Source organism: Rissa tridactyla, chromosome 3, assembly GCF_028500815.1.
Source record: "Rissa tridactyla isolate bRisTri1 chromosome 3, bRisTri1.patW.cur.20221130, whole genome shotgun sequence".
Classification (NCBI taxonomy): domain Eukaryota; kingdom Metazoa; phylum Chordata; class Aves; order Charadriiformes; family Laridae; genus Rissa; species Rissa tridactyla.
This window is the reverse complement of record NC_071468.1, coordinates 125618342-126178301: the sequence shown is the minus strand read 5'-3', so window position 1 is coordinate 126178301 and position 559960 is coordinate 125618342. Positions and strand designations below refer to the sequence as shown.

Sequence of the window (559960 nt, the reverse complement as noted above, 5' to 3'; positions counted from 1 at the left end):
GGTGGGATGTCATGGGCAGCTGTGCTCAACCGAGGTCTCATTAGGCGCCTTGGCCAACCAAGCTGGTGGCCGTGAGGTTGGCCAAGGTGGGGGAAGCAGGGTCCCAGCCCGCCCCAGGCTCCCGGGGCTGGGAGGTGCGGGGTTAACGGGACAGTTAGAGACCAGGGACGTGTTTGGGTTCTGCTGCACAGAGATGCAGAGGGTTTTGGCACCGCCGGCTGGCTGGGACCTGCACAAAAGTTGTGGGTTTTTTTTTTTTTTTCATGTTTCAGGCTCTGGGTTTTCCCTGGCTCGCTCCCAGCGGGAACAGGGCCACCTCTTCCAATGACCTCCAGAAAGAACAGTCCTTGCTTGGCCTCGGCACCGGCCGATCTCCCACTTCCAGGACGAGCTCGGGGTCAGGCTGAAGGAAGGGTCTGGAAACCTTGAGCGTGTTTTCCTGGATCTGGGCAGAGCATCGGGCCCACGGAGGAGCCAGGAAACATCTCGTGCTGTCCCTCAACCACCTCGCTGATATTTTGCCCAGCCCTTGCCATGGACGTGGAAGGGTGTCATCGCACCTTGGTGGAGGGGCTCGTTTGGGATGCTGCCGGCTGTCCTTGCTAACTGGGATGGAGGGGACGTCTCCTCCTTTGCCGAGGCCGCTGCCCTGGCTCACCCCAGGGGTGGTGTCATCTGAGGGCTGCGTGAAGCGACTCTTCCGAGCTGAAGACGTGGACCGGAGCTGCGGACGCTGCCTGGAGCTGCCAGAGGAGCTGCTCGTGCCAAGCCAAGCTTGTGCCGTGTCCAACGCCGGTGTCCCCCGCTAGGGAACCAGCCCAACGTCCCTGCTCCAGGTGGGCAAGCGGAGGGTGGGATGCGGCCAGGGAAACCCAGGGTCCAGCAATTCTCCACCGCTCAGGTCGAGGTGTCACCTCACGCAGTGTCATCTTCCCGGCTCCATGTGTTCAGTGACTGCGGCCACCACTGTGGCACCTTGGGGGTCCCCTTGCCTTTGGGACCACTGTCCCTCTTGCACCCCCGGAGCATCTCAGGGCAGGGGAGCCTTTCCTAGGGACTGTCACCTCGTGTCTGCGATGCCTATGGGACAGCAATGGCAAAATGGGGCACGGAGCCCCCCGGCAGGCGTAATCCCCTCCGTGAAATCATCCAGCTCTGCCTCCAACGCTCCTCACGTTCCCTGGTGCCTGGAGAAGAGGCAGGTGACTGGGAGTCCAGGACTAGCTCCCTATATCCAGCACCATCTGGTTGTTCATCCCGTCCAGGACCAGCCCCGTATCTCCAGCACCATCTGGTCGCTCATCCCATCCAGGACCAGCCCCGTATCTCCATCCCAAGCCAGCTGCTCCTTCCAACACCCCCATTCCTCCCCCTCCGAGTCCGCCCTCACCCCGGCTCTCCGCTGGACGCTCCTCAGAGCCTGTGCGTGCTGGAGGACGACGACGGCTTCTCCAAGGAGGGGGAGAGCCGGGCAATCGGGGCAGGCAGCCAGGCACCGCTGGGATGTTCCCATTAATCAGCAGGGTGAGGGCTGCTAATAAAGCCCCAGAGCTCGGCCACGTGAGTCCTGGCCACTTCGCCTCTGACAAACGTTGCTTAGAGGGCTAATAGAAGCTAATAAAACCCAGAAGTTTCCTCCCAAACCAGTGCCAGCTGCCCGTAACGGCCCCACAGCCCAGCCCAGGGCTGTTTTGGTGGCCACGAGCCCTGAGGACTCCGCGAAAGACGCAGCTGGAGTTGGGGCTGCGCTCGGGGATGGCCCCGAGGAGCTGGTGGAGCCACGGGGAGGTACGCAGGGACCAAAGGAGGGTTGTCCACCTCGTTGTGCTGCAGAAGGTGGGCCAGGATCAGCCCCTCCTGGGCTGCAGCTCCAGAGCGGCTCAGGAGCATCCCAGCCGTGTTCTCTGCCTCCAGCGACTCCCGGTCTGCCAAGCCTGGCCCCATCCATCCCGGAGCAGCTCCCTGGCCCTTTCCCTCTCCAACGCACCCAACAAACCCCCAAACTGCCGCAGCGATCACTTCCAAAGCCCTCGACCTCCTCCCTGTCCGGCCCCCAAAACCCAGCAAAACAAGAAAGGAAAAGCTAAAGAAGAGAAATAACTCCCGGTGGCCGAGAAAACAAGGGCCTGATTCTTTGCAGCTGGGCTGAGATATCATCTCCCCCCTCCGGTAATGGAGACCATCTGCCCCCGGGTCCGCTCCCCACCGCCCCCTCCCGCTGCCCCTGCTCCGCTCCAGTCCCTCAGGTTTGGGAATAGGGATGGAAATGTCAAGTTTCCAGGGGGGAAGATGTGGAGGACGGCTATCCCGGGAAATTAAATAGCGATATACACCAGCCTTTGTACCTCGCGGATGGGAACCAGCTGCGCTCGCCCACCAAGCGGTGGCTGGAAGGGTCTGGGGGTCCTGGGTTCTTACTGGGGGTGCTGGTGCTTCCCACTGGGGTGCTCCCCGCTCCCCGGCCGCCTCTGCTGCTGCTCCCCGTCCAACCCTGCCGCATCCCGGCTCCTGCTTGGCACCGTCTGGGTGTCGTGGGGGCTGGTGGCAGGGACCTGGAGCCCCTGCATGGGCACCTGAGGCAGGAGGGATGTCCCTGGGGTGGCAGGAGGGATGTCCTCAGGGAAGCAGGAGGGATGTCCCCAAGGAAAGACGTCCCTGGGGTGGCAGGAGGGATGTCCCCAAGGAAGAATGTCCCTGGAGAGGCAGGAAGGATGTCCCTGGGGTGACAGGAGGGATGTCCCCAAGGAGGAATGTGCCTTGTGTGGCAGGATGGATGTCCTCAGGGCGGCAGGAGGGATGTCTCCAAGGAAAGACGTCCCTGGGGTGGCAGGAGGGATGTCCTCAGGGAGGCAGGAGGGATGTCCCTAAGGAAGGATGTCCCTGGAGAGGTAGGAGGGATGTCCTTGAGGAGGGAGAAGGGATGTCCCCAAGGAGGGATGTCCCTGGGGTGGCAAGAGGGATGTCCTCAGGGAAGCAGGAGGGATGTCCTCAAGGAAAGACGTCCCTGGGGTGGCAGGAAGGATGTCCCCAAGGAAGAATGTCCCTGGAGAGGCAGGAAGGATGTCCCTGGGGTGACAGGAGGGATGTCCCCAAGGAGGAATGCGCCTTGTGTGGCAGAATGGATGTCCTCAGGGCGGCAGGAGGGATGTCCCCAAGGAAAGACGTCCCTGGGGTGGCAGGAGGGATGTCCTCAGGGAGGCAGGAGGGATGTCCCTAAGGAAGGATGTCCCTGGAGAGGTAGGAGGGATGTCCTTGAGGAGGGAGAAGGGATGTCCCCAAGGAGGGATGTCCCTGGGGTGGCAAGAGGGATGTCCTCAGGGAAGCAGGAGGGATGTCCCCAAGGAAAGACGTCCCTGGGGTGGCAGGAGGGATGTCCCCAAGGAAGAATGTCCCTGGAGAGGCAGGAAGGATGTCCCTGGGGTGACAGGAGGGATGTCCCCAAGGAGGAATGTGCCTTGTGTGGCAGGATGGATGTCCTCAGGGCGGCAGGAGGGATGTCCCCAAGGAAAGACGTCCCTGGGGTGGCAGGAGGGATGTCCTCAGGGAGGCAGGAGGTATGTCCCCAAGGAAAGACGTCCCTGGGGTGGCAGGAGGGATGTCCTCAGGGAGGCAGGAGGGATGTCCCCAAGGAAGGATGTCCCTGGAGAGGTAGGAGGGATGTCCTTGAGGAGGGAGAAGGGATGTCCCCAAGGAGGGATGTCCCTGGGGTGGCAAGAGGGATGTCCTCAGGGAAGCAGGAGGGATGTCCCCAAGGGAAGATGTCCCTGGAGAGGCAGGAGAGATGTCCCTAAGGAGGCACATCCTGCCATGGGACGATGGGTGGGAGAGATGTGTCCTTCCAGCCCCTGGTTCCTCTTGCTGCCAGTTCCGGGCTGGTGACGATACTGTTTGCCAGGAAAGCGCCTGGGCAGGTGGGAGAGCTCAGCCCTGAGGCTGATCCTGTTTGTTCCCCGAGAAGAAGTGGGGAGTGAAAACTCCCAGACGGCTTCGGGCATCCTCAGTCCGGTTCTTGAACCTTGTGTGAACTTCATGAGGTCCAACAAGGCCAAGTGCAGGGTCCTGCCCCCGGGTCGGGGCAACCCCCCGTGCCAGCCCAGGCTGGGGATGGAGGGATGGAGAGCAGCCCTGAGAGAAGGGCTTGGGGGTGCCGGGGGGGGAGAAACCGGGCATGAGCCGGCACCGTGCGCTGGCAGCCCAGAAAGCCAACCAAGTTGGGGGGGTTCAGCCTGGAGAAGAGAAGGCTCTGCGGAGACCTTCCAGCCCCTGCCAGTCCCTCAAGGGGCTCCAGGAAAGCTGGGGAGGGACTCTGGAGCAGGGAGGGGAGCCATGGGACGAGGGGGAAGGGTTTTACACTGGAAGAGGGGAGATTGAGATGAGCTATTGGGAAGAAATTCTTTGGTGTGAGGGGGGTGAGCCCCTGGCCCAGGTTGCCCAGAGAAGCTGTGGCTGCCCCATCCCTGGAGGGGTTCAAGGCCAGGTTGGCCGGGGCTTGGAGCAACCTGGGCTGGTGGGAGGTGTCCCTGCCCAGGGCAGGGGGTGCCACTGGGTGGCCTTTGAAAGTCCCCTCCACCCCAAACCATTCTGTGATTCCATAACCCAGCCCCATCAGCCTGGCTGGTGTCTCTGCACGCCAAGGGCTCCAGGGGGTGCAGAAGAAGGTGCTCCCCCCTCCTTGGCTCTGCCGTAACATCACAACCACTTTCCTCGAGCATCCTCGGTCCTTGCATGCTGCCGACATCCCTCCCCGCCGCTCCATCTCCTCCTCGCCCAAGCATTTCTCCCACCAGCTCCCGACACCGCAACCACCACCCAAACCCTGCCCCGAGCAGCGGGGAGACGGCCGTGAGCGGGCACTTACCCGTGCTGCCACCTCGGTCCCCCTTCTCCCCCTTCGGGCCTCGGTCACCTGGGAAAAGAAAGACCGCGGGGCATAAATCTTGTTAAAAATCCCATTTTTACTGGATATCCCGCTCTTAGGCAATGAGGTGTGTCTGTAACTCTTGGATGGTTTTATCATCTTGGGGAAACTGAGGCACGAAGCAGCAAATGACTTGTTAGTCCCTCCCCTGACCCCCTGGCCATGCTGCGTGGTGGTGGGACCCAGCTCCTCGCTCCCCCGCCTTCTCCTGGGATGCTTCTTTTTGAAGGCATGTCATGGTTTCTGTTGGGATGGGGTCGACTTTCTTACTAGCAGCTGGGACAGTGGTATGGTTTGGATTTGGGCTGAGGAATGGTGTTAGGACACCGGTGGGTTTGGTTGCTGCTGAGCTCTCACGGCCTCTTCTGCTCCTCAGCCCACCCCACCAGCGATGGGCTGGGGGAGGACAAGGAGTCGGGAGGGGACGCAGCCGGGACCCCGACTGACCCCAGGGATATTCCATGCCATGGGACATCGGTGTATAAAGCCGGGGGGAGAAGGAGGAAGGGGGGGACGTTGGGAGGGACGGCGTTTGTCTTCCCAAGTCCCCGTTCTGCGTGACGGAGCCCGGCTCTCCCGGGGATGCTCAACATCTACCTGCCGTGGGAAGCGTGAGAAGCGAGGAATGAATTCCTCGGCTTTTGTTTCACCCATCAAACTGTCCTTATCTCAACCCACGTGGTTTTCCTCACTTTTACTCTTCCGATTCTCCCCCCAGCCCGACTCGGGGCGGTGGGGTGTGTGTGTGGGGGGGGTGAGCGAGCGGCTGCCTGGTCCCAGTTGCCAACTGGGGTCAAACCACGTCAAGGCAAAACCAACCCAGGGCTGGGAAAACGCGGCTTCGTGCGGGGTTTATCCCGCGGGGGACCAGCCGCTCCCCGGGCTCCGTGTGTTTGGATTTTATGCCCAAAGTTGCTTTTTCCCCTCTGCATCCTCATGGGAAAATGTCCTGCCCTGGGAACTCCCTCGCCAGGGGGGGCCGGGGCTGTGCAAGACCCCCCTTCTCGGGGTGCAGGGTATGGATGGGAGGGTGGGGGAACCCCCCAGCAGTCCCCCCCCGGGGTGCGTGTCCCGCAGCGGAGGGAGGATGGAGGGCTGGGGCGGGGGGGAGGGGGGTCCCTCGAACCATCCCACCCGCTCTGCTCCCCCCCCGACCTCGAACAGCCACGTCCTGGCTGCTGGGCAGCAGCAGGAACGAAGGAAAGAAAACCCTGAATCTGGGGCTAAAAAACCCCTATTTAGGGCTAAAAAGGCTTCATTTTGCAGGGGGCGGGGGCAGGGACGTGATTTCCCGCAGCCCTGATGGAGCATCGCCCCTTCCCGCAGCCGGCTGGTACCTCCTCAGGAACGGATTTACGGAACCAGACCCTGAATCCATCGAAAGGACACGATGCTGATGGGGGGGGGTGAATGTTCAGACCAGCTGGGTAAACAGGCCGTTCCTCAAAACCGCGCCTATTTCCATATAAAAATAATGAGCTCAATAATTATCTGTGTCACGGCTTGGCTTTCCCGGCGGCCGGAGAGCCTGGGCTGGCTCTGCCCGCATCCCACCGCCTCCAGCAGCCCCCGCCCGCGCTCCGGCTCTGCTCCTGCCGGGCAGCAGCCGTGTTTTCCCGTGGAAAACACCATCCCGAGTGGGGCCGTGGGTTTGGTTTTGGAAAGGGCCGGGGAAGGCTCCGGGACGCTCCGGCCAGCGATGCTCCAGGCGAGCTCCAGCCCTTCACCGCGGCCCCGCTCCCATATATCCCCCTTCTTTTGTCCCCGTGGGAGAACAGCAAACAACACGCACACACACGCGTGCGCGCGGGGAAATTTCTTATAAAATAAAATAATAATGATAAAATAAAATAATAATAATAATAATTATTATTATTTTTAAAAAAGTGCAGGAAATTCTTGCCCTTTAACTCGGAGGCTCTGGGAAGGCGAGATGGGTCCCCTGGGCAGCCGCAGCTGCGGCGGATGGAGGAAAGCTGCCTGCAGCCTGCCCCGCTGATGGGAACCAGATGACAACGGGGCCCCCCCCGAGCAGCGGGAGAGCGGCCAGAGATGCCGCTCGCCGGCACGTGATGGTACCGGGACGGCGGAGCAGCCTGCGCTCTCCAACGCCTTCCTTCCCCAGCCCCGAGGAAAGGAGGTCGGAAAGCAAAAGTCGCGGTTCTTTCGTGTTTGTCCTCCCAAATCCAGGTTTTTCCCGAGCAGGAGCGCTTTCCTCGGAGGCTCCGGGCTGCGCCCTACGGGAATGATGGAGAGCGGTGCAGGTGGAAAGGTGGAGCTTGATGGACAGGAATAGCTGGAGAAGGACTTCTTACAAGGGCATGTAGTGATAGGATGAGGGGTGATGGCTTCAGACGGCAAACGGGGAGATTTAGGTGAGATATTGGGAAGAAATTCTTTGCTGTGAGGGGCTGAGCCCCTGGCCCAGGTTGCCCAGAGAAGCTGTGGCTGCCCCATCCCTGGAAACATCCCAGGCCAGGTTGGACGGGGCTCTGAGCGACCTGGTCTGGTGGAAGATGTCCCTGCTCATGGAGGGGATTGGACTAGACGGCCTTTAAAGTCCCTTCAACCCAAACCATTCTGTGGTTCGATGATTCTCTGGAGAGGCAGGGCTGGCAGAAGGCAGCGGAGCTGGTGGTGAGACCTCTCCAGCAGCTGGGAATGCCATGGTGGGAACCAGGGTCTCCTGGCACAGGCAGAGCGAGATGCCCAGCAGCACTTCAAGGCCAGACGCTGCTCCCCCAGGAGCCCTGATGGGGGTGTCATTCGCCAACCGAGCACACCCAGGTCTCCAAAAAGCAATGGATGGGCTCAGCGTAAGGATGCTGAGCTGTTAAAAATGGGTCCAGGGGCTCCTGAGGAGTGGGAACTGGTTACGGATGGGGAAGGAGGAGCTGGTTGCTGGAGGAGAATGTGAGGGCATCCCCGTAAGAGACCCTGAGATCATCTATGGCCTGGGACAGTGACACCGTGCACGCCACCGTGCTCTCCGCGGGGTGGCTGGACCCATCCTGAGTGTTGCTGGGAATGGCCCATCATCGGAGCTGATGCTGCTTTGGGATGGGTTTGTGGCTCCAACCAAAAGTTCTGGGTGTGCTTCTCCTCCCCATCCCCGACCTGGGCTACCGCGTTTTCTGTTGGTTTGTCTTTAGTTTCATATACGTCGGGCAGGGGAAAGAGCCTTTCAAAGAAAGAGGCACTTTATGGACCTTGCCAAGAGCTTCACAAGGGTTCTTTAAACACATCCCAAGCCCTCTGCCTTATCCTTCCCCATCCACCTTGGCTTTTCCCGTGCAATCCTCCAAGCCCCTTCATTTCCTTGCTCTCCTTTTCCTTCTTCTTTTCTCTTTTTCACTTCTTCCCGCCTCTCTTTTCTCCACAGCACCTCTCCGACGAGCAGAGAGGACAGCCCCTTTGGTGGCACAGCTTGCTGGCTTCACCCTGGGGTCAAGCGCAGCTCCCCGAGGTGTCAAGGCTGGGGATTGTCCCTACTGGGGACAAAGCCCCTGTGAGCTGGAAAGCAGAGAGTCTTGGGGCTGGGACAGTGCGACAAGTTCAGGAGAGCGACTTGCTGGCATCATCGCTGGTCCTACCAGGAGGTCCTGCCTGGTGCCTTCACCCAACGAGTGACAAGGTCTTCCTCAGCGTTTCCCACTGCGGGTGAATCAGCACAGCTCAGTCTGGTTTTTCTGGACTGTGCACACAATTTTGGCACAGACACCGTGACGAGCGATGCTCAGCCCTTCCCATGGCAGAAGCTTGGTCTCCACCGACGTTCTGCTCCTGGGCATCACCCCTTCTCCAAAAATCAGCGCTGCTGAGGGAGGCAGGGCACAGAACCTGCAGAGCTCGTGGGTGAGGACATCACTGGAAGAGGGCAGAGGGAGTTCCTGGGTCTGTAGGGTGAGGTGGACCACCATAGTCTTGAAGCAACCCATGGTCAGAAGATGCAAAACCTCCATCTTCAGAGGCAGAAACGTGCTCTGCCTTCAGCAACACTTCAGAAACCTCCTTCTTGCCTGGAGGTGGTGTTTAGGAAGGGGACTTCTCTTATTGCCCCGAATTTATCTATAGATTGGCAATCCCTACCTTGGCTCATTTATTGCTGTTTCCTCCTGAACGTGTTCCCGGCATGACATTCCCCATGGAAGAGTGAAGAAGACCGATGCACGTTCACTTTCCAGAATAATTTTCCCCATTTGGAAATGAGGAAAATAATACTCCACTGGGGTAATTTAGAGGGAAAATGCATCAAGGATAGGAAAATACCAACAAGTGAAAATACTCGGGACTCAGCTGTGGAGGGGAGAAGCCGTCCCTCGACCAGGACAGACCATCTCTATGAGATGGCTTGATCCGGGATTTTCGGTGAGGAGACGCACCCACCCCAGATGCCCCCAGCCCCAGGACAGGCTGCATTTCCCAGGGAACAGATAGCTCTCCTGGGCTCAGAAGAAAGTCATTATAGATGTGTAAGACTAGTGCTGCAGAAAAACAGGCCTTTACTTAAAGCCCGGGCTTGGACCGTTGCCTGGCTCGGTGTCTGTTTCCTATAAATTTCAGAGAATCCCATAAACCGTAGAAATTCAGCGCTCGCTGCCAGCGCGGTTTGCTGTTTATTGGAGAAAGGGTTGGATCAAACCCCCTTATCTGAGCACCCCTGACCTCCGGGAGGTGGGAAATGGGGGCTGCGGTTTGGGGCTCTCGTCATAGGGGACGCATCCAAGCCCCGGAGGTGACCTCCATCCAGATGGGCCAGCAAGAAGAGGAGAAGGGAGGGACGCCTGTGCTGGTGATGGGCTCTGGTGGGACCTGGGGGTGGCCCATCCCACTGGTGGGAATATCCGATGGCTTTGCAACCACGGAGTCATTCTCATCCCAAACCAAGGACATCTCCAAGAAATGCACAAGGAAGGGGGTGCATCCAGGCCATGGCTGGCGAAGCCCTGGAGGCAACTTAACCTTCTTCAAGCCAAGAGGCCTCCTCAGATACAGGGATTACTCTACACCAGTGAAAGGATGATAGCTAGAAGCAAGGCACCACACGGCAAAGATCCGATGACCCTTTGGCACATCATCTGACCCATCGCCTCCCAAAACCAGGAGCAGAAGTGCTTCATCTTCCCGGGCAAGGGGGCTTGAGGTGCAGACCAGCTTTGGGGAAGGGTCACCGAGCTTGTGGGGCTTGATGCTCTACTACTGTAGCGTGGCCGTGGCTCTCCCCTGGAGGCAGGGGCTGCACTGGGGTGGTCTCCAGCACCTCCTGGGCTGGTGAGCACTGGAGGAAGTCTTCATCCTCAGTGTTGTGTCTCCAGGGAGCTCCTTGCTGGAGCTGTGACGCCCACTACAGGGTCTGTTAACACATCTCAGCACCAACCCAGCAGAGCAGCTGTTAACATCTCTGTCTTAAGGACGGAATCGTGATGCAGGAGCCCATCAACCTCCTCCCTCCAGAAAGGAAACGTCTCCCAGCGATGCATTTTGCAGAACAAATCTGGCATCAGGGCTTGGTCCTCTGCTGAAGCTCAATTCAACTGGCCCAGGCTCCTTGGGATAATTTGCTCGTCTAATGAGTACTTGGCACCGGCCAGTGAGAAAAGCCCACTTTCCTCTGCTCCGGGGAAGGAAAGGAAACCGCGGCCCTGAAGCGTGTTGTGGTTTTGGTTGGCGGAGCTCGGCGTTTGATGCGCCGCCAGGAACATCTCGGCGCCAACGTCTCCCTTGCGTTAGCACCCGTCCCCGCAGCGCTCGCGCCTTGGCAAGGCTGGTGCCAGGGAGGTATCCAGGGGGTCGGTTTGACCTCCCGCAGCATCAGGCCGGGCATTTTCACCCCGCAGCTCCGATAACGTCCCGCACCCCCACAACATGATACTGCGATCCCACAGGACAGAGTTACCTCCAAAAAACTCAAGAGGCAGCACTGGAACGTAAGCAGAAAATGCTGGCTTCTTTATTCTTGCAGCATTTATTCCGTATTCTGTGCCCCTCTGCCGTGGTGGAAGAATGGAGACTTGTCCCAGCCACACCAGCCCAGAAACCCTGGGCTTCCAGTTAGGTGGGATGGGGTGATGGAAACAGCACCCAGCAACGTTCTTCAAGACTACACAGCACTACATAAATGTCATCTAACCAGCCACATGGCCTGGAGAGCCATCTCCAGCAGCTGACAGGCCCCAGGAGCTCAGCTTGTGCCCGGACTGGGGTGACTGGGAGAGCAGTGGGATGAGGAGAACCATCGTGTGAGTAGGGTGGGTGATGACAGCAGTGATGGCTCAAGGGAAAAAGGACCAGACAGGCACTAAACCCTGCAGGAGACTTTCTTGCCTTGGGCTGCAGCTCTGGGAGGTTCACGCTGCTCCCTCGCTACAGAAGGAGGCCACTGGCAGCATCTCATCTCCTGCTTCTCCTTTCTACCTGGACTTAAAGCTTCCTGGGGCTGCACTGGGAGGTGGATGGCGTGTCCCTAGGAAAGGTCCTTCTCCTAAAGACACCATGAAGTGGAGAAGGGATGGAAGATGTGCTCCTAGACTAAAAGGGGCTTTCTGGTGGCATGCAAAGTACGGGAGATGGCCACCACTGTGGCCACCACACGTGAAGGTCGGGCCACCAGACACAACATGGGGGTCTCACCCCAACCCCTGTCCCTGGCAATGACCAGCATTTTGGAGGACATACAGGAAAACTGGACACCAACTCTGGCCGGTTTGCCAGCTTGATGCCAAGTTTGCAGATAGAGGATAGAGAGGACATTCAGAAAAGTATGTTTTCCTTCAACTTTCTCACATGAAATTCACCCAAGGAGACAAATTGTAAGACAAATAACACAGCGTCACCCACCCACAGGGCTCCGGGCATTTTCCAGACCCAGACACCGGTCTGTGGCCACGGCCCCAGGTCCTGTTGGCCAGCGTGGCCACGTCCCAGGTCAACACCATGCAGAAGCATGAAATGAGGGGAAGGCACCGCTTTGGCCACCTTTGGCTCTGCCCAGGGTGGTGTCCCTTCCTTGGGCTGGGCTCTTCCTGCCTCCCCCTGCCGTCTTTTAAAAGGTCTCCTGGGACAGATCTGTCCTGCTAAATAGGTGCGTGGCCACTTCCTACACCCACGGCTTCTCCCTGCTCTTAGCCGGGGTGTGGTGAGGCGCTGCAAAACCACAGCGAGCCAGAAAAGGTCAGCAGAAAACAAACACAAGGCTATTCCTAAAACCCAAGCGTGGGAGGGCAGCCCGGCAGGTCCTCATGGGGCTCTGGTGAGGGCAGAACCCTCCTGCATGGCAGGAGCATCACAAACCCAACAGTGTCGCCCTTCTCCCTCCGGCCCCTGGACCCTCTCCACTGCTGTGCCTTGGTGGAAAGGTCTCGGTGCAGAGGTTCTTCATGTGCACACTCCCGGTTCAGTAAGATTTCCTCTCCCGGCAGGAGCTCCAGGTCCCTGGTTTGGGACCCACCACCCTCACACCCATGACCAGTGTCTCTCCCCCTCATCCCAGTGGTCTCCAGAGCCAGTTTGCTGCCCAACAAGCCCAGCCGGATCCCATGAGCCACCCCGGAGCATGCACAGAGGCTGGTCCTTACCTTTGAATCCCCGCATCCCCACTGGACCTGGAGGGCCAAGGTCTCCTTGGTCCCCTTTCAAGCCACGTGGTCCTGGTGGTCCTCTCTCCCCGGGTAGCCCTGGAGCAAGGATAAAAGAGGCAAAATGACCCTGTTGCAGCAGAGACCTACAAAAACCAGATGTGTGCACACACACACACACACACACACATCCTGCTTGCCAGCAGACGTGCAAGGTGGTCTCTGGTTCTTCGCCAGGAGACAGGGACCATCAGGAGACACCCAAGAGTCCATCCCATCCTCTCCTTCTGCACCCATCCCTGGATACAGGATGGATTTAACCCAGAGATGGGCAGGTGCTAATGCAGCTCTGAGCATCTTAAGGTTCAAATTAAGGTACCTGGGCTCCAACGCTGGAGACCAAGGTGGAAGAGCGAGGAGCCAGGGTGGAGCAGAGACCCCAAGGAGACACAAGGTGCCCCACATGAGCTGTGGGTCCCTTGTGTCCATGCACGCTGGCCAGGTGGGTTTGATATTTATTGGAGAAGGGTTTGGATGAAACCTCCTTATCTGAGAACCCCTGACCTCCAGGAGGTGGGAAATGGGGGATATGGTTTGGGAGCTTGGGCTGCCTTCAGAGGGGACACATCCAAGCCCCAGAAGTCACCTCCGTCCATGCAGACCAGCAAGGAGAGGTGGATGGAGAGACCCCTGTGATGGTGATGGGCTCTGGTGGGACCTGGAGGTGGTCCCACCAGACTGACCCAGCAGACTCAGCCCAAGTCTAAGCCTGGGCTGGATCCAAAGCTCCTGGGGGAGAAGCCCTTCAGATGGAGCTCCTCCAGCACCCAAACTCAGCCCCCGCCTGGCACGATGCTGCCCACCTCCCCTGCGCGTGCTGGGGGAGCCCTGAATTCCCTCGGCACTGCGCCTTCCGTCCCTCCTGGGCTGGGCTTTTCCAAACTTAGTCAATATTTTCCTCTGGTTTAAGAGGGGGAAAAAAAAGCTGCCAGGAGGAATTTGGGCGCCAGCTCCAGTGGGCATGGTCTGGGGCTTAACCCTTTCCCTCCTGCGCCCAGCCAACACCTCGCCTCCGTCCCAGGGGAGATGCTGCAGCGTGTCAGGGCCTGGCTGTGGATTTGGGCAGAGGAGCTGGGGTAGAGGCAGGATGGCAGATTCGCTCTGCGAAACGGGATTTACCAGGGATGCTTTACAGTGCCTGACCCCGACTTTCTCATACCCAAAGGGCCGGTGCTGTGACCACATCCAGAAAAGCACCAGAGAAAGCGAGACAGAGAAAGACCTAAAAATAGCAGCCATTTCAGCAACTCTTCCCGAAGGTGAAGCCTCCAGAAATTGTTTTGTTTTTCTGTTTAAATAAAATATAAAAAAAAAAAAAAAAAACCAAAAAGGAAAGAAGCCAGACGATACATTTCTGATGCTTGTTACACCCAAGAAAAACAGCCATGAATCTGTCAACGCAAAAAAATATAGCCGTCGGTGAAACGAGCACGGGCAGCCAGCGCTGAGAAGGGCTTTCAGAGAGCGATCGCGTTTCCAGGCTGGCTCTGCCTGACTTGGCCGGTCCCGCCGCCCGCCGGGGAGCTGGGGGAAAGGGGGTACCAAAATCTGAGGTTTTAAGCCCAGCCCGGGCTCAGCAGCTGTGCTGAACCCTCCCTTGCTCTGACACTGATGGTCCTACGTGGGTCTTGTCTTCAGCAAGTTGAGGTGAATCCAGGGCTGGACGCCCTGGGTGGAGAAGGAGGACCATGCCCCAGGCAGGACGGATCCTGTCACCTCAACAAGGAAGAGCTTCGTGGAGACAGAAACCCCCAAAAAGTCCTCACCAGCGGGGATCCTCATCACCTCCGTAGTTGGATGCAAAGCCAATTATTTTTAGGTTTGGCTTAAAATTAGAAACAGGCTCCAGCCGCGTCCTGTTCTCAGGGGGGTGGTGGTGGGATTTCCGTTCTTTATTTAATTGGATTTCTCTTAAAAACAATGGTTGGAATTAAGGAGGGGGGAAAAAAATGGCATTCTTGACATCGAAAAAAAAAATGTCCTATGGAAAGCCTCAGAGCCGCAGCCGGTGGCCGAGTCCCCTCTGCCAGGCTGGAGGGTCCCCACGCCGCGTCCCCATGTGCCGCAGGGGGTGTGCGGGCAGCGGGGCCAGCCCCGGTGCCTGGTAAGGGCTTGGGTTTAGAGCCACCACCACCTGGTGGTGGCCAGGTCCTGCATGAACCTGGGCTGGGTGGCTGAGTCAAAGGAGCCTGGGGGAACATCAATCTGCAGGTGACGGACCCTCGAAGCTCTCGCTCTCCCGGGGCCAGCTGGGAGAGGAGAGAGACTTTTTGCCCCTTTTTGTACTCTGGCAGGAGATGGGGCTGCGGGTTAATCCTGTTGCTCTCCAAGACTTGTGCCTAGCCAGCGAGGTCCCAAGGGACAGGTCGGGGAGTCACCAGGAGGTGTCCCGTTGACTCTATGGACTTTGGGTGAAGGCTTGCAGGGTTACGGGCGCCATGGATGTGCCGTTTCTTACCTCGCAGGCCAGGCAGGCCAGGAAGACCAGGTTCACCCTCCATCCCCTCATTGCCTTGGTCTCCTTTGGGTCCTGGTGGCCCTGAAACACAACAGGTATTGGAGTGCGGCCATCGCACCCCGGCTTTGCAGTAGATGCATCAGTGCATGCACTCACCCACCCTTCACTGGCCATTATCGTTCCTCAGCTCTCCAGGAACCTCTAATAAACACAGAACCCTGTGGACAGGAGCAAAATGACAGCGAGGGAGCTTGCCAGCAGCCTTCTTCCATGATCTATGGATTTTAAAGGCCAAACACGACTCCATCAACCCGCCTCGCGTGCCAGAAAACTTCACCTTGCAGCTCCCGCGGTTCCACCTTGAGCGTGACTCTATGGGAAATTCCAGTCTCCTGGAATTTCCTTTTGACCCCAGGTTGTGACCTCTCCGATGAAATAAGGTTAAGAAAAAAGAAAAACCAAAAGAAAAGGAATGCATTTTGGAAATAATGAGAAGAACCTTGAGGAGGGGATTTGCATCACTGATCTCATCAGGAGCGGGCCATCGGTGATCGCCTTTCGGTGTGAACTCTCGTGAGCGAGCAGAAAGTCCAACCCAATAATAGAGTTCTATTCCTCAGCCTGCAAAGGGCCAAGTCTGCAAAGCTGAAAACAATTATGAGCTAAATCAGTTGGAAGAAAGAATTTGAACAGAAAAAAAAAAAAAAAAAAGAAAAAACAAGGAAAAGACTCATGGGATGACAGATAATAGGGCACAGAGAGGCCTGGAGGGGTCATTTGGTCTTTGTCCTACCAAGGCAGGGCGATAATTGGAAACTGTTAAACACCGTTTTCCTAGAAACCCCAAAAGCCATAATGTTTCAGTTGTGCAGAAAGCAAACAAGCAGCCAGGGCTGCAGGCGACGTGGTAATGCGAAAGGATCAGGGGGGATGTTTAGCAGCTCTAATGAATGAGTAAGTCGGATCTGCAAATATTATGCAGAAATTAGCGGGTTCCTGAGCAGAGGAACTGCAGCAAGCTCAGGAAACGTCCCGAGCTGGAGATGGTCAGGGGCTGGGAGAGTAGCCATGGCTGCCCCATCCCTGGAGGGGTTCAAGGCCAGGTTGGACGGGGCTTGGAGCAAGCTGGGCTGGTGGGAGGTGTCCCTGCCCAGGGCAGGGGGTGGCATTGGATGATGCTTACAGTCCCTTCCCACCCAAACCAGTCTGTGATTCTCTGATTTTATGAAATATGGGTCGCCTTGGGTTCCCTCTTCCCTAGGTGATGAACATCTCTGGGCTCTGAGAGAATGTGGGGTTGAACGCTGAGGACATGTCCCCTGTTCTCAGTGGGCAAAACAAAAGGATGCAAAGAACAATGGACAGCCGGGAGAGCTGAGTACAATGAGGAGGCATTTTTGGGTGGGAACAAGAGGAACCACGCACAGCAGGGACGCTGCCTGGCCCTGGATGGGAGAAGCAGGATCCTCCGTGACGCATGGGTATGACGTGGGTATGTTTAGGCTGCCCTGTATCACCCAACCCCTTCAGAAATAAAGAACTAATGGAGAATGTCCAGCGACGTTCAAGAGCTGCTGCAGAGGGGCAGGGACTAGGCAAGGTGTGTGTGGTACGAAGGTGCCAGGATGGCTGGTGAAAGAGTTTTCGTTCCCATAGCATTAATTATAGAATCACAGAATGGTTTGGGTGGGAAGGGACCTTTAAAGACCATCTAGTCCAATCCCCTGCCACGAGCAGGGACATCTTCAACTGGACCAGGTTGCTCAAAGCCCCATCAAAGCATCCACCACCTCTCTGGGAAACCTGGACCAGGGTCTCACCACCCTCAGCGTAAAACTACACGTTCCTAAATTCGCTTACTTGCCTGCTGGAGTTTGAAAAACTGAAGAGACGGGCAAATAAATAAGCAATAGGAAGCACGTGATCGCATAAATAGACGGTGTTAAGTAACAGCCGTCAATTTTCAGTGCCCCAAAAGAGCAAGAGGGAGGTCAAGTCATGTCAGTTCGTTGAAGTGGAATGACGTGGGTATGTTTAGGCCACCCTGTATCACCCAACCCCTTCAGAAATAAAGAACTAATGGAGAATGTGGAAGTAAAGAATTAAAATAAGCCGACGCCATTAATTTCAGCCTACAGAAAACAAAGCCTGCCAGAAATCCGTGGCTTTATAGAGGCTATGGTGAGTTTGATGGGTAGCAGTGGGAGTGTCAAGGCAAAAGGGGTTTTTCTACCAGCATATCTCCTGCCCCAAGGTCCCAGGTGTCCCAGGATGCGGATGACCCAGCCGTGCTCCAGGGTTCAGGTCAAGTTCTTCCCTCCCCTGCTGCCCCCCAGCGTGGCAAAGGTTGGGCTGCTGAAAACCACTTGCTTAAACAAAACAGAGGCTCTTCCACCACGAGCAAGACTCAAAGCAACCCTTGGAAACATCTGTGGTGGGAGCCACTGAGGAAGGGTCTCCCGTTTCCTCCCTTTGCCTTTGCCCCAAGCATCCTCTCCGAGGGGAAGGGGTCCCACACCAACGGCACTGGAGCAAAACTACTGCTGACACGAGATGTCTGGTTTCCCCCATGCCGGCTCCAGCATGGCTCGGTTGAGGTCCCCTGTGCGGGGGCAGCTCCGACAACTTCCATCTGCTCTGGTTTTATGGGCACACTGGGAAATAACCCACACTACGGCCCCACCTCAGTTTTGTTAACCCTGGAAGGGACATAGGAGCTGCCTGCTTGGGGCACCTCTTGGTGGGATGGGGGTTGGAGCTGCGCTTCCCCCTTAAAATCAGCTGCTACAGTGCAGTCCCCCAGGCCTCTGCCACCACCTCGTCTCATCTCGTCTCGTCTCATCTCATCACATCACATCACATCTCACCTCATCTCCATCTCCATCTCCATCTCCATCTCCATCTCCATCTCCACCTCCATCTCCATCTCCACCTCCATCTCCACCTCCACCTCCACCTCCATCTCCACCTCTTTCTCCATCTCCATCTCCACCTCTATCTCCATCTCCACCTCTTTCTCCATCTCCACCTTTCTCCTTCTCCATCTCCACCTCTATCTCCATCTCCACCTCCACCTCCACCTCCATCTCATCTACCATCTCAGAAAACCATCCCACAGGACATCTGGGAGGTCAAGGGCATGGACAGGCTAAGAAGGGAACTAAGTTTCACGGAAGATGACCATGTCCAACAGACAATCTCACCTGCTCGGTAAGAGCTGGAGGCTGGGAGAACACAGCCAGAGAAGAGACATGTTGTCCCTTATTCCCTTTCCCTAATGCCTGGGGTTAGAAACGGGGCTCAGGATCCCTGGGCTGATCCTGTTTGCTGGCTCCTAGGTTTTGGCATTCATCCTTCAGAGCTATTCCCACAGTAGTGAGCCCCATGGTCCATCAGCCACCCAAATATCTCCTCTTGGCTACATCCAGGCAGCCCCATGAGCAGAGATGGTCCCATCCCCAGGGAGAGCTGGTGTGATGGGACATGGGGAGCAGCTGGGGTGGAGAACGGAGGAGAGCTGGGAGGGGTGGTTGGGAGAGGCTGAGCAGCACTGCGGACACCCTGCCAAACGGGTCCCCACCCCACAAGTGGTTGAGGTTTTGCACTCAGGAAAGAAAACCCCAGCCCAGATGCACCCCTCCTTCACCCTCCTGCCTGCCCAGGGCAGGGCTGCTCACTACTGCATCAGCGGAGGAGGAAAACCCTCCCAAACCATCGGGATGAGGACTTTTCATGACATGCACGGATCTGATGGCCAGATGGGACCGTTGCAATCACCCCGCCAGCCCTGCTGCGAGCCAGCACATCCCACCCAGTGAGTCGTGGCGGTGGATCCCAGGCATCCTCCCTCCTGGTGACACCCTTACTTAAGAGCCAGAGCCCCTCTGCGCTGCAAGGCCAAGCCCTCTCCAAGACACGCGAGCTGCTTGGAGACGAGCCTAGGGACCTCCCCATGCCGCCATCAACAGCAAACAGCCTCAAAAGCCAGAGACCAGGGTAGTAGAAGTCTTGAGGGGAGGAAAATGCAGCCCCAAGCTGGCAGCCCTGCATCTCCCCGGACTGGCTCTGCTGGTCCAAATCCAGCTGGGAGCACAGCGGATTCATCCGAGGACATTTGGAGCCAGGATAAAGCTAGCCGGGCACGAGGCTCCTAAAATTATCCAGCCCCAGGGTCCCTCGCTGCTGCCAGAGAGTGGGGAGGGCGGAGGGATGGGGAGAGAGGGAGGTGGGGGCTGCCAGGAATGTGTCAGAGCAGCGGCTGATAAATCAGGTGCCGGCCCGTTGGGATGGGATTTGTTTTGTTTTCGGCTCATGTTAATTGGAGTAACATGGTGCATGGACATCAGGCGCCCTGGCGGTCCCCTTCCTCGGTGGCTTCATCCAAGAGAGGGTGACATCCTCCCCACGGCAGTGGGGGGAAGAGAGGGCAATGGGGGTGGTTGGGAAGCTGTGAAAACCTCAAAGCAGCGGGTGCAACGTGGTCCCAGCAGCCCCAAACCCGGGCATCAGGAGCCAACGTCCCCCATGGGCCAAGGAAATGAACCCAATGAGCTGCTGGTACCCAAGAGTGGTGGTTGACCTGGACGGAGACATGTAGCTGCTGCATTTCAGACCACATCTGTCCCCTCCCAGCTCTGCAGATGGCCAGAGGGAGCAAGTGCCTCGGCGTCAGCTGCTTCCTTCCCCATCTGGTATTTCAGCTGGAAGCACCAGAAATAAAGCTCCGCTTGGAGTTGGGGGTTTCGTAGCAGAGGAACAGCCCATTCCACCTCCATAGGTGCGACTCAACAGCATAGAAGTGGGGCAGCAACTGGCCCCCAACCTCTCGCTCTGCCCCCAAGAGCTTGCACTGGGTTCTTCTGTGTTTCTCCATGTTTTTTCCCCTCCTGTGGCCAGTTCATTCGTTTGGGACTGCACAAGCCACCCTGGCCCAGGTTGTCCAGAGAGGTGGTGGATGTCCCATCCCTGGAAACATCCCAGGACAGGTTGAACAGGGCTCTGAGAAACCTGGTCTAGTTGAAGATGTCTCTGCCCATGGCAGGGGGTTGGACTAGATGGCCTTTGAAGGTCCCTTCCCACACAAACCACCCTGTGAGTCCATCATCCTATGATTTGGGAGGATGGTAAGGGAGGAGAAGACAGGAGGAGGGAAATGGAGTAAAGGAGATGTAGGGTAAAGTGAGTGGAGCGATCAGTAATGACTGAGGGTAGCTGGTGGGCAGCCCTTTGCTTGATCACTGCAGTACGAAGCAGGACAAAACCCCACCGTCTGCCGCACTGTCTGGCTCACTTTCATGGCCAGGAGGGACCTGGCAGAGTTTTCCCTGGCATCGTTGAGGGGACCTTGGGAGCTTTCTTCCTAACATGCATGGGGGAGCATTTGGAGGGTCCCAACTACGCAGAGTCCAACGTGATGGAGATGCCTGAACACTGCGGACACCTAAACAGCAGAGTCTGATGGATTTGATGCACCCTGAGACATCCCCACAGGACATCCCCATGCCACGGGGACCATTTCCACCACCCCCAAAGCACCGAGAACACACTTCTCCTCACCATCAGGTGTCATGCACCAGCAAGGGAGCTGCTTACAAGAGGTTTTCAGCTTACCCCGTATCACGGAGATGTTCTTCAGCGCGATGGAGTGCTCCCAGTCCTTCAGCCGCAGGTCCTCCGTCACGTTGTTGAGGATGGCCAGCTCATGCTTCAGCTGCTCCTCCATGGCTATGTGGATGAGCCGCATCTGCCGGGCATCTTCAGTGGCGTTGCTGATCAGGACCTGCAGATCCTGGATGCGGGTATGGTGGATGTTCACGTCGTAGGAGAAGGTCCTGTTCATCGTGTCCACGGCCCCGCTCACGGCCGTCACCTGGTCGCTCAGGCTCTCCACCCTGCTGCCCAGGTGGCTCAGGAGGTGGTCGTGGTGCTGCAGCAGCAGCCGGCTGCTGTTGCCTTCCACAGAGAGCTTGTACATCTCCTGCTGAGCCGCGTCACTCTGCTGGGTCAAACTGTCCCACAGGTTGGACACTGCCTTGTCGGTTTGGCTGGCCTGGGTCTGCAGGCTCCAGAGAAGCCCTTCCAGCTTCTGCAGTGACCCCGTCATGAGGAACAAGGAGTCCGAGTGGTTCTGCAGGAGGTCCTGCAGCCTCCAAATGTGATCCAGCACGTCCCCCTTCAGAGGTAGGTGCAGCAGCTTCACCTGCATGTCCCGAAAGCTCTCGTTGAGGTGGTTGACGTTCCCCATCAGTGCCTTCAGGTCCTCAGGAGATGTCTGTGGCCTGGAGACTGCAAGGGATGGAGAGGAGGAGGCATCAGAAACCACCCCATGGAGGTGGGGACCCTCCTGAGAGGCACAACCCCATGTCCTCCCAAGAAGCGCTTGGACATCCCCCTCTTCCTTGGTGCTTGGAGGTGAAAGTCCTACCTCAAACCCCATCCCATCAGGCCCTCTTTGGCCCCATGGTTTTCTCCATGGTTGGAGAAGGAGGTTGGATGCTGAAGGACTGGAGAAGAAGGCACCTCGCTCAGGAAGGACCACAAAGGCTCCCAGCAGCTCTGGGCTTTGGGGTGGCTCTGGGCTTTGCCAGATGGGTCACGATGCTACAAAGCTCTGCCCTGTGGCTTTGCCTTCGGTCAGAGGACTGGCTGCTACCAGCATCCGCTTCCCTTTCCTAAAAACAGACCTTAAAACCTGCTTCTTTCCCCGCCGAGGTTTTAATTTTCATTTTAACAGTCAGGTTTCCCTTCTGGCCGCTGATCCTGGGCCTGAGCTCAGCCCCTTGCTCTATAATGAAGACCATCAGGCGGGTTCGGCAGGTCTCCACGGCTCGGGGTGCGGTTTGCTGTCAGCCTCCAAGCACCACATCCCGCATCCCGGGGCTGCCAGGGCTCTTCCCTTGGGAAGGAAGGAGGGAGGAAACCCATCCTGACTCAAGAGCATCCTCATCCTGCATCCCGGGGCTGCCAGGGCTCTTCCTGAGGGAGGGAAGGAGGGAGGAAACCCATCCTGACTCAAGAGCATCCTCATCCTGCATCCCGGGGCTGCCAGGGCTCTTCCTGAGGGAGGGAAGGAGGGAGGAAACCCATCCTGACTCAAGAGCATCCTCATCCTGCATCCTGGGGCTGCCAGGGCTCTTCCTGAGGGAGGGAAGGAGGGAGGAAACCCATCCTGACTCAAGAGCATCCTCATCCCGCATCCCAGGGCTGCCAGGGCTCTTCCTGAGGGAGGGAAGGAGGGAGGAAACCCATCCTGACTCAAGAGCATCCTCATCCCGCATCCCAGGGCTGCCAGGGCTCTTCCTGAGGGAGGAAAACCACCCCTGGCTTGGGAGTATCCTCATCCCACATCCCAGAGCTTTTCCTGAGGGAATAAACCCCTCCTGGCTTGGGAGCATCTGAATCCCACATCCTGGCGCTGCCAGGACTCTTCCCAAGGGAGTAAACCCACCCCAGATCATGAGCATCCTCATCCCACATCCCGGGGCTGCCATGGCCCTTACCGAGGGAGGAAACCCATCCCGGGATGCTCGGGAGCATCCTTCACCCCCTGCCTCCTCATCCCCGGTGGGACACAGCTCCTGGCCATCCAGGCACCCACCCCAACCCCCTCCTGGCCTCGCACCAGCTCCCAGAGCACCAAGACGGGATTCGGAGAGGGAACCTGAAAATCTGGGGAGGAACCTCTTGCTCTCAGCGGCTCCCAGCACTGCTCCAGCAACCCCCTGCCCAAAAAGCCCCGTAGCCTGATCCTGGACCCCATCACCCTGCTACATGCCTTGGCGCACCCCAAAAACGCTGATCCCGGCAGGGGATAACGTCTTCTCCCCCCATCTTGCATCGACACTGCAGCCCGGGGGTGGGGGGCTCAAAGCCAAACCCGCACAAATAATGAGATTTTTTTTTTTTCTTTTTTTTTTTTTTAAAGAAAAATAATAAATAATCCGTATTGTTCTTTAAGCTGCGGTGGGGCTTTGGCTGGCGCGGGAGCGGCCTGGCAGCTCACCCCCTCATTTCCACGGAGGAGAGACCGAGCGAAGGCATTTGGTTCGAATTAAAACCGCGGGAGTAAGGAGAGGGCGAGAGCAGCCGAGCACACGCGAGGGCTCGGGGCCACCCGCCGCGGCGGCGCTGAGGGACCCGGGGGGAAGTGGAGGGGACCGGGGGGATCCGCCATGCCCGGAGAGGGGACTTTGGGAGCACCGTGGGGCGAGCAGCCGCCCCCCAGCTCTGCCATGGGCTGGCGGGTGCCGTCACGGATTTGCTGAGCATCTTCCAGGCACCGAACGCAACTTTCCTCCGTTAATTAGCCCCCGTTAATTAATCCCGCTGCTGGATTATCCCAGCTTCCCAGGCTGGGCTGCAGCGTGCCAGCTCGGAGCTCTCCTCCTGGGGCACGGGGATGCTGTTCGGTCCCCTCTGCACGTCCCTGCTTATCACCTGCATCCCTGCAGGGGGGACATCTCAACGCCACCGGTCATCGCCCGTCCCTGCCACCGGGGACCATCTCGGGGGGAGCCTTTGCCTGTGGGGGTTCACAGCGGGGAAAGCAACCAAACGGCGTGCCCGAGGCCACCCGGAGAGGGGACAAGTGGCAAGGAAAGACCTCGGGAAAAAAGCTATAGGGCTGGTGATGGGGTGCTGCCTGTGGCGCGGGCGACCAAAGCAGCTCCGTCACATCTTTCTGGACCCAGGGTGGCCGCCATGGCTACGGAGACAACCACGGATTCCAAGGGGATAAGCAATCCCGTGCGGCCAGTGCAAGGAGAAATAACCCCAACACCAGGTCCTGCGGGGGCCGAGGGCTGGGAAGCCCCCGCCTTGCACCCGTGGTAAGCTACAAAGCCAGTGGAGTTCCCCAAATTCCCGTAAACCGCTTCCAACAACCAGCCGGGATCCCGGTGGCTCTCCCCTGCCCAGCCCTGGCACTGCAGCCCCCAAGTCTGGAGTGAGCCAGGCTGCTCCGGAGCATCCCGCAGCCAAAAACCACGTTGGGAACCTTCCAAGCAGCAACACCTCCAGCACGGGAGGGCTGGCAGCAGCTCTCCTGCATCCCACATCTCCTACATCCCAAATCTCCTGCCTCCCACATTGCCTGCCTCATAGAATCCCAGAATCCCAGACCGGCAGGGGTTGGCAGGGCCCTCTGGAGATCATCCCGTCCAACCCCCTGCCAGAGCAGGGTCACCCAGAGCAGGTGGCACAGGAACGCGTCCAGGCGGGGTTGGAATGTCTCCAGAGACGGAGACTCCCCCACCTCTCTGGGCAGCCTGTGCCAGGGCTCTGCCACCCTCACAGCAAAGAAGTTCCTCCTCGTGTTGAGATGGAACTTCCCATGGGCAAGTTTGTGCCCGTTGCCCCTTGTCCTGTCCCCGGGCACCACTGAGAAGAGCCTGGCCCCATCCTCCTGACACCCCCCCTTTCAGTATTTACAAGCGTTGATAAGGTCCCCCCTCAGCCGTCTTTTTTCCAGACTGAAGAGACCCAAATCCCTCAGCCTTTCCTCATCAGAGAGATGTTCCAGTCCCCTCAGCATCTCGGTAGCCCTTTGCTGTCCCCTCCCCAGCAGTTCCCTGTCCTTCTGGACCCGGGGAGCCCAGAACTGGCCCCAGTGCTCCAGCTGTGGCCTCCCCAGGGCAGAGCAGAGGGGGAGGATGACCTCCCTCCACCTGCTGGCCACACTCTTCTTGATGCCTCCCAGGATGCCATTGGCCTTCTTGGCCACGAGGCCCCATTGCTGACCCATGGGCATTCTGTTGTCCACCAGGACTCTCAGGTCTAAGCCTCCCAGCTCTCCTGCATCCCAAACCTCCTGCCTCCCAGCTCTCCTGCATCCTACTTTCTACGTGCCTGTCAGATGGACTCATCCTGCTGCAAGGCAGAGGCAGGAACATCGCCAAGCTGCAGGCCACAGCACACACACGAATGCACGCAGTGCGCACGCGCACACACACACCCACACACACACCCACACACCTTCCCCCGCCCACACAAAGAGATTCCTCTGTTATCAGCTCCGACCAGCCCCCGCACACCACGAGGAACCACCCAAGACCTGCCATGAAGCCCCTCATGGACTTACTGCACGTGTGCCAAGGTGCTGGGAATAGGGAAATGAGTTCTGGAAATGAATATGGATGTCAGTTCTGGAAATGGAAGGAATACGGCACTGAGTACTGGGAAATGTAAGGACCACGCACATCCCGTATGGATAGAAGTCTCTGTGAGTCTTGCATTGGGTGGCCACGTGAGGCGGGGAGATCCCCCACGTCCCCGGCGCCAGATAAAAGAACGGCTGCTTCTTAGGACTACATTGGGGTTAAGAAGTTCGCTCCCGATTTCGGTGACACAACCTTCTCTTGCAGGACACAAATGGGCACAAACTTGCCCATGGGAAGTTCCATCTCAACACGAGGAGGAACTTCTTTGCTGTGAGGGTGGCAGAGCCCTGGCACAGGCTGCCCCGAGAGGTGGGGGAGTCTCCGTCTCTGGAGACATTCCAACCCCGCCTGGACGCGTTCCTGTGCCACCTGCTCTGGGTGACCCTGCTCTGGCAGGGGGTTGGACGGGATGATCTCCAGAGGGCCCTGCCAACCCCTGCCGGTCTGTGATCCTGTGACACCTCGGTTTGGTCTCCAAGCTGGAAGCGCTGCTGGCGATTTGGATCTGGGGTATTCCCACCAGCTCCCCTGGGCTTCCATGAGGAAGTAGGGCAGACACTGAGCCTGACCTTCACCATGCGACTGGATGCACAACGGCAATGGGGCTGGACATCCCAAACCTCCAGCCCAAATATCATAGAATAGAATCATGGAATGGTTTGGGTGGGAAGGGACCTTCAAAGGCCATCGAGTCCAACCCCCTGCCCTGGGCAGGGACATCTTCAACTAGAGCAGGTCACTCAGAGCCCAGCGTCCTACAGCCCCAGTCCTACACGGGAGCATCTCCAGAATTTCCGAAAGGATGGAAACCAAGCCCTGGGCTGGAAAAACAGCTGCAGGACAAGGGTATGGGGAAGGATGGGCAGGATGGGACGGTGGGGAGCAGCCAACACTCAGCTCCAGCATCAGCCTTGGGGCTTATCAGCCATGGGGATGCGGGTCCCGCTGCCGGTAACTTTTTGGCAGCTCAGGTTTGCCCCATGTCCCAGGGAGACACCAGCTGCAGGCACAGACCTGCTCTGGAGTGAGGGACCAGGAGCTGATGGGGGGGGTCTGTGATCCATGGGGCTGGGTCTGTCGCCTTCGTCTCCACCAGCATCCTTGAGTTTTGGGGCTACAACTCCTGAAACGGAGGGTGCTCCTTTCCTTGGGCGCTTCTGCCTGGAAACCTGGACGGCTCTCAACGCAAATATGAGCACGGAGATGGGGCGCAGGTGGGATGCCCATCCCGATGACCGGTTCAGATGCCCACACAAAATCACCTGGGCTCATTAGCCGCGTCCTAACGAGCCCTGCCTGGCCTCCCGCTGCTCAGGGCTGGGCGTCCGGGTGTGGGGCCAGGTGGGGGATTCGGGTTCAAACACCAAAGTGCATGCAGGCAGCTGGGATTTAACCCAAAACCTTGCAAAAAAGGCGAGATCGAAGTCCTAATTTTGGGTTAGGTGCTTTTTTGGGGGGGGATGAGGGGGGAGTCAGGGATGGGGAGAAAGGGAGCGTGAGTCTCCAGGAGCCAGAAAACTGCTGCCAGGCTTGCGAGGGAGGATATGAAAAGCAGGCTGGGCTGAAACCACGCCGCCTCCGTTGCCGAAAACATCCTGTTTCCGCAGCTCCGAGGTGGTTGACAGTATTTTTAGCAGTTTACTCATTTTCTAACCCATTTCCACAGAGTCGCCAGGACACCTGCCCAAGGCGGCTTCCAAACAATGCCTTGGGGGACCTGCTTTGCCAAAACCACCAGGTCCACGTGCTGGGGACACCAGGAGGTGTTTGGCGGGGGGGGAGGTATCTCCATGGGGGAATTTACCTCCTGGGAAGCACCGTGGGGCGTGCAAGTGTGTGTTTGCACGCTCGCGCAGGTTTCTGTGCATGTTTGCAGGCGTATGTCCTTCCCAGGGAGGCTTTTGGGGAATTTCCCTCCTTTTCCGTGGGCAGGATGGGAAGCAGGTGGAGCATCCCCGCTCCGTGCTGCCGGGTGGAGGGGTGCTGGCAGCGCAGGGCATGGCCCAAGGGGCAGGGTTGTCCCTTGCCCAGGCAGCGTGGGGAGAGCTGGAATTTGGGGAGCAGGCGCGGTATCGCAGCTCCACATCCGTCTCCAAAGAACATCAGGTCTGGAGATGAGCCGGACACCCCATGGTCATTTGCTCCGGGTGGAATGGTGTCTGCTCCGAGCAGGGTCCTCACCACGGCCGTAGGAGGGCAGGGATGGCATCCAACGGTGATGTTCCTCTTACAGCATCGCGGCCAGCTCTTCCCAGCCCAAGGAGCAGGTGAGAACAAGGCTACTTCTGAGGGACCCCTTCTGAGGGACGCTGGGCAGAAGGTCTCAGCTCCGACACGCTGCTCTCTGGTCTCCAGTAGCACAAAGTGGGATTTTCCATGGCCAATCCAGTGGGATTTTCCAAGCCACCACCATTAAGGATGCCCACGAATACCCAGTCCTGGACCAAGGTGGTCTTGGACCAGTCCTGGTTGGTCCTGGATGGTCCGAGGACCATCAGCTCCAACATCAAGGTTTCAGCCACAGAGCCCTGAAGCTGAGGAGCATCAGGGTTGTCTCCCTGGGCTCCATGTGGCTCCCAGCTGGATGGGGTCTCCTCCCTGTGTCCCCAGCCACAAGACCACCCTGTGCCTGTGGTTTTCCTTGGCGTGATAAGGCCGTTCCGGGCACCGGCGGTCAGCACGGCTGGCTCCAGCACTTGAGTCAGCCACATCCAAATCCCAGAGGCTTGGCTCGAAGTTCAACACACGCAGAGAGCAATAACGATAGAGATGATTTTTTCCTCTTCATTTTGCCCTTCCCCCCCCAAGATTGCGGTCCACAGCTCAGGGGGGTAAGGTGGTTTTACTGGGATCGAGCTGGAATCCTGCCCGTCACGGGAATCTCCCGGAGGTGGGGTTTTGCGGGTGCCCGTGGAGCCTCCAGCTCTCCCCGACGCCGTAACGTTATTGTTGTTGCTGGAGCTGCTTTGGGGCGAGCAGCTGTAGCTCAGCCCCGGACAAAAACCCCGTCCCGAGCTCTTTGCACAATTCATGGCATCCCTCGCTCAGGCTTTCGCGGGCCAACAACAACATTCGAACAATGTCATGCAAGAAATAAGTGGGAGAGGCTTCAAAATTCCAGCAAAACCTTCTCTGTCCCTTCCCTAGCCCTGAAAAAAAAAAAACCCAAACCCTAAACCCACCCTTTGCAAAAAAAAAAAAACGGGGCTGCCTGCAGCAGGCGAGGCACCGAAAATCACCCCGGAGGGATGGTGCGGGGGCAGCTGGGGGCGATTTGGGGCTGGAAAAGGGGGTCCCCAGATCCACCCCCCTCCCCCCCCACAGATGCTGGGGTTAAAGCTGGGAAGGAGGTGGGTGGGAAGCGACGAGCTGGTCCTTGGTGGTGGCATTTCCCACCCGCTGCCACCCATCCAACGCCCCCCCTGACCCCGCAGAGCCCCACATGGGGGTGGGATGGGTGCAAGGGTGGGGGGGGGCGTGTATCTCGGGTTAAGCATCTTCCCAAACTGCTTCCAGCACGACGAGGAGAGGAGGAAAACAAGCCGGCGGCGAGGCGGCCCCCATGGGATGTGTGCGCAGGGATGAGCTGGGGCTGGGAGCAATTAGAAGCATTTGCGGGCGGCTTTTTCCCATCCCCGCGCTCCCCAAAACGACGGAGAAGGGAAGCAGCAGCTTTGCCGGCACGTGCGGGGTGTGCTGTGGGAGGATAACACCCTGCCCGCGTCTCCATCGCTGGTGGAGCCGGCGTTTATCCTCGCCCCAAGCGAAATACGGGGGGGGGTCGGTGCAAACCCAGCAGCCGTGACCGAGGGGTGGGAACGATTCCAGCCCCAAACGCGGGGCTCCTGAGCTTCTCCATCCCCAGCACATGATGCTCAGACCCTGCAGCGACTCCAGCCTCAAAGCTTAAACCAAAACCGCTCCGGATATGCCGTATGGAGCTGGTATGGGCTCATGTTGTTGTCCCCAAAGAGCTGGAAGCTGGATCCCATATTTTCCTCCCCTGGATGGCACGGAAAACCCTCCCAAACACCTCTGCAGAGGGAGCAGAAACGTGGTTCCATGTCCATGGCCAGACCCAGTTGTCTGAGCTCATGCACAGGGGAATCCCAGACCGGCAGGGGTTGGAAGGGCCCTCTGGAGACCATCCCGTCCAACCCCCGGCCACAGCAGGGTCACCCAGAGCAGGTGGCACAGGAACGCGTCCAGGCGGGGCTGGAATGTCTCCAGAGACGGAGACTCCCCCACTTCTCTGGGCAGCCTGTGCCAGGGCTCTGCCACCCTCACAGCAAAGAAGTTCCTCCTCGTGTTGAGATGGAATTTCCCATGGTCAAGTTTGTGCCCGTTGCCCCTTGTCCTGTCCCCGGGCACCACTGAGAAGAGCCTGGCCCCATCCTCCTGACACCCCCCCTTTCAGTATTTACAAGGTTGATAAGGTCCCCCCTCAGTCGTCTTTTTTCCAGACTGAAGAGACCCAAATCCCTCAGCCTTTCCTCATCAGAGAGATGTTCCAGTCCCCTCAGCATCTTGGCAGCCCTTTGCTGTCCCCTCCCCAGCAGTTCCCTGTCCTTCTGGACCCGGGGAGCCCAGAACTGGCCCCAGTGCTCCAGCTGTGGCCTCCCCAGGGCAGAGCAGAGGGGGAGGATGACCTCCCTCCACCTGCTGGCCACACTCTTCTTGCTGCCTCCCAGGATGCCATTGGCCTTCTTGGCCACGAGGGCACATTGCTGGCTCATGGGCATCCTGTTGTCCCCCAGGACTCCCAGGTCTCTTTCCACCAAGCTGCTCTCCAGCAGGTCACCCCCAACCTGTCCTGGTGCAGGGGGTTATTCCTCCCTAGGGTACCGTTGCACCATGGAGGGAGGACCCAGGCTCAGCCTTTACCTGCGAGGATGAAGACCCCGACGAGGATGAGGAAGACGAGGAGGTAGAGTCCCACCACGGCGTATTTCAGTGCTGCCAAGGAGCCCAGCCGGCCGCAGCGTCCCGCTGCCTTCATCCTCCGCCCGGGACCTGGGGGGCAGAGCGGGAGGTCAGGGAGAGCATCACACACCATCTCCCATCAGGAGAAAATATTGCAAATATAATTTCGGCAACACCCAGGTTGCCCAGAGAAGCTGTGGCTGCCCCATCCCCGGAGGGGTTCAAGGCCAGGTTGGCCGGGGCTTGGAGCAACCTGGTCTCGTTGAAGATGTCCCTGCCCAGGGCAGGGAGGTGGCCTTTTGTCGTGGTTTCAGCTGGGATGGAGTTGACTTTTTTGCTAGCAGCTGGCATAGTGCCGTGTTTTGGATTTGGGATGGGAACAGTGTGATAGCGCACTGGTTGTTGCTGAGCTCTAAAGGCCTCTGCTGCTCCTCAGCCCACCCCACCAGTGATGGGCTGGGAGAGGGCAAGGACTTGGGAGGGGACACAGCCAGGACCCCGACTGACCCCAGAGGCTTTCCATGCCATGGGACGTCATGCCCGGTGTATAAAGCTGGGGGGAGAAGGAGGAAAGGGGGGATGTTGGGTGTGATGGTGTTTGTCTTCCCAAGTCGCTGTTGTGTGCCATGGATCCCGGCTTCCCTGGGGATGCTGAACCTCCACCCACGATGGGGAACAGGGAATGAATTCCTTGGTTTGCTTTGCTTGTGTGCGCGGCTTTTGCTCTACCTTTAAACTGTCCTTATCTCAACCCACGAGTTTTTCCTCACTTTTCCTCTTCCCATTCCCTCTCCCATCCCACCAGGGGGGAGTGAGCGAGTGGCTGCGTGGTTCTGGCTGCCGGCTGGGGTTCAACTACGACTCCTTTAAAGGTCCCTTCCAACCCAACCCATTCTATTATTCTAAGGTGCCTGGACCCTGACATCCCTGCCGGCCCCTGCTTGTCCTCTCCTGCACTCGCTGCGATCCAGCGCCTCTTCAACACTGCTGTAGCCAGAAGGAAAACGCAAGGAAAGAAGAGGGAAGGAAAGTCAGAGGTGTCCCTGCCCAGGGCAGGGGGTTGGAACAAGATGGCATCTTCAAGGTCCCTTCGAACCCAAACCATTTTATGATTCTATGAAAGGCTCTCCAGCCATGAACCCAGCAGCAGTGAAGTCATCTGGTTTTGGGCTTTGCACGTGTTCAAAGCTCAAGCCTAGTTGAAATCTGGGCCAGGTCGTGGTCTTAGGTCTTAGGAGCCAGAGCCCAATCTGGACACAGCCCCTGCATCCCTCTGTCCCCAGCCCCAAGGCTGCAGTGATGCTTCAGCCTGACGCCTTGGCTCTCTGGGTGACACCGTGCTGCCGGGACAGGGTGCAGGGCGTTGGGTGCCTGCATTTTTCTGTTGGACCCTTGCAGGAATACAAGGTTTCTTAGAGCAGCTGAGAAACGGCAACTTCAGGCCAGGTCAACAAGCACTGCCTGGTTTTGCACCCTTGCCAGATCTGAGATGTCTCCAAGGAGACACCAACAAAGGGTGAAGGAAGAGTCCCAAACTCCCACCTCCATGACATTTGGGTGGCTCCATCCCGTTGCTTTTTGCCCTTTAAGCCCTGAGAAACAGCGTAGAACCGATCCAGAGCCTGCATCAACCCAGCAGAAAGGGTGAAGCATCGTGGCCCCAAAGCCAGCCTCCTGGGGAGGAGATCACGCTCATCCATGGCCATCAGCAATGCCCACTTCCAGCGAAGACCTTCCCTGTTGGGTTTTGGGGCCTCACCCCATCCCACCTCCCATCCATGGGGCAGAAGCTCACCAACCAAGGCCAAGTTGGACGGGGCTTGGAGCAACCTGGGCTGGTGGGAGGTGTCCCTGCCCAGGGCAGGGGGTGGCACAGGGTGGGCTTTAAGGTCCCTTCCCACCCAAACTATTTTACAATTCTCCCTGTGGGACCAAGCTGGCCCTTGGGGTGCCAGAGATGGAGAGGAGGTACGAGGGGTTGGGGGTGTCCCCAGCCTGGCAGGAGCCCTTCCCTTGCTGGTCCGTGTGTCTGTCCTGCTGGAGGACAGGGAGGTTTTGCAAAAGGCTCCAGCCAGCGAAGGGTTACGCTGGGCGTATCGCTTAACTCAGCCCCATTTTGGGGCTCCGAAATGATCAAGCGCTGAGGTCAGGCTCGCTGACACCCCACGGGGACCCCACGGGGATGTGGGGTGCTCCAGGCGCCCCAGCTCAGGTGCGAAAGGCGGTGCCGCTCCTCGGGGGACCCCTCCATCTGCAATTCATTACCCGCACGCCGCTCCCATTTGCTGTCACCGGCCAAACAGATGGAGCCGAAGGTTTCAGGATGAGGAAAGCTGCAATATTTTTCTGACATTAACACTTATATCAGGTCCTGGGGGACTCCGGGAGGAGCTGGCCCCAGGCCCCGAACCACCCACTCCTCTTGTGCTGCTCTGGGAAGAGCAGGAGGGACCGCAGCTGCGTAAGCAGGGTTTTCACAACAGCCCGCTCCGTGGAGCCCATGGGCAGGCTCCGGCCAGTAACCAAGGGGAAAAGCAAATATTTCCTCCCCCTGCCCATGCCCAGGGGAGCCGGAGCGGCGGCCCGCCCAGTCAGGGGGGGTACAGAAGGCAGGAGGCTGAAAGCAGCCAGGATTTGTTGTCCCCTGAGCCCTGGGAGGGGGGTGGTCCAGGGCAGCTGTCCTGGGGGTCATGGCAAGTGGCAGGTTGCCGCAGTGGTCCTCAGCCCCACGCCAAACACTTGCCATGAGCCCAGGAGGGACCCGGGTGGTCCCATCCTCATGGTGAAGCCCTCAAGGTTGACCTTACCCCTGCCCCGTGCAGCTGAAGGCCAGACACAGCCCCACAAGTGTCCTTCCAGCACCCTCTCCCATGGGAACGGGGTTCCTCGGAGGGCCAGCTCTGCATCGGGGTGACTTATGGATGAGCAGATTTGCCCTCAGAGACCCAGGGCAACCTGCCACAAAAATACCAAAGCCAGGGAGATACCTGGAACCCTCCCTGCCATCACTCCATGCAAGTGCAAGGTCTCTGCTGGCGATGGCGGCCCTAGAAGACACCAACCCTTGGACCTAGTAGACACCTCCCATCTCTTCCAGTGTCACTCCCTTCAGGCTCCACCATCCCCCCGCCACATCTGCAGCGTGACAGAGCACAGGGACAGCCCGTGGTCAGGATCTGCCCCTCTCTCTGCCGCAGGAAGGTGGGATGGGTGCTGGATTTTACGAGCGGGCAGCAGGAAGGTGGGCAGAGGCAAGAGCAGACGCCACTGAGAGCAGGGGGACCCTTGCAGGGTGACATCAAGTGTGGGGAACTGCATCGAGACTCAGCTTTCACCCGGGTGGAAAATCCACCCTCCGGACTCAAAGCTATCCCTGTCCCAGGGGCTGGAGGGCAGGAGAAGACCCCACACAGTGACGCCACGTCTCCTCTTGCAATAACCACCAGGAGCCACCAGCATCCAGCAGCTATTTGTCCAGGGCTGGGTGCTCCTGGCTCGCTCGGTGCCTGGATGTGGCCCATCCTGGCCATGGGCTGCCCTCTGGAAGCACCCAGGACTCTCCACCACATCCCAGGGATGTCCCTCATGCCTAAACCCAGGAAGGTGAGTCCCCCATCACCCTGATCCCATCCTTGTGGTGGGGGACAGTGGTGCTGGGAAGCCAGCTCAGAACAAGACCAGTTTCCCCAGCAGCCCCACAGGTCTCTAAGTAAAGCTGCCAGTGAAGGGGACCTCACACTGAACCACAGAATGGTTTGGGTTGGAAGGGACCTTAAAGACCATCCAGTTCCAACCCCCCTGCCCTGGGCAGGGACACCTCCCACCAGCCCAGGTTGCTCATCTCTATATAAGGACCCAACTCTGCCACCCTCTCCCACCTGGGCTGCGAAGACCTCGGGAAAAATTCATCAGGGCTGTTTGGTTGGAGACCAAGCCTGGAGCTGGTGGAACATGGACAGCATTTTGTGGGGCAAGAGTGAAGGAAAAGAGCTCAGCAAGTCCGCAGTGGAGATAGAGGCCAGCTAAGACGGGCAGGAGATGCAAGCAGGTCCCACAGTGTCCTGCTGCCACCCTCACTGCGGGGCATCTCTGGACAAGGCCACATGCAAGACAGCCAGAAGACGAGAAAAAAACCCCAAAACCTCAAAAATCAGCCTTTAGCAAGCACAATGACTTTCCTTGGAGCACAGCCCTTGTCAGTGGCAGAACCAAATGAGATCCTGGGCACCTCGAGAGATCCACGGTGCCCTGGGTCTGTCATCACCCCATCAGACCAGAAAGGGGGGGACAGAAGAGGAGGCACAGAAACCTCCTTGCAATGGGATTCCCTGTTTCTCCCAGTGAGGAGAGGAGGAGTTTCCTGCTCCGTTTGGGTCACACACATTCATCATGGTGCTAATTCCACCAAGGCACCCTCACCCTGGACACCTGGGGCAGGGATTGCTCCTCTGCTCTGGTTCCCTGGGACCTGGAGGACCTTTACCTGCATGGGGACGAATTGCTGAGCTCCTTCCTGAGCAACCCAAGCTCCCATTTCGCCCCACAGAGTCTCTCCAGGTTTCTACCACCAGGTTCAAAGCCCCCCCGGACCAAGCAGGACGTGGAGCCCGTACTCACCGTCCTCGCAGAGGTTGAGTTTGGAGAGGTTCCTCCCCTCGAAGGGCTCCTCGAAGATGGAGCCATTCTCTCTTTCATTGAAGGTGTGAAGGTACATGGCTTTGTTCTCCATCCTCCTGCTGCTGGTGGAGCAGAACAGGCGCGTGAGATGGTTCTTGGTGGCTATGGAATATCCCGACATGGCAGGGGCCCGATCCTGGCTAATCCCATACCCCGCATGGCTCTGCCACCACGGCCCAGTGCGAGGTGGTGTGGGCTGGTGCTGGGGACACAGACCTGCTGCCAAGGGAGCTCGGCAGAGCTGAGCACCACAGCTCAACGTGTGGCTTCTTGACTTGCCCGAGGCTGGGCTTGGCAGTGCCCCCCAAGACGAGAGCCAGACCCCCTCAGCAAATGCAGGGAGCAGCTGGTGGGTGAGCTCAGCAGGACCACGGGTCCACCACCGCCTGGTCCCGCCTGTGTCCTTGCAGCTCAGTGAAATGCCCACCGCCACCACACACCCCTCGCTCGTTGGCCAAGGAGGGGCTCCTGCCACCCACCCGTGTGCCACCACATGCCCTGCGGATGTCCAGCCTTGGTGTCCTCTCCGAGCACGCCCTGGACATCTGTCCCTCCCCAGGGATGGGGAGATGGGGGCTCAGTGTATGCATTCAAGCCCCCCCAGGACCTCTTTCACCCCTAGAGCTTGGGGTACCCCCGCACTCACACCGCCTCTAGGTACCCCAGCACCCTGACCGTGAGCCAAGCCTGCTGTCCCCACGGGCCCGATCCTGCTGTCACTGCCCCCTCTGGTCAAGAGGCTTGAGTTGGGCTGGTCCCAGGGATGGGACAGTGAGTGCCGTCAGCCCTGGGGAGGCTGTGACACCGCTGCCACCGAGGTTTCATCACAGCACCCAACTTGGGGGGGGAAAACGACCCCCCAGCCCCCAGCCGGGCTCTGGTGCGGAAGGAGTTAAAATCGCCCGCTAAGTGGGACCCTCTGAGCACTCCCAAACTCACCGCCTGCACCCCCGCGGCTCTCAGCGCATGGGTGCTGTGCTCCGTGGGGACCCCCAGCTCCCGCCGCCCCCCCCCGCCCAGGAGCAGGGAGCAGCATCCCCGGCCTCCGGTCCCACTCCCACGGGGGAGAGACATCACCCGTGTCACCCCGAGGAGTGTGATGGGGGTGGCGTCACCTCGAGGGGGGGTGGGGGGGTCGTGTCAGACCTCGCTCCCCCCTCCTGCATCCCATGCTGGGGGTGGCGGGGGATGCTCGGGGAGACACCGGCCCCTCTGCGCCCACCCCACGCGGGAAGTTGGGGGCGATCCATCCCCCTCCCCTCCCCCGCAGCCGCCTGTCCCCCTTTGTCCCCACCCCCCCCAACCCCACTCACCTGCTGGGCGACCCCACGGCGGGGGGCGAGTTTCCCGTGGCCACCTCGCTCAGTCCCCGGGCTGCGCCATGGTGGCCGCGACAGGGGGGCGAGGGCAGCCCCCGACCTCACCGCCAGCTCCCCAGGGGCGCAGAGGGGCGGCCGCTCCCCGCCAGCCTCCCATGGGGCGGGGGGGGGGGGGAGGTGGTCCCCGGGGGTGGGCGATGCGCGGAGCCGGCGGGGCGGCTGCGGAGCCGGCGGGCGCTGAGCGAGGAGCGCTCGGCCGGGAGGGTTTTGTAGGCGGGGAAGGGGAAGGGGAAAGGGGGCGGAGGGGGGAGGGGGGGGGGCGGGTTCCCCACGTTCCCCCCACCCCTCTCCGGGGCCGCCCCCGCCGCCCATTCGCCGGCCTCGGGCCGCCCCGGCCGCGGGGAGTCGGGCAGGGGCGGAGTGGGGGGGCCGAAGTAGGAGCATCCCCCGGGGTGGCAGGAGCATGCCCTGGGGGGGGCCGGGTAGGAGTAGGAAGCCGGGGGCTGCAGCATCCCCCGGGGGGACCGGGGCAGCAGCATCCTTCGGGGGGGACCGGGCAGGGGCAGGAGGGGGCTTGGGCAGAGCAACCCCCGGGGGAACGGGGTAGGAGCGTCCTACGGGGAGTCGGGGCAGGAGCAACCCCCGGGGGAATCGGGCAGGGGCAGGGGGGACCGGGAGAGGAGCATCCCCCGGGGGGACCGGGACAGAAGCGTCCCCTGTCGGGGGGCGAGTAGGGGCAGGAGGGGCCGGAGCAGGAGCATCCCCCGGGGGGACCGGGGCAGGAGCATCCCCTGGGGGGGGGCGGGCAGGGGTAGGGTGGGCCGGGGCAGGAGCATCCCCCGGGGGGCCAGAGCAGCAGCATCCATCGGGGGGACCGGGAAGGGGCAGGGGGGGCCGAAGCCGGAGCATCTCCCAGGGAACGGGGGCAGGAGCATCCCTCGGGTGTACTCGGCTTGCTGCGGCGGTGGTAGTGGGGGGAGTTTCCCCCTGGAATTCTTGCCCCTGGGGCAGGGGGTGGGTGCATGGAGCAGTCCGTGTCCCATCTCCAGTGGGTCTCCATGGCTTTCGCTCTCCCTTCGCTGCCCAATTCCCGACCAGCTCAGCCCACAGCGGGCAGGGGGAACCGCAGCCCCCGGAAAGGGGGAGAGGTGCTTGTCCCCCCTCTGGGCCCATGGGGAAACTGAGGCACGGGGGACCAGAGGGAGCTGAGCTGACCCCAAACCACCGCTGCCCTCAGCCTTGGTGTGGGCCACGTGGTGCAAGCTGTGCACCCACAGTGGTCAATCTCTGGAAGGGGCCAAGGTGGGGAGGAAGTTTTAAGGTGCTACTGCAAGTCCCCCCTCTCTCTGAGGGGTCCTGCCTGCTCCTCGCTGCAGCCTGCAGCCAACCCAGGCCTCTCAGGCTCACAGCCCGGTCCCCAGGCCCCTGTGTCCCTACTCCATCCCTGGTCCTGGAGCAGAGCAAAGCACCCTCCAACATCTTTACGTGGCTGGGGGGACTGACTTGGTCAGGTGGCACGACCAGGAGGGTGACTGCTGTCCCCTTGGGGTGGGTGTGCCTGGGTGTGCTGCTCCCTTTCTCCCACCTGGATGAGCACTGGGCAGACTGGGACAGTGGGGTCACATCTTGGCTCATGTCTGGTTCACCACCCATAGGGATGACGGGGCCAGGAGAGCTGAGCACGCTGCGTCATGCAACGAGCCACTCGGTCCCCCAGGTGCTGTCAGACAGGCCATGACAACACAGCTCTTTGGAAGCCATAAACATGCTGGGATTGAGCCCTAGACCTGGCATGAGGCTGTCGAGACCTGGGATGGGGATGTCAAGACCTGGGCAAGCGCGTCTTGCCCAGGGGCATCTCCATCCGTGGTGGCATCCTGAGGACACGCATTGCCTCTTCCATGAGGAGGAAAGAGAATAAGTCTTTGGAGCACAAGTCTTGTGAGGAGCGGCTGAGGGAGCTGGGGGTGTTCAGCCTGGAGAAGAGGGGGCTGAGGGGAGACCTTCTGGCTCTCTACAGCTCCCTGAAAGGAGGGGGTAGCCAGGGGGGGTCGGGCGCTTCTCCCAAGGAACAGGCCCTGGCACAAGAGGAAGTGGCCTCAAGTTGCGCCAGGGGAGGTTTAGGATGGATATTGGGAACAATTTCCTCCTGGAAAGGGTTGTGAAGCATTGGAAGAGGCTGCCCAGGGCAGTGGTGGAGTCGCCATCCCTGGAGGGATTGAAAAGCCGGGCAGACGTGGTGCTGAGGGCCATGGGGTAGTGGTGGCCTTGGCAGGGTTGGGTTGACGGTTGGACTCGATGATCTGAAAGGTCCCTTCCAACCTGGGCAATTCTTTCATTCTGTGATTCTATGAAAGCTCTCCAGGGTTGCAACCACACAACTGCAGGTTTCCTCCCACCTCGGTGCAACGTGAGTCCATGGCAGCTGCCCCACACGGCCCCCCCAACCAAGGCTTCTCCTTGGGACACCCACCAAGGACACCCCGAAGGTCTGGGACAAGGGAAGACAACACACTCAAGGTCTGAACAGCCTGGGGTAGGGCTCTGACCGCTGAGCTGCCTTTCCTCTCCAAATGGCCAAAAGAACCATCAAAGCGTCCCCCGTTCAGAGGCCAAACATCTGCAAATGGTGCCCCAGCGACACCGAAGCCGGGGCAAATAAAAGCAATTATTGTAGAGTATTCCCAAGGCTTCACCTTAATACGAAACACCCGACCAAGCAGTCCGGTCACTTCTGTTGCGTTAAAAAAAATAATACGAGTCATGTGTAGTCCAAAAAGGTTAATATTTTATTAGATTTCAGGTAATTTCCAGCAGAGTTGCGCTTTTGCGTCTTTACAGCCTTCTCTATACGCCACACAATAAATTTGCCATTGGACAGTTCTGGGTTTGATTCAGGCTTACGTGTGTCCCGCTCCGCTGGCTTCTACTGGAAAACTGAAATATGGGCGGGAAAAAAGAGTATAAAAACTATGCACAAGCTACCACTAACTTTTAGTATAAATGCCATTAAACTCATACATGTCATCCATCGCCCTATTTCCTAGAAGACGTTCAACAAAGCAGCTGGGGCACCAAAGTTCTCACCAAAGAAGGTCGGCGTGGGGAAAAGCCCCTTCACGAGGAGCTGGCAGATGTGACATGGGACCTACAGGAGATCCAGACACTCCTGGGTCCTCACGAGCCTGCCTTTAAAGCTACTGAATCTAATCCATAATAAGTCTAAAATCGCCACTCGCTTGATGGTCAACACAGAAAAGCAATGAACCGGCTGGTTAAAAGCAATGAAGGATAAAAGCAACAACGACAAAATAATATTTTGATGGAAAAAAAAGCAAAGAAAGACTCTTCTTGCAGGTCTTTTTGGTCACAGGGATTTTGGCAAAGCCTGGATGTCTTGGCGTTCCTTCTGGAAAGCTGCATGGAGAAGAGCAAAATGGAACAGATTTAGTTGTTGGCCTGGGTTTTTTTGTAGGAGAAGAAAATTATAACATATTCGGTAGAAATGAACGGGAACATGCAAGTACGCTCAGCAGTCTGGACCCCAGCTGTTTATTTAGGAATATATGGTGGGAAAAGACGCACAGCACCCCAAGTGTGTCCCCAGGCCCTCTCCCACCCACCATGTTGGTCCCAGAGAGAAGTTGGACCATACTTGGCAGCACCCCAACCAGTTGGTCCCACAGACGAAGGGTGAGGCTGGGCATGTTGGAAACGTCCTTCTCCAGCATCTTGATGATATGCTCCTGCTGTGGCAGAGGACCACAGCGTCAGACATCAGACGACAGAGCCATTAAGCTCCAGGAACTCCCAGTTTGCACTATTATCTGCTGGGACTGCCAAGGTTGTAACACTAGTGCTGGCAGCTTTGACCTGGGCATACCCAAAAAACCTGCTGGGGAAGCATCAAAACCAGTCTTCCATACCCAAAGCAGAAGAAGAGGAGTTTATTAAGTGAGTCTACATCCCACCCAGGTGTCCATCATCTCCAGTCAGGCCATCGTGCCAGATCTTTGGCCAGCGTAAGGGAACTTCGCTCCGATAACTGCGATGAGTCTTGGCGTGTGCGATCACAGCCTGAATCCACCAGGTTTCAACACACAAGAATGATCAGAATAGCCAGAAATGGGGTAGAAGAGCTCATATGAGGTCAGAAATCAGGAAAGGAAAGGACCAAGCTAGGAAATTACTCCCCAGTAAGCTATAATTTTGCTTGCTAATTAAGAAGGTGGCAAAGCTGGTTTTGGGGACAACTGGAGAACCGAATCCAAACAAGACTCAGCTGAAGTTCATCAAGAGCTCATTTTCCAAAGACACTTATAACATTGCAGAACAACCTGCGTCTCGCACAATTGCTCTGTCGTCTTAATAGCTACGTCCCACGCGGTCCATAAAATTTCACCGAGCATTAAAAGTGCCCTGCAGTGACCACTAGTCCAGCCATTAATTTGCCAATCACGTTTTTCAGGTTGACAACAGCAGGTTTTGAAGCATCACTCACTGTCAGATCCTGGAACTGGCTCTTCGTCTTCTCCTTCATTTTTCAAACAGCTCCCTCCCTACCTCCACCTCAATGGCATCTTCTGGATGGGTTTTTTATCTGCTCGCATGTCTCCTTCCCGCTTATCTGGGCAGCCCCTCTTGCAACGATGGGCAACATCAACGTGCTGTTGTTGATGCCAAAGCCTGGGAACCAGCCAGTGGCCCATTTCATTGAATCATAGAATCGCCCAGGTTTGAAGGGACCTTTAAGACCATAGAGTCCAACCGTTAACCCAAAGCTGCCAAAACCACCACTAAACCATCACCCCTTTCCACCTCTTAGTCCCCCCCTCCCCAACCTACTCTTGCCATCCTAAACAATTCCTTTACCCAACAGCAAAAACTTCAAGCTACCTCCTTCCAGTTCTCCTCCAGTTTTCCCCAGTAGCCCTTAAAAAGGTCTCTGCTCCCTAGCCCCACATGCTTCTCTCTCCATGCCAGGCAAGAAAAGCCTCCAGTTGACCCACAAGAGAAGCGCGATGGGTTTATGCGGTTTGACAACCAAGGGGTGGGACAACAGTATCAAAAAGAGGAGGGATTTATGCAGTAGGTTTTGGAACTCAAACATTTTCTCTGGAAATAAGATTGTGACGCACTGAAGGCATCACCCAAAGGCACAAATTTGCGCATCCTCCTTCAGCTGGTGAAACTAAGGGCTTCTGTACCCAGACTCCATGTAAGAGCTGGGAAAACGTGTCCCAGGGCCAGACGGCAAACTCACTGTGGCAGATGCAGAATTAGATGGAGAACCAGGTCTGCCTTCCTAACACTGCGATAAGGAGCTTTGGATGGACAACACAAGGGCTCATAGATATTCTTCTTTTTAAGAATTTCCCTTTCAATGGCTTTCATCGTGGTGTTTGTCTGCAGGAATTGATGCCAAGTGTTTAGCAGCGTCTCTCCAAAGCCACGTTTGCCAGCAGAATCCAAACACTTCCAAGCCCAGGGGCAGGCAGAGCACGCCTGGGGGTTACGCAGAATCGAGAGGGTAAAACTGAGAGATATTGGGCTGCATAGAATCACAGGATGGTTTGGGTGGGAAGGGACCTTAAAGGCCACCCTGTGCAACCCCCTGCCCTGGGCAGGGACACCTCCCACCAGCCCAGGTTGCTCCAAGCCCCGGCCAACCTGGCCTTGAACCCCTCCAGGGATGGGGCAGCCACAGCTTCTCTGGGCAACCTGGGCCAGGGGCTCACCCCCCTCACACCAAAGAATTTCTTCCCAATATCTCATCCAAATCTCCCCTCTTCCGGTGTAAAACCCTTCCCCCTCCTCCTAATGCAATACTCCAGTAGAGAAGGAATAAGGACTTTGACCACACAAAGAAGGCAGAAAATACTCACCTTCTTCCTTCCAGTGTTCCCGGGGGAATGAAAATAAAAAAAATAAAAAAAAAAAAAAGAAGAAGAAAAAAATACTCTTTTAGCAAATACGGCAAAGCTGAACCTTTTATCCTGCCCTTTAGCGAGAGCAGAAAGTTTGTAGAAAGACGACAGCGTGGCCCAGCCCAACTCACAACATTGTGGGTTTTACTGGCTCAGCAAAGCCCCAGGTGCTTAAATACATTAATTTTGGCTGTGACAGAGCGAGACAGTCCTTTCAGACTCCTCTCAACTGGTTGGACTAGATGATCTGAAAGGTACCTTCCAACGTAGGCAATTCTATGATTCCATGAATGAAGGATGGTTTCCGTGGTGGGATCCCCAACAGCCCATCACGGGGGGAAGAAAAGGGCTGTCTGGGCAGAGGGGGGTTATTGGCACGAACGGAGAAGGGAGGCAGATGGTTTGCGTGGGTCAGAATGACGGAGATGAAAATAAGGGGGATGAGGGAGGGCCTGGAGCAGGTCAAAATAACTCCAGGGAAAGGCAATTAAACTCATTTTACTGGCAGAGCAGTGGGGTGGTGCTGTAACCCCCCGAAACGCGCCTGGATGCCAACGTTCTTAAATACATAATGAGCTTAGAAAAATAATAAAATGTCCCAGGGAATTAGTCGTTACGTTGGAATGCCATGTTCCACACAGAGGGTGGGCAAGAGAGGCTGGGAATGAGACCTGATGCTGCCATGGATAAAGAGCGTCCCCTCTCCAGCGTGCTCTTGGGGGCAGGCTTTTTAGCAGGGCCTGTAGTGGTCGGACAAGGAGGAACGGTTTTAAAATAAAAGAGGGGACATTGAGATGAGATACAAGGAAGAAATTGTTCACGCTGAGGGTGGTGAGCCCCTGGCCCAGGCTGCCCAGAGAAGCTGTGGCTGCCCCATCCCTGGAGGGGTTCAAGGCCAGGTTGGCCGGGGCTTGGAGCAACCTGGGCTGGTGGGAGGTGTCCCTGCCCAGGGCAGGGGGTGGCACTGGGTGGCCTTTAAGGTCCCTTCCCACCCAAACCGTTCTATGATTCTATGATTCCAGACAAGTCCAGCTGTGTGGGGCAGAAAGGAGAAAGCTATTGCTTCCCCCGTTCTTCCCTTGGGTTGTCCCACACAGACCAAGGTTCACCATTGCCACCAGAGCTCAGCGGTGCTCGATGCACAAAGGTGCTGAAGAGCCTGATGCGGATGGGGTGGAAGGCAAACTTGGAGGAGGGGTGCAAGGAGAAATCATAGAATCAATCCCACTGTCCCAAAGTCCTCGCCAGCCCCAGGTCATCCCTGGTTTTCCACAACCAGGCTGTGCTCAGAGGAGCAATGCTAAGATGTCAAACACTCTGTTTCAAGAACGGCTTGAGTGAGAAAAAGAACATAATTAAGACATTTTCCAGCTGATGTCACTTGTGTCATTGCTCAGGCACTGGAACGTGACCAGAGCTCACCACCTACCGCTTCCATGGCTGGTCCTGGCACAGGACAGCTTTGTTAGCTGAAGAAGCCTCCAGTGCAGCAGCCCCGTGGGTGCGAGATGAGCAGCAGGGCAGGAGAAATTATTTTCTACCCTATGAATGTCTGGGGGATGGTAAACATATGCAAGATTTGGACATGAAAACCAGGAGAAGGCTTGCTTCCTGATGTAGACCAGCCAGGAGAAGAACGCACTCAGCTGGTGTCCAGAGGACCCATGGCCAAGCATCCCTGCTGCCTCCAAGGCCACCTGGGGGATGCTTGAAGCTCAGACCCCCCCTCCAGCAAAGTGGCTGCTTCGCTTTTCGCTGAGGTGTGAAGGCAAGGTCAGCCCTGGAGCTGCTTTCAGCGAGTAGAAAGCTGGGATAGGCTGGTTCCCCGCCTGGGAAGCGCTCAGGAAAAGATGTTTCCATGGATGGGGCATCCATCACCTCTCTGGGCAACCTGGGCCAGGGGCTCACCACCCTTACACCAAAGAATTTCTTCACAATATCTCATCTAAATCCATGTTCTTTCAGTTTAAAATTGTTGCCCCTCGTCCCACGGCTCCCCTCCCTGCTCCAGAGTCCCTCCCCAGCTTTCCTGGAGCCCCTTGAGGGCCTGGCAGGGGCTGGAAGGTCTCCGCGGAGCCTTCTCTTCTCCAGGCTGAACCCCCCCAGCTCTCTCAGCCTGTCCTCCCAGCAGAGGGGCTCCAGCCCTCCCAGCATCTCCGGGGCCTCCTCTGGCCCCATGCTAACCCCTTTGCTAAGGATGGTTTCCATCCTCCTGGGGGTTTGTGATCCACTTTGCCTGGCAGCGTCCGTTGGTAACGCGGCGACTGTCACACTGAGATCCAGACCCAAGGTGCCCGTGGGGAAGGGGGACAGTGGGGCGGTTTGGGAACGAAAACCACAGCGCTTTACGCGCTGCATTGGAGGTGACCCATCTCCAGGACACTTTCCTGCGTAGGCTTGGCTAGCTGGCCCAGCAGTCCATTTGCAGAATGAACTAATCAAGTAATTAAGGCGTCTTCCTAAAGCAAACACTAAGCGACCTCCAGATTCTGGATTTTTTAACTTTTTCATTTTCTGACTATGCCACCTACTGATGGGAAAGGAAGGCGGCAACGAGTCCATGAGTTTATTGCTTTAGGGTGCCAAAGGAGATGTGAAGGGTGTCCTTCCAAGACAGACAAATAACAATGAATTAATCCTACAAAAAAGAAATCCATAGTTTCTAAGACTCAGCAAATTAGGGTAAAACAGGCAGCTAATTTTCTGTATTTGAGCATGATCTGCTCTGGATTTCGGAAATCTCTCTGAGTTGATGACCAAGCGATCCTTTTGCCCCACGGATTTCTTCCCAGCTTTTCAACTGCCCCTTCCAACCCAAACTATTCTATTATTCCATGAAATACCAAGTTTGGGTACGCATGGAGCAAAACTGGGATCGTTAGGGAAAACGTAATTGGGGTGAGTAATTTATTTGGGAGTGGACTGCGAGGGATTGAGGCGGGTGGGGAAGAACAAGACGAGAAAATGGGGAGGAAGAGGGAGAAAAGGGGCTGATGGAGTGCAAGGTGCGGCTCAACACACTCGTCTGGCCAAGCCCTGCAACCAAGCACCACGGTCTGTCCCACCTTCTCATTAAACCCTCCTCCTAACGACTCTCTGTGCGACCTCACTCCGTCCTCTCTCTGTGCACTCCTGTGAAGACGGGCAATTCACGAGCGAACACCAAGCTGGACCGGCTGGACTGGGCTACTCAGGCCAACCACAGAATCCCAGGCTGGTTTGGGTTGGAAGGACCTTAAAGCCCCCCCAGTGGCACCCCCTGCCCTGGGCAGGGACACCTCCCACCAGCCCAGGTTGCTCCAAGCCCCGGCCAACCTGGCCTTGAACCCCTCCAGGGATGGGGCAGCCACAGCTTCTCTGGGCAACCTGGGCCAGGGGCTCACCCCCCTCACACCAAAGAATTTCTTCCCAATATCTCATCCAAATCTCCCCTCTTCCAGTGTAAAACCCTTTCCCCTCGTCCCACGGCTCCCCTCCCTGCTCCAGAGTCCCTCCCCAGCTTTCCTGGAGCCCCTTGAGGGACTGGAAGGCCCTTACACCAGACAACTTCTGACACCGAACCACGACATGCCAGCAGGCTGTGCTTGGAGAGGAATTGCCACAGCTTCTCCACAGACTGATCCAGGAGGTCCTTTAGGTCATTTTGCGCCTTTTTATCTGGAGGGAGGACATGGCGAGTGGGTCGGAGCTGCGCCTGCAGCCCTCTCTTAGTGAGGCATCTCCCACACTGAGCATCTCCCCAGGGTCAGCATCCCGAAAGGGACGAGCTCAGGGAGGATTCATCCCACCTGAGCTCAGGTACCTGCCTCCCGGTTTCACAGGAAGATACATGAGAGACACAAAACCTCTTTTTTTTTTGCCTCTGCTTATGTTAAATTCCCCTTTTATGCCACCCATGGAAGGTGCCTTCACAGCCCAAGCCCTAAATCCCCTCCTCTGTGTTGTGTGTGTGTGTGTGTGTGCGCTACAAGGACCCAGTGCCTCTTACTGGTGAGACCTGTGTGCGTGTGGGTGGGTTTGGGGCCAGATGCTGGAGTCAGGCGGGGGGAGTGGGTGCTCCTGGACCATGGTGTCAGGCACTGGGGCCAGTGGGGTCACAGTACAGCTACTGGGAACAGAGGTCCCAGTGCAATGACCGAATCGAATAAGGGTCTTTAGCCTCCAGGCACCGGGGCAGAAACAATATGTGACCCAAAACCCAGCTCCTGGGGAGACCAGTGTGAATGGGGCGAGTGAGGGGCTCCGTGCTGGTGACTGGAGTGGGACCCGTGAGTGCCTGGTGCTGGATGCTGGGGACCTGAGTGTCTGTATCCCCCCAGTCCTGGTGTCTATATCTTCGAGTCCAACCATCAACCCAACCCTGACAATGCCACCACTACCCCATGTCCCTCAGCACCACGTCTGCCCGGCTTTTCAATCCCTCCAGGGATGGCGACTCCACCACTGCCCTGGGCAGCCTCTTCCAATGCTTCACAACCCTTTCCAGGAGGAAATTGTTCCCAATATCCATCCTAAACCTCCCCGGCACAACTTGAGGCCGTTTCCTCTTGTGCCATGGCCTGTTCCTTGGGAGAAGAGCCCGACCCCCCCTCTCTGGACACGCTCCAGCCCTTCAAGGTCTTTCTTGGCGTGAGGGGCCCAAACCTGGACACAGCCCTCGAGGTGGGGCCTCCCCAGCGCCCAGTCCAGGGGGATGGTCACTGCCCCACTCCTGCTGGCCACACTAGTGCTGACACAGGACAGGATGCTGGTAGCCTTCTTGGCCACCCCTACATTTGGAGTTACACCGAGCAGACAAGGTCACAGGGGGACATGACTCCAGCATCTTGGTCTCTGGTCTCTATGCCCAGCCCTGACCCCCGCAGTGGGGCTGTACAGGGACACCGAGCCCCTTCCCCGGTCCCCAGTGCTGGGCACCTCCATCAGACTCATGTCCTGCCTGAAAGCACAGGCTCAGACAAGGTCTGCTCAAGGGAAGTTCTTTATTAAGATGTTGGCTTGGACAGGAGGCGCTTGGGGCTGTACAGGCCTTGGAGGCACAGGGACATGGTCCCCCGTGAGATGCTGGCTTCCAGGAGAGATTTCCAGGCACCACAGAGCCCTGTTAACATCAAGGGCAGAGCACGACCCTGCCCGCGGGCTGCTGTCACAACAGATGAAGGCAGATGGGGGCTGGGGGTGCAGCACCTTGGGACCACAGAGGACGGTATGAGCTATGGGGTGTCCCAAGAACTGGGGGTGGTGGCTGATTTTTCCTCCATCCCCTGCATTGCCCCCATCAGTAGAACACCTTTTCCAGGTAGGCGTTCAGGAACATCCCCGTGGGATCCAGCTTCTCCCGGACGGAGCAGAATTTGGGGAAGGCTGGGTACATCTTCTCGAAGTCCTTCCGGGTGCAGCTGTGGGCCTGCAGGAGACAAAGTGTCTGGGGGGGCTGCCCGTCACTGGGGAACGTGTCACTGGCCCTGGCCCACCCCCAGACGTGCTGTGGGAAGCCCCTGCAGAAGTGGTGGGACTTCCATCCCCTTATCTACGTGGCCCTGGCCCTGGGCCCTCACCACCACGTGCTGTGGGAAGCCCCTGAAGAAGTGGTGGGACCTCCTTCCCTTTATCTACATGCCCAGGGTGGGTAGCAAACAGGGGAACACCATCTCCTCGAGGCGCCCATCTCCCTCTGGGACCAGCCTGATGTGGGGGCCTTTCTCTGACCCCCACTCGACTGCAAACCCCCCGCTCCCATGAGAAGTCGTGATGGAGAAGAGGCCCCCTTCCACCAACCCTCTCCTCCCGGAGGAGCGGAGCCATTGGTACCTTTGCCCAGTGTGGTCTCCCACCATGCTTCTTCATGATGCCCTCGTAGGTCAGCCAGTAGTTGAGGCGGGGGACGTTCTTCCCGTAGGGCCTGGGTGGGCATTGGGCAGGGAAGACATTAACAGGGGCTGTGGGGGGATTTCACACACAGAAAATGCCCCCGAGAAACCCCCAACTGGGGAGAAGGTCAACCCATGGCCAATCCCCCATCATGGCCTCTTTGACCAGGTGAAGGAAAAGCTCTGGGAACCAGCATGCCACCAGCACTTGGCCAATGGACTCTGACATAGGACAACATCCTCAAGAAGAAGGAGTGGGTGGCTCTAGGGTTCTCCAAGGCCACCCCATCCACCCCAGGGTTTGAGCTGGGTGTTTGCTGGTGCTGGGTCACTGGGCACGGCTCCTGGTGGACCAGCACACTGACCCAGGGAGGAAGAGGAGGAGGAGACGGGGGCAGAATGTGGACACGGATCACCTGTACATGATGATGTTCATGTAGCAGCTGTCCCGCTGGAAGCAGGGACTCAGCCAGATCTCGTCCGCCCGAGCGAAGCGCACCTCCACGGGGTAGTGAGCCACCATCTTGGGGTTGTTCTCCAAGGCAGCCTTCAGCTCCAGCAAGGCTTCCTTTGTCTTCTCACTGCCCCGGAGAAGCCCCCAGCCCCAGTTAACACTGGCATGTGCACAACCAGCTCCCTTTAGGTTTGAAACCCCATCCCCACAGCTCCATCCCTGGCCCCATGCTAATCTAGGGAATGGCTTGGCAGGTCCCAACGCATCCCTCCCACTGCTTTGGGCTCACAAAGCCCCAAGACATGGCATGGTGTGGATTTGGTACCCCGGGACAGGGATGCAGAAGGGTCCCCATGCTAAACTAGCAGGTAGGAATGGTGTCTCCTAGCCAGGTCCCTTTCCCCATGGCTTTGCTCCTGCTCCAGGTAGAGCACAGGCAGGGGATGGCATGTGGTTTGGACACTGAGCCCAGCTGGGGCTGGGCAGGGAGGGTCTGAGAGCCATTTACATGGGGATGGCCCAGTCTTGAACGTGCTGCTTGAAGCGACACTCGTAGTTGAAGATCTTGTAGCTGATGGCAATATTCTCCACTCGGGAGCTGAAGAGGAGCCAGAAGAAGAAGCGGTTGATCCAACACACCAAGCTGGGCACGAAGGTGCTGCAGGGGAGAGAGCAGGAGGTGAGACCTGACCCCGGAGCTACCGGGGACAGGGTGGAGTGGGAGGGTGGACCCCTTGGCAGAGTCCTAAGTGGCCAGTCCTTCTTCTCCCTCTTCATGGAGTACAGCTTGGCTCTCCTGTGCCACCAGGGTCCTGCTTCCCAGCCTAGCCTCCACGAGGGGTCTCCTCTCTCCACCCTGGTGCTCAGGGCATGCTCACAGCCAACACTGTCCCCCAAAAAGCTTCTTTGCTGCTGCAAACCCACGCAACCTCAGCACTCTGCTCCATCAATGGGCTGAGGCCAATGGTGTGAGGTTCAACAAGGCCAAGTGCCGGGTCCTGCCCTTGGGTCACACCAACCCCAGGGACGCTCCAGGCTGGGGCAGAGTGGCTGGAGAGCTGCCCGGCGGAAAAGGAGCTGGGGGTGTTGGTCGACAATGGCTGAGTATGAGCCAGCAGTGTGCCCAGGTGGCCAAGGAGGCCACCAGCATCCTGGCCTGTGTCAGCACTAGTGTGGCCAGCAGGAGTGGGGCAGTGACCGTCCCCCTGGACTTGGCTGAGGGAGCTGGGGGTGTTCAGCCTGGAGAAGAGGGGGCTGAGGGGAGACCTTCTCGCTCTCTACAGCTCCCTGAAAGGAGGGGGTAGCCAGGGGGGGTCGGGCTCTTCTCCCAAGGAACAGGCCATGGCACAAGAGGAAATGGCCTCAAGCTGCGCCAGGGGAGGTTTAGGATGGATATTGGGAACGATTTCCTCCTGGAAAGGGTTGTGAAGCATTGGAAGAGGCTGCCCAGGGCAGTGGTGGAGTCGCCATCCCTGGAGGGATTGAAAAGCCGGGCAGACGTGGTGCTGAGGGCCATGGGGTAGTGGTGGCCTTGGCAGTGCTGGGTTAACAGTTGGACTCGATGATCTGAAAGGTCTCTTCCAACCGAGACGATTCTATGGTTCTATGATCTCTGTGCACACGAGAGGGCAGTGCAGCCCCAGACACCAATCCCAGCCCAAAGCCGCTCCTCCTGCACAGGAACCTGCTTGGAGGAGAACAACCATTTCCTCCTTCCCCAGGGATGGGGGTGCTCTGGGTCACAGTCCTCTTTTGCCGTCGTCCCTGGGACTTCCAGCAAAGCAGCGCAGGTGTCGATGTAGAGGTGCAGAGAACAGATCTGGATGAGGCCAGCCCTGGTGAAACCTACCCAACCCCACGCGTCCCCAGCCGCTGCCCAGAGCATGCTCCTACCTGATCCAGAGCAGAAACTCCAGCAAGTAATAGCCAACAGCATAATCCCACAACCAGCTGGCGGAGGAAGAGGCAGGCTGCAAAGCCAAGCAGAGGAAGATGATGGTCATTAGGGACTACCAGGGTTTGCAGCTTTCTTGCCAGCAGGCATGAAGGTGGGAGAAAATGCCTGGACCAAACTGGGAGCAGGGGTTTGGAGAAGGGTACCCCAGGGCTCCCCAGATCTCTCTCCTCTGATGAAACACGGCCACAACCAGCCCACATTGAGGGGCTGGAGCGTGTCCAGAGAAGGGCAACGGAGCTGGTGAGGGGTCTGGAGCACAAGTCTGGTGAGGAGCGGCTGAGGGAGCTGGGGGTGTTCAGCCTGGAGAAGAGGAGGCTGAGGGGAGACCTTCTCGCTCTCTACAGCTCCCTGAAAGGAGGGGGTAGCCAGGGGGGGTCGGGCTCTTCTCCCAAGGAACAGGCCATGGCACAAGAGGAAACGGCCTCAAGCTGCGCCAGGGGAGGTTTAGGATGGATATTGGGAACAATTTCCTCCTGGAAAGGGTTGTGAAGCATTGGAAGAGGCTGCCCAGGGCAGTGGTGGAGTCGCCATCCCTGGAGGGATTGAAAAGCCGGGCAGACGTGGTGCTGAGGGCCATGGGGTAGTGGTGGCCTTGGCAGTGTTGGGTTGATGGTTGGACTCGATGATCTGAAAGGCCCCTTCCAACCCGGGCAATTCTATGATTCTGTGAGGATGCTGAGAGTTTGGACAGCCCCAGCTATATCTGTGTGCTGGGACCCCCAGACCACGGAGCACGGGCAGAACCCAGCCCAGCCCCAAGACGCCATTTCCCTGATCAGCCCTCCCCAGCAGAAGCCCATCCTAAACCGCTGTCTCTGGGAGGGCACTCAGCTTTGTCCACGGGCCTTTCTCCCTTCCCACATGGAGCCCGGTGGGACCTGCCTTGTTGGTGGGGTCCTGGTAGATGACGCTGACGTTCTCGCTGTGAGGGAACCACAGGAATCGGAAGTATTGGGATCTCTTTAGGTGGTCCTCGAGGTGATCAAGGACCTGCAACAACCAGAGAAACGGGGGCTGGTTGGTGATTTTTCCCGGCCCAGAGAAGGGATCCCAGGGGGTGGAGGCATCTCAGAGGACTCCCAGGGAGGCTGGGGTTGGTCCGAAGAGTGTCTGCAGAGTCTCCGTGAGCCCTGGGTTGGAGGGGAGTCAGTACAGCCCAGCCACGCACCCAGGGGCTCACAGACACCATGGACCTCATGTTTGGGAAGGGAACAGGGCATGCCCTTTGTCACCTCTGCAGAGCTCCCCATCCTGAGGATGCTGCTGGGGCTGCACCTGGCACACATCCCAGCTCAGACCCCACGTCCTCCTGGAATCACACCTCTGCAGCCCCCAGACTGCTCCGTCAGGTGTTCCCAGACGCGAGGCAGCACAGATGGGGACCCTCCAGCCACCAACCACACGGCAGGGGATGCTGAGGGCTTCCAAAATCCACCTCCCGGTCCAGCGTCAAGGATGCCCTCCCCAGCTTTCAATCCTTGGCAGCACAGCCCTTGGCAGCTCTAGAGCCCCGGGACTCCGGAGGATGGAGCCTTACACAGCCCCGTCCCAGACCTGTCCCCGGCTTCAGCTGCAGAATTGCCAAATTATTCATAAAGACACAAAAAAGAGCTTTAAGAAAGGCGGCTCTCTCGGATGAGCTGAGGATGGCGAGGCATGGGGAGCCTGAGCGGGCAGGGGACAGGGAGGACGATGCAGGTGATGGGGCTCGAGGGGGTGACCACAGCCCTGGCACATACTCAGCCTGTTCCCAGGGCCACCAGGGTCCTGTCCCAGGGCTACTTGGAGGAAAACCCGGTGCCTGACACAGAAATGAAAAGACCCTTCAGCCCTCGTCCCTTCTCCATGACCATGCGTGCAAGGCTGGAGGGACCCCATGCATGGTGCCATCTCAGCCGGGCCAGCACCTCTCCCTCTTGCAAACAGCTTCTCCAACCACCCCCTGCTCCTCCTGCAGGCATCTTCCCCAGCTTCGCAGAAAGACTTACAAACCCAGCAGCTTTGCTTCGAGGAGGTTGCTTGACCCAGGAGAAGGTGTGATGACCCATGGAGACAACCCCAGGAAGGTCGTGGCAACCTTAGCTATGAAGCTGCTCCTTTGGGTTTTGAGTTCCTCCTTTGGTCCTTTGAGTTATTTGTCTTAATGAGCTATTAATCACCAGGCTGGGATGCTTTAGCAACAAGCATCTTGCCATGACCCTGCCATCAGGTGAGGGTCTTTGTGGCCGTAATGCCGTGGTCCCGTTAAAGCGGGGAGGATGGGAAGACAAATAGTATATTCCTGGAATTGGTGAGGATTAATGCTAATGCTGTTGTCTTCATCTTCACATCTGCAACTCCCATAAAGCCACAAGATCTCTCTAAAATGTTCCCCAAACAGCCTATTTTCTGGGCAAAGAAGTTCTTATGTTGTGAACAGTTAATGATTGCGCAAGTAGAAGCCGGGCAAAAGCTGTGACCCCACTTTTTCATCGGTTCGCTTTCGGAACAAATGCCTCGCGTAGCTAAAACAAGTCGGGGAAAGAAGGACTCAGCTCTCCCAAGGTGATCCTGCCGACGTCTGTTTGCCTTCCAGCCACGGCGTTTTGAGTGCAGAGGCAAATCGCTGGCGGGGGCGACCTTTTCAATGTGCGCTTTTGATCCTGGCCGATAGAGGAAGATCGCTCTGAAGAAAATAAGCCCTGCGACTTTGTAGGATAATTACAGCGCAGCGGGCAAGAGCTGAAGGCAGCAAGCCAGCCGGCTTCGGCAAGCCCTTGGGGACGTCGTCTGCTGGCTGAGCGCCGGAGTCAGAGGCAGAGGTTGGGGTGGTGGAAATCTTGTTGCTGTAACGTGGCCAACGCACGCAACGGAGATGACCCTGGAGCATGCGGGAGACCTGGGAGATTTTGTTCCTCTTTACTTCCCTCACAGGAGCCCAGAACAAATCCCTTTGCTTCGTAAAGGCCAGGTCAAGAGAAGCTGTGGGCTTTCTTGCTTGCAAACACCCTCAAAAGCTCGCTGAGATGAGGGTCAAGCACCCTGCGATGAAGGTTTGGTTGTTGCAGATGGTCCTTGGGGAAAGGGCAAGGGGCAGATGTGGCCAAGGTGCTGTGGAGGACGAAGCACAAGAAGTCCCGTAGGTCCATCAAGGCAATGAAGGGGAGTCAGGGAGCACGGAGAGCTCACATTTTGGGAGAGGAGATGGATGCTCAGCCTCCCCTTTTTGCCTACTGGCAAAAGGGTTTAGTGGGAGGTGTCCCTGCCCATGGCAGGGGGTTGGGTGATCTTTAAGGTCCCTTCCAACCCAAACCACTTTGTGATTCTACTGTGCTGCCTGTGTCTGCCGGGATCCCGCCGCATCAGGGGACGATGTCTGAGCACCAGTTGGAAGAGTCACTTCCGTGCACTGAGGCCAAACCCAACTGGGTTTGGACTAGGAGGGCCCAGTAGTGGTGAAGGGGTTTAGGCACTGGGTGGTCTGGGAGGAGCTGGGCTTGAGGGATCCATCCCAGGTGCCTGAGACAGCCCCCAAAGGGTTGGGGGTCAGGTGAGGGTTAGGAAGTGGTTGGCCTGGACCAAAAGAAGCCCTCCTCCACCCAGCAGGTCGCTCAGCTGGGCCAGTCTGCAGCTGGTTAAAAGTTTGCGTGGGTTCAGCAGCAGATCAGAGACCTTCCTGGCTGAGAAAACCCTTGCGTTAGTACACGTATATCACAGAATCACAGAATGGTAGGGGTTGGAAGGGACCTCTGGAGATCATCTAGTCCAGCCGCCTGCCAGAGGGGTTGGACTAGACCCACCTCCAGCTCAGGAAGCCCCAAAGCTGCAAAGATCAAGGGAAGAAATGTCCTGTCTGAGTCTGACCCACCCTCACCAGCCTCCCAGCAGGTCTGGGGAGGCCGATTCCACCCCTGCCACCGTCCAGGGATGCTCTGCAGGTCTCTCTGGTGACCTCAGCTGTGCCACGAACCCTCTCGGTCCCGTGCCTTGTTCCCGGTCATCGGCAGCAGCTCGAGAGGCTGAGTTTATCCCAGCGATAAAGAAAATCACGAGGCCAGGAAAAAAAAAAAAAAATAGCATGCAGATCTTATATAAGCACAAAATCCGAGCCCGGCTCCTCTGACACATATATTATTTGCAATGTCTTAGATAACTCAGGCTTAAATATTTCAAGCAACCTGCTCCCTTGCCATTATTCTCTTCCGCCTCGCTGGGCCACTCGACATGAAAGCCGGAGATCTGGAAGCAGGCGAGGGAACGGCGATGACCGAGAATTGATAATGGCATTAATATTTATAGAGTGCATTCTCGTTTCACCCTCCTAACAGCCCCCAGGGAGGGGGGAAGATGGGCTGAGCTCTCTAAGGGAGCAGCGCCCGGGCAGATGATGCCGAGCAGGGCGAAGCTCAGCCGGGGTTACCTGCCCTGCTCAGGGTTCTCCTGCACGAGGAGCTTAAATTTCCCACCTAAAAGGCAGATTAGGAGGTGGAAAACAGCATTTAGCCTGGCACTTTGGCTGAGGAAAGGTGCTAGAGGACGCGGTGGAGGTCCAAGGAGTCTGGAAGGGTGGGTGAGGACCAAGCCACAAGGAGCTGGTGGGCTCCCACCGCATTTAAACCTATTTAAATGCATATAGAAGCTATAAAAAAAAATAATCTATGTTTAAATGCATTTAAAGAGGGGAACTCCCTGCTGCAGGACAGCAGGGATGGCGCAGCTCAGGAAGCAAACAGGCACTTCACGGGCAAAAGATACTCCTGAGCCGTTAAACACAAACCCGTCACCTCTGCAACTGGGGACACCGGTCACAAACCCACCGCAGGCTGGAGGAACATCTTGGCTGGTTTCTCTTATTCCTCTGTCTTCCCTTCCCACCTCCCAGGAGAAATAAGACCCTGAAGTGCTCCAGCTCTCCACTGCTCTTAGGGGGGTGGCAGACGCGCTAACGGACCTGGGTGACGAGCACGGACCTCTCTGTCCCCCTCCCCGGCCACCCACGGCATGGCACAAGGGCCACTGGGTGGCTTTGGCTGAAGGCTTGCGAAGAAGATGCTGCAGAAGCGTGCTAAATTCACAGTCGTGGTGGCGTTCGAGCCACCCCAACGGGGCACTGAATAATTCAGCCCTTAAAAAATTAAGGACGGCGTTTCTCAGAGCGTTCCCGGCGCTGCGGCTCTGATCAATCCTGCAACAAATTTCGCTGGCTTTGTCCAAGGACTATTTATTTTTCATGAGCCCGGCTTAACGAAGGCTTGTGCTGTCATTAGCCAGGGCTGGAACTGGACCTGTGAGATTCAAATGAGACAACGGCTGAGGATGCTGCTGAGGATGCACCAGCGGGGACGTTCAGACCACAGGAGGACAGAGACGATGGGTGGTTGAAGCAGATCCAAGCTCCTGGAGAGGTTCCTTTCCACCACCAGCAGTTTATTCCTCCTGATGGACTTTGTGCCTCAGTTTCCCCATCCAGAAATTTAGCTCCTTCCAGTGAACGCGGCGAGTCCACACAGCATGTAGAAGGCCACCAGGTCTTTCAATCTGCAGGTGGCCCCTTCTCTGTAGGCTTCAGCTGGTGTCATTCCGCAGCCTCCGGCGACGAGCTGCTGCCAGAGATCCGGCACAAGCTGGACGATGATGGCTCAGCTCAAGGCAGTCGGTCGCACCCTGACACGGTGGCCGTGCCAGGCTGTCCCAGCCACGGAGGGGTCGAGCGTCAGAGGGAACAGCTCGCTCCATCCGACTTCCCAGCGCCAGCAGGGTGGGAGGGCTCCAAGGAAACGCCTCCAGCAGTTAAAAAGGAGTTTATATAACGGCAGGGACGGGGAAAGCCGGTTTTGATGTGTTCCCAGGAGAAAGAATTCCTTCAAATCGCTCTGTAGAAATGCCCATGGGGCCTTCAAAAGGCTTTCTGATCACACCCACCATTGGCCACCAGAGCCACGTGGAGATCCGAGCTCGTAAAGCCCAGGAGGTGCACTGCCCCAAAAAATGTCCCAAAAAGGGACATTCCATGCCTCTTTCCAGGGAAATCAGCCTGTTTCAGCCTCGTTATTGATGGGGATGGAAAGCTCGGCTGTGGGCAACCATCCTCCAGCACTGAGCATCTCTGTACCAGCATCCCAGGACACTGTCCCCAGGGCCTCAGACCTGTACTGAACAAGGAACTAAACTTCTCCCGCTCTCCACGGCCAAGGAAGTCCCCTTTCATGGGCTCCAGGCAAGATGTGGTCTTCAGGAGGGACACGGCCACAAAGAGGGGACAACAGGGAGAGGACGGATGGTGGGACAGCAGAACTTGATGAGGAGGAGATGGCACGTGAGGTCTCCAGAGTCATGTAAGATCCTGATCTACGGAAGGGCAGGTCAGAAACCCTCCTCAGAAAGCCACCTCCCCTGGGGGTGTCCCAGAAGGACCAGTCACTAGCGCCATGCACCTTAGTCTGGGTGATGGGGACCTTTGGCAAGACGGAGACAGAGCAGGCGACATGACAAACGGTTTAAAGGGTGTTTTCCATCACACGACCCAAACACAGCTCTGGACTTGGATCCTGATAAGGGATTTGCTCCGTCTGGCCCTTGAAACGTGTCACCCATGGCTCTCCTCCTCATCCCCAGCATGGTTTGTCCCAAGTTCAGCTCAAAAAAAGACAGAGTTAAACCCAACTTTCACACTGGGAGATGGAAAGCCCCATCCCGAAAAAGACCCTGACCTCACACAGAAGGAAAGACCAAGTTATTATCAGGAGCACAAGATGCTCACAGACTATTTTGAGTGACCCATCTGTCACTGGAAAAAGCCAGGCTCTCCATTAGCCGAGCAGCAGGAGGCAGCGAGATGGGAGACGGCTCTTCCTCGGCGAGCACGGGGCTCGTGGGACGCTGCTCCTCTCCTCCGGGAGCCGGCTGGGGGCTGTCTGCCCCCCGGGAACGCTGCCTCAGCGCCGGCACAACTCCCATCCCTCTTCTTGCCGAGTCCAGGCTCACCAGCCCAGCCCAACATTTCCAGCAAGGGCAATTTTCTCCAGCTGGAAGATTAAATCTGCATTCGGCTTAGTCATGAGTTACCAGCTCTCTGTTGACCTGCCCGGCGCCTGCCAACACCGGGTGAAACGGAGCGGAGGCGTTGGCCAAGCTGTCTCACGGTGACGTTTCCCACCACCAGAAGCAAGATGTGATGCCCGCAGGCTCCTCCAGCGTCCCTTAACTCGATTGTGCCGGAGCCTCTGTGCTCAGCCCCACGGCAGCTGGGAGGCAGCCCAGGGAAGATGAAGCCAACGGCTGCGGGCAAACCTCCATCCCTGCTCCGGTGGGACCACCAGCATGGAGCAGTCCAGCTCCCCACCGCGGCGGCTGCCCCAGTTTCCGAGTGCTGCCTCCAGCGCTGAGGCCTTGGCACAGGAGAGACACGGAGCTGTTGGAGCGGGGCCAGAGGAGGCCCCGGAGATGCTGGGAGGGCTGGAGCCCCTCTGCTGGGAGGACAGGCTGAGAGAGCTGGGGGGGTTCAGCCTGGAGAAGAGAAGGCTCCGCGGAGACCTTCCAGCCCCTGCCAGTCCCTCAGGGGGCTCCAGGAAAGCTGGGGAGGGACTCTGGAGCAGGGAGGGGAGCCATGGGACGAGGGGGAAGGGTTTTACACTGGAAGAGGGGAGATTGAGATGAGATCTGAGGCAGAAATTGTTTGCTGTGAGGGTGGTGAGCCCCTGGCCCAGGTTGCCCAGAGAAGCTGTGGCTGCCCCATCCCTGGAGGGGCTCAAGGCCAGGTTGGCCAGGGCTTGCAGCAACCTGATTTGGTTGAAGATGTCCCTGCCCAGGGCAGGGGGTGGGACTAGATGGCCTTTGGAGGTCCCTTCCCACCCAAACCATTCTGTCATTCCATGATTCCATGATTCAGTCACCTCTGGGCTGAGTCAGGCAGGGCACAATGGATGCTGAGCAGCAAGGATGATGCTGCAGAGAGGCCAGGACATGGGGGACACTGACTGGGGTCCCGCTGTCCAGCCTTTTCCCTAAGGAGGGCGCTGGCTGCAACATACCCCACGCCAACGCAGCTTCTCCAACCTGGGATCATGCCCAGGAGACGAGGCAGTGGTGCCAGGCAAGTCAGCCCTCCCACCCCAGCATCCCCCAGCACGCTGGTCCCACCTTCCCTGCCAGGACCCAGAAGATGTCTCTGAAGGACACAGCCACGTCCCAGCTCAGGGTCATTCTCTGGAGCCCGAGGTGCGCATAGAAAATCTTCGGCAGGTTCCTGAGGACACTAGGAGCCACCACTTGGGATTCCCCTGCAGCCACGAGCTGCCCTGGGGCTGCACGGAGGTCGATCCGGGTGAGCTATTTGAATCTCCAGATGGATAAATGCAGAAAGTCTGGATCGATGTGGACCAGTTTTAAAAGAGGAGCTCAGGGGCGAGCATGGCAACGATGAAAGAGGTTTCACATCACCTTCACACCCCTGAGCTGCCCTGGGCCAGAAGTGGAGCTGAAAGCAGCTGGGAATGGGCACAGCTTCTCCCAGACGTGGTGCCTTGCCATTCTTAAAATCCACCAGGAATAATAAATAAAGGAAAGAGATTTCATCTCTGTGTCTTTCCCGGCAGCTCTCCCTCTCTGCCCAGCTTCCCCCGGCTGGACGCAGAGGTGCAGTGAGAGGTGCAGAAGGTCCCACCAGCTTTTTTGTGAGGGCGAAGAACTTCTTGTGGCAGAGACTCAGCACCCTGGGCTCCCCCATCCAACCTCCCCCCAAATTTTGTGGCCAGCAAAGCTGCCAGACCACATTCAGCCCCGGCCCCTGCTCCATGTAGGACCCCTGGGAAAAAAGCCAACGTCTTCCTGCAGCACAAGGGGGCTCAGCACCCCCATTTCTCACCGCCCCACTGGCCCAGCTTCCCACCCCAAACCCTGCTTTGCTCCTGAACGTCAGCTCCACGATGTGATGCCCACCTTGCTGCAGGTCCCGACCACCCACCTGCCCTACGTGGCACAGAGGTGGCACTCACCCGTACCTCCCCACCCCACTGCCTGCTCCTCTCCGGTCCCAGAAGATGCTGTTCCCACCCATGGGAAGTTAAAATGGCGTTTGCCAAGAAACATGGCTTTTCCTTCTTCTCCTTTGTCACCCTGGAGAAGTTTCCACCTTAAAGGACACCATGAAGATGCACATGGAGTGCAACCTACACGCACCTGTGGAATTTTCTACTCGAGTGTAACCACTTCCCAGTCTCCAACCATGTCCCCCAAGGAGGCTTTCAAAGCATTGCCCGCGTCGTACCTCGGTGAGGGTGGAGGGGAAGGCCACCTCGTGCAGGTGGAACTGGGGCACGCACTGGAAGGTGACCGTGAGCACGACACCCAGGCAGCCGAGGTGCAGGCGGGCAGCCTGGAAGATGTCCGCGTTGATGGACTCGGAGCACTCCAGGATCTCCCCCGAGGCTGTCAGCAGCGTGAGCGCTACAACCTGCCGAGAGGGGAGCAAAGCTTCAGCGAGGGTTCAATTTGTCCCATCTCCATGCCAAGGCCCTGCAGCCATCCCCAAAGGGCAGGGGGCCAAGAAGGGGGACCCCCGTACCACGACCGGCATCACAGGATGCTTTCTGCTGAGCTTAGCTCCACCAGCCCCTCTCCTGCCACCTCTGATGTAGTGACATAAAAGGATCCTTCTCTCTCTGTGGGGTGCTGGGAAAAGCCATCGAATAAAGAAGGAAAACTCCTCCAGATTACTTCACTTCTCCATCACCATCGGTGGGATCACCATACAGGAATTGGGGGAGGAGTGGAGGATAAAAATAGACCTGGGCCCTCCAAAGATTTGGTTTTGGGGGGCTCCAATACAAGAAGAACCGCTTTCCCTTTGGTACAGAGCTTATTCATCAATTACAAGCCCATAAAGCACAAGGAGGGAGGAGTTTGGGGCTGGATCGTGCTTTGGCTGGCAGATGAGGAGGTCCCAGAGTGTATGGGGGACTTGGGGGTCCCCAATAGCAGCCCCATCCTGAGGGACAAGACCCATCCTGCTTGCTGAGTACGGTGTGCTCCTTACCCCAGGGCTGGGCACACCAGAGCCAGAGCAGGTGGTGGGACGTCTCCCCTGAAGCCCTCAAGATGCTGGTGTCTGTGTATCAACACGCTCCCGACTCGCATCTCACCTGGGTGGGGAGGATGCCATGCTTGATCCCGGTGTTGTGCGTCCCCGTCCCGATGACACCAGCGGCTGCCACCTCAGAAACGGCTCCTAAGCTGGGGGCAGATGAAGGGGTTGGTGAGGACCAGAGCATGTGGGACACGGTGTGGGGCACAGCCCACTGCGCCAGGCATAATGCTGCGTGCAGACCCCGTGTTCAGGTAGAGAGTCCCCCAGGACAGGTTCCCTGCCCCAACGAGGAGGGGTTTCCACCCTTTGGGGTACCCTGTAGCAACAGGTGGGTTTGTTTGCCACGTGTGCACGTCTCCATGGGACATAGCTATCAGGATGCTGCTATAGTCCATGGGGAGGAAAAGGCAGCTGGTGAGCGGAGGTCACCATAGAATCACAGGATGGTTTGGGTGGGAAGGGACCTTAAAGGCCACCCAGTGGCACCCCCTGCCCTGGGCAGGGACACCTCCCACCAGCCCAGGTTGCTCCAAGCCCCGGCCAACCTGGCCTTGAACCCCTCCAGGGATGGGGCAGCCACAGCTTCTCTGGGCAGCCTGGGCCAGGGGCTCACCCCGCTCACACCAAAGAATTTCTTCCCAATATCTCATCCAAATCTCCCCTCTTCCAGTGTAAAACCCTTCCCCCTCGTCCCATGGCTCCCCTCCCTGCTCCAGAGTCCCTCCCCAGCTTTCCTGGAGCCCCTTAAGGGACTGGCAGGGGCTGGAAGGTCTCCGCGGAGCCTTCTCTTCTCCAGGCTGAACCCCCCCAGCTCTTTCAGCCTGTCCTCCCAGCAGAGGGGCTCCAGCCCCCTGAGTCAACCATGGTCAACACAGCTGTGCCCCATCTCACAAGCTGCCATCTCACCCCATCAGCCTGGAGTGACTTGTTGGGGTGGAGACCTCCCTCCCACATGCATTCAGAGCAAGGGGTGAGGGACCTGAGTTTACCCCACAAACATCCCTGTGGAGCCCGGCTGGAAACAGCAGCCACAAGCATAAGGTCTGCAGACCAAGGTCCGTCCCTCCAACCATGGCCAAGGTGGGCACGTGGGGATGGTAGAACGTTAAAGCAAACAGTGTGCTGTTCCTGCCGTTACCCCCCAGTACTCCTCCAGCTTCCAACAGCTGGGGAGTGGGGATCTCCTGAACCAGATGTAGTTTCTATGGCCATTGCAACCCTGGTGGATTCCTCCTCCGTGAAGGAGTCCTGCTCACCCCATGGATACCCTTGGATATCTGGTCAGGTGGGGCTTATTTCTGTGAATCCTCACCCCAGCCCTGGCCAGGGCTCTGACAAACCCATCTCTTGTATTGACTGAGGAAGGCAGGTATTGAGCTGGGCTGTAATTAAAGAGCAATTTCTCCCCTGAGGTCAGCAAAAAAAAAAAAAGACACGGAGTGTGAGAAATGCTCTCCATGACCATTTCCTTTGCAAACCCCTATCTGAACGCAGCTCCCTCCAAGCCCTTGACAAGACACCCGCTGCAAGGGACAGCCATCCGTGTTGGAGGCAAAGGGATTGGCTGTGATCACCTTGAAGCATCCCATCCTCTGCCCTCGGATTACCCTGGACACCCAGCCCATCACTTCCGCCTCCTCTTCTGGGGACACCAGATATCCCAAAGCAATGCAGAGCATGCCTCCTTGTAAGATATTCCAATGGCTAATTGCCCTTTGCCATCAAAAACTCGTTTCTAGCCTAATTTTGGCTACCACCAGCCTCCTTTGCCCAGATCTGCCTGCTATCAGCCTCTGCCCCATTCAAGATGTCCCTAGGAGGGGTGCTCTCATCTTTTTAGGGCCAGGGAGAGCTGAGTTGTCCTTTGTGACGTGGAAAGGACCGACCCGGTGGGTGCAGTGAGAGTACAGGGTTGATGTGGGGATAAAGGCTCCCCGTGTCCAGCCTCCTGCTCCGAGGCAGGATCAGCTACTCCATCATGAGGGAGGTTTGACCTGGGGCCTGCAGAACCCCAGTGGAAGACCAGATCCTGAAGTAAAGATCCCTAGTCTGCAGTAAAAGCTCTTCAAACGCCCCTGTTTTGCCATGTCCCAGCACTTGACCTGGGCCTAGGGTGGACACGTGGGAGGACACCCAAGGACAGGTCCCACTAGGCTAGGATGGACACGTGGGAGGACACCCAGGGATGTGTCCCACTAGGCTAGGGTGGACACCTGAGAGGACACCCAGGGACAGCCCCACGCACGTGTGCCACTCACTTGGCCAGGGCCAGCCCGTGCTTGCTCAGCTCGACGTTCAGATCCGAGAGGAAAATCCCACCTTCCACCGTCACTTGCTGCTTCTCCTTGTCCACCTGCAAAGGACGGGATGGGAGAGGGGAAGGTGCCACAGCTCTGAGGAGAAACACCGCCTGGGAAACACCTCCGCTCTTACCAATGCAGTTGATAATGTCCATACAGGAGAACCGTGGACGGTTCTCCGTCATGAGGGACTTGCTCCACCCTGAGCTGCCACCTCTCTCAAACCTTCACCCAACCCAAAACTCATCCAACCCAACGGTGTCACCGGTTCCTGCCCCTGGCCCAGACCCCGCTCCCCTCTGCTCTCCCCAGTCTCAGGGGGGTGTAACATCTCCCATAACTTCCCACGGGTCTTGGTCAACCCAAGGGAGAAGACACCCCCCCAGCAGAGCTCTACCTTCAGCAAACCTCTCTGCTCTGCCCTCCTGCCTCGCTCAGCCAGCTCCTGGTGGAAGGACAGCTTATTCCCGTTGGGAGCTATTCATCCCGCTTCTGATAGACAGAGCTGTCAGGGAGGGAGCCGTCCGTTAATTAATTACGGCTGTTAATTACCAGTAACGACCCAGCTCTCAGAATATGCTGCTAGAGTCAGGATTTTTTTTTCATCTTCAGCTGCACACATAGACACACGTGCTCACATACGGAAAGACACGGGTAAATATATATGTGTGTGTGTATATATGCACAAATGCATGCACGCACACGAGCACACACATACGTGTGCGTGCACACACAATACCCAGGCATGCACGTGTGCACAGAGGCCGTTTATCATTATAATCACCGTCTACGATTCTACGATAACCAGGCAGCCATGCAGTCCCAGTGAGAGCCCAGTATCTCCCTGCACCTCAGAGGTGTACCTTCCCACACCTCTCCCTCCTGGCAGCCCTCGTTTTCCCCAAGTCGTTCAGGATACGATCCACGGGCAACCAGGAAGAGCCGGTTCCTTCCCAGTGTCATCAAATGGAATGATCTCCCATGGGGACATTTCCCGCCTGACACAGGGGGCAAACCATGGACCACGAGCATCCAGCCGGGTCTTTGCCAGGCTGTTGTGCCCGAGGCACCTTCTCAAGCTCCCATCAAGTGAGCCGTGAAAGGTGGTCCTGCCAGGTACCTCCTCCCCATCCAGCACACCATGCTGTGACGAGGACAACACAACGAGGACAACTCCTGGCTGTGAGGAGAAGAAAGCCTCTCCGTCCTTTCACTTCTCACCTTGGGTATGGCAGCGTTGGTATCCCTGCCCCCGGCGGCCACATAAACAGGGGTGCCACCACATCTCAGGGCCACCGTGCCACCTCCGAGAAGCAGGTCTCACCTTGAGGACCCTGTTCATCTTCCCCATCTGGATCATGAAGTCATCGGTGCAGGCGATGTCCGAAGGAGAGTGGCCACCCCCCACCACCTTCACCCTCTTGTCCCGTTGCCTGGCCATATCCAGGATCTGCAGAGACAACGGGCAAGCCCTGAGCATCCAGCACCTCCCTCAAAGCCGCGTGCTAAGGGAGATGCCAGAGGCACTGTGAGACATCCCAAGGTAAAATCTCACCCATTGTTGACACCACCTTCACTTGGACAACTCACCACCTGGGGTTAAAACCACCCCTGGCGCCCAGACACCTCCTAAGACAGCCCTTGGGGTCATCCATGGGGGTTGGACTAGGTGACCTTTCAAGGTTCTTTCCAACCCAAACCATTCTACGATCCTAAAAGAGGTGATGCCCACCTGAGATACCCTAGTGTGACAGAGGTATCTCTGGGGTGACAAAAGTGACACGGGGCTCCCACCCCTCAGCATGGCAGCTGAGGCAAGCAGAGGACTCCAGGAGGATGCCAGATGCTGATGCCCAAGGAACAGAGTCCAACTGGGGCCAGGCATGATTGTTTTCTGCATCTTTTAGGTGTTTCACGCATCTGCTGGGGCACACCTGCAGTTCAGTAGGGCCATTTCCTGGGGCTGAGGGAAGCACTCATGCTGTCACCATCTGTGACCACTCTGACTGAACATGGTGGAGCATCACAGCCCTTCCTGGCCTTTCCTTCTCTTCATTTCTAACACATTGTCTCCTGGAAACATCCCTCTTACCTCCCGGATCTCCTCCACCGAGGTGGGCTGGAAGTACAGCTCTGGAGAGGAGCCATAGGTCTTGGCCCAGTTCTGGAACTTGACTCCTCCTTGGCCGTGAACCTGGACCAAAACCAAGAGCTAAAGCAGAAGAAAGCAAGTGCCTCCCCTGCTTTTCTGTATATCCCATCGTTCCTCTGCCGAGGGCACTCTACCAGAGCCAGGTTTCCAAAAGAATCAATTATTTGTAGACACTGAGGTTCAACTCAACCCCTTGAGTCTCTAGACTGGAGATGTCTCCATGTGAGTAAGGCGGCCCAGGCTCCTTTGCAGTCAGTGGGGTGAAGTGGGAGGATGCCCCAGTGTGTCTGAGACATCTCCCATGAGCACAGCCCATCCCTTCCTCCTACAGCATGACGTGTGCTGGGGTCCTCTTGGTTTGCATGGCCTCTTCTGCTCTGGTCTCCTCTCAGGCCTGGTCTCAGCACCCATACCTACCTTGTGGCTTCATGTCCCGGTGTCCCTAGATGGCCTCATCATGAGGGGCTGGCTGGGACCAGGTTGGGACGTCCCTCCAACCTCAGCCATCCACCCTGAGATGCTGTCCCCAGGCCTGGCCCGAAGGGGTGCAGCCAAAAGACCCATCCCCATCCCGTCTCCAGGCAGGGGTTACCCCAAGGCAGGGCATCCCCTGGGAGGTTTGGATGGGTCCTAGCTGGGATGGGGAGGAACAGATTGTCCCTGGCCGTGGCCAGCCCAGCTGGGGCTTGGGAAGGACGTGGCAAGGGCACCAAGCCCCAGAGAAGACAATGAATCCCTCTGCCCCAGGCAGGACTGGATCCAACAGCGCTGCCCCACCAACACGTGTCCCACCTTGGCTGCAGGAGATGACTTAGTCCCTTGCCACCTTCTGCTGTCTCCTTCCTCCCGTTGCCTCCAGCCTCCTCTCCATCAGCAAACCCTCCGCCTTCCACCCTCCCGCCCGCGCTCCCTCCTCTGCCCTCCCTTCATTTTCCTCCTCCTCCTCTCTGATGGGTTCAACTCCCACCCAAAGAGCAAACCCCAAAACTGGCCAAACACTTCCAGGGGTGCAGAAGGGATTGTCCTGGGGGTGTCCGCAGCATCCCTCCCCCCTGCCACCCCCTTCCCCCACCATTCCAGCCCCCCCCACCCCCCACCCCGGCTGCTTTTAGAGGCTGGGCAGGGCAGGGACATTGGATGGCCCATCACCCAGCCCAGGGAGGTGACACTGCCTGGAGCCAGGGCCATCAGGAAGCTGTTGTAGATAGCCCGGATAGCAGCAGGGAGCCCTCGGGGCCAGGGGGAGGTGGGGCTGGGGCTGCCCCGCAGCATCCCCCAGGCAAGTTAAAACCCGGAGCCGGGCTGTGAGCCAGGGTACAGAGCGGGAGAGAGAGAAAAAAAAAATGAAAAACAAACCCAAAAGAAGAAAATTGAGGAAAGCAAAAACCCGTGGGTAACACTCCCGCTCGGCAGCCAGAGCCTGACATGATTTATCCAGGGAATCTGCTGCTTTTCCTTCCCTCTCTCCTTCCCGAGACACCTTTGCTATCACGGTGGTGTTGGTTATTAAATCCGTATCAAAGGTGGGAATAAAACCTCATCACACCGACAGCCCCAAACACGGCGCGTGTCTCCACGCTGCCTGGACGCCCCCAAAAAATGGGAAATTCCCCACTTGGTTTTTCCTTACCATCCCGCCAGCTTCTCCCGAAGATGCTGCTGGAGCGAGCGTGACTCCGGCTGCTCCGGCACTGGGGACAAGAGCTGATCCCGGCTGATCCTGACCAAGGCTGGAAGAGCTTGTTGCTGCCCTGTGGGTCAACAAGGAGCTTCTCTCCAGGCTGGAAGGCTAATGAGTAACAGCCCACCCCCCATGGTCTTTGCCTGATTCCCTGGGGGAGGAAAGGGGCTGGGCCCTTTGCTCCCAGCTGGCAGAGCGGGATCTGGGCAGGGTTTTGAACCTGGGGTCCTACAGGGATGTTGCAAACTCTGAGGGTTTTGGGGAGAAGATGCTTCGGAGGTTTTGAGGGAGAAGATGTTTCAGAGGGGTTTGGGGAGAAGATGCCTTGGAGGGTTTTGGGGAGAAGATGCTTCAGCGGGTTTCGGGGAGAAGATGTTTCAGTGGGTCTTTGAGAGAAGATGCTTTGAAGGGTTTTGGGGAGAAGATGTTTCAGTGGGTCTTGGGGAGAAGATGCTTCAGAGGGTTTTAGGGAGAAGAGGCCTTGGAGGGTTTTGGGGAGAAGATGCTTCAGAGGGTTTTGGGGAGAAGATGCTTCAGAGTGTTTTAGGGAGAAGAGACCTTGGAGGGTTTTGGGGAGAAGATACTTTGGAGGGTTTGGGGAGAAGATGCTTCAGAAGGTTTGAGGGAGAAGATGCTTTGGATGGTTTGGGGGAGAAGATGCTTCAGAAGGTTTGAGGGAGAAGATGCTTCAGAGGGTTTTGGAGAAGAAGATGCTTCAGAGGGTTTTGGGGAGATGGGGCTTCCCTTTTTGGGGTCCTTGTCCTGGAGCAGGTTCCCTGAACCTGCCGCCTGTGCACCAGGGAAAATGGCGAACAGTGAAAAGGCCCTGTCAGGTTTGGGGGGACCCGGCAGCGGGCGCATGGCGGGGGGGGGTCAGGCCGTGGGTGATGGGACGGCCTTGCTTCATCCCATCTCCACGTGGCGAATGGGCGCCGGGGGTCTTGGCTCCCTGCCTTGCACGGAGGAGGGAGCTCCATGCCTTGCACCCCAACCTCGCTCTGCCGTCCCACCGGGAGCAGATGGCAGGGGACAGCATCCAGCCGGGGAACGGGTCTCCTCTGAAGGACGGGCGAGGAGCAGCGCTTTGCAGGAGCTCGGCAGCGCTCCGTGGCTGCGCTTTGGTGATAAGCAAACTCTGCCCGGTCCCTCATTAAAGGAGGGGATGATAACGATTTTTCCGGAGCCGGCTAACTCAGGCAAGGTGACCTCCGGGGAGCACCGCTCCAAGCCCCGAGCGGGCAGGGAACCGCCGCCGCCGCCTTCGTGCCACCACGGGATGCTCTTGGAGACCCAGCTTTTCCAGCACAATCACGAATCGGGGAGGGGAAAATTACTTCTTAATTACAGAGCAGGAGCCGTGCAGCCTCGCGAAGGACCTCCCAGCGCTTCCAGCAGCTTTTTCCATTGGTCTTCGCATCTACCTTCAAAAGCTCCTTGACCTCCTGACCATCCTGGGAACCCGCTGATGTTTTCCCGGCTGCCACGCAGCAAATTAATGAATAATCCTCCGAGTCACCTTCGAGCCTGGAGACATGCCGAGGGGGACAATCGGTCGTGATCGGACACCTCCACGGCTTCTCCGGGTCCAAGTGCTGTGCAAAGGTCATCAAAAACCTCCAAAAATATCCCCCCTCCACGCTCCCAAGGGATTATTGATTAACGGCGCGGGGCGAAGGGGATGCAGGCGGGGAGGGATGCAGCTCTCCCCCGCCGCCTCCGCGGCGGCAGCTCAGCTAATTACAGCTGAACAACGGGGAATAATTCAATTAAAGGAAAAAGAAAAGGAAATAAAAAAAAAAAGAAAAAAAAAAGAAAAAAAAGGCATTTTTCCAGGTGTCGAAGCGATTTGTGAATTTATTCGTGGCATTTTTGGTGGGATGGGAAATGCTCTGGCGCGCTGTGGGGTCTCTCCTGCAGGGAATCCGGGCAGCAGGGAATCCCCTCCCTTGGCGGGGGACACATCCAGGGAAGGGAAGGATTCAACCCCGCCCCCCCCCCCCCCCCGGGATTATCCCTGGGGATGGGGAGACCCGTCGTCAGCTGGTGTGAATGATGGGAGCGCGATGGCGGCCGACGCTTCGGTTGGGTTTGGCGTGCTGGTGGCGTGTGGGGGTTCGCTTGGGCTGGGGGCACAGGACACGGCCGGGGTTCCCGCCGTGCCGGGGGGACGTGGGGTATCGGCTGCCGTGGCCTGGTTGAGGGTCTCCGGAGCGGCCAAAATGGGAATGGGAGCTGGGAGAGGCCACGCTCCGCACCCTCACTGGCACCTCTGGAGCTGCTGGCCTTCAGCTGGAACTCCCGGCCTGGCAGCCGCTGTCTCCTGCACCGGGAATGGCCAATATTCTCCCAAATTCCAGTGCTTTACCAAATTGCACTCCTTTCCCAAATTCCAATGCACTCCCAAATTCCAATGAGTTCCAAAACTGCAATGCATTCCCAGATTGCAACGCACTCCCAAATTCCAATGCACTCCCAAATTGCAGTGCGTTCCCAAATGCCAATGCGCTCCCAAATCCCAATGGGCTCCCAAATTCCAGTGCACTCCCAATTGCGGTGAGTTCCAAAATTGCAATGCATTCCCAAATTGTCATGTGTTCCCAAATCGCAATGCGCTCCCAAATCCCAATGGGCTCCCAAATCCCAATGGGCTCCCAAATTCCAATGCACTCCCAATTGCGGTGAGTTCCAAAATTGCAATGCATTCCCAAATTGTCACGCGTTCCCAAATCGCAATGCACTCCCAACTTCAATGATTTCCCAAATTGCAGTGCGCTCCCGAATTGCAAAATGTTCCCAAATTCTAATGCGTTCCCAAATTCCAGTGCCTTCCCAATTGCAATGCACTCCCAAATTGCAGCGCGTTCCCAAATTGCAATATGTTCCCACTTTGCAGTGCATTCTCAAATTGCAATGCATTCCCAAATTTCCACATGTTCCCAAATTCCAATGTGTTCCCAAATTCCAGTGCTTTCCCAAATTGCAACGCACTCCCAGATTGCAGAGTTCCAAAATTGCAGTGCTTTCCCAAATTGCAATATGTTCCCAAATTCCAATGCGTTCCCAAGTTCCAGTGCATTCCCAAATTGCAGTGCACTCCCACATTGCAATGCACTCCCAAATTCCAATGCATTCCCAGATTGCAATGCACTCCCAGATTGCAATGAGTTGCAAAATTGCAGTGCATTCCTAAATTGCAATGCTTTCCCAAATTCCAATGCATTCCCAAATTCCAATGCATTCCCAATTGCAGTGCGCTCCCAAATTGCAATGAGTTCCAAAATTGCAGCACATTCCCAAATTGCAATACGTTCCCACTTTGCAGTGCATTCCCAAATTGCAATGCATTCCCAAATTTCCACGTGTTCCCAAATTCCAATGCATTCCCAGATTGCAATACACTCCCACATTGCAGTGAGTTCCAAAATTGCAGTGCTTTCCCAAATTGCAATGCTTTCCCAAATTCCAATGCATTCCCAAATTCCAATGCATTCCCAATTGCAGTGCGCTCCCAAATTGCAATGAGTTCCAAAATTGCAGCACATTCCCAAATTCCAGTGCATTCCCAAATTGCAGTGCACTCCCACATTGCAATGCACTCCCAAATTCCAATGCATTCCCAAATTCTAATGCATTCCCAGATTGCAATGCAATCCCAGATTGCAACGAGTTGCAATATTGCAGTGCATTCCTAAATTGCAATGCTTTCCCAAATTCCAATGCATTCCCGAATTCCAGTGCCTTCCCAATTGCAGCGCGTTCCCAAATTGCAATATGTTCCCACTTTGCAGTGCATTCTCAAATTGCAATGCACTCCCAAATTTCCACCTGTTGCCAAATTCCTATGCATTCCCAAATCCCAATGCTTTCCCAAATTCTGATGCCTTCCCAAATTGCAATGCACTCCCGGATTGCGATGAGTTCCAGAACTGCAGCGCGTTCCCAAATTGCAATATGTTCCCAAATTGCGATACGTTCCCAAACTGCAATACGTTCCCACTTTGCAGCACGTTCCCAAATCCCAATTCTCTCCCCAAGCCCAACGCATTCCCAATTTGCGGTGCCTTCCCAAAACCCAGCACCCTGCCTTGTGTCTGCGCCGGAGGGGTGAGTGCCCGTGCGGGAGCGTGGCCATGGGATTTGCCCTAAAATGCCCCAAAATGTGGCTGGATCTGCCTGCCCCCCCCCCCCCCCGCCCGCCCATCGCTCTCCTCCCCGAGCTGCTGCCTCCCCTGCAGTGGGGAAACTGAGGCACGAGAGCTGTCGTAGAATCACAGAATGTGTGGGGTTGGAAGGGACCTCCAAAGGCCATCTCGTCCAACACCCTGCAGTGAGCAGGGACATCTTCAACCAGATCAGGTTGCTCAGAGCCTCATCCAGCCTGGCCTTGGATGTCTCCAGGGATGGGGCCTCCACCCCCTCTCTGGGCAACCTGGGCCAGTGTCTCACCACCCTCGGTGGAAAGAACTTCTTCCTAATGTCCGATCTAACCCTGCCCTGCTCTAGTTTAAACCCTTCCCCCTCGTCCCATGGCTCCCCTCCCTGCTCCAGAGTCCCTCCCCAGCTTTCCTGGAGCCCCTTGAGGGACTGGCAGGGGCTGGAAGGTCTCCGCGGAGCCTTCTCTTCTCCAGGCTGAACCCCCCCAGCTCTCTCAGCCTGTCCTCCCAGCAGAGGGGCTCCAGCCCTCCCAGCGTCTCCGGGGCCTCCTCTGGCCCCGCTCCAACAGCTCCGTGTCTCTCCTGTGCCGAGGGCTCCAGAGCTGGACGCAGGACTCCAGGTGGGGTCTCCCCTGAGCAGAGGGGCAGAATCCCCTCCCTGGATCTGCTGGCCGCGCTTCTTTTGATGCAGCCCAAGATGCCATTGGCCTTCTGGGCTGCAAGCTCACATTGCCGTCTCATGCCCAGCTTTTCATCCACCAGGACCCCCACGTCCTTTTCCACAGGGCTGCTGTCACGCCATCCCCCAGCCTGTATTGATAACGAGGGTTGTCCCAACCCAAGTGTAGGACCTTGCACTTGGCCTTGTTGAACTTCATCAGGTTTGCTCGGGCCCACCCCTCCAGCTCGTCCAGGTCCCTCCGGATGACATCCCGTCCCTCTGGTACATGGGCCGCACCACCCAGCTTAGTGTCGTCGGCAAACTTGCTGAGGGTGCACTTGATCCCACTCTCCATGTCATTGACGAAGATGTTGAATAGCACTGGTCCCAGCACGGATCCCTGAGGGACACCACTTGTCACCCCTCTCCAGCTGGACATGGAGCCATTGACCACCACCCTCTGGATGCAGCCATTCAGCCAGTTCCTTATCCACCCAACAGTCCACCCATCATGTCCGTATCCATCCAACTTAGAGAGAAGGATGTTGTGGGGGACCGTGTCAAAGGCCTTGCAGAAGTCCAGGTAGATGATATCCGTAGATGGGATCTGTATCTCCCCTTGCCACTGGTGCAGTCACTCCGTTGTAGAAGGCCACCGGGTTGGTCAGGCAGGACTTGCCCCTGGTGAAGCCACGCTGGCTGCCTCGAATCACCTCCCTGTCCTCCATGTGCCTTAGCACAGCTTCTAGGAGGACCTTTGCCGACCCTCTTTGGGTACCTGGGCCCGGCAGAAGCCAGGTGGGGTCGGGCTTTTCGCCTTCTTTCTTCTGCATTTAAAAATAAACCAGCAGAAATTTCATTACGGGCAGCGTTTGTTCTTCGCTCCTCAATCTCCAGGGAGCTTTTTTTTTTTCCCCTCTTTTTTTTTCCTTCCCCCCCCCCGTTAATTGCTTCCTTTCTTAAAAGGGGGCCAGGGAACGGGCGTCCAGAGGAGGGGAGGACCGGAGCAGAGCTGGACCCTGTGTGGGAGCAGGGAGATGTCCCCAAATCCTCTCCCAAGTCCTGTCACGTCCTCCCTGCGGGTCAGCATCCCTGCTGCCAGCACCCATGGGTGCCAGGCAGCCTTCGGAGGGAGAAAAGCATAGGAAAATGGCACTTTTCCAAGGTTTTTTTTAGGTTGAGGGGACAAGCAGAGGGGACAGGAGTGCCACCGGGGTGGGTTTGGGTCCCTGGGCGGGGTTGACGCGGTGATTTGAGCCGTGCAAAGACACATTGGTGACAGAGGGACCTTCGCCCTTGGCACCCAGCAAACGGGGCTTTTGGGTCCCGGTGGGGTTGAAATATTAACCCAGCATCCCCGGGGAAAGCCGGAGCCGTCCCAGAGTCCAGGGATGGGCTGGGTTGAAGTTTAACTGGGTGCCATCGGAAAGTTTAACTTTCCCATCGGAGACTCATCGCAGCCATCACAGAGACCCCGGTGGGGTCAGAGGGACGGGAGGAACCTTGGAGGTGACTGTCCCCCCGCCCCAGATTGTAGAATCATAGACTCAGAATGGTGTGGGTGGGAAGGGACCTTAAAGATCATCTTGTTCCAACCCCCTGCCCTGGGCAGGGACACCTCCCACCAGCCCAGGTTGCTCCAAGCCCCGGCCAACCTGGCCTTGAACCCCTCCAGGGATGGGGCAGCCACAGCTTCTCTGGGCAACCTGGGCCAGGGGCTCACCCCCCTCACACCAAAGAATTTCTTCACAATATCTCATCTCAATCTCCCCTCTTCCAGTGTAAAACCCTTCCCCCTCGTCCCATGGCTCCCCTCCCTGCTCCAGAGTCCCTCCCCAGCTTTCCTGGAGCCCCTTGAGGGACTGGCAGGGGCTGGAAGGTCTCCGCGGAGCCTTCTCTTCTCCAGGCTGAACCCCCCCAGCTCTCTCAGCCTGTCCTCCCAGCAGAGGGGCTCCAGCCCTCCCAGCATCTCCGGGGCCTCCTCTGGCCCCACTCCAAGAAGTCCAGGGCCCTGGACAGGCTGGAGAGATGGACCTGTGTGATCCTCATGAAGTTCAACAAGGCTGGCACTGCACCAGTCCCACCACAGATGCTGGGACCCACTTGGGTGGGGAGCGGGGCTGGAAGAGGGGAGATTTGGATGAGATATTGGGAAGAAATTCTTTGGTGTGAGGGGGGTGAGCCCCTGGCCCAGGTTGCCCAGAGAAGCTGTGGCTGCCCCATCCCTGGAGGGGTTCAAGGCCAGGTTGGCCGGGGCTTGGAGCAACCTGGGCTGGTGGGAGGTGTCCCTGCCCAGGGCAGGGGGTTGCACAGGGTGGGCTTTAAGGTCCCTTCCCACCCAAACCATTCTGGGATTCGATGATCTTGCTGAAGTGTTACAAAACGCGGCGGAGGATAAATACCGGGGAATGAAGCTTTAGTTCCTGCGCGCGGGGCTGGGCAGGGGGTGAGTTTTCCAGGGAAGGGGGGCGGTGGGGGGCTGCTGCCTGCCCTGGGCGATGGGAGACATGTGTCCCGGGGACAGCGCGTGCCAGCCGCTGCTCGCTGACCTTTGGAGGTGTCGGCAGCCACCTCCCCATCGCTGCCGGCACCCGTGAGCGCAGAGCAAGGAGCCGGGGGGGACACCCATCACACCAGCCGGGGCCAGAATTGGAGATCTGGGGGTTCTGCCCCCCTTTTAACCCCAGCTTGAGCTGTGCAAACCCTCATGGCCGGGTCCCAGACACGTCGGGTGCTTCCACCCGCTCAGAGCGGCTGAGTCTCCACTCCCCTGCGGACACACCAGGAATTTTCCTCTTGACGTCCTTATTTTTCCCTTGTTGTCAAAGGGGAGCAGTGTTTGGATTTGAGGAATTGCAAGCATCTCTCAAAAAATAACCCCAGCTTTTCACGTGCTGCCCTGGGAGCTGCCCCTCACCCTGCGGCTTTCGGGACATTATTTTCTTCTTTTTCGTCTTCTGGGATCTTTGAAACCCACCCTGAGGTTTTCCAGACATTTTCTTCCTCCTTTTCACACTGGAGAGCCGAGAGAGGAGCAGGATAGGGCCACTGTGTGCTGCGCAGACGGAGACCACGTCCACCCTCAGGGCTGTTTTTGCTGGTAGGAGCTCCCCGGCTCCACAGCATCCCGAGGGATGCGGTTCCCCTCTCTCCGCCGCGCAGGAGACCACCAGGAGCAGCTTCGAGCTGTGAAAAGAAATAGCCCAGAGGACCCTGGTCTGCATCCAGATTGATTTCTTTATTTATTTCTTCATTTCAGACGCCATCCATCGCGCCGGGGCCCGGCCCTGCGGGTGCTGTTAAGCGGCGGCAGCCGGTGCCATCGCTCATGTTTATGGCTGGAGGATTTCTCCGGGGAATAAATCCTCCGAGACAGGGAGCGAGGCCCCGGAGAAGACCCCCCCATCTCTTCTGATGGTGTTTGCATTGCTCTGGCCGTGCCAGCATCGGAGCCCAGGTCTGCTCTGGGTCGGTTGGTTTCTGTGTCCCCGCTCTGCAGGCGGGGGGGTGTCTCCAGCCCCACCGGTCGCCCTGGGCCGATTCCGTCCCACCCGGCTGCGTGGGTGTCACAGCTCGCTGAAGGCTCCGAGGATGCGTGCACCCGAGGGGACCCGCATCCCGGGGATGGAGGATGCACGCACCCAAGGGTCCGAGGCCATGCGTGCCTGGGGGTGCCAAGCACGTGTGCACCCGAGGAGCCAAGGACACGTCACCCTAGGGACCAAGGATGTGTGCACCCCAGGGGCAGAGGATGCATGCCCCCAGGGGAGTGAGGATATGTACACCCTGGGGACTGGAGATGCATGCCCCCAGGGGACCAAGGATGTGTGCACCCCAGGGACTGGGGATGCATTTACTTGGGGACCAAAGACACATGCACCTGGGGATCAAGCATGCGTGCACCCGAGGAGCCAAGGACACGTGCACCCTGGGGACAGAGGATTCCTGCACTGGGGGACTAAGGATGTGTGCACCCCGGGGACTGGGGACACGTGGAGCTGGGGGACCAAGGACACGTGCACCCCGTGGACTGGGGACACACGCACCCAGGGGACTGAGGATACCTGAACCCTGGAGGCTGAGGATGGATGCCCCCAGGGGACCAAGGACGTGTGCACCCTGGGGACAGAGGATGCATGCTCCCAAGGGACCGAGGACACATGTGCCCTGGGGACCGGGGATGCATGCACCCAGGGGACCGAGGACAGTTACACCCCAGGGACTGGGGACACACGCACCCAGGGGACTGAGGACACCTGAACCCTGGAGACTGAGGATGGATGCACCCAGGGGACCAAGGATGTGTGCACCCCGGGGACAGAGGATGCATGCAGCCAGGGGACCGAGGACACTGCACCCTGGGGACTGGGGATGCATGCACTTAAGGATCGAGGACGCATACACCTGGGGGGCAAGCAGGTCTGCACCCACGGAGCCGAGGACACGTGTGCCCCAGGGACAGAGGATGCATGCACTGGGGGACCAAGGACATGTGCGCGCTGGGGACTGGGGATGCGTGCACCCAGGGGACCAAGGACACGTGCACCTCAGGGGCGGATGATGTACGCACCCTGGGGACTGGGATGGACAATGGAGGATCAACGACATGTGCACACTGGGGCTGGAGGAGGCATGCACCAGGGACTGAGGACACCTGAGCCCTGGGGACCGGGGATGTGTGCACCCAGGGGACCACGGACACGCGCACCCCAGGGACAGAGGATGCATGTACTTGAGAGACCAAGGACACGTGCACCCAGGGGGACCAAGCACATGAGCGTCTGAGGAGCCGAGGACACGCGCACACGGGGTATGAGGATGTGTGCAGCCATGGGACCAAGGACACATGCACCCAGGGAACTGGGGATGCAAGAGGGGGCACTGGGCTGGCGTGGGGTGGGAATCGGGGGGAAGTGGGAGCCATGTCCTGCTGTGGGGGATTATATGGTGGGCAAGGAGGGAAGGGGACTTGTCTCTGCATAGAACCGTAGAATGGTTTGGGTGGGAAGGGACCTTAAAGGCCACCCAGTGCCACCCCCTGCCCTGGGCAGGGACACCTCCCACCAGACCAGGTTGCTCCAAGCCCCGGCCAACCTGGCCTTGAACCCCTCCAGGGATGGGGCAGCCACAGCTTCTCTGGGCAACCTGGGCCAGGGGCTCACCCCCCTCACACCAAAGAATTTCTTCCTCAGATCCAGTCTAAACCTCCCCTCTTCCAGCCCCGCTCCCCACCCAAGCCGGTCCCAGCCTCCGCAGGGGACTGGTGCAGGGCCGGGCACCGCCGCAGCCTTGCAGCCCCCCCAGAGCCCGGTGGAAGCCCCTAGATGAGGTCCCCCTCCAGCAGCTGGGTCGCAGGGCGGGCTGGCAGGAGGCTGCAAACGCCCCTCGCCCCCCCCCCCCCAAATCCAGCTGCTGGTGCCACGGGAGAGGCTGTTTTGGCAGCGCCCGCCTGGTTTTCCGGGCAGGGCTCCAGGGCGGGTGCTTGGCCGCAGGTCCCGGCTGCCAGGCGACGACGCTCTTGGATTTTTCATTTCATCGGCAGACTCCAAAGGCAGCTCCCAAACCCGTTCCCGAGGCTGCCAGCAAACCGGGGGAGCGGGGGGAGGGGGCAACAGCCAGGGTTATGGATAACTCTGGGGTAGAGGGAGCAGCTTTAAAGCCCTCGATGCCCACCCAAAGGCTGGGGTTTTTTTCCCTCTTTCCCCACCCTGCCAAATCCACCCATCTACTTTTTCATGGATGAATCCGGATGCAAAACATTCCCAGGGCTGGGAAAGCGCCGGCAGGAGGGATGCAGACAGACAAACCGCAAAGCCCCAGCTGAAAATAGTTGAGGGCTGGGGAGAATTTGTGTCTCTGTGTGTGTGTGTGGGGCGGGGGGGGGGGGGGAAATACCAAGCGTGTTTGCCCAAATCCTTACGCCATCCTGGATGGCTGTTTCTGACGGCTGCTGGGGCCAGGAGAAGGGCCGGGAGGGGGGGAAGGTGGCTGCAGGCAAGGCCTGAGCCCTGGCACCACGGGGATGGGCCACGGGGAGGAGGGGAAGAAGCAGCGAAACGCTGCTGCGTCCTACGAACCTGCGTCCCGAGGAGCAGCGGGAGAGCCGGGGTGCTCGGGTCACTGTTGTGCTTTATTTCTCGACGTTAATGAGGAGATCAGGCGGTATCGGTTATTATTAGTGCATTAAAACCCTCCACACCAAAACCAACCACGCGGTGCAAGCGGCCGCCATCCAGGGCATCCCCGCCTCCGGCCAAACCCCCCGGCATGGGGTGGGGGTGATGCGGCAGCCCCACGGCACGAGGATGGGATGGATCCAGTCCCAAACCATCTCCCAGCACCCCGGGACCCGCCCCCCCCCCCCCCGCCCCGAGAGCTCACCGGGACCCTTTGAGCCGCACAAAGCGGGGGCGATGCTCTGCGCCATCCTCCTCCTGGCCCCGGCTCGTCCATCGCTGCCACCCAAACCGTGTGTCCCCCCCCCACCCCCCGAAAAATACAAATCGAGCCCTAAAGGCAAAAATCAAACCCTAAAGGCAAAAACCAAGCCTTAAAGGCAAAAATCAAACCCTAAAGGTAAAAATCAAGCCTTAAAGGTAGAAATCAAACCCTAAAGGCAAAAATCAAGCCTTAAAGGCAAAAATCAAACCCTAAAGGTAAAAAATCAGCCTGGGGAGGGGGGAAGGCACGAGGCAGGGCCGGGGGCTTCGCTCACAGCCTGGAGATCTTGGGCAGGGGGGTGTCGGGGGGGAGCCCCTCCAGCCACTCCAGCAGGATCCTGTTGAGCGCCGTCGGCCTGGGGGGACGGCACAGAGTTGGGGTGGGATCTGGTGTGTGTGTGTGTCCCCCCCGGCACCCCCGGAGAAGGGGGAGCCCGGCTCCGAGGGAGGGAGGCGGCGGTACCTCTCCATCTGCGTCCAGTGCCCGCACTCCTCCAAGTGCTCCCGGTGCAGCCGCGGGATCTACGGAGGGATGCCGGAGAGGGGTTGGTTTGTGCCACGCTGGGCATCAGCATTCCCCCCCAGACCCCCTCCCCCGCTTCCCCCGGGATGCCTAAACCCCCAGCTCTTTATTTTGGCAAGGGCAAAGCCCCCTCCCTGCCCCGCACCAGCCTGTCCCCCCTTTATCAAGCGATGTCCCCACATCTGGACCAAATCCATCCCATCGCGGCATGATGGATCTGCCCCAGGGCTTTCCCGTGGTGGGATCTTATGGAGCTGGGATGGATTCGGGTGCAGACTGGTCCCAGGTGGGGCTGGGGTGGGATGGGCCCAGGCCGGCTCACCCACTCCTCCATGCCCTTGCTCATGCTGGGATGCAGCACCGCGTCCTTCCCGGCCGTCACCATCAGCGCTGGCACCATGATCTGTTCAGGGGACACGGGTGACAAGGCGGGGAAGGCGGCGACGGGGCTGCGGATGCTCCCCGCGGAGCAGGATCAGTCCCCACCTTCCTGTCCTTGGCAGAGAGCGCCCAGCGCCAGTTGGGTCGCATGTTGCGGTACCAGTTCAAGGGGCCACTGGGAGAGAGGGGAACGGGGGCGGAGATGCCGGGATTCAGCTCCTGCCGACACCACGGCGGGGACCGGGAAGAGCCTGCAAGGGGAAAGCAGCCCCCCCCCGCCCCCACCAGCCTCGCCCCTTCTTGGGGTTATAAAGCAAGGCCAAGGTGGGTTTGGGGGTCCCCCCTTCTGCAGGGGGGTCCCCCCACAGCCTGCCCCCCCCCAGGCTCCTGCCCCTACCTGAAGCCGGATTTCTCGAAGCGCTGGATGTAGTACTGCAGCTCGGGGCCGGGCAGGATCTGGCTGGCGGGGGGGTTTTCTGGGAAGCCCACCAGCAGCCCCCCCTGCAAGAAGAGGCGCGGCACTGCTGCCATGTCCCACCCGCGGCATCCCCAGCCCACGGCGGGGTCTTCCCCCCCTCACCTCGCCCCGGACCCCGTGGAAGTTGAGCGCGAAGGGCAGGCGGTCCTGCGGAAAGAGGGGAGTGAGGGCAGGCAGGGGGTGGCACCACGCCCGGCGGGGGAACCCATCCCTGGGGGGGGTCCCCCGTGGCTGCCAGGGAGACTTGGGGCTCCAGGGCCCTCATCATCAGGAGCCAGCACTGAGCATCGCTGCATCCCGAGGGATGCAGGAACAGACCATGCAGCCCTGGGACACAGAGCCAGGAGCAGGCATGGAGCATCACCGCATCCCAAGGGACGCAGGAACCAACAATGCAGGCCCAGGATGCAGAGCTGGGAGCAAGCACCGAGCATTGCTGCATCCTGAGGGACACGGGAACCGACCATGCAGCCCTCAGCCACAGAGCTGGGAGCTGGCACGGAGCACTGCTGCATCCCAAGGGATGCAGGAACTGACCGCAAAGGCCCGGGATGCAGAGCTGGGAGCCAGCATTGAGCATTGCTGCATCCCGAGGGATGCAGGAACTGACCACCCAGCCCTGGGACACAGAGCTGGGAGCTGCTAGGGAGCATCGCTGCATCCTAAGGGATGCAGGAACTAACTGCACAGCCCCAGGATGTGGAGCCAGGAGCAGGCACTGAGAACCACTGCATCCCAAGGGATGCAGGAACCAACAACGTGGAGCCAGGAGCAGGCACAGAGCACCACTGTTCCCCGATGGATGCAGGAACCGATCGCACAGCTCTGAGACACAGAGCTGGGAGCAGCACAGAGCATCGCTGCATCCCAAGGGATGCAGGAACCAACCATGCAGCCCTGGGATGCAGAGCTGGGCATAGGCACGGAGCATCGCTGCATCCCAAGGGATGTAGGAACCAACCACGCAGCCCTGGGATGCAGAGCTGGGCACAGGCACAGAGCATCGCTGCATCCCAAGGGATGCAGGAACGGACCGCACAGCCCCGGGATGCAAAGCTGGGAGCAGGCACCAAGGATCGCTGCATCCCGAGGGATGCAGGAAGCAAGCATGCAACCCTGAGGCACAGAGCCAGGAGCAGGTGCAGAGCATCACTGCATCCCAAGGGATACAGGAACCAACAACATTATCCCAGACTGTGGAGGCAGGTGCAGGCACGGAGCATCGCTGCATCCCGAGGGATGCAGGAACTGAGCGTACAGCCCTGGGACACAGAGCTGGGAGCAGCACAGAGCATCGCTGCATCCCAAGGGATGGAGGAACCGATTGCACAGCCCCGGGCTGCGAGGCCGGGAGCACCGGCGGGGCTGGCAGGAGGATGCTGCCGGCGAGGCACAGCCTCCCGCGTGCTCCCGGGGCGCTGTTATTTTAAACCGCAAAAGTTTTTCACCCTGAAGCGAGACATTAACATTTGCAGGGGTTAAGGAAGGCAGCGGCGCGGGCACTGCGAGGGCAGGGGGAGAGCAGGAGCCTCCGCTGGGCCACGCCGAGACTTCCACCCCACAAACCTGCTGTTCCCTGGGCTGGGATGTCCCCCCCTGGGTGGGCTGTCCCCCACGAGGCAGCACAGCTTTCTAGAGGTCTTCTCAATCCCTACCCAGGGTCAGCTTTGAGTCCTAGAGAGGTGCGGGCCCTGTGGAGCTGCCCACAAGGATGCGTTCACTCTGGTCCCTACTGATGGCTGACTGAATGCAGACTTTTTGCCGTGGATGGGCAGCAAAAGGACGGTAGACACGGGGGTGGAGCGTGCTGGGGGGTCACTGCGGGCCACTGCAAAGCCACCCCTGAAGCTTTTGGCTCCTGGCATGGACAAGGTGGAAGGGGAGAGGAGAACTGGAGGTGCTTGGCAGAGCCTCAACAAGGCCAGCAGGGCTCGGAGAGGACATCAGGCCGGGTTGGCCGTGGGGTGTGAAGACTTCTGCTCCCCCTCCAGGTCCACCCTCAGCCCCACACCTACCTCCCGGCGCGTGGAGCGGATCAGGACCTTCAGGGTGCGGCCGATGTCCTTCTCGAGCTCCGCTTCTGCGACGCCCTGCGCGGGGGGGAGGAAGGACCGCGGGTGATGCCAACCCTCCCCAGGGACCCAACCCACCCCGGGGACGGATCCTGCCACCCACCGGGGCCCGGCTGGAGCCTGGGGATGTTTTTTTTGCAGAGTTCAGCATGGGAAGAAGGTCTGCCAGGGGGACCACGACCCATGTGCAGGTGGGGGGACAGTGAGAGCCCCACAGCGTGGCACCCTGGCTATGGGGCAGGCCGTGCCCAGCCATGAGCTGGGGATCCCGACATGGGCACGTCGCTGTACCTGGGGGTGGGGTGGGGGGGTTAAACCCCAAAAGAGGGGTTGGAGGATAAAAATTTGTGGTCCCGCACTCACCGGCTCCTGGAAGTAGAACTGGTAATCGAAGGTGGGGTAGGATTTCATCTTCTCCACGATGTCCACGCTGGGGTCGGCGGGTCGGTACGGGGTGTTCAGCGAGGCCACGGCTCTGGGCCATCATGGCGGGGGGGACACACAGTCAGCATCGCACCCGGATTTGCGGGTGCTGCAGGGGCCGTGGAGGGGGGGGGTTGGGAATTGGGAGGGCAGGATCCAGGGTGACCGGAGGGACCTGGTGGGGGGGGAGGAAAGGACCGGTCCCCCCATGGGGCACGGACCCACCTCACCCTCTCGGGGTAGAAGAGAGCCATGTTCCAGACCACGGCACCGCCCCAGTCGTGACCGACCAGCACCGTCTGCGGGATGCCCTGCGGGGGGGGGGGATGCGGGGGGGGGGGAACCGTCAGTGCACCCCCACGGCTGCACCCCGGGGAGCACCTCGAAACGCTCCCCAAAAGCAGCGCCCAGGAGCATCCCGCAGGCGAGAGAGAGGAGGTTTGCCTTCCTCCAAAGCAACAGAGGTCAGAAAACAGCAATATTTTCTTTTCTTTTCCTTTTTTTTTTGCTTTCCCCCCCCCCCCCCCCCAAGGAACAAGCGTTACCTGACACGCGCACCCCCCACACCCCACCCCCCCCGGAGCAATTTGCTGTGACTTAATTAAACATTTCAAGTAGCCGGGCCCTCCAGAGGGAAGAGGTTTGATTATTATCCGCCAAAAACACGTCTGGAGGATGCTCGTCCCCTGGGGACAGCCGTACGGATGTCCCCCCCCGCCCCGCTGCCATCGCATGGGGTGACAGCACGGGGAACATCTCGGTATAAATAAATATATATATAGAAAATATAAATATAAATAACAGCAAATAAATCCCCAGCCCCTCTGGGAAGGGGCTGGCAGCATCCCCCAGGGCCGGCTGCATCCTGCCCGGAGCTGAGCTGTTCCCCCCCCGCCCCGGCTTCCATTCCTTTTTCCTGACCCCTCTGGGCACCTCCCAAGAAATCCAATTAAAACCCGCGCTCCTGACGATGTAGCAGCCGGTTCGTAATTAGCTGATATTTAGAAATGTAATTAAAATTCCCTGCCAGCGGACGCAGCTCGGGGCTGGCTGCGTGCCGGAGAGCCCTGCTCGCTGCCATCCCACGGCGCGACACAGGGAGTCCGAGACTCCCCCAAGGGGGGGCAGAGGGTCTGGGGAGGGGTCCCAGCAGCTCCCACCTCCGATGTGGGGCTGAAGGGGTCCCCCCCGTGCCGCTGGGATCCATCCCAGCATCCCTGGCCATCTCCGTGATGGCTCCTGGGCCGCCCTGCATCTCCTGCATCCCGGGTACGGGCTCAAACAACCCTCGAAGTCATTTATCCTCCCCAAAATCCCCCGGGTTGCCCTAGGGGGGGTGAGAAGGAGCATCCCCCCCCGGGGGGCAGAGGAGCAGGATGGGCCCCGAAGGTAGCGGAGGAGCAGGGAAAACCCAAATTCCCCTCCATACGGGACGCCAGGACCTCACACCCTCATCTCCCGAGCTCACCCCGAGGTGAAGCGGGTGCCGACCCTCTTCCCAGGCTGCCCATCAACGGGCACCTTTTATCCATTTTCCTTATTGTTTTTAATCCAGCGTGAAGGCAATTCCCTCCCCCCGCCCCCCCTCCAAAAAAAAAAAAAAAAAAAAAAAAAACCACAAAAAAACCACAGTGATTTATATCCCGTGACAAATCGGCGACACCCAGCTTGGTCCCCTCCCGAAAACCCATCCCTGCTCCCACCTTGGCACAAACCCACCACCGCTCCTCGCACGAGGAGCCTTTGCAAAACCTCAAGGGCTTTTTTTCCACTTCCCCCCCCCCCCCCCAACCTCGTTTCTGGAGTTATTCTTTTTTCAGCACTCTGCCTGGCGAAGGACTCGCTCCCTCGGAAGCCATTTCGCAAGGAAAAAGCCCTGCAGAGGTTGGCATTTGCGGGCTGCGCTCTTCCCCTCCGCTTCGTCTCTTCTACAAGGCACAAAAAACCAAGCCCATCCCCTCGCCGGGACGGGAATTAAACCCGGAGCCTCCAAACCCAACGGATCGGATGCCGAGGTGACACCGGCTTCGAGCCGTGCCCGAGGGACAGCGTCGGTCCCCGGCCGCCCCAGCCACCCGGGAGCTGCTATGTTGGGATTTAAGGGGATGCAGCCCAGCAACCTTCTCCGTGAGCATCCCACCGCCTTCCCAAAACCCACACCAGGCACCAGCAGCCCATCTCCCCGTCCTCAGCAAGGACAGCAGGTCCAGGAGAAGGTGACGCGGAGCCGGAGGCCCTCCCAAGGATGGGTTCTCCCCACCGGCAATGGGTTGTACGAACATCCCCATCCCTAAAATCCCACCCACGGGGAACACAAAGATGGGGCTTGGTGCTACCCCAAGGGTTTTGGACCAAAGTCACCGAGAAGCTCAGATGTCCCAACATGGGACAAAGCCACCGGGGAGCCCAGTGACTGGGAAGGCAGAGGCGAAGGGAAACGCGCACCCAAACCTTGCCAAGAAGGAAGGACCCATCATGGGGGGCTCCTCACCAGTTTGTCCAGGAAAACCACCAGGTCCTGGGGGAAGGGAGGAGAGAAAAGGTCAGATCCTGCCCGGGGCCATGTCCTACCAGCCCACACCACCCTCCACCCCGCGCTCATCCTGCCCCGCAGCTCCTCACCTTGCAGATCTGCTCCTGGGAATATTCTTCTATGTCTGCACAGGGGACAGAACCGCCATCATTTTAACATCCGCACGTTTCCAAGGATGGATTTATTCTGCACCCTTCCGAGCTGCTGGGGCTGCGGGAGGAGCCGGACAGCTTCCAACCCCCCCAGGAGAAGACCCCGCCACCCATCTCCCTCCTGGGTCTTGGCCTTGGGACCAGCAGCTCCGGCCCCATATGCCCCCGTCCCCCCTTCACCCCAGCGAGCCCAGTTCACCTGGTGGGGCCGTGGACTCCCCGTAGCCCTTCATCTCCAGAGCGATCACCCTGAAGCCGGCATCAGCCAGAGCTGGGATCTAGGAGGGAAAGCAGCGGCCTCCAAAGGATGCGGAGACCCCCGGACCCCACTCCTCCCTGGTGCCAGCACCCATCCTACATCTGCCACCCCAGCGCGCCCAGAGATGTCCCCAGGAGATGTCCCCAGGAGGGCAGATGGGGGTTGGTGAGGCTGGAGGGTGGGGAACACTCCTGGGCTTTGTCCCGTGTCCCTCAAGGCTCAAGGCAAGGTGGTGGGACAGCCCCGGGACCCCCCAGGAGTGGTGGCCATGGAACCCTCCACCGCGCTCCAGCATCCCACCGCCAGCCCCGTGGTCCACCCTCCTCCCCGTCTCCTCCATCACCTGGTAGCGCCAGGAGAGCCAGGACTCGGGGAAGCCGTGGCAGAGGCAGACAACGGGGCCATGTCCCATCTCCACGAAGTGCAGCTGGACGCCAGGCTGGAAAGGACGGAGAGTCCTCAATGGCTGCGGGTGGCAGGGCTTCACCCCCCAACCCTCCACCCTCTGCTGGCCACCAGGCGTGGGAGCCCACCGCCCCCTCCAGCCCAGCATCCCAGAGCCACACAAGCACTTTTTAGCCCCTGGGGTGGATGGAGAAGACCTTAACGATGGTCTCAGCACCCCTGATGCAGGAAGGTGGACAACCCAACAAGCCACCCCTTGGCTGGCACATCCTTCCACGGGGCTCAAATACCTTCCCCACGATGCCTGGGCCACCCCCAAGCCCCGCCAAGCCAGGGGACACCTTGTCACCGAGGCAGTCCCCTCCACCCTACCCGGATGGGCACGTATCCGTGGGTCACGTTGGATGGATCAACCGCAGTTGGCAGCGGCTCTTCTTGGGTAAGAAGCTGCGGGGTGAGGAGCACGGGGTGAGCACCTGAGCAAGCCTGGGGCTCCATGGGATGTCCCCACCACCGTGTTGCTGGTGGGACATCCATGCGTTTGAGATGGACAGGGCTCAGCAGGTCCAGGGGGTGAGGTTATTGGGGGGTGGGCAGGGTTTGCAGGAGATCCAAAGCTACCTACAAGTCCTGCGCCACCATCGCATCACGGCAAGACCCAGAAGCCCCAAGCCCATCCCTCCCATCTCTCCAAGGATCCCCAGGAAAGCAGAGGACAGAGAGGACCCAGACTATTTCTACATGCCTGGACACCTGAGAGCTCCTCCAGCTCCTTCAGGACGGTTTCGGTGTCCCTGACGAGGATGGTGGCCATGCCCATCTCCCGGGCCGGCTTCAAATTCTCCCCAATGTCGTCCAGGAGGATGACCTGGAGACATACCAGCGAGAACCAGGCTCAGTACCCTGGGAAAGGGCAGCTGCTGGGTTTGGCCAAGGACTTTGGGTGCTTGGAGGGACTCTCTGTGCCCCATTTTTGGGGTGGTGGCCGTACCTCCTGCGGCTTCGCCTGCAGCGCATCCAGGGCGTAGGTGTAGATCTCGGGGTCCGGCTTCTGCGCTCTGAGCCGGCAGGACTCGATCACCAGGTCGAAGTGGCGGCGCAGCAGGTTCATCAGCGTGGCCGTGAAGAGCCGCCCGGCGCTGTCGTCCACCCAGTTGTTGGTGAGGACACCGGTCTTAAACCCTAAGGAAAGGCAGAGTGAGGAGCACTGGTTTTCCCACTCCTGCTCTCCAGAGATCATTTGATTTCACCTCTTTCCTCCCCAGCCACGTTTTTTGGACCGTCCCAACCTAAAATCTCTCATTTGGAAGGCTCTGTCTGGACCAGGACACCCCGGCAGGAGATAAAAGGATGCTCAGTAGGAGCTCATGCCCAATTTGCAGTTCCAGGAAAGCAAGGGTCGACCCCCCGAGCGCAGGCGGGATGGGAGCCGGAGCTTGGGCACACCGAGGTGCTGAGGACTGAGGTGATGGTCCACCCACGACATGGGGCAAAGGGCTACAGCATCCTGCTGATTGCTGTTGGATGATGGATGTGGTAGCAGGGCTCAGAATATCTAATTAGAGATGTTGGGAGAGCGCTTTGATGATAATGAGGGATCGACCAGGACCCCGTGGTGGGACCGACCAAGTAATCCCATGGCCGGACCAACCAGGACCCCTCGGTTGGACCAACTAAGGAACCCCATGCTGGGACTGACCAAAGAACCCCGTGATGGGACCAACAAGGGAACCCAATGGTGGGACCGACCAGGACACCATGGTTGGAGTGACCAAGGAACCCCATGGTGGGACTGTCCAGGAGCCCATGGCTGGACCGACCATGGGCTCCGTGGTTGGACTGACCAGGGAACCCCATGGTGGGACTGACCAGGACCCCATGGTGGGACCAACCAGGGAACCCCACGGCTGGATCAACCAGGACCCCAGAGCTGGACCAACTAAGGACCCCTGTGGTGGGATCAATCAGGGAACCTCATGGTGGGACTGAGCAGGACCCCGTGGTGGGACCGACTGGAATCCCGTGGTAGGGCTGACCAGAGAACCCTGTGGTGGGACTGACCAGGAGCCCATGGTTGGACCGACCAAGGAACCTCATGATGGGACTGACCAGGAGCCCATAGTTGGACCGACCAAGGAACCCTGTGGTTGGACCGACGAGGAACCCATGGTGGGACTGACCAAGGAACCTCAGGGCACCTGCTCAGGAGGTGAGCAGCACCCTTACCCCAGCACCCCTTGCCCAAAAGCCCCCCCGGCACCCACCATTCCTCCGCAGCACCCTCGCTGCCTGCAGAAGGGGGGCATTGACCGTCCCCTTGGCCGCCATCTCCTCAAAGGCTCGGGAGACAGAGAAGGTGGGGGGCAGGACAATGCCGGAGGCGGAGGCGTGTTGCCTGCAGCCCTCTTCCATCTCCGAAAAAAGCTGGAAAACACCCAGGCGGTCATTTAATCGACTCCAAAACCAAAGCAATAAATCCTGGAGCTGCTCTTCCCGAGCCCCCGGTGATGCTCCACAGCTGGTACCCAAGGGATCACCTGGGACAAGGTGATCTGTCCCCTCATCGCTCTGGAATAAGGACTGTCGGAGCCACCGGCCAACAAGACCTTCTGCAAGAAATTCCTGCCAGGAAAAGAAGGAGGGATCAGCCAGGGGGGAGCCCAATACCGGGGATGGGACCCCAACACCAGGGAAGTGGGCTCTGGGGAGGGGGATGCTCCATGCCAAGGATACGGAGCTCCATCCTCCATCATCACCCAGGACCGGGAGCATCGCTTCGTTACGGGAGATCGTTGCCCATTAATTTCCGCTGGCAGCTCAATTACTTCACCCCGCAGATAAGGCGAGCGGGGAGTTTTGCCAGGAACACACACACACACAAAAAAAAAAAATTATAAAAAAAATTTATAAAATATAACACGAAGAGCAAGGTATTTTGTAAGCCGTAGCTCAAGGAAAATAATTTGCCCCTATCACAAGAACACAAAAGGCCTTCTCGGGCGGCAATAAAACAAGATTACAGCCGCTGGCTTCAGGACAAAGCTCTCCTCCGAGTCGATAAAAACGCAGCTCGGTTAAAAATAAAGCGGCTTTACCTGTTCCAGCAGAATTGCTGTCGCTTTTTTTTTTTTTTTTTTTTTTTTAATAACATAAAGCGAAGCAAAAAAATGTTTGATGGCCTGATAATCTGGGAATTTATTGCTCCATCTGCTCCGCGGCCTCCAGCATTTAGCTATTTAATATTTTATTCCTGTTTTAAACTCTCTGCTTGTTGGCTTTTGGGTTTTTTTTTTTTTTAACACCCACGCGCTGCCGGGAAATCCCAGCGTTGGGCGACGCGGACGGACAGAACCTGTTCGGCTCCTCTTCGGGAGCTTTTTGGGATTAGTAATTCCCAAATACCCCGTGTTAAACGGGGCAAAGGGCTCGCTGGGACTCGGCAGGCTGGCTGGGACCTGCACGGCGGGAGGCTCCAATGCTTTGGGTTTCGCCAGCTCCGCCTCATGCACTGAGTTGTGTCCAGTCTCAGCACTGGGGCTGGGACGGGTTTAATTAATTATCCTGCTTAATTAATTAAGAGTTGCTGTTCTTACTGCTTCTGCCAACGTCCCCTGTGGTGATCCTGCCTCTTTGGGCGTTACTTTTAACGGCTGGCCTGCACCCCACATCCAGGACAGGACCGCCCCCTTCACCCCCCAGCTTGCACCCCCCATCCAGGACACGACCCCCTGCCAGCCTGCACCCCACAACCAGGCCGGAGGTCGCCAGCCTGCACCCCACACATACACAGGGCCCCCAACTTGCACCCCACGTCCAGGACAGGGGGGTCCCCTGCCCGCACCCCACACCCAGCCCCGTCCTGTTATGGTGGCCCCAGTCGCGAACACCCCGCGCGGGCGGCGGCCGCACACACACAATTGTCGGCTCGTTTCTACGTGTCTCCGGCCGAGCGGCGACTCGCCGAGCTGAGGGAGGGCGAGTGCAGCCGGGCCGGGCCGGGCCGTGCCAGGCCGGGCCGGGCCGTACCTGGGCAGAGCGCAGTCTCGCTCGCAGGAGCCCAGGAAGTGCTGCAGGCCGGGCCCGAAGAGCACGCCGCCAAGGTCGAACAACACGGCCCGCCGCGCCATGGCCGCCCCACCGCCGCCAGCGCCCGAACTCGAGCCCGCGGCCCCACCGCCCGCAGCGCTGCGGCCCCTCCACCGCCCCTCAGGCCACGCCCCCGCCGCCTGGCCCCGCCCACTGCCCGGACGCCGCGCTGGGTCCTAGCGCCGCCGCCGCAGGGTGCCCTCCCGGACGCCTGGGTCCCACCTGCACGGGGGACACCCCCCAACTCCGTCCCACCGGCACGCTCCGGGTCCCCTGGGGCTGTGGGACCCCCGACCCCCACCTTTGAGGGTGGCAGCTCCCCGGCCCCCTGCTGCCGTGGGTGCCCGCCTCTCCACCCACTCCCTGCCGACACCCCCCGGGGTTTTGCCAATAATCGCGTTTTCTGGCATTAACGGGGAGCCTGGGACACCCCCCCCGCTCCCGGCTCCCGCAGCACCCCAGGGTGCAGCAGCACCCGCCGAGCCAACCTGCCTGCACCCAGCTCCCCGCGGCCTCACGGGGCAGGGGTGCACGGGCAGGGCCGGACACGCGCTGCGGGGGTGCACACGCGTGTGCACACTTGTGAACGCACACGTGTTCACGTGCACCCAGACACACAGGCCTGCACACATGCAGGAACACACGCACGCAGATATGAACTTGTGCGCGCACATGCCTATGTGCACGCCTACGTGCGTGCACACATGCACGCACACATGCGCACATATATGTACACGGGCAGCAATGCATGCGTGCAAACAGGCACATAAGCACACGCGGATGTGTGTGCACACATATGGACGTGTACACACACAGGCACACACACTCGTGCCCACACAGATGCACGCACATGCCCACACATGCGCACATGCGTGCGTACACGAAACACACGTGTGGACGCTGAGCGTGTATGCACACCACCGGGCACGTTGCTGAGGATGTGTGTGCACCGTTAAGCGTGTGCGTGCGCGTCTCCGAGCGCACGTGTGCACACTGAGGCTGCCTGTTGCCTGCCAGGCGTGCGCGTGCACGCTCAGCGCGTGTGTGTGCGCCGCCAGGCGTGTGCGTGCATGCTTGGCACATCTAAGCATGTGCGTGCACTGCCGAGCACGCGTGTGCACCACCGGGCAGGTGTGTGGGCACCGGGCCTGTGCGTGCACGCCCAGCACACGCCTGCATGCCAAGCACATGTGTGCACACGCGTGGCCATGCCAGCAATCCTGAACCACTTCCCCCCCCAGAGGGGCAGCCCCGGGCGGGGGGGGGGGGGGACGCATGACCCTCCGTGCACCCCCAACCAGCCCTGGCCTGCTGGATGCCAGACACGGCGTGGCTGTGGCCGTGCCCGTGCCCGTGGCCACGCGTGTGCGTGGGCCCTCCCCGCCTTGAGGAGCCACCAGCAGGGACGGGCCGGGACGGTGGCGTGACCGAGTGGTGAGTGGGACAAGGCGGGGGACAGGGAGGGGTGGGCAGGGGGGTCGCAGCCAACCCCAGCCCCCTGCCTCAGTTTCCCCACCTGCGAGACAAGCGGAGGAGTGCTGGGGTGGGGGGGGGGGGAGGGTGTCTGGGGAAGGGGCTCCTCCTTGCCGGGGTGGCTACCGGGGGGGGTACAGTGATTTCAGGGGGGGCCAAGCCCAGACAAACCATGCATTTACCAGCAGCATCCCGCTGCCGGGGCGCGGTGTCCCCCATCCCTCGTCCCCAACCTCCCGCTGTCCCCGGGGACCCCCTCACGGGGTGTCCCCCCCCTCCCCTCCAGCATCCTCCCGAGGTGGGTGAGTGACACACAACTCACCCCCCCCCCCCCCCGGCCCTTCCCTGCCTTCTGCCCACGGAAATCCCGGGTTTTTCCTCCTCCCAGCTCCGGCACAGCCCCTCCGCTCGCCCCCAAACCGGGGGGGCTGGCGCTGGGTCGGCAGCCGCCTCCCACCCCCCCCGAGTCCCGCGACGCCGAACCCGGCTTCTTCCCAGCAAAAAGGTGGGAGCGTTTTGGAGATAGGGGGCGGGGGGGGTGAGGTGGGGGGGGGGGGGGTTGGAACCAGGGGGAAAAGGAAGAATTTTGCTGGGCTGTTGCTATTCCGGTGGGAAGAGCCGGGGAGGAACAACCCAGCCTTGGTGCCAGCGAAATGCCAGCATGGCTACGCCGCTGAGACCCGGCCAACTCGTGGCAGGGCTGGGCCGCTGGGGTGTCCCCCGGGGGATGGGGTCCCCTGGTTGCTGACACCCCACACACACACACACACACACACCTCTTTTGGCACCCTTCGCTCCAAAGCGAAAACCGCCCCCTCCCTTCCCCTGCCAGGTGCTGGCTTGAGACCGGAAAACTCATTGCACCCCAGGGTGCCGGCAGGGAGCCGCGGTGCCTGCGGGACCCCCTTTCCCTCTGCAGAGGGGCACGGGGCCGGCTGGGAGGGTACGGGGTGACGGTGGGGGACCCACCCCCGAGCCCCCAAACTTCCCCCCCACCCCCCCGCTCTGCGTCTCTGGCACCCGCTCCCCGGCGCCGAGGCTTTCCGGCGGTGGTTTGGAAAGAGCTGCATTGTCTGCCCACCCCCCCCCTCCCGCTTTTCCATGGCTCCCGAGGGGGGGTTTGGGGGGGGGACAAGGTGCCCCCCGGCAGGATCGGCCTCACCCCAGCCCTTCCTTAACCCCTCCGTGCCTCAGTTTCCCCAGCGCTGTGCTCCGTGTGCTGCGCCGAGGGGGTGCAGAAAGGCCCCCCCCCCCTCCTTCCCCACCCGGGGCGGGGGGGGGTGTCCTCCATGGTGCGGGGAGAGTGGGGTACGACACCCCCGAATCCCAAATCCCAGCAGCTGGAGATGAATGTGCCTGGAAAAATAGGGGTGTTTGGGGGGATTTTGCTGGTGTGAACTGGGGGGGTCCCTGGGGGGGACACCCAAAAGGGTCTCAGTGGGTGTCTCGTTGCAGCTTTGACACCCCCCCCCCGTTTCTCTTTGCTCCTGCAGGACAGCATGGTCCCTGGGGGCCCTGGCTGGTGGCTGCTGGTGGGGCTCTGCACCCTTGTCCCCCCCGCCACCACCCAGGGGGGACCAGAAGAAGAGGTGACACCCCACCTCAGCTCAGAGGAGTTGGGGTACCAGGATGGGGACCCCCCCCAGGACCCCCAACGTTGCGGCATCACCTTCCACACCCCCAACCCTTGCAGCCGCCCCGGGCCGCCCGCCTCCGCCTCTCGCGCTGAGCTGGATCATCTCAAGAACCTCTTGCAGGACACCAAGGCCAGCCTGAAGGACGTGGAGATGGCGGCCACCTTAGAGGACAACCAGACCCGCTACCAGGACATCATCACCCAGGCGCTCCCCGCCATCCGAGGGGCCAACCTGGAATTTCAGGAGAGCCTGGAGAACGTCCGCAGGGAGCTGGAGGCTCACGTGGCTGAGGCCAATCACCCACGGACGGCCGAGAAGAAGGAGAAGTGGGTGCCATGGGAAGGGGATGGACCCGGGGGAGATGCTCCATGGAGCTGATGTCCCCAAAATCCATGGGTGGGGGCCAGCCCCCGGCTGTAGACACCCAGGGGGGTGATGGGTGTCCCCAAGGGTCCCACAGCCTTCATGGTGTCCCTCAGGTGACATGGAGGGGTTGGATGTCCAGCAAACTGCTGCCGTTAACATCCATGTGTGTGTCCTGGCCCCAAACCCACTGCAGCAGAGCCAGTGAGGGGTCCCCTGAGGGCAGGGGGGGGTGTCAGGAGGGGGGGTTGTCACCCCTAAACCAGGGACCCAATGCAGCTGAGCCACAACGTGGTGACGGAGCAGTGTTCTCCAGGATGGAGGAGTTGGGTGCCTCCTCTCCCAGGTTGGGGACCCCCAGTGCTGCAGCATCACCTTCCACACCCCGCTGTGGGGAGGCTGGTGGGGACACAGGGGACACTGACCCCACTTTCCCCCCCCCTCCGCAGGCTGCGGAAGGGGGTCCGTGTGGTGGCCCACATGCTACGTCTCACCAGCCGCCTGGCCCAGACCCTGGATGCCGCCTCCCGCCGCCTCCACGCTGAGCTGAGCCGGCGCCTGCAGAGCCCGGCCGCCCACGCCGCCGCCACCACCGAGCCCTAGGACAGCGGGGACGGGCTCTGCTGTCACCCCGCACGTGGCCTTGCTTGCTGGTAGGACCCCAACTCGGCTCCTCTCCCCGCGCCAAAGGGTCTGGGGGCTGGAGCCGGCAGCGCCGGGAGGGGATGGGAGGTTGACGCCTGCTACGCGGTGCCATTGCACACGTGATGCTGTTGCACATGTGATGCCATCAGAGACGCGATGCCATCGCACATGTGATGCTGTTGCACATGTGATGCCATCAGAGACGCGATGCCATCGCACACGTGATGCCATCGCACATGTGATGCCATCGGAGATGCGATGCCATCGCACATGTGATGCCGTCACACATGTGATGCCATCAGAGATGCGATGCCATCGCACATGTGATGCCATCACACACGCGATGCCATTGCAGACAGGATGCCATCGCACCTGCGATGCCATCACGCACATGACGCCATTGAACAGGCAGTGACATTGCGCGTGTGAGGCCATCACACATGCGATACCACGGCACACGTGATGCCCATTGCGCCCACAATGCCGTTGGACATGGGATGCCATCACACATAGGGTGCCATCCCACACAGGATGCCATCATACATATGATGCCATCGCACATGTGATGCCATCGCACACGCAATACCATCACAGACACGATGCCATCGCACATGCAATACCATTACACACGCCATGCCATTGCACATGTGATGCTGTCACACACGTGATGCCATTGCACATGCGGTACCATCACAGACACAATGCCATCGCACATGTGATGCCATCGCACATGTGACGCCATCACACATCTGATGTCATTGTACATGTGATGTCGTTGTACGTGTGATGCCATCACACACGTGATGCCATCACTTACATGATGCTACCACTTACATGATGCCACCACACGTGTGATGCCAGTGCACACGCGATACCATCGCAGACACAATGCCATTGCACATATGATGCCATCAGGCACACAATGCCATCGCACATGCAATGCCATCGCACACGTGATGCTGTCACACACGTGATGCCATTGCACACGCGTTACCATTGCACACACAGTGCCATTGCGCATATGATGCCATCACAGACATGATGCCATCGCACATGCAATACCATTACACACGTGATGCCATCGCACATGCGGTGCTATCACGCACGTGATGCCATTGCGGGCAGGATGCCATCACACATGTGATGCCAGTGCACACGCGATACCATCACAGACACAATGCCATTGCACATATGATGCCATCAGGCACACAATGCCATTGCACACGCGGTGCCATTGCACACCTGATGCTGTCACACACGTGATGCCATTGCACACGCGATACCATCACAGACACAATGCCATTGCACATATGATGCCATCAGGCACACAATGCCATTGCACACGCGGTGCCATTGCACACCTGATGCTGTCACACACGTGATGCCATTGCACAGGTGATGCCATCGCACATGTGATGTCATTGTACCTGTGATGCCATCGCACATATGATGCCTTCACACACACAATGCCATTGCACATGTGACGCCATCACGTGTGATACCGTTGCATATGCGATGCCATCACACACATGATGCCATTGCACACGCAATGCCATTGTGCATGTGATGCCATCACACACGTGATGCCTTCGACCATGTGATGCCATCACACACGCAGTCCCTTCACACGCAAAATGCCATTGCACATGACACGTGATGCCATTGCACGTGTGATGCCATCACACATGTGATGCCGTTGCACACATGATGCCATTGCACGCGCAATGCCATTGCAGATGTGATGCTGTCATACATGCGATGCCATTGCACACGTGATGCCATCACACACGCGATACCGTCCCACATGCGATACCATTGCACATGTGATGCCATCACACACGCGATGCCATTGCACGCGCGATGCCTGTACCCCCACCCCCAAGCGTTCGATCCATTCATCCCGCAGGAGCTCTGCCATCACGCAGCAGATCCTGGCGCCACCCCGTGTGCCCAGCCCCGTGCTAGGGGGAAAAACCCCATCCTTCTCACCCCCAGCACGCCCCTGCCCCCCTTCTCTCCTCCCGGGAAGCTCTTTATCCCCGCAAGCTCCCTTTTTCCCCCACTAGCCAGTGCCCCCCCGCCCTGTGCCGACAGCTACCCCATCCCTGAAGGGATGAACTGGGCTCTTGGGGCTCCCCAGAGGGTCTTAAAAACGAACCCCAACAATTTGAGGCTCGGCTGCATCCTGCCGGTGGTCCAGCAGCATCGCTGCCTGCCCGGCGTAGGCAGAACATCCTTCGCCCTTGGGAATCGCCTTGTCCGGGCTTGGAAGAGTCTTTTTTTGCCCCGGGGGCGATAAGAGCAGAGGTTGGTCTGGAGTTTGGGCCCCTGCGGGTGGGCAGGGAGGAGGGGACGGGGCGGCGGGAGAGCGGCTGGGGATGATCCGGCCCATAACGGGCGATAAATCACAGCTGGCAACTCCCGCGCTCCCACCCCGCTGAGCCTCGGGCAGCGGGAAAACCAGCTGGAAGCAGAAAGTCCCGGTGTGCTTGTAAGCCCCGGAGGTTCTCCCGGGGTGGGGGGGGGGCGTGGAGGGAATGGCCAGTGGCACCCAGGACCCCCACGGTGCCCCCTGAGGATGGGCAGAGGCGGGGGTACCCCCGGGCGGCGGCAGCTCTGCCGGAGAAATAAAGGGAAATAAAGATGCATTGAGCTCGGCCCGGCGTCGGCGTTATCACCGCGTCTGCTTTCTCTCCATCCTCCGCCGGCAAAGGGACAAGGAGGACGGGTGAGGTTCTCTGCGGTGTCAACAGCCCCTGAGCAGGAACCCGGCAAAGGGGACGGACCCCCCCCCCAGCCTTCCCGACCCCCCCAGCCTTCAGTCCTCCATCCAGCAGCCCGCTCTCTTTCTTCCTCCCTGGAAAATCAGTGTTGGTTGTCTTTTTCCTCCCTGATTAACTCTTGCCCGACTCATCCTTCTCCCTAATTCCCTTCCTCTGGTGGGCCCCCATCGATCTCCTTGCAATTTCCAGCCGCTCCCCGTCCCTCTGGCACCCATCTCCCCAGCTTCAGGGGTCCATCCAACACCCAACACCCTCCCTTCGGCCTCGCAGGTGCCCTCGGGGATGTGGCTTTGGTCTGAGGGCTCTGCCCCGTGGCACGGGGTGGCTGTGGTGGTTCTCCAGGGCTGGCTGCAGCGTGGGTCTCCGGGGCGAGGGAGGTTCGCCAGGGTGGTTCGATGCGATCGTGACACTGATGATTAAAAAAGTGAGGTGGTTTGATGCAATAATGACGTCGATGAGGCATCTGGATCACCCCGGCATGAGGCTTTGCATCGGTGAGACGTTCGTGGGTGTGGGGCTGGAGAGGGGACAACCCAATATCTGCCTGGCTTTGGCATCGGCTGCTGCTGGGGTGGGTGGGATGGCGGGGTGCTGGCTCTGCCGTCCTCTTCCCCGTGGATTACTGGTATTCAGTGTCCCACAGATGGTGGGGACAACCACATGGACAGCAGGATGGAGGTCGTGATGTTGGGGACAGCCACATGGGTGCGGGTGGGATGGAGGTCCCAATCGTGGGGACAGCCACATGGGTGCAGGATGGGGGTTCTGATGGTGGGGACAGCCACATGGACAGCAGGATGGAGGTCCTGCAGTGAAGCCGGGGGGAGCAGCACATTCAGGTGCCCTCCATGCCCGGGGCTGCCTCTCCGTTTATCTCCCAGGGGAAGGGAAGGGAACGGCCAGGCAGGTCCCCCAGGGCTGGAAATGACAGTCCTGGCCTTCGTTGGCAGGAAGGTCGCGCATTAGATCTGCCAGCAGGAAGGAAGGCGAGAGGCTGGTCTGGGGAGAGGGCTGGGTCATGGCCCAGGAGGTGGGGAAGCTCCGGGTTTCCCATCCTCTTGCCATCGGAGAACCACCTTTCCTGCCCAAAATAGCCCTGTCCCCATCCCTGTCCCCATCCCTGTCCACATCCCCTTGGGTGGGACACCGGGGACAGGAGGGGGACGGGGTCTGCGATGCTGGGAGAGATGCCGGGTGTTGCCCTGACTTTGCTTTCCCATTTTTGCCACCCTGGCAGGGTTTTACGGGGACAGGCACTGCCCGGGGTCAGCTCTGCGCCTTGCACCCCGTTCTCCCCCAAGCAGGGGACATCACCGTGCCCTGGGGCTGCCCTGCCCACGGGCAGGTTGGCACCAAACCCCCCCCTGGGGCTGCGGGGCAAGCGGGGAAACCCTGGTCTGATGGGGAGTGGGGCAAGCAGCCCCCTGCTTCCCCCCACGGCTGGAAGAGGCTGGGCCTTTGCAATGGCCCCTCCGATCCCCTGTGCGATGTCCCATGCCATGCCCTGTGTGATGCCCTGTGCAACGTCCCCTGCAATACCCTGTGCAACGTCCCCTGCAACGCCCCTTAATGCCCCATGCAATGCCCTGTGTGATGCCCCATACAATGTCCCACGTGATGCCCCATGCGATGCCCCTTAATGCCTCATGCAATGCCTCCGTGTGATGCCCTGTGCAACATCCCCTGCAATGTCCCTTAATGCCCCCTGCAATGTCCCCTGCAATGCCCCGTGTGATGCCCCGTGTGATGGTGATGCCCTGTGCAATGCCCTTTAACGCCCTTTAACGCCCCACGCGATGTCCCCTGCAATGCCGCAGGCAGTGCCCTGCGATGCCCAGTCTGATACCCCACCCCATGCCCTGTGGTGCCTCATGCGATGCCCCGTGCGGTGCCCTGTGCAATGTCCCGTGCAATGTCCCATGCAATACCCTGCGCAACGTCCCCTGCAGTGCCCCTTGATGCCCCCTGCAGTGTGCCCTGCAGTGCCCCGTGTGATGCCCCTTGCGATGTCCCCTGCGATGCCCCATGCAGTGCCTTGCGATGCCCAGTGTGACGCCCCATCCAATGCCCTATGATGCCTCCTGCGATGCCCCGTGCGATGCCCGGTGCGGTGTCCTGCAATGCCCCCTGGAATGCCCCCTGCAATAATGCCTGCAATGCCCCCCCCGTGATGCCCCGTGCCATACCCTCTGCGATGCCCCCTGCGATGCCCCCTGCCGTGCCCCCTTCTGTGCTCCGGCTCCGCCGCTCCACAGCACTTGGGCTCCTGTTCCCCTTCCCACTCCCTCCTCATCCTCACCCATGAAGCCCAACATCCCCTTCCCTTTCCCCAAGACGAGCGATGCCTTGGAAAAGCCTGAGCAAACCCTGGCAAATCCAGCCCTTGCCAAACCCAGGGAAGCTTTGCCAACGCAAGGGGGGCCAGGGGAGCTGGTACCCCCCCTCCTACCCCCCCAGCCTTCCTCCCCCTTGTCCCCCCGGCCTCCCCTCCTTCCCTGCCTGGGCACGGCTCTCCCTCCTCCCCCAGCCCCTGTCGTCACCGCCACCGCTTCGAGTAAGAGCCGAGACATCCTTCGCCGGAGCTCAGTCCTCGCCGGAGCCCTGCGCAGCACAGCATCCCAACCCCGGCACGGTAGAGGGAACGGGGGGGCTCTGGGGACCCCCGCCTTGCTCCCCCTGCAGCAGGTAAGGGGGTTCCTTGGGTCCAGGCTGGGTGGGAAGGAGAGAAGCTGTTTTCCTCTGCAAATATCCGATTTAAAGCCGTTTGCAGAGCGCCGAGGACGGTCAGGGAGCGATGGGGAGGGTGCAGCAGGGAAAGTTTCCCGGCTCTGCATGAAGTTCTCATCTAAAATCCAAAAATCCCCTGCTGTCTGCCTTTAAAATCCAATAAATAAATGAGTTGTTCTCGCTGCCTCCCTGACCGCACGTCGGGATGCTGAGAGCTTTGCCGCGGTCACGGGCATCCTCTGGTCCAGCCTTTAGCATCCTCACGGGGCAGATTCCTGCATCCCTCCAGGAACGTGGTCGGCAAGTACCAGCTGGCAGCATTTTTGCAGGCAGGTAGGTGCCCCCCCCGGGGGGAGGCCATCCCTGCTGCGGCATCAGCACGCTCCCATCCCAACCGAGCGATGGGAAATCCGTCAGGGACACGGGCTGGAGGCAGGGAGAGGCGGCAGGGCTGTAGCCCACCCACCTACCCGTCCCTGTCCATCCCCATCCCCATCCCCATCCCCACTGCCACCCATGGGTGCGTGTCCCGCGTGGGATCCTCTCCACCCGTGTCCCCCCCGCAAACCCCCTTTGCCACACACAGGCACAGCTTTGCATCACCAAAAGCACCTCCTTCCCCTCCCCAGTATCTGCCTGGGCTTTGGGGAACCTGTGACACCCCACTCGCGTGACCCTATAACCAAGCCTGGAGCAGGCGCAGCTCCCCCGGTTCCCCCCATACTCTCCAGTATATTTAGATTTCCCAGCCAAGAGAGGCACATCCATAATTTCCCCTCCAGCTCAGCGCAGTGGCCGTGTGTTTCTCCTCTCGTTTCCCACCCCCTCCGCCATCCATGTATTAATCACTTGAAAACCACGGAGAAGATGACGAGTTCAGGGGGGTTTCGTGGCTTTATCAGGCAAGGCAGGAATTTAAGCTAAAGGAGCTTCTTTTTTAGCAACGTCGGTGCTGGGCTGGGAACCTCCTTCTCTTTGGGGAGGGAAGGAGTTGCCTCCTGGAGAGGGGAGGCTGCTCCTGGGGACACGGGTCAAGGGTGGAAGAGTCACCTTGTCAGAAGGAGCAGATTTTGGGGCCTCTGCAGAGCAAGGGATTCCTCCCCGTGCAGAGATTTGCTTTGCTGGGGAAGGGAACCAGGCACATCCATGGATGGAGGGGTGGGTGCATAGGTAGATGGATGCATGGAAGGATCAATAGATGTGTGGATGGATGGATGGATGGATGGATGGATGGATGGATGGATGGGTGGATGGATGGATGGATGGATGGATGGATGGATGGATGGATGAGGGTGGATGGTGAAAGGATCATCCCTCCTCTCAGAAGTGAGTGCTCCTCGAGAAACCAGCCCCAAGAGCCCGTTTGGGGCAGCACGGTCTCTTGGAGCAGACGAGATCCTTCTCCCTCCCCGGATCCCAGGGCACGAAGCAGCTCCGAGTTGGGGAGGGCAGAGGGATGGTTGAAAACAGTTGTTTTCTGGTCGCTCCAGTAAGGTTTGGAGCACTGGGCTCCATCCCTGCTACTCATTCATGGGTGTCACCATGGGGACAGACACCCCTCGCTTTAACTCACGGGGTCCAGCTGTCTGTCTGTGACTGACACTGCCCAGAATCGCACCCTGCCTGCCCGAGGAGCGCTCAGTCAACCAGGAGCAGATGCTTTGGGGACATTTTCCCTTGGCTCTGCCACGGTGGCAGCTCGGATCAGCTCCAATCCCTGCTCGCGGCCGGGAGCAGCTTTGAGGGGACCACAGCGGGTCCGGCACCTCCCAGACCCGTGCCGTGGTGGCATCGTGGTGACGGTGCCGCTTTTCGCTGTCTTTCCAGGAATGAAATGTGGGGCAGGTGACTTGGCAGAGCGTCCCAGACCACGCACCCGCCCTGGCCCGGCTGTGTCCCTGCTGAGCCCACGTCCAGCTCCATCCGTGGCTCCTCCAGCGCTTGCTAACAGTGGGGACATGCAGGACACCCCGTTGGAGGTCCCCTGTGGTGGCTTTCCCTGCTGAGCATCCTTTCCCACCACCATCTCAGCTCATCGCTCCGCTGGTCCCTCGCGGGGGGCTTTGCAAAGTGCTCCAGGGAGGGTGTCCACGCGGGACAGGAGTCCAAGGAGGATGGGGCGGCTGTCCCATGGCATCGTCCCCCTCTTCGCCTGGTGCTTCGTCACCTTCCAGGCGGGTAAGGGGAGGATAAATTTGGGGAGAGGGGAGGGGAAGCTGAGGGGGCTGTGGTGCATGTGCATGGAAAACCAGTTCTCTCCCAGTTTACCCCCATGCAGCACCTCAGCATCCCCAGTCTCCACGCTGGCATGGTGTCCTCCCCACACGCTGTGCTAGGACGGGGTTCATGTCCACCCAAGCATCTGGGTGGTGTCAAGATGCTCCGGTCACCCCCCCCAGGGGATGCACCTCTGGGACCCCAGATCCATCCTCTGCAAGCTAGAAATGTTGGAGGGATGGAAAAAAAAATGGATTTTTCTTCTACCCCCCCATTAATGCAAGACCTGCCAGGATCTGGGCATCTTGGTTCTCCCTTCACTTGGGACCAGCACTCCCCAATGCCTCTAAGACCCTCAGTGCTGCTCAGCACATTGTCCCTGGCCAAAGTAGAACAACCGGGACCCCTTGCTGGGCTTTCCTGCACAGCGGGGAGAACTTCCATGGGGCATGGGGCATGCTATGAGGTCGTGCACCCATCCTTCTTCAGGGCAGAGCCACCCGTACAACATCTCTTTGGTTGCACATCGCTGCACAAAGCCTTCCCTCCCTCCTTCCCTCCCTCCCTCCCTCCCTCCCTCGGCCTCCTTCGACTTGCTGGTGGAAATTTATGGGGCTCTGCAGTCTGCAAGGACGGCCGAGCGATGCACCGCGAGCTGACGGCACCAAAGACCAACGCCAACAATTTCTAGGCAGAGCAAAGAGCGTTGTGCTCATCCCAGCCCTGCCCGAGGGATGGTCTCTGGGCAGGCTGCAGGGGTCCCAAAGACCGTGCCAGCCTCCACCTTGCAAAGCTGAACCAGTTAGCACCAGTAAGAGCAGCTGGAGGGGACTGGGAGAGGGACCTCAGCCATCCAAGAGTGGGATTTTCTCAGCCAGCGTTGCGTGGTTGACCTTGCACCGCTCTCCGCTCCTGGGAGGGGCGTGGGGCAGATTTGAGGGGGTTAATTCCCCTCTCCCCATCCCGGGGTGGGGTTTGGCATCCCTGCCTGCTGCAGCAGAGAGGGGGCTTGCCACCCCATTCCAGTGGGGTGCAGGGGTGTGGAAGGGGGGTCAGCGAGCTCTCCCCCACCCTGTCCCCATCCCTGTGTCCCCGCAGCCTCCTGCCTGCCAGACCAGCGCGGCAGCCACGCCGAGGAGCGTCTCTTCAAGCACCTCTTCACCGGCTACAACCGCTGGTCGCGGCCGGTGCCCAACACCTCCGACGTGGTCATCGTGAAGTTCGGGCTCTCCATTGCACAGCTCATCGACGTGGTGCGTAGCCCGCTGGTGGGGACCCCAGTCCTGCATCACTCTGTCCTTTCACCAGTCGGTCCTACTGGTCTGACATACCAGGGCTTGGGGACGCTGGTGCAAGGTTGGGTTTGGGCACCGGCAACCTCCTGGCCACCTCCAGCGGGTGACAAATGACCTGGTCTGCCTTCCCCAGACCTCCAACAAGCAGGGGGGTCTGTACCCCTTCTCTCCAACCCAAACCCTCCCTTCCCCTGACAGCAGGAGAGCACCAAGGAAAACCGCAACTCTCCACCCCTGCCATATCCTTATCCACCGTCTACCTGCCCCCGGGGCACCTCTGGGTTTGTCTGTCCATCCATCCCTCGCTCATTCCTCCCATGTGCACCCACCTGTCCACCCACCAACCTATCTACCTATCTGTCTATCCACCCATCTACCTACCCATATGTCCACCAGTCCATCAACCTATCCATCTATCCACCCATCCACCCATCCATCTGTCCACCTATCCATCTGTCCATCTACCTACCCATCCTTCCACCCACCTATCCAGGGGACTGGACATTTGTCCATCCGTCGTCGGAGAAGCTCAGCTGTACGCTGCCATATGCTGTTTCTTGCTGCCATCTAGTGAGCAGATATCTCGGGGAAACATACTCTCAGAATCACAGAATCCTTTAGGTTGGAAGACATGAGACCTTTAAGGCTGAAAGACCTTTGAAACCATTGAGTCCAACCATCAACCCAACCCTGCCAAGGCCACCACTACCCCATGTCCCTCAGCACCACGTCTGCCCGGCTTTTCAATCCCTCCAGGGATGGCGACTCCACCACTGCCCTGGGCAGCCTCTTCCAGTGTTTGATAACCCTTTAGGTGAAGAAGCGTTTTCCTAATATCCATCCTAAACCTCCCCTGGACTTGTACTGGTATCAGTTGCTCCCAGGAGCTGAACCCCAGTGGCGAAGGGCAGAAAGTGAAAGCAGTAATTCTGGGGACGATGCACTGATGCAGCAAACCCTTGGGCTCTCTCTGACTGTCTCCTCTCATCTCTCCCTCTTTCCCACAACAGGATGAGAAGAACCAAATGATGACCACGAACGTCTGGCTGAAACAGGTAGGAGCCTGCCTGTTCCCTCTCTGGGGCAAGGGCAGGAGGAGGGCACAGCATTTGGGGCAGAAAGCCCCTGCCCAGGGGGGCTTGGTGGCACCTCCATGGTGCTGTTCCTCGGAGGGATGCTGCCAGAGGAGGAGGAGGAAGGTGGCATTGGGGAGCTTGTTCCCACCAGACTGAGGGCCACCTGACGCCCTCCCCTCTGTGTCTCCCTCCAGGAGTGGAGTGACTACAAGCTGCGCTGGGACCCGGCTGAATTTGACAATGTCACCTCCATCCGGGTGCCCTCCGAGATGATCTGGATCCCCGACATCGTGCTCTACAACAAGTGAGTGGTGCTGCCAAGATGGGGCACCCCTAGGGCCAGATCCACCATCCTCTCCCATCCCGTTATCCTATCCCATCATTCCATCCCATCCCAGCAGCTCATCCTATCCCATCCCATCCCATCCTATCCCATCCCATCATTCCATCCCATCCCAGCAGCTCATCCCATGCCATGCCATGCCATGCCATGCCATCCCATCCCATCCCATCCCATCTCACTCCAGTAGCTCCCTGGCACTGGTAGCCCCCCCAGACCTCCTGCCCCCCATCCCACCCCACTGGTAAGGATGCAAATCAGCCTGCATCTGTCTCCCCATGTCCCACTCCCACCCATCTCCATACTGTGGATGATGCCCAGGAGGGTGAACCCAGCACTGTGCAGGGGTGCACGATGGGGCCACAGCCCCAAATCAAGGCTCATCCCAGCCCTGAGAGTTGAGTTTGCTCCTGGCTCTATTTCCTGGAGGAAAACCTTCATCTTCCTCTGACCTTCCACCTCCCCACCCTTGCAGTGCCGACGGGGAGTTTGCTGTGACCCACATGACGAAGGCACACCTCTTCTCCAATGGGAAGGTGAAGTGGGTGCCACCCGCCATCTACAAGAGCTCGTGCAGCATCGACGTCACCTTCTTCCCCTTCGACCAGCAGAACTGCAAGATGAAGTTCGGCTCCTGGACCTACGACAAGGCCAAGATCGACCTGGAGAACATGGAGCACCATGTGGACCTCAAGGACTACTGGGAGAGCGGCGAGTGGGCCATCATAAATGCCATCGGCACCTATAACTCCAAGAAGTATGACTGCTGCACCGAGATCTACCCTGACATCACCTTCTGCTTCATCATCCGTCGCCTCCCGCTCTTCTACACCATCAATCTCATCATACCCTGCCTGCTTATCTCCTGCCTGACCGTGCTGGTCTTCTACCTGCCCTCTGACTGTGGGGAGAAGATCACCCTCTGCATCTCCGTCCTGCTTTCCCTCACTGTCTTCCTGCTGCTCATCACGGAAATCATCCCGTCCACCTCGCTGGTCATCCCTCTCATCGGCGAGTACCTCCTCTTCACCATGATCTTCGTCACACTCTCCATCATCATCACCGTGTTCGTCCTCAACGTCCACCACCGCTCCCCCAGCACCCACACGATGCCCCGCTGGGTCCGTAGCTTCTTCCTGGACTTCATCCCTCGCTGGCTCTTCATGAAGCGACCCCCGGTGCTGCCTCCCCCCGAGGGGACCACGGGGCAGTACGACCTCCCGGGCACGAGGCTCAGCACCTCCCGGTGCTGGCTGGAGACCGATGTGGATGACAAGTGGGAGGAGGAGGAGGAGGAGGAAGAGGAGGAAGAAGAGGAGGAGGAAGAGGAGGAGAAGACATACCCCAGCCGCATACCCCAGGCGGGCTCCCGCAGCCAGGGTGCCCAGTGCCGCTATGGCTGTGGGCGCCAAGCTGGGAAGGCATCGGCAGGCTCAGCCCCCCGGGTGCCCCCCAAGGGGGAGGAGGAGGAGGAGGCGGGCTCAGACAGGGGGCTGATGCTGTCCCCCAGCATCCTGAAGGCCCTGGAAGGGGTGCAGTACATCGCGGACCACCTGCGAGCCGAAGATGCTGACTTCTCGGTGAGTGGGTGCCCCCGAGGGCTGGGGGTTGAGGACAGGGGGTCCCACACTTGTTACCTCCATGATGGCACCCCTGGTTGGTTTCCTGGCTGCTGAGGACCCACCTCAAGGGCTGTGTCCAGTTTTGGGCCCCTCACGCCAAGAAAGACCTTGAGGGGCTGGAGCGTGTCCAGAGAAGGGCAACGGAGCTGGTGAGGGGTCTGGAGCACAAGTCTGGTGAGGAGCGGCTGAGGGAGCTGGGGGTGTTCAGCCTGGAGAAGAGGAGGCTGAGGGGAGACCTTCTGGCTCTCTACAGCTCCCTGAAAGGAGGGGGTAGCCAGGGGGGGTCGGGCTCTTCTCCCAAGGAACAGGCCATGGCACAAGAGGAAACGGCCTCAAGTTGTGCCAGGGGAGGTTTAGGATGGATATTGGGAACAATTTCCTCCTGGAAAGGGTTGTGAAGCATTGGAAGAGGCTGCCCAGGGCAGTGGTGGAGTCGCCATCCCTGGAGGGATTGAAAAGCCGGGCAGACGTGGTGCTGAGGGACACGGGTTGGTGGTGGGCTTGGCAGTGCTGGGTTAACAGTTGGACTCAATGATCTGAAAGGTCTTTTCCAACCTAGAGGATTCTTTGATTCTATGACCCAAAGCTGGAGAGAAGATCAACAACCACCTCCTGGGAGATGCCTGGTCCACAGGGTTGGTTGAGGGTTCCTCCAGCTCCTGTCCTTGCCAGTTGCGGGGATGTTGGAGGTCCCTGTCCTGCCCTCGGAGAGCAGCCATGGCCCAGCGTGCCCTGCTGGGACCCAGCTCAGAGGCTGCACCCCAACTTTTAGCCATCTGGTTTCAGAAAACCCCAGGTGGGGTTAGCTCTGCCCCAAGCAACCTCCCTGGAGAGGTCCATCCCACATCCCTGTTGCTCCAGGAATTTCCCAAGATATGGGCTATGTCCTTGCCCTGAGGCAAACAGTGGATGCAGAGGAAGTCCCCGGTGGTCTCCTAACCCCAAGGGTTCCTCATGAATGGGGGGCTGCATCCTCTGCCCGCGCTCACAGTCCCTCTCTGCTCCACAGGTGAAGGAGGACTGGAAGTACGTGGCCATGGTGATCGACCGCATCTTCCTCTGGATGTTCATCATCGTCTGCTTGCTGGGCACCGTGGGGCTCTTCCTCCCGCCCTACCTGGCGGGGATGATCTAGGGGCTGGGCCAGGCTGTGGTGGGGACGGCAGGAGATGCACGGTCCGTTCTCCTGGGAGGAGACCTTCCCTCTCCCTGGGAGGACATGGGTGCAACCATGGAGGACCCTTGGATGGGAAATGCAGTGTGAAGCAAGGGCTGTGCTAAGGGGTGACCTGGGGATGGTGGGGAGGGATGGCCACCTGCCATCCTGCCCACGGCGGTCACAACCATCCTGGCATGGAGAAAGGCATGCTACAGGTTCTCCATTGCCCAAGCACAGGCTGGAGGCATCTAGGAGAGGCTTTGTCTCCTCGAGCTGCTGCAAATCCTACACAAAACCCGAGCGCTGCTTCTAGTTGTGACTCCAACGTGTTGGGCAAGAAGAGAGGACATCCCACCTGCTTTATGACCTCAGGGTGCTCAGGACCGCAAGCTGGTGAAGTCATGCATGACGTGGGGCAGGCAATAAGGCTTTGGATGGTCCATACAGAAAGGGTACAGCCATGGGAGGAGAGAGATGTCCCTGCTCTGCAAAGCCCAGCCCAGCCACAGACCCTCTGCAACCCGCTGGCACCAGCGGCTCCTTCCACACCATCCCACACTGGAGCTCGGGGAGGCGGGGAGACGGGAACAGCCGACCCAGAAATGGGGGTGGCTTGGAAGGGAAAAACCACCCTGTGGAACAGGATAACCCACCCAGCCACGGGCAGAGAGCGTCCATGGACCCTGGGAGCTCAGGGCTGCTGCCTCACGCCGAGGCTGGTGGACTCCGCTGGTGTCGGGGGAACCTGCGCTGCTGAGGTCCATCCTGAGTGAATCCTCCTCTCCATCCCACGCTAGATGCCAAACCGCCTGTCTCTGATGACTGCTGCAATCTAGCTTTTAATTTCTAGCTTCCACGTGCCCGAAAAGACCCATGATATAGAGCACCTCCTCTCTTCTTCCATGCCCTGAGAGACACCAGGTTTTTCCTGGTTTTTCCTCTCCTCCAGGAGCCCAACCCGTCATGGTGCTGGGTGCAGGCTGAGGGCGTTTCAGAAAACACATTGAGTGTGGCCAGCAGGTGGAGGGAGGTCATCCTCCCCCTCTGCTCTGCCCTGGGGAGGCCACAGCTGGAGCACTGGGGCCAGTTCTGGGCTCCCCGGTTGCAGAAGGACAGGGAACTGCTGGGGAGGGGACAGCAAAGGGCTACCGAGATGATCAAGAGATGGAGCATCTCTGTGCTGAGGAAAGGCCGAGAGCCCTGGGGCTGTTGAGCTGGAGCAGAGCAGGCTGAGAGGGGATCTCATCAATGCTCAGCAATAGCTAAAGGGCGGGGGGCAAGAGGATGGGGCCAGGCTCTTCTCAGTGGTGCCCGGGGACAGGACAAGGGGCAACGGGCACAAAGTGGAACACGGGAAGTTCCATCTCAACGTGAGGAGGAACTTCTTTGCCGTGAGGGTGGCAGAGCCCTGGCACAGGCTGCCCAGAGAGGTGGGGGAGTCTCCGTCTCTGGAGACATTCCAGCCCCTCCTGGACGCGTTCCTGTGCCACCTGCTCTGGGTGACCCTGCTGTGGCCGGGGGTTGGACGGGATGGTCTCCAGAGGTCCCTGCCAACCCCTGCTGGTCTGTGATCCTGTGATTCTGTGATTCAGGAGTGAAATGGGCTGGAATAAATGATGCCACGGAGGGATGTGCCCATCCCGAGGGGGTTGCAGCCACTCACGCAGCCTTCGGTGCTGGTCCAAGCGTGCGCACACAGGGCTGAGAAACGCGATGTGGGAGGGAGCCCAGGCGTGGCTGGATGCGTGTGTGGGTTCACGTGTGTGTCACCCCCGAACCCGCTTACGCACGGGCTTCAGGGCTGGAGAGTGCACGAGCGCTCTCCTCTGAGGATAACTTCTGGCTTGGCTGGGTCTGCGTCACCCTGGGGTGACGGAGGGGTGGACAGGATGGGATGCCCATTGCCCTGGTCGCTGCCAGCCCATAGGACGCCTTCAGCAGACCCCCCCCCCGCCATGAGACAGAGGGGGAACTCGTTCCCCTTCCCACGTTAACCCTTCTCGCCAGCCGCAGCCAGCACCCACCACCCCTCTCTGGGTGATGAGGCCACCAGGGTGCAAGCTCTGGGGTGACCCCACCAACATGTCACCAGAACCCCGCAAGCATCCTTCTTTTGGCGGGGGGGAGCCCATCTTCATGGCCCTGCCATCCCGCGTGAACCACCTCCCAGCAGCCTCCGCCACGGACCCTGATGCTCTTCGAAAAGCCAAAGTCCGTAGATACCCTCACTAGCAAACCTTGGGGTGGGAGCAGGGGGAGTCCAGGAGCCTCGTAGGGATTGTGGGCTCAACGGGAGGGAAATGGGGCTCCAAGGAGGACGTGGATGCACCAGACCCAGGTTCACCCCAGCAGCTCCCGGGGGGATGCTGCCACCAGGATGGTGCTTCCCCACGCTGGTGAGACGGCTCAGGTCTGAGCGGAGCAACCTCTTTCCAAGGAGGTGCTGGTGACCAGGGGACTTGTCCCCAGCGTAGGGGAGGGTGACAGGCAGGCACAGGCACAGCAGGGCTTTGTGCACGGTTTATCTCAGCCAGAATGAACAGCGCTGTGGGAAGATGCTGGGGAAAAGCCCGAACCGTACGGTTCCCAACTCAAAGCACAAACCGAACAGAGACGTGGTTTGCCGTTGTCACTTACACAGAGCAGCTCGGAGAAAACTCAGCTGGAAGAGGCACCGTTCTCCTGGTTTGTGTCACCGAAGGCTGCGGTCCGGGGGGTCCCATCCCTCCCCGTGCTCTGCAGGCTTGGACCTGGGCATGTTCTGACCACGGGCGCCGGAACCGGCTCCACCGCGGCATGCGGACCCGCCTCCCATCGTTAAATAAACTCTTCTATACAATGTACAAAGAAATGCAAACAGTCCGTCCGGCCACCGCTCCGATGGCCCCTGGGGACCCCTGGGATGCCAGCTCCCCCAGCCGCCACGAACCCCTGGCTCCCGGCGGCGAGGAGCGGGGTCCAGGTCCCCTTCGCGACATGCCGCCCGTGGCCGTCTGTCCTCGGAGGGGCCGAGGGACGGACACACGGACCTGCGGGAAGCTGGGGAGCTGCCGAGCCAGAGGGATCTTCAGCTGCCCTCGGAGACAGCCAGGTCCCCCCCAGCCCTTTCCAGGGACGAATCACCAGATGCCTCCCTTCTTCAGAAGACCAACAAGACGATGCTAAAGACAGAAGCGGCTGCAGGAGGAGGGGGGACAGGGAGGGCAGGACGGCGAGGCCATGGGAGACACACAAAAGCCAGCTCCTCCGCAATGCTCTCCTCCCATCTCCGCCGACCGGAGCGTGGCGGTCCCTCTCCTCCTCTCCTTCCCCACCCCTTCTCCTTCCCTCTCCTCCACCCCTGCCTTCACTCCAAGCACAGCTTCACTAGATTGGCCTGGACCTTGGCTTGGTCCACGGCATCCAGGAGGTTCTTGGCATCCACGGCCAGGGTGTGGGAGGCCGTCAGCATCTGCCGCTTGCACTCCTCGCTCAGCGAGGTGACAGCGTTCTGCTGTGCCAGGCGCATCTTGTTGATGAGGTCGGCCAAGTCCTTGTTGAGCAGCTTCTGGGTCCCCTCGATCTGACCATGACACACAGGGGTTACAGACAGGTGTGTCACCAGCATCCGACCCCACACCAGGCCCCCCTCCTTCCCCCCGGGTCCTACCTCAGTGCGGGAGGTGGCGGGCAGGATGGGCAGGATCTCGTCGACGCTGCCGATCAGCTTCCGCAGGGAAAGGCCCACGTTCTGCGGGGAGGGAGGCAGGGTTAGGATGACTCCAGGCACGGGCACATGGAAGTGGGACACGGGAATAGTCTGTGTCACTGAGTCAAGGATCCCATTCGGGAGAGGGGAGACTCTCCCATTATTGACCCAAGGACTGCATGGAGGAGTAGGGCTGGAATTGCTTTCACCATTGACCCAAGGACCCAACGGAAGAGTAGGACATGTTGGGAACTCTCTCATCATTGACCCAAGGACCCAGTGGAGGAGCAGGGCATGCTGGAAATGCTCCCACCATTGACCCAAGGACCCAATGGAGGAGTAGGACATGTTTGAAACTCTCTCAGCATTGACCCAAGGATCAAAAGAAAGAGGTGGGAAGGTTGGAAATGCTCCCTCCTAGATGTGCAAGGCCTTCCTCAGGGGGGTGCTTGGTGGGAGCTGCTCAGCAGACTCATTCCCCACTCCCTCCCATTCCCCTGGTGTTGCCCCCTCCCTGCCGTCCCTACCTTCACCACGATGATGTACTCTTCTGGGGGCAGGAGGCTGATCTCGTTCTTCAACTGCAGCACAGCCCGCACCAGGTCCATGACGTTGCTGTACACGGTGTCATCCGTGCGGTCCAGGTTGGCGGTGGGGGCCGGATGGATGGACTGCCAGGGAATGGGGACACAATGGGATCGGATGGACCGAGAGGGCAAGGAGGGAAAGACCAACAGCTGTGGGGAGCCCTGGCCAGACCCATCCACCTCCCACCTGCAAGCCCGGTGCTGCTGGGGTTGTCTGACCCCTCTGGGGCCTGGGAGAGACAAAAACGTCCCATCCTGCAGATGCAGAGGGATGATGGAGGCGCAGGAAGAGGACTGGGACCATGGTGGCCCCATTCAGGGAGGTCTTACCTGTGCCCCAAACCTGGGAGGCTTCTGCGGGGGCCCTGTGAACTCCGCTACGCCGTCAGTGAGGGAAAGAAGGAGAGTCACTCCGGCTGTTCCCCCGGACACACGGGCACGTTGCAAGACCCCAGGAACCCATGCCACGTCCCACACCAGCATGGAGAAGCGTGCCCCACTGTGTCTGGGCACCCTGACCCACCCCAGCTGTGCCACCTCCCCACAGGGTCAGACCCCCTCGGACCCCCATAACCGGGACGGGCAGACACACCCCCCCTCCCCCACCCATCCTTGGGCCGGCAAAGCTGCTCCCCATGATCCAGGAATGTTTTCATGGAGGATCCCAAAGCCGGGAGGGATACGTCCCCACGGCTCCTTGCAGCTCAGCACGGGGCTCCCCGCCTGCAGCCCCGAAGTGGGGGCTGCTGGGTGGGGGTCAGGGGCAGCCCCCCACCCCGGGCAGCTCTGGGCACTCACTGTAATCCGTCTCCTTCTCCGGGAGCAGCTGCGGAGGGAAGAAACAGCAAATGAGAGGCGCAAAGTCCCGGCTGGAGGCAGCAAAGAGGGAGGAGGCATCGTCATCCCCGCCCAGGGCTTCTGGTGGGGAGCTCCGGACCACCAGTGTTTCACCCCGTTAACGGTTGCAGATTAATTTTCCCAAAGCGAAAGGCACATATATAAATATTTATGACCCACCCATGCCAAAGCAAATCCAGATACCCCCAGGAGAAGGACCCCCCTGCACCCAACTACACCCCGACCCGGTCTCTGCGGGGCCAGCACCACTCACCGGAGGAGCATTGTTGTTCATAAACACCGTCGGGTCCTGTAAAGGGGGAGAAACTTTGTGAGAGGCATGGAAAAAAGGAAAAAAGAAAGAAAAAAAAAAAAGAAGGGATTTTCCCGATTTCTGGGAGACTCGTGAAACATATCACAGGACCGCATCTCTGCAGGGGCCGGGAATGTGGGAGGGGAAGGTGCTTCATGTTGGTCCCATCTCCATCCCATCCCATCCCCCTTATCTGCTCCCTGCCTGCTCCCGGGGTACCAGAACCCGCAAACTGCTGCTCCAAAAAAAAAAAAAAAAAAAAAAATGAAGCTTAATTCAAGCAGCTGTTTGCAGCCGCTCGGCATCCGACAGTCCCGGGGGCGAGGGGAGCTGGGCTGCGTGAGTCTATCAAATAAAATGATTTTCTGTCTCCTCCCAAGCCTGTCTCAGCGCTTGCTGATGGATTAGTCACACATTAGCTCTCTCCAGCCCTTATTTCAAAAGCGTTATAAAAGCTTATTAAGACGCTATCGCAAGTATTTAAAATTTGCCCAAGTTTCCAAATATTCCTTTTGAAATGAAGCAGCTCCGTGAGACCTTTACGGCTGCGGGAAATAAAGGGGTGCGAGAAGATTGGCTGCTGGAAGGACCGTTCCTCCAAGGAAAACTGTCTTTTCCAGCCAGGAAGATCAAACTCAATGACTCTGTGGCTGTTCCGCCACTTTCCTGAGGGTGCAAGGGCTGGAGGCCACTCACCAGGGCCTTCTCCTCCTGCCGCAGCCACTGGTAGTCCTCCACCATCTGCTTCTGCTGCTTGTCCAGGACCTGCCGCATCTTGAGCCTCTCCATCTCCCAGAGCTTCTGCGCCTCCTCCCTGCTGCTGGGACGGAGGAAATCTTCCTCCTGGTGTGCAGAGATGGTGGTGACTGGGGGGCTCGGGAGCCAGAGCCCCCCCTGATTTCAGCACGGGACGCAGAGCCCCGCTGGGCGCATGCAAGCCATGCACCAGACCCCAACAGCCACAAACCCCCACACTGAATTTGGGGAGCACTTGGGTTTCCAGCAGGGAGAGGAAAACACCAGCTGGTCCCACATCTCCCACCACCGCATCCCAGGATCTTCCATGGGCAGCATGCACGGGCCACCATGGGGAGAAGCTCATTGTGCCATGGCGTGTCCATGCTCGGCACCAGGGCTGTCTCGGCACGCCAGGCAGAGCATCACGGCATGTGTCCCACCACCCAGCTCTGATTTTGGGGCTGGAATAACTGAGCGCAGCCTGCAAACCACCGCTGGCATCACAGGTGACAACGCCGAGCATGATGAATGGACCCAAAGCCCTGAGAAGCGGCAGCCACCCATCCCCTGCCCATTTCTGGGGACGTCCACCAACATGCCTCCACCGGGATGTGCGCGCAACATGGTGGGGGGCTGGAGACACCCTGGAGCCCTTCACAGGCTCCGTCCCTCCAGCCCACAAAGAGCATCCACGGGGTGACAGGATTTGTCTCCTCCCGCTGCCGGGTCGGGAGCAACATTGAGCTGGAAGCAGCGGCGATGGCAGCAACAGAGCGCAGTGTGGTGCAGCGAGAGCATCCCTGCCACCGAGCCCCGGGACGAGGCCACCGGGGAGCGGGATGTCCTCTGGATGCTGCGGGATTAGGGGGAAATCCCTCTCTTACCCTCATGCTGTGGCGCTTGAAGACGTTGTGGCGGTTGAGCGGCGGGGTGTGCAGGGAGTTGGCCGGAGACTGGTACTCGATGGGGCTGGTGAGCGTGGGCGAGCTGGCACACAGACCCTCCGGCACCTGCAGAGGGGGTGGGCGGGGGGGGGGGGGAGCAAGCAGCGGGGCGGCACGGGCACAAAACAAAGCCATGGGGGGGGCGGTTAGTGCGGACGGACAGACGGACGGACGGACGGACAGAGCAGACAACGCGGGGGAGAGCGGCTTTCGCACCAAGGTGCCCTCACGCCCATTCACGCGGCAGGATCAGGATCTTCCTCCCTGCTCAGCTCTTCCTCGCCTTGAGCGCAGGGTTGAGACCTCCTGCGCTGCTGCTTGAACCCCTGCCCAGCCCCAGAAGAGCACCCAAAATTGTTGCTCTTGAGGGTTTCACCTTGATGCTGCAGGGACCGGCACCGGTCCCTGCAGAGGGGTTGACCTGTGCTCCCGGGCAGCCGCACTCAGCCCAGGTCCTGCCGGAGAGCAGCAAACCTCCTCTCCAAACCTCCGCTCCTCCCAGCCGAGCGCCCAAACTGCCCTTCCCTGCGGCTAACACCTCCCTGCCAGCTCCCAGGGATGGAAAAAACACAGGGCGGGCAGGGCAAGGCATGGCTGAGCCCCCGAGTGGCGCGGTGTCCTGCTGGCAAGGCAGCTGGAGGCCACTCAGTGGCGGCGTGGGGCATCTCGGAGCCCCAAAAGCCACAAGCCCCTGAGGACTTGAGTTCCAGGCAGGGTTTTCCGGCGTCAAACCCCTTTGTTCATGTCCCTGCAGGATGCTGCGGCCATGCAACCTTACCTGGAACTGCAGCTTGGGAGCCAGGAGGTTGCTCTGGGGTGGTGGCTTGTACCTGGGTCTGCTGGGCTGCGGGGAGCAGAGGAGAGAGAAACGCACGGTGGGTGCAAGATCAGGGAGGTCCCACTTCTGTGGCACCCATCAGCAGGTCGAGGTGGGGAGATGAATCTGCCTCCACTGCCTTCTCCTCACCTTTGGAGGTGGCTCCTGGAAGGATGGCGGCTCCATGATTTTGGGAGGCCGGTGGCGGTTGTTCCTCTCCTGCTCCTTGGCCAGCTCCTTCTCCATCAGGTAAATGTCACTGCAGGGAGAGATCACAGAATCACAGAATGTGTTGGGTTAGAAGAGACCCCCAAAGGCCATCTCATCCAACCCCCCTGCAGTGAGCAGGAACATCTTCAACTAGATCAGGTTGCTCAGAGCCTCATCAAGCCTGGCCTTGAATGTCTCCAGGGATGGGGCCTCCACCACCTCTCTGGGCAACCTGGGCCAGTGTCTCGCCATGGAGGGTGACAGCCCCAGGAGGGAGCGTTGGCACATCTCCCACAGCCCAGAACGTGGGGAAGCTTGAGCTGGATGGTCCATGGAAAACATGAGGGGAAAAAGGAGGGATGGGAAGAGCAAAGGGAAAGGACGGGGAGGACATAGCTTGGTCATGGCCAACCACACCAGCATCACCATGGCTGGTCTCCATAAGACGTGGGGTCAGGACTCTCCCCAGGAAGCAAAGCATTTCCATTTCAGCCCAGGGACCACCACCACGCCCCCGGGGAGCAAGTTGTCTCAGATGGTCTCAAATGGTCTCAAGTGGCCCTTGGAGTTCGTACTTGGCCAGAAAACTCCAGACTCAAAATCTTGCATGGCTTCATTTTTCTCCTTCCCCCACCCCTCCATCAAACCACGGACGCCTTACCTCTTCATTGGTCCCCCCCACCTCCCTGCTCACCTCAAGCTGCAAACCAAGTCCTTGAACTTGGGCCTTTCGTTGGGGTCGTAGTCCCAGCAGCGCGTCATGAGGGTGTAGAGGACGGGCGGGCAGAGGTCAGGCTTGGGCAGGCGGTCACCCCTCTCCAGCACCCCGATCACGTCCTTGTTCTCCAGCCAGAAGAAGGGCTGCTTGCCGTAGCTCAGGATCTCCCACATGCACACGGCTGTTGGAGCAACATGAGCAACCTCAACTGATGCTACAGCCAGAGAACCAGCCCCTCACTTGGGTTTCGGGGAACCTGGTGACATTGTCACTCTTTGTGGCATTACACCAGGTCACTTGGCTGCTCGGCCTTTCTGGTCCCTGGGTGAAAAATGCCAAGGAAAGGGTTGCCTGATCTCCCAGGGAGCTGCAAGGAGCCCACCTCCTGGTCACTGCTGGCCATAGGGATGCTAGGGAAGGACAGATGGACAGATGAGGCCCAGAGGACATGGGGATGGCCAGCTGGGAGGATATCTGGAGGAGGTAGAGTTTAACTCATCCCCCCAGCCATCTTGAGTTCACTGGAGGAGGAGGAAGCACCTAATGATGGTTGAATTGGAGGAAGCTCTGTCCCTGGAGCCCTTTCCCCAAGGGCAAGGCTGGGATGACCCCCTGCTCCAGAGCAGGATTTGTCCCTGTGCATCCAGACAATGCCACGGGAAGCACATGATGCCAAGGACCTCGCTCCGTCCCCATCCCACCACCCACCAAACATCCAGACGTCACTGGCCGTTGTGAAGCGACGGAAGTTGATGGACTCGGGTGACATCCACTTGATGGGGAGACGGGTGACAGACGCTGGTGGGAGAGACAGATGGTGGCCGTGCTCAGTGCCAGGGGCATGGAGCAGCCCCAGCACGGGCAGAGCAGGTCTCACCATGGTCTCTGCCCTCCCAGGGTTGGAGCGAGCCCCAACCCCATCACACAGCCCTTACCTTTATAGTACTCCTCGTCCTCGATGTACCTGGAGAGCCCGAAGTCGCCCAGCTTCACACACTCTGGGGAGGCCACCAGGATGTTCCTCACGGCAATATCCCTGCAAGGACAGAGACCCTTGGCTGGGGAGAAGGGATGGAGAAGAGATGGAGAAGGAGAGCTCGCACCCACTAAGGACAGACGCCCTTGGCTGGGGAAAGGAGATGGAGAGGAGATGGAGAAGGGATGGAGAAGCAAAGGAGAAGGGATGGAGAAGGGAAGGAGAAGGGAAGGAGAAGGGATGGAGAAGGGATGGAGAAGGAGAGCTCACAGCCAGCAAAGAGAGAGATCCTTGGGTGGGAAGAGGGGATGGAGAAGGGACGGAGAAGGGATGGAGAAGGGAAAGAGAAGGGAAGGAGAAGGGATGGAGAAGGAGAGCTCACAGCAGCTCGCCCGTCTGCAAAAAGGGTCTGCAGCAAAGGATGCTGTCTGCCTCTGCCCGCTCCTGCTCCCCACCTGCCTGCCCCCCACAGTCCCTGCTGTCCCCTGCCTCTCCCGGCATCCTCCCCGGCTCCTTTTCCCTCCTTGTCCTACCTGTGCACGCAGTTGATGGCCTCCAGGTAGGCCAGGGCTTTGCTGATCTGCAGCGCGTAGAGGATGAGGGTGGGCACGGCGAGGCAGGGCTTGTTCTGCTCCAGGTATTGCCCCAGCTGCAACGGGACGAGCGAGGGGGGCTCAGGGACCGGGGGGACCGGGCAGGGGGCAGGAAGGGTGGCAGGGGGACGGGACGGGCTCCAGTGGTGGGACCCCGCTCACCTCTCCGTAGGGGTAGAGCTCCATGATGATCCAGGTGGGCTCCTCTTCTGCGATGCCGATGAGCTTCACGATATGGGGGTGGTCCAGCTTCTTCATCAGCACTGCGGGGAGACACCGCATCAGACACCCTGCAATGGGGGGGGGATGTCCCCTCTCCAGGACCCCAAACCTGGGATGTGGGGACAGGTCTCTGCCATGGAGCCACGGACAGAGCGGCAGGAATTGCCAGCGATACCCTAGAATGTCCCCAGAGGGCTCGGGGCTCCCGGTTTCCAGCTCCCCAGGGATCTACATCCAGGTGGTGGATCATGCAAGGATCCAGCAGCCTTTCTTTGCCCGTCCCCCCCCCCCTCCGGTAGCCACCCCTCCCATAAACCAGGTATTTTGGAGAACAGCCATGTCACAGGGGCGAGGGCACGGGTCACCTCCCTCCTCCTGCTCCGTCCTGCGTTGCAACGGCGATTTGTCCCCAAGCAGGGACCAGCAGATGCCAGCGCAGGGTTCTGCCACCCTGCCCCTAACACCCCTCCATTGCAGTGCTGCAGGCACCGCCAGCCCCCCCCCCCAATCTGTCCTCTGCCCCGCTATGTGAGCCCTGAGGGGGGACCCTGAGCAGGCTGTGTCCCCCCCCAAAAGGCAGCAGGACCCCACGACATACCCGCTTCGCTCAGGAACTTGTCCTTGTTCTCCGGGCTGCAGTCCTTCTTGCAGGTCTTCACCGCCACGTTGACCCGCTCCCCTTTCTGCAAGGAGCAGGAGGGGTGGGGGCTGCTTTGCCCCGCTCCCCCCGGCGGCGGGGGAGGCAGGCAGGGCAGGGGGAGGGCAGGACGCTCACCGGGGTGGTGTAGATCCCTTCGTAGACCTCTCCGAAGAAGCCTTCTCCCAGGATCCTACCCAACATGACGTCCTCCCGGGAGATCCCGTAGTGCTGGACTTTAGGGACAGGGCAGAGGTGGCAGTGCCAGCGGGCGAGAAGCTGCCTGCACCCCTGCCCACCCACGGGCAGAGCCTCCATCCGAAGAAGGAGACGTTGGCCATCCCTGGGTACCAACCCTCACCGTCACCCCCCACGGCAAGGACCCACGGGTCCTGCCCCATGGCATATGGGGTCATCCCAGCTCCTTCTGGGGTGGGGGTAAGGTGGGAAGCGCAGGCAAAACTTCATTCCCAGCTTTGGGAGGACGGGGTGGGGAAATTGGTTGGCGGCGTTGGGGGGGGGTGGGGGGCAGGAGGAGGCGGGAGGGTTTGGCTGGGGGGCTGGGAGATGGGCAAGTGGGGCACCCAAGGGGGGTGGCACCTACCTCCAGACCTCGGTCGTGAAGACTCGTCGGGGATTTCAGCATAAATATCGGAATCTAGGGCAAGAAGGAGGTTGCAGGCAGGGTTTCGGGCAGCTCGGGGGGGGCGTTCTTGCGGGGGGGGGTGTCTTGCAGGGGGGGTTCTTGCGTGGGGGGTTCTTGCGGGGGGGGGGGTCTTGCAGGGGGGTGGTTCTTGCAGCCCTGTGGCCATCAGGAGCGTGCGGGATGCCAGCCTGGCCCTCCCTCGGGATGCTCGGCTGCGTCTCGACCCCCAGGCGAAGGGCTGGCGGGGGGGGGGGGGGTCCACCCCCACCAAACCCCACCGAATCCCCGCGCCCCCATGTCCCACAGCCCCTCCTGCACCCCCCCGGGGCTGGTGGGGAGGGAGGAGAAGAGCCCAAAACTCACCCACGCTCACGCTGTCGGACAGGGTGGACTGTCTCTCCTCCAGGTGCCTGTGGGGTGGGAGGAGGTGGGGGTCAGGGACCAGGATGGGGGGGCGCGGGATGGGGGGTCCCAGCCCCGCTCTGGGGCCTGGCGCTACTCACGGGGCCGGGATCTGCGGCAGGCTGATCCTCTTCTCCCGCTCTGCGGAGAGGAGGGCAGACGGTCATTTCCCAGACGCCCCCCTCGGAGCCTGATGGACCCCGGCAACTTCCCCCCCAACCCCGCTCCCCCCCTAGCAATGGCTCGACCACACGTGCAGTGAGTTTGGTGGGTCTCAGCTGGGGTCACTCCCAAGCCACGGGTGATGCCGTGGCCATGGAGAGAGCGGAGAAGGGCTCGGGGGGGGTACGAATGGGGACCCTGCCGGGGTCGGTGCCCCCCCCCCAGGGTGCTCACCTCTCCTGGGGAAGACGATGAGGGAGGTTTCCAAGTGCCCTTGCAGCCGGCAGTAGCCATCGATGAGGTCGGCCATGTTCTCCGCCTCGGCCAGAGAAGCCGTCTTGATAGCCAGGGACTGGGAGAGACGGCAGGGATGGGGGAACGGGTGAGCCCAGAGCCGGGGGGGGGGGGGGAGATGCTGGGATGGGGGTCCCCCCGCTCCTCTCCGCCCTGGCGTAGCGCGGTGACCACCTCCCTGCTCTGCCGTGGATCCCAGATTCTCCATCATCCTTCCCAGCATCCCAAGACATCCCCGTCAACATTCCCAGCCCCAAACCAGCCCCAGGCAGGGATGGACGTTTTGGGGGGGGGACGGGACACCCCCAGGACAGCTTGGAGGTGCTTTTCTTTGGAGGACAGTCTTCCTTTGGCCAGGACTGGAGGCAGGAGGTCTCTCGGTGGCCATCCACCGAGTCCTGCCTAACCCACAGGGATGCGATGGCACCCCACGGCATCCCTCATGCCACACCCACCCCCCCCACCCCCCGCACCCCCAGCACCCCTGATCCCCCCCCCCAGCGCCTCCTCACCTGGGGGGTGCCGCTGAGCCCCAGCTGCAGCACAGCCCGGCCTTCCTCCACGCTGGAGCACTTGATGGACTTGATGTGCTTGAATTCGGCCAAGCACGTGGGCTGGGGAGGGAGGCAGAGCCCCGGCGTCGCCTTTAATCACCAATTTAAGAGCAGCCACCCCCCCCACTCCCCATCCCAGCACCCAAAAACCGCCCCCCGCCACCTCCCGCCATACCTTGGCCTCCTTGCTCGTCATCTGCCGGATGCCCTTGGGTCCGATGACCAGGTCCACCGTGATGTTCCACCCTTGCTGGGGGGTTGGGGAGGGCAGCAGAAGGAGGATGTGAATTTGGAAGGGGGGGAATGTACCCCCAGAGCCAGGTCTCCCCCCCCTCCAACCTGTTGTGACACCCTGGGAAAGTCACCTCAGAGAGGGGACGGTTTGGAGAGGGGGTGGCGGGTGGTAGAAGGCAAGGAGCCCAGTGTGGGTGGCCCCAAAGGGGTGCCCAGCGCTCCTGGTTTGCTGCCTTCTCACCCCAAAGGGCTTCAGCAAGCTTCAGACACCGGCTCGCCCCCCACCGGGCTCGGACCCCTGGGCGTGGAAGGTCCCCAGAGCCCCCGCTGTCCCCCCGGCCCCTCTCAGCACTCGGCATCCTCCAAAAAGGCCCCCCCCCCAGGGCAACCCCACGCTGCGGGGAGAGGAGAGATGCTCAGCTCCCCCTCGGAAATCCCCCTTGGAAATCACAGCGAGCGATTCCCAAGCCTCGGAAACTCCCCGCGGGGTCTCCCCTGAGCGCAGGGTGGCCGAGCTCCCCTGCGAGCCCGGGGGCCAAGGCAGGCAGCAGCCACGGCAGGGTGGCTTTGTCCACGCTGCCGCCTGCGAGCATCCCGCTCTGCGCTGCCCCGACACTGCCAGGGGATGCTTTGGGTGGCAGCTCGCGGCCCCGCCGTGCGGGGCTAATTAACAGCTTGAGTGTCCCATCTCATCCCATCCCACCCCATCCCCATCTCTTCACATCCAATCCCCATCCCATCCCATCCCATCCCAACCCCACCCTATTCCATCCCTATCCCCATCACATCCCATTCCTGTCCCCATCCCATCCTTATCTATCCCCATCCCATCCTTATCTATCCCCATCCCATCCCCATACATCCCCATCCCCATTCCATCCCACCTCAGTCCATCCCATCCTCATCTCCATCCCCATCCCATCTCCATCTCCATCCCATCCCCATCCCATCCTCATCCCATCCCCATCCATCCCCATCTCCATCTCGATCCCATCCCCATACATCCTCATCCCCATCCCCATTCCATCCCACCTCAGCCCATCCCATCCCCATCCCATCTCCATCTCCATCTCCATCCCCATCCCATCCTCATCCCATCCCATCCCCATCCATCCCTGTCTCCATCCCCATTCCATCCCACCTCAGTCCATCCCATCCCCATTTCCATCCCATCCCCATCCCATCCCCATCCCATCTCCATCTCCATCCCCATCCCATCCTCATCCCATCCCATCCCCATACATCCCCATCTCCATCCCCATCCCATCCCCATCTCCATCCCATCCCCATCCCATCCTCATCCCATGCCCATACATCCTCATCCCCATCCCACCTCAGTCCATCCCATTCCCATCCCACCCCCATCTCCATCCCCATCCCATCCTCATCCCATCCCATCCCCATCTATCCCTGTCTCCATCCCCATACATCCCCATCTCCATCCCCATTCCATCCCACCTCAGCCCATCCCATCCCCATCCTTCCCCATCCCCATCCCATCCCCATCTCCATCCCATCTTCATCCCATCTCCATCCCCATCCTCATCCCTATCCCATTCCCACCCCAGCCCAGCCCGCCCGGGGACTCACGATGAGCTCGCAGCGGTAGCTCTCCTGGTCGATGTTGGCGAAGGTGGCGAGGGTGTGGAGGAACTTGAGGATGCACTCCTCCTCCCGCAGCAGCGCGTACTGCTGGAAGGTCTGCTGGATCATCTTCCGGAACTGCTTGGGCTGCGGGCACAGCGGCTGCTCGCCACCCCGGGCACGTGCCAGGCAGGCGGCGGGGACGCGGCGGGCAGGGGGGGAGCTGCACCGGGACGGACACACGGACACAGGCGTGCACACGGACACCCGCACACACACGGACACACGCATGCACACAGAGACACACACCCATGGACACACGCAGATACACACACACACATACGGATGAACACACACGGACACCCACACGCACACAGACACCCACACATGGATACACGCACACACATGGATACACACACACACATGGACACACACAGAGACACATGCACACACATGGATACACGGACGCACATGGACACATGCACACACGCAGATACACAACTACACACACACATGTACACACACAGACACACGCATGCACACAGAGACACGCACACACGGACACACAAACAGATACGCACACACACGGACACACACATGGATACACACACAGACATGGACGCACACACACACATGGATACACACACAGACACACAGACATGCACACACATGGACACACACACACGGACACATGCACACACATGGATACATGGACACACATGGATACACAGACACACACGGATACGAGCACACACATGGACACATGCACACACACAGATACACAAACACACACACACATGTACACACACGGACACACGCATGCACACAGAGACACGCACACATGGACACACACACAGATACGCACACACACAGATACATGCACACACATGGGGACACACACATGGATATACACACACAGACATGGACGCACACACACACATGGATACACACACAGACACACAGACATGCACACACATGGATACACACACACGGACACATGCACACACATGGATACACAGACACACACGGATACGAGCACACACATGGACACATGCACACACACAGATACACAAACACACACACACATGTACACACACGGACACACGCATGCACACAGAGACACGCACACATGGACACACACACATGGACATGCACACACGGACACACACACGGACACGCACACACATGGGGACACACACACATGCATACACACACACACATGGACAGACACACACACATGGGGACACACACATGGATACACACACACACATGGACACACGCACACACACAGACACACACACGGATACGCACACAGACACACAGACATGCACACACAAGGACACACACACGGACACATGCACACACAGACACGTGCACGCACATGGACACACGCACACACACGGACACATACACACACATGGACACGCACACAGACACCTGCACGCACACGGGCACGTGCACACACGTGAACACACACGCGCGTGCACTGACCTGCAAAATACGCGCTTACATCTGTGCGCACACCCCTGTGTATCCACACGCGCGTGCACGCCAGCACGCCTCTGTGTGTGCGCGTGCTCCCTCACAGGTACGTGAGGGCGGGCAGACGGGCACGCACACGCGTGTGCAAACCAACCTGCGCACACAGCCGCACGCGCGCGCAGGTACACACGTGTGTGTGCACACGGACGCGTCACCACGCGTGCGAGCAGATGCGCCCGCCTGCACCCATAAGCACGCGCACGCATGCAGTCGTAGGCACGGGCACGCAAATGTTCCGTCACGCGTGTGAGCGGACGTGCCTGCACGCGCAAGTCCCCCCCCCCACGGTGCGCGCCGACACACACGGGAGCACGCAGGGCCCCGTCTGAACGCACAGGCAGAGGCAGACGCACCTTCCCGAGTGTGCGCAACGCTCCACGAGCGTGGGCGGCCGCGCACGCACACGTACGTGCAAACCCACCGGTGCGCGCGCCCCGGCCCCCGCCCGCGCGTGTGTATGCACGCGTGTAGGCGGCTGCGGGCGCAGACACACCTTCACGGGTAGCCAGCACAACCGCACACGTGCGCAGCCGGGCAAATCGATGTGCGCGCTTCCATGCCCGCGCGCGGGCACCCGTGGGGCGCGCTCACACACCTCGCAGGAGGGCACCCAGCCCGGGCACCCCCCCGCACCCGTCCTCACCTTCAGGTTCTCCTGCATCTGGCTGGGGAAGAAGAGGTCCAGGCCCACCTCCTTCCTGCAGAGCAGAGACCCCCGCCCACGTTAATGGCCCCCCGGGGCTGCGGGGGGGGTCCCTGGGGAGCTGCAGGGTGCCGGGGGCGGGGGGGGGAATGCACCAGGCAAAGTGGGTGCTGGGGGGCAAGGGGGTGCTCCTGGGGGAGAAGCCGCCCACCCAGCGCAGGGTGAAAGGTTCCCGTCTCCCTCTCCTCGCACCCTGCCCATCGGCAGGGCTGGTGGCTGCGGGGGGGACCGGGAGCTGCGGGGGGGATGAGGGGGATGAAGGAGGATGAGGAGCTGCAGGGGGATGAAGAGCTGTGGGAGAATGAGGAGTTGTGGGGGAATGAGGAGTTGCAGTGGGATGAAGAGCTGCGGGAGGATGAGGGGGGCGAGGGTGATAAGGAGCTCTGGGGGGATGTGGGAGGATGAGGAGCTGCGCGATGATGAGGAGCTGTGGGGGGATGAGGGGCTGTAGGAGGATGAGGAGCTGTGGAGGAGATGAAGAGCTGCAGGAGGATGAGGGGGATGAGGGAGAATGAAGGCAATGAGGAGCTGCAGGAAGATGAGGCCAATGAGGAGCTGCGGGGGAATGAGGGAGGATGAGGAGCTGTGGGAGGATGAGGGGGATGAGGGTGATAAGGAGCTGTGGAGGGATGAAGAACTCTAAGAGGATGAGGAGCTGTGGAGGAGATGAGGAGCTGCGGGAGGATGAGGGGGATGAGGGAGGATGAAAGCAATGAGGGGCTGCAGGAAGATGAGGACAATGAGGAGCTGCGGGGGGATGAGGGAGGATGAGGAGCTGCAGTGGGATGAGGAGGTGCGGGAGGATGAGGAGGTGCAGGAGGATGAGGAAGGCCACCTACAGCACCCCTGCCCCACGGGGCCGGATGGATGGGGTGGGGGGTTTAGGGGTAAGGGTGTCTTTCCCGGCGGGACGGGCTCTGCCTACTCACTCCAGGAACTCGAAGTTGGATTTCTTATCCAGCGCATTCTGAGGCATGTCCTTATAAAACCTCCTGCGAGAAGGGAGGGACGTCAGACAGCCGCCCTGCGCTCGCGTCCCCCCGCCGTGTCCCCCCACCAGGGCAAAAAAAGAGCTGGAAACTCTCCCGCAAAACCCTCCCCGGCCCCAGAGCCCGCTCCCCGTCCTCCCCAGCCCTCAGGGGGGCCAGGAGCGCGGAGGCACGTACCTGAGCTCCAGGCAGCCCAGCTGCAGGGCCATGCCCTCGCTCACCTTGCTGGCGTAATTCTGCATGTACTCGCTCCGGAGCTGCCGAGGAGACGCCAGGGTCAGGAGTTGGAGGGGATGCTGGTGGGGGATGCTCACGGGGGATTCTGGCAGGGGATGTGGGCAGGGGATGCTCATATGGGACGCTCGCAGGAGATGCTTGCATGGGATGCAGGCAAGGGATGCTCACAGGGGATGCTCGCTGGGGATGCTTGTTGGGGATGCTTGCAGGGAGTCTGGCAGGGGATGCTTGCGGGGGATGCTCACAGGGGGTACTTGCTGAGGATGCTCGTAGCGGGTGCTTGCATGAGATGCTTGCAGGGATGCTGGCAGGGGATGCTGGCAGGGGATGCTCACAGGGGGTGCTTGCAGGGGATGCTCTCTGGGGATGCTTGCAGGGATGCTCACAGGGGATGCTCACAGGGGATGCTTGCAGGGGATGCTCGCAGGGGATGCTGGCAGGGGATGCTCACAGGGGATGCTCGCAGGGGATGCTCTCTGGGGATGCTTGCAGGGGATGCTTACAGGGGATGCTTGCAGGGGATGCTTGCAGGGGATGCTCACAGGGATGCTCACAGGGGATGCTCTCTGGGGATGCTCGCAGGGGATGCTTGCAGGGGATGCTCACAGGGGGTGCTTGCTGAGGATGCTCGTAGCAGGTGCTTGCATGAGATGCTTGCAGGGATGCTGGCAGGGGATGCTGGCAGGGGATGCTGGCAGGGGATGCTTGCAGGGGATGCTCACAGGGGATGCTCGCAGGGGATGCTCGCAGGGGATGGTCACAAGGATGCTCACAGGGGATGCTCGCAGGGGATGCTCTCTGGGGATGCTTGCAGGGGATGCTCACAGGGGATGCTCACAGGGGATGCTTGCAGGGGATGCTCTCTGGGGATGCTTGCAGGGGATGCTTACAGGGGATGCTCGCAGGGGATGCTTGCAGGGGATGCTTGCAGGGATGCTCACAGGGGATGCTCGCAGGGGATGCTCGCAGGGGATGCTCGCAGGGGATGCTTGTAGGGGATGCTCGCAGGGGATGCTCGCAGGGGATGCTCACAGGGGATGCTTGCAGGGGATGCTCGCAGGGGATGCTTGCAGGGGATGCTCACAGGGATGCTCACAGGGGATGCTCTCTGGGGATGCTCGCAGGGGATGCTTGCAGGGGATGCTCACAGGGGGTGCTTGCTGAGGATGCTCGTAGCAGGTGCTTGCATGAGATGCTTGCAGGGATGCTGGCAGGGGATGCTGGCAGGGGATGCTTGCAGGGGATGCTCACAGGGGATGCTCGCAGGGGATGCTCACAGGGGATGCTTGCAGGGGATGCTCACAGGGGATGCTGACAGGGGATGCTTGCAGGGGATGCTCACAGGGGATGCTTGCAGGGGATGCTCTCTGGGGATGCTCTCTGGGGACGCTTGCAGGGGATGCTTGCAGGGATGCTTGCAGGGATGCTCACAGGGGATGCTCACAGGGGATGCTTGCAGGGGATGCTCACAGGGGATGCTCTCTGGGGATGCTTGCAGGGATGCTCACAGGGGATGCTCGCAGGGGATGCTTGCAGGGATGCTCACAGGGGCTGCTCACAGGGGATGCTCACAGGGGGTGCTTGCAGGGGATGCTCTCTGGGGATGCTTGCAGGGATGCTCACAGGGGATGCTGGCAGGGGATGCTCGCAGGGATGCTTGCAGGGATGCTCGCAGGGATGCTCACGGGATGCTCTCTGGGGATGCTCACAGGGAGTCTGGCAGGGGATGCTCACAGGGGATGCTTGCATGAGATGCTTGCAGGGGATGCTCGCAGCGGGTGCTCGCAGGGGGTGCTGGTAGGGGATTCTTGTAGGGATGCTCACAGCGGATGCTTGCATGAGATGCTCGCAGGGATGTTGGCAGGAGATGCTGGGAGGGGGTGCTCACAGATGTTTGCAGTGATGCTCACAGGGGCTGCTTGCAGGGGCTGCTCATGCGGGGTGCTCGCAGGGGGTGCTCATATTTGATGCTCGCAGGGGGTGCTGTCAGGGGATGCTTGCAGGGAATGCTCGTAGGGGGTGCTCAGAGGAGATGTTTGCAGGGATGCTCACAGGCGATGTTCGTATGGGGTGCCCACAGGGGCTGCTTGCAGGGGATGGTGGCAGGGGATGCTCGCAGGGTCCGTGCCCTCCCACGTCCCCCACTGGGATGCAGCGGGGGCAGGAGCGGGGTGAAGGGGTTGGCAGGGGCTGTCCTGGATGGATCCACAAATCCAGCAGTGGGATGGGAGCACAGGGGCTGGGGGTGTTCAGCAGCCCAGCTTGAAGGTAAATGGTCTTGGGGCTCTTGGGAATCATGTTTTTTTGGGCTGGGGAGGAGGAAACACCCTCCTGGAGCTGGGGAGTGGGTCAGGGTGGCTGGAGAGCAGACCTGGCTGGGGCTAGGAGACCCTCAGGGCCACCTCTGACCTGCTGGTAGAAGTAGAGCAAGGTGGTCCTGTCCTCTTTGAAGCGCTCTATGAAATCCTCCGGCAGATAGCGGATTTGGAGATCGTACCTGGCAAGAAGAGAGCCCCTCAATGACGACCAGGCTGGAGGAGCTTTCCCTCTAACAGGGCTCCCTGCCCTGGGTGGGTCTGGGGACACGGTGAGGGACACCACCACCATCGGGTCCTACCTCCACTCAGCCTCCAGGTGCAGGCACTCGTACTTCTCCTGCACTTCACCCACCGTCAGGTCCGGGTGCAGCCAGTGGATCTCATCCGACTTCACGTGCTTCAGGCGGAGACCATAGCACTCGGCCAACTTGATGTCGGGCCCGATGCGGCCGCTCACCAGGATGGACCTGATCACCTCCTGGGGTGGGAAGGAGCAGGGCTGAGACCCGAGCATCCCCAGCCAGGCTCCAAATAAGCTTTAGGTAGCAGGAAAGTGAAGAGAAAATACAGCACAGCCATAACAGAAATGTCCCTGGAGCGAGAACACAGCACCAAGCACAGCCACTGGCCCCAGCAGTCTCCATGTGAAGCCTCCAAAGATGCCTCCAGCTCGCTCTGCAACAGCCTGCAGCCTGAACATGTCTCATCCAACCTCCCAGAGGTGTTTTGATTGGGGATAAAAACCCAGGTGGATCTTTTCCATCCTTCCTTATGCCTCAGCTGAGCTACACCTCATGCACAGCATCGTTTGGAGCAGGTAGCACAGCAGGCATCGTTGATGCTGGTGAGCTTGTGGTGCAGCTTGTTTCTCCTGGCCCAGAAGTGGGGCAGTGCAGGCAGGCAGTCCCCAGGACCCTGCCAGGCCTCTGCTCTCACCCTGGTACCCAAAGAGCCAATTAAAAGCTGATAGTTGTTAACACGACCGGTGGCTGGGCTCTCCCTGGTGAGGAGCGACCACCTCCGGCTTGCTCCGGTCCTGTGTCCTGCTGGCTGTGCTCCCATCCCTGTGTTGGGGACAGCCAGACCATTGCCACCTCACGGCTTCGCTTGCATTTCCCCTCCCCAGGCGTCCCCTTCCCAGCCTGATGAGTCCCCTCCCACTCTGAAACCTTCTGCCATGCCATGGCCTCCTCCTGGAGAGGGCAGGAGTGGGACAGCCCTGTCCCCCTCCATGTCTCCCCAGTTGAAGAACAACCCGCAGATCAGCTGTACTTTGGTCACCTCCCTGTGACTTCAATGCAATGCCCTGCCCCAAGGAGTTGCCCCAGGAGAAGGCACAGCATCACCCATCGCACCCAGGGCGTGTATCTCTCATGGTGGACACCTACCCTACATCACCCATGTGCACAGCCAACGCTGCCCCACAGGTCCCCAGTGCCCACAAATCTTCCCTCAGCTGGGAAGCCACAAGACTCCATGTAGGAAGGGTGAGGAGCACATTTCCAGCCCAAAGCCACCATGTCCATGATGGAAAAGCACCAATATCACCTTTGTTGTCCTCCCAGCCCCATGTCCCCATGAGCAAAGGGCAGAAGTTGGGTGTAGAAATCCCAGTAAGGTGGGATGAAGGACCCAGGTCCTGGCTTGTGGTACAGGCAGGAGAGCAAGAGGTGCTGCTGGCCTCGGAGCTGGGTGCACCCCTAGGGTGTCTGGGGGTGGCAGAGCCACCCAAGCAGGCAGTGACGCCATGACGTGGCCATGGGGAAATGCTGTGAAGGTCACTGTCCCCCTCATCACCGAGGACCTGTGTCCGTGCAGGTCGGCGGGGATGGAGGAAAGGTGGGGACCCAGCCCCAGCCGGTCCCCAGTCTCCTCTCGGCAGCGCGGGCTGAGCCCCAGCCCCACAAGGGACCATCACGTCCCAAATCCTCTGGCCTCCTCCCATCGCTCCCTGTTCCACTGTGCCCGGGAGTGTCTTCTCCAGGGCGAGATCAACCAGGGCCTGGAAACTCCTCTTTGCTGCCCATGCAGGAGACCAGCAGCGACTCACTGGGGCCGACCCTCAGTGAGACAACTAGTGACAGGGCCAACAAGTCCTTGCCCTCTCCAAGCATCCCCTGGGCCACCAGAGATGGCCAAATTTTCTCTCTGTCCTCCAGGTTTTGGTGCTTCTCGGCCGTGGTGCTCTGGGGGCTACCATGCCATGGGGAAGGGTGTCTGGAAGGGAGGTGGCTCTGATGCCGGGTGGACAAACCAGCCTCCCCTCCCCTCCTGCCCCATCCACCCCCCTGCCCACGTACCCGGATCTCCGTCGTCACCGGGCACTTCACCAGCTTGAAGTTCTTGCCCATGTTGAAGCTGTTGCTGTAGAAGCAGACCTTGAGGATGCGCATCTCCTCCTTGTCCATCTCCAACGTCCCCATGCCCAGGGTGGCCTCCAGGGTCCCGGCCAGGCTGCGGGAGGAGCTGCTCCGGGGGCGACCCAGCGCCTCGGGGATGGATGACATCCTCACCACGCCTGGGGTGCTAGGGGCTGAGCATCCCTTCCCTGCGGGACAGACACGGCGCTGGCACCGTGGGGACCCTGGGGAGGGGGGGTCACCCTGCGGGGTGGGGTCAGGGGAGGCAGGGGTGGGATGGGGACAGTGGGGACACCCCGGGGGGCGGTTGGGGAGGGAAGGAGGGAAGGGATGGAGGGTTGGAGATGGATGGAGAGAGAAAAGAAAGAAAGAAAGAGGGAAATGGAGGGTGCCATCCCACCCGTCGTACACCCCCGGCCATGCATGGCCACCGGGTACCGCTGGGGGCCCAAGCCCAGCTCCTCCAAGCAGAGCCTTATGTCCTTGTCACCTCCGGAGCAACACCTCTGTGTCCCCATCACCTCTGGAGCAACACTTCCGTGTCCACATCTCCCCCAGAGCAACACCTCAGTGTCCCCAGCACCTCCAGAGCAACACCTCAGTGTCTTTGTCACCTCCAGAGCCATGCCTCTGTGTCCTTGTCACCTCCATAACAATATCTGTGTGCCCCCAGCGCCTCCAGAGCAATACCTCAGTGTCCCCATCTCCTCCAGAGCAACACCTCTGTGCACTTGTCACCTCCATAACAATACCTCAGTGTCCCCAGCACCTCCAGAGCCATGCCTCAGTGTCCCCATCACCTCCAGAGCCATGCCTCTGTGTCCTTGTCACCTCCAGAGCAATACCTCAGTGTCTTTGCCACCTCCAGAGAAATACCTCTGTGTCCTTGTCACCTCCAGAGCAATACCTCAGTGTCTTTGTCACCTCCAGAAAAACACCTCTGTGTCCCCAGCACCCCCAGAGCAATACCTCATGTCCCCATTGCCTCCAGAGCCATGCCTCGGTGTCCCCATCACCTCCAGAGCAACATCTCCGTGTCCACATCTCCCCCAGAACAAGACTTCTGTGTCCTTGTCACCTCCAGAGCAACACCTCAGTGTCCCCAGCATCTCCAGAGCCATGCCTCTGTGTCCTTGTCACATCCAGAGCAACACCTCTGTGTCCCCATCACCTCCAGAGCAACACCTCAGTGTCCCCAGCATCTCCAGAGCCATGCCTCTGTGTCCCCAGAAATCACCAGTTCCTCGCCCCAGGAAACCCTGGTGAAGGCCTCGGGCTGTGGCTCCCCATCATGGGTACCTGCGACTGCAGCTGTGGTTCAACAACGTGACCTCCAACCGAGCTGAATTTAGCAAGTAGCGTTACAAAAACCCCGTAAGAAGCAAAGTGGGGTGAGCAAGCCGCGTTCCTTCTCACCCGGAAGGGTGATACTGGTTCATATTGATTCGCTCTTTTATTTTTAGAGGGGATAAAACCCAGAAGCCAGCGTCAAAAATGTCACTTGAGCCGGAGGGGATGTGGCTTGAGTTTTCCCTCTGCTGAGAAATAGAATCATAGAATCATAGAATGGCTGAGGTTGGAAGGGACCTTTAAGATCATCGAGTCCAACCTTTAACCTACCCTGACAAGAGCCACTTCTAAACCATGTCCCTAAGTGCCCCATCTACCCTTTTTTTAAACACCTCCAGGGAAGGTGAATCCACCACCTCCCTGGGCAGCCTATTCCAATGTTTAATAACCCTTTCAGTGAAAAAATGTTTCCTAATATCCAATCTAAACCTCCCCTGACGTAACTTGAACCCGTTCCCTCTCGTCCTAATATAGGGGGTATGTGGGTCTTGGATCATCTGAATGGATCCAAAATTTCCCTCCTCATGTGGCTTTTGGGTGGCGAGCTGGGCAGGGCTGGCACGGAAGAGGGTTTGCTCTGGGTTGCTTTCTTCACCTCCTGGGCTGAGGCCAGGCAAACTCAGCTCACTTAACCCTCTAAGAGCAAAGTCTCTGGCTTCCCAGGAAAGCGGGGAGCTTTGCACGGAGCCTGGGTGAGCGAAAAGGGCTGGAGCCCTCAGCACAGGAGGCCCTGGAGGTGTTGGGAGGGCTGGAGCCCCTCTGCTGGGAGGACAGGCTGAGAGAGCTGGGGGGGTTCAGCCTGGAGAAGAGAAGGCTCCGCGGAGACCTTCCAGCCCCTGCCAGTCCCTCAAGGGGCTCCAGGAAAGCTGGGGAGGGACTCTGGAGCAGGGAGGGGAGCCATGGGACGAGGGGGAAGGGTTTTACACTGGAAGAGGGGAGATTGGGATGAGATATTGGGAAGAAATTCTTTGGTGTGAGGGGGGTGAGCCCCTGGCCCAGGTTGCCCAGAGAAGCTGTGGCTGCCCCATCCCTGGAGGGGTTCAAGGCCAGGTTGGCCGGGGCTTGGAGCAACCTGGGCTGGTGGGAGGTGTCCCTGCCCAGGGCAGGGGGTGGCACTGGGTGGCCTTTAAGGTCCCTTCCCACCCAAACCATTCTGGGATTCTATGATTCCAAAAACCAGCCAGCACAGCCAGACACACGGGACAAATTCCGCTTTGCAAAGAGCCGCTCCAAACCGCATCTCTTCGGGAGTGAAACGTGAAATAAAAAAAAAAATAAATAAATAAAAAAAAAGTGGAAGCTGAGCCATTAGGCTGCTTCTGAGCCGGAGCCTCAGCTGAGCTCAGCCCTCGAGTTACTGATTAAACAGCCGGGAAGCTGTTTGCAAACAGGAAAATTGCACGGCGGCTCGCCTGTGCATCACCCCGGGTCTGCAACATGGAAGAGGTCCCGGCATGGATCCGGGGGGGAATTCTGGAGGGGCAGAGGGGCTGGGGAGGGGCTGGGGTGCCCGCAGAGTCTCCCCGGCTCTGCCCTTCCAAGGCAGGCGAGGTGGGGATCGGACATGGAAGATGCTGCAGGAGGGGATGGGGTGGGTGGGACAGGCTGCGGGATGTCCCATAGATCCCATTGCCTGGGGCTGAGGGTCCCGCTCCACCCGCAGGAGCGGACGCCTCTAATACGGGGGTCAGAGCATCCCTCATCTCATCCAGGGCAACACCAGCCAGCCCAGCCCAAACCTCCCGGCTGGCTGGTGGTGTCCCACAGAGAGCATCCCACAGGTGACATCCAATAGGGAGCACCTCACAGGGACCGTCCTGCAGGTGACATCCTGTAGGGAGCATCTCACAGGTGACATCTCACAGGGAGCACCCCACAGGTGACATCCTGTAGGGAGCATCCCGCAGAGACCATCCCCCAGATGACATCCCACAGGGAGCATCTCCCAGGTGACATCCCATAGGGAGCATCCCACAGAAAACATCCATGGAGACCATCCCACAGGTGACATCCCGCAGGGAGCATCCCGCAGGTGACATCCCACAGGCAGCACCCCACAGGCAACATCCCACAGGGAGCATCCTGCAGGTGACATCCTGCAGAGACCATCCAGCAGTGACATCCCACAGGGAGCATCCCATAGGTGACACGCCGCAGGAAGCATCCTGCAGGGAGCGTCCTACGGAGACCATCCCACAGGCGACATGCCACAGGGAGCATCCCGCAGGGAACACCCCGTGGGTCGGGGGGGTGCAGCCATTCCCCGATCCCCAACCTCTGCAAAACCAAGTGCCGACGGGGCAGACGGCAAGGAAAACAGGCGGCAAGCGGCCGGAACCCTTCCCGAGACCGGCCGCCGAGGGTTTCTCCCCCCATTCCCCTATTTCTCCTTCCTCCCTGGGATTTGCGCCATCATTTGCACGAGCGCTTAGAGGCGGCTTCGCTGTAACGGCAGCCCGGGACGTCGCTGTGTGCTGCCTCCCGCCAGTTTCGGCTTTTTAAAGCAACTCGCCTGAGTCACCGGCCCTAAAAATACCCGCCGTGTTGCCTGGCACTTTCGGGTCCGTACAAAGGCTTGTTGGCTGGCAGCGGTGGCGACGCGCGGAACTGCCCAGATTTGTGTTTTCCAGGTTTCTCCAAGGGAACGGGGCGGGGGAAGAGGCTCCGCATCCCGGCGGCTGCGACGGAGCGTTGCTGCGGCGGCGGCGGCGGCGGCGGGACGCCGAGCTGCCAACCTCGCCCTCGAGCATCCTCGCCCAGCCGCCCCGACGGGCACACACACACGTGAGCTCACACCACGCGTTTTTCGCTCTGGGTTTTGCCTTTTTTTTTTTTTTTTTCTTTCTTTAACTTTCCTTCGCAGCAGCAGCTCAGGGAGGACCTTGCAGCAACCCACATCCTTTGCAGAACACCCCTAGGGCCGGCTCTCTGCAGGGGACGCCACGCGTAGCCCGGTCCCCTTCTCACGCGGGCCGAAGCCGCACCATGGATGCTACGTGCCAGCCCATCGCTGCTGCGGTTGCCCAGCTCCATGCCGTGCCTCACCAGCGTTTCCTGCTCGACCGGGCTCAAAGAATGGGGTGAAGCAGAATTACACACACACACACACACACACACACACACTTCCCCACCCCCCCAGGTCCCAGCTCGACAGCAGGCGCAGAGATGCTCCGCTTCAGGCTTTGCTCTCGCTGCTCTGCAGAGCTTCTCCGCCCAGAAATATCTAAAATAAAGATGTCCTCCGCTAAATGGCTAAAAAAATGAACCCTGTGTCCTCCGGGTTTCAGAGGGACCCTCCCGGGGGGGTGGCGGGGTGGGGACGATGGCCCGGGCCAGCCCCTGGGGAGGGGGATCAGCTCTCGGTTGCGAGGGGCGATCGCTGAGCCGGGAACGTTCCACTTTGGCTCTTCTTTTTCCCCACTTTCTCTTCATTTTCCGTTTCCTTCCTCCAGGCCCATTCCCATGACATGTCACCTCCCGCTCCCAGTGCAGCGATGGGGCTGAGCCCCCAGGGCTGGGGCCAGGGCTGGGGCAGGATGTCCCCTCTGTGTCCCTGCATCCCCGAGTGATGCTGCTGGGGAGCGGGATGCAGGGAGCATCCCGCAGGGAGCAGCCCACGGGTGACATTGCACAGAGAGCATCCCGCAGGTGACATCACGCAGGGAGCAACCCCACAGGTGGCATCACGCAGGAAGCATCCTACTGGTGACGTCCCACAGGTGACATCCCGCAGGGAGCGTCCCCCTGGTGACATCCTGCAGGGAGTACCCCACAGAGAGCATCCCACAGGTGACATCCCACAGAGAGCATCCCACGGGTGACATCCCACAGAGAGCATCCTGCAGGTGACATCCCGCAGGGAGCATTCCGCAGGTGGCATCCCGCACATGACATCCCACAGGGAGTATCCCAAAGAGAGCATCCCACAGGTGACATCCCACAGAGGGCATCCCGTGGGTGACATCCTGCAGGGAGCATCCCCCTGGTGACATCTGCAGGGAGCATCCCACAGGTGACATCCCGCAGGTGGCATCCCACTGCCCCTGATTGGCACCTCCGAGCATCGCGGCTGGAGATGGAGAGGGCTGGAGGCCACCAGCACGAACAAGGGCCCATCCCGCCTTTCGGTGTCCCCTCAAGCCCAGCACGGACGCGCGGGATGGCGCCGACCCCCCCAGCCAAGCGCCCCGCAGCCTCCCAGCCCCTGCACCCCCCGGGCTCACGCTCTGCCCTTCCACATCCCTGCCTTTCCTGGCCAAGGTGCCCCCCCCAAGAATAAAGCTGGGGAGCACGGCGAAGGTGCTGCCTGCACCCTGCCTGCACCCTGCCTGCACCCTGCCTCCGCCGCAGCTGAGCAGCACCCAGAGGGTACATCCCAGCTGCCCCCCAGCCGGGCATCCCAAAGGATGGAGGATGGAGAAGGGGCTCTGGCCACCTCCCAAGCCACCCGTACCCCCACCCCTGTCCCCTCCGGCGCGGGGATGCGTCCCGCGGGCTCTGTCCCCAGCGGGGACAGCTGTGCCAGACGCGTGACGCAGCCCCAGCCGGGCACACGGGGATGGAGGAACCATTGAAACGAAACCGAGAGCTTCCACTTCTGCCACCGCCACCCACGTCCCCTCGCTGCAGCCTCCGCGTCCCCCCTGGCAGCCCCCGTTGCCTCCTCCTGGGGGTGACACCCCGAAAGGTCTCCCCGCGGCGGCTCAGAGCCACCTCCCGTCCCCTGCCCCGGCACAGCGCCGCACCAGGAAGTTTTTCCGGTGGCTCTCACGCGCTCGGAAAAGTTTGGTGCCCCGGGTGCCACCTCCTTCACCCTACCCCGAACCCCAGACACACCTGGGCTGAAGTCCCCGGCCTCAGGGACACGCTGAAACCCCCACCGAGCCCCTTCCCCAACTCCGTGAGATGAGTTTGCACGCGCTCAGCCTCCTCCCCGCCACCTCCTCGGGGTGAGGGTCTCGGTCCCCACCGGCAACACCCCGGGGACACCCCGGCACCCAGAGAAAGGGGGTGGCAGGAGGAAAGCGGCACTTACAGAGAGGCTGCCGTCCCCTCCGTCCCCACGCTGAGCCCGCGCTGACGGAGCCGATGCTTCCTGCTGCGGCTGACAAGGGTGCGCAGAGGCGTTTGCATAGCACCCAGGCAGGGAGGCAGGGCCCACGCTCACGCACGTGCCGCCAGCGGCCGCACCAGCCCATAACACAGATGGGGAAACTGAGGCACGGCTCACCCCAGCCTGGGAGAACAGTTGGGGTGGTCCCGGCGTGGGGCGGCGGAATGCGGGCAGCAGCCCCCTCCTCCGCACACCCCAAAGGCGGGGTCCCACTGAGCGATGCCACAACCCCAAAGTGCTTGTGCCGGGGGGGGCGGGAATCCGACCCCAGGACCCCGCAGGAAGCAGGGGATGGGGACAATGGTGACCCACGACTTACCCCGGCCACCCAGGAGGGTCTCCGGCTGCCAGACCAGCCCGTGGGCTCCATCATCCCTCATGCCGGGACCCAGCGCATCCCTCCCCGGACCGTCCTGCCCTTTCTCTCGGCGGCCGCCAAGTTGGATCCCGGCTCCATGCGAGGAAAACGCAGCCCCGGGAGCACAGCAGGGATCCCAGCCCAGGCTGAGTCACCCCGAGGACCGGCATTCCTGGGTGGCAGGGGACAGCGCGGGCAGGGACAGTGCAGGCAGGGACAGTTGCAGGCAGGGACGGGACGCCTGCTCTGCCCCAGGCCCTTCCCCTATCTATGCAGGTATTTCCATGACTCATTGCTCTATCGCTGCGGTTCCCGGGGGAACAGACGGGCTCTCACCCTCTGTAGCACCATCAGCATCACATTCCAGCCCCGCTCCAGCACCAAAACCAGGGAGTTTCCACCATATAACTGGGAGAGGGGACGGGTGCTCCCCGAGCCGTCACCCGCAGCGGTCCGACCACCCCGCTGCGCTCCCGGCCTTATCTCTCCTTCCCCGTATCTACCCCAAACCTGCCGTGCCCGGCTCCCATCCATCCATCACTTCAGCCCTGTCCCCAGCGGGTACGGGGAGCAGGGTTTTGGCTCCCCGTCGCAGATCCTGGCGAGCTACGGAGGGTCAGAGACACAAAAACATGTCGTGTGGCCTCAGGGGAGGCAGGGACCTCCATGGCGGCCACGGGCTGTCCTGCCTCCTTGCGCATCCCATCCCCATCCTCCATCCCCATCCTCCATCCCCTCTTCCCCTGGTCCTGCCCACCCAGGGCATCTCTCCCCTTTCCCACCAGCAAGGGTTCATCCTGGCGGGATTTCGCACCAGTTGGCCCCAGTGCATCCCCGGCACATGCAGGATGCTGCCGGCTTGGCAGCGGGATGCGACGGCCCTCGGAGGCTGGATGTGGGATGGCAGCATGGTCCAGCAGTGGGAGCTGCCTGGGGGGGACACCAGGACGGTCCCACCATCCCCGTTCCCCACCCCGGGCAGGCGGCGCTGGGGCAGGCTGGGGACTGAAGGCTCCTCACGTGACGTCCCCGCAGAGGAAGCCTGCATTTCACAAAGCGAAGGAAATGACACAGGCTCCGGCTGGCAAGGACGGGCTGCTCCGGAGGGGGGTTGGAGCAGGTACAGAGGCACTGTCCTCTCTAAGGGACCCCAAAACGAGCACACACATTCTGCTGACACCCCCCATCCCTGGTGCAACAGCTCCCCACGACCCCCAGCATCCCCCAGACCTCCTCAGGTCCCATCGTGTTTCTGCCCATCTGACACCCATCTTGCTACAGCAGCAGCCCAGGACTCCTCGTCCTGTCTCCTGCCGGGGTTGGGGGGGGGAGAGTACCCCTTCCCGAGGTGGATACCCTCCTTTTTCAGACTGGGAAAACATCCATGTGGCTGGTTTTGGGTGCAGGGCTGGGCATGGACATGCATCCCATCTCCCCACTGCATCCCATCTCCCCTGTATCCCATCTCCCCACTGCATCTCATCTCCCCCTGAATCCCATCTCCCCACTGCATCCTGTCTCCCCTGAATCCCATCTCCCCTCCATGCCATCTCCCCTGCATCCCATCTCCCATCCATCCCATCTTCCTGTGGCACCCCATCTCCCTGGGGCATCCCATCTCCCCTGCATCCCATCTCCCCACTGCATCCCATCTCCCCTCCATGCCATCTCCCCTCCATGCCGTCTCCCTGTGGCATCCCATCTCCCCCAGCATCTCATCTCCCCTCCACCCCATCTCCCCTGCATCCCATCTCACCCAGCATCTCATCTCCCCTCCACCCCATCTCCCCTGCATCCCATCTCCCCCTGCATCTCATCTCCCCACTGCTCCCCATCTCCCCTGAATCCCATCTCCCATCCATCCCATCTCCCATCCATCCCATCTCCCCCAGCATCTCATCTCCCCTGCATCCCGTCTACCCCTGCATCCCATCTCCCCGTTGCACCCCATCTCCCCCCACATCCCTTCTCCCATCCCACTGCTGCGCCTGCGACCTGCACCCGCACAGCCGGTGAGACGGCCGGTACCCGGGGAATTAGCAATAGCACCCGGAGAGCTGCCGTCAAAGCCCACGCGCGGCAGCTCAGCTGGAGGGGGTGACTCAGGCACGGGGGAAAGATCTCCGTGTTCCCGGCGCAGAGCAGCGCTGTTTATCTGGAGCTGGGGATGGGACGAGGCAGGACCATCTGGGGAGGAACGGCTCAGCAGGAGATGGGGACAGCGGCTCTGCGGCGGCTGCTCGGGGAGGAGACGGCAGGCTGACGGTCCCCGAAGTGCCGGGATGCCAGGACAAGGCTCCCCACGAGGGTGCACCGGGGCGAGGGGCTCAAAGACCCACTTTTTTTTGGCCATGGTCAATGCCGTGCCCCATCCCGAAGACAAAACGTACCCCCTGAACCCCTGCTAACTGCTCCTGGTCGCCTCCTCCCTGGGCATGGGACCTCTGCAGCCACCCCCCATGAATCTCGTGGGCCCCATGGCCGCAGGGGGGGACACGGCATCCTCTTCCCAGGGCAGACTGCCCGGGTTTTGGAGGCAAGGTTTGCTCCAATGGTCTCCACTCTGGTGGAGATCTTCCTGCCAGAACTGCCCGAGCGCTGCCCCTTGGCCATGCCAGAGCCACCGGCTTCTCCACGCTGCTCCAACTGGGAGCAATCCTGCAACCACAGTGGGAAAAGACATCACCCGAGCAGCCCCAGGCATTGCAGAAAGCCCTAAATCCCTCACCTTTTATGCCAGGAGAGAAACAACTCACACCTGAGCCAGCAAAGCTGCATTTTTATATCCCCCTCTCTGCTGCCTGCAGCTGCCGGACCCAAAAAGGATCACGGGCAGGTTCTGAGACCTGGTTTCAGCCTGTCCTACTAAGGGACCAAGGTCCCAGGGTCCCACAGACGTGCTCCAGTCCCCTGCCACGGGGCTCATCATGGGGGTCCCACTCATTCTTACAATTAATAACGGAATTATCATTTGGTCCATGTTTTTTCTTGTACCTTCACAACCAAAAATTGACCCGACACCGCTCCAGCCAAGAGCAACACGACTGCGGTGTAAGGAAAAGGGTCAAACACGCCAATAGAATCATAGAATGGTTGGGTTAGAAGCGACCTTAAAGACCATCCAGTGCCACCCCACTGCCCTGGGCAGGGACACCTCCCACCAGCCCAGGTTGCTCCAAGCCCCGGCCAACCTGGCCTTGAACCCCTCCAGGGATGGGGCAGCCACAGCTGCTCTGGGCAACCGGGGCCAGGGGCTCAATAGCCTGGAAGAGCTCCCAAAATCAGGCCTGGGGGGCTCTGAAAACCCCTGAGGATGTTGTAGGGCAGATGCTGGAGATGCTTCTTGTTCTGGGATGATGCAGGAGGACGGGGCTGAGACACCATCCCCACGCCACGGGGCTGGAGAGGGCTGGCAGGGCTCAACCTTCCCCCCCAAACCAAAGCGCCCGAGCTCACACAACGCCGCCAGGCTAAAAATAACCCCGGAGCAGCGCTCAGAGCCTCCCCTCGGGGAGGCGAAACAGCTTCCCAGGAACAAGGTGGGCGTCTTTCCCAGTAACCTTTCTGCGGGAGAAGGAAAGGGCTTGCAGCATCGTTTTTGGCACGGCGGGAAGCGCGCCGGCGGGTCCCGGTCGCTAAGCATCCCGGTCGCCAGGCAACCCATGGGAATCACGAGAGATGCTGTTCCTGCTTCGTTTTTGGAAGGGAAAGGAAAATAGAGTGGAGCCAGAGGAGGCCCCGGAGATGCCGGGAGGGCTGGAGCCCCTCTGCTGGGAGGACAGGCTGAGAGAGCTGGGGGGGTTCAGCCTGGAGAAGAGAAGGCTCCGCGGAGACCTTCCAGCCCCTGCCAGTCCCTCAAGGGGCTCCAGGAAAGCTGGGGAGGGACTCTGGAGCAGGGAGGGGAGCCATGGGACGAGGGGGAAGGGTTTTACACTGGAAGAGGGGAGATTTAGGTGAGATATTGGGAAGAAATTCTTTGGTGTGAGGGGGGTGAGCCCCTGGCCCAGGTTGCCCAGAGAAGCTGTGGCTGCCCCATCCCTGGAGGGGTTCAAGGCCAGGTTGGCCAGGGCTTGGAGCAACCTGGGCTGGTGGGAGGTGTCCCTGCCCAGGGCAGGGGGTGCCACTGGCTGGGCTTTGAAGGTCTCTTCCCACCCAAACCGTTATTCAATGATTCTATGATCTCCGCAGCCTGTAAAAGCCCTCGGCCATGGTCACACCACGTGGTGACAACTTCCCCGGGCGAGAAACACCGAGCAGCAGCTGGGAAGTCACCCCCGAGCCCTGCTTTGAAACTCGTTTCCCTTTGCAAACTGCCGGGCTCCACCACCGAGCCCTCTCAGGACGCTTGGCGGGTTCGTTAGCGGGTCCCAGGCCCCCCATTACATTTTCCATGCTCTCCTGTACGGCCGCAGCCCCGCGGACACGCTGCCTTCCAGCTGGGCCGTCCCAGCACCCGCGGCTGGAGTTGCGAAACGCGGGAAGTTTGCATTACCCAAGGGAATATGGCTGGGTTTGGGCAAAAATTAATTGCCATCATTTAATTAAGCGTTTTCTTTTCTGGCTTGTCAACCATTCCTGGCCCTGCGCTATCACGCTGCGGCACGGGCTTGCGCAAGACCCGCTCGCCGCTGAACTGAAAGTTTTTTTACCCTCTGCAAAGTTTTTGGCCTTTTGCTCGGAAAGATACACGTTTAAAATGCCATTTAAAAAAAATGAAATAGCCCAAGTGACCCTCCGAGGTGCCTTCACGACTCTGCCTGCCCCACCTGAGCCACAGACGCACCATCTCGGGCCAAAAACATGATATTTATTCCCCTTGAACTCCCCCAAACTGGGTGATTTTAAACTTTTTTTCAGTGGGAGGTCCCTAGTTTTTAATCTCGAGGTTTTCTTTTGTTCTGGGGCCGGGAGTGGGGGGTCCCAGCAGGGGAAAAGGCACCTTCATTCCACCTCACCCCGTTTTCACACGCCACAGCCAGGGCGGCGATGCTCTGGCTACGGAGCGGAGCATCCCGTGCTGTCTCTGCAAGGGGAAGGGTTTGGGAATTTCCCCTCTGAAATCCCTCCGTGCTTCAACCTTCCGAGATAAAAACCCAGGCAGCAAAAACGCCCCGGTTTCTGCCAGACGGAAATTCCCTGTTCGCTGGAAGTGGCCCCGGCAGGGCCCCATGGGACGGGCCAGCTCCTGGCAGCGCAGGCAGGTATTTCGCCTCTGGCTGTAGTGGCAGAGGGATGTGACGGCAACCCCCTTTCCTCCTCCTCCTCCTCCTCCTCTGCCCTGCTGGGGGTCAGAGCAGGGACGGGGGCCCCAACCAGCCCCCCCGGGAATGAGGAGGGAAGAGCCCGGTGGGGTCTGGAAAGGGAAGAGAGGATTTTTATCCGCAGGGATGCGCGGGGAAAGCTGGGCAGCGGGAGCGGGGCGTGCAGCGTGGCCGGGTGCGCAGTACGGCAGGGTGTGCAATACGGCAGGGTGTCCTATATAGCAGGGTGTGCAATACAGCAGGGTGTGCAATACAGCAGGCTGTCCTATATGGCAGGGTGTGCAGTACGGCAGGGTGTGCAATACGGCAGGGTGTCCTATATGGCAGGGTGTGCAATATGGCAGGGTGTGCAGCGTGGCAGGGTGTGCAGCGTGTCAGTGTTGGGACAACAGCAGGGTGCGCAGCATGGCAGGGTGTGCAGTGTGTCAGTGTTGGGACAACAGCAGGGTGTGCAGCGTGGCAGGGTGTGCAGCGTGTCAGTGTTGGGACAACAGCAGGGTGTGCAGCGTGGCTGGGTGTGCAGCGCGGCAGTGTTGGGACAACAGCAGGGTGTGCAGCGTGGCAGGGTGTGCTGCAAGGCCAGGCGTGCAGGGCAGTCGGGTGCACAGCGTGGCAGGGTGCACAGCGTGGCAGGGTGTGCAGCGTGGCAGGGTGTGCGATGTAGCACAGTGTGCAGGGTGGCAAGCTGTGCAGCCTGGCGGGGTGTACAGCACAGCACACTGTGCAATGTAGCCGGGCGTGCAGCGTGGCACAGTGTGCTGCATGGCTGGGTGTATGGTGCGGCAGGGTGTGCAGCGTGTCATGGTGTGCAGCATGGCACAAGTGCGCAGCACGGCACGGTGCACGGCATGGCCGGGTGTGCGGCATGGCACAGTATGCTGCGTGTCAGGGTGTGCAATGTGCCACACGTGTGCAGCATGGCATGACACGCAGCATGGCGTGGTGCACTCGTGGCATGACGCACAGTGTAGCAGGGTGCAGCACAGCAGGGTGTACTTGTGGTAGGCTGCACAGCGTGTCATGGTGCACAGCACGGCATGGTGTACTCGTGGCATGGTGCACAGCATGGCAGGTCGCACAGCGTGGCAGGGTGCACAGCGTGGCAGGATGCACTCGTGGCAGGGTGCGCAGCATGGCAGGTCGCACAGCATGGCATGGCGCACAGCGTGGCAGGGTGCAGTACAGCAGGGTGCACTCGTGGCATGGTGCACTCGTGGCATGGTGCACAGCGTGGCATGGTGCACTCATGGCAGGGTGCACAGCGTGGCAGGGTGCAGCATAGCAGGGTGTACTCATGGCAGGGTGTACAGTGTGGCATGGTGCACTCGTGGCATGGCGCACGGCATGGCAGGGTACACAGTGTGGCATGGCGCACAGCATGGCATGGTGCACTCGTGGCATGGTGCACTCGTGGCATGGCACACCGCATGGCACGGCGCGCAGCGTGGCAGGGTGCAGTGTGGCAGGGTGCACTCGTGGCATGGCACACCGCATGGCACGGCGCGCAGCGTGGCAGGGTGCAGTGTGGCAGGGTGCACTCGTGGCAGGGTGCACTCATGGCACGGCGCGCAGCGTGGCAGGGTGCAGTGTGGCAGTGTGCCCAGCGTGGCCGGTTGTGCAGCATCCTGCAGGAAGCTGAGAGGCAGAGCCCCCCCCTGCCCCCCGCGGCCATACTCGCTGGAGCCAGATGAGGCCACAAGACCGAGGGCAGGTTGCCCCTGGCAAGCTCCTGCCCATGGCAAGCTCTTGCCCATGGCAGCAGTTCTGCTGAGCTGGAAACCCATGGAGCCCGCGTTGGGCTGAGGCTGGGGGGCAGAGTTGGGGGCCGAGCGCGCGGGGATGGGGACAGGGGACGGACAGAGCTCTCCGCACCCATCAACAGGGCCAAGACACCGAAAACCTCTCTGGAAATCACCTCCGCGGGGCAAGACACCACCCTGCACCTTTCCAGCCCAACGGAGAGGAGCGGACACTTTTAGGCCACAGTTTCCACGTTCTCCTCGGGAAGAAATAACTCTCACCCTAAAAACTCCGGGTTTTTCTCCCAAGCGGAGCCCGGCTCGTGCCTTCAAGCAGCGTTTTGCTCAGAGAAAAGGGGTGCGCAGAGCTGCCTGCCCCGAATCTGCAGCACTTCCTTCCCTCCGCCGCGCTTTTCCGCACAGCAGGGGCCATCCCAGTTCACCCCCGCGCACCAGCTAACCTGCCTTACTGGTGGTTACAGCCTTCCCCCACCCCAGGACGCGGCTGCTGGGTTTTCCCCTGCAGGAACGGGGTGTTCTGCTAAAACTATATATATATATCTATATAGTTTTTAGCCATTTTTTAACATGAAACATGGCAAACCGCCCCAAAACAAAAAGCCTGTCGGAGTCCTGCGAGGTTTCCCCGGGGGCTGACGGGAGCCGCGTCTCCGTGTCATGTTCCTCTTCCCTCTTTGCAGCCGCTTCCCCAAACAGAGCTGGGTGGCTTCGCCGCGTTGCCACCGCAGCCACTGTCACCGTCCCTTCCCTGCCCCACGGCCCGCCAGCCCCATCCCAGGGGAAAACACAACCAAGCCAGAGGGATTCCCATCCCTGGGGAGGATTTTCCGAGGGGAAAATCCCATTTTACCCCCTTGGTTCTTCAGGGAAAGGTCTCTCTGGGATTTTCGTGCCGGGCATCCCGGGTTTTACCCCTCCCCGCGTGCCAGGCTGCCTCGGTGGAGGGGACGCGGGTGTGACACGGGGTCTGCCACCGCTGTAATTTGGAACGCGAGCAAGGTTTTGCAGGAAAGGTTCCCCGCTCCGTCTACCCCTCATGAGTAATAACTCTGCCGGGGAAAAAGCAAAATGATTCAGCTGCTGCTTCCCCAGCCCCCAGCGCCTGGAAGAGCCTTTGTGCTGGGTATTAATGACAGCCGAGCGCGAAGGCATGAGAACGCAGGGCTTGGGGACAGTGGCACTTGCGGCCCTGCACGCCGGACCCCTGCGTGCCCTTGCACACGCGTGTGCGCATCTCACTAGCGTGTGCGAAGCATGGCGAGGGCGGGCTCCCGGCATGCGTGTGTGCGTCCCTGCCCGTCTTTTGCAGACCCCGCGGAGCACGCAGCCCCTGTCCCCTGCAGCGACTGCCGGCGGTGGCACTGCTGTCCCACATCACCCTCCGCGTCCCCCTGTTCTCACCCACCGAGGTGGACTTGGAGCATCCCCCACGATGCCAGCGGGGCACTAGGAGGTGATTCTGCCCACGGGAGCGAGGGGTGGGAACAGGATCATTCCTGGGGTGTTTCTGCGCCCCAACAAGCCCCGCTGTCACCCCTTCCTCCGGCAAGGAGGGGTATGTGACGGATGCAATGGGACACCGGAGCTGGCTGTCCCCTCCCCGGCACAGCTCAGGGCCACGATGGCCACCTCATGCTGGAAATACCCCAGTGCCGGGCACTGTTTCGGGCCCAGACGGCGGTGGGCAGCATGACCTTGCCCATGAAGCCCCCAGGACACACCACGCTCAGCCCTTGCCCTCTCCCCACCTCCCTGCCCTGACGCCGGCACCTCGTCCCGCTGCCAGCACGGGGCACACACCTGGCCTTCCCCGGCTACTGCGTGTCACCGGCTCCCTGCCACCTCCCTGGGACAGTCGCAGGGGTCCCTTCCGGTCCCTGGCCAAGCGGTCAGACATCCCCGGGATGTCCCTGTGCTGGGGGACCTGGCGGTGGGATCACCCTTTCCAGATGGCCGATTTCCCCAGCCAAGGCTGGGTTAGGAGGAGCAGCGTGTTCCCGGGGGGAATCCTCCGCTGGGATGATGCATCCCCGGCTGCATCGAACCCTGGCGGAAAATGCATGGAGCTGTTGCATCAGCCCCCCAGGACTGAAACGCTCCCGTCTCCGGCTTTCCTCCCCCGTGTCCTCACGGGCTCTGTGCCGTGCCGGTGAGCACAAGGCAGGCATGTTGGCCGGCAGGAACCGCCCCGCCGTTGGGCAAACATTGACGCTGGCAGGAGATATCGGAGCCCAGGCACCTCCCGATCGCCGGCTGCAGGGCGGGGAGCACCGGGGGAGCACCCTGCCCTCGTGTCCCCAAGCTCCGGAGCACCCCGGCACCGCTGCCACACGTCCTCCTCCTGCACCCACCCAACTGCCGGCCCTCCCTTGGCTCTCCCACGTCCCCCATGGCACCCAAGCGTCCCCCCGGGAGCAGGCAGAGGGTCTCACCTTGGCGGGAGCCGCCTTCACCCCCCCTGGCCGGACCCGCTCTTCGCCCCGGCGGTGGCGGGGACGGGCGGTGGCGTCGCCGACGGGGAGGGTTGGCCCGTTGGGTGCGTGTCCCGCGGACTGGTACCGGTGGTGAAACCACTCCTCCCTGCCACCCGCTTCCGGAAAGGGCTCACCGGGGCTGGCGGGTGCCGCCGACGCCGGGGAGGAAGAGGAAGGCGGAGAGGCGAGGAAGGCCCCGGGACCCCTCACTCGCCCACCTCAGTCCCGTGGGCGGGTTGGGGCAGGTCTTGGGATCAGCCGGGAATTTGGGCAGGGAGCCTGAGGCAGCCGGCGTTCCGGCTGGTGCCGCTGGTAGCTGGGAGGAGCTGGCAGGCTGCCCCCCGGACGGCGAGCCCCCACCGCCCCAGGGGTCCCCCAGCCCCCCCCAAAACCCACGGCTCCGGGGGGACGCCCCAGCACTGCGGAAGAACCCGAGGCAGGAAGGAGGATGGTGCAAGAGCCGCCGGGGACGACGTTGGCAGTCATGGGGCGGCCGTCCGGCACCGCCACACCCCCGGGCCGCAGCAACACCCCCCAACTTCTGGGGTGCACCGGGCCCCCCTTTAACGCTTGCTTTAACCCTCCTCTGAGGACCCCCGCCATGGCCGGACATCGAGTCAGGCCACCCAGGCCCTCAGAAGATCTGACCCCAACCCCAGGGCGCTGCCAAAATGGTTTGGGGACGCCAAGGGGCTGAGGAAGAGGTGGAGGAGCAGGGGAGCAATGGTGTGCACCCCCTTCCCCCAGCCCCACGGCATCCCAGGGGGTGGTGGAGGCAACGGGGGCCACCCCCGTGGGGAGAGGGAATGGGGAAGTGGTGGGACGCAGCTGGTCGGGCAGTTCCCCAAACCCTGGGCAGGAGGTTGCAGGGTCGCGGGGAGATGCAGCCCGCTGGGGACCCCCCCACCGGCAGCTCAGCGGGTCCCTGCACCCCGTCACACAGCAGGGTGCCCCCCTGCGTGGCATCCCCTGCTTTGGAGAGGCGTTCAGAGGCAGGTCTCCCCCCAGTCTCCTTCCCATCCCTTCCTCCTCCGCTCCGCTCCCTCTCCTCCCCTGCTGCCCTCAAATTACCCCCCTCCTCGAGGTGTGATGCCCGGGAGCGACTGGTGCTACACCAGGAACAAACTGGATACAAGCCCTTCCCGCTACAGCCGCTGGAAGACACTCGGAGCATCCCCGCAGCATGGAGGGGCGGCAGGACCCTCCTTGAACCCCGAGAGATGTTGGGAGGGATGAGGCACAGAGACCAAAAAGCTTCTGGCCACGAGCAAGACCATCTCAGGGGCTTCGGATGGACACGGAGTCAATCACCGTCACCCTCTTCCCAGCCCAGCGCAGCCGCCAGCGGTGCCCGGAGCTCCGGCGGCAGCTCTCCCACGCAGGGAGAGCAGCGCTGACAGCCTGCGCCCACTCTCCTGCCCGAAGCCAGCCCAGCTATTTAAACACCTAAATCCCCTCAAAAGGGATGGAGCTACCTCCGCACGCCGCGGGTGGGCCGTCATCGCCCGGTAAGGGGCAGGGGTAGGGGTGGGGGACGGAGACCACCGGCTCCGGGGACCCCTCCGCTCGCTGCCGCGGCTCCGGGGAGGTGCACCAGCCCCACGCACCCCTTTCCCCCTCATCCCTTTCTTTCTCCATCCCCTCGCCCTGCTCCCACCTCGCCCACGCGCTCCCAAGGAGGTGTCTCCGCACAAGTTTGGGAGAAACCCTGGCACGCTGCTCCCATGCCCCCGGCCAGCGCAGCCCCCAGGGAGCCAGGCAACCCTTTCCCCCAGCTAATCCCTGCCAAAAATTAACCCAAAATCCACCACCGCCACCCCCCCCCCGCCCCCTCCAAGCCCCCACAGCCCCGTGACTTACAGGAAAGCTGGTTGAACAGCCTGCTGAGCCATCCCATGCTCCTGCGCCGAGGGTGAGCTCGTAGCTACGAAACGCTCCCGAGAAGCAGGTTTCCCCCCCGCCTCCCCCACCCCCCACCCCCCCCCACCCCCCGCCTTTCCCCAAACCACCCTCTTCATTGGCACAGAGAGAAGCGATAAAATCTGACGGGATTTATTAATAGCACCTCTTCCCATCACTAGGGAGCGGTGCTTCGGAAACGGCTTCGAGCATCCCGGCGAAGGAGAAAGGCACCAACTTACTTTTTCCAAGGAGCAGGGCCGGGGCCGGAAGGTCGGGGTGACGGAGGAGGACATCAGTTGCAGCTCCAGAGCCACCAGCAGATGTTTGGGGGGGGAGAAGGGGGGGGGGGGGGGCACCAAGAAGGAGCAGAAGAAGTTGCGTGGTGCCGGAGTGGCGCAGGAGAAGAAGCGGGGAGACGATGCCAGGAGAGGCAGCCGGGGGTGTCCTTGGAGCCAGGAAGGTTGGGATGGAGCCGTCCCCACTCGCTCGAAGCGGGGAGAGGGATGCCGCAGGTTATTGCTGCCATCTTGAGGCCGGCACCCCCTGAGCCGGAGAAATACCCTCTGCCCCCCCACAGTACCCCGAAAAGTGGGGGGTTCCCCCCAGCTCTGGTCCCCACAACCTACAGCAAGTTCCAGCAAAGCAGTTATTTTTATTATTTACTTTGATAATCAATCTTGGTTTTGCCTTTAGGGGGATGAAAAAACCCTTTTCCCAAGCGGCTCAGGCCCCAAAGCCCTGAAACCAGGAGTAAGGACGGGTGGGTGGGTGGGTGGGTGTCTGCCACGGGCAGCGATGGGGACACGCCGATGGGGACACGCCGATGGGGACGCGCCAGCGGGGTGCCGAGCCGTGGGTGGGATGCTGGAGCAAGATTTGCGATGCTGGGTGTTTTCTGGGGGGCTGTCAGTAGGAGCCAGAACAAGTGGTAACGATGGAGGGTGCCCCGATGGGATCACCACCGCCTGTGTGGGCACCAGGAGGTCCCCAGGGGGTTGCTCCCCACCAGCACCCCATTTCTGCTCAGCCCTTGGGAGCAGTAGGGTCAGGCCCTCAGGGCTGGGAGGGGATGGGGGGGGGGCAGACGCCAAGGATTAGCAGGAAAGCGCCCAATATGGGGCTGGATCTGCTCTACTTTCGTCCTCTGATGGTCGCTGGTGAGGAGACTTCTTGACTCGCTTGGTCCTGGAGCTCTTCCACCCATGACACCTCCAAGGAGGCCAAGCAGGCAGTGGGGACGGCCAGTTGAGCCATCCTAGAAGCCAGTAGGGTCCTCCACAAATTGTCTACAGACATATCCCTGCTCGTTGACCCCAAGTCAGACCCCGGACTGTCCTCCTTTGCCCAGCCCAGTCATTCCCCTCCTGGTGCCTTGGTCCAGCTGCGATGGGTTCCCTCAGCCCAGCAGAGCCGAGATCCTGCTGGGGGCTTGGAGCAACCCCAAAACCCTTCCCTGACACCCCCCTTTGGAGGATGCCTTCGGATTCTGCCTGGCTCCTGTCCCAGGGAAAATAAGTGCCCTCTGAAAGGGGCTTCTGGGGGTCCAGGTTGGACATGAAGCAGCTGATGTGGACCTGGAGAGACAGGACTGTGCTGGGGTGGGGGACCTGCTCCCCCAACCCTGGGATGACAGCGATGGGTGAGTCTGAGATGACCATATCTGGCCACCTCGGGGCAGCAGGACAACCCCTTCTCCTCCATCCAGAGTTGCCAGTGGTCACCACTGCAGGGTTGGAAGGGTGGTGGCCATGAAGTGCAGAAGAAGAGATCTCCAGCTTCAGCACGCCCGGGCACCCGCCCGCCTCCAGGCTGTGGGAACTGGTGGCATTGCCTGTGCTGTTGCCATGGGGTTGCCATGGTTTTTGTATCTGCGGTTGCCATGGAGACGGGAGGAGGCTGGGAGTGGGGGGCTGCTGCCAGGGATGCCAGGATGTCCCCCGGGCCCCAGATGGAGGAGTTACAGGTCTGACCGATCTGTGGTTCCTCACGTCCCCCTTCTTGCCCTCCTTGAAGATGTTCCCTTTCCAGGGAACCGAACCTCCCTGCTGGAGCCTGTTACAAGTGGCTCTGCTGGCTGCGTGTCCTCTCTCCTCCCTAGGGGGGTGTGGGACAGGAGGCAGGCAGAACCGAAAGGCATCCTCCAAAGGGGGGTGTCGGGGAAGGGCTTTGGGGTTGCTCCAAGCCCCTGGCAGGAGCTCAGCTCTGCTGGGCTGAGGGAACCCATCGTGGCTGAGCCAAAGCACCAGGAGGGGGATGGCAGGGCTGGGCTGGGCAAGGGACTTCTTGGGCAAACACTTCCAGGGATGGGGCATCCACAGCTTCTCAGGGCAACCTGTTCCCATGTTGCACCACCCTTCTAAAGAACTTCTTCATTATCACCGATCTAAACCTACCCTCTTTCAGTTTAAAGAGGGATTAGGAAGTTATCAATGCACACCAAGAGTCTACTAGACTGCTTGAAGCTTTCTGGGCCACAGCAGATGTCCAGCAGAAGTCCCCTAGCAGGATCAGCAGGTCCCCCAGGCCACCAGAGCAGCCCTGGTGCCACCAGGACCAGGCAGCCACCACAGCGGCCCATCCTGGTCTAGGGATGGAGATGGGTGGCCCAGAGGGACTGCCTGCTCTCCAGCTGGCCCTGGGCTATGTCCTGAGGGGGGTGGGCTTCTGTGACATGACATGATGTCACCATTGCATCACAATGGTGGCTCTTTCGTGGGTTTCAGGGAGACTTGGGTGTCACCTTCACTCGCCAAGGAGACCAGCTCCACCGCAGGTAAGTCCGTGCTGGGGAAGGGAATGGTGGCAAAGAGAGACAGCAAAGGGCTGGTTTTGGAGCTTTTCGAAGCTGCGAAAAGGGGGCAAACAGGGTGCGGCACCACAGTTGGGTGGCAGCACGATATGCTCGGCTCCCTCTCCGAGATGCTTCTACACCGACGCACGCAGCATGGGGAATAAAGAGGAAGAGCTGGAGATCTGCATGCGGTCGCAGGGACACGATCTCACTGCAATTGCTGAGACGTGGTGGGACAGCTCACGTGCCTGGAACGCTGGCGTGGACAGCCGTGTCCGTTTTAGGAAAGACAGGCAAACGAGGCAAGGTGGCGGAGTTGCTCTTTGTGTGAGAGAGCATCTGGAACGTATCGAGCTCTCCCTGGGGGCAGAGGAAGAGAGAGTCGAGAGCTTGTGGGTGAGGATTAAGGGGCAGGCCGATATGAGAGACACTGTTGTGGGTGTTTATTACAGGCCGCCTGATCAGGATGGGGAAGCTGATAAGACCTTCTACCAACAGCTGAAAGTAGCCTCGCAATCGCAGGCTTTGGTTCTCTTGAGGCGCTCCAATCACCCTGATATCTGCTGGGAAGGCCACACAGCCAGGTATGCACAGTCCAGGAGGCTCCTCCAGTGTATGGATGATAACTTCTTGACTCAGGTGGTGGAGGAGCCAACAAGGAGACGAGTACTACTGGACCTAGTACTGACAAACAAAGAGGGACTGGTGGAGGACATGAAGGCTGGGGGCAGCCTTGGCTGTAGTGATCGTGAGAAGATAGAGTTCAGGATCATGGGTAGTACGCACAAAACACCAAGTAGGATCGCAACCTTAGACTTCAGGAGGGCTAACTTTGACCTCTTCAAGAAACTGCTTGGATAAATCCCGTGGGCTAGGGCTCTGGAAGGCAGGGGGGCTCAAGAAGCTGGTTGGTATTCTAACATCACTTTCTCCAAGCTCAGTATGGGTGCATCACTAAGAGCAAGAAATGGAGCAAGGGAAGTAGGAGACCTGCATGATTGAGCAGGGAGCTTCTGAAAAAGCTCAAGTGGAAGAAGGAAGTTTACAGTATGTGGAAGACGGGACTGACCATTTGGGAAGATCAGAAGAATGTTGTCAGAGGGTGCAGGGATGAAACAAGGAAAGCCAAGGCCCCCTTGGAATTAAACCTGGCAAGGGATGTCAAGGTCAACAGGAAGGGTTTCTTCAAGTATATCGGAGGCAAAAGGAAAACTAGAGAAAATGTGGGCCTGCTGTTGAATGAGACAGGAGCCATGGTGACAGAGGATGCGGAGAAGGTGGAGTTATCGAATGCCACCTTTGCTTCGGTCTTTACTGCTCAGGCCTACCCTTGGTAGCAAAGGGCTACCAAGATGATGAGGGGACTGGAACATCTCTCTGATGAGGAAAGGCTGAGGGATTTGGGTCTCTTCAGTCTGGAAAAAAGACGGCTGAGGGGGGACCTTATCAACGCTTGTAAATACTGAAAGGGGGGGTGTCAGGAGGATGGGGCCAGGCTCTTCTCAGTGGTGCCCGGGGACAGGACAAGGGGTAACAGGCACAAACTTGACCATGGGAAGTTCCATCTCAACATGAGGAGGAACTTCTTTGCTGTGAGGGTGGCAGAGCCCTGGCACAGGCTGCCCAGAGAGGTGGGGGAGTCTCCGTCTCTGGAGACATTCCAACCCCACCTGGACGCGTTCCTGTGCCACCTGCTCTGGGTGACCCTGCTGTGGCCGGGGGTTGGACGGGATGATCTCCAGAGGTCCCTTCCAACCCTTGCCGGTCTGGGATTCTGTGATTCACTGCGAGACATTGAGCAAGCAAGCTGCTGGGCAAGCATGTGAAAATCACATCAGAAGTAGGAAGAAAAGCAAACACCAAACGGGGTGATTCAGTGTCACCCCAACCTCTCCTCCCCTCAGGGGATCTCGCTGGGTTCCTCGGCCTCCCCACTTGATCCCTTTGCACTTCTCATCATCATGCAGAACCCCGCAGGAGACTCTGGCACTTCCTGGGCAAGATGGAGCAGTGGATGGAGCTGCCCTTCATCTCAAGTTTTTGGGTCTTCTTCTGCGTGCTCTTGCTTCCCTGCATCCTCGGCTTGTTGGCCATATTCGCTGTGGTCATCTCCAGGATCTGCCGCTTTAAGACCAAGGCCAAGGTAGGCATCTGTCTTGGCAAACACTCCCTGGGTGGGGGCAGCCCGGGGCAGACCCCATCCCCGGGGTGCTCAGAGGGAGCAGTGAACAGTGGCCATTGCCCACCCAGCCAGACCCCCTGCTCTGGAGCCACCGAGCCACCTCCACTGGGGCACCAGGCTTGGGGACAGGGATGCTCCTGTCGCTCTAACTCCAGTTACTCTTCCCAGGGTCCTCCTTTCCTGGGCAGGGGCCCTCCTGGCCGAGGGACACCCTGCACTAACCCAGGCCTTGCTTTCGGAGGGCAAGGGACCTCTGCAGCGAAGAGCAGTCAGAAACACAGGAGGGAGGACGTGAGAGGTGAGTGTCCCCATCCCAGAGCTGTGGCAGGTTCTGCAGCAGCTCCCGGCCGAGAGAGACACCCATTGCATGGCCCCCACGATGGCTGTCCTTGTCGTTCTCCTTCTGCCTTCTCCCCCAGGAGTCGTCGCCCACTCAGAAGGTGTGGAGGGGTCTACAGGGAGCCTGAACGATGGGTAAGAAGAGCCCTTCCCTGGTAGAGGGCCAGGGCAAACCCCTGCGGGGATGGCAGGTTTCCATCTGCTGGGACCCACCATACCCCATCCCATAGAGGCCACTGGTGGCCCCAGTGCTCTGTCCTCAGCCCCTGCTCTGGGCTGGGACTTTTCTCCTTGGGCTGGAAGGTGCCCAACCCCTCACTATGCTGGGCTGGACTTGCACCATGTCCCCCGAGAACCCACCTCACCCCAGAGCATCCCAGAGCCATCAGGGCTGGCTCTGGGGAGCTGGGAAACCCCCCAGTCGGTCAGGAGAAGGCAGAGAGAGGGTTCTGGGTCTATCCCGTCCCACAGCAGCCCCCACAGTCCAGACAGTATTTCCCCCACCAGGTGCAAGAAGCCCCAAGGAGAAGGATGGTGGGAAACCGACTGCGGCAGGGAAGAGGCTTCTGCAAGGGAGCTCCCCCAGGAGACAGGACACGTGGCTCAAGGTGGAAACGTCAGTGCTGCCACCAGCTCCGAGCTCCCCAGGAACCAGCTCACCCCCACCAGCATGGACGAGCTCACCACATCCCTGATGGAGTCCCTGGACATAACCCAAATCTGCCAAGACCTGCTGGGCAAGCTGAAAGAAGCTCCGGATAGCACCGCTCCGGTCCTGTGTGGAGCCGTGAGGAGAGAATACCTCATCTGCCTGCAGTGCGGCGGATGCATCACCGGCAGCTGCCCGCACTGCAGCGAACCCGCGGAAGAACAGGACCTGCCCACGCTGACCACCATCCTCCACACCGCGGACATCCTGGTGCACGAGGAGGACCTACAGCTGGAACTGGGGCTGGGCTTTGAGCTGGCCATGGGTGGGGAGCTGGTCTATGTGTGGGAGAGCACCCAGCCGTTCCCCGAAATACCCCCTGAGAGATGCTGCAGGGACTGCAACGCGCCTCTGCCCAGGAGCTCGCAGGCACAGACACGAGGCGGTGACAGCAGCAGTGCAGACCTGCAGCCAGCTGGAGACGGGGAGGGTCTCCCCACCAAGGTCCCCACGCGGCCCCAGCCCCCATGGGCACAGCCCCCCTCCCCTGCGGCCCTGGAGCGGCTGCTGAGAGCTGGGATGGGGCCCCTGCCCTCGGTGGAGTTCAAGGGCATGGGGAAGGGGGTGAGTCTGCGGCGCATCCGGCTGTGGTGGTACAAAGCCAAGGCCAGCACCTGGAGGACCATTGAAGAGGAGTGCGGCTGGTGTTGGATAGCGGACGTCCCAGCGCCCAGCAGCAGCAGGGAAGGGGACCAGGAGCTGCCACTCCATATCCAGCGCAAGGTGTACGCGCACAAACACGCCACGCTGATGGTGGTGTAAGGAGCACCGGCAAGAAAAGGTGGGACTGGGAAGAGCGTGGGCAGGGCGAGCACAGCTCGGGAGGACAGGGATGGGTCATAGAACCATAGAATCATAGAATTGTCTCAGTTGGAAGGGACCTTTCAGATCATCCAGTCCAATCATCAACCCAACTCTGCCAAGCACACCACTAACCCATGTCCCTCTATGTCAATGAACAGCTGGAGTCCATGGAGCTCCACCTGGGGATGGATGAAGACCCAACGGAGAGCTTATGGATCAAGATTAAAGGGAATGCAGAGGCAGGGGACATTACAGTAAGGGTCTGCTACAGGCCACCTGACCAGGATGACAGAGCGGATGAGGCCCTCCACAGACAGATAGGAGCGGCATTGTGTTCACAGACCCTGGTCATCATGGAGGGCTTCAACCACCCCGGTATCTGTTGGAAAGACAGCAGAGCGGGGCACAGGAAATCCAGGAAGTTCTTGGAATGTGTCAATGACAACTTTCTTCTTCAAATGGTAGGGGAGCCAACAAGGAGAGGAACTATGCTGGACCTTGTCCTTACCAACAAGGAGGGGCTGGTGGCGAGTGTCAAGCTCAAGGGCAGCCTCGGCTGCAGTGATCATGAAATGGTGGAATTCAAGATCCTTTGGGCAGCGAGGAGAGCACACAGCAAGCCCACTACCCTGGACTTCGAGAGAGCAGACTTCGGTGTTGTTCCGGAGGAGTTTCTGTGGGACAAGGTGCTGTGGTCTGGGAGTGTTGGGATGACGGTGAAAGATGTGGTGACCTCTCGTTGATTTGGGGTTTGCACAGGGCTGTTAATGAGGAGTGGGACTGACACCAAATGACTCCCTGCACAGTGTGGTCCCTTTGTCCCCTGCGGAGATGTTCCAGCAGACAACCACAGGGCTTCTGCCCGCACTGAGCCAGCTGACCATCAGCCTGCTCGCTCCCCCTTTGTCTGGGTCCAGAGCGTGTCTGTTTTCTGGAGGACGGTCATGGCAGTTAGCAGGGGCACCCCAATGTCACCCCGCCGGTGCCCTCCACCAGCAAGGGGACCCTGCTGGGCTCTCCTGGGGACCGGCACTGGGGCCTGTGGGGATGCTGGCCAGCAGGGAGATGTCCATGTGACTGCCGGGAGGGAAAGCACGTGAAGAGGCAGGATGCGGCACAGAGCCAGAGAGGCGCAGGGCCACCATGCCTGGAAGAGGCCAGGGGAGGGGCGTGTCCTGCAGGGCTTGCGGAGGGCAAGGGCTAATGCCAGGGATGCCCAGGAGATGCCCGCTGCTCAGGTCCCCTGCTTGGACCCCAGAGCCCCCCTCTGCCCCCAGCCTGGAGCCCAGGGGTCCCTCCTCACCTCCTTTCTCTCTCCTAAGGTTGGCCAAGAAGACCCCACACGCTGGGCGGCGCCCCCAGTGCAGCTGGCAGAGGATGGAGAGCAGTGACCAGGAGTCTCCTGCCCATCACCGCCCCTCTCGGTCCCTGCTGTCCCCAGGACGTGGCTGTCTGCCCACTGCCGTCCTGCCCAGAGGGGACAGCAGGGCCCAGCCGGGTTTGCTCCCCGTGCAGCGGAGGGACCAGGCTGCCGCCCTGGGCACGGGAACCGGGAGAGGCTGCGGGAGAAGAGGCTGCGACCAGGCAACAGCGGGGAGACGGAGGGAAGGAGGAACGGGCTCCTCTGGAGCAATGAGCCATGTCCCCACTGACGTGAGACCGTGGTGGAGAACGCGGACGTGAATGTCGGCTTTTATTGACTGATTAAAACAGTAGTATCCTGAAAACTTCCCCAAGATCTCCTCAGTTACTCAGTGAGGGCCTTGCACGCCGGAAGCTGGGAAAGGTGGCTTTTCTGCAGCTGAACCTTGCAGCCAGCTGAGAAAAGAGCCCTTCCCTAATACACACGGCAAGAAAGACTCCAGCCGCAACACAGATCAATCCAAGCAGCATAAACCAAGAATCCAGAAGGCCACAGGGAGCTCACGCTGTGCTGGGGACCCTGGCTCCCTGTGAGCCCCTGGGGTTGTCGGTCACCTTTGGGAGGTGTTTGAGCTGCTGGACATTTCCCTGGAACCACGGGGAGGGACGGGCAGGGACAGCCCCTTGCGCAGCCCCAGGGCTCTCTGCAGGACCCATTCTCCCCCACGGTGGCATGGGCCCCGGCACCCATCAGTGCTGTGTCCGTCCTGTCCCAGAGGAACCCCCACAGTCCAGATCGTCTTTCCCCCCACAGATGGGAAAAGCTCCGTGGCAGAGGATAGTGGGGAAGCAAGTGTGCAGGGAAGAGGCTTCTGCAAGGGAGCTCCCCCAGGAGACAGGAGACCTGGCTCAAGGTGGAAATGTCAGTGCTGCCAACAGCTCCGAGCTCCTCAGGAACCAGCTCTCCCCCACTGACACGGAGGAGCTCACCACATCCTTGATGGAGTCCCTGGGCATAACCCAAATCTGCCGAGACCTGCTGGGCAAGCTGAAGGTAGCCCCAGATAGAAGGAAGCTGCAGCAGATCGAGACTTGCCCACGCTGGCTGCCATCCTCTGCACTGCGGACATCCTGGTGCACGAGGAGGATCTACAGCTGGAACTGGGGCTGGGCTTTGAGATGGCCATCGGAGCCCAAATGGAGCCCAGGGGTCCCCCCTCACCTCCTTTCTCTCTTCTAGGCTGGCCAAGAAGGGACTACCCACTGGGCAGCCCCACCACTGCAGCCAGCAGATGACAAAGAGAAGTGACCGGGGGGTTCCCTGCCCAACAGCCACCCCTCAGTCCCACTGGTGGATGTCCCAAGACGTGCAGAAGTGCCCAAAGACCTTCCAGCCTCACCATCAACTGACCCGTGCACATGGACACGTGTCCATTTTGGGGCCAGCCAGACAGTTGAGCTCAGCGAGGAAGACCATGAGCTGCTGGACTAGGTCAGACCTCCCGGTAAGGACAGTCTGGGCATGTCCAACACACGCCTGTTCTTCACATGCCACCAGCACCACCAGCAGCTGCAGGACCTTGCTATCTGCCTGCCCCCGTCCTGCCCAGAGGGGAGGGCAGAGCCCAGACTGGTTTGCAGCCCTGGGACCAGGGACAAGAGGAGCCTTCAAGTGCCTCATGCTTTACTGGGACGGAGCAAAGATCTGACTGTTATCTCTGGAGGCCTCCAGCAGCAGAGAACCCCAAAGAGCAGCCGTGATCTCTCTCCCCAGGAATGTTAAGATCTTGGCACGTCTTGCTGCCATCACTGATGGGATGGATGCAGGGTTGTCTTCTGCTGAAAAGCCACCTGAAATTTGGTCCTGCACCTGCAGCTTTGGGGAACAGGGACTTTTGGAAGCTCCCATTGGCACGATCCCTCCTTCCCACCTCCTGGGCAGTCATCTGGGGTAGGGGGGGACTAAGGAAAAATGCTCAGGATGCTTTCTCACCCTGGTTGCCAACCCCAGATCTAATCCTGATTGTGAACTCCCCTTGGGGATTGAATTGTGTACTGGGTCTGGCTGGGATGAGGTCAGCATTCCTCCCTGCAGCTCACATGGTGCTGTGCTTTGTATTTGTAGCTAGAGCGGTGTTGGTGACACAGCATTTTGGCTATTGATGAGCCGCTCTCGCATAGCACCAAGGCTGTCTCCCCAAGCCCCCTCAAAGGCCAGCAGGCTGGGGGTGGGGAAGAACCTAAAGAAGTTCAGCAAGGGCACGTGTAGGGTGCTGCACCTGGGGAGGAATAACCCCCTGCACCAGGACAGGTTGGGGGTCACCTGCTGGAGAGCAGCTCTGTGGAAAGAGACCTGGGAGTCCTGGTGGACAACAGGATGCCCATGAGCCAGCGATGTGCCCTCGTGGCCAAGAAGGCCAATGGCATCCTGGGGCGCATCAAGAAGAGTGTGGCCAGCAGGTGGAGGGAGGTCATCCTCCCCCTCTGCTCTGCCCTGGGGAGGCCACAGCTGGAGCACTGGGGCCAGTTCTGGGCTCCCCGGGTCCAGAAGGACAGGGAACTGCTGGGGAGGGGACAGCAAAGGGCTACTGAGATGATCAAGAGATGGAGCATCTCTGTGCTGAGGAAGGGCCGAGAGCCCTGGGGCTGTTGAGCTGGAGCAGAGCAGGCTGAGAGGGGATCTCATCAATGCTCAGCAATAGCTAAAGGGTGGGTGTCAGGAGGATGGGGCCAGGCTCTTCTCAGTGGTGCCCGGGGACAGGACAAGGGGCAACGGGCACAAAGTGGAACACGGGAAGTTCCATCTCAACGTGAGGAGGAACTTCTTTGCCGTGAGGGTGGCAGAGCCCTGGCACAGGCTGCCCACAGGGAGCGGGGGGTCGGGCTCTTCTCCCAAGGAACAGACCATGGCACAAGAGGAAACGGCCTCAAGTTGTGCCAGGGGAGGTTTAGGATGGATATTGGGAACAATTTCCTCCTGGAAAGGGTTGGGAAGCATTGGAAGAGGCTGCCCAGGGCAGCGGTGGAGTCGCCATCCCTGGAGGTGTTTCCAAGCCGGGCAGACGCGGTGCTGAGGGCCGTGGGCTAGTGGTGGCCTCGGCAGCGCTGTGTTAACGGCTGGACTCGATGAGCCCAAAGGCCTTTCCCCACCTCGACGATCCCACGACTCCATCCCCGCCTGTGGCGGCCCTGCCCGAGCCGGGGGCGGCACCAGCCGCTGCCCCCGCCGCTCCCCGCCATGGCCCAGCCCCTCAGTAGCCCCGTGGCCACCGGCCGCCGCCTCAGCCCGGCGCACGCGCAGCCACGGCGGCCGCGGGGGGGCGGGCGCGCGCCCCCCGTTGCCAGGCGACGGCGGGACGCCCCGGCCGCGGGGACGGGGCCGCATGAGGCGGGGAACGGGCGCGGAGGCGGCGGCGGGATGGCGGGACCCGGCCCCGGCCCCGGCCCTCGGCGACACCGGCCCCGGCCCCGAGGAACGGATCGCCGCCCGCCGGCGCCGCATCGCCGCCCGCCTCCGTGCCAAGCGCCGGTGAGAAACGGGGCTGGGCCCCGGGTCCCTGCCCCGCTTGCGGCCTGCGCTCCCGGCCGCCTCCCCCCCCACATCCCAGCCGGGGCCAGGCCCTTCCCTGCCCCAAACCGGCCCTGAGGCCCGCACCTTCTCCCCGCCCCCCATGGCTGGTCACGGGCGAGCTCCCCTTCCCCAGACTGGTGCTGGGACCAATGTCTCCAGTCCCACACGAGTGCCAGCTGCAGATCCCTCACCCCAAACTAGCACCCAGTCCTGACCCACGCCCCCCCCCAGGGCTCAGAGACTGTCCCCAGGGCTCAGGAACCCCCTGCCCCACACCAGCGCTGGGGCCAGGACCCCTACCAGGAACTGGCAGGGCACAGGGTCCCGAGGTGGCCTTGCCAGCCTTCACAGGACCTCTCCCCAAACTGGCCTCAGGTCAGGGACCACCCTGAATCCTGAACCAGTCCGGGACATTCCCCACTCCCTGCCAAATGGCAGGAGGTCAGGGACCAGCTCTCCCAATCCCAGCTCGGCCCAAAGTCAAGGACATCCCCGTCCTGCCCCCAGCCCAGCACTGGGGCAGCAACACCTCCTTCCCCAAGATATTGCCCTGCCATGGACCCTCTCCCCCTCTGGACAAAACTAGCAACAGGCCAGTGGCCTTCTGGGTCAGGCCGATGTTGTTCCCAAAACTGGGACTCTCCAGCAATGGGGGACACCTTTCCCCAAAGCAGGACTCAACTGGGGTCCTCTGCCAAGCCTTTGCTGTCCCTCGCGGCTGGGTGAGATGGGACTGTGAAGTGGCAATACCCTGCCACCCTCTCCTGAGCTGGGTCTGGGTCATGGTCCCCATCGTCCCCCAGCCTGGGGAAAACTGGGGCAGCAACCACAATCTGCTCCCCAAACCAAGAGTAAACCACACCAAGGTGCCTGTGAACCCTTTTACCAACCCATGGAGCCAAACCGTGCCCAGGTCACTAACATCCACCCCAACAGGCTCGTTTTCCCCTTCCTGATCCCAGAAGGGTTAGATTGATCCCAGGGAACTAGCATGGAATCAGTGCCAACCCTGAAATGGATCCAGACAGAAGCTGGCTGCCTTCGTGTCCGAGCAAGTGTCCCCCAGAGCCACTGAAGGGCATCCCCCAGAGAGCCTGTGCCTCCTGCCCTCCTCCCTCTGGGAAGCAAAGAGGGGCTGAGCCCCCCAGCCCTGCGCTGCAGGAGTAACCAGCCCTGGGCTGCACTCCCAGCCCCAGAAAGGGAAGCCTGGACCCCGTTTTCCCTTGGTTTCCCTTCCCACCCTTTTCTGCCTTTTCTTCTGCATCTGTGGGGACCTCCTGGCCTGGGACTAAACCTGCTGAGGGGAAGAGAGAGCAAAGGACTGAACCGCCCGGTTCTGAGCTGGGATCCCAGATCCAACGCCGCCTCCGAGCATTAGGAAGGTGGTGTGGTGCAAAATATTCTGTCTTCTCCCCTTTTCTGCCCAGGGAGGCCCTCGGAGAAGATGAAGAGCCAAAGGTGGCTGAGGAGGAGGAAGAGCAGAGAAGGAGCCATAAGCAGATGGGGGAGAGCAGGCAGGTGAGGCAGTAGGACAGGAGGGTCCTCTCGAGTCCCTGACCTCTGGACATTGGGCTTTACCCTCCTTTTAGCTTTGTGCGGTGCTTAATGTCACACAGAAGCATTTATGTGATAAGAAGCGGGGCAGAAACTCCTCGGGACTGGATGGGGGATGATTCTTGGTCTGGATCCTGGGGATGTGATTTCTGTGTGACAAACAGCCCATGCATTGGAAGGACCTGGGACTGATGCTGTCCATCCAAACCCAAACCCTGCAGTGCCTGGCCCCATCCACACACACAGGGGAAGCAAAACAAGGTGCTCTGAGCATGTTCCTCTTGGTGCTGAGGGGCTGTCGAGCTTTCCAGGAGAGGGAGGATCTGCGGGTGCATTGAGGTCCTTGCAGTGCTCATCAAACCCTGCCATAGCATGGGAAGACGGGGCCTGTGGGTCCACACAGGTGCCTCAGCATGGGGCGGTGAGGAGCCAGACCCTGGACAGGCAAGAGTTCCTCCAGTATCCCTCCCTCCAGAGCTCGGGTCTCCGGGTGTGAGACGTGTCCCACCTACTTCACAGAGGCTGGCCAAGCTGCTCTTTGATGGCACGCAGATGGTGACAAACATCCAGGTGGCTGCTGACTTTAGGGAAACACAGAGGAGGGCAGAGGAGGCAGAGCTGAAGCTGCAGAGGTAAGAGACTGTGTGGTGGGCCTGCTTTCAGAGGACATCCTAACCCTAGTCATCCAGGAACGCTTAGCAGTTAGGGCAACACTGAATTTGTATTCAAAAGGAAGATTTAGGCCCACAAAGAGCCTCCAGGTCCAACCTGCCACAGCTGGATCTTTACAGAGCTCTGCAGGTCAAGGCTGGTGGCTTCCCCAGGTGGCACTGCTGTACCACGGACTGTCTGGTTACCGATCTCCTCCAGACCCATCACATCTTCAGCTCCAGAGTGTGAGGAACACAGCTGGTTCTCAGCTTTTCACCAGGAGCCTGTACCACCTACACTTGTGGCCTCCTTCCTCCAGAGGCATAGGCACAGCTGCCCTCACATCTGTCTTGCCAAGTAGCGCTCCTGAGCCTGGAGGTGACACCGTGGTGGAGAACGTGCCACCTTGTGCTAAGAGGTGGTTCATTAAATGGCCTGTTTCCGGAGGTTGCCCTTCACTCACGGAGATAGGGGTGGTTATTAGCCATACTGTGGGAGCGCGCTGGGACAGCCACATCAAGCTGTGTGTGAGGAGTGGGAAGAACGTGAGACTGTGCTAATGTGAGAAATTGGGTATTAAGGTCTTCGCAGTGAGGGTGGTCAGATGCTGGGTCAGGGGCCCCTGACGTTGTAGAGATCTTCCTCCTTGGGGATGCTCAGCACATGCCTGGACAAGGCCCTGCACAACCTGCTCTGACATTGAAGTTACTCCTGCTTTGACTCGGAGCTGGTGATTTCCTGAAGCCCTTCCAGTCTCGATTATTCTCTGTGTGCCTTCCTGGGCAAACCTGTCCTGCTTCACCAGAGGAGCTGGGCAGTCTCCAAGGGACTGGATCTTTCCTCCCTGTCCCCTGGACTGGGAGATCAGCTAGGAAACACTGAGTCCTTGCTCCTACTGCCTTTGGAGGGCACTGTAGGAACAGTTTATGGAAGGCTGGCTGTAGCAGGATGCCTGTCCCTGGCTCAGTGGGATTCCCACTGGGAATCTCATGAAGGAACCAGGTGCGGGGTTCAGGAACTGCCCATAGAGCAGGTTTGGGGGTGGCAAAGGCGGTGGCCGCTGTTCAGGCTGAGCCAAGGGCCATCCCCAGAGCATGGTACCGGAGATAATTGGGATGGTACTTCTGTTTAGAAGAGGAAGGAGTTCTGTAATGTGGATGTGGACTGTTCAGTGCCATTTGGCTTTAGCCGGAGTACAGCTTCTGGACAGTTTGACTCACAAATGTAGATGTAGCCAGGAGGCTTTTTGGCACTGCTTGTCCATCACCTCTTGCCCAGAGACAGCTCCCTTGGCAGAAAGAGTAGCGCTGCTTGAGCTGAGCTCTTCAGTCTTTTCTCCTCCAGGTAAGCAGTTGTTAGAGCACTGGGCAAGGGCAGAGCTGGCATCCCGCAGGCCAGCTCTAACAAGCGCTTGCAGGAAAGCTGCTGCTCCGCTGATACCTTGATGCCACTTGGAATTCAAACTGGGTTATGCAGGAAAGTGCTCCGGTGGCGTGGGCCAGCGAACCATGTCTGAAGCACTTGCTGCCCTGCCCCAGCTCCCCGTTTGCTCCTTACTGCCTGCAGGGCGGAGAAGCTGGATCGGGAAGCCACGTCTAGCACATACAAGTTTGTGGAGATCACCTCCAAGTGGGCCTTGGCCGAGGAGATGAAGATCCCGCAGGAGCTGTGGCAGCTGCTGAACCAACAGCAGCAGCAGTGCGCGCTGCTTCTGGAGGAGAAGAACAAGCTCATCAGCGACCTGCAGCAGGTAGTGTGGGGACCAGGCAGGGAGAACCGGGAAGGAAGGGGGGGTTCAAGCTCTGGAGGATGCTGTTCTTGGCTCTTCAGTCATTCCCTCTGTCTGGATCTTCAATTCACCAGCACGTGGCAGGGATCCCTGTAGTGTCAGTTCTGTCCAGGTCAAAACTGGGCCAGGACCTGCAGTGCCAGTGTCCCAATGCGGACGATGAGATTGGGTGTCCTGGCACCGTTCAGTGTGCAAGGACAGACACACAGGACACTGGTAACAGTAAGACAAACTGGCAGGTCCCAGATTGCACAGTAAAAAAAAAAAATAAAGTAAATGAGCAAAGTGAAGAGGGGGAGTGCTTTTGCAGGGGGACGATAGCCTTCCCCACAGCAGGTCCCTGGCCCCCAGAGGAGGCGTGGTGTGACTGCAGGTATGTCACCTCCTTCTCCTCTCACCTGGACCTTTTGGCAGCGATGATCCGTCTCTCCCCCCACCTGCCCTCCTAACTACCTCTTGACTTTCTGTCTCTTTGCTCTCATCACCTCTTCTCCTTTGGAAAAGGCAGTGTCTGGGTCTTACCCTCTCAGTTAGTCCCTGAGGATTCCTGGTCAAATAATTCGCCCTGATTTCTACTTCTCTGAATACTTCTGCTTCTCTCTGAATACTACTTCTCTGATTTCAGCATCTCTTCTCTTCCAGGAGCTGAAAAACAAAGACGAGCAATACGTGCAGGCCATTAAGAAGCAGTCTGATGACATTCACCTGCTTTTGGAGAGAATGGAGGAACAGATCAGGCTCGTGCTGAAAACCTACCGTCACAAGCTCCTGCAGATTGAGGTAGCCAGTTCATAGGATGGGGAAACAGTCCAATGAGAAAACCTGCAACCTCTTGCTTCTCCGTATCTACAGCAAAAAGGCATGAGGTGCATTGCACTGGCTGGGTTGACTACTGTCCAGAGCAGCAGGGCTGATGTCTTGGTGAATGAGGCTTAAATCTGACCAAGCCTGAGCACTGAACGGTGCTGAGTGCTGAGGGGCTGGTTTATACCGGGCTGTGAATGACTGTGGTTCAGTGTAGTGCAACTCGGTGGCAAGTGAAAGCTGTCGCTGCTTGATGGCTGATTATTCATGTCTCTAAAAGCCAGCAAGGACCATTACAGTTCTTTAGCTTCACCTTCTGCAGAGCACAAAGTCCCACCTCGCGGCTCAAACCTGCATTTGTTGCTGAGTGAGGGCATCTCTCCCCATTTAATGTCCTGTGAGGGGAAAGCAGGCGGCTGCCTGACCAAGCTGCACGGCTAATCCTCAAGCAATGATTTCCAGTGAACTCGCAGAGCTACCCACCACCAAGAGCATCCCTCCCAGCTCTGGGTGGCTGATAGCAACGGTCCCTGTGGGCTCGCCGTGTGAGGTCTCTGCCAGCGGGGTCCTGGCACGGAGAGAAGAGATCAGGCCACTGTGTGTTTGTCCAACAGTGGTCCCAATCTGCAGCTGATCCTCTCCTGGAGGCTTCTGGCCTGGACTACTGTAAGTTTGGCAACAAGTGGTGCCAAGGTGGTGGTGAAGGGCTTTGTCTCCTTCCCAGAAAGCCTTTGAGCTCGAACGGCAAGAGCTGCTGGACAACAACAGGAAGAAGTGGGAGGAAGGAATCCAGGCCCACAACACACAGGAGGTAAGGTCCATGTGAGATTTCAAATCATAGACTCATAGAATCATTTAGGTTGGGAAAGACCCTTAAGATCATCAAGTCCAACCGTTAACACAGCACTGCCAAGGCCACCACTACCCCATGGCCCTCAGCACCACGTCTGCCCGGCTTTTCAATCCCTCCAGGGATGGCGACTCCACCACTGCCCTGGGCAGCCTCTTCCAATGCTTCACAACCCTTTCCAGGAGGAAATTGTTCCCAATATCCATCCTAAACCTCCCCTGGCGCAACTTGAGGCCGCTTCCTCTTGTGCCATGGCCTGTTCCTTGGGAGAAGCGCCCGACCCCCCCTGGCTACCCCCTCCTTTCAGGGAGCTGTAGAGAGCCAGAAGGTCTCCCCTCAGCCTCCTCTTCTCCAGGCTGAACACCCCCAGCTCCCTCAGCCGCTCCTCACCAGACTTGTGCTCCAGACCCCTCACCAGCTCCGTTGCCTTTCTCTGGACACGCTCCAGCCCCTCAAGGTCTTTCTTGGCGTGAGGGGCCCAAAGGCTGCCTTGAAAGACACACGTGCACAAAGGCAGCTGGTTCCTCACTGTGTGTGGGGGGGGGTTGGGGGGCAGAGGGGCATTTTTTCAGCCTGCTCTGCAGGAGAATTATCCATGCATGACCTTGCTTTTGTCTGGCCAAAGGAGCTGTGATCATGGGAGGAAGCTGTCACCATTGATGGATGACATTCTCCTTTTGCCCATAGCTGGAATACCTCCGTGGCCGTATGAGGAAGGTGGAAGAGTTTGAGAAACAGCTGAATCAGCTGCGGGTGCAGGATGAGGAGGAGTATAACAGCATGAAGATCCGGCTGGAGAACGATGTGGAGGTACAGAAAGGGCTGGCATGTGCCGTGTGGGGAGGCAGTGGAGCAGATCTCCCCGAGCTTTTCTGTGTGTAGCTGACTCTGTGGGGCAGCAGGACAGTGTGAAAGGTGCAGCTGGTATCTGGTCAGCTCAGCTCTTCACCATGCACAGTCCAGCCCCATATCTACAGGGGGGTGGATCTGTTCTCTCCTCTCCATGGGTTCTACACTGCAGTATCCCTCTGTCCTTGGCTCTCAGAGCGCATGAACTGTAGCTCTAGGACATGTGAAGCACCTGGGAAGGTGGAGGGGTTTCACAGAAAATCATAGAAAACCATAGAATGTGTGGGGTTGGAAGGGACCTCCAAAGGCCATCTCGTCCAACCCCCCTGCAGTGAGCAGGGACATCTTCAACCAGACCAGGTTGCTCAGAGCCTCATCCAGCCTGGCCTTGAATGTCTCCAGGGATGGGGCCTCCATCCCCTCTCTGGGCAATCTGGGCCAGTGTCTCACCACCCTCAGTGTAAAGAACTTCTTCCTAATGTCTGATCTAAACCTGCCCTACTCTGGCATAAAACCATTGCCCCTGGTCCTATCGCTACATGCCCTTGCAAACAGTCCCTCCCCAGCCTTCCTGTAGGCCCCCTTCAGGTACTGGAAGGCCACTATTAGGTCTCCCTGGAGCCTTCTCTTCTCCAGGCTGAACAACCCCAGCTCTCTCAGCCTGTCTTCATAGGAGAGGTGCTCCAGCCCTCTGATCATCTTCGTGGCCTCCTCTGGACCCGCTCCAACAGGTCCATGTCCTTCTTGTGCTGAGGGCTCCAGAGCTGGACACAGTACTCCAGGTGGGGTCTCACGAGAGTGGAGTAGAGGGGGAGAATCACCTCTGCTGGCCACGCTTCTTTTGATGCAGCCCAGGATGCGATTGGCCTTCTGGGCTGCCCTCTGGTTTGCTACTCCTGGCATCAGGATTGATACAAGGATCAAATAGCGTGAGTGTCCTGACACCGGATCATTTCAGATCAACCTAATCTCTTCCTTCGTCAGGGTCCTTGTCCTAGGAGGTGTGAGCTTTTTCCTCTGACATCTACCCACAGAGCTATGATTTCTCTAATGCCCATGAAGTCCACTTGGTGTGAGAACTGTCGCGAGTTTGCCCTTACTCACCAGGGGCTCTCACTGCAGATCCAAACCTCGTAGCCGTGACTTCCCCGAGATACAGATACCTTTTAATCCGCTGCATTCTCTGCGAGCAGCGGTGTCAACAAAGCGGTGCGTCTGTGATGCTCTGTGATCCTGCTGGTCCGCTGGACGGCGGCTCCGGCGTTGCTCCTAAATCTGTCAGGTTTGCCCAGCATCATTCAGCCTCCTCTGCTCAGCTGACACCTTCCCTCCTTGTTTTCATGTGTTGCTTCCTGGGCTGCACGGTAGAGATGGGACACGTTGCATTTGGACTTTAGAAGGGCTCATTGTTTGTCCCATGTGATGTCCTCCTGGGAAGCCCAGGGAAATATGGGCTATTTCTAGAAGGTTTTGCGCAATTTCAGGTGAAACATTACTGTTGCAAGGTCCCTGTTAGCCTGAAAAAGCAAGTCCAGGGAGGGCAGTCCTGACTCTGTGGTTTCTTCATCTTCACACTGATAACCTGGAAGGTGACACAGAGTGTACAACGGTCGCGGGTGGCTCTGAGCCATTTGGGGAGGGAGGCAGCAGGACGCTGGAGATCAAGGTTCACCAACGGCCATGTGGGGCTGTTGTAAAAATGCACCTGCTGCCTTTAGCTGTAGTTGTGGGAGGGTTTACGTATAAGGCAGGAGAGGTAATTATTCCTCTCTACTTCATACCTACGTGTCCTTTTCCAGGTTCGGCAACGTGCTTGGGAACAGAGGACAGAGTCTAGAACAGCCCAAGTAGACAAACAACCCCTAAGAAAGGGCTGAAAAGCTGGGGCTGCTTAGACCAGGGAAGAGATTTCTGGAGGGAGGTGATAAGTCTACAAATATGCACAGTTCTGGATGATGGAGGGTGACGACTTCTCCGTGTCCAATGTAGATGCAAGAAAAAAATCATGGGGTTGAGTTTTGGTAGAGACGATTTAAATTGGCATTTGGATTCAGGGTTGAAATTTCAAGCTAAGAAAGCCTGGAAAGGGTACGGAGTTGCTTGCTGGTTAGCTAGAGCGACTGTGCCCTTGGTTTGCTGCTCTTTGACGCAGGGTTTTAGGAGCAGCGTAGATCAACGTCTCCTGGAGCTGATTTGGTGAAGTTGTCCCCTCGGTGGGGCAGATGAACTAGATGTCCTCCTGCTTCCCCTTAGCGCTGCAGTTGTGTAACTCTGTAGAGCACAGGCTTCACCCCTCCAGTTCAGGGAGAATAAGAAAAGAGAAGTTGGAAACACCTATTTTCCTGATGAAGCTGTGATATCAGCATCCTGAGGTATCTCAGGAGCTTAGCCAAAACCTAAAGATGAAGTCTACGGTTTGGGGGTTATGGAATACTCCCCCATGTCACTAGATAGGAATCAGCATTTTAAATATGGGGGTCGGGCCGTGGTTTTTCTCCATCTGCTGTAAGGAGAAGGTCCCTTGGCCCTGCTGGGATTTACCTCCATCTTTTCTTCCGTCCAGCTTTGATCCTAGCCAGCTGGGACTGCTTCTAGGTGTCTCCCCAGGTTATTTGTACACTCACTGTTGTACGTAGGGCTACCCAGGAGAGCTCTGAGCCAGCTAACCCTGGTACCAGGGTCTTCCCTGCTTCTAGCCTGCAGCTCGGGACTCTTTCCCTGCCCCCAGAGATGCCCGAGAGTGAGCCCGAGCCCCTGATGGAGACCCCACTGGGTCTCTCTGCTGTGCAGATTTGCTGGGCACAATCAAGCCTGTAGCTGATGCTGTAATCTGGGGCCGTGCAGCAGTTTAATTCCAATCACTTCCTATCGTGGGAGAAGCCTTTACAGGCCTCCCCAGTAAAGCACTGCATTATGAGACTTTTTTTCAGTATGAGGTGTCCTTTCGCACATGGAAAACACTTCTACTGATGAATTAAACCACGCCAGGCCCAGACACCGCCTCTCACCCATCCATGCTGCCTGCTCCCGGAGTTTCCGTGCTGCTGTGTCCCCCTGAACTCGTTACCAAATGAGCTGTAGGGCTGAGAGAGAGCAGCTCATGGGTATGGTGTGATGCCTCCCAGCCCAGAGCAGCGGCCCCAGGAGACTGGGGCAATCAGCCCAGCAAGCAGCTCTTCCTTTCCATCAACTATCGAGCAAACAGGGTGCTGGGAAGCTGAGAGAGATGTCTCCATTGCAGATGTCTCCTCCGTTGCAGCTGTGGCGCAAAGGGGAGAACTCGCTGCCTCTCTCCTCTCCCCCAGGCCATGCAACGAGATGCTGCCGTCACAAATGCTGCAGTTATTTGGTTGGTTCTGGTTTCCTTAAGTCCTGGAGTTTGTGCGGTCACTCCTCCCGCATGTCCCTTCCTCCAGCTCGCCAAGTAACTCCTGAGCCTCTTGGGTTAATTCAGAGACATGCAATGCCTAATACTGACATGAAAACCAGCACCTAGGTTGAGGAGAGAAGCCCAAATGAGTACCCTACAGAGTGAAAGTTGGGTACAACTTCAGTCCGTTCTCCCCCAGACATGGCCCTGTATCATGTACTTATGGACAACCAGCATCTCCATCGCTCACCCATGAGTGATGCCTTGTGGCCAGGGGGTAGCTGGGGAAATGAGCATGGGAAGATGGGGTTTGGAGATGCAGGATCAGTAGGATCCAGGCTTCAGTGGGGCTTTTGCTCATGGCACGACTTGTTTTCCTTTTTGTTTTGCAATGCCAGAACCTGGAGAGGCAGCTCCAGCAGTTCAAAGCCATCTATCAGCTGAACCAGGAGAAGCTGGATTACAGCCTTCAGGTGCTTAAGAAGCAGGATGAGGAGAACACCATCATGAGATCCCAGCAGAGGAGGAAGCTCAACCGGTAAAAATGCATCCCTGGAAGATGGGCTCTGCTTTACCTGCCATCCCCTCCCATGTGCCATTTTTTTGTGAAGCCCATCACCAAGCACAGGCCAACGAGTTCTATTCCAACCAGGGCTTAGCCCAGGGCAGGGCCATCCCCAGAGCACTTGGAATAGGCTGGCCATGGACAACCTGTGCCAGCTGCATCAGGGGCGGTCAGGCTTTGCCAGCCCCAAGTCCCAAAGTCTTCATACAAGTTCTTTCCACTGAGGGTGGTGAGACACTGGCCCAGGTTGCCCAGAGTGGGGGTGGAGGCCCCATCCCTGGAGACATTCAAGGCCAGGCTGGATGAGGCTCTGAGCAACCTGATCTGGTTGAAGATGTCCCTGCTCACTGCAGGGGGTTGGACGAGATGGTCTTTGGAGGTCCCTTCCAGCCCCACACGTTCTATGATTCTATGATTCTGTGATAAGCTGGTTACACCGGAAGGTGCCTCTTCGGGGATGCTCAGCTCTGCTGTCCCCCACCCAGGCTCCACAGCTTGCTCAATAACCTGAGAACAAAACTGGCCAACCAAGAGAAGCAGTTCAGAGAGGAGAACCAGAGCCTGGCAGCTGACTGCGAGCGCATCACAGGGCAGTGCAAGGAGGTGCAGAGGAGCATGAGGTGGGGTGTGCGCGAGCGTCTGCCCGTGATGAGGCCTCGGAGCACCTACGTGAGGTGCAGGGGGAGCTGACTCGTCGTTTCGGGGCACGGAGCCTCCTCCCATGTGCCATCTCCCTTCTGCACAGGCACTTTGCTGTCAGTGATGCCGAGAAGTTCACGGAGGTCTGGCTTATGAACGAGGAGGAAGCCAAAGGGCTGATGAGGAAAGCCCTGGATGCAGATCGCATCATTCACGCCCAGCAACTGGGGCTGCCCTGGGAAGAGCCCCGTTACTGGTTCCTGAACAACGTTGGCCCCCTCAAGCGTTACAAGGCGAAGAGAACGGCAACCAAGCTGGCTGCGGAGGTCCTGACAGGTGGGATGCGCAGTGCCTTTGTCACCCTTGTGGCACTGGGAGACCCTCACCTTCCTCCGTGACAGCCCCTACTGTCACTCCTGTGCTTGCCATGGCAAGGTGGGATCTTACAGTGACATTGTGAGCCCCAGCAGGGGCTGTCCCCCACCCTGAGCTGGCTCATGCCATGCCAGCTTGGGCACCTTTCCGCTGTACTTTGCCCAGTGCTCCCAGTTCCAGACTAGCTGACCAAGAGCCAGCTTGTGTCCCAAGGTCTTCGGGGTGCTTTCCAGGTCACAGGGAACAATTGCAATTTCCCTGGTGACTCCTGCAATGATGTGATCAGGGGAGCACAGCCTGGGGATCACGGTCAAAGCACAAAGGCTTTTCCTCACCCTTCTTTCTCCGTGTTTCAGAGAGCAGCTCTGGAGGACAGGGGGAGGAAGGGAGAGAGAAGGAGAAGGAAGAAGCAGGCAGCAGAGAAGGAGGAAAAGAAAAGACAGCGAAGGTTGAGGACAGAGTCACACAGCTGCGAAATATCTCCAAGAAGACTGCCAAGAGGATCCTGGAGCTCCTGAGCGACGAGTCGGTGAGTGGCGATGTAGCGCAGGTGAGATGCACAGTGCCCTTGTCACCCTTGTGGCACTGGGAGACCCTCACCTTCCTCCGTGACAGCCCCTACTGTCACTCCTGTCTGTGCCATGGCTAGGTGGGATCTTACAGGGGTGACATTGCGAGCCCTGGCAGGGGCTGTCCCCAGCGCTGAGCTGGCTCATGCCATGCCAGCTTGGGCTTCTGCATGGCACTGCCTTGCTATGCCAGGCAGCCTGTTGTCAGAGAGCTGCCCCACAGGCCAGGAGAGGATCTCCAGGTCCTTCCACTGTATGTGGCACATATATGATGCTAATAAAAGGTATTGGCAGGCACAGTTGCCCAAATCCACAGCTCCCCAGACCAGAATAAGCACGGGCAGACCTGCTGCATCTGATGCTCCAGGCTGTTCCCCGTCTCCGGGGACAATCAGCAAGACCTTCAGCTCATGAGGTCCTTTTGGCATCACCGTGCTGATCTTCCCTGTCTGCTGGGTGGCTGTTCCGGAGTCTCCTGGCCCTGCCAGCCTCACACTGCCCAGCCTCTGCCCACCCTCCCCACTCCACGTGGCATGCCACGGCATGGGCTGGCTTCTGGGCAGGGACAGAGACACTATTTCTCTGCACCCTCTTCTCTGCGTGTCTCCCAAGGGTTTCCTCATTGAGAACAAGCTGCTGAAGCCCCTGAATGCCCTGGGAAGGCAAGAGCGCACCATCATGAAGCTCGACTCCATCTTTGCGGTAAGTTGTGGCTTGGCCCATCGGGGTCACCAGGGAAAGCTCTCTGCTCCGTGTCTGCGTGGCGTAGGACTGAGCCACCCCAGGGGGGTCCGGCTGGGTTGCTGGGGGGGGCCTCTAGGGCAGCAAGGGGAGAGGTACACCACGAGATGGTGTGAAGAACTGAGGCCAGATGCTTCTCAGCACAAGGATGTCCTGCTGATGAATTAAATGTCTCCGGGGCCTCTCCAGCCTGTTCTCAGACTCCCCCATCCACACATACCCCGGTCTGTCCCACACTAACCACTTCTTACAACCCGCTCCCGCCTTGCATGGCATTGCCAGAGGGGCACCCTCTGCTCCTGGAAAATGCTCTTCGTTTCATTCCCCCTTCCTGTGACATCTCTGAGGGACGCCAACCTGGTTCCTCTACTCCCCAGGCCCTCGGGATCGACAGTGAGGATGACCTGTACCAGCTGGTGGATTTTTTCCAGAAGTACAAAGCTCAGGAGGTGGCTGTCAGCCAGGTGGGACCACCAGGAACAGCAGTGGGGAGAGCCCAGGGGTCCAGGGAAGGGGCAGCAGAACATCTCCTGAACACCCAGGGAAGGCAGAGAGAGGGGGACCAGCATGTTGACCCTGAAGTATTTCCCTGTGACCAGACATGGGAGGTGAAGGTGCTAGGGCTGAGGGGTTGTAATCTTCTTCTGCCGTGGATGAACAGAACCTCTTGCGCATGAATTTTTGCCTCGGCTCCCTAAATTTGCCAAGAGACAAGGCTGCGGGCAGCTGGAAGCTCCTGGGGAGAAGGTGGCTCTTAGGGAGGAGGAGGTGGTGGAAGACACAGTGCCCAGCTTGCTGGCCTTGCCTCCAGAGCCAGGGCAGCCCGGGTGGAGAAGATGTCACGGATCTGCCTGAGGACAGAGAAGACGGTGGATCTGGTGCCCAGAGGGACGAGCTCAAATCCCCTGGGACCTCGCTGGGCTCCCTTCCGTCTGTGTACATCCATGCTGATGATGTCCTAAAGATCCTGAAAGCATTTATGCGAGATTTTGACAAGCCGAGGTAGGACTTGGGGCAAAATGGGGCTGTTGTCACTATAAGGGAGCCGGACTGGGGCACAGAGGGGGCTGTGGGGATGTGTAGACAGGGCTGGGGGGCTCGGTATTGCCCTGGCTGGAGCAAGAGCTTCCCCTGCCTGCCCTGCAAGATGACAGAGGGGTGGGGAGGGTCCCACCAGGGCACGGGGGTACAGACAGTGCCCGAGCGAGTGATGGCTGGGGACAACGGGGCAGGAGATGACCAGCAGCCCGGGGAGGGAGGCAAAGCCATAGGGCAGGCAGGTGCCAGCTGTGGGGTCGTTCTCATTCATGTGACAGTGGGGTTGGACTACCTGGCCTCATGGTGCACCAGGGGAGGTTTAGGATGGATATTAGGGAAAATGTCTTCATGGAAAGGGTTGTGAAGCATTGGAAGAGGCTGCCCAGGGCAGTGGTGGAGTCGCCATCCCTGGAGGGATTGAAAAGCCGGGCAGACGTGGTGCTGAGGGCCATGGGGTAGTGGTGGCCTTGGCAGTGCTGGGTTGATGGTTGGACTCAATGATCTGAAAGGTCCCTTCCAACCTAGATGATTCTATGACTCTACGATCTCTGAATGTCTCTTCTGACCCCTACCCCTCTGTGATTCTGTGGTGGTGCTCAGTGCAGCGGAGCTGCTCCTCACCCGTGAAGAGCTGAGCCCCAGGCCTTTGTTCTCTGTCCCCTAGGGAGAAGGACAGGTCAGCAAAGGAGGTGCTACAGGTACGGGACAGCTCGGAGGATGGCGAGTACTGGGAAGCCCTGGCACACGTTATCCCCGAGCCGACGCTGAAGCTGTGGGATGCGCTGGTGGTGGCACTGGAGGAATATTAGTGAGTGCCTGGCAGAGACGCTGGGGACAGGGCAGCGGGGCTGGCACCGGCTGTCGGTGTCAACCCCATGCCCTCCTTGCTCCAGCGAGGTCCTGACGCGGAGGGCCAGCCTGCTGGCCGAAGCAGCCCTCCTGCACCAGCAGAACTCGGAGCTGTACCTGCTGCTGGAGGAGTACGTCAGCTCGGGGGTAAGTGTGGCATCCTCCTCCCCTGCAGCCTTGGGGACACGCCACCACGCGTGCCTGACGCAGAGGTCCCAGATGCCTGGAGCCTGTCGCTGTCGGGCTCAGGGTGTTTCTCCCCGCAGGTGAACAACAAGCTGTTCTCCCCTCCCACGCAGTGGATGGACCTGGACATGTCCTACCCCGGGGGTGTGCGGTGAGTGCCCAGGGCCAGGACACGGCTTTTCTCTGTCCCCAGCTGAAGCTGTGCCCAGAGCCAGGGCTTCCTGGCAGGCATTAATAAACCCTTCCCAAACCTGGGCCGGGAGCGTGCGTGTGGCCTGCGAGGAATGTCCCTCTCGCCTCTGGGGGTGGCGGGGAGCCACAACCAAGCGTCCCCCCAATCCAGGGGACTCACGGGAAAGCATTTCCCCACTTGTGCCCCAAAGCCTGTGTCCTCCCTTTCCTCCGCAGAGCTGAAGTCAGACAGAAGCCTTCACCTCCCGCAGGCCAGCGTCCCCACCGTCCCTAGGCATCCTGGCTTCGGCAGAGCCCACCTTTCTTTAACTGATTTTACACCTTATTCCACTTTTTTCTTTCCCAACGCTTTTTCTCCCTGCTGGGATCCTCCCAAACAATCCCCACCCAATTACTTTTCCCTCATCGGTCCCCGGGCTGCTAAATCCGTACCTAAATTTTACATTTCCAAGGCACCATCAGCCCAAAGCGGTGCTACAGGCAGAGTTGTCTCCAGGAGGGGCCGCGTCCCATCCATGACTCCCTTCCACCCTTCTGCTTCACACCAGTTCTATCTCATTCCCAGTACGGGCTCCCTGGCCAGCTTTATCTGTAGCCTTGACTCCCCTGCCTCATGCTATGTTTCTCATACCAGAGCAGAATAACACCATTTTTTTTGCTCCCTGGGTATCTGTGCCCTTGAATAGTTTTCACTTTTCTCCCAGTCCCTATCAGGGCCCCTGCCCAGCTTCAGGGACGGGCGATCCCGCGGGACGGCTCGCTCCCTGTACCCCTGGGGTACAGCGGGATCCACAGGGCAGAAATGCCAACAAAAAGGCCCAAGGCTGGGGCGGGGGGTGGGGGGTGGGGGGTGGGAGGCAGGGAAAGGGTTTGGGGCAGGGATGGGCAGGGGAGCGGCAGACACCGCTCGGCACATCTCGGCTCCGGGCTCCCGGGACCACCGGGAGCCTCTAATCACAGAGCAAGTGGGCGTCAGGGGTCCCAGCCCCACGGGGCGGGGTGGGGGGGCGGAGGGCAGGAGAGCCCTAAACCCCCCACCCCGCACTGGAGTCACTGTGTGTGGGGGGGCGACAGTCAAACTGGACGGTCACTGCATGGGTGGGGGGGAGTCGTGACCCGATGAAGATGCCCCCCCCCCAGCAGCAGCAGGGGGGATGAAATGCGGAGGGGGGGTGGTGGGGGGGGGGGTGGTCCGGGCCGGGAGAGGCTCGGAGAGGGGGCAGTGGGGCGGGGGAGGGCCGTGCCCGGGGGAGGGCCCTCCCCGGCGGCCGCAGCCCGCCCCGTCCCGCCCCGTCCCGCCCCGCCGGGTGCCCTCGCTGCCGCCAGCACCGGACGAGCCCCGGTACCGGGATGCCGCAGGCGCACGCCCACGCCCGAGCCCCCCTCCGCTCGTCGCGGCGGAGGGGCCACTGCAAGAGCTGCCTCCCGCCCTCGGCAAGGTAGGGACACTCCCCCCCACCCCCCCACCCCCCGCGGCGTGCACGGTACTGAGCACCCCCCCGCCATGCACGGGCACCGGGAGGCGCCGGGGTTCGGATACCGGGGCTGCCCCGTGGGCTGGAGTCCGGGCACTGGAGTAGCCCTGGAGGTAGGGGGTCCGGCCCGGGAATCGGAGCGCCCCCGGGAGCGGGAGTCCGGGGCTACCCCGGGCGGGCGCTGGGGGTCCCGGGTCCGGGGCTACCCCGGGCGGGCGCTGGGGGTCCCGGTCCGGGGCTACCCCGGGCGCTGGGGGTCCGGGCACCGAAGCAGCCCTGGAGCTGGGGGTCCCGGTCCGGGCACAGGAACAGCACCGAGGTTGGGGCACCGGGGCTACCCCGGGCGCTGGGGGTCCGGCCACGGGAGCATCCCAGGGGCTGGAGGGCCAGGGCTGGGGGGCCAGGGCCGGGCACCGGTGCATTCCTAGGGGTGGGGTCCGGGTCTGGGGCAGACCCTGGGGCTGGGGGTCCCGGTCTGGGACTGCCCTGGGGGCTGAGAGTCCCGGTCGGGGCACCGGAGCGGGGGTTTAGGGCCGGGGCAGACACAGGATTGGGGAGCCAAGTTCTGGCGCCGGGGGCGAGCACCGGGGATCCCGGGCCGGGTGCCGGCGCTGCCCCGGGGTCTGGGGGTCCCGGTCGGGGCACCAAGGGGTGAAGGTTCTGCTCTGGGAACCGGGGGAGAGCACCGGGAGTGAGGGGGGGTCCGAGCACGGGGGCGGACCCGGGGCTGGGCTACGGGACCACGGCAAGTCCCAGACAGCATCCGGTCGCCCCCGGGCCCTTTCCCGCGGCCCCGCCGGAGCCTGCCCGCCCTTGGCGGCTGCCAGTGGCCCGGGACGGTGTCACTCAGGCGGGTGGCTGCCCGGGGAGGGAGCTGCGGGGTGAGTCACAGGCAGGAAACCGATTGCATCAGGAACGGGGCTGTTTTTCCAAGCCGGGGCTCCCGGAAAGCCCCAATCCCTCCATCCTTCCATCCCGTCTCTCCACAGTGACATGGAGAAGGAAGCCAGACCCTCAACCAGCAGCTCAGTGGCCTCGGCCTCGTCTTCCACGGCCACCTTCAAGGAGGAACTGCTGTGTCCCATCTGCTACGAGCCTTTCCGTGAAGCCGTGACGCTTTGCTGCGGCCACAACTTCTGCAAGGCCTGCGTGAGCCGCTCCTGGGAGCATCGGCACCACGTGTGCCCCGTCTGCAAGGAGACCTCCTCCTTCGACGACCTCCGCGTCAACCACACCCTCAACAACCTGGTAGAGATGATCCTCAAGGAGGAAGGACAGTCGCAGGGCCGGGCGTCCGTCCTCTGCCCCCTGCATCAAGAAGAAGCCAAACTCTTCTGCCTGGAGGACAAGGAGCTGGCGTGCTTCGTCTGCCAGAGCTCCAAGCAGCACGAAGGGCACAAGATGCGGCTGGTGCAGGAGGTGGCGGCGGATTTCAGGGTGAGGGATGCTCCGGGAAGGGTGGGGGGGGATAGATGGCACGGAGACGGACCCCAGTGTCTGGAGGGGTACAACCCACGCAGGCCGTGGCACAAACTTGCCAACGCACGGCTTTGGCTCGTGCCCGGCGTGGTTGTGCCTGCCGGCGTGCCGGGATGAAAGATGCCACGCTGCCGAGGGTGCGTCCCCCACGGGAGTGCCCCTGCCGCATCGCCGCCCCACGCTCTCCCTGCCTAATAATTACCCAGGGCCACCCCATCCCCTGGGGGCACGGCCCTTTGCCCTGCAGGAGGGGGGAGCGGGGTGATGCTCCCAGGGCTTTGTCCCGGTCCCCGCCTTTCCTTGGCTCGTTCACCCTCCGCTGGGCTGGATTCGGCCGCGCTGGTTGTTGCAGCAACTGGTTATTGCAGCAGCGCCGCGGGGTTGGGAGCCTATTTGGGATGGGACCCCGGGGGGGAAGGTTGCACAATTCCCCCAGCCGGGGAGGGATGCGGGATGGGGAGGCAGCCCCGAGCCCCACGGGGCAGGACGGGGCCGTGGCTGCGCGGGGAGGAGGAAGAGGAGGAGACGGGCATCCTGCCAGCACCCGCCGCGTTTCCCGGCCTGACTCAGCCCGCGGGAAACTGGCCAGATTTCAAATGTGGCGGGGCGGCCGCAGGGCTGATGTTTCGCAAGGCTTGGCCGGCTGCCGGGGGCAGGCAGGGGCTTGACGGCGCGGCCTCAGAAGGGCTTAAAAACAGAGGGGGAGGATTCGCCGTGGAGCAAAGCTCCTCTCTGCCTCGCTGCTTTGAGCCATCGCGTCTGGTGCGGACACGATGGGTCAGCGTGGAACTGACCCCAGAGCTCGGCCGCCGGAGGGGAAAGGGTGGATTGAGCAAGGATCCTGCTTAACCTCCTCCTCCTGGGTTTGGGGCTCTTGTCTTTCCGCACTGGGAACCCCGGGCGTAGGTTTGCGAGGGTGCTGAAGGCATGTCCTCCCCGCAGGCCAAGCTGAAGTACATGGAGACCTCCCTGCGGGATAAGGTGAAGGATTTCTGGGCCGTGCATCGCTCCTACGAGTCCATTTCCAAACACAACCAGGTGCGTGGTACCTCCTGGCGGGCGGGCAGGCAACGGGCCTGATCCTGACACATGTGTGGACATGTACGCACATGCATGTACACACCCCGGGCAGGAATGCGGCTGGGAATGGGGTGGAGCGCTGCACCCATGCTGGGCTGCTCCGCCCCTGAGCGGGAAGGGATGCTGGAGGGGAGGAAAGGACTCGGATGGGGAATTGGGGACCAGAGGGATGGGGATGGGGCTGCTGTGTCAGCTGGGACGCGTTGATTTTGGGAGGGCAGCGTGGTCCCGGTGAGTTCCTGAGCTGTGGAGCTGGTCGGAGGGCTCCAGAGGAGCGTTTAAGTGGATGGATGGGGGGGGAGCCAAGGGGAGCCGGGGGCTCCGAAGGGAGGTGGTCACGTCCCCATATGGGGCAGGTGGAAGAGGTACGGTTGGAGGAGCGGATCAGGAAGGAGTTTGAGAAGCTGCACGACTTCCTGCGGGGCGAGGAGAAGGCGCTGCTGGCCCAGCTGCAGGAGGAGACGCGGCACAAGCGCGGCCTCATCGAGGGCAAGATGAGGCGGCTGGCGAAGGAGAGACAGGCCCTGCTCAACGAAGCCCTCCAGCTCCAGGCGGACCTCAAGGAGGACGACTACACCTTCCTCATGGTACGGCCCCGCCAGGGTGCTGCCCCGTACCCTGCGGGGTGTCACCCTCGCTGTGGCACCCTCCTGCCCCTGCCGGGGTGCGAGCAGGGCGCTGGGTGATGCTTTGGGCATTTGCAAGCCCCCGTGACCCCCCCGTAATTTGGGATCTGATGGCCCGGTGTCTCCTTCTCTTTCAGAGCCACAAGAACCGCAAGCGCAGGTAAGTCCCAGTCCCCGATACGTCCCCTGCCTGGTGACACTGGGGGCTCGGGGCCACCCCCTCCATGGGGCTGAACAGGGTCTTCTGCAAGGTCTCTGCCCCAACTGAGTTCCTGTAGCCCTCTGTCCCCTCTTGGTGCTCCAGCAGAAGGCGGTGCTGGGGGTCCCCGAGGCCAGGCAGCACCCCAGGGTGCCTCCGGGCAGGATGGGGGTCCATCCTGACACAGAGAAGCATTGCAGGTCCTGGGGGAAGCGTTAAAACCCTGATGGTGGGGAGAATTTGGTACTGGGACCCTCCTGGGGTGATTCACCACCTTCCTGGGGTGAGAGCAAGCTATGGGGAAAGCCCACGAGGAGGTGTGGGGTGCTGGTGGGGAAGTCCCTTCCAAAACACAAGGTGCCAGGAGACCCAGCCCAGACTCTTCCTCCATCCTTGACCCGTCTCCGTCCTCTGCCCCTGCCCAAGGATCGCCTGCACGGCCGAGGAGCCTGAGGCTGTGCCCTCAGGGATGCTCCTCGATGTCGCCAAGTACCTGGGCTCGCTGCAGTACAACGTGTGGAAGAAGATGCTGGATACCATCACTGTAGGTGAGGTGCTGGGCCTGGGGGACACGTGGGTCCTCCCCAAAGGGTGGTTGTCCCAGGGCTGGTGGATGAAAAGCTGGCCATGAGCTGGCACCGTGCGCTGGCAGCCCAGAAACCCCCCCGCAGCCTGGGCTGCATCCCCAGCAGCGTGGGCAGCAGGGCGAGGGGGGGATTCTGCCCCTCTGCTGCGCTCGGGGGAGACCCCCCTGCAGTGCTGCCTCCAGCGCTGGGGCCTCGGCACAGGAGAGACACGGAGCTGTTGGAGCGGGGCCAGAGGAGGCCCCGGAGATGCCGGGAGGGCTGGAGCCCCTCTGCTGGGAGGACAGGCTGAGAGAGCTGGGGGGGTTCAGCCTGGAGAAGAGAAGGCTCCGCGGAGACCTTCCAGCCCCTGCCAGTCCCTCAAGGGGCTCCAGGAAAGCTGGGGAGGGACTCTGGAGCAGGGAGGGGAGCCGTGGGACGAGGGGGAAGGGTTTTACACTGGAAGAGGGGAGATTGAGATGAGCTATTGGGAAGAAATCCTTTGGTGTGAGGGGGGTGAGCCCCTGGCCCAGGTGGCCCAGAGAAGCTGTGGCTGCCCCATCCCTGGAGGGGTTCAAGGCCAGGTTGGCCGGGGCTTGGAGCAACCTGGGCTGGTGGGAGGTGTCCCTGCCCAGGGCAGGGGGTGGCACTGGGTGGGCTTTAAGGTCCCTTCCCACCCAAACCATTCTGTGATTCTATGGCTAAAGCAACCTTTGCATGGGGCAGCCCCAGGGGTGGTGGGTGCAGGAGAGAAGAGGAGCATGGAGCAGCCATGCCCACAGCTGATGAGCCTTGGGGAAGAGAACTGGAGAGCACAGAGGGTGCTCTGGGGCACTTACACCCCAAAAGGGAAGCACTGGAGGGTGCATTTCTCCGTGGTGAGGTGGGTTAGGGAGGGATGGATACCTTCAGGGCCGTGGTGCCCCCTGTAAGCTCATCCCTGCAGTGAGCCAGGCTCCTAACACGCATGTCCCCACCACAGTCCCCTTCAGCTTCAACCCCAACTCCGCGGGCTGCTGGCTCTCAGTGTCTGAGGACCTCACCAGCATCACCAACGAGGGCTACAAGCTGCTGGTGGAGAACCCCGAGCGCTTCGCCTCGGCCCCCTGCATCCTGGGCTCCCGCGGCTTCTCCACTGGCTTCCACACCTGGGAGGTGGACCTGGGTGGCATCACGAACTGGCGGGTGGGGGTGGCCCGGCCCTGCGGTGGCACCCGCTGGAGCTTGCACCACGATGCTCGCTCCGGCTTCTGGTACATCTACCACTTGCCTGGGAAGGACAGCGAGACGTGCCAAGCATCCAACCTGGCGCGTTCGGAGGTGGTGGTGGGCGACCTGAGGCGGATCCGGGTGGAGCTGGACTGCAACGAAGGGGAGCTTTCCTTCTACGACGCCGACGCCCAGACCCACATCTACACCTTCCACGAGAAGTTCGGCGGCACCGTCTTCCCTTATTTTTACGTGGGGGCGCGGCCGGAGGGCACGCTGCCCAAAGCGCTCCGCATCTGTCCCCTCCGGGTCCGCGTCCATGAGGATGTCCCCGTCTAGGGGCCACCATCTCCTGCTGCCACTGCCTCTGCCTGCATTTGGGGTTCTCCAGGTGCTTTATTTCAACTTTCCTTTGGAAAAAAAAAAAAAGGGGGGGGCAAAAGGTATGTATGTATGTATTGCTTCATTTTTTTTTTTTTAAATCATTAATAAACATGCGGCTGTTCTCGTATGGCTCCGCACTTCTCTGCCTGAATTGCCCTGGCTCCTTTCCTGCCCCTCTCCGTCGTGGATCAAAGCTGAGAAGGTCTCGGGGAGGTGCCGGGGGGCTGGAAATAGTAAATTAAATCACCTGGGGGCTTTTCCAAGCTTGTACGAGCGTTGCAGCTTGCAGGGCTCCAAGTCTCCCTGCGGTGGGTGAAGCAGGGGACGGTGACTTTTGCCCACAGACCTTGGGGACGGCGAGGTCCCGCACGGCCTGACAGATGCAGGCAGAAGCGTGCGTTTCCCCTCGGCAAGAAAAACCATGAAGGGGGACATCCTTGAGAGTAACAACCCATCTCCTCCAACCCTTCTCCCTGCGGCTTTTACCCCTCCGAGGGGCTTTTCCATAAATCCCCAGCTCCGGGACTCGGGGGATAACGCGCGGTTGGTCTTTGGAGGTGGAGGAGGGGGCTCGGAGGTGGGATGAAGGGAGTCAAAAAAAACCCACCCTCTGCCACCCCGGGCTGGGTCCAGCCCCATCATAACGTGCCAAAAAGGCTTTTTCCTCCATCCTGGTGAGCGCTGGGGGTTGAAAGGTGGTGGCCTGGGGACAGGGAGGGTGCCCGGTGGGCCACGCTGCCCGGCCGGGACCTCGCTGGCGGGATGCCGCTATTAGCGGCTGGTTTCCATGGTTTCTCGCCATCTGCATAGGATGCTCCTTAGGAACGAGAGCTGGTGGCGGAAAAACAAAAGGGAGCTGACGGAGGCATGCGGTGCGGGGGCGACCCCGGGGGTCCTCTGCCTCCCTTACGTCGGGTGACGTTATCTATCTCCAGCTGAGCAATCCCCGGATACGGGGAAAGGAGGAACACCGGCCCGAGCATCCCATCTCCCTCCCTGCGCCGCGTCCTGATGCTGCCCGTCGCCTCCCAAAAAGCTGGCGGCGCCTGGGAATTTGGGCACCCTGCAGCCAACTGAGGCACAATTAAGGCGTTATTTGGGAATAATAAAAAGCCGGCGAAGCTCCTTTGAGTCGCCAGGGCTGGAGCAGGACGAGGAATTTCTCTTTGCCAGGCCCAAAGGGAGCGTTTCCCTCCCGCGGCTGCCAGAGCAGGTGCCTGGCGTAAAAACGGCAATAAAGGGTGAAATGAGGCATCGCTTTGGATGGCGAAACTGAAGCGTTTTGTGAAAAATTGCTTTGCAGGAGGCAATATGAATTAATGAACTGCTCGGCTCCCCAAGCCTCCGCGGGTTTTTTTTTTTTAGTGTAATAAATGGTACCTGCGTCTCCCCCTGAGCTCAATCCCATCCCCACAGGGGCAGAGAACCGGCTTTAAGCGGGGAGTTAAACCCTGCAGCCGCGGGTGGTGTCTCCCCGGGACTGAACGTTTGCTCGCGCATCCGACATTGGAGCACAAATTTGGGGGAACCTCCCATAAGGAACAGGCGGGTTTTCCCTGGGACCCTCCTCTGCAGCCATCGCATCCTGAGATCCCACCCGGGGACACGCTGGGTACCGGCAGGACCTTTTCCAGGCTCAAACCTTCCTCCTCGCAGCAATCAGAAGGATCTCATAAATCATTATTATTATTATTGGTAGCACTAGCGTTTTTTTAGCATCGTTTTTGGCGGCTCCTCAGGAGGATGGGGATCGACAGCATCCAGGATGCTCGGGATGCCCACCCCCATCCACCCTGGAACCCCTGGTCCACGGGTGTGGGGGGGGAAAGGGGGCGTGAATCCAAGCAGGGGAGGGCTGGGGGCTGCTGCAATGAAGCCCCCCCCCCCCCCCCCCCCCCCACACACACGCCCCCCCCCCCCCCCCCCCCATCAGACTGTACTGAACCCCCCCCCCGCATCTCCCCCCCTTGATTTATAGGGACGGGCGATATTTCGGAGGAGCAGGCGGCTCTCCCATTGGCTGGCAGCCCGGCGATGATGTCATTTCTGCCCAATCCGGGGGAGGACAGCACCTTTTCCCCGCCTCCCTCCCCCCCCCCCCGCCCCCCCTCGCCCTCCCTCTCCCCGGGTACCAGCCAGCGCCGGGGCACGGCGCATCCCGGAGCGATGGGGACGAAGTGGGGGGACACACACACCACCCCCCGCCAACAAAGGAGGTTTCCCGGGGGGTGTGGAGCCCTCGGGCAGCCGGGGGGGATGCAGGGTCCTGGGGACACATCCTGCACCGGGTCCCCAGCGCTGGGGCAGCCGGGGGGATGCAGGGTCCTGGGGACACATCCTGCACCGGGTCCCCAGCGCTGGGGCAGCCGGGGGGATGCAGGGTCCTGGGGACACATCCTACACCGGGTCCCCAGCCCTTTGCCAGCCCGGGGGATGCAGGGTCCTGGGGACACATCCTACACCGGGTCCCCAGCCCTCGGGCAGCTCGGGGGGGATGCAGGGTCCTGGGGACACATCCTGCACCCGGGTCCCCAGAGACGGGACAGCACAGGGGGCATGCGGGATCCTGGGGATGGGTCCCACACCAGGTCGCCAGACCTCGGGTAAGTTGGGGGGGTGCAGGGTCCTGGGGACACATCCTGCACCGGGTCCCCAGCGCTGGGACAGGCGGGTTGGGGCTAAGCCCGTGCCCTGGGAGTGATGGCCGGGATCTGCTCCGGCTCTTCCCAGGGCCAGGAATCCTTCGGAAGACCCAACCCCGTGGGTCTCCTTCCTTGAAGGATCTGGGGATGCTGAACCTCTGGGGGGAGGCTGGAGTTGTCCTGAGAGAGGAATCCAGGGGGAGGGGGATGCAGAGCCCACGTCCAGACCTGCAACCCCCCCACCCCCAGCACAGTTGAAGCGTGGGAAAGGGCTTGGCGGGGGGGGGGACATCATGTACCCTTAGGTCCTTAGGGTCTCCCTTGGGTGCCGCGTCCCTCCCAGGACACAGGGGCCCTCCCGCATGGCTGTCCTTGTGCTCCAGGCCCATGGACCACAGGCTGCAGATGGGTCCCATGGCGAAAGGTTCCCCCCATCTCTCCCACCCCCCCGGCCTGTGCCGGGAAGGGTTTGGACGCTGGTACTGGGATGCAGAGCAAGTTTCCCGAAGCCAGCATGCTGCAGCCATGGGAGGAGGCAAACCCTTCACCTCCCATGGCCTCCTCTGGCCGCAGGGTGACCCAGCTGGAAAGGGGAGGTGACATCCCCTGTGTGACACATGGTGGGGCATCTATGACACATCCCAGTGAGACTCAATGGCGCAAGGCTTCCCTCTGAGAGCATCCTCTGCTGCTGGGGCTCTTTCTCCCCCCAGCATCAGCCTGGCTCCATAACCAAGCTCCCCCCAAGCCACCTCCTGCCGTGTCCCACCCCGGAGCTGGGGACAGCCCCACGCCAGGCTGACACCCTGGGGACGGGTGGTGGCCTGTGGCAGCCTGCAGTCCCCATCGCCCTGGGGAGACCCAAATCTCCTTGGCCTCCTTTTTCCTGCGCCGCCTTTATTTTAGAGCAGCACGTGCTGCCGGAGCAGAGCGGTCCCCGGGAGGCTCTGCGGGGTGGAGGGTGACAGCCCTTAGGGGATGGTGGCCACCAAGCGTCCCCAGAGCCACAGCCTTACACAGGGGCTCCAGGAGCTCAAACCAAGCTCTTTCCCCCCCAAACGCTGATCCTGTGGAGCTGGGGGACAAGGAGGCACAGATGTGTCACAGATGTGACCCCCCCAGGGCTCCCAGCGTCTCCTCCAGCTCCAGCGACCACAGCCAGCCATGCAGGTAGCCTGTGGCCATCAACATGGCGGGGCAGGAGGGGTTTGTGCCCTGAACCAGAACCCGTGGGGAGCTCAAAGGAGCATTTGAGCAGAGCCCCCTGCACCCCCACCACGGGGTGTCACACATCCCGGTGCCAGCCACGGCGGGGACCGTCCTGCGGCCACGTGGGTCCCCACAATGGCTCTTTGTCCCCCACTTGGCTGCTGCGCCTCGACTCTTTCGTCCCCTTGGCCCCCTCGGTCTCGGGGCTGTGCTCTGTCCCCTCTGCACCTCCTCGCGTGTCCCACGGGCACCCAAACCCTGCCGAGCTTGGGGCGGGGGGGGTCCTGCACAGAGCTCGCTCAATGCCCCACCATCCGAGAATCTTTCGGGAGGGACGCCTTGCCCCGTTAAGTTCCACCGGGATGTGTCACAGACACCCCACCACGAGCTGCGGTGTCACCCAGGCGCTGTCACCGGTTTCCAGCTGGGTCACCCTGTCCTTCCCCGTGTCCTGAGGCCACGGGCTTTGCAAAGCCACCCTAGATTCGTTTTCCAGGGCACGGGAGGGGGGAACAACCTCCTCCCACAACTGCCCTGATGCTCGTGGCGTAACGGTGGGAACCGGTGCCTAAATATACCCGCACGGTTCCCCGGAGGTGCCGGGCTCGTGCTCGCCGTCAGACGGAGCCGTCGGTGATAAATAGGCCGGGACAAAGCGGAGATGGGGAAAGGAGAGTCGGGTTTTGGGAAGGACACAAGCCTGAGAGATGCCCTGGCTCTGGCGGGGCTCCCCGGGGACCCCCCCACTCGCCCCGGCGTCGCACCAGAATAGTTTCAGGATCTGGGACTCGGCCTCTCCGAGGTCCCATTGCCCGGTTTGGAGGAGGAAAACGGGTCCTCACGTGGCTTCGGGGCTGGGAACCGGTCACGCCAGGCTTGGGACACGTCCCGGGAGGATGGAGAAGGCACCCCATCGCTCCCCAGTACGGAGAGGACACCCCACATCCCGCGTGGGGTCCAGGGAAGCGGAGCTGGGGGGGGTTGTCCCCTTTGGAGCTGCCACCGGGGCTCTGTTAAACCCTCCCGGTCCCCTTCTTTGTCACTTTGTCCCTCTCCAGCTTTGTCCTGCTCCATCAGAAAGCTGGAGCTTCCCTTCCACCCTGCGCTCAGCCCTTTCACCCCATCGTCTTCCCCCCAGAACCCCCCCAAAAACCGCTTTTTTGGGCCGAATCCGGCCCCTTACCCACCCCCTCCCCCGCCTTTTATAATTTTTTTTTTCCCTCCCTTTTTTTAATGTCCTTTTTTTTTTTTTATCTCTCCCCTAGGATTTTATTAGAAAAAAAAAATTAAAAAAATTAAAAATATCGGGTTTAATTCTTAATTTTTTTCTCCTTTTTTTTCCCCTTTTATTTTTTTTTTTATTTTTTTTTTAATTTTTTTTTTTTTAATTTTTTTTTTTTCGGGCCCAGCCCCGAAAATAGCTGCTGGGCGTGATGTCACCGGGCTGGTCCCCGGTTCGCACAGTCCCCCGGCCAATCAGGGGCGGCGGTGCTGCTGCGCCAATCGCCGGCCGGGGAGGTGATGTCATTTAGGGGGGGGGCGAGGGGAGGGGATGGAGGGGGGAGGCGCTGGGACCCCCCCCCGCTCCCGCCCCGCCTGGGATGCTCCGCGCAGACCCCCGCGCCCCGCGTTAAATGAGCCCGGAGAGCGCGGAGAAGCAGCCCGAGGTCCGGCGGTGGGGTGAGTGTCCTGATGGGGGGCGAGAATTTTGTTTAATATGTGTGTGTGGGGGGGTGGTGTTTTTTGGTTTAAAAGTTTTTGGGGTGGGGGGGAGGATTTTTTTTTTCCAGGGGGTCCCTGGATGTCGCTCTCTGGCCGCGACCCCCCTCTTTGTGTCCCCCAAAACCCCACCACATCCCTCCAGCATTCACCCTCCCCCCGGCTTGGGGCAGCCCCCAGCCCACCCCCGCGCTCTCGCCCCTTTTTGGGGTGGTGCTCCCCCCGCCTCATCGCCACCCACCCGAGCAGGAACGGACCCCCCCCCCCGGCGGGGCTTTTGCCATCAGCCTGGGGGTCTTTTCCCCCCCCCCTCCTCCTCTCGACAGCCGAGACATCCCCCCCCGCGCCCCCTTTTACCTCCGCACCCCTCATCCTGCCCTGCCACGGGTGGTGGGGGGGGGGGGGTGGGGTGGGGCGCCCCCACGCTGCGGGGATGCAGGGATGGAGCTCAGCATCCTCCTCCTCGCCCCCCGCATCCCCGGGGGACGCGCACCACCAGCGTCCTCGGCAACCCCGGGGGGGGCGTCGCCTCCCCGGGACACCCACCCCCCCCCCCCCTTAAAATGGGGTGCGGAGCCCCCCAACCCCACCCCGGAGGGCAGGACCGGGCTGAATTATTGATGGTGGCAGGATGCTGGCGGAGGTGACCCGCTCTCAGCAGGCGCTGAAATATTTATTCCAGGGAGGGGGGGCGGAAAAACGAGGGGGAGGGAGGGAGGGAGGAGGCGGCTGCCATCCTGCCTCTCCCCCGGAGATGTCGGGGGGGGGGGAAGCATCCATCGCTCGCCAAGCTTCAAGGGAGGCAGCCCCCTCCGCCTCTCCATCCCTTCCCTCCATCGCTGGGGGCTTCTCCCAGGGAAGGGGATGGGAAATGGGGCGAGGGGGCGGGGGGGGGAGGGGGTCCCCACCGCCTCGGTGGGGGTGTGAAAGGGGGTCCCAGCCCTTTGGAGTGGGATCGGGCCCCCTCCCTGCCACGTGCGCCTCGCTGGGAGCAGGATCGCTCCCGCAGCCTCCCCGCCCTGGGGGTTTGAGACGGGTTTTCAGCCTGGGGGGCGGGGGGGGGACGGTTTTCAGCCTGGGGGGGACAGGTTTAACCTGGGGGTGACAGACCCCCAACCACACCCTGCTCCCCTTGGGCTGGGCGTACTGGTTTGGGGTGGGGGGGGGGGGCAACGGGGCTGGGAGGCAGAGAGGGAGGGGGCTCAGCACGGGGAGGGGGGGGTGGGGGTCTTCTTGGAGGAGCCTCCAAACGCCTCGACCAGCATCTTCATCCAGCGAGGAGGAGTGGGGCTGGTGGCCAACCTCCCCCCCCGCCTCCAACTCACCCCCACCCCCAATTCCACAGCTGGTGGCACCCCCCGGAATGGACCCACCCCATCCTCCTCCCTGTTTGGGGTCTGACGGGGGTGGTGGTGGGGGTGGTGTCTCTGCACGGACCCCATCCTCCTCCCCGCTTTGGGTCTGATGGAGGGGGGGGGGTCTCTGCACGGACCCCATCCTCCTCCCCATTTTGGGTCTGACGGGGGGGGTCTCTGCACGGACCCCATCCTCCTCCCCATTTTGGGTCTGACGGGGCGGGTCTCTGCACGGACCCCATCCTCCTCCCCATTTTGGGTCTGACGGGGGGGTGTCTCTGCACGGACCCCATCCTCCTCCCCATTTTGGGTCTGACGGAGGGGGGGGTCTCTGCACGGACCCCATCCTCCTCCCCATTTTGGGTCTGACGGGGGGGTGTCTCTGCACGGACCCCATCCTCCTCCCCATTTTGGGTCTGACGGGGCGGGTCTCTGCACGGACCCCATCCTCCTCCCCATTTTGGGTCTGACGGAGGGGGGGGTCTCTGCACGGACCCCATCCTCCTCCCCATTTTGGGTCTGACGGAGGGGGGGGTCTCTGCATGGACCCCATCCTCCTCCCCATTTTGGGTCTGACGGAGGGGGGGTCTCTGCACGGACCCCATCCTCCTCCCCATTTTGGGTCTGACGTGGGGGGGGGATCTCTGCATTTCCCCCTCCAGCCAGGGCAGGAACGCCTGGAAGAAAGGTTTTTGTGGCATGAAATGCATCCAGGTCCCCCCGCCCCCCCCCGCCCCAGCGAGCCCAGGGAAAATGAGGAATTGGGGTGATAATGGAAGGAGCGGGGGAGGGATGGGGATGGCAAAGGCTTTGGCTGCCTGCCTGCCGGGCTGTCGCAGCTCCGGGCACAGCCTCGTGTGGGGACACGAGCCACCGGAGCATCCCCACCGCGCTTGGCAGGAGCCACCCGGAGCAAACCCAAGGGGAAAGCCCGGGGGGGGGGGGGGGGGTACAACCCTGGGAACCCCCAAACTCAACCAGCCCCCGCTCAGGGCATCACCCAGAAAAGGGGGAGCATCTCCGGGGTGGTGCCTCCGTCACCCTGTCCCCGTTTTGTCCCCATTTCCCCCCCTCCCCGGCAGCTGCGGGGGGGTTATTTGAATGATTCCCCGCGTCTGATGCCGGCAGGACGGGGGACAAGGGGTGGGGATTTCTCGGGATCCCCCAGTTCCAACCGGGTCGGGGTGTGTTGCGGCTGCGGGAGCTGGCAGTGCCCTGGCAGCCCCAGGATGCCCACGGCAGGGAGGGGGGGGGGTTGTCCCTTCCCTGGGGGAAGCTGTGAGGATTTAAGAGTCCTTATTTTTAAAACGGATTTATTTATTTTTTTTTTACCATTAGAAACAAAAGCCGTGGATAATTCCAAAACCCAAATTCAGCCCCCACTTTGGCACAGCCGGGAAGGGCATTTCCACCCGGAAACCGCCTCTGGTGGCGCCGACATCCCGTCTGTGTCCCCAGAAACCCTGGGAAAGGGGGACAGCCTGGGATTATCCGGGCCTTAATGAGGCTCTGGGTGTTGCCGCCCCAACGCTGGGTCCTGCGCTCGCCCCGGGGCTCTGCACCCCGGGGATGGGCGGGGGTCCCGGGATGCCCCCACGCCTGACCCACAGCCACAAAGACCCCCGGAGAGGGTGCCGGTGGGGTGTGGGAGAGGGTCCCGGTGCGTCAGCCCCCCTGCGTGTTTTCTGGCAAGGGGCGAGCTGAGGACTGGCGCTCTCTAGACACGAGCTCTGTGTGTGTGTGTGTCCCCATCACACCAGCGTGTGCCCATCTCAGCGTACCACCACGTGCCCATCACACCACACCAGTGTGTCCCCATCCCGCCAGCACGTACCCACCACATCCGTGTGCCCATCGCACCGCTGTGTCCCTCACACCTCACCAGTGCACGCCCATCACACCACACCAGTGTGTCCCCATCCCAACAGCACGTACCCACCACATCTGTGTGCCCGTCACACCAGTGTGTCCCTCACACCACACCAGCGTGTGCCCAACCCAACAGCACGTCCCCATCACGTCTGCCTGCCCATCACACCGGTGTGTCCCTCACACCAGTGTGTCCCCATCCCAACAGCACCTCCCCATCCCATCACACCAGTGTGTGCCCATCGCACCAGTGTCCCTCACGCCACACCAGTGTGTTCCCACCTCACCAGCGCATGCCCATCACACTACACCAGCGTGTGCCCAACCCAACAGCATGTCCCCACCACATCACACCACGTCTGTGTGTCACTCACACCGCACCAGTGTGTTCCCATCCCCATCGCATCACACCACACCAGCGTGTCCCTCACACCACACCAGTGTGCTCAACCCAACAGCACGTCCCCATCACATCGCACCAGCGTGTGCCCATCGCACCAGTGTGTCCCTCACACCACACCACACCAGTGTGTGCTCAACCCAACAGCACGTCCCCATCACATCACACCAGATGGTGCCCACCACAGCAACCCCAACCTGTTCCCAAGGCCATGCGTGGGCAGATGTCCCACTGCCTGCAGGGGACAGGCAGGGCGAGGGGATGCCCCCAGCCTCTGGGACACCCCACGGTGGGCAGACATGGGTGGGCAGGGCCAGGGGATGTCCCCAGCCCCAAGGACACCTCACACTGAACCTGTTCTCTCTCTTTCCCCCAGGAACGCTCTTGCTGCAGACGCCCAAGGATCTCCACGCCATGACTCTGGCTGGTACGGCACCATCGCGGGGCTGCGCGTGGGGACAGGGGGACAGCACGGTTCACCCATGCCCATGAACCCAACCCTGGCACCTACCCCATGCTGGGGCACCCCTAGTTTGAGTGGGGCCCCATCCAACCCCCGCCCAGGGCTGGCCCTACCCCGGGCTAACCCCTGCCCTGGGACGCTCACAGCACCCAAGTGGTGACAGGGGAGGGCTCGTGCGTGTGGGGAACACACCAGGACAGACACCACCCATGTGGCCATGAGTAAAACACGCCCCCCTCCCCACCCCCCCTTCATGCCTCAGTTTCCCCTTTGCACACCTTGCTTCCCCCCACCCAGATCACTCTGTTTGCAATATCTGGGCAAACTTCGGTGCCAGCCACCGCCTCCGTCCCAGCCCTTCCCTGGCGCGTGGCAGCCCCTGCCCTGGACACCCGGCAGGACCCCCCCACACCCCTCTGACCCCCGTCCCACCATCTCTTCCCAGCTTACAAAGAGAAGATGAAGGAGCTGCCCCTCGTCTCCCTCTTTTGCTCCTGTTTCCTCTCGGACCCCCTGAACAAGCCGACGTACACGTATGAAGGTAGGAGCCTGCTGCCCGCCCATGGACGAAGGATGCACACGGATGGTGGGGGAGGCAGACACCCCCCACCTTGGTACAAGCACCCCCCCCCCCGCCCTCCACCACGGCTCCGCTGCACGAAGCGCCAGGCGTGGGCTCGGTATTTTTAGGCAGACGGCGCCGGGTGATTCAGCCTGATTCATGTCGGCGGGTCCAGAGGCGACAGCGGCGACGGAGGGGGATGCCCAGCCTCGGGGGGGCTCTTCCCGGCCAGCTGCGGGGGGATCTGGTCTTCACGGTCCCATTCCCAGTCCTCAAAGCAGGGCTGAACGTTGCCCTGCTTGCTCGCTTCTCCCTCGAGGGGCTGCCCAGCCCCTCAGCTTGCCCAAATATTCCCAGCTCAGCCCCCTCCATGGGTGTCTTGAAGTCCCTGCCCCAACCCACGACGTTGGGGCTGAACCGCAGGGGTGCATTCGGGGTGTGCGGGGATTTGGGTGGAACCCGTGGGGACTGGGGAAGGTGGTGGTACATTGAGGGGGCTGTGGGACCCCGGGATGGTTTCCCACTGGAGTGGGATGCACCCGTGCCGGCGGTCAGCCCGTGCCACTCTCCCAGCAGACACGGTAGACCTCACCTGGTGCGTCATCTCCGACATGGAAGTCATCGAGCTCAACAAGCGGACCTCGGGTCAGTCCTTTGAGGTCATCCTGAAGCCCCCATCGTTCGATGGCATCCCCGAGTTCAACGCCTCCCTGCCCCGGCGCCGCGACCCATCCCTGGAAGAGATCCAGAAGAAGCTGGAGGCAGCGGAGGAGAGGAGGAAGGTAAGTCCAGCAACTCGCGCATGGTACCGCAGCAGGGGGACGTGCCATGGGGACACGCCACCTTGCACTTGGGGTGCTCAGCAAGGTGCACCCACCTTTGGGGACGTTGCTGAGTTTAGAGGGGATGGTTTTGGCCAGGAGGGTAAGGAACCCATGGTCCACATGGCCATCGTGTCCGCTTTGCCCACGCAGTACCAAGAGGCTGAGCTGCTGAAGCATCTGGCGGAGAAGCGGGAGCACGAGCGGGAGGTCATCCAGAAGGCGATCGAGGAGAACAACAACTTCATCAAAATGGCCAAAGAGAAGCTGGCACAGAAGATGGAGTCCAACAAGGAGAACCGCGAGGCCCATTTAGCAGCCATGCTGGAGCGCTTGCAGGAGAAGGTGAGTGCATGGTGGGGAGGCAGGGGGGGATGAGCTGGGGCACCGGTCCAGGAGGGTGTCACAGGACACCTGGGCACCCTGCATGGTTCTTGGGGTGGCATTTCCCCTTGGGGACACCACCAAAGCGGGGACTCCCTCTTCCCTTCCCACCATGCAGCGATATCCAAACACAACGTCCCACCTGGGGTGGGGGGTCCTGACCAGGGACCCACAGAGCCTGACGTGTCCATAGGCTCACGAGCGGTTGGTGGGTGGAGAGCTGGGACCCGTATCTTGTCCGCAGACATGCAAAGCCTTTGCTTTCCCCGTGTCCCACCCTAATGGCCTTGACCCACCGCTGGCAATTTTTCCACCTCCCGGGTGGTAGACCTTCCCCTGGCCCCTTCCCCAGAGGCCATGGAGCCGTCAGCTCCCCGGCGGAGCTGGAGGGGTCCGTGCTGCCATTCTAGGAGATGCTTCCACCCTGCCAGCCTGTGCAGACCTCTTCTCTCTCCCCGAAGCAGGTCTGTTCCCAACCTCAGCACGGAAGGTCCCACCCTCACCACCTCCAGCTCCCTCCAAAACATCCCTTCTGCAAGGAGCTCGCCCAGTGCCCTTCTCCAAACGCCTCAGCTAGCCTTGGGTCAGAGGCAGAGAGCACGAGATAATGAAGGACAATCCGAGCTAACCCCATCTCCTTGGGGCTCCCGGTCCATCCCGTCTGGTTGACGTCTACCTCCTAGCTAGAGGGCGAGGACAATCTGTCCCTGAGTGCCTCCACAGTCCTTAAAACACCCCAGAGGGGAGGAGAGGACGCTGTTGACCCATCGGTGGTGTCCCTCCGGGGATGAACCTCGCAAAACGCCCTCGTGCCTTCGAACCCCTCCGAAGCCGCTGGCCCGCCCGTGGGGACCCCGAAGTCCGTCCAGCTAACGCGTGTCCCCCCCTCCTCCTTCCCTCCTACTCCCCCACCCCCCTCCCACAGGACAAACACGCGGAAGAAGTGAGGAAAAACAAGGAGCTCAAGGAAGAAGCCTCCAGGTAAAGAGGCGATGGTTGGACTGACAGCTCCGGGGAGGTGGCGGAGGCTGCCGCAGCGCAAGGTCGGATGGTGGAAGGGTGGACGTTCCTCTGCTTTCTTTGTTCGTGAATGTAAAGAGTTGACCAGTGAAGCCATCCTATTCGTTTCGGGGAGGGTGGGGAGGGAGGAGAAAGAAGGGAGGGTGGGCGGGAGGGTGCCGGCTTTCGGATGCCCACCTCCTTGGTGGGTCTCATGAGCCGCCCGTCAACCAGGTCCGGAGGAGACAGCCGAGGGCTGGCGAAGCGGCAGAGGTGCCCCCCTGGGGAAAAGCCAGGGGGGACAGAGCGGGTGGGGAGGGAAGAAGTGGGGGGGAATGTGCGTCGTGTGTGACTTTAATTTGGTGCTGGGCAGGCAGGGCGGGCAGGTGAGCATCCCTCCGGCTTCCTTCTTCTCCTCCATCCCACCCCATCAACGGGCAGCGGCATCTCTTGGTGTCCCTCCCTCCCTTTTTCCTGCCTGGACTCAGGGTCTCTTGCCCAAACCAGGCGTTATTTGCCCATAGACCTTACAGAACCACTTTGGGGAAGGGGGAGAAGAGACATCCCCCCCCATTGGAGGTGGTTAGAGAGTGAGGCTCACTTGCTCCAAAGCCTTTATCCAGCTGCAGGAGAAGCCGATGATCCTTTTCAAGGGCGAAGTTAAAAAGCCCCGTGACTTCCCAAAGAGCTGCTTTTTTTTTGTAAGAACCTCCTGAGAATCATCTTTGTGGGAACTCTTGGATGAAATCCTCTTTCCTGCTGTCGAGCAGCTGGAAAGCCCTCAGCTTTTAGAGGTGGTTATTTGAAAAGGGAGATCACCCCCATGGAGAGCAAGAGCAGGAGAGGAAACCAGGGCAAGGCTGTGGAAACCATGATGGAAGGGATGGGGAAGAACGAAAGGGAAAGAGGAGCTGGGGGAGCCCAGGCTGGAGATCCAGAGGTGGGATGGAGATGCCTCTCTGGAGAGCAGGAGAAGACAACGGCCATAGGGAATTCCTGGGGTTGGTGATGGCACCTCCTGGTGACACCGGGGCGGTTTGGGACCCCACCAACACCTCCTCCCACCCCATGACCAGCCCAGGAGGTGCTTTGCGGGAGCTGCTGGGCAGTCCCCTGGGTGATCTTTGCCTCCAGGGAGGGCGAGCGAAGCAGAGAGGTGGCAGCGAGATCCTTCCCAGTGGGAGAAGGTGGAAATGCTGCTTCCTGCCAGGGGCGTGGGTATGTCCCCTCCTCTCCCAGTTGCCAGCAGGCAGTGGTCCCAGTGCCGCGATGCCCTGGCACCTCACCAGCCTCCAACCCTGATGCTAACAGAGGGTTGGATCTCCACTATGGCCTGACAAGGCTTTCCAAAAACTGGTTTGGGTCTGGAGGGAACCGTGTCTCTTCTTGTGCCGCGAGATGCTCGCCTGGACCCCAGAGGCTCGGGGAGGACCACCCGGGGCTGGGGGGGGAGCATGGAAGAGGGCGGTGGGTGAAGGAGACGGAGGGGGCTGTTCTAGCTGTGGCACGAGCTGTCCTTTTTTTGTATACAACGGTTGTAAATAAACTGCCTTGGCATTTCTTTTGTTTTCTCACGATCTGTGCAGTCTCTTGTGTGTGGCCTTTTTTTTTTGGGGGGGTGGGGTGGGCGCATCCCAGTGTCGCTTACACTGGGAAGGGGAAAGGGACTCGGGGGGAGTGGGGAAATAAGGGTGGAAGGCAGCACGTGCATCAGGGGGACGGGTCTGTTTTATCCCCATGCCCCAAACAACCCCAGCCTGGTGGGACCGCAGCAGATTTGGGCTCCTTTGGCCCTCCAGCGTTATCGGCCCCTTGCACCCGGCCGTGCGCCCCTGGGGCACGCAGAGGCGATGCTCTCCCACCACACACCCAGAGCAGGGAGCTGGAGCTAAACTTCGGCCATGTGCTGGGAGATGAGGAGTTGGCCGCCATGGGGAGGAAGCACGGAGGTAGATGGACACACGCCAAGGTCTACGCTGAGGCCAGATGACCCATTGGTCTATGCACGGAGTAGACAAAAGAAAAAGGTCATGTCCTCAGTGCCAGGAGAGGAGCCAGGGGGGTTCTTCTTCTCCAGCCCTATGGAGAAAGTGGTACCACTTCCTCTCTCATCTCTGCCCAGCCTTGAGAGAGGTGATGGCGCCAAAATTTAGCACCAGCCTCCCAGGGAGGCCAAGTGCCCATTCCTCCTGGGCCAAGGAGGTCCTCTCCGACCTGATCTTCTCCAATCTGGGCTAAGGAGGTTCTCCCTGACCCTGAGAAGCCTTGGAAGATGGGCATCCAACCAAGGAGCTGGTGGTCCCATGGGTGTGGGATTCAGTGCCAACATTAAGACAAATCCCAGGAGGGGATTCAAACCTCCCTGTGAACACAGCAGCCACGCTCAGGGGTTCCCATCACTCTCAGGTGCAACAGCAAAGGGTCCACATCAAAAGGGACCATGCAAAAAAGGACTTGGAGTCAGTGTTGAGGTGGCAGAGTCCACCATGGTCATACGAACCAGTGGGACATGAGTTAGCAACACCCAGAAGCCATGTGGGAGAGGACCTGGGGAGTGCAGAAGAGCTTGTTCCACCCAAGAAGGGAGGAGAAGCCACAGGGTCAAGAAGGCAAGGTGCATACATCTGGTACAGATGACGGCAACAGGAGTCTTGAGGGTGACCATCAGCAGACTTGTAGGAGCTGGGTAAGCCTGCAGCACATAAAATACTGCTCTGTTAGGTATATCGGATTTGAATAAACAAAGAATAATGAAATATACTCTTCTGCCATAGGACTCTGTGCTGTAGCCCACAACAGCATGTGCGTTGATGGGCACGAAGGGATGCAGGAACCATGACACAACGGAAAGAGGCACCCAAGCTGGGCTGAAGATGAAGAAAATAGGGAGAGACTAAAAGACCTACCTCCAAAGAGCCTTTAAAAGCATCCAGAAGCTTTGAGGAGGGTGGCAGAGAAGTGAGGAGCAGAGCCAGAAGAGCACAGCCCTCCCTGGGGTCAAGCCAGTGGGTGTCGGGGAGGAAAATGGGGCCCAAGGGTAAGAAGATGATGATGGGGACACATCTGATGGCACCAACACCGTCAGGAGGTGGCTGTTTGGAGGAGGCCATCTGAAGAGGATCAGGGTGAGTCAAAACCAGGCAAAATGTGATGCAGGTGGTGTCAGGATGCACAATCCTAAAAACTCCTGACTCTCTCCAGGCACCTGGAGCAGAAACCCACCCCACCCAAAACCACCTGCATCTCAGATCATCCTGCTCCGTGGCCCAAATCCCAGTGAACACGATCAGTGCTCCAGCAAGGCCTCAGAGCCTCATTTTTCTCCCACTGCTGTCAAGGGGGAGGGGTGATGATGGCTTAGGCTAAAGAGAGGTGATCCACCTCAGATAATCCCCTCCCTAAACTGATCAAGTTTTAATCTTTTCCATAATTTTCAGCATTGTGATTTAGAATAGCTAATGACCTTTAAAGGTCCCTTCCAACGCAACACATTCTATGATTCTATGTTTAACGTCCCTGTTCTTCTGTTCTTCTCCCTCCCTGGCTCTTTCTCTCCATCCTCGAGGAGTCTGAAGATCCAGCTCTCTGGCGATGGACGCCTCACTAAGGGTTATTTAATGACCATCGCTCCAGGAGCCCTTTGCTGCATTTCCTCCAGTCTCAGTTCAGATGCCTTTCCCAGCCATGGGACTGGAGACCCGTGGGACCACAGGCTGGTGGCCCTCCTAAAGCTTCTCCATCTCCAGTAGATTACAACGCGTCCTGATTATCACACAGATAGAACTACTTGCATTGACCCAACATGTCAGACGGAAACTGTCCTTGGATCTTCCTCTTTCTTTGGTAGCTGTGAGCCAAAACAACGCCAGGTCACGTAGCTGTTCCCCCAGCAAGACACACGCAGAGCCAGCCGCTGCTCCGCAGCAGGAACGTTGCGTGTCGGTGAGCGCAGGGGTCTGTAGGGCTGTGTGGTTAGTGCAGCCCTGCACAGGACCCGGTGGGGCGCCTGCCTCGCGGCTGCACTCGATGAGGCTCTGTCAATATGATTTCTTGCCCCCACATCACTTTGGACGGCACTATAATGGGGTCAGCCAAATTAACGAGGCCGGGGTCAGTCTGAGTGTGAAGGGGAAGGGAGGAAGAAGGAGCCAGGCTCGCAGTCGGGAGCCCTGTCCTGGGGAGAGTCGGACACGCTGTCCTCCCCCAGAGCAGCGTACGGGGTCATTTGATGGGCTCTAATGAGTTTCTTGCTTAGCCACGCTGCTGTGTCCTGCCCAAAGCCCCGTACCCAGCGGACGCATGGACCGGGACCATCACCTGTCCTCAGGGGAAGCCAACAGGGTTGTCAGCCCCACACAGGGGGAGAGGCAGGGGAGGTGTCCCCCTGTCTATGAGCTATGGGACATGAGCACCAGGAGTCCAGGCTTAGCCTTCCCTTTCTGTATGAGAGCCGCTTTTGCGGACACTGGCCCCACTTCTCTTCCCTCCATCCTGGGAGGAACTCAGGCACCCTCTGGCTGGATATGGGGCTTGCAGTGATGAGGCTTAGGCTGCTCTTAGCCTTGCCGGGGTACCAAATACCTTCATGTCACCACACAGAGCCATTTGAGATGCTGCCACAGTCTCCCACCTGGCTCCCAAGGGCCCTGTGTCCTGTGGGTCCCATGTCACCCTTTGCCCACCCCATGTGCCATGGGCCTCTGATAGCCCACGAGTCTCAAATGGCAGAAGACACCCACACCTGGGTGAGGGGTTAGAGCTCCGAGCCTCACACCTGGGCATCCCGCACCAAACACCGGAGAGCAGGGGATGGAGGCCAAATCCTTGCCTGCCTGGTAGAATCCTCTTCCGAAGCACCATCCCCCCAGCACGGCCAGGACATACAAGAGGAAAGCACAAAACAAAGGTGTGGTGCCTTCAAGGAACCTTCCAAGGAGATATTTCATGGCTGAGATCTGGACAGACCTTCTGCACATGATCCCAGCTCTACTGTTTGAAAAGCCAGATGCAATCCCATCCTTAAATCACAGCCCAAGCAAGACCTGTGCTATGAGTTGCACCTCCTGAACGTCAGAGGATGCCTGGGTGTCCTTCAGAGCAGACAGGACAGATGCTGCTCCGTTGCTGACCTGCACATGGGGAAACAAGTGCCCGTCACTGTGAAGCGACACGTAACAGATCAAAGCACCTACAGGAACAGCATCTTGGAAGTGCCTCCAAGGTGAATCTTCCTGCCACCAACCCGCTGCTGGGCTCTGGGTGCTTTTCCTGGCTCGTGCATCACCGACACTGTGCAGGGATGGTTCTGCTGTTTGATGTCCTTCCTCCAGTCCATACCCTCGTGCTGGTTTCTCAGAAATCATAAATTTGGGCAAGGTACCAGCCATTCATTCATGGGAAGCTGGCACTGGTGAGCATCAGGCATCATAACTCGCTGGGGCTTCTGTGGGGGACTAAGGGACGCTGTGTGAACCCCAAAACAGCATGAAAACCACATTATTCTGTCTGTTCCTCCAGCGTGCAGACTATCTGTGCACGAGAAGCTGTTGGGGCAAGGTGGAGGAGTCACATCTGAGGCAGGACAATTGTATACCAGGCACTCAGCATGTGTCCAGCATGAACTCCCTAACTGAAGGGGAGTTTTGGGGTGCAGGGCCTTGCAAAACCACCTGTACACGGGCAACCATATCAGTAATGCCATAGAAGGCCAAGATTGCCTCAATAATGACATCAGATATAAAAAATTTGAGTGTGGATGCAGCAGAATTGGGACCAATAAGGAAAAAAAAAAAAGTAACTAGGGGAAGACTGGGCTGAGAAAAAGAGGCGCTATGGCAGAAATAGAAAAAAAAAAGAGGAATGAGTTAAGGAACACAGGAGGATGGGATCTTTCGGTGGTCGGAGGATGGATGCCTACAGATGGTGGTGACGCTGACCTGGGGACCCAACCACGCAGGATGCCCTTGGACAACTTGCTGGACTCTTCATCAGGGCTATGTCCAAAAGACTTAGTGCAAGAGGGTAAAAAGGGAGACTCTTGCGCCCTGGGGTGAAGAGCTATGAGGAGGGAAGGAAGGTAAGACTAATTCAGCCTGTGATTCATGAGATTTAAGAGGGGTAGCTTTATCGTTGTGTTTAATAATGTGCAAAATCAGATCGTAGATTAATAATGATAACGCGATCATTAGTTAATTAGGTTGCTGCTTATTCAAGTGATTTATTATTTTCTTAGTAGGGTATTGCTTAACCAGGGGGCACCATGGCCTTTTGAACGCCTGCAGTCCAAAGAGGGAAGGTCGGACCCTGAAGGAATGGTGTTGTATCCGAGATACACGTGCCACGAGGCAAGAAAGCTCTCCTCCCACCACTGGTGGTGCCCAGATGTTCATGGCAAGCGGTGGTACAACAGCAGCATAGACCAGCCCGTTGCAACTCCCAAACACCATCCGATATGTCTTGGGAACACCACTCAAGGCAGACTACCAAGGCAAACCTAGCAGGGGGAAAGACAAACAACATTGGTTTACAATCTTGGGAATATTAGTTTGTCGGATGCTTGGAAGGCAACTTCTCTGCTTGATTTGCCCATGAAAAATGAGCGTTCCAGGCAAAATGTACGTTCAGAACAGTGTAAAAGCTACAGAAACCATCAAGGAGCCAGCAGAGCACCAAGCAGGAAACAAGTCGTTGGGAGGAACGGTGCTTTGTCTCCAACGCATCTGCCTTTCCCCTTCGCTGAACCCTCTTTGAACTCATCTGCGCGCATGAAACAGGAAAAAAGTAATCTAATTAAATATTCATCACCAAACGCAATCAGGGCTGAGGCCAAGTCCCATCCTCCATCTCTTGATCCTGGGAGGAGGCAAAGCCAGGAAAAAAGGAGGGTCTCTCACTGCAGCTACAAATGGAAAATGAAAAGTCAGCAACAACAAACTTTCGTTATCCAGAGTAAGGCAGTAAATAAAAGACTTAAAATCATCAAGTCTGATCATTCCTGCAGACCGCTTTTAGGGTGGATAGAAAATCCATCCAAAGTTCTTTGCCAGAAAAAGGGCAGAAAGGTGAAAATGGAATAGAAAATGGAAAACCCTCTGCGTTTTTTATTTTGAAATCTTTTCATTTGGAGTATTATTATGGCAGCTAGCTAATGTCCACGTGCGTAACACAATCCCTGCCAGAGAAGGCAAGGGCCACTGCAGACCTTCCTCCTCGTTTGCCCATGATGGCGTCCCTGGGCGGTGCATCCTGGCTCCCCTGGCTTTCCTCGGGGCCATCTCAGCACCTTGGAGCCACCCTAGCACATCCCTGGGGTGGTGGACCTGCAGACGCAGTGATGTGAATGGAGTAACTCTCCTGAGATTGGAGATTGGCTCATCATACGGCACAAGAACTGGTCCATCACATCCCACGTGGAAAACTCATACAGGATTGCTGGTTCTTTGCTTCCCTCTAAAATACCGCTGGGTTGACAGCCAGAGCACTCAACGTCTTCATTCAACGTAAGGTCCAGCCTCAGCGTGTGGCCAATTCCCATCACCCAGTCAACTCCATTAAGTCTCAAGCCTTGGGGATGCTCAAACCTACCAAGGACTGATGCTCCCCAGTGAACCGGCAAGCCACACACTAGTCTTAGCAAAGCCCTTCTCAGAAATCACCTCCATTTTTTTTAGGAGAGCTTTCACCACCGAAATACTTGTTGAAGGTCTTGACACCTCTGCTGTTGGTTCAATTCTCCCAAAAGCAAACAGGCAGCATGGTGGCTCGGCCCCTCTGGGATCTCCAGCATCAGTTTTTGCTCACAGCAAGCTATTTCCAGCCCTCTCTTCTCAACGTTCATTATGAGGTGAAAGGAAGATCATCCCAAGCTCCTTCATGGGGAGAGGTGGGGCCGGAAAGTGCGTGGTCGAATCATCATGACCACCTTCCTCAGGGAGTAGTAGTCTGTGTCCTTCCATGAGTACCACACGATACCGTCCGGCCCCAGGACCTTGCGGTTTTTAATGGAGTATCGGCCGCCCTGTGGTGCAGAGAAAGAAGGATGGTCAGGCATGGGAAATGCATGGAAGCCTCATCCAGATGGGATTATTGGAAAACCAATTGCTCTGAAACACCGGAGCAAAGAGCTTAATGAGGATGGGGTGAAAAGAGCATGTAAAGCCCAACATTTTCCCAATGGATCTGGCATCCATCCATCTCAGGCTGCATGAGCCACCCGTACCACAAGTTTCCACCATGCAGTCCCAAACCCCAGCGTGCAGAGGCGTCTCAATACTCATGTCTGGCCCATGGCACTGGAAAGATTGGACTGCCTTGGTGCCCAGCACTCATTTTGTTCCCTCCCTGGAGAGCAGAAGCTGGTCAAGCCAGGAAGGACTGCTATGATGTGAGGACCAACAGCCTCCTCCCAGCCCTGGACCTCATGTGCTAACATCTGTGCCCTCATCCCTCCACCTTTCCTTGTAGTACACCCCATTGAGGTTGGGAGAAAAGCACTGGTTGGAGAAAAAGCACCTTACACCCTCATCCCTCCACCTCACCTTGTAGTACACCCCGTTGAGGTTGGAGAAGAAGCACTGGTGGTACCACCAGCCTCCGTGGGAAATCTCAGCGCAGATGTTCCCCGAGTCGGGTGTGCTGAAGCTCCTCTTGTTGTGGTACCAGGCAAAGGAATCCTCCACCGTCCCGCTGAACCCATCCACGTGCAGGCGGTAATAGTTTGCCTCATCCTCAATGCTGCAAGCGACAAAGGTGGGACTGTTTAATGGGGAGTGCTTGGGTCTCCTTTCCAACCTGGGTACTGCATTCCTGGTGTGGACACCTAGCAATCATCGAGCTGCTCTGGCCAGCCTCCCTGCTGTGATTCATCATCTCTAGAAGCCGAAGATGTTCTATTTTTCCCTTCTGTGGGATGTGCATGATTTTCTCATGACTCAGGGCACTTGTTATAGGGTGGAACTGGGCAGACCAGACCGTGACTCTCAAACCACAATAAAGGTTGGACTGCGGCAGCTTTGGCAAGACAATCCCTCTAATTACACAGCACCGCCTCCTCTCCACGTAACAAGCATCCCGTTCTTCACCTCGGCTGAGCTAATTAGTAATCTGCCCCTGGGCTAGCAAAGGGTGAAGGTCATTGCCATTGCACGTGACATCTGATGAGAAAAGTTGGGGTGACCATTCAGGGCACACATCTGCTGGTGGAGGAGGTTCCACGGCACATTCAGGCAATGGGATTTTTTTTTTCCCCAGTAGTTTCATCATTTTTGGTGTCTACTCAAAGCCCTCGAGATTCAAGTGTCCATAAGGTGCCATGCTCCCTTGGACATCCTCCCATGGTGGCTTACTCCATGGTCACCACAAGCATTTCCAGTAGAGACAGAGGAGGAGTTCATCTGTGACAGTCTGGACAGACCTGGTCATCCCTGATTAAGAAAGGGTGTGGTATAGATAAATAAAACACCAGGAAGGGCTTTGGACACTGAAGGACGTTACATCAGGCCCAGCAAGTAAAAGCCATGAGTAAAGAGGGTAAAAATCAAAACACGACTCTAAACCAGGGAGATGCTGGAGGACCTACCCAACAAGGCCACAGGGTTCAAAACCCTGTTTTTAACATAGAGGTCAATAATTTTTTGAGAAAAAATACCCCTAATCAGCTGGGGACTGTCTGTTGGGTCCTACAGCTCCCTTAGCCTGGGGCTGTGGATGTTGGCCATGGCCGAATGACGCTGCACATTTGCTAGCTCACACCCAGGCTTCAACCTGGAGCAAAAATTGGTGGCCAAATCCAGGTGGGGAAGAAAGGATAGACAACCTGGGCCCAGTCTGAAGACCCATCTAGACAGAGTCACCCTGACCACAATGGGGTTTCCATGCCTGAAGGTCTTCTGGCATTGAACCAGCTACGTCTATGAGAACCAGGGAAGGCCATCCCACTTTCTACCTGAAGACCTGGTAGAAGGCATGCTTGTGTTTGTTGTTCCAGTCCTCCAGGTCGATGCGTAGAGAGTAGTCCCCTTGGCTCGTCATCTTGTGGATGTTCTCATTGCCCAGCCAGAATTCGCCATTGAGGTCCCCAAAACCCTCCTTGTACTCATTCCAAGTTCGGTTGAAGTCAACTGAGCCATCCTGACGTCTCTGGATGACTGTCCAGCCCCCACCTGCCAGGAGAGAGATAACATAAAATGGGAGTCTGCAGGGAGTGTCCAAGGGTCCCAGACAGACCCCTTGCTCGTGTAACCTCTGAGGATCCACCTACAGCTCAGCAAGGTGTCTCTTTGTCGTGTGCCCTCTCACCAATTGGCAAAATACAGTGTGGGTTGCTGCATGGGGATAAAACATCACTTTTATCAAATTCAAGCATCATTTGAGCCCATCGTAGCTCAAGAAGAAAGTCTCCCACCTCTCCCATGTTGGTTCGTGATGGTGTTCCCCTGTTGGCTGCCAGAGGGTCATTCCAGACCTTAAGGTGGTTTTAAATGAGAGATGGTAGTTTTCGGGAGGCTAATGCTTTGGGACTGGAACGAACTAGAGATCCCGGAGTCTGGAGATTAATATGTACTGTTCCTGCAGCACCACAGAGGCACACGAGCTCTCCCAGTATTGTCTCACTGCCTCCATCTGCTCTCCCATCTGTTCAAATCCCGCTCTTATTTCATTCCAATACTGTAAGCTTGAGGTGGGGAGGGGACACGGGACTTGGGCCATCTTTTTATTTGCTGTTTGTACAGCCTGTTACTCTACACTGTCCAAGATTGTGTTGATGGTCATGCAAATAATAGTAATGACATAACAGAGACCACGTTGTCTGAACAGCCTGTTTCTTAACGAGCACGTGCATCCCAAAGCTGCAATCACCTCTAGATCCTCCAATAGGCAAGATACCTACACATGGGGAGCTGAACCCCTTCCTCCAGCATGGGATGTGTGGATGTGACACATCCGTCCGGGCTGGAGTAGATCCACAGGGCAAGGAACTAACAATCCACCACCCCATTTCCCTGACGATTTCCATCATTCTTCCAAAACACAAGGGTTGCAAACTAATTTTGTTAGTAAGTTTGTGCCTCAGGATGACACTAGTGTGGTCCGTACGGATATTTGCACAGCAAGGGTGTGGGGAGGTCACCTTCTCTCTCATTTACACTCCAAAATACCTGTGGGAGAGTCTACGTCCCACCTCCTCAATTCAGCACAGCTACAATTAGCGGTTGCCCCCTCAACTTCCCAGAGATGCTCCAGACACCCCTCAGTGACCAGCTGCTACTCCAGAAGGGCTTGTTTCCCTCAGCCCTGTGTCATATCCACTAGTGCGTTGCAAATATCTTTGATGCATGAGGACACCTCCAAGAGCACTAAACGCCTGTATTTAAGCAGCTGAATCCCAGCCATGATGTCTGGTTTGAACTGTTCATCCAAACCCCTTCTACAGCCAGCAGAGAGGACGAGTCCTCTGTCCCTGGAGAAGAGTCCCTCTGGAGATGCTGCTCTCACTGACAATAAAGTAGCCTTAGAATAACTCAGATACAAGACACAACTCTCAGGTTAGACAAATCCCACCCAAAGCTCTGCTGGAAGATGACGTAGGCGCCTCCTGCAGTACCTTCGGTGTCCATCTCACACAGCACTTCGATGGGCATCCCACCGACCGAGGGCATGATGCTGTAGACTCCAGACCGCCGGAGCCCATTGTAGTAGACGGAAGCACAGTCGATGGGGCAGTTCCTGGCATGCTTCACCTCTGAGCGAGAGAGCAGAGAGACACGGCGGTTAGTGCACAGCGTGGAGGAAGGGGCACGCAACCAAAACCAGCACAGTTTACATGCAATAATGATGCCGAGCCGGACAAATAATCCTAGATTCAGGGCTGCTTCTGAAGCTGAAAACCTCTGTAGCACACCGGCTTCATGCCTGAGTGTGGTGGGCTTATTAGTGATGAGGTTCGTTAGCGCAGATCTGCACTTAAGGATGTTGTGGCTGGGGAACAGTCTTCAGTTCAACTATTTTTTTAATGGCAACACAGAAATTACAGAATCACAGAAAGGTTTGGGTGGGAAGGGACCTTTAAAGACCATCCAGTGCCACCCCCTGCCCTGGGCAGGGACACCTCCCACCAGCCCAGGTTGCTCCAAGCCCCGGCCAACCTGGCCTTGAACCCCTCCAGGGATGGGGCAGCCACAGCTTCTCTGGGCAACCTGGGCCAGGGGCTCACCACCTTCACACCAAAGAATTTCTTACTGATATCCAATCTAAATCTCCCCTCTTGCAGTTTGAAGCCATCTTTCCTTGTCCTGTCACTACATGCCCTTGTAAAAAATCCCTCTCCAGCTTTCTTGTAGGCCACCTTCAGACACTGGAAGAGGCTACAAAGTCTCCTCAGAGCCTTCTCCAGACTGAACAAAGATAAGTTTTGTCAGGCTCACACCAAAAAGGTCCTATCCGTTGATAAGGTATAGGCGGCTTCTCCAGCAATGGTTGGTGCAGATAATAGCAGAAGGTTTCTCTTCCCCCGAACTGCCTCTGTGGGTTTTGTCATACAAGGAAAAGGCATCAAAATCATTCTGGAGAACGTAAAGACGTTTTTAACTGGGATATGTCAGGCGGGATTTGTTTCACCTGGCACCAGCCATCTATACTTCAGGCAGGGTCTCAGCTAGTCCTCAGAGGCTTCTCCAGAGGGCAGCTCCTCCTGGTTTTACATGGGAGAGCAGAGAAGAGCCACTCTCCTTGTCTCCCTCTATCACCTACCACAGGGGCTGAGCTGAGTTGTCTGCACAGAGCTGCACGGTGACATCTGAAATGCCCTGGGACATCCTGTCTGGCTTTCAGCTTTCAACAGTCCCATGTAGGTCCTCTCGTGTATCTGCCAGGCTTATATGGGTGTCCCAGATGCTCTGGAATATTTCGGGTGGCACTAGACATCAGCTGAACTGAGACACTAGTCATAGCAGTGGAAAGAGCACGTTGAATTGCTCTTGGTCCATGCGCTGTTTGCCTCATTATCTTAAATATCCAGCTCACGCGGGGACACGCATATGTAGACACGCAACATGAAGCATCCTCACCTGCGAGCTGAGCCTCCCTGGTGGGATGAATCCCACCCTCAGAAGGAAAGGCACAAAGGTCATACAGCTGGTTCCCCTTCCTTTTACACACACAGCTAGACCAGCCCGCAGCACAGCGTGGCCTGGATACCGGACTGGGATCACTGGGAGAGCCAGGAGCCTGAGGGAAGGCAGGGAGCATGCGTGGGAGATGGCCCTTCCACGAAGCACACAGAAAGGATGAGACCACGGGACTGGCAGACGATGCACGCTCCTGGTGGATGGGAATGTAAATCCCGGGGGGAATGATGGATGAAGAGCTGCGACATCCCAGCCCACCAACTGGAGAGCATGGTGGCTGGGAGGTCCCACGCAGGCTGCAGGCTGGTGACAGACCGGCGACATCCTTTGAGGATGCTATGGCAGGGGGTTGGAACTAGATGATCTTTAAATGATCATCTTTAAGATGATCTTTAAGACCCAAACCTTTCTATTATTCTATAACCTGCCTCACGAGAGGCTGTAAGGGTGAAGCTCCCCCTCCCAGCCAGCCCCAGCACCTCCCCATCACCTGGATGGTGCATCTCCTCCTGCAGCCGCATCTCGGCGGGGCCGAGGCAGGTGGGGTTGCGCCAGGCCCAGTCGGTCAGCACGGAGATGTTGTTGATCTGCGCCTGCATGTCGTAGAGCAGCGTGGCCTGGATGTGCTGCAGGGTGCTGGCCTCGCTGTACCGATGCTCCAGGTCCTGCACCCGTTGGGCCAGGCTGTGGTTGCGGCCGGCCGCCTCCTCGTGCTGCGGGCAGGGAGAAAGGTGGGATGGGGGCGATGCCTGGAGACCGGCGCAGAGTCAGGGGCATGGACCCGAGACCCCCACGGATGGGAGCAAGAGGGCAGAGGAGCATTCGCTGCATGCACCGACAGAGACCAAGGACCCCAAGGATGGTGCTCACACCCTCACCCTTCACCCTCCAGCCCCATCCCAGCCCCCAGCCCACCGTGGGAGCCACGGGCAGCTTGATATTGCCAGGTTCTGGGGCAGGCAGGGCAAACGCAGGCAAGCCAAGGGCTGCAAGAGCAGGGCAAGAATACAGGATTCCTCTCCAAACGCCCCCCAGTCTGCAACCCATTGCAACATGGATGTGGCCTCTACCTATTTAGCAACCAGGGTTGGAGTTTCCTCCCGAAACGCTGCCCAATCTCCCCTTGAACCATATAATGTTTTCATAAGGAGCTCCACAGCTTATCTACGCATTGTGTGATGAGACACCTCCTGCTTTTTGGGCAACAGCTGGTGTCCTGATAAGAGGAATGATGGCATCCCGTGTGTGATACAGGACTCAAGCTCCTTTCATGACCATTTTTCCTGCGTGTTTTTAGGAAAGCCAGTCTCTGATCTTGTGTAAAGCTGGCTGGAGATGCCCACAGCTCGTACCAGGAGATGGACACCCCAAGCCCCACCAGCATGCATGGAACATGGCCCAGATGCAGTCAGTGCAGACACGCTCGCCTCTCTTGTTCAGTGCTCCCTGTCCATTAGATGGCAGAGCAAGCCTTGAACAGCACCTCCAAAATCCCACAGCAGCCTGGGAACCCCCCCTTCCTCCCCTGGGCAATGCGACAGCTCTACACTGAGCTCCCCAACCCCTCCCGAGGGTCCATCAGTCCCAGGCCCCCGTCCGCTCTGGAGGGATGCTGGTTCTCCATCAGCACTGCCCTTCTTTGTCCCCTCATCGGGACATCTCTTCCTCCATCACCCGCTTGGGCTCACAAGCCACTCCAAGACCCTGAAAATGCTGCGTGGTGCCATCAACGCACCTGAGGGATGGGATGCCATCCCGAGGGACCTGGACAGGCTGGAGAAGTGGGTCCCTGTGAACCTCATGAAGTTCAACCAGGCCAAGTGCAGGATCCTGCACATGGGTCAGGGAAATTGCAAGCACAGATCCAGGCTGGGTGGAGAATGGATGGAGAGCAGCCCTGAGGAGAAGGACTTGGGGGTGTTGGTGGGTGAGAAGCTCCACAGGAGCCGGCACCGTGCGCTGGCAGCCCAGAAACCCCCCGCAGCCTGGGCTGCATCCCCAGCAGCGTGGGCAGCAGGGCGAGGGGGGGATTCTGCCCCTCTGCTGCGCTCGGGGGAGACCCCCCTGCAGTGCTGCCTCCAGCGCTGGGGCCTCGGCACAGGAGAGACACGGAGCTGTTGGAGCGGGGCCAGAGGAGGCCCCGGAGATGCTGGGAGGGCTGGAGCCCCTCTGCTGGGAGGACAGGCTGAGAGAGCTGGGGGGGTTCAGCCTGGAGAAGAGAAGGCTCCGCGGAGACCTTCCAGCCCCTGCCAGTCCCTCAAGGGGCTCCAGGAAAGCTGGGGAGGGACTCTGGAGCAGGGAGGGGAGCCGTGGGACGAGGGGGAAGGGTTTTACACTGGAAGAGGGGAGATTGAGATGAGATATTGGGAAGAAATTCTTTGGTGTGAGGGGGGTGAGCCCCTGGCCCAGGTTGCCCAGAGAAGCTGTGGCTGCCCCATCCCTGGAGGGGTTCAAGGCCAGGTTGGCCGGGGCTTGGAGCAACCTGGGCTGGTGGGAGGTGTCCCTGACCCAGGGCAGGGGTGTTTAAAGTAGATCAACTTTAAGGTCCCTTCCAACTCAAACCATTCCGTCATTCTATAAAAATAAGTGAGCTTACTTTCTCACCTCCCTGTCCTCAGCATCAGGGGCAAATCTGGATTTCTCAAGTGTCCGTCCAAGCTTGTGGCTTTATTAAATATCCCTGGGGACACAGAGATCTGGCACTTGACTCATCACTGCCTGCAAAACTGCAGTGGTGTTGCTGAGGGTCGGGGATGTCCTTCAGCTGGAAGGGGTTTGCATGCCCAGAGGATATTTTCTTCCCTTCCAGCTGCTCCCAGGACCCAGTTCACACCTCACTCCCCATTCCTGCCGGGACAGGTCTTGGTTTGTTATTCCCCGGAGATGGCGTCACTGCTGCTGGGTTATTGAAGCAGTAACTTATGGTTTTACGATATCCTTCCCAACGCTGCTTGAGCAGTGCCTGCGTGACGCTGCTAAAAAACCATCAAGCCTCTACCCCAAAATCCAGAGCCGCTGGATAGGCAGGGTCAGCAAAGTGGGAATGATGGCGTGCAACGACACGATGCTTTCCTGCTCAGGATGGCAATGTCTCCGGCTCTACCATAAATCAGCCGTCCCCCCGACCTGCTCTGCGAGCTGTGACCGATACCGGCTTCTTCCAGCTCCCTTCACCCACGCAGCAGCTCTCCCGGTAAACCCCGTGCCGCTTTCTCCCAGACAGTCCCCTCCTCCACACTTGATACCTGGAGTTTTTTCCTGCTGCTGATTAAAAACGGCCCAGCCCGACCGCCGCGATGGTGCCCTGACGCTGCTCCCACCCCCGCATCCCTCTGCTCTGCCGGGAAACGGGGATGTAGTTTTGCCCAGCGGGATCCTGCTCTCTGCATTCCCCAGCCACGGAAAAGCTATAGGACTACAAATGGAAAGGGAGGGATGGGCGAGGGCGTTCTTTTTTGCTCCCTAAATCGCAGCGGGAGGAGGGAAGCATGGCAGTGGTGGGGTCAACCCGCCTGACCCAACTTGGGTGTCCCCGTCAGGCGGAGAGGAGCTGTGACCTGGAAGAGCCTGTGGCTCTCATCCAGCTCAGAAAGGGATGCTGAGCTCAGAGAGACATCTCCGCTCGGGCAGACGAGCCCACGCCAAGCTCCTGGAGAAATAAGTGATGGCAAACCCCCGGGAGACCAACCAGCAGCAGCCGGCAGCTGATTTATGAAGGCGGATTAAGGGAGCAACAGCTCCTCGGTGGGAGGAAGGGAGGCGGAGGAGACCTCCCCAGCAGGGAATTCGGCAGGGCGGCTCCTGGGAGATGCAAAGGGATGCGGGAGGAAAGCGGCTTCCCAGGCTAGGCACAGGAGTTGGGAAGTTGGGCCAGGACAATGCAGTGGGAAAATTCCTGACGGGAAAGTGCCAGCACCAGCGGGGAGCGGAGGAGAAGCGGCTCCGCAGCCATGGCTGCCTCTGGTTTCCTCCATTCACCCGTAATTCCCCGCACAGCGCTCACCTTCGCTTCTCGCTTTTCCCCTCTGACGGTGCTTGGAGGGCGGTAGGACACACTCATTGCCCAGCCCTCCAGATTCTGTTTCCTTCCTTCCTCTTCCGGGCCTCCCACCCTGTTATTTTTAAGACTCATGGAAAAAAATGGAGGTTGGAAGAAATGGTTGGAGGTCTCCAGCCCACCCCCCTGCAGAAAGCAGGGCCAATGTCCAAGCTGGGTGCTCAGGGTCTTTTCCAGTCGAGGGCTGAAACTCTCTACAGATGATCTCAGAAGATCTCAGAGGATGTCCCCTTTCTCAGTGCGGTGGTATCTTGGTGGCACGGAGGTCGCTGCCACTGTCCCCCAGGTAAGAACCACTTGGAGACACCTAGGTAGGACCTAGGACCTGGCTGCTCCAGGACACCTGGGTGCTCCTTGTGCCCCTCTGCTCTCCTTGTAGGGTGAGGAGCCCAGCAGCACCCCACAGCACCCACAGCTCCTTCAGAACTGCTCACCTGGGCTCCCGTTGAGGAGAAACAAGCTCCACCAACTCATCCCATCCTCCAGGAGACATCCAAGAGGTCCTAGCAGCATCTATGTCTGCGTTCACTGCTCATATCTCTACGAGATGGGCTGGATCCCATGGACACCCTTGCATGGCAGACGTGGGAGGTGGGCGAGAGGAATCCCACCCTTAGGTGCTGCTCCAGAAGCATCCCTCTCCACCAGCTTCTCCCCAGCTGCCAATCATCGGCTCTGCTGTGAGAGCACCCAGTCTCTGTCTAATGCTGATTCAGTACAAAAAAAAATTAGCAAATAGCAGGGAAAGGAATAATAAACTTCAAAAAATGACGGAGAAGGTGCCAGGCAGGTGAGAAGGGAGACAACTAGGAAGAGCAGAGGCTTCAGCCACTGCTGATGGGCCAGGAAGGGACCTGCTGGGGCTTTGAACAGGGTCCACCTGAGCCCTGCAGCAGTTAAGAAGGGGTACACACAATTATCAGGAGTATTATGGGCTGGTGGGACTCTGCGGGACTTGTTCTGGGGTGTTCAGGGGAAAAGTGGTGAAGGGATGGAGGGTCAGGGTGGGTGGGGTGGGGAATGAGTGTAGGAAAATGGAGAGATGGGGGGCTTCAAAAGGGCTGGACATGCTTTAACCTGCTGCCAGTCAGTGCCCTTGTCCGCCTGCTGTTCTGTCTCCTCTTCCTATGCAGTCCTTGCCTTAGATTTTATTTTTTCAGCGTAACCTCGCTCTCTCCCATGTGTGAGTGCTGCAGGGTCTAAGTGCCGGCAGCTGGAGGGACGTGGGCCATGGAGCTCACAGGTCTAGGTCAGGGTGGACATGCATGGCCATGTATATATGTGTATGCATATGATATACATGCGTATGTGTATGTCTACGTGCACGTGCGTGTGCGAGGGGTCTAAACACCAGCAGCTGGGAAGACTTGGGAGTGTTTGTGTTTCCCCAGCCAATTTGATTGGGTGTGTGTAACTCGTTTGCAAAATTCAAGCTGGACCAGCTGGCGAGCAGGAGGAGACCGACATGCAGGGTAAGGAGGTGCAGGATCTGGGCATGGATATTAGATGGACTGAGAGCCTGTGCTCCACCGAGCGTCCTGTTGGAGGCCATCAACCCAGCTCCCTCGACACCCACCACCAGGCAACCCACATCTCCAAAGGGAGACTGGTTCTCCTCCCTCTTCCCTCTGACTCCGAAGAGACCCTGCGCAACCGCCCTAGACCAAACACCTTGCCTTTAGATGGGTCATTTCAGAGCCTGGAAATGAAGACTGGATTAAGAGGATGAACACTGCAGGGAAAATATTTAGAGCACCATCATCCATCTCCCTCCTCAGCTCTGAGACGAGGAGCTCAGTGAAAGAGCTGCAGCTCCAGGAAGCACAGAAGCATGTTTTGGGGCCAGCGCGGGGAGCTGGGATTGGGGAAGGACAGATTGAACAGTCCTAAGGGACAAAATATCACCAGGGGATGGATGTGGGAAGTCAGGACACCAAAGACCTATTGCAACAGCTTGTCCCAGTGCAAGTGCAAGGACAAAACGGCAGAGGTGCAGTGGAACATCTCGCTCCCGCCAAGACGCCCACCCAACGGTGTGGCCATCACAACGCTCAAAGAGCCCTGCAGCCCCCGGCATGGCCTCGCTCTCCCTGCGAGGCTGCTCCAAGGAGGCTTTCCAAACCTGGAGCCCAAGGGCAAGGATGAAAGGAAGCCAAATAGAGAATAAATCAGCCCCAGATGTAGAACTTATCCGACCTCGTCTCCTCCAAGAGCAAAGACAAGGGTGCTCTTCACCCTGCGGTCTCAGTGCTCTTCCAGCTGACACCAGTGGATTGCTGCTGTGCTGTTCCTCTGTGCACCTTGTCAACATCCCAGTGAGACATCTTAGCTGGGAAACGGCTCCGACAGCCAGCAAAAACACACCCTGCTCCCTCCCTGATCCTGGCTACAACCCTGGACAAGCTGCTGCTCACCACCGCCGACAGCCAAGGCAAGTGATTGCCGGGCAAAATCCCATGGCAGTGCCAAACATCGGAGAGCTTCAGAGGTGCCAAACAAGGTTGGAAAAATGTATAAACGTGAAGCTTCAGGCTGCGGGGCTGGTGGATGGAGCTGGGGTGGGATGAGCACCAGAAAAGGAGACTACAGGAAGGGTGTCAGACGGTGGAGGTCAGGGCTTCTCCAGCTCAGCCATGGCCATCAGAGATGTGGTCCTTCCAAAACTCCAGGTCTAATCTGGGATCCCGATATGGGCAATGGGATGGATCAGCAACCCCCCTAGGCAGGCTTGAAGACGGAGAAGGTAGCACGGATAAAACACTGAAGGGTTTGTGGCAAATGTTAAGAAAGATCAGCCCTGGAAGGCTCCTGAGCCATCACAGTGGGAGCAGCTGGGGTTTAAGGGAAGTCCCAGCCCATGGTCAGGACAACACCATATGCTTCACCGGGTGTCCGCCCCCTGCAACTGCTGGGAGCTGGAAGGGGCCATGGGGAGGGACCATGGGCACCCACATGGAGGTGGTCTGCCAAAGGCAGCCCTTTACCTGAAGCTCGAGGACTTTGATGCGGTGACGGTGGTTCCTCAGCTCCTCTTGCAGCTCCGAGATCAGCTCCCGCAGCTCCAGGACCTGCTGCTTGCGCTCCTCGTTCTCATGGAGCCAGTAGGACACCTCATCGGTGCAACGAAACATGTCCGGGCATCGCTGCTCATCCCCCTGCGGCAAGGTGGCCACGATCTTACAGCGGCCGTTGGGCAGCACCTGGTTGCTGTATTCCCCGCACCGGATGAGTCCCGTGCCCTCCTGGGGACCCCCGTGGTCTCTGTACGCCGCGGGCAGGGATTTCTGCAGCGAGGGGCTGCTCAGCGTGGCCAGGAGGATGAGGGATAGCAAACCCACCCTGGCAGAGCTGGTGCCGGGGCAGACCTCCATCAGGCAGGTGAGGATGGTCCCCGGGGATGACCCCACGTGTCTCATCATCGAACACCGTCGGGGAGAAAGGTGTGAATCCCCAGGGCATAACACCAGGTCTTTTCCCAAGAGCTAGCGGGTGAGGTTGCAGCTTTGTGGGAACCGAACATCCGTAGGGATCCCAGAGCTCCTGCCAAAGGGGTCACTGTAGGCAAGGGACCCGTCTGTCCCCATAGAGCATCCTCCCTGGTGTCCCCCCGTGGCCACCAAGCTGGGACCAGCTCCAGCGGGAGATCCCCTGTTCTCCTGGCCAGGCTCCACCAGCTTCGTGGGAGGCGTTTCCCCTCCTGCAGAGCTGCCCGTTGGCTTGGAGGGTGCTGAGGTCTGGCCGGGGGCGGTCAGCCCCTCCGTCAGGGCTTTCTGCCCACGCAGGACCGTGCACGGGAAGGACCAGGCTACCCTGTATGGGGTATCCCACTACGCCGTCACTCCCTGAAATGGGAACCAGAGCAAGGAGACAGGTGACGGAGAGGAACGACGTGCAACCAGCCCTCCCCACCATGCTGCCCACCCACAGCAAACCCTCCAGCCATCCCCATGGCCCAGGGACACAGGGCATGGGTTTAGGGCCCTCTCCATGTCCCTGTCTGTGACATTTTCCTGGCAAATGTAACTATAAATGGAGTTATCAAGTGAACTGTGTCCATCTACATGGGTAGCCCAGACCACCAACCCACCCTTGGGCAGGGTTAGACCACCAGCCCATCCCGGGGGCAGTCTGGATGGGCCCTGGCCGTGGGCTGGTTGCCCCATGTGGGCTCAGGTCCAAGGGGGGGCGGAAGGATGGTAGCCTGGCCACCATCCAGGTGAGACAAATGTACAACTTGGTCCCATTTTTCCAGAGAAATCGGGCTCCTCTTGCAGCCAGAGCTGCCTCCTGATCCCTGCCAGACACCAGGGCTCCCAGCCCCATCACTCTCCGAGTCTGCTCCCAAGGTTTCTCCCAACCAAAAGCCATCCCCATCCCACTCCGGTGAGGATAGGGAACTGGGAAGGATGCCACGGATCCCCAGCAGCACCCCAGCTCCCAACATACCTTCAAAAGTCCTGGCCGGGCTCTCCAGTGGCAGGAGCAGAGATCAGCGAGCACCGACTGGCCATGGGGAGCGAGGTGTGATTTAGGGGGCACTAAATGCTTATTCCCCCTGATCCTATCACCGCACTATAAATAGGGCCGACAGAGCTGCCGGTCTCAGACGACTCACAGGAGGGAGGAGCACAGGTCCCGGCGTGACCTTATCAGCATACAGGGGATTAAGCCGATGCCTTGGCAGGACGGCACGGCTCCCCCTCACCGAGAAACCCCCCATCCCACCCCGGGGATGTGTTTTGGGGAGAGGGCAGGTTCATACGGCGTGCAGTGACCTGCCCCATCCCAGCATTTTGGGGGGAGAGCTTCCCAACCTGGCCATGGACGGGGGCTCGGGGCAGGGAACAGCAACAATTTGTTTTATTCACTGTCCCAGGGCTTCCTCTTTGCTTTTGCAAGGAAGCAATGTCAACAGGCTTGCTTAATTAAATATGCTAATCATTCAGCCGTAGGAATGCGAGCTGAAACCAGAGATTTCCGTATTGGACAAAGGCTTTGGCTGTTGGGTTTTCTTCCCTTAATGTAAAGAGTTTCCAGATGATGTTCCCAGACCGATTTCCTCAAAGGAGATATGCAAACCAGCTCAGATGGCCTCCAAAAAGAGAGGAAGTGCCTGGAGAAGGGGAGCTTCATTAGCAAACATCTTCTCGGGTGGTTTGGAGGGGGGCTGAACTTCACCGGTCCTCCAGCAGTTATCCCAGATGACCATGGTCCAGATGGGCCTTTGGAGGACCTGTCACCTCCATGGACAGGACCCTCCTGCACCACTGGTGGCCCCCAACAAGGCTGTGGGTCTGCGTGAGACAAGGGGAGGACACAGCTTGCATGCCACCCGAGCATCCTGACCCTACATGCCATGGTGGGGCCATGTCCTGCCCTGACTTCCCTGTGGCTGGATCCAGCCCTGCGGATCCAGCCTCTCTTCCCCTGGGAAGGATGAAATCCAAGCTTAGCTCTAGGGTTAGGCGGAAAAACTAAAAGCCCGGCCGGATTTCCAACCCACAATCGGCTGCTGGCTTTGCTTTTGGCTTGTAAAAATGTTAGGCGAAGGGGTTTTATTTGTTTTCTTTGTCTCTGCGGGGAGTTGGTCAGGGCAGAGCCGGGGCATGTGCTGCCAGCTCAGGACACGGTGCTGCGCCTCTGGGCTGATTTCTGCATCTCCAGCACAGCAGCCATCTCTGGGTCCCTATCCGCCGCCCAAGGTGGCTTGGAGAAGAAGCAAGTCCCAGCAGCAAGTCCCCCGTGCCAGTAGAGGCTGTCCCAAACACATGCACACCAATGAAGGGAGCGCAACCAGCCCAGGCAGGGAGCAGATCACCCCAGCTGCCCCCAGATCGGAAAACATACCAAGGACACCTCGTCTTGCTGGGGCAGGGACCCGGATTGCTCCGAAAGTCACACCTCTTCACACGCGCTGCGCCTCCAGTCAACCCACTCTCTGCTCTTCTTCAAGCGTGGCCGTGCTTTTGCTTCAACAACTTGTGGGAGAGAAAAATAAGGCTGAAACATCCTTCCCGGAGCCATCAGGAGCTGTGCCAGCCCAGCAGGCAGCCGGCCTGCAGAGCAGTGCTGGGTAAAGCAGGAGCACAGCGGGGAGAGGGACCCTGAGATCATCCCACAAGGCTTTGCCATGAGGGACACCAAGAGAAGTGCTGTGTGAAGGGACACCACGGGCAGAGGATGGGAAAATGGGGCTGAGGGCAGGGAGAGACAGAAGGAGGACATTGCAGGGGAGGGAGGAGTGGTGGCCCATCTGGACGTGATGGATGTGAAGACCTTTCAGTGCTGACACTTCTCTTTGGGATGGATCCCACCAAGGCACCAGCAAAACCCACTCCACCACCACAAAAGTTGTTTCTCTGGCCAGATGTAGACGTTGGCCCTCCAGGTTTGTCCTGAGCGACCCTGTGGCTGGTGGAGAGAAAAAAGGATGCGATGGTAGACACCGACATGGCTATAAAATGAATTGCACCCCATAGCTCGCTCTTCATGGGGTGGTACAGGGGGGGATTGAGGCAGGGGACCAAGGGGAATATCTCACTCTCCAATCCCAGCCAAGAGCTCCTCCAGCACGATTACCTAAAGACCAGCTTTCCTTTATTGCACACAAGTGGATAGACATTTAATGTGCTTGTCTATAATGAAATCCATTATCCCCGCCTTTCACGGAGGCCCTACAGTTCTGGTTCCCCCTTTTCATGGCCGGAGGTGGCGGGGGAGAGGAGGTGGAGGGGGGACGGAGCCAGGTATAGCCAGGTCCTTTGTGCGGCCACTCAGGAGGCACTCTCCCCATAAAAGTTTGGGCTCCTAAATGGATCTGACCTCCCCTCCTCCGGCCCCTTTCCCTTTCATTTTCTTTTCCCCATTATCCTCGGAATAAAATAAAAAAAAAAAAATAAGCCCTCATCCGGATCATTAGCGTCAGAGGCGGAGGCGGGCGCCGAGTGCCACATGGAAGAGGCGACCGTACATTTCGTTCAGTGCCCCTCGAGTGGCGTTTCGCTCAAGGCTGCTCCTTCACAAAGGGAGACGTGAAAATGGTCCCCGCTGGCGGCTCGCCGCCGGCCGCCCCGACAGGGCTCGATGCAAAGCTGCCTCTTCACGGAGACAAAGCGCGGCCATTTCTTCTGCTGTCGATTGATGTCTGAGTTGTTTGGGGAGCATTTAGTGAAGGGGGGAGTGGGGAGGGCTGGGGGGTGGGGGGAGAAATTCAGTGAGAGAGCCTGGCCGATGCTAATAGAGATAACGGCTCTGAAAGACCCAAGGTTGAGTGCTCAGCGTTTGGTCTGCCCGTCTTCGGCATCCTTCCCTGCTTTTTGAGGGGGACATCAGCTACAACCCCTGTAGTGATCCGGGATTAATTGAAGCCAACTCCAAGAGACCCAGGTACCCCTTGGCCAACTTTTTCCCAAGTCATAGATGCAGACTACACCGCCCTGCCGGTTTTCAAGCGTCCCAGTGAGTAGCTTTGGCTTCAACAACTTGTGGGTGAGAAAAATAAGCCTGAAGCATCCTCCCCGGAGGCGGCAGGAGCCGTGCCAGCCCCGCAGGCAGCCGGCCTGGAGAGCAGTTGAGGAGCCACCTCAGCAGCGTGCTGTGCAGAGCAGCACCGTGAAGCCCGTGGTACCTCCATCCTCCCCTGCCGCGAGCGTTTCTTCTTCTGCTTCCTCCCAAACACAGGAACGCACCACCGTTTCCACGGGCATGCAACTTCTCGTCTTCCCACTCCATCCCAGCTCCCACTCCGCCTGCTCCCTGCTGTCGTTTCTGGAGGAGATGAGGTCCCCGCCATCATTGCCCAGGTGCTGCAGCATCTCCTCTGCTCGATGGGCCTGTGGCCAGCCTTCAACAGCCCCCGCGCCCTCGGTGTGCAAACAACCCACCAGCTCGTGTGTGGTCTCTCTTTGAGGGACAAATGTCAAAAAACGCAATATTCCTCCATTTCTTGTTCCTGCTCGGATGAGTGAAGAGACCCCCCCAGGTATCCCTGGATAATTCTCCTTCCCTGACCCTGCCTTGGTTTCCTGGAGGAAAGTACAAACTAACCCAACTCTACCCACCCCAACCTCTTAGGATTGTATTGACCCAAATTAGCTCCTACCACTAATCACTAATCAGTGATTTGCTATAAAATAATCAGCGGTGAGAGGCAGTTCAGAGGCTCCTGAAGACCAGGGAACCCCCAAATCAGAGTAAACTTCAGTGCCCGCGGTCACGCTCCACAAATACCAGCAGAAGCCAAACCCTGAGGTACGGTAGGGCCATGGGTTTCCAAGGGCTCGCGCTCTCCGCCAGCTCCAAGCCCTGGATGCCAAACTGCCCCGGGATGCCCTGCCCTGGGGTAAGCCCTGCCCGGGTGCATCCGATGGAGATTTAGGGTCCAGCTGGAGCTGGGGAGACGCTTGCCCTCAAGAAGGCACCGCAGGTCTTGGGGCCGCTTTGGGATCCTGCAGGGATCCGGCTCTGCCCGGGGGCTTTGCTAAGCGCCTTCGCCCTTAATCCTTCCCGAGAGGACCAGCCCTGGGCAGAGGCAGCATCTCGAAGGGGCGAGCGAGGCCGATCTCGCCCCTCGGGGCTGCTCCTCCCTGCGGCCTCCCCAGTCCCCCTCCCGTCCCTTTTCAGTGGGTGTTGGAGTTGCAGAAAGGAGGAAAACAAGACCCGTCTGAGTGTCACTGGGGCTGGGAAGGGGCTGGGGACAGTCCTCCTCCCCACGGGACCCCGAAAAGTAGTGTGAGCTCTGGGTTGCGGGAATGAAGCCCCTGCTGGGCTCCTAAACCCTGCTGAAAGCCGGCTCCCCCCTGCCTAAGAAGCCGTAATCCCTCTTAGGGGCGCGAGCAATAATCGGGGATTTGGCTCTGGGTGTGCAAATGCGTGTGTGTGTGTGTGCGCGTGCGTACAGCGCGTGCGTGTGTCTGCCTGTCTATAACTGGCTCAAAAAAGAAAAGAAAGGCAGCGCGAACGAGGAAAGAAAACGCCGGATTGGGCCATTTGGGGGTTCCTGACCCCACCTCTCCTATTGCCCCGGGGCTGGCTTTGCCCCGGGCAGGGGGGGATGATCCATCCCGGAGGGAGGGAGGGAGGGCAGGATTTATTCCCCGGCGCTTTTAGCCAGCTGAAAGTCAGGCAGCTCCTCCCAGCCCGTGGTCTGAGCTGGCTCTGCCGTCACCGAAGAAGGAGCCACATCCCAGGGAGACCTCGGTGTCCTCAGATGGGTGGCAGGAACCCGAGGAGCTGCGCCGGGCAGGAGGGATGTCCCTCCGCAGGGACAGGACACCCCCTCGAGAACGTCACATCTCTGCCCCTAACCCAGCTAGGGATTTGCTGACTCTTCCAGCCCAGAAAACAGGACAATTTCCAAATCCAGGAGCGAAAATGAGATTAATTCGATCTAAAAACAAGGTGCAATATTTATTTACTGGGTTTGGTTGTTTGGGTTTTTTTTGTTACCAGCAGCTGGAATTGAGCCCCAGGTGCACCTTGGGGAGGGTTTCCCATACAACGAGCTGTCTCGCTCCCTATGGCCGCTCGCATTCCCAGCTGGAGAGGCAGCTGCCCTCTTCCTGCCCTCCCCAGCTGCTCTGAGCGGTTTCAAAACACTCCGCAACCGAGACACCTGAGCATTGGTGGAGAAAACAGACTTATTCCTACCCAACCCATAATTCCCTGCTGGGGGTTACAGCCCCAAAGCCCCGTGACCATCTCGCTGCTCCTACAGCACACTCGTTCCGGGATGTCCACGTCTTTCCTGAACTGGGGATGTCCAGGGATACTTTTGATCTCCTGCATTTCCAAGAAAAAAAAAGTCAGCTGCATTTCCCTCAAAAACTCTTGATGAGGGGGATATAAATTGCAATGAAGGGGGGTCAGGACCTTCAGTTTCTGCTTCGCAGCTCTGTGCTTGCAGAAATGCTGAATGGGGGCATGGAGGGGGTTGTGAGCCCTGGTGATGCCCTGGTGATGCCTGCTGGTACCTGGTGGTGCCCTGGTGAGGCCTGGTGATGCCCTGAGGGTGCTTGGTGATGCCTTGGTGATCGCTGGTGATGTCCTGATGATGCTTGGTGGTGCTTTCTGACACCTGGTAATGTCCTGATGATGTTTGGTGGTGCTTGGTGACCCTCTGGTGATGCCTGGTGATGCCCTGATGATGCTTGGTGGTGCTTGGTGATGCCCTGGTGATGCCTGGTGATGCCCTGATGATGCTTGGTGGTGCTTGGTGATGCCGTGGTGATGTCTGGTGATGCCCTGATGATGCTTGGTGGTGCTTGGTGATGCCCTGGTGATCCCTGGTGATGCCCTGATGATGCTTGGTGGTGCTTGGTGATGCCCTGGTGATGCCTGGTGATGCCGTGGTGATGTCTGGTGATGCCCTGTGATGCCCTGATGATGCTTGGTGGTGCTCTGGTGATGCCTGGTGATGCCCTGATGATGCTTGGTGGTGCTTGGTGATGCCCTGGTGATGCCTGGTGATGCCCTGATGATGCTTGGTGGTGCTTGGTGATGCCGTGGTGATGTCTGGTGATGCCCTGATGATGCTTGGTGGTGCTTGGTGATGCCCTGGTGATCCCTGGTGATGCCCTGATGATGCTTGGTGGTGCTTGGTGATGCCCTGGTGATGCCTGGTGATGCCGTGGTGATGTCTGGTGATGCCCTGTGATGCCCTGATGATGCTTGGTGGTGCTCTGGTGATGCCTAGTGATGCCCTGATGATGCTTGGTGGTGCTTGGTGATGCCCTGGTGATGCCTGGTGATGCCCGGTGATGCCCTGATGATGCTTGGTGGTGCTTGGTGATGCCCTGGTGATCCCTGGTGATGCCCTGATGATGCTTGGTGGTGCTTGGTGATGCCCTGGTGATCCCTGGTGATGCCCTGATGATGCTTGGTGGTGCTTGGTGATGCCCTGGTGATGCCCTGGTGATGTTTGGCAGTGGTCAGTGATGCCTTGGTGATGCCCGGTGATGTCCTGGTGATGCTTGGTGATGCCCTGATGATGCCCTGATGGTGTGTTTCTGGCATCCTGGCAAGGAAAATCTGGCACACATGCGAAAACAAATTGCACTGGAGAAAGATCATGGTGGCATTTGTTCACTCCCTGAGGTCTAAGGAGATTGGTGTTGGGGAGCAAAACCAGGACAAACAAAACCTGTAATATGCTGGGCTCATCTGCCAGAAGATCAGCAGCTATTTCTGCAGCTGAGAACTTCCTCTGAGCCAGCTTGGTCCTCTCTAGGGAATGCCAATGTCTTGATCCCTTGGAGGGTTCCGGGAGGAAGACAGACGTAACAGGAATAAAGCTTCGGCCCTTCAGGCAACTCAAATTAGCTCATTTGTGGTGGCCAAGACAAGTCTGAGTCCAAGTTTCCAAAGTCATGGAAAAATTAAGCTGCAGATGCCTGTCTTAATTTCTAAAGGGATCAAGACAGAGCTACAGGACAGGGCTTCCCTGAAGGGATTTGGCCAGTTGGGATTAAACTTCTGCCTGGAAAAATCAAAGTGAGAAAGACGACGGAGTTCTGGAAGTACCGGAACACGTTGACATTTCCCAGCCTATCAACATTTAGGGAAACTCAGCCACAACAGGAGATAAAGACGACAAGAGGTGCTCAAAGACAGACGTGCAAACCGACACCTTCCCCAGGGAGGAAACGCCGCGGCCCCAGCTGCACGTCCCAAACGACAAGCTCGTTTTTGAAGGAGAATTTGAGAGAGCAAGTGCTCTTGTTCCCTCTCCTGCTTTTGCTGGCTGCCTTGTGGCAGCGTCTTTCAGGGTCGTGCCCACCATTCCCCGGGTGCAGACAGCCCTTCTCCCCCCGTCTGCGGCTCTGCTCACCAGCTACATCTGCACCGAGACCAGATGCTGCCTGGGAGCATCCCCAGGCATTGCACGGTGGCCACTCAAAGCCCATCCACTATGGCCAAGCTCCGGGTCCCCATCACACTCCGCTTGCTGCAAAACTGGTGCCACACGCTCCGTCCTGGTGCAAGATGTGCAGCTGGTACCCACTGGAGCATCGTCTCTATGGGACATCAGGGTCATGAAGGACGACCAGGAGCTGCTAAGCAAGGCAAGCATCCTCTCAAACGCTTGTGCCAATGGCAATGTGTCCTGGTTTGAGCGACACAGGACTAATTTCACTTCTAATGCTTGGGAAAACTGCACTTTTAGAAGACTTTACTGTCCGAATTTGTGAAAATATTTACTTTAGAGCCAGCTCTGGTGTGCAGGTTTCAAGGTCTTGGTGTTTTCGAGCCTTGACAGGTGCGGGGATGAGGAGGAGCGAGACCCGGGCACTTGACCCAAGCTGCCAACAGGATTCTTTCATACCATGAACATCACATTCAATATAAATTAGGAAGTTTGCTGAGGAGTTCTCTCTCTTTATATGATGGCTGTGATCCCGAGAACTCTGGAGCCCTGAGCCCTTCCCTTCCTCCCAGAGCCGCAGCGCTCACAGGGTCCCACGTCGGCTGTCCCTGCGGGGAGCGCACGGCTTCTGCTGATAGAATGGGCTGAGAACAGTCCTTGTGTATTTTATATCACTATTGGGATTAATATTGTTTCTTTTGTGTCAATAATGTTAATTATCTAGTCTTTTTCTACTAAATCTGCTTATATTTCAACCCTTGTGTTCCTTTGTTTTTTTCCCACTTCCCCTTCCTGGGTGGGGAGGGGTCATTGGGTGAGAGAATAATTTCCAAAACACAATAAATTGTTGTGGCTTCTTCAAGCCGTAACAAAATATTCCTCCTGTAATCAAAAGTGGGACGTTTCTTCCCAAGAGCAGGGGGATGGGCTGTGCAGCTCCCAGCCGAGGGATGCTGTAGGTGCTGGAAAAGAAAGCTGGAAAAGCTTGTGAAAAAAAGAAATCCACTAAGGGCTACCAAGCCCCGTGACCCACGGATTGCTCCGGGCGTGTGTGCTGCTTATCGGCCTCTCCTCCAAACAGGCACAAGCTGCCCCCGTGAAGATGTGTCCTTCACCATGAGCTCAGAAGAGCAGCAGAAACAAACCCGTTCGAGCCGTGAAGGCTTCTCATCCCCACGGGACCTCGAGGTCTTGCACGGGCCCTGCTGTGCCAGTGGGTGCGTGGCCCACACAGCGGGGTGATGTGGCTCAAGCTCTTCGCAAAATACCAGGGAGAAAAGAGAACGCCGGAAAACACCTACTAGCAAAAATACCAGAAGTCGTCCCAGAAAACACCTACCAGGAAAAAAAAATATCAGAGTGACGTCGTTCCGATCCTCAAATGCCTTTAGTTGTCTGTTCCTAGAGAAGTGCCCAATTTTCGTTCAAATCCGAGGGAATCAGTGCAGTATTATAGATTTTAGCATATAAATGGTGCTGAGAAAAAGGCATTGGCACCAGGGAGCTCAGGCAGAGTGGCAACGAGCACCATTTGTTCACAGGCCACACAGTCATTTATTTCTTCCATTTTAGGTCTGATTCTGCTTTTTTTTAAGTCAGTAGGAAAATCAGCTGACCCCAGTAGAAAGGAAAAGGACTCACATCCCTGTAATAAAACTCATATGCGCCACGTCCCAGCCAAAAAATAGCTGGTTTTTTTTCTTCTGCTGGAGGCTGCCCTGAGCTGCTCTTGCTGGGGAGCTCAGGCACCTTCACGTGAACTTCACCCTGGTACCCGGTGCCTGCTGGGCCAAGGAATCGGTGGTGGGAGGCCCAGCCATAGAATCATAGAGTCATAGAATGGTTTAGGTGGGAAGGGACTCTAAAGACCATCCAGTTCCACCCCCTGCCCTGGGCAGGGACACCTCCCACCAGCCCAGGTTGCTCCAAGCCCCGTCCAGCCTGGCCTTCAAGTCCCTGCCTTCAGAGCTGCTCTTGCTCCTACAGAGAGGCTACAACCGAGCAAGCACCACCATTTTCCTCCAAGAGCAAGGTGCACAGCTTGTATTTCACCGCCTGCCGTGGACTCAAGGCAGGCATGGGTGGGTTCAGAAGGGACCCCTTGACCAAAGCCAACTGAAAACCACACCTCGGGGTGTCTCCACAGACATGATCACCTCCATTTATGCACCCAAAAAGGCCCTAATCCTATGGGTGATCTTTCAGTCGCTGGCTCCAAAGCTCAGATTTACCATCATTAAGTCTATTCTGGATTTAAAATCTCCAAACGGTGGAAATAAATAATTCTATGGTGATGACCCCAATTTCTCCTCGTCTGTGTCTCCTGGGTGCCTGCTCATTATACCCTGCACAAGCCCTTAATGCAGCTGTCCTGGCGATCCGTCCTCATCCCATTTCACCTAATACAAGATGAAGTTTGTCTGGATGGACCAGGGTCCTCAGCCCCACTCCCCACCCCACCAGGGCAGGAGCAGGGGTGGGTGCTGAGCCCAGGAGACCTGCTCGAACAGAGGATGGGTCAACTGTCTGCAAAGCACTGCAGGGAATCTGTCCTCAGATAAAGGGAAGGGGACTGTCTCAGCACCCAACAGCACGTTACTGTGCCGGAGGGACGTGTGGGTCCTAGGACAGACCATCGTGGCTGTCACAAGGTTTTTGCAAGCCCCAGAGTACCTCTCACCCCCGTGACGCCGGTGTTTACAGCCCGGTGGGATGGCTGCGCCATGTCCCACGGGATTTGAGCACAGCCGCGACATTCACACCCATCCCCAGAGCTCATTCACACCCCGGTGCGAACCTGCTCTCCAAATTAAAATGGAAAGGCCAGAAATCACGCAGCTAATGAACCCGTTCACCCATGGACATCTCACCCCCGCCACCAGCCCTGCTCGGAAAGGGCTGCACGTCCTGAGCGTGTGGCCCTTAACAGGGACAAGGTGGTGACGAAGCCACCAGATCTCATTCCAGGCACCCCTAAAGTGAGGTCTCCATCGCTGGGCAGTTTGCTGGAGAAGAACCCCAAGGGCTTGCCTTGCTGGTGGCCACGCTCAGGGCAGGGGCTGGAGGATGCTGCTCTTGCAGTGTGATTGTGTGATCCTGGATGGTCTTCAGCTCTCCCCTGCTCAAGGAGAGGAAAGAAGAGGTTCCTAATGGGATTTTCTCCCCGCTGTAGGGTCCTTTTCTTGTTGTCTTGGCTTCCCACCACTCCCATCCACCTGCCTGCGAGCCGGGTGCATCCACTATTCATTTACACACCGGGCTCTCTTAGAATCATAGAATCATAGGGTTGGCAGGGACCTCTGGAGATCATCCTGTCCAACCCCCGGCCAGAGCAGGGTCACCCAGAGCAGGTGGCACAGGAACGCGTCCAGGCCGGGTTGGGATGTCTCCAGAGACGGAGACTCTTTTTGGAAAAGAAAAAAAAAAGATAAATAAGCTCTGTAATAAAATATAATGAGTATCCTGCTGTTGCACCGGGACCAGCCCTGCGCTGGGAGCAGGAGCCGGTCATTCCAGCACCCCAGTCGCAGGGCTGGAACTCCTGCATCCTCCGGAGATGCTGGGGCACCAACCTCCCTGGGAGATGCCGGCACCGGGAGCAGGGAGGGTGAGCTCGGGCTGTGGTCACCTCCAGGAGGCAGGTCTGAAAGCACCGGCTGCAAGGCCAGCAAGGACGGAGGCCTCCAAAACGGGCTGCTGAAGCTGCGGCAGAAGATGCTTCATCTCAGCCCCTCACCTGCAGCCGCTCCGCTCAACAAGGTTTCCTAAACAGATTTCGCATCTTCCTTATAAACATAAACTGCTCGGATTGGCCTAATGAAGATGGAAGAGCCTTTAAAGTGGGAATCATAGCTCTGGTTTGGGCCATAAAGAACCTCAGAATAGCTCTCCGTCATGGAAAAAATATTGCAGATCAGAGGATCTGTCAGGGAGGACGGAGGCAGCTGACGCAGTTGCGGGCGCTGAGCACCATGTGGATGGTTTGTGGGATGGATTTGGGGAGGATGAGGGTCCGGAGGAGAAGGTGTGAACCAAACTGAAATGCTACAGAGGATATTCCTTGAACCTGTGGTGCTTTGCCTCTTTAGTAACCCTCTATGGAGGGTTTCATCCGGTCCTGGGGTACTCAGGCGAATCTGTTGCACCCCAACATCCTTTGGCAAGGAGATGCCCACATCTGCAGCCCGATGAAGGACAACTCACCTCCTTTTTGCTTATTCTCAGCCTCTTCTCTGGCTGTTGGAAAGGGAAGAGGATCTCCAGGGGACTTGTCTCCAGGATGGACCATCTCCACCCTGAGGCAGATGTCTTGATGAAGTGGCTCAACCACACTCTGGATCCCCTGGATCCCGACCTCCTGCTCATGGGCTGCTTTCCCATGAAAGTTGCCTTTGGGGTGTCTCCTTTCCCTACAGAAGGACGTGTTGAGTGAAATGGGAGCAAATCCTTCGCCCACCCAAGGCGAGACCACATCTGCTTCCTGCTGGTACGATCGCAGGCGAACCTCCGTGTGTGGCTTTGCCGTGCCTTGAAGTTTGCTTCTCATTAGCATGCGAATCTGTCGTGGTTTAGGCCTTAAACCAGGACAAAATCAACAACAGTGCTCCCTAGGGGCTGGTGGGAGGGATGCTCACAGCCCATGTCGAGATCTTGCTTGAGCCCAGACCCAACAAAAATCACCATCAGGTGCTCCGGGAGGACAGTCCACCTTTCAAGGGCCACCTTGGCATGACATCTCGGGGATGGAAAATCCTGATGCAGATGTGTTTCTCCACCTGACTAAGCCCACAGCTGGAAAAAAAGAAAAGACCTTAAAATCTTAAAATCATCCCCTGGTCCCGACGCACAGCTGAGACGCGCTGCCATCACCCTGGGATGTTTGTGGAGAGCAGCCAGCGGAGGTGATGAGCGAAGTCAGAGGCAAATCCGCCTCAAATGTGTGAGGCATGGGGCAGAAAAAGCCGTGCAAACCCTGGCGAACCAGCTCTGAACACCACCCTGCTGCTGTTAAACCTCCTGCACGGGGCCTGGCGGGGTTTGGGGATGTGGTTTAACCCCAAACCACCCTCAGGGCAGAGTCAGGATTTAGCAAAACCACAGCCATCTGCAGGGATGATTTGCACGTTGCCACCCTCTTATGGGTGGAAAAAGAGAAGCTGAGCCCTCCAGGTATGTGCCAGCTGTCCGGGGTGGAGCTGGAAACTTGGTACCAGATGAGTTTCCCCATCGCTCCGACCTCCTCGGATGCCCCATCGCCCCCCAGCCCCATCCCAGGCTTGCTCCGAGGTGCTATCCTGCACTGAACATGTTGTAGAGGACGGAGCATCCCTCTTGCTCGCCCATGCAAGGCTTGGCCAACGTGCCTGAAGAAGCCTCCTGGAAGCCACCATGGCTCTTAAATATAGACTAGCCAAGAGCAACCCTACAGAGAACATGATTCTTTCTGGGCTTTGGGCTGCTGTGCGATAGGGAAAGCATCTGCAGCCCAAAGCTGGTCCAGCTCAAGCGGAGCGGAGGGGCTGGGGCTTGACTTGGGTGCAGAAAATCAGCGACGAAGCCCGGCCGGGTCCCACTCTGCTTGGCCTCGCTGTCTCCCCGCACCATGAAAACCCATCCATGCTCTGCAAACCACCCCACCCCCCCCCCAGGCTGGAAAACCCTCTCCCGCTGCTTTCGCACCCACAGCCCCTGGCTGCGGGACTCCCCGGCGCGGCAGAGGATGCCCGCTGCCTGTGCCCCCCGTCGTCCCCCCCCCCCCGCCCTTGTCCGTACTGTCCCGAGAGGTTTGTTTTTTTAACCAAATCCCCTTTTATCCCAGGGAAAGACAACCCCAAATCCTCAGCACCCATCGGAGCACGAAGCCCTCCCACGCCTGAGCTCAAGGAAGGAGTGATGGACGCTCCGGTAATAAACAACCCCGTGCCCAATCTACCGCCGCCGGTGCCGGCTGGTACCCGGAGAAAGACTTTCCATCCACACCCCCCCACCACCCCGTCTCCAACACACACACACACACACACAGAGACACACACACACACACACAACCCCCTCCCCGGGGCCAGCTCCAGAGCTGCAAACCCAATTAGCACCACCGCTCGGAAAACTTTGCCGGCTGCGGTTCGCGGGGGGATGCTAATCCCGCCATCCGCCGCGGGGCCGCATCCCGAGGACGCCCGCGGCTCCTCGCCCTCATCTTTTTGTTCGGTACCTGGAACGGTCCCCCTCCCCCCCACCCCACCCCCCCCCCCCACCACCACCCCCCCGCCCTTCTCGCCCCCCCCTTTCCCTCCGGCAGGCGGCGGCGGACGCGATGGTGGCGAAGGGGTATAAAAAGGCAGCGGGGTCCCGCGGCCGAGCGGCAGACGCCCGGCGGGAGCCTGCGGGAGAAGGGGGACGGTGGGTGCACGGCGGCTCCCACCCCGGCCACAGGTAAGCCCCCCCCCCACCCCCACCCCAAAACCTCAACCACCCAGCCCTCGTGGGTCTCCCCGATGCGTTTTGGGGTGCGTGGCGGGGAGGGGGGGGGGGGGGGGAAGAAACTTTGGGACTTTGCAAAAAATACGGGTTCGATGGATGGTGGGGAGCGGTGGTGGCGGGGGGCGGGGGGGGGGATGTGACAGCGGGCAGGGGTAGCCCAGCGAGGGTCGGGCAATAAAACACACCCTTCCCTCCCTCCCTCCCTCCCTCCCTGCGGCTTATTGCCCCCTCGCCTCCCTTTATTGTGGGCTTTATTTGCATTATTGGGTGTTAATGTGTCACTGAGGGGCTGCCCGCTGCGCCCCCCGCCCCGGCCCCTCCGTGAGGCTGCGCTGGGGGGTGTCCCGGGCAGCGACACCCACAAATTCAGGCAAAAGACAGAAAAACAACCTTTATGTTTAAAAATTGGTCTGTCTCGCTGTTTTATCCCCCTTTTCCAAACTGCTATTTACTGTCATAAATCCAGGGTCTTTTTTCCCCTCTGCCAAAGTCCCCCCCATCCAGGCTGGACCTGGCGGCTCTCGCTACGGAGGGGAGGGTCAGCTCCCCCCTCCCGCCACGCATTTTGGGCCAAAAAAAGATTTTATTTTTTTTTTCCTTCTGTTTTCTTGCAAAGTGGGATGGGGTTTTTCCCTCCTCCCTCTCGCAGCAGGAAGGTGAGTCCCCACCAAGGCAAATCCAGCTGCTTGGGAAAGAGTTGGGGTTTGCAGAGGAAAAGCATCCCGGGCATCCTCGGGACGCTGGAGCCGGGGCCTGTGGGTGGCCGGGAACCGACCCCAACCTCATCCTTGATGCCACATCAGCAACGGCCACTTCAGCCCCCAGTTTTCGGCCAGATCCTGGCTTAATTTTGGCAGCCCCCGGGGCACTCCGCATCCCAAACACCACCACCGCTTGGCTTAGCCCTTCCCAAAAGCCAAGCAACCGCCTTCAATACTATTTAATGTAAAATATCCATGTCTTGCTCTTCTAGCCCTAATTTAACGTTATTTGCAGTTGTGTCTCCCACCCCGCAGGAGTTTTGCAGCTGCCCGAGGGGCATCGCAGGACAGGTTAGGAGGGAGCGTGTTATTTTTTAGAGGAATCGTCTCGCAAGCCGCGAGTGGTTGGCAAGGGATGAAACCTGAAGACGGCTTTCCCCTTGCGGCATCACTCATCTTTATGGGGTTCTCAGGAGGCGGCAGCAATCCCCGCCGACAGCGGTTGTCACCTACGGGAGCGGCGACAAAAGACCTGGGCTCCGGAGGGAAGCCTTTCGGTGGGGGAGGCAAAAGGAAGAGGTAGAGGGGAAACATTGGCCATTTTTTGGAGCGGCCGAGCAGGAGCCGAGCAAGGCAGGTGCAGGCAGGGAGGCAGCCTCGGCTTCTGCCTTCCCTTTTCTGTGCCTCAGTTTCTCCTCCGGCAAACTCACCCCCATCCTCCTGGGGTGTAGGGGGGAGCATCCCTGTGCAATGAGCTTGAAGGGGGAGGAAAGCTTGGTAGAAGAAGAATTTTGTGGCACTAATGCATCTCCCGGGGGACGGGGACAGGCAGGGGAAGGGGCAGGTGGGGGACCCCTCTCCTGCAACCCCGACAGAGGCGACTTCAAAAAGGGAACGGGTAAGGTGGACGCACCAAGGAAAGTGTTTAGACTCTCCCGAAGGCAAAAAAAAAAAAAAATAAAAAATAGGTCGGTTTTGTTTTTTTCCCTTTGTTTCCCCATAGCTCCTGCACGGTCTGTGGGCCCGCAGCCCCTCGCATCCCTCCTGCCAGCCCGGTGTCCCCAGCCAGGATGGTGAGCGCGCTGTGGAGCGTCCTGCCCCTGGCGCTGGGGCTGCTGCTCTGGCCCCCCGCCGGTGCCAGCGGCCCCTGCTGGGAGAGCAGCAAATGCCAGGACCTCGCCAGCGAGGCCAGCGTTCTGGTGAGCTCGGCGACGGGGACTGCTTTGGTTCCTGACCCCCCTCCAGGGACCGGGGCGGTGGGCTGGGGTGTGGAGGTGATGCCATCGCCGTGGGGTGACCCGCCTCAAGCTGGGGTGATGCTTTGGACCCCGTCACCCCTGGGTTTCGGTGGGCTTCTGCCTCCTGGCTTCACCCTGGGGGATGATGGTAAAATAAACTTTTTGAGCTTGCAGGGGATGAACCAGCAATTTGGGTATCGGATTTACACAGGTGCATTGCAGGGGGTGGTGGTGACAGGATGGTGCAGGGGGTCACCTGGCTGAGTTTGCTCCAGGGACCCCACAGTGGGGACTGTCCCCCCTCCCCGGCACTGTTTCCAACCACCCAGGGATGGTTTGGTGCCTGGACACCATGCTCCGGGCTCAGCCCTTGAAGGTCCAAGGGGGTGACATGGGGACCTCAGTGGGGCACAAGCATGAAATCAACTTGTGAAACATCCCACTCTGTGCAATCAACCCCCCCGGGGGACACCTGACCGTGTCCTCACCTTTTCCATGTATCTCACCCCTCCCGGCCATGCTCACCACCTCCAGCTCTAGAGCCCCTGATATCAGAAGGACACGGAGCGTTGGAGCAGGGCCAGAGGAGGCCCCGGAGATGCTGGGAGGGCTGGAGCCCCTCTGCTGGGAGGACAGGCTGAGAGAGCTGGGGGGGTTCAGCCTGGAGAAGAGAAGGCTCCGCGGAGACCTTCCAGCCCCTGCCAGTCCCTCAAGGGGCTCCAGGAAAGCTGGGGAGGGACTCTGGAGCAGGGAGGGGAGCCATGGGACGAGGGGGAAGGGTTTTACACTGGAAGAGGGGAGATTGAGATGAGCTATTGGGAAGAAATTGTTTGGTGTGAGGGGGGTGAGCCCCTGGCCCAGGTTGCCCAGAGAAGCTGTGGCTGCCCCATCCCTGGAGGGGTTCAAGGCCAGGTTGGCCGGGGCTTGGAGCAACCTGGGCTGGTGGGAGGTGTCCCTGCCCAGGGCAGGGGACTTGGAACTAGGTGATCTTTAAGGTCCCTTCTGACCCAAACTGGTCTGTGACTCTGTGATTCCATGCAGGCGTGCACCATGGCGTGCAGAGCCGACCTGTCGGCCGAGGCACCCGTCTACCCGGGGAACGGGCACCTCCAGCCCCTCTCCGAGAGCATCCGCAAGTACGTCATGAGCCACTTTCGCTGGAACAAGTTTGGCCGGAGGAACAGCAGCAGCGGCGGCAGCGGGGGGCACAAACGGGAGGAGGAGGCAGGGGGCAACCCCCCGCCGGCATCACTGCCCGCCGCCCCGCCGTCCCACTGGGAGGAAGAGGAGCGAACGGGGCTGGAGCGGGAGGAAGGCAAGCGCTCCTACTCCATGGAGCACTTCCGCTGGGGGAAGCCGGTGGGGCGCAAGAGGAGACCCATCAAGGTCTACCCCAACGGGGTGGAGGAAGAGTCGGCCGAGAGCTACCCGCTGGAGTTCAGGAGGGAGCTGGCGCTCGGCGGCGCCGAGGAGGAGAAGGAGGAGGAAGGCCAGGAGGAGAAGAAGGCCGGCGGCTCCTACCGCATGCGCCATTTCCGCTGGCAGGCGCCCTTGAAGGACAAGCGCTACGGGGGCTTCATGACCTCGGAGCACAGCCAGACCCCTCTAGTGACTCTCTTCAAAAACGCCATCATCAAAAGCGCCTACAAGAAGGGGCAGTGATGGGGGAGAGCCCGAGGGGCACCCGCCCCCGCCGCCGTGCCCCCCCCTAAGCTTTAGCGTCCCGCTGGCATGTGTTTCACTTAGAGATCGCTCGTTATGTCCTTCTTAATTAGTACTCCGAAGGGGTCCGCTCCCGGGTTTCACTGGGTGGGATAAAGGCGTCAACCGCTCCGACGCACCTGCCGGACACGCGCGGGGAGCGGGGACGATGCCCGGTTTGGAGCACGCCGGATGATTTTCATATATTTTCACTGAGCTGTACAATACTGTAAATGACGGATTAAAAGAATTCTAAAAAAAAAATAAAAAATAATAATAATAATAATAACAATAATACATATTTTTTTTCACAAGCTGAGCAGGTGTGGGCAACGTCTCTGGGGGTGCCTGGTGCTTGTAAAAGGGGCAGAAAAAAACTAACTGCGAAGTAAAATCCTGCAGCTGGGGGTTAAAGAATGGCTGGGAAAGTGCTGGGGAGGGAGAAAGAATAATTTTGCACCTTAGTTTGGGAGCTTCGCAGGGGCCGGTCATCGGGCTCCGGCACACCTGGGCTCGCTGCAGCCAGCCTGGGGAGGGCACCGGGGGCTGCATTTTGGCAGGGGCCGGCTCCAGCGCGTCCCAGCAGAGCATGTTTTGGTCCCGGAGAGGGGCCACCCCCCGACGTGACATGGGATGACGAGGTGTGCTGGCAGGACGGGAAAATGTGGCATCCTCTGGGTGCTGTCCCAAGGAGGGAAGGGATGGAGTCGGGCTCCCCCAGCACCCACCGCCCAGGTAAACTCGTTAATTCCCCATGAAATGATAACGCTGAAGAGCCCGGGTACTAGGGAGAGCTTCGTTATTTCTAAAGTCATGCTGGTAACTCCTGTGGTGAAGCAGGAAGGGCAGGTCGGGTGGCGGGTGCCTTGGGGTGGGGTGCTGAGGAGGAGGTCGGGTTGAAAATTTTATAGTTTTAGGGATGGATGGGCCGAGGCCAATGGTGTGAGAGGTTCAACAAGTGCCGGGTCCTGCCCTTGGGTCACACCAACCCCAGGGACGCTCCAGGCTGGGGCAGAGTGGCTGGAGAGCTGCCTGCGGAAAAGGACCTGGGGGTGTTGGTCGACAGCGGCTGAATATGAGCCAGCAGTGTGCCCAGGTGGCCAAGGAGGCCACCAGCATCCTGGCCTGTGTCAGCACTAGTGTGGCCAGCAGGAGTGGGGCAGTGACCGTCCCCCTGGACTGGGCACTGGGGAGGCCCCACCTCGAGGGCTGTGTCCAGTTTGGGGCCCCTCACGCCAAGAAAGACCTTGAGGGGCTGGAGCGTGTCCAGAGAAGGGCAACGGAGCTGGTGAGGGGTCTGGAGCACAAGTCTGGTGAGGAGCGGCTGAGGGAGCTGGGGGTGTTCAGCCTGGAGAAGAGGGGGCTGAGGGGAGACCTTCTCGCTCTCTACAGCTCCCTGAAAGGAGGGGGTAGCCAGGGGGGGTCGGGCTCTTCTCCCAAGGAACAGGCCCTGGCACAAGAGGAAACAGCCTCAAGTTGCACCAGGGGAGGTTTAGGATGGATATTGGGAACAATTTCCTCCTGGAAAGGGTTGTGAAGCATTGGAAGAGGCTGCCCAGGGCAGTGGTGGAGTCGCCATCCCTGGAGGGATTGAAAAGCCGGGCAGACGTGGTGCTGAGGGCCATGGGGTAGTGGTGGCCTTGGCAGGGTTGGGTTGATGGTTGGACTCGATGATCTGAAAGGTCCCTTCCAACCTGGGCAATTCTGTGATTCTGCGACTCTAAAACCAGTTTCATGGGGAAGCAAACCTTGATCACCTCTGCCCAACTAACACCTTCTTGCTGCCAAACCATGCCCATTCCCCCTTTTCCATGCTTCCCAGGCGGCAAAACACTGGCATTAATATCACAATGCTGACCCCGCGTGCTGGCTTTGTGCTTCCCACCTCCTCCCGCTCCACCCAAGGCTGGAAAGCACGTGCAGAAGAGCTGCAGATGCCCCAGTGGGACAGACCCACCACCATCCAGGAGCGGGATTACGTTGCACAGGGTTGCGCATCCCCATTTATTTGGTATAACATGGTGGAAGTATCGTTAAAGTAAAACAGGGCTCATATTAGTGCTTTCCCCTCCTCCAACCCTACATCATCCTACATCGTGATGTCCTGCGTCCATCCTTAACACCACGAGGAGCTGAGGGGATGCTGGTGCAGCACGTGCGTGGCTGGAGCACCCATGGCACGGTGTGCACCGTCTACATTTTGGCCCCTCAAATAGCTTTCCGGGTGTTTTCTTTCCTATTTTTGGCCTTGGCAGGTGGGTCTGCGCTCATTCCTGCGCACCGTGAGTAGAAACCCAGACTTTTCCCCAGGGAACTTCTGCAGGCCAGGGGGGAAAAAATGTTGGAAATACTCAATTTTAAAGGGTGATGAAGATGAAGCCCAGTTTGTGTGGGATGCTGGGCACAGAGCTGGGGGAAGGAAGCTTGTCCACAGCCCAGACCATCCTCCTCCTCACCACATGCCTCCCTTCTCCAGCAACCACCCATTTTTCCTCTCCCAGAGCAGAAAGAGGGTGCCTGGGTGCCGTGAACACGCCAAGACTGCAGACCCCCGAAGGTGGCAACATCAACATTTATTTGAAAAGGGCGTTAAGACGCTGCGTTTGAAAATACCGGGGGCTTCTTGGCCCTTTTTAACAACCCGCTCCCCCCTCCTCTGCCCTCGGCGACAGACGCAAACGCCACAGTGCTCCGAAATACAGAGACGGAAACGCACACATGCACCTAAACCGCCGACTTTATAGAAATATACTTTGTCGTCTCTACGTCCACAAGTATCTAAACTAAACGGGATGTACAAACAGGTCACTTACACCATGTGTGTGTGTCGGGGGCGGGGGGGGGCACATTTACAGGTTTGGGTCCCAAAATGCGGAGGGGCCGTGGTGAGACATGCTGGGGGACGGGGCCAGCCGGGAGGTGACAGCCCGGGTCCCGCTGCCAGGTCCCGTGGGAGCATTGGGACCGGAGGGCGCGGGGGCTGGCCCCGGGAGCGGAGGCCAAGGGTATTTTCTGCCCCAAAAGGGATGACGGGCACCCTGAGGTGTGGTGTCCCCGCGGGTCCCCAAGTCCTCGCACACTTGTGCTCATCTTCCCACCTTCTTTGTGGTTTTGAAGAGTTTTGGATGCGTTTTCCCACGGACACACAATTTTGGCAGGGGGGGAGGGGGGTAATTGCTTTTTTTTAAAATTTTTTAGTGCTTTTTTAGTGCTTTTCATTAGAACGGCCACGGGAGCAACCCCTCCTTCCCCGAGCGGCCCATTCCGCGTTCCCGCTGCCGATCCCAAAACCTGCCTCAGCCAAAACTCGGGCTCCGACAGAACCCAGGGAGCAAAAAGGGTTTGGGGACAGGGGACGGAGACACGTGGGGACCCTGAGGAGAGGCAGCAGCAAGGGGAGAGCCTCAGGCACCGGGCGGGCACAGGCAGAGCCCCAGGCCAGTGGGACAGTGCCGTGATCCAGCCCAGGGACCGAAATAAACCCTTGTTTTTCCTGTCCTCCTAAGCTAGATCATTTCCTAAACCCGGATTACAGCATGGCCGCGCAAACAAGCGGTGACCTCGGGGCAATCGCCAACTGTATCCGCCACCCGAGGGGAGAGGGGGGAAAAAAAAAAAAAAAGGGAAAAAAAAAAAATAAAAGGGATGGTAATGTGTAATTACAGCTTAAAATAACCGCCTGAAGATCCGCAGCGAGGGAAACGGGTCGTGGCAGCGGGACACGGAGCCGGTGCGACGCCGAGCAGCCGCATTTCCCTGCTGTCCCGGTGCAAGAGCAGCTCCCACGTCTCCAGCGTTACACCCTTCGGTGCCTCTTCACGGGGGAAGGACGGGAGCAGCGTGTCCGGCCTGGGGGAAGGGGCTGCAGGAGAGACCCCCAGGGACCCCCAGGCAGCGCCTGTCTGATGGCGCAGCGCGCCCAAGCTCGCCTCGCGAACAGCCGTAGCGCGCTCGAAAGGCGTTTGGGAGCAAGAAAGACCCCGCAAACACCCCCAGGCGACCTTTCTTCTCCATCCCTACCATTCCGACCTCGGGAGGAGCCACGATTTCCCAACACGTCTCTAAAGCTCCATCTTCCCCCCTCCCCGCCGCCCCCAACCCAGCTCCGGTTTTATCCTATTGCAGGAGGCGCGATCCGCGGCCCGCCGGACGCGGGGTCTGCGGGGTGCACCCCGTCAAACACCTCTCACGGCAGCTATTTCCAGCGGCACGGGGGTTTCTTTGTGGTTACGGCTCAGCTGATGTAGGACTGGACTTTGCCCAAGTGATTCTGCTTTTGAAAAAATAAATAAATAAATAGAATAATTATTTCTTTGAGACGGAAACCCCCAAAACTGTGAAAACCCAACCCAAAAATATGAAAAGAGTGGGTGAACGTGTTAATATGCCCCAGCAGGGCGGTTGCTCGTGCCTCGTGTCACTGCGCCGGGTGTCCCACCGCTTGCCCGGCGCACCAGCCTGCGCACGCCCCAGGCGAGAGGCATTTGTGGGTTTCCCCGCCGCCCCCCCCAAAAAGTGGGTTTTCCCAAACAAACCGTATTTTCAAGTGGCCTGGAACCAGCCAGGCAGCTGTGTGGCCCCATACTGGGATGGGACGATGCCCACCCTCATCCTGCACTGGGCGAGCCCTCGGTCCAGGGCACGGGGGCACCTTGAAGCGCCCGTGGGAAGTGGCCGCGCGATGATGGAGCTATGGGAAGATGCAGGCTCACAGGCCAGGAGCCGGAGGTGGGCACCGTACCCTCTCCAGCGACCTGCCTCAAGCACCAGCTCTGGCCCCAGACCCCCTCCTGCCTTCGACACCCCCCCCAGCTTCAGCCCTGCCCCTCGCCAGGGGCTCCGGACGTGGCCGACAGACGACACGGGGAGGGATTCCCCCAGGGAAGGGGTTTGCTTTATGCCGGGAAGACGTATACGCCCAACGCGCTCTGCCCAGAGCCGGAGCATCTCTCCTCTCCCCTCTCCAAAATAAGAAACGGGAGAGGGAGGTCCCAGCACCTCCCCACCTCCCGCTGCGCCACGAAGCCTCCTGCACCACCAACCGCTGCAAAAGGTGGCCGCGGAGGCAGAAAGTCACAAAATAAAGTACGGGAGACGGGTTTGGGGCGCCAACGAATCTTGGGGTGACCTCGGTGTCCGCGTCCCCACCCGTCCGGCACGAGGATGCTCTCCCCGCAGGGTCCGTAGTCATTCCCCGTCGGTGCGAGCGGTGGCCCTGTCCTGTCACCACGGCCACCTTCAGTACACGCACAGGTCCGGGAACTTCATCTCGTACACCGGGATGGAGTGGTTTTGGGGCTGGCCGTAGGCGGCCGTGATGGTGCCGGAGGGGCTTGGCGGTGGCCTGAAACACAAGAGATGGAAGGAGGTCGGTTACAGAGAGGTTTGGTGAGAAAATGGGCGTTCCTGCACTGTTACAGGTCTCCCAGTGCCACCACAGCAGAGGGGAACTGGGGCAAATAAACTAGAGGCTGCTCCCAGCAGCTTGTCCCCTCTGTCACCGCAAAGACCCCATCCCCAGCACAGAGATTCATAGAATCACAGAATAGTTTGGGTGGGAAGGGACCTTAAAGCCCACCCAGTGCCACCCCCTGCCCTGGGCAGGGACACCTCCCACCAGACCAGGTTGCTCCAAGCCCCGGCCAACCTGGCCTTGAACCCCTCCAGGGATGGGGCAGCCACAGCTTCTCTGGGCAACCTGGGCCAGGGGCTCACCCCCCTCACACCAAAGAATTTCTTCCCAGTATCTCATCTCAATCTCCCCTCTTCCAGTGTAAAACCCTTCCCCCTCGTCCCATGGCTCCCCTCCCTGCTCCAGAGTCCCTCCCCAGCTTTCCTGGAGCCCCTTTAGGGACTGGCAGGGGCTGGAAGGTCTCCGTGGAGCCTTCTCTTCTCCAGGCTGAACCTCCCCAGCTCTCTCAGCCTGTCCTCCCAGCAGAGGGGCTATGAAACCTCCTTGATGGGAGACGCATGTGGGTCCTGCTGCCCCACGGCCAGCGCTGGCCTTGTAGTCAGGCACCTCAGGCTTGTCACCGCATGCTCGGCTGTGGCCCCAACTCACCGTATGGTGATCTCGAAGATCTGGTTGAGTTTGCTCTGCAGCAGCGTCGCCTGTAAGACAGACACAGAGGCCGTTATCAGCGGGGCTGCACCCTGGGGACCACAGCGGTGCGAAGGGGACGAACACCCCGGTCACCAGAGAAGGTGGCCTGGTGAAACTCAGAGCCGCATCGTCACCGTCCCCCTCTCCCCAGCAGAGCAGCCGTGGGGATTTAGAGTTGTTCAGCCCCGACTCACCCGGGCACCGCAGTGGGCGGCGATCTCCTCGAACGGGGCTTTCTGGAATTTCTCCACCACTTGCCGCCTCCGCTCCCGCTCCTGCTCCTCCACGGCGACACTGTCTACTGAAGCAAAGGGGACATGGCTCTCACTGCTCCCCACCCACAGAGGCCACCCCATGCCTCATCCCCACCTCCCCAGCAGACAGCATTGGGCATCACTAGGAAGCCAAGAGGAAGGTCTCCAACCTCTCGCTTTGGGACTAACCCCCCTGGGGACACCAGGCAGAGCCACCCCGTGACCCGGGTGCAATGCTCCCATGGCTGGGGACACATCCCCCCGTGGTGTGCACACACACAGGGGTGGCAGCACCCACACATACGCGCCACGCCAACCTCTCCTGGCTCCCTCACTTACCTATCGCCTTCTTCAGCGTCTCGTACGTGATCTCTTCCGCTGGTGCTCTCTAAAGGAAGGGGAAAAGCAGACGAGGCTCAACCCACAGCACAGGACAACCTTCTGGGATCACAACAACCCCGAACCAATGTCCCGGGTGGATTCCTGCACCAAAACACACTCTGTCTTCAAAGATCAGGGATATCTGTCCTGGCAAACAGAACTTTTTAAATGTTTTGGGTTTTTTTTTTTTCCAGGCTGGACTAACCAGCCCTTACAGCTCCCCGAAAATAAAGATTTGCCATGCAAACAGCAGCGGGAGACCCTTGCTGACGGGTGGCTCCTTGTATTGGGTTTGCATGGCAAGGTTTTGGTAGGGGGAGGGCTACAGGGGTGGCTTCTGGGAAGATGCTAGAAGCTTCCACCATGTCCGATAGAGCCAATGCCAGCCAGCTCCAAGAAGGACCCACCACTGGCCAAGGCTGAGCCCATCAGCGATGGTGGCAGCATCTCTGGGAGAACATAGGTAAGAAGGGGGGAAGAAGAACCCTGTGGAACAGCAGCCAGAGAGAGGAATGAGAAGATGTGAGAGCAACAACTCTGCTGACACTAAGGGCAGTGAAGGAGGAGGGGGAGGAGGTGCTCCAGGTGCTGGAGGGGAGATTCCCCTGCAGCATGTGGTGAAGCCCATGGTGGGCCCGTGCAGGGTCCCCCTACAGCCCATTGGAGGTCTACGGTGGAGCAGAGATCCACCTGCAGGCTATGGAGGTCCACGGTGGAGCAGATACTCCCCCTGCAGCCCATGGAGGTCCATGGCTGAGCTCATATTCCCCTGCAGCCCGTGGAGGTCCACGGTGGAGCGGATACTCCTCCTGCAGCCTGTGGAGGTCCACGGTGGAGCGGATACTCCTCCTGCAGCCTGTGGAGCTCCACGGTGGAGGAGATATCCCGCTGCAGCCCATGGAGGTCCACAGTGGAGCAGAGATCCCCCTGCAGCCCATGGAGGTCCACGGTGGAGCAGATACTCCCCCTGCAGCCCATGGAGGTCCATGGCTGAGCTCATATTCCCCTGCAGCCCGTGGAGGTCCATGGTGGAGCGGATACTCCTCCTGCAGCCTGTGGAGCTCCACGGTGGACGAGATATCCCGCTGCACCCCATGGAGGTCCACAGTGGAGCAGAGATCCCCCTGCACCCCATGGAGGTCCACAGTGGAGCAGAGATCCCCCTGCACCCCATGGAGGTCCACAGTGGAGCAGAGATCCCCCTGCACCCCATGGAGGTCCACGGTGGAGCGGAGATCCCCCTGCACCCCATGGAGGTCCACGGTGGAGCAGAGATCCCCCTGCAGCCCATGGAGGTCCACGGTGGAGCAGAGATCCCCCTGCAGCCCATGGAGGTCCACGGTAGAGCAGAGATCCCCCTGCAGCCCATGGAGGTCCACGGTAGAGCAGAGATCCCCCTGCAGCCCATGGAGGTCCACGGTGGAGCAGAGATCCCCCTGCAGCCCATGGAGGTCCATGGTGGAGCAGAGATCCACCTGCAGCCCATGGAGGTCCACGGTGGAGCAGAGATCCCCCTGCAGCCCATGGAGGTCCACGGTGGAGCAGAGATCCCCCTGCACCCCATGGAGGACCCCACGCCAGAGCAGGGGGATGCCCGAAGGAGGCTGTGAGCCCGTAGGAAGCCTGTGCTGGAGCAGGTTTGCTGGCAGGACTTGTGACCCCATGGAAGGACCCATGCCGGAGCAGTTGGTGAAGAACTGCAGCCCATGGGAAGGACTCGCACTGGAGAAGTTCATGGAGAACTGTCTCCCACGGGAGGGACCCCAGGCTGGAGCCGGGGCAGAGTGTGAGGAGTCCTCCCCTGAGGAGGGAGGAGCGGCAGAGACAAGGTGTGAGGGACTGACCACAGCCCCCGTTCTCATCCCCCTGCGCCACTCGGGGGGAGGAGGGAGAGAAATGGGGAGCGGAGTTGAGCCCGGGAAGAAGTGAGAGGTGGGGGAAGGTGTTTTAAGATTCAGTTTTTATTTCTCATTACCTTACTTTGGTTTGATTGGCAAGAAATTAAATTAATTTCCCTGAGTTGAGTCTGTTTTGCCCATGATGGCAACTGGTGAGTGATCTCCGTGCCCTTATCTCAACCCACCAGCCTTTTGTTGTATCTTCTCTCCCCTGCCCAGCTGAGGAGGGGACAACCAGCCTGGTGTCCAGCCAGGGCCACCCCACCACACTCCCCTTGGAGACCGGGACCTGTCACACCTGGAGTGGAGCATCAGGGGGAGTCGGGCTCTTCCCGACCCTGCTCGCTGCCAGACACGCCAGGGCCGAGTTATGAGCTTGAAGCCAGCGGAGCAATTACGCATGCAGCCAAACGAAGAATTAGAGAGGGCTTAACCGCACGCTGCCAGGCTGCTAAAAGCACGCGGTGCCGAAGGGATGACGCAGCCCTTGGCGTAACACGGTACCTGCTCTCGCTCGGGACTGTTTCTCGACTCCACCTCCACCTGCAGGGAAATGGTCTCGCCGATGCTCTTCCTCTTGGACAAGCGATCTTCATCTGGGGAGGAGGAGAAAGGGCAGAAGAGTTAATCGCAGCCACCTCGGGGGCAGCGGGGCGAGCACGGGGAGCCCCCAGGGAAAATGGCCTCACATCCCATCCCCGGGGTAGCAGTCCCTCCAAGCCATTGACGCAAAATCATCCAAACCAGCAGAACTGAGGACTGGGTCAAGCCCAGTGGCCTTCATGGCTCCTTCCATCCGGCCAGCCACGCATGTGGCAACCCCAGGAAGCTTCTGATTCACTGCTTTGTGCCTCAGTTTCCCCAAGGCTACACCTCTAAAGCGGGGCAGAAAACCAACAGGCCCACGTGCAGGACAAAGGACTTCACAACCCCATAACTGTGCAGAGCAAGGGACCAGTTTCCTCCCCTCCCAGCTCTCCGGGATGCCCCGGCATGCTGCGTACCCGTCAGCTGGGGGATGTAGGGCGTGCTGAGTCGGTCCGAGTTGTAGCCACTGCCGCCCAGAACCTCGCTGATCTTGCTCTGCCAGAAGAAGACCTCTGGGCCGAGGCGGTCAAGGCTCTTGCTCAACCTATGGAGGTAGAGAAGAACCAATGGAGCAAGACTCGTTTAGATGTGGTGTTGGGGGATATGGTGTAGGGAAGAACTCTGTAGAGTGGGGTTGATGGTTGGACTCAGTGATCCCAAGGGTCTTTTCCAACCTAAATGATGATTCGATGATTCTATGATCTCCCCTGCTAGGGGAACCGTGCCCCAGAAGAGCTCTCAACCCATCACGGAGGATACGGATGCGCTCAGGAAGGACCAGCCTGAGCTAGGGAATGTCTCCAGAGAGCAGTGGCACTCAGTGGGGGCAGTGTGTCCATCAGGGACCTCACCACCAAATGTGACCACCAAGCGTGACAAGGCTGGGCCAGCAGGGATGGGCCAGCCCAGCCAGCCTTGGCCTGGGGATGCTCAGCAGGCAGCAGGCACCCTTGAACTGGTGGCACGGCAGAGCAGCGGGATGATATACCAGATCCAAAGCCATCCTGCTGCCAGGGAGGGGAAGGGATCAGCCACTGGGGCTGATCCTGGCATTTGGCTGGTTGAGAGCACAAGCCGTGGTGGCCACCCCCTCCCCTGGCTGCATGGAACCCTCCTCAGATTCTAAACAGGCTGAAAACCACTCGATGTCCTTCCCACTGTGCCATCCCCAGATGGGAAAGGGGACAAACACGGGCAAGCGAAGGGCTGATAAACCCATTACTGCCCACGAGCTTATGGATGCCAATCCCTCAGGAGCAGGGAAGAAGGTATTTTCCAAACTCTTACCTGGGTCTCTCCACAAAGACATCTTCAGGGAGCAGATAGGGAGCTTCCTTCTGCCGCATCTGGATGACCTGTAGAAGACAAGCAAGGAGCCAAGCTCAAACCCACATGGGTGGCCAGGAAAGCCGATGCCAGAGCTGCCACGGACAAGGCTCCAGCCCCGTCCCCAGCCCCATCTTCGCACCTCGTGGATGTGCTGGCAGAAGGTGGGCACGGTGGTGAGCTGGCTGATGAGGTTCAGGTAAGCTGCACCGAGGGCGAAGAGCGCGCAGCGGTTGTACGCCGTCAAGTTATCCTCGTTGATCTGGGCGATCTCCTGCAGCAGAGACACAGCCCCATGAGCTGAGGATGGACAAGGTCCCAGCGTGGTCCCCATCCACCTCGTGGCACCACCTTCCCCAGAAACATCCCAACTTTTGGAGCTTGGCAGAGGCTGTCAAGGCGAGGTCTCTCCCTGGTGTGTTGGTCTGATCCCACCATGGTGGGAGAAGCTCAGAGCAGATGATGCACTTGCATCCCACTTCCTCAGAGACCCCCAACTCCAAAACAAGTCTCCTTCCCACCCCATCGCATGGCAGCCCACCCGCCCCATGGTGCTGAGCACCCCCAGCTCCCCCCTGCCTACCTGCACCGCCAGCACCAGGCGGATGAGGTCCACCATGACCTCCTCGTTAGCCAGCTCGATGCTGATGAGCATCAGCATGCTGTAGAGTGCCTCGTAGTGAGCCTGCACGTTGCTCTCCTCCTTGCATATCAGGTAGATGTGCCGGTAGAGCTGCTGACCATGCTGTGGGGACACGGAGGGATGCGGTCACCTCCTGAGCATCCCCTACGAGCAACGCTGCCATCAACGCAGAGGAAGAAAAGTAGCAGGGCCCAGCAAAGGGGTTTCCATCCACATGGGAGGGAGCAGAGCTCCTCTGGTCACCAAACAAACAAACAAAAAGCCCCACGGAGAGCGAGGTGTGACTATCAGGTGGTGTTTCATCATTTGATGCTGGACCCTGATGGAGAAGAGGCACCGGCAGGTCCAACAGCAGAGCCCAGGGCTGGCAAACAGAACTCGCAGCACCGAGCCCAGGGAAGGGATGCCTCTGTTGCAGAAGCATTAGAGAAATCACAGCTCGGACTACGGCGGGAAAATAAGGCCCTGAGACACATTGCTTTGACAGCAGGGCATGGGACCGCGCAGGGCACGGGCTGCTGCGAGGGAAACACAGCTCTGCGACAGTTTTGGGGGCTGCATCGCTGCTCCCGGCCGTGCGCAAGGTGACAAACTGCTCCCATCTTGGCCTCAAGTTGGCTCCAGAGGAGTTTGCACCACCCTGGAAGTGTTTTAAGGAGGTAGTGGGGGGAAAGAAAAATAAATAAAATCAGGCAACTTCAAAAGCCACTTGATAAATAGCTTTTGGGATGCCAGCACATCCTGGGGTACTCATTCCTTGGGGCAAATAGTAGGGGGACGAGAAGGTTCCGCGGAGACCTTCCAGCCCCTGCCAGTCCCTCAAGGGGCTCCAGGAAAGCTGGGAGGGACTCTGGAGCAGGGAGGGGAGCCGTGGGACGAGGGGGAAGGGTTTTACACTGGAAGAGGGGGGATTGAGATGAGATATTGGGAAGAAATTCTTTGGTGTGAGGGGGGTGAGCCCCTGGCCCAGGTTGCCCAGAGAAGCTGTGGCTGCCCCATCCCTGGAGGGGTTCAAGGCCAGGTTGGCCGGGGCTTGGAGCAACCTGGGCTGATGGGAGGTGTCCCTGCCCAGGGCAGGGGGTGGCACTGGGTGGGCTTTAGGGTCCCTTCCCACCCCAACTATTCTGGGATTCTATGATTTAGGAGTCTAGAAAGCCCCAGACACGAAGCACTGATGGAGATTGACTCCCACTGGCTTTTCCCAGGGACATCCCCAGGGTTAGAGGCATGGCGGTACACAAAGACTCAGCGTGACTTGGGGAAACAGAGGCACACTCCTCACACCGGTCTGCACCAGGACAGCTTGACCCAGACCCTGACACTACCTTCTTCATGAAGACAGTATCTTGGCGCGAGCATTTGTCCACTTTCAGCTTCAGGACCGAGATGTCGCTGATGGTGCTGCAAGGAAAGGCCAAAGGGAAGGGAAAACTCAGACACCGGAGGGAGGAGGCGTGATTGCCACACACCTGCGGAGCTGCTGGCCAGGAATGAGTTGTCTGGGGGTAACCGAGGGGGGAAACTAAAGGTGGCTTTTAAAACCCACTTAGCAATTCCGATATTTAAGAATACTGAGCCAAATCACCACATGATTTCAAGTCAGTGGCGCTCAGGGACACAAAGGCAAGCTGACAAAGAAGCGTGCGAGCAAAGTGGAGCAGCAGGACCACAGCAGAACCCATGGAGATGTTTCCATCTGGGATTAGAGTCACCTTCTTCCAAGGTAACGCAGCATGGACAACACCACCGCCCAGCAGGCCTATCCCTGGGGACGCAACGCAGTGGATGAACCCACTCGAGGAGGTTATTGCTCCCACACATCCTCCTGGCACCACTGGCTAACCACAGTGACACTCAGCAGCACGGTCCCACGTCCCTCTGGGCATGAGAGAGAGACCTCCCACCCACCTGGCTCTCAGCAGACCTGATCTGCAGCACCAAACGACCCCAGAACTGGTCCCAGATTTATTGATAACCCTGACAGCGCTCCCAGCCCCGCAGATCTCCCTCCCGAGCCCGCTCTGCAGGGTCTGCAGGTCCCAGCCCCGTTGGGGACCTACCTGATGGTGGAGAATTTCTGCCGGTTCCCATGGCGATCAATGAAGCTGATGAGGATCTCGAGGACAAAGAGGCGGATCTCAGCGTCTTCCATGAGGGCTGCGGAGAGGAGCCTGTCCAGGAAAGCGCTGGGAAGTGCCGTGAGCATGTTACTGCACTGGAAGCCCACAGAGACCTGCAAGCATCAAAGAAAAAGGGAGGCAATGTGACAGTGTTGCTTGGCGGAGGGTTAAAACCCACCAAGAAAGAGGGATTGCAAGCAGAGAAGACTAAGTACAGTTTGAGCTCTTCCTAAACCACCCCAGGGGAGAGGGTCCCCAAGTTCAGCTCCCCCAGGGGTCTCATGGGGCTCCTGTGAGGATGGTGACACATTCATACCTGGAGGAGAGACTTCAGGAGCATTATCTGTGTCAGCCGATTACGGTTCTCCCTGGCACGGAGAGAAGAAACAAATGGTAAAAGCCAAGTGAAAACAAGGCAACCCTCCTTCCCTACCCAAAGGATGGAAAAGCCTCAGAAAGGACAGGACCAAGTCGAGAGGTGGGCCCATGCCAACCTCATGAAGTTCAACAAGACCAAGTGCAAGGTCCTCCATCTTGGTCAGGGCAATCCCAAGCACCGATACAGGCTGGGCAGTGACTGGCTTGAGAGCAGCCCTGAAGGACTTGGGGGTGCTGGTGGATGAGAGGCTCCACATGAGCCGTCAGTGTGCGCTGGCAGCCCAGAAAGCCAATCGTACCCTGGGCTGCATCAGGAGAAGCGTTGCCAGCAGGTCGAGGGAGGTGATTCTCCCCCTCCACTCCACTCTCATGAGACCCCACCTGGAGCACTGCATCCGATTCTGGAGCCCCTACTACAAGAGAGATAAGGACGTGCTGGAACGTGTCCAGAGAAGGGCCACGAGGATGATGAGAGGGCTGGAGCACCTCTCCTATGGGGACAGGCTGAGAGAGTTGGGATTGTTCAGTCTGGAGAAAAGAAGGCTCCGAGGAGACCTTCGAGTGGCCTACCAGTATCTTAAGGGGGCCTCCGAGAAAGCTGGGGAGGGACTTTTTAGGATGTCAGGTAACAGTAGGACTAGAAGGAATGGATTAAAACTAGAGATGGGACGATTCAGACTGGACGTTAGGAAGAAGTTCTTCACCATGAGGGTGGTGAGACACTGGCACAGGTTGCCCAGAGAGGTGGTGGAAGCCCCATCCCTGGAAGTTTTTAAGGCCAGGCTGGACGGGGCTCTGAGCAACCTGATCTAGTGGGAGGTGTCCCTGCCCATGGCAGGGGGGTTGGAACTAAATGATCTTTAAGGTCCCTTCCAACCCTAACAATTCTATGGTTCTATGATTCTAAGCGTCACCACCTCCAACAGCCACGCTGTAAAGGTCTCCAACAAACGAGCTCCATATTTAACAGCCAGCAAAAAGGCTGCTAAAGAAATGATGAATATCAAAGCGTACACCCTGCCATAGGCACCAGAGACAAGGCAGCACTCACACCTCCAGGCAGGCACAAGCCAGGCTCAGGACGATGAACCAACCTCTGGACGTGCCCATCCCACAGCGACTCTAGAGGGACACCAGGCACCAGCTCTGAGCAGGTTCCTCACTTTTAAGCAGCTGAAAAATGGCGAGAGGGAGCCCTAAGCCCTCCTGCTCATGGAGATACCCCTGCTCCTCCCTCCTGTCTTGCTTCTTGCAAAGCCACCATGAACCACGCTTCCACCTCAGCGATGTGAGGGGGTTTTAATGCAAAAAAGAGGAAATCTTGAATTCTTTACTGTCTGAACTCAGTCTTTTCTAGCCCCTGGAAGGGGACACAGGGATTTCCAGGCTGGCCCAACACCCACCACACGCTGCCCACCTCTGCCTGGGGACTGAGCTTCACTGCAAAGGGCAGCATCCCTGGAGGGAGGAGATGACCTTTAGAGGTCCCTTCCAACCCAACACATTCTATGATTCGATGATCCCCGTAAGCCAAAGCCCGGGCTGCGGCTCCTCTGCAAACTCTCGGGTCACCGACACCCCCAGAGCAAGCGCCACCCTTCACACGGCGTCAGATGAGATCTAAAAACCCTCCCGGAGGAAGTCACCAGCTGATAAAGGAGCAGGGACCAACAGCCCTGGACAACCAGCCCGGCACCGAGAAGTGATGCCATCCTGGGGCTACGAGCCCGATTCTACCTACCCCTGCACCAAGGAAAGCTGCCCCGGCCGAACGGCTCCATCACCTCCCAGTGTGCGAACTGGGATTGAACGCAGGTATCAGGAATTACCCCCATGAGAGCGAGGAGCGGAGCGTGGCTCCCAGCAGCCGGCAAAGTCTCCCTCCCATCAGAGACAAGTGGGAAGAGCCTGACCGTACTTCCAAGATAAATATAGCGTGAAAATCTGTTTGCTCCTTACCTACACGTTTCAGCGCCGACACCCTCGCTCCAAATAGCTCTCATGGTCTGCTCCCACACTTCTGAAGCAATTATGTTGTTTGGGTGCTTTCCCCTTCCTTCCCTTCCTCCACCACCGGGTATAAATACCACCTCCCGCTCCGTGTTAATAAAAGCTCGGCGGCAGCTCGGAGGAGGGAGGCAGCGATGAGCAGCCAGTCCCACAAAGCCACACACCGGCTTCTCAAAAGCCACGGGTGGCCCTCAACCGCCTCGCTGCCCTCAGACAGCTGGAGTCGCTCCCCTGAGTATTACAGGCTGGGGGGAGAATGGCTGGAGAGCAGCCCCGAGGAGAAGGACATGGGGGTGTTGGTGGGTGAGAAGCTCCACAGGAGCCGGCACCGTGCGCTGGCAGCCCAGAACCCCCCCGCAGCCTGGGCTGCATCCCCAGCAGCGTGGGCAGCAGGGCGAGGGGGGGATTCTGCCCCTCTGCTGCGCTCGGGGGAGACCCCCCTGCAGTGCTGCCTCCAGCGCTGGGGCCTCGGCACAGGAGAGACACGGAGCTGTTGGAGCGGGGCCAGAGGAGGCCCCGGAGATGCTGGGAGGGCTGGAGCCCCTCTGCTGGGAGGACAGGCTGAGAGAGCTGGGGGGGTTCAGCCTGGAGAAGAGAAGGCTCCGCGGAGACCTTCCAGCCCCTGCCAGTCCCTCAGGGGGCTCCAGGAAAGCTGGGGAGGGACTCTGGAGCAGGGAGGGGAGCCATGGGACGAGGGGGAAGGGTTTTACACTGGAAGAGGGGAGATTTAGATGAGCTATTGGGAAGAAATTCTTTGGTGTGAGGGGGGTGAGCCCCTGGCCCAGGTTGCCCAGAGAAGCTGTGGCTGCCCCATCCCTGGAGGGGTTCAAGGCCAGGTTGGACGGGGCTTGGAGCAACCTGGGCTGGTGGGAGGTGTCCCTGCCCAGGGCAGGGGGTGGCACTGGGTGCCCTTTAAGGTCCCTTCCCACCCAAACCATTCTACGATTCGATGACTATTTTCAGGTCCTGGCTAGTCTTGGATGCCACCCCAGGACCGAGCTCCTGACACCTGAATCTCTCAGCAGGTACCTGAAGAAATGAAGCGTTCAACTGCAGCACCAATGCCTGTAAACACCTTTCCCCTTTGATGTTCTGGTGTTTCGAGGGGCTCTTGTCATCACGTTTGCAGCAGCAAAGCATTTTAAACACGGATCACACGTTGCTCAGTTTCCCTTGCTCTTAGGTGGAAGCTCTCAATGCTCAACATTTCCACTAACGCGCCCACGTTCCACACTGTCCCCAGAGGCCACCTCAAGGTGGGAACAGGAGCTCCCCAGCCCTTTCAGTCCCCTGTTCAAAGCCTGACACCCCCGCACAGGGGACAGTGGAAAGGAGAGGAGGGCAGGGAGGAGGAAGCGGAGGGAGGAAGGCATCCCTTCTCACCCGGCTTTGCCAGCCTCGATGGACTGCTGCGAGGACGGCAGCGGCACCTTGTTCATGATGAAGACCATCACCTCAGACTGCTGGTAGGTGGGCAGCGTGCTGGCGAAGGACCCTGTGGGGACAAAAGCGTCCTGTCAGCGTGCCAGGCACAGCCCACCACCCCCAGAAGCTCCCAATGCCGTGGGGTCTGTCTGCCTGACGGACCCCCATCGCCAGGCTGGGACAGGACAAGGCCCACCTGGATCCGGCACCCGCAGGCAGCTTTGCCTTCAGGGTGGTTGCAGACCCATCAAAACCGCAAGTGCAAGACCCCAGGTGCAAGGTCCTGCACATGGGTCAGGGCAATCCTGAGAACAAATCCAGGCCAGGTGAAGAATGGCTGGAGAGCAGCCCCGAGGAGAAGGACTTGGGGGTTCTGCTGGGTGAGAAGCTCCACAGGAGCCAGCACCGTGCGCTGGCAGCCCAGAAACCCCCCCCGCAGCCTGGGCTGCATCCCCAGCAGCGTGGGCAGCAGGGCGAGGGGGGGATTCTGCCCCTCTGCTGCGCTCGGGGGAGACCCCCCTGCAGTGCTGCCTCCAGCGCTGGGGCCTCGGCACAGGAGAGACACGGAGCTGTTGGAGCGGGGCCAGAGGAGGCCCCGGAGATGCTGGGAGGGCTGGAGCCCCTCTGCTGGGAGGACAGGCTGAGAGAGCTGGGGGGGTTCAGCCTGGAGAAGAGAAGGCTCCGCGGAGACCTTCCAGCCCCTGCCAGTCCCTAAAGGGGCTCCAGGAAAGCTGGGGAGGGACTCTGGAGCAGGGAGGGGAGCCGTGGGACGAGGGGGAAGGGTTTTACACTGGAAGAGGGGAGATTGAGATGAGCTATTGGGAAGAAATTCTTTGGTGTGAGGGGGGTGAGCCCCTGGCCCAGGTTGCCCAGAGAAGCTGTGGCTGCCCCATCCCTGGAGGGGTTCAAGGCCAGGTTGGCCGGGGCTTGGAGCAACCTGGTCTGGTGGGAGGTGTCCCTGCCCAGGGCAGGGGGTGGCACTGGGTAGGCTTTAAGGTCCCTTCCCACCCAAACCGTTCTGTGATTCTATGAAAACACCTCCCAGGTGGCACAGCCCGTCTCTACCCCTTTGTTTTTTGGGGCTGGTTGACCCCCATCCCTAGCGGCTGCAGCAGGCTGACTCCTTCCCTCTTTCCCTCTTCTCCTTCCCTTCCCCAGGGTCTCCTGCCCCGGAGGAGCAGGACGGTGCCTGCACACCGCAGCTCTGCCGGGGATGGCTGGGGTTGCAATGCCACCTGCCGATAACCCACCGCCACGCTTGCAGCAGATAAATCCCATTTCCCATCACTGCTTTCAGGATGAGGGCAACTTCGGTTCACCCCGGATAATCCTGCGGATGCGCCAGGCAGAAACCCACCGCGCAGGGGGCCACCCACCAGCACAGCCCACTGTCCTGGTTTGAGCCACACAGGACTAATTTCTCTTACAATGCTTGGGAAAACTGCACTTTTAGAAGTCTCTAGTGTCTGAATTTGTAAAAATATTTACTTTAGAGCCAGCTCTGGTGTGCGGGTTTCAAGGTCTTGGTGTTTTCGAGCTCGCCAGGTCCCGGGATGAGGAGGAGCGAGACCCGGGCACTTGACCCAAGCTGCCAACAGGATTATTTCTTATGACGAACGTCACATTCAATATAAATTAGGAAGTTTGCTGAGGAGTTCTCTCTCTCCCTTGTGGCTGCCATCCTGAGAATTCCTTGCCCTGGTGCCGGAGCCCTGAGCCCTTCCCTTCCTCCCGGAGCCGCAGCGCTCGCAAGGTCCCACATTGGTTGTCCCTGCAGGGAGTGCATGGCTTCTGCTGATAGAATGGGCTGAGTACAGTCCTTGTGTATTTTATATCACTATCAGGATGAATATTGTTTCTTTTGTGTCATTAATGTTGATTATCTAGTCTTTTTCTATTAAATCTCTATATTTCAACCCTTGCGTTTCCTTGTTTTTTCCCAATTCCCCTTCCCGGGTGGGGAGGGGTCATTGGGCGATAGAATAATTGTCTAAACGACAATAAATTGTTGTGGGTTCCTCAAACCATAACCCCCACGCCGGGCGCTGCGGGACACCCCACCTATGGTTTTAATGACGGCCTCCTGGAACATCCTCTCCTCGTGCTCCTTGATGATCTTGGTGCCGACGCCGGCGCCGCAGTCGTAGCTCCCCGTCAGCGCGTAGTCAATGCTGAGCCGCAGCTGCCTCAGGAGGGTGTTAAAGACCTCCAGCACCGTGGGGCCTGGGGGGGGGAGAGGGGGAGAGACGGTGGAGCATCGCCGGAGGAGAGCAACGGTTGTCCCCATGGAGATGGAGGCTGTCGTTTCCCCCAGGACAGTGTGGTTTATACCACCCACCACCCCATAAACAGGTTGAAAAACAGTTTGGCCAGACTCACAGTGGCTTTTAACCCCCACCAGCTCCCCCAGTAAAGACAGGAGAGAAATGTCCTTCCAGGAGTAGCATCGAATCACAGGATGTGTTGGGTTGGAAGGGACCTCTAAAGGCCATCCAGTCCAACCCCCCTGCAGTGAGCGGGGACATCTTCAACCAGATCAGGTTGCCCAGAGCCTCATCCAGCCTGGCCTTGGATGTCTCCAGGGATGGGGCCTCCACCCCCTCTCTGGGCAACCTGGGCCAGTGTCTCACCACCCTCAGTGTAAAGAACTTCTTCCTAATGTCTGATCTAACCCTGCCCTGCTCTAGTTTAAACCATCGCCCCTCGTCCTATCACTACCCTCAGCTAAGTAGACGTGGTGCTGAGGGACATGGGTTAGCGGTGGTTTTGGCAGCATTGGGTTGATGGTTGGACTTGATGACCTTAAAGGTCCCTTCCAACCGAGACAATTCTATGATTCTATGATTCTATATTTAGAGCACAAGTCTGGTGAGGAGCGGCTGAGGGAGCTGGGGGTGTTCAGCCTGGAGAAGAGGTGGCTGAGGGGAGACCTTCTCGCTCTCTACAGCTCCCTGAAAGGAGGGGGTAGCCAGGGGGGGTCGGGCTCTTCTCCCAAGGAACAGGCCATGGCACAAGAGGAAACGGCCTCAAGTTGCGCCAGGGGAGGTTTAGGATGGATATTGGGAACAATTTCCTCCTGGAAAGGGTTGTGAAGCATTGGAAGAGGCTGCCCAGGGCAGTGGTGGAGTCGCCATCCCTGGGGGTATTTAAAAGCCGGGCAGACGTGGTGCTGAGGGCCACGGGGTAGTGGTGGCCTTGGCAGCGTTGGGTTAACAGTTGGGCTTGATCTTAAAGTTCCCTTCCAACCTAAACCATTCTATGATTCTATTCACCGCAAGCCCCTGAAAATCCCTTTGCCCCCTTCCACAAAGGCAGGGGCAGGCGTTGCATTCAGCCCTGTAAGCTTAGGTCACGTCACCTGGGGATGGGTGTTGCGCTTGGGAGCACTGAAACGGCACCCAAGAGATCCCCAGCACCCCTGGGTGCTCCAGACGGGATGCTCCAGCTCACACCTGGGCACACAGCAGAGCCCAGCCCAAACCGCCGGCACCCCTTCACCGCTCCCACCGCAATAAAAGGGTGAAGAGATGGATGGAGAGGGGAAACTTATCCGCTTACCCACAGATCCGGAGGCTGCGATCACCGCTGCCTCCGAGAGGACCTCCACAATGCCCGCGCGCACGGTGGCCGCGCTCTTGCTGTTGGCATCCAGGTGGCCCAGGAGCTGCTGGATCACCAGATGGGAATGCTGCGGCTGGAAGGAGAACATCAGCATCAGCACCGGGACGAATCCTGCCCGTGCACCCAGCTGCACCGAGCCCCTGCCCGGCTCTTTCCAAGACAGCTCCAGATGCAAAATGAGAGGAGGCACCTGCAGGAAGCCTGTTTTACATGACTGAGCAAGAGCTTGGCGCAATTTGCACGGGAAAAACGATCTAAAGAGCTGTACACGTCTAAGGAAACTGTGACAATTAATCCCAGGGATTTTAGGGGAGAAGGGATTTGATTTTTGCCAGGGTTTCCCAAACACGTCTGTACTTCAAAAGGGTCCTGCTGAGTTATTGCGACCTTACACCTCCAATCTGCATTAACGGGATTCTATAAAATCTAGTAGCGCTGTAAAAGTTTTTAGGCAGTTTACGGGATTAAACCCAAGAAACAAGAGCAGGGGGCGGTGATCTGCTTTTCTCCGTAAGACTTCTCCAAGCAGAGCCGTGGCTTGGCCGAGTCCAAAAGCGAAGCGAAGTCTCAAGGGGGTGAAGTGGGGCAGCAGGTCTGGGGCAGCCCCAGTAGAGTGGGAAGGCAGCACCGTGCCCAACAGCACGACGACACCCAGGCGAACAGTTTCAGTGAGATCCATATGGAAAAAAAGAAAGGATGGACCTTTCACCATCACTTTGGGGTTTACCTAAGCTGCATTTCCATGGCCTCCAGTGAGAAGGGAAGAGCCTGGCGGGGTCTGTCTCTGAGCATCCCCATAGAACCATAGAATCACCTAGGTTGGAAGGTCATCTAGTCCAACCATCAACCTAGACCTTCTCGCTCTCTACAGCTCCCTGAAAGGAGGGGGTAGCCAGGGGGGGTCGGGCTCTTCTCCCAAGGAACAGGCCATGGCACAAGAGGAAGCGGCCTCAAGTTGCGCCAGGGGAGGTTTAGGATGGATATTGGGAACAATTTCCTCCTGGAAAGGGCTGTCAAGCATTGGAAGAGGCTGCCCAGGGCAGTGGTGGAGTCGCCATCCCTGGGGGTATTTAAAAGCTGGGCCATGGGGTAGTGGTGGTTTTCATCAGTGTTGGGTTGATGGTTGGACTCGATGATCTGAAAGGTCCCTTCCAACCCAGGCGATTCCATGATTCTATGATTCTATGTCTAAGGACACGGCTGCTGGGCTGCGATGCCTGGTTTGCCCAGGGCACGTTTCAGCCCAGATAGCCCCTCTTGGGTTTTTTTTTTTTGTTGGAATTGGGTTGATTGCCAAGGCAGGGATCTGGAAAGAAGCAGCTTTCCATCGGAACCCACCGCTTCCCTTGGAGCATTTCACAGCACGCCGCTAGCCCGCCTGATTCAGCTGGGCTTTGCTGAGAGGGAGGGAATCGCTGCCGGGACTGAGACATAAGCTCCAGGAGTGGAAAACACACATGGCTGGCATGCAGCCATCCGCCGTCTCTGTCGCACACCCACGGGTCCCCAAATCGTGCCCGTCACCCAGCCTGCTTCGGGGCACGCTTGGGTGGCTGAGCTTATGGCGGGCGCTCGGTCTCGGCACCGCCAGGATGCGGCAATGCGGTGGCGGCGTCTCCGACTCAGCCCAGCCGTGGAGGCAGCCGCCGGCGCTCCCAAACACGCACGTGCGTCCCCAGCCGGTGGCCACCAACCAGAGCCCCCCCAGCTCCCCACCTGGATGGAGTACATGATGATCCTGAAGCAGCAGGTGGCAAAGATCTTCGGCTCCCAGAGCGAGTGGTTATCCAGGTGGCTGGGGAAGAGACGGAAACGGAGGGGAAAATAACTGTCGGTCCCCCAAAACCCTGCAAGGGTGCAAAGCATCGAGGATGGCCAGGCACAGCGGGGAGCAAAGACTGCAGGCGAGGGCAGGGACACAAACTCCTCTCCGGGCTGACTTTGCTCAGCAACATGTGTCTATCCCATGCCATCTTCTTCATCGCATCCAAAAATGAGAGCTCAGCCTGAAATCCAGTCCCCGTCTCCAGCACCGTGCCGAGGGGAGCCAGAGGAGCCCATGCCTTTGCCCCAGCGCTGGCCTGCACTGGCTGCGTCCCCGTGCCTCAGTTTCCCCTGTGCCAAAACCGAAGGATGGCTGACTTACATGAGGACGGGTTTGATGGCGTTCTTGATGTTGCCATACGCCGCTCGGCCCAGCAGCTCCCGCAGGCACCTCTCCGCCAGCTCCGTGGGACTCTCCTTCTCCTTCTCGGCGGCTTGCAGCGGGGAGGGGGAGCGGCTGCGAAAGCAGAGGAGGGCGATGAGAGCGGCGCTGAGCGCGCGGCAGCGGTGGGGGAGACGAGGCACAGATCCCGGCCAGGGAAGGTTGGAGGAAAACGGTCACGGCATCTGCCCGCCCAGGGCCGTGGGCCACCCCTGGCACAGCCCACAGCCACCAAATGTCACCCTGCCAAGGAAGACGGAGCAGCTCCATCCCGGCAGAGCCCAGGGACAAAGCGCTGCTGGATTTGAGCCAGACGAGAGAGCGGCATGGGGGCACGGATGACAGGGGAAGGGGATGCGCCAGGATGGCATCGCCCGCTGTGCCCAACTGTGCCAGGCAGCAGGGACAGCCCCCGCGTCCCTGGGACCGTGAGGATGATCACGGCGCTCAGAGCCGGAGGGGGGAAAGATTTTACGGGTGAGGACGCGGGATGTAATGTCCTCCCAGGGTGGACACAGCCTCCGGGGGGAGGAAAAGCAAAGCAGCCACGGCCCATCACAAGTCACCCTCAACACGCACACCCCGGAGGAGATCCATCCCTTTTTCCCATGCTCGGGCTTGTTCGGCATCACACAAACACCACGAAATGTCTTTTATCACCTCGGTGCTTCGGTTTCCAAGGAAAAGGGCAAAGGGCGTCTGGCCAGAAGCCAGCTTCCCAGGGCTGATACATCCCTCTCAACCTTCAGAAGGAGAATCCCGGGAGGAATTCATGCCTGCTTCTCCGCTCCGCGCTTCTCAGCTAAGCAACTCCCCGCTTCGAACCCCCAGCTGGTGGCAAGGTGGCCGGGGCAGGGTGGGGGGGATGACAGCGTCAAAATGGAGGGCGAGCGAGCAAAGCTGTATTTTCCTCCCTGAGATCCCTCCTGCCTGGCTTTAAATTAACCGCTTTGGTGGCATTTAAGCAGGAATCCCACGCAGAGGTCAGCCCGCCGCCCCGGCAGCTCAGAGCCTTCGCAAACAGCCGGCTTTCACTGCAGGGACGGCGCTGAGAGCTCTTTCCTCCACGGGAGCCACGGTGTCCCGCAGCGGCCGAGGTAGCAATAACCTTCACGGCACCGGGTGACACGCAGAGCTCCTGCCACCCGCGGCATCCTTCAGGGGGTTTCCCTCTGGCCAAAAGCAGCCCTGGGGCCCCAAAGCCACCGGTGGGTCACGGCAGCAGCGAGAACCCACCTTTCGGTCTCCTCCACGTTCTGTAAGTTGAAGAGCAGCGAGGGCACGATTTTGTCCATGTGCTGTGGGTCCCAGATGTTGGCTTGGAGCTCATCGTTCACCGTCTTCCTCACCACCCCTTGCAGGCCTTTAATGCCGGACATCCGGATCCTGGGGAACAAACCGACACCGAAATGCTAAATTCTATAACATGCATTATTTTACATTTATATACACGGGAAAAACTGTGCAAGAAGTTGGAGGGAAGACACGGATTCCTGCGCTGCTGGAGGGGCCCGTGCAGGCGATGCCCCGGTTCCCAGCCCCGGGCCTGGGAGACCCAAGGACCATCCTCCTGCCTCTCGTCCCTGAGGGATGTGGCTTCCCGCAGCCCGACTGATGCCGGTGGGAAAGGCTCTGAACAAGCTAAAACCATCCTGTCAGCAGCAGCTGGCTCCCATCCATCATTTTTCCCTGGAGGCCCCCGGGCGAGCTGCAGCCACACATGTCCACGGCACGCACTGCCCAGGATGCAGAGGTGGCACCAGCGAGCCTGGGCTCTCCGAAGGATTGGTTTTGGCCCTGGGAAATCTCCATTCTCCGGCTGTGAGATGTATGAAGTGCTTTCCTCATTGTCTCTGTTCCCAGCAGCTGCAGAGCCGAGCTGCTCCCACAGGGATGCTGGATGCTAGGGAATCGCAGGGGCTTTTTGACACCTGCGTCCTTTCTGGCTCCAATGATCCTGACTCTGCTCTGGTCAATAAAGTCATCAATAAAAATTGCCCTACACAGCAGGATCCCCAGGTCTGAAACCAGCCCCTCAATGCCCACTGCTAATCACAGAATTGTACCACAGAATGGTTTGGGCTGGAAGGGACCTTAAAGCCCATGGCAAGGCCCTGGGCAGGGACACCTCCCACCAGCCCAGGTTGCTCCAAGCCCCGGCCAACCTGGCCTTGAACCCCTCCAGGGATGGGGCAGCCACAGCTTCTCTGGGCAACCTGGGCCAGGGGCTCACCCCCCTCACACCAAAGAATTTCTTCCCAATAGCTCATCTCAATCTCCCCTCTTCCAGTGTAAAACCCTTCCCCCTCGTCCCATGGCTCCCCTCCCTGCTCCAGAGTCCCTCCCCAGCTTTCCTGGAGCCCCTTGAGGGCCTGGCAGGGGCTGGAAGGTCTCCGCGGAGCCTTCTCTTCTCCAGGCTGAACCCCCCCAGCTCTCTCAGCCTGTCCTCACGGGAGAAGTAACGCCCGAGAAAGACCTCACGTCCTTATCTGCAGAAATAAACACATTAAATAACCTGCTCTGAGGTCTCCCTAACCCATTTTGCAGATCTAATCAAGGCAATAATCAGACCGAGACACAATTCTTGAGGAAGGACCTTTGAGGAGCACCAAGGGCCCAGGAAAGCAGAGCACTCCTTTTTAATCACAGGAGCTGCAGAATTCCTCTCTTCCAGTCTCCAATGCAATTTAGCCAGCCTGACCCGTGCCCCGAAGGTCAAGTGAAAATAATGAGCCTTCTGCATTATTTTGGTTTTAAGGGAAAAACCCCAACCCTGGGAGTCTGCAGTGTTGAAAGGAGGGAAGCCTGGTCCTTGGAGCCAAGCCTCCACCAGGAGAGGAGAACCTCAGGGGTTCAACCAGCCAAGGCAACTGGTCCCTGGGCCAGCAGCTCTGGGAACAGCATCGAGACAATGTGCTCGAATGCTGCCCGGCACCTGGGCTCTGCTTCAAACCAGTGGCCTCCTGCCCAGAGCTCCCCGGCGAGAGCCACAGGTGCTCTCGGTGCCTCCCAGGGCCATTTTAAATACACCGCCAGCAGGCCCGGCCTTGGCAGCGGTAAACAACATTAATCTGTCTGCTTTAGTTGTAATTAATCCCCCCAGGGCAGGTTTCCCATCACAGCAACGCCAGTCAGCCCTCGATGCTGTCTGGAGAGATGTAACCGCCTTTAAACGTGGAAAATAACAGACCGCGCGGCTGCAGGAGGCAGGTTTTGAGTGAACGCTCACTCTGCTAAGAGTGAGGGCCTCTTCCCGTCATCATCGTCATCCTTCCTTTTGGGGCCAGGATCATTTCCTCGCCTCCCGCCCTGAGCTCCAGCTGTCTGCGGGCCCTGGCCCTGGAGCGAAAGTGAGAAATGCTTAAAGATCATAGAATCATAGAATTGCCCAGGTTGGAAAGACCTTTCAGATCATCGAGTCCAACCATCAACCCAACCCTGCCAAGGCCACCACTACCCCATGGCCCTCAGCACCACGTCTGCCCGGCTTTTCAATCCCTCCAGGGATGGCGACTCCACCACTGCCCTGGGCAGCCTCTTCCAATGCTTCACAACCCTTTCCAGGAGGAAATTGTTCCCAATATCCATCCTAAACCTCCCCTGGCGCAACTTGAGGCCGTTTCCTCGTGTGCCAGGGCCTGTTCCTTGGGAGAAGAGCCCGACCCCCCCTGGCTACCCCCTCCTTTCAGGGAGCTGTAGAGAGCCAGAAGGTCTCCCCTCAGCCTCCTCTTCTCCAGGCTGAACACCCCCAGCTCCCTCAGCCGCTCCTCACCAGACTTGTCTAGGTTGGAAGGGACCTTTAAGCCCATCAACCATTAAGACCAGCACCCTGAATGCGCCCAGCTCCAAGGAATCACTGTACACCTCCAGCACAGCACAAAGCAATCGGTCCTTGCAGCCTGCATCCAACCCGTCCCCCAAAACAGGCACTTCTTCAGGAAAGGGGGAGGCTCTGGGGCACAGGGAAGTCCCCCCCGGGAGCCAGCAGAGCCAGGGACACCCTGCTCGTGTGACTCACTTCGTCCGGATATCCAGGTCATCGTGGCTGGAGTGGCACATCTCACTGAAGCGGGAGACAAAGAAGTCGTAGCTGCGGTGATAGGACGGGGTGTCCTCCTCGATGTTGGCAAACTTCACGAACTGGGAGAGAAGAAAGAGGGCATGAAAAAAAAATACACTTAAAATTCCTCCCCAAACCAGCAAACATTTGTGGGCTTCAGCAGTGTAACACAGGGCTCTTCACTCCAGCAGCTCAGCGTGGGCTGGGGGTGACAAGTCAGGACGCCCAGCTGCACCCAGGACACGGGGTTCCCCAGCAGGAACGTGCCATTGTATTGTCCCACCGAGCTCCAGCAGCACCCAGACCTGGCTGCGGATGCTGCAAACCTCATCACAAGCCCCAGCACTCCCAGTAAAGGGCATTGAGAGGTGCAACGAGGCTCTGAGTTAGGGAGCCCTAATATGCAGCACACACCAGTAACAGGAGATCAATTTGCCCCCAGCTTCTTCCCATCCTCCCAGATGGCACAAAAGCTGGCCAAGATTTCCCAAACACTGCTGTAGGGCAGAATCATAGAATCACAGACTGGTTTGGGTGGGAAGGGACCTTAAAGCCCACCCAGTGCCACCCCCTGCCCCGGGCAGGGACGGCAGGGCGGCGGGCAGCGATGCCGGCGGGGGGTTGCCCCCTGCCTCCTCCTCCCGTTTGTGCCCCCCGCTGCCGCCGCTGCTGCTGTTCCTCCGGCCAAACTTGTTCCAGCGAAAGTGGCTCATGACGTACTTGCGGATGCTCTCGGAGAGGGGCTGGAGGTGCCCGTTCCCCGGGTAGACGGGTGCCTCGGCCGACAGGTCGGCTCTGCACGCCATGGTGCACGCCTGCATGGAATCACAGAGTCACAGACCGGTTTGGGTCAGAAGGGACCTTAAAGATCACCTAGTTCCAAGTCCCCTGCCCTGGGCAGGGACACCTCCCACCAGACCAGGTTGCTCCAAGCCCCGGCCAACCTGGCCTTGAACCCCTCCAGGGATGGGGCAGCCACAGCTTCTCTGGGCAACCTGGGCCAGGGGCTCACCACCCTCACACCAAAGAATTTCTTCCCAATAGCTCATCTCAATCTCCCCTCTTCCAGTGTAAAACCCTTCCCCCTCGTCCCATGGCTCCCCTCCCTGCTCCAGAGTCCCTCCCCAGCTTTCCTGGAGCCCCTTGAGGGACTGGCAGGGGCTGGAAGGTCTCCGCGGAGCCTTCTCTTCTCCAGGCTGAACCCCCCCAGCTCTCTCAGCCTGTCCTCCCAGCAGAGGGGCTCCAGCCCTCCCAGCATCTCCGGGGCCTCCTCTGGCCCCGCTCCAACAGCTCCGTGTCTCTCCTGTGCTGAGAAAACAGCCTTGGAGATGCCAGTGGAGAAACCAACCACAAGTGGCTTCTTACCCACCTCCAAGATCTCACTCGCAGCACAAGGTCCCATCGCTCCCTTCCAGCAGGGCCATGCCAACAGACACGGAGCTTGCCAGAAATGCCAGCTGACCAGCAGATCTGGCTTTTAAGCTTTCAGGGAGAGAATTAAGGAGGAAGAAAGGATAAACATGTTTTCAAGCTTTCCTCTGAATGCCCAAACTTATTTGTGAAAGGATGGGAACAAAGGGTCAGGCAGGAAGGGGCAACCCCAACTCATCCAATCGTGCTGACAGGGGTAGCTTTAAAAAAGGGAAAAATAAATAAAACCTCAATGGCACAAGAGCTGCCACAAAACCCAAGGCACCAGCTCCTGGCTGGAACATAGAGAGCGGTCAGCCTGCATCCACCCAACGGCTCCTAGTGCTGCGAACGGATGAGGTTTATCCTTTGCTTGGGACAAGCATCATGCCACCGAGTCCCCATATTTTATCATCCCACTTGGAGTAAGGGCATAAGATTAACTGCAAGAGGGGAGCTTGAGATGAGCTATTGGGAAGAAATCCTTTGGTGTGAGGGGGGTGAGCCCCTGGCCCAGGTTGCCCAGAGAAGCTGTGGCTGCCCCATCCCTGGAGGGGTTCAAGGCCAGGTTGGCCGGGGCTTGGAGCAACCTGGGCTGGTGGGAGGTGTCCCTGCCCAGGGCAGGGGGTGCCACTGGGTGGCCTTTAAGGTCCCTTCCAACCTAAACTATTCTATGATTTGATGAGTAGCACGCACCCGCTGTGCCGGGCTATTATTACCATCAGCTGCAAAGGCTGGCTCTGCGCAAGCGAAGGAGCTGGCTCAGCCCCACCAGGAATTGTTCCCAGAGTGCGGGGACGGGCTCCAACTGATAAACTCCTCTTACTCACCAGAAAAATGCAGAGCTGTTACATAAGGAACCTCTGTACCAGACAACGCACGAAGTGGGGGGTTTTAAGCTCATGGCATCTCCACGTGCCACCGGAGGCGAGGGCAAGGTGCAGAGTGAGGAACGGTAATAGGGCTCCCTGTGGCAGATCCGGGAGAGCCATCCCAAGGGTCCCATGGCCAAGAAGCACCACAAAATAATGGAAGGGAACGACTTCTCCGCAGCCAGAATGTGCAGGTATCAACCCCACACCCACACGGAGGATGGCAGCTTGTTTTGTGCCATCAGGCAACCAAACAGGACCATCTCATCAGCACACCCTTATTCTGGGCAGAGAGAAACTTTATGAAATTCAACAAGGGCATGTGTAGGGTGCTGCACCTGGGGAGGAATAACCCCCTGCACCAGGACAGGTTGGGGGTCACCTGCTGGAGAGCCGCTCGGTGGAAAGAGACCTGGGAGTCCTGGGGGACAACAGGATGCCCATGAGCCAGCAATGTACCCTCGTGGCCAAGAAGGCCAACGGCATCCTGGGGGGCATCAAGAAGAGTGTGGCCAGCAGGTGGAGGGAGGTCATCCTCCCCCTCTGCTCTGCCCTGGGGAGGCCACAGCTGGAGCACTGGGGCCAGTTCTGGGCTCCCCGGGTCCAGAAGGACAGGGAACTGCTGGGGAGGGGACAGCAAAGGGCTACCGAGATGCTGAGGGGACTGGAACATCTCTCTGATGAGGAAAGGCTGAGGGATTTGGGTCTTTTCAGTCTGGAAAAAAGACGGCTGAGGGGGGACCTTATCAACGCTTGTAAATACTGAAAGGGGGGGTGTCAGGAGGATGGGGCCAGGCTCTTCTCAGTGGTGCCCGGGGACAGGACAAGGGGTAACGGGCACAAACTTGACCATGGGAAGTTCCATCTCAACATGAGGAGGAACTTCTTTGCTGTGAGGGTGGCAGAGCCCTGGCACAGGCTGCCCCGAGAGGTGGGGGAGTCTCCGTCTCTGGAGACATTCCAACCCCGCCTGGACGCGTTCCTGTGCCACCTGCTCTGGGTGACCCTGCTCTGGCAGGGGGTTGGACGGGATGATCTCCAGAGGGCCCTGCCAACCCCTGCCAGTCTGGGATTCTGTGAAGCTGTCAAGGCCTCGAAGATTTCCAGCCCACTCGTCCACGCCAGCAGCACACCTCAATGTCCCGATGGACATTGATGACAAGTGGTGTCCCTCAGGGATCCATATTGGCACCGCCACTGTCCAGTATCTTCATCAATGACATACAAAGTGGGATCATGGGCACCCTCAGCACGTTTGCTGATGACACCAAGCTGAGTGGGGCGGTGACACACCTGAGGGACAGGATGTCATCCAGAGGAACCTGGACAGGCTGGAGAAGTGGGTCTGTGTCAACATCATGAGGTTCAACCAGACCAAGTGCAAGGTCCTGCACATGGGTTGGGGCAACCCCTGGTCCCAGCCCAGGCTGGGGATGGAGGGATGGAGAGCAACCCTGAGGAGAAGGACTTGGGGGTGTTGGTGGGTGAGAAGCTCCACAGGAGCCGGCACCGTGCACTGGCAGCCCAGAAACCCCCCGCAGCCTGGGCTGCATCCCCAGCAGCGTGGGCAGCAGGGCGAGGGGGGGATTCTGCCCCTCTGTTGCGCTCGGGGGAGACCCCCCTGCAGTGCTGCCTCCAGCGCTGGGGTCCAGGACGAGGGGTAATGGCTTTAAAATGGAAGGGGAAAGATTCAGACTAGACAGAAGGAAGAAATGTTTCACTCTGAGGGTGGTGAGCCCCTGGCCCAGGTTGCCCAGAGAAGCTGTGGCTGCCCCATCCCTGGAGGGGTTCAAGGCCAGGTTGGACAGGGCTTGGAGAACCTGGGCTGGTGGGAGGTGTCCCTGCCCAGGGCAGATGGCCTTTGAAGGTCCCTTCCCACCCAAACCATCCCGTGATCCTACAATTCAGCTCTCTGCCGCTACACCCGGTGACACTGGATACAGCACAGTCTTCACATCTGCCAACAGCTGGAGGCAGCCGCCCTCCCTGCATCCATTTTCAGCCTGCAGCCTCCACAAGGGCCAGAACTTGGCAAAAAGCAGGCAAGAAGAGAGAAAAATCAGCCTCGAAGCCTCTCCTTGTTCCATCGATGGGACATTTTTAGGACTCTGCCACTTGCTCACAGACCATTGCATTTTCCCAAGGTTCGGCTGCCCCTACAAGGATGCAGCAATTACCGGAGATGCCCATCCCGTCGCCAACCCGTGCCCAGTGGGAAAAAGCAGCACCAGGACACACAGAAATGACCCAGCAAGAGCTGTGCTGGCAGGAGAGGAAGCATCAAACCTTTACGGAAAGTGACTTATTTTCACTAACGGCCATCGCATCCCAGCCGAAAAGCTGCTCTGCGACTTCAGGCCGTATTTCCACCGAGAAAAGAGTTTAAAACATCGAAATGCAATGAAACGGCCCCGTTTCTGCAGTGGTTTGGAGGGGTGTGGGGCTGGGCAGCTTGGGATCGCCTGCTTGGAGCTGATAAACTCCAACTGAAACACGGCTGGGACGAGCAGGGAACAACGGCGGGGGAAACGCGAGGAGCGCGGCTGCCTCGGAGAAGGAAAACAACGGCTGGGAAGGGATAACACTGCCACCTATAAATACATCAGACATACATACATCAGAAGAGGAACATCAAGGCGGGGGAAGAGCTGTTTCAATGAAAGATCAATCTTGGTTGAAGGAAAAATAAAACGGGAATGCCATCAAGCTGGAAATGAGATGGTGCCTCCCCAAAGCAAGGAGGTTGCCCAGCCGCCTCCTAACGAGGCTGAGAAACCAAAGTGGATTTGAGCTGCAGCTCCATATGTTCGCCCCCGGGGATTATAGGACGGGGTCACGGTGATGGCGGGACGCTGGATTGTCGCTGCCACCTCCATGGAGCCCGGTGGCCGGTCCCCGGGATCAGCCCCTCCGCAGCGCGACACCTCGGCTCCGCGCGAGGAGGGGGACAGACGCACGGACGTGTTTCAGGCGCGATTTCTTTCACGCGGTGGAGGATGACTCACGCGGAGCAGGTTTCTATAAACAACCTCCTCCCGCCTTCACCATCAGCTCCTTTATTGTGAAGATTGCTTGAGACAGCACCCGGTAATTAAGCACGAGCCTGCGGCACATTCCTCATTAGCAGATATAGGAATAAGTGTCTCATTATCATTACTCACTTTTCCATAAAAGCCCACAAGTTTGCTGTGCTGTTTGCCCTCGGAGTGTCGCCACACTTGAGGGGACATAAAAAAGCATCACTAAACCATCATCCCCGATCTGGACTCCTCGTTAAAACACCCGCTACCGGTTCCCGAGCGCAGTGACAGCAGCCTAAGGAAACACCTCCACGTGGCCCAGGACCATTTCTTCTCTCCACGGGTGCCTGAAAGCGGGGGGTTTGCTCTGGACAGGCAGGAAACCCGAGGTTTGGTCCACACGGGCAGGAAAGCCAAGACATGGCTCTGTCTTGCCTTGACCCAATGCCTCCCACTCAAGGATGTCTGTGCTGGGGGCAGTTTGCTGAATCATAGAATCGTTGAGGTTGGAAAAGACCTTTCAGATCATCAAGTCCAACCATCAACGTAACTCTGACAAAAACCACCACTACCCCATGGCCCTCAGCACCACATCTGCCCGGCTTGGAAACACCTCCAGGGATGGCGACTCCACCACTGCCCTGGGCAGCCTCTTCCAATGCTTCACAACCCTTTCCAGGAGGAAATTGTTCCCAATATCTATCCTAAACCTCCCCTGGCACAACTTGAGGCCGTTTCCTCTTGTGCCATGGCCTGTTCCTTGGGGGAAGAGCCCGACCCCCCCGGCTACCCCCTCCTTTCAGGGAGCTGTAGAGAGCCAGAAGGTCTCCCCTCAGCCTCCTCTTCTCCAGGCTGAACACCCCCAGCTCCCTCAGCCGCTCCTCACCAGACTTGTGCTCCAGACCCCTCACCAGCTCCGTCGCCCTTCTCTGGACACGCTCCAGCCCCTCAAGGTCTTTCTTGGCGTGAGGGGCCCAAAACTGGACACAGCCCTCGAGGTGGGGCCTCCCCAGTGCCCAGCCCAGGGGGCGGTCACTGCCCCACTCCTGCTGGCCACACTAGTGCTGACACAGGCCAGGATGCTGGTGGCCTCCTCGGCCACCTGGGCACACTGCTGGCTCATACTCAGCCATTGTCGACCAACACCCCCAGGTCCTTTTCCACAGGCAGCTCTCCAGCCACTCTGCCCCAGGCCTGAAGCGTCCATGGAATTGGTGTGACCCAAGGGCAAGACCTGGCACTTGGCCTTGTTGAACCTCACACCATTGGCCTCGGCCCATTGATCCAGCCTGTCCAGATCCCTCTGTAGAGCTCTCCTACACTCAAGCAGATGAAGTCTCTGCCGTGGCACCATGAGCCACTATGGTGAGGGCTGTCCCCTCCCCAGCTCCATGTCAGCAGCTCCTGTTGAGGTTCAGCTCCATGCCGCGTGCTGGTGGCCCCTTCAATGCGGGGCTCTGCTCAGGCACCAAGGACCCGAGCAGTGTCCAGAGAGCAGCCATGGGCAGGGAGATGCCGGCTGAGTTGAGCTTTAAACCCTACCTTCCCCCAGGTCCCTCCAGACCCTGGGACAACCCCTTAATTTCCCAACCCACTCAGGGGCTGAGCAAGGGGATACTGCATGGGCTGCACTGCAACACAGGGTGATGTCTCAGCAAGAGACCCAGCTGCTTGCCACTGGGACAGGGAACTGGAGAGAGTCCAGCGGAGGCTACGGAGATGCTGAGGGGCTGGAGCATCTCTGTGCTGAGGAAAGGCCGAGAGCCCTGGGGCTGTTGAGCTGGAGCAGAGCAGGCTGAGAGGGGATCTCATCAATGCTCAGCAATAGCTAAAGGGCGGGGGGCAAGAGGATGGGGCCAGGCTCTTCTCAGTGGTGCCCGGGGACAGGACAAGGGGTAACGGGCACAAACTTGACCATGGGAAATTCCATCTCAACGTGAGGAGGAACTTCTTTGCTGTGAGGGTGGCAGAGCCCTGGCACAGGCTGCCCAGGGAGGGGGGGGAGTCTCCGTCTCTGGAGATATTCCAACCCCACCTGGACGCGTTCCTGTGCCACCTGCTCTGGGTGACCCTGCTCTGGCCGGGGGTTGGACGGGATGATCTCCAGAGGTCCCTGCCAACCCCCACCATTCTGTGATTCTGTAATCCAGGCAGCTCTGTCACATCTCAAGAGGTTTGGACAACAAGTGGCACCTCTGCGCTCTCCCATGGAGCTTGGGCCACCCTTGGGCAGAGGGATGTGGGTGCTGCCTGAAGACCCTGCTCCCATTGCAGCATACCTGGTGCTTACGGCGGCATCCCCCCACCAAAACACCACGGTAAACTGTTGTCAGCGGTGGGTTTCAACCGAGGGATCAATCTTCCCACTTCTCCCAGGGCTTCTCCCAGGCACTTGAGAGAGCATCATCTACCCAGCCCAGCCTCCTGCCCACGGGATGATCAGCTCCATCCAAACCCCCTCTTCAAAAGCAGCAAGGATGGACGCCAAGGTACCGGGGCACTGGCAGAGCCCTCGCAAACCCGGGTGTCAGGTACACCCAGTGTTCCCAGTAAAAACCAGCAGAAAGGCCAGGCACAAGCGGCTGCTGGCTGCCAGCCGGGATCAGCAGTTTGGATGCTGGGAGAACGTCCCCTTTGTTCATCCGCGCTTCTCCTTTCCCCTCATTTGATGCCTGTGACTGACACATCCCCGGTCCCGCTAAGCCGTTTATTGCAAGCAGCAGCTCTGTTTAAGCCAGCCCTTTTCTGAGCACAAAGAGCTCCCAAAATCCATGGGGATCACCTCCTAAGTTGGTCTACTGTCCGAAACCGCTGACAGCCCCCGTGTCCTCGGGCTCGTTTTGGTAAAGCTGAATTCAAGGGAGGGAAGGCTTGGCAGAGAGATCAGAGACCAGCGACGGTCACAGACAGCAAGCGGCAGAGACAGCGCATGGGCAGCACAGACCGGGGCTTGGAAACCTCACACGTGGCAGGACACACCAGAGGGGACACCATAAATCCTCCTCATTCTTTCCCAACAAGGTTTCCTGCCCTGGCACTGCGCAGAGATGGGGGGGTGACAGGCAGGGTGGAAAGCCAAGGACAAGGAAAGCCGCCTCCCGCTGCACTGCAACTCACCGAGTTGGTCCCCAGGATCTGCAGGTTGGGCTTCTCCGACTCCAGCAGCTTCGCCACCATCTTCAGGAAGCTCTCCACGAAGAGGTTAATGCTCTGGCAGTGGCAGGCCATGAGGAGCTGGTCCAGGGCCTCCATGGCAATGCAGACGTACCTGGGAGCAGGCAGAGACCAGGGTCACCCCCCTGCAGCAGCACGGACCCGTGGCCATCCCTCCTCCTCCTCTCTCCCAAACCGCCTGGGTGCCCACCAGCAAAACACCAACCTCCTGCCCTGGCCAACCCCAGGAGAAAAATTTTATTTTCAAAACACTTTTGGGGTATTTGTAGATGGCGCTGGCTGCTCCCAGCATCTCTCCTCCCAGAGAAGCCCCAGCTGCCCCAGGACCAAGGCTGCCAGCAACACCTTGCACCTCCCCCCACACCGCTTGTGGGGTTCACTTGTCCCAAACTGGTCTTTATATGCCGTGAGGGAGCGCTGGGCTTAGTACAGGGTGGGCTCAGGGACAAACACTGCCTTTCTTGCAGGTCCAGCTGGTCCTGGCCAGGGAGGAGGGACAGGGGAAGAACACAGAATTAGACCGATGTGCTCCACAGAAGCATATTGACATCATCCCAGAAGTTCCCAGGGTGGGCAGGGCTTCCCCCAGCAGCGCACAGCCCAGGACGCGGCACTGCCCACACCAGCGTTCCCCGGGTCCCCATCCCTCCTGCGGGATCACTCAGCCTTGGCTCATCTTCCAGGCTATTTATTAAAAACCAGCCAACGTGATGCTCCTGCCTCCAAGAGGAAGCTGGAGAACCTCGTGCCCCTCGATGAACCTCGATCGGGGTTACGGAGGTGGCCAGATGCTCACACTGCAATTGCAGAATCTGCCAGGTGTCGCTTCGTGTTTCCGAGACAAACAGGACCAGTTGCTCAGAGCTTTGCAGGCTGGTCCTAGAATCACAGAATCATTGAATCACAGAATGGTTTGGGTTGGAAGGGACCTCCAAAGGCCATCTAGTCCAACCCCCCTGCAGTGAGCAGGGACATCTTCAACTAGATCAGGTTGCTCAGAGCCTCATCCAGCCTGGCCTTGGATGTCTCCAGGGATGGGGCCTCCACCCCCTCTCTGGGCAACCTGGGCCAGTGTCTCACCACCCTCAGTGGAAAGAACTTCTTCCTAATGTCTAACCTAAACCTGCCCTGCTCTAGTCCTGCAGCACTTTCATGAACAACGTCATGGCCGGAGCCCCTGGCTGAGCTGTTTCTGCAATGACCATGCTGACCTCCAGTTCTGGTCACACACTGCCTGCACAAAGCCCAGAGGAGAAGCAAACCCCGTCCTCCGACCACTATAAGCAGACACTTATTCCAGCTGGAGTTGCCCAAAACACAGATAAAACCCAACTGGTGATGGCAGCGAGTCTCACAGCTCCAGCTCTTCTTGCGGGACCTCTGAGGTACCCAAACACCTGACACAGACCCGGCACCAGGACACTAACAGCTCCTTACCACCGCCCTTTGACTCCTGCACTCCATGCAGCTGTGAACCTTTGTACCACAGCAGCTCAAATCGAGCCCAGATCTCCTGCCATGCCCAAAAGCAAGAGGCGGCAAGCCCAGATCTGTTGATATCGAGCACAATTCCTCCTCTTATTTCCATTTTTGGAGCCAGCTCCTAGCACGACTGGATTCACAGCCTGGGTGACATGCAGCAGCCACAAGCTTGTGCTGCAAGAGGGAAACGGGACAGGACGGACTCACCAGCAGCGAGGCCTTGGGCAGGAGCTGCCCATCTGCTTGTGCCAGCCCTGCCTGGACATCAAAGGGCAGCCAGGGAGGCAACTGCCCTCTCGGGGAAAATCACAGAATGGTTTGGGTGGGAAGGGACCTTAAAGGCCACCCAGTGCCACCCCCTGCCCTGGGCAGGGACACCTCCCACCAGCCCAGGTTGCTCCAAGCCCCGGCCAACCTGGCCTTGAACCCCTCCAGGGATGGGGCAGCCACAGCTTCTCTGGGCAACCTGGGCCAGGGGTTCACCCCCCTCACACCAAAGAATTTCTTCCCAATAGCTCATCTCAATCTCCCCTCTTCCAGTGTAAAACCCTTCCCCCTCGTCCCACGGCTCCCCTCCCTGCTCCAGAGTCCCTCCCCAGCTTTCCTGGAGCCCCTTGAGGGACTGGCAGGGGCTGGAAGGTCTCCGCGGAGCCTTCTCTTCTCCAGGCTGAACCCCCCCAGCTCTCTCAGCCTGTCCTCCCAGCAGAGGGGCTCCAGCCCTCCCAGCATCTCCGGGGCCTCCTCTGGCCCCACTCCAACAGCTCCGTGTCTCTCCTGTGCCGAGGCCCCAGCGCTGGAGGCAGCACTGCAGGGGGGTCTCCCCCGAGCGCAGCAGAGGGGCAGAATCCCCCCCTCGCCCTGCTGCCCACGCTGCTGGGGATGCAGCCCAGGCTGCGGGGGGGTTCTGGGCTGCCAGCGCACGGTGCCGGCTCCTGTGGAGCTTCTCACCCACCAACACCCACAAGTCCTTCTCCTTGGGGCTGCTCTCCATCCCTTCAGCCCCCAGCCTGGATTTGTGCTTGGGATTGCTCAGACCAGGTGCAGGACCTTGCACTTGGTCTGGTTGAACCCCATGACGTTCACACAGACCCTCTTCTCCAGCCCTTCCATGTCCCTTGGGATGGCATCCCAAGTAGGGAAGTGATGGTGCCTCTGTACTCGGCACTGGTGAGGCCTCACCTCGAGTGCTGTGTTCAGTTTTGGGCCCCTCACTACAGGAAAGACATTGAAGTGCTGGAGCGTGTCCAGAGGAGAGCCACCAAGCTGGTGAGGGGTCTAGAGAACAAGTCCTATGCGGAGAGGCTGAGGGAGCTGGGCATGTTTAGCTTGGAGAAGAGGGGGCTGAGGGGAGACCTCACTGCCCTCTACAACTCCCTGAAAGGAGGGTGGAGAGAGGTGGGGGTTGGCCTCTTCTCCCAGGGGAATAATGACAGGACCAGAGGAAATGGGCTGAAGCTGCGGCAGGGGAGGTTTAGGTTAGATATTAGGAAGAATTCCTTTACTGAAAGAGTGGTCAGGCACTGGAACAGCCTGCCCAGGGAGGTGGTGGAGTCACCACCCCTGGAGGTATTTAAGAAACGTGTAGACATGGCTCTTCAGGGCATGCTCTAGTGCCCAAGATTATTGTTTGTTTAGTAGGTGGGTGTTGGTGTGTGTTTTGGTTTTTTGGGGTTTTTTTGGGTTTTTTTGGTTTTTTTTGTTTTTTTGTTTTTGTTTTTTTTTTTGTGGTTGGACTCAATGATCTCAGAGGTCCCTTCCAACCACTAAGATTCTGTGATTCTGTGATCCCTCAGGCGTGGCTACCACCCCATAAGAAAAAGGAAAAGGAGGTGTCTGATAAACGCTGGACTTCCAGGTTCCATCTGGTAAAAACCAGCAAGACCAATCCCCCCTCCTGAGGCCCCAGAACTGTTGAAATCTGGCTCCAGTCTTGAGTAGATTCTCTGGTGTCTTGTAGCACGGCTGAGCTCACGCTGGAGCCTGTCCTTCAGGCACCATTACAGCTCTTCCAGATACCGTGGAAATAAGCCGCCAGCTATTCCTGGATCTGGGAGGCTCCTACCCATCTGTCAAACTGGGTTAAAACTGGCCCAGAGGGAAAAAAGGTATGAAGAAGGACCGGCATGAAGCATTAAGCTTCTTTCTCGCAGGAAACAAGGCTGAAAACAACATATTTGCCCAACATTATCGCAACAGCACGGCTTCTCTTTTGGGGACAACTGGACACAGGCCACCAAGAGGGAAACGGGACACCTGGGGAGTTGTCACCTCTGAGCTACCCCAGCCATCCTCTTATATGCTGGGCTGCAAACGCAAACGAGAACACTTTCTCCTTTTAGTGATAAAGGTAACAAAAAGCTGACACCCGACGGGCCTGAAATCAAGGCTCCCTCCATCTGCCGGGCAGGAGGGACACCCACGTGCTCCACCGCCCTTTCTAAGCCTGGCTGCGGTGTCCGCAGCAGGACAAGCCCTGCTCTGCTCCAGCCAACACATGGAAGGTCTTGATCCAAACCTATTTCGGGCATTTCAAAGTTAGACTTTGAAAATTAGCGAGCGCTCCAACCCAATTATGTGCCTACACGCACAGGCGGCGGAGGGAGGAATACATTGCCCCCCGCCTCCAGCCGCCGAGGCTTGTCATTAGATGTCAAAAAAAAACATCTTTGAAAGCTTTTCTTTTCCCAACATAGCGAGCAGAGACTGTGAACAGCCGCTGAACCGCAGAACATCAGGCAGAGCTTTGAATGTCCTGTCACTCCCAATGACGGGCGCTGCGGATGAGGCTTTGAAGGTTTTCCAACTTTAACACTCCTTAGGCAGGCTGCTGCCTTCTCTTCCCCCGGGATAAAAGGCGGGCTGAAGTTTGCACCACGAAGCTGAGCCGTGTTTGTCTGCCGCGGCTTTGTTCAGGAGACAAGAAGAATCAATCCAGGAGGTACTTCAAAGGGAAGGAGCCCTCCCGTGCTCCCCCAGCGTTTCTAACCAGGGCACTCAGCTATTGCCAGGCGGGCGCTGCTCTCCTCGCGGTAAACATGGCAAAGCCTCGCTGGGAACGATGCGGGGGGGGAAGACGAAGGGACGGGGCCCAGCCAGGACCACATAGAATCAGAGAATCGCCTGGGTTGGAGGGGACCTTTCAAGATCGAGTCCAACCACCAACGCATTACTAACGAAAACCACCACTAACCCACGTCCCTCAAAACTATGTCTAACCATCTTTTAAATACCTCCAGGGATAGAGTCATAGAATTGCCCAGGTTGGAAGGGACCTTTCAGATCACTGAGTCCAACCATCAACCCAACCCTGCCAAGGTCACCACTACCCCATGGCCCTCAGCACCACGTCTGCCCGGCTTTTCAATCCCTCCAGGGATGGCGACTCCACCACTGCCCTGGGCAGCCTCTTCCAATGCTTCACAACCCTTTCCAGGAGGAAATTGTTCCCAATATCCATCCTAAACCTCCCCTGGCGCAACTTGAGGCCATTTCCTCTTGTGCCATGGCCTGTTCCTTGGGAGAAGAGCCCGACCCCCCCTGGCTACCCCCTCCTTTCAGGGAGCTGTAGAGAGCGAGAAGGTCTCCCCTCAGCCCCTCTTCTCCAGGCTGAACACCCCCAGCTCCCTCAGCCGCTCTTCACGCAGAGAGATGGACCGAGCACACACAGCAATCCCCATCCAGCCTCACACATCCCCATCTCTGCTCTCTGGAAACGCGTCAGCGCGCTGCTCGTCATCCTTGCTCCCACTTACTCCACTTCACCCTAGCTCCATAAAGACGTGCACAGGGTGCATACACATTCCTTGCAAGCTGCAGCCAGGGCCACCCTGTTTAGCTGCTTGCCCACACCTAGCCAGCCTTCCATCCAGCTCTGGAAGAGCCCCCATGGGCTTTTAAAGGCCAGGAGGGTGCCACAGGCTCCTGATGATGGCCCGGAGGGATGCTGGCAGTTCTGCTGCTGGGGACAAACACCGTACCCACACAGACTCCACAAGCACGGATAGCACGATGCCAGGGAAACACTCCGTGGCTCCCTGGAGCCTGGTCCCTTGAAACTTTACAAGGAGTTTGTACATCCCTTCGTGCTCCCACATCTCCCTTTCAGAGGCAGGACACGTTTGGGTCTCTTCGCAGCGTGGTCACAGCTTCAGGACAGCTTGGAGCTGTGTACCCAACGTATCCCACCCTTTGCTTGGGCACCCTCTACTATTTAGTGTCCCATCGTAACGATCAACCATGATAACAATCAATCAATCGAACGTCAATCACTGGGGTGGCTGAGACAGCCTCCCAGCCCTTACCCATATCGGTGCCGGCTCACATCTCGGATGAGCCGCTCGGAGAGGTAGGCACCAATGCGATCCAGCTTCTCCGGGGCAGACAGGGCGTAAAATGTCAGCTTTTCCATGTTGGTCTTCACCAGCCCATCCTGAAAGAGAGCAGCGGCAGGGCATCATGGCCTCGCACCCAGACCCGGCAAACATCAGGAGCAGCTCTGCAGCAAACCTTGGCAGAGTCCTGGAGAACACCAGTCCCTTCCCCACACCTTGTATCCCAGAGAGGGCAAATGAGGATTGCATTAGGTTGCCCAGAGAAGCTGTGGCTGCCCCATCCCTGGAGGGGTTCAAGGCCAGGTTGGCCGGGGCTTGGAGCAACCTGGGCTGGTGGGAGGTGTCCCTGCCCGGGGCAGGGGGTGGCATTGGGTGGGCTTTGAAGGTCCCTTCCCACCCAAACCATTCCATGATTCTATGATTCAGCCTCAGCTGAGGGCTCTCTGATGCACCACCCCAGGGCAAGCCTCCGTGGAGCACCCCACACTGTAAATACAAGGAGAACCATTTGCCAGCCCCCAGCAATGCCCCAGCCCCGAGGGGGACAGGGGCAGGCAGGGACCACCAACCCCTCCAGGCTGCTGAGGCCAAATGACACGAGCTGCCAGCCCCAAACCCCCACAGCCTGGAAAACTGCGGTGCTTCCTCCTCTCCGCACTGCTCGGCAGCAGCCTCCTCCCTTCTTCAGCTTTGCTGCCAGCTCCATGAGCAAATTCCAAACCTCCCTGGGTAATCCCAGACCTGCTACCCGCAGCCGGGAGCTCCCTCTTCCACTGCCTTCGCATCTCAGCTGCAAAAAGGAGACAAAGAAGCCGGATTTGGGATGCTCTGGGAGCAGCTGGTGGGGCATCCCCCATCTCCGATTCAGCTTCCCCACATCCTGGAAGCATAAGCAGCTTTTTTATTGGAAAGCCTGGCTGAGGCCCCAGGAGACCCCTGCTCTTAGAAGCAGCTTTCCTTATCCTGCAAGGAGAAGGGCATACGTCCCTCATCCTCCCATCCATCTATCCATCCATCCATCCATCCATCCATCCTCGGCATCTGCCCAGCACCTTTGGGAAAAGAAGCCTGTCCCTCCAGGCGGATGCGGCTGGAGGAGCTGCTTCTGTATTTCCGCTCACAAACAGGCTTTAAAGGAAAATCCAACCCTCCGGGCATGGTTTTATGGAGTTCAAAGCATCGCCCGGCTCCCAGGAGCCATTTCTGGGCAAGTGACACCGTGTCCCTGCCGCCCGAGCACCGCCAGAGCTTTGGCGTGTGAAGCACCGGAGCTTCGGGGCATGAAGCAGCGCCTCGTTTACCTCTGGGTCCTCGGGGAAGATGTTGTCGACGAGTCTTTTGTAGCGAGGCCGCAGGGCGCCGCAGCAGCCGCACACACCTGGGAGAGAGGAGACAGAGCCCGTCAGCAGGGACAAAAGCCTGAGCTCCTGCCGGAGGTGCCTTTGGTGGAAAACATAGCCTTGGATTCAAGGGGGAAGCCCGGGAAGAGGACAGGGCACCCAGCTGATGACCTCCCAGAGTTTTGCAGCCAAAATAAAAAACCACAAGGGAAGAAAACCGTAGCCGCGAGGCAGGGAATTGGCGGGAGACCAGCATCCATTTGACGTAGGACTGCAGGGTTATCTGCTTTTCTCACCCAAGAGAGCAGCCCCCAGAGACCGAGATATCCAAAGTTCCGCTAAATCTCTGCTTCCCGGTTTCACAAGATCCTCAGAGCAAGAGCTCTATCCTCCAGCCGCTCACCCGAGGACATCCCACCGACACCCTGCCCCGTGCCCCCCGCGAGGCCAGCAGCGACGGGGAGAGCACAGGCTGCCAGAGACAGCGAGACAGGAAAAGGCGAGAGAGCATCTTACGGCGGCTGTGAAAGAAAAAACGCTTTTTCCCGTTTGCAGCTCCAAAGCTGAGCTGTTGAGAAACTCCAACCCCCTTCGGTTGCTCCCCTACCTCTGGGCTGCCGGACGGCCATTCCTCTGCCCCGAGGGGGTCACCGAGTGACCTGTGCCTCGCGGGACACCCGCACACCCATACCCAGCCCCTCTTTTTGAGGGACCTCGGACGTGACAGCAGCTTGTCCCTGCCGCGCAAGCCGTGCCCTGCGCAGCCTCTCCCAGAGCCAAAACCCCTCAGCAAGCAGCATCTCCGCAGCAAACGCCGGGCACCAGCCTCATCCCAACTCACAGCCCAGCAATCAGCCCTTGCCGACAAATCACAGAATCCCAGAGTGGTTTGGGTGGGAAGGGACCTTAAAGGCCACCCAGTGCCACCCCCTGCCCTGGGCAGGGACACCTCCCACCAGCCCAGGTTGCTCCAAGCCCCGGCCAACCTGGCCTTGAACCCCTCCAGGGATGGGGCAGCCACAGCTTCTCTGGGCAACCTGGGCCAGGGGCTCACCCCCCTCACACTGAAGAATTTCTTCACAATATCTCATCTCAATCTCCCCTCTTTCAGTTTGAAACCATTACCCTGTGTCCTGTCATTACACTCCCTGCTCCAGAGTCCCTCCCCATCCTTCCTGTAGGCAAAATATCCCAGTTGAGGAAAGAAGGGATCATTTGTGACCTGGATATTTCTCCCTGTGCCACGTCCTCTTTCTCAGGGCCACGGCACCCCCCCCACAGCAGCCAGGGATCCCCCCGTCTTCGGCTGGGGGGCGGACAGTGGTCCAGGAGGGCTCTGGAGCATCCGTCGTGCTGCCACGCGCCGCGAGCATGGGGACGGCTGCGGGAGCAGGGAGTTCAGCATCCGCGGGCGCCTCCGCCCTGCGTAACGCTGGACCGGCGCTGCCCTGCCTCCGAGACGCTGATGAGTATCTGCCGAGTTTGTTCATTTAAAAAAAAAAACAACAAACAAACAAAAAAAAAAAAAAAAACGCGGCGGGGGGAAAGGAGATTTCTGGACACGGTGCCACTCCGAGGGCTCCGCACGCCAGGATCCCCCTGCTCCAGCACAATGCATTTTTTCCCCGGAGCCTGGCGTTACCGGGATGCTGCACCCCGGGGAGGAGAGTGGAGTCAGACACCCCAAAGCACCGGCCTTCACGAGCCCGGGGAAGCGTGAGTAATTCAGGGCTGCTTTTTGGCAATCGCCGCCAAGAAGCAGAAGCCGGGGAAAGGCGGGGGGGGGGGGTGGGGGACACGACACACAAAGGCTCCCACCGGCGACCGCTCCCGCTGGAACGCATGAGCTCACGCCTGCCCGCGCCAGCTCCCGGCGCTGGCACCGCTCGCTTCCTGCAATGTTCTCCCTCGCGTCCCGAGCGGCCTCGCCTCCGACGGTGGGTGCCACGGGGGGGGGGAAAGGCATCCCGCACCCCACCTGAAAGCTGCCGTCTGCTTTGGGGTCCCCTTTGGGGTCTTCAAAGCCCAACACTCCCAGCGACACCGCGGTGGCAAAGAGCTGCTTCCACCTCTCTCTGCAAACCCCCCTGCACCTTCCCACTATCCAATATTTTGTTTCTATCCCGTATTTTGTTTCTATCCCATATTTTGTTTCTAAGTCTCATCTCTGCTGCTCTCCCTCCTCCTTTCTCAGCTGACAGCCATCGATTTTGCCCTTTTTTCCAAAGTACCTTTAATCTGGCCTCTTAATAAATTCTTTCTATCCCATGTTCTCATTCTATCCCATGTTTTCATTCTATCCCATGTTTTCATTCTATTCCATGTTTTCTTTCTATCCCATGTTTTCTTTCTAAGTCTCATCCCCGCTGCTCTCCCTTCCTCCCTTCTCAGCTGCCGGCCATCGATTTTTGCTCTTTTTTCCAAAGTACCTTTAATCTGGCCTCTTAATAAATTCTCGTTTGCCGCTCGCACAAAACGAGCGTCTGACGATCTGCTGAATCCCCTTAATAAATTCCCCTCGCCCGGGACGGCTGCGGCAGCGTGACTTTTCTCACCTTGCCGGGCCACCCGTCCCTGCCGGCGGCTCAGCATGGGCTACGAAAAAATAGCTGGAGAGTTTCCCCGTAAGGAATCCCATTAACTGAGGACCCAGGTCCCCCCTCCTCGGTAATTATCTCACCTCCAGAAATGCGGCTTTTGGGTATTTTCAGGATTAACGCACATTCCTAGCCCTGGGAGAGGAGCAAAGGGCCCCGGCGCGTTCCCGATCTACCACCCTCGTCTTGATGAATGAAGCTGAAGAGCAGACACAGCACGGATCCCATCCATAATAACGGCATAATTAAATCTAATGCCTTCCCGCTCACCTAACGCGACCTCTTCTTCCAGAAGCAGGGAGAATTTGAAGGCCTCACCTCAAGAAAGCAGCAGTGGGAGAGAGCCGAAGACCCGAACTGCCCGCCACGAGAGGGGACGCGGGTGACCCGTGGGTCCCAGGGTGTGGGGGGACAAACACAGCCAGGACAGGGACAGCAGGACTGTTGCTCAACCCAAAGCCACGTCAGGGCGGGATCCCACCATAACAGGGCGTCCTACAGAGCAGCGCCGCCAGATGAGACTCTCTGATGTCTAGTAAGAGGGCTGAGCCCCCCCGCGGCAGGGCACCGGCCGGGTCTCGCTTACTCCGCTTGCATGAAACCAAGAGAAACTTTCCTTCCCCAAGCCCCTGCCTGCTCTGGGATTTGCTCATGCAGAGGCACAGACGGGGAGACCATAAACCCTTAAAAAAGCGAAGTAAAAATGACACAGACCTTGAAGAAAGAAGATGATTTTCCCTTATTTTATTCCCACCCCCCCAGGAAATAAAATAGATTGCTCCAGAGAGCAACAAACCCAAGCCTGGTCCTGATGCCGGGGCTGAAATCAGCCCTGTGCTTGGTCTATATGGGACCCCCCCAGACCCTCACAGCCCCAAACCCTAACGCTGGGGCTGGTGACAACCCCCCCAGCCAGGGTCTCAGACAGACATTTCTTCTTCTAGAGACCAGTTTCCTTTAGCGCCCACCACATTGACCCCGCGCCCCTTGTGCCCTTGCACCAGCCCCGCCGACCGGCAGCATCCCCCCTCCGTGAGGACAAATCCCCGCGGCCGCAATGAATTCCTCCATCCCAGGCTGGCAAAAGTCTTTAAAAAAATGAGAAAAAAACGACCCTGAAGGTCACCAGTAGCCTTGCCCCCCTCCCAGGACATCCCACCCCAGCACCCTGGGGAAAAGCAAAGCCGGGAGAAGGTACCTGCTCCGGCCACGTGCAGCATCTCCCAGGAGCAGGCAGGGCCGGCGGCACAGAGCCGCAGCGCGGGGCCGATAGCCCAGGTAGTCAAAGCCATGGCGTTCGGAGCGAAGCGGGGGGTTCGGGGTACCGGGTATCACTCTCCTCCTCGCCGAGCGGCAGCCGGAGCCGGCCCGGCGGCAGCATCGCTGCGGGAGATGCTCAGCCGAGCGGGAGCAGCCGTTTAAATAAATAAGGGAAGCTTTCAGCACGGCTGCTGAGTCACCCAGGCGGCTCCGATGGCAGCTGGGAACGGAGCTGGCTTGGCTCTGCCGGCATTGGTACGCGGGGGCGATCGGGGAGCTGGGCATTTCGGGGGGGAACGGGAGGGTTTTTCAAGGTGCCTCGAGCCAAAAGCTCTGCCAGTCGGTCCATACAGCGGCGGGCAGCGCTGATAAGGGCGGGGGGAGGCTCAGCGGGACAGAGCTGACCCCGAAACAGCATCCAGGGATGCGGACGGACCCGCGCGGAGCGTCACGCTCTCCTCCTGCTGGCAGCCCGCTGTGGGAAACGGGGGCAGGGGTTTTCTTAAAGATCGGGGAAATCGAGGCACGGAGAAAGGGGACTCCACCCTCTCCCTGTGGAGGGAATAAGGTGGGAAACACAGGAGCAGCATCAGCCCCCACAGCTACCCACCATATGTGTGTCACCTCTGTGTGTCACCTCCGTCTTGCGCCTGCCTGGGCCACCCCAGTGGCATTTACGGGGCTCCTCACCCGCAGCAGCTCACATCCGCGCTCTTGCCGGGGGGCAAAGCGAGCCAAAAGGGCCTTTTGCTTCCATAGCTCAGCTCCGAGAAAGGCGATCTAATTGGGGATAATTACAGCCTTTCAGCCCCAGAGACCGTGGCTCACTGGCATAACCCCCACTCCACCGCTCCAACGCCGGCACGAGCCCCGAGGCTCCTGGATAAACTCATCACACATTTTTACCAGGAGTGGGATTCGCCGGTACCAGATGAAACTGGGGTTTTGGGGATGGATTATGGCCAGCTGAGAACAGGACACAGGCCCAGCTCACCTCCCGAAGGGGCCACGCACTGTCCCAGTCGTGCTCGGACCGTCAGCCTTTCCCCATTAATCCCCTTCATCCAGAGACAGCAGCTCAGTGGAAAGAGACCTGGGAGTCCTGGGGGACAACAGGATGCCCATGGGCCAGCAATGTACCCTCGTGGCCAAGAAGGCCAATGGCATCCTGGGGGGCATCAAGAAGAGTGTGGCCAGCAGGTGGAGGGAGGTCATCCTCCCCCTCTGCTCTGCCCTGGGGAGGCCACAGCTGGAGCACTGGGGCCAGTTCTGGGCTCCCCGGGTCCAGAAGGACAGGGAACTGCTGGGGAGGGGACAGCAAAGGGCTATCGAGATGCTGAGGGGACTGGAACATCTCTCTGATGAGGAAAGGCTGAGGGATTTGGGTCTCTTCAGTCTGGAAAAAAGACGGCTGAGGGGGGACCTTATCAACGCTTGTAAATACTGAAAGGGGGGGTGTCAGGAGGATGGGGCCAGGCTCTTCTCAGTGGTGCCCGGGGACAGGACAAGGGGTAACGGGCACAAACTTGACCATGGGAAGTTCCATCTCAACATGAGGAGGAACTTCTTTGCTGTGAGGGTGGCAGAGCCCTGGCACAGGCTGCCCCGAGAGGTGGGGGAGTCTCCGTCTCTGGAGACATTCCAACCCCGCCTGGACGCGTTCCTGTGCCACCTGCTCTGGGTGACCCTGCTCTGGCCGGGGGTTGGACGGGATGATCTCCAGAGGGCCCTTCCGACCCCTGCCGGTCTGGGATTCTGGGATTCCCTCTCCCCATTTTAATAGGATCCTGGCAATAAGCACGGCTGGAAAACCTTATGGCCATATTATTTGAGGCCCAGAATTTACTTAGTAAGGGCACTCCCACTGATTGTAAATAAATCTTAATTAAATCACGCAAAATCCTTCCATTAAACCTAATATCCCATGAAGGTCGCTCTCTTAACGCCAAGCTAAATCACCAGCCTGAAGGTAGGGGATGTACCACCAGCCCAGCGTTGTCTTCCCTCGAGTCCCGCACCGAACCAGAGACCTTTCCCTAATCTGCTTAGCAAAAATCCCGCTTACGCAGCCCAACACGGGAGTCTCCTTCATACCCGACTCCCTCAGCCCCCGGCGGGGGAGCCTGCCTGAGGGAAAAGGACAAAAATCTCCCTGCTCCACGTTAGAAATGTCACTGAGCAATATCCAAGTTGGCCCAGGGATGCGTTAGTCCTGTTTATTTTCCATCCACCCTGGGGCGGGCAGAGGGATGGAGCAAGGAGCCCATGGGAAGAGGGAAATAAACACCATGGAAGGCAAGAAAGGAGCAATGCTGGCAGAGGGGAGGGACGGACTCAGCGCTGCGAGGGACGGCGGGCACCGAGAGAGATGGAGGGCATCGCTTGCACATCCCCATCCTCCCCGAAAGCCATTCCCAGGGGAAAGCCCGGAGCCATAAGCGCGGCTGGGAGCTCCCCCGAGGCAAAGGCTCGCTCAGGTGCTCCTCCGAGCTTCTGCCACCAATTTAAAAGGCAGGAAAACCTACATTAAAAAGCCAGCTTCTGTGCCAGCCAGCCTGCATTTGCCTCCGCGCCCCCCCCCAGAGCCAGGGCAGCTCCCGATGTAAATCAGAGCTGTAAAGCAAGCCAGTAAATCTCTTTTTAATCGTGTTTAAGGGAGCCAAACACACCGGGCACCGATTAAAACCATGGCCCGATGCCCTCCTCGCTGTGTGCCGTGCCGGGAACAGGGCAAGGACAGTAGGGTGCAGGGTGGGGGGACAGCATCAGGCCCCCAAGCTGGGAGGGGAGTGGGTCGAGCAGTTCCGATCTTCCCAGTGCAAAGAAAAGCTGTTGGAAAAGAGCAGCTACGAAAAGAGGGAAAGACCTCGGGGGGGTGGGGGGGGGGCTGCATTAATCCTCCACCACCTTTAATGGGGGAGGCAGAGCTGGGGAAGGGGCCCGAAGCCGAATTTGGAGCAATGTCCTGATGTTAGCCGATAATTCCTGACCTTCCTGAACGGTTCGGGCTGCGTGGCCGCGGCTTGTTCCCTTCCCCGCTCGTTAAATCGCCACTTGTCCAAGTGTCCTTGGCTTAAGAGTCAGCATCTGCAAAGGGGGGGTGTTATAAAAGCTGCCGGCTCAGCTGCGAGCAGAGACGTTTTTGGGGATGCTGCCGAAGACCCAAACCTCCCAGGGCAGCGCAAGCCAGCGCCCATCACACAGAGCCGCGTCTCTCGACGAAGGGATGGCGAAATATTTGGAGACAGCGACAGTGGAGGAAGAGCCGAGCCGCCGGGGACGGGCGAGCCAAGGCTGCGGCTGCCAGGACGTGTTTCTCCCGTGGCTGAGCGGGACGGACGGGAGCATGCCGGGGAGGGAAAAACGCTCTCCCAGACGTCGCTCGGAGCCATCGGCGCGGAGCCTTTTAGCTCAGCAATTAAATTCGCAGCTTCCCCCTGGCACCACTCCACGCGCCGCGCTCCCGCCTTGCTTCCACCAACGCCGCCGGGGCAGACACCGCAACCGGGGGGGGTGGGGGGGGGGGGGTTGGCCAAAACATGCCGGGGTTCCCCCCCAGCCCATGCAGGGACCCCCCCAAATGTGATCTGCTCCAGAACCCGAACCCACGCTGGTGCCGGCACCTCTGAATCCCACCTGGGTTTGCCCAAACGCGCTCCCTCCCCATCTCCCCCCCACCACCCCCACCAAATTCCGACAGCTCCAGGCATCGAATCCAGCTTTAACACCTCCTCGGTGAGCGGCGGGACGTAAATCGGCCCCGCTGCCAGCTTACACCATCCGCCCCTCCGTTATTCCCACTTCACCACCCGGCCGAGCCTGCCGCTCCGACACCGTGGCGTGCGCGCGCCGAGCTTCAACAAGCGGCCAGATTAATTAATATTTCCCAGCGGTGATTAGACTCGGTGATTAGACCACAGCAGCCCTTTCGCGCGCCGGGGCCGGGGTGGGGGGGGGAACCAGCGGGCAGAGCTGCGCGCCGGGAGGTTTGCGTTACGTACCTGGCAGCGCCGATGCCAGGGGAGGAGAAGGGGAGTTAAGCGCCTTAATGGGTGCCTGGTTTCATTAAACGACACATGGCAGAGGGAAAGCTGGGGGGGTGGCGGGGGGAGGAAAGAGCTTAAATAGAAGGAAATTCACTTAAACTCGCCGCGGCTCTTGGATGCGAGACGTTCGCCAGGTGTCGCGTGGATGTGGCGCATCTGGTCCGGACCACGTAGGTGGGGAAGCTGATGATGGAGGATGAAGATCCACCCAGCATCAGGACCGGCCTCCAAAAACGGCTTAATTAAGAGCCAGGTTCGTTCTGCAGGGCCTTGCCCCACGCAGCGCCGAGCCGGGTGCGACAGAAGGGCCACGGACACAGGAAGGCTTGCGAGTCCGAAAGGTTTTTCGAGAAAAAACCCACACTATGCAAACCCCCCGCCCTGTTTTGCGTGTTCAACAAAAAAAAAAAACAAAAAAAAACACACACAAGAAGGAACTTTGTGAGATGCTGACCACACGCGTTTCTGCGGGTTTCTATTTCCCGGAGATACGCTACCTCAGAGCCCACAGCCACTTCGGTTTTGGCAGCAAATGTGACCCAACACCCTCATTGACAGAGAAACGGGATGGGGCCGGCCACGGCCAGGCTTTTTCTCCAGCCTTTCTGGGTGTTGGCAGCCCCCGCGGAGGGGGAACAACCCCGATCCCCACGGCAGAGCGACCCGCCACGGAGCTACAGCGCTGCAAAAGGCTCAGCCGGGAGCGGAGCATCCCTTGGAAGGGCATTTTTTTTGTGCAGTTAATCGACTGGGCAAGTGATTACCAAAGCCCTTAAGCCACGGGGCTGGATGAGGTTGGAGGTGAGCAATGCCAGCTCCTGCCCCGGCACAATCCCCCCCAGGCAGAGGAGTCCCCATCTTCACTGCAGGGGTCAAATCCTGCTGGGACGTGGCAATGCCACCTGGAAATGCACCGGGGAAAAAAAGCCCTGGCCTCGGCCACAGCCATCGAGGTTTAACGCAAACGCCGGGAGAACTACGGCCGGGTGGCTCCGAAACGCCCCCCCCCAACCAGCCCCTTTTCCTCCAAGCGCACTGAATTGATTTTTGCAGATCATTTAGTTAAAAAGCAGAGAAGGAGTGGGGGGGGGGGGGGGGGGGGGGGGGCAGGGGGGGAAGCCAAAAAAAAAAAAAAAAATAAAATCCCCCCCCACTCCGAAAAAGCTGAATTGCATTTCACATTCCCCCGCGGAGCCATCCAGTCCCACCCAGCGCTATTTATTTAGCGCAAAAAAAAACCAAAACCCCTCGGCTCGTGCGGCTGCTGGCTGTGACTCAGTGGCACGCCAGCAGCCCCAGACGGCTCGCGGGGACCTTGCTGGCACCCGCCACCGCCAAACGCCTCCTCCCCGGGTAGCCGAAAAAAAACCTCATTTCCCTTGCTGCTGGGGGGGAAAAAAAAAAAAAAAAAAAAATTTTAAAAAAAATGAAAAAAAAAGGGAACCTTCTCTATTTGCAGCTTGGCTGGCGTGGGAGGAGACAGCTCGTGCGGGCGAGCAGAAAGCAAAGCGAGGGAACGTGGAGGAAACAAACTGCCATGAGCCGGACGGTCGGGATACGGCTCCCCAGGGCTCGCTGCTGCCGGACTGGCAAAAGTCTTGGGGGGGGACGACTCGCAGCGCCCCATGGAAGTGGTAACGCCATCCCAGCTCCGCAGCTCCCTTGCTCCCCGCTCTGCTCCCCCCACAGCCCCCGTTCCCGGAGTGTTTTCAGCCCAAGGAGCCGGCTCTGCCGTTTGCACATATTTCGGAATGAAAGCCTTGCCTCCTGGAGACGGCAGCCGAGCGGGAAGGTTGCCCGCGGCTGGGGACACAAAGCATTGGGCTTCTCCTGCCGCCACGGCCACCCCGCAGCCCCTCAGCGTGGGGCAACCGTGGTCTCTCACCAGCCAAAGGCTATTAGCAGCACCCCAGCTCCTGCGGTGCGAAATCCATCATGGACCAGATAATTCCCAAGCCTGGCTCAGGATGCTGAGCTGCCACCAAGACGGAGACACCAAGTGTCTTGCACCCTTTTGTCCTGTCCACGGAGAAAAAAGAAAAACCATCCCGAGACAGCCATTTAATCCTTCCCCCGGGCCGAGAGAGAGTTAAAAGAGAGATTAAAAAGATACCAATAATCCTGTGCATTCCTAATGCACCTTTCATCCGAAGTATCCCACAGAGCTTTCCAGCTCCTGGATGCTTTCCAGGACCACGAGCCGCAGCAATGCCCGGCCCCGAGCGCTACTGGGGAAGGGATGGACCAGCCTGGCTTTTTGTCCTCAAAGTCACATTCAGGTCCCCAGAGATGCTCTGCCCTTCCCTACCCTAAGGAAAAGCGGAGTATTTGGGAGCGGGGGGGCTTCCCCAAAATGCCAGCAGAGGTGTTGCACTGCGGGTAAGCGGAGCTGTGGCCCCGTGTGGCATCGCCATCGCGGGCAGGACAGGCTGGCCACCCAGCCAGGATCGCAGGGGACACCTGGAGCGTGTCACACCCCTCGGGCCACATCATTAAAGTGACACGGGGAGGGCTGGCGGGGCCCTCGGGGACCCACAGCTCAGCTCTGCCCCAGGTTTGCAGCGGGGCCGGGGTCCCCCGCGGTTCCCCGGCGGAGAGGATTATTGGGTGCTCCAGGCTGCTGCAAATTTCCTCGGATGACGCCAACAGCTCCCTGCAAATTCCTGCTCGCCAGCAGCGCAGGTTGCCAAAAGAAAACTCCCCAAAAACCAGCCCAAGCCCCAGCGCGGATGCAAAAGCCCTGAGCGGGGGGGGGTGAGGAGGGGCTCGGGTGGAAAGGGCACCGGGTGGCATTTGGGTATCGGGGACAGCTGTCCCGCTACGGGAGCATCGCTGCCATCCCACGCCGGACTGACGGGTCCTGTGGGCAGCAGGGGACAGGGAACCCCGGTGTTGGGGGGGTGCAGGGGGGCCGCGTCCCCCGGGGCACGCAGCAGCCATCACCGCAGGCTGCCACAGCCCAGGAGGGGAGGGAAGCATCCCCCTCCGTTTTGCGGGTGGAAAAATACCAGCTGGAAGACCTGAATGACTCAACGGAGGCCACGGAGGAGTCAGCACCGTGACGAGGAGAGGAGAGGAGAGGAGAGGAGAGGAGAGGAACGGAACCCGCGCGTCCTGCCTCGGTTTCCCCTCCCCCCAGCCCTGTGGGGGAGAAACCCGCTCCCCAAACCCACCGGCTGCCCTCCTTCCCCCGCAGGTGCTGCATCCCAACGCGTCTCCCGTCTGCGTGCACCCCACTGACCCCAAAACGAGCACCCCACCACCCGGAGCAGGGGCACGATGACGACACACCGGCATCCTGCCCACCCATCTCCCTCCTGCCACATCCCGCCGTCCACTCACCCCCGGCACCTGGAAGAGAGGGGGCCGCCCCGCAGCCCTCGGGGTGGGCTACAAGCCCCCGGGAAGGACAAGTGGTCAAGGGCTCCCTCCTGCGCAGCGCTCGCCCTGCGGTGCCAGCCCCCGGGAGGGATGCTCGGGCAGCGGGCAGGGAGGATTTAAGAGCCACCCGGTCACCCCCCAGCCCTTTTCCCAAAAGCTCCCAGCGGCTTAGCGCGCCCGCTGCCCCGGGCGGGGGGGCGGCCAGCTGCTCCGCCAGCTGCTCCCCAATACCAACGCAGCATCACCCTGGGGGCGACGGACCCCATACGCCCGCCCTGCACAGAGGGGTCACAGCATGGGGGTCAACAGAGGAGGGGGGGGGGGCGCAATCCCCCAAACCCCACGGGGTGCACAGGCCCATATGGGTCTGCCCCTATGCCAGGGACCAGGTGGCTCCCCAGTTTCGCCGGGTGGGGGGGGCATATATACAGCGAAGATCCCCCTTGATCCTGGGGGGGAGGGTGACACTTCACACCCTCCCACACCCCCAAGTAACCGCGTGGGGCTGATGAGCCCTATCCAACACCCAAGGCATCCCCACCCCAGGGACTGGGTGATCCCCCCACAATATAGGGGTCATTGGCCTATAGAGGAGCAAGGTCCTCCCAGCCCCGGGGAGCAGGTGACCCCCGAAACCCCCAGGAACGCTGGGAGGGGTGGGGGGCAGTTAACAGACCGTGGTCCCCCAGGAAGGGGGCAATGTCCCCAGCGGACAGAGGGGGCATTTGCAGCCCTTTATGGGACCACAGTGTGTGTCCCAGCCCCAAAGAGGGGACACTATCCAGAAAATGGGGGGATGCACAGCTGCGTATAGGACCAAGGTGTCCCCCCCCAACCCAAAGAGGGGTCACCCACCAGTAATGGGGGAGATGCACAGCTCTATAGAGGACCAAGGTGTCCCCCCCCCAACCCAAAGAGGGGTCACCCCCGTAACTAGGGAGATGCACAGCTCTATATAGAACCAAAGTTGTCCCCCCCCAACAACTTAGGGGGTGCACTGCCCTGCAGAAGACCAAGGTCCCCTCAACCCCAAACAGGGGTCACCCCCCTCGGTTAATGGGGGGTGCAGAGCTCTATATAGGAGAGAGGTGTCTGTCCCCCCCAAAGAGGGGTCACCCCCCAATAAATGGTGTGTGCACAGCTCTATATAGACTAGAGCTCCACCCTCCACCCCAAAGAGGGGTCACCCCCCGGTAAATGGGGGGTGCACAGCTCTATAAAGGATAGAGGTATCTGTCCCCCCCAAAGAGGGGTCCCCCCCCAGTAAATGGGGGGTGCACAGCTCTATAAAGGATAGAGGTATCTGTCCCCCGCAAAGTGGGGTGTCCCCCCAGTAAATAGGGGGTGCAGAGCTCTATATAGGAGAGAGGTGTCTGTCCTCCCCAAAGAGGGGTCGTCCCCCCAGTAAATGGGGGGTGCACAGCTCTATAAAGGATAGAGGTGTCTGTCCCCCCCAAAGAGGGGTCCCCCCCCAGTAAATGGGGGGTGCACAGCTCTATAAAGGATAGAGGTATCTGTCCCCCGCAAAGTGGGGTGTCCCCCCCAGTAAATAGGGGGTGCACAGCTCTATATAGGAGAGAGTTGTCTGTCCCTCCCAAAGAGGAGTCGTCCCCCCGGTAAACGGGGGGTGCACGGCTCTATATAGACTAGAGGTCCGCCCCCACCCCAAAGAGGGGTCACCCCCCCGGTAAATGGGGGGTGCACAGCCCTACAAAGAACACGGTCCCCCCGCCCCTGGAAGGGGTGAGCCCCAGCCCTGCCCCGGGAAGCGGGGGCACGGCCGCGGTACCGGCCCAGGCCCGCAGCTCCGCCGTCCGCCCCCCGCCGCGGGCACTCACCGTACATGGCCGCCTCCGCCGCCCCGGCGTGGCCCGGCCCGGCCCGGCTCGGCTGCAGGCGGCGGTGCCCGGCCCGGCTCTGCCCCACCGAGCGGCGCCGGCCGGGGGCGGCACCGGGGGAAGGGGGGGGCGGCACCGCAGCGGCGGCTCCTCCCGCCGGCACGGCCGCAGCGCCCGCCCGCGGCACGGCCCGGAACGGCGGGGACAACCCCGCGTCCCCTCGGCCTGCGCTGCGTCCAGACCCACGGACCAGCGCTGCCTCCCGCCCCGCATCCCGCCCCGCAGACCACCGCTGCATCCCGCCCCACGGACAACCACCGCCTCCCGAGCCACGGACCACCGCCGCATCCCGCTTTACATCCCACCCCATGAACCACTGCTGCATCCCGCCCCACGGACCACTGCCACATCCCGACCCACGTCCTGATTCACGGACCACCGCCGCCGCATCCCAACCCATGGACCACCGCTGCACCCTGCCCCACGGACCACTGCTGCATCCCAACCCACAGACCACCACCACATCCCACCCCATGGACCACCACTGCGTCCCACCCCATGGACCACTGCTGCATCCCAACCCACAGACCACCACCACATCCCACTCCACATCCTGACCCACAGACCACCGCTGCATCCCACCCCACGGACCACTGCTGCATCCCAACACACAGACCACCACCACATCCCACTCCACATCCTGACCCACAGACCACCACTGCATCCCACCCCACGGACCACTGCTGCATCCCAACACACAGACCACCACCACATCCCACTCCACATCCTGACCCACAGACCACCACTGCATCCCACCCCACGGACAACCACCACCTCCCGACGCATGGACCACCGCCACATCCCACCCCATGGACCACCACTGTGTCCCACCCCATGGACCACTGCTGCATCCCAACCCACAGACCACTGCTGCAATCCAACACACATCCCAACCCACAGACCACCACCACACCCCACTCCACATCCCCACCCACGGACCACCACCGCATCCCGCTGCACATCCTACCCCACAGACCAGCGCTGCATCCCGACCCATGGACCACCGCTGCATACCACCCCGTGGACCACCACGGCAACCCGCCCCACATCCCAACCCACGGACCACCACCGCATCCTGACTCACAGGCCACTGCTGCATCCTAATCCACATCCCAATCCGCATTCCACCCCACAGACCACTGCTGCATCCTGCCCTGCATCCTGATCCACGGACCACCACCGCATCCCAACCCACGGACCACCGCTGCATGCCAATCCACATCCCAACCTGCATCCCAACCCGCATCCCAACCCATGGACCAATGCTGCATCTCGCCCCACAGACAACGACCACTGCATCCCGACCCACATCCCGCCCCATGGACCATCGCTGCATCCCAACTCGCATCCTGATCCTCATCCCGACCCACATCCCACCCCATGCTGTGCCCACCCTGCACATCCCACAGCACCCACCTCCCCAGGACACCCCCCTGCACCCCATGGGGCACCCTGCCCTGGTTTTGCCCCACATCCCAAATCAGGCCTGGGGCAGAGTGGCTGGAGAGCTGCCCGGCGGAAAAGGACCTGGGGGTGTTGGTCAACAACGGCTGAGTATGAGCCAGCAGTGTGCCCAGGTGGCCGAGGAGGCCACCAGCATCCTGGCCTGTGTCAGCACTAGTGTGGCCAGCAGGAGTGGGGCAGTGACCGTCCCCCTGGACTGGGCACTGGGGAGGCCCCACCTCGAGGGCTGTGTCCAGGTTTGGGCCCCTCACGCCAAGAAAGACCTTGAGGGGCTGGAGCGTGTCCAGAGAAGGGCAACGGAGCTGGTGAGGGGTCTGGAGCACAAGTCTGGTGAGGAGCGGCTGAGGGAGCTGGGGGTGTTCAGCCTGGAGAAGAGGGGGCTGAGGGGAGACCTTCTGGCTCTCTACAGCTCCCTGAAAGGAGGGGGTAGCCAGGGGGGGTCGGGCTCTTCTCCCAAGGAACAGGCCATGGCACAAGAGGAAACGGCCTCAAGTTGCGCCAGGGGAGGTTTAGGATGGATATTGGGAACAATTTCCTCCTGGAAAGGGTTGTGAAGCATTGGAAGAGGCTGCCCAGGGCAGTGGTGGAGTTGCCATCCCTGGAGGGGTTGAAAAGCCGGGCAGACGTGGTGCTGAGGGCCATGGGGTAGTGGTGGCCTTGGCAGTGCTGGGTTGATGGTTGGACTCGGTGATCTGAAAGGTCCCTTCCAGCCATAACGATTCTATGATTCTATGATTCTATAATCCTATAATTCTATGATTTGGGGTCTGCCAGGATCCCCTCGGCTCCCCCCGTAACACACCGGTGAGCCCCTGAGCATCCTTCCTCCCTGGGTCAGACATCCCCAAGCCCCATTTGGGGACCCCAAACCTTCCTTCAAGAGCTCGCCGTGCCCCATGCTCACTATTCCCATCGCTCCTCCTGGCAATAAGCACCCCTGGAGTGTCACACTCAGACACCTTCTCCCGAGGGGAGCAGATACCGTGTGTGCTCCCTGCTGCCAACCCCACTGAACACTGGCCCTGGCATCTGTGGCCACCTGAGTGGCAACCGTGAACACCATGGCCTTTCCCTGCATGGGCTGCTGCCAGCCCAGCCAGGTGGGAGCTGCGCCAGGCTCCCAAAATACGGAGGTGTGCTGCTGCAAGGAATGCCGCAGGGAACACAGACAGATCCAGGTCAGCTCGGCTGCTTCTAGAAAGTCCTGGAGAGTGAGATGTGGGGGGGCTCAGATCGCCCCGGGGGGACAGGGACACCAGGCAAAGGGATGAGAGTGCTGGGATGGGGTGAGGAATAAGGAAAACACCTCCCTGAGGTGCCTTTCCTTTGCATTACTGCCGCAGTGCCCTGAGCAGCACTGAGATGATGCAGCAACGCCCTGCTGCTGAAGGGGAAACTGAGGCAGGGAGCCACCCCACGCAGGTCCCTGCACTGCTGGTGGTCCTGGCCACGCATGCATGAACCAGGGCCTGGATGTGAGCGCTGATCGTCTCCTGCACTTAGTCTGGCTCTTGCAGTTGCCGTTGTCACCTCCCAAAACCTGCGACTCCCGCTTGGTACCAAAAATGGGAACGCAGGGTCCCGGCTTGCCCGACACCCAGGCGGGGAGGAGAGAGCGGGGGCCACGATCCAGCATGCAGAGGCGATGGCGTTCCCACCGCGGTCGCTGTCGCAGCCCCCAGTCTTTGGGGTCCACTGGAGGATGAGATGGAGGAGACCCAGAGACCAGGGAGGCCTGGCAGGGCTGGGACATGAGGAGGTGGCAGGGCACGGGGCTGCAGAAGGGCATGAAGAAGGGTATAGTGTGGTACGGCACAGCACGGCATGGCACAGCACGGCACGGCACGGCATGCCATGGCACAACACAGCATGGCACGGCACAGCACGGCATGACACGGCACAGCATGGCATGGCATGGCATGGCATGGCACAGCACGGCATGGCACAGCACAGCACAGCACAGCACGGCACGGCATGGCACAGCACGGCATGGCATGGCACAGCATGACATGGCACAGCGTGGCACAGCATGGCACGGCACGGCACAGCACGGCACAGCACGGCATGGCATGGCACGGCACAGCATGGCATGGTATGGCACAGCACAACCTGGCATGGTACAGCACGGCATGGCACAGCATGGCACAGCACAGCATGGCACAGCACGGCACGGCATGGCACGACACAGCATGGCACGGCACGGCACGGCACGGCACAGCACGGCACAGCATGACATGGCACAGCGTGGCACAGCATGGCACGGCACGGCACGGCATGGCATGACACGGCATGGCACAGCATGACATGGCACAGCGTGGCACAGCATGGCACAGCACAGCACGGCATGACACGGCACAGCATGGCATGGCATGGCATGGCATGGCACAGCACGGCATGGCACAGCACAGCACGGCATGGCACAGCACAGCATGGCACGGCACAGCATGGCACGGCACAGCATGGCATGGCACGGCACAGCATGGCATGGCACGGCACAGGATGGCACGGCATGGCACGACACAACATGGCACGGCACGGCATGGCACAGCATGGCATGGCATGGCACAGCATGACATGGCACAGTGTGGCACAGCATGGCACGGCACGGCACGGCACGGCATGGCACGGCACAGCATAGCATGGTATGGCACAGCACAACCTGGCATGGTACAGCACGGCATGGCACAGCATGGCACAGCACAGCATGGCACGGCACGGCACGGCATGGCACGACACAGCACGGCACGGCACGGCACGGCACGGCACAGCATGGCACAGCATGACATGGCACAGCGCGGCACAGCATGGCACGGCACGGCACAGCATGGCACGACACAGCATGGCACGGTATGGCACAGTACAACCTGGCATGGCACAGCATGGCACAGCACGGCACGGCACGGCATGGCATGGCATGGCATGGCACGGCACGGCATGGCACAGCGTGGCACAGCATGGCACGGCACAGCACGGCATGGCATGGCACGGCACAGAACAGCACGACACAGCATGGCACGGCGCAGCATGGCATGGCACGGCACGGCATGGCATGGCACGGCACGGCATGGCACAGCGTGGCACAGCACGGCATGGCACAGCACAACCTGGTACGGCACAACCTGGTACGGCACAGCCTGGTACGGCACAGCCTGGCATGGCACAGCACAGTACAGCACAGCCTGGTTCAAAACAGCATAGCACGACACGGCACAGCAGTTTCCACACCTTTTTCCCACCGTTTGGGCCCATCCCGCCTCTTTTCCCATCTGGCCAGCCCGGCACAGGGGACTCTGTGCCCCTCGTGCCCTGGGGTCCCCACAGGCCGCCCGCTGCCACCCCGCAGCCACGGCTTGTCCCATCTGCAGAGCTCGAGCCCTCCCTGCGCCAGACCCCGTCACAAACGCGAGTCAGCCGGCAGAGATGCTGCCCTGCCCCTTGGCGTGGCCTGGGGACAAGGACAAGGCTGGAGGTGACAGGGCACCTTGGCCAGGGAGGGCCAGGTCACCAGGGAGGTGGTGGCACCGGGCTGCCGCAGGTCCCCCCCCCCATCTCCGAGCTTTTTGCTGCGTCTCTTCCCACACGGCAAAGCCCCCGGGTTGGATCACGTAATTAGGTAATAGCTGGTGCCTCACGATCCTCCTCACGGGGAAACCATGTTTTAATTAAAACATTTGGGGAGTTAATCCGCGTTGCCGATTCCCCGGGTGGCGGAGCAGCCGCACGAAGAGCCGTGTTCCCAGGGGGCTGGAGGGCTGGCACCGGGGACATGGCAGCAGTCACAGGCCAAGGGGCTCCCGAGCGTCCCTGGTCAGGCCCAGCCCCAGAATCACGGAATCACGGAATTTTTCAGAGTTGGAAGGGACCTGTAGAGATCATCCAGTCCAACTCCCCTGCCAAAGCAGGATTGCCCAGAGCACATCACTCAGGACTGCGTCCACGCAGGTCTTGAAAGTCTCCAGAGAAGGGGACTCCACACCCTCCCTGGGCAGCCTGTGCCAGGGCTCTGTCACCCTTGCCATAAAGTTTTTTCTCATATTTGATCGGAACTTGCTATGTTCCAGCTTGTGCCCGTTACCCCTCGTCCGGTTACTGGGAACCACTGAAAAGAGTCTGGCTCCATCCTCCTTAAACCCACCCTTTAGATACTTGTATGCCATAATAAGGTCTCCCCTCGGCCTTCTCTTCTCCAGGCTAAAGAGTCCCAGCTCTCTCAGCCTTTCCTCATCAGGGAGATGCTCCAACCCCTCACTCATCGTTGTTGCCCTTCGCTGGACTCTCTCCAGCAGTTCCCTGTCCCTCTTGAACTGGGGAGCCCAGAACTGGACACAGTACTCCAGTTGTGGCCTCACCAGTGCAGAGTAGAGGGGGAGAATGACCTCCCTTGACCTGCTGGCCACACTCTTCCCTATGCAGCCCGGAATTCCGTCGGCCTTCTTGGCGACAAGGGCACACTGCTGGCTCATGGATAATTTACTGTCTACCAAGACCCCCAGATCCTTTTCTTCAGAGCTGCTTTCCAGCAGGTCCACCCCTAACCTATACTGGTGCCTGACATTCTTCCTTCCCAGGTGCAGGACCCTACACTTGCCCTTGTTGAACCTCATGAGGTTCTTCTCTGCCCAGTTCTCCAGCTTATCTCGGTCATGCCAGATGGCGGCACGGCCCTCTGGGGTGTCAGCCACCCCTCCCAGCTTGGTATCATCAGTGAACTTGCAGAAGCAGCTGCAGTCATTTTTATTGTGAATTAAAAGCCTCAGAGTAAAACCTGACGATGAGGGAAGGGCCTGGAGCAGAGGCGGCAAGTCCCCCCAGCCCAGGAACCCTCCTCCCTTTGCTCACGGGGATTTGCAAGGCCATCAGCTTGCCGCGAAGGGACATGGTGGTTATCAGGACGGTGCTGCGGGATGGCCAAGGAGTCCTCCATGGCCACTTTGGGGACCTGAGGACAGCCCCCACTGAGCCACCAGCGCCAACGCACCCCACCATCGACAAGCCCAGATCCCACACCTGAACCATATGGGGCTGGTTTGAACCCCAAAAGTCGTTGCCGCTGGAAAATCCCGGCAGAATCTCCGCCCTCAAAGACCACGGATGGACACGAGCATCCCTGCCCAGGGTCGGGATGCATCTGCAGAGGTTGGGACAGGGGTCCAGGTCCCCTCGGGCATGTGGCTCCTCCTCATTCATGGTGTGGAGAAGAGTTAAACCCTGCCCGCCGCCAGCGCTGCCCCTCAGCCCCTACCTGTCATTGCCACAACGGGGACCCCAACACGCTCCAGCCTTGCCCAGAGGGATCCAAGCGTGTCTCTCTGGCACGGCAAGGTCCCCGCCACCTCTCCAGCAGGCAAGCGGGGATGCCAAATCACTTGGGGCCCGGGATGCTCTGGGGACACACGGACGCATCCTCGCCTAGGGCTCAGAAACACTGTCCAAGCTCAGCATGGCGGGCAGGGTGGGCATTTGGGGCACCAAGAGGGATGGCCGTGTCCCGAGCCCTGGGATCCCTCTCCGGCGTGGCTCAGAGGGAGCTGGCTGGTGTGCGCTGGGGGAAGGCAGCGACCCGGAGGCAGCCAGAGCTGTGACAGTCATGTCGGGAGGATGGCAAGGAGCTGCTCGCCCTGGGCACCACCTTTGTCAGACACGTCCATCCCTGGTCTAGTCTGCTGCCTCCTTCCTCGCATCCCCCCTGCTCTCCTGCAGCTGTTTCCATGGCCACTGAGCTGCTGCGGCAACTGCAGCGGGGTCTCCAGCACGGAGCCACCCATCCCTTCCCCGGCCACGCACCTCGGCCACAGCCAGGTCCCGAGGCCACGGGCCAGCACCCTGTGGCTGGTCCCACACCCCAGCACTCGGGGTATTTGCCCCGGCTCTCGCACACCCGCGTCCACTCCTGCACCAACACTCACCACATCGCTTGCATGACGGCCGGGGACATGCCCTGGTGGTTCTCACATGCAATGAGACACCTCTCACACCTCTCCATGTTTCTTCACAGCATCACGGAATGGTTGGGGTGGGAAGGGACCTTAAAGGCCACCCAGTGCCACCCCCTGCCCTGGGCAGGGACACCTCCCACCAGACCAGGTTGCTCCAAGCCCCGGCCAACCTGGCCTTGAACCCCTCCAGGGATGGGGCAGCCACAGCTTCTCTGGGCAACCTGGGCCAGGGGCTCACCCCCCTCACACCAAAGGATTTCTTCCCAATATCTCATCTCAATCTCCCCTCTTCCAGTGTAAAACCCTTCCCCCTCGTCCCATGGCTCCCCTCCCTGCTCCAGAGTCCCTCCCCAGCTTTCCTGGAGCCCCTTGAGGGACTGGCAGGGGCTGGAAGGTCTCCGCGGAGCCTTCTCTTCTCCAGGCTGAACCCCCCCAGCTCTCTCAGCCTGTCCTCCCAGCAGAGGGGCTCCAGCCCTCCCAGCATCTCCGGGGCCTCCTCTGGCCCCGCTCCAACAGCTCCGTGTCTCTCCTGTGCCGAGGCCCCAGCGCTGGAGGCAGCACTGCAGGGGGGTCTCCCCCGAGCGCAGCAGAGGGGCAGAATCCCCCCCTCGCCCTGCTGCCCACGCTGTTGGGGATGCAGCCCAGGCTGCGGGGGGTTTCTGGGCTGCCAGCGCACGGTGCCGGCTCCTGTGGAGCTTCTCACCCACCAACACCCCCAAGCCCAAGTCCTTCTCCTCAGGGCTGCTCTCCATTCCTCCATCCCACAACCTGGATTTGTGCTTGGGTTTGCCCCAACCCATGTGCAGGACCTTGCACTTGGCCTGGTTGAACTTCATGAGGTTCACACAAGCCCAGCTCTCCAGCCTGTCCAGGTCCCTTCTTGCACAAGGATCCATTTCTTCCACGTGTGTGGCACAGGAGGGACAAGGACCAGGAGAACGGATGCTGCCACAGTGCTAGGTGATGGTGGCTGCACGTGGATTGCTGGCAGCAGCAGACGGAGGAGGATCTGTGGCGAGAAGCCAGGCACTGCCCTCCCTCCGGCTGCAAGGGTGCACCTGTGGGCATCTCTGCTGGGAGCACTGGTGTTCACAGGGGTGCCAGCCTGAGATGCCCCAGCTCCAGAAGATGCTGTGGGCAAATCAACAGGTCACCTGAGCCCCAGCCACACCTCCCCGGTGCTCTGGGATGACCTGGGGCTATCTCCAGCTGATGGCACCCTGCCCCGTCTCCCCAGCACTTGCAGTGACGCAGGAGGGGGTGCACTTGTGCTGGGGGCTGCAAAGGCTACAGGACCGTCCCCAGCGCCTCCTGGAACCCAGACATCCACAGATGAGAATCCTGGTTATTCTGCCCCAGCAGAAGGTCCGAGGACAGTGCTGTGCCCTGCACCACCCCACCAGTGCAGCACACCAACACCCCGGCTCAGGGATGGGGAAACTGAGTCACACTCACCCCCAAACACCACTGGCTCTTTCTTTCCCCAAGGCCAGCGAAGCTGTGCAGGCCACCCTGTCCCAGGGATACTCAGGGGACATGGGCAAGGGTGTCACCACCACAGCTTTACACCTCAAGTATGGCTGCTCCAGACCATCAAATACAGCAGAGTGACAGTGGCAGGGCCATTGTCAGGCAAAACATCCAGCCTCCGCCATCTAGAACTGTTGGCTACACCCGCACGAGCAACCCAGGCTCAGCACAGACACAGGCGGCAACGTCTAAATCATGCTGACCACGCCTTGTCACCAAAAGCCGCAGGGGTGACCCATGGGAGACTCAGCAGGGACTGAAAGGCTGGTGATCAGGAGACGCCGAAGCTTGTGTCCCCGAGCCAGGGCTGGGGTTTGCGTGTGAAGCAAATCCCTTTAGAGCCTCCAAGATGTGTCTTAATTCCCTTGGGGGAGCCTGACATTTCATAACGTGCCCGATAAACCCGCTGAGACAACAGCCATGTGCGGCAGGAACGGCTCTGTACCTTCATGGTCTTCATTTTCTTTTGTAGATATTGGCACTACATATAACCATACTCCATCTGCATTAATTTATCTGTGTATCTTTAACTTTACTACCCTACTTGGATGTCATTTTAACTATACTGCCCTAATTATTGCTTGCCAAGCGCTGTCAACTAACTATACCCCCTCCCCCTAACCTCTGATGGAAGAGTTTTTGCAGCACGCAGCCCTACGTTGACTCTCGAAGCAGAGGAGGGAGCAGGCACAACAAACACTGATACCTGTCCACCGGGACACCACGGAGCACACAAACCCTGGAACGCGCTCAAAAAATCAGTCAAACATGGCTGGTGGGAATCCAGGGTGGTCTCCCCTCTCCTTACAGGAATATGTGGCCAGCAGGTGGAGGGAGGTCATCCTCCCCCTCTGCTCTGCCCTGGGGAGGCCACAGCTGGAGCACTGGGGCCAGTTCTGGGCTCCCCGGGTCCAGAAGGACAGGGAACTGCTGGGGAGGGGACAGCAAAGGGCTACCGAGATGCTGAGGGGACTGGAACATCTCTCTGATGAGGAAAGGCTGAGGGATTTGGGTCTCTTCAGTCTGGAAAAAAGACGGCTGAGGGGGGACCTTATCAACGCTTGTAAATACTGAAAGGGGGGGTGTCAGGAGGATGGGGCCAGGCTCTTCTCAGTGGTGCCCGGGGACAGGACAAGGGGTAACGGGCACAAACTTGACCATGGGAAGTTCCATCTCAACATGAGGAGGAACTTCTTTGCTGTGAGGGTGGCAGAGCCCTGGCACAGGCTGCCCAGAGAGGTGGGGGAGTCTCCGTCTCTGGAGACATTCCAACCCCGCCTGGACGCGTTCCTGTGCCACCTGCTCTGGGTGACCCTGCTCTGGCCGGGGATTGGACGGGATGATCTCCAGAGGTCCCTGCCAACCCCTGCTGGTCTGTGATTCTGGGATTCAACTTCATCCCTCAGTTTTTATCCTTATTGTGAGCCATTTCTTACTTGGTTTAGTCACCTCATTACATATTAGTGCTTGGTTTTCAGTTTGCACTGTTCTGATGGTTTCTCGGCCACCACCGTATTGACTCAACGTAATCCTTCATCCCTCCATAACCAAACTCCCTTCCATCCCCGAAACCCCTAGGGGTGGAGGTGGGAGGAATCGACACTGGTCTTGACCTTACACCACCACGACACGATGACGCCCCTTTTCCCCACCAAATGAGGGGTGAAATGCGAGGCTCACGTCATGTCACACAGTATTTCCAGGGCCCACATACGCCAAGGACAGAACCGGCACGGAAAGGGAGCAGAGGCGGGATGTGATGATGATGATGGGTTAACGAGCCCAAAATGCTGCTTCTGCAACACAACAATTAAAAAGGACGGTGCCATCAGGGAATCTGGGATAACCCAAGCCTGGTTGGCTGGTCCAAGTCGCTTGCCCGGAGAAGAAGCCATGCCCTGCTCCCTGCCTGATATCCACCGTCGTGTAAACCTTTGCACGCCCAGATATTAAGTCTAGCCCCGTATTAGTGAATTACTGGATTTGCTGTCATTATGACCTGGATAATTGCACTACTCATCTGTATTTGTTACTGTAATTGGATAATTGCACTACTCATCTGTATTTGTTACCGCACCGTTATTTAGAGATAAATTGTTTATCCCTAAAGCTGCTGGTCTGGTGTCTGTTACCATATCCCAGACCTATAAGTCATCAGGGCTGCTGTAAGCCCTTTACACTGCCCAAACTCGGTGCCGAAGTTGGCACGGTGCTAAGCCACCCCCTTCGTCCTCCTGTCCCTGCACAGGGGGGCTCCGTTACCCCCAACCCGGAGAAAACCCCACAGAGGCCTTTACATCTGGCAGCAAAACAAGGAGGAAAAAATGACCTTCTTTCTTTCTTTCTCCTCTTTTCCAAACAAACTAAAGGACACACTCAGCCAAGGATGAATAAATTGTGGAAAGAAAACCCCAACCTCACGTCTCTCACACTGCTGGGATCAGGGCAGGGCAGCGCTTGGCTCCTGCGTGGCACTGGGAATTATAAGCCCATTCCTACGTTGCTATTGAACAGGTGGGATCCCTCATGGCTTGGGAGGGGGCACAGTGCCCTGGGCCAAGGCGAGGAGCTGCCCAGAGATGTCCCCACCAACAGCTCAAGGAGGAAGGGCTGGATTCACCCCAATCAGCTGCCAGAGGGATTTGTGACAAACAATAACACCCGTATGACCAGAAAGGTCTGCACATGGATGCAGAGGACCAGCGAAGGAAGGGTTAAAAGAATCAGCTTCAACTGGCACAGAGACACGTCCCTGGTTTCATCACAGGGCCAGACAGCGGGAAGACGAAGAACCAACCGAAGATAACAGAGAAGAACAAAGCTGAAGATAAGGCGACATGAAGATGAAGAACAGAGCTGGAGCCATAAAACACCCAGAGACGGATGATGGCAGGACGCTTTTGGCAAAGATTTATGAGACCAGATAATGAGGCAGAAGATCCCAAACAGCCCATAACAGACCTGTCAAAAAGCAGCTTCTCGTTGCCAGCCAGGAGAAAGCCAGAAGACAGAGGGGACAAGTCGGTAGGACAAGGGGTAATGGCTTTAAACTAAAAGAGGGGAGATTTAGATGAGATTTCAGGAAGAAATTTTTCATGTTGAGGGTGGTGAGCCCCTGGCCCAGGTTGCCCAGAGAAGCTGTGGCTGCCCCATCCCTGGAGGGGTTCAAGGCCAGGTTGGACGGGCTTTGAGCAACCTGGGCTGGTGGGAGGTGTCCCTGCCCAGGGCAGGGGGTTGGACTAGATGGTCTTCCCACCCAAACCACCCTATGATTCTATGAGATGTTGAGGACTCAACAGCCGGTGTCCCTAGTCCATCGCACACACCAGTGACCCCCACACACCCCCAGCACCCCACTTCCAGACCGAACCTCTCTCCATCCAGACATGTGCTCCCAGCAGGACGTGGTGGTGGGGTCACAGGATCCCTAAGCTCAGGGCATCTCAACTGAGGAAACCCCCTCCCATGTCCATCTCCATCCTGAGGGTGAAGTCCCCAGAGAGCCAAGAGATGCTCAGACCGTGCGTGCCCTGCCTGAAGATCTCCTTGCCAAGAGGTGGCTTTGACCCCCCTGGGAAGAGGGTCTCAAACCCTCCAGCCGTGTGTCCCCTCCTGGTACCTTGTCTTCGAGGCATGGTGCAAAAGTTCCCCTTCTCGACGGGATCTTGCTGGGCTACAAGGAGCAAATAAGGACATTATTTACAACACGCATCCCTGTGGATGGCCCTGCCCCAGGTTAGCTCCAGCACAGGGATGGTCACCTGTGCTCAGACCCCATGGGCCATGTCCTGGGGTGCATGGGGCCACTGCCAGCTCTGGTGTCACCCAAGACCACCTGTCTCAGCAACAAGCAATGTCTTCCCCTCAAGAAGCTATTTCACGAGGGGCCCACCCTCAAGGAGGGCCCATTTGCCCCCCAAGAACTGTTTCAACACCCACCCGAACAGCTCCAAACTCACCTCTTCCACCCTTTGGTGGAAGAGAAAGGCTGTGAGGTGCCTCCTGCCCAACCTCCCCAGCCCGGCCCGATCTCCATCCTGCTGGGACCCAGCTGGAGTGAGAGGAAACGGGCACCCTGACTGCCAGGGAACATCTCCCCATGGCCATGGCAGGGGGGACATCTCCGGTCCTGTGGCCCCCAGCTGCTCTACCTGGCGCTCTCCAGGGCCACACAAAGCCTGACAGCTCAGCCCATGAGGATGGCGGGACGGCCTGGGAGCGCCCAGGAGGGGACAGGACCGCGGCACTGTGGCGGTGCTGCGCTCGAGGCCCCGGAGGTGCTGGGAGAGGGCAGGGGATGCAGGGGCGAGGGCAGGCCCTGCGCGAGGAGAGCGGGCGGCCGCCCTCCCCCTGCTCCCCAGGGCAGCCAGGGGACACTGGCCCCAGCCTGTCCCCTCCCTACGGCACCTCACTGCCGACTCCCAGGGCAGGCAGGGCAGTACAAGCAGTACAGGCAGGCAGACAGTGCAGGCGGGGCACTGCAGAGCAGGCAGTACAGGCAGGGCAGTGCAGTACAGGCAGGGCAGAGCAGGCAGTACAGGCAGGGCAGTGCAGTACAGGCAGGGCAGGCACTAAAGGCAGGGCAATACAGGCAAAGCAGGGCAGGGCAGGCAGGGTAGTGCAGACAGTGCAGGCAGTACAGGCAGGGCAGGCAGGGCAGTACAGTGCAGGCACTACAACACACGCAGGGCAGGCAGTACAGCAAAGGCAGGGCAGGCAGTACAGGCAGGGCAGTACAGGCAGTAAGTGCAGGCAGGGCAGTACACTACAGGCAGTACAGGCAGTACAGTAAAGGCAGGGCAGGCAGGGCAGTACAGGCAGTACAGGCAGTACAGGGCAGGCAGGGCAGGGCAGGGCAGGGCAGGCAGGGCAGTACAGGCAGTACAGGGCAGGCAGGACAGGGCAGGCAGGGCAGGCAGGGCAGTGCAGGCAGTACAGGCAGTACAGGGCAGTGCAGGCAGTACAGGGCAGGCAGCGCAGGCAGGGCAGTACAGGGTAGTACAGGCAGTACAGGGCAGGCAGCGCAGGCAGGGCAGTGCAGGCAGTACAAGCAGTACAGGGCAGGGCAGGCAGCGCAGGCAGGGCAGTACAGGCAGTACAGGCACTACAGGCAGGGCAGTGCAGGCAGTACAGGCAGGGCAGTGCAGGCAGTACAGGCAGGACAGGGCAGTGCAGGCAGTAAAGGCAGGACAGGGCAGTGCAGGCAGTGCAGGCAGTACAGGCAGGGCAGGCAGTACAGGCAGGGCAGTGCAGGCAGGGCAGGCAGGGCAGGCAGCGCAGGCAGTACAGGCAGGACAGGGCAGTGCAGGCAGGACAGGCAGGACAGGGCAGGCAGCGCAGGCAGGGCAGGCAGCGCAGGCAGGGCAGTGCTCGCGGACCGGCCCCGCCCCCGCCCCCTCTGTGCCGCCCCCTGTCGGCCGGTAGCGGCTCCCCTCAGCGCGGCGCGCGCCGCCGCTCTCGCCAAATCTCGCGAGAAGTTCGGGCTGGGCGGTGGAAGTCTCGCGTGAGCGGCGGCGCAGGGCAGCGAGGCGGCCTCGGGCCCGCTGCGCTCCCTCCCGCCCGCCCTCCTCCGTTCCGCCGCCTCAACCGGGCCCGGCCAGGCCCGCCATGGAGGCGAATCCGCCGAAGCGGAAGGAGACGCGCAAATCGCTGCGGATTAAAGTCATCTCCATGGGCAACGCGGAGGTGGGCAAGGTGAGGCGCTGCCATTGGCGGGCGGGCGCTGGCGGGCAGGCGGGTTAGCCAATGGGGGAGCCGGGTGCAGGCGGCCACGCTGGTAGCGAGGCCGCGGATTGGTGGCTGTGCCGGCCGGTGGGAGCCAATCGGAGGCAGGCGGTGCCGTGCGCTGCGAGGCGGGAGGTTGGGGCGAGTGGGAGATTGACAGCTCTGGGGGCGGGGCCTCGCGTCGTAAGGCCGGGTTTGATTGGCTGCGCGGCAAGGGGCGGGGCCTAGGGCGGGTGATGGCGAGTGTCATGGCGGCGCCCGCTGCTGTCACTGGCCGCCTCTATAGTCGCTGCCTGCCGCACGGGCCCCAGAGCGTTCCCCTCTCTGTGGGCCGGGTCCTTCCGTGATGAGGCTGCTCAGGAACAGCTGTTCGCGTGTCCGCCTCCTTCACAGGGAGTCCGCACGGCCACGCAGCGCCTGAGGGCAGAAGGTGCGGGTGCCTTCCCCGGGGGCACTGGGGGAATCCCGTCCCTCCCCGGTTTGGCTTTAGTCAGGGTTTTCCCCTTCCTCCTGCTGTGATGAAGGGCTGTCTCTTCTCCAGGGTGTTATTTCTTCTCCCAGCTGTGTTCCATTAAGTGCTGCCCTGTTGTTGTTTGCTAAATAAATCATAGAATCATATAATGGTTTGGGCAGGAAGGGACCTTAAAGCCCACCCAGTGGCACCCCCTGCCCTGGGCAGGGACACCTCCCACCAGCCCAGGTTGCTCCAAGCCCCGGCCAACCTGGCCTTGAACCCCTCCAGGGATGGGGCAGCCACAGCTTCTCTGGGCAACCTGGGCCAGGGGCTCACCCCCCTCACACCAAAGAATTTCTTCCCAATAGCTCATCTCAATCTCCCCTCTTCCAGTGTAAAACCCTTCCCCCTCGTCCCATGGCTCCCCTCCCTGCTCCAGAGTCCCTCCCCAGCTTTCCTGGAGCCCCTTGAGGGACTGGCAGGGGCTGGAAGGTCTCCGCGGAGCCTTCTCTTCTCCAGGCTGAACCCCTCCAGCTCTCTCAGCCTGTCCTCCCAGCAGAGGGGCTCCAGCCCTCCCAGCATCTCCGGGGCCTCCTCTGGCCCCGCTCCAACAGCTCCGTGTCTCTCCTGTGCCGAGGCCCCAGCGCTGGAGGCAGCACTGCAGGGGGGTCTCCCCCGAGCGCAGCAGAGGGGCAGAATCCCCCCCTCGCCCTGCTGCCCACGCTGCTGGGGATGCAGCCCAGGCTGCGGGGGGGTTTCTGGCTGCTGTGCGCTGGCTCCTGTTGAGCTTCTCAATTCTACTACCGATGTAGTCCTGTTACACTGCTAACAGCACAAGGGCTCCCTTGAGACAGACAAATACCTCACTGATGGCAAGAAAATCCAGAGGGGTCTTACAGAAGAGAGTGAGTGGGCAAAGAGGTGGCAGGTGACATTTGTCGTTATGGTATTTATCTCTCAATGCCCGATAGCGGCCAACTCCTCTGCCGGGGCAGAAGCAGGGGTGGGGGGACCTGGTGGAACCCTGAATATGTCTCTCGGGCTGACGAAATGTTCTTTTTGGCTTTTGGGGAGCTGCCTGCCCCCAGGACCCTGAACACACAGCTCCTGTAGGCTGGGTGTTTACTGTGGGGGAATAAATCAGTGTCTTGTCACTCCTAGCTCCAAGCAGGTAAGGAATAACTGACAGCCAGGGGCTGGGATCCTGGCCTTTCCTTCCCTTGCAGAAAGAAAACTGTTCCTGGTAAAGTTTTGTGCTTTGATTGTGGGTTAATTAGTTAGTTTAGGGACTTAGGGAGAGTTGATGACTCTGCAGCCGTCCTGCTGGCTGCGGGCTGACAGCGAATTCCCTGGTCATGTGAATATTATGGTGCACAGTGCCCTCCTGCTTGAGACTCCCTTGTTCTTTCTCACAGAGCTGCATTATAAAGCGTTACTGTGAGAAGAGGTTCGTTCCCAAATACCTGGCGACTATTGGTATCGACTACGGTGTCACAAAGTAAGTACCTTCGCACTGAGGAGCCGTGAGTGCCGGGAGAGTGGGATGAGCTGCATGGTCGCAGATGGCAGGCGAGGGTCTGCTGTGGGAGACGCTTGTCTCCACAGGGGCAGAGGGAAGATGTGTGGTGGGGCTATCCCACCTCCCGCTGCTCCTGAGTGACCACACTGCCCTGAGCCAAGCGCGCCTGGCTCTGCCAAGGCTGCTTAGTTTCCACACCATAATCTGCATTTCTGCTTTAATAATAGGATAATCAGCATAATAAGCCTTCGTCTGGTAGCATAGCTCCCCCGATACCGTGTTACATCCAGAGGTGGTGCTGTCCTCCTCGTCTGACTGACTCTAGAGGCAGTTTTCTGGCCGTTAAACCCCAGCACTCAGAACTTCTTACCAATTTTTCTGTCCCCAATCACCCAGCTCTTTCTCTGGGGAGGGCTGACAGAGATAAAGGGTGTTCCTGCGGGGGCACAGCCTGTGCAAGGGCTGAGGAAGAACCTTCTAAAGCATTTCCCATTTCTCTTTCAGAGTGCAGATCAGAGACCGAGAGATCAAGGTGAACATCTTTGACATGGCGGGGCACCCATTTTTCTACGAGGTAAGGCAGACCCGGCTCTGGCCTCAGCCAGGCCATCTCAGAAGCATTTGGGCACTCGTCAGCTTTCCTCAGCTCTGCCCCAAATTGGGTTTGGGGGTGGAAAACTTGAAAATACATTAGTTATGAGCTTTCTATGCTACAATAAACCACCTTCTTTCCTGCCACGGACACCTAATGGAGGCCAGCACTGGAAACCCTCGCTGCTTCTGCGAGCAGCCACTCCCTGCTGCTAGGAGTTACCAAACCCAGGAGCCACAGCTCCATTCTCCGAGGTCCAAGCAGTAGCGAGGCTGAGTGTGCATCCCCAGTAGGCACACACAAGCACACCTATACAAGACTTATACACGTATGTTCATGGCTGGCTGTGCGGATCAACACCGACAAACAGCCAGCGCTGGCACAGACAGCACCAGTAGCCTCATCTTGGTCTCTCTCGCCGATCAGGAGAAGGAAAACAAAGTTATTAAAACTGAAATCTATAAAGCTACAAACAACTCTGATAGAAAGAGTAACGAGTGTACGGTTTGGCTTTTACAAGCTACCACTCATGGTGCTAGCCCTATTTCAAAGTGGCTTCTTGTGCTTAGGAATTTGCCCACCTTGAGGTTAAATTTCCTCAGATTGGGAGATCTTTGGAGCTTACCTTGGGCATTTGTAGCATACTGGCATCCTAATCCATGACCAAGGTGCTGTAAACGCATGCAGTTGAACTAGAGGATTGTTGTAGGTCCCTTCCAACTGAAATGTTCCATTCCATTCCGTTCCGTTCCATTATTATTTGCTATACAAATAATAAGCGGTACTATTTACAAAAAGGAGGTTGCAGGATAAAACTTTAGGATTTGAACACATAGACTGCCACATCCACTTTGGAGAGCTGGCACAAAGGAGTGATTGTGCTCGCTGCTAATCACATTGATTTTCAATTACAAACAAAGTAATAAAGTGGGCTCACAAGGGGGAGAAAGGAACGTTAAATGTTTATCCATTATAATCCTATTGTTTTAACAGTGTAATGCATACTCAATTATAATCATACTGTTGCTGCTTGGTAAAGCATCATCCTTAGACTAATAAAAATGTATAGAATGTTAGGAAAGAGTAGTTTATAACACGATAAATACTAATGTGACATAAAAAAGTGAAAATCAGGGAGGGCAAAAGAGTGAGACAACAGTGAGAATGTAATGGTTTGTACTGGCCAGGTGACTATTATTTATCTGGTTGCTCGTAAACCTCCCATTCCTCCCTTGCGTTCTCAGCGTTTACTTATCGCGTGCTCTAAAGTTTTGGGCACAACAAGGCTTTCTATGTTAAATTTGTCTCTGTGTGCATAGCTGCAAGTCTTGGCTTGTGTTTGTAAGTCCTGATACAGTACAAGTAACCAATTAATTAAGAATAGCCTGGAATACAGCAGGGAGATTGTGGGACAGGGCTGACAGCATAAGGAAATTTTGGGATAGAAGTCTCTAAAGACTCATCTGATGCAGATGTGGTCAGTAAAGGTCTTTGTAGCACAGTTAGCACTTGCCAGATATATGAGCTGCTGATGTGTATCGACTTTCTGGCTCTGCCACAGCCAATCCATATGAGATAATGGAGAACAGAAAGACTCTGAGTCCTTGAAAAGCGTAAATGGGCTTAAACTGTACATTTGCTGAACAAGTACGCGGCAAGTATTTACTGAAGAGTGACAAGACAGAAAACTGATGCTGCTTTGCTGCTTTGGTTTTGTATTTTCAGCATTTAATACTGAATGTAGCATATCTCTGGAGTATAATTGGTGTATAATTGGTTTTATACTAAAATATAAGTAAACAGGGGAAAAGAAAAAGTTGGGCACAAGTATAAATGGCAAGAGGAGTGACTGAAGAGCAGCCCTGCAGAAAGGGATAGAATCATGTAGGTTGGAAGGGACCTTTAAGATTATCGAGTCCAACCATCAACCCAACCCTGCCAAGACCACCACTACCCCATGGCCCTCAGCACCACGTCTGCCCGGCTTTTCAATCCCTCCAGGGATGGTGACTCCACCACTGCCCTGGGCAGCCTCTTCCAATGCTTCACAACCCTTTCCAGGAGGAAATTGTTCCCAATATCCATCCTAAACCTCCCCTGGCACAACTTGAGGCAATTTCTTCTTGTCCTATCGCCTGTTACTTTGGAGAAGAGGGGCTGACCGCATTGCTCTACAGCTTCCTGAGGAGGGGATGTGGAGAGGGAGGTGCTGAGCTCTTCTCCCTGGGATCCAGTGACAGGATGCATGGGAATGGTTCAAGGCTGTTCCAGGGAAGGTTTAGATGGGACATTAGGAAGCGTTTCTTTACTGAGAGGGTGGTCGAACACTGGAACAGGCTTCCTGGAGAGACCGTTGATGCCCCAAGCCTGGCAGTGTTTAAGAGGTGTTTGGGCAATGCCCTTAATAACATGCTTTAACTTTTTGTCAGCCCTGTCAGACAGTTGCACTAGATGATCCTTGTACGTCCCTTCCAACTGAAACAGTCTGTTCTATTCCAGTATCTGTCCTGTAGCTGACCTCAGACACTAATCCAGCAGCTGTCCTGGGGATCCTTGGTCTCCCCAGTTGCTGGCACTGAGCACAGAAGCCGCAGAGGCTGCAGCCCTGCTCCAGCTGCTGGTACAGCCCCCCTTACGCACACCCACACTCCCAGGCAGACATCCCGCGGATCCCTCCGGTAGCTGGGCTTAGACACGCAGTCTGTCCAGGGGCTGACCCTGGATCCTCGCTCTCCCCTGCTGCCTCGTGCACAGGGACACACATGGGAGCCTCTGTCGACTCCCAGGCCGCCCAGTCTCCCCAGGAGCTGGTCTGGCACCTTGTCTGCCGTTGTGTGTCCGTGCTCTTTTGTGTGGAGGCGAGTATTTTACAGGCTGATCGCTCTCCTCTGGCAGCACAGCGAGGGTATTATTTGGGTTCCCCATCTGTCCTTTTTCCGGCATCTTCTATTTGTGTGGAGGTGAGATTTTTATCACAGAACCAAATAGGTGCCACTTAAATGGCGATCACCCAAATCCGCCGGGCTGTGGGCTCTCAGCCCGGCTGTCCCTGATGCCAGTGCCCTGCCTTTGTCCCCGCAGGTGAGGAACGAGTTTTACAAGGACACGCAGGGGGTCATCCTGGTCTACGACGTGGGACAGAAGGAGTCTTTCGATGCGCTGGACGCATGGCTGGCTGAGATGAAGCAGGAGCTGGGCCCCCACGGGAACATGGAGAACGTCGTCTTCGTTGTCTGTGCGAACAAGGTGGGCTGTGGCGGGGAGCCAGGCTGCCGTACGGCCCTGATCTCCAGCCCTCGGGGCTCGTTGTGTTCCCAGCCTGAGCCCAAGCTGTTGAGGTCCAGCTGTAGTGAGGGAAATAGGTGGTAGGGAAGACTTTCTAAGAGCCAGATCTGTGTGTGAGGAGCGCTGGAGACCGAATTTCAATGGGGTTTTGAGAACGTGGTGGCCACACATCAGTCAGGAAGGGATCAAGTAGAGGTGATGTTGTCTCTGACTAGAAAAACTCTCAGAGGGCTTTTCACTTGAATTTTCTGTGCTTTCTTTTCACGCTGCCTCCCGTCCCTTCAAGATAAGCAAACAGCCTCTCCAACCAGACAGGCTCCTTACCTGCTGTTAGACAGTCGGCCTTGGAGCTGTGTTCCTCCAGCTGCCGCTGCAGACCCTGGCTGAGCTCTGGTCTCTGCCTTTTCTCCCGGTCTAGATCGACTGCACCAAGCACCGCAGTGTGGATGAAAGTGAGGGGCGGCTCTGGGCAGAGAGCCGGGGCTTTCTTTACTTTGAGACATCGGCGCAAACAGGAGAAGGAATCAACGAGATGTTTCAGGTGAGGTGTAGTGATGGTGGTGAGGGCACAGGATTCGATGGCAGAATGTCTCCTGAACTGCCTGGATCCCACAAAACCCCTGGGGCCGCTGCCCCAGAGGTGTCTTCCCAGTGAAATGCCGCCCTGAGTAAGCCGTAGCCGTTTGGCACAGGGCCTGAATTGGTCCTCCCAGTCCTGAGCCAGCCCTAGCATTGCATTGCTCAGAGTTTATGATCCCTCTTGCTGGACTGGGAACACGATGCAGAGGTGCCTGTGTCACTTATTTGGGTCTAGCACTGAGCTGAAGTGGGTTTGAGATAAATGTGGGCCCTGGCCTTCTCCTCAGTCTGCCCCATGGTCCTTGCAGGGACGGGATCCCCCTGACCTGGAGTATCCCAGCCCCCCACAGCCCAGGCAGTGGGGCGTGAACATTTAACAGTTGTCCAAGTGTTCCCCCATGCTTTGGAGGATGAGTCTGCAGCCAGCGAGGGCAGTGGGGTCACCTGTGTGCTGCCACCCCCTTTGGGGACCATTCATTTCCACTGACTCCTTCCTGTGTCCGCAGACTTTTTACTCTGCCATCATTGAGCTGTGTGACAACGGCGGGAAGCGTCCCCCCTCCAGCATGGGGGTTGGCTTCACCAAAGAGCAGGCAGATGCCATTCGCAGGATCCGCAACAGCAAGGACAGCTGGGACATGCTAGGGGTCAAACCCGGAGCCACAAGGTGAGAGAGACTTCAGTAATTGCCTGGCTGTCCCTAATCTTCCTGTCCTGACAGGCTGGTTGCATCCGTGATCTGTGACGTGCCTGCTGATAAGCTCACCTTGGTTTATCCAGTAGCCAGGCACAAGGAGTTTGTATCTACCCACAAAACTGGGGCAATGCAAAAGAAACCCTTGGTCCTGAGCACCAAAATTCCCCTTTTAATAGACAAGCCTGGCTGGAGGGAAGGAGGGGATGATGAACATGAGAACTTCAGCCCTGTCACCTGCCTGGCCCTGCGTCCTGCCTCCAGGCTGAGCCGTCTCTGGTCACTCCCTTGCCAGATGTGTTTGGAGCAGCTCCAGCTTTACCTTCCTTGCTCTCCACACCTGGAGAAGCTTTTAGGCTGCTGTAATGCTGCTGCCCACGTTATCAAAAAGGGATTGATGTTACAGCTTTTTCAGCTGGAAGTGGTACTCCCACAAGACAAGCTTTCTCCTGTCTTCCTTAGAGGACCTCTAGCCAGGTGGAACTGGTCATTGCCTGTGTAAGAGGTTGGATATTGAATCTCCCAGTTCTGCTGGATGACTTGGGCAGCTAAAACAAGCTGCCAGAGCTATGCCTTGCTTTCTTCTCTCTGAACCACGAGGACTACCCTTGTGTACACCTTATGGAGTGGCTGAGAGTGGATTTTTGGCTAACATAGATCATTTGGGACTCATAGATCCTTCCATTGGCTCTCTGAAATACAGGTGTTGAGCCTAACCCCTCCTCACCCATGGGGAGAGATCAGGAGCTCTGCAGGGCAGTTTGTGCTGTGATTGCCAGCATGGATGGAATCGCCTCTCTCAGGAGGTGCCCCCCTCTCTCCCCAGCCTGCAGCTGGAGCCGCGATGCCTGCTGTGGACCAGACACCCAAGGCTTGAAGGGCTGAAGTGATGTGCAATGCCTTTGCCCGGAGTGCGTAGGCGGTTTGATGCGAAGCTGAGTCAGGGTGTGTGTGCCCCCACGCTGTCTCCCAGCTTTCTGCTCTCCTGGTGCCAGAGACTCAGCACACCACGGCACGTGTCACAGGCACGTGTCTGCCATGATGGGAACATTTGTGCCGGCACTGTCCCGTGGTGGAGAGGGTGTATCTGCCCCAGGAGAGGGGTTCATGCCACACCAAGAAGTACCTTGTGTGCTTTTCTACAGCTCTTTCTCCATAGCATCACCTCCAAAGCCTGGAGATCCTTGGTGCCAGTGAGGGAAGGGTTCAAAAGGGCTGTTGAGCACAGGGGGGGCTCCTGGCCCTGCTGTGCTCTGCCAGGCAGGGCAAGGCTGAGCTGGGCTGTGTGTGGCATGGGTCCCCTCACTCTTGTCTTATCTCCTAGGGATGAAGTGAACAAAGCCTATCGGAAGCTGGCCGTGCTGCTCCACCCCGATAAGTGTGTGGCTCCCGGCAGCGAGGACGCCTTCAAAGCAGTGGTGAACGCCCGGACCGCGCTCCTCAAAAACATCAAGTAGGGAACAGAGCCATTCAGACCTGGAAACCTTCCCCTCCTCCCAGCTAGCTCCCAAACAGCCATACGGCCGTGGGGCACCCCTCTCCTCCTCACGCTTACCGCTGGCATGGACACACACAATCCCAGCACAGGCTGTGGAAGCAGGACTGCATCCGACCGCAGTGCGCTTGCGATGGATGGAAAAGGCGCAGAGTGCTGAGGAGGGGAGAGGGACCCCAGAGCCCTCCCTGCATCCGTGGCCCCAGGTCGTGGTTGGCGTAAGTGCTGAAAGCGGTGGGGTCCCTGCCTTCCCCGCTGCGTTACACCTCCCGGGAGTTACCAGCCGTGGAGGGGTTTGGATGTGTGGCTCTAACCTGTGGATGCAGTGAGGGCAGGGCGAGGTCTGGCCCGAAACCTGCTGCACCTGAAAGTGTTGGTGTCGTGGGTGGAGGATGCCCAGGAGGGGCAGTGCGTTGTCAGTCCTGGGTTATCCTGGAGCCGCCTCTGCAAGGCTGCCCATGCCAAAGCCGCATGGGCACTGCCAAGCACTGGGGTGCTTCAGCTCCTTGGTCAAAGCTGGCTCCTTCCAGCGATGCTGCTTTTGGCAGCGAGGAAAAGGGTGGGTTGCTTGAGGAAACCTCTGGTACCGCAGGGAGAAACTGGCTCCAAGAGTGTCCCAGTCTTTCCCAGCTTGTCCCCTGCCTCCTCCCCAAGCTGTCATGGTGCCAAGAACAGTCCCTTTGGCAGGACTAGGCTCTCCCCCCAGCACACACCTCCTCATCATAGCACGGAGTCTCCTACCACCATCTCCTTCTGTCTCCCTGAGCTCTTAGGAAGAGCCCCGAAGGCTACAGGCCCTCAAGCCACGGTCTCCCTCTCTCCCAGCCCTCTGCTCCCGCTGCGTTGGCAGGCTCTGGGTAGGTGCCACCATGGGGGACTGTCCTGGAGTGTGGGTGCCGTGGCTATTTGCAGTCAGGAGGAGGGTGCTGACCCAAGGAGGAGACAATTCAGCCCCCAACGTGGCTGCCTGTCAGCTCTGCCCTTCCTCCCCTCACCCAGCCCCATCTCCCCGGCTTTGCCCCCACCGCAGAGCGGCGTGGGTGCCTGCGATCTGCCCGCTCGCTTGGCCCCGCGGCGCTCTCGGGTTTGGTGAGCACTGGAGGGGGGGGACATGTACTCCCCCAGCCCTCTTTTCTCACAGCAGCAGCGCGTCGCCCTGCTTTGCTGGTTGTGTTACGGGGCGCTGATCAGCAGGCGGGTGCGCGTTGCTCCCACCTTGTCACAGCTGCTGTTTTCTTTGGATACTCTTGGCCATGTGGCGGGGAGCATTGCTGGCCACTTCAACAAGTCCTCGTAGAGGCTTAAGATCTGGCCGTTGCCTTCCTGAAAGAGGTCAGGCCCTCCCTGCCAGGCTCTTAGGGGGACCAAACGGGAGATCCCTCGGTGTCTCACGGTTTTGTCAGGACCCAGTTTTACTTCCTTGCTGCTGCGTGGGGTGGGCAGGGAAGGCCAGGACACTAAGCTGTGGAATGAAAGCCACGGAGTGTGTGCGTATGTATCCTTACCCCACAGGTATCCTGTTCAAAAGTGTTTTCTCTTGTGGTCAGTGCAATATTTTTTGTTTTTTTCACTTTTTTTTCACTTCAAGGCAGTTTTTCTGTGTTTCCCTTTCAAAATATATCATAAATCAACAGTAGATTTCAACCCCCCAACCCCTTTTGGCAGCAAGCACTAAGGGACTTTAAAGCCAGTATCACTTTGCTCTTGCTCTGTTTTCTGGTGCTGGGTTACTGGGAAGAAGAAATAAGCTGTCCTGCTGGGAATTACTTTTTATTCCTCTGGTGTAGAAATAACCAAGGGAAGATGCTGCTACAGGAGGTTAATTTTTAAAATAGCTCTGTTTTTCCTCTCCCACGTGTATTAAAAGCTGGGCTGGGGGAGATCAGCAGGGCAGGCACTGGAGCTGCCGCAAGTTACACTGACGGGGTCTCGTTCCATTTTATAGGAGTGTGGAGTTCCCTGGAATCCTCCCCACTTGTCTAATGGAGGAAACCACTTAATTCTGGCTTGCTGCAAAGCTGTTTTTCTGTATTTTTTCTTTCTGTTGAGGAGGGTAAATAATCCTGTTGCTGAATGGTGCACTTCACTTTGAAGGTCAGATCTCGGTGCCTGGAGTGGTTTAACGGCTTCCTCGGTTCCTGCTGCTCAGGGGCTCTCCAGGTCTCTTGTGCCACGCGCGGTCCCTCCTGTTCGCTCCTCAGGTGACTCTGGCCACCGGTCTCGGGGGTTTCTCCTGTCTGTTTACAGAGCTGACCGGATGTTTGGAGACGATTACACACGCATGTCACGTCTAGCCATGCCGGTGACCTTCTAAGTTGTGTTATTTTTATAAATTAAACCCCCTTTGGAACAAAGGAAGCCCTGTGAGCTGTCCTCCTGCGGCAGCCGCCTGCTGTTAATGTTTAATTGCCCTTTGACTCATTTCTCTCCTCCCCAGCCGGGTCTGGCTGAGGCTGGTGGTGAAGAGCTGCCCTGGAGGGGGATGATGGAGATTGTGAATCAACTCGGCGGGAGTGGGAGCTGGGTAAGGGATGGAGGGAACAGCGCGGCGGGGATGTGATGTGGGATACACCCAGCTGCGGTGGAGCCTGGATCCGATCAGGGCACCCAGAGGGGTGGCTCCGTCCTTGCTCCATGCACACACACCTCTGCACCAACGGCCTCGGCGGTGTGCTTCCCCCATCCCATCCTCATCAGGATCTCAAACTCCCAGTCCCTCCAGCAAGGCTGCCACCACCCAGGCTGTGCCTCTGCGCCGTGAGTCCCACATCCTCCTGCCTCGCGCGAAGTCCTGCTGCTGAAGTGTCTACGCTGTGACAGCCTCCAGGATCTGAATCCCAGATGAAGGGACTTTCCGTTCTGCATCCAAAAACGCAGCCAGGAGCCACTCGGAAGATCTGTGGGAAGAAAAAGCCTCCCTCGATGTGCCCGGGCCGCTGCCCTGCCTGCCTGCGCTCTGCCTGCCTCCCAGCGCTCGGTGGAGCCGGCAGGCAGGGAGGAGATGAGGATTCCTGGTCTGGCCCCGTGCCTGACGTGCCCAGGCAGGGCCCAGGGAGCAAACCCTCTCCTGAGAGGAGGCTGCACCCATCCTGCTTCACAAACCAGTGCCAGGTCCTCTTGCTGGCCTTCAGACCCGTTTTGCTGGTGTTCAGACCAGTTAACCTTCCCAACCAGGGCCCAGCCAGGGTGCCCTGACTGTGGCCAACCTGGGATGGATTGGCCTGGCAGGACATGTCCCGGGGCGGGTGGCACAATGTCCCTGTCCTGTGCTAGCCAAGGCACAGAGGAGGCTGGGCAGCCCAAGCCTCTGCTCCCTTGCGCTCCTTTTCAGCCGCAGCAGGATGGGAATAACCCCGAGCGCAGCCAAAACCTCCGGGGAGCTGTGGCTTTGGCACTTTAATTTTGATATTAATTACTTTACAGAAGCAATTGCTTCCCCTGGCAAAGCAGCCGAGGTGGGGACATGGGAGAGCGTGGTGCCTCCGGCCATGCTGGGGGAGGCCGAGCGTGGTGGAACTGGGGGGGGCTCCTCGCAGCATGGTCCGTGGCTGATCCAAGGCATCTCCATCAGCTCTCAACGCCAGCCAGTTTTCCAGAGACAGGGGAGCAAGAGAGGAGCAGGCGGCAGCTGGAACACGGGGAAGAGGAGGGGGAGCTTTCTGAAGAGGTTTCAGCAGGGTGTTGATCAGTTTGGGGGGTGATTTGGGTGACGTAGGCAAAGGGGGGGGGGGAAACCTTGGGTTTCTCTGCTCCCCTGTTGTAAGGTGGCTGTGACCCCAGAGAGGACGATGGGGTGAGCGGAGCTGGATGAAGAGTGGGCTGGCAGGTTTTATGGGTGCTCATCCCCTGGCGTCGGGGTCCCTGGCTCCCAGCGGGGCCGTCGGCAATCGGTTCAAGATCCATGGGTCCCTACGGCGCGCAGCCCCGGGCGCTGTGGGGTCTGCGAGCTGCTGGAGGGAGATGACGATGAGGATGGAATGGGCAGCAGAGGCCGAGGGATGGCTGCAAGTCGGGGCAACCCCCACACACACACACACACACTCCCATTTTCCCCCTGGGAACCGCTTCCCCATCCCCGCAGCCGGCACCGAGAGGGTTACGGAAGGCGGAGACGCACCGGTACCGGCACGACCGGCGGTGCCTGCCCGCCCCCGGCCCCGGGGAAGCCCAGCCCGCTCCCCCCTTCATCCTTAACCCCCCCCCTTCCCCTCCCCGAGGCTTACCATGCCCCCGCCGCCGCCTCCGCCGCCTCCGCCCCGGCCCCGCGGAGCCGGAGGGGGCGGCGGGGCGTAGGGAGCGGGGGAGGCGGGCGGCGGGGGCCGCCGGAGGATGCTGGAAGCGGCCGGGAGAGGCGAAACGCATCGGGCTGCTCTCCCCAAACCCCCCCCACCCCGGTCCTTCATCCATCCCTCCATCCATCCATCCATCCATCCCTCCATCCCTCCATCCCCGTGGAACGAAGCATCTGGGAAAGGGGCGAAGCCGGGAGGAGAGGAGGGGATCGCCCCCCAGAAGCGGCTGCCCTCGAAGGAGGAGCGGGGAGGCATCGCGACATCTTTCGGGCTCCGCGGCGCTTCGGTTGCAACCTGGCAGTGCGCAAGGGCTGGGGAGCGAGCTGGCAGGGAGCTGGGGAGGCAGGCTGGCTGGGCCCCCGGCCTCCCCGCGCCACGCCGCCCCGTATTTATAATTATCCCCCTTTCCCTCCTTCGACCGCTCCTCGGCACGCAACGGGATTCGGGGTGACGGCTGCAGGAGAAGGGGAAAGGCCTCGCGGCTCGGCGGCAGGTGAGACGGGGATGCTGCGGGCGATGCCCCGGTGAGCATCGGGGCGCGCGGGGGAGACCGCGGCGTTTCTGCGGGGTCGGAGCAGGGGAAAGCGCCGCAATGCCCAGGAACAGGGCCTTTTCGGAGCCCGAGTGCTCGGCCGAGTACTCCGCTGACTACTCGGTGAGCCTGCCGTCGGACCCCGAGCACGGCGTGGGTCGGACCCACGAGGTGACGGTGCGCAGCTCGGGACCCTGCCTCTGCCTACCCCGCTTCATGCGCCTCACCTTCGCTCCCGAGTCCTTGGAGAACCTCTACCAGACTTATTTCCGCCGCCAACGCCACGAGACCCTCCTGGTGCTGGTGGTCTTTGCCGCCCTCTTCGACTGCTACGTCCTCGTCATGTGCGCCGTGGTCTATGCCGCCGACAAGCTGGCTCCGGTGCTGGCGGCGGCGGCCGGGCTGGTCACCCACGTGCTGCTCTTCATCCTCTGCAAGTACAGGCTGCTCCCCGAACGGGTGGCCCGCAAGTTCCTGCCCTACGTCCTCTGGGTCCTCATCTTGGCCCAGATCTTCTGTTACCTGGGTCTCAACTTCTCCCGCTCGCCCGAGGCCAGCGACACGGTGGGCTGGCAGGCTTTCTTCGTCTTCTCCTTCTTCATCACGCTGCCGCTGCGCTTGGCCCCCATCGTGCTCATCACCGCCGTCTCCTGCGGCATCCACACGCTGGTGCTCGGTGTCACCGTCGCCCAGCAGCGACAGGACGCCCTGGACGAGGGCGCGCTGCTGAGACAGGTACGGGGCTGGCGGGGGGGACACGGCGTCCCCCCTGGGGTGGTGGGGAGTGATGGGCGAATCATCCCCACTTGCGTTTCCATGAGTTCCATCCCCATCCCTGTGCCCTGACCCTAAATCCATATTTGATATCCGGATGCTGTGACCTGCTCATGGTGTTTGCTGGGAGCAGGGGGGGGACGGGGTCCTCAAAACATATCCGGGGATCAACCCGTGTAGGGAGTGGGGTGCTGGGGAGTGCAGCAGCACCCACCCCTGCTGGGACACACGGCCACAGACCCGGCCCTGCAAGCAGGGATCCATCCCCGGGAGCCACCCGGAATGCCTGGACACTTGTGCTGCGGTTGGGCTGCTGGGGAAACTGAGGCACGGTGGACTGCAGGCTCTCCCATCCACCCTGCCCGGTGGCCTTGCTTGTGCCAATTTCCCTTTGAATTGCAAAAAGGGCTAAAAATGGCCATTTTTAGCAGAAACGTGGCAGGAGCCCAGCTTCCGGACTCGCAAACAGCCACCAGAGCTTTCCCAGGAGGAAGGAGCCGGGTGGCTGCTCGGCCCCGGCTTGGTCCCAAGCTGGGGGATGGTCCCAGCGATGCCCATCACCCAGCCCCGCGCCTGCAGCACAGCCCGGGGATGCTTTGAGGGGCTTTTCTGCACCAGCAAAGCTGGAGAAACAGCGTCCCTGAGCCCAAATGTGGCCCTAAGGACGGGCCACCCATTCAGGAGGGGACATAGGGGTCAGGTGGGGGGAGAGTGGCGCCTGACCCATCGGGTTCTTGATATTTCCTGGGAAATACCCACCTGGAGCAGCTAGAAACTGTGTTTTTTTCCCTAAATCAGTGGGTTTCACTGCTTGGCCAAGTCCCTTTCCTCCCACCATCGATGTGGGGAGCCTTTCTACGGCTGGGGGCGTGGAGGGGGGGGAAATAAGCCAGAGCTAAAAATTTGCGTGCCAGCGGCTGCTGACGGCAGCGGGGAAAATCCCGCTGGAAGCATCCGCTCTGCTCCATAATGGTGTGGTCTCCGTGGGAGGATGCTATGGGAATTGGGGATGCTCTGGGTCAGGTCCCAGGAGTCCTCCAGCTGCTCCCAATGTAAATCGGAAGTGGGGGTTGGGGGTATTTATTCACTTTTTTGGAGGTTTTGGGAGCGTTGAGGTTGGAAAGGAGTTTGGAAAATGGAGCCTGTTCTCCAAAAAGCCAAAGGTACCGGTTTTTCCCGCACCGCTGGGGTGTGTGGCGTGGGGCTGGCTCCTTGGCATGGCCCATGTCCTGGTGTCACATGGGGTTTTTGCAAAGAAAAGCACTTTTTGGGCACAGTTTCTGGAGTGTGCCAGGCTGGGTGCGGGGGCAGTGGCACGGGTGCCCTCCCAGCCATACTCGGCCAGAGGCACCGCGCCGCCGGGAGAAATCCCGGTGCAGCGGCGGCTTCCCCAGTTTTTGCTCCTTCTCTGGGATGCAAACGCTGCACGTGGCCGATCCCAAGCCAAGGAATCCTCTCGCTGCCACCAGCCCCGGGATGCGGGAGGCGAGGGGGACATGCGGCCATCCTCCCCCCCACACCCCGGGGCCGGCAGCGGGCATGCGCCGCCACCACTGCGTTAATCATTGCCGTGGCACGGAGAGTCCGGGGCCAGTAAAAACCTTGGCAACGCGGCATGCCTCAGCCTCTGCCTGCTGCAAAAGGAGGAACATTATGTCCAGAAATAAACATCATATGCTTTATTATTATAGCCGGTGGTGCGGCTCCCGGAGGGCACTGCTATTAATAGGATGAACCGGAGGATGTCGCTTGAGCGGGGCCGGCACGGCCCGGGGTGGGGGAGGTTCGAGAGAGATGCCGGTGGCTTCTGCCCCGCTGTTGGCCACCGAGGAGGAGCCCGAAGGATGAATCGTGGCAGCGGGGGTCTGGTTTGGTGGCGTTTGGGGCCAAATCTGCTGCGGTTGTGTGTGAACCAGCTACGAAGCATCCTCAGGCTCGGCCGGTCCCAGTTCGGATGGTCCCAGCGCATCCCACCGTGACTTTTCCTGCAGGATACGGGTGGGGAAGGAGGGAAAAGGTTCAATCCACGGGCCATGCACACTCCCGCGCGTCTTGCTCGCGCTTCCCCCCAAATTACTGAGTGCAAATAATAACCGGTGACCATGCCGGGAGTGGGGTCTCCTCAGTGTCGGGGTTTTCCCGGCGGTGTTTGGGATGCTGGGAAGTGTTTTGCAACTCAAGGCATGTGGGCAGGCGCTGGGGGAAATTTTGGGGGCTGAGCATCCATTGCACGGCTGCAGGGTGCAGGTGGGAGATGCTCGGGGTGGGACGCAGCCGTGCCATGCAGCGCTGGGTGAGCGGGTCCCCAGGGGGTTTCCAGTGGCCCCGGCGTGCCAAGCCATGCCGAGCCGTGCCGAGCTGTGCCGAGCTGTGCCGAGCCGCCCCGTGCCCCTCCAGCCCCAGGAGAGTTGCCCGTTGTTATGACAACCCAAGAGGCAGGTTAAAAATAGCAAGTGGCTGCTTGTTTTGGGGGTTTCTTCTCCGTGCCCACCTCCAGACGGCTCCTCGCTCGCCATCTGCCGTGCCGTGGGTGCGGGGGCTTCCCGGGGATCCCCCGGCTGCAGCCGTGGGGCCGTGGGGCAGGATCCAGCCCATGTACTCTCCCCTGCTCGTCGTGCTCTTCCCCCGCCCCCCAAAAAAATGTTTCCCCTGCTGTAAATAATTTTTTCAGCCCCGGGATGGTGCCGTGCCAGCACCGCCAGTGCCAGGGCGCTGTATTTATTGCCGCACGTGGCCCGGTTCATCCGTGCCTCAGTTTCCCCCTGCGAGGAAGGGGTTGGCAGCTCCTCCCTGTCGCCATGCGGTGAGACTGGGCTACTCAGTGCTCGATGCTGTCGGGTAGTAACACCTCCGAGCACAGGGACACCCAGGGACTGGGGTCACGTTAGGGCTTTCCTCCGAGTGAGCTGGGCTATGGGGTGTGGGGACCAGGGACGGGACAAGGTTGGTTCCGGGGAGTTCGGGATCAGGAGAAGGATGCTGAGTGCAGCAGCACATCCCTGATGGAGACCAGCCCAGGAACAGCTCCGTGCTCTTCCCGCTGCCTCCTCCGCACTGGCTGGGACACAGCCCATGGCCCACAGGGTGGGAGGACGTCTCCATGTCCCCATCACCCCTTCGGCATAGCTGGAGCCTGTTATTACATCCTCCCCGTCGCTCTTCCCCTTTCTAGACTAAACAAACCGAATTCTTTCAACTTTCCCTCATCGGTCAGATTTTCCACAAAGAGCACTTTGCTCCCGTCTGCAAACCTGCTCTGTCTGTCCCGGGCTGTGGGGACACCCGGGGTCCAGCCGGTTGGGTGGGATGTGTCCAGCCCATGGGGACAGGATCCAGCCCGAAACACGGGGTCCAGCCCATGGAGCTGGGGTCCAGCCTGCGGGATGGGACAGGGTCCAGCTCCTGGGGACAAAGTCCATCCCGTGAGAACAGGGTCCATCCCAAGAGAACAGGATCCATCCCATGGGGATCCAGCCTGGATGATGGGGTCCAGCCCACGGAGCTGGGTTGTAGTCTGTGGGATGGGACAGGGTCCTACCCATGGGGACAAAGTCCTGCCCATGGGGACAGGGCCCAACCCAGGGTTGGGACAGGTCCAGCCTTCGGGACAAGGCAGCGATCCTCCACGCCATGCTCCCTTGAAACCCCAAAGAAAACGGGGTGGGTTGTCACAGCCAGCAACACGCAGGGACATCCATCTCCGGTGCTGCAAAATCCAAGGTTTTGGCCGTTCAGAAGGACATAGAGGGTCAGGAGCATGAGTCAATACGTGATTTTAGGGTTTGGCTGTGTTTTATTAACTTTTTCTGCGTGAAGGGGTGCAGCTCCCGTGGCAGGGGTGGAGGGCGCGGATGGCACGTGAGCCGCCGCATCGCTGTCCCCCGGGGCTGTGCCCGGCCCCACCACCCGGCTGCCTTTTTCCAAAACATCTCTGCAAGCTTTAATGAAGCAAAGTCAGCCCGTGGGGACCACGAGGTCTCCTCGGATGCTCAGGGCGTGATCCCCAGCTAGATCCCTCCTGCAGAGCCACCGTGACGGTCCCCCTGGTCCCCAGCGTGTGTCCCCAACAGTTAATGGTGGCCGGGGCTCTGTGATTTATCCCCAGGGTGTATTTTATGTCCTCCATCAGTTGAATACTTTTTTCCACTCTCACCGATCAGGCTCCGCTGACAAATAGGGACTTGCAGTGACACCAGCGCTGTCCCCATGGCTCCGCTCACCCCCATCTCCTTTTCTCTGTCCCCAAAGATTCTGTCCAATGTCGCCATCTACCTTTGTGCCATCACGGTGGGCACCATGTCCTACTACATGGCCGACCGCAAGCACCGCAAAGCCTTCCTCGAAGCGCGCCAGTCCCTGGAGGTCAAGCTCAACCTGGAGGAGCAGAGCCAGCAGCAGGTAGGAGGCAGGGGACAGCGTGGGGACAGGGCAGGGGACAGCGATGGGACACCAGCTTCGGGACGTGGATAAGGCACCCGTAGCCTGCACCCTGCCCAGCATGGAGGGACCATGGCAGGTGGCGATGGGGACAGGAGGCCATGCGTTTGCAGTTTTGTGCCCAATCTGGGGACTCTCCATGTGACCATCCTCTTCCAGGACCTCCAAGCTCCTGCCATGGCCACCACTAAGCTGTCCCCATCCCTGAGCACTGCCACGCAGCAGGTCCCTCGATATTGCCATGTGGCAGGTCCTCATCCCCATGAACAACCACGTGGCACGTCCCCAGGTGCAGCCTCATGGCAGGTCCCTGGGCATGGCCACGTGGCGGGTCCCCGTCCCCACACATGGTCACATTGCAGGTCCCCAGGCATGGCCACGTGGCAGGTCCCCACCCCTGTGCACAGCCGCATGGCAGGTCCCAAGGGTTGGCCTTGCATGTCCTTGTTGCTGGACATGCAAGGCAGGTCCCTGTCATTGGGCACTGCCACGCAACATGTCCCTGGCCCCAGACATAACATGGCAGGTCCCCATCCCCAGGTATGGCCACCAGCATGTCCCCATCCCCAGGCACGGCCACCAGCATGTCCCCAGCCCTGAGCATGGTCACGCAGCGTGTCCCCATCCCCAGGCACAACCACATGGCAGGTCCCTCTCCCTAGGCATTGCCATCCGCAGGTCCCAATCCCTGAGCATCATGGCCACGCAGCATGTCCCCATCCCTGAACGTGGCCACCAGCACGTCCCCATCCCTGAACATGGCCACGCAGCGTGTCCCAATCCCCAGGCATGGCCATCAGCAAGTCTCCAACCCTGAGCATGGCCACATGGCGTGTCCCCATCCCTATGCTTGGCCACGCAGCATGTCCCCATCCCTGAACATGGCCACGCAGCGTGTCCCCATCCCCAGGCATGGCCATGCAGCATGTCCCCATCCCCAGGCATGGCCATCAGCAAGTGTCCAACCCTGAGCATGGCCACATGGCATGTCCCCATCCCTGTGCTTGGCCACGCAGCATGTCCCCATCCCCAGGCACGGCCACCAGCAGATTCCCATCCCTGAGCGTGGCCACACAGCACGTCCCCATCCCCAGGCATGGCCACCAGCAGGTCCCCATCGGGACCCCAGCCATCTCATGGGCTTGTCCTGCAGCAGAGCCCCACACACATGGCTGTGCCGGCACCGTGCTGTGGTGGCCCGGCAAGAGGAGCGGTGGGAGGGGACAGGCGTCGTGGTGCCAGCCGGCGGTTTCAAAGCCCTGTTGTCTCCAGCCACTGTCCGGTGACGAGCTGGGCTAATGTTAGCACCTTATCTGGGGCCTCTCTCCCTGTCTCCCATCTCTTATCTGGTCGATCTGCTGCCAGCAATTTGCTCCCAATGGCAACAAGAGGCAGGTGGCGGGGCCGGGCCAGTGCCACCGGCGTCCTCTTTGCTGCAAAACCTGGGTGGATGCTCTGATGGCTAACAAGGGGTTAGGGCCAGGGAGGGATTTGGGTGCTGGAGGCAAATCCTGGGGCAGGGGGATGCTCCGAGCGAGAGCGCCTTCAGGGCCCCAGCTCGTGGGTTCGGTGGGATATAGGAAGGGACACAGGGATTGTTATCACATGAGCTCATTTTCCGTAGGGAATTGAGCTAAAAATAGCCCGTGATGTTGCAGGAAAAGCTGCTGGCGTGTGGCCGAGTGGCTCGGGGCAGGGGGACCATGGGGCAGAGAGCGATGCTGGCGGACGGATCCTTCCCTCCTCCCTCCAGAGCACCAGTGGTGGCCGAACGGGCAGCCCGGTGGGCAGAGCTAAGGTTAGCGGGAGCCGAGAGGAGCTGGGGAGCTCCCACACGCCTCCCTGCCAGCAGCCCCCGGGGACGGGGACGGGGACGGGGACATGGTGCCGTTCCTCCAGCAACAGCCCCGTCGCGGCTGCGCGCGCAAACGCCCCCGTCCCGGGGGAAAAACCTGCTTCATTAACCAAGTTACTTACATTTAGTGCCAATCCCCACACGCAGCCGGGAAGATCTATCCCTTCTCCAGCTCCGGGGCTGCGGGGACGGCAATGGGTACGATGTGCCCACGTGGGTTTGATCCTCCTGGGAGACCCTGGTTGAGTCTTACGCCTGGATATGGGGAACCCACGGCGCTTTTAAACTGATAAATCCTCCCTGGCAGGGTTTAATCCAGATCCATACACCCAGCCCTGACCCACCTTCGGGGCAGGACACCCTGGGGCAGCTCGCAGGGACCTTGGGGGACGTCGGGGCAGACCCCGAGGTCGCTCCCAGCACCGTGTCCCAGGTTTATTTGGGCTGATAAAGCCTTGGGGGACGTCGGGGCAGACCCCGAGGTCCCTCCCAGCAGCGTGTCCCAGGTTTATTTGGGCTGATAAAGCCTTGGGGGACGTCGGGGCAGACCCCGAGGTCCCTCCCAGCAGCGTGTCCCAGGTTTATTTGGGCTGATAAAGCCTTGGGATGTCGGGGCAGACCCCGAGGTCGCTCCCAGCAGCGTGTCCCAGGTTTATTTGGGCTGATAAAGCCTTGGAGACATCGGGGCAGACCCCGAGGTCACTCCCAGCAGCGTGTCCCAGGTTTATTTGGGCTGATAAAGCCTTGGGATGTCGGGGCAGACCCCGAGGTCGCTCCCAGCAGCGTGTCCCAGTTTTATTTGGGCTGATAAAGCCTTGGCCGACCCAAGGCATTTTAAGGCTCAAGCTCCCAGCGAGGGTTTGGTCTCTGTCTTGCACCCGCAGAAGGGATCTGGGTGCACGAGCAAATTTTGCAGCTCATCAGCCCGTGTCCAAATAAGTCTGTGGGACTGTCCCTTCTTCCCACGGCTCTGGGGACAGGCAGGCTGGTGGCTGCAGCACCCCAAACCCGCCGCCCTCCCATCCTTCCCTGGCTGGGCTTTATTCCCACTTGCAAAAAATCTTGATGAGACCTTGTAAAATAGGGAGGAAAATGGTAAAAAGCAGTTGTTGGCATCCCTGGCAGAGTGTCACCAAGGGTGACCTGCCACCCATGGGAGCATTCCCTCCACCCATGGGTGCAGGTTTGGAGTTGGGGTGGTGGCTCCCAGCTCCCCGGGGTGCCTGGGACACCCAGCTCTGAGCTTAATCTCCTGTTTCACCCATGGCTTGATCCACCCGCTCCTTCCCCGCGTGCGGCTGAAAGGGTGAGCTAAAGACCTGGCTGAGCCCTGGGGACAACCAGCACCAGCAGCCAGGGGCTGGGAGCTTGGGAATGTCACTTGCCTGCTCCCTGTTCCCACGGAGAGGGGAGCGCTTGGACCGTGGAGCACGTACCAGGCATCTGCACCGGGGATTTGCACCAGGGATTTCCACCTGGGACTCGCACCTCTGCCTTGCTGCGCTTGGCACGGGGCTTGGCTTCATGGCATGGTCAACTCCCATCCCTGCCCCGTCCCCCAGGAGCGGCTGATGCTCTCCATCCTGCCCAAGCACGTGGCCGACGAGATGCTGAAGGACATGAAGAAGGACCCCAGCCAGAAGGAGATGCAGCAGTTCAACACCATGTACATGTACCGCCACGAGAACGTCAGGTAGGACCCAACCTTCACCCTGTGGGATAAAATCTCCAATTTATTATTTTTTTTTTTTTTTTTGCAGAAATGTGTATTTTGCCGTCCTGGCTAGAAAAGAGGGAGAGCCGGGGGTGGTTTGCAGTTAAACGAAGGGTGAGAGGGGACGGCCACCAGCCAGACCGCGGCTTGGGGCCCCTTTTTGCTCCAGCCGTGGTTTGCAGAGCAGCGTTTTCAGCCGTGTCCCAAAAATAGCCTTTTCTCAGGCGTGAGTGCCCCAGCGACGAAGGAGAGCGGGGAAGGGGGGAGGGGGGTGCGGGACACACACACACACAGAGACACACACACACACACACACACACACAGAGGGTCGCCGGGGCTGAGCCGCTCGCCGTTGCTCCCCGCAGCATCCTCTTCGCGGACATCGTGGGCTTCACCCAGCTCTCCTCCTCCTGCAGCGCCCAGGAGCTGGTGAAGCTCCTCAACGAGCTCTTTGCCCGCTTCGACAAGCTGGCAGCCGTGAGTGTACCCCCCCCCCCGCCCCCGACACCCCCCGGCCTGGCCTGCAATGAGTCGGGCAGGTCTCAGCCACCGCCTCGCCACCTGAAAGCCGCATCCCGGGATGGCGGGGGGAGGAGGTTAAAATACTATGGCTCTGAGATGTGGGGGAGACACCCTGCCCCGCGCTGCAAAAATAGAGCTGGGAAGGGGATGGGGGGATCGGGGGACTGGGGAGGGGGGAGCCCCCCCGCCCACCACAGCCAGGGTGCAGCCGGGCTGCCGGCCGAGCCCTCAGGGGAGGCAGGGTGGGAATGGAAAATCCGATTATTTTGTGTCCCAGCCGGGCGCGGGAGATTTCTGCGTGGGTCAAGGTCAGCCTGGGAGAGGGATGGAGGGAGCTGAGAGGGGGGGGTCCCGGCTGATGGGAGGGTGGGGGGGAGCTGACACCGTGCCCCCCCCCCCCCCCCCTTCCTTTTTTCCCCAGAAATACCACCAGCTGCGCATCAAGATCCTGGGCGACTGCTACTACTGCATCTGCGGGCTGCCCGAGTACCGGGAGGACCACGCCGTCTGCTCCATCATGATGGGGCTGGCCATGGTGGAGGCCATCTCGTAAGGGCTTTCTCCTGGGGGAGCGGGGAGATTTCACCACCTCCCTCCCAGGGTGGGGTGTCGGGGTGGGCAGGGGGTCCTGGTGGGCTGGGGTGCACCCTGGGCATCCACCCTCTGCAAAATGCATCAAAATACGGAGGGGGTGATCATTAATGATGGGGAGGGTGGGATTGGGATGGGCTGTGGGGTGGGGATGGATTGGGAGAGGGGTCACCTCCATCCCTGGAGACATCCCAGGCCAGGTTGGACGAGGGCCTGAGCAGCCTGGTCTAGTTGAAGATGTCCCTGCTCATGGCAGGGGGTTGGACTCGGTGGCCTTTAATGGTCCCTTCAACCCAAACCATTCTATGATTTGATGATCCTTTATCGTCCTTGCCTTCCCGCCCCCAGCTACGTGCGGGAGAAGACCAAGACGGCGGTGGACATGCGGGTGGGGGTGCACAGCGGGACGGTGCTGGGGGGCGTGCTGGGCCAGAAGCGCTGGCAGTACGACGTGTGGTCCACCGACGTCACCGTGGCCAACAAGATGGAGGCAGGGGGCATCCCCGGGTGAGCATCCCCAGGGGGGAGGCGGGGGACTGGCATGGGGTGCCCTGCACCCAAGGGTGACGCTGGCGCCCGGTGCCGGCAGGCGGGTGCACATCTCGCAGAGCACCATGGACTGCCTGAAGGGCGAGTTCGAGGTGGAGCCGGGTGAAGGTGGCTCCCGCTGCGAGTACCTGAAGGAGAAGGGCATCGTCACCTACCTCGTCGTGGTCCCCAAGCAACCCCTGCGCAACGGCATCAACGGGGTGGTGAGTGGTGGCAGCGGCACCACGGTGAGATGGGGTTGGGGGGGGGACACCCCACCGTGACCCACCACCTTCCACCTTGCAGAAGCTGTCGCTGACCTCGTCCCATGGTGGTTCCCCACCGTTGGTCAACACCAAGGAGCGCAACGGCAGCCTCAGCCTGGCCTGCACCAGCCCTGAGGAGCCCGAGGAGCCCGACGCCAGGGTGAGGGGCGTCCTGGAGAGTGGGGAGGAGGATGGAGAGGTACAGCCCATGCAAAGCACCTCACCTGCATTTGGGGGGGTTGCTGATAGCCACACCGCAGCAGTTGAGCGCCCCGTGGGTGCCGGCATGGTCTTGCTGATGCCTTGGCCGTGCGGGCGCAGGCGGTGAACCCCTCCTTCCCCAACCCTCGGCGGCGGCTGCGGCTGCGGGACTTGGCCGAGCGGGTGATCGACGCCTCGCAGAACGAGCAGGAGCTCAACAAGCTGCTCAACGAAGCTTTGCTGGAGCGCGAGTCTATCCAGGCGTGAGTCACCCTGGCCGGCAGCACGTCCTGGCACGGCTCGGCAGGTCCCCGGTGTCGCTGGGCGCTGACGGGCACTGTCACCGGCAGGCTGAAGGGGAAGAGCACCTTCCGTCTCTCCATGCGCTTCATCGACCCCGAAATGGAGACACGCTACTCAGTGGAGAAGGAGAAGCAGAGTGGGGCCGCCTTCAGCTGCTCCTGCGTTGTCCTCTTCTTCACCGCCTTGGTGGAGGTCTTCATCGACCCCTGGTACAGCAGGGAGGTGGTGGGGTTGGGTGGCCCCAAGCCACTCGTGGCTCCGCGGGGCTTCAAACCCATCTTCTCTTGGCCTTTTTGACAGGTTGGTGGCCAACTATGTGACCTTCGTGGTGGGAGAGATCCTGCTGCTCATCCTCACCCTCTGCTCGTTGGCTGCCATCTTCCCCCGGGTGAGATGGGATGGGCTCACCACTCATGGTGATGGGACACTGTGATGTCCCATCACCGTGTCCTGCCTACGTGAACCCCTCCCCACCTTCCTTTCCCCGCAGGTCTTCCCCAAAAAGCTCGTGGCCTTCTCCACCTGGATCGACAGGACCCGCTGGGCGCGCAACACCTGGGCCATGGCTGCCATCATCATCGTCACCATGGCTGACATCGTGGACATGGTGAGCCACCAGCCCAGGCACCAGCAGGGCTGAGCCTGCTCCAGCCTCCATCCAGGCAACCCATAATTGTGCACAGCCCCGTGCATGGCCGATCGTTAAAGCAATTTGCAGGGCTGCACTGTCGGGGGGAAATTTAGGTCAGGTGTCCTCGTCCTGCTCTGCAAAGCACCCTGTCCCTTTGGGTGGTCATGCAGCCCATGGAGAGGTGCACCCTGTCCCCACGTCCCCGTCCTCACCCTGCCCTCGTGCCCCCAGCTCAGCTGCCGGCAGGACCACGGTGGGATGGGCAACGGGACGGTGGGGCCACCGCGGCCGGGTGGCTGCGGGGAGCAGCCCAAGTACTACAGCTACATCGCCCTGCTGGCCTTGGTGGCCACCATCATGCTGGTGCAGGTCAGCCACATGGTCAAGCTGACCCTCATGGTGCTGATCACCGGGGCCACCGGCGCTGTCAACATCTATGCCTGGGAGCACATCTTTGACCAGTACGACCGCCGCCGCGGCCAGCAAAGCACGTAAGGGGTGGCAAGGGGGTGGGCACGGGGCTGGGGGGCACGGCCGTGCCCACCGCCCACCCACGCCTGGCTGACTCTGCTGGCAGGTCCTCGCTGGTCCCCTCCAAGTACTCCATGACGGCGATGATCTTCATCGTGATGCTCAGCTTCTACTACTTCTCTCGCCACGTGAGTGACTTGACCCCCAGCCCCGGGAAGGTCCCATCTCCTCTGTGTCTTCACCCTCAGCTCCTGCCCTTATTTCTTGCAAGCTCCAAGGCAGCAGGATTTGTCCCCAGCTGTGAACAGCGTCTCCAGCTCTTCTCCAAGGAAGCCCTGTCGCTCCAGGACCACATCAGTGCAGAGAACACCTCCGTCTTACCCCCATGGTTAGGGATGGGCACGACGTGGTGGCCCCAAAGCCCATGCCTGCTCTGTGAGGGTGCCTTTTACACCTCGGAGCAGGTCTCATGTCCCCAGTTAGGGCTTCACTTTGTCCCAGAGCCTTCTTCCAGGCTGCGTCCAAGCCCAGACTGGCCCCACAGCAACCATGATGCTCCCAGCACTGGAGGAGACCCACTGGTGGGTGGGAACTGGGAGTGCAGGCATCTCCTCCCACCCACAGGTGGAGAAGCTGGCCAGGACCCTCTTCCTCTGGAAGATCGATGTCCACGACCAGAAGGAGCGGGTCTACGAGATGCGGCGCTGGAATGAGGCCCTTGTCACCAACATGCTGCCCGAGCACGTGGCCCGGCACTTCCTGGGCTCCAAGAAGCGGGACGAGGTGAGGGGCGCCCAGGAGGGGGGATTTGCCCTACTTTTTTTTTTTGGGGGGGTGGGCTCTGGATCCAAAGGCTTTGCTGAAGGCTCTGGTTGAGCATCTTTGATTGTATGAAGATGATGTCTTGGCCATGCAAGGTAAGGTTGCAGAGTACCCTTATGTTTTCACATGTGCCAAGGGAAGATGGCTTCATGGGAGGGTTTGGGTTTGCCGGAGGTGCTGGTGTCATGTGTGGGCATGTGCCCGACTCATGGTCACCCTCCTGTCCCACCCTCAGGAGCTGTACAGCCAGTCCTACGATGAGATTGGTGTCATGTTCGCCTCCCTCCCCAACTTTGCTGACTTCTACACGGAGGAAAGCATCAACAACGGGGGCATTGAGTGCCTGCGGTTCCTCAACGAGATCATCTCTGACTTTGACGCAGTGAGTCGGGATGGAATCAGTCATGGGGATGACATGGGACTTGGCCAGACCTTCCCTTCCTGCCCCATCTCGGGGTAGAAGGACCTGTGTGGCCCTGGGGTGCCTGAGGGTCCTGTCTCCATGCCTCAGCTCCTGGATGAACCCCAATTCCGGTGCATCACCAAAATCAAAACCATCGGCAGCACCTACATGGCCGCTTCTGGAGTGACTCCCGATGCCAGCGCCAATGGCTACAGCGCCAAGGTGAGGAGTCTTTGTGGTGGGGGGACAGCGGGCAAGGGGTGCGCAGGCCTGACCCACGCTGTCCTTGCAGAAGGAGACCCTCTCGGATAAGGAGCGTTGGCAGCACTTGGCCGACCTGGCCGACTTTGCCTTAGCCATGAAGGTGACGCTGATGAACATCAACTACCAATCCTTCAACAACTTCATGCTCCGCATAGGCAAGTCCGGGAGTGTGGAGCAGGGTCTGCCTTGGTGTCCCCCATCCCTCCTTCCCCACCAGTGGTGGGACACTGGGCAACAGTTGTAGTTTGGCAGCTGAAGGCAGTGGTGCTGGTGGGGGGGTGGACTTCATGGCCCCAACCCACCCCCTGGGACAGACTTTCCTGCAGACCAGGATGTCCTGTCCATGTCACCAGGCACAGAATAACATCTGCATCCCGTCTTGCACAGGGATGAACAAGGGGGCCGTGCTGGCGGGTGTCATCGGCGCCCGCAAACCGCACTACGACATCTGGGGCAACACGGTGAACGTGGCCAGCAGGATGGAGTCCACCGGCGTCATGGGGAACATACAGGTGGGGTGACGAGGAGTAGGGACAAATCTGCAACCCGTGGTGGGGGCTGCAGCCCTCAAAACACCCCAAGCTTTGGGTGGGAGGGGGACAGCAGCGCTGGGAGCACACGGGAGGGTCAGGTCTGGCTGAGGGGCTACTCCGAGCTGGGAATGGGGCAAGGTGGGGCTCAAAGAAGGGAACCCCAAGACAATGGGGTGGGTGCCCAGCTGGCAGGTAGACCTGTTGTCCAAGTGGCACGTGGGGGTCCCTGCTCCCCATGCCATGAGCCAGGGAAGGACCCCCAAGCCTCCCACCACGTCCACTTGTCCCCGCAGGTGGTGGAGGAGACCCACCTCATCCTGAAGGAGTACGGCTTCCGCTTTGTGCGCCGGGGAGCCATCTACGTCAAAGGCAAAGGGGAGCTGCTCACCTTCTTCCTCAAGGGCCGGGAGAAGCAGGGCTCCTTCGTCAACGGCTCCTCCGTCACCCTGCCCCATCAGGTGGTGGACAGCTCGTGAGGGTCCGGCGCCCACCCACCACCACAGCCACCGCCCCCCGGCGCCGAGCGGGGTGGCTCGGGAGGGACCCGGCACCCGCCGCCAGGAGCGTCCATCCCACTGCCATCCGGATCCGCAACCAAACTCGAGAAACCAACCCCTTCGCACGACCCTTTCCAAGCCCCCACCGGAGGTTTCTGGTTGGGGGGGTTCGCTCCATCGCGCCTGTGGCTGAGCAGGAAGGAAACACGGGGCCGCCTCGGTGGGCTCCTCCGGCCGTTCACGCTCGCGTGCAAGCGCACGCCAGCTTGCAACCCTCGGCGGGCACGGGGCCAGGGACACACGCTGCCTTTTTCCGGGCATCCCGGGTTTCACCGGGCAGGCAGGGGACAGCATGACATTAAAGTAGCATCACGGGGCCCCGGCCACCGCGCGCTGGGCACGAGGAGATCCAAACTCAGGGCCGGATGGGAAGACGCCACGTCTCTCCTGCGTGCCGGGAGCGGTAGCAACAAACCGGCAGCGTCCGGGGTTTGCCGTTAGTTCGTACCAAGTTCATCCTCGTCACAAACCACCGTAGTTAGGGAGATCGGGGAGACGGAGAGCGCAGTGCCGCCTTTGAAGGCGGGGAAGAAGGAAAAGGAACCAATATTGTGTATTTCAGATATATAAATATATATAATATAAGAGTACAGATTGACATTTATATTTTTAACTGTGCCTGTTCCCTCCCTGCGGCGGGGCTCGCGCTCGTCCGGACGCTGCCCTGCGCGCGCTGTGGTCGGCTGCTGTCACTTTGCTGTCACTCGCGGGAGGAGAGGAGCAGGGACTGGTGCGTTAAACCCGGTGCTGCCGGGGCCGGGGGGAGAAGGCAGGCACCCGCTGAGTGTAATTACGCCGCTAGTTTCTTCTTGAATAGAAGCAGTTGAATTTCGAAGCCTGGTTCTGCGCCTGCTTTGTTCTGGGGGTTGTGGATGTCGAGAAGGGTTTGACCCTTCCCCAGGGGATGCTGGTTGTGGAGGGGTCCCCAAAGGGGAGGCTGGTGCCAGGGCTGAGCAGCTCCCGGCGGTGGCATTCGCTCCCCTCCATCCTTGGGGCTCGCCTAACCCCTGGGAATGGCAATACGAATGATACGGGAGTTTAATCCCCATCAGGACAAACAAAATAAAATCCACATCCACCGCCCACGCTGCTCCCTGCCTGCCACCACAGGGCCCGGCTGCGGGTGCAAGCAGCACCCACGGGGACCCGGAGCGATGCTGGAGAGGGGGAGAATCCTGCGTCCGCACCCGGCCTGCCAAACGCAGCCCTCTGAAGGTGTTTGTACCCTGGGAGACAAGCCTTGGGGCTGTGAAGGCTCTTAGGGAATCACAGAATCGCCCAGGTTGGAAGAGACCTTTCAGATCATCGAGTCCAACCATCAACCCAACCCTGCCAAGGCCACCACTACCCCATGGCCCTCAGCACCACGTCTGCCCGGCTTTTCAACCCCTCCAGGGATGGCGACTCCACCACTGCCCTGGGCAGCCTCTTCCAATGCTTCACAACCCTTTCTGGGAAGGAATTTTGGCCTGGACCTGCCTCTCTCTGTCCCACACAAACACAGGATTGTGCCCAAGACCTGGGTTAAGCCTGGCTTTGCTCCAGCCGCCTCAGGGACAAGCTGGGACACTTCACCCTCACGGCTCTAGTGCCCAGTTCCCCCAGATTTCCCCCAAAACCCTACAGCAGGGTCAGGGCTCTGCCTCCCCTGGCAGGAGCGGTAGGAAGAGGGACCTCAACAGGAAGGTCCGCAGGGAGAGGGCAGGGACCGACACCTAAGTCTGTCCTCTGCAAACTCCTGGCTGCCCGAGGCACCCAGCAGCACTTTTTCTCCTTCCCAAACATTTTTCGCAGAAGAAAACACAACCCCAGAACCAGAAGTGATGTGGGACAACGACAACGCCTTTTGATGATGCATCAGGAGCAGACATTCGAAAGCCCAGACCTCTCCAGACAGCAGCAAGCGGGTGAATGCTCACCCCGCCGGCACCCCACGAGCTGCCAGCTCTTCTCAAGCAGCTTCACTCTCGCTCGAGCCTTCCTCCCCAAGGAGCTGCCACCATCAGGGGCAAGAATCTGGAGCTACGGCACTCAAAAGCCGAAGGCTACATTCAAACAGGCTGTCCACTTCAACCTGGACAAGGAGCTCTAATGATTAGAGACACAATTAAAATGAATTATAAAGTGCTTTCCCCGTGCCTTACCGCACGTGGGACGGGCATAAAAATGAGACAGAAGAAAATACTCTCATTTAAACCACGTTATATACGTTGTCATTGAAACCCCATTCTCTTCTGCTAAACCACATTATAAGGCTAAGGGAAATCAACAGGTTTTTGTTGTTTTTTTTTTTAAACACCACGATTTCAGTAACGCAGAACTTTTATTAACAAGTTTAAAAAATACTGTGACAAAACAGTAAGGTTTCAAAGATCTGAATGCAGACTTGAAGCACGACGATGGGACACCAGCGAAACTGCCCCATGCCTGAAGGGAAGCACGTGTAAAGCCACTGCTGGTGTGAAATTTTCGGGAAAGGTCAGTGTTTGTGCTTTGGGGGGGGTTAATGCAGCCCACACGAGGGCACGGGTTGCTGCTGGCAGTAACTAAACCTCACCTCTGTCCCTCAGCCCCTTCCAGCTTCTAACCTGAAGTCCTTTCCTGGCTGCAGTAAGCAGGGCACAGATTATTCCCGCTTGCTCCCCTCTTTTTGAGGTGCACTGGATACAAGCAGGGTGCTGATCCATAGGGCATTGCCCCCGAAGCACCGGGATCCTGAAGGTTTAATATAGTTTCCGATTCCAATTGTGAGACGTTTCCTGCAGCTCTGGAGTTCTGTGGCACCAACCGCAGAGATCGGCGCCCGCGCAAGCAAGCAGCACAGCGCTGAGGGAAGATTACCTGCGACAAGACATCCAAAAGCCTCGAGGAATCGTCGTTCTTGAGATTCAAACTGGGCCAGCGCTGCTGAAGGAGCGGAAGGCTTTGTGCAAGGCCACGCGGCGAAACAGGTCTGAGTGAGCTGCCGCTGTCTCCGCTAGGGATGCGGGAGCATCCGCTGGCAGACAGAAGGGGACGGATCAATGGGGAAAGGAACGTATCGCCAGCATAAAACTATTTGCTTCTCATTCTTCCCTTGTCCCCGAGGAGTTTTTCCACTCTCCCTCGCCATACAGTTTTTCTTCTCATAACCCTTCTCTCTCCTTCCTAACCCTTCGCCCCCTGCAGCGCTCCCATGGGATTTGATGGCTGCAGAGAGTGCCGAGCCTTAAGCAACACCCAGTGCTGGAGGGTGAGGACAGGACTGCGGGAGCCTCAGCCACCTAGTTGCCCTCTGAGCTCAGAAGACGGTGAAAATTGTGAGGAAAGGCAGAGCTTCACCTCTAAAGGGATGGCTAGCACAAGGAAAGGAGAGGGGGGACTGTTGATACATAGAATCACAGAATCATAGAATTGTTTTGGTTGGAAGAGACCTTTGAGATCATCAAGTCCAACCATTAACCCAGCTCTGACAAACGCATCACTACCCCATGGCCCTCAGCACCACGTCTGCCCGGCTTTTCAATCCCTCCAGGGATGGCGACTCCACCACTGCCCTGGGCAGCCTCTTCCAATGCTTCACAACCCTTTCCAGGAGGAAATTGTTCCCAATATCCATCCTAAACCTCCCCTGGCGCAACTTGAGGCTGTTTCCTCTTGTGCCATGGCCTGTTCCTTGGGAGAAGAGCCCGACCCCCCCTGGCTACCTCCTCCTTTCAGGGAGCTGTAGAGAGCGAGAAGGTCTCCCCTCAGCCTCCTCTTCTCCAGGCTGAACACCCCCAGCTCCCTCAGCCGCTCCTCACCAGACTTGTGCTCCAGACCAGTACACGACTCCTCCTCCAGCCTAACTGCAAGCCAAGGTGCTCGCAGAGCAGGCCTGAGACCGTGACTGATGGCAGAGCGAAGAGATCCTCAGTCCCAGCTGCTCTGTTCACAGCTCCATCTAGCTGCACATCGCTCCACCCGCTCCGCAGCCCAGCCCAGCCCGCCCTGAGCGGGACACGGCACGGCTGGAAACACAGGAAGACGGGCAACCGATTCCTCAGCCCACTTTGACCTTTGTGGTAGTCAGAAAACAGCGCAGACCCAGGACTGAGCTGTGTCACGGCGTTAGGGCACAAGACACAGCACCGGGGCCAGCCTTTGCCGTACCAGGAGGAGGGAGCGGTACCAGTACAGAGCAGGGGGTGCCAGGGAAAGATTTTCAGGCAGGGATCGTTGTTAGGAGTATTTAGATCTTTGTTACGAGTATTTTACAGTATCCCCAACCCTTTCTAAAGGGTCATAAAACCTCACCCCGTCTCTCTCTGCCGTTGCACTGCAGGACGTGCCGGCACCGCTCATGCTGCAGCGGGGGCAACTAGGGCCTGGCCGCACAATGCGAGACACCCCAGCACCGGGCCTCGATTAATCATTTCTCTAATTGCATTGAGAGAGAGAGAGAGAGATTCCTGATGCCAAAAAGATTGTGTCTTATTTGCTTACAACTAGCCCCCGCGCTATGGAAAGATCACGGGGCTGGGTGCCAGGTTTTCAAGGATGGGAAACGAGTCCAAGGCCGTAAGTTGACGGGAACAAACTATAGCTGCGATTGAGGCTGACAGCGTCCGGGTTTCTGGCCGCACCGGCTGGCCAGGCTCTCCCACATGCGCGGAGTGCACAGGCTTGTGAAAACAGCATCCTGATCCTGCTGGGACCGTCCCGGAGTCTACACTCCAAGGAACTGCAAACTTGGAGCGCGCAGCCCCTCTGTCTGAAGTGACCCAAGCTCGCGCTCACACCTTCCCTTTCTCAGCCCCATCGTATTTCCCCTCCCTCCAGCCACCCCGTCTTGCCAGTATTGCAAGAGGTCGGTGCTTTTGTGCTAGGGGATGAGTTACACCTGCTTCAAGACCCAGCACCAATTGCACACAACCCCTTCTATAACCTTTTCTCCCTCAGAAATACGACTGCTTGCTCCCTTCTGTCCCCAAAGTCACCTAGAAAGAAGCCATGCCCACCTGCAGACCACGACATGGTCTTCCCAGCCCACACCCCCAGACAGACCCCCGCATTGTCCACTTACGTGTGCAGGAAATCACAACTTTAGTGGGGAGGCTGCAACAGGGATCTCCGTAAACCAGCCTCACGTTGAAGGGAAAGGTCTTGCTTTCAGTTGACACGTTGTAGTTAAAGACCAGCAAGTTACACAAGGAGTTCCTCTGCAAAGCTCCTTTTATCTGGCCCGAAAAGTGTTCCTGGAGGGACGGAGATACAAAAGCTAGGAAGGGAGACATCCGTGTAGCTCTCGGAGGACCCGGTGGGCCCACCTGCACCGGTGGGCCCGGTGCAGCGCGCCCACCCTCCCTACCAGCCCGGCATGCCTATATGCTCTGAGGTGGCTGTACATCGAACAAGCCTTGTCTGGGAAAGACTTAAATAAATAAAAGCTGATGCACACCCTTACGCCACGTCCTCCGGCAGCTTTTTACAAGATCGCAGCTATTTCAGCTCAGGCACCTCTGGAGGGGAGGACAGCTTTGCGTTTGGCAGTAAACTTTAAAACGAGCACGACATTCAAGTACGTGACAATCGATGAAACAGGCAACTGTGTTTAGAGTCACACGATAATTCGTGAAGTTCTAAAAGCCAGAACTGTGAGTCCTCCACATAAAGAAAACTGCCTAGATTTTCTCCAGCACCTTAGAAACTCGTAACACTTGTTACATCAAAGGGAAAAGGACGGGTGACCAGCACGGCTGTGGCCAGTGGTACCTGTAACTGGTCTGCCTGGTATCTCCTCCCCACGTAAGCGTTCAGGTGGTCGGACAGGACAGACAAGAAGCGCCTGATGTCCGTCTGCAAGTACTTCTTGGCAATCTGCTGCAGGGGAATGAAGATGGGGATGGAGTGACGGTAAATCTGCACTTCTGGCTTGGTGAGCAGGTCCAGGTGGTAGGAATCCAAGTAGGTGCCCTCGTAAGCCGTGCTGATGCAGAAACACACTCCCCGCTTGCTCAGCTTCCCACTGATCCCTTGGGGGCGGAGAGAGAGAGGGTTTACTCAGCGCTACTGAACTCATCACCGCAGAGCAGCTTTGCGAGGCAACACAGACCGCAAGAGGGGCTGGCTCCCCTTACTAAGCTCAGGGAGCTCCCCAGGAGGATTAAAGACTTGCAGGAGTTCAGGGACATAAAACACAGCAGCTTTTTAATACGGGACCTCTAACGACCAAGCAGCTGAAATTCCCAATAACTGAGTTATGGTGCCAATTTCAAACACAGCCCTGGCTCCAGCGCGACAGGGAGAAGAGGGTGCCCTGGCTGGAGGAAGGCAGCGACTCACTGCCCCAAGGAAAGGGGCAGGAGAGCTCACGGGTGGGCTCAGCCCACTCGCACCGAGCAAAACTCACATCCTCGCGCTGTCCAGAACACAGAGCAAAGGGCACTCTCCTTGGAAACAAGATTTTTTTTTAAAAAGCTGAGGAACAGATGAAAAGAGGGTGCTGACCCCGCAAGCTTGCTTGTAAGGCCCAGATCACTGGATATTTAACGGCCTAATTCACAAAGATTTCACTCATAGTGTAGTTACATGTTTTCCAGAATCTAGACCTTAATTTAAATGATACAGTTCAGTAAATAATAATTCCTGGAACATCCCAGAGGCCTCCTGTGAAAGGCAAGGTTACTCTAAAGGCTCCAAGCACAACAGCAGCAACGTTAACAGGGAAGTTACACTTCACATCAGGCTCATTTTCCAAAATTTAGCACCCCAGAAATGCAGCCATTGGCAGAACGCACCCGAATCTCGAGACATTACCTGTGAGGTAGAAGATCTGCAGCATGGCCTTAAGGCTCTTTATCTTCCACTCTAAAACAGCTCGAGCACTGGGCTGGGCTGGATTCGACACAGCTCCTTCTTTCCCAAGTTGCTACAACAGCCAGAAGAGAAAAGAGGTCAGAAGGCGCGGACACAAACATCTCACCTACAGGGAACGCAGTCAGGCTACAGAGAAATAACAACTTGGTTCTGAGATGAGGGAGACGGCATTTCAAGCAGAAGCGGGGAGAAAGGAAGAAGAAAAGGGGAGAAAAACTCAAGAGAAGAGTTCAGAAATGTCCGCACGACCTCCAAGCAAGTAGATCCAGCAGTTCTGGACTACATGGCACTGAAAACAGGGCACAGCAGGATTCTACGTCACTTAAAAAGGGGAAATAAAAAAATAATAATTTACTCCATCTGAATAAACTCAATAAATCCACCCTCTGCGAGCAGGAGCACACCAAAGCTCACTGCCAGATCTCTGCTGCAAGCCCTTTCTCACCTCCTTTTGCTGCAGGTCCACTTTAGCCCGCAGCTTATCCCTCTGGAGCCTCAGTTCCTGCACTCTCGCTTTCAGCCTGGCCAGCTTCTCTTCTTGCTGCTCCATTTCCTCTTGCTTCACGGCTGCCTCATAAGCCCGCGCCTCGAGCAATTCCAGGTGAGCAAACACCCCTGCGAGGAAAAGCACGACACGCTCAAAAATCCAGGCTGTGATTATTAGTGGTCTGCAATGCAGTACCCACGACAAAGCAGGTCCAGTGCGGATACGTAGAGGAACCACTGGCAACAGCTTTTCCAAGGGGCAGAGGACAGGCAAACATCCGGCAAACAGGCTTTTGGGAATTTTAAATAGTGAAGCCAAGTGCCAGCAGACCCTAAACACTGCCCCACGCCAGCTAGCTAAGCTCCTGAAAAGCAGAATGAGCTAGCAAACACACCAGTCCCGATCCCAAGAGATCTGCAATTCCCAGTTTTACTTCTAACCCAGTACAAAGAGCAGTGAAGTGATTTTGCTGAAGCCTAAATTGACTGAGAGTGACTCAAGGCACAACTCAGTAAGCCAGGGGGCCACATCTGGCCTCAAGCATTTTAAGGTTTGCTCCTGCAGAAGGACACACTTCACACTTGGATATCCCACACACTGCAGCCCAGACAGCTCACCGTTTGGTGAATACACTTTCTCTTCGTCCATCTTCCCTCGCCACTCTCCTGGAAGTGGGAAGGCAGGTGCCAGCCCTCCCTGGCCAGGCTCCGTCCCTTGGGAAGTGGCAACGTTGGGGCAGAGAGAGCTCTTCCTCAGGGAACCTTCCTCCTCCTCCTGCAGCTGCAACGGGAATCCAAGAAGTGCTGAGGGCAGGTCTAACACACAGGCTAGCCCCATGCAGGGACAATCCGATGGGTGAAATGACACATTAATGAACCTCATGAGGTTCAACAAGGCCAAGCACAAAGTCCTGCACCAGGATCAGTGAGATGGAGAGCAGCCCTGAGGAGAAGGACTTGGGGGTGCTGGTGGGTGAGAAGCTCCACAGGAGCCGGCACCGTGCGCCGGCAGCCCAGAACCCCCCCGCAGCCTGGGCTGCATCCCCAGCAGCGTGGGCAGCAGGGCGAGGGGGGGATTCTGCCCCTCTGCTGCGCTCGGGGGAGACCCCCCTGCAGTGCTGCCTCCAGCGCTGGGGCCTCGGCACAGGAGAGACACGGAGCTGTTGGAGCGGGGCCAGAGGAGGCCCCGGAGATGCTGGGAGGGCTGGAGCCCCTCTGCTGGGAGGACAGGCTGAGAGAGCTGGGGGGGTTCAGCCTGGAGAAGAGAAGGCTCCGCGGAGACCTTCCAGCCCCTGCCAGTCCCTCAAGGGGCTCCAGGAAAGCTGGGGAGGGACTCTGGAGCAGGGAGGGGAGCCGTGGGATGAGGGGGAAGGGTTTTACACTGGAAGAGGGGAGATTGAGATGAGATATTGGGAAGAAATCCTTTGGTGTGAGGGTGGTGAGCCCCTGGCCCAGGTTGCCCAGAGAAGCTGTGGCTGCCCCATCCCTGGAGGGATTCAAGGCCAGGTTGGCCGGGGCTTGGAGCGACCTGGTCTGGTGGGAGGTGTCCCTGCCCAGGGCAGGGGGTGGCACTGGCTGGGCTTTAAGGTCCCTTCCCACCCAGACCATGATATGATTCTGTGATTCTAACCCACCGTTTCCTATAACCCACCGTTTCACACCAGCCCCACAAGGAAACCCCCCAGGAGCCCAGGCACAGACAGGATTCACTGGCCTCCGCCAATCGGCCGAGCCCGAAGAGCCGCTACAGCCCCAGGGGGTGGCAGGGAGGCACCGGGGGGTCCCAGGCCTCTCCCCACAGGGCCGGGCCGGGCACCGCCGAAGGGGACGGGGATGAGGCGGGAGCTGGGCAGCCAGGCCCTCCGCTGCAGGGGGACTGAGGGTACCCCGCCGTGGGGGACTGGGACGAGGGGCCCGAACCCCCCCCAGGCCCGGTTCCCCAACGGCCCCGCACTCACCATGGCAAGCGGCGCTCAAACTGCGCGCCTCAGCACCGCCGGAAGGACGTCACCTCCCTGGACGCCATTTCCCCCTATTTTCCGTACAACAAAATGGCGGCGGCGCTGCCTCCCTCACTCCCCCCCACACCCCTCACCCCGCTGCCGGCATGCGCCTCCCGGCAGGCTGTGCGGCAGCATGGCGGCGCCCGGAGCGGCGGCGGCGGGGCTGGTGCAGTACGTGGTGCTGCGGGGGGACCTGGCCCGGTCGTGGCCGCTGGGCGCGGCGGTGGCTCAGGCTTGCCACGCCGCCCTGGCCGCCGTTCATGCGCACCGCCAGCACCCGGACACTAGCGCCTACCTGGAGCAGGGCGGCGCCATGCGCACCGTCGTGCTGGAGGTGCGCGGGGCACGCCGGGAACCGCGGGGCACGCCGGGAGCGCGGCGGGGAGCGGGAGCGCGGCGGGGAGCGGGAGGGCGGGCGGCGGCCATTTTGGTCAGAGCCCTGAGGGGGCGGCGGGGCTGTGGGGGCACCCCGGGCCTGGCGGGGAGCGGAGGCCTGGCCGTAACTCGCCTTTCCCCGGCCCCGCCTGCCCTCACGTTCCCGGGGAGTGAGCTACGGCCTAAGCTGCCCCCGAGGGCCGCTGGTCAGAGAGGGTGCGAGGCCTCCGGGCCCAGAGGCGCCGTTACTGCCTGTAACCATCCAGGGCCGCGGCAGCCCTGGTGATCGCCCCCCACTTCGTGAGGGGGTGATCGGGGAAGCCCCTGTGTCGGCGCGGGGTGGGGCAGAGCCGTTTGCCTTAGCATGCTGAGCCAGGCAAGCCGTCCAGGGGAAAAAAAAAAAAAAATGCGTCTTTGAACGTTTGCAACCTGTGTTACCTGAAAAAACTCAGTTCCTCCATCCAGTGCTTGCAGCCAGGGCCTTCAAGTAACAAAATGCCTTTTAGGTATGATACAAAGTACAGGGATTGCTCATCCTAATATCTGCTTGCTGGCAGCTGGCCACCTCCCTGTTCTGGCCACTGTCCTCAGCAGGAGCCGCCTTGCTTTGCCTCTTCCCCCCAGCACCGCCTCGCCCCCCGGCCCTCACAGCGCGCTTTGTCTCTCCCCAGGCTCCGGACGAAGCCGCCCTGACGTCGCTGGCGGAGACCCTGAAGCAGCACAGCATCGACCACCAAGTGTGGACTGAGCAGCCCGAGAACGTGGCCACCTGCCTGGCGCTCAGGCCCTACCCCAAGGACCAAGTGCACCAGCACCTGAAGAAATTTAAATTGCTGAAGTGACTGGGCACAGGCAGCTCCTCCTGGGCCAGAGGCGAGCTCTCCCCGAGGCAGGCGGCAGGAGGAGGGCTGCTGTGTCTCGGGAGCGCTGTGCTAACTCCCAGCAGCAGGTAGTCTTCTCCTTGCGTGGCGATAGCAGTTACACAGTGTAAAACGGCTCTTTGTTGGGGAGGATTAAATGTTACTCTGTGCAGAATGCGCCCGTGTGGTCTGTTAACCTGCTGTCTGCATGCAGTCAGCGCGCGGGGAGGTCTTTCCCCCGCCAGCGCAGGCGAACTTTCAGATTCTGCCACACTTTAAATTGTCTCCGGTGCTTGTTAGGGGTGACCTTTCCCTCGGGCGGCCCTTTGAGTGTCCCTGTCTGTCCGTCCATCCCAACGGCCGCTTTCCCCATGCTCCAGCTCCACAAGCCGGCCCTGGTTGCAGATTTGTCACTGGTTCCGCTGCCGGTGTGACCACGTTCCCAGCGCCTCTCCCACCTCCACCCTCGCTCCGTGGCTGCGGAACCACGCCGGATCGCTTTTTCCTCCCGCACCAGCGCAGCCGGTTTGTCCATGATTGTATTTGCGCTGAACCGCCTGACAAAACCCAGCGGCGAACAGCAGACGGCAGCATCGGCCGGCAAGCCGGCACTTGCTGCAGCCCTCGTTCTGCAGTAAAAATGTTTGAAATGAGGCACTTAGTTAAAAAAGAAAGTGCGTTGTCAGCTAGAAGTGCGTGTGCCCCACCTCTACCCGTCCTGGTTGTGCTGTTAATGCCACTGTCGCCCCCTGCCCCCCCTAAATTTCCCCTTTTCCAGAGCTGAAGGTGAGCACTGAGCAGCTTTCAAGCCGTTTCTCTCGCCGCTTTCCACCCCGAGCAGCATTTGCCGCTGCCCCCGATCCGCACCGTGCTCTGGCACTAAATTTGGTGACTAATAACCACACGTGCACTCTGTATATATTTTCTCTCCAGCGCTTTGTGATTTAAACCACCGTTTTTGCCACCGAGCTCCGCGCACCGGCTGATTTCCAGCTCCCCAGCGTGAGGAACCGCAGCGACAGGGGGGTTCCCGGTGCCAGGACGGAGTGACCCCCGGCTGCCCCACACCTCCACCCCCGTCGGCACAGAAACAACGAAACATTAGCTGGCAATTCCGGTTCTTTTTTTCTTTTTTTTTTTTTTTGGTTGGTTTTTTTGTTTGTTTGTGTCATCTTTAACTCTTGCAAATGTCAATCAACAAAGCTACACGTTTTTCCACACACCAGCGCGATTTTTTTTAGAGAGGGAAAAAAAATAAAAATCCCCCACAGCCGCCACCCACCCCCCCATAAAAGTCAGCAGTGAATATTAAAAGCGACCCCCAACTAAAAGAGAAGAAAACAAATTTATACAGAGCTCAGAGCTATTTACAGTGACAGGCTTGAGGGGAAAAAAAAAATAAGCTATCTCCCAACAGAGAAGTCAATTATTATTATTATTTTATTATTATTATTTTAAATAGTTTAAGCTACCTCAGCTGTTAAACACAATCAAAGCAGAAAGAACCGACTGCTTAATTTTATTTAATATTTAATCAGAAAATTTTATCTACAATAATTGACAGACCCCCTCCCCCCATCCTTCCCCCTAAAAATTATTGCAGTTTTTTCCCCAAACTGTTCTTGTCTTTTTTTTTTTTTTTTGTCTTTTTGTCTTTTTTTTCCTCCTCCTTTTGTAATATACACATTGTAGTCCCCCTCCCCGTTTCGCTCGGAGGCCTGAAACCAGCATAAAACATGGAAAAAATGGTGGGTCAAAATACTCTGGTTTGTTTTTTTGTTTTTTCTTTTTTTTTTTTCTTTAAAACCAACAAACTCACAATTGCTAGAAAAAGCTGATTGTACGCACAAGCGGGCTGGGGCGGAGGGGAGAGAAGGGGTTTTGTTTAAGCGTGAATAAAAAAACGGCTTTTTCCCACAGAAGTCCAGCGCCGATCCCCTTCCATGCCCTGCGCCGAGACGTGATCAGTGACAGATCCAGCTGAAACTGAGATTGCTCTTCCTCCTCCTCCTCCTCCTCCTGCCGCCGCCACAGTCCTCCAGCTGCCTTCTCCCCCTCCCCACCTCCCCGAGAAACCTTCCTCCAGGTTAAGAAGCCAGCAAAATGATTACAAAAATAAGAATCATCTGTAAGTTTGGCTCGAGAAACCAACTGTCCCGCCTCAGCGCTTTGCCGACATCCAACGCTTTTTTTTTTAAAAAAAAAAAAAAAAAAAAGGGAAAAAAAAGGAGGGAAAAAAAACGAAGGGGGAAAAAAAGGGGAGGGGAAAAAAGGGGGGGGAAGGGGAAAAAAAGTGAGGAGAAAAGGGAAAAAAGGGGGGAAAAACCCAACCCTCCCCCCCCTAGGAAAACAAAAAAACCCCCTCTTTGCTCCAAACACTACGAGCTGAAGAATGGCTGCGGGTTGAGATATCAAAAATCTCAGAAAAATATATAATATATATATTTATATATCTCTGTACGTCTTCTTATTTAAATTTCACATTCCTCGAAAAGCGGTTATTCAGTCAGTAGCTGCTGAAGAAGGCTCTTCTGCTGGCCCGGCGGCGGCGGTGGCCCGGCGGCGTTTTTCGGGGTGCCCAAAGGAGCCGGCGGATTGAGGTAGGGATCTCCTACCAAATTCACTGTACACTGTACGTCGGCAAAGACCTGAACCTGTTGTACCTGCTGGGACACAAAAGACAAGAGGGGATTTAGCGGGGCCGGGGCAGGGGCCGGCGGCGGCGGAGCTGGGAACTACGTGAAGTGGAAACTCACTAGAGACTTCCTCTAGTCTGGAGCCACCCCAGAGAAGAACTCTTCTGTCTTCTTGTCCTATAAAAAGAAAACCGCTGCAACTCATTCGGCTCGGCGAGGTTCGGAACGTTGCTCATCCAAAAAAAATGGAAAAAAATTAAGATTTGGGGGGGAAAAAAAAAAAAAAAGTAATCAAAAAAAAAACCGACAACCCCCCTAGGCTGGGTGAAGGGGAGCCGCGGCGCGGTGGTTGCGGGGTGGTGAGCGAGGTCCAGCGCGGCTGTTTGATCAAAATTAAGAGGTTTTGGTGTGTCTCGGCGGCGCTGCCGGTGCGTCCCTACGGGCTCTGTAAAACCAAGGCTGCGCTACGGGGAAGGGGGAGGCGATGCCGGCGGGTGCCGGATGAGATGGGGATGAACCGCATCATCCCCAGCAACCAGAGGCATTGGCAGGCGGCTGGGCACACTTTGGTGGTGCTCGGTGCTGCTCGGAAGGACGGACGCCGTCCCCGCAGCCTCCCCCATCCAAATTTCTTTGCTCCGCCGCATTTTAACAGGGTTTTAACAGCCGCTCCAGTGATGGCCGAGCCTAGGAAAGAAACCCTCCCTGCTCGCTGGCAGCCCAGGGGCATTTAGCACCAACGGTCATTTATTTTTCCAGCTCGGCCACAGCGTTGCCGCTCTTCCACGGAGGCCGAAAATGCTCACGGCAGCGGCGCGAGCTTTGATGCAAAGAGCGGTGCTGGCGTCCCCAAGGGCTGGCTGTCACCCAACGCCAGTGGGACCACGGTGGCTTCGAGCTGGTCCTGCCAACTGGGGCCGGTCCCAGTGGAAACCAAGCCGGTACGGCCGGGGACGGTCAGCCTTTACTGGGGGAGGGGGAAACCCGTCAAAACTCCTCGGGGTACCTGAGATGCGCTTAGCAGTTTCTTACTGACCTGCGCCCCATCTGCTTCTGTTTTCAAAAGGTCAGTGGAGGAAAGCTGGTTGCAGTAAAGGCCCGCGGGTCTCAGCGCCGGCTCATTTACCTGTCAAAAGCAAGATCCAGGCTCAGCCGGGGGCTCCTGGACGCTGGAGGGGCACTCGCCGCCCTCTCGACCCGAGGTTTGGGGGGATTTGGGGAGGGGACACTCATGGATGGGGCAGCGCCAGGCGCCTGTGCTGCCAGCACCCTCCCTGCACCACGAGCTGCAGGGTTTTGGGGCATCGGTGGGGGGATCCCAGTGGGCAGCCGGGACCTGTTTCACTTTCCTCCTCACCTCCTGTACCACTGCCTGGGGCTCCGGAGGCATCTCGCCCCCGGGGAGCATGAAATGCTGCCCAACTGCTCGGCGAGAGGGGTAAAAGCCGCCGGCTCAGCCCATGCACTGGAGAGACCACCCTCCCTCCTCGCCGAGCGCTGCGGCTGCTCCCGGGGGGCTGCGAGCCCTGGCCCGCAACGTTCCCAAGCAAACCCCATGAGCCAAGCGTGTCCTCCAGGAGCTCAATGGCACCGAGACAAACCCCGGCAGCTAAAAGAGTCAGAGGCATCTCAGTCTGGCCCGGGGAGGATCTCACTAAGGGGCTGGGACTGCGGCAAGGTCCTGTATCCAACCGTTCCCTTTCCCAGCTTTCACAGCTCCCCGGGGATGCATGGCTACAAACAGACCCGCCGCCGGCCCACCAGGGGGGCTGGAGGTGATGGAGATGTTTTGCTTGTCCCTCTACCCACCAAGGACTCACAGGACACTCCAGAGTGCCGGTGGCCTTGGGCTCCAGCACAGCGGATGGTGGGACCTTTGCTGCTTCCCCCTTCACCCCCTTGGGACAGTGGTACCCCCGGGAACAGGGAAGTGAATGCAGAACCCCCTGGCCATCCCGGGAGCGGGGCGGGCACGGCACTGACCTGCTCCGAGCACATGGAGTTCATCCCGGGCATCTGCAACGAGTTCATCTGCATCTGTCCGGCCATGGGGTTCATGTTCTGGACGTTGGCGTTTCCTCCCGCCATGGAGACGGTGATGCTCATATTGTTGTACATGCCCTGCTGAGCGGGCGCCGGCTGGCTCTGCCCCGCTTGGCTGAAGACGCTGAGAGAGAGGGGAAAAAAGCATTACCTGGGTGTAGGCGGCAGTGGAGGCACCTCAAGATGTCTGCTGAAGCCCCGGGGTGGCCTCAGCCAGCCTCTTGGTGAATGCCAAGATCACCTGCGGCAGAGCTGGTGGAGAGCTTGGGAGCCCTGCCAGTCCCTGGGGACAGCAGGAGGGACAGGGAGGTATCAGAGGTGGCTTAGCCAGCGTGGTGGCTGGGAGGAAAGGGAGGTGGCTGCTGCAGAGACATCCATCCTCTGCTCCTGCTGTAGCAGGAGGCTCCTCAGCGTGATGGGGTAGAGCAGGAGAATCACAGAATCACAGAATTGTTTGGGTTGGAGGGGACCTTAAAGATCATCTTGTTCCACCCCCTGCCCTGGGCAGGGACACCTCCCACCAGCCCAGGTTGCTCCAAGCCCCGGCCAACCTGGCCTTGAACCCCTCCAGGGATGGGGCAGCCACAGCTTCTCTGGGCAACCTGGGCCAGGGGCTCACCCCCCTCACACCAAAGAATTTCTTCCCAATAGCTCATCTCAATCTCCCCTCTTCCAGTGTAAAACCCTTCCCCCTCGTCCCATGGCTCCCCTCCCTGCTCCAGAGTCCCTCCCCAGCTTTCCTGGAGCCCCTTGAGGGACTGGCAGGGGCTGGAAGGTCTCCGCGGAGCCTTCTCTTCTCCAGGCTGAACCCCCCCAGCTCTCTCAGCCTGTCCTCCCAGCAGAGGGGCTCCAGCCAGTGCCACGAGAGGGATCAGACAGGGCTTCGGGCTGGATTAAGGGTCAGTCAGATGCAAAGCCCTGGTCTATGTGACACTGAGTTCACCCCTTCACGCTCCTTCCAGTGTCCTCCTTGACACCCAACCATCCCCACTGCTGCTCCAGGCAGGAAGACAGCTCTCCATCGCAAAGCAAGGTGAAGCATCCCACCTCCAACAGAACTCCCATCTCATCCCACCCAGCCCAGTAACCTCCCGCTCCGTGCTGCCTGACCAGGACCAGTCATCCAAGACAGCTGCACACAGCCAAGATGCAAAGCAAGGTGTCCCCCAGGCGAGCTTTTGGGTTTTCTCCCCGCCATTTCTGGAGATCTGAAGCTTAAACATGACTCATGCAAAAAAGGCAACAAGTCTGGTGACTCTTCCTTATTTGCTTCCCTATGTCAGAGCTGGACACATCTTAAAAGGGTCACGCAGTGATGTGGGACCGCCGGTCTTGACTCGATTTACTGCCATGTTTCCTAAGGCAACTTTTACAAGACATAATTAAGCCACCTGTTTAATTAAAAGCCAAAGACCTGCTTCATGGCTTACTCAACACACATGTTCGTTCATTTAAATGCTGTGGGGCTTCTGGTTGCCTCCGAGGTGAAGACAAGGATGGGGTTGATGGTGACTTTTGGAGGAGGTCATGGTGTGAGGACATGGCCTGAGCTCAGCACGTGTCCTCGGCCAGGTGTCACCTACGGGCACCGCCACCCCTGCCAACACCCTACCAGGGGACCATCACCTTGGTGTCACCTTGCTGCCTTCTCTCTGTGTCACCCCTGTGCTCCAGGTTACGCCCACCATGATCTTACTTGCTGTTCCCCATGGCTCCTTGCTGCCAGGTCTTCATGTCAGGCGACTGGTAGCCCGGTGTTGGCGGAGCCGGCTGCAGCATGGGGCTTTGCGAAGGCGGGAGCTGGGGTGACATCAAGGGGCTGCTGGGGCTGAGCGACGGGGCAAAAGCAGGTTCGCTTTGCTGACCCATGCCTGAGGAAGGACAGACAGCGTCAGCAGTGCCCAGATCCCCACCTGCAGCCCCAATTCCCCCCTCCCCTGCAACCGCCGGCATCAAACCCGAAGTATCAGCCTTGACTTTTGGTCTTGGGGTCTCTGGTTTTCATTTTGAGCAGCTGTATCGCTCAAATGCAAATATTTCAGGGATGAAGGAGCAGGGAAACCCCCCTCAAGTGCTTTCCATCAGCAGGTGTTCCTCTGTAGCATCGCACCTGCCTGGAAGATAGCCAGGGTAATGAGATGGTGCCAAAGGAGGTTCCTGCAGGGCTGCTGCAGCCACATGGCAGTTTGCTCTACTCATCACTGATGTCCACCTTGCTGAGACCCTGCACTGATGCTCAAACATGAAGTCATAGAATCCGAATCACAGAATGGTTTGGGTTGGAAGGGACCTTTAAAGGCCATCTAGTCCAACCCCCCTGCAGTCAGCAGGGACATCTTCAACTAGATCAGGTTGCTCAGAGCCTCATCAAGCCTGGCCTTGAATGTCTCCAGGGATGGGGCCTCCACCACCTCTCTGGGCAACGTGGGCCAGGGGACACTGGCCCAGGTTGCCCAGAGAGGTGGTGGAGGCCTCATCCTTCAAGATGGTGCCCATCTGCACGCAACTCTGCACCAGCTCACCCATCTCATACGAGCTTGGTGCTCACAGAAGAGGCGTAAGGTACCTGCAGCTCATCCCAGCCACCTCAGCAAGGCTTTGGCCTTTTTCAGGGTGTATATATTTAAGGAAGTGCAATTTTGAGGACTGCCTTGCTGTTCTATTTTCAAGGAAAGAACTAAGGAATTACCTGCCCAAACGATACATTTATTTTTTGGAGATTCAACCAGAAAAAGTCCCCTTGGGAGGTGGAGGCCAGAGACCGGACCAGAACGCAGGCTGGGTGAGACGCTGGGGACGAAGCCCGCGGTGACGGGCGAGCAGGGCTGGGCTGCAGCATCCTCGGGGGGCTCAGCTCTGCCCTCCGCCTCTCCCTCCCCACCGCCGGACGGCTTTCCGACGCTCAACTGCTCAACGTACCTGATCCTGAATACTGAAAGATGTTCTGCTGCATCTGTGGGCTCATCCCGGCGCCGAACTGCCCTCCGACGCCGCCCATCATCCCCCTGTTCACCATGCTGCTGCGGTTAGCCAGCGCGGCCTCGGGGTTGGACGCCAACGGTGAGAAGGGACTGGTGGAGGTGGGAGGGTTTCCTGGGTTCGTACCATAGTTTGGGGGGTAAGGGAACTGCTGGGGGGGAGCTTGGGGCAAGCGAGCGGCTCCGATCTGTACCGGGAGCCCGGCGGAGGGAGGGAGGTTGTTTCCGAAGCTTTGCTGTCTCATCAGGATGGCTCGCTGCTGCATGAGCTGCCGCTGCCGGTGTTGCTGGCTGTAGAGCTCGCGCTGGCGCTGGGCGAGCATCTGGGCGTTGAGGGGAGGCTGCGGGGAAGGAGGGGGGGATGCCCCAGTTATCACCGTTACCCTCCGGTTCTGGCAAACAGCTCAGAGCCCGCTCGGTGCAAGAGCTGTGGGTGTTCCCCTTCCCCAGCTCAGTTTGCAAGGAAAGCTGGAAAAACCCTGAAATGCTGTAAATTGGCCCGTTCGTACCACTGCAGGGCAGAGAAGGTTGGAGATGATAGAGATCAGCCTCTGCACGTGCCGAATGGCAAAGTTCCAGGAGCTGGACCATCCACTGAGCCAGGAAAGGAGGCTCTTGGTCACCTGGCTGTCACCAACTACCCCTATCTTCTGCGGGACCCACTTCTTGTGCCCTCGCCGGGATGCTCCCGTGCACCAGAGCCCAGGATCCCTGACCTCGACTCTTTTGGCTGCGAGCTGTTAAAAAAATAACCCATCCTACGAGCTCTTCCATGACCATGGGCTCATTCCCCATATAGCCGAGCCAGATGTGCTGGAATTAATCACCGTAAAAAACCTGACAAAGCCATCAGCGGCTGAAACTGGAGCTACAATGGGAACCATTTGGTCCCCTTCCCTATCACTAATGCTCCCCACGGCACATTAGGGACGTCACGCCGCTTCCCAAAAAAGGCAAAGTCTTCCCAAGAAGTGGAATAAAGTCACCAGAACTCAGCTACGCTTTCCAACTTCTCCTCGCACCCCGCAGATGTTTCATCCACTTTATTAGAAGCCAAACAACAACTTCAGGGCCTGGGGACTTGCAGCATCAATAAGAAAAGTTTTTAAAGATTCTGGTATTTAAAGGATGGCATCTATTTCCTAAAGATCCTTCTCAATTCAATGCATTAGCACATCCTGCTCTAAGCAGTAACAAAGTACTTACACCTTAAGCAGGTGGTGGAGCTGGAATAAGTGTGAAGCAAATAAAACCCCACAGCAGCTCGTCTTGCAGCCACCTCTCCGCAGGTGGGAGAATTTTTCTCTCCCGTTAATGATGGAGAGGAGCAAGCCAGGCTGTGCCAACAGGGAGGTCGTGGGGATTAACCCCCGGTTCTTCCCGGCTGGGAGGACCGTGCCGCATCCCCCTTACCTGCGGCGTGATCTGCTGCTGCATCCCCGCCCGCATGTTGATGCCCACCGGGGAATTGGCTGCAAACTGGTTGAGGATCGCTTGCCGGTTTTGATGGATCAGCTGGAGGGAAGACAACAAAAAAATCCAAGGAGACCTTCAAAAGTCTGATGCAGGAGCTTCCCACCCGTCCGATCCCTTCCGATCGGGATGCCTGGGGTGCAGGCAGGACCGAGGGTCCCTCCATCCCTCTGCCCACAGCCCTGGGATGCGGAGGGGGAAGAATTACCTGCTGCTGCCCCTGCAGCCGCTGCTGCAGCTGAAGTCGCAGCTGGTTGGGGGCCGTCGGGGGTCTGTTGAGCGTCTGCCGGGGTTGCATGGCCATGTTGGTGGGGAAGGCGCCGCGGGGCGGCGGTACCTGCACCGGCATGGGCCCGAAGGATGGCTTCTGCCTGACCATGCCGGGGAAGGCGCCGGGGAGGTTGGTGGTGGGAGAGGCGGAGGAGTAAGGCTGGGGGTACATGCCGGGTTTCTGGTCCATCATGAGCGGTGGGGTGGCTTGTTGGGGCTGGAATCGCTCCGTCAGGGCTTCCAGCCCGCCGCCCTGGCGAAGGCAAAGGGGGAGGAAAATATCACTTTGGAGCCCCACCGGCACCTGACCCTTTCCGGGAGAGCTCGGAGGGGATGGAGGACGTGTCTGGCACGGACCAGCTCGCTCGTAAGGATGCTGCTGCCTGTAACCATCGGCCCTGGGCCAGGCTCCAGCCTGCGTGAGCGCTGTGTCGAGGAGGGAATTAAACACCGGCTCCCTGGGGCTTAGCAAACCTTAGGGGGATGGAAATGATTTATTTTGGCTGGCTTGGGAGCAAGAGCAAGGCCAGCTTTTCAGAAGGGCTCAGGGCTCATCTCCCTGGGCTGGCGGGGGCTGCAGGGTAGCGGTAGGTGATATTGCCTTCCTCTGCCTCCTCTGCCTTCCTCCGCAGGGTTTGCTAGCACTGAGCTGCTCATCTGGGCTGCAGGCAGCAGCACGCCTGGCTGGACAGACCGGGCTCGGAGGCCCGACCTGAACATGGGAAATAGTTTGTTCTCTCTTTGCTATTTTTATGCAGCCTCGGAGGCTCGGCTGGAGGAAGAGGGTCCCCATCTGCCCCAAGAGCACCTCAGACACAGGCCACCTCCAAGGACCTGGGGACCCCAGCCATGGAGCCCCAGGACTGGGAGAGCTCATGGAGAAGCACGACTATCCTCTTGCGCTGCTCAAGGACAGCCCTCGCTAGGAACCCACGGGAGACAGGACCCTTTTGCCTGTAGTACAGCCATTCCTACACAAATGAGACATATTACAGCTGGGGGGTGATCTCCACACCAGCAAACCATGGTAAGAAGCTATTCTGCGCTGCTCTAGCTTGACTCAGGCCAAGAAATCTGGTGTTTGACCTGTGAACCCCTGGAGATGTAACACCTTGGAGCCAGAATCCTTATACCGAGTCCCACAGATTAAGAGAAAGCTGCATTAAGAGAAACCACACGCACAAACCACCCCCAACTCCCACTGCCTTCAGGATTTGGTTAGATGGTGCCCATCGAAGGACTGAGGCTTGAAGGCAGGGATGAGGATATGGGAATGCTGGTGGGGAAAAATTCTTTAAGGTAAATTAAGATGGAGCTTATATGGTTCAAGGACTGGATACCAGGACATAAACCAGCAGCCCGTGATGGCCAGAAACCAGACCTGCTGAAAGGAGGCTCTTTTACGCTTCTCTCCCCAAACTACCCAGTTTTCATCTGCCCCCGATTAAACTGGGTGCAGATATCTCCAGCACTTCATCCCACCACATCTGTGGTAGCGCGGAGAAGACGGTGGGTTTGGTGAAGTCGGAGTAAATCCCCGAACTCTGCCCCAGGGGATGAGAACTCCTACCTGCCAATAACACATCCTGGAGGGGAACTATCAACACGTTTTCTTCCCAAAAATGCCTTTATGCTGACATGTTGTTTCTCTAAAGATGTATTTCAAGCAAATATTTCATGGAACTATTCCAAATATTTCTGAGGTTCAGCTGAAGCCATGGAAAAAGCCCAAGATTCCCATTAACGAAGTGATCCCTGGATGGGAGCAAAGCTGGGTCGGGGTCCAAACATGAGATAATCCCCCCGAACCGGGTTGTCCTCGGCAGGGGAAGCGCCGGATCGGCGCGGGGATGCTTGGCAGCGCTGGGTGCCGTTCGAGGGCATCTGAGTCCAGCGGTGCGACGCTGCTGGAGCCTGTCCGACGCAGGAAAGGGTTGTTGGGGGGCTGTGCCAGCTGAGTCTGCAAAACCCTTGTGAAAACACTGAGCCGTTGCAGCTGCATCTTTGGCAAGAGCATCTCAAGTACGAAGGACCAGAGAAGCTCAACTCCCTACCCCTCACTTAAAAAAAAGGCAGGTGGTGATTTTGGAGGCACAACCTTGAGAAAAGGGACGTGGCAAATACCTGGCTGGGGAATCAACTCACTGACAGGTCCCTCAAATTGCCGATGAAAAGATAAACCATCCCGGCAGCGCAGCGCAAGGCATCGCCTCAGGGCCACAGAAGGAGATGTGCCACCTCCGGGCTTAAATGATGCAGGATGAAGCCCAGAGCAACTGTAGGGATTTGCTCCGAGAAGCTTCTTTCTTAGGACTTCGCATTTATTAACAGGCTTTCGATTCTGGTCCTTGTTTTGGAAAAAGCCTGCGCGTGAGCGCTATGGGGCACGGAAAAAGAAACCACTCAAAGACGAATCCCAGGCGATCCGTCTCATTTTCCACGGCCCTTCCTAGCTCCCCTGCAGCCAGCTTTCTCCCCCTGCCATGCCCTGGTATTTATGAAACCCTGGATCCTTCGGAGGCATCTGCCCCCGCGGATATCTGCAAACAGGGAGTCCCCCACCAGAGCTCAGCTGCAGAAACCAGGGCCCCAGCGCTATCCCAGTAAGACAGCACCACTAAAAGTAAACCTCATATTATTTTTTTTTTTTTTCCCCTGCAGTTCAACCCGAGACAGAAGGGCAGCTGCACTGTAAGCCAATCTTGATAGTAAAGCGCTGCACGGTTTCATACCAGCGAGGCCATTAGATATATTATTAGGCAGCACAACCCAGGCTCAGGAATCCCAGGCTGTGGGATTCCAGCTGGAAGGCTCCTCCGTGCCCTAATCCCCCCCGGTAAGGTGGGGAAGCGGGACAGCCTGCCAGCTCTCCCCGTTACATGAGCCGCCCGGGGCTGAAACCGCTCGGCCGCCTCTTTGCCAGGCTGCTGGTTCCCATGGGGGATCGCGTTTGAGAAGCGGAGAAGCGAGATATTGTATTTCATGGGGCTGTTTTCCAGCATTTTTGGCGGGGGGAGAGAACGGCGGGGTGTTAAGTATCGTCTCTCAATCTGATGCGCTTGTGTGTTCCCACTCACATCTGGCCTCCCGTTACCGCCAGATGTTGGAAATCCTCCTCCACGCTCATGTCAAGCCTCAGCCTCTGGCCCCGTATGTGACCTCCAGTAAGTCTCGGGAGTGGGTCTCTCTTTACCTGGACCAGTTTGTCGATCCCAAGCGCTCGATCCAGCTCGGCCAGCTCCGTCTCGTCTTTGCCGCTGAGGAAGGAGACGAGCTGCTCGAGCAGGGCTTTCTCGTCGTTCCGACCCTCCGGCGTGGTGGGAGGACACAGGAGCTCGTCCAGCTGCGAGGTGATGCACTGGCTGCAGAGAGAAGAAGCCAAGAGGAGGCACGTTAAGGTTTACGAAGCGGGGAGGAGGCTGAGCTGGGAGATGCTCGAGCGACGCAGCCCCCGCAGCCACGGGGACTCGCTCCCACCCCACTGCATCGTGGATGCAGCCTCGTCCCCCGGCTCCGACACTGGCTGAGCCCGCTCAAGCCCCGCGCCAAAACCTGCTTGTAAGGATGAACCTCTCCAAGAAACGAAGCCCGGACAGCGTTTCGGTGAGGTTTGGGAAGAAAACTTTGGTGCTTTTGCAGGCTTTGCTTCCCGCAGGCATTTTTGGGCAGGACAGCGGGAGGCAGAGCAAAACTTCTGCCGGCACGAAAGCGGGGCGGCTTGGATGGAGCCGGAGCAGCTGGAAGCAAAGCAGCTGAAGGCAAAGGGGAACCTTTGAGCTGCAAAAATAAGATTTCTGCAACGCTCGCTCAATATTCTTTGGGAATAAGATTACTATGTAATGAGAGACATTCCAATGATGTGACTAATTGGAGTCAATCGGATTTGCTGGGTCTGACACGACGAAGAGAGCCGTGGCACATCACGCTCGCAGCGAGGCACAAAGGCGAGGGCTCGAACATGCCAGCAGTTCCCAAGCAGCAGACATGTTTATCCTTTTAGCTCCAGATGAGGACCAGATGTACAGTAAGGAACTGAAGCCAATCCGACCGAGACCGCTGCAGCCAACACACGCAGCCTAATCCAGGGAAAAGAGATACTCGGCCCCGGGATTTCTTAAATTGCAGAGTGGGAGCAGAGAGGGAAGCAAGGAGACAGAGGTGAAAAGCAGGGCTGGTTTCACGCCACAGCCCGGGTCCCTGCTACTTGCTGCTTGTACCAAACCCAGTTTTTCGGTGCCAAAACCAAAGGACCAAGTTTACTGCACAGCCATCGCTCTTGCAGAGGGAGGGGAGGACAGGCTTCTTCTCCACATGAACAGGCAGAGGAGAAATTCAGGTGGGCACCATCTCTTCAGCCCATGCCGGACCTCTGTCTGGATGGCAAAAGTTGGTTTATAAAGAGATGGTGGGGACAATACAACCTTTACGTAGTAAATAAACCTCCAGCGTGTCCTGCTTTGCAGCCCAATCCAGCTTGCAGAGCCTTCCCCACCCCTCCTCTCCTCCAGCACCGTGCCATGGTGGGGTTCAGAGGAGTCTCCAGGCAGGTAACAGGGGGTGAAGGAGATCTTGGACAGCGTGCATCATGTCCCCAGTTTTCTATCCGAAGGTTTTCTATCCCCCGCAATCATTCAGACTTTTTTTAAGGCGAAAACTCTGATTCTGCATGCGGTGAGGAGGAGAAATTCAGCTACTTGCAGAGATGGTGTCAAACGCTGCTTGAGGTCCTGTAAAACATCTCCCTGGCATGGCCTCCAAGTGCTGCTCTGAAAGGGCGCAGGTCGCTGGCCCTGCACAGATGTCCTAGAAACCTCCAGCATCTCAGACAGCACAGGGTGCCAGCGCTGAGGCAACCAAATCGGGACCCGGGTGGCATGTTTGACCTTGGGGGATTAGAGGAACGCACACGAGAACAGCGACCTGGACTTGGTTCCAGAAGCCTTGGACCTCACCCAAGGTGTCCCTCTTCTGCAGAAGACACAAGAGCACTTGTGCCTGAGAGGGGATGTTGTAATCGCTCCGCTTTATCAAGAGGCAAAGGCACAGGAGGATTTGGGGAACATGAGAATTAAAAAAGGCAGCTCCAGTTCCCCAGGACACCCAGTGCTGGGAGATGTGGGCACCTCCAGCTCCTTAAACAAGGCCAGGACCTCAGCCCACCTCTGGCTAACATGAACCTCCCAGCTGGGAAAACTTTACAACCCTCAAAGCAAAAAATCTGCTGGTTTGATCTTAGCTGAAATAATTATTTTCGATCCTGTAATATTTGCAGTCCGCAGGCACTGTCTGCTCGCTCCGACTGTGGTCTCCGTCGGGTGGTCAGGCGGCTGCTGGGACTGTAGGCATCTCCCAGGATGAGAGTGTCTTCCGCTGTTGTAGCATATCTGCAGGTCTTGAGGACCAAAGTCCAGAGGCTTTTCCCCAGAAGAATCTCTTCTCTTGGCTGCAGTGCAAGCGAGGTTTTGTGGTTGATCACTACGCCACTAGATGGAAGTGGTTAGATCCCACCAAGATGCTGCCAAGGCAGGTCTCACCCATGGAGCTCCATCAGATCTCAGGAACCAGCGGGAACTGAGCTGTGAACCGGCTTCTTCCAGTGTTGTCCCTGCCCACCACCTCTGGCAGGAGCCACCTCTGCCCAGAGACCCCAATTCAGGAGGAACAGATGCTCACCAGGACGAGCAGCCCTTCACCTCTCATTTTGCTGTCATCTCATGGCCCCAGTCCATGTGTTGGCTCTACCGGTGGCTCCACCGGTGAGGAGCCCAACCTTGCTGCTGGGAGCTGCTGGAGCCATGGGAAGTCCCACCACGCGGCATGGTTTTTCTTGCTTTTTCCCCCCTCAAAGCCAAGAAAATCAAATACTGCCTTGTGAAACTTTAACCAGGCTGCAGTTTTAAAGCGTGGTTGAAACCAAATGCAGGAACTGTGCGAAATTTGTTACCTCCGCATCTCACCAGGCTTTGGGTAGGTGTCGCTGATCCACCGATCTGACCTTGCACCTTGTCTCCTGGTACCTTCTCTGCCCTGAAAACCACCCCCGGGAGCGACTCCCTCATGTTTTCCCCACCTGAGGAGTCCCGGGATGCTGCTGCCCAACATCTCGCCTCCTTGACACCTGCGCAGGTCCCAAGCCTTCCACACCAACCAAACCCCAACCTGCACGCCAAAGGGTGAGCCAGAAGAAAATCCAGCTCCCTTCCTCCCAGCTGTGCTGGCTGGGGGGACAAAAATGTCTCCAACCAGCCAGTCTGACCCAGTGCCTGGAGCACAGGGCTCCTGAGTAAGGTACGGTCATTTTTACCCCATAAGCAGCGTTTTAAGGAACATTTGTAGCTTAAAAAACAGATTGATTTTTCTAGCAGCTCTGCCCTTCGCCAGGTGTGCCCCACGGATCTTTTCCCAACAAAATAATGGCACCGGCAAGGCTTAAAAGGGAAGTTACTTCCTTGTGGCAAGGGCTCGGGCTGATATAAATGCTCAATTAAACGGGGATTTGTTTTATCTCCCAGCTCTTTCAAGCAACAAGAGGCTAAGTCTTTCCAGCAGAAGTCCAAGATCCAGTTGCGGCAGCAGAGACCGCTTAGGAAACTCTCTTCTTGGGCTGAGCGAAGAGCTTTTAGAAATTAATCCAAATTTAGCCCCGAGAAAAAGATGTTTGGCTACCGGCTTGCTCAGATACAACTCCTACATGTGTCTTCTTCACGACTGGAAAACAGAGATTGAGCTCATCTGCTAAAGACTTTAATTAATAGAGGAAATTCTGCCTCTCCGCAAAACAGGGCCGGGCTTTGGCAGGAGGATCCGTGCGGAGCTCATCAGTGCTGGCTCTTAAACCAGGCACCTGAAGCCCTCCCCAGGCCAGGAGGAAGATTCACCTCCTGTCCTCATCAAATCCATCTCCACAATCTCCGCTGCCACGGCGAGGACTTTGGGGTGCCCCTTGCCTGGCAGGACATCGACCGCCAAGCTCCATCAGCAGGGCTCGCCGCCCTTCTGACCTCCCGTCCCAAAATATCTGACCCACGGTCTCCTCCAACCCATTTATAGCCAAGGAGTGACCTTGTATTTTGGACAGGGGATGACCCCTTGGCTGCTCCATGGGGCACGGACCCAAAAAAGGTGGCCAGAGGACTGGAGGGGGTTATTTGACCTTGGATTAAAGCTGTGATCATTTTAGCTGAAGCCAAGCACATGGGGACTGCAAAACCACAAAACCGTCCCGTGGTTCTCCAGATCCCACCACTGCCCTTGGCAAGAAGGGTTGCTGGAGAACATCAGCCCAAATATTGGCTGTGGCACTGGCAAGGGATACTGGGGATTTGCAGCATCCTTGGCTCTGCCATGGATATACGGCCATTCCATGATGATTCTATGATGATTCTACGACGATATGGGATTATTCAGGTCCAGACATAGCCTGGACGTCGCCCCCCAACCCACCTTCCTTGTCTACTCGCATGCTCGTCCCTAGAGAGATAACGGATGTCATCTCTCACACTGTACCACCCTTCACATCCCGTGTCCCAGCACTTTATGGCACCATCAGCAACCACCACTGCCGAACGGTGATGGGCAGTCATGCTCGTCCCAGTTTGCACTTGTCGGGCTTCCAGGCAGGCAGCAAAGCAAGGCCACGTCTCTTTGACGCAGACAGGAGACATCCCGATGTTCTCCTGGGAAAGGTTGGAAAACCACCAGCCCCACAGTACTTACTCTTCGGGTTTATTGAGCGCGCCTCGATTCATGGCCGCCATGCTGTTATCCGTCCAGGGGATCTGCTCCCCCATTCCTGGCTGTCCAAACTGGTGATCCGGCACCCCCATCTCCAGCTCAGGCATTCCTGGGGGAAAGAAAGAGGATGGAGGGAGGAAAAGTTAGTGCGTGGGCAGGACTCGGGCACTGCCGGGGAGACTGGGCAAGCTCAGAGCAACGGGATGCCAACGGTGTCCTAAAACATCCCTAAAAAGGATGCCAAAATTCACCAGTTAGGGCTCTTTTCAACCCAAAGGTAGAGCTATCAGGTGTGGTTTCCCAACCATTAATCATAAGCACAAGCTTCTGGGTGAAAATCCATGCGGATACTGCACACCCAGCAGATACATATGACCCTGCGAACCCAGCATGTGCAAATGCTATAAAAACGTTTCCCTTTTCAGCACATTTCTAGCAAGATTTTCAAAATTTAGGCAAGTTAGAGGGTTTCTTCTTGAAGGCAAATTGTTACTACTGAGGATTTTAGCTTAAAAAAATAGCCCACACCCATTAGCATCTTCTGCCTCTCTTCTGGAGAAAAGTTAATTTGCAGAAGGAAAGGAGCCAACGCAATTAAATTAAGTTGTAGCAGAACTTGGAGCTCGAGCCCAGGACAGAGAGATTTACGAGGCTGGAGACTTTACATCATCCCATTTGAAACTGGAATTGGGACCGAAGATCAAACGGCACATCAGCTGAACCAGCCCGTGGAGATCCAGGAGATGGAAACCGGAGGGGTAAGCACACTTCTGGCCGGGGTGGCATCTCCGTCACATCGGGATGGGCTATCGGTGGCCGCCCCTACGCCAAAACCCTGAGTTTCTAAGAGATTTTGCTGATGAAGGCGGTTGCCAAAGATGAAAATCTCTCAGCTGTGCCGATTCTTTTCCCAATAAAATACATTATTTGCTTGATTACCCAGTGCCTGGTGTCTTCGATGTTGTCACAAGGAGCCACCAGCTTCACGTGCCACCCGGACCATGGGGTTTGTTTCAAAAAAGAGAAAATAAGAGCCCTAAGGGGAAGGAGGGGCGGGAATTCCAGTTCAGGGATGCTCCGCACCCCAGTGCACGCACCGGCGTAGCAGCTCCTGCCGAGCACTCCTCTATTTCTCAAAATTCCTTAAAAAAAGCCTTAAGGTTGCTTGGCAACAGGCGGATCCTGGCGGTGCCAGCAGCGGCCACGGCAGCTCCAGCCAGGCCGGGGAGGCTCGTGGCACAGTCGTGGTGCAGCCCGTCCCCAGTCCTTCCTCGACTCGCCCCAAAACGGTCCCCAGGCTCACTGATGCTGAAGGTCGCAGATTTTCCTGAGCACTGGGTGTGGGTGACCCTCCTCGAGGCAGCCGGTCCCGGTCGTGGCTTAACTTGTACCAGGGCAGGATGTAAAATATTACGTAGCTGCAACTGCTGCAACGACACAATGCGCAGGGCTGAGCTCTGCCTCCCCTCCTGGAGGAGCCTCGGAGGAGGATGAAAGCTCTCCTGTGATGCTCTCCTTGTTGAGAGAAGCTGCCCAAACCAGGAGCTCCACGTGATTCAGAGGGACGGGTTGTGTGCAGGGATACCTGGAGTGACGACGACCCGGCCAGGCGCGTCCTGCATCCGTGGGCTGGTGGGGACCGTGGCAGTCCCACCCCACGAGCGGGGCCAGAGCCGTGCTCCGAGGCGAACGGTGTGCGGGATGCAGGGCTGACGCTCTCCTGGAGCCTGGCCACCATCAGAAAGGGGACAGCGGATGAATCCGGCAGCTTTTCTAGTCCCACGCCACCGTCATGAGAAGATGAGATCTGGGTCGTTTACTTTCTGCACCTCATCTGCACTCAGGCTGTCACGCAGCCCCACTCCCCTACTGCCTCTTCCAGATCATGTTTAGCATCCCTTGATGCATGGAGGGAAACGGAGGAAGGCAGAGAAGCAGCATCCAGAGCCCTCCAGAGCCCGGGCTGCCAAAATGGTGAGGTCTGCGGTGTTATGCCCTTGGCAATTTCAGCAAGGTGAGGTGAGACTGTTGCTTCTGCAGATCTCCTGACACACCACCCGTGCTCCCAGCCTTGTGGAAATTAAACCTCACAGAATCACAGAATGGTTCGGGTTGGAAGGGACCTTAAAGATCATCCAGTCCCAATCCCCTGCCCTGGGCAGGGACACCTCCCACCAGCCCAGGTCGCTCCAAGCCCCGGCCAACCTGGCCTTGAACCCCTCCAGGGATGGGGCAGCCACAGCTTCTCTGGGCAACCTGGGCCAGGGGCTCACCACCCCCGCAGCAAAGAATTTCTTCCTGATATCCAACCTAAATCTCCCCTCTTTCAGTTTGAAGCTGTTACCCCATGTCCTATCTTGACACTCCCTGATCCAGAGTCCCTCCCCATCCTTCCTGTAGGCCCCCTTCAGGTACTGGAAGACCCCTATAACGTCTCCTCGGAGCCTTCTCTTCTCCAGGCTGAACCCCCCCAGCTCTCTCAGCCTGTCCTCCCAGCAGAGGGGCTCCAGCCCTCCCAGCATCTCCGGGGCCTCCTCTGGCCCCGCTCCAACAGCTCCGTGTCTCTCCTGTGCCGAGGCCCCAGCGCTGGAGGCAGCACTGCAGGGGGGTCTCCCCCGAGCGCAGCAGAGGGGCAGAATCCCCCCCTCGCCCTGCTGCCCACGCTGCTGGGGATGCAGCCCAGGCTGCGGGGGGTTTCTGGGCTGCCAGCGCACGGTGCCGGCTCCTGTGGAGCTTCTCACCCACCAACACCCCCAAGTCCTTCTCCTTGGGGCTGCTCTCCATCCATTCTCCACCCAGCCTGTGTTTGTGCCTGGGACTGCCCTGACCCAGATGGAGGATCCTGTACTTGGCCTGGTTGAACTTCATGAGGTTCACATGGCCCCACCTCTCCAGACTGCCCAGGTCCCTCTGGATGGCATCCCTTCCCTCCAGCGTGTCAACCGTGCCACACAGCTTGGTGTCGTGGGCAAACTTGCTGAGGGTGCGCTCAATCCCACTGTCCTCGACCAACGCCAGGGGAACCTGAGCTGCTGTCACCGCTTGGGTGAGGGATTCAGCCTCCTCCAACTGCCTCCCCGGGAGCTGGGATGGACAGAAAAGTCTTTCTTTTGTCTGAAATTACACCGATGTGAAAAAAGAGAAAAGAACAAACACGGCTTGGAAGCTCGCTGCTTGTGAAAAGCTGCTGGTGAACAGCGATACTCGAGCTCCACCCTGCAATGCCTTTTCTCCCCTGGGACCTCCTGAAAAGCCGGAGCGTAACCCGGAGAAGGTGGAGAGGAGCGGATGCCGCGGCTGTACGTACCTGTGTCGGGCGGGAAGGGGTTTGGTGCGGTCACCGTGCCCCTGCCCTGCTGGGACGGCCCGCGGGCGTGCGGGCTGCTGCCGTTGCTCGCAGGACAAGGAACCGGCCTCAGCTGCGCTGGCTCCAGGGGGTCGCAGAATTCAAAGGGGGGCCGACCAGCCTGCACACCCTGCCCGCTGGGCATCGCTAGGGATTCATCAAGTTATTAAAATAAAAAGAAAAGAAAAAAAATGCACAAGTCAGTTCTCTCCCCAAGGCTTGTTTCAAGATCCCCATCGCTCAGCAGATTCCCCGCCCCGCCGGGAAGGGAGCCGGCGTGGGTAAATTTGGAGGGCAAGAAGGGGCTCGTGGTGGGATGTCACCTCGCGTAAAGCGGAAAGCTCGGTCCCAGGTGTGGCTCGGTCACCCGCAGCCACCCCGGGGAAGCATCCCCAGGATCACATGCGATAGGTGACACAGCTCCTGCGTGCTGGGCCACGCTGTGTGAGGGTACGGGGATGCAGGAGCCACGCTGGCACCCAAAAACCAGTAGCAGGAGCTTAAAATAATCAGCTGGGCATAACAATTAAAAATAATCAACCAGACATAAGAAAGGATGGGGTGAGGGGGGATTGCATCCACCTAAGGTATATAGAGAGGTTTCGAACGCTGCTAAAAGGAGGGTATCGGGACCGGAGTGAGAGCCTAAGCGCAGCTCCCTCGCTCCATGTAGCCACATCAACCAGGTTCTGCTCCCTCTGCGGGGGGGCCCCCGAGCAGGAGCCGCGACCCCCCCTTATGCCTAGCAGCAAGTTGGGAGCCTCGGCAGCGATGCTGCCCGTGCTGGCCTCCTGCCTCCGCGGCCCTCATCTATCACCTGCTGGCTTTAGATCAATTAAAATGATGTTGTTCGGCCTCGCGTTATCCTAATTTTTATTTAGACAGGGTTTTTTGCAAGTTCAGGCGCTGTTTGCTATCAGGGAGCACGTCTCAACTGCTCACGTTGAGCTGAAAAATGAATGTAAGAGGCAGCCTTGCAAGCGGGTGGCCACCAGCTGTGGCTGTTGGCAACCCCTCTCCCAGCCAGCAGCACCACTAAATCCTCGGGGACCGGCTCAGGGGTGCGTCGCTGCCGCCCCGCAGGAGTTAAACCCGGCGGCAGCGCCTTCAGCGAGGCTCGCGGTGGGTCTCCCGGGTGGTAAGTGCTATTTTAGAGGCTGTAACCCAGGAGGGCAGCAGTCGGCATCCCAAGCACTCGCACTGCAGCCCCTGCCACAACCCTGCTCGTCCTCCCCACCCACTTGGAGGCAGGATTCCCTCTCCTCCGAAGGGAAGAAGCCCTGCTCTTAATTATGTCGGAGCATTACGAGCGTCCCCGCTGCTGAAGGTACCAACCCTCTCAGCCCTGGGACAAGCGGGTCCTTGGCAAGGAGCTATTAGGTTTGAGCAATATGCTTCGGCGCGATGAATTCAGCTCGGAGGTGATGGGTCAAGTGGTCCATGGCTACAGCTGCGGGGCTGACAGCTCCTGTTCACCTCCCAGACACTTCCCCGCCGGAGGAGAGGCACAGCACGGCTCCCCGGTGCCTCTGGGCTCAACGCAGCCGTCACTCATCACCCTTCCAGCATCCATCTCTTACGCCCGACCCTGTACACCTTCTGTGAGCCCATGCTCCAATTTTTGAGACCCCAAACTCCTCCCCTGCGACTTCTCGCAGGCAGGGCGACATTGCAGCCCACGGCACTTCGCTCCGGAGCCCACCTGCAGCTTGCAGAGGGTTTTTGGGGGGAGTTACAAGACCTGCAAACCATTGCTCGGTGACACGATGCTGTACTGCCCTTGAAGGGTCTCCCCTTAGTGCCCAGGGTGGTTTCACCCCTTCTCAGGGCATGGTTTGGGCCACGGTCACACCACCACGTCGCTTTTCCTTCTCCTACGATGCTCGAACCTTTTTAAAGGCTCTGTTTTTGCAACCCAAGCCCCTCCAAAAATATCCCAGAGCTGCCCTGCGGGCTTCTTGCTGGGCTGGGACCCAAAATCTCCTCATCTCCATTTGCCGAGCAAGTAACAGGACGATTATCCCTCCCTGGGTAGGATACGGACCAGCAGCTAACTGGTTTATACTGGGCCCTGTCCTGCCGCTCGCTCTTCCTTCCCTCTGCTCTGAAAGCTGCACTTCAGCATTCGAGACTCGGTGTGATTTGCAGCGGCAGCGATACAGGGATGCGACAGATAATTATATCCACGAAAAATGAAGCGTGGGACAGGAAAAGCCGCATGGGGCCGGGATCGGCTCCGGCATGTTGCCGTGGGGATGCTGCGGTACCAAAGGGGACAGACGAGCATCCCTCACGCCACCGGGCTTGGGGCTGGCACGGGGACATCCATCACAGCAAGGGTGTGGCGCGGGCTCCGACCGAGCACGCCGCGATGGCAGGAGCCGCTGGGTGCAGTTATTTGGGCAAATTTATGCTGCGAGGGGTAAAAGCTTGCTTTCCCCGTGGCAGATGCGGGCAGTTTGGGGGGAATAGCTGTGCCTGCAACTGCCCAGCCCGGGGGAGCCCATCCCGAGGAGCCCCAGCTTCAGCCTCCAGCCATGGGCTCCACCTATGCTTTTGCTACAAAACACCCTGAATTTATTATTTGCCCGCAGGCTCCTTCAGGAGAGAAATCCTAATTTTCACTTGGGTAAAACTGCTCGCTTTGGAGAAAAATCAAGTTTTTGTTTTTTTTTTTGGTACCTAGAAAAAACTCCTGACGCTACACCGGGGCACACCGACTCTCAAACCCCTGTCTGGAAAAAACAGCGATGCTTTCAAACCCCCAACGCCTCCGGCTGAGCCTGCCTTGCTCCCTCGCCACCGCGCAGGTCTCGCGGGGACGGTATCCTGTCCTCTTAACCACGTCACCGCTGGGTTTTTTTGCAGGGGACCCACGGGGTTCAGCGCCACCACCTTTGCACCCAACAGAAAAGCTCAGGTCCCCCGGAGCATCACCACGGCCGGATCCGGGATGGTGGTACCCCAGGAGAGCTGGTGACGGAGGAGACTCTCCCCTCCCACCCCTTGACGGGGACCCTGTTGTGGGGGGCGAGTGCCGGTGTTCCCCGGGGGCGGACACATACGGTTGAGTCCCGTGGGGGCTCTGGCAGCGGTGCTGGGCTGCAGGGGGGCTGCCAGCATCTCCGGTTTGACGGTGACACCGGCCACGCTGCTCTCGCTCCTCTCCGGTCCGCACAAGCCGGGCATCTGAGCCGCCTTCTCCAGCGAGGGCAGGAGCTGGTCCAGCTGCTCCAGTTCGGCAGCAAACTAAGGAAGGAAAAAAAAAAAAATCACGGCTGGGTGATTCAGCCCGAAGAGCGAGACCGAGCGCCGCTTTCACAAGCACGCAGCCCCCCCACGCTGCTCCCCCCAGCCCTTCGCTTGCCGAAACACCCAGCATCTCGCATGGATGGAGAACCGGCCCCGCATCCCTCTGCCTGACCGGACACAGACCCTGGGGGGACAAGGACTGTCCCCCCCCCAGAGCTTGGTCCTCAGTGACAGCTTTGAGATGCTCACACGCTGCAATTAGCATAATTATTAACAGTATATATAACCTCCAGCTATTTAAAACGGGAGATAATTTGCTTTGTTAATACACATATGCTTATGCTGAAAGTATAATAATGAAAAAATGGCCTTTTCTAAGAAACAGAAGTGACTTTTTGGAACAAGTGTCCAAAACCAACACCGGCCTCGGGCATGTAATTACCCTCAATGGGGTAGTAAAATATCATTCAGCTTTTCCAGCCTTCATCAGCGCTAAGAGTGGAAGAGTAGAGGTTTAGCCCGGGGACCCAAATAAATGGGAAAGTTACTGGGAAAGGGATTTGCAGCAACGGCTGTAACAGCGGCGCTGTAAAGCAGCAGGTTGGGATTAAAGGGGCTGAGATAAATGAGCTTTGGCTAAAAAATTAAAAATATCTCAAGGGAAACCAAATGCGTTAAAATCTAAGGACGCATACTGCTTCCAGAAGAGCCCCCCCTCGGCGTTAGGGAAAGCCTGGCCATAAACACGGGGTAATTAATAGAAAACTCGATAGCACGACGGAAATCTTTGCATTTGATAAAGGGAATGAAGCTCCGGTCTGGAGAAGATGGAGAAATTGGGCAGGAATTGGGATCCTGGCTCTGCCCTTCCCCGGCTCACGTAGCAGCGTTAAAGACCTCTCCCCACGGTGACCGCTTTGTCCCTTGCCAGAAGAAATCATGGGAAGCTTCTCCCTAAATCCCAGCCTGGAAATATTTCATATCTCAAATAAAAGCCTCCAAACCGGTGCCATCCCAATTGCCACTGCAGACGCTTCCAGTTTCACCTCCACGGATGGCAAATGGTATGAAGGTCAGAGAATTGCCAGGACAACCGCAGCGGTGGATGGACCTTGGGATGGACCCTCCAACAACGGTGGCTCCATTGGAATCACGAGCCCAGTCCTGCACCCGAGAGCCGAGAGACCCCGCTCACGCCCCTCACCGTGGCACACATTTCCTTCTCGACCTTCCCTGCTCTTTCTGCCCCTTCCCTACACTCTCACGGTAGCCCCGGGGCAGATGAACTGGTATTTTCAATACACATGACAGGCCACGCGCTGGTTTTTCCTTTACAGCAGCGTTTTGTGAATTAAATGGTGTTTAGACAACGCTGACGACGAAAAGTGCCCCACGAGCACTTTACAATTTATACAATTTATGCAAATTACAATTTATAACGGACTAACCAGTCTTTTTCTTTCCCCCCACCCGTATCCTTTCCATCAAATCCTAAGCCCAGAGCTCTGAGAACCAGAATGTTCTCCTAAACCCTGTCTCACAGAGAGAATTAAATGCAGCAAATTCAACACCTGCAGCAGGCTGCACCTCTCAGCTCTTCCAAATAATGCAATTTCTTGGCCAAGCAGCATTTCTTTAAAGCTCAAGTTTGCAAAACAAAGAGAACAGAAGCAAATGGGAGACATCCACGGTAACGAGCGAGATACATCTTGACTCCATCTCCTCCAGCAGGGAGGTCATTCTGGAGGCGGAGGGAGAAGAAGGGCACAGAGGTACCCAACATGGACATGAAGTGGAGATAAAACAACAGCAGTGAAGTCCTTGCGTTGCTTGCTGTGTTTGTGACGAGGTTGGAGGACGGAGAGGTGGGAACGAAGGACACATGGCGGGAGCAGGGCGGGATCAGTTCTTTTCTGGAGCACCTAAACTTGCACCTGGAATCTGTGCCCACTTTAACGGGTATTTTATTTCTCCTCCATGTCCAGAAAACACACAGCTGGAGAAGCTGAGGCCATCCAGTCTTGCTCAGAGAAAGCTCTGATCTCCAGGACCTATTTCTGTCCCCAAATGGGCGAGAAAACCCACGGCACGAGGGATGGAGGCTCAGGGTGGCTGAATATTTCTGAAGAGCTGCTTCTTCCCCAAACCTCCATCTCCTGGCAGAAACAAGCCTCCAAAACCAGAGACAACCAAAGGGCAAACCAAGGGACAGGATCTTATCTCTGCCCTTCATCCCTCGCCCAGCTGGCTCGTGGGATGCCCCACGTGTGAAATCAGCTCGGCAAAGGGGAAAGAGGTGCTTCCCGGTGGTACCCAGCCAGCAAACCTTCATCCCTGGCTGGACCTTCCTGTAGAGCGACTTCTCCTCCCAAGCCATCGACTACTCCCTGTCATCACTCGTCTTTTTTTCTTCTTTTCGAGAAAAGGATTCTACCCTGCTTGTGAAAACAAGCTGAAATGTAGATTCAGACCGAAAAGCAAATGAAAAAGAAGGTAAAACTTTATTCTTCATGGAATCACAGAATGGTTTGGGTTGGAAGGGACTTTTGAAGATCATCTGGTCCAACCCCCTGCCCTGGGCAGGGACATCCTCCACTAGATTGGGTTGCTCAAAACCCCATCCAACCTGGCCTTGAAGACTTCTAGTGGTGGGGCATCCATGACTTCTGTTTGGACCCCACCATGCACGCGCGGTGGAGCTCTGCCATGTGCAGGCAGCATTACCTGCTCCCCAGCATCATGCCCGAGGGCAGAGGGAAGACAATCTGACCTGAAGGAAAAGTCTCCTCTTCACCTAGCTGAAGTTCAGCTCGTGCCTTGAAGCACAAGGATGAAGAGCCCTTCCAAAACCCTGCTCAAGCTTTTCCTTCCATTATTTTTTAACTCTTGTAATTCCTATTAGCTCTTTCCCAAGTCCTACCCAAATATTTCTTGTTCTCACCCCATGAACAGGTGGCTCGGAGCAGACCTGGGGTGTTTCCATAGGATACATCCAGAAAGGAAATGACTCCTCCAAGGCTGAAGACATGCTGCAGAGCCTGCCCCACAATTAACGTTGCTCCTAATTGACATTTTGATTTTTACAACAACCACACATGAAAACAAAAATCCAGCAGGTGCTAGATTTCATTTCCAATGGCAGCTGCCCCTCCCCACGCCGCACCAACGCAGCCTGTAACAGAAAACACGTGGAAACGAAACTCTGTCCTTCGCTGCTGAGCAGTGAGGGGTTGTTCACTCGTCGGAAAATCCATTTTAAGACTTCGCAAACCCCTTCCAGCCTCTTTTGTTAACTCTTTGGAAGCACTCGGTACGGTGCAATGTATAATCCTGACACTCTCCAGCTGCCTGGGGAGGGATACTTGGAACCAAAAAGCCACGAAGGAGCCTAAAAATGCTCGTCTGCTTCCAACAGCGCCGGAGAGGGGCTTATAAACGCATCCAGGCTCCAGTCATCCAAGCTCTGCGTGCCTGTTTGCGAGCAGAGCACAATTAGCTAGCACAGCCTCGTTAAAGTAATAGGGCTTTCTGCCCTCTATGAAGGATGGTGCACCTGGAACCAACACTGATGGTCAGCAAAGAGTGCGTCTGCACCCCCGGCCGGCAAGTGGATCCTGCACGTGGATGTCTGGGAGACCAGGCAAGCAAAGCTCTTCCCATGTCCTGGCATTTTGCCTAATTTCAGCTACAACCAAGCTCCTCGACACGCTCCCAGATCCATGAAAGTAGGTTGGGGTGGCTCCATCCAAGAGCCTGCGCATCTCCCAGCAGGATGCAGGAGCACCGCGGTGGGAACCCGGCTCACCGGTGGGTACTGGTGGGTACCAGGTTCACTGCCCACCTGCAAGCTCCAACGTGCCTCCCAAAATAAGCACATCTTGACTTGGGTCTTCCTAATCTGGGGGCAATTTCCGTTAATGTAGATGATGGATCTCAAATGGGAGATGATGGGGGAGGACGTACCATCCAGCGAGCTGATGATACCAGGAAAGTACATTATAGAAAGAGGTAAGGAGTTCGATTCCCACTCGCCTATAGGATAACCGACCGCGACTTCCGAGCCCTTAACCTTATTAAAAGACTTATTGCGTATTTGTCATTCCAGGCTCTCCGAACGCTGTTATTCATCCCATATCTCCAAACGCCGGCAGCCGTATTTGCCGCAGTCAGTAAGGAGGCGATCAGCCCTGCTCTTCATGTCAGCCGCTCTCTTCTCTTTGCTTAAAAAGGATTAAGCAGCTTTATCCATGTTACCATCTCCCCTGGCTTTCAAAAGTAAGAAATCTCTTCTATTCATAGCTGCGTGTAATGAATATTTATACACCCAAATCTCTATTGCAGAGATCTGTCACTGGATTATTCAATTTAATAATACTTTTAGGATAAGTAAAAGGCCCACATAATTGCTAATCTCAGCCAACAAGAGGGCGAGGGATTGAAAATTCCCTGGGACGCGAGCCCTGAATGTGCCCAGAGATGCAGAATTAAGAACCTTTTTGCGTGGCAACACGCACGTGGTCTTCTCCTCACTCAAGCCCACCACCTGCAGCGATGTGCTGCATCTCTTTCTCATTTTTATACACCTCAGTAAAGTTTCTCCCTTTCCCTCCCACCGCTGCCTTGCAGATCTGAGCTGCCAAAATGTGAAACATCTGGACAAAAGGGGATAGCACTGGTGCTGGAGAAGGTGGCACCAGCATTGGGAGGTGGCACCAGCACTGGAAGAGCGTGGCACCAGCATTGGAGGAGGTGACACCAGCACTGGAAGAGGTGGCACCAGCATTGGAGGAGGTGGCACCAGCACTGGAAGAGGTGGCACCAGCATTGGAGGAGGTGGCACCAGCACTGGAAGACGTGGCACCAGCACTGGAGGAGGGGGCACCAGCACTGGAAGAGGTGGCACCAGCATTAGAGGAGGGGGCACCAGCACTGGAAGAGGTGGCACCAGCACTGGAAGAGGTAGCACCAGCATTGGAGGAGGTGGCACCAGCACTGGAGGAGGTGGCACCAGCATTGGAGGAGGGGACACCAGCACTGGAGAAGGTAGCATTAGTGCTGGAGGAGGTGGCACCAGCGCGGAAGGTTGCGGCAGCCACAGGGCATCTCCCCATGCTTCTCCCAGCCCCACCGCCTTGCTGTGGAAGGAGCATGCCAGCAGGTTTGGGGGCAACTGCCCCCAAAACACAACTTGTTGAGAGCATCCCGCCAACGTGGCTGCAGATGGCTCAACTCACCTGGCCTTGCGTCTCCAGCTTGACCTCCTCTGCGGCAGGAGGTTTGGCGAGCGGCACCGGGGCCGTGTTACAGGGCTCCATCTGCTCCGTCTTCTCCACCTTCACCTTCACGTCGTCCAGGCTCAGCGCTGGGGCTGCAGCGAGCTCCTTCTCGTCCTTGTCCAGCAGATAGCGCAGGAGCTGGTGATCCTTGACATCTTTTTTCTTCAGCGCGTCTGGCTCCAGTTTGATGTCTGGGGTTCCTGGCAGTTGGCTCTGAGCCGTGGGGGTGGTGGCAGGGTTTGGGGCGTTCTCCTTCTTCTCGTGCTCCATGGCCAGAGTGGTAATATCGGAAGGGCTGCCCTCCTGAAGGAGTCTATGCAAAATCTTGTGCCGCTCGGTCAGCGAGCTATGGGAGGAAGGGCAGGTGCTGCTGGGAGGGTTGCTGGAGGCCAAGGTGCCAGCGGTGCCCGCGCAGGCTAACGAATCTTTGCAGCTCGTGTCCGCATCGGCGTGCCGAAGCTGCTGCTCCGCCGTGGTGGCCAGGAGCTGGACCAGCTTGTGGCTGGTGGCTTGGGAGCACTTGCTGTCCCCCTCTGAGAGCCGATCGCCGGCGTGCAGCATGCCCGAGTCCAGCGGTTTGCCATCCCCTGACCCACCGTCCGACTGGATCATCTCGCTCAGGATGGAGGCGATCTCTTTGCTGTCCTTGGACTCTGCTTTCATGGGCTGCATGGCGAGGCGGCCGGGCGAGCTCTGGGAGCTGAGCTGTCTCAGCACGGGGGGTGGCGTGGAGTAGCCCACCGGCGTGCTGGGACCTTCCGTCAGCCCCTGCATAGAGTTTATGGGGGCGCTGGGAAAGGGTCTGGCGCCACCAGTGCCACCGCCGCCCCCGCTGCCGCTGTTGGCCATGCCCACGGGGGAGTGCATGGTGGGCATGGTGGGCGAGAAGGGGTTGCTGGGCACTCTGGGTCGGGGCACCAGCCCTGGGCTGACCCGATGCCTCGGAGACATGAACTGTGGTGGGGTAATCCCTGGACTATTCATGGGGGAGCTATTGAGGTTCAAAGTGTGGTTACTGTTCTGGGGACCGGCTTGTCCCTGGCTTAAGGCAACATTGGCTCCTATCTGGTTCCCAGGTGAACATCCAAAGCTGGTTTGGCTGGTGCTGGAGTTGCTGTTGTGGAGGCCGGCGCCTGGCTGCTGGTTCACGTTGGTGGCCAACATGCTGCCATTGGAGGGAGGGATGGAAGGCGGCAAGGCCATGCCTTGTCCCGGGGAGATGCTGGGGTTCAGCGAGGGGCTGACCCGGGGAAGGGACATCGCGGAGTTAGTGTTCTCCTGGGGTGAGAGCATGCCGTGATCCCTGCAGGAGATGAAAAGGAGAGGAAAAGTCACCGGAGGCTTTGCCCAAACCTCTAGTGCTGCTCCGGCAGCTCCTGCCCCCAATCCATGCTGCAGAGCTCTGAAGCCTGGAGAGCAGCAGGTCGCAAGCCCTGGTGGTCTCAACCTTCCCATCTCCACCAGCACTTTCTGGATCCATTTCAGCGGCATGGATGGAGTGCAGCAGCTTTAGCATCTCTCCAGAAATGTGAGGCTCCTTGGGACTGCAGCCACTCACCAGCTAAACCCCAAAGGCATCACCTTCTCTAGGTCTTACATTCCCAGACGGCTGGAGGAGGACCATGCCCCGACAGCATTCCCCTCCGCCCCAGCCCCCTCACATTTCCCCAGCATGGCCCAGGCCCACAGCCTCACCTCCCCCTGTCCCGCCAGTTTGTCAGAGCCTCTCCCTCCCCAAATATTTTAAGTTCTCCAGGGCAAGGCAGAAACCTGAAGCCCGTCTATAAACCTCCACCTGAACTCTCGGGGCCACCTCTTTGCAAAACAAGAATAATCCAGAGCAACAGAGCTGCCATCAGGCTGGTTTTCAGCTCCCTCATGGGAATCACATCTCCAAACCAGCACCACAGACCACCAGTGGATCCCCTTCCACAGTAGGGAACGGGCCCTTTGATTCCTGGATTGCCCACCCGGGCACTGGCATGGCTCGGTAGTGGCAGGGTGGGGACGTACCTGTCGATGACGTGGATGCCCATGATGAAGGGCTGCATCTCCGGGCTGGAGGGGTAGCAGAGCTTACACTTGGTGTGGGCGCTAAGCACCGTCCCGTCGCTCAGGGTGAATCGGTACGAGGGGCTGAAGGCCGTGCCGCGTGTCATCACTGGAGGAGACAACCAGAAACACGTCAATTCCCTCAGAAACTCCAGTCAGAACCCACAACACCCTGCAAGCACCAGGAGGAGGATGGAGAGAGCAGTGAGGGAGGACCTGACAGGTCAACCACGTCCCGGCAAACAAAACCACAGGCTGCACGTTGGCTAACCCCGCAGACCCAGAAAATGAGAGGGTTACGAATAACCACAGCGGCACAGAAATCCTCCCGGCTGCTTCTCCAGCTCCAAATCCGCGTCCTGCAGTGGGTAAATCTAAATCCACCCAGCACCGTCCTTGAGTGCTCAGAGCTTCCGAAGGGGCTGTCACTCAATCACCAGTGTACGACCCACAAGCTGACGAAGCCCAGCCAGGCTGGGGGGGTGCAGCAGGACGCTGCCCGCTGCAGCCCTGGCAGAGTTACAGCTCCCCGGAGCCTCAGCGACCTCCTGCTCCTGCCTCCTGCCTTCCTCCCGATCCCTGTAGTGAGCATCTTCGCCAACACAGCAAAGATGCTCAGCAAAGAGCCAACACAGCAAAGATGCTCATGAAAGAGCCGACAGAGCAAAGACGCTCACAAAAAGAGCTTCCGCTTCTTCTGCTCAGACACCGAGGACGGCGTCTGCGGATGGCACAGGAAAAAAAAAATTAAAATAATCACATTTCGCTCATATTTGTCTCAATTCTATATTTCCTGAAGGGTGAGAGGGAACCTCCCGGCCGGAGGAGCTTCTCCAGCGTTAGTCAGCCCTTTCCCCTCTCCCTTTGGCACTTTGTGATTATTACTGCAGCATTTGTTTTTCCAGAAAGCATTTATCCGGCAAGGAGGACCATGCTCCGGCTTCTCCTTGCAGCTCCCGCTGCTCGGCAGGAGAGCGCGCCAGCGAGGAAGAGGAGCCCGTTACCTTCTTGAAAGAGCTGTTTGGCGTAAGATGGCTCTCTGCCCTGAGGCTGGAAGAAAGCGTAGATACATTTCCGCACCAAATCCTCCCAGCCCGTCCTGCCGGCGGCTCTCAGGGAACTGGTGTCAATGGAGATGATTTTACCTGGGCGGAGACAGAGAAGCCACGTTACTCAAGCACAGCATGAGAAGTCCCTCAGCACACACAGGTCCGTAAGTGTGGAAAAATGAAGCCCCGTCCTATTTGGCGTGAGGCAGCAGTGGCAGGAGCACACATGGATGTCCTCCAGAAGGAGATGGAGATTCAAGGAGTTTGCTCTGGAGCACACACCGACCTCTACACACACCTCGGCCGGCCGAATCGGACACAAAACCCAACAAGAAGCACCTTTGTGTGAAGGGACTCTCGCTGCTCCAGGGCTGAGGTCCCCAGATTCACATCCTCACCTGGTGGGACACCCTGCCAGCCACCGTGCCCACACCAGGGGGTTCTCCAAGCAGGACCCGCTGCCTGCTTTCTCCCTCGACATGAAACACCAGGCAGCTCTGCCGGCTGTTTTACAGCCATGGGCAGGGAGCAGAGAAAACATGCATTAAGGATTTTCAGGCTGCAGGGAAGTCCAGGGTGATGATTAACTACCAGAAAGAAGGTCACCAGAATGGTTAGAAAGCAGTATTTGGCCAAGAGCAAACCCGAATCTGAAAGCTGATGACTGTTTCATTCCCATCAATCAGCAACCTCAACCGCACCCCAAAATCCACGGGAGCAGAGAGGGGCTGCGTGCAGGGCGTGGGTCTGGTGTATGGGACCACTTGAGGTGTCAACTCAGTTGAGGGGCCTCCAGTTGAGGTGTCAACCACGTTACTCCTAGCAGGCAGCACTGCCATTTGCGAGGACAGGACCGCACTCGCGCTATGGGTTCCTGCACTGCACTGCCGGCCTCTGACCCCCGGGGACAACAAATCCTCCAGAGCCAGGACTCCCCGGCATCACTGGGACGTTACCTGTGGTGTCTTGCTTGGTCACGAAGGATTCGGAAGGGGTGACGGCTGCCGGTCGAGGTAATCGTCTCGCAATGCATATCAGACACGACTGGAAATCTGCCAAAGCAGGAGAAGGGACCGGGAACTCGAAAATCAGACGTTACAATCACCGCTTGCAATTTAACATTTTAATTAGAATACCACTGCTGAGCTTGATGGCCACGTCCTGCCCTGGAAGTGTTTACCCCGAGCAATCCTCCGGCCCTTCAAAGCGAGTAGGCTCTATCTAAATTCCATAAAGTTTGCTGGAAAAGAGGTTTCCAGTGCTTGGAGAAATTAATTGTACAGGCTTTTTGGATCTGGCAGTATTGTACAATAAAAGTCAGCACTAAAAGCCAGCAACTGCCGGCTTCAGGCAAAGTATTTGGTCATAAAATACCATAATTTATTCCTTCCAGTCATGATCGCCTGTATAAACTGCGATGGATTAATCCAGCTAATGCGCTGGAAAATAATAGCTGGGACACCGAAAGGAGAGTTAGGCCACTTGCAGGAAAGCGACGGTCCCCGCGGTGCTGAGGGACCCCTGCCCGTCCCGAGTCCCTGGGCAGAGATCTGCCTGCAGGCAGCTCACTCAGCCCAAAAACGTGCGGGCAGCACCGTGGTCGGGCAGCAGCGAAGGCACAAGGTGCGGTGTCGGGCACCCACGTCACTCGCTGGGAAGGTGCTGCAGCCAGAGAGCTTTGGTGGGTAATAAAACATTGCTCCTTCCTTAAGGAATACCGACTGCAAGCAGCTCCGGAGGACCAGAGAAGCCGGGATGGCCGGAGGGCATCAGCTTGGAGGGGAAGGGGGAGCGAGAAGCTGCAGCGAACTTCAGGCATCTCCCCGACTGTCTCCCCCGTGCCGGGCATCGTCTGCGCTGGACCAGGAATAAACCAGTCCCACCAGGCAGCCCTGTGGGGTGGTGGCTGGTCCTCCTCCTGCCTGCCCTGCCATCCCCACCCCAGTCCTCCTCCTGCCTGCCCTGGTCCCCGCTTTGGTCCTTCCCTTGCCTGCACTGCCACCTCCACCCCAGTCCTCCTCCTGCCTGCTCTGACCACCCTGGTCCTCCTGCCTGCACTGCCATCCCCACCTTGTCCTCCTCCTGCCCGCACTGTGGTCCCCACCCCAAAGGCAGGGTCGGAAGCAGAGGATGCTCTCCCCTACCTTCTCCTTCCTCCTTGAAGGACTTGGGCTGGGAGACGGTGAAGCACTGCATCACCTCGTAGCGCTGACGAGCCTCCTGGTTCTCCGCGCCCGGCTCGTCGGGCGGCCGGATCAGCATCCTGCAGCTGAAGGTATGGCTGTTGCGCCTGGTCGCTTCTTGAGGCCAAGGGACTCCATTCACTGGGAGAAAAGAGAAGAGTTATTAGAATCATAGAACCATAGAATTGCCCAGGTTGGAAGGGACCTTTCAGATCATCAAGTCCAACCATCAACCCAACACTGCCAAGGCCACCACTACCCCATGGCCCTCAGCACCACGTCTGCCCGGCTTTTCAACCCCTCCAGGGATGGCGACTCCACCACTGCCCTGGGCAGCCTCTTCCAATGCTTCACAACCCTTTCCAGGAGGAAATTGTTCCCAATATCCATCCTAAACCTCCCCTGGTGCAACTTGAGGCCGTTTCCTCTTGTGCCATGGCCTGTTCCTTGGGAGAAGAGCCCGACCCCCCCTGGCTACCCCCTCCTTTCAGGGAGCTGTAGAGAGCCAGAAGGTCTCCCCTCAGCCTCCTCTTCTCCAGGCTGAACACCCCCAGCTCCCTCAGCCGCTCCTCACCAGACTTGTGCTCCAGACCCCTCACCAGCTCCGTTGCCCTTCTCTGGACACGCTCCAGCCCCTCAAGGTCTTTCTTGGCATGAGGGGCCCAAAACTGGACACAGCCCTCGAGGTGGGGCCTCACCGGTGCCCAGTACAGGGGGAAGTAGGAGCTGTGCCATGCCCCCCCACCCCCCGGACTTCCTGAGGACCCGTTGGACAAGGGGATAGAAGGAAAAGCACCGGGATGGGGGAAGAAACCAGCTCGTTGCCCAGGTCAGGGATGAGCCGAGAGCGGAGTGGGGGCACAGCCCTCCCCGCCAGGACACCTTCAGACCTGCTGAAGGGCCCGTGCCCAGACCCACACCTCCAGCCAGGCCCTAACAGCACCTCCAACCCCAACTGAGATCAACACATCGTCATTGGAGTCATCGTGCTGACATTTATGAATCGCTCCTCACATCGCTGGTAGGTACTATCATCTCCATCTTACAGGCAGGGAAACTGAGGCACAGGGTCTGTGAGTCACTTCCAGAGCTTGGGAAGACTCCTGCCTCTTCCTGTTGTACTTGAAATCCCTCCAAAGTGACGCTCCCGAGACTCCTCCAGCAAGTCCAGCCAACCATCTCCATAGAAGTTAATTTTTTCTTTGTTTCCTCCCCATTTCTGCGGTAACTCAGCAGCGAGACCTTCTGGTACCGCAGCAGCAAAAACTTTCCCCTTTGATTTTTTTCTATAACGTGGCTTTTACAAAAACCCCTGGGCACCAGCTGAAAGATTTTGCTAACCCTCTACAGCATCTTTATGGGTATCTGTATTCAACCCAAGTGATTTTGCCACCAGCGGGTTATCAAGTTTTCCTGCAACCTGATCTACAAGAAAAGCTGAGGGGCTGGTAACATCCGAGGAAATACAAAACACACAGCCTTAAACTGGGTAACCACAGGGAAAAGATGATGCCTGAACTTCCAGAGGCTCGATCTGATGAGTGCCCAGAGGTTTAGGTGGTTTAACACATCATTGTATTTACCCAGAAGGAAGACAAGTACGAATTTAAAAAACAAAACAAAACTATTTTTAAGTCTTGGAATACTTTGCGTTTCTTCAAAGGTGTGAGTGGATGAGGGATCAGTGACGTCTCACCAGCGGCAGCCACCCAGAGGATGCTCATCTCCAGTCAATGAATAGAACCTTCTGCTTTGGTTGCTTCCAACACCTCGCTAAGTGCCTTCACCACGCGATGCGTCCTCCCACCCTCCCAACTCTTCATTGTCCCCATGTAGGGTGACCACCGTGAGCTCACCGCTTGGACCGTGACCTTCTCACACCCCAAGGTGCACCACGTCCCCACGCTACATACTCAGGCTCTCAAACCAGCCGGGGACAATCCCCCCTCCGGCTGGGAGGACATCTTAAATGGACTGGGATAAGCCAACGGGCTCAGTCGCCCCAAATCAACACCTCAAAATCCTCCTCCTCATTTCCCTAAAGCTCCTACATGTGCCCCTCGCTTCGGGCAGATGAGTCGGTTCTTCCCACCCACGAGCCAAAAGTCTTCTTAGTAGAGGAAGACAAAGGGAAGATGACTTGAATATTGCCATCCACCAGCTCTTTATTCCAAAATCTAATATTGATTTTTCACTGGTTGGATGTATTTCACTAGGCAAAGATTTATGGGTCGTGACCTGTCTTGGGTATAGCTCTGAATTTCACAGTAAACAGTATTTAAAAAAAATAATAAAAATATAAATAAAAAAATATAAGGCCAGCACCACTGAAGACACAACGGCATTTTCGACCGTGCTCTCCAAGCACCAGCTGATTAAAAAACCCACCTCAAGGGTCTTCTTACCTAGAGACTTCGGCAACAAGTTCTTGACGAACTCGGCGTGATCCCCCACGTGCAGGATGCTGTAGACACTGGTGTTCATGAGCTCCTCCTGGTTATAACCCAGGTAGCCGGTCACATTCTCAGAGACGAAGACGATCCTCCCTTCGCGGTTCACAACGAAGAAGAAGCCATCCAACGCCTGCAAGGGAATAAACCCGGGCAGCGTGTGGGCAGCGGGTCCCGGAGTGGGTCAGGGTGCTCCTTGACCATGGGCAACCTTCCTCTGCCCCTCACACCTTGGCTTCATCCCCACTCTGTATCACAGCAGTGATCAAATAACAGCGTATTTGCTTAAAACACATATTCAGGTCTGCAGCCTCCTCTGCTAAGGACGTCCCTGCCACTAAGAACGGTGCCAGCGGAGGAGAAAAAAACTTCTTCCGAGGGCCAGTGCAGTTGGGAAGGCTCTAATTTGGCAAGCCACCGAAATTAAGCATATGCCCGATTTGCTTAATTACAGCCCAAGAACGACAGGGCCTTTGCCTCGTGCAGAATAACTGGGGTTTTCCACCCATTTAGGATGCAAGCGGCAAATTCAGCCCTGCGATCGAAAGGAGGAGGATAAGCGTGACCCAGACTCAATGATACAACATCCGCTTATTTTAACGAGGACACCATCAAGGTTTTTAATTCACTGCCACGGTACAGGCGCGTAACGCTTTCCGGTGCTCCAGAAAGCTCGGAGCGGCGGAGCCCAGTGCAGTGAGGAGCCCTTGAGAAGGCCGATCGCTGATTTACGCTCTTCCAAGTGTCCATCCCCTAAATTGTTTCATCCAGGCAGGTTTTCCTGCAGTCTATTTCCTCCTTTCCTGCTCATCAACATCAAGCTCTGTTGGATCGTGATCCTGCAACTAGATCTGGCCATATCCCTGAGTGGGAGACGGTGCAGGGACAGGAGAAACTCAGGATGCCCAAAAATCGGTACCCACAGCATCGCCCTCTCCTCCCCATCCTCCCGCTCGCCCATGCCAGCAGAGAGGTCCTCTGATGGAGAGCATCCAAGGCCTTATTAAATGCAGTTTCTAAAAACCAGGTTTTGCTGTAGAGCAACATTAAGTGCAAGAAACAGGAAGCATTTAAAAAAGAAGAAAAAAAAAGGGGGGGAAGAAAGAAAATCTTCTGTCAAAATGGTTCTGGCAGATCGGCTGCAATTTTCCTTATTCCCAGCTGTTGCCAAGACAACCAGCCTTTGCACTTCGGGCGCCCAAAAAAAGAGACCCAGGCTGGATGCTAAACCCACCTGGACCCTTTTCGCCAGGTGATGCTGGTTTTGGGGGGCCGGGGGAGCAGGGAAAGGGCAGGGGAGCCCCGAGGTGGCAGCCGGTGGGGACCCAGCCTGCGCGCCTGCCCTACACCCCCCATTCCCCCAGCAGCGACACCGGGCGCTTCTCCATGGTTTAAAATATTAAATTACCTTATCAGCTCCATTGCTTACGGAAGTCAAGCTCAAACAACAGGTCAAGAGGCAAAAAGAAAAACTTCCTAAAAATGAACGAGATGCTTTTTAATAGCCCTTTTTATCTCCACCTCCCGGGGTTTGAACACCCTGCCTGAGCCCAGGGCCCCCAGAAGAAGCTGGAAGTCATTTGGGGAATGTTTTTAGGCACGGGAGGCTGCGGATGGCTTGGGGACGAGTGAAACCACTAATTGTTTTCTCGCAGTCAATCCGCACGGAAAATAAACTCAGCGTGGTGGGGGCTTGGCATCCTCAACGTGCTTCAGGCAGCCCGGATGCCCCGTGGCACGGGCACGGGTCAGGGTCAGCATCTCCCACGCGTGGGCTTCACACGCGAGGAGACCGATTGGGAAATTACTCCTCAGCCTGTGTAGGTAATAACCGTAACCTAAACGTGGATTTTAAACCAAATAATACAGGGTAGGTTGTTTACAAAGCGGCATCGACTGAGTGGTAACGCACCTCTGCGCTCCCTCCCGCAGAAAGGACGCATCCGCGCCCGACCCGAGCACGGAGCGTAATTTTGAGTCACGAGTTGGCTTGTTTAATTAATGTCCTTTCCTTATGAAGACCTTAGGTTTTCCGGGGCCATTCCTATTACCGATGTGCTGCTGTCCCCCTCTTTGCCCTGAGGCACTCTGCTCCCCATCACCCGAGGGGCTGGCCACCTCCAGGGCTCCCGGCCACAGCAAACCACGTATCCCCATGTGTGGACACGGACACAGACACGGACACGAGGGGATCTCCCCCAGCGGAGCGATGCTCTCATGAGCTGGCCGGCCCCACATCCATCATTTAAGCTATGTAAAGGCACATTCCCAAGACCGCACTGCCAAATATGTGGATTTACTGTGGATGTACGGACGCTGCTCTCTCTCACCCTTTCTTTTGCTCTGCCATCGCTCCCGCAGGATGCCTTCTCCCAATATAACCCAAATACTGGGGTTTTGTTGAGGATCTGTCGCCTTCTCCTGCATGACTTCATATTCCCTTGCCCGTTTCTAGCACCCAACACACCCCTCAAAACCCACGTGCCTTTCCCAGCCTAATTTCTGATCTCCTTCTGCATATTGCCTGTTAGACCAAGCCCTTCTGTCGCCAAGCTGTCAACTCCCCACTAACTCCATCCACGTGCTTCCAGCACCCATTTTCCATCCTTTCCCCGAGTCAGACCCATCCTTCGACACCGACTCCCTTCCCATCCATCCCTTTTGCATCAACTCCAGCTGCAGAGCCACCTCTTACAGAGTTTTATTAATTCTGACACCTTCACTCCAGGGCTCAGGGGAGACCAGTGTGGTACGAGGAGGGATTACCAGGACTGGGAAAGCACACAGCACCCCAAGGTCTCCCAGCATCTTTCGGAGATACAGAAGAGCCCAAAAACGTGGCCAGGGAAAGACTCTCTCCCCAGGAATCCCGAAAGCCAGGCTGGCTTTCTGTCCCAAAAATGATGCCACATTTCACCTCCCAGCTCTTGGGCTCCCAACAGAAACCACAGAGTACATCGTCGGACTGTGTCATGTCAGTAATTACGCTCCTACAGTTAATTAAATGAATCGGATGAGGATATTGCTTCCTTTTCGTCTTTGAATGTGTAATCTTATCAGGCGGTTTCAATGCAAGCAGGCGGGGCTGGCCCTTCCCAGGGAGGAACCCCCCAGCCCCAACCCCAAAACCCCCTGGGAAATTACCGGCTGAAGGATTTAGGATTTGAAGTTTACCCCTGGGGCCTGTGATATAATGTAATAACCCTCATACAATAACCTTCTCCGTACAAGATGGTCCCGTCAGCTCCAACTCCGACCTTCCTCCTGAGATACGATTATTTCCGATTTCCTGACATCAACCGAAATGCGGAGCGCCCTCCTCATCCTCCCTATCTTCCAGAGGACAGAAGGATTCAAATCTGTTGAAAACCATCCATCCGCATTACCTAACTCACCCCCCAGTGAGGACGCGGGCTCAGTTTAATCCCCATTTAGAAGCAACTCAGTATTTTAATGCTGACATTAAAAAACTATCCAGAACAGCTTCGACTTAACAAAGCCCAAGCTCCAGCGAGCGCGGTTAAGACTCACTTTCCAAACTCGAAGGGCCAAAATCAGTTTACCTACAACTTAGGCCAGGGATGCGGCTGGGCTTAGAGCATCCCAGCTATGTTCCCGCTGCCTTCCTGCTCCGTGTTTCACTTTCTCGGAGCGCCGCTTTGCTTTGGGCAGCAGCGGGAGCCCGGCAGCAGCAGCAAGAACGTTTTAGCACCCACCTCCAGAAGCAGAGGTCCCAGAGATTCCTTCTCAATCACCCCTTGGCTGCTGGACGAGATGTCAGACTTCTGGACTTCATCATCAGCCGCTTTCTCTGTAGCAAAGGAAAAGGGACATTTCAGCCAAAACCCTTCCATTAGTTTACTACTGAATTATTCCCAATAATAAAGAAATTATTCATCGCTTGTCATACAGGCAATGCACCAAAAAACTCCAGCATTTTCATTTCATCCCTCAGTCCTGTGAAGACATTATTATAATTTTTTATTAATTATGATAAAATAAAGGCACTAATTAGATCACAACCTACTGCTAGCAGGAAGGAAAAACCTGTCTTAGGCAGAAGCCTGCAGAAAGAGACCTCCAAAATCAACATTTTGAAAAGGAAATGGTAGATCCAGTTTAGCGCAAGCTACAGTATTTAATCTGGAACTTTTCGGACAACACTTTAAGAAATAACTGCCGAGAGGAATTAAAGGAAAACAGGCTGTGCCAAAGGAATCCTGATGAAGAAAAACCAGCAGCTCGTACCACTGATGTGCAGGGAGCATCCCGGGTGCCGGTCAGCCGGGAGCCTGCGGGGACGGGGACGGGAGGAGAGCATCCGACACGGAGCGGGTGATGCTGCTGGAGGAGCTGCATTGCTGAATAATCCCTTTGGGGAAAAAAAAAAAAACGACCCAAAAAACGCGGAGAGAGGGCCCTGTTATTTATCTCGCACTCCCCCAAAAGGTGCTAGCCACGTCGCGCAGCTACTCCGAGGAATTCAGGATAAATCCAGCAGCGAAAGGCGGGCGGCAAGTGGGATGTGATAAAGCCAGCGATCACGGGCAAGTGAGCCACGATGCCGCTGGTGTTGTGTTTTGCTCCTCCACATCCATGACCGTTTTCCCTGGGGAAAGCCAGGAGAGTCCCTTAGCCACTCCGGACGCGATCCCGGAAGGATGGGGAGAGCAGCATCCCCGTCTTCCTGGGATGCAGTTGAGAATAAACCCTGATGGCTGGGAGTGACTCGGGGGGCTGGCAGTGTAAGCCCCGGCCGGGGCTGTAATATTTGCAAAGAGGAGATTAATTACTGTTTAATGACACAGTTTGGGTGGAATAAGAACAGAAAGAGGCAAACGGGAGCTAAACCTTGACGGAGGGGATCCCGGCTTCGCTGATCGGGCATCACTCAGCAAGTGGAAAGCAGGGACGTCTCAGATTGCGGATGCTTTTTGCCTCAGCCATATTTTGCTCTGAGATGCGAAAACTCCAGCTCCTGGGGACAGCTGGAGGGGCAGGGTATTACCCGCCGCACGTCGCTGCCCGTTGGCGCTGGGAAGGGACATTATCAGCCGTGCAGGATGCGAAACAGCACAGGAGTCCCAGAGCATCCTCAGTCCAAGCTCAGACGGACAGCTTCGATGCACGTTTTGATTAAAAATGAAAAAGACTCTCTGCGGCTTGCCGAAAAATGACTTGAAACTTGGTCCTCTGTTAATTTTACACCATTTACAAGCTCTTCCCAGGTACCAGAACCACAAATTCAGCCTAGCAGCTGAAAATGAAGCCGTGCTCTTCCTGTGTAACTGTTAATTGTTAGTACAAAGAAAGATGCTGCGGCCGGGATGCAGCCGGCGATTCGTGGACGATGTGCCCGGTCCAGGGGGATGCAGCACCATCCTCGCGGGCTGCGCTTCCCCGCACGGCAGAGCTAACAGTCCTGGGGTTTGCTGGGAAACCCAAGGGATGCTCAGAAAAATCCCAAGGACTAAACACTGGGAGCCAGAGGAAGAAAACTGCCCGAACTGGTTTTAAGAGGGACGGCAGCAAGTTGTGAAGTTTATCGCCCAGCAGGACAAGGGAAAAGGCTCCTCAACCCACAGTGCCTCGCGTAGGACCTGCAATCCCTCGTGTGCATCAATAAAAACATGTTTATCAATCAAACGTAGATGTGTAACAACACAGCAGGCTGTTCAAAGAGCTCTGCCCAGCCTCTGTCGGTCCCTTCCCAGAGGGAAGATGTTTTCTGGGGATAAATATCCATCGAGCGCAGCAGCGTGCATGCCGGAGGTGCAAGCCAAGAGGTTTCCAGGACTGCCGGAGGTTTCCTGCTCATGTCTCCTGACACTTGGGTTTTCGTTTCTGACCATGCCAGCACCAAGGGAGCCGGTCCCCCGAATTGTCCGTAAGCGAAAGCTAAACTGCATCTGCTGTTCTGCAGCGCACGGGATGCAAGGTTTATTACTCAGCATCAAATCGCGGCTGCAAAACATACAGCTGTGTCACTTGAAGCTCTTCACCCCTGCGTCCTCCCAGGACTTCATCTCTCTTCAAGCTCCCTTTGGGTGTTTCTCTTTCCTGACTTTGTCCTTCATCCCGTGCCTCGCTCCTAACGCAGCTCCGGGAGGAGCGAGCCCGGCAGAGCGTTTGCTCAATGCTTGCTCTTGCGGAGGGGGCCACCAGCTTCCCCCACCGATTTATTGGGTAATCTCTGCTCCTGCTTTCCCTCTCACCCGGCGGCTCCTCTTTCCTCTTTAGAAAATAAATCAACTGAAAAAGGTCGTGTCTTCGTCTCTGCTGGCACCGTCCCGAAAACAACAGGGAACGTGTACCCCGTTTCCAGCCCACACACACAGGTTTTGGATGCTCAAGCAACAGTCTGACTTCAACCCTAAAATACCTGATCTGCTACAGCCCCCTGTGGGCAGCTCACCTCATCCCCACGTGCCTCAGTTTCCCCCGTTTCAAGCCAAAACCAGCATCCATCCCACCCGAGCCGCCTCCGCGCAGCCATGCCTGCATCCCGCCCGGCGCCGCCGCGTGCCTGAATCACGAAGGAGCAGCACCTTCCCGAGGAAAACACCCAAATCCCTTCCAGGGATGGAAGAGCTTCCCATGCACCCAAGCCCGCGGGGAGCTGGCGGGTTCCACAGCATGAGAAACGGCGCTTTTTTTCCTGCTTTTAATAAATTGATGCACTTAGAGGCAACGCACTGGCTTTCAGCTCTAATCTTTTAACTGGGCTGTGGGATGCTCCTCCTGCTTTAGTGAAATAGTTTCACCTGCCGGCTCCGAGCCTGTTATTCCGGAGGATTAACCAGCAGATGGATGCTCCATCACCATGTGAGTCCTTCGCCTTCCCACCTTCGCAGCCCCGGGACGCAGCAGCAGACGGATCCCTTAAAGCTCCCGCTCACCCTCTCCGGCGCGGCACATCCCAGCGACGCAAAACTCCTCCAAAGCCTCAGCGCATCCCGACTAAGCACTTCACTTCACCTGCTTTCAACACAGCTCTTTAGCTTTTCCATCCTGAGCACGCAAGGAATACGTTAAGTGCAAGCCGCTGCTTTGCACCTTAACACAATAATCTCAATTTTCTTTTCCTCCCAGCGTTCGTCGCGGCGGTGGCTCTGCTACGCCGGCAACAGGCTGATGCTCTCGGGGAGCATCGGTCGCAGGCCAGGCATCCCCTGCGCTCGACACAGCCATACGCAGAGCAAATTCCCCGTTTCCCAAGCTCATAATCTCATTATTAAGCCGGACAGACAGATCCACGTGAAAATAAACCAACAACGGGAGCCACACGATCCCCGTTGGAAGCTGTCGGGATCCAGCCGCGGGACTTCGGCAGCCTGGGGCATCGTAAATCCCCACTGCACAAGCGAAGCCCGGCACGCCGGCGGCCCCGATTGGAACCTAATTACTGCAAACGTGATTAAAGCAGGGTGGGGTTTTTTTTTCCCCTCTTGCAGCACAGAGAGGAGCTGTTTTAAACGCATTCCTCAAATTACACCCCGATTTCCTGACAGGCAGGGAGATGTCTGGGTGCCTCCGGAGTCTATAGGAGCCGCGGAGTCCAAAAACATCAGGTCAGTGGACTTGAAACCCTGAGAGAAGCGTGTTATAACCGGGTCACCCGACACCATCGACGGGACCCGATGCCCACTGCCGTGGCTGGGAACGCCGCGGTCACTTTGCAAACAAATCTTGTCCCGTGCCAACCCCGCGCAAGCCAAGCCTGGCACGGGGAGAGGTGACATTTCCAGCTCAGCCCCGCTATGTCGCAGCCACACGAGCCGCCTGGCTTGAAGCCGCTTGGGTTTTTTTGCAGGATTAGAAGAAGGGATGGGGAAGGCACGAGGCCGGTGAGGGATGGAGGATGCTGCTAAAGCACGCCGGGACTGGGAAAGGCACGATACGCTCGGATGCCCCGATGCTGGAAGCGATGAGCAGCAGCACGAGTCGGTGGGAACAGATTTCGCATCACCGAGAGCTGCTCTCCCCGTCCCCCAGCCCGGTGGTACCCAGCTGCGTCCGGGGCTGCCGGCCAGGACGCTCTCGGCGTGCGGCTCCTCCCGGGCTCGGCACGGTGGAAGGAAGGCAAGGAGCAACGCTGGGGGGAGGGAACAGGGGTGGGAGGCGAGGTGAGGGCTGGCGGTGGGGTGACAAGCTGCTGAAATGGCGGGGTGCAGCCCAGGTAGGGGTACAGCGGCAAGTCAAGGTGTGGGGATGGGCAGCCGACCCGTTCAGAGCGTTTTCCCCGCTGATTTTAGAAGACATCAGCATAGAATGTCCCTTTTTTTTTTTTTTAAATAAAAGCCCAAAGCCAAGAGCACGCAGGGGAAAGGCAAACGGCTCATCTGGGGTGTCATTTCTGCTCCCCCAAAAGAGGCGGTGCAACATGCACCCCTCTAAAAACTGTCTCAGACCCTCTGCCTCTAAACCACACCACGTGGAGCTAAGCTGAAGGACGTGGCTTTGGCAAGCAGGTGCTACCACCCGCCCGCACAGGTGTGGGGTCAGTGGTGGCTTCCCTTTTCTTGGTCACTTTTCCCTCTCTGCATTACTATTTTTTATTTCCCCAACCTCCCTAGTTCGCCTTAGTTGCCTCCATCCCTTTGGCAGGTCTTCTGCTCTTTCTCTGCCACCACTTTTGGTGGCACAGCAGAACCACCCCCAGGAACCTGCGCTCGCCTCCCTCCACTTCCAGACCTCTGTACCTGAAACCTCGCACCTGGAGAAAATCAGATACCCAAAGCAGGGCGACAATCAGACATCCAAGGTAGGGAAAAAATAAGCGTTGGAGAGGAGCTGTGACCTCCTCCAGCAGCCACGGCTGGAGACCTTCCCCAGAGCAACGCTGAGGCCACGCGGGGTGGGAGCCACAGCCACATACTGCTTTTTACCCAAAACACAACAAAGCCCTGCGGCCAGAAGGGCACCTGCACTCCAAAGGGCTGGAGAAGTAAGGACATGCCACCGGAGCGATGGCAGGAGGGCAGGGAAGGGCGGTGGCCCAGAGCCACTCCAAGGAATAAGGTGGGAGAGGAAGGAAAATGGGGGTAAAGGGGGTAGAGGTGGAGGGGAGAAGATGTCCAGCATTGATGTCCATCTGCCGTGTCTTGGGAAGTCAACCCCAGCCCTGCAGGCTCCACCACATGGAGCTTCATCCATAGCACCCAGGGCAAGCAACCTCCCATGGTCCCTCCAGCCCTTAAATCCGCACTTTCAAATTCAAATAATACAAGCTGTCTGATTCTGCTCTTCATCTAAAATTTTGCAGCTGAAACGCTTTTTTATTCCCCAGAAAGGAATAGCTGAAAAATAATATATTGCACGCGGGCCTCCTAAACCAGGCTATAAAAAAAAATTCAAACCAGGGTTTTGTTGAGAAACGTCATGGGCACAGAAAATCAGAATAATTGTTTCCACCTGCCCAGCACAAAACTTTTGCCTTGAGTTGCAAGAAGCTCGATGCCACCCCCCGAGGAAGCCCCAGCGGAGTCCCATGGTTGTGGGCATGACGGTCAGGACCAAACACTGCCCCACGCTCCCCAAGGGCTCAAAATTCAACCCAAAATTTCCAAGGGCAATGTTCATTTTTCTTTTTTTACGATAGAAGCCAGAAAAGTCTTTGGGTTTTGATTTTTCTATTAAAAATTCAACAGCTCAAAGGCAAGAAGTCCAAACGAGGAGGACATGCAGCCTTTCTCAGAGCATGTTGGGTACCAAGGATGATAGAGCTGGGCAAGATGGAGAAGTTGATGTGACACCTGGAAACCACGATGGAGCACCAGGCATGATGGCTCCCCGTCCCGGTCCTGTAGGACACAGCTCCGCAGCCTCCCTGGGGGCCGTGCCGGCTGAACGCCCCGGATCTCAGCCAGGATCTGCTCTATCTGCTTTTTAAAAGATGACCAAGGCAAAAAAGTCCACATCTGTAATTTTCCCACACGAGGAGCTTTGATTTTTACTTAATTAAAATCAGATGGAACAGACTCGGTGCACCCACGGATCGAGAGTGCGACAGAAAGCTGTGCCATTAATTAGTGCCTACCATGAGGCTCATCAGTCCAGCAAACCCAACAGGAAAAAAAAAAACGCCATGAAAATAAACTCCTTGGCAGAAGGTGTGCACCAAGCGCACCTTCCAGTGGAGGAAGAAAAACATTGGTCTAAAAAAGCCATGAGAGGAGAAAAAGGCAAGAGCACTGATAGAGGAAAAGAGCCGGTAAGGGGATCTTGACCCGAGAAATGGGAATTCTTTCATGTTTTTCAAATGGTCCCCAAAGAGGAAGGCTCTGGGTCTATCTGTCAGGTTAGGGACACGTTGCGGGAAAGGCTCGGAGCATCACTGGCTGGTGGTGGTGGTGGTGGTGGTGGTGGCCTGGCCCGAGGTCCTGAGCTCACCTTCAGGCTCCAGTCCCAGCAAGCCCAAGCGCCCTCCTCCCCGTCAGCAGGGATCAACAAGTAGGGCAGGATCCAACCTCAACTGGGGGATGAAGCCAACTTCAAGGAAGACCATCCTACATAGCCTACAGGGTACATGCTTGGACTGCAGCGACGATGGCTTCTTTGGAGGTACTCTAAACCAAAATTCAAGCCATGGAAGCTGAGATTTGCCCAACGCCCACTTATTTAACGTCAGCATATTCACACGGAGGCAGATGCAGAAAACCCAGCCCAGAGTCCTCCCTTCTTCACTTCCACAAATACCAGATTCCTCTAAAACGCTGTATGGAAATCAGCAGCTCTTAGGTTGTATAACTTTTTATTCTAGTAGGAGGAAGGAAATTATCTGATCTATGAATTTAAAAAACTGTGGAAAAATACAATCTGTGAGATTCAGAGCTTGAAAATACCAGTGCAAGAAATAGAAAAGCAGATCTTGGCTTTCAGAAATCAGCACGGCTCGTTCAGAGCCCAGCGCTCGCCTGCTTTACACCATCCGTCGCGATGGTCTATTGGTGACAAGCCCCAGGGTGCTCCCCAACCATTGGGGCACCACCCATAACGCCAGGCAGGAGCGCCCGGGACACCAGGGTGAGATCCATCCCACGGAGCAAAGGATGGAGATGTTTCCACCTGAGCTACTCACCTCATCCTCCCCTTAGAGCCGAAGCAGAGAAAAAGGCATTTTTAGAGGAGATTTGCCTTACCCATTTTAAATTCTTATTCTAAAATAGTCTCATTTTTGTGGGTTTTGGGGGGTGTTGTTATCTCCTAGCCCTATTCCACAACCAGCAGTCAACCAGCTTTTGCTCTCTCTTTTTTTCTTTCCCAGTTAGAGATGAAGTCCTGACTTCACCACCGAACTCCAACGCTGGCCCTTAAAAAATTAACCCATGCACCTCCAGAGCTGGGAACCCAGCGCTCGCTTCAGCCCCGAGTATTTCTCTGCCATCTCAGAGAACATCCTCACCGACACACATCCAAGTGGTTCTTCAGACGCATCTTGAACCCTTATTCTTCCATCAACGCACATGCAAAAATGCACACGTGAGGAGGACACATCTCACCAGGCACATGGTCAAGGGAGGAAACTAAGCCCTCGAGGTGTATAAAACTGGCTCCAGTGCCCATGTGGATGGTAAGGATTGAGGACTGAAGCTGGTGGCCACTCCAGTTGCATCAGGAAAGCCAACGGTGGAGACAGATCAGTGGAGGGCAACAAAGTGGGACATCCTGACACTCTCCCACGTCTCACTTGAGCTACCTTCATGGCCAGGCTGGAAAAGCAGTCAAAAAAAGCAATCAAGCATTGCTGCTGTACTGGGAACAATGATGGTTCCATGTATTTGCCACGTTGCCTGCAGCCCAAGAGCTCGTCCTTACCACCTCCACCATGTCTACAACCAACCCCAGGAAACAGCCACTCCCGGCAGGCAACAACCCAACTCCGTACCAGGTCTTCAGCCTGGTGATCCCAAGCTCGAGCAACGTTAACCTTCCACATGGCTATGGGCTGCTCCCCAGTTTTGGCTGCTCCTCCAACTGGTATTTTCCCCGTTTTCCCATGTAGAGGATAAGGATTTTGAGGGCAGGAATTTTGCTGTTTTTTCCTTTTAAACTCTTTTGTTATTTTTTTAAACACGTATCTACCCAGCAACAGGCACAACCAAGTTCACAACCAAGTTCCTCGGGAGTATACAAGGCAAATAAATCAACGGTTTTGTTTTAACCCATTTGACCCTTACTATAAATTTCAAAGAACATATTCCAGCGTTGCCCTCATCCTAAACCCACCATTACACGCTCAACCTGTGACATCCTTCCAAGTGAGGACCGCAGGGAGGATGGACAAGACCCGTGCTTCCCTTTAACGAGCCGAAGATACAACTCCCCATTAACACTCCCGTTTTCCACCTGAAGAAACCCGATGCACGGAATCACGGAATCTTCAGAGTTGGAAGGGACCTCTAGAGATCATCTAGTCCAACTCCCCTGCTAGAGCAGGGTTGCCTAAAGCACATCCCTCAGGGCTGCATCCAGGCGGGTCTTGAAAATCTCCAGAGAAGGGGACTCCACAACCTCCCTGGGCAGCCTGTTCCAGTGCTCTGTCACCCTCACTGTAAAGAAGTTTTTCCGTGTATTTGAACGGAACTTCCTATGTTCTAGCTTGTGCCCATTGCCCCTCGTCCTGTCGCTGGGAACCATTGAAAAGAGCCTGGCTCCGTCCTCCTTAAACCCACCCTTTAGGTACTTGTAAACATTAATCAGGTCCCCCCTCAACCTTCTCTTCTCCAGGCTAAAGAGTCCCAGCTCTTTCAGCCTTTCCTCATAAGGGAGGTGCTCCAGTCCCATAATCATCTTGGTTGCCCTTCGCTGGACTCGCTCCAGCAGTTCCCTGTCCCTCTTGAACTGGGGAGCCCAGAACTGGACACAGTACTCCAGTTGTGGCCTCACCAGTGCAGAGTAGAGGGGGAGAATGACCTCCCTCGACCTACTGGCCACAGTCTTCCCTATGCAGCCCAGGATGCCATTGGCCTTCTTGGCGACAAGGGCACACTGCTGGCTCATGGATAATTTGCTGTCTACCAGGACCCCCAGGTCCTTCTCCTCAGAGCTGCTTCCCAGCATGTCCGCCCCTAACCTATACTGGTGTTTGGCATTCTTCCTTCCCAGGTGCAGGACCCTACACTTGCTTTTGTTGAACCTCATTAGGTTCTTCTCTGCCCAGCTCTCCAGCCTACGGAATCAGAAAGCCCACATGCTTCTGCAGCTCTTGCTGGAGTGGATTAAAAAGATCATTGACATCTTCTGAGCTGAGAAGCCTAACACGCTACGTGAACGCTCGCAACCCAAAAGCCACCGGGGTTAGCTTCAACCAATGCTGCTTTCACACACCGTAGTGGTTGACCTCTTGAAGAACTCCAGATGGACCTGCAACATCTGCCCATGCCCCAAGGCAAAGAGTACCATCAGCGTACGGCAGCACCAAGGGTACAACTAACCCACCAACACCGCTCCGATCAACAAACATCACTTTCTTTGGCAAAGTTTATATGGAAAACTCTATTTTTCTGCTTCTGATAAAACCCTTGCGTAATGGCGAAAAGCACAGAGCAAGGCATGCTGCCGTTAAGACAGAAGGAAAAGGGTATTTCTTTCTGTCTTCACACCTTTTAGAGTTAAACATTAATGGTGTCGAGATGTCTTAAGTTAAAAAGGCGGGTTGTCTGAACAATGTCAGGAAAAATTATACGGTGCTGAGTGAATGCAAAATTAATGAGCGCTGAACGCTGACAGGAGAGAACAGGCATAAGGAGCCGAGACTTTTTTATAGTCGACGCTGAGATCAAGCAGGTAGAACATCTCCATCTTGCTGGGGGAAAGGAATAAAGGGAGGAAAAAACTTTTATCTGAAATCTGAAGAATTAAATTCCTTCAAAAACTGTGTCAACTCTGCACAGCCAAATCTGCAGAGACGAGAAAGGGCTACGTGTAGCTTCCCCCCACAACTTTAATTTAGCCCTGGCATAGCCTTCATTCTCCTTCTGCAGGCATAAAATACATCGCAACACCCTTTTAACGATCCAACTTAATTAATTTTGCAAAGAATTAGCCTGTCTTTTCTCAAGACGTAGCATCTTGAAGCCTTGCATGCTAAAGTCCATGAGAAGTTACTATTAAAAATTCACTCGTGTCAAGCGTTAAACCAGCTTTATGCTCAAGTTGCGCAGGCACGTCAAATATGTGAACGGCACCGGCGAGGAGACGCCTGCCAAAGCGTGCAGACAATGCAAAGCTGGAGCGCGGCGAGGGGGGAGCTGACGCTTCCCATGCACGGAGCAGCACTTCCCCCCCCCCAGCCCCGCTCCTCCGAGCCTGACTTTCTCGCGCCTCCCATCTGTCTCTCCTGGGTTGCAAAGGGAGAGCTGTCAATCTGCCGCTCTCGGGGGGATCTGTCGGAGGTAAAGGCAGACTTTGCGGCGTAAATGAACTGAAGGGTGGATGTAACACGTCCATGTGACTGTGGTCAGTAAGTGCAAGTGCAGCCCTGGGCCACAAGATGCCCCTGGGTGGACAGGGATGGGCAGGAGCAAGCCACATGGTACGGGAAGCTACCTAGAGAAGATGGAGACATGTGGTATGAGAAGCTACCCAGAGAAGATGGAGCCTCCTGATATGTGAAGCCACCCAAAGATGGAGCTGTGTGGTATGAGAAGCTACCCAGAGAAGATGGAGCCTCCTGATATGTGAAGCCACCCAGAGAACATGGAGCTGTGTGGTATGGGAAGCTAACTAGAGAAGATGGAGCCTCATTGTACGGGAAGCCACCCAGAGAAGAGGGAGCTGCATGGTACAGGAAGCCACCCAGAGATGGTGGAGCCATGCGGTACGGAAAGCCACCCAGAGAAGATGGAGCCAAGTGTCATGGGAAGCCATCCAGAGAAGACAGACCACGCCAGGCAGCTGAAGACCGCTTTCTTGTCAATCTGCGCAGAGCCTGCTCAGGAGGACCTCACCTCCAAAATGAACTTTAACTCTTCCATTGCAGCCGTTACATGGCGAACTGCCGCTGTTCTCAGTGGATGCAGGAAGGCAGAGCTCTCGGGTGCTCCATATCCCGCAGCCGGCGAATGCCCGGCAGAGCAAGCAACAAGGATAAATATCCATCCTACATCTTCCCCCAGGAAACACTGCACAGACTCATGCGATGGGGTTCTGCACCTAGGTCCAAGGCGCGCCTACCTGCACCTGTATTTTTAAGGACCGTATCCATTATTCCAAAATTTGGGATGGTCCAAAATGTTCCCTGGTCCCATAAGAAACTGTCCACGCACATAAATCACTGTCTTAGTGCAGCAGCTGCACCAAACCCAGTGCAAACATCTGCCTGGGGAACCCGATCCAGCATTCCAGCATCCGTCAACCCCACTCATCGTAATACGGACTTAACGATTTAAAGGCGAGTTAGTTGAGACCAGCAGTTTAATCAATTAATGAAAACCCACCCTGGAACGTGGAATTCCTAAATAATATGGGCAAAACGAATGGTGAGAAATATCATTTAAAGCCATCCAAATGGTGTCACTGGCTCTCTCCTCGAGGTTCTGCTGAGGATTTAAGTGCCACCAAACAACCCCCTGATGAAATCGTGGGGCTTGGGGGAAGCAGAAGCAACCAGATGAGGAGCGCGGCAGCTGGGCACCAGGGAATAACGTGGCCCCAGAGGGAGCGAGACCGCTCCTGCACCTCCTACACTCGTGTCCCGGCAAGTTTGTTTGCTTTGCCCAACCACACCGCTTGGCACAATAAAAGCTATTATCTCCTTGTACAAATCTCCCTTTATTTCCTCTGCTCGCAGGAGCGTTAGGAGGATTAAGGTCTATAAAAGTTTGTTCAGGGGAAAATCTGAAATGAAAACAGAAGAACTCGCACAGCTGACTCCAAGTATGGGGTGGCTTTTTTTCCCATAAGAAAGAGGTTTATTGTGTTACTTCTTGCTTTTCAGGCACGGCAACGCGTGCAGCGCCGGGCACTCTGATGGGTCAATAATGGAGACGGGCACTTGCAGAGATGTTTTGGGGTGGGCTGCCCTCTGAAGCCCCTCTCTCGCACGGGACACTTGACGACTAGGTCAGATGAGACGCCTCCATCACGGCTGCTAGAAGAGAGGTGGGATGGACCTCACTCATCCAGCTCCCAAAGGGATTGCAGCTCACGGGATGGTCGAACCTCCTTCGATCATCAACCAAAGGAACCGGGGTCCAGAGCAGAGGGAGGACAAGCTCAGAGGAGGCAAAATCCTGCTCAGGTGCCATCCCGGGGGAAGAATAATCTTAAAATAGGTTCTGTTCATCTCCACGAAGGGTAAGGACGGCCACGAAAAGGACTTTAAAGAAAGGGGATTTTTTTTTTCTTCTTCCTTTCCTACCTCTCTTAAAAATGAGACTGAATCAAGGAGAAAGAAGAAAAAAAAGGGGAAAAAAAAAGCTAATCCAGCACAGCAGAAGGCAGGAGGAGGAGTGATTTCTACAGGTGGTTTATGACTCTCCGCATGATCCACATGCCTGTTACATCCTATCAGATCCTCTTCTTACGGCGAGGTGCTAAAGGATTTATTAGTTCTTGACAGTGTGAGATGCTTAAAAGCTTGAGGATGTAATAACCAAATGTTCACTTGTTAAAATAAAGGCACCGTTTGGAGAGGTCTGCGCAATTCTTAGCAGCCTCCCCTTCCCCTTGGTCTATATTTAAGCTGCCAGCTAGATTAAAACTGTCAGAGTAGGGATGAGAATTTTATTGACATGCTTTGTAGGTGGTACGGCTCCATAAAATAAACATATACAGAGGATGCTCCCTGGTGTTGCTGCACAGGCAGAGATTTTTATAGTACTGACCTGGGGGAGTTTGTATCTGAAATCAATCCCTGATATAAAACAGATTCCAGAGGATACGGAGAGACAGACTTCACGAATGTCTGCGGAGAGCGTGGGCAGGGATGCAATCCGTTTAACATTTCACGTTGAAACCAAACTGCGGAGAAAGGGAGGGCGTGAAATTCCCCGAACCCGCTCCAACAAACTCATGCGTGAGGTGCAATTAATTACTCTGGTAACAGGGAGGTTTTAATCCCGGGAAGGGGGCAGGACGGAGCGTGGGGCGGGGGACCCATGTGGATGCAGCACGAGGACTCTCGCCCCGGCTCTGCGCTGGCAGAAGTCACTGCCGCAGATGGGGATCCGGCTCTCGAGGCATTTTTCAAAATGAAAGCATTCAGATTTAGAGACGAAGGCCAGGAGAGATCACCGGACTGGCCAGTCTGACCTCGTGAATATCGCAGAGCCATCAAAGTTCATCCACTTCCACCACCATGAGCCCTGAACTTCTGCTTGGCCAAAACCTGACGCAACCCACCGCTTCCCTTGGCAGCTGGTTCCCACCCCAATCTCCCTCCCAGTTGTAACTCTGGGCCCGAGTCCTAATTTGTTTTTGTCTGGCTTTGGCTTTGAGTCATTCTCTGTTATGCTGGATTTAAAAACTTCTTTAGTAGCCAGCATTTTCCGTTCTTGTTAGTGTTTATAGTGTCATCACCATGTCCCCACTCCTTTTCTTCCCCCCACGGATACATTTAACAGAGCTCTTCAACCTTCCAAGCTGCAAGACATTTTCTCCAGCCCCTGGCTCATTTCTGTGGCTCTCCTCTCTGCCTTCTGGATTTTGCAATCTCCTTCCAGCGTGGATACCAGGCCTGAGCTCCAGTTTCATCCCACCAACTCCATGAACACGTAACATCACCCAAGAGGAGCCCACCTTGCTTTTCATCACAACCCAAGTTCACGTTGTCTGCCTTCACTTCCAGGATCTCCAGATCTTCTTGAAAAGCACCATTTCCCTGGTTACCATCCACCCAGCACTCCTGTTTGCCCATTGCTGGCCCAGCAATGATTTTGTATTTCCTTCCACATCCACAGAGATGTTGAATAGCACCAAGATCTAGCAGAGACTCCCAAGAAGCTCCATGAAACTCAATTTTGAGAATAAAGGTGTTCCGCCAGGATGAGGAGAGGTCACCAGTGGTGTTCCTCTGGCGACCGAGGTAAGGCAGTCATGGAGGGAGAAAATACGCACCAACTCGAGGGCGGGCTGACCCGTTCACATGGAAGAGGACCAAATGGTAGAAAAACTACCCAATTGCTCTGCTAAACTGTGCTAATTTCTCCCACTTTCTACTACTTGAAGGTCACCCACTCATCAACCAAGAAAATGAGCTTTGGCTAAAAGTTGGGGATGGCTTTATGAAGGTGACAGAGGAGATGCCAACAGTTACCTCCAGCCTACCAGAGGTGGTATCAGCAACAACCTAATGCTACTGGTAAGATGTGGAAAGAAAATTCGTGACAGTTTGGGCAATTCAGTCAAGAAAAATGAAGTTCAATTGGAAGAAGTACACAAAGTAGGTTGACTAAAGGAAAGGTGTAACTATCTGACATCAAGACCCTAGGAGAGCTCGGTTTGTTGGACAAGTCAAGCGATGGTAGAGAACAAGAGCAACAACTTCATAAAAATACATTAGGGAAAGGTGGTAATTACCAAACAGAAGAAAGAATAAATCAAATTAAATGGGCAACGCTGGCACAGGAATGATCTGAAACCCATTTCCACTGAAAACGAGCAGGTGGTTTCATCCTCTTCAGAATCTCAGAAGGATTCCTGGAAGGCTGAAGTTAAACAGTTAAAAGGACTGGATCTGTTCGTACTCTGTTTACCTTGGATCAGCATCACACTTGAGGGCTTTCAGTGGGCACCTACCAAAGCCAAGGAGGAATTCCCCCTCCCTCCTGATGTCTAATCTGGCCTCCGGGGTTTGGTTGTTTTTCTTTCTCTGTAGCCCGCTAACGTACGGTGAAAAATTGGCCGCCAAGACGGGATGAAAGCGGTGTGCGCGCATCCCTCCCTCTAGTAGCACGAGGAGCTCCATCCGGGTTAACCCAACCACCAGGTCTGGGATGAAAAAAGAGCTTTCTTCCCCCAGCACCCAAAAACACCCGGCGACAGCGCCACTTGCCGAGAAGGTCCCTCCCGACCTCGGGGAGGAACCCGGAGTCTGCAAAACACCGCTCTAAGGCAAAAGCAAAGCTCCCCTTTTCTGACCTCCCTTGAAGCAAACAAAATCAGGAAAACTCCGATAAAGTCAATGCATTTCAAGAGGAGACTACAGCACCAGGCTGACAGTTGTAGCCTGAAGAGATTCCAATCTAATTTTAGATTTGACACAAACCTTAATGTGGTTTTAATTAATTAATTAAAAAAAAAAATCCTTTAATTAATGTATAGCCCTTAAAGCGGTTTTCATTTACTCCATTTCCAGGAGATATTTCCACTTGCCTTGCTCCTCAAATGCCATTCTGCTGCTCGCTTTTGCTCTTCAGTCAAACCTCAAACATTAAGACCTAAACTTCTGTTTCTAACACATCGCTGGGACACTCTGAGCTCGGGTTGTTTCTTGAGCCTTCCCACTTTTAATCATTTTCCAAGTAAAGAGGTTTCCATTTCTTCTCAGACTATGCAAAAACTCTACCTTTTATTCTTCCACTGCATGAAAGTGTCCTCTTTGGGGTCCACTGAAGGACCTCGGTGTCAACTCAACACATAAAAGCCACCAAAAATTACACTTTAATTCTCTGAACCTAATAGTTTGTTTATCTCGATTTCTGCGCGTGAGGGAGAAAGGCAGCAGTGACGCTGTGCTGTCACCCTGTCCTCCTGGCAGCAACACCCACCCTGAGCAGCTCTCCAGGCCACCAAAGCAGGAGCTCAGATGTGACATGGGAATGCAGCAGGGCATCTCTGAGGCTCATCCCGGGGACCTCTCTCTCCCTTGGCTCTCCTGATGGCAAGCTGCACTCAGTAGAGTGGCCACTGGCTCTTGTCTTCAACCCGCTCTGCCCACAGGGCCACCCTGGACACCGTATCTAGATACTAGTTTTAAGCCCCCAGAGTAAGACAAACTGGAGCAAGTTCGGTGGAGGCCACCGAGATGGTCAGGGCTGGAGCCCTGATCCTGAGATGAGAGGACAAGGGAAGGGGTTTGCTCAGCCTGGAGAAGAGATGGATTTGGGGCACCTTACAGCAGCCTGCCCATGCCTACAAGACGTTACGGAGGTGATGGAGCCAGGCTCTTCACACCAATGCATGGTGAGAATATGAGAAGCAATGGGTCCAGGTGAAGCAAGAGACGTTTAGGTGGGACAGGAGGAAAGTCTTGTTCACCACAAGGCCAGCCAACTGTCGAAGCAGGTTGCCCAGAGCACTTGTGCTTCTCCATCCTTGAGGGCTTCCAAAGCCCAACTGGGTAAAGCTCTCAACACCACCACCACTATCAGAAATGGAAATAAGCTTTATGGAAATGAGATGGTTCCAGCCAGACAAGAGATTGCCAGCGCCCAGGTAAAATGTCAGACTTCTCCAAGAGGATACGGGATTACACTATGGGGAGAGGGAAGAGCTGAAATGAAAGCGTACTCAAAAATATAAAATGCAAGAAATAACGCAAGCATAAAGAAGGCAGAGCACGTTACACAGAAGGTACTTTCCCTTGGTGGTGCGGAGGCAGCAGCTCCAAGGATCTGAGAAGTTCAATCAGAAACTGGAAATACTGCCCGTGATTCAAAGCATGTCAAGAAAGATGCATTCAATTTGGAGTCGTCGAAAGATGGATATGCAGACAATTTAGGAGGATTCTAAAGAGAAAAAAAAATAAACGCCTAAAGACTTGAATTACATTATTCTGGCAAAACAAAGCCAAGAGAGGGAGAAGGTCCCCAAGGCTCCTTCTACTCCTGCACTGGAGATGTCCAGCTCCTTTGCAGACAGAGTAACATGGACTTGCGCTAGAGATTTCCTCAAAGCTAATGGAAGTCCACACAGAGCTCCGTCCCCAGGGGCTGCGGACACAAAACCCCGTGTACTGAGGGTAACGTGGCAGCCTGGACCTGGGCAGAAGAAACCAGCTGAAAGCCCTTAATTGCTCTGCAGTGGGCTCCTCTGCTTTGGGGTAAAGCTTGCCAAGGGACATCGGCTCTGCGACTTGCATCCACACATTGCATGCAACTACTCGTTTTGTGGTTTTATGGGAGTAATTTTATGATCTTTAATAAGGTACCACAACACTCGGCTGTTGGGACAAGAAGGGGCTCTTGACTCAGTGCCCGAGGACAGGGTCTCCTCCTCTCCTCCTCCCAAAACCTCACGCCACCATCGCAGGCTGTGGGAGAAGCCTCTTCCCAGGCCACCACTTCACCATTTTCTGACCACTGCTAAATATAAAGCCAAGGGTTTTTTTTTTGTTCTCTTTTTAAAGCTCACCACGTGTTGGCATTCCCAAACCCAAGAAGAAACCCAGCATTCATTTGGAAGAGGCTTCCATACGTCCCACTGAGGACCCAGGACCTCTCTGCGCTAGAAGCTGCACATGTATATCACAAAATAAATCCAGGGCCAAACCTAAGCATATGACAAGACAGCAGGGAAACTTAATTAAAGGAAAGCCACTGACAGCCCAATGATCGTATGCAACAGAGCAGCCAAAATCAATAATCATTTCATATACTTCACTTAATTAACTTACTGTATTTACCCAAAAGGAAAATTACTTCCCCAGTAGGTTAACTTCCAAATGGGGGGTGGTCTTAAATTAAGGGTCCTCGTCTTTTCAGGCTGATGTTCCCTAGTGACAAAGCAGCACAAATTTGCCCGAAGGAGCCCGTCATTATTACAGCCACACTTCAGGAAAAAAAAACAAATAAAAAGATGCCAGGAGGACACAGCTACTCCATGGTTTTGCTGGACCTGAAAGAGGGACACCTCCATGCAGCAGAAGAACAAGCTGTGGAATTTTTGTGTAGTCCAAGAAGGGACAGAAACGCTCTTATCCCTAAAACCCCTGAAAATTATTTAAGGAAAGGCTCGAGAAATAGCCTTCTCCCCCTCCCTGTCCAAAGTAACTCAACCTAAAAATTGAGGGTCATCTTTGCAGGTTAACACATTTGGGAGAGAAAGCTGAGTCTCCTGGTGCCCTCTGAAAACATCCCCAAACCAGGTCACTATTCCGTAGCGTTATTAAAGAATAAAACTGCATTAATAAAGATTTGATTTTTTTTTTCCTCCTTATACATCCATAAGAATAAATTCAGCAGCCCCACCACCGAAAAGCCAGGCTTCACTGGGGCTGAAGGTGTCACACGTGGGGTCGTATGACCCCCCATCGCCACGAGAAGCCTCGCACTGCCAAGGCACGCCGTGGCTCAGGGTCCTTCATCAGACAAGCTGAGTTGTACAAATCCAAGCAAATACAGAATAAATCCTTTATTTTGGCAATTAGAGAGTAAATCTGCTGGGGCTTTTGGATCTCGCAGGACCAGAAACATGAGCATCACCCCACGCGTCCTGGCGGGGCCGGGAGCCGTGCCGCGGCTGCTCCTGGACCGGGTAAGCTGCCGGCTCCGCGCACCGATTCCCGCAGAAGCCGAACATACGGTGGCACAGCGGGAGCGACCGGCAGCGAGCGGCGATGAGCAAACGCAGGAAGGACGGGGGGAAGGAGGTCCCTTGGACGCCGGCGGAGGTAGAGTCGCTTGCAATGCCTTTAGGAGGTGTTTCAAGGGCAACCCTCTGCGGCTGTTTGAGTTTGTAGGCGGCGTAATGAAAAGCTCAATACTGTTTGATTTATTCTATTAAGGTGCTGGATTTATACTCCTGCTCTGGAAGGAAATTAAGCAGCCTATCAATGGAGAGGGCTTTTGGGAAAAGACTTGGTGGCTTCATCTTAAAAAGGACGCTGCCAAGGTTGGGAGCTCTACAAGGGAGATGAGATGACCCCTCTGCCGGCTCCATCAGATCTCTGTACACTGCTCATCGCCTCTTCCATAAACCAAAGGTTATCAACCTCCCAAAACTGGGGCGTTCAATTAAAAAAGACATCTGGGGGAAACAAAGGAAATGCCTTTCTGGAGCCCGCCTGCCACTGCGGAGCCTGACGTCGCAGGGGCATTGGATGCCGACGTTCTGCCTCTCCTCAGGGCAGGGGTCACCCCAACCTCCACAGCACTTGCAGGGTAGGCGTCAAGCATTACATTATTTTACAGAAAAGGAACAAAACCGGCAGTGGTCCATGCATCAACACAGCTTTTCCAGTATCTCTGCTTGTCTTTGTACTCTCCTGTATGACCAAGATACCTTATTTTTGTGTTTGCAGACACGCAGCGGTCACCTTCCCCGCGGCAACCAAGCCTCCTCCCCGTCCTGCAGCCTCCTGACTCCATCACAGCTCCACCACGCTGCCCTGATGGCTTCTTCTAACGGCCTTTACATCACCCCTGCTATCCCTACAAGCCAGAGAGTGACGCAAAGCTGTCCAGCTTGCCTCCATCCATCACGTTTTGACCGCAGCAGCGCTGAACTAAAACCACCTGGGGTGAGCTCACCTCCACGTGATGGATGGACATCAGCTCCGTCTCACGGCACGGCTCCGCAGCAGAGGACCCACCCCAGGAGAGGACCGCCAGCATCCATGCGCTGGGCACGATGCCAGCCTGAAGGCAAAGGGGAGGAAGGTCCACACGGATGGACCGCTGCCCCACGGAGCCCAGGCAGGATGCTCAGAGAGATCTTCTTGCTGACCTCCAAACTGCCCAGGAGATGTTGGTGGCCCTTTCTCCTCCTTCCCCGGCAAGTGACTGCATGCAAGCACGGTTCAGGGCTCCAACACTCGAACCACCCAACTCGAAAAAAATCAAAAAAACTTTTGCGGGACGGACGAAGGCTGAAAAATTAACTGTCTGGCCTCTTCCTCTGCTGCGTTTATTGCTGTCTTGGCAGATGAATTTCAGGTTGCTGCCACAGCCGCAAACCGCTTGTTCTGCCAACTGTACATTACTAACATTGGAAGGTGTCCAGACCTAGGAATCTTTTCTAAAAGCATTTGCTTCATACTTTAAATAGCAGCCCAGCAGGCGGGGGGATGGGCGGGAGGGCTCAGCCCCTGCGTGCGATCCATCTGCAAGCTTCTGCCGGCTCCTCCACCCTTTTGCGGGTTAAATCTGAGGACGACCCACGGTGGAGGTGCAGCAGGGGGAAAGCTGGTGGGATGTGACCTCTAAGCCCTCCGGGACTGGCCAGGGGGAGGATGTGTCCCCCCCGGGATGTCCCCACTCCCCCGGCTCTGCCACCTGCCCCTTCCCAAGCTCTCCAGCTCTGCGCCTGGCACATTGTTAATTAAATTAATAACAGGACGTTGGCTGTTTTTTCATTGAAATCTGCTCTGCTACGAGGTTTAGCATCATTTTCCCCCGTGCTCTAGAGTTTTTCTTATTATTGGGCTGAACAGCATCGTTTGCTGGGATTTCTATGATTCTGTGATTTGCTGGGACGTCCTGAGCCCGCTGTACCACACCACTGCAAAGCCAAACTCCCCGGCTCCTCTCCGATACACGAAATGACGCCTCCAGCTGGGTTTCCTAACGGAGCATCGGAAGGAGCACGGCCATGCGCTGCAGGGTATGTCACCGCTCACAACACTCCAGCAACAAAACCACATCCTCAACAGCGAGCAAATATTAATCAGGTTTATGGCTCAGAAACAGAGAGGAGGAGGAGGAGGGACACGGGCAGGGAAACACAACGTCTCACACTCAATATAACTACAAGGACAGAAAATTGTCCCTGGCCACAAATATTCGGACATTTTGCCGTACTTCTCCTACCGCCTGGTGTAAAATGCTCTCGTAGTAAACTAAGAACAAATACAGGTGAAGTTTCTTTTTTTCCGTAATATGGCGCCACGCGAGATAAGCCGGCAATACAGAGCAAAGCTCAAGGCATAATATTTTTAAGTAGTGCTTGTCCTGGTTAATGTTCAGCCCCGCTGTGCAATGTCAAGAAAACTAATGAACAGTGAAGTGGCAGCGAGCAGGAACCTGGGCGTACTCACCCGCTACCAAACTCCTTTCAGAGCCCGGGCACAACGTGAACGAAAGCTAAAAGCAGTCGTCCTGGTTCATCGGGAAGGCCGGGCAACACGAGCTGAATGCTTTGCTACCACGCTTGGCCCAAAAATTGGTGCTAAAGTAACAGCAAGCTGGGAGGAGCTACGGCAATGCCTGGCGTGTGACAGGACAAGGGGGAATGGTTTTAAATTAAAAGAGGGGAGATTTAGACTAGATCTAAGGAAGGAATTTTTCCCAATGAGGGTGGTGAGCCCCTGGCCCTGAGGGTGGTGAGCCCCTGGCCCAGGTTGCCCAGAGAGGTGGTAGCTGCGCCATCCCTGGAAACATCCCAGGCCACATTGGATGGGGCTTGGAGCAACCTGCTCAAGTTGAAGATGTCCCTGCCCAGGGCAGGGGGTTGGACTCAATGGCCGTTAAAGTCCCTTCCCACCCAAACCCTTCTGTGATTCTACGGAGCGTCTTTATGTGCGTACCCACATCCCAGCCATGGGGTTTGGGAAAAATTCAACATCTGTTATCAGGCAACACGGCTCCGCTCGGAGCGTGCGGTAGGAGCTTTGGCAAAGGCAACACTTGACGGATGACGCGCTCTCAGCACTCACGCTGTGCGGGATTCACCTTGTGCACCAAGGACAAGCTGTTTGCACCAAGGACAAAGTATTTGCACGAAGGAAAAAGTATTTGCACAAAGGACAAAGGATTCGAGCACAGGAGATGGGCAGCCCTCAGCAGGCATGATGCGGAGCGAGCTGGAGCCCACCTGCAGCAGCTCCAGGAGGGATGCTGGGGTCGCGAGGACCTGAACAAGTCCCACTCCCTCCTTAAGACACCTCACGCCTTCTCCTGTGCATGGTTTGAGGCCTTTGGACTTCCACACTTCAGCCCATGAGTTGAAACTCTGGGTGAATTTTAACCTTTATACGGCTTCTTCAAGCACCTCTTCTCTGTCCACAGGTTACAGCGCCGTATTCACGGGCGGAAGGTGGATTAATGCCCCTCCGATCCGGCAGGAGAACAGATCTGCCAAGGGTACATGGTTCTTCACCAAGTCTCGCACAGCGTGAGGCTGTCCTTCACCTTACCCGGCCATAAAATGGGGTTTCTGCACACAGTTAATAGCAGTATTGCTGATAAGCGCTTAATGGGCCTGATCCCGAAAGCTTAACAAGCACTTCTGGTTATTTTAATCTAAGGAGTAATTTCAGGATGAGTCACAAATATGGAGTAAAGTGCCACCTTGCCCCAGAAACAAAGGTGGCATCTTAAATAAGCCAAGCAACGAGGACAAAGCATACCCTTTCCATAAAAGCAAGAGAAGGAAAATTATTGCGAATGGAATGATTATGTCACGCTTCCTCATGAATTACATCATCTGCTGCAATTTAGGGTCTGCAGGGTACCAGGAGAACGCTCCTACTCCGAAGCTTCCCCGCAAGCCGCGGCAGGAGGCTGCCGCCTTACCTTGCTCCAACCTCTTCATCTGCTGGATCTGATCAACCGTCTTTTTTAGGATCTTGCATTTGTCGGGTTTGACACTCAGAGTGTCGATGTCCCCGATGTTTGCAGACAGCAGCTCTGCCAGCTCCTCTAAATACTTGTTCTCCTGTTCCCGTCGCCGCTTTTCATTGCTGTTAAGAGAAGGGAAGAAAATTAAAAGCCACGGTAATGACTTTTCCCCACTGCTCAGCCTAATCACACCTGAGCACAGGACAAGAACCCAAAAATGCAAGTACTTGCCGGAGTGATGACCGCGCTATAATCCAAATATCTCCAAAATACTGGGGATTTCATTCAGGCCTTTGTCTATTTTTATGCATATAACCAGAATTAATGCCAAGGAAGACACATAGGGCTAGCCAGACACCCCCAGCAAGAACAGACCTCTAACATTCAGGACTCTTCCTTCCTCTCAAAAATAGTTATAAGTCAGTTATATCAAAAATAATCAAAAATAGTTATATACAACCTCTTGTTTTTGTACAGCCACCATTCCAGCTGTCGCCAAGTTTAATCCTGAATTCGTACATAAAAACAAACAACATCCACCAGAGCTCACCGAAGGGAAAATCAGAATCAACGGTGACAGGAGGAAAATAAAAATATTCATGAGATCAACCTTTCCGTCCCAGCAAAAGCTGCTTTTCTTTCAGCCCCCAGTCGCTGCAGAAGCTCAACGCTCTCCCATCAAATATTTGTAAATTCCGGGAACTGAGAGTAGGTTATTTATGTGCTATGACATGGCCATCGCTGAAGCCACCCTGGACACTGTAACATAGTCCTTTACCAAAGACGTTATAAGCATCGAAGCCACTAAAATAAGCTGTGCATATGGGAGAGACACACAGAGACACACTTTCCCTAAACACCTTCCTCTACATCAACCACAGGATGGAACGAGGACATCCCAAAATGCCCGACATGGCTCTCCACCGCTTGCCATGCCTTTTAGCAGGCTGGCTTTCAATAAGCCACCTCACTTTTTGTGGCAACCTCCACAGGACGCCCGGCACTCTAATGAAGAGGCACTGCCTGAAAATCCCCTAACGTTTACTCAACACCGAGAAGCTGCTGAGATGCCTGTGGGGAGAGTGAGATGTTCCTGGCCTCAAAGAGGCCCCACCACTCACCGAGGGGCTGAGAAAACACTGGTTACAAAAGCTGACTCCAAAAGTCCATCTTGGTAGGAGATTTGTGTCACACCACAGATGTGCATTGTGGTGGAACAAGCTCTGAAGGCTTCGAGAAGAGGTTTGGTTTATTTTACCTGCTGAGAGTGCAAGCCAACTGGAATGTGAATATACCTTCATCACTCTGCAGAGACCCTTTAGAAACCACACCTGCCCAAAAGGGGATGAGACACCACCAGCCCTCCCCACTAAGGAGCTCCTCAGGTAGGCTGCACAGATGTTTCTTGATTTTTGCCTAATTCCACTTTATTAGCTCGATATCCAGATCTGACAGGTATGTGTTGTCTCTTGGGCATTTTTCTGCTGCTTAAATGCTCTCACATGAAAATACCTGATGACTGCAGGGATAAGACTCTGTGATGAACCTCCCCTTGCCTCCCAAGTTCATTCTCCGTCACCTCGGTTCTCCTCCTGCCTGTGTCTCTCCAGGTGTCGTGACTGCCCAGAGGAGCGACAGGAATGACTCGCCCTCCTTTAACTCAGCAGAGCGGCAGTCAAAAAAGAAAGGAAAAAAACCAAAGGCAAGACCAGCTGCGGGCGTGGAGAACCCAAGTTGTGTTTCTGCCTGGGCCACCAGTCCCATAAAGTCCATGAGTGAGACGTTCCATGGGAGAAACACAATGCGACCTGGAAACTCCTCCACAATGGGTTTGGGTGGGTGCAAGAGCCCTCATTTCCCTGGCAGGCAGCTGCCAACGGGTACGAAGGGGTCACAGGCAGCAAAACCAGCTTCACAGACGTAGGTTGGATGTCCAGCTGCTGCAGAAGCGTTGGGTCCAGCCATGGACCTCAGCCTTTCTGCACAGGTATCGGCGAGAGCAGCGCTGGCGCGCTCCCCAGCAACGGGCAGGCAAATGCTTCTCGAAGGAGCTGGGTGAGTACTTTATTTAAGGTCAAATTAATTCCTCGCCCTCCTTGCGAACCAAAAAGCAACAGCAGAGGGGAGAGAGAAAAAAAATAATTCCCTCTGTTGTGGGTGAGCTCACTTCATGAAAACCCTTAATGTCGCTGTTGCTGTGGCAACTTTCAAATTGTAGGAGGGAGAATTGGCCAATTTTCCTTACATAAAAGCATCATGAGAATATTACAGCAGTGGGCTGTTCTTTATGACTCCCAAGTATCATCAAAAGCAATAGTTAAACCTTCCAGGTTTTAACAAAGGAGTTTTGAAGTTCCCTTTGCTCCAGAGCACATTACGGAAGACTATGACCAGCCCAGGGGGGAGGATGAGGTCCTTCCCCACCACGGCTGCAGGTCAGGAGATGGTCTGAAAGAAGGAAGACACAGCACCGGTGAAGACTTTTCTTCTGGATTTCAGTGACATGCTTCAGCTCCAGTGTTCGGGGTTGGATGGCCAACCCGATGACGAGGATTTGAGTCAACCCTTTTACAAATGCTGGTCGGTGCTTTGTGGATGTAAAAACTCATCGTGCTTGGACAAGGAAGGAGAATTCTCCATCCAGAAGTTTCTCCTTTTCTACAATCAGTTCATTCCTCAGCCTATATATTTTGAAAGACGCCTGGTGTTGGCAGCAGAAGGCCTTCTTGGGGTGCTGAGGGGTTAGGATACACACCACAGGAGATCTGCTTTCCAAAGACAGACCAGATGAAGCAAAGCCAGATGTGTGCTCATCCATCTGCAGAGCAGTTCCTTCAAGAACTTGTCCAAGCCCGTCTTGCTACCCATGGCTTTGTCATGGGGACTCAAGGACCAACAGCTTTAACCTACACTCACCTCTGGGGCAAGGACCAGCTCCGGGACCAGCCTGGGGACGGCAGTGAGGGCTGTAGAGCTCTGACTCCAATGACTCAGCCAGAAAGGGGAAATATTTCACGTGATTACAGAAGAATTTGGTAGGACTAAGACAGCTGCAAGTGCTATCAAAATGTCTTCTACAATTTAATGGCACAGCTAAGCCATGAACCACGCAGCCTTTGGAAGAAGGTGCGTGAACTCTACAGAGATGTTGCAACCAAAAACTGCAATGAACAGAAATCCTCAACCAACCACTTAACGTCTCTCTTCTGGAACACCGTAAGCTTTATATTTGTGATCTAGAATACCACGTATGAGCTGTAAGTGATAAAAAATACACCTGGGCTTTGCTCAGTGCATCAATATTCTGCAACGACGACCAAAACAGCATCCCAGGCAGCAGAGACAGAGAGTCAGCAGCAGCACGTACGTTCATCCTTACTAACAGACTATATCACCATGGGAAAAGATGTACAGGATTCACAGGGAGCCTGGAAAAGCCTTTGGAAGGAGATCACAACCGCCTCTATCCAGGACTTCTTAGCCTAATGCAGTTGGTGAGGTTGCTGGGACGGGGAGGCTCCATCACAAGCAAAAAGTTCCTTTCTGCAGTGAGCTGAGCTTTGAAGCAGCCTGCGTCAGTGCAGAGAAATGAAGGTATTTCAGACTATTATTTCCTGTTCCATAACTGCACCATGGAGCAAGAGGGTCTCCACCAGAGCTTTTGAATACTACAAAACTGCTGATTTCTTGGGAATCTGGCACAAAGAGGCAGAAGGCTTGGGATGATCTGCAGACCTCACAGAAGTATCTGCTCCAAATTTACCCTGAGAAAGCTTTCCTGATGCTCTGAGCGCTCTCAATTTATGAAATCAATACATTAACTTTGATAACGAGCCTCTAATCATCATTTGCCACCTAACAACAAGCAGAGCAGATGGGGAGCCGCATTTCCATCATGCTCCATCTTCCACCGCAGCCACCGCTAAAAGCAAAGCGAAGTTCTGGTGGGAAGTGTGAACGCTTCCGAGTGGCTGAAACCCGGCTCCATCTGCTCGAGCAGACGGGACGGAGCGACGCAGTGGGAATGACAAAATAGCCGTGGCAGGGGACGGATCGGGAGCAGTGCACGTACCTCTGGGCTGTATCGCAGGGAGAGCCTTTCCTCTTCCGAGAGTCGGGGTTGGCAGGGTCCGTTGAGCTGTCCCCGAGGCCACTCATGTTGGTTGACCTACTTTGCACCTGGAACCAAAGAGAGACAGGGTAAGGACAAGCTTTTTGCAGCTGCAGGAAGAGCGGTTCCTCCAAGGCAGAGCCAGAAAACATGGACCAAGTTACCTCTGAAGAGGTAACTAACCCAACGCAAGTCTTTGTTATTGAATCAATGCCTCATTTATGAAGGAAAGGGTGCAAAGGGAAGATAACACACAATCACGTTACCCTCCTTTTGGTGTCCTTTGGTCACCATTTGGCCAAGCAAGTCCTCACCACCAGCAACATCAAACTTCCATCACAGACTGAGCTCTTCCCTGTATCCCCGCAGATTTTAGCTTCCTGGCCTTACAGCATTTTAACAACTATCTAAACAAAGCCTGTTTCAATGCTTTGTTTATGTGTTTGACTGTGTTTGTTTTGTTTCCTTCTCCTTCAGCCCATCTTCGGCTCCTCTGCCATCTCCCCCCGGTTCCTCTGACTCACGGCTGGCAGAGGACGCTCCACCCTTCGCATTGTGTCGCTCCCCCACAACCTCCTTTCCCCTCAGCACACGGCCTGGGCTTTAATTAGAGCTGCAAACTGACTCATCTCTTAACGGGATGCGACACCCTCCCACAAACCCCTTCCCCACCTCCCGATGAGGCTGCCTCCCACGCGTGGGCCTCCCAGGCCCAACCTTCTCCTGGAAGAGATCTTCCCAACCATGGCCGGTCCTTGGCCAGTCCCAACACTGGGCACCTCCTGGGTTCCAGCTCTCTCCAACACATGGACGTTTCACCCTTGTTTTTAGGGTGTAATTTCAACAGATATTGGGTAAACCAGTCCATGCTATGGCAAGTGAGAGGTCTAAGCAACCCAAGAAGGTCTGGAAGTCATGAGGATTGTAACACTGCAATATCCCACATGCTAATGCTGCTTAATTATGAATTGTATTTTTCATATTTAACTGAATAAAATACTATCTAAGCTCAGTAAGGGCAAGAAAGCCAATTAAGGCTTCTTTCTGGACACTTCACCTTGAGGGGAGTGAAAGGGTTTGGCCAAAGACCGTGACACTCTCCAACCTGAGACCTCTGCCAGTCCCCTCCGACTGCCTAACTGGGATGAAACACATCTACAGGACAGGGTCAAACCCTCACACAACACGTTAAATCAGAGCTTCTCTAGAAAATAAATCAGCTATGCACGTTGCTTCCCTTGCTTTGGTAAAGCCATTCGATGATTTTTCCAGTAACCACAATAATTCCATATTGGATAATGCCACCTTCCAAATTCTTTTATTTATTTCAGAATTTTTGGAAGTGTTTATCATTAGGAGAAGATACAATCCCCGAGAAACAAAGTAACGGAATCCTGGACAAGAAGTTAGTAGTTCAGAGAGTAAAAGGACTAAGTTCTTAAACTTAATTCCCTTCATTTCTTCTATTACTTTCTAAAAGTTGGAATTTTAATAAGGATTAAACAGCTGATGGAGTGTGACTCTAGAAGACATGTCCCCAGTTCCCACAGCCCAGAATCCCCCCGTGTTTTATTCAGCCTGCCTGAACGCGGATCGGGACGCCTTCGGTGGTCCAGCATCTCCCACCCGCTACCCAGCCTGGTGCAAGGCAGCCACTCATCAAAAGCCACCAGTGGTGGCTCATCTCGTGCTCAGACAGGTGACGACCGAAGTCCCACCAGCTTCTGAAAGTTCTCAAACCACATCTGCAGAGCAGCTCCTCCTGACCTCAGAGCAGTGGAGAGGGGTGCACACAGCCGTGAGCATCTCCTCCACTCCCTGGTTGCCTGAAGACCCCAGTGTTCCCATTAAAACCCAGAAACCCCCCGCAGCCTGGGCTGCATCCCCAGCAGCGTGGGCAGCAGGGCGAGGGGGGGATTCTGCCCCTCTGCTGCGCTCGGGGGAGACCCCCCTGCAGTGCTGCCTCCAGCGCTGGGGCCTCGGCACAGGAGAGACACGGAGCTGTTGGAGCGGGGCCAGAGGAGGCCCCGGAGATGCTGGGAGGGCTGGAGCCCCTCTGCTGGGAGGACAGGCTGAGAGAGCTGGGGGGGTTCAGCCTGGAGAAGAGAAGGCTCCGCGGAGACCTTCCAGCCCCTGCCAGTCCCTCAAGGGGCTCCAGGAAAGCTGGGGAGGGACTCTGGAGCAGGGAGGGGAGCCGTGGGACGAGGGGGAGCGATTTTAAACTGAAAGAGCATGGATTTAGATGAGATTATTAGGAAGAAATTCTTTGGTGTGAGGGGGGTGAGCCCCTGGCCCAGGTTGCCCAGAGAAGCTGTGGCTGCCCCATCCCTGGAGGGGTTCAAGGCCAGGTTGGCCGGGGCTTGGAGCAACCTGGGCTGGTGGGAGGTGTCCCTGCCCAGGGCAGGGGGTTGGACTAGATGGCCTTTTAATTGCCCCTTCCAACCCAAATCATTCTTTGATTCTCTGATTCTGTGAAAACCAGTGTTACCAGCTTCATTATCTCCTACAACCAAGGTGTCCGGGGGGTGTCACACATTTTCGTTCCTCAATGACCCATCTCTACACTCGACATTGACAACCTCTACCCCAAAATAAGTGAAACATCTGTGCATAACACAGTGCTACGCGGAAAAAGCCCGTCTTTTGGCAGCACACAGGCATTTCTGCTAACGCTTGCGTCACCAGTGCTAAGGCGAACGTGGTTCCTGAAATCATTTTAGCAATATTAGCGCAGGCGATCGATGCCGCAGGCACGAGAGCTTGTCCACCGAATTCAGAAACCCTGAGCAGATGCCAACAAGCTAGCCATGACCAGGGATCCGAGTTCATCCCCTGCGTCTTTGGCACGTTTGCAAGAAGGAACGATGCCAAAGTAAATACAAGGAAGGGGGGAAAAAAGCAAACTCTTGAAAAATTTAGAGATTGGAAAACTAGAAGTGCTGCATCATCTGCTTAGGGGGAGAAGGGCTCGGTGAGGTTTCAGACGAGCTTTCTGGGGTTTAAACCTTCTTCTTGAAGGTTTAACTTGCTCTCATCAAAACACTGAGTCTCCGTAAGTGGCGTTGCTCTTGCAGGTCCCGATCTTTCCTCTCGGCAACTGAATTAAAAGGAAAAATGAGCAGGGATATGGCAGGTAAAGCCGACCGTCCCACCGAGATGTTCCACTGCAGGACCGCGGCTTGGCAAGAGAGACCATATGCCCTAGAGAGGTGAAGTAAGGACAACATTGCAGCCTTAGCTGAAATCCTTGGCTTGAGTTAAGCCCTTGATGTAATACACTCAATGTTTCTTTTTATTGTAAAAGTAGTTTATTTTATGGCAAAACTTGCCAGGGCTGACAAGCCAAAAAATGTCATTTGGTCTAAAAATACCGGGGATGACTCGGTTTGAAAGCCCTGTTGGGTCAGGGCACGGCCAGGGGTTGATGCCCCCGCGGAGGGCAAGGGTTGGGCTGCGGTGAAAGGCAGCCCTGCCCGCGCTCGCGGCCCTTTCACCAGAAACCCGATTTCTAAACGCTGGCTTCTTGTAAAAACGTTAATATTCTGCTGGCTTAGGAAAGCAAACAGAGGCAGAGGAAGGACAGCAGGATGGTAATGAACACAAGCTAATTAGTTCAGCCAGGGGCAGGGGGGGGAAGCGGCTTCCAGGCTTAATACAGGGGCTCTCCGATGCAGAGACCTCTGCTAAACCGATTGCTCCTCTGCTATCACAAGCCACCACAAAAATATATTAAGGGACAACATAAAATGCCGCTGATGTCCCTCCTGGTGCTGCTCGCTCATGGGGCTCCTTGGGAGACGTTTGACCATGGCAGGACCAAGACCTAAGCGTTGCATCAACACAAAGAGCGCTGGCCTCTCGCCCTCCTCCACATGCACACGGGTGAAGTCTCGTCCCAAAGATGCCCTGAACCTGCTGCTCTGAAGAAACTCCATGTCATGGTGCAAACCCAAAATGTGGAGTGTTCTGGGGTGTTTTTTCAACAGCTATGGATATTATCATTGCAACCAGCAGCTTCGTGCTTGGTCTTGTGTGCAGCCGGGGCACAAGTCCGTGGTCCTACAGCAGCGGTGTCGATGAGCAAAGCTGCGACGTGCACCATGTTTAGCAGCAAATCAAGCGCCTGCGATAAAAACTGCAGTTCCCTGGCCCCAGCTAAACCAGGGCGGAACTCAAGCCACCAGCGAGGAAAAAGGTTTGGAGCTTCTCCGAGGTGATTCTCCATATCCACGTTGCTGTTGCTCCCCTGGTTCTTAGTCCACAGCACTAGTCCCTGGCCCCACCTGTTACCGGCACCCAAGTGCACCACTGCATCTGCTCATCAGAGACTAATTAGTCTCAAAGAGATTAATGAGAAGGAAAAAAAAAAAAAAAAACCAAAACAGAGAGGGGGAATGGACAAGAAGGACAAGAGCTGAAGTAACCTGCCCATGGCCAGGCAGATGAAACTACCTCTAATTTCCAACCCTGAACTCTCTCCTCTTCCCTTGGTCCTGCAACGTGCCATAGTGGAGCATCCACCTGAAGAAAATGCTGCTTTTTGGGATGCTAACGAATATCCTAGCACAGACCAGAGCCTTGACATGGAAGATGAAGCACCAGCCAACATCAATATTCTAACACAGCCTTGGGGATCATGACACGAATGCAATTTCCACATTAACAAAAACTAACAATAAGGGAAAAGGATGTGAATTATCACGGCTTAATGCTTCTGCTCTCCTAATAACACCAACGGATTTCCAATAGCTTCCCAAAGACGGCCATCGTTACCTCTAGCAGACACAAACAGCCCGAGTGGTTCGAACTGACAGCACAGGAGACGGAGCTGGCTGCTGAATCCTTAATTCTAACAGAACTGCCTACTTCTAAAATGTATTTCCCACATTTGGGATGAATTTGACCGCAAAAAAATGCTTGCAAAATAACACCAACATCTATTGGAGAGAGACACAATTAATCGGCTGTTTTTAAGAAAATGACAATGTTGGAAAGCTCCCTCATATTACAGCTATTTATCATCAAAATATAACCCATCTGTGCGTACACAGTCTCAATTAGAGGTAATTAAGAGCATACTTGGAGTGTCGCAAGGACACATCTATATTGTTCCCCTCACAAGTTCATCATCAGCTGCTCCTCTCATCGCCGGGGTCAGAACAAACCTTAATTTTTTTTTATTTTTTTTTTAAACTTCTGCAGATCACAGAAGAAAGGCTGAAGCTGTGATGTGGACAGAGAAGAGGTAACGGGTGAGAAAGAGCGAGTCACTTGCTAACCTACTGCATGTGGCGTTAGTTTGGGGCTGAGTTTTGTTAAAAAGAACTTCTTTTTCTGGCCTCATCTCCAACAAAAAAAGGAGAGAGATGCAAAGTCCTGATTAAACATTGTTGTTTTGGTGGCTAACGTTGTCAAAAACAAATGTCACATCTGTTTTGTGCAACACTCCTTGGGGGACGGTGCAAAATCCCTGTATCCATATGCCATCGCTCCAGCCTGCAGAGACGTCGCCTTCCATCTAAACCCTCTTTCCTTGGTACCTTACCCCAATTTCCCTGCTGCGTTTCCTCCTGCCTCTCACCTACCCCGCGAGCCCTCCGTCTTCCTTCTTCCCCGTGAGGGTGGTGAGCCCCTGGCCCAGGTTGCCCAGAGAAGCTGTGGCTGCCCCATCCCTGGAGGGGTTCAAGGCCAGGTTGGCCGGGGCTTGGAGCAACCTGGGCTGGTGGGAGGTGTCCCTGCCCAGGGCAGGGGGTGCCACTGGGTGGCCTTTAAGGTCCCTTCCCACCCAAACCATCCTGGGATTCTATGATTCTTCTGCCTGAGCCTCATGAAGATGCTGCTGGTGAACCCTCTGTCTCTGGGACATCCAACCCAAAACACATTGCACAGCCTGGGGAGCGTGGACAACTGGGTTTCTCTTGGTTCCCATTACTCACCCTGGCCTGAACATCCCCTCTTGACATCAAGCGATGCTTCCATTGTTACAGTAATAACGATGATGCTTGAGTCAAGGCTGGATGGGACATGCTCAAGGTCACCCCGAGGCCTTGCAGCAACCTTATGTTGAACCCACATCTCTGTGGTCATTAGGGCTGTACGAGGAGGGAGATGATGAATAAAGAGGAAAACTAAGTGTGTAATGTGGGGAAAACCAGAGCTGAAGGCAGGCGGGAAATCAACCCTGCCTGATCCCACATCGCCTCTTTAAGTAGAGCCCGTGGTGTTGGGACAAAGATGAATTCACGGAGAGAGCAGCACACTCCAATATCCCTGTGTCTGTCCAGCCTGGAGGGCCGGTGTTTGCTTTCCTTCCAAGGAGATAAGCGGGATGTGCAGAAATCTTAATTATCGCTGGCTCTGTGGTGGCAGCAGGCTAATAAAAGCTGTCAGCTCGGGGACTCGGTGGAGCGAAAGCCTGCCATCTCAATTCCCCGCATCTGCACCCACCCACCGGTCCTGCGGGGCAGGGGACAGGGAGGACGTGTGAGATGCCTACACCCTTCAGGAGAGGCTTTCCACTGCCACCAGCACACAGGAGAAAGGACCACGGCAGGTCGGGCGGCCCCGGGCAGGTCATTTCTATACCCCACTCCTGCTATGCCACGAGGGAGGTAAGTTCAAACATCGCTGATGCAACACAGGTGAAAAAGCCACCGATCAAACACTCAACTGATCTGCAAGAGATTAACGTTATGAAAGATTTAACATTTTGACAGCTAAAAAGGTGAATTTCACTTCTCCGCCTCATTTTTCCCATCCTCAGGGGGCCGTGGCAGGAGACGGGGCCTCGTCCCAGGTCGCAGGGGGAAGCAGAGGCACAAACCAAGGTCTTGTGGGTCCAGACCCTCCCACGGCAGGGACGGCGGCTGCAGCCTGGGGAGCATGGCACCGGTGCTCCCGGCAAGGGGGACGCACACACGCTCTGGATTTTGGGGATGTGACGCAGGGAACAAGTCAGAGTTTAATTTAATTTCTTCCAAGCTGTTTACCGGGTCAGACTCCACCAACACACATTTTTTTCCTTTTTTACACAAGGATGGAAAACTCCTGACTATCAAACCAGCAGCTCCCCGAGTGCTGGCAAACCCCGGGAATTAATTGGCTTAATATTCACACAGTGCTCTGAATCCCCGTGCGAAGGGCACCCTGGAAGCGCAAAGCTCCGACACGCAGTGAGCACCCCAGGACACGTCACCCAGCAGCGGTCCATGACCTGGCACCAAACCTTTGAGGAGCTCTTTGCTCTTCAGGACCAAATGAGGAGATGGGGGCAGAGCTGAAGGTCTCTTCCCACCCTGTAGACCCCGCTGGGTTTTCTCCCCGCCCCTAACAGAGAAACCCAACCCATCCCGGTGGAAGACCAACCTCCTGGCACCAAACCCATCCTGCGTTCACCACTGCAGGTTTTGCAGAAGATGAGGTAGGAAATGCCAACCAGCTGGTGTGCCCACGGGGAATAAGAGTAGCCCTTGGCTTCACAGCTGGCCATGGTGGGCCAGCCAGCACCGAAAATCAAGTCCTTCACCCACAGGTCCTGCAGACCCGTGTCCTCTGCAGAGCAGCCATGGGAAGGAGTGAACCTCATACCGACCGGGTAGAGACAGGACATCAATCCCACCTCCCAGGGCCCCATTACTCTTGTAATTTTAATTCTGAGCACTAGAAACTTCTCCATACTGCGCAATGGAGAAGACAAGCTTTGCTGTCCAAAATCCAGGCTTCTCCATCACCTTCTGCCCACAAGAAATGGTTTGCTTTGGAAAGCTAACAGGGGCCGTCCAACCCATAAAACCGAACCTATTTGGCCAAAGGGAATTCTGCATATGGTAACAAAAATACACGCAGCCAAGTGAATTCCTTAAGGATGAAAGCACGGGCCAGCGGCACACTGGCTCTGCAAGTGCTTGCTCTCTACACGATCCTTAGAAAACACAAAAAGAAGGGAAAGCGGTCTATAAATCAATGTCCTGCAGACTAAGTATCATCCTTAGAGAGGCGACGGTCCAAAGAGGTGTGAATTTTAATACGCCCATCATCTCCGTCGTATTTGCAACTCGCAGACCCACAGCAGTCATTCCCCTCTAGCCCGGGGATAATTCCAGCAGCCAATTTGTTTTACAAATGAATGGGAAAATATGGGAAAGGGCTTTGCCTTAGCACGATGAAAATGAATAATCCAGCTGTGGGAAATCAATATTTGATGCCTAAGGAGACCTCTGAAAATCCACAACGCCACTCTGTTATTTTCCCAAGCTCTCTTTAAAACTCACCTCAGCTAAAATACAACAGACAGGAGATAACTGATGTGCTGCTTATTACACTAATTGCAATCATCTCCTTGTTACCTGGTGCTCACCCACATCTGTTTGTCGGAGCCATCTGTTGTCTGTCTTAATTAAATCGCGTGCTCGGAGGGGCAGGGACTGTCACAGCACATGATTTTCTAACCCCTCAGCATCCCACTTCTGTCCGAGCATCTCCGTGCTACCACCGTGAATCCCCGCCCCCGCCCAAGCACAGGGAAAACAGCTAGAAAATAGGAAGCCAAAAAAACAAAACCCCACCCCCAAAATAAAGCAAATAAGCTCAGTGGGAATCACGCTGCACCACGCAGGGTTTTCAGGAGTAAATGATGACCCACCGCTTCTGCTACCTGCCCAAACTTTCCAGGATTCACCTTCCGAGTTGCCTCTGGGGTTGTTGTTTGGAAGAACGACGGGGCACCAACTCAAACCAAAACCAATCGTGGGGGTCAGATGAAAAACACGGCAACGAAACTCTTCCTTCTGCTGCATTACAAAAACTGTGGGAAAATGAAAAAGGACGACTTGCCTTGCACCGCCATCCTTCATGCTGCTGCCCCCAGGGTGCAGGGAACGGAGCCCACCAGCTCCAGCAAAGCCTTCAGAAGGTGCTGTCTTGCACCTCATCGCTCCACATTCATTTCTGCAGCGCTGAAATGCTGATGAGTAATTATTAGCAACTTTGAGCATCAGCTCAAGATCTTCCCACTAAACCACACTCTCCTACAGGTTCTTCCACGCCTTCCCCGGAAGGTGGCTGCTCGGAAGATAATTCCAGACTCAAGAGATCAGAATTGACCATAGATACATACGATGAAGTTGAAGCACCTAACTTTTTTTTTTTTTTTTTTTCCAAAAAAAAACCACAAAAATGAGCACAAGCGTCTCATCAGACGCTGCCATCCGAAATGACAGCCATCTGAATTTCAGTATTACTGAATTTCTGCTCACGACGCTTGCTCTGAGCAGCACTGCGGGGAAAACTCACCCGCAAGTTGCTTTGATACTTGTTCAGCCCCTTCTCCTGAGGCTGTCCCTCCTGAGCTGTGGCTGTGGCTCCATTCCCCACCGGCTGGTACGAGCTGGGACAGGAGCATGCTGCTGCCGTGGCACTGTCCCCGTCCCCAAGCAGGTCACCCTTGGTGTGACTACCCGGTGTCCCCACTATTTGAACTCAGCTCCACCTTTAGGTGCTCAGGATGGGGAACTCCCAGCCTCTCTGCAGTCCTGGGGTTCAGCAGAATGAGCTACGGGCAAGCAGGGGATGAAGCTTTGCTGCTGGGCTTCCTCTCAACCAGGAGCCGGCTCCTTTCTAAGAGCTGGGTCAATAGAGGCACCCACCTGGTCTCAGCCATGCCTCGTTCCCTCTCCATGTCAACCCTCTTGCCAAGATCCTAGACAAAACCAAGCCAGAATTCATTTCAGCAGCGCAGACAGCAATGGAAGACGTTTAAGAGACAGACGCCTTGGTGCTAGGTAAGATGGGAACCCACCATCTTCAACTTGTACGGGTCATAACTCCGGATCAGCCCAGTTACTCCACCACCTCCACCTGTTCCACCCCTGGGGAACATCCATGTAAAAGTATGACGACGCATCACTTTCCCTTCAAAATGACTCTGATCAGGTATTTTAAGCCCATGTAAAGATCTCCGAGTATTAAAACCGCTTTGTTTTTTATCCTCATTAAAAGCCCAATAGAAATTCAAATTTCTTCTTACACCAGCTGTTTTCCCAAAGCACGCCAACTGCCGTATTACAGGGCTGCTCACGAATGTCAGCACGTACTCCGCGAGCGTTTGCATCTATATATTTCTGCAAATCCAGAAAAAAAAAACGGAAGAAAGGCATGCTACCATTGCTGTTAGTGGACACGGAGCCGTCCACGGGAGGGGAAAACCAAAGCTACGTGGGTTGACCAAGAACCACCAGCCCAGCGGTGGGCTGGCTGCAGTGGTCCCTACAGCGGAGGACGCCGTGAAGTTTAAGTCTCTCTTAAAGATCTGGGCTTCAGTGCCATCCCGCTTGGATTTCTTTCCCTATTTTTCATTTCAGGACAAGGGCTGACAGCCCCACCAGATCCCCCCGAGGGTGCATCATGCACGGTTAATACTTTTGGAGGCATCAAGGCAGGAAGCAAGGTGAGATAAATGAATGTACAGCGACGGAGAGAAACGGCGGCAATGCAAGAAACCCCCTGAAAAGGTGAGTCAAGCTTCGGCGTATTAATTTTAATAATAAATAATATTTTTTCTCGTTGCCCAGCTCCTTTTAGTGCCACTGAGCACACTAAGATCAGCGAGAGGGAGGGAAATTTAGCCGGCAGATGACAAAAATGGCAATGCTTTGCTTAAAAATACATGGGCGCAAGGGCTCGTGGTGGGCTCCCACACGGGGGTCACCCCTTGCCCGCTACACCAGCCCTGTCCCACCTCTGGGAAAGGATGCTCTCCGTTACACTGCAAGCAGCAACCTTGCTCTTACAATGCAAAATATGTATTTTTTTTTTTCCCCAATTTCTTTGCACTAATAATGGGAACACGTTGCAAACACAAACTGAGGTGGACCCAGAAATGGGTATGCAATTCAGTTGCCATCCTTGAGCAGTCTTCCTCACGGAGCCGCTCGTGTCTCGACGCCAACGAGCATCGCTTGGCAATGTTTGCGGCAGAGATAAGATACAAAACATAACTGCAAGAAGCATAACCTTTTCTCCCAGTAACTGATAGGAAAAGTGGGTTAATTTATACAGCTCCTGAAAGGGAAAAATAAGGCTAATTCCCTCGCAGTCACAGAACATTACACACTTAGTTTCATATTACGCTCGTGAATTACACGTTGCAATTACACAATTTTCTCTATGGGGAGAAGAAAGTATTTGGCAGAACGTACAAATACATCAGGTTCTCATGTAGCACAAATTAACCAGCGGCACAAGCACATGTGGCTTCATAACAACCACCGTAACTCACCAGCAGCAAAGGCACCGGCGCATCCTACATCGGACCGTGGAATGGGAACCCCATCAGCAGAGACAGCCCTTGGCCACCAGCAAGGTCGTGGCTTTTCCAGGCAAAGCCGGCTCCAACGCCTCCGACCAGAAGGCAGAGAGCAGGATGGAGTAGGGAAAAACCCCTTTTCAGGAGCGGCATGTGGGTCCGTGCTCCGCATGAGCCTGCCATAACCATGCTGTGCTGGTGACGGACCTGCTGTATGTAGGCGGACGCTGGGCTACAGGTCCCTTCTCTCCAAAATTTGCAGGATTTTTTTATCTATATATACACACGCAACCCAAATTTTGTTATTCCTTGTTTCTGTTCTTGCATAATATCTTGGATACCTCCAACACATGGATTAAAGAACAGACCCGGAGTGCTGGCCTGCAGCTGCAGAGCAAATATTCCAGCAGCCCGGCGAGAGCCACCGTAATGCCGGTCATGGAGATCCAGCAACCCCATCTTCCAAATGTGCACCCAAACCGCACTTTTCAGGGAAGGTGCGGTGTGAAAGAGCAGCCCTGACAGCTCCCAAAGAGCCACAAAACTCCCCACTTTTTAAACACAAAGTGTATTTAACTATCATTTACGCTGCACTTAGGCAAACTAAAATTCCTCCTTAAAATCCAGCAATTGATGCCCATCACACCCGTCTTTACTTTGGGTCAACTTCAGGCGAAAGCCCAGCAAAAACCAGTGACTGGAGGAACCCCGGTGGGGGGAAGGTCCTGGATCAAGCTCTATCTTCATGTCTGAGTGAGGAGCTTGAGCAAACTCAAGTGCCCTGACGGATCAGACAGAAAGGAAGACACCATACGCTGACGCAATATAAATTACATCTGCTGCTAAGACCAAAAATGCGAAGAAGCTGAACTGGTGGGAGGGCTGGGATCTCAGGTCTAATGTCTAACCTTGTAACCACGCTTTGAAGATATCTAAAAGAGGGCTACTGCACTAGCACAAGTTCTGGCCACTTCTTCTTCTTCCCCTTTTTCTTTTGCTCTTTCTTGCTTTATTTTGCTTACTCACATCTGTCCTGCTTTTAGTCAAACACTTTGGACGACTTCTGCTTTCTCCTGCACGTTCTCACCATCAGCAGTATCTGCAGGTGCTTCTGACACTAGCCAACAAAAAGTCCCTGCAAACGTCAGCACAGACGGCCCGCTGCTTCTCCTGCCTCCGCCTGAGACCTCTGGTTTCCACTGCCCACCTCTGGTCAGCTTCTGCTAGGCCCTCTGTAGGACTTCTGGTGCCCACACTGCTGGGATTCTCTCAGGATCTCCAGCTTCAATTCGTCTGAGAGAGAAAAGCCAAAACGTTGAGGATCACTAATGGGAGCTGTGAAAATGTGAAAAGACTTAAGTGGGCGGAGGAGGAGAGATGACAGAAGAAACCCTCAATAATAGTCTTCGCTGGGAAAGGAAAAGGCAAAGCACCAAGGTTGAATGAGCCAGAGCAAGATATAATCCTGAGAGGAGCTGACAACACCCAGCTGAGTGGGATGTGAATTTTTCATACAATGATAGAATGGTTTTGGTTGGAAGAGACCTTTAAATATCATCTAGTTCAACCCCCTGCCATGGGCAAGGACATCTTTCACTCGATCAGACTGCTCAAAGGCCCGTCCAACCTGACCTTGAACACTTCCAACGATGGGGCATCATCATTTTCCACCAACAGCACAACTCAGAAGAGCACAGTGACCCCGAGAAGATCCCGCTGCTGTCACCTCTGCATGGCCCTACTGAGCTCAACAGCCATCAGCCCTTGCTAGAGTGAGGAAGAGCCAAATCAAGATATCTAACACCGAGAACGTGAGCGACGCTGAGAACCAGCAGGAACCTTTCCCAAAGAGAAGCTGCAATGCCCTCTCCATCTGGACAAGCCTGAAGATGGTCCACTATCTTCTCGTGCTGTCTACTATCATTTCTCACAGGGACAAGGTCAACTGCAGAGGTGGGTCCAACAGGAGGCGGAAAAACCCCAGGAGACGCTTCAGCCTTGTGCACGGGTACACTAACACCCCGGCTGCAGGAACCCCACCATCTCCGAGCTCTCACGAAAAGCAAGTGGGAAGAAAGCCTTCGCAGCATTGTCTCCAAAATGACGTTTTATCTTGCTGGAGAGAATTTTTCACTTACCAAAACAAAGCACTGCATTATAGAGCTCATTTGAAAAGATTGCTGTGGTCTCCCTGTGAATAAATTAATCAATTTTATTAGTCTTGATGCTAAATTCCTGACTGACAGCTCCACTTCTGAAGATGCAAGCTGACGGCTGGCTGCCGTGGAAGAAGTCTGGAAGGCGACAGCTCAAAGAGCAAACCGAGATTCAGTGAGCACACCAAAAATAAAAATATAAGAGAGTGTATTTTTTAACCCCTCAATGACTATCTCATTATAAAATTCTAGTTAGATTGCCTGATCTCTAACTACCTGAGGATTAACACACGAGGCAGGGTTATCATCCTGGTTTGGATATCATCTTGGTTTAACCACCCATGGTAAAGTGTTGGCCATCACCAGGATTTTGCTAAAGGATAAAAAAATGCACATTTTTTCTAATCATAGAATTAAAAATAAATAAATAAAAAGGCTGATTGCTGAAGACAAAGCTTTAGAAAATCTTATGGTAAAACATCTACGGCACCCTGCATGCCTCAAGCTGGACTTCCAGTAACGGTCTGCTTCCTTAAAGTCCTTACGTGCTACCCACATTGGAGGTGTACCCCACAGGGTTCTGGACTCAGTTCTCCACCCCAAAACCACCCGTCAATACCCTTCTGTCACCACACAGACACCCAAGCACCCAATGGAGAGGACCAAAGAAGGTGTGGAGATGCACAACCCCCTGGCCTGGGTGTAGACCAGGGCCGGAGGTGTCAACTGGAGCTCCCTGTACCCTCCCTGATCCCTCCAGAGCATTGGGAGCAGGACATCACTTCCACCGGTGCTCATGGGGACAGGGATGAGTGTCCCTCTCTGCTGGTGCCACCAGCAGAAGGTTTTGCTCACCAGGACGTTAGGACCGCCCATTCATTCATGTCCAAAGCAAACAATCCATCAAAGCAAGTGAGTGCTTCACCTTCACAATTGATGTCCTACCCTCACGTAACCAACCGTATCAGCAGGACAAGCCCAGTGCCGTGCTGCAGCTTTTTAGATGGAGAAGGAAAGCCATTAGTAACATAGAATGAAAAAAAAAAAACACTGAATTGGGTTTCTTTTCTGCCAAAAGTAAATCTTTTGAAAGGCCATAGAGGGACACATTAAAAAAATGAAACCACAACAAAAGAAAAATACAGCTTAAAAAATAAAGCATTACCAGCCTTTTCCAAATGAAGCCAAACCCTTATGAAACCCGCTGAAGATCTACGCAGAGAAATTCCTCGATAATTGGATTATTGGTGTTAAAGAAACATCCTCAAGCCGCCGACAGCCCCGTCCTTATCCTCTACCCAAGTGTAGGTGACGCAGGACAGAAGCGGCACGTCTGCCTTTCATCTGCGTAGATCTTAGAGCTACACAAGACCATTTGTGACCAGAAGATCTCAACCAGCTTCTGAATCACAGCTGGTGCCTGATCCAGGGCAGACACCGCCTCCTCACCCTGTAGAAGGTGGGATGGGGTCACCATCCTTCTCACAAGGATGAAGGAAAGCCTCCAGCCTCCAGAGTATATCCTGGAGGATTTTGCTGCCAAAAGGGATGAAGACTGTTTTCACCTGCTGCTGACCCTACTCTACAGAAACGTGGCTGCGCCCTTGATGGTTCCTGACCGCCTGCAGTGGGGTGGGGGTTTCAAAGCTGATAAAAAATAAACAATATATCACAACAAATCTTGCTGTCGAGCAGATGATAACTGAGATACAAAGGCAGCGGTCCCAGCACAAGCTCTTCTTCCACCAGCCCGAGAAGGTTTGCAGAGCACCACCGAGGACCTCTTAAATACCCAGCAGCATGGGGGAGAGGTAGCTGATGGTGCTCACAGGACATCTGCTAAGCCTTCTTCTATCTATTATCTTAGTTAGGGATCACATAATTATTGAAATTTGCATACAGTACAAGATTTGTAAGAGATGTAACCATAGCTGAGAACAAAACCGGATTATGAAGCATCCCAGGGAGTTGAAAAATATGGGAGGAAATAAGATGAAACTTGGTCAAACACAACTTTAGTCAACAGTCACAGGGGGGAAAAGCCTCAGCTGCAGGAAGAAGAGGCTCCTACTGCCATTTACTGGGTTGGGGTGGTGTTATGGGGTTTTTTCCAAATATTTAACAGTAGGCAGATAATACCGAGCAAGATATTGGATGGGAACTTATACAAAATGCAGCACCGACACAGCAGCACTCATGGATATTTGGACACTGTCAGCAGAGCATGGAGAATGAAGGGTTTGGGATTTTAGATGGCGTTGGTAGGTATCTGTGGGTAATTAGCTGAGCAAACAGAGGATTAGGCACAGCTGAGATCACCTTCTCGGCAGACAGATAGCAACAATCGGTCCTAAAAGAGCAGCGTGAACGACAAAGCAATTAAACGGATTTGTAAGAAAAAGATTAAAACAACAAAGTGGGGGCAGTTTGACCAAATCCCAGCGAAAAGGAGAAGCTGCTTGAACTCAACAGGTCTGGATTGCGTACAGCACGCCGCTGGCTGTGCCATCCCTATGTGATCCTCCCGGTGGATGCAAAGGCGGGGGATTTTCAAATTGAGATCACAGAATCTTAGAATGGTTTGGGTTGGAAGGGACTTTAAAGATCATCTAGTTCCAAACCCCTGCCCTGGGCAGGGACACCTCCCACCAGTCCAGGTTGCTCCAAGCCCCAGCCAACCTGGCCTTGAACCCCTCCAGGGATGGGGCATGACCCAGATTGATAAGTCTTGACCACAGAAGAGCAAGATTGTCAAGGAGCTTCCCAAGGAGGATGGCAGAAGAAATACAGGAATTATTTAGACTAATTAGAGCGGAATCTGTCTTTGGGAAGAAGACTGAAGTAGGTTGCAACAGGTTTATATTTATTTTCATTAAAGTGGCTGCAGAGTAGTTTGCTTCAGAAATCAGCCACCTCACCACCACCAGCAATGCCCATTCGGGTTACAGTAGAAGCCCCAAAACACCTCCACAATGTCCCAACCTGCAGCCCCCCACCGCCTCCCAACTCGGGGGCAGGACCAGCCCCCCGGCCGCCACCTCCTCCACCGGCATCGCACCGGGGGTCAGTGCAGCCGACACCAATTCCGAAGAACTATGGTTTCATGACCTTCAAACTCCTGCTGCTCCAGAGCGAGGGGAGCCGGGAGCTGCCGCTGATGCCCGAACAAGGCTCGGAAGAGCAGCCACTTGCCCCTGCTTACTACAAATACTCAGGCATCCAGGAGCAGGCGGAGGACAAAAAAAAAAAGGGTTTTCTAGAAAGCTATGGAAGAGCAATGAATGGCAGGTAATACCTTAGGAGATGGCTTCATTTCCTTAATATTTATTTGCATTTTAGCAATACTCAGAGGTCCTGAGCAACAGCAGGACCAGATACACGATGCTCTAAAGGGAGGATGCAGTCGCCACTGCCTCTGAGACGCCATCCAATATTCAAGTCAGGTTCAGAAATTAAACTCCATGGTCTAATCCCGAGCAAGACAAACCAGGACTTTCACATCCTTGCGAGGGATGCCAGCCTGCGGTGGTACCATCCCGCGGCCGGTGGCAGGGGCTTACCTGGCTCTTTGGAGTCCTGCTTGAGATGTTTTTTATTTCTCCACCCACAAGCTCCGAGCTGCAGAGGTCACAGCTATCCCAACACACGGCGACAACGTGCCACGGCAAAGCAGGAGGAGAAGGCACGAGAGGGATGAGCAGAACGAGGAGGGGTGAAAAGCAAGGCTGGAGAGACCCCTCTTTTCGAGAGGAATTGAGCAAACTGCAGGGAACGCCACTTCAAAAATGCAGGGGTTTTTTTTCCCCATCTTCAGTTATCTTCGTTTGTGAAGGGTTTAGATTTCAAACCCCCTCCCTCTCTTCTCAGCTGATATTTTAGACTAACCATATGGAGGAAAAGGGGAGAAAAAAAAAAAAAAACCACCACCCAGCAACAGTAGTGCGCAACGGAGGCAAAGTCGTAGCTTATTGCATCATTATTAATCCCTTATTACCATCACTCACAGCTGCAGCAGACGCCTCCAAAACACGAGGATCCCTGCCCTGAGGTGTTTACAGAGCCAGTTAGATGGGATATAATTAAGAGGTAAATAAGGCAGTAGGGAACGTAGTTGGGAGGGGGGAGGGAGGGAGGGAGGAAGAAAGACACAATTAACTTCAGCAGCTTTGCAGGGGTTACCCCTATTTTACATTACAGCGTGTTGTGCCCGTAAACTGTTGGGCCCTTTTTTTTTTGGGGAAGCTATCTGGCATTTTAAACCCCCGGCACCAGTCTCCATCACCCACTGCTTGCTTAATTTAATGCTGCTGCCGAGCGGGATGGCACCTTGGCTCTCCCAGCGCCGCCCAAACACCCTGCAGACACCCCGTTTCTCCCCAGCTTCCAGCCTCCAGCCCCTCCATCGCAGTCAGCGTCCCTCTTCCCCTACCCAACCAGCAGATTTAACCGGGCGGAGAGCCGGCAGCCTGGCTCAGAACGGCTCGAAGAGCAGCAAAGTAGCCCCCCTGCACCTGCTTGATGTCCCTTGTCCTCCTTGGACATCCTTCTGCCCACGTTCTGAAGTCACGGTGTGACTGCACGTGCCCGCCCTGTTTGCACATCACCCTCCAGGACCACAGCTTTTCCCAGCGCAGTGCCGGGGAGCACTCTTAAAAGGTATTTTCCAGGTCTTAAAAAGCAAGTGGGTAATGAGAGGAGGAGGAACCCAGCCACAAATTGTCCCGCAAACACCAGCCCCTACAAAACTCAGCCTGCGGGAACTGCTTCAGGAGCTGCTCGACGGACGGACGGCCCAACAACGTCGGCAAATATCAACTACTCGGAGGATGACAGCCATAGGTGGAGACGCTACGGGTGGAAAACACCACTGTAAATCCCGCTGTGCAAGGACAAAAATCCACCAGTCATGAGCGCTGCGCTGCCGCTACATCCACTCATCACTTTGGGCTGCGTGACAGCGGGAGACGCGTCCAACCAGTGGCAAACTGGTGCCCAGGTGCCCTTCCCAGTCCTCCAAGACCTCAGACCACACAGCCAAGCACGAAAACAGCAGATAATATCCTGTAACAGATAATTCCTATTGATTTCAGACATGCACGTACACACCGCGTCCCTCCCGTTTGTGTGCGAATCCCAGACAGGTCCAGAGAGCAGCATGGATAAAATTGGCACGGGGAGGGATCCTAAGAGCCGCTGACAGCTACCTGGGCAACTGGGGAGCCTCGGGCGAGGCACGTCAGAAGAAGACACTGTACATGGCACTCATCATGTCTGAAAAGAGGAAATTCTCCACCTAGGCGCAGCCGTGCTCCAGTCCAGAGCTGGATCGCAGGATCTCACCCCGGCTGGAAACCACCGCAAGGAGAAGCAGGAGCTGAGGATGGACGTGGTGAGCAATCCCACCCGTCCATCCATGTATCCTGGTATCATCAAGCCTCTTCTAAGAAGGGAAACTTTTTAAGCCTACCTCGGATACTTGATTTGTGGTTGCCAAAGAGCCGGGAGCAGAGCAGGTTCCTCCACAAAGACCAGAGGAGGATGGGAGCGCTCAGAGCCCTGCAAAACGAAGGGCCACCGTGGGACGCCGCAGGGAGCCCAGCAGCATCTCACCCGGTGGGGACCTCAGCAGCAGCCACAACGTCAAACACACCACTTCCAACCCTCAGATCCGGCAGATAACGCCGTATCCCACACCTCGAATCATAAATATTTTACTTTTAACAGTTGAAGCTACCCATTTAATTAAAAACAGGCTTGATAATTAAGTTTCCAACCAATCCCCTCCTCTCCAGCCCTGCTGGCTACAGAGATCTTCATTTTCTGGGGATGCAGGGAGGGGGAAATGGGGCTGGAGCTTCTCGATGCCTCGAGGGGTGGAGTTGGTCTGTGCGAGGAGACCGGGGGGAATTCAACACCGCTCACTAACTAAGCCCCAGGGAGATGGAGCAGCGCTTTGGGAAGGGGCTGAGACTCGTACACAGCCAGGGATCATTGCAAGGAGCAGCACCGCTGGAAATGACTTTTTTTTTTTTTTTTTGTAGCTGCGCTGGTAACACCACAGCAGCAGTAAAAGAGGTGGCGACGAAGGGGGCCAACAAGAAAGCTGGGGAGGGACTTTTTACAAGGGCACATAGCAATAGGACGAGGGGGAAGGGTTTTACACTGGAAGAGGGGGGATTGAGATGAGCTATTGGGAAGAAATTCTTTGGTGTGAGGGGGGTGAGCCCCTGGCCCAGGTTGCCCAGAGAAGCTGTGGCTGCCCCATCCCTGGAGGGGTTCAAGGCCACGTTGGCCGGGGCTTGGAGCAACCTGGGCTGGCGGGAGGTGTCCCTGCCCAGGGCAGGGGGTGGCACTGGGTAGACTTTAAGGTGCCTTCCCACCCAAATTACTCTATGATTAGTACGCTTAAAAAAATCCTAAAGTCACGGCGTTCAGCATCGTAACGAGCACTCCCCTGAGAAGCCAGGCTAAGACATGTTCAAAACAACTCTTAGCAAAAGCAAGGTACGCGAGGATATTTCAGCATCGCATCCCCCCCCGGTACGATGTCAGAGACACAAACCTGCTAGGAAAGGTAAAAAAGGAGCAAAAATAATTGCATCACTTTGTGCCCTTTGAACAACCTTTGGATCTTGATGGCTTTTGCCAGGAAGAATAATGAAAGTCAAACTAATTAAGCAACGAACATGCCCGCAGTACAAAGTGTGAAAATTTTAAAAGTCTGGCAAGTTGTTAGGAAGCGCTCGGCTCCCAGCTCCGCTTCCTTGCTGTCATTCTGGGAGCAACCATGATGCAAAAGCTGATTTTTAAATCTTTTTTTTTTTTTTTTTTTTTTTCATTTTAAGCATTAAATCAGAGTTCCAAAATGGGGTATGGTGGAAACCACCAATTTTGAAAGTATTTCTCATCCTGCTAAGGTATCTACCCGCTTTCGATGTAATTAATTCAACGCTGGTTGTCACAGCCACCTGAACCACCCCAGGAAGATGTCCCAGGACACCCAGCAGCCATGGACACCCTACGTCTGCTGGTACCTACCAAGGAGTTGGCTCCACATTTTTGGTTCCTGACCCTCCCTGCACAAAAGCTGCCCAGCTGGAGCGCTGCCCAGCTCCAGGAAGGGGTTTTGTCCTCCACCACCTCTTTTCTCTGCTGATGGGGGCATCGGAAGTCCCCCACGATGTCTCACCACCACCAGCAACCACGGGAAAGCTGGAGCACCAGGAGCCAGCACACATGGACGCCTGTCTTTCTGTTGGGAGCTGTGGGCTGCTGGTGCTGGAGAAATATCACCGTTGCTGGTGTGGTTGGTAACGTCATGGCAAACACAAAGCACAGTAGATGCTCCACCTCAGCTGGCATCAATGCAGATCCTCTGGGCCACCAAGCAAAGCACACACCGATGAACCAAAACATTTGCCTGCTTCACCCACCCAAGTCCACGGTGACCTCTCCAACTACCAGAGATGATGCAGTTTCACCCACTCGAGAGGGACAAAACACCAGTTTCCTTCCTTTGGGTTTCCAGCTGGGACCAACAACAACAGCAGAGTCAAGCCCTTCCATCTCATACCAGAGGTGGGTAAGGCCCAGGGAACTCAAAACCGTGGAGAACTGTGACTGTTCAGAATGATCTGACGGGGTGAAGGGGGATGGTGGATGTGGAAGCACTAGAAAGAAGAAACAGCAGCAGAAAGGCTAAAAAATGGCAGATGTTGATGGTACCCAGGTTATCACATCCTCAAGATCTCAGCACACGTCTACTTGCAGGGTGTCAGGAGAGCCAGGTTAGGAGACAAAAAACAGTGGGGAAATCCTGGTGAGCCAGAGGGATGGGACAAGGCAGACGGACTGACCACCGTCAGCTCCTCCAAGGCATGAAGAGGCTCACGCAAACCCTCAGAGGAAGAAGCCAGGAGGTGTGAGGAGCACACAAGCTGGCACCTCCATCCCACCTCCAGGAATCTTGCACTGACCCCTGGACAGAAGCAGCTTGTGTCCAACACACATCTTGGTCCCAATGAGAATATGAGCATAGATCCATGAAATTCAGTTTGGATTGGATTTATTTCAAACTCAAATCACCTTCCCCCGTTTTAAGGTCTTGCACGGAGACTTGCTTCATTGCTGATGCAATGCTGAAGCGTTATTTCCCACAATACGCCGTTCACCAAGATCTCACCCTGGCCACCACCATCATCGACACGTACACAGAACCCCTAGAGGATGAGGTAAGAACTGCCCAGCAGAGAATACAAAAAAGCAAAGATCACCGAGACACAACAAACTCGTGACAGGTGTGAGTCTGAGATTCTGGGGGACCTGCTTTCGGGTCCCAGCCCTTCTCAACCCTCTTGGCAAATCGCCATCTCTCTGTACCATCTTTGAAACCAATCTCTGACACACACAATACTTTCTGCTACTCTGCCTTACCAGCCCGGATCCTGCGTTTTTCATGACAAAAAGGGTTCTCTTGGCGCCACGGTGCCCCTTTTTGATTGAAGACCTACATCAGTAACATAAAAAATTTACAAGGGGTGAACAAAAGAGCTCTGAAAAAGCAGATGGAGATATAAGACTCAAGAGCAGCATCACGATACCCGACGCTTGGACCTTATCCTTGTGCTATTTAGTGATGCGCTGATGTCGTCAGCGATAAAAAAAACTGGGGGAAAAAAAAAAAAAAGACAGAGCCAGGTTTGGCAACGGGAATTTGCTCGTGCCACTCAAGAGAGGTGTAGCGCTGCCTCCGGCTACAATTTATGCAGCGTTTTAAAGGTTTACATAAATCCTAAACAACCTTCTCCATCACTCCAGCCTGTTACAGCGACGCACATCCAAACCCAAGGCGCTGCCGACGTCGGGTTTACGGTGTTAAGCCCGACATCACCTTCCCCCACGCCGCGAGCTCGAGGCGACGACTGTCTTTTTATTCACCCTACGGAATCCAGCAACTCTGGGGCGGCGGGTGCTGGTGCCACGGAGAAAGGGACGGTCCCAGATCCGTGGAGCGCGTTAAAGGCAGGAGAAATTCAAGCACAGAACCTCGTGCCAGAGCCCACCGACACAGCAACCCCCCGCCAACCTCGAAGGGGCAGAGCTCCTTCAAATTGTGCAAGGCTTTGCTAAAGGCGACCCATACACATGTGAAATCATTAACTTCACCTGCTGCTTTTACTTCTCCCATCAATGATTAACAAACATTAAGCAATCAGCATTTTTTTCTTTTCAACGAGGAATGCTTTCTTTTTTTAAAAAAGAAAAAAAAAAAAAAAACTAACGTCCTTACTTCTGCAAGTCGCCGTCAGGATCCATGCCAGCTCTACCCAGCTTAAACATTTACACATTGATTTTCAAGGTCACCGCTGAAATACGTCATTTTCTACTTAGCACAGCGCGCGGCTGGATTCTTCCCCAAGCGCGCGGCTGGATTCAACGCCGGCCCCGCCGCGCGTGAGGGCGCAGCACCGACAACAGCCTCAGCAAAGTTCAATCCATAAAAGAAATCCCAAGTAAAACGCCCGAGGGAGGGCGGCTTTGGAAAATGCAAATATCATTCATTAGCCGGACGCCGGCTTTTCTTTGCACTGGTGTAGAAATGCTGGATAAAGTGACAGCAAAGGTTCCCCCCCCCCCCGCCCTCCATCCAGCATCCCAGCCAGGGGAGCGCAGGCAGCGCGGACACCCCATTGCTCGCTCCCAAACCCACCCCCCCCACCCCACCCCCCACCCCAGGGGGACGGAGCCCTGGTCCCTTACCCGAGAGCTCCCCGGCTCCGCCGCCTGCGCACCCCCCCGATGACGCCCATGCCGCCGTCAACTCGCCGGCTCCCGCTCGCTCCCCCCGGTGTGCGCTCCCCGAGCCCTTCGGCGCCCGCCGGCACACGGTGCCGCTGCCATCGCGGGCGAAAGGACTCACCGCCAGCTCCTCCCGGTCCATTCCCCGCGCTTCTGGCCGCTAACGAAACCCAGGGCACGCGCCGCAGCCACCGATGCCACCACCTGCCAGGCGGCTCCGACGGCGCCGGAGCGAGCGAGAGCAGCAACACTCGCAGCTTGCTGTGACCGGGAACGGAACCGGTCCCGTCCTAGGGATCCTCTTTTTTTTTAGAAAATAAAAATATAAACCTCTTGAAATCAAAAGCGATGTTGCTGCTTTTTTTCTTTTTATTAATTCAGACACACGGCAGGTTTTTGATCCACGTATCCCTGTAACCCACCATCATTCGTGCCACAAATGTTATTAAACTTCGCCTCACAGCCCTCCACTACACCGCAGAAAAATTATCATTTCACATGAGGAAAAAGTAAGGTGCAAGAAAAATTCCTTTCCCCAGATCACACCAGCCCTCTCGCACCTCCCACGTCCCAGCCCAGTGACCCAGCCTGCGGCTGCTCCATCCAAAACGGGCATTTTTGCACTTAAAAGCAGCAGCTTTTTTATTTTCCCAGCTTGGAAAAGGGGCTCCTCTGAATGTCAGCTTGGACTCAGATCCGGGATAAAACCAGGATCGGGCTGCGCATCATCCTGGCAGCGATCGCCCCCCCCCCCACCTCTTTTCCCCAGTGCTGATGTGGACCACGGACAGGATATTCTGCTAAAATTTTGGATGAGCCTGGCCCAGGTATGGAGCTGGGGGGGGGGCGGGAGGGGGAATTCAGGAGAAAAGAAAACCAAAATCACCAAATTATTGTCCCCGTTCTGCTTTGCAGCAAAGGGACACGGCCAGGGGGAGCTTGGTCCCACCCACTCTTCCCAAGCAGGGACATGGGGACCCGCCGTATCTTCATACCAAGAGTCACAGCACAGGCACCATCAAGGTCAGCATGTTATTTTTTTTCGAACAGCATAAGCAAAAATCCTGAGAACCTTACGGTGTTTGGGCTGTAAAATGCCTCTTTTGATCCAAATCCAAATATTTTCAATTTCGCCACCAGTGCGTCATCTGAACGCCTGATTTCAGGGACCTCAAGGAAGGTCCATCCTCTGCTGCCCCGCTCAGAGGAACATCAGTTCTCAGATTCTTTTCATCAAAACCATTTCCACCGTGGGATTTGCAGAGCAGAGGTACAGACATCAAAGAGCCGGAGGAGAAGGCGCTCCAAAAGCCACGGAGGGAGGAAACTCCAACAAGAGACCTTGAAATAATGTGTGTTGGTAGGATGGAGAGATACAGAAATGATGCTCCAGAAGACGTCAGCAAAGGAGAAAATGCTTGGAGCCACTGCAGCGGTGTTGTATCAAGGGATAAAAAAGCCCAAATAGTCTAAAAAATTATTTAAAAAAATTAAAAAGAGGAAAAAGTAGAAAAAAAGAGCTGGAGGTAGATATGAAATGAAGTCCTGGAGAACTAAAAGCCTATATAGATACAGCTGCAGAATAACTTAATTAAAGAATAACGTCCAAGTAGCATTTTCCCAGCTCATGGCAGGGGGATGGAACTAAATGACCTTTTAAAAGTCCCTTCCCACCCAAACCGTTCTGTGATTCGGTGATTTTTTGTCCAGGGAAGATGCTGTTATCTGCACGGTAGAGCCTGCAGGACCACGGCCTTGGAACGGCCAAGCAGAGAAGATGAGAAAACGCAGGAAAGAATGTCAGGGGATGCGGAGCAGTAACATTGAGGTGTACAAAAAATTAAAATATAATTTAAAAAAAATCAGGTACTAGAGGCGCAAACACCAGTATAATAAACACGGTCTTGACCACTGACCGCAGAGACCTTACGCGGTCCAGCTGAAACCGAGGTGGCACAAGGGGAAAGAAGGAAAACGGATGAAAGCTGTAATTAGAGAGTAATTCTTCCAAAAATCCAGCACCCAAATGAAAACCCTATTTCCTCTACACTCGAGGAATAAACTAGGCTAAAGACTAAACCCCAATCACCTGCTGAAAAACCAAGTTTCTGAGCGTGCTGTTTCAAAGCACAGCGGTTGTTGCAGGGGATACTTCCAGTTTTTCTGCTCTTTGCAGTCTTGGAGGGAATTGGGAAGTGCATAATATAAATTAAAAATCAAATAATTGAGAAAGACGAGAAGTTTCAAGAGTTTACCGACAAATTCCACCCCTTCAGCTGTTCCATTTTTTACGACTTCAGCAGCAAAATAATTACCCTTGCTGGAATGGCCGGGCTCCAGCAACGAATCTGATTCCAGCTGCTGTGTTAAATGAATGATTAATAGATGTCTTTGTCCTGGCTGCATCTGCCTTCTGCGAGAACATGGATGGTAACCTGGGCTTAACACCCCAGTCCTGCCTTCGGTGTCTTTTTCGCTCCATCTCTTCGCCTCCAAGGAGATTTGGAAGAGTGGGATGGGCGGAAGCGAACGCGGTGTCACCATAAAAAGGGAAACAAACCCAGTAAAACCCAGCTCTCCCAACGCGGAGTTAAAAGAAGAGGGAGAATTTGGAATACACCGAATTTGCAGAAGTTAGAGAGCAGTTTCATTTGCTGGCCCATTCTCCTGGGCACCGTGATTAATTACGAAGGCTGCGGAACACAAGCGAGCCGGGGGGGGGAGACGGTTCCCCGCCGGCAGCCCCAGCCCCGCGTGCGGCTCATCCATCACCCCACGGCTGGCAAACCCCCATCACCCCATGGCTGGCAAACCCCCCCCACCCCACGCGCTGCTCATCCATCACCCCACTGCTGGCAAACCCCAGCCCCAGCCCCAGCTCTCTGACCTTCAGCCATTCCCAATAAAAAGAACCACCAAATACAGGTTAATCTACTTCAGTATCTTTTTTTTTTTTCCCCCCAAGGTATTTGTTAATAGAACACCGGAAACCGAGAACTTTCTAGATAAAGTAAAATAAAGTAAAATTAAAGTGGAATGGAATGGAATGGAATGGAATAGAATTATTAAAATAAAATAAAACAAAACATAACAAATAAACCTCCTTGGAAAAGCTTGCAAAAGTCTCTATTGACCGAGAGAGCTGACACGGCAACAAGAGCAGATCAGATGGGACCACCAGCCACCTCCACTCCTCTGCGCCTCGTGCTTTACATACAAACCCCACAAACCGTCCTATACTGACCAGCTACAAGATCTTCCTCTATCAACTCCAATCTTATCATCTACTAATTATTTAAGAGGACAAACATCCCATCATGACACCGATCTTGATGCTCAAGCAGCCAAGAACTCCTCCAGAAACCTGCAGCTTCTCCCCAAAGAGGGATCACAGAATCACAGAATGGTGGGGGTTGGAAGGGCCCTCTGGAGATCATCCCGTCCAACCCCAAGCCACAGCAGGGTCACCCAGAGCAGGTGGCACAGGAACGCGTCCAGGCGGGGCTGGAATTTCTCCAGAGACGGAGACTCCCCCACCTCTCTAGGCAGCCTGTGCCAGGGCTCTGCCACCCTCACAGCAAAGAAGTTCCTCCTCACGTTGAGATGGAATTTCCCGTGTTCCACTTTGTGCCCGTTGCCCCTTGTCCTGTCCCCGGGCACCACTGAGAAGAGCCTGGCCCCATCCTCCTGACACCCCCCCTTTAGCTATTGCTGAGCATTGATGAGATCCCCTCTCAGCCTGCTCTGCTCCAGCTGAACAGCCCCAGGGCTCTCGGCCCTTCCTCAGCACAGAGATGCTCCATCTCTTGATCATCTCGGTAGCCCTTTGCTGTCCCCTCCCCAGCAGTTCCCTGTCCTTCTGGACCCGGGGAGCCCAGAACTGGCCCCAGTGCTCCAGCTGTGGCCTCCCCAGGGCAGAGCAGAGGGGGAGGATGACCTCCCTCCACCTGCTGGCCACACGAGACCATTGGCCTTCTTGGCCACGAGGGCACAAAAGGGATGGGCTCCTTTTCTCCAGCAGCAGCATCTCTCTGGCCCACCTGCATGTGCCTGTGCACCACAGCTGGAGCTGAGCAGAATAAATCCAGCATGGACACGCGATGCTCAGCGCTTTGCCGAGGTGATTAAATCCACACCGATGCCTTAACATCCTTTGACAGTCAAGCTCCAGAGAGGTTCCCCACCCTCTCCAGGTAGCAAACAGCATCCAAGGAGCATCCGAGGTAAATGTTTGAATGGGAAAGTGAGAACAAAATAGCTTTGTTTTATTAAAAAAAGCAACAAAACCAAGCTGCGCGTTCAAGCCTGCGTGTCTGCCGAAGCCAGCCAATTCAGCACTTTCCAGCCCAGCTTCTTCCACCACTTTAAAAAAACCCATAGGAAACTGGAAATGTCGCTAGGTTATGCTTTCTGCTTCTACAAAATGAAGTTCATGGTAAATGTCTAGTTTAAGCAATTGTCAGCACTTAATGTTTCTATTTACTCCAGTCCAAAAGAGCGAACTTTAAATAAAAACTGAACTTAATTAAGCGTGTCACATTCTTCCGGGCATGCCAGCTACAGTGGTGAGCAAGATGTTTTTCCCAGCCTCCGCGCTACCAACTCCAACACACCAACATGGGACTTAAAAGCCCAAAGTCCCTCCCAGCCTGGAGGCTGGACTTATTGAGGAAGAAATTGGTGACAAAACACAACTCATCCCAACTTTTCTCATCTCAGAGATGCTTCGTGGTTGCTCGGTCCCTGCTCTGCATCAGCGGCACCAAGGCTTACAGAGGTGTCTACATGCACATGTAGATGTTGCAAATTCATGGCAGCTGAAGCTTTGACAGCAAAACATTAAATCACAGAACAAGAAAGACACGGAGCTGTTGGAGCGGGGCCAGAGGAGGCCCCGGAGATGCTGGGAGGGCTGGAGCCCCTCTGCTGGGAGGACAGGCTGAGAGAGCTGGGGGGGTTCAGCCTGGAGAAGAGAAGGCTCCGCGGAGACCTTCCAGCCCCTGCCAGTCCCTCAAGGGGCTCCAGGAAAGCTGGGGAGGGACTCTGGAGCAGGGAGGGGAGCCATGGGACGAGGGGGAAGGGTTTTACACTGGAAGAGGGGAGATTGAGATGAGATATTGGGAAGAAATCCTTTGGTGTGAGAGGGGTGAGCCCCTGGCCCAGGTTGCCCAGAGAAGTGGTGGCCGCCCCATCCCTGGAAGGGTTTCAAGGCCAGGCTGGACGGGGTCTTGACGAACCTGGTCTAGTGAAAGATCACAGAATCACAGAATGGTTTGGGTTGGAAGGGACCTTAAAGATCATCCAGTGCCACCCCCTGCCCTGGGCAGGGACACCTCCCACCAGCCCAGGTTGCTCCAAGCCCCGGCCAACCTGGCCTTGAACCCCTCCAGGGATGGGGCAGCCACAGCTTCTCTGCCCACAGCAGGGGGGCTGGAACAGATAATCTTCAAAGCTCCCTTTCTACCCAAACCATTCTGTTCTTCTATGATCTTCCCATTTTTGGTTTGGTGGCCAACCCCAGATGTTACCACACAACCATCCCTGTCACCATTACAACTGGAAGGAAAAAGGTGACAACCACCCTTAGGAGCCACAGCAAAACCTACACCTTCAGCCAGCTGCCACCCTGGTGACCAGCACGAACTACTCAAGGAAGACAGGAGAGCGCGCAAAGGCACGGCCAAACCTTGGGGTTTGGGATGGGGTGGGCGAGTTGCAGAACACATGGTTCGGGCCAGGTCTAGGGTTCATAATCAGTTCACCAAATATCACCCCAAAATTTCTGAACCTTCTCCTGCGCAGTAGGTGGACGATATCTCCTCATCCCTGGATGCGTGGTAATCCGACATCACAGGACACTGCCAACAAAGAAACTTGAAATGGAAGTTACTAGGTAACAGGCAGGAGCTTATTTGCAGTACCAGCTGGGCCAGTAATCACTCATTTCTGAATGTTAAACGTGATTACCAGTGCTAAAAATCACTGTTTTTATTCTAACCACCAAAAATTTGCAGCTGCAAACTCCTCTGTGCACATCCACCTTGACGTTTTAAGGTTCTGCTCTGGAGAGATAAGTAAAAAATCCATAGCCAACACCCGGAGACCCCAGGCAGCTGGTTTTGGAACCCAGCTCCTGCCCACTAAGGGATACCCTGAAACGAATCACAGCATCACAGAATCCCAGACTGGCCGGGGTTGGAAGGGCCCTCTGGAGATCATCCCGTCCAACCCCAAGCCACAGCAGGGTCACCCAGAGCAGGTGGCACAGGAACGCGTCCAGGCGGGGTTGGAATTGTCTCCAGAGACAGAGACTCCCCCACCTCTCTGGGCAGCCTGTGCCAGGGCTCTGCCACCCTCACAGCAACGAAGTTCCTCCTCATGTTGAGATGGAACTTCCCATGGTCAAGTTTGTGCCCGTTACCCCTTGTCCTGTCCCCGGGCACCACTGAGAAGAGCCTGGCCCCATCCTCCTGACACCCACCCTTTCAGTATTTACAAGCGTTGATAAGATCCCCCCTCAGTTGTCTTTTTTCCAGACTGAAAAGACCCAAATCCCTCAGCCTTTCTTCATCAAAGAGACGCTCCAGTCCCCTCAGCATCCTGGTAGCCCTTTGCTGTCCCCTCTCCAGCAGTTCCCTGTCCTTCTGGAACCGGGGAGCCCAGAACCGGACCCAGTGCTCCAGATGCGAAGGCTTATTCTCCTCCAGGTTTCAGGCTGGGCTTCAGCCAGGACATCCAAGGGTAAGAGTTTGCATTTCTCTCCCAAGAACCATCTCCAAGCCAGGTGTGGACACATCTGACCATCATTTCATCTCCTCCACCACATACAACAGGACAACCGCGGATACATCACATACGTACCTACCAGCTGCAAGACCTCCTTGGCTAGAAAACACGTCTAATGATGCAAAACCTCCGTGAGCTCTGGGTAAGGGAAGGGTGAATTCTGCTGTTGAAATTGAAACTCAGCCTGGAATTGCTAAGCGACAAAAACAAAAGATGTTCTTCCCAACGGATGGCATGTGTTATAAACTCTGCAGCAGTGCAAGCTTGATATTCAGCAGTAAGAAGTGCAAACTTAGGGGGAAAAAAAAAATCAGAGCAGGCTTCTACCTCCTAAATCCCTAAAACGCCCACGCCAAAGGACTCAGGTACACAGCAGACGGCGTGAATTTGGAGCGGCAACCAAGGAATCCAAGCACAAAGCCAAAATTATACAAATCAGGGTACGACTGCAAAACCACAGTCGTCATAAAACTTCCTCCTTTTATTTTGCTGAAGTGGGGGTGAGTCAACTGGGAGGATGGTACAGGGAAAGCTGTTGAAAACAACACACGATGCTCCAATGCACTTGGCTCTGTGAAGAAGAGCTCGTTGTGTGCTGCAGGGGACAGAGGTGGGCGCTCAGGGGGAATGGGGACACCTTTTTATCTCTTCTTCTGGAAAATATATGGAGGTATTTATTGAGCCAGTAGCAAGACTTGCTACATAATGCATATATGCATTTTTATATATATAAAAATTATTATTTTATATTTTTATATATATCAATGACAATTCCCCACCTTGTTGGGGACGTATCATCGGGGTACGAGATGCACAGTAAGGACACAGCTCCCACTGTTTGTCCCCAAACCCAAACGCCCAGCATCCCACCCAGAGTTGGGCAGAACCTGGAGCATCCTTATCCCCCTGGGGATCGACAGCCACACCTTGCTGGCTCTCTCCCCTTCCTTGTAACTGGGAAGGCTTCAGAACATGAGGATTTTGACAGCTGCTGTGGTCTTAAGAGTCACAGAATGGTTTGGGTTGGAAGGGACCTTAAAGACCATCCTGTTCCACCCCCTGCCCTGAGCAGGGACACCTCCCACCAGCCCAGGTTGCTCCAAGCCCCGGCCAGCCTGGCCTTGGTCTTGCTGCTGCGGGGGCATTTGGGGAGGTCTCTATCCATTCCACCACGGCAGTGTGGAGTCCCCAAATGGCCCGTGTGTGGCCCACCTTCGGGAAAAGGCATGAGCTGCTTGTTTAGCTCACGGCTGCCTCGGAAGCGGAGGTGGTAGGTAGGTAAGTGCGCCTTGGGACGTACCCCCAGAGGACAGGAGCCTATTAAAACACCAGACGATTAATCTGCAGCTCAGTATGAGCAGAGACCACCCCTGAGGGGGACACTGGTGTACTAACAGCATCAGTCCTGAGGTCAGTGGTCCTGCCGTCTGATCCATTCCGAATCGATAAAACACTTCTTCAACCTTTGCTCTTCTAAGACCAGAAGGACGTTATTCTTCATACCTGGGGGCACTTTCTGGCCCCCAAGAGCTTCGCAAACGACACGGTTGGGAGCAAAGCACTATGTGCAGACCCCTCCCTTGCCAGGGGAGGGATCGATACCTCCTTGCTCCTCTCACTGTAGTTTTAATGCCTCGTAAGAGGTTCCACAACAGGCATAATTATAAACCGGTTATGAATGCAGCTGACCTCCCACGGAGCAGAGAGGTCCTCAGGGTTCAATTACGTGACAAGAGAAAACAATCAAGAGACACCCTGGGTTCAGCCCTCCTTTTAAAAATGTCTTGCCTTTGTTATTCTTACCTAATTGTAATGGCTTAGGTAACCAACCTTAATTGCGAGCCAGCTGCGTCTGCAGTGCACACAGCGGCCCCGGTACCTGCAGCGCCCGTCAACAAAACCGGGTCTGCTGAGCCGGGATCATCCAGAGCATCCGACCTATTCCCAAATGGGAATGAGCATCAAAAAGGCTCATTATGTTTTCGAATTAAAGCTCCGCTGATGACAACACTGTTTTAATGCAACGCCACTTTCTTTTTGTTCAACAGAACCTGTATCAGGAAAACTTGGGGAAAAGGCGGGTTTGGGGTTAAGGCTCAGTGCCAGGAATTGCCAACCAGGGGTTATCATAGAATCATGGAATGGTTCAGGCTGGAAGGGACCTTAAAGATCATCTAGTTCCAACGCCCTGCCATGGGCAGGGACACCTCCCACTAGACCAGGTTGCTCAGAGCCCCAGAGATGGGCTTCTGTGGTCACCTCCAACCCTCCTCCCTCTTGAGCCTGAAAAGCAGGAGAAATGCTTCTCTAATGAACCAAAGAGGGGAAAGAAAATAACTTCTTAATGCTGATCTTATTCTCCACATCCCCAGCTGCAAACGCAAGGCATTTCTACGGTGCGTCCAGAACCACACAAGAAAAATGATCCCAGTCTGACCACGAACACCCTCAGAAACCTGCTGCACACAGAGTGTCTTCAACAGGGGGATACAGGCCAGATCCCAGTTGGTCTCCACCAAGGAACACGGTGGTCTCTGTTCCCACCACAGATCTCACAGATAGTCCTGGAGCCAAGCGCTGTGCAGACAGCTCTCCTCCAGCGGTGCAACCCGGAGCGAGCACCCACCTCCCAAGGCACAGGGAAACCAGGGCCAGCCTCCAGCCATCCACCACCATCAGGATGCGAAAAACCCAGCCCGCTCTGTTACAAATTATTTTAAAAGGAAGATACGTGCACCCATCATCATCCCCGGGCTGCCATCAGCAGCAGTTAGAGCAAAATTATATACTACTAGCAAAGCAATTTGATAAAATAGCTGCATTACAGAAGAGCGTACCCTGAGATTGCTGAAGGCGGCACGTGCGAAAAAGGGACAAAACTCATCGGAAATTTTGCAATCCTTAACCCTTAGGGATCCCAGTCTCATTATGTTCTGAAGATTCAAACGCACACAGGCTTAATCTTTTCATCTGTGCACACACACACACACACACAAAAAAAAAAAGCCCTGACCATTTTCTGCACCACACCGAGGGCTGAGTCTCCACCAGGCGAAGCACAAAAGGAGGGCAGACAAAAAAAAGCAGCGGGGACAAGCGGCTCTCGCTGAACGACGGACACAGCAGGAACCGGGGACCTCTTCTCTTCTACAGAAATCCTGCTGCTCAGCAAAGCCTTTGCTCTGAAACAGGCTCCCACCGACTTCCAAACCGCAGCGGGATCCCGAATCTCTGCCCTCTCGGAGGCAAGATCTGGCCGGTGGCTCAGGAGAGGGGACACTGCAATGACCTCCCAACACCCAGCACCAACACAGCTCGCCGCTGCCCTATTTATATTAATTGTTACCAAGCAAAAGAACAAAAAAAAATTTCATTTTTAAATTGCTACGATTAAAAAAGCTGCACGTTATGTGGGAAAAGCACAGACCGCCTCCTCCTCTTCCCGACATGCAGCGGTGAGAAGATGAAAGGCCACTTGTTCCCTACAGGGAGCTGCTATCTGTGGTCCAGCAGCTACCCCTCTATGGCCAGGAGAAGTTTTGGGTTCAGTGTAATCCCTCACCACCAACCTCCACTTGGTTTTCTCGCAGAGTCTTCCCACTGAAGTCCGTGATGAAGCCTCTCTGACCAGAAAAGCTGGCATCTTCATCTTTGCTCTTCAGAGCATCAACGCGTGCCTCAGCCACCAGAGATTAGCAGAAAGACTTCCGCAGGGCAGGACAAACTGTAGCTTCCTACTCCAGGGACTTTTTTGCATCTTCTTTAAGCCATTGCCATCGGAGAAGGGATATCGGATCAGCAAGACCTCTGCTCCAAATCCGCTCGAGCCGTGTATTACAACAGGACCCAGAGGACCTGAGAGCAGAGCATTATTATGATTGGCACCGCACAAATACGCAGAATTAGATTGTCCCTGCCCCAGATGTCAAACCCTGAATAGATTAGACTAAGTGAAAGGAAAAAAAATGAGCATCTCCATTTCATAAGCAGGGGCTGTGGCCAGAGATTTCATGATCTTGCTGAAAGCCCTAAGGAGAACCAAGCCGTGCCAGCTCAAACCCTGTAGGAAAGCTGATCTCCACAAGCAAGGACTTCGCTTCTCCCCCACCCACTTCACATCAGGTCTATGGACCCTTCTGGTGACCAGGCAGCTGAGGAGACCAAAGCAACCAACTCTTCTTTCCTGCTTACCACTTAGTTTTCATCTAAGCAGCCATGCCAACCTCCAGTCTTCGACCAGGCAGTGTTTCTGCAGCACCTCCACATCCTAAGGGTGGTGAGATACTGGCCCAGTTTGCCCAGAGAGGTGGTAGACGCCCCATCATTGGAAGTCTTCAAGACTCTTTGGTTCGTTGGAGAAGCATTTCTCCTGCTTTTCAGGCTCAAGAGGGAGGTGGGTTGGAGATGACCACAGGAGAAGTCCATCTCTGGGGCTCTGAGCAACCTGGTCTAGTGGGAAGTGTCCCTGCCCAGGGCAGAAGGTTGGACGAGATGATCTTTAATGTCCCTTCCAACCCAAACCATTCTATGATCATGTTGATAAACCAAAATTAAAAACTTAAAGCCCAATCCACAACGACAATTATGATTTTACAACCCACACAACCGCTAAGAAGTAGGACATCTTGCTCATGCTGGGGAAGAACATAGCGCAGACCCTGCTTCCAAGAAGAAGTCAGGCCAGCTCTTGTTTTTTAGCCCTGTCCCGGGTTCCTCACATCACCGAGGGTGCAGCGGCTCCCGATCTCAGGAAACACGTGGGTGTAAACGGGTCACTGACTTTCAGACTACACATGGCGGAGCTCTAGCTGATGTAACACAACATAAAGGCAGGTGATGTGACCACATATGACTTCTGGGGAAACCACAGCTCGTTCCAAACAAGAGACTCACCAAAAAAAAGCCTGCGAGCATGTGTGGGAAGAAACGAGCATCTCTTCTGAATGAAAGAGAGCAAGAGAGAAAGGCAGCACGCTGGTGAGAGTGGCACGCCGGGGGCTTGGGGTAAAGCAAGGAGTCCGGCATCACCGACACCATGGCTCAGCATCCCCAATAAAAATCCTGGGGAATTTAGGGAGGAAAAGTATCTTTTGTTCACAAAACTGCACGATTAGGCCAATTTTGGTACACATAAACCCCAGGTAGAGAGGGGACAATGCTTTAGGAGTTGCTGAAGCAGAGGAATGATAAACCACATGGAGGAGGTATCTCCCCCTCTTCTTGCACATCAGTGCTGCCAGAAACGGGTCCTCACACCTTTCACTTGCCTCACGCTGCCCACAGACGTGGCGAATCACATTCAAACCACACAAGTTGGAACGATACATCTGGGTGAGAAGTGGGAGAAAACCTTTGCCCTGAAATCTCCCACCACATGCAACACCACAAAAGCCTTTCTGGTGATGTGCGTCCAGCTCTGGAGCCCTCAGCACAAGAAGGACATGGACCTGTTGGAGCGAGTCCAGAGGAGGCCGCGAAGATGATCAGAGGGCTGGAGCCCCTCTGCTGGGAGGACAGGCTGAGAGAGCTGGGGTTGTTCAGCCTGGAGAAGAGAAGGCTCCAGGGAGACCCTATAGGGGCCTTCCACTCCCTGAAGGGGGCCTACAAGAAAGCTGGGGAGGGGCTGTTTGCAAGGGCATGTAGCGATAGGACGAGGGACGACGGCTTTAAACTAGAGCAGGGCAGGTTTAGATTAGACATTAGGAAGAAGTTCTTCACAATAAGGGAGGTGAGACACTGGCCCAGGTTGCCCAGAGAGGGGGTGGAGGCCCCATCGCTAGAGACGTCCAAGGCCAGGCTTGATGAGGCTCTGAGCAACCTGATCTGGTTGAAGATGTCCCTGCTCACTGCAGGGGGGTTGGACTAGATGGCCTTTAGGGGTCCCTTCCAGCCCCACACATTCTGTGATTCTATGATGATGGGGAGAAGCTCTTGGAAAAGCACCTCCAGGGAGGCCGTGCAATGCTCTGGGCATTAAACTTAATCTCTCCTAAACTCTCCAGAATTTGATATTGCCTCTGCTCAACCGCATTCACTTGCAGAGCAGGTCCTGCAACATTTTCCCCAGGTTGAGTAAGATCCCTCAGGGGCCAAGTCTGCTGGCAAAGAAACGGCACATTGAACGAGGGGCGTGGGCAAGGTGGTCCCCATGGCCAGCATGTGTGCCTGCAACGCATCCCCTGCTCCAGGGAGTCTCCAGAGCTTGGAGAACAAAGGTCCAGGCTGCATTTTCAGACCTACCCAGGAAAGGACCAGCCATCAGGATGGTTTCATGGGAGCAGAGCTGTTCTCAGCCCCACGACCTTGACAGCGTTCTTCGGCCAACATGTGCTTCCCAGATCATAAACAACTCCCCCTAAAAACGCCCTTTATAATCGCACAGCCAAAACAATCGCGACTTGAAAGCCACTTCCCCCAAACTGGGTTTCGCGTTGCAGAGGAGATCATTAAAATCGCAGCATCCGAAAGAGCGAAAATGAAAATATACTGCGAGCCGCACAAGGCTCAAATTTCTCAGCGAAGGCTGGGAACGAGCAACCATGAGTGAAAACCGCTTAGAGCGATGATGACAAGGAAAATGTACTTACTGCGGTGACAAGGGACTGTGCCTTTCACTGGGTTTTTTGGTTCACCCAAAGAATCAAACGCCACCCTGAAATACCACCGCAAAATACATGGAAACGCAGAGCAGTGGAGCCACCGGCAGGCACTTCTCAAAGCACAGCCCAGCAGTTCTGGGGTCCAGCTGAGATCCTGGCTCTGGTCTGATGGGCCAAAGCTGGAGCTAAAGAGCACCCGGGACAAAGTCATTGATGGCCAAGTACCCCCTGGGAATCGCCATGTTCCAGCATCACGAGGACAGAGCGAACCTGCACCTACTTCATCTCAACAACTTGGAAGAGGAGCAAACCCTTCTGCTTCAGGAATGTATCGGCTACTAATTCCCAGGGATCAGAAAGACATTTTCTCTGGAGAGAAGCTATTCCATCATTCCCACTGCTGGTTTCTCGCACGTTCCTGGCAGTGCTGCACGGTGCTGGACCTGGATGAACTTCAGCTCCCTGCTGACCGCTGCCATCTGCGTTCTCCCTGAGTGGCACGGATCTGCTTCCTCGGCGTAGTTACACTGGCTACAGGCAAACTGCATTTAGCGCATCTCCAGAAACTTCAGTAACCCGACAGGAGCGGGAATGCAGCGCGACCAACCCCACGAAGCAAACGAAACCCATTTTCTAACGACTGCTGTAATGCTAAAGTCCAAAAATATCATGTTTCTTGGGTGGCTCTGAAACTGAAACCAAAAGTGAGCTGGGAAGAAAAGCCACGCTCAAATTTAAAAGTATTTTTAAGAGCTTTTCTGTTTCAAAGTGCTTACTGTCCTATAAAAAAAAAAAAAGGATGAAGTCTTTTCCCAAAGTATTTTTAATGGCTCCCAAGGAGTCGCTGTGCTATAAAAACTTTACGTCTTAACCAAACGTTATGAGCGTATAGGAATTTCTACGGCACTCACAAACAGCACAGCTTTGCTTTCCAGATCAACACAATTCCTCCCATGCCCAGGACAGGGAGAAATCCTACCAAAGGAACCGGAGTAAGCTCACAACTGCTTGAAATTAGCTCAACCAGGGTTTGTTTCCAGCCACATCACAGTACTTTATATATGTATGTACATTCGTACTACAAGATAGTAACACTCAGGTCGCTTTTAGCCAAAACTGGATCCTGCAAACAGGTCTATGTTGCTAGATTTTAGCCCTTACGTACTGCCCCAATAAGGTTTCCAGCCCAGACTAACTTCTAAGGAAGCACACCAAGACCCGGGAGACTCAAAGACTCCTGCGTGAGCTGGCACGAGATATATTTGCATTTAATATCCAGAAAAGCAAGTATTCCGTCTGACTGCCAAACCCAGCACCCCCCCATCCCGCTTCCTGCAAACAAGAGAAGCAGCTTCCTATTTTCATTCCAGATTCAAGCCTGTACCTACAAAAATTCATATCGAAAACGATCACAGCTGTTAAGGGGCTCCTCCCAGCATGGCTGGACCAGTCCGGGTTGCGATCAAGATGCAAGCCATGCCAGCAGAAGAGTTCTTTTTCTACAAACGCCGTCACTGCCTGAACAAGATTTACAAACTCGGGAGACTATTTCCACCCCCCCCAACATCATTATTTCAACACGGCGGCTTGTGCCAGCACGGTGCTGGTGAGAAGACGTCATTTCTTTCCCCATATTTCGAGGAAATGAGGAGAAAGCTTCGAGGCGTGGAGCAGACCCGTGCGCTCAGCTCCCCAGCGCCGGTGCGTCGCCCTGGGCAAGACGCATCAGCCACCAGAAGCACCCAGTGAGCCAAAGTGTCCCCATCTGTGTGCACATCACTGCTGGGGGCCTTGCAGAGCTGGATAATGATGTCATGATGACATGTCATGATGTCGCCGTGCACCTTGGACAGCTCGGCAGCAGGCAGGAGGCCCGGGGTGCTGCTTGGGCTCGGCAGCCACCAAGGTGCTTCTCCAGCATCACCTTGCTGCAGGTCTCGGCGCACAAGCCAAACGCCAAGCACAGTCATGCAGTCGGATCCAAAGTTGGGTCACTTCTCTCATTTAAAGAAAGAAGGAAAAATAAATAGTGTTTTACCACGACCCTGTACTCGGCAAACAGCACACAGACTTGTAGTCACTGGCCAGCACAGCCGATACTGCACATGGAAAATGGTTACAAGCAAAACCCACTACTTCAAACAAGCTATTTTTGCCCAAACAGTACCCCTTTAAGAAAAAAAAAAAAACCACACCTCTGTTCCCATCGAATTCTTCAAATCTTCTCAATATTTCTCAAAGACCGTATTAGAGCTGTGCCAAGAGTGCTGGGGGGGCGGGAGGCGAGGGGAGACATTCCCATCCCAACTCCTTCCCTCCCCGACTTCTTCCCCAGCGCAGGGATGAAGCAGCAGAGAGAGCAGCAAGCTTTGCACGAGCAAAAACCCGTGCTCTCCAGATCGGGGGCTGCTAAATCCCCATACAGCGTTCGTTTTGCTGAGCCAGACCTGGATAAGAAGCAGCGCCACCTTTTCAGCATGCAATTAGCAGGCTGTTAAATTTGTCTGTCGGGTGTCAGGGTGCCGGGGGATGATAAAGCGCCCCTGGACCGCGCTTACCGAGAGCGAAGGGATTCGCGAGTCAGCAGGATGAGCAGGGCAGAGCGGAGGCGCAGCGAAACCCACGGCTGGTTATCGACAGATGCTATCTGACTGCAACACCGAGAGGAAGAGACCGAGCTGAGAGAGGAAGGAAGACTTAAAAGCTAATGAATAATACCAAGAAATGGAGGTTTTACCTCTCGACCTTTGACTTTTTACCCTATAATTAGAAGAATTATGCCATTATTTAGAACGTATCTTCTGCTCCAGCAGAAACGCGCAAGCAAAACTTTTTCAGGGATTTCTGTGGAGTCCTTCTGTAGGTCTGTCCGTAATCAATTTTACTAATTAATTTTCCTCCATCAGATGCCCCAGCAAACCCCAGGGCAACGGACAGCCTGAGCAGGAGTCAGGTGTGAGTTTACAGAGATTAAACTGGATCCCAACATCTCTAGGTTCTCTTCCAGGGTCTCAAACCCAGGAGCAAGAGAACTGCACGGGCAGCATCGAAAGGTGGTAAAGGGGTACCCCAAATTCACAGTGACTACAGCAAAACTGTCATCCAGCCTCTGCAATCAACGCATTTTATGGAAAAAAAAAAAATCTTAGACCCTGATTCTACCTCATTTTTTCAGCAGAGCCCTTCCAAATCAATGCTTCACTTTAGAAGCAAAATAATTCTATTTTTGTCTGCAAGAAAAGTCACTCAGACCAAGAACTGAAGCCTCCTCCTTCCTTACCTGTGCACCTTGATGACAGCCTAGATATAAATTAGACGGACGAAAAGGTGGGTCAGGTGGATTCCAAGCTTGGTAATCAAAGTGCCATTACATTGGGAGCAGAAATTTGACATCCAAATTTCTTCTTCCAAAAAAAAAAAATCAGAGTCAGTCACTGACATTGGAACTCCACTGCGAAGCCCATCTACCACCCGAAAGGTAACCAGCTGTGCTTCTCAGACAGTCTCATCCACGCTTATCCTGAGTTTCTGCTGGCAACATACTGGGCACATCATACGTTCCCTGCAGCAGAGGCTCGGCAGGCGTAGGGCTCCAGCGAGGTGCCAACCACCAGAAGAACCAAGCACTGCATAACCATCGAGGGCTCCCTGCACGCGCTCTACCTGGGGCTCACGCTCCCTCCATTGAGGGATCTCCTCGGCAGCTCCTCGGCATATGGCACATGGATGGATGCAGAGTAGCCCTGAAGACGACTTGAAACCTGAGACCTGGAACCCAGGAGGGCTCCTGGTCTCCCAAGAGGGGCTCCTGCACCCCCAGGCTCAGCACCCCTGAGATGGGCAACACCAGGAGGGGTCCTGCACCCCCACACCCAGCTCCCCTGAGACCTGGAACCCAGGAGGGCTCCTGGTACCCCAAAAGGGGCTCCTGCACCTCCAGGCTCAGCATCCCTGAGGATGGGAAACACAGAAAGCGTCCTGGTCCCCCAGGAGGGGTCCTGCACCCCCACACCCAGCACCCACCAGACCCCTTTGGGGAGCACAGCCCTGCCACTGAGAAGGGCCCCCTCCTGATTCCCCCGTGCTGTCCCCAGGCACCCACCTCTCCTCCAGCTCCTCTGTCCCCAGCGCTGGCCGTCCCCTCCACCCTGGATCCCGGCCACGCTGGATCATCCCCCATCCTGGATCCCCATCCATCCCCGAACTCCAGCTGGGCTGGATCCCTGTCTCTCCTGGCTCCCCACCCACCCTGTGCCCATATCTGTCCTGGATCCCTCTCTGTCCTGGATACACCTCCGTCCTCGATCACCCTCCATCCTGGATCCTGTCTGTCTGGGATCCCTATCCTTCCTGGACCCACATCAATCCTTGATCCCTGCCTGTCCTGGATTCGCATCTGTCCAGGATCTCCAGCTCTCCTGGATCCTCATCCACCCTTGATACCCCCCTGTCATGGATCCCTCCTCTATCCTGGATCTCACCTGGGTCGGGGCAATCCCCAGCACAAATCCAGGCTGGGGGGAGAATGGATGGATGGAGAGCAGCCCTGAGGAGAAGGACATGGGGGTGTTGGTGGGTGAGAAGCTCCACAGGAGCCGGCACCGTGCGCCGGCAGCCCAGAAACCCCCCGCAGCCTGGGCTGCATCCCCAGCAGCGTGGGCAGCAGGGCGAGGGGGGGATTCTGCCCCTCTGCTGCGCTCGGGGGAGACCCCCCTGCAGTGCTGCCTCCAGCGCTGGGGCCTCGGCACAGGAGAGACACGGAGCTGTTGGAGCGGGGCCAGAGGAGGCCCCGGAGATGCTGGGAGGGCTGGAGCCCCTCTGCTGGGAGGACAGGCTGAGAGAGCTGGGGGGGTTCAGCCTGGAGAAGAGAAGGCTCCGCGGAGACCTTCCAGCCCCTTCCGGTCCCTAAAGGGGGCCTAGAATAAAGATAATGACAGGGCGTGCTGCAACAGGACAAGGGGTGATGCCTTTAAACTGAAAGAGGGGAGATTTAGACTAGATATAAGGAAGAAATTCTTTGGTGTGAGGTTGGTGAGACCCCATCCCAGGTTGCCCAGAGAGGTGGTGGCTGCCCCATCCCTGGAAACATTCCAGGCCAGGTTGGACAGGGGCTTTGAGCAACCTGCTCTAGTGGAAGATGCCCCATGGCAGGAGGTTGGACTACATGGCCTTCAAAGGTCCTTTCCCATCCAAACCTTTCTCTGATTCTATGATTCTTGCAACCTTAAACAGCTCACCTGTATTCACATTTAGACCAGATGATCATTGTAGGACCCTTCCAACTGAAATACTCTATTCTCCCCACCAACAACAGGCACCATGACCACTAGCCCAACTGTAGATGTTGCATCGCCTCCAGTGACGTGACTCCCATCTTCCTGATTAATGCCAAGTTGGAACGACAGCACATTCTGGGTACTTTACTGCTGGGTATTTCACACAGCTGCGAAGACGCGGACTGCTAACCTTACAGAACGTACGGTGTGACCCTCTGCTCCACACAGGCTGCCATGGGCAGAGTCCTGAGCCCACACCAAGTCCCAAAGAGAACAGCTGGGGCAGAGTCTTGCATCGGGTCAGGATCTCCATTTGCTGCTGGAGGGTGCGCAGGAGAGGCAGGCGGTGAAAAGAGTCGGTCACGCTTGACTCAGAGGGGACACGTGGGTGAGGGAGGACGAGAGGCTTAATTCTTCAGGAATGGCATTCATTTCCAGGGAATTAAACATGCAGCAACGCTCCTTCTATGACGGAAGGTACAAGATCAAGCAAACATACCTGTGTATACTTACATCCTCATGTAAGAGTCTGTAAGCTTATATGCAAATTTTGTGGCCTTTGGATATTTTCCGAATTACCATCGTAGCTTTGGAGCTGTTACGCTTGAGCGAGCTGAGCCTCAGCCACGAGTCTGACACTGAAAAACACACCGGAGCCTGTTCTTGGTTACTGAATCTGTCACGACCGTGACCACAGAAGTGAGACTTTCCCCATGCGGCACATCCTGCCACGATTTTAAAGAAGATACTGCTAAATAGTTATGAAAACATATAGTTTTGCAGTTGTAGTGCACCAACCAGCACGGCAGCCCACGACTTTGCAGCTCCTGGCACCACCAGCCCTCTGCCCATCAGGCTTCCCCCTGGGGTGGGACATCTGACCAGCAGGTTTCCAGCACCGCTGAATTGCTGACAAAGTCCACTTTCAGACCCAAAAAATGTAAAAACATACAGGTAACGTCAGCTTAGGAAAATCCAAGGGTTGGTGTTGGCCAAGCTGCAAGCCCGTGGCTAACCCCAGGCCGGGTGCCTTTCTTGCTGCTGTCGTAGGAGGACATTGTAGGAGACATTTCTCTCCACCTACGAAGAGAGGGGGGTGGAGGAAGCTAATACAAAACACCCTACAGCTCATTTATTTCTGCAGCAATTAATCCAGGGACAGCACAAACGAGCATCGACCAACTCTTAGGTGAGGTTCAGTTTTACCTCTGCTCACCTCCAAGGTGAGGAATGTTCCCTAAGGTCATCACAGCCTGGAGGAAGAGGAGGTGGGGAGTGTCTGGGTGACAGCAAAGTTTCTCCTATATGCAATTCTGAATTTTCTCTGGCATGAGGAAGTTGCCAGAAATGCACTCGATAAGCAAAAAAAAAAAAAAAAAAAGAAAACACCAACCAACAGCAAAATGTAAACTCAGCTTTTTGGAAACTTTCAAGCAAGTAAGAAGAGCACATTGGTGTCACATGAGTAGAGGACAACCCGTGTGAGCATGGGGCTTCACCGGGCTCGCTGGCACGGTGCGGGTGAGAAGAAGAAGGAGGGGTTGCAGGACTTGTTGCAGGTCGGTTGGGTGCTCCACGCCGCCGTTACGCTGCTGGGGAACCTTCATCTGCTCAAAGGTCCTCACCCTTCCCCCAGTGCCACTCAACCTCCTTCCCTCCCCGGCCCATGATGGCACTAAAAATAGCCTGGAGAATTTGCAGAACCCTGACCGAACACAGCCCGTTGCATCACTTGGATACATGGATTCGTTAAGCAACCCTCTTCCGTAATCAAGACCCCATCACGACATGCCTTGCCCGCACTGACATGCGCGGCAGAAAGTCCACCCTACTACAGGGCTATTTTCAGCGGCGCTCGGTAATTGTTAAATTGCTACTTACTTTGTGCCAAAAAAACCCTGGGCACCCGGCAGCTGGTTTTAGCCAATGTTTGATTAAACGCAGTTATGTGTCCTTACATAATAACTTCAGGACCGCTCCACCGGCAAGGCGTATAATCAATTATATCGCTGTTCAGTACATCCTGAAATATTAGAAGCTCGTGTCCTAATTAAATAGTTTATTCAGGCAAAACCTAAAATTACAGGGGATAATTATGTAACAAATTAAACATTTTTCCACTGTAATCAATATCCCTAAATGCCAGGTAACTACTGATGCTGTGGCATGATAGAGTAAATGCCTGATACAGTACCACCCATTGGAGCGAGGGATTTACAATTAATAAGGAAGTTAATTTTTCATAAGAAGTTCAAAACCACACCAGGTGACCATACCGGGAAGGTGACACCTTCTTTCCTCAATGTAAATGAAGTCGCATTGTATATAAACATATGTACACATGTGTATATCCTGGTATACAATTACATATCAATATATAACTTTCTGCATGGAACTCGTTATATATAAATATATAAACTCATGTATCAATAATATACGAATCTATAAACTCATGTATGTAACTCAAATATATACTCATGTATCAATAATATATTGATCTATAAACCCAGGTATATGATTCATTGCTATACACAATTATAAAGTGTTATATACAATATATATAATGTGTGCACAGAGGGGCCCCATAAACATACACCACGTATTTAAAAATAATTAGAAAAAAGGGGGGAAAACGGAGGGAAAAAAGAAACGAAGGCCTGGAGGCCACCCCTCTCATTTTGGGGCAGAAACCCCAGACGGAGCATGGCTGGGCGTCCCCAGCTGAGCCTTTACAGAGGAGCTGGGGACAGCCGCGCTCCCCGTCACAGCAGGCTCCCACCCCCCTCCACCCACGTTTACAAGTCTCTGTTTTTGGTGTACCCCACACACCTTTTATCCACATTTTCTCACCCGTCCTCTACCCCTCCAATCCCCTCAATTTATCTTTTTTTCAATGACCCATTTCCTTTACCTGCTTCCTCAAGTTAGAACCTTCATTTCAACCCATTTCCTTTATTTTACTTTCTATTTTACTTTGTTCTCCACCCCGCCACGTCTCATCTTTTCCACTATGGTTTCCATTACCTTTTTAAAGCCTTCTGACATAGAATTATTTTCTTTTTGGGAGCACAGAGGAGGTCTCGCTTAACTTGACCCAGGTTCACTGAGCATCCTCTGCATGGAGCGGCTGTTGCCAGTTTGGATGGTCGTGGCAAGACGATCCAATTGAAAATATTCTATTCTTTTCTAACCACAAGCACTTTAGTTCTGGGGTCTGCTTAGGATTTGGGGGAATAAAGGGGAAAAAATGGTGGGTTAGGAGGTTTGCTTCAGATTTGGGGGAACAAAGGGGAAAATGGAGTTTTTTCTATAGCATGGTGGCTTTGGTTTCCATTCTTACATAGTTGTTGTAGGACTTGTTGCTTTTAAAGATATAAATCATCTACGACGACTCTGGCTATATTCCTCTCTGCAATCGTAACATACTGGAGTATTGGATAGAGCACGTTGGCTTCATCAGGCTTCATCAGGCTTAATATTAATATTTGGCCACAGAACGGTGGCCAAGGCCTTGGAAGGACCACGGTCTTGCCCACTGTTGACAACCACACATTTGGAGTTGAGCAACCAAAACATGTGGCACATCTGAAGGATGCGAATTCAACACATGGCGTCAGTGTTTTGGGCAAAAAATCATCTTTTGGTCCTGACTTGGGCGGCAAATTTTTACATTCCGTCTTGGTTTTATTATTGGCGGGGGGGAGGTAATTATTATTGAGGCCAGTTTGGGGGAGTTTGATGGTGGGAAATGAGCCCAGAGGGGCTGATGCCACGAAACGAAAAGTTTCCTCATAAACTGTCGAGTACAATTACTGATGATTTTAATTTTGAAAGTCACCAGTGGATTTCAGCACCTAACCTGACACCACGACGTAAGGCGGCTTCAGATTCAGACCTCACACGTGAACATGGATGGATGGCTGGAGCTGGAAGAAAACAGACGCTCAATTCCAGTGCACTCCTAAGCCCTTTGTTGGGGAGAAAGACAGTGGGCAGAGGAGACAGCTAATTTTAACTTAACCTGGGTCTTGTCTCAATTAGTAACTGATATTTTTGAGTTCTGTTAAGCCTCTAAATATACTTAAGAGGAACCAGAAAGGCATTCCCACCTCCGACTTACCAGGGGTCCTGCTACATATTAAATTAAAAATTATAGAAGTAAAAGATAATTATTAACTTCCCTGGTAGTTACCTTAGTGTCTGTCAAAATACTTTAAAATACATTTTGAGCATTTGTTCTTTTTCATGCAGAAATTAAACCCCTCACTGGTTCGTTAGCCAGTTCTCAGAGGGGATTGAGGTTTCAAACAACAAAGTCTTTTTCTAAAATCCTATTTTTTCTCTAAATATAGACTTTGCGAGGTTCCCATTGCTATCTGTTAGGCTGGGGGTTTTTTAGTTTTATATCATATATTAAAACCCCAACGATGCAAGTCAGGTTTTGTTCCTTTTTCCAAAGCCAGCCTATCCAGAGCAATCGCCTTATTTATGGAGATGATAAAGTCCACCATTCACGTGGCAGTTTTTACATTAACTACCAGCAGATCCATAAATTTAGATTAATTATTTAGATTAATTTAGACAAATTAGTAGGAAAACTTAGAACTAGTGATACCAGTGAAGGAGGAACAGCCCACATCAAACCTATTTGGAGGAAAGGGTGAAGAATCACAGAATGGTTTGGGTTGGAAGGGACCTTAAAGATCATCCAGTGCCACCCCCTGCCCTGGGCAGGGACACCTCCCGCCAGCCCAGGTTGCTCCAAGCCCCGGCCAACCTGGCCTTGAACCCCTCCAGGGATGGGGCAGCCACAGCTTCTCTGGGCAGCCTGGGCCAGGGGCTCACCCCCCTCACACCAAAGAATTTCTTCCTAATAATCTCATCTCAATCTCCCCTCTTTCCATGTAAAACCTTTCTATGCAACTACTATAAGACACAATTATTAGATGAACTTGAACTCCTCGATGGTAGCTGAAGAGCTCTACAAACCCCTCACCTCCCTCCCTCTCTCGCTAATCCATGCGTGTCGAAGCAAGAGAAATCTGCAAAGCGTAATTACACCTTGGGACCGCTAACGTGGCATTCCCTGACAAGTACCCCCCGTCCCCGAGCATCTGCTGATCTAATAACCGGCACTGGAAGAGGCGGGGTGCTGGTCGGCCCAGCCACGAGCGCAGGGACGCGGCGCAGCGGCGGGGAGATGGGAGGCGAAGGGCGAGCGAAGGGGAGGGGAGGAAACACACGGGCATCTGTCGGGGTGGCGGGTCCAGCTCTGCTCGTCAGACGCCGGCCCAGGAGTGGGGAAGTGTTTTAAATCTGCGGTGGAGCACATCAGTGTCTGCCACTGCACGGCGTCCTGGAAAAGGGGAAAAAAAGAAGGAAAAGGAAAGGAAAAGAAGGGGGGAAAGGCATGGGAAGGGGAAGAAGAAAAAGAGGGGAAAGAGGTGGAAAAGGGGAGGAAAGTGGGGGGGGAAGGGGTTGAAGAGGGAAAAAGGCAGAGGGGAAGACAGAGGGGAAGGAGGGGGAAAACAGGGAAAAAGGGGGAAAGGGGGGTAAGGAAAAGGAGGAGAAGAGGGGGAAAAGGGGGAAAAGGAAGGGAAAGGGGGGAAACAAAAAAAATAAGGGGAAAAAAGGGAAAGAAATGAAAAAATAAGGGGAAAAAAGGGGAAAAAATGAAAGAAAAAAAGAAAAGAAAAAAATCCCAACCATATGGTAATTTCAGGAATGCCCATTTTTCCAGCAGTCACTCAAAATGACGTTTTCATTTAAGCTGATGGTGGAAAACACTCTCTTACCCACCGGCCTGGGTAACCTTTCCAATACGAAGCCTCCTTTGGTTCTGCCCATCTCTTTAAGCCAGGGACAGAGCTCCAGTTCAGGCTCACGATCATTTTTAATTCCTATTCTCTGGATTTCTTCTTGGCACTGGGATTATACTACTGAATGCTTTTTGGAAAACTCTCCATCATGACTTGGGCACCGCATTCAAGTGCTAGACTGTGGCTCTCTTGGACACTACGAGGAGGAGGAGGAGGAGGAGGAGGAGGCGGCGGCGAATGTTCTTGCTGGAGCATCACTGAACATGTTCCTTACGGAGCAGAGCCTCATCCAACACGCACAGGCAGAAGGCACCACTCCCATGAACCAAGCCAACCCAAAGCCTTTAACATCTGAATAACTAACTAGTGGGTGTTCAGGTTAAAAGGCTGCCTTAACCGAGTTGAAGAAGGATGGGCTAAATCCTGAAGAAATTTCAGATTTGGCAGAGAGCAAAGCCTTGTGAAATCCCCGGACAAGTTCACCCTTCCTCAAAGCAGAGCAAAGCTTAGATGCTGTAGACGCACCTCGCTGCCTTCAAAACACAAATAGGAAAGACTGCCCGTGCTACCTCTCAAAACGGCACATCCAGCAAAACGATTAGAGTAAAAATAGTCAGCGTACTCCGACATGACAAAAATACATCTGATTTCTCACCGCCTTCTTGTGCCAAAACAGGAGAAGATCTTGCCCAGAGCGCGTTTCACTTAAACTGCCGCCCCCCGTGCCGAGTCCCTGCTCCGCTACATGCCAGGAAGATCATGGCCAGAGGACAGCTACACATACCCCACTTACAACTCACACTATAAAATAAACAGCATTTTATAGAAGGAGCTATTTAAAAAATTCTTCTTTTGCCTAGGCTTTGGAATATGCAAAAAAATTCCCCTCCCACGTTGTCAAGTAAATATGGTCCAACACTTGGTCTTGCTGCAAAGAGAAAACAGGCAACATCCCATCCCATTCCAGCTGCATCTCCATCCCAACTGCATCCAACTGTTGGAACGGGTCCAGAGGAGGCCACGAAGGTGTTCCAAAGGCTGGAGCCCCTCTCCTGTGAAGACAGGCTGAGAGAGTTGGGGTTATTCAGCCTGGAGAACAGAAGGTTCCAGGGAGACCTAATAATGGCCTTGAGTACCTGAAGGGGGCCTACAGGAGAGATGGGGAGGGACTCTTTATGAGGGAGTGTAGCAAGAGGACAAGGGGGAACAGTTTTTAACTGAAAGAGCGGAGATTTAGACGAGATATTGGGAAGAAATTCTTTGGTGTGAGGGGGGTGAGCCCCTGGCCCAGGTTGCCCAGAGAAGCTGTGGCTGCCCCATCCCTGGAGGGGTTCAAGGCCAGGTTGGCCGGGGCTTGGTGCAACCTGGGCTGGTGGGAGGTGTCCCTGCCCAGGGCAGGGGGGTTGGGACTGGATGGGCTTTAAGGTCCCTTCCAACCCAAACCATTCTATGATCCCCCCCATGCCCCTCTGCCTCTGGTGAGTGGTGGGAGGTGGTGGCAACCAACATCAGGGTCAACCATTAAGGTCCAATACAGCAATTTCCAGAGTTAAATGTCAAAGCCCCGACTGAAGCCCACGGGGGTTTCACCAGCCACTTCTCCAGGCCTTGATATTCAGCACTTCTGGAAATCCCCACGTGTCTTCCATGGAGGAAAACTTGCTCCTCCTCAGCCACAGTAACTGATAAAAACTCCATTTGATACAGAAAGGTCACTCATTCAGAAAAAATGCACAAAGAGCATTTGTTAACGTAAATTGCCAGAGATCACCGGGTGGAAACAAAGTTAGGTTCAGCTATCTACGGCAGTTTCCCTCTGCTACTGTAAACCAAACTCTTTAGGGCAATATACGGTTTCTTCTATACTCCAATGGACCACAGTCCTTCCCAAGAGGTTCAGCAGCACCTTGGCAACAGAAAAAAATTAACAGAATTTCACCCATTTTCTGTGCCAAATGGTCCTGCTCAACAGGCAGCGAAAGATATAGGGAATTTGAGAAATTCCTTCGCTAAACACTAAAAATCCCCTGGTGTTCCCCTGGCCACAGGAAAACATCCTGGATCATGTTTTATGCGACAAGAAAATGCTCAGCATCGCAAGTACGCCGGCCGTACACCTGATGTTGCGGGAAGAGAAATGACCTGTGCTAGGCAAGAGCAGTGAGCGGATCTCACGCGATAGGAGTATGATGTGCAAAAGATTTAAGGTTTGTTTGTGTTTTACCATTTCATTTTAATAAAGTAAGCTTGGTTTCTTTCTAAATATGCTCCCCCCCGTCCCAAAATCGTGGTTTATGAGAAGCTGCCTGCAGGAACCTTGTGTTTAGGCCAACTTCAGCATCCGCTGGCTGCTCGCTTTCAGCGGAGACCTGGGAAACCCACCCGCGGAGCAGGGCTTGCTGCAGAACCAGAGCACAAAAGAACACAAAATCCGGCGCATTTCAAACTAACCGATTTTGAAGCCTGTTTTTGGAAGGCTGTGAAAGCAGCCGGCTTTCCTGGGAGGCTGCTCCAGGTCTGCACCAGCCAGAGCCTTGGGGTCGGGGGTTTTAATGACGGGCAATCGCCCGACACGGACAAAGTACTTTTGTTTCAAGGGCTCGCTCTGCTGCTTTGCAGAGCGTAACCCACTTAGGCAGATATCATGGACTAACGCTAAAACAAAAAGAATCAGCCAAGCCACTTCTAACCTGCTAAATTCACCTCCTCATTGCCCTGGATGTAGCTCCAAAAAATGAGTTTATTGCCACACTTCGCATTTTCATAGTCTTGGTGACCATATCAAAGTATTGTAGGAGCGTTCAGCTTCACAGAGCACTTATCTGGTAGACATTACCTTCAGAAAGAGGACCAAAAAATAATTTTAAGAAGCGATCTTGCCAACAGCTGCCAGGAAATACAGGGAAGAACCCAAATGATACGTTCCTAATCAACAGCCTGCGTTTTAAAAGCAGAATATAGTCTCGGGTTAGTGGCAGATAACCTGGCAATCCTCGACCCTTCTCCAACAGTAAAAGAAAACAAAGCAAATAAGGAATTACTGCAGACTGGTGGGGGATTTGGGCGTAAGGGGCTTTATTTCTTCTCCAGAAATCCCCCAAACAGAGAAAACAACTCCTCCTTCCCAAGCTGTTCAATACGGAAATCTCAAACTCGAGAGCGCTGGTGACACCTCTGTGCAGAGAAATCTTCCCGACAACCCAACCTTTGCAGAATCCAGAAGGGAACTAGAAGATAAATCCTTCTCCTGACAAACCTGGTCCTGCCTGTGCCAGGGCTGCAGGGAGGACTCCGCTTCCCAGAACCTGGAATAGTGCTAAAACACAACCTCAAAGGGCACATCTCAAAATAACTGAATGGGGCTGTTTTAGAGCGCTCTGCAGAGCGAAAAAAGGCCCATGATAGCATGAAACTCCAAGCAAGCCATCTTCTGGCTCACGCCCATTCACCACGAAACAAGAGTTCAACTTAAAATTGGGACGGAGAGCGGGGAGAGGGGATACGGGAGAGGAAACAGAAGTTGATGATGGTGGAAAGCAGCCTGTCTCGCATACAAACAAGTTGGCCTGGGAGAGGACTCGATGATCTGAAAGGTCCCTTCCAACCTAGGCAATTCTATGAGTAGGAACAAAGTAGAAATCCCATACTCTGATTCAAATAAATCTCTGCTATACCAATAACGAAAAAAGAAGATGGACAGTCAGAGCAGAAAACACAGGTAGAGAATTTAAGCTCCTTGTCCAAGATCAAGTATTGTCAGTGGTAAAGCAAATTTCTGACCCTACATTACTGCAACGTAATCTCTAGAGAACATCTGACTCCCCCTACGATTGCACACAGCAATATCCTGCTCTTAAATGTCGGTCGGCTAGCAAGAAAAATCGCCAGCATACTCTCAAGCATCACATAAATGCTCAAAGAATGAAAATGAATCACAGCAGGAAGGAAAAACTTATCAGTTTAATGTAGTATTAATTACTGTTCCTTGTGACCAAGAAGGAAGTTCAGCAAGAAGCGGAACTGCTCTCGTTTGGCAGGAACGCCAGAGAAGCTCCATCAGATACCGCCCCGGGGAGCAGCAGGCTGGGGTTACATGCCCAATTGAGTAATTTCCAAGTACCACCTGTGTCTTCTTAGCCCGAAACACAACGATGCTCAGCTTCCCAACCTCCACAAGGCTGCACAGAAAGCTATTAATGCTCTGTGCCTTCGGAAATGAACTCAAAGCATCCTTACTTAGTCACCCATATGAGAAGCCAAGATTCCAGCTTCAATTCTACTCTTACAATCACCCAATTGTAGAACGGTTTGAATGGGAAGGGACCTTTAAAGGCCATCTAGTCCAACCCCCTGTCATGAGCAGGGACATCTTCAACTGGACCAGGTTGCTCCAAGCCCCGGCCAACCTGGCCTGGGATGTTTCCAGGGATGGGGCAGCCACAGCTTCTCTGGGCAGCCTGGGCCAGGGGCTCACCACCCTCAGAATAAACAATTTATTCCTTATTTCTAGTCTGAATCTCCTCTCTTGCAGTTTAAAGCCATCAACCTTCATCCCATGGCTCCCCTCCCTGCTCCAGAGTCCCTCCCCAGCTTTCCTGGAGCCCCTTGAGGGACTGGCAGGGGCTGGAAGGTCTCCGCGGAGCCTTCTCTTCTCCAGGCTGAACCCCCCCAGCTCTCTCAGCCTGTCCTCCCAACAGAGGGGCTCCAGCCCCCAGATCATTTTTGTGGCCCCAAAATGTGGTCCCTTCTACCCTCACAAAGAAAAAAGTCTTTACCACCATTCGCAGTGTGCTTTAGAGCTCCACGCTGAAGTGCAAGCTCAAGGCATGACATCTCGGGTTATTAATCCACTGCTTATATTAAGACCTGCCACTATTGACACTATTCTACTTCTCTACACAGAAATGCAGAGTAAATATTACATCAGCAAGCACAGCACGTGCAAGGATGGGCTCCTCCTTTCACCAGGCTCTCCGGTGCCGTCATTCCAGTGGCACCGGCCGGAGGTTACTCGGGGTAAAGGCACGGTGCACTCGCCAAGTTTTACTTCAGTTAATGTGCCACGTAACTCGCCGAGCTGATGAGACAGGGGATCTCAAAGACGGAAACCAACGGCCTCACATGACTTCTTAATAAAGACACTTCCTCAGCTATGTGCTTTGCAAAAACAAAACAACAACAACAACAACAAAGAGAGATTGCTCAATGCAACGACTGCTTTAATTTTCAAGGCATGTCCAAGCTTTTGGAGTTACTGAACTTTCACGCACGGCTACAGGAAACGCGTTTCAGAAGATTATACAAGGAGATGCCGTTCGCATCCCGGCACTGCTGGGGGATGCCGGGCACGGAGCACTCCCGGTAGCCAGCAGGATGCTCTGCTCGCCCAAGCTAACATTGCCATTTGCTTCACGTGGAAGCGCTGCACCCCAACGGTGTTTACGGTACAGGAGACGGGCTTGGAAAGGACACTGTCCACTTGACATCTAATTAAAAACTTGAATTTTAAGCAGCTTCAGTAATAGAGACAAACAGCCCCCCCTAATCCACGACCAGGTTTTTCAAATACTATTCTTTCTTACAAATATAGAAATGGCTCACATTTTACTGCGTGTTTATCGCCTTCTTGATTCACCCAGAGCACCGTACTTCCATCTGGATACGTTTACCAAGAAACACATTTGAGGAACATAAGGATTTCACAGGTCTTTGGGTTTTTGTTTGTTTTCCTCAGAGACCTGCCCCTCGAGTCAGCTCCAAACCCCGACCCGAAACCTCGTGTACATCTAAACATCACTTTCTGGTTTTGAAGGAAAAGCTTGCACCACTTTACACCTGCATCCCACTCCCCGGGGAGGGAAAGCAGCCCAGCAAGGATGCTGGGGCAGCCTTTTAGCAATACCTTTATCCAACACATGATTTCTCTTTTTTTTTTTTTTTTTTTTTGCATTACCGCAGCAAAACTGATCTGCTTCTTCGTTATATAATTTCTACTCAGGTTCTCCTTCAGGCTTTCTCCTTGAAGCAGGCTGCAGAGAGCTCAGGAGCTCTGCAACAAAGGCATCTGCAATAGGAAGCCTGCACAAGTTCAGGAGCACCCGCTGGGAAATACTCCCCCCAAAATACATTAATTTGCAGCAAAAAATAAGATAAGGCTTCGGTTTCGTACCACTTTTCTGCCGCATCACCTCCATGTTAACACAGAAACACCATGAGCCGTTTTGTTTCACGCGAACGACCGACGCGATAGAACGACCCTCCGGCTGCTGATCCTCAGGTCTGCAAAAACAACCGGCATTACTGAAACAAACTGCAGAAAAAAAGATAAAGCATTTAAAAAAAAATAAATAGATACGTAATTAAGTCCTAAGAGTGAAGAAATGGGATGGGGCAGCACCACAAACCGTACCCTGGCTTCAAGAAACCGAGAGAAAATTATGCACTGGGTGCATCTCCTGCCCCAAATACAGCGGGGGTGTTAAAAAAAAAATTAGAGTAATGATCAAGTGTATTTAAATGGGGGAAAAGGGCAAGTTCACACCACAGAAATGGGTGTAAATGTGCCTAGATCAGGGAAAAGCGAGTGTCTCTTGTAAAGAGCCAGAGCATGAGCGCATGTAGGCAAATGCAGGGAGGAGAGAGGGAAAGCAGGAGGGGGTCAGGGGAGTCCAGCTCCCTCGAGGAGGGAACGTGAGGCTAAACTAATTAAAATGCACAGCCCTTGGAGAGTTTCGGGAGGAAAGTACTGCAGAAGTAAGTCCAAAAGGATGCTATGAAATCACAGATATTAATAGCGGAAGAGATCCACAAGTATCTGGGCTGTTAAAATGGAGGGCAAGAGATGCTCGAGCCCTTTCACGAAGCATCGCAGAGAAGCAACCACATTAAAACCCTTTACCGATGCTGCTCAGCTCTCCTTAAAGCTGTTTCTGCAATACAAAAATAGGCAAGTGCCTGAGAAAATACAGCAAAATGGCTGGGCTGTTCCACATAACGTTTCCGAAAAGTAGGACAGCCTTTGAAAGACGCAGGATCCCACCGAGGTGACAAAGGGCTGCGAGCTATAAGTAACCCGGTGTCACTTTGGTTGAATTCTCCCCCAAAACTCTTCGCTGCTCCCGAGCAAATAACTTCTTGCTTTGTCCAATGAATTTAGGAATCATCGCTAATGAATTCAACGGTTCCCAAAAGTGCCAGAAATGCAAGCAGAAAACCCAATCTTTTAAAGAAAACATCAGCTGGGAAATAAAAGGTGCGGGGGGGGGGAACTACTTGGCTATAAATCCCAGGAATTTGGTAGAAGATAAAGTATCATCCAGCACAAACTGGAAAAAGTGAAGGCCAGTTTACGTACCGAAACTTGTGCACATAACAAACACATCCTCCGTGCAAGCGTGAAGTCAGCACTGCAAAAACATTTCTGCTGAAGCTGCCAGCAGCGTTTTGTTCAAACGGGGAAGATGAAGCTCAATGTATTAAAAAAAAAAAAAAAAAAAAAAAACAACAACAACAAAACCCTTGGTATTTATTAAACTATTAAGAAAGAGGAAAAAAACTGCCAGTTCACAATAATCTGTAAATGCGCATGGGGCGAAACTTCAGGGCCGCAAAACAGATGTGCGGGCAATTCCTGCAGCTGCACAAACACCACCGGCAAATAAGACGGCGCCAGCGCTTCGGTGTGAAGTTCGCTCTGGTGCAAGGATACGGCTTTATTTTATACCCACGCCAGCACGCTATGACAGAAGTGAAGAGTTTTATTCCCCCCCCCCCCCGTAATTAAAGCCTGCGAAAACAAAGCGGTGAAAAGCCTGGGCTGCGGCGCGGCACTCGCTGGCTGCCGCGGCACAGGGAGGGCTGGGGCTGGAGGTGCTGCCTTTAGAAGACGCGTGACACCTGGGTGATCCCAGCTGAATCCCACTAATTGTATTAATATTAAAAACGTTTGGCCTTGGGGGCTCTTTTCACAAGAAATAGAGGCTATTCCTCCCCTTGCTCTACAGGGCGGCGTTGAAGGCGCCAGGGAAGGACAGAAGGGCCGCCCCAGCAAAGGGCCGTCAAGCTGGAAGGTGACACCCATCCTTCGATGGAGAGCGGGGCGATACGGGCGTGCGCCTGCGACAAGGTCTCTTAGGGGCATCTAATCATGTTTTATGAAGTCACATACCTACCACAAACAGGACGGAAATGCCAAACTATTATTTTTGAGAAACGCTGCACCACCGAAACCAAATATCAAAGAGCACAGCAATAATTTAATCGACGAGTCTCACAACTCGCTCCTTTCCCACACTAAATCACTCTTAGAAACAACAAAGAATTAGGCTGTTACGTATGCTTTTAACTTTTATTCTTCTCTTTAAAGCCTCAGCTTTCAAATGAGAACATGTCAGAGGTGGACACCCCACCACGCTGGAAGAGAAAGTTCACTGCAGCCACCTGCAACGCCCATGAGGAAGACAAACGGCTTTCACCAGGTCTCCTGGCGAGGGGGATGCCGTTCTTCCACACCGGAGCAGACATTGCCTTAGCTGTCATGAAATATTTATTAGTCTGCTGATGAGTTAATTAAAAATTTTAATAAGATTTCAGTACTTACTGAAATTATTTACCCCATGTACAGTCACGGTGTTGACAATAGATGGGTAAGTGGTATACGAAGTGATTTTATTTTTTTAATGACTTATCTACTTGTCGGCAAATGCTCTAATCATTGCTAACAGCTGTAAAATTTATCCGTCCTTCATATTTAACATGCAAAATAGCTGCTAGATTGCTTCTACCCTGTCACTCATCCATTATTACTCCATCACTTTCAAAGACCACTGCCGCATCCCCACGCCAGACCTAGCGTACAGTAGACGACTGATTAAACACTTCGCTATCAATGCTCCCATTAATAACGGCGGGGTGGAAAAGGTCTCGGCTTTAACTGCGGACCCTCTCAGGAAACAACAAGCAAACGACATCTAATTGTCATGAAGTATTTTCATCTGCTGGAGAACTAAGGATGTGATGGGATTACCATTGTGTTGTGCGGCGATGCCATTCTTCATGGTATATTCATAAATAATACGCTTACACCAAGTGGAAAAGCTTCCTCCCCGCTTTTCCATCAGTCAGGAGACCGCTCTGCAGCTGTATTTTCCATCTAAAGATAGATGGAGTCCGGAGTAATATAGAGCAAAGGGAGCTCATTTGTGACATTATACTATTATATTTAAGAAAAAAAACACTGCAGCTGTATCTGTGTATCATCACTCCGACATGTGCTTGGGTCTCTAATTGCTTACTTTCATGAATTAAAGACACGGGAGAGAGGGATTAAAGATGAGACTGCAGAATGCGAGGAGAGAACAAATATGCGAAATTTGGAGGAGTCTCCCATTCAAGCGAGATGAGAGTCAGCAACATTCACCGGCGTCGCGGCCCTCACTTCTGCGGGGATCAAAGCAGGGAGAAATACTAATGCTCTGAAGTTACAAAGACGGCTGAAACCCCTAATGAGCATTTTACACTGCAGATGCGCGAGCAGAGCTTCACTCGGTGCCGTGCGAGGCAGAAGCTGCGACACAACCAACTTCCAACGGCCTCAAAATTTCTGAATAGCTTAAAATTGGCTGCTGTTGAGAAATGCGCAGTAAAGCCATAGGCTTGCTTCTGGTGCAGTAAAGAGGAAGGGATTTCTACCAGAAATCAATGTCATTAAACACCACTGCTGACCACTTACATGACCACTAGTCATGTCTTGCCTTGCTCCCTAAGGGGCATCTCCAATGGGCATTCATGGATCTGGACTTTATTTCCTATAAATTTAGCAAATCCCTCTTTTCATTATACAGAATCACAGAATGGTGGGGGTTGGCAGGGACCTCTGGAGATCATCCCGTCCAACCCCCAGCCACAGCAGGGTCACCCAGAGCAGGTGGCACAGGAACGCATCCAGGCGGGGTTGGAATGTCTCCAGAGACGGAGACTCCACCACCTCTCTGGGCAGCCTGTGCCAGGGCTCTGCCACCCTCACAGCAAAGAAGCTTTTCCTCACGTTGAGATGGAACTTCCCGTGTTCCACTTTGTGCCCGTTGCCCCTTGTCCTGTCCCCGGGCACCACTGAGAAGAGCCTGGCCCCATCCTCCTGACACCCGCCCTTTAGCTATTGCTGAGCATTGATGAGATCCCCTCTCAGCCTGCTCTGCTCCAGCTCAACAGCCCCAGGGCTCTCGGCCCTTCCTCAGCACAGAGATGCTCCATCTCTTGATCATCTCAGTAGCCCTTTGCTGTCCCCTCCCCAGCAGTTCCCTGTCCTTCTGGACCCGGGGAGCCCAGAACTGGCCCCAGTGCTCCAGCTGTGGCCTCCCCAGGGCAGAGCAGAGGGGGAGGATGACCTCCCTCCACCTGCTGGCCACACTCTTCTTGCTGCCCCCCAGGATGCCATTGGCCTTCTTGGCCACGAGGGTACATTGCTGGCTTATGGTCATCCCGTTGTCCCCCAGGACTCCCAGGTCTCTTTCCACAGAGCTGCTCTCCAGCAGGTCACCCCCAACCTGTCCTGGTGCAGGGGGTTATTCCTCCCCAGGTGCAGCTCATCCATTGCCAAGAGCTGCATTCTGCTTTACAAACACTGTGTGTTTAAATGCTAAATATTTTGTAGAATTGCAGGGAAACTGAGGTTGAGCCTCAGGATGTCTCTGGTCTGACCCGCTCTGGGGTCTGTCCTCATGGTGAAGGAGTTTTTCCTCGAATCCACCTGATCTGCCCTTCCTCCAGCTCCATGGGGCAGAATTCCCAGTTTACAACTCTCGTATAATAAACTGTCAGCAACACCACTGGGTTTTGTTTTGTTCGTCAAGATCTGGGATGACCTTTCCTTGCACACGAACATCCACTCCCTTTGTTGTTCGTTTATTTGTGCAGTTTTGGGGTTTGAATTGCCCATGCGGATTTTTACTGCGTTTCTTTAGGAATGTTTGTTGAACTTTTTACATTAAGCCTTCCACTTCAAATGTGACGTTTTGCTTATTTTCCATCTCTGGAGTATTTACTATTACGGTTGCTATAAATTTAAGGCGTCTTAAATCAGTATTTTATTCCAATATCTCAATAGAAGACTTTCCCTTCATTTGCTACACATTCAGATACGCGGGAACTGCTGGGCTGTATAAATCCAATGCTAAAAAAGGACATACAACCCAACTGATATTCCGTTACTTTGTTATTAAAATTTGCTAATTAGTTTGCCTTTCCCTCTTCACACTTGGGCTTAAGACAGTAGAGAATTTCCCTACAGATAAAATTGGTCCCTTCTTAACAACCCATTCACGCTTCTAAAAGGAATATGCTTTCTCCCAGGTGACATTTTGATATGGACTGTAACAAGCAACGGGGCAATTTTCCTTTGATTTTGAATTTCATTTTAACTTCGCCAAATATATTTTAATATACATTCCGCAGTTCATCTGTAGCTGGGATTCGTGACAGCTCCATTAAACAAATGTATGCCTTTCATTGTATAAAGAAACTCTGGGATAACAAGGTAGAGGAAGCGGGGCTGGGGAGGGAAAGCACATTAAAGCTAAGGCTTTATTAACCTCACAAGACTTCTCGGAAATCTGCAAGGGGAGTCTAAGGTCTTTACGAAAATAAAAGAAAAAAGCATCTACGAGGAGTTTGCCACATATTCCTATCTGGTTTTTGCTACGTACTCCTACCGCCTCGTCCTCTTTGCAACAGCTGGTGCTCTCCTAACTCACAGCTCCAACAGTAAATTCAAAGAGGAGGGCAAGTGTTGTAAAAATATGTGAAAAAAAAAAAACAAACAGATTTTATGTAAAAACATCACTCACCTTTCCACCTTAGAGGCAAGAGTTCCCCGTGTACTAATTACCCTAATGCCACAGACCCAGCCGAGCCCCTCTCCGTCCCACTCCAGCGGGGCATCGGACGATGCAGACAATTCCTCTGCGGATACCAAACTTCGCCCCCGGTTTATAATTCTCACCAGCAACATCCTCTGAAGTTTTTCAGCATCATTTGAGGTGATCTGAGCCGCTGGCATGGCAGGGAGGATGAGGACAGGATGCCGCAGAGGAATGCCGATCGAGGAGGAGCAAAATTAAGATTTGCATTCCAAATCACCAGGATTTCATGGGCGTTGTGCTCCTAAAACTTGCTTGTAATGAAAATTATTTATCAGTATTTCTGGTTCTTGGAAAGTACTGTTTTAGATGACGCCACTGTCTCCAGCTCACAGGACCGACTCAACAGTAAATAATAATTTAAATCAGTATTTGGGCAAAACTGCCAGGAAATACTTTAAATTTGGGTCCTTTCCTAGTGGCAGCAGGCGTGCGCGCGTGTTTTAACGCGTATACCTTCACCTCCAAACCACGGCAACCAGGTATTGAGAGTCTTCTTTCTGAGAAGCAACGAGAGCCACGTAGCTGGCACAACCTCCCCGGCGGCGGTGAAAGGTACTCATCAACAACTCAGCACGGAAGTCTAAAAACACCAGAAAAATTCTTCTCGCTTTTTGTCAGCCAAGCGGTGGCTTTGGGGTTTCATGTTTATCTCTTGAAAGTTTACCAGAAACAGATCTTACCACTCCCCGCAGTTATTGACAACTGGTTACACAACTCCCATCAGCTCTAAAAACAAAAAATGTTTTTAGTGATAACTGGAAGATAAAAAAGACTCCTCTAACTGAAAGTACAAATAGTTCTTACGGAGGGTTTAACCCGTCTAAAATTTTCCTCTTTCAAAGACAAGATCAAAAGTAGGGAGACAAACATAAAGGCAGTTCTAATCAGGTTTATTTGTTATTTTTGGAAGATAAAAGGACCTCCTTTTCACATATCATGGTGTGCCACGTTCTCCCCAGAAGCTGCTACAGGCCAGGGGGAGCGATGACTGCAACCATCCAGGAGCAGAACGTGCCTCTTGCAGAGCTGATCTCACTCACCGTCCCCAGCTCTGCTCCCAGCTGCCTTCACCCCATCCAAGAGGCTTCCGACAGAAGACAAAATCTGGTGGGAGGCAGAAGAAACTCCTCCAGAATGGACAGCTGTTGCCTAGGGTGGCAACGCCCATGAAGATGTGTCACTGCCCAGCAAGACAAATGCCTACCTACGTTTTTATTATTTTATGATAATTTTTTCCTTAAATCCTTCCATGCTGAATAAACAGAACTGTGCTTTGTACAAAGGGCTCAACATCTAAATGGAGATCAGTCACAAGTGGTGTCCCTCAGGGATCCATATCAGGACTGTACAATATCTTCATCAATGACGTAGATGGTGGGATCGAGCGCACCCTCAGCAAGTTTGCCGACAACACTGAGCAGAGCGGAGCAGTTGATTTCCTACAGGGATGGGGTGCCATCCAGAGCGACCTTGATGAGGTCAAGAAGTGGCCATGTGTGAACCTCATGAAGTTCAACCAGGCCAAGTGCAAGGTCCTGCACCTGGGTCGGGGCAATTCCCACTACCAGTACAGATGACAGATAGATGGATGGAGAGCAGCCCTGAGGAGAAGGACTTGGGGGTGTTGGTGGGTGAGAAGCTCCACAGGAGCCGGCACCGTGCACTGGCAGCCCAGAACCCCCCCGCAGCCTGGGCTGCATCCCCAGCAGCGTGGGCAGCAGGGCGAGGGGGGGATTCTGCCCCTCTGCTGCGCTCGGGGGAGACCCCCCTGCAGTGCTGCCTCCAGCGCTGGGGCCTCGGCACAGGAGAGACACGGAGCTGTTGGAGCGGGGCCAGAGGAGGCCCCGGAGATGCTGGGAGGGCTGGAGCCCCTCTGCTGGGAGGACAGGCTGAGAGAGCTGGGGGGGTTCAGCCTGGAGAAGAGAAGGCTCCGCGGAGACCTTCCAGCCCCTGCCAGTCCCTCAGGGGGCTCCAGGAAAGCTGGGGAGGGACTCTGGAGCAGGGAGGGGAGCCACAGAATGAGGGGGAAGGGTTTTACACTGGAAGAGGGGAGATTTGGATGAGATATTGGGAAGAAGTTCTTTGGTGTGAGGGTGGTGAGCCCCTGGCCCAGGCTGCCCAGAGAAGCTGTGGCTGCCCCATCCCTGGAGGGGTTCAAGGCCAGGTTGGCCGGGGCTTGGAGCAACCTGGGCTGGTGAAAGATGTCTTTGCCCACAGCAGGGGGGTTGGAACTAGATGATCTTTATAGGTCCCTTCCAACTTAAACCATTCTGTGATTCTATGACTCTAATCCTGCCAACCTCTGGATCACCTTCTAAGAATGAAAAAAAAGGCAGAACTTCTCATACTTCTCTGGCTTACAGAGGCAGCAACCACAGCCGTGTCTTGCAGGGACAATCAGCAATCGCTGGTGTCTCACCTTCAGAGAGCTGACAACCAACGGGAAGCCCGGCACTGAAGAGGTGCCCTTGAGAAGGTCAGAGCAGTAGCTAACACAAACTGACAAAGCGGTACCAAAATAGCTAAAACAATGAAAGAAACTAAATAGGCACCGATTTACAACCTTACATTCACAGGAAGGGCTTGTGCAGCCAATACTACATGAAGCAAAGAACAGCAAATCATTAAATACCCAAAACTGATGGACTCACTTGAATGTGGTTTTCAATACATGATACATCATCCTTGTGGCCCAGGAAGTAGAAATTCCTCGAGGGCAGCAGGGAACCCAGCAGACTAAAAAACCATTAATACATCCAGCATCATTTACTGTCCTGTTGGATGCTGATTATGATCCTGCTCAGCCAAGACACAAACTTGTTTCCACCTCATCTCCTGGGCACAGCAAGAGCTACCTACACGGTGGGGCTGGAGACAACAATGAATTGAGCTTCTGTTGTTCAACGAACCACCGCAGACCCGGAGGAACGGATTACAACCTGCATTAATGCTGCAGCCGGACACTGAAGGCGACGATAAATTGATCACTGTAGAAATGACTGCGGTAGATTAAGATGTTCCCATTCGCAGGTTGTGAAGAGCATCCCACCCTCTCAGCTGAAGAGTTCATGTGAGTGTTTCTCACCTGCTTCAGCACAAGAAGCTTGGGTTGAAAAGCCACTGGAGAAGGCTCAGCCCAGCCTGGAGGACTCGGCAACGCTGCAGATGAGGAATGCTCACATGAACCGCGCTGTTGGACGACCTCATGGAAGCCACCAGCTTTGCCACGTAGGTAGTGATCAACAGTGGAGGGTCAGTGACATCTCAGACCTTGGCAGGGTTTCTGCAGCTGGTGTCTGGTTATGGGCAAAGAATTAGTCTGGTTTTGTGTAGAAATGTGAAAGCGTAAGAAAAAGCTGCTTTTGCTAAAAATTTCCAGGTGTAGTAAGGCAAACGGATGAGGTGGTTTGTTCCAAAAGACAAGCAGAATGGCAGTCTGGATATTAAAATGAGACAGGTAAAATAGATCTAATCAAAGCTCCTGGGCAAGCAACGTTCAATGGAACATGACCCAATCCTTACTTAGACTTTTTCATTTTTTGAAGGAGCTCAGCACTGAAAGGTTCTACTTAGTGGAAGAGGTGTGTGTCTCACGTGCTTTCTGTATAAACAAAGCACTCCATCCGACCGTCCAACTAGAGGATTTATGCGTGAAAACAAGAGCATCTAATGGTATTTTTAGAAAAAAGGAACAGAAAGAGTTCTCAGATGTGAAACTACAACCAGCTCCTGTAGCAAAACAGTTCCTCCTTAATTTCGCACAGAAGAGACAAAGTCACTAGCAGCCACCTGAAATCCCGTACACTGTTTTCTTCTCAACACAGGCTTGAAACTTCTGTCTTCAGCATCGCACAGGAGCCTCTAACACAGAAACATCCAACAGAAAGAGGTATTTCGACATTACACAAACAAGGACTGCAGCAGAACCAAACCACAACACAGGAAGAAAATGGGGGGAGACTCAAGAGTCGAACACCTTTAACAGGGAGAACGCTTTTAATAGAAGCGGTGACAGCTGGCTAGAACAGCTTCACGACAAATATGAAAAGAAACGTGTTGTGGGCCTCCACATGCTCGTTCTTTTCTTCTAAACAAGAAAAAACAACACAAAAAACCCAAAAAGACTCAACTCTTCAGCATTTGTATTTGGCAAGCTAAAGAGAGACACACGTCTCCTGTCATTGCGGCTGCAGCCTGGCCACCAGAAGTACCAAAGCCCGACCTGAAGATGCTTTATTGCTGGTGGGTGTCCTCTGCAAGGCAGCAGAAGCTTCAGACCTCTCCCTGCACATGGTCCACGGCGCTTGTCCCACCCATTCTCTACCAGGCAACCCAGGGAGCCTTTTCCAGTGGGCATGGCGGGGGTTTCTGGTTGGTTTGTGCTTTTCACTTTTTAAAAGCACGGTTTCAGGAGCGCCCCAATGGCTTTAATTCATACGTGGCGAGACAAGTCTGGGATTTCTTCTTCCTAAGTCCCCAAAAGTGCTGCGGGCATCTTTGTCTTGATCAGCAGGACTGCCTTTCAAACACATGGCTGAAACAACATCCCTCTCTAAAACTAACAAAAGAGGTAGAAGAACAGATGATTTAGAAGTACGGTGAGTGCCAAGCCCGTCATCTGTGTCCTTCCTACCCCGCCAGCAGCCCCCGGGAACAGGGAACGGCACGGCAGAGGTTACGACTTCAAGGAAACTCACCTACAGTAAATACCCCTCACGAGATACCATTTATAGAGTGTTGCAACACTTGAAAACGCTGTTAACAGCAGGAAATCTATTTAAAGTGGAAGGAATATGATCATTAAGGAATAAAGAGGGAGTTTCGGCTCAGCAAAGACCTAGGGCTAGGGTGGGGGAGGGAGCGCCTCGGCAATTGCATTTACCTTTTTTCATCTCAAAGCCCCATCGTGGGATAAAGGGGATGGGAACTCAATCACAGCAACTGGGTTTAATGCCAAGCCAAAAAAGTCCATTTGCTAGAGGAAAGAATGAAATTTAATAAGACAGGTGGTGGGGGGGCGGGGGGGGGGGGAATAATAAGGAAAGGCTGGGAGGTGCCAGGTGGGATGAAGGCAGGGCTCCCCCCGGCTCCCCCCACGCAACTGCAAGGGCTAGTCCATCAGTCCCCTAAATTAGGGGAAATCCAGAGCAGCCGAGGAGGCACCTCACCCTTAAAATTCATCTAGAACTCACTCTTCCTCCCCGCAATGATATCCAATTTCACAGTTAAGAATTTAACCCTATACTTGCCTGGGCTGCATCCGTTGAGCTGCCTGATGTTAAGAGATATCTCAGGTAAAACCTCGCCACTGCTGGGTGGCTGGTTGGTACTGACTGATTTGGGGCGGGGGGGGAAGGAGAAAATAAAGAAGAAAAGGCTGCATACAGCCCAGCCTGGGCAGGGATTAATCGGTGCCTGGGAAGCAGGAGGTCGGTAGCGGGGAGAACCCACCACCAACCCTGCGAGGTCACCTCTTCAAAAGCTGAATTATCAAATCATGGAATCATCTAGGTTGGAAAAGACCTTTCAGATCATCGAGTCCAACCATTAACCCAGCACTGCCAAGTCCACCGCTAACCCATGTCCCTCAGCACCACGTCTACCCATCTTTTAAATACCTCTGTGGATGGCGACTCCACCACTGCCCTGGGCAGCCTCTTCCAATGCTTCACAACCCTTGCTCTGGTCAAATACCAGCGAGAAAAATGAAGACATCTTAAAAGTCACAGAAGCTAAGATTTTTTAGTTTGTGTGTGATACAGTTTACCTGCTTCCAAATCAAAAAGCAGCTGTTATGTCCAGAGGGGAAGGTGAAAAATCCTGAATCCAACTGTGCATTTATCGGGCAGAGTGCGGTTTAATAATTAACTCAGAGCAGCACTTCCAGCACTGCATCAGGGCTCTGCTCTTTTCTTACCGCTCACGGGCAGCCCCCCAGCTCCCCTCCATCCAGGCAACTCCAAGTGAACAGGTCGGGACAGCACACGGCAATACAGAATTGATATTATTTCCAAATTTTACAACCACACCTAATTACCGCCATCATGTTGTGCTACAAGTGGAAAACACCGAGGCAGAGAGCAAAGAGCCTTGTCCAAAAACGCAGGGCAAACACTAGCCAGCCAGGGGCAGCGGGGCAAGGGGGATGTCTCCCCAGCTATCGCCCACCCCTGGCTCCATCTCGGGTGCCCGATTAGCTACCTTCTGTCGCGGGCGGAGTGAGTAACTTCACTTGTAAGTGAAGCACCTTCCAGCCACCAACCGATCAGGGGAGAACATCTAGAACAGGGGCACCAACATCTCCCAGCCACCACAGTCCCTGCTGCAGCCATCACCCCACCACAGTTTAGGGAAGCAGACAACTCAAGGACAGAAACCAGGTGGCCAAAGCAGCCTATGGAGGACATCCAACACCAGTATCTTACCGGGACCAGTATTTACACCACACAGGAGCAAGCCACACTCAATCCAGAAGGAAACATCCTATTTTCCATTGCACTCCAGACAAAACTAGCTCCGACACAAAAGTTTCTTGCAATACCAGCTATCTCAGACAGAGAATTGTGATACAAGCAATATAAAATTTCATCAGGCAAAAGCAGCTGTAGCGATATATGTAATTTGTGCATTACGGCATGTCAGCTAGAAGCTGGTTTTCCAGGGGAATTAGCGGGGTGCAGATCCTCCCCTCTCCCACGTACTCATGGTCCACCGCAGTGAGCGCTCCCAGCCTGGGAGAGAGCCTGCAAATCCCGCAGCCGTACAGTAGCCGCAGCCAACGCATCATCCAACTACTACTTGTTTTACCATTTTGTTCATTTCTAAATATATTCTACCGCCTTTGCGAGTCACCACTCCATTACAACAATTTTTCGTTAAGATACTGCCGGCTGTGGGCAAACCGCAGAAGTGTTCAAGTTGTTACACGCATCAGCTATTCAGAGCTACGAGGATGCCGAGAACACATTCCTTGCTTTGAAAGTTGTAGTAGCCCTTGCCGTAACACCTTTTGATTTCCCAAGTTTGTGACTTTTAAAATCCTCTAGCCATGGACTCGATTCACCTGATCAACACCGCGAGCCAGCCTGCAGCACAACACTGACATACCAAAACCATGTATTATTCTTTAGCACAAATCCTTTGCATACCATTCTGCCACCGCAGCAATGAGCTATTCAATTTTGCAAAACATATTGGGAAAGCGCAGTTGATTCAGGCAATAGCTTCATCTTTATGAGCTTTTAAAACAACTCTGGTAGCTACAAATGCAATGCAGACTGACGGCAGATCTCATGTAGGGAAAAACAACCCAAAGGATGCCAAGGACAGAGGAGAAACGGTGACTTTTGCTTTCAGCAGTCTCAGTAACTAATTCTGCATGAAGAGGTGCTCCAGCAAAAACCACCGCCGTGACAGGTTTAAACATTTTCCGCCAGAGGAAAGAAGAAACAGAGACCTGCAACCTTACCTCTATCTTCCCGAGGTGAAAGATGGTTCATGGGAAAAACTGGATTCTTCAGCTAATTAAACAGCAAAACGACAGAATCCTAGAGCCTCAGCAAACGCAGGCATCGACCTTCCATGGGCAGCCTTCACATGAACTCTTCTGGTAGGGGACCAGCATCAATTACTGAGTCCTGTGGAGGAAAAGACAGTTTGTTTGCATTAGCTTTCATTTATCTTTCCAAATCATTATTCACACGATGCAATTTTCAGTGTTTTAAGTAGAAAAACGGCAAAGTTGAGGTCAACTATTAATTCACAGCAGCATCACCAACAGCTTGCTGACCTTCTCAATACTATCAATTGCAAGTTATCTTTTTTATTTCATTGGAAAAGAACTCATCGAGGTTCCTCAAGCTTTAAGTGACTTGGGGAAATAAAGTAAATGAAAGGGTAATACTCCAACTGATACGTTTTGTTGCTTTTTTTAAATTCTCCCCTCCCTCTTTGCCAATGCCACTCCTAAGAAATAAAGACTACCCTCCAGAAAAACACAGTGCAGATCTAGTCGCAAATCTGCTATAGCGAGACAACATCTACGCAACACGGGAGATAAAAACTAGCACCAGAAAATTACAGCTGGTGTTAACAGCCAACAGGCTGCAGACCACCACCGAACTCGTAAAACTCCAAGATAATGAGATCCTTCCCTGCCCCACAAAGGCAGGGGTAGTAAATCTCTGTTGTTACTAAGCACTAAGCTAGAACCGGATCAAGGGGATTTCTCCAATTCCTCCTCTTCTGCAGGCTTTCTGCAGCACCTTCAATAAGCCAGGTAGCCTCCGAACCTGAGATGAACGTAATTATTTCTCTCCTGAAGCAGGTACACCATAAAAAGACACCAAGACCACAGTACGTCCATGTCCTTCAGCTATCCCCTCTCCTGTAAGTCCTACCAGTCTGAACCTTGTTCCTCTCGAGCCAAATGCTCGTATTTCAACTAATCTGTGGCTTGCAAAGACTTTGCTTCATTGAAACATTTTTCATAAAATTGGTCTCCTTATTTAAAAGATGTATTTAGGTATTTAAAAGACAGGTAGAAGTAGTGCTTAGAGATATGGTTTAGTGGTGGGTTTTGTCAGTGTTAGGCTGATGGTTGGACTCGATGATCTGAAAGGTCCCTTCTAACCCAGGCGATTCTATGATTCTATCATATCATGATGCACTGCCTGAGTTTTAATGAAAAAGTAAGTAATTTTTAAAAAAACAACCATGGAAACACTGAGCTGAGCACCTTTTTTCCAAGCCACTCCACACGTTGCAGTTTCTATAGCCAAGCTCGCTACCTACCCCATCCAACGCTCCGAGACAGAAGTCCCAATATCGTTTGTGAACTTTTACTTGTAGCAGCTATAGGAGGCAATTCGTCTTAATCAACCTTCGACACCCTAAGAGCTGGTTGGAAACTGGAGCTGGTAGTTCCAGGGTCCCTCTGCAGTCAATAAACAGGTCCACAAGCATCCCCTTGGAGAGACTAGATGACCCTTAAAGGTCTCTTCCAACGCAAACTAGAGGATCAGGTTTGGTCCCCAAGGAACCGCTTTAGGAGCCCATATTAAATTACTGCCTGGATGTGTCCATTTTCTTTCTTTTTCTTTCTCTCCCACAGGTTTCCTAGGATGACTGCGTTAAATTTATACCTCTAAATCCCAGCATCTGAAGCTAGATGAGAGGAGTACCACCGTTAGTTCAAGACCTGCTTGTCCCCATCGCTGCTTCTGCTATTGCAAAAGAAATTACTTACATGGGCACGGTCATTAGAACATCATCTTAATAACGCACCCGTCATTAGCAACACAAGACTCTCATAAGTCACTCAATGCAATTTATTCATGAAAAATCAAGTAGGCAAAAAGAGGGAGGAGAACCCAGATGGCAGCATCATCGCCAAGGCACTGGCAAAGAGCAACTCCGGAATCCACATCCCGAGAGAGAGGTGTGACTACAGCACATCCCAACGGGAGACGGGATGCCTGCCTTGTTAAGCATCCATTTTTATACGGACGTGCACATAAATGAACGCAAAAGATGCACAAACTGCTGCACTGCTCAGGCTTCCAGTTTGAAAGTTCCATTTCACCGCTAGGAGACGGTCTTTGAGTTTCTAAATAACATATACGTATGTCCCAGCTGCTTTCACAACCCCTACAATAAACGGACTAAACGATGCAAAGGAGTGGACGTTAAAAACAGGGAAACATAAATAATAATGGAAACTTTAAGAATGTGTTTCCAGATTCCTGGGGCAAGGTGTGTGTCTAAGGGGGATTAAGCTCCAAAAACTAGAAAGGGAAGATGTTCCTGTTTTGAAAAAAAAATAAAATAACTCTTCTCAACCTGGCTCTCGTGAAAAGGAAAGCGACAATCAGAATACAAAATACATGTAAGAAAGAGAAGAAAAACCAAATATTAAAACACATCAGAAATGAAGTGATATGAAACAGCAAGGGAAGAAAACACAATGAGAGGAACCACAATACTCACAGGTTTGAGCGTATCAGGTTATAAAAATTACCTAAAACCAGCAAATTCCAGCAATGGCCGAGAACCGTTACTGCACAGAAACAGAGCAACCACCAGCAATGTTACAGGACCGGCAGAAAAATGCAACAAATATTTCTGTTCATTAATTAAGAAAGAAACCAGATGGTACAGTCATGCCACAGGAAACATTTTCTATTCCAAACAGCAACGCAGGCAGATGTGAAACAACAGCGAACGGAGCTGGGCCTTTTTATGGCGGGAGATCTTCAGCCGCATCCCGGGGGCTCGAAAAGAGCTGGACAAGAAAAAATCCGGAGCATTTATTTTAGCTTCCCCCGAGCGTTAACTATGGAGGCTTGAGCGCCTTGGAGGACAGGCTGTTGTGACGATATTTTAAACACGTGAGCAGGACGACCAGGCTAATAACAAGCTATCGGTCCTGCTCACATCCCAGGAAGACAAGGGAAATGCCGGTATAAAACCTGATTAGGAATTATAGAAAGCAAATAACTGCTGACTATCGACACATAGGTCTTAAATCAATTGTATGTGTTTTTATTAAGACTACAAGATTGGCTGCAAACTGTAACAGCTCTGATGCAACGTACTTAGAGTTCAGTAATCATTTAACTTCGTAAAGTATAATTTCTCAAGTAACTAGAATTCCATTACATAACGTGGAATATATTAAACAGATTAATAACTGGCCAAGCGACAAGTCATAAAATATAACTAGATCATCATTAATCACGTGCTCGCACTGAAATCCCAGAAGGAGCAGTGCTCGCGCCCTACATTACTCATCCTCCTGCAAGCCAGGAGCAAAAGCCACCGCAGCTCCAGCCCCCACCGACTCTGAAAGCTGCAAACAGCAAAGGACACGAGATCTGGATCTTTCACCAACGTGACCACAAGCAAAGACCTTCCACGTCTTTATCACCAAACACAAAGCTGGGGCAGAGGCCCTTCCCAGTGCAGAGATGTAACAGAGGAGGGACCCAGCAGCAGCTACGGAGGCAGCAGCAGCCTGCTCGGTGCAAGAACAAGGGGAGAAGAAATGAAAGTAGCAGGTGGCAAGTCCAAAACCAAACAAGAGACAGCGGTTTCTCCACACACAACCCAGCTAAGCGGTTTAGCTCCTTGCTGCAGGATGTTGTGCATGCTAAACATCTGCACAAGCTCAAAGAAAGACCAGCCGTGTCCCAAAACAGACACCCGTGACGGTTACTAATAAGATGGACATCATCTCTGGCTCGGAAAGCCCTGGAGATGTTGAAAGATCAGAGGCTGGAGAGTTGGGAAAGAGTCGTACCAGGTCTGCCCAGTTCTCACATCCTTCTGGAGGTTCCACTTTTAGAAACAAAGTGAAGATCCATCAATGTTATTCTTATATTCTCAACTAAGAGTAGCAGAAACTGTACTTTGGAAAAGATCCCAGTGATGGTGGACCACCAACCACACATGGCTCCGCAGTGCGGCTTCCTTTGGCAACAGCGCCACACTGTCTACATGCATGAAACTCTCCTGAACGTGGGAGCTCAACCCATGACTTCAAATACAATTGAACCCAGGGAGGTCCTACAGCCTCTCATGCAAGTGACCACGTCAGATACTTTTAACAACCTCTCCCCTTTTCCACAGATGGTGTTCAAGGCCAGGTTGGACAGGGTTTTGAGTAACCTGGTCTAGTGGGAGGTGTCCCTGCCCAGGGCAGGGGGCTGGAACTAAATGATCTTTAAGGTCCCTTCCAAGCCAAACCTTTCTATCATTCTATGAAACTATGGCTTTTGAACCCCAAGCAGCTCACAGGCAGCCCCAGAGTCACTCCCAGACTGCAGCGCAGTTGCACAAGAAGCAGTGAGGTGATGCCGTCCCAGGGTCATCAGATGATCTCAGCCCACATCAGCAGAATAAAGCAGGTTTGAGAAGCAGACAGAAACACGTGCCTCATCTAGGGAGCACCAAAGATCTTCCAGACCTAATTCCCTGGCAGAACTGCTCCGTCCCCTCAAGCTCTCCCACGTCCCACACTCTTTCTTCTCCTCAACCATATGAAGATCTCGCTAAGCTTTCCCAGGTCATTACTACACGGCCTGTCTGCAGACCACTACCTGTAGTCCATAAATCACAGCAAGAAGCTATAGGAGCTGGATCTTGGCTTTTCTTTCCAAAGCGTAATACCTTGAGGCAATAATAAGACACTTGACATGCACAAGCTTCAGTTTAAGATATAGAGAGATCTGGAGGACAGATAAAAGAAATGAGTATCCATAGATGATATACATCAACAGCCCGGGATATTTTTCCCTTTCATCAGAAAGCCTTTTAATTAGCAGGAATATGCACTTAAGAGGTTTCCAACATAAAACAACCCAAGACCTTTCACTGAAGCTCGCACTGACTGGTGACCTTTGCTCTTCTGTTTTCTTCCCAAATCCTGTATTCAGCATTTTTTGCTCAAACTATTCACAACTTTCACCGAGTGGTTTGAAGTGATTTGTTCTAGGCATACCGTGTTTTTCCCTCCAACAAAGCATCAAAGTCGGGTTGTTCCCTGCGACCCGACAAAGCAGAAAGAAGAAATATCCCATTTGAGTCCATAGATTGGACCCTGGTTTTACACAGTTGAAGCCAAGGGCAAGAAGTGGGTTATCCATGATCTTGTTAAGCATATCCTCTGAAGCTGCTTTGAGCAAGGTTCAGACCAGACATCCCTTCCACCTAAACCATCCCACATTAACTATAGCGGGCTCAGTGTATCAGAAGTTCTCCTTATCCCATGAAAATGTATTCGAACACACACAGGAGAGCCTGTGTGGAAAGCCTGAACCCACCAGCTTTTCCATCCACATGTCTGCTTTGAAATTCTATTCATTGGTTGAAAAATTAGTGGAGAGTATAAGGAAGCTAAAATTTAGCATGGTGTTTAGGGTCAAGGTCAACTGCTAATATATTTTTGAGTAAAATACACCCACTGAACCACTTCAGACGTTCCAGTGACCCGAGAAACAACTTCCTGTCATCCTTCATCCAAGCTAGATCTCGCCCAAAACCTTTCATCTTTAACTTACTACCACATTTTCCAGCTCCTCTAAGTCATGTGCTTTCTACTGCATCTTCAGCCGTGGACCTACAGGGCATAAACGCTTTGCCAGTGAGTTCTCACACAGCCCCTGATGGACCGAGCCACCACAGCACCTTTGAAGCGGTCATCCTTTAGCGTGGGAAACATCCGTCTTTCAATACCTCCCTTGTTATATTTTACTTAAGGCTCTAAATATTTTACCGGTGACTGTTTAACATTAAAATGCATAAACAAGGGTCCGTGCAGCCACGCTCAGAAACAGCATTGCTCTCCTCACTTGATGAGTGGGCTCCAGACCTACGACATGAAGACAACCGTGAACGTAGCTCCAGGTTTGTCTGCCCTCGGCCCACGCCGTGACCGCAGGATCATCTCCTGTCTTTCTGCTGCAAAAGTTTGTTCCATGTAGCCCAGGTAATCAAACCTAATAAATTCTAGCCAACTATAAAAAGCAAGTGGAATGGAGTTCGGAGAGATTTAATGTTTATTGTATGTTGACAAAATCCATAATTTATTTACTTGTTTTTCATTGCCGTGCTATATATATAAAGGGCACACTACAAAGTAATATTAAAACAGAACAGCTTTGTCACAAGGGGTTGCAGGGAGCCTCCCCGCAAGGACCTTCCTTCTCTGCCTGCTTACAAGGACATGCAGCACCTAATACTTTTTTGCAACTCCTCCAAACTCCAAGGCTGTGGGGCCAGTCTAAATGCTGCATTTTTAAAGGATATTTAATCTCCCAGGGGTAAGGATATTCAGGCAACAGTTTCAAGGCAACGCTAATGTCTCACTACGTTTCCCCTCCCTGTGAAAATACTCTTTCAGGTTCCCTTTAAATTTGATTTTGCTTAAGAACTTATACACGTTTTTGGGCATCTGGAAAGCTTGTTTTCCTCCTTATCTACTTTTTCATGTATTACTGCTTGATTTATACCCCATACCAAGTAATGTCGCAGGAGCCAGAGAGAAAAGCCGTTTTGCAAGAGGGCTAAATCTGTTTGCCAGTTAACTGTTGCAAATTAAAAGGTCAGAAAAACAATCACTGTATTTGGAAAGAATAATTTTACACAACTAAGACCTTAACGGAAAGAAAAAAAAAATACATTAACTTTGTTCCAGTAAAGCGAGTTGTCTTATCTACCCATACGGAAGTTTAATAAACAGCTTTCTGTACTTCTAAGGTTTTGACCGCGTGCCAGGTTTTGCAGGGATCTCACTCGTCCCAGATGAAACTGCGGGGCTTTAACTGCAAAGCAGAGAGTGTAAAATATGTTTTAAAAGAAATCTGAAGGAGAAATTGATTGGGTTGGTTCGTTTAGGCAATCAATAACAACAGGGAATGCTAATACTAGAGTTACATCTGCAGATTGCTCAGCTGTTACAGATCAAGTCCCGTGAATGAACCTGCCGGGTCCCAAAGCCCACGGGACTCCTTGCAAGACAGGAGAGGCACCCAGAATCGCAGAGTCATAGAATTCCCCAGGTTGGAAGGGACCTTTCAGGTCATCGAGTCCAACCATCGGCCTAACACTGACAAAAACCATCACTAAACCACATCACGAAGCACTCCATCTACCCGTCTTTTAAATACCTCCAGGGATGACAACATTATGGAGCCCAAGTCCGGAGCCCTGCCAGGCTTTTGGAGCCCAAGTCAGGAGCCCCGCCAGGCTTTTGCCAACTCGAGAGTAGGGCAGCTCCAGGTGGGAACACCTGGGCTTATTCACTGAGGCTCTCAGTGGCTGCTGGAGCCATCCAGGGAGAGGAGGGAGGCAGTTGTAGCTCCAAGTTTCGGCCAAAGCAGCAGCAACAGCATTTTCTGGACTGCCGTTCACCTCTCCTGTTCTTGACAGACTGTCCAGTAGTCATCCTTGGGGATAGCTGAAGGACTGAAGAGGCCAGGCTGAGTTCCACTGCCACATAATTCGGGTTTCGACTCATTGAGAGACAAGAAATGGGTCCAAGGGGGTTGGAACTAGATGATCTTTAAGGTCCCTTCCAACCCAAACTGTTCTCCGGTTCTATGATTCTGTAAGCAAGGAGGACAAGCCGAGATCGAGGGTTGTTGGGTCCCTAAACCCCAACTATCTCCAGGTGGCACACAGGGAGAGAAGAGCTCAGCAGAAAGGAAACGCTGTATTCATGGATGTGACACCAAGTATAAAAGAACTTCTTTGGCAGGTCTCCTCAACAGCCTCATAGGTCGATGAATGCTCAACCTGCCACAGGTCTCCATTGTTGGCTTTTCTCCATTTACTCACCTCATCGCAACACCAAGCCTAGAGTTCCCAATTTTGGTATTTATGCAGATTACTGTAATTTTGAACCAGCTCAAGATTTCACAAGTGCTGTGAAGCCGTAACAGCACTTTGTTGGCAGAAGTTGCTTAGTGATATGGTTTAGTGATGGTTTTCATCAGAGTTAGGCTGATGGTTGGATTTGATGATCTGAAAGGCCCCTTCCAACCTGGGCAATTCTATGGTTCTAAGTCCCCAGGCTGGACCACTTCAGGAGCTACAGGCAGTGGAAAACACCCAAGTCAAAATCTCGCCCTTGCCATGACTTGACCCACCAGCTCCAGGGAACACTGGACCTGCTGCAGGATCCTGCAAAGAGAATAAACCTGAAAGCTCTTTAGGAGATGACACTTTGCAAGGGTGCTTCAGCCATCCCCACCGCAGTACACGCGAGCGGGACTCTGGTTTCACACCCTGAAAGCAGAAGTTTGCTTTAAGGGGGGGAAAGAAAATCGTCAAACCAACAAAACTTGAAGCATTTTTCCATCCACACACAACCCAGCACTCCGGGTGCCCACTCGCTACATTTTGCCAAATTAATCCAGAACTTGCTCCGAGCCAAAGGAATCATTAGATTTATGACCAAAAACTATCAGGTCATTAACAGCCTTAACTGCACACTTTATATTAGTTTTTAATAACTTCCTGTTACAGATTAGATCCAACTTTATTCCTCCCTCACCGGCTGAACATGAACTCCATGAACACCCTAATTTCTAGAACGGCATCCACAGCCTCAGAATATTCGGTTTCTCTCATTAGGGTAAATTTGGTTTCCAGCCAAATGACATATAAATAATTATTTACACAGCTCAGTACTCCTGCGATGCTCAGGATCCTTTTCTTCCAAAGCCTCGCAGTTATCTTAAAAAGCGTCTACCATCATTTGCAAACTATTTTGTCAGACTGATGCCAAAGGGTGATAACCGCTTGATGTCAGCTCCTCGGAAAGGCTGAAATCGCAGAACGGTTCCAAAGGGCTCTACTTGAAGTTATCTCTGAGCAATCTAGGAGAGGTGATCTCGTACAGAAGAGGGGAACTGGTGTGAAGAGCTGCGCAAATGCTAATTCCACGTGCTGGGAAGAAGCAGCGTGTTTGAAAGTGGAATTTAAGCTGTCACAAGTTCCCTGTTCCAACAAAACCAGCTCCTGCCACACTTTAAAAATAAACCCTTAATCTGAAATTTCCTGCAAAGAACAATCTTGATCTTAGAAACGTGAGACTGACTTTTAATTCTTTCCTACCTTTTTTTTTTCCCCTCCCTCCTCAAAGTCAATGGCAATGATTAAACCGTGACAAATGGGTTTGTGTATCGGTACCATGATGGAGCAGGCTGCCGACCAAGTAAACCTGAAGTGATGCACAAATATGCTGTTACACCAAGCGATGCACAGACACTGTGGTGGCCTCAGCCCTTCCCGATCACTCGAACAGCTGTGCACTGGATTACAAGTATGCGGTACAGTACTTTAAACTGTTTACTTTCTTACTATTCATCATTAAAATGTGCTTAACAACAAGCACCAGCGGCCTGGGACAGATGTTCTTGCCTTTCTTTCTTCCACAACCAAATGCAACTTAAAAAAAACTAACGGAGAAGGGTATAATAAATAAAATATATAAAGGACACTGTATATAAAATCACAGAGTTCAAAAATTTTTCTTAATATATGAACACAGCGGTGGTGTACTGGAGTCCAGCCGTAGCAACTTTGCTCTTAATTTCTATGTCTGGACTTCCAGCTCTTAACTAATCCTTGTCTTACATTTTTAACTTTAAAGATGCTTTATTGTCCTGGCATCAAAACAATGACAGGGGGAGGCATTAGACACTGTGAAATCCTAGTTCTTTTGATTTCAATGAATTTGGAATTTCAATTCTATTAGACCTCAAGAACCGTTTCACGAGGGCCTGGGTCCTGCTGAGCCAAGCCTGGGAGTGAGCGTAGGCTGAAGACGCAAAGGGCTCGGCACCATCACGGCTACATCTCAATAAAATCATCACCGTCCTCAGCCCAGGGATTTCAGATCTGTATCTCATCACCTTTATTGAATCCAAACCGTGGCAGAGCTCGTTATAGCCAGAAGCAATTTAGAAGTTTCCGAGAAGCTGACTCAATAGGCTTCTTTAAAAAGTAAAGCCAACAAAGTAATTTTAGGATGTTCTCCGACGCTTCTTAATGATATAAATATATTGGGACGATGAAGGGGAGAAAAAAAAAAAAAAAAAAAACGAAGACAAGTTTCTGAAACAACCGTCACTTCAAGATTTCAAAACTGCTCTTCTCTCGCTGCCCCCGTTACTCACATCAATACGCTGGAGATTTTATACAACGCAGAGAGCTCAGACAAACAGACGGGATATGAACAGACAACTATTGTGTTTACTATAATCCCTGGCTGACAATCAAATAACACAAAGCATATTAATACTAAGAAAACAATTATACTGGAGTTAAAACTTCATATATTATGGAATAGCATAAATCCATATTAAGAATACACAGCTATAGCTACAGAAAGAAAATTCGGTAGTAAAAGTAATTTTGAGGACTCTAATGAGTGGAAAAAATGTAAAGTGAAACCTTCATCACTGCGTGTTACTGCACACTAAAATACAATGCTGTTTAAAAAGTTTAAATCCATGTTTATTTTTTTTAATTATTTCAGTACGGTACTCAAAAAAAAAAAACAAAAACAACTGAGACTTTATCAAAAAACAAATCCCTTAAAGCGGTAAGAACATTTCTGGAAGGTTTCATCAACATCAGGGCCACGGACGGGAAATGGCTTAGGCTGCTTCTTGGTCTGCGAGAGAGGGGAAAGGTGGCTGTAGGGGAAGGGAATACCAGGTCCAAGAGCATCCAGCGCCCAAGCTGCCACGGCAGCCAGCAGGGCACCGCGTGCACGAGGACCATTAAAGGCAGTTTGGAATATATGGCCAAAGCTTTTAAGATGACACGCTTATCAGCCTGAACGCCCAAGCAGTGCTTTAGAAATACAGGATTACTGGGAGGAGAGAGCCTGTGTTTATACAGAAGGGCTGCAGTGAACTTAAAAGCTTTACAGCTCTTTCTCATGTATTTATGCTTATTTAAAAAAAAAAAAAAAAAAAAAACAAGATGCCATATGCTTATCTGTATTTCTAACTTTAGCTGTTTGAATGCTTTGTCTGAATCGACTCCCTATGGGAACTGAGAATTCCCTCCCCCGCTTTCATGCGCTATTTCAGCTTAAACATTTCACCCACGACACTGCAGAAGGTGAGCAAGGGGCTGCCGAGGGTGGGCGTCCCGCTCCTGCAATCAACTGCGATGGCCGCGCGCGCACGATGGGGCTGAGATGACGGGGACAACCACTTTACCTTCTCAGCTGCTAGCACCCACTGCCAGACCAGGTGCAGTAATCGTAATTTCTCATATAAAGCCTATTCCGTGCTGTAAACTGGCCTTGACTGGGCACTGGTGGAAGAGCAGCTCCAGAGTGGTGAAGGAGGGGGACTGTATAAGGGAAACGGAGACAACCTGGACAGAGAAGTCAAGGGTTAACCACCGCTTTTCCCCTTCTCCACTGCAACCTCGAGTAGCTCATGGAATCTCCAACCCCCCAGCTATGCTCCTCTAAAGCCTGTTTTCCAGTAATTTTAGAGAAAAGGGATTCCAGCTGCACACGCGGACTAGCGAAGTGTCCGTGCTAATATACATCCTCCCTCCTCTGCTCCCGCATCCATTGCGTCCTACCATCGGTCCAGAGCCGCCCCGAAAATACAGCATGGCGCTGGGTTTCTGTGTGGTCTGCCATGAAAAGAGGGCACGGGCAGGGAAGGAAAAAGACTTTTCAGAAGCAGATGACTACAGCCACGCAAGCTGAATGTAGCTTTATAAAAGAGGGGAGGAAAAAAAGCTGTTCATAAACTGCTTTAAGCCAATCCATCGAGATGCGTTTTCTGCAAAACGTGTCTCTTGCAGAACTTCAGATCCTGCGGGCAAACCAAGCCCTTCACATTCAAGTTTCTCCCATCCATCAATCCAGAGACGGAGCTCCCTGCTGCTCTCACCCTTCCAGGGAAACCAGCTCCAACAACAGAGGATTTGGCTGAGAATTTCCACCTGTGGCTAGCGGCAACGGGAACAAGCCTTTTTCTGTGAAGCTCCTCAAACCAGACCCAAACCGCCGCTTTTCCTTTTCAGAATTAAAAGCAGATGGTAAACAAATCAAAGGACAGTTATCTAAACAGTTGCTGAGATTCAACATCGTTCTTCATTACCCAGCTGAAATACATTGTTTTCACATTCATACTCCCAACTCCGATCTGTTTATTGGTTTGCAATAGTGGGGAATTTCCTCCTCCTTTTCCAATGGCAACTTGGTAACCACAGCGCATTTGGCAATTTTTTAGACAATATTCCTTTGAAGCGTGAACCAAAAGGGGCTGGAAATGAGAAACAGCCACTCTGGAGGTGGTACAAAGATGCACTCCACCGTAGAAACTTCAGGGAAGATTGAATCTCCTGAAATAACTCCTCGGTGTCGCCATTCGAGGGGAGAATTTGATCTACCCTTTTCTGACAAACAGGCAAAGCGAAGGATTCGGAAGTGTCACCTCCAATATCCATTCAAAACCTGTACAACACGCAGCCTCCAAATCACTTTGATCTACCGAAGAACAGCACGTTTCACGGGTAAAGCCACCGTAAAGAAACCGGGGGCCGTAGGCGCTTCCGATGGGCACACGCAAGGTGCCCAAAACAGGAGCAGAGCGAGGCCGAGCTCTCTGCACCCCAATGGCTGCTCCTCTGCCCCATCCCATGGTGCAGGACCCTCCTGGCAGACGCCATACCTGCACCGCAGGGCCATCGAGCTGCCAGGGTGTTTTTAATTGCAGACTCGTGCCCTAAAGCAGATGGGGTCACCATGGTGAGAACCAAGGCACATTTGGGCAGAAGACACCAGGGTGGAGAAGCACCACCCTGAGGTCTCCAGTAGCCCCCAAGTCCTGAACTTGGCACAGTAATTCCTCCGTCAAGCCCAGAAATTCTGGTCTTCTCCAATTATACCTGCGAGGTGCAGGGAGTTGGACTCCATGATCCTTACAGGTCCCTTCCAACGGGAGATATTCTATCATTCTACGATTCTAGAAAGAGAGATATAGGAAAAACGTGGATCTCAACTAAAGCATCCATTTTACTTAATCCCCAGATTGCTCCAGCAGTGTTTATACTCTAACATGAGAGCACTCCAGCTGCAATTTGCTGTATAGAAACACGACCAGAAGGGAGAGAACATTGCAAATCCAGCAAAAAAACACCCACTCCTGCGTTACATGTATTAACCAAAATGATCTCCTAACCCATTAGCACGACATCCCGATTCCAACGCCATCCTGAGCTACCCGAGGAGGTTTGCTGACCGCGCGTTCCCCTTCCCGTCACGTACGCAGCGCTGGAAGGGAATGCACGCTCATCCTCATCCTCACCCGAGCAACAAGGTGGTTATCACTAATTGCAGCAGCAAAACAACTCAATGAGACGGCAAACACGGGCATAAAGCAGAAGGGAGAAGGAAAATTTGGAAATCTGGGCAAGCTTCCTCACGTTTTGGTTTCTGCAGGTGTAAAATGGGAATTACTGATGCGAACACCTCTGGTTAAGTGCTATGAGCTTTGCTTACTGCACCTTGTAAAGCAGCAGTGTCTTCGGCGCAAGAGACTCTGAAAAGCTGTCACAGATCTGGAAAAGGAAATTACATGAATCCAAACAGATGGTTAATCAAAAGGTTAGCCACTGGTGCTGCAGCCAGAGGAAATAGGGTTTTCTTCAGCAAAAATAAATCATATAAATAATATAAACACCAGTGGCTTAAGTCAAAATAATACTTTAGGTCAATCTGGACTTAACACCTTCAGCATCATCCCTCTAAATCTCAGCATTCCTGACTTTCAGCAGTTGAGCCTTAAAATGACTTAAGTCTTTATAGGTCTTCCAGGGTCTCGCGTTCCTTCTGCAGCCACCTCGCAGGGCGACGCGGGCGAGTGGCTCGGCAGCACGGGCTTCTGCTCACGTTCCCAAAACACAAACAGGTACAAAGAACAGCATCTGCACTTCGTTTCGGTGGCAAGATTTTCATGCATCAGCAGCCAAAACTGCTGGACCACCATATAACCCCAAGCGTGGGCTGGAGGAACATTCTGGAATTTGTTTTCTTGGTGTGGTTTTTTTTTCCCCCCCCGAACACACAACATTGGAAGGGACAGCGCCAAAGTTTCAGAATCACAGAATGGTTTGGGTGGGAAGGGACCTTTAAAGGCCACCTAGCCCAACCCCCTGCCCATCTTCACCTAGATCAGGTTGCTCAGAGCCTCAAAGTCCCACCGCGTGCCAGTAGAGCGCCGTGAAGCACTGGACTGCAGCAAGAGACAGTGTTAAAATAAGCTCTTTGGAGATGAGCTTTATATATAAAATTTCCATGGTTACCTCTGTGCAAGTTACCATGGATTAGACGGGACTAAGTACTTATTTTTCCAAAGCCATTTATAAGCATTTAAGAGATTTTTTCCATTCTTGCCTCAAAGTATTTCATACCATTAGCCACTGTTTTTCTGATCATATACATTATGTATTAAGTCTTAACCAAAACTTAATTTTATACTTTTACAGTTTACAGGAACAGCATTAGAGATAGGTACGATAAGAAGATATATATTTATATAAAATGTCAAGCTAATCTTGACAGCTAGTAAAGTCCTAGCGTGAATTAAAGGCTACAAGAAAGTATTTTATCATTCTACCAGATGAAACAGCTCTTGGATCGGACCGATTTTTCCAGATGTTAGAAGTCAAGTCAGGGGCCATAATCGCATCGATAACCATGGCTAACACCTACGCAACTGTGTTTAAACAGTAATATTAATGATTCTTGTCGTGACTGCAGGAACTCAAGCTGAAGTGGTGGTGTTTTCAGTCCAAAGAATGAAATCTGTAAGATTGTCCAAAATCAGAGCTATTTCTGCTCAGCACCACTTATGGAAAAACTCTTATCTGGAAGGCATTTCTTGATTTGTATTTTTAATGAAACATTTGAGGCTGTAGGACACTACTTCTGGGAAACCACCTACAACAACCCATGAGCAGCAAGTCCAGGAGCTGCAGACCTATGTGAACACCACACTCCCCACCCAGCTCAGTCACCCGGCTGGTTGGGCAACACACACACAACCCGCCTAGCCCAGTATCTTCTTCAACTGAAAATGGTGAGAAATGGGCTTTTAAAAGCATCTTTGAGATAAATACGGGCATTATGTGGGATGCCAACACTCAGCAGAAGATCCCAGCTGGTCCATGAGAAAGAGACATTCAGCTCAGCGAAACGGGTCCCGTCTTTCATGACCTGCACTGCCTGAATATGACAAAACAACAAGCAGATTTAGACGCTGGGTTTTACTTCCGTCCAACCACCAGCCTTGCTTTGCATCACACACCCAGAAGAGCCAAACCCTAACAGCCTCCATTCTACCGCCCCTCATATACCCAAGTTTTGTCCTTTCTTTCTTGGGAATTAAAATAATCTCCACAAATACAGGGCAGAGCAGACAAATCATTCATTTAAAGGGTCTTGGTCCCACCTGACTGGGACTATGGGTGTGTTACAATGGAATTAAGATACAGAAAATGAGTTACACACCCCTGTTATTTCGCAGTCCTACTTATCTTCCTCGAACTGCCAGAGGCATCCTAATCCGCAGTTTCAAGAGAATCGCTTCTTAAAAATGAAAGGAAAGCAATTTTCAAAGCCACCCCACCTGGCAGGGAGAGGGCTCTGCAGAAGCTTGGCCTCCGGGCGCGCTGGCAGCATGGGTTTGGTTCTCCAGACCAACGTTGCCCCCAACGCTGCTCAACGCCAGGTTGCCCTTTGCCTCCTGCAACAAAAACGACGAGCTCCTGTTTGACGTTGGATTTCCATCGGCTTCACGTGGCACCGTAAAGAGTGCGCGGCGTGGAGGCAGCCAGATGTGGCCCACAGCTGTCGCTGAGGAGCGATACCCAAGCCCTGGGAGGAGACACTGTTGGGAACGCGTGACTTTCTGCTGGATCAGCTGGTCCATTCATCCCCATTCTCCCCTTGGATCTGCTATTTTAGCTCTGCCATCGCCAGGCACGTCGCCAAGAAGCAGTAAAGACGATTTAATTTCTGGAGGAGTGGTAGGAAAATTGCAAATCTGGGATACGATGATAAAGACATCATCTTCTTTGTGACTTACGCCATAGAATCCACAGACATTGTACGAAGATACCTGTCACTAAACGGATTCTTTTCACAGCGTTATCACTCGCTCACGCAAAACTTCAACAGATTGCCAGGACCTGGAAGAGTTGGTGGTTTCAACCACGGAACCATTCCTTTAAGTTAAAACAGCTTTCCATGAAGTTTTACAAGCAAAGTGTCTTTCTTTTAATTTGGACATTGTAACATGTCATTTCGCTACCTTCGATTTACTACTTTATTCCCAAAGAAAAGACACTGCAAAGCAATGACGTATGTAAAATAAGTTTCAAAAAGGAATTCTTTTTTTCAGATCAATCTTAAACAAGAGTGTGATCAAAACCACACAGGAATCTAAAAATATCTAACCAGAGAAAACACTAAACAGCAAAACACGGAGAAGCAGCCCTAGACTATTTATTAAAGGGATTTATTCCCCTTTTTTCCTTTCTTTACAGGTTCCCAAGTGCTACCTCAGATGGGCCACGCAGCAGGGCACAAACCACCAAAAAGATCCAGACCATTCGCACCACAAGGTGCGGGACGAGTGTCTTCGCACCGTCTCCACGTGGCTTTTCGCTCGGCTTCTCAAAGTCAGGCTCAGCTAGGGATGGCTAAGACAATCCAAATATTATCTGTGCAAATCTCCACCTGCACGGGGACATCGTGTTTTAAAAGAAATGGCTTTAAAGCATGTTAATAGTTGCTGAAATTCTTCATTTCGGGAGCAGCCCATCTACAAACGTTTCGTGTTTTCAATCACGTTGGAGCAAATTAACTCCCCGGTGTTTGAAGTCTGAAGTGAACTCGCTGCGTGGTAATTACCTCCTGCTCACGTACAAGTAGCTGCTTGTGCCAGCCCACCTCGCTCCTGCTTCGAGAGGCGACGCTCCCAAGTCCCGCCGTAGCGCCGCGGCTGTTTACGTTTCTGAAGACAAGCCTAAAGAACTGTTTTTCCTCCCCTGCTTTAGAAAACTCTCTCCAGAAGAGCTTGTTTAGCCAAAGATCATGGAAGCTTTTGAAAAAAAAAAAAAAAAAACCAACAGAGGAACTTTGACAAACACCGTTTCAAAACCGCTTCCTAGAGCAAGCTGTATAAAATTATCTTGGATACGTGCTTTTCCCACTCGGTTAAGCCAGGCTGAAAGGGAGAATTCCCCGGTGATTCAGCACATCGTTTGAAAACGTGATGCTTTTATTAAGCCCGAACAAAGCGAGGCCTCTCAAGGAGGCACTTGATTTCCAAGCACCTGGAGACGTTCAGCGCTTTGCCAAGCGCTCGGGGTGGGTCCAGGCACAACATCCGCACAGAGAGCGAAGCTTTGCCGATGAAGGTACAAGCCCACAGGTAGCGGCATAATATTGACAGCACCTCCAGGAAAAGGATTTATTGGCTTCATTTGGTTCTCTTAGGAGGGCTCAGCACAGCATCAGCAAGCTAGTTCAGGCTTCAGACATATAAAAAGATGCAAGGCGCTGGAAAAAATATGTTGCATGTTGCTGCCTTTCCATCCCCCTGTTATCCACCTCTCTCCCCAGTGCACACCCTCATCTTCTGAAACTTGCATTAGGTCTACCTGTTAAAAATCCACACTCCCTTAAACACAAAACACCCAGTCCCAGAGGCCACCACCTCTCTATGGCTGGTGATTTTATGTTTTAGGGTGCTCTTCTCACTTTGCAACGTAAGCGACCTCACCGTGTGGCTCAGCAGCAGCGGTTGGACTTTCTGCTCCTTTCATCTCTCACTACAAGATCCCTAAGTGCTTAGAAATTAGCCCAAAAGTCCTCCACAAACTTGGTGGTCAAGCTCTTGGCATCTAGGAGAGATCCTCGTGGTCCTAATTGAGGTCTTATTCTCCAAGCGCTCATCACTCCCTCAAGTTTTATTTCACAGACCTTAAGGACGCAAAATATAAAAGGTAAAAACACGAAATCAGAGATCAAAGCTGCCCCGACAGACAGAAATTAAACTTAATATGCCTTGAGAGTGCTCTCGTGTAAGTAAGTATTTTGAAGCTGATCAAGTGTTCATAAGCATTAATATGCTTATAAATATCTGCTCACAGAAAGAAAAAAAGATCAGCTAGGAGGATGTGGCTATATACAAAATGTACTAATTTCCTAAAATAAGCAAATTAAAGGAAAATATTTTTATTTGTTCCATCAAGGAACGCGATCTTCAAGTTGATAGTGCCATCTCTGGAAAGTTATCCAAGCAGGTAGGCAAGACTGGGGAAGTAAACAAAATTCATCTCGGAAGAACCCCGTAATAACGAATCAGGCACACGTGGGACTACGGGGAGATCATCAATAAGAATCCCAATTAAAAAGCAACTGGAGGGTGGGCCAGGCAAACTACATCAAAATCTAGAAGCTAAGTTCAGTCAAATAAGTAGTATTTACTAGAAATGAGGATTGAGGTCCTGTCCATCTGGCAAACGTCTGAGACATCCTCTTAAAGCTCTCTTGGCTCTGCAAGAGCAGGACTTTATCCTCTAAGGAAAAGAGATGGAAAACAGCTCACAAACCTCCTCCGTGCAGACTTCAGTCCCTGTGGATGTGATCTGAGAAACAGTAGTTTCTGCTCTTTATTCCCAGCATAGGAAATAACAGACTGGGAGATGACGCTATCTTTTCCAGTTTGCCTAAAAAGAAGGCTAAACCACTTTTAACATCTAAAAGATAGAGTCTGGCTTCACCTTTACGTGCCTGGGATTTGGAATGGGATATACACACAACTGATCCCCCCAAAAATACGCAACTGTATCAGGCAAGTGGGGATAAGGGACACACATAAGGGACAAGGGACACACGACTTGGTAGTAAACGCAAACCTGCGAATGGTGGGTCCAATATAAATGCCTGTAACTCGTTAACTCTCCTGGCAGAGGTGACTGCGGCCAAGAACTTCAGTCAACTGATGAAATAAAGAACATTTGCCCCAGGCTCAAATGGATATTTCATTAATTACGTGAGAATTAAGCTAAGATTAAGCGAAGATAGAGACCTCTCTTACGGGAGCAGAGGTCAAGAACTAAGAATTTGTTTAATCTCGCGGATAACAACAAACTGACATCAATAAGAAACAAGGTCTAACAAATGCACTCTTAAACACGGGCTTGAGATTTTGTAACACTAATATTTGTGTACAGATGGGATTCGCTGAAGCAACCCTATTAATGCTTCCCAGCTTATGAACCTTCTCCACGTGGGGAAACAGACTCAATTTGGGTAATAACATTTATAGTTTACTGGAAAGCGTTGACCCCCACCACAGTAAAGCACATTTTCTGCAGTATTTAGAGATTTTGCGGGCAGAGTGGGGAGAAGAGAGCTAATTTGGGTAAAAGACCTGACCATTTTGTTCGGAATGGCAGATCCGAAGCTGAGCAACCATCGATGTTTCTGCATCCCCACTAAGGAGCGGGGTACGCGTGGGAGCATCCCCCACCTGCCCAGGATCACGCAGCAATGATCATCTCAACCTTGCCTTCCTTGACAGGCAAAGAACCTACCCGAGATGAAAGCTGTGCTTCACCACGTCCTTTGCAGCGAGAGGACAAGAGGTGATGGCTTTAAACTAGAAGAGGGGAGATTCAGACTTAGATACAAGAAAGAGATTGTTTACCCTAAGGGCGGTGAGCCCCTGGCCCAGGCTGCCCAGGGGGGTGGTGGCTGCCCCATCCCTGGAGGGGTTCAAGGACAGGTTGGACGGGGCTTGGAGCAACCCGCTCCACTTGAAGATGTCCCTGCCCACGGCAGGGGGTTGGACTAGATGACCTTTAAAAGTCCCTTCCCGCCCAATCCATTCTGTGATTCTATGATTCTTCAGTTCTTCCTGGCGTCCCACCTTCTCCTTAGCTGTGGGGTGCTCAGGGTTCAGATGATTGCAGCAAATTAATTTACCACTTAATATGCAATTTTCAGTGACCATTCATTGAGCTTCTTGCCCTTAATCGTTTTGCTTAATTTATTTACCAAGGGTCGCTCCTCTCTACGCTAAATGCAAGGCCAGAGGGCTCTGAGCAAGCCGCAGGCTGAGACCTCCACAGCCCTGGTTAGCTCATCAGGAGCCGACTTCCAAGGACCAGACGTGCTGCTGGAGGCTGCTGCTCTGCTAAAGACACATTTTTCCCCAAAAGGTGCTGCTATTCCACAAAGCTGGTGAAACAGGCACCTCCCGCTCCGTTCACAGAAAGGATTACCGGTGCAGCATCTTAACGCTGTGCAAGAGAGGAAGCAAAAGATGCTAAAAACTTAAATTTATATATTAATAATAGATAAATATGTGCACCTTAAATATATTAATAATGTTCTTTCAAAGGGCTTTTGCCGACCTCTGAGCTAGTCTCACGTTGCATTTCCAGCTGCAGGACGGCCACACAGGTAAGCAGAAGACTAAATGTCACAATCTTGTGAACAGTGGCCTCCAGCTTCCTAATCTTAAACCTTCCCGTGACACAAACAGCCTGCGAGACCATCTAAGCTCACCCCTAAAAAAGGTAATTCCAAGCTTTTTGCAACACGTTATTTTTTTCTAGGCAAGAACTTGCAATTTTTTTTCCTCTGTCCAAACAAGCACAGGTACGAATCCCGGTCCTTTTAGGTTCTAAGCACAAAGAACAGTTTATGAATTTTCTAAACATAAAATAAGGGCTCTAATGGAGGAACTCGGCCTGAACCTGACCCTTCCCTACTTGGCAAGTGCTTCCCTTTCAGTGATCCGACCCTAAACAGATCCATCCAAGAGATGAGGAAGGGGGAAAGAAGGATTGGATGCAAACGCATAGATTACTATATGGAAATGACATTTTTAAAAAATACTATGCTTCCAATAGTTCTGGCATAAAGCAAGGAATTACATCATTTATCAGAACCTGGGAATTCTAGACTCCTGAACGCCTGGGACTTCCAGTCCTAACAGGTCCTCTCTCCTTAAAAATCCACAGCAGATGCTGAAAGTTATCTGTCCCTTCGTGATTTCGTACTGAAAGTGCCTTCTCCTCCTTTGAAGGAGCGGGTAAAGAAAATCTAACAAAGCTTACTTGTTACCGTTTCTTGGAAGAAAAGGGCCCGCAGCCTATTCAGCCTCTCTTCTTCCTTCTTCTCCGAATAAAACAGCCAGCCCCGTACCTTGAGCGAGCACCCGTTTCCATGACAAGCTTGGCACTGGCGTTGGGAGTCGTTAAAGTCAGGAGGAGGAGAAGCCTGGCAGCACGCCGCCCCGAAGCCGAGCTAGAACCAACTCTCTAGCACAAATACGCTATGTAAACACTAATAACATAATCTACTTAAAAGCACTATTACCGATGATACAGAACCACTGTGAATTTTCTAACACAAAGATAAACGCTAGCACAAATATTTGTTTAGCGCTAAACAGTAAGACCGGAGCAGAAGCGATTCTGGCCCAGAGCAGCTCCCGATGAACCGGAGCTGCCCGAGCACCGCGACTGCTCCATCAGGGCTTTAAACCTGCCGCAAAGAGAAGCCGGTTTTTTTTTAATTTTATAAAGCAGCGTTAATATTTTATGATTGCATTCTTCTGCATTCCAAACACATAAATAACTCCAGATTGCTGAATGCCTCAGCGGCCAAAAATATATTCTCTTTACCCTTTTCTGCCTTTTTGTGTTGGGAGTCGGGGGGAAGTATACGAAGTATAATGAAAACGCAATCTGACATCATGAGTAATTCTAGGCTTGTTCAAAGACTTTCTATCTCTAAAAGAATATGAAATCAACCTAACAGGTCTGTTTAACGGGGACGTGTAGTAATGCAGATAAAATGAAACTGTAAAAACTGAAAAGGCAAGACAACACGCTCTGCAGTAGAGACACTGTACAAAGATTATTCACTAATTTCTCCTTTGATTTAATTCCGTGTATATCTATTCCAGGGTCAACTACTCGCAGCCAAGCAAGAGAAGCATTTTGAGGTTGCTATTGCAAATTACAGCGTGGGAGAAACCGGGATCGCTGCTACCAGAGCCCCTATGCCGAGATCCCCGATCCCTGCTATCACATTCAGGGGTGAAGTCAGGAACGAAACGATTCCCAACCTCGACAATACGCCCTGAAATTTTCCATGCACATCCTAAATTTTTGAGGTCATCCTTTCCTCAGGACTTCCTCCAGTCATTCTTACATATTAAATTCTAACATCATACACTCAAGCAACTGCCTTTCTCAATGGGAAAACAGAAACAATCCGGAAGTCTCATCTCAACCTCAATTCAGTATTTCCACCCTTCCCCCTTAAAACACTTAAAGCCCTGCAACTAGGTGCTAAAAAGTAGCAACAACAAACACATTTCACTTAAAACTAAGAAAACGCACGCAAAAAAGTCATAGAACTCCAAGGGGTATCAAGCCCAGGTCTGTTCTCCGTTTCAATCTGCTGCTCGCAGTTTTGGTGTTGCAGGATGGCACCTTCACCTGCATGAGGGCGGTGAGCCCCTGGCCCAGGCTGCCCAGAGAAGCTGTGGCTGCCCCATCCCTGGAGGGGTTCAAGGCCAGGTTGGCCGGGGCTTGGAGCAAGCTGGGCTGGTGGGAGGTGTCCCTGCCCAGGGCAGGGGGTGGCACTGGCTGGGCTTTAAGGTCCCTTCCAACTCTAACCATTCTATAACCAGCCATCAAACGTTTTGCCCCCGATGCAGCGCGTACCATTAACCCATCCATCAGCCTCATCCCCGCCGCTCCTTGTCTTATTGACATTGAAAACTCAACGACTCCTTTTATAGGCAACTGAGGTCCTACCTCAAAATACCATTGGACTCGATAATCTGAAAGGTCTTTTCCAACCTAAATGATTCTATTCTGTGATTCCAATCTAAAATGACACACCAGGGAGATACTCCCAGCCCTGGAACAGTGCTAAGATCCAAAATATTGACCTTGCCTCAAAGAAGTGGAGGGTTCAGGTTAAGTCTGCATGGACCAGTCCCACCGCTGGTGCCGCACGCTGCAGGAGAGACTCTTGGATAGTGGACCACAACAGGTACTGGTCTTTCCAAAAAAACAAGCCGGTGAGCAAAGAGAAGCAAAATGGAACCCACACCAAAGTAATTTCACAAAATAAAAGCATATAACCACGAAGGCTATTCAAGAACAAAAATCCTATGCCCATCTACTTCTCGTATACTATCTTATTATTACAGCTAAAGCATGCAAATAAAAACCTCTCGGTCCAATTTAACTACCGCAGAAGTTACACTTGCCAGTTTATCAGCACACAGAAAAGGAATGACACCAGGAGGAGGAAGCAGCTTGTACAACGGCAGACCGGTTCTACAGAGCAATATTGTATGTTTTTCTAATACATAATAGATCAAACAGCTTAATAAAAAATAAGCCCATTTCTGACGGAACAAATATTCAAGGGCTTGAAATACTGTTTTAAATTATTTCCCTTATAGAGGAGGAGAAAAAAAAAAATCTTTGGCTGAGCAAGCCGCATGCAAAATTGAAGTGCTGTGCCAGCAGCTGTGGGGCTTCGATGCAAACCACGCCAGCAGAAGGCTACCGCGGCTATAAAGCCACAGAACCCTCTCCTATTCTTCCCATTTATAACTTACACTTTCACCTTGTACATGACAACCCCACAATATCCCGAAGCCCAAATCCATCCGCAGCTCCCCATCATGCCAGAGCACCTTTTTCCCCCCTCGTCTGATTGACGGGAACCACTTCGGCCGAGAGATAATTTCTTGCTTCGTTGTGTGTGTAGTAGCAGATCCTTTCCTCTCCACGGCAGGAGCGTTTTACGTGGTTAATACCAACAAACGCTAGTTTTGCCAAGTCCTCAGTGCAACAATAGGAAAAAAGATCCCCAAGTTTCCTTGAGAAAAATCCTTAAGAATCTCTCTCCAGTATATAAAGAAAAAGAAATTTAATATGCAACCTTATGTTCAAAATTACTCATGTCAAATCTGCTCAGCTTGCAAGCCTTTTTTTTTTTTTTTTTCCTTAACTGCTTGCCTTGTAAAGTCACCTGGGAGCTAAATGTCAATATAACTTGTGCTTTGGAACAAAGCCTCTGCAATTAGAATATTTCATTACGTTACTAGGAATATTAAACACATTTATGCCTTATTCTTTTTTGTTGTTTTACTTACTTTAACGGCTAATTTTGTTCCTTCTTACAGAACGCCAGTAAGGGTTGTGTTACTAGTAAATAAAATATTTAAAATCATGTTCTCCTAAAAAGAGATCTCACGCGCTAACATAAACCAGAAGTGAGCTTATTGCTTATATGCCCCTTAAAAGAACAAGGATATTTATAGGGAAAGACACCAGCAAAACTGCAGCAGGGTACAGGACACCACAATATGTATTTCTATCTTGAAAATCATTGAACAAATCCACTTAAAAAATACGAAGCGTAGCCCCAAGGCCACAAGGAGAAGAAAGTGGTTTAGCAGGTAAAACGAGACGGCCCGTGCTTTAAGAACCCAACCGAGCACACCAGGATGGCTCTGGCATAGAAAGTGCTTTTTAGCTCCCTATCACCCAGCAAAACAAACTGGCCCTTTCTTCGAAACGCCAGGACCTCCAGCAATTACCCCCCGACATCCTAATTGACTCACCAACTGGAGATTTTAATTTCTGAAGCCTCGTCTCTGCAGTTAGCCTTGATTGAATTTCCCATAATCTTCAGCAATAAATTACTTTTACCCAGGCTTTGCCTCTACGAGATTACTCACACAGAGGTAAAACACGAGGAACAGTTGAAAAATAACTTCTGGGAAAGTTAGCAGTCATATTTGAAAGGTTTGTCATTTACAACAAATTATGCTGCAGAAAATAAAAAAGCCTCACGCTATGAGTCAGAAGATAAAGGTAAAAACCTACCGCGAGGTCTGGAATCAGTATTAGCAAAACCAGAGTTTTCTAGTAGTCGTTTTTCCTGCACAATGTGCTCGCTAACTGCCGTGCGTTATTAGTCTCTATAAGGACACGCCGTAAAGTTTTACAGTTTCTCTGGTTCTCATTTGGGGTTTCGAAAAAATAAAGCATGAAAAACAAAATTGAGAAAGCAAACTCTTCAAATCGAATACTGCGGCGAAATGCAAACGGGCCCAGCGCGACGTCAAAAAAAACCCAAACCCTTCCAGACTTTGGCGCTAGCTTTTCGGAAAAGCCGAAAAAGACCATTAAAACCGTATTTATTTGGAAACGAAGGCCTCGCTCCAACATGAAACCACGCTCCGGCAAAACGCGGGGTGTTTTGCACATGGAGACAAACCCAGCACGCAGATAACCATCCCGATTAATAAAGCAAAAGCCCTTTTCCCCAGATTTAGCAAGCCTAATAGGTTAAAGTACATGTCACACCCTTTCTCTACACCCACTACATAACTCTCGGCTTTGTTATGTAGACAAGCAGGCAACCAGCTTAGTAAGCATCTTAGTGTATTTACAAAAGGCCTCTACATTAGCACTCAGATATTATGTAAACTAAGCCTTTGCGAGAGAGAGATCCATTGCAGAACGGAGAAAAACAGACATTTCCCAAAGGGATCACTATTTTGAAACAATACTTTAAAGGCTCTACCACATGCTGCTGACCCACGCAGACAATTAAAAACACAAGCTCACCAAACAATTAAGGGTTTGTCATTGGCATGAAGAAAAGTGGAATAAATTCTAAAAGTAAATGTCAGCTTCGGAGGGGCATATATGGTGATTTGGAGAGGATAAACGCGCGCGGCTCCAACGTTCCCAGCACCATCTATTTTTGGTATAAGCTGGTAGAGAAATAAGGCTGGAGGAAGTAGGGGAGCGAGATTCAGCATGCTCAAAAGCAGAAGAGTTCACAGCGACGTTACGGTTCCTCGCAGCATCTCCAGCACAACCCAGCCCTCTCCCACCACCCCCAAACTCCCCGGACAAGCCACACTCCACGTCTCCTGGTCTCCAGCAGAAGAAAATGAAGGGGATGAGTGAGGGAGGCCAGGCACGCAAAGAAAATGTGCCTCTTCCCATCCTCACCTCAACCCTCTTCACTCCCTTCATTCACGGGATGAACCTGTAAAATTCTCAGGGCAAGGAGCACGTACCTGCAAAGCAGTGATGTTAGGTGGTTATATCCCATGTTGTGCTCTTCCTAATGGATTCCCGGCCCCGTCCAGATGAGGAACAGAGAACAGAGACTGCCCCAGAGAGCCGCGGCAAGACCGTACATTTCATAAACTAGGTCATTTATATTTTTTTTAAATGAGGTGTGGACCATAGCACCATCCCAACGGCAGGCGATGCTGAGGCTCCACGTGCCTCCAGAAGCATTCCTCCCTCCTCGTGCTCCTCTGGGTTATAATTACCAGCAAGAACCACAAACACACTCTCAACCTTCCTCCTCTGCTGGGTTCGGGCAACAGGCAACAAACCCTGGTCTCCCTCAAGACACAGATCCAGAAGACAATGTCACGGGCATTTCTAATTGATTCCTGCTTTGGAGCGGAGCAGCCAGACCCCTATGAATAGAAGCTGCAAAAGCTCAGGAAATAGTCTTTCCCCCCATTTTGAAGAAGGAGATTTTCTGGCTCCATTATTTTCATCCTTCTGACTCAACACAGGCAATTGCGTGCGTGCGCAGACATCAGATGGAGATGAAGCTGCTATTAACGGAGAGTCAGTCTCGTGGAAATGACAAAAGGTTCATTTCTGCTCATCAAGGGGGTCTTGTAAAACGCCAGTCAGCACTCAGGCTCATCCCTCAAGCACCAGAGCAGGTTTTGCAGAGTAAAATTTTCAGGAGCTGAGAAAACCACGGCTGTTCAAGCCCCACGCAAATGCCAACTCCCTAGCAACACAAGCTTCCGATTCTGGAACAAAAGCTCTCCAAGAAAGACAAAGCTCATCTTCCACCGAGGTCAGAGAAAGCCTGACATCACAGAAAGATGCTACCACTCAAGCTACAGGAATGTGCCAAAGCAGTGTTAAATAGATGTACGGAAAAGCTTGTTTTCTTTTGAAGCGGCATGGCGCAAGGCAGGGAGCTGGGTGGAAGCAGCAGCATCCCCCGGGGTGCAGCTCTGCTGCGTCCACGCTTGGGCACTACACAACAGCAGCTGGTACCTGCTCTTCCAGTGCCCATCTGGCCGCCCCAGCCCAACGAGCCACGCTCAGCGTAATGCCAAACGTTTCAAACACAAAGTGGGATCTGTCCGGCAAACCAAGCAAGACTGTAGATGTGGTGGAGCAAAAATTCTGCAACATTTAGAGAGCAGCGAGAAGAAAGGTGAGGTGCTGAGCAGTTACTCATCACAGGTCACTGGAGACAGACATTTATCTTTTTCTTTTTTTAATCACAGAAACACAGAATGTTTTGGGTTGGAAGGGGCCTTTAAAGGCACCTCCCACCAGCCCAGGTTGCTCCAAGCCCCGGCCAACCTGGCCTTGAACCCCTCCAGGGATGGGGCAGCCACAGCTTCTCTGGGCAACCTGGGCCAGGGGCTCACCCCCCTCACACCAAAGAATTTCTTCCCAATATCTCATCCAAATCTCCCCTCTTCCAGTGTAAAACCCTTCCCCCTCGTCCCATGGCTCCCCTCCCTGCTCCAGAGTCCCTCCCCAGCTTTCCTGGAGCCCCTTGAGGGACTGGCAGGGGCTGGAAGCCTTCTCTTCTCCAGGCTGAACCCCCCCAAACCTCTCAGCCTGCCCTTTTCCTGTTTATATCCTCACCCTTGGGCTGGAAGAGCACCATTTTGCTCCTCACACAGCACTCATGGTTCACGTTAACCTGGGGCTGGGAGCTCCAGCGCTGGTATTTCTTGATGCCGGTTGCACAACCTTTGCTGCTGCTGCTTCGCCTCTTTTCTACACGCTCCTGGGTTTGGCCTCATTTAAAGTCTTTTATTGTCAAGGGAGGTTTTGTGGCAACTTTCTTCTGGTTACAACTTCACATTTCAGCCTTTTAAAACATCTCTCTTCTTAATTCCTCCTTTTGTAGTGAGTGTGGTGCTGGTAATGTTTCCCCACTCGCTGCTTATTATCAGTCATCCACATCCCTCCAAAAAGGGCTTTTTTTTAAACCAGCTGAGCATATCACACCAATGTAAGAACGACTTAGGTTACAATCTGAAGCCTTCTGAAGATTAAAGCCAATTATTTCTACACTTTTACCGTGGTCGTCTTATTTTCTCACAGACGTTACACAAGTTTGTTAAGGTTACGTGACCTTCTGCAAACCTATCCCGCCTCTTTTTAACTCTTTTTCCCTTGTTCTAAGTGTTCGGTTTTGTTGAAGAATAGCATAAAAGTGGTATTTATTTCACAAAATGACCTCGCTACCTATTTACAGGGTACTTTTCTGTTGGAATATTCATTCCTTGTATGCAGTATTCTTAGTCAAACTTCATTTCATTTTATTTTGAAAGGGATGGGCAACAGCTCAGGATTAACCTGCCTTTTCTTCCAATATGCCAGGAATAGTGCTATATTAGAAGTCTTCGTTATCTTATTAGCTTGAAAATTTAACTGCTTTTGTAAAACCACTTGATAATGTCGACAGTGAGGTGTTCCTATCATTGAAGCATCAAATATTTACACGTTCAGTGCCCAGAACCGCAGAGAACAACCAAGACGACAAGTCCAGGCTCAGGTCTGGTACCTATGGAGGAGAGCAGCCCTCCTGCTCCTCGGGACTTGCAAGAGAGCTGGGCAACACAACCCCCAACCTGCTGGCCAAAGCAGCAAGCACCAAGCAGCCATTTCACTTTCCGGAGATTTTCTTCCTATTCCAGAATCCTTCAGGTCTGAACACGAGCAGCAGACGGTTTTTAGCCTTTAGCTGGAAGCCAGATCGGTTTTCAGGGAGTGCTGAATCAGTCAAAGGAAATGTTACAGAGAGATTTCAATGAAGTGGTAATTAAAAGAATTCATAACATCTGAATTTATTCCCCTTACCGGCTTTCTTTTTTTTTTTTTTTTTTTTCTTTTTCCAGAATCTTGGCTGGCTGCTAATTTTTCAGTGCGTCTCATCTCTATTCTGCAAGCAAGAAGGCAAGTGAGCCGCCTTTTGTCTGGTCAGCACAAACAAGCTGAAAAGATCTGGGTTACGCAGCGGGCTGGAGCTGCAGAAGTTCAGACACATTGCAGGAAGTTGACTGCGCAGAATTAAATCCCAGTTTCCTCTTTGGGACGTATATATTGGCCGCAGATAAGTTGGTTGGGGGTTTTTTGCAGCAAAAAAGATGGTGGGTTTTTTTTTTTTGCATGCTTCAAGTTGGAGGTGTTACACCAGCTGACGAAAAGGATCAACAGGACGTTCCGTCCATGGCAGGGCAGTTACGGACACTAAAGCTGAAGCTTTTTTGAGGTAATTCTTTGATTTGGCGTTTCCCCTTCCTCTCAGCTTTTTTTTTTTTTTTTTTCTTAATAGACTCTTCATACAGCAGAAAAATATAATTCACAGGAAGCAGATGTGAGAGGGAAACTTTCTATGAATTCATCTTGCACACCCCAAAAGCAGGACTGGCCCCGTAGCTTTGTCGAACGAGGCAACGAAGCCCCTGTCGCCATATTAATGAAATCGCTTACTTGGAAACATTTACTTTATATACTGGAAATTTAGAATTAAATATTTTTGAAGGCTACTCCACAAGAGCCAATTTGTTTTCTTCCAAAACCACTAAATCTTGCAGACAAATAGTCAAAACTGTCCGGAGTTATTTTTAAATTCCTTACTACCCAAAATCTGATAATTGCTTTTAACCTTCATAGTTTTCCCTGTCTCGTTTTCCCACTGTTTTAGTTTCTTTACAGTTCACACCTTCTGTGGTTTAATACCAGGCTTACTATTGAAAAAACACTACTTGAGACAACAGAATTTGTTCAGCTTTAGAACACAAGTTTTGACAAATGTAGTTCTTCGGCTCTTTTGCAAGGAAGATTCAGGGCACTTCCCATCAAAGCAGCCAGGTCCAACCCTAAGATCCGATACAACCCGGAAAGCCCTTGCTGCCACATCTCCTGTTTTGCGAGTGGAAAACTCAAAACTTCCAAAGCCCAGAGGCTGGGGGACAGGCTGCCTGTCCTCAAAGTGAATCTTATCCTCACGATGAAGGTTCTTCATAATCCTTGTTTTTTAAATAATCCACTCTCCAAAGATAAACGAGATCTTCCACAGTGTCTATTAACTTCAGCTCCCTTCCTGATCCAGCATTTCCCTGTACCTTTTATTTACTGGGTCTCTTCTACCTCTTCCAGCGTTTCCCAGTGAGCTACGAGTTTCCTCCACATCCCTACCTGGAGCAGTTCCTCAGGATCCACCCTCCATCAGTACAAACCATCACAGTTTCACTCAATCCAACAGATAAATTTAGACCATCTGAGATCATCAGCTCTACTCCTATCTCCGCACAACTCAAATCTCCTCTCTTTACTACTCTGATGCTCTCGTTCCCCATAAAATTTGACCACCACAATCCTCTCCACCCATCCTGATCCACCTCTTCACAGGCAATTTGTGTTGTCTGCTCCACGCTGTAATTTACTGCTTACACACACTGGCTCTTACAGACTTGACAATTATGAAATACCTTCTGCAGTGTCGGTCGCAACCTCGTGCTGAAAAAAAATACTCCTGGCTATAAAGCCTTGTTAACTAAATCAAAAAAGATGCCATCAGTAGCCAGGGTACGTTTTGGACTCTGAGCTTTTCTCACACTCAGTGTCACTCCTTCCGTATAAATCAACATTTGTTTTGCACCGTCTTTTACACTTTTTTACATCGATTGAAAAATAAATAAATCAAAATAAATCCCATTCACTGCTGGCATCACATCTGCTTTCTTTTTTGCGATCTGCCTTCTAGAGCTTTTTCTAAATAAATAGTTTTATGGCCTCATTATAGTTACAATGGTCCAAATCATCTTATTATGCAACCTGTTGAGACAACATTTTGAAGGCATGACAACTGGAAGTGGTGATGATATATTAATTATTGCAGTGTGAATAAGTAGTTTCACCCTTCTGATGTCCAAGGATGGGACTTTACATAACTTTTAAAGGCAACTGGAAGATTTTCATCCTTAGATTGCTCTTCAAGAGCCTTCTCCTGAAGTTCTCGAGTCTTGGCTCCTACTCTGCAGGATTCCACCAACAACTTACTACAATCTCCCAGGCAGTTTATGATTCTGGCAAGACTCAGTGCAATCTATCACTCGGGTGACAGACAGAACATAAACTGTATCCTGGCTGACATCACTGCTGTAGTCTCTAGTGAAGTCAGAAGAAACTATTACAAAATGAAAAACAATGCTGTCAGAATTGCGTGCTGTCTACCACTCCTACATTTCCCTATTTCTTCCTCAACACTGGTTATTTGGTTTAAAACAGACTTGCTTTGTCCAAAAGGACTTTTACTGTCACTAGTAACTGAAACGTTCGAGTAAAAGACTAAATAAAATAGTAGAAAACAAGACTGAAAGCAGGAAAAGGGAGGTTGTCAGAATTCTCAAAGCAGCTGCTGAAACTACATAAAATTTAAGTATATTTTTAATAACTAGTAGAGCCTTAAAAAAAAATTAAGCAAAAGAACAAGGGTTGAAGCTACTAGAAAATGAGCAAATGACTTGATGCTACGAAGAAAAAGACAAACTGGTGAAGACTACAACTTGCTAAAGGCATTGTAAGATATATTCTGACCTTCCTATAATGAAGTCAGGCTTTTACTGGGATCTAATTCACTATAACTTGCTACACAACTATTTAGTCTTGTCATATGGTCCTAACAAAACCTTACAGAAAGGTGATTAAGAGGTGGACTCTTCAAATTCCCTGCCTCTAGAAGCAAAGCTACAGCAGGCTGCAGAAGAAACACATCCAAGCCCCAAGGGAAACACGTTTGCTAAAATATTCAAAAAATGGAGAAAGCCTTGGGTAAATGCCATTCATACATCAACATCAGAGATAGGTCATCAGAAATTCCAGCCTTTGTTTAGGATAATGCCTCCTACCCAAGGAGATGTTTCACGAAGCTCGTCACTGACTACAGACACATCACATCCAAGCCAGCACACAAGCAAGGCTCTTCCCACCAAGACACCAATGACGAGGACGAACTGGCTTATCAGGTGAATCATCAAGGTCACAGCCACCCTCCCATGTTCTCATTCCTCAAACAAACCAAAATGGAAGATAAATATTTGCATATAGCTGCTAAATCCAAAGACTCGACGCCCATTATTACACATGGGAATGTAGCAGCTCTTTACCACTGGTGAGGATCACCGTTTTCCAATAATCCAACGGTTTGCTCAGGGAATAAAATTTTCAGGGGTAAAAACGTGCAAAGTTGTCAGCTGCTACAGCACGTAGTGCCAGTCCCTTCTCCCCGTTCCAGCGCTGTAGAAGACCTGCATGACAGCAGACTACATGAAGATTGACGCTTTTACCTCCCACCACCGACTGCAGCAGCAGCCTAGAAACTTTTCCCGAGTACCCTGCTATTCTGACAGACATTCGGATTATTACCATATTCTTTGTAAACTGAGCAATTAATGCAACGCTGACTTGGCAACTCAATCAAACACAAAAGAAACCTGTCCTATTTAGCTGCCTAACACAACCAAGCACGGGCAAAATTTTCACCATTCTACCAAAGCCTCCCTTCCCACCAGCAAAGGAACAATAAGAGATTTTTCTACAAAAATTAAATAACTTAATTAGTGTGCGTAAGTACTTACATCTATCCTTTAGCCCTCTACCTTCCATTCCAGCCTGCTCTCATCTTCCCTCTCTTCTCTAATACCTTTATCCAGTTTTCCTCCTCCCTCTTTTCTTTTTGTTGTCCCTTGTTTCCCCTCCACAAAGAGAAAGGTTCAAAATATCAAAGCAGCATCGTCTCCTCCACGGACACTGCTCCTTCTGTTCCTGGAATGGCTTTTATAGTTTTTCTTCTTGCTCACTCGCTGTTTCTGCAACTGAGATTGCGAGGTGCTCCCTTCAGCAGGGGCTTTTAAAGGCGAGACGCTTTGTTGAAACATTGCCTGCCCACGGGCGTATAAAAGGAACTCTGAGTGCCCACCCCACACACACAAAAAAAGGTTTATAATTTTTTTTAACATTACTAATACCAAAAGAACGCAGCCAGAAACACTGAATAAATGAGGACCAACATTAAAATATTTGTGTACTTGTTTACTCCTCTTGCTAATGGTCCTAATTACAGAGGCTACTGTGGTTTAGTAATTTACCTCTCAGGGTACAAAAATTATTTCTAAAAATTCAGTAATGCCTACGAAACTTTATTTAGAAAAAGAACAGGCTCAGATCAAAAGAAACCTGCATCCATGCCCAGGAAAGCAGACCGCGGCAAAGGCAATGCATGAGGACATACGGAATTTCTTCACCACGATGCTACATGCCGAAAAGTTGGAAGAGCGGAGCGAAGATCCTCGAATAGCATTTCAAACCAGAGAGAATACGCTGCAAATAGTATTAGCCAACAAGGCTATTCATTTAACAGCTTTCTGCTGCAGCCGAGGTGCGCCAAGGAGCTTAGGAAAGCATTCAAAGGCCTGCTGGATCACATTACAGACACCACTTTCAGATTTACGCGCAATAAAGATTGAGTTTAACCTAAATACACATCCACTTAAAGTGACAGCTATCCTTTTAAAAGTAAAAATACTTCTGAACTTTTCTAAAAAGTTTTCTTAAACGGCTTAACCTTGCTTGCAAAAGTTTCCGAGCAGCCTGGTATCAGTACATCATGCTCCTGTGCTGAAGATTATGTTCAAGACCAAATGTAGCTACACGTCTACGGGGAACTGGAACACCGAGCCCGTAGAGGTACTGCAATGGTCTTTTTATCTAAATCAGTTTAAATAAATAGAATTTGCATCTGGCTGGAGACAGGGCATAGATAACAAGCATTCCTGACACACCAGTTGCAAAACCTGAGCGCTGTGGTTTGAGACTTGTTCATTTCTGTAGTCCGAGGCGCCTGAATTCTGGTCTCCTCTACAGCCACAAAATCACCTAACATCTTTTGCCATCATTTTTTTTACAGCACAACGGCCTATGGCAAGGCAACAGCCCTTGTTGGCACAGCTCACAAAGTTGTTCATGTTGGACATGCTGGTTTTCAGCCAACATTTTAACAAACTTAAACTGCCAAAGTAGTTTAAACTAGGAGAGCAACTGTCAAGCTGTGATGAAGGTGCAGAAGCAAGCAGTGGCAGGGAAAGAATCTGTATGAGCTGGGATTTACCCCAAAAAATCCACTCAGATGATCCTTGGATACTGTGTTTCATTCTAGCGTGTAAAGCATGTACAAAAATACAGGGTCAGGAGCATCCTCTGTTTTTGCTGCAGCAGAGCAACCAAAAGCATCATGGATTCAGAGCCTTCTGCAGACGGTCCTTAGACTAAAAAACATTAATAATCTGATAAGCAAAGAACGACAAAAGGAAAAATAAAAACGAACAGAAAACAGGAGAAAAGTGAGCTAAGACTTACTATATACTGTGAATGAGACCACGGTTAGCCCGCAGTCACGCAGGACGGCTCTCCCAGAGACAAGCACCACTAACTGCCAAGACCTGCCCAGCAGCGACCAAGATGTAAAGGGGGTTTCCACGACCCAACGCAGCAGGAGCTCTGCTACAGGTTTAGCCCATTTTGCCCAACATCCAGACCTCGCAGCCTGGGGAGCAAACACTGACACTGAAGATCACCACGGCTTTTCCCCAGGCTTAAGAGAACAGGGTCGTCACAGACTAACAGCCATCATTCGCTTGCAGGAAAGCAGTTCCCACTTGCTTTCTCCTCACCGGCACAAGCCAAAGCCTTCTCCTGACGAGGGCTTCTCTCCAACGATGCATACAGCGCTTGTCCTTAAAGCAATTACACAGGCTATGAGCTATTCACCATGTCAACAACAATTTCTCTCCTACGGACCGAAACAGCTTAGAAAAACACGCCGCTGAGGTCTGCTTCCCTGCTGAAGAGCATCTCTTCACCTGAGCACGCGACAGCGGGAACAAACAACGGCTCCTCTCTCAAGGCAGGGGATGGATGGAGAACCTAACACTGCTCTGTCCAACTCCTGTTAGTAAACACTACACAACTGGTATCATCTGGGAGGAAGGATAATAAACACGTTATAAACATCATTCATTTTCCTAAAGCCAGTGCAAGGCCAGCGCTGCAAGCTTTTCAACAAAATCATTTCAGTTTTACTGGTTTCTGGAAATAACTGGTTAAGCTACCAAGGCTCTGACAGCTCCCAGCTCCTCACAAATTCACGTTAAGAGCTGTGGTTTCCTGTTTTCCAGTATATACTCAAGACATTGACTTGAAACAAGTTACTTTGCCCATGCCTCCCCCGCCCCGCCAGGTTGAGATTAAACTGCGTAAACATCTGTTTAAGGTAACAAGTTTGCCTTGCTTTCAGAAGAAAATTGCCTAAATTCAGGGTCTTTATCGCATCCCTTCTTAAATATATACCTCCTGTATTTTTTTTTTTAATAAACCACTCCTCAGTGAACATTTAAGTGTTCAAAAATAAGCTGAGAGAAAGCTTGAAACTCATTTTAATTACACTTTGATAAAAGAGTCAGCCCATTTCTTCATGCACTGAAAAGCAGTCATTTAGACTGTCATCTTAGCGAGTGAATTAATTTTCTTAAGAGCAAGTGAGAAAACGAGACTGATTTAAGTTAACGCTAAGCACCTACTAAACGCTTGCAGCATTTACCCCGGTTATGCGTTATACCACCCTTCCTTTAGGGAAAAAGGTCAATCGCGTAGTAAAAGCGGAATACTGTTGAGTCAGGCCACCTGCAACCCAGCCCCAGCGCTGGAACCAGGCAGCTGCGAGTCCTTGGCCGCGCCGCTGAAAGCTTGTGACTCCCTTTAGTCATCTGCAAAATGAAATGTGCGGTGACACCGCAAGAGCACGTCCGCGCAGGCGTGCGAAGCGCGATCTTTGGAACAAAGAGGGTGTAGAGATACGGTGGCTCAGCCCGGGGTGTTTAACAGAGTCGGGCCAGGTACCGTAGGTGGCTCACAGCAGCAAAAGGGTATTTCTGCGAGAAGAGTTTACTTGACTCAAGGTGGAGGATGTGTCAGTGTAAACCATATTAACCTGCAGAATGCTTCAGCAAGAGCAGCAAAAGTGGCCTTTGAATAAATGACTTTGTTCTCCTTTTGGAAAGATTACCCAAAAAAAGAAAACCAAAAAAAAAAAACCAAACCAGCACAGGCAAACGCTCTCTGCTGAGCTGCTCTTTATCGGATGGCGACGTTCCGCTGCACTACCACGCACGCTGGATCCAATTACCCAAAGAGAGTCGCAGTAGGGATGCGCTAACTATATCGTCTCCAGTAGGTCACCGGCAGGAGCTCTCTTGGCCTCTGCCACACCAAACCTCTCCCAAAGCCGCAGAGCAGCGCGCTGGGACTCGCCAGCCAAGGAGCATCCCGAGCAAGCCAGAGGAAGAAGCCACCATCAACCGCGCTGGGGTACTAACAAGGAAAAGAGCGTTTTAACCTAGCAGGCAGAAAATTACTTGCTGCGAGCTGCCGAGCTCCATTGAGATGTCATCTCTGATCCTCGGCTGATGAGATAAGCTGGCTGACATGAAATGGAAGCGAGGGAGCTGGAAGGAACCTCTTCTGGTGGCGTAAACCCCATAGCGTGATCCCCTTCCCTCTGTGCGAGGTGCTTTATTTTCCTGGCACTGCACGTGCATTTGGCAGGTCGAGAAAACTGCTGTACTGTCATATAAGGTTCCTGTGGATTATTATTAAACACACCTGCTTTTGGACATACATAATTGCACAAAACCTTTATGAAGAAAGGGCGTGAAGAGTTATATTTGAGAAAATATTTGGGTTTTCTCCCTTTTTTCTAGCAAGTCATCCTTTACCTTCTCATTCTCTACTGAAGTCTGCAGACTTTAATCAACTCTAAGTGAAAAACTATTCTATGTAACTACATGCAAAATTTTATACTTTCAGGTGATGTTGGTAATTAATTTCTCTCTAAAAGTTACCGTACACGTCAGCCACCCCGGCGTTCTCTTGACAGATGAGGCATATTAGAAGTCTGCCTTCTAATGAGCGACTGCAGAGGCACAAGCCTGGCAGGCTGATACATGTGATGCCTTCAGAAAGCCCAGGTGTAAAACACCCGGATTTCACGGAGCACGGCACAGGGCGGTGGGGGCTCAGCCCCACCACGGGAGTTTCCAGTTGTGAAAATGCCCTGTATCCATAATCCTGCCTAAGGCACGTTTTAGCTTCAGTGACTCTCACTAATAAGGTTTTTTTTCTGTTGATAACGCTATCGCAGCTATAGGCTTTTGTCTTTGAAATCTCCTTGAAATACAAGGAGTCAGAAGTTTCTTTATTAACAAAATGAGTAAAAAAATATTCTCCTGGAAACGCAGAAACTGGGTCACGGGGAAACAGACAAAGACTCAAAGTAACTCACGCCATCTGAAAACGCTAGCTATAACATAAAGTTATAAAGAAATTGTTCCAGGCTTCCCAAGAAATACAGTTCTGTTCATTTCTCCATTTTTCGCAACCTCAATTTTTAAAGCAGATTCTTCATCATTTCACAAGGAAGTTGCGAGCAGCAGCGTTGGCTCGTTGAGCCAAAGAAAGGGCTTCCAAGAGACTTTCTCCCAAACATCAAGTTAAGTGAGAAACAAGAAACCTCATTTCTTACAGAAACCTGTACAATAGGCACACCAACAGCTGAAACTTTTTCTGCAGAAACCCCTAAAAATTCGAGTTACGGTTTTAGCATCAAAATGGAAACAGGCAGGAGCCAGCAGTGGGGTTTTTTTGGGGTTTTTTTGTTTGTTTTTCTTTTTTTTTATTCCACTGGGAAGCTTTTCTATGACTCCGTGCTTTCGGACTGCGTGCGATTCACCATTTTGCTTGAAGCAAATAGGCAGCGCGAGGCGAGGCACGAAACGCTGAAGAGCTCGGTGCCAGAAACGACCAGCTCGGCTCACCAGCGTGACTCATCAGCCCGCAGCACGACCCGGCTCTCTCCGGCCCCGCGCCGGCAGTTCAAAGCCATTCTTCCCCCCCCCCGCCTAAAACAACAAGGGTCGTCTTCTCCGCAGAATATCGAACACGAGAAAAATCAATTCTTTACGTCATTCTGCTAGTTGCAATTTGGAAAAAAAGAAAAAAAATATTCCCCTGTATTTACGCACCACGTGCACATCCACTACACTTGGAGCAGAAATGTCATTTAAACCATTCCAAGCAGAAATTACAGTCAATTCCAGAGAGCCTGATAGGGTATAATGCCCTAAACAAATGTTGCCAAAACATAAAAAAACAGATGGATACCACATGTATCTGTTGGAAGCAAACACAACCTTGCCCAGGATAAAAATCTTCATAAACAATAAAATAAAGCCCTGCATATTTTTAGCTTGACTAAGAGGATTACACAAGGGGTTTATGAAGACGTTTACACGAGTATTGACAAACCATACAGTAGCAACGTACCCACTCGCGTAACGCAATCTGTATAGCGGCCGTTCCGTTGGGAATGGCTTTCAAATACCGAGAGAAAAATGATGCTTCGCTCATGAGACAGGACTTACTTGGCAGGAGGGCAGAAGGTGCCGCAGCAGCGCTACGGCAGCGCTATCGAATCCAGCGACGCTCACTTTCTCAACGCCACAGTCCCAAGGACAGCACTGAGAGTAAGTCCCCAAGATAAGGGGACTACAAAGGTCTTGTGCCAGAACTATTGTATTATAAAGCCTTGGGGTGGGGATTCACTTACAAACTTCCAAGTTAAGATGCAGTTACTCAAAGTAAAAAAAAAAAAACCCCACACTACAAACCTGACACTTGGGTCTCACTGTACCCTACTACCACCTTTGTCACCATTAGTGAGTTTAAGCTGAGTTGCAAGCTACACGAGGACGTTGGTTACAAAGCCTAAGGGGAAATAATAGTCTATAAATTTCACAGATTTAAAAACAAGTTTGCAGTTTGAAACAAGACAGAGCAAGAAACAAGACAGCCTTCCAGTCCCTAAAGGGGCTCCAGGAAAGCTGGGGAGGGACTCTGGAGCAGGGAGGGGAGCCATGGGACGAGGGGGAAGGGTTTTACACTGGAAGAGCGTGGATTTAGATGAGATATTGTGAAGAAATTCTTTGGTGTGAGGGGGGTGAGCCCCTGGCCCAGGTGGCCCAGAGAAGCTGTGGCTGCCCCATCCCTGGAGGGGTTCAAGGCCAGGTTGGCCGGGGCTTGGAGCAACCTGGGCTGGTGGGAGGTGTCCCTGCCCAGGGCAGGGGGTGGCACTGGCTGGGCTTTAGGTCCCTTCCCACCCAAACCGTTCTGTGATTCTATGTTAACACTGCTTTCTTCCCTGGTACAGTTACATCAGCCATAATCAACATTTCTAAGTCATCAAGTGTCCGCCACGAGCAAGGTGGAACCATTAACCACTACCCCACGTGCACAAGCACGGGCGAGTTCGTCAGTCCACGCTCCGCTGATCAACTTCACTCAAGCCGCACTTGAGGAAAACTCCTTCCTCTCCACCCCGGCTGCCAAAGTGCACCCAGCAGCCTCCTCTCTCAGTACGCTTGTTGATAAAGCGATATTCAAATGCAAAACCAGATTTTTAAAAGATGCTAATTACTGGCAGCGTCTTAATGGCTTCATTAGGAACTAGAGCTCTCCATCAACACTGGAGATCATGCCAGTACATCAAGGAAAATAAACATTGGTTTCTTTTATTAAAAAAGGTATTTCTTCTTTAGGTATTGCCACAGCAATAGAAGTAGAGAGCACAACTCAAGGACTACAGTATTTCTTTTTTCAAAACATCATTATTAAATATACACACCTCAATAGGCACCAGAGACTTTTCAATGTATAACGATCCCTTTTCTGGGGGGAACCACCACAAAAAAGCAAGGATGTTTTGCTACTGTCACAACTCGCTCCACAGGTTTAACTTTGGATTAGAAGGTCCAGTATCTGTGCTGACTAGAAAGGATCGTTTTGTGGTTAAAACACAGGGTTACACATCAGGAAAACCCTGGATCTGTCTTCAGCTCTGCCATAAACATCCCCTGAGATCTCAACTGAATCCAGTTAAGCCAAATCAGGAAAAAAAAAAACACTCTTCCTTGAGAATCTGAGAGTAATTCTGTGGAGACAGTGAACTTCACCACTTACACCACAAAAATACATCACGATTACTCCCAAATAAACTGATGTATGAAACTGTTAATTCCTAGTGTCCATTTGTTTATACACCCTGACTTTTCACAATTTCCATTCTAACACCTTCCCACTGCTCTCCTGTAATTCAGCTTTTTCGGAATTTTTTTTTCCAGATTTGATGGCTGAAACTTCTGCCTCTGAAGCTGGTTTGGACTTTTTTTCCCTTTTTGGTTGAAGGAGTGTTGTGGGGGGAAAAACACCACACACCGAATATCTAACAGCCCCAGAGAGTCTATCAGACTAACAACCAAAATACGTCTACAGTTGAATTTCCCAAGTTGGCCCTGAACTCCAGAAGCCTTTAATCTATCAAACAGAAACGGCAGTACTTTCGTATCTCACAAGAGATACTAAAAATAAATTCAAATTAATTTAATGATTGTGAAACTCAACCACCATAGCTGCAAGGGCTATAGAAAAAAAACAATGGAGCAATTCATAGAATTTCAAACTCAGAGCAACAACTCAAGTATCAGACCGTAAAATGAATGATGAGGGCAGGAAAAAATCCTGAGCCGCTGACCAATGCTCAAGCCAAATCCAGCCTTCGCTCTAAGATGAGTGTCCCGATGCAACAAAAACAATATATAATCGCGCAATAGTATTTACAGGCATCAAAGCAGTGCCAGAGAGGAGTCAAAAATTCTGGCTTCTCTGCACTGAAAAGGTACTGAGGTTATTTAGGCAACAGTTTTTATGTACATTCTTAAATATTTCGACCTCCATGCCACCAACATAAACTACTCATCTGGGACAGGCTGCAAGTGAACGCTGCTTAACAGATATCACCAGCTTCAATAAATGAGGCTTACATGAAAAATAGTTAATAACGCTCGAGTTGCCTATTAAAATACTTCCCACTACTTATGCAGCACATATTAAAGAAGCGGCTAGGTAGCAGCTGAACAAATTCCCATTAAAACACAAATACGAAAGCCGTATTTTACAATTACGTGGATACAGTGACGGCTGCATTTGCCCAGCTCACGGTTGACTCCACCAGGGGTTTATTGTGGAACACAGACAGCTCACCCAAAGCAATTTTCATAACAAAAGCCTAAATATTGAAATATTATTTCCTCAAAACTTTTGGTAAACTGGTGTGGCTGCGTAAGACCCATAGTCCAAAATTGATTCATGCTAAGAAGTAGAAAAAAGCGCAGCTAGAACTGAAAATGACAAGAGGGTAAGTAATATTACATGTTTGAGAAAACAGGAGGGTTTCCAGCCTTTTTTCCTTAACTTTTTTTTTTACTGTAAATATACACTAAATCGTTACTCAAATATTTATTACCTCAACATTTCATGCCTATGAAAACTGCTGATACACTTTTAGTCTGAAAATCCTTAATCACGAGCATGCCAGCAATAAACAGACTACAGTCTTATTATTACAAAGAGACTGTAGTCTCCAAGTTCTTACGTGACAGAAGTCTGCCACTACTTGCAACGAGGATTATTTGAATTTAAAGGCAGTCGAAGACAAAACTTAAACACAGCTTGGGTGTATCAGCCCAACAGGAATCAAGGTAAGCAAAACACACACAGCATATATTATTAAATATTGTGCTTACATGACTAAAAAAAAGCTACTAAATATCACATTACAAGACTTTTCAGAGGGAAGACAAGAAATGACAAATATACTTGAATCACGGCAGTCCCTCCCTAAGTAGCTTATTTGTTTGTTTAGTTGCAGGCACAATGGGAGCTTGGGCTAATTCAGGTTGCCTGTTACTACCTCATTATAAATACTAATTACTGCTATTACTAACTAAACGTTTATTTGGGTTAACCTATAATGCAAGCCAAGATGCCTTTTCAAGTCTATCTCAGAAGCCCAGCAGGAGCAGTTGTGATTTCAAAGCCAGTGCAAAGACAGTATTTTATAGAGACTTTCCTCTCTCTAACAAGCACGAGATTTTTCGGGAGAATTCCAGTCCTTCGGTACGCCAAAAATCCTTCAGAAGGATTCAGCTGAGTCTTCACCCACGGCAGCAAGAGGATAACTCTCAGGGAGCGCAGGCAGGGCAACGCCTCCTGGGGAGGGCAGAAGGGGGAGGCAAGTTCAACTCTTCTCCCTTCAAGAAGTGAGGACTTTGAGTTAAGTTACCTTAGTAATGTTTTGCAGCTACGTTCAAAGTGCTTTGCGATCGGCTAATCAATCCTCCACACAGGGAACTGACATACCTGTTAATTTTTGATAGGAGTAAAATCAAGAAGGAGGACAAGCAAATTATTTAAGCCAAAAAAAAAAAAAAATCAGGTTTCAAACCAATGAAACATAAAATGTTCTTTAGCAACCAGCAGCATATCCTCAGTCTGAAAACAAGCAATCACCGGCTGGTTCAGAGCCTTCTATACTGACTTCACGGACAACGTTTTGATAATCCTTTTACCATTTCATAACATAAATGACTGAAATAAGTACTAAAAATGAGGCCTGAGAGCTCTACCCACCAGTGAGAGGAAAAAAAAAAAAAATTAAAAAAAGATAAATTATTCTATAGTCAGCAGTATCTAGTGATTTCAGTCCAACTAGCTGCTGCGTTTCCGAGTTCTGTTTCTTTAGCAAATCTGTGCCTGTGCATCAGCCAGCCAGGTCTCTGAGTACAGGCAAACTAATTTTCTCCCACATGAGAATTCTCATAGGTCATTTCAGAGAAAAAAAAAAAAAAAAAAAAAAGATAAGGGCTTTTATTTCTTTTTTTTTTTTTTTTTAAATGAGGATGAAGTTCAAAATGGCCAGGTACACAAAACCTGCGATGTATTCAAGGAGCTTACAGAGATAAGACTACTCGTAACATTTTCAGGGACCTTGAGCGGAGTGTGTGGTAGCTTTATACAGCAAAGCAGGAAACGAGCCTGGAATAAACAAAGCTTGGCTTCAATACTCAAGGAAAAAAAAAAAAACCCAAACATCTCTGGAAACACCACTGGCTGCACAAGAGGAGAACGAGCATCTTCAATTTTGACAATCTGCCGTGAACAGGGGGATGGAAAGAGCTCAAGGCTCAGACAAGGAGTCTTGATGATATAAATCTACAGCCACTGAAGCCTGACCTTTCTACGCAAGTGATCTAATCCCCTTGAAAGCATGGCAGTGTCTTCCCCCAGGTGCAATGCCGGTTTATTCCACCTCTACCACACGTTGCTCTCGAGACCACATTATAAGAATTTCAAGAACCAGCTGTATGCAACTGCTAGATTAGGAGAGGAACCTCTGCCACCACCTGAAGACAAATTAAAATCCTTCAGATACATTTGGTTTAGAATCAAAACGATTGATGCTTCCGCTCCACCCTGCCAGTGAACAACCATCCTGCCACCGGTGGATCGATCTACAGGGATCCTATCAGCATTTTTGTAAAGACCATCTCCTTTTCACTGCTCAACAGGTAAGAAGCAGCTCTCCTGCTCTCCGTCTTTGTATGCATCCCATGACCCTTCCTCGCTTGTACTCTGCCATTATCTTCTACTGATGGAGAAACAGAACAGCCTTTTAGAAATTTCCAGCACTTGGAAGACATAACTTCCACTCATCACAACAGAGAACACTTAATCCTACAGCCTGTTCACGTGTTTGAAGTTCCAGATAGCCCTTTTTCACTGCTAGGAACACAAGGACTACTCTCCTTGCGCAGAAACCTTTGCGGACATTGAGAAATGCCTTCTATCTACTTAAGTCATCTTCTGAAGGTGGAAACTACTTGCTGATTAAATCCAGTTTGCAGCATATCACAATTTCCTAAATTATTTCACCAGCAAGGGCTGATGAGAACAATAGCTCTGCGCTGAGCCACATGCATCATTCCGTGGGTTAGGAGAGAACTCATTTAGTGCTCTAAATCTCATTATAACTTGCTGATCGGGATGTAGAATACGCACTTATCTCTGAACTGGAGGCTTTTAAACAGCTTGAAACAAACTCAGCTCTTCTGCCTTCAAGTAGCAGTTGTTTCGTATTCCTCACACTTCGGGAGGCCTATCTGAAGAACTCTCTTAGTAAACAAATTAAAATCATATTGCTATATTGGATTTAGACAATTTAAACCAAAAGCTAAATGCTGGAGACCAAGTGTTCAAAGAGTAAATGCAGATGCAAGGGTCAAATACTGGATCTCCGAATTTCCCTGTGGCAAGCTGGACGAGCCTGTGCTGATCTGTGAAATGGGCATAATTTCCTGCTCCTCGGAGATGGTGCTTACCCTTGGGAAAAGTCCGCAGCAGTCTCCGGACAGCGAGGGGCTTTGTTTCAACAAGCAGGAGTTCTCAAAGGTGCCTAAATTCGCAGCAAGACACGACTCCGAGGGCAGACGGAATGGTGCAATAGCCCTAACAGGGCGACGCTGCCAAACACCCAACTGCAGCAGCCTCCGGGAATTTTAATATCGAAGTTTCCCCCATCAGCAGAATTTAACAGGCAGCACCGAGGGAGGAAAACATTTCCAGGCTAGTATTCTTTGGGGGGGTTGTTGCTTTTTTTTTTTAATTTTTAATGGCTGTTCTGTGTATTTTCCCCTCGCACTTTAAACCTCTGCAATGAAACTTAAATCTTGTTTAACTGGATTCATTTAAACTGTTTTTACAAACCCCAAAGAGTTTATTTCGAGCCCCGCCAGTTGCACGCGAAACGTATGAATTACCAAACGTAGGTATTTTCCAGCATCCAGGAGGAAACCCGAGAGTAAAAGCGTGCCTCTTGTTTTTAAAATACCTCCTTAAAAAGCCTTCAGAAGTTATTTAATACTGTTTTCAAGAAGTCCACGGTATCTCTGTAATCATACATTCTGTGGCAAGAGGAGGAATTCAGGAATCCAGCTCTCCTCGCACGTAGCACCATGCACGCACACCTATAAGCAAGTCAACAACCACAGCGACAAGCTGGGCTGTTCTAAGTTTGGGAACGAAGGCTGCAGTTTTTTCGGAGGCGACCAGCAGCAACACTTTTCTGCTTTTTTTTAGCGACATACGCACGCGCTCAGGTTCCCAAACCAGATTCTCCCTTCCTGACATTTCTCCCCGGCAGGACTTGGTCATCAACCTTTCTGCACCCTGAAATGAAAACCCCGGTGCTGTCCCCAACTAAAAAACTGCATTCTCCACAAACCCGGCCATAAAACATTCTCTTTCTGCACCCAAAGCCATGCTGACCTGGCCTGACCAACCTATGACACCGCACCATCTCCCTAACGCTAAATGCCAAAACCTTTGCTCCCCATCTTCCACGCTCGCCCCAGCTTCCCAAAGCAGGACTCGACGCACATCCTCATCCACCGCCTCCATCCTCACTCCTCCACAATCTCAATCAGAAGTGCAAACACACCTGCAAAACCCAATTTTCAGAGAATCATAGAATAGTTTGGGTTGGAAGGGACCTTAAAGCCCACCCAGTGGCACCCCCTGCCCTGGGCAGGGACACCTCCCACCAGCCCAGCTTGCTCCAAGCCCCGGCCAACCTGGCCTTGAACCCCTCCAGGGATGGGGCAGCCACAGCTTCTCTGGGCAACCTGGGCCAGGGGCTCACCCCCCTCACACCAAAGAATTTCTTCACAATATCTCATCTCAATCTTCCCTCTTTCAGTTTAAAACTGTTACCCCTCATCCTATGACTTCAATTTTATGGCTCTTTGCACATGTTGACAACCCCTGAGAGCCACCACGAGGACCCACCTCCACCAAGGCTCCCGCAATCACTTGCTCACATTCAGCATCAGGAATTACTGCCTTCACGTCGCAAAATACCACGTTTTGAAGCAGTTTGCATACCATGAGTGTACGCACACCACAGTTTGGGAACCTCGCTCTACAGAACGAAAGCCATCAGATGCCTGTCATCAGAGCTACTTGTCGATGACGCAGACACTGCTGGAGCCAAACCTCTTGAGGTTTGCTGGCACATTCTAGGAAAGTTGCACCCAATTTAATAAATCCACATCTACAACCAGAGCAGCCAAGTGCACCGGGTACTTGTGCCTTTTACCTTTCACTAACACCCTGCTACTTGGGCAAATTATCCAATTGCTGCGATTCTGTTTTATTCACTTGGAAAAATGAGCGCAAAAATTGAAATAATATTTCTTTGTCTTGCAGGGGCATTACAAAAAGTAGCCAATACATGTGCGACGCTCCATTCGTATCAAAAATGAATGTCATAAAGCAGCTTATCGTCTAAAAACATTAGAAGAAAATTAAGTAGGTTGCAAAATAAAGCACTAAAAATTATAGAGTGACAGATTTATGATCATCTGTGCAACCCTAATCCGTTCCACTTTGTTAGTCCAACCCATACAGTGAATAAGTCAGAGAATCTATGGAAAAACATCATGTGGCTACAAAATTATAATTACAGTTGCATCTGTTTTTCCTAACTTTTGAATGTTAAGCTTTACAAATGAAATAGCTTCTTGTTTAATGGAACTTCCCAGGTTTTGGTTCTAGTCTCCAATATCAAACTGTACGGGGTTTTATACGCTATATTGAAACATATTTCATCCACAAAAAAAAAAAAAATCAGAAAACTATATTAAATTATCACATTATGTCACATGGAAACAGATTTAATTAAAAGATTCTAGGTAGTTTATTTTTCCATTTTCACTACATTTGAAAAATGAACTAGATTAAAGTGTATTTACCAGATAGTTATTTTCCATACAGCGAGCTTTGTATATACAGTATCATTTCCGTTTCCAACAACAACAGAAGCGTAAAATCAGGCCAAATGCTATTTTCAATGGCATTTTTAAATTCATTAAAGCTTTTTTTTCATTTATTTTGGGCCTTCAAAGGGATTACCACCATTGCATCTTCAAAAGCACAGAGCTTCATGCCAAGTCCGTCAAGTCTAGGTAAACTGTTTTAAAGGTTAAGGACATAACTATTAATCTAGCTGTCAGAGGTGCTGGGATCCCACAACTTCCACTATGCCTCCAGTGTGGAATATCCACTGAAGGAAATTTGATTACACTAAAATATGAATCTGGGAATGCGATTTCAGGCACCCAGGGAAAATTCACATAGAAGTTTTTTCACAAAGAAGACTTAAAAACGACCTCTATAGAAAAATATTTGCTAGGACAATAGGATACAGTTGAAAGAGGACCAAGAAAGCTCACGAACAGTAGAAACACAAAGCATATTCTAAAATGCTGGATTTTCATAACCTTAATTTCGAAGAAAACAAGAGTTACGTGCTGCCAAAGGCAGAGCTAGTTTCAGTCCTTATTCCTGCCCTGTGAGTCAGAGGCCCACATAACACGGTGTTTCACCTGACCCTTCACCAGCGGCTCTCACTTATTCCATAAACCAACATTCTTGAAATGACATTTGGAGACGCGAACAGAGGTATTTTACACATCAGCTCCATTCCAAGAAATTCTAACTATTCATACAATAGCAAATTACGCTTCACACTAATTACATTCCAGTACACATTGGGACTTTGTGCTCAACTTTACAGTGAGTTGAGACACAAGCACACTGTAAATGCTCAAGTTTCATAACCAACACTACTGCGCATGCAGGAGTCCATTATTAAATTTGAACTTACACGTCCTGTAAGAATACAGCATGATCTATTGGCTTCCACTGTAAATGCTTCTACTATAAATGTTTCCAGAGTGTCCAGTTATCATTCCTTCAACCCTAACGCAGCATCTTCCATCGTTAAAAAATACTTGTCTGGTATTCACCTTTCAGCTGAGCGCCATTCGCAACTGGAGCATGGAAGAAAGGCTGGTGAACTCATCCTGCCAAGCTTCCCCGCTATAGCTCTGCTTGGAAATCTCTGCTCGTAAAAAAGAAACAGGTAGCGTAGCTGCCGACTGTTTACAGAATTAGTGGGAAGACCCAGGACTCATCTTGTCAGCAATCACATTTAAGAAACAAATGAAAGACAAAGGGATCGAGCTTACACACCCAGGCTGCAACAGGTTCAATTCCAGCTAGTTGCTTATTTTCACGCACCATTTTTCCAGTATGGTTTAAAATAACTGCTCACAAGCACGCGTCAAAATCCTTTTCAGGTTAGTCAGACTTTTGTTAAAAAAAAACTTCAAAGACAGAGGCTGACTAGCACTTCCACTAAAAAGCTCAATTTATTCAATCTCTCAATTTATCCAAGACCTTGGAAGTATGTTGATAAAACCGGACGCAAAGTCTCAGATTAAGAGCAAAATACAGTCTCTGGGAGAGAGAAGAAAAGAGGGAGGATAGGTACTACGGGTGGTATTCACAAGAAATAAGAAGAAAGAGAAGTTAAGGAGTCTGAGCTGTGAGATTTCTTGTACAATTTACATATGAATCTGATTTAACGGTCTGAAAGGTTCAGAGCTTTTCTCTCCTATTTCTTCAATCTGGGAGTTATACAACCTTAACAGAAAAAGAAAAGAGAACAAGATTTTCGGTTTTCATTGTTAAACTCTCAGTGCAGTTTTACTGAAAGATTACAATACTTACTGGGTGGGGGTTTTTTAATTATAGAAACAGCAAACACCATTCTGAAACCATCTGGACAGTGGACCACCGTGCTGTGGGTTGGAATCTCTCTCCCCTCCCAAGGCCCTTATTTCCCAAGACAGCGTATGCTGCAGACAGGAGAAACCACTAACATTAGGGGTATAATGTTATCAACGCCTAACCATTTCCATATTGTGTGATACCCTTTAATATAATTTGATCCCAAATGATGTGATTCTAAACTTCACCCTCCGTTCACAATGTGAATTTCACATCTGTAGGAAAGCTACTGATTTGTTTGGGTTTTAAACAGTTCCTCATTCATAATTTCATCACACAAATACAAGAAACAAGCCTACTTCTTGCCTTGCCTGGCATATTGCCTATTTTTTAAGACTTCACACTCTGAAAATCCAAAAAAATTGAGACCCCTGGGATTTCAGATGTCACATTAAAAAGGGGGGGGGGGGGGGGGGGGGAGTTAAGCCAAAGAAACACTGTTTTGAGGTTGTTTCATTGCACATTCCATGATAGATAATTAAAAGTAAACACAAAATAAACATAAATAGCTCAAAATAGACTTTTTAATGATTTGTGTTCCAAAATAGCTAGTTGCAGGATCAGCCTTGACTGGGACATTTCTGACACTCGTTTAAAACAGGACCTACCGCTTCAGGATCTTTTCCCTCTGCGGAAAAATACAAAGGCATTTGAGAGCCCCTCCACTGATCAGCTTTGAGATGATCCAGATTGTGGATCCTTAGAGCAAAATATGGATACTGTAGAGTTCACTAACCAAGGCAAGTCGGCAAACTGTTGACTTACATATTCACCACACTGTTTTCCTTTCCTAGATCACCTTCCTGTAACTCACCAACTTGCATCAGCTTCACTAAATCACAGCAAATCTCTGCACGGACACAAACTGGTTTAAACACGACCGCCAGGATAGCTTGCCACAGCTTACAGAACATAATAAACCAGTAAGCAGGTTTAAACAGATTTAAGAATATCTATGTGCAGATTTACCTAAGTTGGTTAACAAATCTACCTAGTTTAGGCCACACAACCCTGTCCATCGGACCCGAGCACTTGAGTCGAGGATTCCCACTGCAAGGTCTGCGCACAAAAACCCATCCTGGCTTTTTCCCCGCTCACTCAAGGACACCTCAGGGAAACATCCCGCTGCTCCTTGTGCTGAGACGCGTTGGAGTTACTTCCCAGTCAATTGGGTCAACCGCACAAGAACCTACCTATCTTTTCAGGGGAAACAGTAGGAACAGTATTGCAGGATTATCAGCGCAGAAGCCATTTAGCCTGCATTTTCCCTGCGGAGTGTACTGGCGCTAGCCCAAAGCCAAGCGAAGCCTAGTTTCTAACCTACATTCCCAGCCAGGTAAATTAGTTCAGGCTTAAAGAACCTCCAAACCAGTTCAGCAGTCTTTTCCTTTGTAAATGACAGGAGCCCAGGTAAAGCGCATGGTGCTGACACATCCTTTATACCCAGACCAGGCCTATGAGTGCTTTAAAGCTTGTCCCACAGCAAAGCCACAGCATTTAAAATGGTCAACTTTACACGTAGATGTTGCCGTGGTGGTAAAAAACCTGTTCTGCATCACCCTGACTCACATGTGCAAGGCTAGGTATGCAAAGAGTTGAAGCCGTTTACAAGCAAGCCATAATTTTTAATATTGCAGCTACAGGCAAACATCCTATTCCAGATCCTGCTGCGCCAGGGGAAGAGGTTAAAGCTCCTGGCTGTTCTCAGACCCATCAGCAGAGCTGCTCCTGCGAATCCTCCCTCGCCCACCACGGCTCCGACGGGCAGCGGGGAGGCAAGCAGAGGGCTCGGCCAGGCACCGGCAGCACGACAGCAGGCACTCACCTCCCAACAGACCACCAAGCGCTGGTTCGCTGCAACGTTATTAGAAAAATAAACCCAAAACCATCAAGATTAGGCTGCTAATACTACCAGCTCTCCTGCTGCCCACCACCATCCAGCTGCTTCCCCGTCACAACTCTTCCACCTCTTTAGGTTTAGGCTGGGATTTTCTGGAAGCAGACTCCATTTTTGCTCTGGTTTTGCCTCACTCCCACCCCACTGCAAACCCGGGCCGTGCCTGGGGTTCCTGGATGCTGCAGCGAGACAAATAACACAGAACCGCCAATAAAAGTTGCTTGTTTGTGTCTGCCAGCGCTTAAAGCTCGTATGTAGAAGCGGCGGTCACATGCTACAGGGTGTTACACACCGCATTGGCCTTTCAGGAATACCTGGTTAAAATATTTACCTGTTAATCCAAGCCCTTCCTCCTTAGAATCCTGTCTTTAAAGGCAGAATCTTACTTTTATAACTATTTTTTTTTATTCCTCCTCTTTGATCAAAGAGATAAGAACCACGCTTCAAAGAAACACAGTCAACCAAGCAAAACAAGAATAACTCGTCATATAAATAGTTTCCTTATACAAAATATACTGTTTTTCAACTGGCAAGCTATTTATGCAGGAGACGGGATATTTTTAGTAGTAGCACTCACACCTTCATTTCTGGCAATCCCTGCAAAGTCTCATGCAAATTACCCCCCTCAGATTAGCAAGCAACAAGGTGCTGATCTCCAACAGATCTGCTCCTTGAAAATATGCTTATATAATTAAGTAAGCCTAATAACCCCAAAGGCCTCAAATATTTGTAACAGCCCACCCAACAGCCACGCCGAGAGACCCAAGAGAAGTCAACAGAGGGCACATGTTCCCAAACGCAGACTTTTACAACGTGAGAATGACAGTGATACTGCTCCAATAAATCTACAGTGGAAGTGTATGACTAATTGTATGAATTAGTCATGCAGTTGTGAGCATGTGTCGTAGCATTATCAGAGGGCAAGGCTCGGGGAAAACACATACGCTAAAAAATCAAAGTCGGCCCGTCGCGAACAAGAAGTAAAAGGCCTGCCTTCGGAAGAGCCAAACGCCCCGCTCGCCTCTCAGGAAGCCTATTTGTTTTGGAAGCGAGGATTTGTGCTGCCATATTGTTTGGCAACACGTTTCAAACAACAGATACCCATCTTGAGCAAATAAGTTGAGATTTAACATTTCATCATGCCCATCGGCTTTGAGCCAGGTGCACTATTGCCAAAGTTACTACTGTTTATTATCTACCATCAAGAGCTGTTTGTCCCCCTAAGTGGCAACTTGAACTTTAATCATTTTCGCAAAACAGCGCTGCAAAGCTGCGGATACTACACCGCTTACCAAGCTCCTCTGCAAATTTGTGGCTTTGCATCCATTTTTTCCTGGTTTTCAATGTTGCTCTCCCTGCTGCTCTGCAAGAGGCCGAGGGATATAGCTACAGATGCACCACATACTACGTACACTTCCATACATAACGCCTATTTTTTACTTTCTCTTGTATAAGCAAGCTGATGGCCACAGCAGAAAGAGTTCAGAACCCACACACGTTTGCTGAAATATTCTGCCGGCAGATCATTGCAACCTCTGAACTGCAACGGGACAGCGCATCTCCACAAAAGTAAACAAAGCATCATTTTTGTTCATATTTACCATCTTGCTACTAGAACTCACTAGGTCTATTACTCTTTTTTTATATATACATACACACACACGCACATTTGACACACACACATATATACGTATATCCTGCCAGCCCACACAAACCAGGTCTTTTTTTCAGTCTAAACCAGCAACACGAAGAATACAAGCCACGAGACAGGGTGAAGAACATACAAGCACCACCCACGCAAGTCCAAATTTCCAGTTTTAACATACTTTGCTGTGTCACTCTTTTTTTTTTTTTTTTTTTGGTTATGCTGTATTTGGGTAGTGAAAATTTGATATCTACTGTACGCTGATTAAGCTTCCAGTGGAAGCAACCAGCAGCCCCAGACGGCGCTCCACACCTTTCCACACACGCTTTTTTGGGTGCAAATAAATAAATAAATCGGGAGACCGGCACCCGCCGCGCACGACCCAGTTCTCAGCCACTGAAAGGTCAAAACGCACCTAGGAAACTGGAGGGCTCGAGCGTGTCTAGCAACCTACGTCGGAAGGAAACAACCTTTCCGATTTTTCTACCGCTAAATGTCATATTCCAGCGGCAAGAGCCACCACCCCCACCCCCCCGCACAAACCGGGGCTACCGCTTGCATATGCACCATCAGGTATTTGGGATTATTTGCAATCTGCTCGGCGGTCCATGTCTCTAGGAGAGAAATGAAGGAAATTTAGGGCAAGCGCTCCGCTAGGAACGGGGAGGCGGACGCCACCTTCCCCACCGGCCTCCTGCAGAGCCCCCCCACAGGCCGGGGACCCCAGGGACCCCTCGAAGGAGCCTGTGTCCCCACGAACCTTGCTCCGATGGCCCCCAAAACCCCCCCCCGGTACCTCAGGGCCACCTCGGGCTCTCCCTCACCGACCGCCTCAGCGCTGAAGTTACTTGTGCCTCCGCTGACAACCAGAACCGCGGTCGGTGTGGCGGGGTGGGGGGGGGACACGACACACAGACACAGACACACACACACACCCCGAGGGGGGGGCGACACACGCGATGCTACACGCAGACAAAGAGCCGTCACCTAAAACGCCACCAAAACCGAGCGTCCTCCCTGCATTGAGGGGGGGGGGGGGGGAGGGGGACGGACGGGGGGTCCGCGGGCCCCCGCAGGCCCGGCCGCGGCCCCGCTGCTCCCCCTCAGCCATCTTCCAGCGGGGTTGGCGGGGGGGGGGGGTTGAGGAGAAAAACTGCTTTTCCACTTTTTTAATCAACTTTAAATTAATAATAAGGGGGAGGGGGGGGGGGGGTAAGGGGGATATTTAGAAAAGGGAAGGCTGGCATTTCGCCGCCCGAGGCGGGAGGGGCTGGGCCGCGCAGGGTCCCCCGGGGCGGCCCTCCTCAGCCCCCCGCGGGGGAAGGCGGGCGGGCGGGCGGCGGGGCGAGGGGAGGCGGCGGCGCCCCTCCGCCGCCATGGCAGCCCGGGGGCGGGGGGGCCGGGCCGTCTCTCCCCCCCTCCTCCTCCTTCCCCGGTTCCCCCCTTCGCCCCTGACAGCTGCGCCTCCCCCCGCAGGCCGGGGGCTTGCGGCGGGGGCGGCGTGTTGGTGCCGGCCCCCGCCAGACACACCCCCGGCCCTGCGCGGCGGGGCAGCGGGGCGACCCGGCCGCCCGCCCTCCCTTCCCCTTCCCCTTCCCTCCCTCCTTCCCTCCGGGCGCCACTCACCTGCCGCCGCTGCCTGGGTGACAGCCGCCTCCCCCCCCGCCGGGGCTGAGGCCGCGGAGCTCAACGGGCAACGCGACAGCGACTCCCCCGGCCGAGGCGGCGGGGGCGGCCCCGGGGGGGGGGGTGGCTCGCAGCAGCCCCCGCCGCGATGGCGGTGGCGGGTGGCGAGAGCGCTGTGCTTGGGGGCCCCGGTTCCCGTTGCAGGGGCTCCCGGGCAGCCGGGGCCCCTTGCCTGGGCGGCGCGGCGCGGCTGCTGGGCTCCGGCTCGCTCGCCGCTCTCCCTCCCGGCGGGACGGGGCGGAGCGGAGCTGGGCAGGGAGAGACGAGGGGGGCGGTGTCGGAGGAGGCCGCCGCGGCCCGGCACGGATCCCTCCTCCTCCTCCTCCTCTCTCAGTCGCTGCCGGCCGCCATCTTCCCTACCTCCCCCCCCTCCCCGACTCGCACACAGCGGCCCGGGCAGCGGCAGAGCGGGGCGGAGACGGCGGGGAGGCCGCGGCCCCTCCGCCGCCGCCGCCCCCCGGGCAGGGGCAGGGGGAGGCGGGCGCCATCTTAGCGGCTGAGGGGGGTGGCGGGGATCTGGGGGGCTCCGATCCGGAGCCCGGGGGTGAGGGGGACCTGCCTCGCCGGCTCGGGACCCCTCCGGTGACATCACCCACGTCCCCACGGTGGCCTCCCCACCCCTCACGCCTCTCCTGGCTGTCCCGCCGCCTCCAGCCCAGGCCACCGATCTCGGGCTGGGCTTGACCAAGGTGAAGAGGCCTCCGCCAGGCTCGGGGTGTCCTCATCCTGCTCACCCGTCAGGAGCTGCTGTCACATTCTGTGCTGGAAGTTACCTGTCAGGTTTTATTTCCCAATCGCCTGCCCCCAACGAGGCGTCGAGTAAGAGCTAAAGGCCTTCATCTTTCTTCTCGTTCTCTCTCTAGGCGTCAAAAGGGCTGGGATGTGCCTTGGATCAGCCGGGAACACCGACACCGAAGTTCAGTGAGCGGCACAGGGTGACAGAGGGTCCCACGCAGACCTCGACCCACCGTTGGGTCTCCTCACTGTCATTTTCGGCTGTTTCTACGTAAAGCTGCCGCACACGGAACAGTCACAATTGCTCTGTCAGCTATTTTATCACATTCGGGCTGTATCTGGTTACATTATTCATCCTCTCTGTGGAACTGTGAAATCCCCAAACACCTCATGTGTCACGAGGCAAAACAACTCAATGGGTTGAATAGTTAAAATAAACCAGAGCTTCAGGTGGCTCATTTTCCTCCATGGGGGCTCTTTTATTCCTCAGTGGCTTGAGAGTGTCTGTGTTACAACAAAACGAATTGGCCTTAAAAGGCCAGGTCAAACCCACACCACCACAAATCTACCCGGTGTGATCACCCACATCCTCCTTAGATTGGGATTTTTGTCTTCCTCAGAAACCTGCACCTTTCCTGGGGTCCACACAGTTACCTCTGAGGTTCTCTGCTTCCCCAAAAAACCCCGTGCAAGCTGTATTTCATAACTGCCTCCTTATCTCTGGAGCACCTGTGAAGGGGATGGGCGAGATAAGCCTGAGTTAACCCTTTGGCAGGTAATGCGCTAGGGGGTATCGATCATGGGCTTATGTTTTCTGTTATGTTGAGATCACTAGGACCCTTCCTGGGATATTTTATATGCATTCCAACCTAGTTAACTGTAGGTACATGTGTATATAAAATGCTGTATGTTTTGTGCATCTTCAACTAGACAAATAGCAAACTTTTTTCTTGAGAAGAATTTGCTTGTGAACAAAAGCATCGAAACGAGTGGGGAAGCAGTGGAGAAACAAGACAGGAGAGCAGCGATCAGAGATCATGCACCCCCAACAAATCCTCCGCTGCAAAACTCCCGCTGTCCATGAGGTAACGAAGGAATGCTTCTGATTCTCCTTTAATTGCATTCTTGGTAGGGGCTGAGGCAACATTAGCAGCCACTGCATGCTGCTGCATGACCCTTCATTGCAACACATCTAGGTGGAAGTGCTAATAGATTCCTTCTGGTGCTGTTCACTTCATGACAGCAGCGAGGGCAGGAAGCTGTGTAAAAGTCCTGGAGTCTTCCTGAGCTGCCAGCTCTCCACTGCCTCTGCAGGCTATGCCCACTTTGGTTTTATTCAGGCAGAAAGTGCTCAGCCTTCACGACTAATACAGAGCTAGATGTTAGAATATTTCCCCTCCGTGAATTCCTCACGAGAAAGTAATATAGGAGCTAATCTCAGGCGGTAAGGACATTGTCAGTTTTCAGTGGTATTAGCACTGAGAAGTATAAAACCATTTTTATTACTTTAATCTGCAAGTTAATTTTTAAATGGAATGCACGTATAAACAATGCCGGTTTTAAGTACATTACAGAGCTGTCAGGCTTTGACAATTTAAATGAATGAGACTTCAAAACGTATTATGAAAAAGATTAAATGTCTCATTGAAATACACATGAAATAAAAATGAAATCCATCAGCAAAATGAAATTATTTCAAAACTTCCTAGAATTAAATCCAAAACAAAGGCCTCTCCCACCAGGTAAGTGATACCGTGGCGGGTGAGACTTTATCTGAGAGCAGCTTTAATTTCCAACTGACTTCAAATGACAAATAATCTACTGTTGTTAGATCTTTCTAGCCTGAGCACTTTGTAAAACAAGATGATATGATTATCTTCATTTTACATACACAAAGCAGCGTTTAAGAGGTTTAAGTAGAGGTCAAGCAACAAGTGAGAGATGGAATCTCCAACCAAAACGGAGTCGAGGTCTCTTGTTCCCTGCCATAAACCCTGTGTGTGATGCTGTCACTTGTAGCCCACTTTTCTGTACCATTTACTTGGGCTAAAGGCGGTTTTCAGGCTTTATTTCAGTTTATGAAGCAGGCTATTTTAAGAGTTTCTTGTAAGCCGCAAGTAGCCACAGTACAGTCGTTAATTTAAGCAGGCAAAATTAATAGTATGGAGTTCTTTAAAGCTTCTTGGACAAACTCAGCATTGTAATAAGTAATAAATAATTTCTTTGATGATAGTATTGCCTCCACTTAATATGTGTATGGTTCTTTAGAGCTCCACATAACTTCTGAATATGGGCTTGACTTTGCTTCATGCTGAGCTTTTCAGGAGTGCTGAGCTACTCCATTACTACTGACTGACTTATCCCTAAAAATGTAACAGAATTGTTAAGATTGGTCTATATGGGGGGTTGAATAGGAATGCCGGGTGTGGGAGCACCAGGAGAAACAAATGGCAGGAGAAGGGTACAAGAATGGCATCTGATGATGGCATCTGGACTAAGCAGGTCACCGGGATTGCAGCACGCGTCTGCCTGCATGCAGCCTGTCTCCCTGTGGGCAGGCAGAGACCTCGGAGGAGGAACGTCTCTCCAGAGGGTGAAGCATCACTATCAGCTTCTACGACAGCTAAAAGCTGGCACATGCAACAGTTGGGACCTGAGGATGAATATCTGCAAGGAGGGTGTAGTGAGGGGGCTCAGTCTCTTCTCCCAAGGAACAGGCGATAGGACAAGAGGAAACGTCCTCAAGTTGCGCCAGGGGAGGTTTAGGATGGATATTACGAAAAATTTTTACACTGAAAGGGTTATTAAGCACTGGGAGAGGCTGCCCAGGGCAGTGGTGGAGTCGCCATCCCTGGAGGTACTTAAAAGTTGGGGAGATGTGCTTAGCGATATGAGTTAGTGATGGGTTTTGCAGTGTTGGGTTGATGGTTGGACTCGATCTGAAAGGTCCCTTCCAACCTGGGCAATTCTATGGTCTCTTGTCCTTCAGCTCATGCTGTGATGAGACAGAGCCCTGGGCAGAAGCACTTTGGCACCTGAAGGGATTACCTGGACACCATGTGGTGCTTCTGAGCACGCATGAGAAGGGGATTGAAATCGGCTTTTTTTCAATTTTTTTTCCACCTCCTCAGCTCTGCAGGTGTGCTACAACATTGCTGCAGCATGGTGCCATCGTTTCCTGTGCGACAGTCTTCTTGCTGGCGTTCAAGACCACCAAAAGATACAAAGGTTTGGGTTTTTATGCAGCGGAGGACACATTTCACTTTTAAAAAAAGCTCCGAGCCAAGAGCGGGGTGCTTTTAACACACTGGTTTAACACCTTTTCCAAACCTCTCACTTTTACAACTTTGCAAACACGCTTTAGCCGATATTAATGCACAACCCCCTTAAGGTTAATGAGTTGTTTCGCATTCAGACACCTCCTTAGCCCACGCCGGTTCATGCAAGCACCTTGGCCTAGCTGGAGACCCTGGGGCTCGGAGGAGAGCACGCCTGGGAGGAAATCCTTCCCCAGGATGGTTGTTGGAGGCAGCGCCTGCTCGGGGAAGCCTTAATGAAAAGCAGCTCATCAGCAGTTACGTAACCTAATGATAATCCGGCTCAGGCCGGGCAATACTTAAAGCCACAGCGTCTCCCTGCCGTGACCTATTTTATGCTCGATGCAAGGGCAAACATATGTGCTTTGCAACTTTGCCGAGTCTTTTACTGCGGAGTCGTCGCCTGTCAGTAGAAAAGCACCCCCACCCCGTGCACGTTTTCTTCTGCTTTCTTGGCTGCAAAGCGACCGCTTCGGATTTGTCAGTGGCTTTTTATGGTATCAGCTCCAAGCGCAGGCACGGCAGAGAGCAAATTGTAAACAATTAAAAGGAAAACACTTGATGTCCTGCAGGAAACTCGGCATACTTTAATTTCGGCTTGAGGAGCTTGCAGAGGGTCCGGGGGTATGCTGCAGAGCACTTCTAATGCCATATTGAACCACACAGAAAGCTTTTGTGTTTTTATTAGAGCTCAGTGAACAAAAATGTATGCTTCCACATTCCAGGGTCATATTTACATTTGACTTAAGAAATTCATTAAGACAGCACTGGCGTAACTCAAACTTGTAGGACTGGTCAGCCCCCTGTAATCATTTTTTTACCTCTCAATCTGCAGAAGTATCAACAAGAGATTAAACGCAGAGTTGTTGATTCAGATCTCGGCATTTAATCTGACCACAGATGGTGTCAAAAGAGGGACAGCCATACAAAATAGCAACAGATTTTTTTCCTAAACAATTGCTTTTTTGTTTAATAAAGACAGCGAACAAGTGGCCAAATTTAAAATACAGGGGAAATCTCAGTTTCCTACAGCTCCTCTCCTAGGGAGCTTTGAAGCATTATTAATGGGCTGATTTCTGTTAATGATTAATAATGCATTTATATTTATGTACTTCACTAAAGTTATTATTGTTGCTATTATTAATTCCCATCTTTCATAGGATAAATATTCCATTCCTTAAAACGCCAGACGAGTTAATGACACGGCTGGTTGCAAAAAGGAGCGTGTAGTGTTGTGCCGACTGTAAGAAATACTGCCTGTTACACGTAGGTACGCTCATTGTGGACGACACTCGTGCTTACGCAGAACCCTGTTGTTTTCAAATCGTTGATACCGAAGCTTTATGTTTACTACCACAAGGAATAGCAGGCTCTGCAAAAATATACCACCGCGCACGGGTACTTAGCGCCGACGGATTCCTAGAGCAGATCATGTGGATCTGCTGATCTCTTGTGGGTTGAAAAAGTTGCCCAAGGTAATTCGGAGCATTTTTTAAAAGCTGATTTTTAATGCCCAACATTAGACAGCTTAAGGTCAGAAATTAAATTTCTTTTTAAAAGATTTACAAAACTTCATGTTGGCAGAAATATCTCACGACATTTAAGAGGAAAAATAATAATTAAAAACATCGTGGTGAGCGTGTTTGTTGGCTTTTGAAACGTCTTCCTGGGGAGCCTGCAACCAAAACACTGCTGCATTGTACTAGCATTTAAGAAACAGAAAGTGGAACTAAATGTAGATTATTAAAATAGTGTGGCTGATTATAAACTCTAAAGGGAAATCATGTAACCTCATTTCCTTATCTCATCTGAGCAAAAGGCTAAAGAAAGGGGGTGGGGAAATACACTTTTTCGGTTTTAGTCATCTCAAGTGTTACTAGTCACAGAAGTAAAATATATATTTAAATGCTATTAAATACGCTTCAGAGCCCTTTAAAGCAGACTCATAGCCGCGAAGGAGTTGGCTGTAGGTGATGAAGGGTTAAGGGGTGCAGGTACGCAGCCCTTGCCCAGGTCAGCTGCGCTGGGTCACATCAGCCGCTATCAGCGCCTGTGTTTGCCCTCATCTGCGATTCAGCCCTGCGTGTAATGTGCTTGGCCAATTGGCTAATACCGCATGTAGAAGAAAAGCGTATTTTCTCATGCCTTCCTGATGGTATTTTTTTGTTGTTGACTTTTAGGTGGCCTGCGTAAAAATGAATTGATTGTTTCAGTCTGTTGGTAAGTGGAATGATAACTCCCACCAGAGTTGGTATAACTTGTCCTTTGTTGGCAGTTGTGCCGGAGACACCAAGTGCTGAACAGGGAATAAAGCAGAGCTATTCTCTAACACTATAGCCATGATCCCAACGAGAACCCTCTCTATTTACTCATCTGCACTTAAAGACTGTCAGTTTTATTCAGACATCTATTCAGTCTGTGAAATACTTTTCCTTAACCTACTTTTAATGCCTTTGAAGAATCATCTGCTTCACTAGTTTGAAGAGCACTAAAGCCCTCATGCAGCCAATAGACACTTAAGTGCTTACTTTAAAACCCATGAGTAGTTCCATGAGGCACACAAGACCTGCTGCCCTTAGACAGATCTGTCAGTCCGTCTGCTTCACTCTGTTCTTTCCAACAGCGTGCGACACCAGATTCCTGCTCCTGCACCTCCTCTCCATCTCCCTCCCCTCAATGCATTAGAATCATCGAATCACAGAATGGTTTGGGTGGGAAGGGACCTTCAAAGGCCATCTAGTCCAACCCCCTGCCATAAGCAGAGACATCTTCAACTAGACCAGGTTGCTCCAAGCCCCAGCCAACCTGGCCTTGAACCCCTCCAGGGATGGGGCAGCCACAGCTTCTCTGGGCAACCTGGGCCAGGGGCTCACCACCCTTCAGAGTGAAAAAATTCTTCCTTATATCTAGTCTAAATCTCCCCTCTTTCAGTTTAAAACCTAACCCTAACCATTCCCCCTCGTCCCATGGCTCCCCTCCCTGCTCCAGAGTCCCTCCCCAGCTTTCCTGGAGCCCCCTGAGGGACTGGCAGGGGCTGGAAGGTCTCCGCGGAGCCTTCTCTTCTCCAGGCTGAACCCCCCCAGCTCTCTCAGCCTGTCCTCCCAGCAGAGGGGCTCCAGCCCTCCCAGCATCTCCGGGGCCTCCTCTGGCCCCGCTCCAACAGCTCCGTGTCTCTCCTGTGCCGAGGCCCCAGCGCTGGAGGCAGCACTGCAGGGGGGTCTCCCCCGAGCGCAGCAGAGGGGCAGAATCCCCCCCTCGCCCTGCTGCCCACGCTGCTGGGGATGCAGCCCAGGCTGCGGGGGGTTTCTGGGCTGCCAGCGCACGGTGCCGGCTCCTGTGGAGCTTCTCACCCACCAACACCCCCAAGTCCTTCTCCTCAGGGCTGCTCTCCAACCCTCATCCCCAGCCTGTATTGGTACTGGGGGTTGCGGTGTTGGGAAGAGAAGAGGGTCAGTGCTACCACAGCAACTTCCTCGCTAATTGGGGATCTTCAATCACTGTGGGTACCACCACCGTCCCTTCCATCGCCAGTGCTGACACCACCACAGCGATCACCAGGTTTCTGTTGCGTCTGTCCCTGTCGCTAGAGGTTTAACACAAAATCTTTCCCATTGCCTAACTGTTAGGAGCAGTACTGCACCTTGAAGCATGAGGTGGAAGAAAAAAACATTTTTTCCAAAAAACTTTGTTGGTCTTTGCTGTGAGGATCTTGGGTATCTTGTTATCCTCAAAAATGCCTCCGCCTGCCTGGGGTCTGCTAAGCTCTTGGCCCGCGTGAAATCCTGTGTTTAATTAGGTCCTTACTTGTACCGGAGACCCCTGCAGAGGAAGATGCTTTAACCTGGATAACAGATGCACCAGAAGTGATTAGAAATGCAAGAGAAAACAGGGGAAGCAGTCAAGGAGAGAAGAAAGAGGTAAAGGTGGTGCTTCAGGAATACGAAATGCAGGATAAACGGGAAGCAGTATTTGTAGTTAAAGGGGATGAGTTCTTTGTCATTTCAAATCAACAAAGTACAAAGGGAAGATGGGTGCCCTGGTCACAACCTGAAGTTTATAGATCATGAACAAAATGTTCTCCATTTTGTCCTCCATGGGTAGTGCAGAAGAAGAACGAAGAGCCATTGAACATTAAATGTTTTCTCTGCTTTGGTTGTTTTTCTTTCACCATTTGCATATAGTCAATAATATTCCTTGTTGGTCAACTGCTATGGGTGAAGTCAGAAGCAAGAAGGAACTGGAACAAGGGCAGGGAAAGCAGATCCAATTTGAAGCAATTCCAGCCTCAAAGCTGGGTAACGCTGTTTCTGTTGGTGCGGGTGCCCCCTCGGATGGATAATTGGAGCCCCCTCTGCTGATTTGAAGGTGGGAGAAAGTTGGTGCGATGGATCACTAACATTGTTAACACTTCGGGATGCTGCCGTTTCTGAGCTCATGGGAGGTACATTGGGGTTAAAAACGGTAATAACCAGACTTGGAGAGATTATTCTTATTCTGACTGTTTGAAAATGAGTGTAAATGAGATAAATTATAATATAGCTTGGGCATCTAAGCGACCTGAGACATGTGAATGGAGAATACCGCAACCTGAGGTTAAATGGAATGTAATATCCCAGAATACAGTAGTAACCGGAATTGAGACGTGTTTAGATCCCAGCTTTCTCCTTTTGAAATCAAGGATCCTTCGTGAGAAAAGGAAACTTATAGATTTAGCAATACGAGATTTCCCCGCAGCGGCAACACGGCAGCAGGGTGCCCCCCTGTTGCATCACGAAAAATACTTTGCTTTTTTTTCCGATGGTAAATTCCAGCAAAATTGTGGCCCCTAAGTAAAGGAAATATTTACAGCGTGGACTCACGACTGGGTTGGGTATAATATAAGTATACAACATTGTGAAAGGCCTAAGCGATATTGTTTTATGAGCTGAAAGTTTTTAACAACTCCTGTATAGAAACTAAACAAGAACTGCCTAAATTAGGTGCTACCACGCACCATTTTCAGTGACCACAAATGTAAAATTTAGGAATCAAATGAAACTTTAATAATATTATAAATAATATTATTGTTTATTATTTATTATGAATAATACTATTTATTATTATTTAATAATATTATTATTTAATAATGCTGGGATCATAAAACATGGACAAAAGCAACAGAAATCTGCTAATTTTGTACAAGAAAAAGGATTAAAACTGGAGAATCTTGTTAGCGTTGCTAGAGCTTGTACCCGAATGCAAGAGTTTGCTGTTGACATTACTGATAGCGCAGCAGGCTCCCTCAGCAATGGCCTCGAACCACAAAAATACCTGTCAGCGTAAGCATGTATTATGTAAAAACTGATGTCCGCGTTGATTTAAATTCCAATCCTGGAAATGAAATGGGACGACATTATTAAGAGAGGTGTGAGCTAAGGTATTGCGCGTACAAAAAAAAAAAAAAAAAGACTGCCAGATAATGTATGTCTGGGCAAACTGCGTTGGCATTGCCCCAGGTGATTTACCAGTCGCTATGGCTAGTCAATATTAAAGCTCAATGGCTGGGTAATGGTGTGCTGACAGATTTAGAAATACACTGTGAAAACGGGATTAAATGGGTCCTAGTAAATACAGTCTGAAAGGTCTTGTGCTCCTGATGAGGCAATAACGACCTGTGTGTGGCACCAACTAGTAGCTAATGACTGTGGGATAGGTGACTCAGGAGATGGGAGCTCTCTTGATGTTATTTGTCCGCATCCCCTTTGCTAGGGCTCACATCAAATAGCTGACCCCCCCCCAGCATGAAATGTGGGTGTAGTGTCTTTAATGCTGATAAAGGGGTAAAACAGACACAGTATTGACCCTCTGGTACAGTCAAGACCATCTAGTCTGGGATCCCTTGAGTAACCTTACTACTGAGTCACAAGAGATACAGTGAGGAGCTCTCTACAGCTCCCTGAAAGGAGGGGGTAGCCAGGGGGGGTCGGGCTCTTCTCCCAAGGAACAGGCCATGGCACAAGAGGAAACGGCCTCAAGTTGCGCCAGGGGAGGTTTAGGATGGATATTGGGAACAATTTCCTCCTGGAAAGGGTTGTGAAGCATTGGAAGAGGCTGCCCAGGGCAGTGGTGGAGTCGCCATCCCTGGAGGGATTGAAAAGCCGGGCAGACGTGGTGCTGAGGGCCATGGGGTAGTGGTGGCCTTGGCAGCGTTGGGTTGATGGTTGGACTCAGTGATCTGAAAGGTCCCTTCCAACCTGGGCAATTCTGTGGTTCTGTGATTCTAAAGCATTAGCAAACTGACAGTCAGAAAGAAATCTTTCTATGAAGTTAGTTTGAGAGTTGGTCACCCAAAGCCATAGCTGCGCTGCGGTTAGCTTGGCATCCTGCAGTTGGCCTATTTGGGCCTAAATGTCAGCTTTTGTTCTCCCGGGCTCATAACAAAATATCATCAGCTTGCCCTCACGTACTATTTCATGTTGTTAGGAGGATCATGCTCATTGCCGCTCTGAACCCCCTCCAGTTCTGCAATACCCCGCGTGAGCCAGGATTAGAGACGTGCAGCTGTGAATTCCCACAAAGATGCCGTATACGATTCCTCTACATGCTATCTTTTGTGCAGCCGAAGAATTTGCTTCCTTGTTCTCTGTCAACTTGCTTACTGAGCCCAGCCCTTCACGGATCTGTCTACAACAATGTGCTTGTCCTTTTCCTGAAAGATGTAGTTTAAGAGTAGTTTTGCTCCCAGTGCGTACTCCATTGCAGTTCCCACCCACGTTACTTGCCACCACGTTGCTGCTAATTTGATTTGCATCGATTCCTTTGGAAAACGCTGCTGTTTTCTCTAGACACTGCCATACTGAGCCTCTCGCGCAAATCCTGTCTTTACTGCACCTCTCCCAATCAGGCTTTTAACAGATGCATTAAAAAATAGACACACCGCAGAATTTTAAACGGCAGTAACGATAGGCTTGTAGTGAAGATGAAAGCCAACCATTTATTTCTACTTTTTTGCTTCTAGTCTCCTGGCAGCTTTTTGGTGCAGGATTCCAGCTCTCTGACTTCGGAAGAGCCGGTGCTGTGCTGCGATGCGAGCGCGCAGGTGAGCTGCTGGGAGAGCGAGAGAAAGGGAAAGACAAGGAGGTGACAGTTCAGAAAGAGGAAAGAAGGGACCTTAGTGGTGCAGAAAGAAACCATGGGATGTCCATCCTGAAGGGGAATGCCTGCTACAGACAGGACGATGGAGAAATAAAGTCAGATTGGAAGAACAGTGGGAATAAGGAGGAGAAGTACTAGGGAGAGGAGAGACTTGAGTTCATGTCTTCATTTAAAAGCAAAAACTCTGTGCGATCTGGTGTAGTTGCGTATTCCTGGATCCATCCCATCTCGTTTTAGCACTCACTGCAGCACCCAGGCTTCCTAAAGAAGTTCATAGAATCACAAAATGCTTTGGGTGGGAAGGGACCTTACAGATCATCTAGTTCCAACATTCCTGCCACGGGCAGCCTGGGCCAGGGGCTCACCCCCCTCACACCAAAGAATTTCTTCCCAATATCTCATCTCAATCTCCCCTCTTCCAGTGTAAAACCCTTCCCCCTCGTCCCACGGCTCCCCTCCCTGCTCCAGAGTCCCTCCCCAGCTTTCCTGGAGCCCCTTGAGGGACTGGCAGGGGCTGGAAGGTCTCCGCGGAGCCTTCTCTTCTCCAGGCTGAACCCCCCCAGCTCTCTCAGCCTGTCCTCCCAGCAGAGGGGCTCCAGCCCTCCCAGCATCTCCGGGGCCTCCTCTGGCCCCGCTCCAACAGCTCCGTGTCTCTCCTGTGCCGAGGCCCCAGCGCTGGAGGCAGCACTGCAGGGGGGTCTCCCCCGAGCGCAGCAGAGGGGCAGAATCCCCCCCTCGCCCTGCTGCCCACGCTGCTGGGGATGCAGCCCAGGCTGCGGGGGGGTTCTGGGCTGCCAGCGCACGGTGCTGGCTCCTGTGGAGCTTCTCACCCACCAACACCCCCAAGTCCTTCTCCTCAGGGCTGCTCTCCATCTCTTCATTCCGCTCCCAGCCTGGATTTGTGCTTGGGATTGCCCTGACCCAGATGGAGGACCCTGCACTTGGCCTTGCTGAACTTCATGAGGTTCATACGGGCCCATCTCTTAAGACTGCCCATTTCCCTCTGGTCGGCATCCCATCCCTCCAGTGTGTTGAATTTTCCCATCCACCTTCAATGTCAAGAGCCCTCTTGGGAAGTACCCTGGCTGTTCAGGGGGAACCGCGCACAGCCAGGTCTCTAATTTCCACCCCACCACCAGGTATCTTAACACCAGCGGGCACAAATCCCTGCCTCAACTCCTCTGTCGCACACCTCGGTCTGCAAAATGGTGGCCACAGCATTTCTCTTCCATAGGGAGAGTGGTGTGGGGATGGATTAGGAAATGATCGGGAGGCATTTGGGCACTGTGTCGGTAGAGACGTGAAGGAGGACAGAAGTGAAAGAGAGTGGAGAAAATAAATAGTGAGAAATCAGAAGAATTAAAGGTCAGTCGGAAAAGAACTGCATCTCATGGAGAGCGTTTTAGAGAAGCAGAGGGATGAAAACCAGTCTGAAGAAAAGACATTAAATGAGGAAAATGGCAACAACAAAGAAGTGGAGAATAGGAAGAGAAAAAGAAGGAAAGCCCAAAGGGACCATAAAGTGATTCTTTATTTTTATGGAGACTTTCCACTCCTTTATTCAATTTTTTGAATGCAAGTTTTATTAGTGGTTTTGGCTCTGCCCTTGCAAACAAATCAGGCGGCACTACCAACAGCAGACTGGGAGGAGGTGAGATGCTCTTGGAAGCGGCACACCATCCTCTTTCTCCTTCTGAAAAGCTGGCTGGGTTAACCCCACTGCAGGGAAGATCTGCCAAGGGGCCATGCATGCTGCTGTTATAGTTGTTGATTGTCTTCTTAGAAAGCATAACCTTCCTCTGTGTGGGCTCTTTTTGCAGAGTTTACCTTGCTGAAAGGACAGAGAAAACACAGTAAGAAAAGGCCGATGCTATTCCATCACTGATACGATGCCTCCTCGTGGGAAAGAGCCCGTCGGCTACAAAGTACAAATGAATTACAGTTGGGCTCGATGATCTTAAAGGTCTTTTCCAACCCGAATGATTCAAAACCAGCACTGTACAGTTGGAAATGTCCATATATCAAATATTTCTTTGCCGCACAGTTTTGTGCGTCCGTTGAAACCACCGTGATAAACACGATTTGGGATAATTGGGGAAATTCTGATGCTAGAGGGTTATGCCAGAGGATATTAACTGAATTAAGAGTCTAGGGCTTGGGTCTTGTGTATGCTGGGAGGGAGGGGAAGAGGTTCTTTGTGTTTCGCTCAGCAAAGGAAGGCAGAGATTGTCCTGGGGGGAGCCTCCTGGTGTTTTCTTGCAGCAAAAAGAGTTGAGGAATCGGCTCACAGAAGTCGGCCAGGTTTTATGTTGGAAGGACAGGGCTGGGAGCTGGGGATGGCAGTCGTGGACGCAGCTCTGCTGCAGACGTGACTTGAAAGTCTGAGAAAGTCACTGAACTTGCCCGGTAGAGCTGAAGATAACAATACTGACCGAAGTACCAGATCACAAGGTCTAATTTGTATTTGCATAGTGCTTTAAGATCCTGGCATCAAAACGTTGCTCCTTAGCTCAGGGAAGAAACTTTTCTCTGCATCAGGATTTCTCCCCGGCACGTCTCAGGTTCTTTTTTGTTGGTTTGTTGGGTTTTTTAACTCTGCCTCCCTGTTCCCTTAGAGGTTTGATTTCTCATCTTTGTACTTGATCTTCCACATCAGAGAACTGCTGCTGCTACAGCCATGCAGCGCTCTCTCTGCCCATGCAGATGACAAATTAATCTAACATTTCACGTCGGAGAAATACTTATTACTTCTTCTATCCCTTTTGTTCTTGTAGTCGCAGCGCTTCTCGAATTGTGCGGCTGGCCTCCCGGGGGAAGCTCCGCTTTCTTCCCAGAGAGACCACGGCAAGTCCAAGGACAGTGAAAAATGGAATATTATTTTCTTGCTGGCTTAGTGATTTTCATTTAGGATTCAGCAAATGCAGAGCCATCTGCTATGTATGAAATATCCAATAATAGTTCTCCAGTTGCTGAATTCTGAGTGGAAACAAGCCAGCAAGGGAGGCAGAGAGCCTGGCTTGCCTCGAACCTCCTCTGTAAGCACACAGAGGCAAACTGCACCAACGCCTTTGCCCCCTGATTGCAGCAGTATTTCCAAAAATACGGGTACCTTGAAGACGGAACTGGAGGTCAGAGGAAGAGGACATTCAATTTTCCCTCTCTTGGTGATCCTATGGATTGCTTTTCTTTGTTTAATGGGTGTATGGTGACACGGTGCCTTACAAAACATAAAATATCAGTGTTTTCTCATGGAAGGTCTGATTCTCTCCCATCCAGCCAAGTAGGACCTTCGTCAAACATAAAATCACTGGGGGCGTGTTCAGGAGCTAAAATATTATCCCTAAGATCCAAGTACAACGGATGATAAGCGAAAAGAGATACAGAAATCTTGGTCGCAGGCAGCTTAGTGTATAAAAGCTACTTTCAGCTTTTCATGCCCAAATCCGCTTTGTTTCCCTGCAGACACACAGCATTTCGGGTGCTCCTTCCAACACAGCTCTTTGCTTTCTGCTAGTCTCACTGAGCTCTCCTGCTTTTGCTGAAATTCCTTAATCTTCCCTCCTTCCCTGAAGTTAATACTGTGTTATCTGCCAAATTAGCTAATAATACTGACTTAAGTCATTGGTTTTAGAGCTGTCGGGCTGCACAATTAAATGGGGATGATTCAGACTTTTGCCAAAGACGCTGTTTTGGACTATCAGCGCTGCTGGGCAGATTTTACCTGGATGAGGACTTTAGCATTAGCGCAGCCATGCTGGTGTAGTTAAATTGATGCAAACCTCATATTAGTGTAGAATTGGTGCAAACTGCGGCTTGCAAAGAGTGCAGCTTGTGAATACTTGACCAGAGCTCTGCCAGAGGCTGAATTGCAAAAGGCAAGGACTCGGCTTAGAGAAGTTCACGCCCAGGAGATCACAGATCCATAGAAGGTAGAACAGCCCAGGCTGGAGGGGACCTGGAAAGATCATCTGGTCCAGGGAAAGGAAGCCTGGATGGGATTATCTAGCACCCTGTCCAGACCAGTCTTGAAAACCTCCAGCAACGGGGACTCCACCATGTCCCTGGGGAGGTTGTGCTGGTGATAGGTAGTGCTCACTGTGAAAAATGTCTTTCTTTCCTACTTATTTTTCTTCCTTTTCTTTCTTCAGCTGTAATGGCAAATGCAATTCTTCAGGTGCAAAACGACGCTCTGGTTTCTGCAGCTCTGTGAGGGGAACCGGACTTTGCAGCAGACCGTTTGCCTGCACGACCATGAATTTCACTGATTGCTGTGGATGAGAGAGCAGCTGTAATAAATCAGAGGTCAACGTTGAGAAGGAGAAGGACCCCAACCCTGGCAAAATGCAACAATTTCCGTCTGGTCCTTGCTGCAGGACCGATGTACAGGGGAGGTGATGCTCTGCGGGTAAGATGATGCTCTGCAGGTAACTTACAGGGAAGGCAAATCAGGAAAAATCTTCCTGGATTACCCATAAATATATATATTGTAAAAAAACGCAGGATGTTCACCTGCTAGTGAGTGAGCAGACATGCATTTGCACACCCTCTCCAATGGTGCTGCGAGAGGAGGGATGCTGAGAAGGAGAGGGGGAATGAAACGACCCACATGGAAGAGGAGGAGGAGGAGGAGGTTAGTCCACCACTACCCCATGTCCCTCAGCACCACATCTTTTCAATCCCTCCAGGGATGGCGACTCCACCACTGCCCTGGGCAGCCTCTTCCAATGCTTCACAACCCTTTCCAGGAGGAAATTGTTCCCAATATCCATCCTAAACCTCCCCTGGCGCAACTTGAGGCCGTTTCCTCTTGTGCCATGGCCTGTTCCTTGGGAGAAGAGCCCGACCCCCCCTGGCTACCCCCTCCTTTCAGGGAGCTGTAGAGAGCCAGAAGGTCTCCCCTCAGCCCCCTCTTCTCCAGGCTGAACACCCCCAGCTCCCTCAGCCGCTCCTCACCAGACTTGTGCTCTAAAAGGAGGGCCAACCTTGTGCCAGCCCTTTTCCCCTCATCTAATCATAGAATCATTGAATGGTTTGGGTGGGAAGGGAGCTTTAAAGGCCACCTAGTCCACCCCTCTGCCATGGGCAGGGACATCTTCACCTAGACCGGGTTGCTCAGAGCCCCGTCCAACCTGGCCTGGGATGTTTCCAGGGATGGGGCAGCCACAGCTTCTCTGGGCAACATGGGCCAGGATTTCACCACCCTCAGCGTAAACAATTTCTTCCTTATATCTAGTCTGAATTTCCCCTCTTTTAGTTTAAAACCATTACTCCTTGTCCTATCACAACAGGCCCTACTAAAAAGTCTGTATATCATGATTAAAAAATGTGGTTAAAAGGAGGCTGGCAGGATCAAACTGCCCCTTGGAGCCCTAAGGAGGAGAAAGAAAATTGAGAAATGCCCTAATTTATTATGATCTAGGCATGGATTAGCAGAATATAACGGTACAATCCGCTTGCAGCACCCTCCGGTAACCGGCATCACCATGTTTGCAGATGAATGGGGCTGTTTCATTAATAGCTAATGCCCGGGCCAGAAAACTCATCTCTTTAAAATCATTAGTGGAATGGAAAAGGATCATCCTGCAGATTAGAAACAGTCTATACAACTTCCGATTTCAGATTTTCCCTTTGGATGGAGCAGTTTTTCTTTTAGCCTCCTTAGATACCATCGTGCTGGGTATGATAACGAGATAAGCAGACTCAGACGCCGTTAAACAACAGATGAAAGATGCAGCCGTTGTCATCACTGAAGACGTCAGGCGTGTGGTATTCCGAGTTATGTGACCTATGGGAGAATGACAAGAAAATCCTGAAATTTTATTCTAAAAAGGAAATCGCAGGGCTATGAATGAATCTTTGTGCCGCTAATGAACCCCATTGCCGGGGCTTGGCTGGTATTTTAGGGGATGTTAGTGTGTCCAGGGCAATGAAAAACGTGCTCATTTTTCTGTTTATGCAATTAGAGATATAAATGTGTGAGGGAAAACACTTTATCCCAAGAAAATTCCCTATCGCAGAGACTTCCTGGAATACCTGCTTTACAGAGGGGTGTGAAAAATAAGGCCCCAGTGAACTCAGGAAGGCTGAGGTAGATCCAGCCATGTCAGTAGATGATTTTTCCCATTTTTTGGGATAATATTGTGGCTCTCGCTGTTAAAATCCCATTAATGCACTGTTGTCCAGTGCAGGTCGGTGATGGGGAGTGGCGGTGGTGGCAGCTCTCCCGGTGCAGCCAAATGTTTCACACCTTGGGGCCAAACACGTTCCTGCATGAACCAGACCCATGACCAGCACAGGCACCCAGGAGCTCACGGGAACCCCCAGAGCCCACCAGATCCCTGCTGTGCCCACGACACCGCTCAGGACATCCTGCACACGCCGGGAACCACTATTTTGGAGTTTCAAAGACATTGGTTTCAGGGACGTATCCCGCCCATGTAGCAAAGGTTGGACCAGGTGATCCTTGAGGTCCCTTCCAACCTGGGATTCTATGATTTTGTGATTCTCTGATTCTCTGATTTTCCCGACTCCTGCACAGCCACCGTCCTCCCCTCCGTTTGCACCTCCAGCCCGTTTTGCACCTTGCTGCATTCGGTGATGGCACAGGGGAAATCAAATCTAACACCTTCCCACAGCTCACGTCCACCAAGTGGCTTTTGCTCCTGGCTCCAGCGTTTGCTGCTCCCCAGACCCCTCTGAAGGACTGGGACCAGTTGACAGAAGATGCTGGACTGGGGTCCTCGGGAGCATGCGGCTAGCGTGTGCACGATACCCCCTTTTTCCACTGAAATCGGTGCGAGTTTGGCTCGTAGCATGAAGCAGGAGTTCAGATTCCCTCAATTCATCTCCTGGCTTTTCGTCACGCCTGTCACCGAGCCTGGGGAGCGGCGGCGAAGCTTTCCTGGGCAAATTGGCAGATGATGGAAACTGGTGCGAATCCCTGAAGATCCCTGATTTCCTCAGCCTGCGGATCTGACCGAGGCTTCGCTCTCACCACCTCGTGTTGAAAGGGGGATAATTTTATTTACCTTTCTCCTAAGGATGTGGCAAGGGCCGGTGGTTTTGAATCTTGCTTTGGAGAGCAAATTGGGAAGTGTCACTATCAATTAATTTCACAAAAATACAGTAAATCTAACAGTTCTAACAGTAAATTTAAAAGAAGAATTAAATGTGAAAAGGCACCACTCCCACCATTAATTTCTTCACTGCGCTGTTCCCTTTCCTCTTTTATTCTGCCTCATTTTCTGTTGCTTGCCAAGAGATCCTTGGCAGCTCTCATAAAAGCAATTATCATCTTTAGTAAAGTTTTTGCAGTATTTTTTTTTTTTTTCGCTTCATTCTGGAACTGAATATTCTCCGTAATGTCATCCTGTCAGTCCCAAACTTCGCCGGCTGCATCGCGCCTCCTGCTCCGGCTTTTCTGCCACGTGCCCTCCCTCGGCATTTCTGGGCTTGCTTGAGGAGCTTTTCTTTTTTGCTAGAGAAGATGCTCGACCCCACGCAGACCCGAGATGCTTTTGATTGACCGGGACTTGGAAGCAACCCAAGGCGTCACTCTGAGCGAAATTAAAAATACCACCTCGTCCACGAGTCTGGGGAAATTTGTGTGTTTGAAGGGCAAGCGCTGCACCTCCAGGAGGTGCTTTCAATAACCTCCAGTTTTATTTTGGCCAAGGTTGTACCTGAGAAAGAGAGACCAGGAGCCCCACTCTTTGGAGAAGCTCTCCTGACAAATGGTCCAGATCAGACTTGCAGATCTGAATTTCTCCATTTGGGGAAGTTCAGAATCGGAGCCAAATTGGCAATTTTGATCTAAATCCTCTTTTTTTGCTTTAATTACATTTCCTGTTGGCTTCTTCTCTCATTCTAGACAGTGTGCAGGGCGACTCTGGGATAAGCAGACTATTACGCAGCTCTGATTTCCTTGGCCGGAAGGATGCTATTTTTCAGCTCATCTCGTTAAAAAGCTGTTGCTCGGGGGCTGGGGAAGGCTGACCTTGCCCGGCAGCGGGACTGCTGCCCTGGATGTCCCACCAGCATCCATCAGGAGCACCCATCCCAGATGTTGACAACTGCACTATCTCCTGAGCAGATGAAATAAATGGGGAGGTTTCAACTACGGGCTCTAAACCATGAGCGTTTGCACCCAAGAAGGTCAACGTGTGCTTCATCTACCATCAGCCAAGAACTGCCCAGTGGTGTCTGCGATGTCCCATCCAGCAATACCCTTCCAGATGCTGTTTTCTCTGCTACTCATTTCCCATCCCACCTGAACACATTCAGCCCTACCCTTTAGTGTCTTTGCACTATAACGTGGTGTGTTCAAGGGTCCCAGCAGGCATCATGGGCCATGAAGATGATCAGATCAGGCTGGAGCCCCTCTGCTGGGAGGACAGGCTGAGAGAGCTGGGGGGGTTCAGCCTGGAGAAGAGAAGGCTCCGCGGAGACCTTCCAGCCCCTGCCAGTCCCTCAAGGGGCTCCAGTAAAGCTGGGGAGGGACTCTGGAGCAGGGAGGGGAGCCATGGGACGAGGGGGAAGGGTTTTACACTGGAAGAGGGGAGATTGAGATGAGATATTGGGAAGAAATTCTTTGGTGTGAGGGTGGTGAGCCCCTGGCCCAGGTTGCCCAGAGAAGCTGTGGCTGCCCCATCCCTGGAGGGGTTCAAGGCCAGGTTGGCCGGGGCTTGGAGCAACCTGGGCTGGTGGGAGGTGTCCCTGCCCAGGGCAGGGGGTGCCACTGGGTGGCCTTTAAGGTCCCTTCCCACCCAAACCATTCTGTAATTCAATGATTCTAAATGCAGCGGATGCTCTCAGAGATGCTCCTTCTCCTCCTGCCCCCTCTGGTCACTCCCCAGCCTGTCACCTCCAGAAGCCCCTGCAGAGAACACACACCAACACACGCCCGTGGGAAGCTGCGCTTGGTTTGTATTTCGGTGGGTAATAGGCACCTGCCAGTGGCAATCCTGGATTTTCCTACTGTGCCCCAAAAATTCTGCATTAAGGCCTGGGGATACAACACCCCTTTGTGGTCCCTGCTGCTAAGCCAAAAATCCCCTCTCTGTTCCTATTTTTTGGTTGCAAAAAGGCCTGAAATAGGGATGTAACAGTAAAACAGTGAAAATCTTTGGGCTTCCAATGTTCTCCAGAAGGCTTTGGAGATGGGATGGGATCCTGGGCGCCAGCGCAGGCGGTGGCAGACAGATGTTCCTAATTGAGCCGTACGCGCCTCATCCCGCTCCGAAATCGGCTTGTTGTGGTGGTAGCTCTGCTTCCCTCATTCCCCTCCTGCGAGCTGGGATCTGACGGCGCAGAGTTCGCGTGCAATATCAACCGGTGGGTACAGTCACTACGACCCGCTGTTACACGCGATTTTCGTTTGTAAGAAAGATTCCCTTCATCCTGCCGGCTGGCCGATGGCTGGTTATGCTATACATCACTGCATATTTTCCACTTGAGATCAATACCGCAGGCCCCGGATGCTTTGAAGACCACTGCCGGCATCCTGCAGCCCCCGGGTGCTTCACCGGGCATCACTCGGGGAATAACACGAAGCAATTTTGCTCCCCCGGCCCCATCACCGTACCCCCCCTTCACTGTCATTTCTTCTTCTCCATCCCATCATCTTCAGGCAGCGCTCTGCCAACACTTTATTTTATTATATTCAATCATGTGAAAACCCTCTTGGCAAGAAACCCGACCGCTCTGAACTTATTTGTTGGGTTTTTTTTTTTTTCTTCTTTTTGTTTTAACAATTCTGCATTGTTCCAGGCTATTGCGCTCGCTAGGAGGCTCAAGTTTCGTGTATTCATTCGCTCTTCTCTTGTCAAATGTGCCTTCGGAGCTGTTGTTTGGCTCTCGTACGCACCCTCTTCCGTCTCCAACCATTCTTTTTCACTTTAAGTCCATTTTCTGCCAGCTCCAACGCGGTTTAACCATGCTGCGTATTCAATTTCTGCACTTTGGGTTCCAAAAAAGAAAAGAGAAAAATACCCGAATACGCCACTTAATGCCACCATATTAATTTTGTGATGGCTCCCAGACACTAAGTTAACGTTGAGGAGATGCAATTACAGCTGACTTTGCATATATTGCTACGATACCATTAGTCGTAAACGTCTACAATCGCTGTGAAAACTGGATACGGTAGTTGAGCTCAGTTCTGCTCTTGGAGAAGGCTCCCCCGAGTAAGAGGTGATTTATGCTGGTGGAAACGAGAGGAGAGTTGGGATTTTTGCCCTTTGATGACTTCCATGTGCTGCCATCTTGCTGCCCAAAGAAACGCATCCTCATTCCAATAAACGTATTAAATGATCGCAGCGTTTTTATGGTCCTGGCTGACAGCTGGGAACTAATCACATTTTCTCTAAACCTTTCAGATCTGGAGGAGCTGCTTCAAACTGAGGTCAAATCTGGCTTCCCATCATAAACTGAGGCTTTAGTTGGGAGCTCCCGGGACTAGCTGATGACCCTCAAAACCAGAGGACAGTTTCTCTTACCAGCGGGGATGTGGCCGATGGATTTTGCTCTGACTCCCTACACGCAGCAAGACCAGACGTGAAACACGTTGGAGATTTCTCTGTCCTGGTTCAATCGATTCCACCACCAAGTGATGTGTGATCCCGCTGTCCGCTTTTCACGGCTAGAAAAGTCCTCCTATAAAAACAACAGGCTCTTGTACAGCATCTTTAATACTTGGTCTTTTTCAAAGACTCTTTATTATTATTATTGTTTATTTATTCAGCGGTCTGTTTTTTCCACTTGTGATCAGCATTTGGTCCTCTCTTCTCCTGCTGCGTAAGGGGCTCAATGGCTCAACTCAACACCTGGTCTTACCTTGGAAAAATGCTCCTCTGCCCATTGTGCCTAAAATTTGGGATCGTTGGAGTCGATGGGTACTGGACCCCCTTTGCTTAAAGGCGTAGCTGGGATGGACATGAAAAAGGGAAGAGAAATGGGAGGTGACGCATCTGGAAGGGGGAGATGCAGAGGACAGCTCTGGAGGAAAAGCAAGGGGACCTCACACACCTGCGTTGAACCTCCATGGTGCCACCACGTTCTTCTCTGGTTTTGAAATGTTTTGGCTCTGCAGCACTGATGGTCACCCGCGCATCTGCACCGAGCACTGCTGATACCTCCACGGGCAGCCCCGAGGGCCATGGGTGGGGGACAGTGAACCCCCTTCCCGCAAGCCTCTTGCAGCCCCAGGAGCTGGTTAAACATGCGTGGGAGGTGCGGTGCAACACATGGAGCTCACCAACGCGCTGCGGCTGCATTTGGATCCTTGGGATAATGATTTCCAGCTGGTCTCCCACTCCTAGCCCGGATGCTGTTCCTTAGCTCATCTCGCCTTTGGCTGGCTGCCACCCTCCTTTCGTCCTCGCTGGAAGAAAGCAAGGCTTTGGTCTTCTTTAGGACATTGCAGAATGCTACAAAATCCCGGGATTTATGGAAAGGTGTGAAAGTGCAGACCTGGCATCATGGTCAGCGCCAGCACCCCGGCATGGGGAGGTCCTGGATGGCCCTCCGGGAACCAGGGAGTCTCCTCCAGACAGTGACCATGGTGACTTACTGAAGCCAGAGGAGATGATGAGGAAGTTGGTGAGATGAATCACAAAGCCAATAACGCCAGCGCTGAACTTCATCATCTCAGGTGGAGATCGGTTGTTGCCTAAATGCCCCCAAAATACACCTCAACGTAGTAACAGCTGCAGTAGTGAGCATCACCCTCCTGGAGAAAGCTTTAGCATGCTCACCAAAGTAAACGAAGCATTGACACCAGCAGCTTTTGGTTGAACTTTTAAATATCCTGGGCCAAAGCTCAGAAATATCATCATGACGTGGAGCCTGACCAGGAAGGCGATGGTGGAGAGATGAATGTGCTCCTGGCAGCTGCTGCTGAAGTGATGATATATATTAAGCTGAGCACCAACGTCTTTGTGCCCTGCTCCTTTTCCGTGATCTGATCTTGGTGGAAGTCACTTGGCCGTCCACAGGTGGAGATGTGCATTGAGTCTGCAGTGTCCTAACATAGTCCCTTGTGGTCACGTTGGAGGTTAAGTCTGGAGTGAACCTTGGATAAAGCCTATGGACATCCCTGGTGTCACAGCTTACCTGCTCCCATCCCTGATGGCCATGGTCCTGCAGATCCTCAGTGGGAAGACGGTAGCTCATGGCTGGCGACGAAGGGGTAAAGCAAGTGATACGGTGCTGAGCGGGGTGTCTGCCCTCCAGCAAGGAGCAGCAGACACTCACCCGGGCCGTTCAGACGCTTTAAGTGTAGTTTACACAACTTTAAATTACTCCTTGATTTAATTCATCATATTTTGGCGCCCAGCTTGGGGGGGACCTCGAAGTCAGAAAGGAACGGGCCATGGTACGAGTCTTTCCAGTTTGGGCATTTAAAAGCAGAAGGAGCCAAAGCCGCCAGTTCCTTCTGAGTTTGCGACGTGACAGGGAGGGGTTGTATCTGCTCATGTCGAACCACGACAAAGAAAGCGACTTTAAACTGTTATATGGATCCATACGTACCAGGACGCGATGTGTGTGTGTGTGCGCACGTGCATGTGTCTGTAAAGAAAAAGGAAACGGGTATATAATAATAAATATGTACATACATATATCTACTGTACTATACATTTGTGTACTGTACCGTATATATAGTATATATGCAGTATGTATATTTATACTATATATATGGACAGTATATCTAGTATATATAGATACTATATATTATGTTCTATATATACTGTATATGCACTGTACTATGTGTATATATAGTGTGTCAATATACACACATATAGGATACATTCTCTATGTACACTATAGTATATACTATATACATATATAGCATATACACTCCTGAGAGCCTGAGTGAGCCAAAAGGCTGCTGGGATCCCTCGGAGATGGGAGATTGGGTGGAAATCAGCAGGGAAAGAATGCTGCAGCACCACCCGGGCCGAGCCCTGCGGCCACCTGCCTCGAAACCCATCCCAACAGCGCTGGCTCACTTGCAAGAAGCCCTTAAACGTCACCAGGTTCCTTTCAGGCAGCATAACTGGGCATCAAAATGGTATAAACTCAACTTCGCCTGTGGCATTGCCCTCCCGCGCTGCGCCGATGGGCCAAAACCTCCGCTGGTCGGCTCCTCCACGTGCGACTCGCGAGGGGATGGGTTTGGCTGCAGGTGCCCATGGCTTTTAAAACGCACAGAAGCCTGGAGGTGTCGTGAGAAAATGGAAAGGTGGAGACGAAGGCACGCCACGGAGCTGCGTTTCTCAGCCTTCTGGAAAATTTTAAAAGTCATTAAATTTTGAAGCAAGAACGTCAGAATGGCACAGCAGCTCCAGCCGGCTTAAAATAGGGCGACAAATGACTGCTGGAGACAGAGGGTTTAATTACAAGAGGCAACGGGCCAGGATCGTCAAATGTCACCACCGGCACTGCTTTGGGAAGACACTGGCTTGGGTTCGGCTCACCGGAATTTCAGCAGCCACCGTTTTCATCCCGGCCCCTGGGTGCTCGGCATCCTGGGATGCAAAGCCAGGGTGGGACTCCTGCCCACCTCTGGTTTCTTCTCCAAACTGGAGCATCCTCAAAGATGCTCCTGGGAGGGTATTTGTAGCCCCAGGAAACCTCTCGGGCGGGTGATGGGGATTTTGGAGGGCGCTTTAGTGCGCAATGAGGCTGCAGGACCCCTGGGAGGTGCGCGGTGAATTACGCACAGGAAAAGCTGAAAAATTTGGGCCAACGCAGCCCGTTCTCCACCAGAGGCGCTTGCAAAGGAACCTCCCCAGCTCAGAGCCAGCGCCAGCCGCTGGATCACCCCCTCCATCCTGTTTTCTTTCCAGGGCTGACCGGCAAGGGGACCAGTCCCCACCGAGGTCCCAAACCTGCTTCTCATCCCGTGAGCCACATCCGTTCTACGATTCCGTGATCCTGACCGACCTCGCGCCATACCCAGGTCCCCGCGGGGTGCAGATCCCCCGGGAAAGGAGCAAGGAGGGCCGGTGCCCTGGCTTTCTGCAGCTGGGCTGTCTTACGTGCAATATTTTGGTGAGGATTTTTGTACCCTTGAACCATCTCATTGAATTGCTGTTGCGATTGCTGAAGTTCATTTAATAGCACCTGGGCAGGTGGAGGGGCTGGAGGATAAGCTGGCTCATGCTCGTACCCCCAGTGACCGCTCGGCACGCCCCTTGAGAAGCAAATACCAGAATAAAATATGTTTAATTCTCTGTAAATCCTGGGAACCTCCTGAGATGCCTACGGAGCTGCCCCAAGAAAGGCCAGGTCCTGCCCGGTGCTCGGCTTCCTCCCTGCTGCCCCCATCCCTCTCATCGGCAGCTAAATCGCTCGGGAAGGAATTAAAATTCAAATTTAAACTGATATAATCGACAGGCGACGTGTCCACCTTTATTTATATGCTCCTCGGGCTCCTGCTCGCATGGCTTCAGCTGACAGAGAATCAATTCACGCTGTCGGAGGAGACAAATCTCCAGCCCCCATCCATCGTGCAAATCACCTAAAAACCTGATGGTGTTCACACCGGAGCATCCTCCTCTTGTAGCCAAGCCCGGGGCTTGTTGCTTTTGACTAAACGAGACCTTAATTCGCACAAGACCTTCCTTTCTCCAGCGACGGTGCAGTCGGACCCCGGGAGAGTAGGAACGTCTCTTTTTTAGGGATGATGTAGGTTGTTTCGGTATTTGTACAGAAAAAAGCGGTTGTTTTTTGGTCTCTGGATGCTCCTGAGCATGGATCCGTCCTCCAAAGCTCAGAGCCTGCAGCCTGGACACGGCAAAGCTCTGTGGGGTTACAACTGCTCCCCAAATCCCACCAGATCCCGGTGCATTTATACCATGGAAATAGTAGAGGAAAAAAGCTCTGAATTTTTACTGTCAAAAATACCATTTTCTACCAATCTCCATTTCGTGAAGATATTTTTCCAAAGCATTTTGGCAGCGAGGTGAGGGAATATTCCATCGAGCATTTTGCTGAAAAATATAGATTTGATGGATCTTCACCATCTCTCAGTGGTGCCGGGAGGGAAAAAAACACATCCAATCTCCTGGGTCGTGCTGCCCTCTGCAGAAAATCCTGACGGATGCCACGACGCCTTTCCAGATGAACTTGGGATAAGGAAAATATTCCGGTGGTGATGTGCTGGACTCAGAGCAGCGCTGAAACCACTTGGGTGTGATCCCCGCTTCCCGGGACAGGCAGCCGGGCTGGGATGCTTGTGATCCTGCATCTCTGCAGCCAGAAAGGCTTTTTTTCCCAAAAAAACGTGCCGCTCCCTTGGCTGGGACAAGGCAGCTGTTGTCCTTTGGGTTACGATCGGCTTTTGGACCTGTTTTGCATGCGCTTGCCCTTTGGGTTGCCAACCCCATTTGGGTTGCGCACACGTCGGCTTGCAAATGTTGGCTGGGAAATATTATTTGTGTGTTGTTTACTATTACGTATTATTTCTTCTTATTTACTTATTAGTTTATTATTATTTATTAACATTTATTTGTTTCAGTTTACAGCAGAGCACCCATCCAGTTGGACTAGATGACCATTGAAGGTTCCTTCCAACTCAACTCAACTCTTCTCTTCTCTTCTCTTCTCTTCTCTTCTCTTCTCTTCTCTTCTCTTCTCTTCTCTTCTCTTCTCTTCTCTTCTCTTCTCTTCTCTTCTCTTCTCTTCCCTTCCCTTCCCTTCCCTTCCCTTCCCTTCCCTTCCCTTCCCTTCCCTTCCCTTCCCTTCCCTTCCCTTCCCTTCCCTTCCCCTCCCTTCCTTTCCCTTCCCTTCCCTTCCCTTCCCTTCCCTTCCCTTCCCTTCCCTTCCCTTCCCTTCCCTTCCCTTCCCTTCCCTTCCCTTCCCTTCCCTTCCCTTCCCTTCCCGTTTTTGGCTTCTCCCAGGGGGAAGATGCTGCAAAGCTGCTCGGGGGCCAAGGAAGCACCCCAGGTAGCAGGCTGGACACTTGCCCTGCCGTAGAGACCCACAGGGCTTGGAAATGCCCCTCTCCATCCCAAAATCACTGCGTGCTAAACATTGCTGGAGGTGGATAGCTCAGGTCTCAAGGAGCAAAGCCGTGTTCCCTCAGCTCCCGGTTTCCCATCTGGCTCCAGACTCTTTTCCCAGGAAGCCCCCTCCATGCAGAGGAGGGATGTTGTCTTCCCAGGGAAAGAAATGAGGCTGGGTTTTGGGGAGAACGCATCCATCCGGGGCTGGAGATCCTCTTGTGAGAACATTATGAACAAGGCTTTCCACAGGAGAAAGTAGCAGATTTATTTATCTTTTATCATCATCGAATCACAGACTGGTTTGGGTGGGAAGGGACCTTAAAGCCCAGCCAGTGCCACCCCCTGCCCTGGGCAGGGACACCTCCCACCAGCCCAGGTTGCTCCAAGCCCCGGCCAACCTGGCCTTGAACCCCTCCAGGGATGGGGCAGCCACAGCTTCTCTGGGCAACCTGGGCCAGGGGCTCACCCCCCTCACACCAAAGAATTTCTTCCCAATATCTCATCTCAGTCTCCCCTCTTCCAGTGTAAAACCCTTCCCCCTCGTCCCATGGCTCCCCTCCCTGCTCCAGAGTCCCTCCCCAGCTTTCCTGGAGCCCCTTGAGGGACTGGCAGGGGCTGGAAGGTCTCCGCGGAGCCTTCTCTTCTCCAGGCTGAACCCCCCCAGCTCTCTCAGCCTGTCCTCCCAGCAGAGGGGCTCCAGCCCTCCCAGCATCTCCGGGGCCTCCTCTGGCCCCGCTCCCGGCTCCTGTGGAGCTTCTCACCCACCAACACCCCCAAGTCCTTCTCCTCAGGGTTGCTCTCCAACCGTCCATTCTCCGCCCAGCCTGGATTTGTGCTGGGGATTGCCCCGACCCAGGTGAGATCCAGGACAGAGGAGGGATCCATGACAGGGGGGTATCAAGGGTGGATGAGGATCCAGGAGAGGTGGAGATCCTGGACAGATGCGAATCCAGGACAGGCAGGGATCAAGGACTGATGTGGGTCCAGGAAGGATAGGGATCCCAGACAGACAGGATCCAGGATGGAGGGTGATCGGAGACGGAGGTGTATCCAGGACAGAGAGGGATCCAGGACAGATGTGGGCACAGGGTGGGTGGAGAGACAGGGATCCAGCCCAGCTGGAGTTCGGGGATGGATGGGGATCCAGGATGGGGGATGATCCAGCGTGGCCGGGATCCAGGGTGGAGGGGACGGCCAGCGCTGGGGACAGAGGAGCTGGAGGAGAGGTGGGTGCCTGGGGACAGCACGGGGGAATCAGGAGGGGGCCCTTCTCAGTGGCAGGGCTGTGCTCCCCAAAGGGGTCTGGTGGGTGCTGGGTGTGGGGGTGCAGGACCCCTCCTGGGGGACCAGGACGCTTTCTGTGTTTCCCATCCTCAGGGATGCTGAGCCTGGAGGTGCAGGAGCCCCTTTTGGGGTACCAGGAGCCCTCCTGGGTTCCAGGTCTCAGGGGTGCTGGGTGTGGGGGTGCAGGACCCCTCCTGGGTGTCTGGGACCCCTCCAGGGGCTATGGGTTTCAGGGGTGCTGGCTCTGGGGGTGCTGGGCCCCTCCTGGGGTGCAGGT

At 55.4% G+C, this 559960-nt stretch overlaps 17 protein-coding genes across 48 annotated transcripts in view; 9 read left to right on the top strand and 8 right to left on the bottom strand.

Annotated features, from left to right (window-relative positions):
• The window catches only part of SCARA5 (scavenger receptor class A member 5), a 40151-nt gene extending 3904 nt beyond the window's left edge, over window positions 1-36247 (bottom strand). For 2 of the 3 annotated variants that reach the window (XM_054197075.1, XM_054197077.1), the window contains exons 1-7: window positions 36081-36247; window positions 34708-34829; window positions 30052-30180; window positions 20621-21295; window positions 15011-15091; window positions 12493-12591; window positions 4859-4906 (exon numbers count right to left, since the gene is read on the bottom strand). In XM_054197075.1, the coding sequence (XP_054053050.1) occupies window positions 4859-4906; window positions 12493-12591; window positions 15011-15091; window positions 20621-21295; window positions 30052-30180; window positions 34708-34819 (1144 nt within the window). In that variant the 5' untranslated portion in view covers window positions 34820-34829; window positions 36081-36247. The remainder of the gene's footprint in view (window positions 1-4858; window positions 4907-12492; window positions 12592-15010; window positions 15092-20620; window positions 21296-30051; window positions 30181-34707; window positions 34830-36080) is intronic. The other variant, XM_054197076.1, reaches the window with a different exon arrangement.
• Window positions 36248-46985: 10738 nt separating this feature from the next.
• Window positions 46986-66588, bottom strand: LOC128907185 (L-gulonolactone oxidase-like). Its single transcript, XM_054195702.1, has 12 exons — window positions 66440-66588; window positions 64750-64851; window positions 63982-64107; window positions 62616-62710; window positions 60413-60503; window positions 59539-59724; window positions 51177-51284; window positions 50231-50307; window positions 48846-48995; window positions 48300-48464; window positions 47825-47915; window positions 46986-47420 (listed from the first exon to the last, which is right to left on the bottom strand). Exons 1-12 carry the CDS (start codon window positions 66440-66442, stop codon window positions 47292-47294), a joined length of 1323 nt encoding a protein of 440 aa, XP_054051677.1. The 5' UTR covers window positions 66443-66588; the 3' UTR covers window positions 46986-47291.
• An 11228-nt stretch (window positions 66589-77816) lies between these two features.
• EPHX2 (epoxide hydrolase 2) lies at window positions 77817-89164 on the bottom strand. Of its 5 annotated transcripts, XM_054196724.1 has the most exons (19): window positions 88998-89164; window positions 87509-87593; window positions 87236-87395; window positions 85963-86153; window positions 85717-85839; window positions 85344-85418; window positions 84910-85005; window positions 84507-84585; window positions 84245-84279; window positions 84114-84140; window positions 81848-81933; window positions 81563-81674; window positions 81143-81217; window positions 79230-79274; window positions 79047-79150; window positions 78755-78824; window positions 78591-78671; window positions 78209-78267; window positions 77880-78101 (listed from the first exon to the last, which is right to left on the bottom strand). In XM_054196724.1, the coding sequence occupies exons 1-19, from the start codon at window positions 89096-89098 to the stop codon at window positions 78017-78019; spliced, it is 1689 nt and encodes a 562-aa protein (XP_054052699.1). In that variant the 5' UTR covers window positions 89099-89164; the 3' UTR covers window positions 77880-78016. The 5 variants fall into 5 exon arrangements, with proteins under 5 accessions (XP_054052702.1, XP_054052703.1, XP_054052700.1 ...); XM_054196727.1 differs by lacking the exon at window positions 85717-85839 and having other exon boundaries at window positions 77817-78101; XM_054196725.1 differs by lacking the exon at window positions 81848-81933 and having other exon boundaries at window positions 77824-78101.
• A 2865-nt stretch (window positions 89165-92029) lies between these two features.
• Window positions 92030-94156, top strand: LOC128907539 (uncharacterized). The gene is made up of 2 exons (XM_054196499.1): window positions 92030-92493; window positions 92980-94156. Exons 1-2 carry the CDS (start codon window positions 92030-92032, stop codon window positions 93131-93133), a joined length of 618 nt encoding a protein of 205 aa, XP_054052474.1. The 3' UTR covers window positions 93134-94156.
• Window positions 94157-100799: 6643 nt separating this feature from the next.
• Window positions 100800-106370, top strand: CHRNA2 (cholinergic receptor nicotinic alpha 2 subunit). The gene is made up of 6 exons (XM_054195401.1): window positions 100800-100863; window positions 102001-102155; window positions 103208-103252; window positions 103468-103577; window positions 104089-105193; window positions 106245-106370. Exons 1-6 carry the CDS (start codon window positions 100800-100802, stop codon window positions 106368-106370), a joined length of 1605 nt encoding a protein of 534 aa, XP_054051376.1.
• A 2542-nt stretch (window positions 106371-108912) lies between these two features.
• On the bottom strand, window positions 108913-146349 carry PTK2B (protein tyrosine kinase 2 beta). Of its 8 annotated transcripts, none has more exons than XM_054196586.1 (31): window positions 145974-146349; window positions 129640-129887; window positions 127639-127817; window positions 127431-127518; window positions 124962-125041; window positions 124725-124787; window positions 123736-123790; window positions 121557-121697; window positions 119908-119982; window positions 119691-119822; window positions 119119-119236; window positions 118824-118863; window positions 118684-118730; window positions 118279-118332; window positions 117813-117910; window positions 117636-117720; window positions 116978-117078; window positions 116756-116871; window positions 116182-116282; window positions 115955-116044; window positions 115223-115427; window positions 114469-114577; window positions 114280-114345; window positions 113442-113567; window positions 112516-112662; window positions 111781-111816; window positions 111468-111495; window positions 111000-111055; window positions 110610-110753; window positions 110044-110124; window positions 108913-109956 (listed from the first exon to the last, which is right to left on the bottom strand). In XM_054196586.1, exons 2-31 carry the CDS (start codon window positions 129844-129846, stop codon window positions 109741-109743), a joined length of 3084 nt encoding a protein of 1027 aa, XP_054052561.1. In that variant the 5' UTR covers window positions 129847-129887; window positions 145974-146349; the 3' UTR covers window positions 108913-109740. The 8 variants fall into 8 exon arrangements, with proteins under 8 accessions (XP_054052561.1, XP_054052563.1, XP_054052564.1 ...); XM_054196588.1 differs by having other exon boundaries at window positions 111000-111046; XM_054196589.1 differs by having other exon boundaries at window positions 119691-119792.
• Window positions 146350-159487: 13138 nt separating this feature from the next.
• Window positions 159488-174701, top strand: DRC1 (dynein regulatory complex subunit 1). The gene is given in 17 exon segments (XM_054196498.1): window positions 159488-159633; window positions 161103-161193; window positions 161749-161861; window positions 163447-163630; window positions 164312-164449; window positions 165198-165284; window positions 166011-166133; window positions 169941-170080; window positions 170593-170727; window positions 170853-171082; window positions 171478-171650; window positions 172303-172392; window positions 172809-172895; window positions 173243-173433; window positions 174134-174277; window positions 174363-174465; window positions 174585-174701. Coding segments are annotated over 17 exon segments (2292 nt in total).
• Window positions 174702-176013: 1312 nt separating this feature from the next.
• Window positions 176014-181850, top strand: TRIM35 (tripartite motif containing 35). Its single transcript, XM_054195525.1, has 7 exons — window positions 176014-176135; window positions 177161-177608; window positions 178593-178688; window positions 179087-179317; window positions 179494-179516; window positions 179982-180103; window positions 181101-181850. The coding sequence occupies exons 1-7, from the start codon at window positions 176047-176049 to the stop codon at window positions 181664-181666; spliced, it is 1575 nt and encodes a 524-aa protein (XP_054051500.1). The 5' UTR covers window positions 176014-176046; the 3' UTR covers window positions 181667-181850.
• Window positions 181851-187120: 5270 nt separating this feature from the next.
• On the top strand, window positions 187121-194245 carry STMN4 (stathmin 4). 6 transcript variants are annotated; one of them, XM_054195573.1, is made up of 6 exons: window positions 187121-187242; window positions 191282-191332; window positions 191814-191909; window positions 192507-192712; window positions 192905-193096; window positions 194061-194245. In XM_054195573.1, the coding sequence occupies exons 1-6, from the start codon at window positions 187197-187199 to the stop codon at window positions 194118-194120; spliced, it is 651 nt and encodes a 216-aa protein (XP_054051548.1). In that variant the 5' UTR covers window positions 187121-187196; the 3' UTR covers window positions 194121-194245. The 6 variants fall into 6 exon arrangements, with proteins under 6 accessions (XP_054051548.1, XP_054051547.1, XP_054051546.1 ...); XM_054195572.1 differs by having other exon boundaries at window positions 192504-192712; XM_054195571.1 differs by lacking the exon at window positions 194061-194245 and adding an exon at window positions 193600-194014.
• A 7759-nt stretch (window positions 194246-202004) lies between these two features.
• LOC128907798 (angiopoietin-related protein 7-like) lies at window positions 202005-214734 on the bottom strand. Its single transcript, XM_054197053.1, has 6 exons — window positions 214300-214734; window positions 207749-207971; window positions 205737-205874; window positions 204075-204294; window positions 202672-202867; window positions 202005-202151 (listed from the first exon to the last, which is right to left on the bottom strand). Exons 1-6 carry the CDS (start codon window positions 214732-214734, stop codon window positions 202005-202007), a joined length of 1359 nt encoding a protein of 452 aa, XP_054053028.1.
• A 16692-nt stretch (window positions 214735-231426) lies between these two features.
• POMC (proopiomelanocortin) lies at window positions 231427-233256 on the top strand. The gene is made up of 2 exons (XM_054195471.1): window positions 231427-231555; window positions 232636-233256. Exons 1-2 carry the CDS (start codon window positions 231427-231429, stop codon window positions 233254-233256), a joined length of 750 nt encoding a protein of 249 aa, XP_054051446.1.
• Window positions 233257-235929: 2673 nt separating this feature from the next.
• On the bottom strand, window positions 235930-303022 carry EFR3B (EFR3 homolog B). Of its 5 annotated transcripts, XR_008465742.1 has the most exons (25): window positions 302201-303022; window positions 301669-301722; window positions 275899-275975; window positions 274568-274695; window positions 268728-268878; window positions 260267-260388; window positions 257485-257634; window positions 256189-256323; window positions 255759-255837; window positions 253980-254115; window positions 252483-252644; window positions 250380-250491; window positions 246925-246976; window positions 246549-246721; window positions 245814-245889; window positions 244429-244590; window positions 243988-244119; window positions 243807-243874; window positions 242936-243063; window positions 242436-242527; window positions 239992-240040; window positions 239593-239699; window positions 239357-239406; window positions 238444-238639; window positions 235931-237565 (listed from the first exon to the last, which is right to left on the bottom strand). XR_008465742.1 is itself a non-coding variant. In XM_054197117.1 (24 exons), exons 2-24 carry the CDS (start codon window positions 301682-301684, stop codon window positions 238534-238536), a joined length of 2463 nt encoding a protein of 820 aa, XP_054053092.1. In that variant the 5' UTR covers window positions 301685-301722; window positions 302201-303022; the 3' UTR covers window positions 235930-238533. The 5 variants fall into 5 exon arrangements, 4 of the variants coding, with proteins under 4 accessions (XP_054053092.1, XP_054053093.1, XP_054053094.1 ...); XM_054197117.1 differs by having other exon boundaries at window positions 235930-238639; XM_054197118.1 differs by having other exon boundaries at window positions 235930-238639; window positions 239593-239696; window positions 302201-303021.
• Window positions 303023-303593: 571 nt separating this feature from the next.
• On the top strand, window positions 303594-316555 carry DNAJC27 (DnaJ heat shock protein family (Hsp40) member C27). 3 transcript variants are annotated; one of them, XM_054196448.1, is made up of 9 exons: window positions 303594-303743; window positions 305643-305725; window positions 306251-306320; window positions 309420-309584; window positions 310042-310164; window positions 310709-310869; window positions 312221-312349; window positions 314829-314915; window positions 315105-316553. In XM_054196448.1, the coding sequence occupies exons 1-8, from the start codon at window positions 303657-303659 to the stop codon at window positions 314875-314877; spliced, it is 867 nt and encodes a 288-aa protein (XP_054052423.1). In that variant the 5' UTR covers window positions 303594-303656; the 3' UTR covers window positions 314878-314915; window positions 315105-316553. The 3 variants fall into 3 exon arrangements, with proteins under 3 accessions (XP_054052423.1, XP_054052422.1, XP_054052424.1); XM_054196447.1 differs by having other exon boundaries at window positions 314829-316555; XM_054196449.1 differs by lacking the exons at window positions 312221-312349; window positions 314829-314915; window positions 315105-316553 and adding an exon at window positions 311723-312209.
• A 174-nt stretch (window positions 316556-316729) lies between these two features.
• On the top strand, window positions 316730-332922 carry ADCY3 (adenylate cyclase 3). 2 transcript variants are annotated; one of them, XM_054196446.1, is made up of 20 exons: window positions 316730-317950; window positions 322238-322387; window positions 325844-325974; window positions 326361-326472; window positions 326939-327066; window positions 327457-327615; window positions 327698-327860; window positions 327943-328062; window positions 328224-328366; window positions 328454-328615; window positions 328707-328794; window positions 328897-329013; window positions 329269-329528; window positions 329615-329696; window positions 330133-330291; window positions 330566-330712; window positions 330842-330955; window positions 331026-331152; window positions 331385-331509; window positions 331824-332922. In XM_054196446.1, exons 1-20 carry the CDS (start codon window positions 317276-317278, stop codon window positions 332004-332006), a joined length of 3345 nt encoding a protein of 1114 aa, XP_054052421.1. In that variant the 5' UTR covers window positions 316730-317275; the 3' UTR covers window positions 332007-332922. The 2 variants fall into 2 exon arrangements, with proteins under 2 accessions (XP_054052421.1, XP_054052420.1); XM_054196445.1 differs by having other exon boundaries at window positions 327943-328101.
• Window positions 332923-334391: 1469 nt separating this feature from the next.
• On the bottom strand, window positions 334392-341508 carry CENPO (centromere protein O). The gene is made up of 7 exons (XM_054193790.1): window positions 341369-341508; window positions 340029-340191; window positions 339370-339539; window positions 338865-338976; window positions 337821-338080; window positions 337132-337303; window positions 334392-335085 (listed from the first exon to the last, which is right to left on the bottom strand). The coding sequence occupies exons 1-7, from the start codon at window positions 341369-341371 to the stop codon at window positions 334976-334978; spliced, it is 990 nt and encodes a 329-aa protein (XP_054049765.1). The 5' UTR covers window positions 341372-341508; the 3' UTR covers window positions 334392-334975.
• A 31-nt stretch (window positions 341509-341539) lies between these two features.
• PTRHD1 (peptidyl-tRNA hydrolase domain containing 1) lies at window positions 341540-344773 on the top strand. 4 transcript variants are annotated; one of them, XR_008465196.1, is made up of 4 exons: window positions 341540-341747; window positions 342460-342737; window positions 343582-343765; window positions 344569-344773. XR_008465196.1 is itself a non-coding variant. In XM_054193791.1 (2 exons), exons 1-2 carry the CDS (start codon window positions 341547-341549, stop codon window positions 342628-342630), a joined length of 372 nt encoding a protein of 123 aa, XP_054049766.1. In that variant the 5' UTR covers window positions 341540-341546; the 3' UTR covers window positions 342631-342823. The 4 variants fall into 4 exon arrangements, 1 of the variants encoding a protein (XP_054049766.1); XR_008465197.1 differs by lacking the exon at window positions 343582-343765; XM_054193791.1 differs by lacking the exons at window positions 343582-343765; window positions 344569-344773 and having other exon boundaries at window positions 342460-342823.
• Window positions 344774-344986: 213 nt separating this feature from the next.
• Window positions 344987-531495, bottom strand: NCOA1 (nuclear receptor coactivator 1). Of its 4 annotated transcripts, none has more exons than XM_054193789.1 (23): window positions 531147-531495; window positions 477065-477233; window positions 409904-410010; window positions 405787-405953; window positions 383107-383201; window positions 379346-379523; window positions 376902-377081; window positions 375714-375809; window positions 374713-374853; window positions 373670-373817; window positions 371615-372959; window positions 366194-366377; window positions 363090-363275; window positions 359765-359891; window positions 355242-355410; window positions 351987-352301; window positions 351719-351820; window positions 350247-350646; window positions 349024-349198; window positions 347268-347451; window positions 346321-346410; window positions 345405-345461; window positions 345173-345311 (listed from the first exon to the last, which is right to left on the bottom strand). In XM_054193789.1, exons 3-22 carry the CDS (start codon window positions 409987-409989, stop codon window positions 345417-345419), a joined length of 4413 nt encoding a protein of 1470 aa, XP_054049764.1. In that variant the 5' UTR covers window positions 409990-410010; window positions 477065-477233; window positions 531147-531495; the 3' UTR covers window positions 345173-345311; window positions 345405-345416. The 4 variants fall into 4 exon arrangements, with proteins under 4 accessions (XP_054049760.1, XP_054049762.1, XP_054049764.1 ...); XM_054193788.1 differs by having other exon boundaries at window positions 345175-345314; XM_054193785.1 differs by lacking the exon at window positions 345405-345461 and having other exon boundaries at window positions 344987-345314.
• Window positions 531496-559960: the final 28465 nt, after the last annotated feature.

Excerpts from the sequence above, each read along its gene's own strand:
- LOC128907185 (XM_054195702.1), bottom strand. Across the intron at positions 59,725-60,412 it reads ATGGCATCCTCCCCACCCAG|GTTGTAGCGCTCACGCTGCT; the intron begins GTGAGATGCGAG and ends CCCTCTCGGCAG. Across the intron at positions 48,465-48,845 it reads CAAGACTGGGCCATCCCCAT|TGAGAAGACAAAGGAAGCCT; the intron begins GTAAATGGCTCT and ends TCTCCGGGGCAG.
- EPHX2 (XM_054196724.1), bottom strand. The coding sequence starts at position 89,098 with ATGGCGCGGCGGGCCGTGTTGTTCGACCTTGGCGGCGTGCTCTTCGGG. Across the intron at positions 85,006-85,343 it reads ACGGATACGTGCCCATCCGG|CCTGGCGTCCAGCTGCACTT; the intron begins GTAGGGTGGAGG and ends CGTCCTTTCCAG. Across the intron at positions 84,141-84,244 it reads CCCAGGAGCAGATCTGCAAG|GACCTGGTGGTTTTCCTGGA; the intron begins GTGAGGAGCTGC and ends CCCTTCCCCCAG.
- LOC128907539 (XM_054196499.1), top strand. The coding sequence starts at position 92,030 with ATGGTCCCTGGGGGCCCTGGCTGGTGGCTGCTGGTGGGGCTCTGCACC. Across the intron at positions 92,494-92,979 it reads ACGGCCGAGAAGAAGGAGAA|GCTGCGGAAGGGGGTCCGTG; the intron begins GTGGGTGCCATG and ends CCCCCTCCGCAG.
- CHRNA2 (XM_054195401.1), top strand. The coding sequence starts at position 100,800 with ATGGGGCGGCTGTCCCATGGCATCGTCCCCCTCTTCGCCTGGTGCTTC. Across the intron at positions 100,864-102,000 it reads CTTCGTCACCTTCCAGGCGG|CCTCCTGCCTGCCAGACCAG; the intron begins GTAAGGGGAGGA and ends GTGTCCCCGCAG. Across the intron at positions 103,253-103,467 it reads CGAACGTCTGGCTGAAACAG|GAGTGGAGTGACTACAAGCT; the intron begins GTAGGAGCCTGC and ends GTCTCCCTCCAG.
- PTK2B (XM_054196586.1), bottom strand. The coding sequence starts at position 129,846 with ATGTCATCCATCCCCGAGGCGCTGGGTCGCCCCCGGAGCAGCTCCTCC. Across the intron at positions 119,237-119,690 it reads GGCTCAGCGGCACCCCCCAG|TCCCTGGCTATCAAGACGGC; the intron begins GTGAGGAGGCGC and ends CGTCTCTCCCAG. Across the intron at positions 116,045-116,181 it reads GGACGAGGAGTACTATAAAG|CGTCTGTCACCCGTCTCCCC; the intron begins GTAAGGGCTGTG and ends CTCTCCCACCAG.
- TRIM35 (XM_054195525.1), top strand. The coding sequence starts at position 176,047 with ATGCCGCAGGCGCACGCCCACGCCCGAGCCCCCCTCCGCTCGTCGCGG. Across the intron at positions 177,609-178,592 it reads AGGTGGCGGCGGATTTCAGG|GCCAAGCTGAAGTACATGGA; the intron begins GTGAGGGATGCT and ends TCCTCCCCGCAG. Across the intron at positions 178,689-179,086 it reads CCATTTCCAAACACAACCAG|GTGGAAGAGGTACGGTTGGA; the intron begins GTGCGTGGTACC and ends CATATGGGGCAG.
- STMN4 (XM_054195568.1), top strand. The coding sequence starts at position 187,197 with ATGAGCCCGGAGAGCGCGGAGAAGCAGCCCGAGGTCCGGCGGTGGG. Across the intron at positions 187,243-191,281 it reads GCCCGAGGTCCGGCGGTGGG|GAACGCTCTTGCTGCAGACG; the intron begins GTGAGTGTCCTG and ends TCTTTCCCCCAG. Across the intron at positions 191,910-192,503 it reads GCCGACGTACACGTATGAAG|CAGACACGGTAGACCTCACC; the intron begins GTAGGAGCCTGC and ends CCACTCTCCCAG.
- LOC128907798 (XM_054197053.1), bottom strand. The coding sequence starts at position 214,734 with ATGATGAGACACGTGGGGTCATCCCCGGGGACCATCCTCACCTGCCTG. Across the intron at positions 207,972-214,299 it reads TCAAAGTCCTCGAGCTTCAG|CACGAGGAGGCGGCCGGCCG; the intron begins GTAAAGGGCTGC and ends CCCTGCCCGCAG. Across the intron at positions 202,152-202,671 it reads TCAACGGGGTGTACTACAAG|GGCGGCCGATACTCCATTAA; the intron begins GTGAGGTGGAGG and ends TCTGCACCACAG.
- POMC (XM_054195471.1), top strand. The coding sequence starts at position 231,427 with ATGGTGAGCGCGCTGTGGAGCGTCCTGCCCCTGGCGCTGGGGCTGCTG. Across the intron at positions 231,556-232,635 it reads CCAGCGAGGCCAGCGTTCTG|GCGTGCACCATGGCGTGCAG; the intron begins GTGAGCTCGGCG and ends GATTCCATGCAG.
- EFR3B (XM_054197117.1), bottom strand. Across the intron at positions 252,645-253,979 it reads CGCAGCCTCCGGATCTGTGG|GCCCCACGGTGCTGGAGGTC; the intron begins GTAAGCGGATAA and ends TCCCCCCCCCAG. Across the intron at positions 244,591-245,813 it reads ATACTGTCTTCATGAAGAAG|CATGGTCAGCAGCTCTACCG; the intron begins GTAGTGTCAGGG and ends GTGTCCCCACAG.
- DNAJC27 (XM_054196447.1), top strand. The coding sequence starts at position 303,657 with ATGGAGGCGAATCCGCCGAAGCGGAAGGAGACGCGCAAATCGCTGCGG. Across the intron at positions 306,321-309,419 it reads GGCACCCATTTTTCTACGAG|GTGAGGAACGAGTTTTACAA; the intron begins GTAAGGCAGACC and ends TTGTCCCCGCAG. Across the intron at positions 310,165-310,708 it reads GAATCAACGAGATGTTTCAG|ACTTTTTACTCTGCCATCAT; the intron begins GTGAGGTGTAGT and ends CTGTGTCCGCAG.
- ADCY3 (XM_054196445.1), top strand. The coding sequence starts at position 317,276 with ATGCCCAGGAACAGGGCCTTTTCGGAGCCCGAGTGCTCGGCCGAGTAC. Across the intron at positions 328,367-328,453 it reads GAGCGCGAGTCTATCCAGGC|GCTGAAGGGGAAGAGCACCT; the intron begins GTGAGTCACCCT and ends TGTCACCGGCAG. Across the intron at positions 330,292-330,565 it reads GCTCCAAGAAGCGGGACGAG|GAGCTGTACAGCCAGTCCTA; the intron begins GTGAGGGGCGCC and ends TCCCACCCTCAG.
- CENPO (XM_054193790.1), bottom strand. Across the intron at positions 339,540-340,028 it reads GAAAGTGTATTCACCAAACG|GGGTGTTTGCTCACCTGGAA; the intron begins GTGAGCTGTCTG and ends TTTTCCTCGCAG. Across the intron at positions 338,081-338,864 it reads GCAGATCTTCTACCTCACAG|GGATCAGTGGGAAGCTGAGC; the intron begins GTAATGTCTCGA and ends TCCGCCCCCAAG.
- PTRHD1 (XM_054193791.1), top strand. The coding sequence starts at position 341,547 with ATGGCGGCGCCCGGAGCGGCGGCGGCGGGGCTGGTGCAGTACGTGGTG. Across the intron at positions 341,748-342,459 it reads TGCGCACCGTCGTGCTGGAG|GCTCCGGACGAAGCCGCCCT; the intron begins GTGCGCGGGGCA and ends GTCTCTCCCCAG.
- NCOA1 (XM_054193785.1), bottom strand. The coding sequence starts at position 409,989 with ATGAGTGGCCTCGGGGACAGCTCAACGGACCCTGCCAACCCCGACTCT. Across the intron at positions 350,647-351,718 it reads AGCAGCAGATCACGCCGCAG|CCTCCCCTCAACGCCCAGAT; the intron begins GTAAGGGGGATG and ends CCTTCCCCGCAG. Across the intron at positions 349,199-350,246 it reads CTTTCAGTATTCAGGATCAG|GCATGGGTCAGCAAAGCGAA; the intron begins GTACGTTGAGCA and ends GTCCTTCCTCAG.